A 576,716-nucleotide genomic window follows, 5' to 3' on the forward strand; every position below is an offset into this window, starting at 1 on the left:
CTGTTCTGAGGGTCATCGGAGCTCCCGGGACAGTGCGAAGAGGACAACGGCAAAGGAAAGGAAAAGGACACTTTTTTTTTCCTGACAGGATTTTGCCCCAGGGCAGGAAACTCTAGTACTGCGGGCGGAGGAGGTGGATTTGGGGGAGGCCTAAAAGCCCCTCCCTGCCGCCGCTCCAGAAGGACTTGATCTCACCCCCACGGAGCGGCCTGGAGAGCCCGGCAGAGCGCGGGCAGGCGGGGCGACCCCTCCGTCGAGGACGGGCCGCCCTCGGGCCGCGAGGCCGTCGGAGCCCGTCCTCGCGGCGGGGCTCAGGAGGCCGGGCCGCCTCCGGGAGAACGCGCGGCCCCGCCGGGGCTCCGTGGGCGCTGGGTGTGCTCTGGCCGCGGCCTCCAGCCCCCGCCCCGGCTCCGGACGCTCGCTTCAGGCCCGGCCATCCCTTACCCCACAGCCCAAAGGGAGGTTCTCCTCTGGAACGCAAAGTGGCGCCTCACAGACGGAGTTGACGGGACGTGGTGTTCCGCTCCGCGTCCCCTCCCGTCCCGCTGTCGGAGAGAAAAGTTCCGGCCTGGGAAGGAAGCTCCACGGGCCCGCGCTGCCCCGGGTCTCCGCGTGACTCTTGCTTCCTCCACCCTTTGCATCTCGCAGCCGCGTCCCCTGCCCTCTGCCACCTTCTCCTCAGGAGTCCGGGACATAGGGAGGTGACAGAGCCTGGGGCGCCCCCGATGGCCTCGTGCAGCTCTGCGGGTCGCTGGCCATCCGAGGCCTGGGCCCGGCGCCAGAGGGGTAGTGCCAGTCCCTCGTCAGGGTCACCCTCGGGCCTCGGGAGTAGAGGCAGTGGCTGTGTCCATTCAATCCTGCACCTCGAGGGGCCTTCGCAGGGCAAGTCTTGTCATCGGACCTCCTGTCTCTCTGTGAGTAAAAGGGACGTGTGAGGGCCTGCGATGGGGCTGGGACAGCCATTGTGACTGTGTCTTCGTTTTGGGATAGAAGTTCCAGACCTGAATTAGAAGTACTGTATTTTGTTAAATGGCCTATTTTATTCAGATTTTCATTTATTCTATTCTAACTTATTCAGATTTTATTCCTAATTTCTAGCTAATTCTCCATGAGACACTAAAACCCCTGATAGGCTAAGCTTTGAAATTGACTCCAGGAAATTTCATCCTTTCCTCCCAAACTCAGGCAGAAAGAGCAATCCTAGCCAGAGAATCCAGCGTCTGTGGAGAGCAGGAGTTACTGATTCACCTGGGCCCAGGCTTTGGAAATGCTTGCAGATCTTTGTGTCAAGGCTAGACTATTTGAATGTAACTTTTTTGGTTATATTTGAGTTGCAAACCACATTTGTTTTTGCATAATTATAAAACTAAATTAAAGTTAAAAAATTTTGCCTCTAGATATTGAAAACACAATGTAATGAATGAACCTGTTGTATCCCTGTTGTGGAACAACCATATGGATTAGAACTATTCCTAGAGACTTTAAGACACAATAATTTATTCATATACCAAGGCAGCGACAAATTAAAAAACCATTTTCCTCAATTGGGTTGTTAGTGGTATTGTTGTTATTGTCTTTATTCTTTTGTTTATATAATGTGCGACAGAGTAAATGAGACATTTTGGGATATTCTAATTCTATTACTCCCCCGTCCTCAAAAACAACAGTGCTTGGTATTAGAGAAAGGAGATTCAGATGAAAGATACACATTCAATAAAAACCCTGTAGATCTGAATTTGCATTGGCAGTGTTTATGTATATATGTAATTACGTGAATGCATATGAATATGCATATGCATTTTCTAGTTCTGTCCACAGGAAAGGCCTAGAAATAAGCCAGTTGCAATGAGGACCTCTAGTATACACATTTTGATCTGGGAATACTGTTTCTCACAAAAAGAAATCAGAGATTCTTAGAGAAATGGCTGAGTCCAGGTCAGGGGCAGTAAATATTCAAGATGAGACAGAAACACCTTGTCTTACTGATACCAGAAAAGGTCTCAAATAGTAATCTTAAAAGGAGTAAGGAACAACTTGAAGTCACCATCTTCACTGCTGAAAGAGAGGATAAATTGAAGCATCAGTAATGACCATATTGCAATGGATTGAACTACTTCCATGTGTTTGGATCATTGAGTTCATATTAATATAGGAAAAAAAGAAAAAGAACTAATTGATGACCGCAGAGGATGCTAGGGGACGAGCTCATGTAGCTGCAGTTTTCTTTAGAAACTGTACCACTAAGTAATTAAATAATATTTAGGGGAAGTGTCTCTTTCTATAGGTGTTCCAGATAATAATATGTGATGATGGATCACCATTTTACTCCATATAATCAATCAATGGATCTGGGCCTTGAGCATAAAGGACTGCTCACATCATTAGAAGATACACACAGGACGATGTGCCTCTTGATGGAAAAGCACACACCATTTTTGAGGAAGTCTTGCCAACAAATCAAACATGAGTCAAGTCAGTCTCTACATCTGCCAGGTCCGATACCATAGCTGCTAGACACATGTGGCTGTTGAATATAACTGAATTTCAATTATTTTTAATTTATAACTCATTTAAATGTAACTTAAAAACAGAAGAAATGTAAAATATTTTTCTATTAAACATAACTTTATAACTTTGGTAGAATTATATTTCCCTTAATGTGTAGCATTAAGTAGCAATGTGTAAGATTATTTTTGTATTGTTCTGTACTTATACTTTTTAGTTTTCAATGTGGCTACTGGAAAATTTTAATTATATCTGTGGCTTGCATTTTCTTTGTATTAAGACAGCACTGCTAGATTCTAGCACCCACTGAGAGGAAGTATGGAGGACGGAAGAATGTGTTAAAGTATACCCTGGCATAAAATTCAGAATGTGGGAATGCTGCAGAACAAACAACTTAGTTTCTTCAATAAATGCATGCCAAAAAAGCAGAGAATGAGAGCAAGAGAGAAAAAGAGAGAGAGAGAGAGAAAATAGAGCAAAAACCAGAGAGAGAGAGAGAGAGGAAGGAAGGCGGGAGGGAGGGAAGGAGAGAGAGAGGGAAAGAAGGAAGGGAAGGAAGGAAGCAAGAACCTGAGGAGGAACAAACATATTACAGGACACTTAAAGTGACATCCTACTGATCACAGTTTGTAGATTTTATTTGGATCCTGATTCAAAGAAACCAACTGAAAAACAACAATGGGAAATTTGAACACTGTCTATTTTATGATATTAAGGATTTAAATTAATTTATGAATGATCATAATGTTATGATGATAGTCCTTTCAAAAAGAGTCCTCATTTAGGGAAGCATACTGATATAATTACAGATGAAATAGGATGTCTAGGATTTGCTTTAAATAATATAGGAAAAGGTAAGTAGATAGCACTGTATTAAACAAGTTGAGTGATAAGTTGATAATTGTTGAAGCTGGTCGATGAAGATGGGGATGTTTTGTTACACGGTGCTGTCTACTTTGGTGTACTATTGAAATTCTGCATTTGAAAAAGAATGGTAATGAGTAAAGGCCCACCTAGGATAAGAAGCTGAATCCCTCAACACATATTTCAAAGGGCTAGGGATTCACATAATGTCAAACACGCCACTCATGACCCTGCCCCTAAGTCACCAGGGGCCAGAGACTCTCACTGGTTTGTACTGAGGCAGGTCTGGGAGCCACACAGCAGTAGAGGGATCAGCAAAGACCATGCACAAAGAGGAGAGGACAGCAGGGAGGGCCTGCTTAGCAGGGAACACATGGAAATTCTCCAGAGAGAGTGTGATAAACTCAGAGCAAGCCTGGCTTGCAACCACAGCTCTGGCTACTGGGGAATCGAAATGAAGGGGTTCTACAGTGCAGAAGACCAGAGGTGACATTCTTAGGGAGGCAAAATTGCTTGGGACAGGGTGGGGAGACCAGATGAAGGTAGTGTCTTTGGAGGCTTGTGGTGAAGAAAAGAATGAAGCAACTGGTAGAAGTTAAAGATCCTCCTGGAAGAAAATAGAACATGCAAATTAGAAGACACACCATTCCTATCCCCAAACCTTACAGCTATTAGAGGAATTGCACCAACAAGAGGGATCCAGACTTAAGAAATCGACCAAGCCTATCAAAGCACTCATCCGTTCGTACACAGAATCTTTGTTTCTCGTTCAGGTAAACCTAGGCATGTTAGCATGAAAATCACATAGCAGACGTATTCCAAGGTGAGAGAAGAAAAAAAACAGAAACAAAGTGTCAAACATTTCAGCTCACTAAACGATACCCACCAAATCAATCACAAAACATAGGAAAACTGTAAAATGACATCCCTATCTGAATTAAATGTTCCTAACAAAGCATTTGTGCATATGAAAAAACAGAACTTCACATAAGAAATATGCAACTCAAAAGAGAAGTGGACAAGAAACAGGAAATGAGAAATTAAAATTGGTCAAACTTAGGAAAAAGTTGAAGGAAATGAAAAGTATCTGAAAAAGATGCTAAATGACAAGATTCATAAGGGCAACATATTTGACTAAAAATATAAGGGCCATATAATAAAGATATGAAAGCATCAAACAGAACAGAAATTAATACAAGTGATGAGAAAGGATCAGGGAGAAAAATCATAGATACCTGGGAGAAATCGAACTGGAATTGTCAATTCTAAGACCTTTCTCTTAGCACTAGTAGATTTTAAAGAAAAAGGAAAAAACCCCTCAGAAGCTCTAGACTTCCTCTACCCCATAAAAAGCCAATTCATATATAATGGAGAGAAAATCAATTTACCTTCTACATCTCAACAGAACATATAAAGCAAGACAATATTTTTTCAAAACCCAATGAAAGGGATTGTGGGCAAGTACTTTATATTCAGCCAAGCTGTCCATGTATCAAGGCAGTAGAACAAGAGTATTAAATATACAACACTTGGGGAGTCCTGATTCCATCCTGAGGAATCTTTTAAGTTTGGGCTCCACCAAACAAGAGATGACTGAGGAAATTCTGACTTTTGAACAGCTGGTCATCATTGAGTAGATTTAATTGTAGATCTAAAACAAAAATCTAGGAGTAGACAAGATGGGAAAAACAGTACATAAATGCTATACATTTGTCGATGTTGAAATAATACTATAAGAAGAGGCAGATAAAAATGGAAAAGAACAGAGCCAGCCCTGATGGCCTAGTGGTTAAAGTTCAGCACTCTCTGCTTCGGTGGTCTGGGTTCGGTTTCCGGGCATGGAATCATACCACTTGTCTGTCAGTAGCCATGCTATGGTGGCGGCTCAAAGAAGAACCAGAAGAACTTGCAATTATACACAACTATGTATTGAGGCTTTGGGGGGGGAAACAAGAAAAAAGGAGGAATATTGGCAACAGATGTTAACTTAGGGCAAATCTTCCTGTGCAAACCTCCCAGAAAAACAGAAAAATGTCAAATTTTTGAAGTTGAGAGATTGATTTAAAACTTATAAAGCAAATATTAGAAATTTGACAAGTTAATAAGGGACTAAAAATGTAAAAAAAAAAATTTAGTGCAATGTTTAACACTACCTATACAATCCTTCCTAAATGCTAAACAAAACACAGACATACACACATATACATGCACACACAAAGAAAACAAATAACATGGGGAAAGAAATACAGCAAATAAAATCGACTACATAGGGTAAATAGAGCCTAAAAGATATGGGAACCTTTAGCATATAAATATGAATAGGAGAAACAAAATTATTTATATTAATTTATATCCATACCCACCCAAATCAGTCATAATTATAGTAGATTATAGTATTGAATGTAAAAAATTCAAAAGTCCACAGTGATAGTCAAAACAAAAATTTTAATGATATGGAAGGGGGAGGGAATGTTCTTTTCCACAGCACAAGGCCAGCAAATACATGTATATAGGAATGATAAAATTGGAAGATCTCCAATGTGCAAACACCAATATGACAATCGACACACAGCAGGGATCATGAATGGATGGTAAAAGTTTTAGAAAAAGATCTTTAGAGAAGAGGATATTCACACACTCTCAAAGTACCTTTCCCCAAATTACTGATTATAGAAAGAAAAAAATGTGTCTTTACAATGGACAGATCTCCTAGGCCCCTCCATAACAAAGTGACCAATGTTCTCACAGTAATGGTGGTGGATAAACTGGTCATTCTGGTCTCCGGGTGGGCTGCGCTAGGAAGCACACAGCGTTAACTGTGAAGTGTTCTCGGCAAAAGTGTGAGCCTGAATTTAATCATGAGGAAATGGTCAGACAACTTGAGAATGTAGACCATTGAGCCAGACGACTGACCTGTCCTCTACAAACAAGGCAATGTCACCACCACCGCAGGCAATCACAAAAAGGTGAGGAACGTCTTCGGCTCAAAAGGACTAAAGAAACATAGTAACATAATCTTTTCAGTCCTTTGGATCCCAACATATCTCTTCTCCTTTTTGTCGTCTTACTTGTGGTAACATTGACTGTTTGAAGAAAGACAGGCCAGTTGACTTGTTCAGAGGTCTAAATTCTGCCGTTGTCTGATAATGACCTCACGATTAAATTCAGACTAAACATTCTCAACAAGACCTCTGCACAGTTAATGCTGTCTGCTCCTAGCACAGCCCTGCTGGTGGCAAAGAACGTCCAGTTTCTCATGTTGTCTTTTTCCAGTTGCTCCTGATTTTGGTGATGTACAGTATGGGAATTGAGAAGAGCAAGGGTTAAGATTTTTCAGAACTGCATGTTGATCTAGGCATTGCTCTCTTCGTGATTTATCACAATTGGAGGCTGAAAGGCTGGGATTTCTCCCATTGAATCAGGCTTTTGGAGTAAAAATCATGGAGAGTTGTTTGCGGTTGTGATGTCGATTCTCTGCAAAGGATCCCTTCACAGTTCTAGATTCTTTCATCAAGTGGAAAAGCTACTTTTTAATGAGGCGGTTTCTTTGAAATCAGCAGTATCTTTTCTTACTTCCAGAAGTACTTGGCTTCTGAGAGACAGAAAGAGGAAAAAACAATGTGAGAGTTTGTCAGGTCCTGCTGATAGCTGAGCCAGGAGGGATGGGTACATGGTGACAGAGGCCAGGAGCAAGCTGAGCTCCAATTCAGAGGAGGAGCTTAAGTGGGAGGCTGCAGGCTGGCTGAAGGGGAAAGGGAGATCCACAAATTAGAAGAAAAACCTCCCTAAACTTACATTTAGCCTGTGGTGCAGGATCCAGGGACCCCTGTCCTCGCCCACCAAGAGCCTGGTGACGTCTGAGCTCAAGCTGCTGCAGAGCTTTAGCCAGATCCCCACCACCCTGTCCTCAGCAGCCACTTCACTCTAAATCCGCTTCATCTGGAGCAAAGTGATAGCTTTCTTACATCTGCCAGGGAGGGATGTACTTAGCATCCATTGACACATTCAGAAACAGACTGCGTCCGAAGGAGAGGACCCTTGGCAGAGAAACCACCCTCTTTAACTCTATGTTCCAGTCCTCTGAGGAGGAGTGGCAGGCCATAGGAAGAGTCATAGAATGTGAGAGCCTACAGGGACCTCAGAATATATCCAAATCTAGTTCTACCATTTACAGATGAGGAATTGTGGTGCCAAGGGGCTAAGGACTAACTAAAGCCACGTGACCTGTTATTGACAACCCTGGGGCTAGAACCCAGGCCATTTCCATACATTTAGGGGAAGGAAGAGGAGAGGCTCCAATCTGGAGATGTCAACATTGCAAGTAGAGGCTGTGGGGTCACCTTGGCTGGACAGGAATATTGCTTTAGAGAGAAATCCTGCTCAAAAGGGGCTGAGGAAAGACCCAAAAAGGGAGAAACTCAAAATTGAATTAGCAAAAAGAGAGCAGAGAGTGGAACCATGGCCACACTTATTTTCATTCCATGGACACCGACATTCTCTGAAGGTGATTTCAGGCCAGGATACACCTCAGGGCATTTCCAGGAAGAGTCTCAATAGGTGACCCCAAAACTCTGAAGTGAAAGTGGGAGAGCATTAGTTTTGCTCATACTAGATTCTCATCACTTTTTTCCCAAACTTCCCCCTAAGGAAAGGGTCTCTTCATATTGTACGCTAGGGTAAAGAAGGGCACGAGAAAGGATAAACATAGGAGAAGGAGACCTAAGAATCTCTATTGGGATTTTGCATAAGGACAAAATTTGATAGAAAATAATTTTTTCAATCTGCAGTCTGAACCAATTTGTGAGCTGTGAAATCTGTTTAGTAAATAGTGATCTGCAGGTTTCATTTTAAAGCAGAAAAAGAAAGCCCTCAATTCCATTACTTGTAATAAGAGGAGGTATTATTTTTTGTACACTGGGTTTCTATGTAATATTTATTTCTTACTGTATCTTGTCCTATAAAAATTGTGAGAAACTTTGATCCAAGTAGAGAGAGCATATGTCTAACCCATCAATCTCTCTTTTTTCTTTTCTGTTTTCTCCAGGCTGTACAAAGAGTTTTGTTGAAGGAGGAATGCTAAGTCCATCCATGGCTGATATTCAGCTTTTCTGTGAAGTAAGCACACATGAGACACTTCTATAGGTGACTGATCCTACTAGATCCATGGTCCTTCTAATTTCTAGATGCATCCTGGGGATGCTTTTTAAAAGTACTGATACCCAACCCCACCCCAGAATGTTTAAATCAGAATTTCAAGGTATTGGCCCAAGGCTTCCTGTCAGTTCAAAGCTCACTCAGCGTTTATTTTATGACAGCATAATATTGAACTACTCACTAGACCTCCTCTGTTTCACATCATTCTTTTTTCTTCTCCACGTCTCTTCCGCCATGAGCTTCCTTCCCACTGGCCCTAAAGATTTTGGTCTTCCTGCTGACAACCTCAGATGAATCACAGTCCTTCTCAATTGGACTTGTCTTATATTCTTATGTATCTCCTTGGGTCTTCACAAAGCTGGCCTAAAGTTATTCCACTACAGTGCTCTTCTATATGCTCTGACCTCAGATTCACCTCAGTTCACTTTTCCAGATTCTTCACTGAACATGTAGAAGTGGTAATGGAGTGAACAGGGGAGATGCCTGAATGCCAAAGCAGCTCACACTCTTTACATTTTGGAAACATGGCCTCTGCATCAGTTTCCCTTTAGGGTGCCATCTACTGTCCTCCACCTAAAGCCAGCTCCAGTGAGGCCCTGAGGTGGGGACACTGAGTCCTGGAAGCGCCATGTAGATTAGCAGAGGCCTGCACATCTGGGGCTGAGGAGAAAACTGAGTGCAGACCAGTCCAGGACTCCCACCTGTGACCCAGGTTCTCAGTTTTTGTAATTTGTAATTTTCTCCTGAGTGTTAACACTTCTTATTCACATGGAGAAACAAAGGTTAAGGTTGTCCTAGGTCAGCTTCCCTAAAAGACCCAGGAGGAGGATCCATGTGCAAGTGATTCATTAGGACAATACTCCCGGTAGAAAGAGGCACTGGAGTCGGAGAAGCTGGGAAGGGAAGGCGAAGAAGCCAAGAGAGTGCGTGATTTCAGGCAAAGTGCCGTGTGTTCAGTGGCTAAATGATGCTCTTGTGTTGAGGAGGATCATGGGGCCAGGCTTCCCCATGGCTAAGAGGAAAGTTGAGAGAGAGTATCAGGACAGTAGCAGTGGGAACACAGCAGAGTTCAGAGTGCAAACTGGAGATAGAGATGGAAGGGCCTGGAAGAATTGCAGCCCCCATGGAAAACGGAGGTGAGACCAGGCAGAGGTAGCCTCAGCTGTTAGAATGAACAAACGAAGAAAAGAGTGGGAGACTGATCTATAACCTTAGACAGAGAGCAAGAAGGAATAAGTGCATCTGAGAGCCCCAGATGTGAGTACCTCTGGACCCTAAGCTTGAAGGCCAGGGAATCTGCATGCTAGTCTCCACTTGCTGAGCTGGAATTTTCTTTTGATAATCCTCTGTTTCAGGTCACTTAAGAAATTAATGTGGCCAATGACTTGACATCTATGCTTGCTGGCAGCTGAGCCCTCAAGACAATCACCCTCCAGCTTGGGAGCATTCTTCATTCCAAGGTAAGCATCAAACTCAGCTCTGAAAATAAAACCACAGCCAACAGGATCCACTGTTATTCATGATCTTACTGTGACTTACTTCCTGTTGTCTGTAACATTTTACTGCCCTTCCACTCACCCACACATATATATTCTATTGCCACTTGGGGGTAATAGCAGCTATAAGTAATGTAGTAGAGGTCCAAGTCTATTATTGGAAACTTAGGGGCCAGAAGTGCTGCAGAATCAAACTTTGTGGTTCTTCAGGGAGGTGATACAGTGCACAACCCTTTTATCACACTCCCAGCCGTGAGGTCTGGGCAGCGCTTGCTAATCAAACATGTTTATTACTACTGTGAAATGAAGACATATTCTCAGAAAGTAGGCTAACCAAAGACTTCAAAGAGCCTCATGGCAATCCAGGTTGGGCTCAGGCGGGGTGGGGGCCCACAGGGCCTGCTCCACCCTGTTGTGGACTCTCCCTTCCCCTCCCCTCTACACATCCTCATTCTCACCAAGGTTTGTTTAATTGTTTCTTTCTTTCTTTTTTTTTAAGATTGGCACCTGAGTTAACATCTGTTGCCAATCTTTTTTTTTCCTTCTTCTCCCCAAAGCCCCCCAGTACATAGTTGCATATTCTAGCTATAGGTGCTTCTTGCTCTGCTATGTGGGACACTGCCCCAGCATGGCCTGAGGCGTGGTGCCATGTCGGCGCCCAGGATCCGAACTGCCAAACCACGGCCGCTGAAGCGGAGCATGCAAACTTAACCACTCAGCCACGGGGCCGGCCCCTAATTGTTTCTTAAAAATGTCTTCATGTTTCTGTTACCATTTAGTCTTCCAGATCACATACTATATCTGACTCTTATCATTGATTTACCCAACCCTTCTAAGTGCTTTCTCTGACTCTGTTCTCTCCATACTATCAAATGTCTCACCCATCTTATTACCCCGAAATCCTGTTTGATCAGAGGTCTACTCCTCTGTGAGAACCACCTCTCCCTCTCTGCTTCACATACTCTCCACTCACCTTCCTTTCCTGTCCTTTTCTCCTCTGGCCCCTCTCTTTCTTCTCCAGCATCACTTCCCACGGCACCGTTATACAATCCTCCAGAGTCAGGCTGCCGCTCCCTGATCCCAGCCCTCCACCAGATGCCCTTCTAGCCTCCAGGTCTTTTCCACCAGCTCTTCTCTCGGGCTAGTGTGCCCTCCATATTTCCTTGAGGCACAGTTTATTATTCATTATTCATCATAATTTAGGACATTTAATAAGATATTATAATTCATATTGGGCTAAAGAGTAATCCTCTTAAATTAAAAAATCTGGTTGGTGAAAGAATTGTCAAAACCAGGTATCCCCATTCTCAAATGTTAATTGAATCAAGATCTAAGATTGTTTTTATCACTGCTTAATTTCATCATGTTTTTTTATCCCTCTTTTCCTAACTATTGGTTTTTATTAAAACTATGCTTTGAAAGTTCTTTGCATTTGCAGGAGAAAAGAGAAAACATTTTATCAACATCTGAAGTGTCATCCTATGTTATTAGTCTGGCAGGTGGGGGAAAGCCCTTAATAAAAGATCAAGTTATAATTTAGGTTGTGTTTGCACCGTTTCTACAGGGTTTCTCCTTGTACAGAGAAGACAGGGTGGAGCAGACTGCCTGTGGCCCTGCTGCTGCTGTCACACATTGTCATCTGCAAACCCATGCACAGCATGGTCCATGTATAATTTAGACGTTCCACTCCTTCATCTCAGCCCATTTGTGTGGGGAAATTTGGCCTCTCCTGGCCCATTTTGAATAATGGGTGAGTAAGGCCATGCCATATCACACACATCTCACTTCTGAGACATGTGTCTGAGCACTTCTCATCTCCTCATGGGAACCTAGACCTGGCCATCGGTGTCTCTGAGACACAGCTGGGCAGCTTTACAAGGACAACTCTGAGTGAGGGCAGAAGACCCCTGGCAGCAGGGGATGGTGGGGACACAGACTCCAGCCCCTGACTGATTTCCCACAAAGAGAGAGCCTTAGGAGGTGTGGCTCCTCCTGGAGGAACTGGATGAGCCGAGGTTCTGCTCACACAACGAGACTAGACTAGAGACTAGAGTTGATGGATCTGTGCAAGGGGCCACAGGAGTTCTTTGGACTAGTCTTATTTGTTTAAGTTTAAAATTGTTTCAGTTAATTTGGTACAAAGCAAAGAAGAAAGGGTGAGCACTGCCCCTGCTGAGTCTCTAAGAGTCAGAGTACAGGGAGCAGTGAACAGAACTTGAGCTGGGAGTCAGGCCGATGAGGGGCCCATGTCCCACTGTGCACTGCCCAGGTATCCTGGGCAGGTGAAGTGATGTCGCGGAGCCTCAGCACTCTCGGCTCTGAGAACCGTACCTACTTGAGAGTGTCTTTGTGAGGACTGAAAGGGTTATAGCAACACAGAGCTCACTTGGTACAGGCATGGCAGACAACAGGTGCAAAAGAACTGCGTTTCATTTCTGGTTTGAGGATTGCTGGGATCCTGAGAAAGCCTCTGTTTCTTTGCACCTTAGGGACAAATGGGAAACTGGAAAGAGGATGGTTCCAGCGTGAAAAGGCACTTACTGACCCAAAAAGGTTGAGGGACAAAATTGTTCATGGCCAATTTCACTATAAAATAGTCAGATATACCAAGGAACATCACAGAGTATCTTGATCTTCCTACAAGATGATTTGATGAATAAAGTCTCCTAACATTACAACTGCTTCTCCCAGAAGAGAAGTCCAAAGAATAGCCTCAGTGGAAGAAGCGACAATTGAGTTTTAAACTGCACACCCTATGAAACTGCTGCCCTAATGGGCTCTCACTCATCAGAAATGACTTTTCTGGACATTATGGAGAGGGGAACTGCTGTGCCTTGCTCATAAATTAGGGCAACACCCCCACTAGGTACACAGGTCGTTGATAGTTTGCATGAGATTATACCACTGAGACTAGGTATATGACTGAAACTATAACCCACACATAGAAGAAGTCACTGGTGCTGCACAGAGGATGAAAATCGTGGCCATTTGTGGAGGATGGAAAACCAGAGCCAGAGATTTGGCTTCATTGAAACCATGGGCACAGGCAGGGTTTGGTGTTCATGATGTGGTATCTAAATGCTTCAGAGGGAGGTGGGCACCCAGGGGAAAAAACTTGAGCTTGGGAAGAACATAACAGATGCTGAACATATGGAGCAGACTGTAAACTTGTGAGGAAAACTAGAGAGTCTGCAAGAAACTACTCAAGAAATACAAGTAGCAACACCATTTCATGAGTATGAGAAGTCTTATCTTGAAAAAAAGAGGCCTGTTACACAGGACTGTTCTCCAGGTGAGATAGCAGTGGCCGACATGTTGCCATTATCCCTCCATTTCCCCTCTCTAGCCTGCCTTGATACCAACAGCCTACACTTGTAACAGGGACCAGGTGATAAGAGGGTAGCCTGGGACAAGAAGAAAAGAAAGTTGTCTGACCCACATGATGCCTTTTTAAAATTAAATCCAAGAGCGTAATTCGAACCAAGACAGTCTACAGAGCCTGTTTACATCTTTTAGCCTATACAGGTTGTTGGAGACAAAGAATATAGAGGCCACCAGGGACCCACTAGGAACTTTCTGCCCTTTACAGTAGGAGCACTCACTGTGTATATCCAGAGCTGAGAAGACTTCCTGTTCATCAAATAATAATGAGCCCCTTCTGTACAGCCTACAGTAGGCTGACAGGTCATGGCCAATTGAACGAGTCAAATAACATTCATCCAGTGAGTGCTGTGGGACTTCATTCTTTCTATCGCTGGCAGCTCCCTGCTGAGCCTTGTGGGGTCAGGAGGACTGATGATTAAACAGAAGGGATTAGGAAACACAGAATCCTGGAGCTGGTTTTGATGGGAGGTCTGGTCACAGAAAACAAATGGGAATGCCCATCAAACGAGATAAAACAATCCTCCTTTATCTGGGGCTAGAGTGTGGTTGCAATGGGAAAGGAGAAAGAGGGAGAGAGAGCGAGCAGGAGGTGCTCAGAGCACTGACCAGAAAGTGAGCTCCCGAGGAAGAAGACTGAACTCCCCTAAACAGAACAGTCAGGACACACAGTGCACTCAGAAAACCATAAAGGTGGCTTCAACACTTCTGCATAAATTTTGTGTAAATATACACATATCAGCCAAGTGGACAAAGGCTCTGGCAGCATTGTAGACCTCTAGAAATTCTGTGTTCTTTAAGGCCTGGTTCTTCAAGAACTAAGACATAATAGGAATTTTTATTTCTAGTCACTTTCCTTGCCATGAAATACCTGCCAACATGGTAATGCCAAACTGGCAGAGGCAGATAAGCATCATATGTGGTTGTTATAAAAAGGAGAGAACAGGAGAAAAATCCAGTGAGTAATTAGTTCACCTGCATCACTGACTTCAGTTACTAATTGGAGAGGGATAAATAAAGGGGCCTGTACACGTACCACAGTGAAAACAGACACCATTGTAGAAGGGACACTTCGTGGGTGTCTGAGTCTGCTAAATAGGTCTATTCAGCCCTTTCTGAGTTCCCTAGATCTGAGATCACCAGATGCCACCATTGAATGAAGACCCACGATTCTGCAGAGTTACCTGGAACATATATGCGGACTTGGTCTTCTTCCTCCTCAAGATCAGTATGTTTTTCTACAAATAAATCCAGACAGGGCTGGTCACATTAAGCAGTCCCCTTTGTACATTAATAATCCAGTGTTCAGTACTAGCACAGGGACATAAATATCCTCAGTGGGACAACGGGATGCTCTAAGAGAAATATTCCAGAAACTCTCAGGTTGTGTGTGTGAAACTGCCTTGGTTTGCTTTCCTGAGCCATCGGGCAATATCTCCCTAATCTGGTAGAGCCTTATCACAGTGTTCTCTCCTGAGTCTGTGAAAACAGTTAAACATATCTTTTCCCTACAGATTTTGGGGAACTAGCCTACCTGCATTCTAAATGGATTACTTGAATATTCAGCTTTCTCTCATCAGATCAGCTGGTTGTTGATGGTTTAGCGGAATTTATACGCTGAGACTAGACTGATGTATGGAATCCACTAACCCTCAAATCAAAATGAATCTTAGATGCTACACAGAAACAGTGGCCATTCGTGGGGTGGGGGAAAGCCAGGGTTCAGCCTTGCTTCATGGAAACAGAAAAGCAAGGTAACAGTAGAGGTGTTTATGTCCTGGTACTCAGATGAGTGCTTAGCTGAGATAGCCAATTTAGAGGAGACAGACCCGGGGATGAGAGAAGTGAAATCAGGAAACAACAAATCCAAAGATGTAGATCAGGCTGCCCGTATCTCTGGAAAGGTATAGAAATTCAAGGGATATTTTTCAGGTATGAAAATGAGAGCATTGCAGGTGAGGAGAGACATTTGATGGAAATCAGAACAAAGACAGACACCTTTGTGCTTGTGCTGCAGAGGAGAGTGTGAGTTTGTCACACTTGGCTTGAGTCCAGTGTGCTAACTTGGAGCCAGAAGTAATAGGCATAGCCTGGGATGAGGAAGAGAGGGTGGCTCCCAAACCCATCTGATGTCTGTGCTTAAAACTAAATCCTAGAGCCTGATTCAAACCAATATGTCTATAGGTCTTGCACACAGGGATGGCAAATCTCAGCACAGGCAGGCAGAGGTGAGGGATACAAAAATATGAGGTCTATCTGGTGGCCTAGTTGGAGCTTTATCATATTGACAAGGGTGTACTCACTGGCTACATCCAGAGCAGAACACACTTCCATTTCTTCACATGAGAAGATGGCAGCTCTCCTGTAAAGACACTAGGAGTCAAAGAGTCAGACAGGCCAAGAAGAACTGAAGAAGTCAAACAGCACTCATCCGATCAGTCCCATGGGCCATTATGTTCTACCATCACGAGCAGCTCCCTGCTGAGCCTGGTGTGGTAGCGAGGATTGAAGATTACAGCCAGAAGGATAGACACTGCAGCATCCTAGCTGGTTTTGATAGAAGGCATAGATGTGTAGCCACAGCAAAGGCACAGACCCATTAATGAGAGAAAAACTATCCTCTTTATTTCAGGGGCAGAGTGTGGCTGCCTTGAGGGATGTAGAGAGAGAGAGAAAAGGAGGCAGAAAGAGAGAGAGACAGAGAGAGAGAGAGAGAGAACAGAAGGTGCTCAATGCATTAGGCATATAACTAGCTTATGAGCATAAACTATGGTTGAATAGAATTCATGACTCACAGCACATGTGGAGAATCATAAAAGTGGCTTCAACACTTTTGCACAAATATTGTTGATGCTACATTCACTTACCAAGTAAATACAAGCTTTAAAGCATCATTAACACCTAGAGATCTTGTGTCTTCAAAGCTTCTTTCTCTCAATATTGTGATGTGATGTGAATTTTTTTCCAGTTACTTTTTTGCTAGAGTTTATCAGCAGTGTGGTAACATAAAAGATGCAGAGGCAAATACGCGTCTCTGGTTTTAACAAAAGGAGAGAACAGGGGAATTCAGGGAATCCCTATGATTGATTAATTCACCAAGTTCAACTGATTGCAGATTACTGATATTGAGTGATCAATAAAAGGAACTTCTGCACATGCCACAGTGAGGATAGACAACATTGTTAAAATGGATACATGATGATTGGAGAATGGATGAAATAGGTATATTCAGCACATTCTGTTTTTCCCTTGAAATGCAGTCTCCACATGTCACCATTGAAATTACAGCCTATGAGTCTCCAGAGTTACCTGGGGCATATCGGGTCTTGGTCTTCCACCTCATCGTGATTGATTTGACTTTCTGCAAATAAGTTCAGACAAGGCCAGTCACACTAAGCAGATCCCCCTTCATCTATTAACATCCAGTGTCCGATACTTTCATCCTGGTCATTAGGTCTTTGATTAAAAGGAAGACATTTAACGTTTATTGCATGTCAGATGGTGCTGTGTCATTCCACATAACATTATCTTATTTAATCATCATAATTTCCATGTAAAATACTTTGTATTATCCCAAGTTTATAATTCGTCAAATGCCCAAGGTTTTTTTTTCACTTTCTCAGCTTTTATATATCCCATTCCTTCCATCTGGAATGGTCTTATTCCTCCTCTTTGCCTAATGGATTCCTAATGGAGTCCTTCAGAGCTCGTTTCAGATGTTACTGCTTCAAGGAAGACTTTCTAAACCCCTACGTTTGTTTCCCTGTTACACGTTGTAATCACACACTGTATCTCAATAAGCACAAGAAATTATGTGATTAATCATGTAATATCTGTCATTCACACTGAAGTGTAAGCTCCATGAAGATAAGAACTGTGTCTGTGTCATTTTTGTTGTTTTTCTGTATTATTTGTGGCACCAAGTATAGTTCCTTACACATAAGTACTCAGTAAATAATCAATGTAAGATTATGGCAAATAAATGCCATAATCAGGAGTTGAATGCTCGTCTATTATAATTTCAAAACCTTCCTTCTTTAAATTACACCATACACAAAACCTAACAGGAAGTATTTCTTAAAGAAATTACACAAGAGGCTCTTCCTCAACTCTATTTCAGTTCTAGATTGGCTATCTAACTATAAAAGTTACTCATTAATCTTAGGCACTGGCTAGAGTATAGTTCTGGGATAAGGAACTGAAAATCTTCAAGAAATCTCTCCAGTTTTGTGTGGGTAGGATCTTCAGAGACGTCCTACCTTTTGGAGCAGCTGTTGTTGAAGAAAAGTGGTGAGACAGGCTCTAGGACTACATGTCCCATTAGGAAACTTTACCAGAATTAGACACACCTGCTGGTTTACCAGTTTCTGACTTCCTGCTCAGCTAAAAAGACTTGTTTTGTGAAAAAGCAAAACTCAGCAGCAAACATCTAAAATGAAGAGCCCTCAAACTTTTGAGGAGCAAACGGAATGCATTGTGAATTCTCTACTCGCAGACTTCTTAGGCACCACGTTACAGGTTGCTAACCGGGAGCTACGTGGTGTAGACGTACCAGATTCAGGTAAGGCTCCTGGCCTGAGGTGGTGATTGCAGGCCAATGAAAGAATCTGAGTAAACTTTCTTATTTCCTCTTAAGCTTCAAAAGGCAAACTCTAAGCTTTCACCAATACCTGAAGTCTTCATGGAAGGGAAGGAGATTCTCAGTGAAGGGAGATTTTCTGACTAATGGTGTTGACAGAACATTGAAGATGTTCTTGAGTGAGAATGATGCCAAAATTGCTTAAAGGTCTAGAGAACTTTCTCCAATGCCCCAATTCCTGGGACTTGCCGTCCCTTCAAGCCTTGTGACAAATGTGAATGTGTTCCCTCTGTCTTAGGAGAGGAGTGCTCTTTTGACGTGGCCATCATTGCTGGCCGCCTGCGGATGTTGGGTGATGAGTTCAATGGAGAATTGGAAGCTTCTGCCAAAAATGTCATTGCAGAAACCATTCGGGGACAGGTCAGGTTTTTACTACTTCTTTCTATTGTTTGCTGCTTTTTTCCTACTTCAGGCACGCTTTTCTTACTATTTACAACTGTGACTAGAAATGTTCTGTGAAAGATTGGGGGGCTTACATTCATCCAAGGAGATACAGCAGGAATTCTCCAATTGTCAGTTCTTTAGGAGTTAATAAAAGCTGAAGTGGTATTGAGATGGAAAGCTTTTGGCACAGGCTGATCAACCTTCAGATTTTTTCCATTTGTTTTTCATCAGAGCTGTGCTTAGTGGCATACAGCACATCTATAGCAATTTATCTGTGGAAAAGCACTTTATTCTTTTATGCTCCTGTTTTAATATTTATTTTGCCGGAAATGGGCATCTTTGCCCCCCACTCCCAAGGTCCAGCAATGAAACTATACAAGAAGGATAGGCAGTTGACAAGTCCGATGCAATGAAGGGTAAGTACTTAAAGCAGCCCACTAGGGTTTTCATCAGAATGCTGATTACTGGCAGTAGAACTTCAACTTTGTATTGCATATAAAGACCATAGACAATGTTCTAGATGTTGCTGATTAGTATCAACAATGACAGCTAATATTAACTCATCACTTACCATGTACCAGATAGTATTCTAAGTGATTTACACTTATTATCTCATTGAATCCTTACACCTCCTAATGAAGTATTACAGAAACTATTATCCATAGCACAATCTCTCCTCATCTGCATATAACACTGTGAGAGCAACATCTAACCTCTTTTGTTCGTTGTTATATTCACAAAAGCTAGAATAGTACCTGATATACAATAGGTGCTCAGTAAGTATTTTCTGACTTGATATCCATTTAAGCAGATAAAGAAACTGAGGAATAGGGGAACAGATAATTAGGTTATTCAGAAAGTGCTGAAATTGCGATGTGAACCCAGACTAATTCTAGAACAACACTCTTGACCAGTATGCTTTATTCTTTCTAATGAGTACAGCTTGGGTGGTGTGCCTATTCAGGCAGAGCTAGACTTATTACCCCTAATTGTTTGCACTGAAGATTTCCTAAGTAGCTGATGGCTGAATCTACCTTTTTTTTAATTAAAGCAATTTTTTTGAAACAGCCTGAAACTCATAGAGAAGTTGCATGTATATTATACAAAGAATTTCCCTTTTGAATCATTTAATAGTAAGTAGCCAACATGATGTTCCATCACCCCATAATACTTTTATATTTCCTTTAAAGAAGGACATTCTCTTATATAACTACAATCTTGGGGCTGGCCCAGTGGTATAGTGGTTAAGTTTGCATGCTCCATTTAGGTGGCCTGGGCTTCGCAGGTTTGGATCCTGGGTGTGGACCCAGGACTGCTTGTCAAGCCACGCTGTGGCGGCATCCCACGTAAAATGTAGAAGAAAGCTGGCACAGGTGTTAGCTCAGTGACCGTCTTCTTCAAGCAAAAAGAGGAAGATTGGCAATGGATGTTAGCTCAGGGCCAATCTTCCTCACACACACACACACACACATAAACTACAATCTACCCATCAAAACCAAGAAATTAACACTGATACATTATCATCTCATCCTCAGATCCTATTCAAAAGTTTTTCCAATTGTTTCAGTGATGTCACTTATAGCAAAAAGATCTAGGCCAGAATCAGATATTGCATTTAGTTGTCATGTCACTTTAGTCTCCTTCAATTTGGAATAGTTCCTCAGTCTTTCCTTGATTTTCATGACCTTGACACTTAAAGATTATGAGCCAGTTATTTTGAAGAATGTTCCTTAACTTGGTTTGTTTAATATCTACTCTTGAATAGACTCAGGATATGTACCTTTGGTTGCAATACACAGAAGTGTTGCTGTGTTCTTCTCATTGCATCCTATCAAGGGGCATAGATTTCAATTTGTCCCATTACTGGTGTTAACTTTAATCACTTAAGATGGTATCTGCAAGTCTTCTCCACTGTAAAGTTAATTTTTTCCTTTTTTAATTAAGTGTTTTGTGGGGAGGTACCTTGAAACCATGTAAATATCCCATATCTCATCAAAATTTCAATCTATTCATTTTTTTATATAAACATGGACTCATGAATTCCTACTTTATTCAATGGGTTATAATCCATTACTTTCATTATTTATTTGGGTTCTCAAATTGTCCCAGCTTTGGCCAGTGGGAGTCCTTTCAATCTGGGCTGTGTCTTTTTGGCATATTCCTCTAATTTTCCGAGTACTTCCTCAATTTCTGACAGATTGTCTTGTATTTTCCAAGCACCAGCCTGAAATCACCCATTCTCCAGGAAGCTCTGGTTTCTTTTAATGGAAAACAATATTTGGAAACCAAGATCTAGATACCCTCATGTGGATGCCCTTCTCAGCTTATTTGGGCTGTGACACTCTGCTCTGACCACCATGGACACTCTACACTACGCCTCAGAAGATCTTGCTTGGTCCCACATAATACCTTTGAACCAAATTTTTTCAGGAGGGAAAGAGGAAGAGGAAAAGCTAATCTCTCTTTTTTTTTTTTAAATTTAGAGTTCCCCAGACTTCAGTCATTCAAACAATACCTTCACAACTTGACCAGCTGTACTATCATGTACTTAATATTTTTGTTTCAAATCATTTTGTTTTTCTTCCAATCATTTTGTTCATCCTAAGCAATAATATCTGAAATCATGGATTTGATGGGCTACTTATGTTTCTTTCTAATACCCATTACAATCAAGAACAAAATAATAAAATGAGAGAAGTTTATCCAACTACTCCCTAAGATTACCTCAGAAACAACAAGTGGCACATTTGCCACTCTTTGGGGAACACTTGCTTTATTGGATTCCTGCACCTGCAGCCTCCTGCACTTTTTTAGTGATACTCCACTGATATATCCTGTGTCTCTCCCCAGGCAGGAGCCATACTTCAGGACACAGTAAAATCTCTCAGCCAAACCTGGTGTGCTCAGGATTCTAGTTTAGCTTATGAGAGAGCCTTTCTGGCAGTATCAGTGAAACTTCTGGAATATGTGGCCCACGTGGCCCCTGAAATGGCAAGACAGGTGGCTATCCCCATGACAAATATGATCAATGGGAACAGCGCCGTCCGGGAGTTCATCCAGGGCCAGGGAGGTTGGGTAAGTATGTTGGGGCCCCTGGCTTTACTGGCCATTTGCATTGTTTTTGTACTAACACCTGGGACTTCACTTCATGATTCTTTCTGTAAGTTGGAAACTAAGTAGGAAAACAGGCCTCCCTACTTTGCTGAAAGTGGCAGGATTTTTTTTTTTTTTTGCCATGGAAAAAGGTAGCAGTCAGAAGCTCAGCCTGTGGGTGTTGGACTCCAGAGTCATGCTGCCTAAAATGTTGACTGCTAACTCCGTAAAACTAGTTTCCACTTCCTACACATAATCATTTATAAAGTATATTGGTGATGGAGATCTCATCTCAGCCTGGCTTCACTCTGTTCTCTGGTAAATTTCTGGGTCTTCTTTCCCTAACATCTTTGGTTGTGTTTTGAGGAAATTCAGAATCATCTTACTATTATCTAACAGAAAACAATTAGTGTCATCTGCTGTAGTGATAACTATAGGAGGCATTCTAAGCCCATGTCTTAGTAATCATTAGACCATCTGCTCTTATAGAGCATGCCCCTCCATTTCTAGGATCAGCAGAAGCCTTAGTAAGAGCTGTATTCCTTGGACATATCTGCAGATCGTTCCTCATTTCTTTAGGAAGTTCCTGAAGACCATCGTTTTGACTGTAGGATATTCATTTTCCTTCCTAGGAAAATCTGGAGAGCTGAAGGAGAGGTGGAACTGTTTACCAGCCTGAACACTGCTTCCTCTTTGACTGATCGGGTGATTGATTTCTGGCAGTTAAAACAGACAGAACAACCAAATCAAAAACCACTTTCTTTTGGACAGAACTAAACTTAGCTGAATAATTTATTTTCTACTCATTGTTAAAGTTGGGAGCAGCTCCCAGAGGTCTATTGAGATTTTATACTTTCTGTTTTTATGTGAGTTTTAATGAGGTTCTGTTGAAGCAAAGACGTCCAGACACAAAATAATGACTTGTTAGTAGTGGAATTCCAGGCAACTGGGCAGGCCTTTACTGGAGATATTTTGGAGAAAAGGGAGCATACAGTAAACTATTCCTTCAGATTTAGCCTCGTCCTTTGGTAAAGATCTCGTCTGCTAACTTTGTGGTCTAAAGGATTTCAGGGAGATTTTTGGTTGGAAAATCTTATTTTAAGTTGAGGATTTTCTTTTAAATTCAAAACCTGAATTTCATGTTAATTTCACCTGAGCAGAATTATTTTATGCATTTTCAAGTTGGAAGCAAAAAATAGCAGTTTGTTCATGTGCTCTTCTACCAGAAGGGCCAAAGAAAAATCAAACAGTTACTGCATTTTTACTGCCACAGGATGCAGGAAGTGCTGACCCACATAGACAACAGTAGAGCCCATCCCAGCTTAGATGAAGTGAGCTGCATACCACAGCGTTTTTCAAAGTGTGGTTCGCATACCACTTGTGGACATTATAAATTGCTGATTTCCAGTCTCCATTCCCAGAGATTCTGATTCTGTAGGGGTGACCTGGGGCCCAGGATCAAATCTTTCTAACCAGTTCCACAGGTGATTCTGATGTACGTATACAGAGTTTGAGAACTATCACTTTAGAGCACGGGTTGGAAAATTACAACCCACAGATCAAATCCGGCCTGCTGCTTTTTTGGTGTGATAAAGTTTTATTGGAATGCAGCTACACTTATTTGTTTGCATATTGTCTATGTCTGTTTCAGCACTGCAACAGCAGAGTTGAGTAGTTACAGCAGACACCATACGGCCATAAAGCTGAAGATATTTACTATCTGGACCTTTACAGAAAAAGTTTGCAAACTCTTGCTCTAAAGCTAAATGAACATTTCTCCTTAAATAATTTAAACTCTGTTGCAATCCTGATCATTCCTGCCAAACACAATTGTAGATAGAATAACTGTTTTTTCAGAATTTAGTCTGAGAATGTTAGTTCTTGTATAGTCCACACTTTCTCTAGGACCTTTGGCAAATCAAAGAATGCTGTGACTCCTGAGTGGTCAATAGAAGATATACATTTCCTTGGCCCTACCACAAGTGATTGAAAGTGAAGCATATGGTTCTATAGTCTGCGTATCTCATAATAGTCCTTAGTAATCTCATGCATTAGGAGGCAATCATCAAGTAGAGACTCTTTCATCCATAAGCCCCCAAACCAAACTACTTACCTGATTGTCAAGAAGAAAAGCATTGCTGTATCTATTTTTGAAGAGAGGCATTAGTGGCTTTGGCTAAAGTTTAACAAAGCTAACCACATCCCCTCCCTTCAGCCAGCCAGCCATCTGATTCCCCTAAATGCGTAGAAATAAAGATGTAGTGCTGCAAATGTATTTTGACTTTTTCAAGTTATGCTGTTTCCTCTATTCTTGGATAAATCATAGTAGGTTAATAATACAGAAATGAGATTGCATATTTCTCTTTAGTAGAAATTAGCAAAATTAGCTTTTTTTGCTACAACTTAAGACACTTGATGTATTCCTCTGTGTTTTATGTTACTGTAAACTCAACATACGGTGAGTTTTGTGGTATTTGACCTGTTAGGCAAAATCACTATTTTCACTTTGACTGACATTTATAATGTTCTGTTCATGAAATAAAATTCTTCTGTCTATTCCTTTGAACTAATTCTCATTAAGTGCAATCCAAATTGAATGATATAGAAACAGTGAACAGTGTGGTGGTTGTCAGGGGCAGGGGGTGGGGGTGGGGGAAATAGGTGACTGTGGTCAAAGGGTACAAACTTCCAGTTGTAAGACAAAAAAGTCCTGGGGATGTAATGTATGTTATGGCGACTATAGTTAACAATACTTTATTGTATATTTGAAAGTTGCTACGAGACTAGATTTTTGAGGTTCTCACCATACATACAAAAATTATTTAACTAGTTGTGGTGATAGATATGTTAACTAACCTTATTGTGGTAATCATTTCACAACACATACATGTATCAAATCATTACATTGTACAACTTAAACTTACACAATATTACATATCAATTATATCTCAATAAAGCTGAAAAAATATATCGAATGATAAACGTCAGAGGCGAGCAGCCTCCTCTTTCTCTTTTCTTTTCCCTCTTAGCCATACCAGCTCCCTGTTTCATCCTATATTACCCACAAAACATCAGAATGTGAATCTAGCTCCAAGTATACTGCAGTATCTTGAGACTGAGGATATGATGCCCCTGGAGATTAGACCAAGCACGTGAGTAAAGCAGCTCCTGCCTAGGGTTGTGCTTGTTGCTAGGCCACCCTGTCCTAGGAGAGCTGCAGTGATTGGGCTGCAGGAAGAAGATACTGTAGCTCAGAGATTTGAGCATACATTCAGATTGTCTGATTTTCACAATTTAGTTTCACCATAGACTAATCATGTGACATAGGGTAGGTAATCCAATTCCTTTGTGCCTTAGTTTCTACATCTTAAAATAGAGATAATTTGGTAATTAATTCTCAAGATTGTTATGAGGGATAAATGAAACAATACACCTTGTAAAGGGCTTAGCCCAGTGCCTGCAAATATTTCAAGGACTGCACCATTAACAATTTGGAGCCCCAGTGATTTGGACTTCATGAAGTTCTAGCTTGACATTTTTCTCTCCATTAACTCTGTCTCTCACAAAAGCAAGCCAATCTTATGGCTTTACCTTTCGCCTTGATGTGGGTGATTCCTAAGTCTGACTTATGTCCCTTCTTCCCAAATTCATGTCCACAAACTCTAATCCTTTATTCGTATACATCTTTCTTATCCTCATACTTTCCCAGATTGCCATCCAACTAGCTCAAAATCTCACTCATTTTTCCATTCTCCCTCCCCCCAGTCCTACTCACCTAATTAGTCTTTCTCACTTATTCCTTCCTTTTTGTCCTGATTCTTTCTATGAGAGTTTATTACCATCTGCCTGGACTATTGGTAAAGACTCTCAGTTAGGCTTTCAGTTGATTGTCCTATTCCATGCTTACCCCATTCCAGTCTGTCCTATATACTGCCACCATATTGAACAAAGCTATGGTTTCTTTGCCCATTGTTTTGATAATTTTTAGATATGGTATAATTTATTTTGAAATTTTACATACCACTGAAGGAGATTATGAGACTTTCAAAAAACTTATCAGAAGGGGGCATTTATTATTTTAAAAATCAAGAAAAATTTTCCCAAAGCATTGCTTTGATTGCCATTTCTTAAAATCTTTCAGTAGAACTTTTGAAGGTGACTGGATATGTTCATTATCTTGATTGTGGTGATGGTTGCATAGGTGTACACACATGCCAAAACTTATCAAACAGTACACAGTTTACTGTATGTCAATATTACCTCAATAAAGTTGTTTAAAAAAACCCCCAAAAAACAATAAAAAACCTTCAGCAGTTTTTCATTGCTCATCAAATGAAGTCTGACTTTTCAGCTTGGTGTTCAAATTCCCCCAGGGTCTGGCCCTAACCCTCCTTTCTAGCCTTATCAATCAAGACTCTCCTCTACATAGCCAATGCTCCAGTCAAACTGAGCCACTCACTAAGCTACCTTCCTCCTACTGTTTCCTATGTTTCATATTGCTTTCTCTCATGCTCTATAGACAGCTTCAAAAACCAATTCAAATGGTACTTCCTCCATGAAGGCTATCCAGATAACCCAAATCAAAAGTGATCTCTGCCTTCTCAAAATTTGGTTTGCATCACGTTTATGGTCTTTATCACAAATGGCCTTATAGTTATTCGTGTACTTATCTTTCCTACTAGAATAAAGGATCCTTGTATGAAGACAATTTCTTGTACACTTCTGTAGCACCCCTCTTTCCCATTCTCTTACATGTATATGGACTCATAAATATTCATTAAATGAACGACTCAATACTGAATGAACAGTCAAACAAAAGATGGGACTTCAAGTTTGATTATATTTTGAACAAGATGCCAAGCCTCACAAGGAGTCTTGACTCTCCATTAAAAAAAAAAAGGTAAATTGCATCAACTGAAAATTATCAGCTGAACTTTGCCTCTTGAGGATTGTGTTTCTGAGGCCAAAGGCAGAGTATGATTCTCTGTGTGGTATGTGGAAAGCTGACTATGAAGTTCACAGCAAGTGAACCGAAGAGCTTGAGGAGGTCTCAGAATGCCATAGTGACAAGCAGCAGACTGGAAGAGGGTAGGGGACTTTCCTGCTGTGGATGATGTGAAAACATGAGCAAAGCAAACAAGCTTCACTAGAGGTGTTTCATAAGCCTCTTTTGTGTCCATTTATAAAAGGAGAAACAGGTCTATTCTGGAGATAAAGGAGGTCATTTTTTTCTGGTCACTGCAGCTCTTCGGGCCTGGACTCTGTGCCTCAGTAGCAGCACCATTCCTTTCATAACAATAGCCCTGCTGCTTGGGCAGCAGCATTCAAAGAAGTGCTCTTTGCCAGGTCCCCGAACCTTCCCGTAGGGAAGGCCCATCTGCTCCTGGCATAGGGAAAGTGCCTAGCCAGAGACAAACATAGACTGTGCAGGCAAGAGACCTGGAGTAATTGATGCAGTGAGTACCAAGTCAGAGTGGATCTCTCACCAAAGCCTAACCACATTATAAAGCGTATTTTATCACAGTAGACTTGTTTTACATATGCTCAAGACCATGTTAAGCACTGTGGGTTATACAAATGCATAGAAGACACTATCATCGCCTTTGATAAACTTAAAACTACAGGAGGCATTTTATGTGTTTTCTTTTGAATAAATTCCCACTTTAAATAAATTTATAGGAGACAAGGAACATGTGAAGAAACCAAGAAAACTTCTATAGCTGAATATAAAGATTGATACCGAAAGGATTCAGACTAAGAGAAGGTCATGGTGAGATGGTGTTAGGGGCAGGATTTTTTGAAGAAAAGAGTAACTAGGCTTTATGGCTTTATTTTCATCTTGGTGAAAATTAGGGGGAAAGCTGAGAAAAAACAAGTGGCAATAGAATGAACAAGGTTGTCTATGGGTGATGTGGTTGGATAGGCTGGGTGAGGACACTTGATGGGAAGGGCTTGGTGACAAGCTGAGGAATCTGGACTTGTTCCTGTAGATTATCAGTAAGAACTTTGGTTCCTTAGCATTAAAGAGGAGTTTTAAGAACTTTCATCCAGCCTTGGTTACCAGGAGATTACTAGAATAGAAGATATATAGATAGGAAGATAACTGAGTTTATTGCTGCAGGAATACAGATGTGAAAATGGGAATGGTTAACATGGGAATGGAAAAGACAGGTTGATTCTAAAAGACATTGAGGAAAAAAGACCAATAGGCCTTGGTGGCCAAGTGGATGCCTACAGAGGACTGAGTGTTTCAGAGATAACACATATAGCCCATATCAAATTAATGACCCTGGGATGGAGGGAAAGGTAGGAACAGTGAAACCAAAGCAAAGATTGGTAAGTGGCTTCCTCAGGGTAAAACATGCCTCCTCACAGAGAGAAAAGGGTGTTCTGAGAAACCTGAGGGTCTTTCCTATTGACTAGTTTATCTTGTCCTAATAGTTTCCCCTGACATTCTCTTTGGTTAAAGTTTTTCGTCGTTTAATTCCAGACCTCCATGACACTGATGTTTCCCCTTAAACTGGCACACTCCCCTCTTGTTGGGGCAGGTGACAGTGTGATCGGCTCTCCTCTCTATTATCATTTTCCTTCTGAGCAAAGACCAGAGCCACGTGAGGCAGCAGTAAGATGTTCCTTCCTACTCCTCTTCAGGTGCTTATTCAGTTTTACTTTCCACAAGAACTTACCCTTGATGGTTCTGATAAAGTGTTTATGAGTCTTTTACTGCATGGAATTGTTGTGTTCACTCAGGGTTCATGCCAGACTGGTTTAAATGTTTCATTGTGAATTCTTAAATTCTTAGGTAATGCCAATCTTTGCTGCATGACTTGTTCCCCTCCCCAGCTCTTGATCCTCCCACAAGATACAAATGAGTCAACAGAATCTTCATCAAAAACCATTATGCTTCTATTGCCCTCCACTATCTGTAGAAGGAAGTGCGAAAAATTAAGTAGTAGCTTAGATTTGTTAAAAATAAAACTGAAGCTTCTTGTTTTCTCCTTTAGTTTGTTTTTTGCTTGCTTGAGTGGTCTGCTCAGGAAATGGCCTTTTAGCTAAGTGGGTTTTTGAGGTTTGGTTGTTTCACGATGTTTCTATATCTTTTAGTTTTAGAGTAGAACAGACTCCTAAGAATTGCTGCTTGCTTTTAAAAAAGATCTGCAGTTCTGCTGAGATACTATTTTCAGATCCTCACATTTTGGGTAAATGGACTACGGAGGCATCTAAGCAAGTTTTTCTTTCTTATCTCATGTCTATCTCTATCTTATCCCTCCCTAAGAAGAGAATAAAGTTAGAGACTGTTCTGAAATATGGGCTTGAGAAAAATAGATCTAAATCTTATTTTATTAGGTGTCGTTTTGTGTATTAATTAGTAAAGTTCTAGCTTTGATGGAAGTGAAGACATTCTAAGGGGACAGAGAGATTATGAAATGGTTTCTCTCTTATTTGTCCAAATAGAGAAAATTATTTTTCTTTTAGGGTGATGGATTGCAACTCTGCAAATAAGTAAGTTAGTTTGGAATGTTTTTATTTTTATCAGTAAATATGTCTATATCTTTAGTCCTGAGATGCTTTCTTAACTGGTTAAGGGTGTTTTTCACCGTATTCTGTCTTGTTCACTATTGTTTACCCAGTCCCTAACATAGTGCTTAGCATTTAGTGGGTACTACTAAATTTGTCAAACAAATTAATGGATTTTTGTGTTTTTTTCTAATTTAAAAAATGGTATAATAATTTTAAAAGAAGAACTTTAAAAAGCATCCTTAATCCCAGCATATACACCATCGATTTTTTTTGCATCTTTTAGTCTTCATTTAACTATGTAAATATTTTTACATGGTTTTAGTTATTGAGAACCTGAAATTTTGTGCTTTTAAAAATTTTCCCATATTTTATATGTTTTAAAATAGCCAAATTAAATATTGCATTATTTAAAGCAACAAGAAATTATCCTTTAAAGCCAGATGGGGATAATTTGAGAAATACTATCCTACTCTCAACAAACATTATTGAAGAATTATGGTTCGTTTTAATTTATTATGTGGATTGGGATTGAAATTCTTTATTGGCTTCACATTGCCTATAAGCGAGATACGTTAATGACCTTTCCTTTCCTGTTATAAGGCTCAATAAGGTGGATGCAGCCTAATAGCGTTCAGAATCATGATTTCCTAAAGGGAGTTTGAATAATGTTGCAAAACAGAAAGGATTGCTAATATTTTAAATAGAGGAAGTTCTAACACCACATTTCCCAGCTTTCTTCAGGATATTTCAGACTAATTTTATTAACATATTATTTATTGAACTTCTGTCCTCACACAGAGATGACATGCTGATTTTTGTTTGTTCTCACTCTCAGTGAGACACGTTCGGGGAGTTTGTGCCCACTGAGGAGAGAATTTATGCAAGCTGAGACTTGGGAGCTTTTTCTAGAACAGCCTGCTTGTCAGACAGGGCCAAAATGCCACAGGTACAGCGTGGCTTCCTGAAACAATGGCCTTTTCCAAGGCATTGGTTGCAAAGTAGAAATGTCTCAAGAAATAGTTCTCCAGGATTTCTGCCCTGAAAGTTATACTGTTGCCAGCAAGGTGGTTGATTTTACTCTTTTTCCGTTCCTTCATTTTTTACTAGCATTACATAAGGGGACATTGTGCCAACTTCCTGATCAGGTTCTCCTCACAGGGAGGCCACTGTGCTCCTGGAACCCATATAGACCAATACTCTCAGTCTTTATATCCAGAACCCAACTGAAGCTCAAAAAGTCCTGGAGGGTCGGGGAGGTCCTGAAATTAACAATACTTCCCTTAATGGAGGTCAGCACTTCCTCAGCACTGAGGGAGACAAGGACTGTCAGAAGCAGCTGACATTGTTTCATCCGAAAGAGAGTTTGAGGTCTATGTGGCAAACTTAAAAGTTCTGAATAAAAATGCCTTCTTTGATGAACAGAAGTTTGCCACTGCTCACACTGACAAGAAACTTTTGAGAGAACAGTAGAGGTAGAAGATGTCTTACTCCAAACAGTGTCTGTCTCCCTTTCTGGGGCTAACTGAACTTTGCAGTTTATTTGGGACATGACGAAACAGAAGGTGTCAACGGGGCCTTTGTGCTCACTGGGGAAACGGGGAGAGGCAGCACTCACAAATGAGACCTGTAATTACTTCCTTTTCTCTAGGAAGCAAGAAAAGAGGTGACACTTGACATTGGGAGAGGGGAGCAGTCTCAGAGCTAAGCAGACCACATGTTATGTTCTGGTTAGCCTCTTGTTTGTTAAAAACTTGAATTGTAACCAGGCTCCTTCCTTAAGAAGGAAGGCACTAGGGCCCTGGAGTCAGTTGATGGCTTTGTTGTGTGACCACAGAGGCTGGTTACGTACTAATTTCCTCTAGGGCTTGTGATGAAGTCAGTAAACCACAGCCTTCAACATGCTCTGTTCAGGCGGCAGCAGTTGCTTCTCAGTGGTGTCTCGGCCATGACACACATTTGACATGCCCTCCCTTAACCCACTCATAGACTGTCTCTCTTGCCCTGCAGCATGGACCAAAGAGAAATTCTGCAGAAGTTCCTGGATGAGGCCCAAAACAAGAAAAGTAACAAAGAGGAGTTTGCCAATGAATTTCTGGTGAGTCCTACGTGTAACAATCTCAGGGTAGTTACCTAGACGATTTAACTGACTATGATGGTCCAACGCTCCTAGACCAAATTGCTCTTGGGATAAAGTGAATATTAGACCTTGCAGAAGGAGAAGCGGGGAAGGCAACCTAAAAGTTTGATTTTTCTGAGTGGTTTGTGTGTATCTTAGAAAGTCTCTCCAAAATACTGTTCTCAGTATTTTGTTTGCTGGTTCTTAGAGTTTGACTAGGAATCTTACAGAAGACATATATAATTCCAGGTGTGTAAATACTAGTATTGATTGAACCTTGGGGTTCTCAGGTATTTGAGTTGTGGTTTATGCTTCAAATGACTAATTTTAATTAATATTAAGAGGAAAGAGACTAAGATTAACTTTTCCTAAAACATTATGTTTCTAGCCTCCCCATGGGATTCCATTTGGTGCCAATGGCTCTTGAAAAGCACCAAAACTATCTACCAAATTTCTTTATTTTTTCTTTCCTTTTTTTCCCTATGGAAAAAAACAGAACATGTTTTTACAATATCAGGGTTTTCTTAGCCTTCTTTTGCTTGGAGAGGTAGAAAGGCTAGGATGGGGAGTAGAGACAAGTGAGGGACATGGAGAGAAACCTAAGTATAAGGTAGCCTAGGGTCAACTAGATTTGATTACCCAGAGGAACCCTGAATCTCCTCTGAGGGAACTGTGCTTATTGATGCTTGGCAGCTGGGTAGGCCTCATTCATCCTATAACCTAGCACCTCAGATGACATTGGATATCTGATAGTACCTATTATGTATTTGGGAATACGTTCACCTGGTGTTTCAGAGCTGTAAGAACTTTAAACCTTATCTCCTCATCTATGAAGAGGGAAAAATAAGGGAAGTAAAGTACAAAACCTGAAATTAAATGATGATTCTGTCATCAACCAAATTATCAACTATTTGACATGTTCCTTAATCTCCCCATGTCTGTTTTCTAACTTCTAACATGGGGACAACATTTCACGTCCTGCCTATCCTCGCAGGATTGTTTTGATAATTAAATATCAATATTAATAGTAATTAAATGTGGTCATTCATTCAGTAATATTTATTGAGCACCACTATGTACAAAGTTCAGTTCTAGGCATTGAGGATACAGTGGTGAACAAAACAAAAACCTTTGCCCTCATGGAGCTAACATTCTGGTACCAGATAGTAGATGTGAAAACACTCTATAAAGCCTCAAGTGATTAGATATTATGATTGAGTGATTATATATTATGATAGAAACCCCTATGCCCGCTCATATTGGTTAATATCATGGTGTCATAAAAAATGTGCTCTCATTGCCACTGGCTGGGCAGTCTGAGTCTCTCTGAGTAGAGTTACCATGGAGGGAGGCAAGGGGAATATCCTGGCCTATGTGCCTGTTCAGACATGTGCCTGCCCCTGGAGTACAACTCCTGAGCCAAATTCACCCAACACATGGAGGTAGAAAGTGACCTGAAGGGGTAGGGCCAGCCTCTGTTTTATTTTGGTTCTGTTTTTTAAAATAATGTAGACAACATCTCTAATACTTTACCTTTTATTAGCTCAGTCATTATAATCTCTCACCAAATTATGGCAGCCACATAACCTCCTGTTTCTCTGCCTCTGGCTTTGCCCCACCTTCAATCAATTTTCCGTTCAACACCCAAGTGATCTTTTAATAATACAAATCTGGTCATTTTTTCCCTGCTTAAAAACTTTTTACAGTTTGTATTTTTTTCAGCTGTTCAAAATTGTGAAATATAATACACATTTAGAAAAGTACATAAAATATCGTAAGTATAAAGCAATCACCACCCAGGTCAAGGAATAGAACACTGATGGACCCCAGAAGACCTCTATATATTCCTCCCCTGTAGGTCCCTCAGCCCCATTCCCACCACCCCGCCTCATCACCCGCCCCTCCACCGTCCTACCCTGCCCAAGGAATAATCACTATCCTGACTTTTATATTAATCATTTCCTTACTTTTCTAGCTCCTGATTTTAAGGACCTTGTTTTTGGGTGGTGATTAAGTGGAACCTCACTGTTCACTGACTCATGTCCTCCAGTGGAAAAACAGAGTCTTGCTCTCAGCCCCATCTAAAGGTTCAGCTGAGAAACCAGAGAGAGAGTGGCTTTGGGGGTATTGGGGAGGAGTGAACAGGGCTAGGTTGCTTGCTTGGACAAGGTAAATACTGCCATTAAATTGGAGGGCTTTCCACCTGGTCATGTCCCACATCCCACCTAAGCTTTTTAATATATTCTCCCAGGATTTAATGTTTCTGAGGTTTGAGGACTGATTCTGTGACACTGAGCCACCGCTAGCCTAAATGGGGGTGGCTTTGTGGGAATTACTGAAAGTTGTCTCTACTTCCAGGTAGACACTCTGCACCCTGCCCCCTATCCATGACTTAGATTTCAGTTCCAACTTCCTCCTTGGCCAGGTTTCTTTGTGCAGAGCACACAGCCCTGCTATGACAGCTAAAGCCAATATTGTGCTGCTTAGGTCTTTTCCCTGTGCCAAGACTAAATTCAATAACTTTTCTATAGCTAGAACTGCTGCTACCAACTTCAAAAGGTTTTCATGCATTCATTCAAATATTTATTGCTTAGAATGTGCAAAGTATTGCGCTAGAGGCTGGCAATGCAATGCAATGCTCTATGCTTTGGTGGAGATTATCTTCTAAGACATTAGAGGATGTTTTAGAGAGGCAGACATTAAACAACTAATTACTCTATTAAATGATTATAATCGCAATAGTCTTGGTGGGGTGTCAAGGAAGCATCACATTCATTATCTTATATACTATTCAATTAAAAAAACCCTATGAGGTAGTTATGATCTCTGACTTACAGGTGAGGAAACTGAGGCTCTGAGAGGCAAAGTAGTTGGCCTAAGCTCACCCAACTTTTCAGCCATAGACATGAAATTTAACCCAGATCTGTGCTTTCAGAGCCTGTGAAATTAAGCTTTATGTAATAGTGTCTTGCTATAACACTGAGTCCCTTAAAGGGTCTAGACTGAGGGTAAGTCCCTAGTTAGTATAGTTTCTATATAGCAGAAACAACAGTATGCAACCACACTATTAAAAATTTCTTTTTTAAAAAAAATTTGTTTTAAAGATTGGCACCTGAACTAACAACTGTTGCCACTCTTCCTTTTTTTTTTTCTTATTTTTCTCCCCAAATCCCCCCTGGTACATAGTTGCGTATTTTAGTTGTGGGTCCTTGTAGTTGTGGCATGTGGCATGCTGCCTCAGCATGGTCTGATGGGCCATGTCCTCACCCAGGATCCAAACTGGTGAAACCCTGGGCCGCCGAAGTGGAGCGTGCGAACTTAACCACTCGGCCACGGGGCTGGCCCCAAAAATTTCCTAAAGGTACTTTAAAAAAATACCTGTTGTTACTCTTATAAAACTATATTACTGCAAGTTAAAAGAAAATAAATTCACTATCGTACCAACATCCCAACATATGCAATTTTTTTGGTGTGAAAATTCTACTTTTTGTCCATTTATATAATGCCTTTTATATTATTGTGATTATAGCATAGATAGAATTTTTTATTCTCATGTTTTCACTTAACATTATTTCAAAATTATTTACCATGTTAATTAAAATTTATATTTATGGCTTTTGATGCAGCATGGTATAATGAAAGAATAATCATAATGATAGCTAATACTTCTATACCCCTTATAGAAACTTTTCTAAACACTTTTATATATCAACTTATTTAATCCATTGAGGAAGGTACTTTCCATTTTATAAATGAGGAAATTAAGACACAGAGAGGTTGACTGACTTGCTCAGGTTCACACCGCTAGTAAGTGGTAGAACTGAGTTTTGACTTCAGGTATTCTTGCTTTATCATCTGTACTTGTAACAACTTTGGAGTCATATAAATCTGAGTCTGAATTTAGGTTCTGCCCGTTATTAGCTGTGTGACCTTGAACAAAGTCACTAAAAGGTAGGAACAAATAATATTCACCTTGCAGAACTGCTGTGAAGATAATAGAATAAATATACAAAATACCTGACATATAGTAGGCACCCAAATAATTTAATTATTTCTCTATTTTTGAGCATTTAGGTTATTTCTAATTTTTCATGATTATTGATAACACTGCAATAAGTATATTTGTTCATGAGGTTTCCCCCTTCTTTTGAATTATTTCCTGAGGCTAGATCTCCAAAAGTGTTATTACTAGGTCAAAGAGTATTAGCATCTAATTGGTTAAGTATTGCCAAATGTATTTCCAAAAGAACTTTTCTAATTTGCAATATCTGAATTTATCATCTTTACCACCTTGCTAGTCTTAATAACTATCAATGATAATAATAGATAAATTTTTTTGACTGCTTACCATATGCTAGGCAATCTAAGTGGTTTACTGTATATGATCTTAATCACTACATCAACCCAGAGAAAAAAGTACTATCTTCATTTTACCTATGAAATGGCAAAGCCAAGATTTGAAGCTCTGGTCTGTTCGATTCTAAAACCTCTTAACCTCTGTACCTATACTGCATCATAGTATGTTTTATTTTTTCTAATTTAATCAGTGTGAAATGGTACTTTGCTACATTAATTTTATTTATTTTATTCCTGACTGAAAATTTTCCATGATTATTTTCAGTCTGCATTTTCTCATATAAATTTTCTGTTCATCTGCTTTCGACAACAGCTAACCCATGGAACTGCGTTCTAGACTCTATGCTAAACTGCTTCACAAACAGAACCTCATCTACTTCCCAAAGAACCCTTTACAATGGCTAACAAAGTCCTGCATGGACCAGCCCGCAAGTCTCCTCCAGCTTCTTATAGCTTGTTCAGTTTCTTGCTCTTGTCATGCTTCCTCTGCCACATGGCCTTTCTTTGGATGCATGCCGTTACCTTTACTTGAATATTCCCTCCTATTCCTCCTTACCTAGTTAACACTTCATAATTCTTCAGATCTCAATTTGGTGGTGATTTCCTCAGAAAAACCTCCTTTGACCTCCCTGAATAGATCCAATCTCCTATTATAAGTTCTCATTAGCACTGTCTGTCATTTTTTTTAAGTTTCTTTCCCCCTCGCCAGATTTATTAAGGTGTTCATAGAACTTATGACAGCTCTAACTTTACATTTATTTGTGTGATTATTTGATTAATTTCTGCTTTCTCATTAGATTGAAGCTCCACAGACACAAGGCTTATATTGAGTTCTACTTATCTTGGTATCTTCAGTGACTAGCACAGTGTTTGGCATGTAGCTGACACTGAGGGACAGAGAGGTTAAACAACTTACCTAAGGCCATCCAGTTCATAACTGGTGGAACTTGGATTTGAATAAAGCTATCTAACTTTCGAGACTGTGCTCTTAGTTCTCTCCCACGCTCCCCACTCTGTTGTTTCCTATTTATCCATTCGTCTCAACTTTTTAAACTTAAAAAAAATTGCAGAATATAACACATACACAGAAAAATGCTTTAAACACAAATATATAATTTAACAACTAGTAATAAAGCAGGTACCCATATAAGCACCATTCAGATCAAGAAATAGAACATTGCCCACACTCCAGAAATCGCTTGGGTGTCCTTCCAGATCACAACTACCTCCAACTCCTACCAGACTAGAGGTAAATACTATCCTGAGATTACTTTTTTCTTTGTTTTTCTGCATAGCTTCAAGACCTATGTATATCACTAAACAATTGAGATTAATTTTACCTGTTTTTGAACTCTATGTAAATGAAATCATGTTCTATGTTTGGTTTTTTTAATGTCTTATTTCTTTCACTCTACGTTATGTTTATAAAATCCATCCATTGTGTTGCATGTAGCTGGGTCTTAATTTTTTCTTGTCATTTTTATGAATTCTGTCAAGGTTCAACATATACAATTACTGTTGTGATCACAGAGTGCCTTGAGAAGTCAAGTAGTCTCTTAGGATGGTATTAACTATTTGGATCACAATAGTCCAGTGTCTTGGCCTTAGCTTTGCTAGTCTAAAAATTCAATTTTGTCAGTATGCCCAGAGTTGATTAGGATCAGGCAAACACATAAGAAATTCTCCAGAAACAAACATGCCAATTTATTAATTTTCCAGGAAGAAAAATCACTGTCAAATAGAGTAGAAGTTTGCATTGACTGGCCAGCATATTCCCTAGTTTGGAGAAAAACTTATATGAGAAGCCAACTATAATCCGAAAGTTGCTTGATGAGCATGGTGATTTTAGTGGCTTCAACTGTGATGGTATGAAGTCTCCATCTCCTTGTTTGAACCCTCAGGATGGTCGTCACTATTCTTTTCTGGACAGCACTAGGGACACAGTGACAAGTGCTTGCTGTCTTACTTTTCTTCTTCTAAGCTTAATGAGGACTATCCTCTTCCATTAGTGCATTCTTTATCAGATAGATTAGAATTTACAAAGGAATAGGTATTCACTTTGGCCAATTACTGCAACTGATTGTGGTTTTATGACATGTACATTTCACCCATTGTATTAATACGGGATAAGGCTTGGTTATATATTATATGCTGGTCAATTTGCTGCACGTCTTTATGTTTAAAACTCCTTAGATATACTTTTGCTTTTCTACATTGAAGGCAGTTGAAGTATCTTCATTTAGAAAGCATGTGTAAAATATGAGTTGTGTATGAAAAGTGACAGCTTAGCAAATGTCAAGTATTGTGCTAAATAGGCACGTATGAACTCGTTGGATGTCTATATGTATTTGTATAAAGACTGGATGGGAATACAGAAATACGAACACAGCTTCATGTGACAGGGTAATTTGATTACGGTGTATCTTATTCCTTCTGAAAATGTTTTGGAGTGAAGAAATTGCAAATAGAAGTACAAATAACAAAAATACCCCTAATAACATTTTACCTGTCAAATAGACCTGTACTTAAAACATTGTAATCCTAATATTGGCCAGGTTTCAAAAGTATGCAGTCTCATATCTTCCTGGTACAGTCTCATACGCTGCTGTTATAATCTTTCTAGATGCAAAATTTGTATATTGTTTCTGATATATATTTGGTAAAATGGATCAAAAGCCTTTAAAATGGGCAAATTTTTTGCCCACTCCTAAGATCCATCTGAAGGAAATAATGAAGAATATTTATATAGATTTTGGCTACCTATTGTAATATTGTTTACAATTATTGTTTAGGAAGATTGGAAGCAACTTAAATGCCCAATAATATAAAGGCACAGGTCAAGTAACTTACGTTAAAACCCATACATTGAAATACTCTGCTATCATTAAAAATAATATAGAACACAAACTGATAAATAAAAAGAGCAAGTTAAAAACCTTATATACAATGTGATCACATCTTTATGAACACATATAAAAGACTGGAATGTAATACTACAAAATATTAAGAATGATTAACTCTGGGTAGTGAAATTATAGGAGATTTTTACCTTTTTTTTGTTTCTCTGTATTCTAAAATTTCTCCAATAAATATGCATTACTTTTTTATTTAAAGAATCTATATTTAAAATTTTCCTTTAGTGTTGTTGGATTCCATTTAAATAATAAAAAGCGAAAAAAGTGAATTTTATGTTTCTAGGGGATGAGGTGCTTTTATAGAAAAGGTAAATATTGTATTTATTAAATACAAAGACAGATTTATTAAATATGAAGGATTCAATGGAGCTAGAAAGAAGATACCCAATTCTGAAGGCCAGGTGCTACTGTTGGTTTATAACGCACTAGAAGTCAGACAGGTATTGTAGGAACTTTTGAAGATTTATCATAAAAGACCAGAGAAGACCTGGTTATATTTTACTTCTGGAGAGAAGATCTAGATACATCCTCATTCTATATTTATTTATAGTAACAATACTAACCAAGCAGTCATGAACACAGTACCTCCTGCATAGCAGGTACGCAAACATCTGTTGAATTGAAATGATTCATTTATGTGAATCAGCCTATCACTTGAACATACTCTTGACTTTTGTGCACATTTAGGTGCAGTTGTGTTCTGCTACCACCAGAATAAATACATCAGATCACCCATAAAGCTAATTTCTCCCAACTCCATCTCCAGTCACTCACTGGGAACCCTCCAGTCCCATGTTTTCAGTTATTCACAGGACATTTTTAACACATTTCTTGCCATATCCTCAAATTTTATGTATCTAAAGTTGAACCTCTTGGTTTACTCACCCCAATTTAGCTATTGCTTATCCACCTACTCACTTACCTGACTATTGGACTGCGATCCAATCCCTGTAAGTTTGCCTGTCTAGCTGGAGATGATTGTGGGCACACTCAGGGCCAGTTCAGTCTTGTCCCCCATTCCTACTAGTAGTACTCTTGTTTACTGGATTTAGAGGCTGAAGATTTTAATTCCATTCCTTAGCATTCATGCTTTCTCTATTCTGTTGGAGGCTTAGAATAGATAACGCTGACTTGAAGTTGTAAGGCATTAAGGAACTACCTTGAGAAGCTCTGGAGACAGCCCAACTTTGATTTTCCTCTCCCATCTTGCACAAGAGAGCCAAGTTTGATTTTTTCCCCCATGCCAAAAATGGAACTTACGCTATGTCTTCTACACAATAATGTAGTCCTTCAAGGCAAAGATATGGTGGTCTTGTGCTATCTTTTCTTTTTGTGCTTTCTTTTTTTTTTCTTCTGTTCTCTTTAGGGAGTGACCTTAATTCAGTTACTAGTAATTAATTTACTAGTCAATGAGAAGAACATGCAAAGGACTCAGCTCTAACCTCTAGAGTTTTATGGTTAGGACCTCAGTTCTATTTTCATCTTGAAAGGAAAGGAGTAGTGTAGTCCACAAACCAAAAAGAGTACTATTAGCTTATCCAGCACAGGCAGAATCTGGTTTGTCATATATTCCAACCTAACAGGGCCCAGGAGGGATGCTGGCCCTCTTTTCTTCATTCTTCTTTTTTGAGGAAGATTAGCCCTGAGCTAACATCTGCCGCCAATCCTCCTCTTTTTGCTGAGGAAGACTGGCCCTGAGCTAACATCCATGCCCATCTTCCTCTACTTTATATGTGGGACGCCTGCCACAGCATGGCTTGACAAGTGGTGCATAGGTCTGCACCCGGGATCTGAACCGGCGAACGCCAGGCTGCCGAAGTAGAACATGCAAACTTAACCACTGCACCACCAGGCCAGTCCCATTGGCCGCTTTTTTTAATTCTCTCAGCAACTCTTCCTCTGATTTCTTTTGTGGGTGCCACCTCTGGGGAATTCACATCCCCTACCTTGTGGTTGGCAGAGAAATACCTTCCCCCTTTGACCTATCCTTTCTCCCCAAACTCCAACCCACCCCCATGGCCCTGCTTTCTCTTTTATACCCTTTTGCTTCCTACTCTCAGAGTTTCTCCTTTTTTGGTGAGGTTTATCAGTTCTTTTGTTCTAATTCTGCTGTTTTGTTCTCTGTTGGGGTGTTGGAGCCTGGGAGTCTGGTGGGGAGAGAAGGTGAATTAAAAAAAATTTTTTTTAACATAAAAATTTTAAAAAATTAAGAAAAAATTTAATAAAAGGAGGTCTGACCTCAAGGTAAGACATCTGAAAAAAAAACCTTTCACACTTTCCAAATTAACAATTCTATAGTCATTTCCTATGTGATGCTTTACTAAAGTAGTGTCTCTCTTTGTCATCCAGCCACAAGACTCCAAGAGGAGGAACAGAGTAGGGAAAAAAAAGCCATCCTGTCCCACCGTTGAAGGTGGCAGTCAAAGCAGCTAAACAAGCATAGGTTTACACACACATACAATCTTTATCTGTGTCATTTTACCAAATTAATTGAGGGATATCTTACAAAAAAGTCTTTGCCTATAGCATTCTCTCTGGAAAACATTCCATAAGTAAGCAAAGCAAGACAAATAAAAACAGTACAACAAGGAGTATGCACTAGGCTCGGTTCTGGAGATTTCTAGAAGGAATTGTTCTGGGACTTGACATCTTTTCAGCAGCCCTGGAATCAACGGCAACTTGAAAATGATCATTGTGAAGGTGCATAAGAGCAGAGAGAGCTGAAAAACTGATATAACTTGAGTGGAAATGTTTTATAGTCTCTCATGTGTCGGTGTCATGTCTTTAATTAAATTCCAGAACTAGCCCACTTTCATCTATCTTGGTGTAAATATATGCTATATAGTTATCAGTTCAGCATCTCTCTTCCTTTGGGAATTCTGAAAATCCAAGAATTCAGACCATGGTAAGAAACTAGGGTTTAAGAACTGACAGTATACCTGCTTTTTAATAGATCACCTATGTCTGATCTAATTCTAGAAACAGAAAAAAATGGTCATTAGAAGAATACATGTTGGCATCTGTGGTCTAGAAAGTAAGCAGGCAGTGGCTGTCTGTTTCATTTGTCATCCTTACTTGGAAAAAGCTTATATTCCTATACAGTATGTTGTTATAGTAGTTTAATAATCTACTTATTATTTGGAAGGTAGCAATTTAACTAGATTCTAGATATTTGATAATTCTTTGTTATGAACTTCCAGCTGAAAAACACCTCATGACTCCAACTTTTTTTCCTCTCCTTGCAGACTCAGTTATCAAGTTATCCTAAAATCCAATGATGGATTTGGATGATTTGTTGGAACAAATTTCTATTCTTTACTATCTCTTTTCTCTCTCTGTGTCATACCTTTATTTTTGGCTCTCCTTTCCTCACCCACTTTTTTTTTTAACAACTCAGTTATAAGTGTCCTTAAGTAAATTCCTACAGATAGACGTACATCCTAATCAATCATGTGAAAACACTATATGAAATATAAGTACCTTAGAAACAATAATTAACAATTCCCTTCTTTTTAATTTTTTCTTGTTGCCAATCACTTGAGAAAAGTTCTTTCTCTGTTTCCTTATTTCTCTTTATTAGTGTACCCTGTGGAACAAGATAGACCATAATCATGGCTAAGACATGCAAAAGCAGTACCAGGTATATATTTATGAGAAAGAAAAGGAAAGCCATAGTTTTAAAGAAGTGATGTTACACATAATTGTCAATGACATCAATTTGTACAGTCTTGAAAGACCCTAGAAGTCAATCTTTAGAAACCTCATAATCGTAGGGCAGTGGGCAATATGGGAAAATTAGCTTGGGGTCCAACTGGGGAGAATCTTAAGTACCTGACTAAGAAGTTCGGACTTTTTCCTAGTAGCAAGGGGGATTCACTGAAGTTGTTTTGAGCGTGAGAGATAAGGAAAGCATATTTTAGTAAGATTAATTTGGCATAATTATGCCTAATGGATTTGAATGGGGAAAGACAGAAAAGAGTGAAGGTGAGTTAAGAAGCAACTGTAATAGTTCAAACTTTAAGGGAAAGGGTCTGAATTAAGGTATCTGTAGTGGGCATAGGAAAAAAGGTTGATTCAAGATATTGCATGGGAAGAATCAGTTGAACTTGGTGACTGAATTTGAGGTGGGAAGGCATGAAACCAAAAGTGACTCTCATTTTCTAGAATATGGTTGCTTGGGATAAAGATAGTACCACTGGCATTAATGGTGGGGATGATGATGAATTTAGTTTTAAATGTACTGAGTTTGAGGCTGTAGTAAGATACTCAAGTGGAAACATCTAGGACGTGGTTGGGAATTCAGGACTGGAACTTAGTAATCAAATCTCAATGTAGAAATTTGAGAGTTATCCAATAGGGGTTGGAATTATAATTCACTTTGAGTCAGTTAAGTAAATTTAAAAAAAAAATACTGATATGCCTTCTATAAGAGTATATGATATCCCTAAGCAAATGTATATAGTAAGAGAAGAGCAGAGAGTTGAGGACTTAAATTTGGAACTTTGGATAATTCACAACTAAAAGATAGAAACAAACCGAGAGCCAGTAAGAAAGAATGAGAAATGGGAAAGAGAAGTCAAAGAACGAGGAGAACCAAGATAATGTAGCCTAATAAGGGCCAAGGGAGGAGGAAATTTCAAGAAGGAAGTTAAAGAGAATGAAGACTGAGTAGATGCTGCGGGATCTGACCCAGAGGAAGTAATTAATACTCTTCATGTGACCAATTCACCATTAAATAGTGGGCAAATAATGAAGGTTATTTTTTGTAGTTCAATTCAACAAATATTTATTGGCTATCACAGATGTTTTCCCTTTCACTTTCTTAAATTGAGTAAAGGTTCACAAAGCTCAGATCTGTTAAATGTGGTTTCTTTGAGTGATAAAGGAGTTAAAATTTGGGACAAGGTTGATTCCTAAGAAGGAGCTAAAGAGGAATTATCATTTATCGGTATTTATCATTATATGGTATATATACCGTATCATTTTGGTATATAGTATAATATTGAAAAATGGGAGTAATTTCAAGGAGTTATCACTATCTTGAGGAATCCTGTTCAACCATATTATACTAGCCCATGCCTGGCCCAGATCATATTCTACCAACTGAATATGATACTATTTTTAAGATTATTGTTTGGTTAAGGGGTAGGCTTAAAGTATAGGTCATATTAAAAAAAAATGACTGCTTTTGGAATGGAAATCTTTGAAATTTTGTTAGATATAGAGAGATTTTATTCAGCTTAAGTTCCATTTCTACTTAAAAATAACCCTGTACTAGCTATAAAGAAACTAAACTTTTATAGCTGATCCTCTAGGTGGAGCATATAGTTTGTTATCAGAAGATACTGGTTTTTAAAATATTCACCAGTTTCACCTCTAAGTTTTAATTATTCGTTGCTTAGCAGCACTAAGTGTGATCTTTTCACTTCTCCAAATGTCACTGAACTCTGCTCTCCTTATGCTCTGTGGTTCTGTCCTGAATAGAATCAGCCCGGGAGGGGCTTAAAAGGACTGGAGAGGAACGTTTGGGCAGTGGAGAAGGAAAGCTCTCTAGAGATAGCTTCTTACCTCTTTTCTCTGGGAAGATTTAATTCTTGGAATTTTATTACAGAAGCTGAAAAAACAATCTACCAAGTACAAGGCAGAAAAAACCTATCCCACAACTGTGGCTGAGAGGCCCGAGAATATCAAGAAAAACAGATATAAGGATATCCTGCCCTGTAAGTTTCATTTCTTCCTGTGAACTTATGGCTTCTCCCAAATTCAATCATTCCTATCTCTTTTTACCCATTACTTGCTGTTCCTAATCCTGGAACACGGCTTTGACAAATCAGTTTGTGCTATTTATGATTACAAAAGAACATTCATTCATTCATTCACTCACTCACTCTGATCAAACACTTACGAGTATCCATTATTCACAGTTAGTCCCTCTGACTAAACCCTCTTAATTATACTTCGTCTTTCTTTTGTATTGTAGATGATCACAGCCGAGTAGAGCTGTCCCTGATAACATCTGATGAGGATTCCAGCTACATCAATGCCAACTTCATTAAGGTACACTCCGTATTCCGTATTTCTCTAGGTACCTAAAAAAGGGCGGGGGTAGAATACTAGACAAAAAAGAGGATATTATTTGTAGTCACGCATGTAATTTCTGTTCTCCTTTAGGGAGTTTATGGACCCAAGGCTTATATTGCCACCCAGGGGCCCTTGTCTACAACTGTCCTGGACTTCTGGAGGATGATTTGGGAGTACAGTGTCCTGGTAAGTAGTGCTGTGTTTGTTACTATATTCTCTAGCTTTTAGGGGTGGAGAGGGTAGAGTATCAGGATATGTGACTGAAGTTTCCTATGTATTAAAATCCGTACTTTTTTGGTCAGTCACTAGAATTGCGGGGTTCAGGCACCTTTAGTCAAAATCACAATGTCACTCTTGTTAAAGGAAATGAAAGTTCTCATCTTGACACGCTCACTTGTTAACTTTATTGATTTGAATACAGAAAAGGGAAGTGAGGACAAAAAGAAGGGTAGGAGCAACATTTTATAATTTATGAGGATTTCTTTTTTGGTTAAAAAACAAACAAAATAGGGGCCAGCCCAGTGGCATAGCGGTTAAGTTCGCACACTCTGCTTTGGCGGCTGGGGTTCTCTGGTTGGGATCTCGGGCCTGGACCTGTGCACTACTTATCAAGCCATGCTGTGGCAGGCATCCCACATATAAAGTGGAGGAAGATGGGCATGGATGTTAGCTGAGGGCCAGGCTTCCTCAGCAAAAAGAGGAGAATTGGCAGCAGGTGTTAGCTCAGGGCTAATCTTCCTAAAAAAACAACAAACAAACAAAACCAACCAGAAAAAGAATAATTAAGACTTTCTGACCCTGGGACCCAGGTATTAACTGCTCTTTCTAACTATATTAATGTTTAAGAGTCTATCTATAATTTTGTCCCTCCAGATCATTGTTATGGCATGCATGGAGTTTGAAATGGGGAAGGTGAGTTGCTTTCTAGAACACCTAAAGGTAAAAGAAGGGAGAAAATTGGTAGCAGAACTTTTCTTAAGTGTGCCAAGGTAAAAATTATGCTCAGCCTCCTAGTTTTCAGTTTGAGAATGCCAAATGACTCTCAGGGCTTTTTTACCCTATGAACCCCTTTTGTCCATTTTCCCAGTAGACTCTGTTTTGAAGTAAAAATAAGCTATTCTTTCTAAAGTAACAATTCATTTTCACATTTGTATTAATCAGACATCTTTAACTAGTCAGAGCTTCTAACACTATGCTGTCCAACGAGGCATCGACTAGCCACATGTGACTGTTGAGCACTTGAAATATGACTGGTGTGATCAAGGAACTCAATTGTTTTATTTATTTTATTTTAATGAATTTAAATTTAAAAACTGATACCCAATTCAGTTATTGGAAAACTTTAAGTATGTTTGGAACAACTTGGGTATGTGATTCTTTCAACTATAAATTTTATGAAGTCTAAATGGAATAAAATATTTCCAATGAAAATTTAGCATATTACTTGAGATTAGCTGTAAATATAAAATATATACTGGATTTTGAAGACAGGTTAAAAAAATGTCAAATATCCAGTAACTGTTAATATTGATTACATGAGGTTTTTTAAGTCAGTACTTTTTTGTGTGTGTGTGAGGAAGATTGTCCCTGAGCTAACATCCTTGCCAATCTTCCTCTATTTTGTATGTGGGACACTGCCACAGCGTGGCTTGATGAGCAGTGTGTAGGTCCGTGCTGGGGCTCTGAACCTGTGAAACCTGGGCCACCAAAGTGGAGCACACAAACTTAACCACTATACTACTGGGCCAGCCCACATGTTTTTTGATATGTTAAAATTTCACCTTTTTTCTTATTTTTGAATGTGGCTATTAGAAAACGTAAAATTACATATGTTGCTCACATTATATTTCTATCGAACAGCACTCTTCTAACCTACTGTTGCCATTTTGAGTTGATATAATTCGAGTTAAAACCAAGGGAATTTGATGTTTCAGTTACCTCATGCAGCTTTATTTTAGTGGACATATGATTTTTGTCAATGCTTTTGAAATACTGAAAATGTCAGATCCCTATTTCTACTTATTCAGACTTCTAGGAAGTCTGTAATTTATATATCCTTTAATGTTTGTCTTCCCATCCTTGGAGGTTCCAGACCATGATGTTGGGGTTGAAGCCCACGGGGGTTAGAAGTTCCTAAGGTGAAGGACACAGAGCTGAATTTGCCTCTGAATGAGGGAGGGGTTTTGTTACTCAGAAGAGACTAGAATATACGGAGGGAAATCACTGCATTCTGCTTTTGCAACAGAAAAAGTGTGAGCGCTACTGGGCTGAGCCAGGAGAGATGCAAATCCAACTTGGCCCTTTCTCCATATCCTGTGTAAGTATGATGCCTGTTTCCATTGTGGCTAAGCAAATGCTCCAGGATCTACTTTATAGTGAATAATCTTTGAATATTAGTCTTTGAAATAACTAATATTTGAATTTACTTCTTAGGAAGCTGAAAATAGAAAATCTGATTACCTAATCAGGATTCTAAAAGCCAAGTTCAACAGTGTAAGTATAGAATAGGAACGGTAAACTCAAAAGCCTACAGAGGTCAGACAGGTAGATGTATATGTATGTGACTCAGGCTGGGCATAACACAATGGGGAGTTGTGGGGTCTTTGATGTTCTGGATAAACTTTTATTTTCAAAAGAGACCATTGGTGTAATCTGTACTCCCCAATCTATTTCACGTCATGGCACACCTCTAAAAACTATAATATTCATAGGGTAAATAGAGGCTGTACAGTGACTAAAGGCTGGGAACCAACCTGAGAGGTCATGCTGCCCACTCTTTCTAAGACAAAGGGATTTAATATATCAGCATGCCTGTGACCCATTTGAAGCAGACCAGTTGGGAAGCTCTGGTTTGGACTATCTTCATATATACCTCCTCTTGGGAGTGCGGCAGATAAGGACAGGCCAATAGTAAGTGACTTGAAATCACTTTTAATTGTTCTCAGAAGACACATCATCACCAGTGGTCTAGAGGGAAGAAAGCAGCATAAATTGCAAAAAAAGATATAGCTGCTATTTAGTCAGAGTAATCTTGTAGTAGAATGAGGTGAAGTTCTAACCTTGAACTCTCCTTTCATCCTGGCTATTTTTTATAGGAAACTCGAACTATCTACCAGTTTCATTACAAGAATTGGCCAGACCATGATGTGCCTTCATCTATAGACCCTATTCTTGAGCTCATCTGGGACGTGCGTTTTTACCAAGGGGACAACAGTGTTCCCATATGCATTCACTGCAGGTATGATGCTGTTGTGTGAACCTTCTATGAAGAATAAACCAGTGTCACAGTCTGGCCAAGACTCCTGCTGTAACTGAAAAAAGATTGACTTTGTTGGAATTTAAAGTGGTATGAGCACATAGGATGTAGGCTTCTGAAATGAGAGTGGCTAAAAGAGAAAGGTCAATTACAGATACAAACTATAATAAAATCAACCTGAGCATTAAATTAATATTTTTATGATGTTACTTGTGAACAGTACAGCTCTAGAGACTCTTGCTCTGAGAAGCTCCTTAGGATCTGTCTTGAGGCTCAGTGTGGCATGTGGCAATTGACAAACATGCTCTGGGAAATGGTAGGGTTTAGAAAGTTTCAATGTCTCCAGGTTTCTTCTTCCTCAAATCTGTTGGTGAAAGTTTCCAGGTACTGTCAATGATTCACTCTCTGCAACTATACCTGCTACTGTGATCTTTCATTTCAGTGCCGGTTGTGGAAGGACTGGTGTTATCTGTGCTATTGATTATACATGGATGTTGCTAAAAGATGGGGTGAGTTTCTCTCAGCAGGCACTTCTCATTTTCTTACCCTTCTACTTGTAGACTTAGGAAATGTTTGGTTCTTCAAAACATGTATCTCTATGATTTATCTTTTCTAGAATATTCACTTGTAGCCTCACTTTGTCAGATGATTAAATTAGTTCTTAAGTTGGTGGTTCTCAAAGTGTGGTCCCCAGACAAGCAGCATCAGAATAACCTGAAAAATTGTTAGAGATGCAAATTCTTGCGCCCCACCTCAGACGGACTGAAGCAGAAACTCTGCAGGTGGGGCCCAGCAAGCTCTCTGGGTTGTTCTGATGCAGGCTATAGTTCGAGAGCCACTGTCCTAAATTACATAGTTACCTTCCTTTATCTAAATTGCTTTAGATGGACTTAATTTACCACAATCAAACTTTGCATTCCAATCTATAAATCATTTTTTAAAAGTCTAATAGAAAACTGGAAATTTAAAATATGGACTTTAGCCCTGTCCGCCAACTTCTTTTATTTCATAAAACTCTCATAATTTCTCATCTACTGAGCCTTCTCCCTCATTATATATTTAACTTCAGCCATTTGGTCACCTATGTGAAATCATTCTGAAGAGTTTCTTCAGTCTTTTCTAGGGAAAACACCAGGCTCTAAATCATGATGCAAGTGATGAGAAACCTCATTAGTTTTAGAAATGAATTCTTTTTCTGATATTATTCCACGTTAGGGAGCAGATACCTTGGAATTAACCAGACTATGAGAGCATGGCAATAATTTATAACAAAGATAGGAACAATAGAGTAAAACGTTTTTTCCTTTTATTTGATAGATAATTCCTGAGAACTTCAGTGTTTTTAGTTTGATCCAGGAAATGCGAACACAGAGGACTTCGTTAGTTCAAACTAAGGTATGGACTATGGCAAATGGGTCATAACAGATGTCTCAGTCTTGTTGCATCTCTCTGTTTAATACTAAGACATCCAAAAACAGCTGACTGCTTAGCTATAACACCAATTTGTTATTAAGTGTGTTAGTCCTTTCCCATTTCCTCTAACTCTGAATATCCCAGTATTTTTCATGTATCCCTTGCCTTAGGTCAAATTCCTCTCATTCCTCACATTTTGTTGTCTGTTCAGAAAATATTAAGAAACCAATATAGGGGTCAGCCCCGTGGCTAAGTGGTTAAGTTCATGTGCTCCTCTTCGGCGGCCTGGGGTTCGCCACCTGGGATCCTGGGCGCAGACCTAGCACCGGTCATCAGGAAGTGCTGAGGCGGCATCCCACATAAAGGAACTAGAAGAACCTGCAACTAGGATATACAACTATGTATTGGGAAGCTTTGGGGAGGAAAAAAAAGGAAGATTGGCAACAGATGTTAGCTCAGAGCCAATCTTCCTCACGAAAAAAAAAGGAAACCAATATAGTATTTCTTACAAAGGAATTTGAAAAAAATGTAACAAGCTGTTTGACATATTAGAAAGAAATATCGGGGTCAGGTTAACTTGAAATATTGTAGTAGTAATTAATTTCTGAAACCACAGAAAATCAGAGATTTGTAATTTCTACTTCAGGAGGTGGTAACATAACCTGGAGAATACATTCTCTATGCTCATTTTAGGAAATAATGAAAAAATAAAAATAAAATCAACCTAGAAGTAGCCACTGTTACTATTTTTCTATAGTTTCTCCTGGACCTTATTGTATGCATATTTAAAAAAAACCATAATTACAGTCATACTATATGTATAATCATATATGTATCACAATATTTTAATCCATCCCAAATCGCTCATACTTGTTCACTCCATTAGGAATGCTCTTCCCTATTTTCTCCTCTCCCCTCTAGCTCAAGTTATACTTCTTAGGTGAAACATTCCCAGCCTAATCTCTCACTCTCTACAATATTAATTTCACCCCTATTTCTACACCAACAATTTTACCCACATTTCTAAATGGTCTCCATCCTTAAGATAGAGTTTAGCATTCATCCATTCATTCATTCACCAAAAACTTATTGATATTTAAGAGGTAACAGACATTTTTGTGTAATTTGTTAGAACTACTTTTTACTGCTTAAATAGCAAGACCCTAACGTGCTTAAAGCACTTACAAACAAGCTTGCACATAGGTTTAGAGGTAAAACAATTGACAATGGCAGTTCAGGTATTTTCATCTAGAAGTTGTGACTTGAGAAAAAATGAAGAGCTTTTAAAATACAAACTTTCTACTTAGCCCACACAGGTTTTCCACCAATAGCGCGTGGAAAAAAATAATTTGTTTTTCATGTATTGACTGTAGGTGTTTTCTATATTCAACCTGTGAGGGGGAAAGTTTATGTGAAATCAAAGCACTGGTTGGGTTAGTGCTGTCAGACTTCAAAGGAGGCTGATCCACATAAATGTATAAAGACTCCAGGAAGTATGCAACCTAGTTGTACAATATTAAATTTTAACACTGAATCAATAAATAAAACAATACCCCATTTCAGAAAAAAGTCCATTCAGGCCTGCTTCTAAGAGTTGGAAGACAGCTGAAACAATTTTAAATTAGCCTTCACATTCTGACATTATCAACAACTAGCTGAACAAATATCTTACAAGTTCCAGCTAGTTTTTCTGACACTAACCAGAAAATAGCACCATAACCAGATGACTGCTTCCTGTCTGATTTTTCTCACTTCTTAAAAAAATTAAAGAGTGTATCAATGGCCGTGTTGGGCATTATAGGCTCTGCATTGTTCGCCTGTTAAAATTATCTTTGGAAAAAGTTGTACTTTATTTGTACAAGATTGTGTAAAGTGGCAGGGAAAACCATGAATTGGCCCATACAGATGAAGAGTAGATCCAAAATAAAGTGCTTGAGCAGGTACAGAGGCAAAAACGTAGTAGTGAAAACCCATAAACCTTGTAATTGTAGGGGTCTTATTTCTCTATGGTGAAGTCCTTTCATAACCACAAACTATTCAGCAGTCTACTTTTCTTTGGTATCTTTGTTAGGTCAGGATTTCAGCAGCTTGATCTGAGTGCACTAAACTAAGGGTCAGAAGATTCAGGTGCCAACCCAAGTCCTGGAAATTACTTCTGAATGATCTTGGACAAATTGTAAACAGAGATAATAGCCTAGCTACTGTATACATCAATTGTGAGTCAAGTTAAATAATACATATCGAGGCTATCTGTCTACCCATCAACCACAATCTATCTACCTTTTTCCAGGAAAGATGAAAGTGACTTACAAGAAAATGCATCCAGGATGAAATAAATTTTTTAAAATGTGAATAAGGAAAACAGAGGGATGATAGTGTAGGGAAAGATAAGAAAGAAAGTGGGGTTAGAACACAAAAAAACATGCTGCAAGGTTCTTGTATATTAGCTAGAAGTAGAGCAAATATTTAGTTGTTTCTAGAAGTCTAAAAGTGCTCTGAAATCTGAAATGGGGTACACAAACATAAGGCATTGTAATTAAACTAATGTTGATGGTCTTTTCAGGTCTGCTACTCTAGGATTTGATTGGTGTTCATATTCCTGAAATCTGGTTCTGTAGTTCACCAAGTTTTTTGTTTGTTTTCATTTGTTCTGGTTTGTGATGCTGTTCAGGAACAGTATGAACTGGTCTACAATGCTGTATTAGAACTATTTAAGAGACAGATGGATGTTATCAGAGATAACCACTCTGGAACAGAGGTAAACTTTCAACTTAATATTTTGTCAATTATTTTCATATTTGATTTTGGTCACGGGATCTTAGGTTAGTTGCAGGACTTAACTTATTATTTATCATCACAACTAAAGTGGAGTGTCAGGTGTGCATGGGCCTGCATTGCAAATCTCTGGTGGAGAAGGACAAATTAATTGAAGTACATTAACTTAGAAAATTAACCTCTTGGTTAACCTATTGCATACAATTTTAAACTAAATTTAGAAACAAAAGGAGTGAGCAAAAGGGAAAGTGTATATTCTGCTCCCATGTTTTAGACAGTTGTATGGTGAGTTAGAAGTAAGAGTGACAATTACAAAGAGAAATCATAGTTGAATACTGATGTGATTTTTCAGGTTACTCTAGCCTCAGTTTGATTGCATATGTCTCATCAAATTTTGAGAATAGTTTAGAATATCCAAAAGATTTTTAGTAGAAGTTATTAGGTATAAAACAATTATGATTTGACCAAATTCCAAATAAAAAATATTGAGCTTTCTAGAATATGCTATTTTGATCTCATCACAGAAAAGTGTAAGTCAAATCCTTACTGTGTAATTATAAAGTACTAGGTTCTGAGCAAACCTTAAGAATACAAACTTACTGATTTACCTGCCTTCCACATATTAGTTTAATTTTTAATATCCATTTTGGATTATTAATCTGAAAGTATTCACTGAGGACCTACTGTTTTCACAACATCAGCAATACAAAGTATATAAGACATGACCCTGATCATAACTCCTCTCAGTTGAATGATGAAGCATGGGGACGGAGAGAAAGTCAGAAAAACTGTTGAGGCTAGGGAATGAACTAAGCAATCTTATAGTTGTCTACTCTAAGGAGAAACAATGTGGTAGAAGGACATGGAAACAAAGAGTACAGTTGCCAGAGATTGTTACTTATATCCTATTCATGCCCATTTCATTGGCTAGTACTCCCAGACCATGATTAAATAATAAAAGTGATATGGACAACCTAATTTTAATGGGAAAGATTCTCATGTTTCGTTACTAATTATGATGCTGACTTGATTGGAGATATTTATTTTTTAATTGTTTAAGGAAAGTATTCATTGATTTCTATTTTACTAAGAATTTTTTCCAGAATGTTGAATTCTGTCAATGGCATATTTTTGTATTTATGGAATGATCACATAGATTTTTCTCCTTTGACCTATTAATACAGTCATATCATTGAATTTGTTAATATCAAACTATCCTTGTAGTCTTAGAATAAACCTTTCTTGAACAAAGAATATTCTTTTAATGTGTTGCTGGAGAATGTGGGCTAATACTTTATTCAGGTTCCAGGAAGTGTCAATACTCAAATTTAGCCCAATAGCAGTACCATGGCTCCATATGGTTGGGTTTTTTGGAGTGGGCCCTTAGTCAGTAAATGGGAACATAGGAACATGGTTCAACCTCCCACAGAAGGTAAATGCTAGCCAAGGAGGAATTCTGTTTCTGGGAAGATCTAACAGACATACTTTTCCCTCTACCTCCCACTAAGTGCCAGTAGAAACATTGGATATTATATATAAAACAAATATAAAAAGACTCTGAAAGATGGAGAGAAGACAGACTAGCTAGGGACTTGGGACCTGAGGAAAAACATGATGGTGAGTTCTTTAGGTTTTCTTTTGCCTCATATATCCCAGACTTGAAACTGAAGAAGTCAACAACTTGGAAATGCCAATGGTGCAGACAAAAAAAGCCCAAACAAAAGCCTGCTCTCTCTAGCCAAAGGACCAGGAAAGGGGCAGCCCAGCAAGACAGAAAACTTTTAGATAACAATCACTCTACTTCAGTCAACACCAAAGAAAAAAATGGCCCCTAACCCTACCCATGCCAGCAAAGGCTGAGTGGGGAGCCTAGATTCCCACTCTCACAAGACTGTAATAAAGTGCTGGAGTGGTATCAGAGAAGGTCAAGTAAAGAGCTAGGACTTTCATCTCCACTGGCCTGCAATGAGGTTTCCCTGCAGTGTCAGTGGAGACCCCATGGGGAGCCTGAGCTTCCACCTGGCAGTAACATGGCACCCCAATGCCTCCCCACTGAAGTAGTATCAGAAGAGACCTAGTGGAGAGTCAGGACTTTCACCAGCATCCAGCAGTAATGAGACCATCTCCACCACAGTGTCAGTGGAGACCACATGGGGAGCCTCTCCCATGGTGTATCCCCTTGGGTGTCAGCATAGGCTAAGTGAGGAAACTGGTGGAGGTAGACTCCACCTGGCATTAACAAGGCAATAAAAAGGCAGCACCCCTCCTTTTCTTTCCCCTGTCAGAATGGAGTAAGAAAAAAAAAATACAGCTGAAAGAGAAGGTTTAACTAGGATCCAGAGCCTCGTAACAATACAAAAATGTCTAGGTTTCAACTGGAAATCACTCATCATACCAAGAACCAGGAAGATTTAAAACTGAATGAATAACACAGTCAATAGATGACAACACTGAGGTGACAGAGATGTTAGAATTATCTGACAAAAGTTTTAAAGCAGCCGTGATAAAAATGCTTCAACAAGCAATTATAATCATGCTTAAAACAAATTAAAAAATAGAAGAGACCAGTAAATAAATATAAGGACTCAGCAAAAACCTCAGTAGATATAAAAAGAACCAAATGGAAATTTTAGAACTGAAAAATACAGTAGCTGAGACAAACAGCTCAACAGATGAACTCAACAGCAGAATACAGAGTACAAAGTAAAGAATTAATGAAGTGGAAGACAGAGCAATAGAAGTTGCCCAATCTAAACAACATAAGTAAAATAGACTGAAGAAGAAAACAGAGCCTTAGGGAACTAAAGGACTATAATAATAATTAAAAAAAAAAAACCCCAACATTTGTGTCATTGAAGTCCAAGAAGGAAAGGAGAAAAAAGGTGGGGCTAAAAAAGTACTGAAAGACTCATCATAATTAAACTTCTGAAAACTAAAGACAAAAGTTCTAGGAAGCAGCCAGAGAAAAATGATCTTAACTATAGGGGAAAAACAAGAATGACAGTGGATTTGTGATCATAAACCATGGAGGCCAGAAGGAAGTGGCACAATACTTTTCAAGTGCTGAAAGAAAAGGACTGTCAACCCAGAATTCTACACTCAGTGAAAATATCCTTCAGGAATGAAGGGGGGTAATCAAGACATTCTCAGATGAAGAAAATCTAAGAGAATTTGTTGCCAGTAAACCTACTCTAAAAAAATGGCAAAGGAAGTTTTCTAAACAGAAAGGAAATGATGAAAGAAGGAAGAACATGATAAGCAAAAACATGGGTAAATGTAATAGGTTTTCCTTCTCCTCTTGAGCTTTCTAAATTGTTTGACGATTGAAGTAAAAATTATAATACTGTCTGATGTGGTTCTAAATGTATTAGAGGAAATATTTAAGACAATTATATAATAAACAGGGAAGGGTTAGAGATGTAAAGGGAGGTAAGGTTTCTATACTTGAACTAGTAAAATGATAATACCTATAGACTGCGATAAGTGTGTATATATATATATATATATACACATACATATATGGGGAGAGAGAGAGAGAGAAAGAGAGAGAGAGAATGTAATACATACAGCCACCACTAAAAAAGCTATACAGACATACCTTAAAAAACACTATAGGTAAATCAAAATGAAATTCTAAAAAATTCAGCAAAGACAAGAAGGCAGGAAAAAGAAAAGAGAAATGAGAAACAGAGAGAACAAAGAGAAAACAAAAAACACAGTGGCAGACTTAAGCCCTAACATATCAATAATTACATTAAATGTAAATGGCATAAATACACCAATTAACAGACAGATTGGCAGAGTGAACTGAAAACATGTCCCAACTATATGCCATCCATAAGAAACATACTTCAGGGGCCAGCCTGGTGGCGCAGCAGTTAAGTTGGCCCATTCCGCTTCTCAGTGGTCTGGGGTTCGCCGGTTTGGATCCCAGGTGCAGACATGGCACCACTTGGCAAAAGCCATGTTGTGGCCGGCATCCCACATATAAGGTAGAGGAAGATGGGCATGGGTGTTAGCTCAGGGCCAGTTTTCCTCAGCAAAAAGAGGAGGATTGGCAGTAGTTAGCTCAGGACTAATCTTCCTCAAAAAAAAAAGAAAAAGAAAAAGAAAAAGAAACATACTTCAAATATATAGGTTGATTTAAAGTAAAGGATTGGAAAAAAGATATAACAAGTAAACATGATTAAAAGGAAAATAAGAGTAGCTATATTAATATCAGATAAAGTAGACTTCAGAGCAAAGAAAATTATTGCAGACAGGGAGGGACATCATATAATGATAAAAAGTCAATCCACCAATAAGACATAGCAGTACTAAGTGCATATATGAACCAAAAAGAGCTGCAAAATATGTGAAGCAAAAACTGACAGAACTGAAAAGAGAAATAGACAAATCCACATTTATAGTTGGAGACTTTAATACCCCTCTCTCAACAATTGATAGAAAAACTTGACAGAAAATCAGCAAGAGGATAGGAGAACTCAACAACAACATCAGCCAACAAGATCAAATCAATATTTTAGAACACTCCACCCAACAACACAAGAATACACATTCTTTTCAAGTGCTGATGGAACACATAGCAAGATGGACCATATCCTGGGCCATAAAACAATCTCAAAAATTTAAAAGAATTGGAATAATATAGAATGTATTCTCTGACCACAATGGAATCAAATTAGAAGTCAGTAACAGAATGAAAACAGGAAAAGATCCAAACAATTGGAAACTAAACTACACCCTTCTAAACAATCCACTGAGTCAAAGAGAAAGTTTCAAGGGAAATTAAAAAAAAAAATACTGAAGTGAATAGAAATGAAAATACAACATATCAAAATTTGTGGAACAGAGCTACAGCAGTGCTGAGAGGGAAGTTTATAGCACTCTAAATGCATACACTAGAAAACAGTAAAAGTCTGAAATCAATAATCTAAGCTCCTACTTTAAGAATCTAGAAACAAAAAGAGACCAAGATAAACCCAAAGAAAAAAGAAGGAAGCAAATAATAAAGAGCAGAAATCAATGAAATTGAAAATAGAAAACAATAGAGAAAAAATCAGTGAACTAAAATGCTGGTTCTTTGAAAAGATTAATAAAATTGACAAACCTCTAGGAAGACTGATACAAAACGGGAGAAGATAAAAACTACCAATATCAGGAATGAAAGAAGGGATGCTTCTACAGGTTCTTCAGGTATAAAGAAGGACAATAACGGAATATAGTATGAACTCAACACATACAAACTGGACAACTAAAATGGATTACTCTTTCAAGAAACAAAAACTACCACAGCTCATTAAACATGAAATAGATAATTTGAATAGCTCCATAACAATTAAGGAAACTGAATCTATAACCTAAAAACTCCCAAAAAAGAAATCTCCAGGCCCACACACTTAAGAATTCTACCAAATGTTTAAGGAAGAATTAACACCAATTTTACAGCCTGTAACAGAAAACTGAAGAGGAAGAGACAATTCCCTATTCATATTTTTATATGATTTTACCACAATGAAAAAATTACCATTTAACTATTTTTTTATTAATGTTATGATAGATTACAACCATTTAACTATTTTTAAGTGTACAATACAGTGGCATTACAATGTGTGTGACCAACCCTATTATTTATTTCTAGAAGTTTTTCATCATCTTAAACAGAAACTCTCCATGACCCCTACCCAAATTCCTAGTAACTTCTGTTCTACTTTCTGTCTCTATTAATTTGCCTATTCTATTTATTCTTTTGTATCTGGCTTATTTTGTGTAGTATAATGTTTTCAAGGTTCATCCATTTTGTATCATGTATCAGAATTTCATTCCTTTTTATGACTGTATAATATTCCATTGTGTGTGAATACATTTTACTCATCCATTCATCTGCCAATGGACACAGGTTGTTTCCACCTTTTGGCTATTGTGAATAATGCTGCTATGAAAATTGTTATACAAATATTTGTTCAAGTCCCTATTTTAAATTCTTTTAAGTATATACCCAGAAGTGGAATTGCTGGATCACATGGTTAATTCTGTATTATTATTTTTTTGCTGAGGAAGATTTACGCTGAGCTAACATCTGTTGACAATCTTCCTCTTCTTTTTTCACATGAGCCACCACAAGCATAGCCACTGACAAATGAGTGGTGCAGGTCCGAACCCAGGAACCAGAACCTGGGCTGCTGAAGAAGAATGCGCCAAACTAAACCACTAGGCCACTGGGGTTGGCCCTTCTATATTTAAATTTTAAGGTACTCCCATGCTGTTTTTCACAGTGGCTACAAAATTTTACATCCCCGTTAGCAATGCACAAGGGTTCCAATTTATCCACATCCTTACCAAATTTTTTTTTCTGGTTTTTGGTTTCTGTTTTGTTTTTACATAACAGCCATCCTAAAGGGTGTGAAATGGTAGCTCATGGTTTTGATTTGCATTTCCCTAATAATTAGTGATGTTGAACATCTTTTCATGTGCTTATTAGCCATTTGTATATCTTGTTTGGACAAATGTATATCCAAGTCCTTTGCCCATTTCCCCCCCAATTTTTTATTGTGGTAAAATATATATAAAATTTACCACTTTAACCAATTTTGTGTGTACAATTCAGTGATATTATGTACATTCACATTGTTGTGCAACCATTACCACCCTCCATCTCCAGAACTCTTTTCATCTTGCAAAACTGAAACTCTACACCCATTAAACAATAACTCCCCATTCTTCCCTCCCTGCAACCCTTGGCAACCACCATTCTACTTTCTGTCTCTCTGAATTTGACTACTCTGGGTGCCTCATGTCAGTGGAATCATATGATATTTGACCTTTTGTGTCTTGCTTATTTCACTTAATATAATGTACTCAAGGTTCATCAGTGTTGTAACATGTGTCAGAATATTCTTAAGGCTGAATAATATTCCATTGTCTGTATATGCTACATTTTGTTTATACATTCATCTATCGATGGACACTTGGTTTGCTTACACCTTTTAGCTGCTGTGAATAGTCCTAAGAACCTATGTGTATAAATCTCTCTTCATCTCCCTGCTTTCAATACTTTTGGGTGTATACCCAGAAGTGGAATTGCTAGATCACATGGTAATTTTGTCTTTAATTTTTTGAGGTACTGCCATACTGTTTTTCACAGTGGCTGCACCGTTTTACATCCCCACCAGCAATGCACAAAGTTTCCAGTTTCTCCACATCCTCACCAATGCTTGTTATTTTGTTTTCATTTGTTTGTTCGTTTGTTTTTCTGAGGAAGATTAGCCCTGAGCTAACATCTGCTGCCAATCCTCCTCTTTTGCTGAGGAAGACTGGGCCTGAGCTAACATCTATGCCTATCTTCCTCTACTTTATATGTGGGACGCCTGTCATAGCATGGCTTGCCAAGTGGTGCCATGTCCGTGTCTGCACCCTGGATCTGAACTGGCAAACCCCAGGCCGCTGAAGTAGAACATGCGAACTTAACCGCTGGGCCACTGGGCCAGCCTGTTTGTTTTTATATGGTAGCCATGCTTATGGATACAAAGTGCTATCTCATTGTGGTTCTGGTTTGCATTTTCCTGATTAGTGAGGTTGAGCATCTTTTTATGTGCTCATTGGCCATTTGTATATCATCTTTGGAAAAATGTCTATTTGAGTCCTTTGCCCATTTTTGAATTGGGTTTCTGTGGTGGTTGTTAGGAGTTCTCTCTATATTCTGGATATTAATCCCTATCAGATATGTGACTTGCAAATATTGTCTCCTATTCTGTGGGATGCCTTTTTACTCTGTTGATCATGTACTTTGATGCTCAAGTGTTTTTAATTTTTATAAAGTCCAATTTGCCTATTTTTTCTTTTGTTGCCAGTGTCTTTGCTGTCATACCCAAGAAATCATTGCCAAATCTAGTCATGAAGCTTTTTATGTTTTCTTATGAGTTTTATAGTTTTAGTCTTATGTTTAGGTATTTGATCCATATTGAGTTAATTTTTGTATATGCTATAAAGGTCCAACTTTATTCTTTTGCGTGTGGACGTCCGGGTTTCCCAGCACTATTTGTTGAAAAGAATGTCTTTTCTCTGTTAAATGGTCTTAGCACTCTCATGTAAAATCAACTGCCCACTATGTGTTTATTGTTAGGCTATTTGATTTCTGTAAAATTGGTAGTAGTGTCCCCACTTTAATTTCTGTAATTTAAGATTTTAGTAATTTGAGTCTTCTTTTTCCCTTAGTCACTCTAGTTAAAGGTTTGTCAATTTTGTTGATATTTTCAAAGGATCAACTTTTGGTTTTGTTGATTTTCTCCATTGTTGTCTTAGTCTCTATCTCTGCTCTAATCTTTAATATTTCCTTCCTTCTGCTAACTTTGGGTTTATTTTGCTCTTTTTCTAGTTCCTTAAGGTGCAAAGTTATTGATTTGCTATCTCTCTCCTTTTTTAATGTAGGCAATTACAACTACAAATTTCCCTCTGAGCACTGCTCTCAATATATCCCCTTCATTTTGATATGTTGTGTTTTCATTCATTTCTAAGTATTTCTAATTTCTGTTGTGATTTCCTCTTTGATCCATTGGTTGTTTAATTTACACATATCTGTGAATTTTCAAGTTTTTCTTCTGTTATTGATTTCTAGTTTCAACCCATTATGATTGGAAAAGATACTTTCTATGACTTCAATCTTTTAGAATTCATTAAGACTTGTTTTGTGGCCTAACATATAGTCTATCATGGAGAATGTTCCATATATGTTTGAGAAGAATGTGTATGTTGTTGGGTGAAGTGTTCTATGTGTGTCTGTTAAGTCTAATTGGTTTACAGTGTTGTTCATGTCTGTCCTCTATTTCCTTATTGATCTCCTGTCTGATTGTTCTATCCATTATTGAAAGGGGGCTAGTAAAGTCTCAGTTTACCAGGCCTGCTGTAGCAAGTACCACAAACTGAAGAGGACTTAAAACAACAAATTTATTTTCCCTTAATTCTGGAAGCAGGAAGGCCAAAATCAAGGTGTTTTAGGAGCCATCCCGGTGGCACAGTGGTTAAGTTTGCATGCTCCACTTTGGCAGCCCAGGGTTCACCAGTTTGGAGCCCGGGCATGGACCTACCCATTGCTAATCAAGCCATGCTGTGGCAGGCATCCCACATAGAACATAGAGGAAGATGGGCACAGATGTTAGCTCAGGGCCAAACTTCCTAAGCAAAAAGAGAAGGACTGGTGGTGGATGTTAGCTCAGGGCTCACCTTCCTCAAAAAAAAAAAAAAAAAATCAGGGCCACCGTCTCTCTTATAGCTCTAGGGAAAGACTCTTCCTTGCCTCCTCCTGTTATCTGGTGTTTGTCAGCAATTCTTGGTGTTCATTGGCTTCCAGATACAATACTCCAGTCTCTGCCTCCATCATCACATAACATGTCCCTGTGTGTCTCGGAGTCTCTCTTTTCTTTTCTTATGAGGATACATGTCACCCTAATCCAGTACGACCTAATCTTAATTACATCTGCAAAGACCCTATTTCCAAATAAGATCACATTCACAGTATCAGGGGTTAGATTTCAACATACTTTTTTGAGAGTCACAATTAAAGCCATAACAGGTGGAATCTTGCAACTGCTGATGACTTTTTTAATATTTGAACATCACTGAAATCAGGATATATTTTACAATTTATGATATCTTACATTCCATGAGCCACAGTAACAAATTCCATAATATGATAATTGCTATGAAGAAAATAAAGATTGAGAGTGGCTGGACAAGTGTGTGGAAGTTTGATTTTAGGCTGAGTGTTCAGGGAAGGTTTCCTTATGCAGGGGACATTTAAGTAGAGAATAATTACTTAGATGGAGCCAGCCATGCAAAATTTGGAGCAAGAGTATTTCAATCAGAGGAAATAGTAAGTGTAAAAGTCTTGAATTGGAAATGGGTTTGGTATACTTAAGAACAAGAAAACCAGTATAGCTGGAGCACAGTAAGGAAGGAAAAGGTAGAACAAGTATGAGGACCTGATAAGCACCTATTAACGTCAAGGGTTGAGATGATGAGATTTCTGAAGGTAGAGTGTTCTTGAGAACAAAGTTACCCCCAAGAACATTTTAAAACTTCCACATTTGAAAAGATGATGCAATAAGCAAATCCTTTCTATTTTCTATAACAGCATTAATCTTTTTATTCCGATCCTTTTGATCTTAGTATGTTAACAAGTCCTTGCTGGGTTCAATATTTTAGAAATTCACCTCTTTAATGATTTAAAATCTTTACATTTTCTGAAAAATAACTTCTTAACCTTATGAATGTTGAAATATCTCATTGCCGTTGCTTCATTGAAAAACAATCTCCTACTTATTTCTCTTGAAGATTCAAGCAAAGTATTCACTTCCTGAGCAAAATCCCACTCTAGGAGCAGACTCTTGTTCTCCTAATTTATCAAAAGGGTGAGTACAAATTTTACACATCTAAATGTTGTCTAATTGTGTCTGGGAGGCTCGTGCTTATAATTCATTGTGATACTGAAAGAGAATAAGAGAAGAGGCCTCTTTGTGGTATGGTATCATCATTACTTTCTTTTTGTTTCAGCAGCATAAATGAAGCAAAAATAAAGAATCAACAGAGCAAACAAAGGATAAGGGGGGAAAGTGCAGAAACTTCTTCCTTTGACCTCAGGACTTCTGAAATAAGTGAAAAGGGTGCATTAGTTTTGCATCCTGCTAAACAGTGCAGTTCTTTCGACTTTCTGGAGCTAAACTGTGGTTGTAACAAAAATGCTGACATAACTATGAAATGGGAGACAAAGGCATTTCCAATAGCTGGGGAGCCTCTTCAAAAGCACCAAAGTTTAGACTTGAGCACCATTTTGCTTGGAACATGTCCTAATTCTAAACCAGTAAATGTAGCAGGAAGATATTTTAATTCAAAGAGGCCAATAATGCGGACCAAATCAACTCCCTTTGAATTGATACAACAGAGAGACACCAAAGAGTTGGACATCAAGGGAAGTTTTTCTCATTTGGAATCTCAGCAGCATAATTCTTCTCTTGAGCAGGCTCAAAAAGAGATGCATGTTTCTTCAGCAGAAGTGAATTATTCACTACCATATGACTCTAAGCAGCAAATGCGTAATGCCTCTACCACAAAGCAGCATGACTCTAGTGCTTCTAATGTATATTCTTGCATGTCTTTAGTAGAAGATCCTTATTTTTCATCACTGTCTCCAAGTAGTGCTGGATCTAAGATATCTCTTGATTTACCTAAGAAGCAAGATGGAACTGTTTTACCTTGTTCTTCATTGCCAACATCCTCTACAACCCTCTTTTCTTACCACAATTCACATAATTCTTTAGCTCTGAATCCTCCAACCAATTCCTCCTCCTCACTGAACCAAGACACAGCAGCAGTAGGTAAGCTATTTTTAGAAGTTTGTATGACCTTTTAGATTTCACTTTGCTTCTATAGAAGACTTGGTTTCTTCTCACCCTCCCCCTTGTCATTCTCTGCTTCCTTCTTTTTCTTCCTTCTCCTCCTCAAAGAAATAAATTCCAGGAGTGTTTTTAATGATGTGATAGGTTAAAATAGCAATAACAAACATGTAATATTCTATGAAACAGGGGGCAGTGGAGGCAGTCAGATCTGGTATAGGATCTATGCCAGCAGGAGTGCTTCTGAAGGAGGCAATCCTCATTCCTAGAAATGTATACCAAAGGTCCATAATTTACCCATAACATTCAGAAGCAACTTCCAAAAGAACAGCACAAAAGATTTGATCAACAGCACCACATGGTCACTTAGAACTGATTTCCTCCTGTCTTTTTTTATAACAGTAGATGAGAATATGTATTCAGTATTCTCTGTGAGGTTTTAATCTTATATACCCCTTTACTTTCATACTTTATCTCTTTCATAATTCTGGATTTTTCCATATTAAGCATATTGTTTTGTTTTATTGAGTGGCTTGAAAGTTGAAGTAAATATCCTGTTAGAGATGATTATAATTGTTTGATGTGGGAGAAGATGAAGGAAAGCAAAGAGCAAGTTTAGCTCTCTTAGGTAGATCAACAGACATTTATAAAGAACATTCTACCTGAATAGGAAGTAGAGAAAGCTTTTGTTATATAACATTATTTATTGTGTAGAGCTTCTTAATAGATAGATACGTAGATGCATAGCTTTGTTACAAAAATATTTTAACTGGATCTAGTTCTTTCTTTGATTAGATTATTTTATATACTTTAAAATTTAAAGGAATTTTATTTTTCTAGATACCCATAATACCTTAAACTTCCCACAGCAACCAAAACCAAATCCTTATCTTCAAGAATTGTGGCAACATTGACATTTGTGCCATCTGGTGGCTGTTTCTTATAATAGCATTTGAGGTTTTCTATAAAAAATCCGAATATATCTATAGAAAACCCTGTTATTCCATTGTTTTGTAAAAAGCAAAAACATCAATATTCTTCATTCTTATAAATGAAGAAGAGATACTAAAATCTTTATTTTACCTACTATAACTGAGTCTTCAGCATGTCAAAGTGCTTTATGATGCTTTATTATATATTCTACATTAAAAGAAAGGAGTAATGTAGAAAACAATCCAAAGTTTTCTAAGTTAATATAATGTTTTATATTATATTAACTGATACTCAGCTACTCAATCAAAATACTTCTGGGCTTTTCAAATAAATTTTGAAGCAGTAGCAGCAAATCTTCCTGGGTTTGTAACTTAAGATGAGAGAATTTGTTTTTTTCCTTGAGTGAACAGATATCAGCTTAAATAGTGTAATGATGCTTGGTGGAATTTACAGCAAGATTAGAACATAGAAATTTTCTTTGGATTTTTCTAATTAAAAATTGTGATTATGTTTCTGACATTTTGGATAGCAACTCCTCTAAGGATAGATGATGAAATCCCCCCTCCACTTCCTGAACGGACACCTGAATCTTTTATTGTGGTAGAGGAAGCTGGTGAGTACAGCTCAGTAAGTGTAAAATAAAGTGTGGATTAACTAGATTACTTCTCAGGTCCTTTCAATGTTCTGTGTGCTATGGCTGAGTAACATTTGCTTTCTGAAAGAACTGCAACACTTCTAAGAACTGGACCATATTTACTTTGTTTCAGGAGAATTCCTACCGAGTGTTCCCAAATCCCTATCTCCAACTGTAAAGGTAAAAATTGGAACATCATTAGAATGGAGTGGAACATCTGAATCAAAGAAAGTTGATGACTCTGTGAGACTTAGACCAACCAAGGTCAGTAACTTTTTTTCTGACTCTACTCATTGGATTCAACAGGCTACAGACCTACTCCTTGTATTTTAAACACCTATCACTTAATAAATACTAAGGAGATACTACTTATAAAACAATGTGCTAGAAGATGTGGGGGATAAAATGATGTAAAAGACTACAATTATTGTCCTTAAGAAACTTAAAGTCTAGCAGTGGAGATAGAGGATGTGTACACAAGTTTCTATTTTTGTCTATCCTTATTTATCAAGGCAAATATAATCAGTGCCATATGAAAGATGAGATTTAGAAGTGTGGGAGATCCGTCCAGGTTGGAAGTGATCAAGGAAGACAGTCAAAGAGGAAACATTTGAGCTAATAATTCTTGAAGGATAGTTAAGGCAAAAACAAATGTTTCATAAGTAGGTAGTTTGTTCAGAGTAGTCATTTGGTAGGCTGTATCATGTTAGCTGTGATAACATATTATAGAGAGTAATTTTTTGAATGGCAAATGTCCATCTTATAATATAAGATAAACCTTTTGGAATAATGTTCCCTGCTTCTGGAAGAAAAGTCTACACTCTCAACAATGTCATGCATTTGTATATATTCCATGAACCAACTATCTTAAAATTCCAGAGATCAGAAAATAATTAATTAACCATTTAAAAGTGCTTAACACTTGCAATGCTGGTAGGCAAATATTCCCTACCTTTTTAATTACACTTTTAATTTACTAGTAATTATTATTATTGTTAACAATACACACACATATAATGGTCTTTTATCTTAACAACTCCCAGAGCAAAGAACAAACACTCCTTTTCTGTTGTCGTGAAGTAACTTCAATGTCAACAACTTACCTCCAATTAAATTTCTTCTGAATAGGAAGGAAATAGAAAAAAGGATCAATTTAGGACCACTTGCCATGATATATAAAAATCACTCTAAGAGTTAAGGATGCCTTTTCATAATTCAGCACACAGAAATTAGGAAAAACAGGGTCAACATTTCATAACTATCTCTATAGAGATAAGAAATATAATTTCAAAAATGCCATTTATTGCTTTGAGTTTGTGAATCTGTGTACATATTCCTCTTTCACTTTTCCTTCTTTCTTTTTTTAGAGTGTAAAACTCCGGAGTCCTAAATCAGGTAAATTATTTCTCTTGGCTTCAAGATGACATTTAACCCTAAAAATTTGTACTGTAAGAATGGCTCATTAGGTTTAGAGAAAATAACCTCAGGAGAAGGCATGGTTCCCATAATAGCTTCCACTATTTATTGATTTATTTCTGGTTTTCCCAGGCCAGGAGTTTTGTTTTGTCAAGGGCAAGGTTTTTAGACTTCTGCTCCTTGATATAAAATCCTTTAAAAAGACTATTTCAAGGGGCTGGCCTGGTGGTACAGCCGTTAAGTTTGCACGTTCCACTTCAGCCGCTTGGGGTTCACTGGTTCAGATTCCGGGTGCGGACCTACGCACTGCTTGTCAAGCCATGCTGTGGGAGGCGTCCCACATATAAAGTAGAGGAAGGCGGGCACGGATGTTAGCTCAGGGCCAATCCTCCTCAGCAAAAAGAGGAGGATTGGTGGCAGATGTTAGCTCAGGGCTAACCTTCCTCAAAAAACCCAAAAACCCCCAAAAAACCCCAAACCTATTTCAAGGGCTGGCTCTGTGGCCGAGTGATTTAAGTTCACACACTCCACTTTGGCAGCCTAGGGTTCTGCCAGTTTGGAGCCTGGGCACAGACATGGCACTGCTCATCAGGCCATACTGAGGTGGGGTCCCACATAGCACAACCAGAAGGACCTACAACTAGAACATACAACTATGTACCAGGGGGCTTTAGGGAGAAGAAGAAGAAGAAGGAAAAAAAGAAGATTGGCAACAGATGTTAGCACAGGTGCCAATCTTTAAAAAAACTATTTCAGATAGAATCTCTTAAAATTTTGCAGCATTTCTACTTTATAGGCTTTACCACTGTTAACAGTGGAATTCTGAAAAATTATTTCTGGCCACTTAAAACTTGCTGTTGCTTCTCCTGTACTTTCCTGAGCTTTGCTTGTTTTATACATTGAATAACATCAGCAGCTAACATTTACTAGACATTGATAGGTACTTTAGACACATTAAAACAGAGATGGTAGTTTCCCTTAATTTATTAAGTTTTCTGCTTAATTTATTCATATTAACATATTATTCAAATACATACATAGGTAATATAATATAGAGGTCAAAAAGCATGAGCTTTGGGGTCAGATAGGCTTTAATTCAAATCCCCAGTCTACCAAAAGTTGTCAAAATGCATTACCTTGATTAAATTATACACTTTATTAATTTTTCTCATTATAAAATGAAGATAATAGAACTCCTTTCTTAGAGGATTTTTGTGAGGATTAAGTAAGATAATGCATATAAGGTTTTTATCACAGTGGTTGTCAAATAAGAAGCTTTCATGAAATGTTACCTATTATAATTTTTATTAGATAATTGTTAAACGAGCATTTCCTAAGCAAGTTCTGTGTGCTTTACATAGTGTTAGAATAGGCAGGATATATAGGGAAGGGTACTTCTTAATGCTTATATTCAAATTGGGTAGAAAAAATTAATGGTCACTTGCAACCATTAAGCGATAATCTGTGTGGCACTGATTATAATCACCTGGAGTCTACAAAAAGGGAAAGTATCACTTTACCTCCCCAAAGGCCCCTGGTACACAGTTGTACATTTTTAGTTGTGGGTCCTTCTAGTTGTGGCACGTGGGACGCCACCTCAGCATGGCTTGATGAGCAGTGCCATGTCTGCGCCCAGCATCCGAACCAGTGAAACCCTGGGCCGCTGCAGCAGAGCACTTGAACTTAACCACTCGGCCACAGGGCCAGCCCCAAGTTCTCAGAATATTTCTTGACAGCAAAATGGAAGATGATAGGCTACTTCAGGGTAGTTATCAAATATTTAATAAGTGCCTACCATATGCCAGTTATTGTATTAGGTGCTATAAATAAGTATTATACTTTACTTTGCATATTACTTAGCACAAAAGAAATAAACAAGTGAATTTACTTTATAGACAAATCCTAAGGCCTAAAGAACCCAATGACCAAAGACAGCTGCTCTAGTACTTAACCACATTTTCATTTTCAAAAGACATTAATATAGCATATAATTATACTCAGCACTGTATAATGAGAATATTATACACCATTTGTATCTTTAGGACTTACATCATGGGAAAATAGCTCCAATATTTAAAATTCTTTATTATGGAAATTTTCAAACACATATTTTAAACCTACCTTAATACTTAATAGCATTATCGCACCAATAAAATTAACAATAATTCCTTAATATTGTCTAATATCCAGACTTTGTTCAATTTTCTCAAATTGTCTCAAAAATGTCTTTTTACAGTTGGTTTATTTGAATCCAGATTCAAACAAAACATCCACATTACGTTTGGTTTATATGCTTCTTAAATCTTAAAATCTCTAACAGTTCTCCTTGCTTTTTATATTTTCTCATGCCATTTATTTGTAGAAGAGAATGGGTCATTTGTCCTAAAGACTGTTACTATCCTGAATTTGGCTGTTTGTACCCTCATGGTTTTATTTAACATGTTCCTTTACTCCCAGGATTCTCTGTAAAATGATAATTAGAACTAGAAGCTTAGTTAAATTCAGGTTCAATTTCTTTGGAAGAATACTTTTGTAAGTGACCTGCAAGTTTTTAATTAATCATAGGCTCATTGGCTAAAGAGCTAGGAGAACAAAGTTCTTGAGGATCTAGTCTTTGTTCAGATAATTTTTTATTTGGTTCTTGTAGGTTAATATTGAAAAACTGGAAAAGTTACACCAAACCAAAGGGGTCTTGACTTATGACTTTTAATTGATGGATTTTCTTTTGCTTTGTTATATACTCTTCTTACCACAGATCTGCATCAAGATCGTTCTTCTTCCCCTCCACCTCCACTCCCAGAAAGAACCCCTGAGTCCTTCTTCCTTGCTGATGAAGATTGTAAGTGGCAGTACTTTCCTCCAAAGAAAGTTATAAAAATGAGACTGTTAAAAAGTTAACAATAAAGTAGGACCTAAATGGAGAAGGTACAAAGAATGATTAAATAAGATAAAAATAATACATTAAAAAAAACCCATAATGTATTGTAAAAATAATGCATAAAAAAGCCAAGCTAAGAATTACTGAATATATACCTACATATAACCTGAAGGCTTAAGGAGGTATGCAAAACACACTTTTTTGTTTTAGGTATGCAGGCTCAATCTATAGAGACTTATTCTACTAGCTGTCCTAACACCATGGAAAATTCAGCATCTTCAAAACAGACATTGAAGACTCCTGGAAAAAGTTTCACAAGAAGTAAGGTAAAGAAGATTGGAGTTTTAGGAAACATGGCAGAGGCTGTTCCATTACTGAAGGTGTCTCCTCCACCCCACATCACCAGCATTAAGATAGAAAATTAGATTAAAATTAAATCAGATTATTTGTAAGAAGAGACGATTTAGGAACAATTTAAATGTTAATCATTAGGTGAACTGATTAAATAAATCAGAAATCATAGTGTATGCATACAATGGAATACTATGCAGCTAAAAAAAGAATGAGGACTCTCTCAATATATTTATATATAATTTATTAACTTTTGCTCAAAAGGGAGAAAATACAATCTATATTTGTATTATATATTCACAAATAGCTCTAGAAGGATACATAATGGTCATAATGGTTATCTGTAGGGGAGAGTTAGAAACTGGGTAGACGGTGAAAAGCATGGGAGCATTTTTACTAGAATATTTCGAATTATAAATAATGATCTATTTTTTTAATTTAAATTTTTCATAAAAAAGAATTTATTAGAGGAAGATTGGCACAGATGTCAGCTTAGTGACAAGCTTCCTCAAGCAAAAAGAGGAAGATTGGCAACAGCCATTAGCTCAGGGCCAATCTTTCTCAGCCCCCCCCCCCCAAAAAAATTATTATCAATTATATAAAAGAGCACATTTCTGTTAGGTGTTAGGAAAATAGAAATGTCATAAAGATTATCTACCTGTCCGTGAAAAGAGTATAGTTAATCTATTTGAATCGATTGCCTATACGAGAAACATGAAAATTATCAAGAATAATAAAATACTATGGAACAGATTAAAAACATAAATGCTGAGGAAATGTGAAGAAACAAAAGAAATCTAAGTAGATTCCTTAGAGACAAGTTAGACTCTACTATAAAGGAGGCAGAGGACATGGGTTTGCTGAAAGGAGGGAGAAGGAAGTAGCATGGCTAACAATATAGAGCAGATTTTAGTGAACTGAGTACAGAATATGATTGTCAAAAATTCTTGGCTAGAATGGGAAGGGCTATGTACCACAGCTAATTTCAGAAGCCATTGTGGGTTCTGAAATGTCCTAATAAAGAAGAGAAGTAGGAACTCCACCTTTTCCCCTGATATTGTGATAGCACTATTTCTAAACACATAGTATGATTCTTATGGTGGGAAAAATAGCAAGATAAAATCAAGTGGAGATTTTGCACTGAATTAAAAATGACAAGATTGAAAAAATTTTGTGTATTTTGATGGCTATTTTTCAGGAAATTAATCCTTTTGACTGAACTCTATATTTCTACTTGATTGAAGTATTTTGGATTTGATAAGAAAAAAAACTAACACTTTTCCTTTCTTCATTTTTGTAGAGTTTGAAAATTTTGCGAAACGTGAAAAAGAGTAAGTTTCTTTATACTTATTTTCTAATATATGCTACTTTCACAATTACATAATTTTTCCTTATATAACCACTCTGGAAAAAATTAACCATATTATTCCTAAATAGAACCTAACAAGGGTCCTACGGATCAGAACAATCAACTGCAGGCTTTGTACTGTGTTGGGCTCCACAATGCTAATGTTGGGCAGGGAGTAATGGGAGGGAAAGTTTGTGTTTAACAGACAGGAATAATAGTATGTTTGGCACTTTCTACCCATTCTAACATGCTGTCATACAAGTGTATTTAAAAATTCCCAATAGTCTAACCTCAGACATATTTTCTTGGAAAATAGTCACAGTGAAGCATATTGTGAAACAAATGTGTTGATTTAATGAAATAAGCAAAGTACTGACACATTTCCATTTTCCATTTCCATTTGTATTATTAGCAATAAAAGTCTACTGCTTACTATTTTTGCTATATTTTAATGAAAACAAAGCCCAAAGATTCCTGAAACTGTGGGAAATTATCTAAGAAATCCTTATTTACAACAACAAAGTATATGAAACACAGTGATTAGACTTTTTACAAATTTGATCCATTTGGGTAATCACCAAGGACCAAACAACTACTTGGCATTTAACTGCTGTTATAGGGAGGGATAAAGAACACTGAGAAAACTTGATTTAAGGCATTGTCTAAGTAAGAAGGTTTATAGCTGAATCTTACACTTTTCTCCTGAGTTTTTACTCTATCTCCCTAGAGATGTGCTAGTCTGCTTTCATTGCCATTATACTTAATCTCTGAAGTGAACTGATTTCTCACCTATGATGGCTTAAAGTATGATTGGAAAATATACTCTTTCCTCTAAAATCGGTCAAAAGAGAATTTAAACATTCAAGCGGAAATTATAGTATAAAACAGGGGAAATAAAAAAGAGCCAAAAGCAAAGAAATGAGTGACTTGAATAGCCAACTACAGATTGGTCTGATCAACTTAATTTATGAAACATCCAGTTTTCTTTCTCTAAAAAAAAAATCTTTCTTGGGCCAGCCCTGATGGTCTAGTGGTTAAAGTTTGGTGCTCTCACCACTGTGGTGGCCCGGGTTTGTTTCCCAGTTGTGGAAACACACCAACCCTTGGTCAGTTGCCATACTGTGGTGGTGGCTCACATAAAGAACTAGAAGGACTTATAACTAGGATATACAACCATGTACTGAGAGGCTTTGGGGAGAAGAAAAAAAAAAGAGAGGAATATTGGCAACAGATGTTAGCTCAGAGCAAATTCTTCCATGCAAACAAAACAAAAAAATCTTTCTTTCTCTAACTCTACCCTGTCTTGGGGGTATCAAACAAAGACACAGAAACTTCAGGTAGACTTAGGGTGGCACAGATTGCAGATGTGGTAGAACTCTCAGAGACCCTTAGTCTTATTTCTAAGTAAGACCTCCCAGATCATTCTCTAGGTCTAGGCTAATTTCTGTTTCTCACCTGCCTTCATCGTCTTATCTTTTGTCCTTAAGTGAAGAACAATATCTGGCTCCCAAAACTGATCCTGAAGCTTTAGACTTATCTGCTTGTACTTGCATATGTGTCCTCTTCCCGTTCCAGATGGTTCATGACTCCTGAATTCCATACGTTCTCCCATTAGCCTGGATCTCTTACTGGTCTATAGCTAAAGCTGGTCCTACTTTTAATGAAATTAGGATTCTTCATCTGTTGTTTTAAGCTAGCATCTAAGCCTAGTGTCTTTCATTCACTCATTCATTCACTGAATATTCATTGAGTGCCTACTATGTGCCAGGCATTCTGCAAGGCACTGACTAGGTACATGATGGCAAACAGAACAGATATTTGGCTCTGGCTTTGTGTCATTTATGTATTAAATGACATAATATAGTTCTACTGGAGCTGCCATAGGAAAAAACCAAGACATTTCAGTAATAAGAAAAGCAAATTGCAGGATAATTGGTCCTGTTTATGTAATAACTTAGCAACAAAACTAAGTACTTATATTAGGTTCAACCATACAGCATTGCTATTTTGTAAAAAAACCTATGATAATTTAATAGGCAAAACAGCAGTTCCCTCATATATATATACACACACACATATAAACAGAATCTTTGTCTCCTGTTGTAAAAAACCCAATATTCCCTTTTGGGACAACTGTTTTTTTTCTAAGGGATGTATACAACTCTCAGCTCATATGCAGTATAGAGATGATATCTCCTGAACTTTCTCACCTTCACTAACTTCTTATTTATGTTTCTACCCTCAGTGCCTAGCCCAATGCTTGGCACATAGTTAGGTATTCAATAAATATATATTCTAATTGAATCTGATTAAAATTCGCTATGTACTCTAGTGATTCACCCTCCAAGTACCTCCAAGGAAGGTGTAGGCATTTCTAGAATGCTAGTGTGTACAAACATATACAGCAGTCCCCACATTGCATTCTGAAAATGTTGAAAGTAAAAAATAAAGGGTCAATATTTAATAATTTCTCCCCAATTATATGTTGTTTTTAGAAAGTTTATACAAACCTGAAATTATCTTTTTTGCCTGCTAGACAGTGCACTTGCAAAATGTAGAACACGTTTTCACTGGAGTGTTTTCAAAATTGGGCAGAAACTGATACATGAGTATATTAAGGTGCTAGGAAGAGAAATATATTTTAGCCTACCTATAAGCAGCTAAAACAGCAAAACAAAGCAATATAACAATGCTTTTGGGAGGTTCTGGGCCTAACTAGAATCATCTATAATGGAAAAAAGTAGGCTGAAAATTGAAAAAAAATATTCCAGGAGTAGAGGATGGTGTAAGAAAAATCACAGACTTGCCAAGGAAGAACTAATGTGGAGAACACATGATTTATAAGTGTACTCAGAGTGGTCAGAAGGCAAAGTAAGATGAAGTCGAGTCAAAATGTGAATCCCCAAAAAAGTTGACCTACAGTATAATGGATCTTATTCCTGAATCCTTTGGTGATTCTCTTTTAGTGTTGGGCTTTACCATATAATCTGTTGCAAAGAAAAGAAACCTTTTAAAAAATATGCACACAAAAATGAGATTATAGTGCCAATCCATTTGTAAGCATCCATATTTTGTTACATTTGATAGTGATATGTTTCTGTGGTAGTATTATTTTGGAGGAAATGTTTAATCTCAACAATTATGTGGTCTGATTAACAGTAATCTGAATCTGTCTCCATTCCTTCCATTTTTTCTTTTGATTCTAGGTATCTGTAATTCTTCCCCACCAAACAAGCCTGCAGACTCTGTTCAGTCTAATAACTCCAGGTCCTTTTTGAATCTTGGTATGTGTGTTATTTTCTAGTAGAGTTAAAAAAATTGTCCATCTAAATTATTCACTTACACTATAAGAGATTCAACTTTAAATATAATTTAAAGTTGCATGTATAGGTCTTTGTGTTTACATTCTTTTCCACGCAATTTATCTTTTTATTTTTGACCTCAGCTACCTCTTAACATCTTAGCTAGGACTGAATTGCCTAGCATATGCAGAAAATAAAACTAGGTAACCAAATTATTATGTTGGCATGTAGTAAATGAATGTGACTAGCCAAGTGAAGAAATTGAGATACTATAAGACTCCAGTTTATATCTAAGAAAAATTATAAAGAATACACAAGTGTGATAACAGCAGTTGTTGCTATCTAATCTTGTATAACTCACTCAACAGTAGGAGCTGAAACACAATTTTGACAGTTTAAAAGAATTAATTGCCAATCATTTGCCCCTAAGTATAAGCTGTAAGTTTAAGATGATAATTTTATATTATTTTAAGCATTCCATTCTATATGACATAAATTTGTGATACTGTTCAAGGTAGTATCATGTATACTATAAATTTTTCTAAGAAGTGTAGCAATTAACGTAGGATATTTCTACTAAAAATTATTAACCAAAAAGCAGACCTCCTGGAAGGGCTTTGGGGACTCCCAGGTGTCCCTGGGACCATGCCTTGAGAATTACTGCTCTGCAGTATTGTCCTAATCTGTATGGTCAAAATTGGGTTGCTGCCACGTCCAGATTGTAGGTGGCAAGATGAGAGAAAAAGGTGTGGCCTCCTCTGCTGGTCTTAAGGTACTGGTCCAGAAGTGACAACATCACATTCGTTCACACTCCCTTAAAGAGAACTTAAACATGTGCTATATCTAAATTGCAAGAGACAGTGGGAAATGTAATAATGCCGGGCAGACGGGTGCCCACATGCAATTCTATTCCTGATGAAGAAGGAAAGATTTTGGTGGACACGTAGCAATCTGTGTCACACCTGTGTTATGGACCCTATCTCACCTTGGCAAAATATGTAACTAGAATCTCTGGATATGTTTCTTGGGCAGTAAAATTTTATTTGGATTACATTAACTCTGTTTAAAATGTTCTAATTAGAAAAAAATGTTATTCTTATGAAGTCATTTAGTTAAAATAAATTCATATAGGATATTGTACAACCTATGAAAAAAGCACCACATTTTGCCTGGAACAGAAATGTTCCCTGCTTCCTCAGTCAATGATACCACTTTATTAACTCATGGCTCATCTAACTTTTCAGAGTCTGTGATCTAATATGAAGATAAAATATGAGAGAGCTGCCTCCATGTTGTTTCTTCTCAAATATGCCTAGATTTGAACATTTTACCTACTTAAAAAGCAGCACTTAACTTTTTCATTGGTTCTCTTTTATAAGGGAGTGATGTAAGGATATTTTACTCAAAAAAGTACTTAAATTTGAATGAAAAAATCATGTGGTTTATAAACATTTTTATTTTTCCTGAATTGGCCTACATCCAAAAAAAGGTAGCTCACTACTGTTCCAAACTATTGCAAATTGATCAGTGAAAAAGACGGAATGTAGGTATTCCTCAAATTTCAGACACTTAGTACTTGCATATTATATTCTTACTTTTATTCTCAGTCCACTTGGGTTACAATCAAGCTATCTGGACCCGAGGTATGATTTTATAACTATTGTGTGAAACTATTTAACCTGAAATATTTTTCCTTCTATCTTCATTTTTACTACTAAGAGGAGTAAAATGTACATGAAATAGGCTGTGTGCCCCTCCCCCAATTTTTTAACCACCACCATTAATAAATGTAATTTTAGTATATTTCTTGTTTTTATCTTCTTTTCTTTTCCTCTTTTCTACTCTCCTTTTCTTCCAGTTCTGGCATAGTTTTTTGTGGTTCAGATTTAAGCAACACTGGAGTAGTTATTAGGTGCCAGGAATTGTGCTGGATGATTTAACAAATATCACATCTGATCCTTTCATCAGTTCTGTAAGGTATATAATACCCACAATTTTGTAAGATGATGAAATTAAAGGTTTAGGAATATCTTTGAGTTTTCCATTCTCTGTTCTCCCTTTGTATTTCAAAGCTTTCATTGCTCAAATTGAGCCCCTAAAGTTGTTAAGTGTAAGGGTACCTTGAAAATATACCTTCATCAAAGAAAAGTCATATGTTGCTGCAGTGATAAGAAAGCAATGTTATCATCCTACAAATCTTCTCAAAGTACCCAGAAATAGCCTTTGTTAGTTGTGCAAAATTTCCTCATCTGCCTTCTTTTGTGCAGCAGGGGTGGAGGGGAGTGGGTGGGGGGAGAGAGAAATAAAAATGATTAACTACTTAGTTTTTCAGGATTGTTTATTATTTTATTTTTTCTAAGCTTTTCAAACATAATCTCTTAGTAAATTAAGGGCTTTTTGAGCCAAAGCAGATGTATAACTGGAATTAACACAAAAATTTTGTAAAGCAATAGTTCTTATATTCCTGAAATAGAAATTTCCCAGTTTTGTTTTTTTGACGTGTGGGTGGTGAGTGAAAAGACATAAAGGATATTACTTAAAAAAACAAACAATCTGATTAAAAAATGGGCAAAGGACTTGAATAGACCTTTTTCCAAAAAAGACATATAAACAGTACATGAAAAGATGCTGGACATCAGGGAAATGCAAATCAAAACCACAATGAGATATCACCTCACACCTGTCGTAATAGCCATTATTAAAACGACAACAGACAAGTGTTAGTAAGGCTGTGGAGAAAGGGGAACCCTTGTGCATTGTAGGTGGGAATATAAAATTAGTGTAGCCACTATGGAAAAAAAGTATGGAGATTCCTCAAAAAATTAAAAATAGAACTATCATATGATCCAGCAATCTCACTTCTGGGTATATATGTGAAGGAAATGACATCATTATCTTGGAAGAGATATCTGTACACCATGTTCATTGCAGTATTATTTACAATAGCCAAGACATGGAAACAATTAGGTGTCCATTGACAGATGAATGGATAAAGATAATATCTATATATTTCATATACATATTCATATATATTCGAGTATTATTCAGTCATAAAAAGAAGGCAATCCTGCCTTTTGCGACAACATGGATGGACCTTGACGGTGAGATAAGTCAGAAAGAAACAGACAAATACTGTATGTTCTCACTTAATTTGGGGACTCTAAAGAAGCCAACTCATAGAAATACAGAGTAAAATGGTGGTTGCCAGGGACTTGGCGGTGGGGGAAATGAGATGTTGGTCAAAGGGTACAAACTTCCAGCTATGTTGTTCTGGGGATCTAATGCACAGCAGGGTAGCTCTAACTGCTGTTGTTAGTGCCGTGGAGTTGATTACGACTCCTAGTAACCCTGTGTACAGCAGAGTGGAACCATGCCTGGTCTTTTTGTGCCATCCTCTCTCCTTTCAGCGCTGTATCAGACAACGCGCAGCTGTTATTCACAGGGTTTTCATGGCCAATATTTTTCGGAGGTGGGCAGCCAGATCCTTCTTCCTAGTCTGTGTAGTCTGGAAGCTCCCCTGAAACCTGTCCACCATGGGTGACCCTGCTGGTATTTGAAATACCCATGGCAAAACTTTCAGCAACACAGCAACATGCAGCCTGCACAGTATGACAACTGACAGACAGGTGGGGCAGTTCCCTAACTGGGAAAGGAAGCTGGGAAATGAATCTAGGCCGTGGCAGTGAGAGCAGGGAATCTTAATCACCAGACCACCAGGCCTGGCCATAATTAACAGTACTGTATTATATACCTGAAAGCTGTTAAAGAGTAAATCTTAAATGTAATCACCACAAAAAAAATAGTAATTATGTGAGGGGATGAAGGTGTTAATTAATCTGAACGTGGCAATCATTTCACAATATGTACCTGTATCAAATCATCATGTTGTACACCTGAAACTTACCTATGTTATATGTCAATAATATTCCAATAAAGCTGGGGAAAAAAAAGATATTATATGCTGAATTACCAAAGGTTACTATAACCAGGATTCTTCATCTAATTCTTACCATTATTAAATTTGTAAGTGTTCTACAAATTTAAAATATTATTAGTATTCTATTGTTATCATTTAAGCATTAAGCTAATTACTATGCCTTTACAATCTACTGCTAAATTGATCAAAGATGCTGCCTAACCTTTCAAAAAAATCCATGTACTTGCATATATTACAATACGCTCTAAAATCCAAGTATTAATTTCATTAAAAAACCTTTCTTTTTTCATCCAATTTTATTTTTGTTCCCAGGTTTTGCAAATCGTTTTTCAAAACCCAAAGGACCAAGAAACCCACCACCAACGTGGAATATTTAACACAACTTTGGAATATAGGCTGCAAGTGCATCTGTAAATAAAACTAATAGAATATTGCTAGCTAAAATAAGTACTCTATATTCATAACTTCAACAATGAAGATATGGTAACGAGGTTTTAAAAGAAAAGCAATATACAAATAAGTGTCAGAAGTTTTACATTTTCATTGGGTTGGAAACCCCAAATAAAAGTCTGTCACTTGAGCTTACGTAGGGAATGTTGTATGAGAAACTGTTTTAGGATGGATTTATTTTTCATTTTTGGAAGTTATTTTTCTTCTACTTTTCTACATAAACTTTAAAAGCTTTATAAGAATTGGATCTCAAATGTTTACATTGCCAGAATTTACTATAAAAAGTGTTTTAAAAAAATCTTACCTTGTAGTTGCAGCACAAAATTACTGCTTGTGACAATGACTCTTCGCTGGGAGTTATTTTTGCCTAAATGGAGTATACCTTGCACATCTTCCCAAATGTTGTGGGAAACTAGAGTCGTAAGAAGTTATATTTAAGAAAATAAAATATGCAACCAATGACAATCATTATTTTATTTGGATATACCAAGTAACAAGATGTGCAACTACATTTCTGATTAAGTTTTAACCAAAATCATTCAATTACCAAATCTGGAAGAATAGGCGACAAAATAGCTATCTGGCAGCATTTTCGTCATTTCGAAGGTCATTTATAAAAACGTACAACATATATATTCAATCAATCAGAGGCACTACTAGTTTAAGAAAATTTCTATATGAATATAGATCTGCCTTAAGAAAATCTGATCTTTCAAATCTAATTTTATGTAACAAATAAGTTAGTGGGTAATTATTATTACAAAGGATTCCCTTGAGTTCTCCTAATGATTTAACTTCTTTTTAATTAAAAAAAAAGTTTGTAACTTGTAGAAACATGAAATACTTAAAACAGCATTGTACTTCAATATTTTTCATTAGGCCTGATGACAGCGCAAATTGGGTGAAATATTATTACCTGTTTATTGTAGTACAATGTACACAGCAGGTGCTCAATAAACCTTTCTGTTTTTAAGCTAAGTTTACTGTAGTGTTGATTAAGCTGAATACTTCTCCAAGCACTAGTGGAATCAAACCCCAGTAATTTTACTTGAGTACTTCATTGTAACCAAATTACTTCCAAATATCTTTTTCAAGGACCAAATATGTTAAAAGACTCTTAGGTAAAACCTGAAGTGACGATGAAATTGTAAATGAATTTCAGAGCAGCAACCTTGGTGAACAGGGACGATTTTTGGAGTGTTCTCTGGCAGACACATTTTTCAAATTTACGCAAGCTTATACTTAGGATTTGAAAAAATTTTATTTTAAAACATGGTTTTCCACGTAGAATCTTTTCCCCTAACTGTAGGGACGTATTCAAAGTAAACGACGGACTCTACCTTTGCAGGCGTCAGAGAGGACGCGGCTGGACGGCGAGGGGGCCGGCGCTCACCAGGCTCCCCGGCGGTTGTTGCACCTGCCTCGTTACGCCGGTGCTTGTAACCACAGCAAGGCCCATGAAGCGGATCAAAAAATTTCTGAATTGCAGCCCCATTCGATTTTAAAGCAAAATAACCCTCAGTTTACATATTACTAAATTCCCCTGTCCTCTTCATTTCCTCGCTTGTCCAAGAGTAAAAGGCCGGAGATTCTTTTACCTCACAAAGGTTAGGAGAGGCATATGAAACTTAAAAGTAACTATGGAGACCACCTACTCCGCGTAAAACGACGAAGGGGCAGACGAAGCTGATAATGGGAACGCGCCGACCGACTCCGAAACCCATTAACATTGCTTCGGCCGTTAAGACGGTTGGCGGTAACTCTCCGCCCAGCGGCGGTGGCGTCGCAGCCCGAAGCGTGACTCGGCGCACGCTCTCTTTCCGCTCCTCCACTCACCGAGCGGCGGGGGGCGCCGAGGAACTACGGCTCCCATGAGGCTCTGCGCGGCCCAGTCTGCTCTACCGTAGAGCTCGGTTGGAGAGGCCTGCGGAGAAGCGCTGAGAACTGCCGCTTCCGGCATGTTCAGCTCTGGACGGAGAACGGCCGAGAAGTGGAGGGCGGGGAAGAGACTCCAATGCCCAGCGGGCCGTGCGCGGGCGGCGCTTGCGCGATACGCGGACGGGGGGGCGGTCGGGCCATTTAAATGTGTGTTTGTGGGTGAAATGGCTGCGCAGGTCGGAGCGGTGCGCGTAGTACGGGCGGTGGCGGCGCAGGAGGAGCCGGACAAAGAGGGGAAGGAGAAACCTCACGCTGGGGTCTCGCCTCGGGGAGTGAAGCGGCAGCGCCGAGCGAGCAGCGGGGGGTCTCAGGAGAAGCGGGGGCGGCCGAGCCAGGACCCCCCTCTCGCTCCCCCTCACCGGCGGCGTCGCAGCCGCCAACATCCCGGGCCGCTGCCGCCAACGAATGCAGCCCCAACCGTCTCAGGCCCTGTTGAGCCTCTGCTCCTGCCGCCTCCGCCGCCACCTTCGCTGGCACCCGCCGGGCCCTCTGTCGCTGCCCCGCTCCCGGCCCCAGGCACCTCGGCCCTCTTCACCTTCTCGCCTCTGACGGTGAGCGCGGCCGGGCCCAAGCATAAGGGCCACAAGGAGCGGCACAGGCACCATCACCACCGCAGCTCCGATGGTGACCCCAGCTCCTGCGTTCCGGGCGAGCTCAAGCACAAGGACAAGCAGGAAAACGGCGAGAGGACTGGAGGGGTGCCTGTGATCAAGGCCCCCAAAAGAGGTGAGAGCAGGCGGACTGCCCCGCGCTTGAGCTGGAGGTCTCTCAGTCCCGATATCCCGCCCCTTTAGTACTGAAAGACGCCAACCCCTGCTTACCTCCGGCTGCTCTACTCCCCTAAGCCCACTGGGGTGGACCCTGGATCTCAAACGGTTGACACAGTCTGACCTACTTGAGGCTTCTCGCTTCGAGGCCGAGCTGTCAGTTACTAACTGCTTTACCAGTGCTCCCCCCGCACCGAGCCTTTGCCAACGTTTGTTTTCAAATTCGCCAGGGTTTCCGCGCCGCGCCGTCCTTGGCGTGGGATTAGTAGCTGGGGTATTAAAAAACTGCCTTTTTAAGGTAAAGACTTGTCACCAAAATCCTTTCTTCCTGTTTTCCTTGATGGAAAGCTTTAATATTCACTATCCTCTGCTCCAAAATATTCACGGGTATGGTTTGGGGCTTTGATTTTGAATTCTTAGAGGTTATTTGACTAACTGGTTGCCTTAGCTTCTGCAAGAAAAAATATCAAATGCAGTCTATCTTGGTTTTAAAAATCATTTTTAATTTTCATGTTAAATCTTAATTCCCAGAAAATGGTTGGGGAAGGTTTTCTCTCCCCTTTGATCCTAGGAAACAGGACCAACTGTGGCTCTGAAAGTGAGAAGTGTGTAGTAAGTAGATAGTAGAGGCAGGCATTTCAGTTGCATTTTATTGTTTGGCACAACAAATTGAGAATTTATTTAATTCCAGTAATCCTCGCTAAAGTCCAGAATATTTAACCCAGAAAATGTAGGACTACTTAATTAAGTGTGGGTTCTAGAGAAATTAGATTCGCCAAAATTGGTGTCTTCTCAAGCACATGTAACATTTTTATATTCTCTGTAAAAGAAACGGGAGTATGAATTTTGAATTTGCCGTGTATTTGTACTTTGTATATGATTTAATACAATTTGTTAGTTGTGTCTCCTCAAGAAGGTTTTAAGATGCTTCTATGTTTCTTAGTACTGGGCCAGCTAGGTTGCTACTGTACATGTTAATGAACCAGTCTTTCAGTCTCAAGTTTTGTCAGTCTTGGATTCCTCCCACGTATTTGGTCTTAACTTAGGGTTAATCAGTTTATTTTTGGTGCTACTTCCAAATAGCGTAACTTGTTGCAAATAATTGCTCAATAAATATTTAGTGAATTGAGTTAAATCTTTCTTCCTTTCGTGGTATCTGAATCTTATCCTCAGGATTAGAACGTATGCCAAGCTGATAGGAGAGCCAGTGTCCACCGCCAATATGCAGTGATGTTGCTCTCTTTTATTTTTACGTTTATTTCTCACCCTCTCCTTTTGTTTGTGTTTGTTTTAACCATATAGAGCTAGAGAGAATCTTAGAGATCATCCAATTCAAATTTGTATTGTAGAAGAGAAAACCAGGGGCCAAAGTAGCGAAGAGACTATCTAATCAAGTCACAGTTACTTAGCACAAAGTACAAAAAATTTTTTAAAAACATTTTTTAATGAATCATTGGCATAATAGGGAGTAGAACCCAGATCATCTGAATCCCACTTCAGGCTTCATCCCCCAGCTGCATGATGTTGCTTTCTCTTTTTGCTATTCCTTTTTTCCACTTCTTTGCTCACCCTTTCCCTGTGCCTTGGTGTCAAAATGGCAGTAGCCAGCCCCATCAAGCATTTCTGACCTGACCTCCTTTTATGGGGAGATAGTGGCAATTACAAGTATAATAATTCACAATATGCTTCTCTGAAAATTGCACAGGCCCCGTGTTCTTTAAAAAACAAACAAAAACAAACCTTTAACCCAGCGCTGTCCAACAGAACTTTCTCCACTGATAGAAGGGTTCCATATCTGTGCTGTCCACTACTGTAGCTATTAGTCATATTTGGCCCTCGGAACAAGTCTCGAAACTTGAAATGTGGCTAGTGTGACTGAATTTTTTATTTAATTCTAATTAATTTAGAATTAAATAGTTCCTTTTGGCTAGGGGCTACCACATTGGACAGCGCAGCTGGGAGCATTAGTAGTTTGCCAGTGTGTGAAGAAAAGTGGGTTAAGATCAGGTCATTTAAACATTTTAACTTTTTTTTTAATTGAGATATAATTGACATATTAGTTTCAGGTGTACAACATAATGATTCGATACTTGTATATATTGCAAGATGATCACTACAATAAGTCTAGTTTAAACATTTTAACTTTTGAATGAGAAACTGTTGGGTGATATATTCTGGGAGGAAAGGGCTCCCTGAAACTGTGCTGTAGCCTTCTAGATACATGACACCCACTGACATTTCAAAAGTTCTGAGACCCCTATAGAAAGTAAACTGGGTTAACCTTGTTTAATTCAGGTTTTTGCACACGTTTTGATGGATACCTTTTTTTTCCCCTGAAGTTCTTTATATTCGTTACAGTGGTATGCAAGAGGCATGCCTATGGAGTCAGCCCGAGTTTAAATCATCCTGGCTCTACCACTTACTGTGTGACCATGGGCAAATGACGTTAACCTCCTTCAGCTTCAGTTTTCTTGTCTTTAAAATGGGATTGTGGTATTTCTTTTATGAGATTGTTTTGTAGATTAAGTGGGGCAATACGTGGAAAACACTTAAAACACTGACTGCTACTAGGCACTGTTAAAACTGCCTTTTGTTATTTTATCAAAGTTGGTTCTTGAAACAACTCTAAGATTAATAAGGAAAGTGGCTAGACCCTTTTTATTTACAGAGCTATGTCTTCCCTTCCCTTCTCAGATTTTCAGAAACTATTTTAACTTTTTATTTTTGGATAATTATATATTCACCGGAAATTGCAAAAATAGTGTAGAGAAGTCCTTACCTTTCGCTTGTTTCCCCCAGTGATTACATCTTACATAACTATTGTGTAATATCAACATCAGGAAATTGACATTGATACAATGGTGTGTGTATAGTTTTATGCCATTTTATCACCTGTAGATTAGTTTAACCCCCTCTGCAATCAAGGTACACAACTATTCCATCAGAAAGATCCCTCTTGTGCTATCTCTTTATAGTCTTAGGCGCCTTCTATGTTTCTCCACCTTCCCTAACCCCTAATCTAGCAACCACTAATCTGTTCTCCAACTCTGTAGTTTTGTCATTTGAGAGTGGTATGTAAATAGAATAGTAAGTATGTGTTCTTTTGAGATTTTTTTCATTCAGCCTGATGTCCTTGAAATCCATTCAAGTTGTTGTATGTATCAATAGCTCATTCCTTTTCATTGCTGAGTAGTATTCTATGGTATGGCTATACCACAGTTTAACCATTCACCTATTGGTGGACAGTTTGGTTATTTCCAGTTTGGCTATTATGAATAAAGCTTCTGTGAACATTCATGTTCAGGTTTTTATGTGGATGTAAGTTTTCATTTCTCTGGGAATGTAATTGCTGAGTCATATGGTAAGCATACGTTTAGTTTTTTGCGTTTTAAGATATTGACAAATTGTTTTCTGGACTGTGTATCATTTTACATTTCCACTAGCAGTTTATGTGGGATCCACTTTCTCCACATCGTTGTCAGTATCTGGTATAGTTACTATTTTTGTTCTATCTGTTCAATAGATGTGTAATGATACCTCATCACGGACTTAAGTTGCATTTCCCCAGTAGGCTAGTGGTATTTAACATATTTTCATGTCATCATTTGCTGACCATATATCCTCATCAGTAAAATGTCTCTTTATGTCTTTTGCCCATTTTCTAATTGAATTATTTGGTTTTTTACTGTTGAGTTTTGAGAATTCTTTGTATATTATTGATTCGAGTCCTTTGTCAGATATATGATTTGCAAGTATTTTCTCCCTCCCTGTTGCTGAAGTTTTAAATTTTGTTGAGGTCCAGCTTATTGATTTTTCTTTTTTCTTTTATGGAGCATGCTTTTGGTATCATGTCTAAGGTCCCAAGACCTAGATGTCCAAGATTTTTTCTTATTTTTTTTCCCTAGAAGTTTTATAATTGAACTTTTACATTTGAATTTGTGATCCATTTGAGTTAATTTTGTGTAAGTGTGAGGTTTAGGTTGGGGTTTATTTTTTTTGCCTATGGATATCCACTTGCTCCAGCACCTTTTATTGAAAAGACTATTCTTCCGTTGAATTACTTTTACCTGTGTCGGAAATCAGTTCCATTGCCTAGTTTTGTATGACCTGAGCTGAGAAAGTTTTCTATATTTTAAATGGTTGAACCCATGACACATGAAAATCATGTGAAATTCAAATTCACTGTCCAGAAATAAAGTTTTATTGGAACACTGCTCCACTCATTCAAATGTATTGTCTGTCTGTGGCAGTTTTTGTACTACAACAGCAGACTAGAGTAGTTGAGACAGACCATATGGTCTACAGAGCTTTTTATAGAAAGACTTTGCCGACTCCTGAGATCACTCAGCTAAGAGTCATGTCGCTGCACACCAGCCCAACAGTACTCAATCCAAATTCATGTATAGGTTAATCACAAATTTCAGATTCCTGATGTTTGGAATTGCTCATAAATAGAAACAAAAATTTAATCTGTGAAAGTTAAAGTAAACTTGCCTCATCTGTAAAATGGGAAGTAGAGTGATTTTTGACAAGGCAAAGTGACATGCTTAAAATTTTTTAGTTAGTAAGTGATAGAACTGAATCTAGAACCCAGTTTTTTTGCCTCATGGTCCAGTTGGCTTTTGCTTTTCACTAAGCACATTTGGATTGTTAATAAAGAGATAATTAAAATTTTTTATTTTTGTAAGCAACAGGTTTGAGTCTTAACCTGATAGTTAACGTATGTCTTTTGAAATCTTAATATTTTCTCTTATTACTCATAAAAATCATAGTAATGCTTCTTAATTATTCTTGGTTAGCAAATTTATGATTTTAGTCATATTTTAATATTTTTTTTTAAAAGGAAAGAGGGGCGTTGATCCCCATAGCTATCTTCTCCAATGTCATTAAGTGACAGGATTGCTCTTATGTATTCCCTTGTGAGTCAGCTTTCCTTTCTCATGTTTTTTCATCTTTGACCAGCTGCCCAACTGCTGTCACAGGGAAAGTGTCCCTAAGTCAGACAACTAATTGAAATTTTCTGTAACGTCGAAAGCTATTGGCAGGAATTTTAAATCTGGAAACTATTGATTGTTTTTGGTGATAGGAGTGGGGAATTATTTTGGGATTATACAGAGAACTAAATAAACAATGTCATTTATCAGAGTAACGACTTCAGAGACTGATATTTTTCATTACCCATAGAAAGGCAAAAAAGCTTTTAAGTGTATGAAAAATTTTGCATAACATAAATTATACAATCTTTGTGATCTTGCAGAGTTATGTAGTAGGCACTCTAAAATATTTGTTGAATAAAGTAATGTTCCCTTTGTTGGAGGGTCTTCTAAGCCACCTCAAGTCTATTAGTTGTAACAAGCTAATTTTAGTTATCTAATCTAATGGGAGTGTTGCAAGAGGAGTAGATAGGCAGAAAGGAAGAGAGTGTTGTGTAGTGTGTTGGAAGAATTTGAGTTTTAGAGTCAGGTGAGAGTTTGAATCTTGGTTGTTACCTGCTAGCTTTGTGACCAGTATAAGTAACATATCTTGTTTCAAGCTTTGTTTTCTTTTCCGTAAAAAGGATTTATATATCTACTTCACTGGTTTGTTTGAAGATTAAAATGTGATAACATATATGATCTCTAGCAGACACTTGGTGAATAATAGTTTTCTTCCATCTTTAAGAGATTATTTTCCTTTTTTATGTGAGTCTCTTGTGGGATACTACATGTACTCTAGATTAGTAATTTCTCCCTCTAGTTTTGATATCCTAGAGTTATTGCCAATTATTTCAAGGAATGTATCACATATTATTATTCTGAAAATGATAATAAACATGGTGAGCACTTATTGTGTGTCAAATACTGTGATGAGGACCTTATATTCATTGGCTCATTTAATCCTTACAATAACTCTCTGAGATAGATACTAATATTAATAACATTTTAAGATGAGAAAATTGAAGTTTAAAGAGATTAATGAGTTTGCCCAGAGACTTAGTAAGCAGTAGAGTTGGGATAATAACCTAGGTCTAACTGTAAAGCACATGCTCTTAAGTAGCACACTCTACTGCCTTTACAATTCAACTGGTTTGGGGTAATAATAGTAGTTAACATATGTTGAATATTTGTTACGTTCTAGGACTATTCTAAGGACTTCATATGCTTCGTTTCATTTACTCTGCACACTGATTTTTTGAGGAGGTACTGTTACTTTTCCCCATTTTCCCAATGAGAAACAGGCTACAAAGAAATTAACCTGCAAGGATAATACTGCAGGAAGTGGTAGGACAGGAATTCAAATCCAACCAGCCACTCTTAAAAACACCGCAATGTAGGGGGTGGGGGTAAAGTGAGGCAGTGTTATAAACATACAGTGATTTATTTACTAAAATAATGGCCTTGAAAATGAGCAGTTTTTGTTTTTCTTTTTTAATCAGGTTTTTGTTTGGAACAGAAAGAATTCTTAATAAGACCAAAAAGAATTTATTTTCAGAAAACAACTTCAGCCATTTTTAAATTATTATTAATAAATTATTTTTAAAAATGTAATTGTTTTGCTTTTGCTTATCTGCCATGATTTTTAGGACTTGAGGATATTACATTTTTTTCAGTTCTAAGCTATAATTCAAGTGTAAGAATGATATTATGAATTTAAATTTTTTTGTAATGTGGCAAGCTAATGTTTTATGCATTATTGAAAATTTTCAATAGTGATAAGTATAAATGATGCTATTTGATAGTTGATAATATTGATGATATTAGCACATATGAGGATTTTATTGAAAGTGTCTTGTATTAATCTAGTTATAATGACATTTTCTAAGACAACCATTTGTCTCTCAGATGAATGTTTGTATTTTCCTCTGTAGACTTACATACATCTCTTAATATTTAATTTCAGAGTTTGATATCTGAAAGCTTTCCTTAATCACAGATATAATGTAGCTTGGCTCTTTTTCTGTAAAAGAACTGATATCAGTAAATTTTAGCTTTTGCACTATAGGGAAAAACTCAAATGTTACTTACACATTTTCTGTTGGAAAGCTAAAACGCTCCACAAGAGATGGAAAGACTATGAAGACTTTAGACATTTTTTTTTAATTGAGATATAATTGACATATAACATTGTGTAAGTTTAAAGTGTGCAACATATTGATTTGATACATTTATATAGCAAAGACACTGACTTTAAAATAATGTTTTTTAATTCAAGGCAAGGCAACTTCAGTATCATTCTTATAAAGCAATAATGGCTAACTTACTATAATAACCTTTAACAACTTTGTATGCCATTCTCAATTGGCACCACCACAATAATTCAAAAATAAATTTTGTTTATTCATGGGAATTCATTAGCCACTATGACAAAAGTAGTCTCAAATTTCTCTGTAAACAGAGGTGAGCTTTCTATGTCTCAGCCTTAGATAGCAATCAAAATTTGAATAACAGGATTAGTGAGGAGATAGGTTGAAATTTATTTCGTATTTTAAACTTTTATCATGGTGAAATACGAGATTACAATCAATTTAAGGTCCTTTTCATTTCCTTGTACAGTGGTTTTTTTGAGATTGGCCGTGTTTGACTAATTGAATGGTTTTCATACAAATGAGGGTTGGAATAAAACCCACAGAGACTTGGCCATGTTAGAATTACCATTGGTAAGCTGATAGTAATATAGAAAATGTGTTACAATCAAGGCAGCTCCTTCTTGGTGTTAATTTCAGTGGCAGATCTAGGTCACAATTCATCTTCTGCATACTAAATACCTCCTCTGAAGCTTAAAATAACAGGATCTATTCAGAGACATTTTCTTTTCTTTTTTTCTGTGAAACTGCTAAAACATTTAGCAGAGGGTAATTAGATGACTACTTTAAAATTGGTCTAACCTTTATATTTAATGGCATTAACATTTAGCTGCTTGGGAGAATTGCCTAGATTACTAATTTGATATATGGGAAAAGCATTTAGATTAATTTTATTTGGTAAGAAATATAAATGACTGTTACCAGGTGTTTTAACGAATTCTCAAATGTTTAGTTGTATATCAAATAAAAGATTGACTACTTTTTCTCTTTTGCTGATTTAAACAATCTGATTACATGTATATTTTGGTAATGATCTCAGTTTAATTACAAGTAATGTTTGCAAAAGAATGGTTTTCTTTTTGTTGTTTAAAAGCAAATATTAAACGGAATGAAAGTTATTTAGTATCTGTACACTTTAAAGTCTGTGCCTTGAACTTTTAAATACTTTCTTTAGAATGTTACATAACTGTTGTACTATCTGGTGATGTGGAATAATTTTGTGTAGAGTACTGCAACTATCATATATTTACATATTATCCCAGGTAAATTCTTTACTGTAAAATTTATTGAACTTGTTCTTCCCAGATGTAGTAAGAGGATTAGAGTATCTGTCTTAACACTGAACTGCTTGAATCATGTCAGAAATACTATTCTTGGATGGATAAATTCTGTACAGTAAATACCACACCAAGCTTGAAGGTTGGTCAGGACCACACATGGTATTTAATCCTAAAGATTTCTTGCTAGGTATATTTTCCAACTAGTAAATAAGAGATGCCATTCTATTTTGAGTTTGTCAATCCATGATAATCCTTTAAAAATTAAAAATAAAATTTTAAATTATAAAAGTAATGTGTACTTATTGTAGAAAATTAGAAAATACAGATAAACAAGAAGGAAGAAAGCTAGGTATTTATAATCCTGCCAGCCTAGGCAACCCCCTACCATTAACACCTTGGAATATATTTCTCCAGATATTTTTCTGTGTTGTATGTACAAAATATATATAGATGAGTCAGACTTTTTCCTCTCTTTAGGTCCTTTTCTTCTTCCTGAAATATTTGTCCGTAGAAAACATGCCTGGCTTGTCTTATTATTTAGGACTCAGCCTCAATGTGGCCTCCCAAAGACAGCTTCCCAGCATCTAGAGTAGCCTACTGATACTTTCTTTTTCTTGCCCAGCTAGATTGTAAGGTCCAAGAGAGTAGGGATTGTGTCTGGCTTAGTTAACACCATACCCCTATTCCCAGAAGTGTCCCTGGCAAATAGGTACTTAATAAATGTTTAAATGAATGAATGTTTAATATTATAAAAATGGGATCCGATTATACGTGTGTAAGATGCTCTGGGAAGAAAGGTAAGATATATATTTCTGATGTTAGATTGCTTATAGCCTGTAGGAAAGGTGGAAAATTAAGTATGTAATAACCCAGAATGTGGTAAGTGCTATGATAGGGGAAGTTCAGTGCTAAGGAAGCACATAATAGGAGTAGCTATCCAAATTGGGTGGGGAAGAATTACTAGAGAAGGCTTTCTGGAAGAGTGACAATGTAAGCATTTTGTCACCTTGTAATTTGTCAGTTCTTTTCATCTATAATACAATATGTAGTGGCTGGGTAGTATTTTATCAGTATGTAAGTGTCAGAGTTTAATCAATATCTTCTTATTAGACATTTGGAGGAGTCCCTAAAAAACACTGTCATGGATATCTTTATGCTTCTTCAGTTATTTTCTTAGGTAATTTTTACTTGGGAGTGGACTATCTGAGTCTGAGAATTATTGTTTTCAAGACTTTTGGTACATATCCATTTTGGAGAGTACCATATTGCCCTCTATGAAAGTTGTACCAGTTTGTATTTCCAGCAACAGTATAAGAGAATGCCAAAAAAAAAAATCTTGCCAATTTGGGTGGCAGAATGGTGTCTTACAGCTTAATTTGCCTTTGATTCACCTATATGTGTCACAGTAATTTGTATACTGACAGCAAAATATGATAAGCTTCAATTTAGATTTTACAGTGGTTTCTAAACAGATTTCCATACAGTATGGCATATGTGAAATAAGTGATATTTCCTTTAGTTTTGGTTGCAAGTCATATTAAGTTATATGCTTATCTTTGTTTTATTTACTTTTTAGCATAATCTTCAATCCAGAATATTATTGTATTTTAGGATCTTTGTCTTATTTTATAAATATGTAAGTTGTAATGGCAAATGCAGAGAAACTGAGAATAAGCTATTTAATTTAAGATCAAGTACCTTAAGAAGCTTGTATGTTGACATTAGGTCTAGCAACTAACTTCTTTTTAATTATTGTGGCCAGAAACACCAGATGAAAATGGTAAAACCCAGAGAGCTGATGATTTTGTCTTGAAGAAAATAAAGAAGAAAAAGAAAAAGAAACACCGAGAAGATATGCGAGGAAGACGCCTTAAAATGTACAATAAGGAAGTACAAACCGTCTGTGCTGGCCTGACTCGCATCAGTAAGGAAATTCTCACCCAAGGACAAATAAATAGCACTTCAGGAGTTAATAAGGAGTCCTTCAGGTATCTGAAAGATGAACAGCTGTGCCGATTAAATTTGGGCATGCAAGAATATCGGGTACCCCAGGGAGTACAAACACCTTTTATGACTCACCAGGAACATTCTATTCGTAGAAATTTCTTAAAAACAGGTACTAAATTTAGCAACTTTATTCATGAGGAACACCAGTCCAATGGTGGTGCTCTTGTCCTTCATGCTTACATGGATGAACTCTCATTTTTGTCTCCAATGGAGATGGAGAGATTTTCTGAGGAGTTTCTTGCTTTGACATTCAGTGAAAATGAGAAAAATGCTGCTTACTATGCTTTAGCAATAGTGCATGGAGCAGCTGCTTATCTCCCAGACTTCTTGGACTACTTTGCTTTTAATTTCCCCAACACTCCAGTGAAAATGGAAATTCTGGGCAAGAAAGATATTGAAACAACTACCATTTCAAATTTTCACACTCAGGTAAGGTAAAATCATTGTTAAATTATTTAGTAAATACAGTTACAGTATCTCAACAGTATTAACCTCATTCTGTTGCATAGCACATACCAGCACACTTTTGATAAAAATTCATAATGGTAAAGGTGGTTCAAGTTGTTTATTCCTCTATTTGAAAAATCTTAATTGCTGAAGTTCTTTGGGATTTGGCTTGTTACTTGCTTGATCTGAGAAATGCTTATACATGTTATATATCATTGCAAGTCTTTTTGGAAAACCAGCTTGAAAACTAATCTAGTCTTTCACAACTCAGGTAATGTTAGTATGGAGGATGTGATTTAGATCTGGTAGCCTCAAGGTAGTTGACTTACCTTTTATGTCATAATAAAACACATGAGGGCATTGGCCTGTTCATTTGCCAGGTTTTTGCTGTTTTTGTTTCTCTTCTTTCAGTAACTTGTTGGCAGTCTATCCCAGAAACATACCCCATTTATGTGAGTTGGAAGTGTCACTAGGAAGACCGCCATAGCCTCTGCTCCTTCTGCCTGTGCACTGTTGTAGGGGAAGACATTTTCTGAATCCTTGCTTGGGCAGCTAGGCTTAAGTCAGCAGGGAAACCTCTCCTTCCTAACTAGTGGTTTTTAACTAGATATTTTTTCAGTGAAGTTATTTTAGGGCATAAAAAGAAGTTGATAATGTGTCCTAGTTTTTTTCTTCCTTGCTTTTCTCATAAGGATTATGAATGTGAATGGTCAGCTATAAGTTTATATTAGAGATAGAAATTCTACACAAGTTTAGTGGAGAATATTTCACTTTTTAGAGATTTATGATTATATAACCTGTTTTTTTAATGTTATCTAGTAATTTGCTGCCATTCTTTTCCCTAAGATTTTTTAGGTAAATAGACTGTTGCATAATCAGACTCTCAGCTGCCTGCATTATGGTGGTTTCAAGCCACTTAGATTTATTTGAAACCTCCTCTAACTTGAATCTTTTTAGTGATTCTTACCATCCTTGCCTCCACTGAGGGGAGTATCCAGTTTAGATTTATGAGCTTCAGAATTTCTCTAATTGAAGTTCTCTCTGCAGTAGAGAGAGCAGGAGCAGCCAATCTGGAGAGGTCGCAAGATGGGGCTGCCCAAGATGTTGGAACACGATGTGCAATAAAGGGCTTCGTCTTGGATTTTGGCCTTATTACCACAATCAGGTACCGAAGTGCTGACTTTTGTAGTAGATTTTCTTTTTTCTTTTTTTTTTTTAAAGGAGTTTTGCCCTTTGAAAGTTAAGGAATCCTATTTTTATAAATATTGCAGAAGGAACTGAAAACAGTTCTCCTGATATAGTCCATAATCCCCATAAGTCCCTGTTTAACAAAGAAAGATATTGCTGAGAGAAGAATTAACATGCTCCTCTATCACTTTTTTAGTTTAGAAAAATGCAGCAAATTTTCTCTTCTGATTGATAGACCAGCAAGCGTATCTGAAATAAGCGAGAAACCTGGGGGCAAAAAGTCTTATTTGTGTAATGGTGACTTTTTAACCTTCATGTTAGTCTATAGTAGATCAAACTTATATGTCAATAGACAGCACCTGATCTAAATAGTTAATAAAAGAAGTTATCTCTAAATATTCCCTGCTGATTTTTGTCCTCCAGTTTTTTTAAATGGAGCTGAAATTTAAATGACTGTACCAACAACTTACCTTGATATTTACTTTGAGATTTTATGAAGTAACCACTTTTAAAGAACCTATCAGATTATTATTAAACATCGTTAAACACTTCAATTACATAAGAATATTGAGGACTCGTGAATTTGAGTTGAATAAGTCTCATGCTCTGGTGATCCTGAAACTAAATTACTTATGAATTTTCAGTCATTGGAGACAAATGTGGGGTGGATATGGGACCTTGGAGTAGCCTACGAAACTTTAAATTTGCTCCTGTAAGATCTTTGGTAGATGTTGGGATGGAAGCTAACACAACAGTTCAGAAATATTTAGCACTTCATGCTTTATAGAAATGCTTTCACATTCGTATCTATATATTTGAAACAACCTTTGGGGTATGTAGGCAATTTTATCTGTGTTTTCCATTGAAGAAACTGAGGTTTGGGGATGTTTACTGTTATCCAAGTTTGTGTAGCTAGTAAGTAGAAGTCAGGGCACACACCTAGGCCACCTGAACAATATATGCATCATTTTACTGTACTCCTTCCCTACTTCAGCCATTGGAAAAGAGACTAGTGCTTTTATGTGTCTAATGCTGTAGTCAGTGAAATTAAAATATCTCAGTTTAACACAGTATTCAAAAGACTATTCTAATATTTTTAACAAGTGCCTTTAGGTGGTTGGGAATTAAGTAAAAACCTTATGTACTTTGAACTTGTATGTTTCTTGAAGTTTTATAAAATTCTATCGAGCCTATAAATAAAGTGAAGTAAAATTTTTATTAGAGACACAGTTATTGGAAGTTATTTGTAGTTTAAATATGTAGCTGTAATAATTATTTATGACTATATGTCAAGATAGTTTATTCAGCAAACATTTATTGAGAATCTACTATGTACTGGACATTCTGTTCTTAAAAGGACTAATTGATCAGCTCAATCTAGTGGAGGAGATGAGTAAACCAGCAGTTATAATACAGTTTGATAAACACTAGAACAGAAGTAGGCATATGGAAAACCCTGTAATAGACGGAGCACAGTTTGTGGTGTTACCTAATTCAGGCATGAGGTGATTAGAAAAGGCATTTTATAGCATGTGATGCTTGAGTAGAGTCTTGAAAGAAGATTAGTACTTAGCTTAATGAGGGCGTTTTAAGCAAAGGGAATAATAACCTATGCAAACACATAGGCGTTAGAGGATGTGGCACTTTCAGGGAGCTGCACATAGCTTGTCATGGCAAGAGTATGTGCTGACTGTCAAGGGATGGTGAGAGTTGAGACCAGAGAAAGACAGGATCAAGATGTGAAGAGCTTTATATTATGTGATAAAAAAAAATTAGTACTTTTTCCTAAAGTTAATGGGAATCATTGGTGAATTTTAATAGGGGAGTGCTATCAAGTTATATTTGCAAAGATTACTCAGTAGTGTGGAGGATGGGATTGAGGGACAAAATGAGATTGGAAGTAAGAAGACTGGTTAGGTTACTGTGGTAACCAGATAAGCAGTGATCTGTGTCCAGGCTGATCTTGACACTAGAGAGGAAGGAATAAAATTTGAGAAATAATTAGAAGATAGGATTAATTGCACTAGGTGAGGGAGAAGGATAGAGTCTTAAAATGTGGTGCGGATAAATGGGCCAATGGGTAGTGTTGGTCAAAGTCAATACAGGGTTGAAAAAGCTGGCTTCTAGAGGTAGAAGGTATTGATGAGGAGTTCAGTTTGAGGTATTTTGGGTTGGAGGTACCTGTGAAGACAAACGGTTAAAAATGTCTGTTAGGTAGTTGAATATATGGATCTAAGATTGAGAGAGATGTCCAGGCTGGAGATCCAGAAGTTGGACCGTTAGCATATAGGTGACCCAGGGACAGCATTAGAACGGAAAAGAGACGAAGCTAAGAATGGAATCCTGTGATGCACCCACATGTAAGTATGAGGAACATGGGAAGAGATCAAAAGAAAGAGGTTGAAGGAAGATTAGGATACAAATTTTCTAGGTTTTAAGAATGATGGAGTGTTAAGTATCACATCCATATGAGGGATCAAGTAACAAGTAAGATAAGGATGGGAAAATGTTAGGTTGCTCAGTTAGGAATTTATTGGAAACATTATCAAGACCAGTGCTTTGCAAACCATGGCCATCTGAATATTGTAAGTTATGCTAGTTTTTTGGGAAGCTTGCTACTTGCTCTGTGTATGAATTTGGCATCACCAGGGAGCTTGCTAGACATGCAGACTCTCGGGCCTCTACTCAGATCTTCTGAATCAGAATCTGCATTTTAAGAAGATCTGCAGGTGATTCATATGCTCATTAAGGTTTGAGAAGCACTACTTTAGGATTCATCTGCACTAGCTAGAGGAAGTAAAATATATGTTTGTTTTGTGCAAGAAAAATTATAGCTTCTGTTACTTTTGTATTTTTAAATTATTGTAGTAGCAAAGCCAGGATGCACACATAAGTAGTTTTTTTCTTTTAATATTTTATAAAACTCAAATATTCTAGCACCGAAGAAGGTAAGTTCATGATAAATATCAATTGAAGCACAAAGCTGATCCTCAAATTTGAGTATTTACGGCACTTGATCCAGGGTAACTTTGTAAATTTGAGTTTCTAGCCTAAAGAACTACATATGTATTGACACTGTATGGTATTTTTATAATTCTGTAGGATTATTCAGGTCTAATTAAGTTTTAAATAGTCATTGGCTAAATAACAATTTTGACCAAAAAGTTTAAGTGTTTGTGGAATCTCTTGGTCAGTTAATGGTGAAAAATTAGTGTTTACTTAGAAATGTATTTCTCCCTAAAATATAAAATATATATATATTTTAGGATTAAATATAATTTATGATTTCTTTGCTTAGGTGGTGTATCTTGTAATTATTGGGTACTTGAAAACCTCTTAAATGGTTTTAAACTTTCAAGTGTGATAGTTCTGTAGTAAGTGTGTAATCCTTGTCTTCCCTTCTGATAAAAATCCTATGGCACCTGATAAACTGATTAAAAATTCAAATATTCTTCTAGACATCTTATGGACTAACAGAATTTTAGAGCAAGCAGGGGCCATTTCCAAGCCTTTGTTTTATAGATAAAGGAGGTCACGTTTTGGTTGTGACCTTCCCCAAGGTTAAATAGTGGCAGGTCTTCAAAGAGGAATTGTTTTTTCCTCTGTCTCAGAGTGGTACTAAATCCTATAGGTGAGAGTTTAGCAAATTTTAATGTGCATATAAAATGCACATTTTGATTTTTGTAGGTCTGGGTTGAGGCTTTATAGTCTACATTTCTAACAAGCTCCCAGATGATGCTGATGATGCTGTAGGTCTTAAGTTCTATACGTGAATTGCAAACAAAAGCAACAAAAACCGCTAAAAATATAATGAAGTTAAATGGAGAGTTGTTTTAAATATCACCTTCTGAGACCATTTTCACCTTATAGCAACTCAGTAATTGAAGGGTGTGTATGCAGAAAGGTGTATATATATGTTGGGTAGGGAGGGGATTGATTGAAAAAGTGTATCTACCATAATAGAATTTTGTTCTCTTTTTATCTGGCAAATGTGCATATTTTAAGTTCTACTTTTTTAAAAAAAGTTTCTGTATGCATGCATATTAAAATCTTTTACTGAGGATCATAGTTCTTTAACTTTATTTAGGTGGTGGTTAAAGGTCTTATAAATTTTACTTTTATTACTAAAAAATGGTGTCTGCTGTTGCAGAGAAAATCAACAAATGTTATTTCTTCATTGTGTTGTGGCAAGTCCTAAAAAGGACTGTTAGGTGCTCCTCATCTTTAATTAATATAATCAACATTTTCTAGTGAATTGGTAGTACTAGTTAAGAAAGTAGAACTAGTAGAGTGCTTTGTAGCTTGGTAAATAACTGAGAGTCTTTTAAGGAACTACCCGGCAGTGCATTATATACAAGGAGAAGTATTTTAAGTAAGCTGGTTTATAATATAAAAAAGCATAAAAATGGTAGGTTTGGTTTTTTTCTCTCTCATTCTAGGTACAAGTTATAGTAAACACATTTTGACTCACTACTTTTTCACTATATGCTTTAAAGTAGGAATGCCTTTCTATTCACAGGTCACAAGGTTAGGAAAATTGCTGGCTTTCTTTTTCCTTTCTGTTTTTTAAACAATCGGCTTGAGTAGGCCTCTTCCTGAACATGAGTTCTGTGCAACAGTTACCCCACCTCCACTATCAGGGGCTCCCATATGGTGTACTTCTAGTTTGGTATTCTTCTGAATTTTTTTTCTAAGAATTTATTTTTTTAGACCAGTTTTAGGTTCACAGCTTAATTGAGGAGAAGGTAGAGAGATTTCCCATATACTCCCTGTCCCTACATATGCACAGACTCTTCTATTATCAACATCCCTGACCAGAGTGGTACGTTTATTGCAATTGATGAACCTACATTGACACATCATTATCACTCAAAATCCATAGTTTATGTTACAGTTCTCTCTTGGTGTTGTACATTCTAAGAGTTTGGACTAATGTGTAATTACATGTGTCCGTCATTATGGTAGCATACTACCTTAAAAATCCTGTATGCTCTGCCAGTTTATCCCTTCCCTCCTCCCCCAACCCCTGGCAACCACTGACCTTTTTTACTGTCTCCCTAGTTTTGCCTTTTCCAGAATGTTGTTGGAATCATAAAGTTTGTAGCCTTTTCAGGTTGGCTTTTTCCACTTAGTAATAAACATTTAAGGTTTCTCCATGTCTTTTCATGGCTTGATAGGTCATTTCTTTTTAGCGCTGAATAATATTCCATTTTCTGGATGTAGCACAGTTTATCCATTCTTCTACTGAAGGACATCTTGTTTGCTTCCAGATATTGGCAATTATGAATAAAGCTACTATCTTCTAAGTTTTTAACTGACTTGTGACTGTCTATTAAAAGGTGTATGTATTGGGGGCACAGTTGAGCTTATTTAACTCTCAGCAATTGATACAAGATGACTTTGGTAAGTTGAGTTTCTAATCTAAAGGACCACATAACATATTGACACAGAGCAATGTGTATATTCAAATATAAATGTTTAAGCTTTTATAGCTATTATAAATATATTAAATTTTTGTAATGCACGCAAAGCTAACTACTATTTTTTTATAGGCATTTCCCCCCTTGGTTCCACAATCCTTCCCCCTCCCCACTTCGCCTTCTGATTTTACTTAAGGCTGAGTTTACTGCGTTTGGCATTTTGTCTCCTGTTTCCATGGCAGCCTTACTTTTTTCTGTTATTTGGTCTCTACTATCTCTCCCTCTAATCCTCCTAACACTTGTTTCTTCCTCCACTGTGCCCCCAATACCTACACTTTGGGAGTGGTAGAACTCAGCTTGTTCTTTGCTTTTGAGTGGCATTTGCAGGCCAGAGTTTCTCAGATTTGTCAGATCCTAAGAATAATCCAAAGTTGCTAGTTCCACATACACACTTAGAGTCTCAGGTTCCTCTCCTGGAAATTCTGATTCATTAGGTGTGGAGTGAGGCTGGAGATAAATACCTCAAGTGATTCAATTCCTATGATCAGGCAAATTTAAGAAACACTGTTTTAAACTGTGTACTATCTACCATTACTTTGATTCCCTTCATTTGATCTGTAGATACCATCCTCTTAAGAATTTCATAGAATCATAAGCCAAAGGCTCTTTGAGATAATCTTGTGTAAGCTTGACATAGTGCAAATGTTTTAGAAAATCATTTTTGGATTGATAATTATTCAGGAGCTTGTCTCTTCATAAGGTATCATAAGGCTTCCAGTGGGCCCTCAACAGTGTTTGGGAAGCTTACTTCTTTTCTGTAGTCAACTTGCTTACCTATTTTTCATGATGACTTTTCAAACTTTTTATCTGTTTACATACTTTCTGCATTCCCTCCTGTTAGAATAGTGAAGATATCCCACCTCCTCCTCAAAAGCTAATCTGCCTGTGTTCTGGATTCCATCCCTCACCACAAAATATACATGACGTAACATTTACTATTTTACTAATTTAAGTCTGTAATTCTTTGGCGTTAAGTACTTTCACAGTGTTGTACAACCATCAGCACTCTTTCATATTCTAAACAGAAACCCTGTACCCATTTTTGTCAGCTTTTCTTCCCCTTTTGTGTTTTTTAAGTTGGAGCTTTCCAAGACCTCTCCTCTTTGAGCTCTGTATTTTCTCTAGTTGTCTCTTTTAAGACTAACATTGCAATTACTGCCAATGACTAGGATTAATAGCCTCAGTCCAGACCTCTTCTCATTTCAGACTCAGCTGCCTTCTTGATGTATCTGCTTGGGTGTTTCAAGAGTACTTTGTATTAGGTCCTGTTGCTGCTGTAACAAATTACCATAAATAGAGTGCCTTAAAACAGCATAAATTTAGTCTCTTAAAGTTCTGAAGGCACTGAAGGAGAATCTGGTTTTTGTTTTGTTTTGTTTTTTTGACTTTTTAAGCTTCTAGTGGCCATCTGTATTTCCTGGCTTGTGGCCCCTTCCTCTGTCTTCAAAGTGCTTCACTCCAGTCTTTGCTTCTATCCTCATATTTCCTTCTCTCTGTAGTGGGCGCTCCCTCTGCCTCCTCCTTATAAGGACACCTGTGATTACATTTAGGGCCCACCTGGATAATCTGGGATTATCTCCGGATCTTAAGACCCTTAATTTATTCACAGTTGTGAAGTCCTTTTGCCATATAAGGTAACATTCACCGGTTCCAGGAATTAGGACTTGGGTATTTTTGGGAGCCGTTATTCAGCCTACCACACACTTTAAGCTCATCCTGTCCAAAACTGAAGTTACTACCTCCCCACCCAAAGCTGGTCCTCCTCCAGTAAAAAGAGTGGTTTTTCCATCAGGTTGCAAAGGGCAGACATCCTTGACACTCCCTTTTCTTGTCTATCATGTCCATTCTTTCCCCAAGTCCTGAGAATTTTATCTCATGGATATTTTACAAATCTTTTTTAAAAATCTGTTTAAAATCGGCTCCACTGCTATTAGCTTAGTCTGTCGTTTCTTATTTGGAATACTACAGAAACCTCCTAACTGGTCTCTTCTCTTTAAATGCCTCTCTGAGAAAACAAAACAAACAGATTGAAGCCTCCTTCTTCCTGAAAGAAACAAAGACAAATGTGATAACTTTCCTTTTACTACTTTAGATCCTTTAGTGATTTCTCAGAATCCTTAATGTGGCCTTTAAGGCACTCCATAATCTAGCCACAGCTCATTTCTCCAGACTCATCTTTATTTTTCTCATTTATTTTCTGTGTTTTGCATCATTAGTTTTCTTTTAGATCCTGGAAAGGGTGATACTTAGGAGATTTTGTTTCCTTTAAACTTATTCTACAAGTTTTAGTTCAAGTTACTTTAAGGAACACTTTATCCTCTAGATCAGGATCCCATGTTCTCTTTCATAACGTCTTAAATGTTCCACTCTGAAAACTTGTCACAGTTTATAATTAAATATTTGTTTAGATTAGTATCTGCCTGTAAGTTTCCAGAGGCCAAGAAAGGATTTGATTCGCTATATCTGTGTTTCAGACAGTGCTTGGCATATACTATACAGTAAACTTTTATTGAATGAGTGATACCGGCTTTCCTTTAATTCCTGTTCTTTATTTAAGGTTATATAAGTTTACTCTTCTGTGATAAGCCTCCAAGTATTTGAAGATTGGTGTGTCTCCACTTTAATCTTTTCAAGTTAAATACTTTTACTTTCTTGATTCTACCTCCAATTTGTATGGTTTTCAAGTCACTAATCATCTCAATTGTTCTTTTTTGGGTGTGCTCCAGTTATAGACTTTTTTTAGCCAAGGATAGAAGATAATACTCCAGATGTCTTCTTTGCAATAGAGTATTGCCTCCCTTGGTACAAAATATACAAGATATAGGCTAAACCACCGTAAGATCTTACGTACAGTGGCTAGAACAAAATAAGTTTTTCTCTTGAGTAACAAGCCCAGAGGTAAGCAGCTCTGTTCCGTGATGTCACACAGGATCCTACTTTCCTTCTATCTTTAAGTTTTGCCATTCCCTTTGGTGCTGTCACGTGTATGGTTGAACCTAACCCTTAAAAGAGAGAGAGGGGAAGTGGAGAGCAATCCACTTACTTATAAAGGCATGCTCTGGAAGTTACCTATGTAACTGATGCTTACATCTCATTGGCCAAAACTTAGTCACAAGCCACACTTAGCTGCCAGGGAGCCTAGCTCATTGGCTACATGCCCAGGAAGATTTGTTACTAAAAAGAAAAGTAGAATAGATAGTAGGGGATAGTTAGTAGTTTGCTTGTTTGGCATTAGTGTCACGCAGTTGGTATATGTTGAATTTCTAGTCATAAATGCTGTCCATCTTCTAACTTGTGCTGTTAATTATTTAAATGCATCACAAATGTTAGCATTTATTAAATTTTTTTACACAAGTGATGGATACTGTTAATCAGTTTTACTACTACTACTTTTTTTATGGCCACAGTTTAGTGACAGATTATTTCGTTTCTAGCCCCAGCAAACATAAATTCAACAATTCCTCAACAAATTCCCAGGTTTACTTTATTCCTTTTTCCAAATAGAAAAGGATGCTTTATATTTATTCCTGTCACATATTCATTATCCTAGGTTTTTGCATTTTTAAGTTGTCTTCAAGTTCAGTGCTGTTGAATTTAGTGGTATTTAAATTAGGTAAACAGTACTGTGATATAAAAATATTAATTCGGTTTTACTTTGTGTGCAAAATTTAAAGTAATATGAATTCTTTCAAATTAATAATGCATTAAAAGTTGCATAATCTCGAAGCAATCAGGCCAAGTAAATAGAAAACTGACACATGGCAGTGTGCTTCTTCAGGAGTGGTCTTGGGTTATGTGAGCTTTAAATCGTGATAGGTCTTCAGGACATTTCTCACCTAAAATTCCACTATCCTGTATAGTTTGAAACCTTTCTTGGCAATGGAATTGCTGATAATTGGAAATAGTTGAGGGAGGTGTTGGGGGAGACATATTTCTTATTACCTCTGAAAGCATACGATTCCTAGAGCTGGTACTGAAGCTTAAATCTGTTTAGTTGTTTTAGGGTGCTTGGCGTAGAAAGGCTAGAATAATGCTGGGAAAAGTTCCTTTACTTCCCCTTCCCTATGTCTGTGTCCCATGATCATCGTCTTTCCCAGTCTGCCTCCTCTGGCTTTTTATAGCATGATCATACAAATGAATGGAAGGTAACTCATACAAATAGATGCAAGGTAATCCTGGCCTGGACAGTTGCTGCTTAAAGATCACCTGAGGTGATTGTTGGGGAAAGATTTGTAAGGAATTAAGAAATCTCTGCTGTTTGAGAACAAAATCTAAGACCTTTTTTTCTGTGTATATGTGTACGTGTAGGGGTGATATTAAATTGTCTATGGAAGAAAATAGCGGTTGATTCTGCAAATGCTGCTAAAGAACTAATAGTAAAGAACTGTGTAAGAAATACTAGGTTGTCATTTATGCTTTCTATTGAGGCAACATAGGTGGTATTTAAAAAGTAACAATTGATTCTTAAAAATTTTTTTTGTATGTTTAAGACCCACCTTATAAAAGTATAACTATATGTTAGGCTTTTCAATGTAATCTACATCTTAACTAAGGTAGAAAATGGAGGGTTATTGGTTTGAGTGGAAATCCTGAGTAGAATCCAGTGTTTTCAGTCTACTCATCTGTATGCACAGGATCTGTCTGTACCGTTGAGATACATTCATTCAAATTGAAGGTAGAAGTATAAGAACATCCATTAAACGACTAATGAACATCAGATTATATTAAACAAATTGGTAGATTCCATTTGAATGCTAGGATTCTCTGGGCTACAAATTTGTATAGAATATGTTCTAAATTCACTAGAGAGTTAATAAAATGTCTGTGTGCTTGTAGATAACATTAGACTTCAGAAAAGGGAAAGATCATGAAGGGTGATCAGTAAGCCTTCCAGAAGAGAAGAAGTCTTGAACGGATCTTTGAAAAATAGCTAAGATTTGGGTTGACAGAAAAGAGGACTTTCCAAATAGGGCAGATTCAAGAAAAAAATCATTGCAGTTTGGCATAAGTTGGGTAGAGAAAAAGATAGCCTTCCTAAGGTGGGGGGTCTTACATGGAAGTGATGGGAGATTGTTTGGTAACCGTCAGCCTGGTATCTGGCCTAATGTGGAAGCTTTCAATTTAGGGAGTACAAAATGAATATGGAAGATTGATCTGACCATGGTCTTTTTTTTTCCCCCTGTCCTGGCAATTTCACGGTTAATTTACTTTACTGATTTTTTTTCTAAATAAAGATCACTGTAAAGTGTTTGTTACAAAGTTAAAAAAATCATCATTCTCAGAGAATTTAAGTATGTCTTAAAGTCTTCAATATTTCTTTGAGATGTTGGGACCATGGACTAACTTAACTTGCATCTTGAAATCTCTGTTTGTGGCACATATCAATGTATTTGGCGGTGTGCTAGGGTGCCTTTCTGTAACTATTGACTTCATCCAAGGTACTGACCATTGACTTCTTAGTATATAGAAGAAATAGCAACATTGGAAAAAATACCCTATTCTAATTCCTTAATTATGTTATAGTGTACTTCAGTCCTTTCTTCCCCATCTTTCGTTTTATCTCAGGTCAACAGGACATACTGCTGTGGCACCTACCGGGCAGGTCCTATGCGGCAGATAAGTCTTGTTGGAGCAGTAGATGAAGAAGTTGGTGATTATTTCCCAGAGTTCCTTGATATGTTAGAAGAATCACCATTTCTGAAAGTGAGTGTTAATTCAAATTATTCACATTCTGATCATTAGTTAAGTGGACACTCTCCATTAAGCTAATCTTGTCTATTAAAATTAAATTTTATCCAATATTTTGAGTAGAAATCTTTAGAAAATTATTGGTACAAAATACTTCAATTATTCTTTTTTACATATGAACTACTATCTGATGTAGCATTTATTTCTTCATATACACACACAAAATAAGCTTCCTAGGGCCTTCTTTTGGGTGAGTTGTGGGGGGGTTAACTTGTAAGTAGTCTAAAAAAATTTTTTTTAATGTGACTCATTCATCTGACTTCTAGATGACTTTGCCCTGGGGTACACTTTCCAGCCTCCGACTCCAGTGTAGATCCCAGAGTGATGATGGGCCTATCATGTGGGTAAGGCCAGGAGAACAGATGATCCCTACAGCAGATATGCCAAAGTCACCCTTCAAAAGACGACGGTAAACGTTTATTTTTCTCAAATAAGCAAAAGCAGTTTTTTTTAGTTGATTGCTTATGAAAATGATTGCGACCTGAGCACAGTTTGAAAACCATTTGTCTAGATTATTTGAAGAGCTATTTTAAGTAAATCTTCTAGTGGTCAGTTCCTCAGTCCGGTCCACTCATTACACAGTCATCGGAGTGAGGCATCCTCTTAAAAAACAAATTTAATTTTTACTTCTTTTCTTAAAACCTGGGTCCTAACTGCCTGAAAGATAAAAGTCCAAACTCCTTTGTGTGATCTACAAGGGTCTTCTTCTAGATGTATCTGCTTCTAGTTCACTGCAGCCACACTGAACTCAGTTTCCACACCATGATCTTTCACAGCTCTGTGCTTTTTCACTCTTCTTACTTGGAATGGCATCCCCTTCCCCATTTCCTCTCTACCTGACAAACTTAATAAATTTTCAAAACTTAACTTTGATGTCACTTCCTTTGTGAAGCTTTTCTTTGTTCCCTTGGACAATTAACTGTTCCCTTCTCTCCACTCACACATCATTCTGTTCATTAATGATCTGTTTACCTGTTTGTTTTTTACTAAATTTTGAGCTCTTTGAGGACAGGGACTGTGTTTTATTCCTGTCTGTCTTCATGACACATAGCAGGTGATAAGCGGTTGCTGAATGAAACCGATAATGTATTCTATAGTAATTCATATTGGGCTAACATATTTTGTGTTTCAGGCACTTAAATGAATATTAACTTATTCTAGTATTATGAAAAGTGTCGTTTAATGAGACTGAAAATGATTTATATTTGCTTGGACTTTGGAAATAGAGCTCAAAATAAGTGTCCAGAGTGAGTATTAATGGACTAGTCTCGAATTTACCTTAAAACTCATAGGAGAATGATACTAGAGCTAAGTATGGAATAACCGTAGGTACTTGAGATACTGCATGAAAATACTTTGTAAAAAGTATATGAATGCAAAGTGATGGCATAGTAAAACCTGGCAGTAAATCAAAACTTCTGCACATTGCTAGACCACAGCACTTTTTGTACATTATAATGATGAAACTTGAAATTCTAAATTCTTAAGTACTATATACACTTTTTGCTCTATAATCTTTCCAAAAAGGAAATGACCATTATTTGTTTCCTGATTGTTACTAACTTAAAAAAAATCAGATGATAGAAAAAAGTAAAAGAAGCCAAAAAATATCCATAATCCAACCCATTTAGGCATATTAATCTTTCAAATTTTAGTCCATATATACTCATAAATATTCTGTTTACACAAATGAACTCATTCTTTACGTGATGTTTACTTTAAAACTTGGATTTTCTTTCCCTCGGGTTTGTGTGTTATATTAAGATGCAGCCTTATCATTATTTCTAAATGACTATGTAGTTTTCACTATATAGTTGTATCGAGATTTATTTAACCAGTTCTTTATTAGTGTAATTTTTTTCCAATTTTTCATTATAAGCAGTATTTTGTGTTGGAGCTGGTTTGTACCAGCTTACAGGGCTGTTATTTGCCTCCTAGTTCCACACTGAGCGAGGTCACATTAGTAGCTTCAAATTGGCCATGTTGAGAGTATTTATACCACAGAATTAAGGAAATCAGCCATCTCCCCCCAAATCCAGCTGTTAAACATGTACATGTGACTGACTGTGGCTGGTTGGCTGGCTTGTTGGCTGGCTGAATGATTGGTTGGTTGGTAGGTAGATACATATCTTTGTTTGTATACATGTTTATTTTCTCGGTAGAAATTCCTAAAGGCTCAAAGTATATATACATTTACATTGACTTCCAGAAATGAACCAATTTATACTCCCACCAATAGAGTAAGACAGTACCCTTTTCCTCACACCCTCCACTAACATTCTTTCTTATTTTATTAATCTGACTGGACAAAAATGTCTCATTTTTGTTTGCTTTTCTTTGAGGTGTTTGTATTTCTTTTATGATTCCCTTTTAATTTCCTTTGCCCATATTTGTATTGAAGTGTTTTCCATTTGTAAAAATTCCCTATGTACTATGACTATTAACTTTTTTTCTTATGTTGCAAGTTTTCCTCATTCTTTTCTTTTAGCTTCAGTTTTTTCTTTACTCAGTTTTTTCCTCTTTACTCACAGGAACACTTGTTTATATGTTGTCAGATCTGTCTTTTCCTCTGAAGTTTCTCTCTTAGTGGCAGGCTTATAGAAAGGCCTTCTCTCATTTAGTATTATAAAATAATTCACCTACGTTTTCTCCTAGCATTTCTGTGATTTCAGTGTTGACTTATTTTACCTACCTCTTGTTGATTTCAGTATAGAGGGAGAGATTTAACATTTTTTCCAAGTAGTTAGGCAGCTCAAACGTCATTTACTTAATGGTATATTATTTCTCCACTAATCTGAGGTGCTATCAAATTTTATTTCTGTTGAGATTAAATATTCCTAAGTGAGGCATTCAAAAGCGCTTTGATTTAGAGTGAATAAATTAGAAGTGAAACACTAATGTCATCTTTTTGTGTTAATGAGAATGCCCTATTGCCGAAAATGGTGGAATCAATGTGAGAAGCTGTCTAGTTATCAAGGGCACTGCTAATGAAGATGATCTTTGAATTTATGAACTCTAGAGTTAAAGAAGTACATGCACAGGGTTTTAAAAAATCAAATAGTACAGTAGGGTTTATAATGAAAAACCCTGACCACCTTTCCCTCCAGAGGCAAGCACCTTTTTTCTAGAGGCAAAAAACTATTTCTGTTTTTAATGTCTTTTTTATTTTGTTTTGTTTTAAGGCTTTGATGGGAAATTTGTCAGTTTCTTGTTATGATGGATAGGGATTCCTTCCCTTTACCTGTTCCCTAAATAGTTAGATGACCCCTACTTTACTCTCTTGCTACCCACTTCTACTTTTTGTCAGCTGTTGCTTATACATTATTGAGGTTAATTCATATTCTGCTTTAAAACCATAAATAGGTTTTTATATGCTTTGTCAATAGGTATATTCTAAAATTTGAAAGCCAAAAAATGGCATTTATAATATTATGGTAGATAAGTTTATTGCAGACCCAACTAGTAGGCTAAAAATTCATATTCTAAGGTTCCAGTGTTATCACTCAAAGGAATAATATGCAAAAGGATCTTTCTTTTCTGTGTTTTACCTAGATACTGAAAATTATGCCACGTTTTAGTTTGTTTCATATTTGAATCATGCTGCTGCTTCTTTTAAATTGTTCTGTTTTCCTTGCAGTGTTTGATTGCCCTTTTCTGAGGAGGGACATATACTTTTCTTGACCATATCCCTAATCTTGATACATTATTTTCTTCTAGAACCACACTGACTTTCTCTTCTCTGACTATGACTTTGACCTTTGGCTTTTTTATATAATAAGCCTTTTTTTTGGGGAGAATGTTGGTAGTTACCTTGCATTCTGTGTTCTGTTCATCTCCTCAAGAATCCAGATTTTTAATCATACTACCTGCTCTAACACATCAGTTTTTTACCTGGGAATCTTTTGGTGCTTTGTGTTCTCTTACTTCAATGTGAAAAGCTTATTTCACAGTTGTCAACGTCAACCTAGGACTTCCATTTCACGCTTTTCTGCATTAATCTATGGTTGTCTTCTTTGTAGATTTATTTCCTTCTCTTGCTTGAGCACATTCTCAAGTAATAGTCTTAAGAAAAGAAAGGTATTCTGAGATACTATCTGTCTGAAATTTCTTTTTCTGTAATTAAATATGATTGGTAGTTTAGCTGTAGTCCAGAGGATGTATTTTCCCTTAGAATTTTTAGCATTGCCCTAGTGTCTTCTGGTATCTGATATTGTTGAGGAGAAGTCTTAATGCTGGTGTAATTTTTGTTCTTTTGTAGGTAACCTATTTTCTTTTCCTCTCTGAAAGCTTAATTTCACAATGATATGTCTTTGTTTGGGTCTTTCATTCTTATTCTTATTTTTTAATCCTTTTTTTAATTTGGTAAGTCCCTTCAAGATTCATGTTTCTCTTCATTTCTGGGAATTTTTGTTGCCAAATTGCTTTGGTAATTTCTTCATTTTTCTCTGTTTCTTTCTGAAACTACTGTTGGTTGAATAATAGATCTCCCAGTTTGATGACCCTCATATTTTCTTTTTTATTTTTTTTTAATTTTTTTTAAAGATTGGCACCTGAGCTAACAACTGTTGCCAATCTTTTTTAAAAATTTTTTTAAATTAATTTTTTATTTTTCTGCTTTTTCTCCCCAAATCCCCCCAGTACATAGGTGTGTATTTTAGTTGTGGGTCCTTCTAGTTGTGGCATGTGGGACACCACCTCAGCATGGCTTGATGAGCAGTCCTGTGTCCGCGCCCAGGATCCGAACCAGCAAAACCCTGGGCCACTGAAGCGGAGTACACAAAACTTAACCACTCGGCCACGGGGCCGGCTCCGAGCCTCATATTTTCTGTTACTTAGCTTTTTGCTTTTGATTTTGGGACATTTACTTGATTTTTGTTTTCTAACCTTTCTTTTGAATTCTTACATTTCAGGATTGGTTATTTTGGTGTTTGTCAGGCTGCTACAGGCCATCTTCACATATCTCGTGATTCTGGGTTGACCCATTCATATCTGGGAGTAAAGCTTTTGACCTACTGGTCATTCTGTTAATAGTTCAGTGAGGCTTCTCAGGTTTCCCATTAGAGTTAACAGGCATAGGACTGGACATTAAAGGATGTGTCCAAATGCCAGAGGATTACATTAGTTCTATTCATATGGTAAGTACAATGTTTTTTGTTTATTTGTATTTTGAAGAAGATTAGCCCCGAGCTAACATCTGTGCCAATCTTCCTCTATTTTATATGTGGGAGGCCTGCCACAGCATGGTTTCATAAGCGGTGCGTAGGTCCACAGCTGGGATCTGAACTGGCGAACTCCAGGCACCGAAGCGAAGGGCGCGCACTTAACTGCTGCGCCACCAGGCCGGCCCCAGTACAATGTTTTTAGAGAAGAACATGCAGGGGTTTTTTGGCTGAAAGTTTATCAGGATGCTTTTGGCTACAAACGGCAAAAATCTTGATTCAAACTGGTTCATAAAATAAAATGTTATCCTGTATATCAAGAAGTCCAGAGAGGCTGGCTCTGGGTACCATATGGTCAGTGACTCAGTGCTGTCATCAAGGAACCGGATCTTTTCCTTTTCTCTGTTCTGTCACTCTCTTTGCCTAGGCTTTGTACTCACGAATGGCTTTCTTTATGGATGGCTAAGGAGTTCTAGGCATCAGATCTGGATCTGGTTATGTCTAAGAGAAGAAGAGACTGTCTTTTCTTCTACTTCTTTCTTAGGAGCTAGGAAACTTCCCAGAAGTCTCCTTAGCAGATTTCATCTCTTACTGCTAGCCAGAATCAGTTCATGCCTGTTCCTAAATCAGGAACTGATTGCCTAAAACTGGCAAGGAACATTAACTTAACACAATTTGCCAGGACTCACTTCGGGGCTTGTGAATGAGGTCCCGTATAGGGTAGGAGCAGATAGCTAATGAAAATCAGAGTTCTGTCAGGGAAATAAAGATGAGGGATAGATGCTAGATGGGTCACCCATAGTCTTCTCCATGGGGGTAAATGCCGGAACTGTCCACATTTCTGCCGACAAGGTTGGTAAGTGACTGGTTCATTTGTAGAGTTTCACTTTAATTTCCCCTTTCTCAGCCTTACTTCATTTCTGTCCATTATCATCATTATACCCGGCAAATTTTTTTTGACTTTTAGGCTTCTTCTCTAAGGTCTATTGAGTAGGCCTACTGCCTTTTTAGCTGCCATTCCTTTCTTGTGTATTCTAGGCCTGTGGCTTTCTCTGCTCCGTTTTATCAATCCAAGACACTTTTAATAATTTTCCGTCTTGCAGAAGTTTGTTGATATTGTTCATTTACTAATTCATTTCCTTTGTTGCTTATTCATTTCTTTACTGTCACCTTTAGATTATTATATTTAGAAACTTTTGAGCACATAAAAAAATCAGAAGATAATCTAATAAACTCCCATGTATTCAATATCAACAGTTATCAACTCACAGCCATTTCTCTTTCATCTGTACTCCCATGTATTCCCCCATCTACTCTCCCTCACACCTACCATGTTAGTTTGAAGCCTTTTACTTTCTTTTTAATGTGGAAATAGATAATGTAGATGTTCAATTTGCCATCTTGAATCAAGTCTGGTAGAATGTTTTGAGAGTTAAAAAATGACTCAGGGTAAAGAAACATATAGCCTTGAACTTTGAATTGTATTTTCTGTTGCTTAGATAACTAAATTTTCTGTATTCAAACACTAGATTTGAGCCAAATCAAAGATATAACTTCCCCGTTATCATGACAGACTGAGAGAAGAAGGCAATCACATTAAACATTACAATAGAGTGTGTTAAATGCTAATGACCAAAATCATTGAACCCTTCTCAGCCATCATCTTGTTTAAAATTTGATATTTTAGCAGACTTGCCCTTATTGCTATTAATACTTTTTCCCCCCCTTTACTTCACAACCAAATCAACTCCAGATCAATGAATGAAATTAAAAATCTCCAGTACCTACCTCGGACCAGTGAACCCCGTGAAGTCCTCTTTGAAGATAGGACAAGAGCTCATGCAGATCATGTGGGTCAGGGGTTTGACTGGCAGAGTACGGCTGCTGTTGGGGTTTTGAAAGCTGTACAGTTTGGTGAATGGTAAGTTAATGAACTCAACTGCAAGGTTGGTTAATGTTGTCTAAGAAAATGTGGACTCAATTTAAAATGCTGGAGACCAATTTTTTTAAAATTGTGGTAAAATGCATATAACATACCATTAAAAATTAAAATCATCGTCATTTTTAAGTGTATAGTTCATTAGTGTTGAGTATATTCACATTGTTGTGAAATAGATCTCCAGAACGTTTTCATCTTGCAAAACTGTAACTATACCCCTTAAACAATAACTTCCTTTTCTCCTCTCCCCTCAGCTCCTGGTAACTGTCATTCTACTTCTGTTTCTATGAATTTGACTACTTTAAAACCTCATATGAATGGAATCATACAGTAGTTGTCTTTCTGTGACTGGCTTATTTCAGTTAGCATAATATTCTCAAGGTTCATCCATACCGTGTGTCATAATTTTCTTCGTTTCTAAGGCTCAGTAGAATTCCATTGTGCGTATATGCTACATTTTGTTTATCCATTCTTCCATCAGTGGACACTTGGGTTGCTTCCACTTTTTAGCTGTTAGGAACAAATCTCTCTTCGTGTCCCTGCTTTCAATCTTTTGGGTGTATACCCAGAAGTGGAATTGCTGGATCATATGGTAATTCTATTTTTAATTTTTGGAGGAACTGCAAAACTGTTTTCCATAGTGGCTGCACCCTTTTACATTCAGTTGGGGCCCAGTTTTAACAAAGCTCAGGACATAGAATGTAGCTTATTTAAAAACTGTATTTTACTTTGTTTTTCATATTTATGACTTCAGAGCCTTCAAAATTACTGTAGAGTTTGATCTGACTTATTTTAGAAGTATAGTTCAATCACAGCTTGACAGTAAGTATTTCAAGTTAAAATCATTCAGCGTTTTTTTCCCTTTCTACTTTGAAAGCTGGTAGATGTGATATTTGTGTGGTCAAGATGTGTTCTCTCTGCTTCATTTCAACCTGATGATGACATTACAGGGTGGCATGGAGGTGGTGGGGCATAGTGGTGAGAGGATGCACATGCAACTAGTTTAGAATAAAATTATTTGTTTTTAGTCATTGTTTTAGTTTTGTAACAACTAATCTAATTTTTTTTTAAAAAATCAGCTTTATTGTTTTATTTTTTTGGAGTTGATTAGAGAAGCAAATATATACTTTATCCTTAGGAGTCATGCATCTCTTTCTATGCTAGTAGTAGCATTTCCAGGAACAGGAAAACTGAAATTTGTCATTATTTTCCATTATGAGATGCTTGTTTTAGTCTAAAACTTAGTTTTGTTAATCTTAGGAGTGACCAGCCTCGCATAACCAAAGATGTGATTTGTTTTCATGCTGAGGATTTTACCGATGTTGTGCAGAGACTTCAGTTAGACCTTCATGAACCTCCAGTTTCCCAGGTAATAACTCTTGCTTTTTTTATTACCCTTGGAGTGTGGTATTGGAAGTAAGTATTATTGCAAATTTTATTTTGCATTTTATGTTAAAGTTGGATACATGGGCTAGTGAATTTAATTTTATTACTGTTACAGGCTGTGTCTGGAGAGTGTTGAAAATCATTAAAACAGAGCTTCCCAAGCAGCATGCTTAAGATCCCTTCAGTCTTGGGTATACCAGGTGGGCCTGGGATGGTCAGAGGACCCAGGCTGCTCCGTTCTGGCCATAAGCAGGTTCAGTTGTTAACTCCATTGCACCGGGTGCCCTCACCTGTAAAAAGTTGAAAGACACGAAGAAGCAGATAAATGTTGCCCTCATTTGTGGCAAAGAATATTGGTATTTAGCTGCGTTTTGAAGTACTTATTTGAGTGATTCCCTAGGTCATCTTGATTTAAACTGTACTTTGTTACTAGAGAGGTAGTAAAATAAAAGGAAGAATGTTTCTTGAGCATTACAGGAAATATTAGAAAGTTTTGTATATCATTGAGTATTACTTAGCTTTATTGGCCCAATTTTTTCCTGTGCTAATTATAGTATTTCTTTTCTACTAAATTATTACATATCTTAAAGTCTCATGCAACTTTTTTCCTCTCTCCAGTGTGTACAGTGGGTGGATGAAGCTAAACTAAACCAAATGAGGCGGGAAGGCATTCGTTATGCTAGAATTCAGCTATGCGACAATGATATCTACTTCATCCCTAGAAATGTCATTCATCAGTTCAAAACAGTGTCAGCAGTGTGCAGCTTAGCCTGGCATATAAGGCTTAAACAGTACCACCCTGTTGTGGAAGCCACTCAAAACACAGAAAGCAGTTCTAACATCGACTGTGACTTAACTGGAAAGCGAGAATTAGAAGTTGACTCCCAGTGTGTGAGGATAAAAACTGACTCTGAAGAAACATGCACAGAGATGCAGCTTTTGACAGCTGCTTCATCGTCCTTCCCACCTTCATCAGAACTTAATCTGCAGCAAGATCAGATGACTCAGCCTATTCCAGTTTTAAAGGTGGAAAGTAGACTGGACTCTGACCAGCAACACAATCTACAGGAACATTCAAGCACTCCTGTGTGATATGTACATATTCAAACACATTTTTTAACTTTTTTAACTTTTGATGTGAAGTTATAGTTTTATAACTGGCTTAAGTTAAGTTTTATTGGAGAAATCTTGCCTATAATTCTATAAAGAGAAATGACATTCCACAAATGTCAAGCATATCTTTTTTACACAGATTATGCAAAGTTAAGAGTTGTATCTTATCCCGTTAGTACAGTATGTAATAGTGGGTCTGCTGCTACTTTCTGTTTTAAGGTGTGAGGTAACAATTCAGTCTCTTCTTCAAATTGAAATGAGAATTCTCTGGAATAACAGATTCTTATTTGCTAAATTATTCACTTCCCTTAATTTTATCTTGCCTTGTCTCTTGCCATATTTGCTGTTTTTATGATAGAAGATCAGAGTTTTGGTTTAGGACTTGTGTCTTTATGGCACAGATTCAATTTCTACAGTAAAAATGGCATAGGTTGCAGGAAAGAGTTCTTGCATCTTATACGTGGGCAAGTAAGTTACTTAGTTCCAACCATAAACAGCAGGTAGTTTCTAAGGAAAATTCAGTGGCTCTCTGGTTTCTTAACAAAAGAGAAAGCACAGCACTTTCTGATCCAAACTTTTTTGTATCTGTTATTTAAAGCCCAGTGGATATTTCAATTAAAACTATCTAAAGATGAGTAGTCCTTGGTCATTCATTATCCATGGTTCATTAATCTCTTGTAGAATATGTGGTAACTATGGACGATATTTTGGGTAAAAGAGATAATGTTGACATGATACTCTGTTGATTCTGCTTCCTAGCATCCTCACGTTTTGTGTGGATACTTTTGCTTCCTAAAATGATCACGAGTATCAAACTTAGTGAATGATATCAGTCTTTCTGATGAGGCTGCCGTATGTTGTGCATGAAACTTAGGAAAAACTACTTTTGTCACCTGGCATCAACCTCTTTGTGATAAAGATCTGTTGAGACACATCAGTTCACAGTTTTAACTGGTGAATACCTGGGTTTATTTACTGTTACTCTGTTGCTACTGTCTAATCAAGAATATGGCACTAGACTTCATCCTCGAGTTTCGGGTAGCCTAATGCTTAGTGCCTGAGTATTTAAATTTTTTTTGAAGCAGGCACAGTTCATATAGCTAGTGTAGTCTTAACTTTCTATTATTTTAGAATGTTAATGTGATACACATTTCACTTTCTCTTAGTTAATAATACAGTAGGCCTTTTGTTTATTAAAGGAAGAGTACTCCCCACACCTAAGACCAGATTCTTGTATCTACCTGGTTATAGTGCAATTTGGAGATTTTTTTTCCTGGAGGGTGAGATTTGGAATATTTACGTCAACATAGGCAAAAAGGATGCTGCTTTATTATGTCTGTCACCATGAAAACTTAGCTGCATCTTTTGAAATGTCAAATATGAATTTTCTCTAAAATATTCTGAAATAAGTTAAATCTTATATAAATATTACTTTGTGCAATATTGTTGTGTAGTTAAATGCATATTAGCAAAGTATAGAGGTCACTGTGTAAACCGATAGGAAAGTAACCATCAGCAAATACTGCAGTGATTAGTTAGAATCTGTATTATTCCTTATATATATGTATATGTATGTATTCTCTGTTACAAAGGATGAAGACAAATAGAGAAACATTTCAATGTAAACCATTTATGAATTGGAAGTGATGTTGGTTTTAGTTATCTTTGTAAATAAGGTAATTAGAATGGTATAAAAAGTAATGTGATTATTGCAGGGGTGTTTTAAAATCTTGGGTATAAATTCTAGGGTAAATTCTAGTTTATCAAGGCTAGTTTTTAAGGGACCTGCCTTTGAGGGTGTTTTTTGTTATTGGGGGGGTGGGCTGTTAATCACAAAATATGTGGGTTTGGGTTATTTCTTGTTTTTGTTTTTCTGTCCAGAAGAATTTCATAGAGCTTTACTAGGCTGTGCAAAGTAAAATTCTTCTCAGGCAACATTTGCTTTTTAAAATAATCATGAAGAACAAGGTTGTTAAAGCAGAAACTTTTTTAATTTTTATTTTTCTTGTCTTCCAAAATCCGATTTCCCCATCTCCCACTTGCCATCCAGCAGATGCCATCTGCCATCTAAGCTGGTCATTGCTAATAAACAAGGAGACTGTCTCCTGACAGCCAGCACTGTGTATAATCACTCAGGAACCAGCGGATCTGCAAAGACCTACAATCAACAGCAAATCCCAATTCTCCTTTTATAAAATATTCTACCCTCACCTCCAATATAAACACATTAAGAGAATATAAAAATGTTTAAAATCATGTACTAATAAATTCATTGTATGTTAGAATTGCAATAGAATGGAGAGAGAAACATTTAGCTAGTAATGTATCTGGAAACTCTGAATGTCCTATGTGAGTATTAGATTTTAATAGCATGCTTTAAAGACTGATGAATATAAAAGCTCAAGTTTTGAGTTTCTTACTGCTTTCAAAGCTGTATCCTAGTTTAGTGATACAAATGATTGCAACTTTTCTAAATCATTAAATTATTTGGTTTGGTGGAGTAAGGCATGGAGCAATCTGGCGTCTTCTGATTTGTAAAGTAGTGATGGCAGTGAAGTTGTAACTGAAATTTAAGCTGATCTTCCCTTTTGGTATATTATCTGTTGTGCCAACTCTTTGAGATTACTTGCAGTATGTGGCTATAAGTTTTAGTATTTTGTGGAGCAGAGGGATATTTTTAAAATGTGCTTATGGAAAGGACCCAATAAATGAATATTCCTAACCTAGTAACTAGAATGATTTTATGGTATTAATAAGGATAAAAGTCTTCCCCCTGCCCCAGAAGTCATTCTATAATTACCAAGATATGCTAGGAGTAGTATTATGATTCAAAGAGGTTATCCCAAATTCATAAAGCAATAATAATAAAACCTACGTATTAGTTTCCGAAACCCTTCAAAGTTTTAACTCTTTAAAATGAATTCCTAGGCTTAATTGTACTTTTAATTTGTTTATTCAGTACTTAGAATTTGTTTCACTGGTACTTTATTATTTTTAATTAAAGACTTTTGAAAGGTGCCCTTTCCCCTTAGAGACAGCTGGAATATCAGCTGACTAATATTTCAAGCTCTTGTAGGGGGAAAAAGGAGCTTGTTAAATGAAATTCTTTACTAAATCTTAGGAAAAGATGTCTTCATCATTTTGCATCAGTCTTAATAGGCATAAAGTTCACACTTAAAGACTGGAGAAACTTTTGCTTATTGCCTTTCCATCTATATTGTCTAGAATGAAAGCTAATTTAGGAACAAGACTCCAAAATTCAAGAAAACCATTAGTGAATATATTCTTGATCATTAATATTAGCCCATCATATTTTCCATTAAAAATTTATTTGCATTTATTCCTTTAGGGTAATTGAGTTTGTGTCTTTCTAATAAATCTGTTTTATCATTACTACAGGTTTTAAAAAAAGAACTTTTCACTAGTACATGCCAGAGGTTCATATTTCTGCTAAGTTTTATTTTTTTTAAACAGATTGTAGCTGTATTTATTGGTCATACAGTAAGTAGAGGAAATGTACAAGACAAATGTTTTTCTTTAGCACATAAGAGACCTATCCTCATCCTGAAAGTTTGTTGCTTTAAAAGCAAGTATCTCTCCATAAATATTATGGCCTTCCATTTTCTTCATACGTTTTTTAGGATCCACTTGTGCATGTAGTTGAGACCACTGTCTCTTAATATAGCACTTTTCAATTCTCTCTAAAGAAATACTTATGTACTACTTCTATCACATGTTGTAAATTTTCATGTAATAGTGTTTTCTGTGACTAAATTCCATTTTGATTGGCAGCTAAGACTTTTTTTCCTGTGGCTTTAATTTATCTAAGAGGTCTTTGCATATAGATGAAATGTATAATTTGCCTGGCGGACTATTTGCGTTGTGTGGCCTTAGTTTGTTTATTGACATTAATGAGTGTTTTAAAAAGGTTTTTAATGAATAGTCTTAAATCTAAATTTGTGTGAATAATAACCCTTTTAACACAGTGCTTTTTTGTAGCTGTCTAAGTGTGTTAAATTGTTAAGCTATTTCTTTGTAAAATAGGACAATGGAATGCATAGAGGTTTTTTTTTCCTGTAAAGTATTTTTTTAATAAACAAAGTCTGATTTGTCCTTTACTGATGTTTCATGACAAAATGAATAGCACGTGTGAATTCTAGCTACTTGGAACCTGTTTTTAAAGTATGAATCCCCGCTTCTATATCCCTACTTTCTAATAGAAACTCTTGTGACTTTTCTTTCCTAAAGGAAAGTCATAGATATCTGGGGAAAAATCCATCCATATTGAGATGCAGCTAGTTTTGGGGAAGAAGAAAAACAGTGCTTGGCATTTGTGGCAGTTATGCCTCCTGCTCCTTAGGTTGGTTTAGATCTGCTTATAAGTGGACAATCTTAAATTTTTATTCTGGTGATGTCAGTATTTTTTAAAGTGCATGTACCCAGTGTTAGACTTTTAAGATGTCATTGATGTATTAAGTGACACAACGCAATGAAATTTTTTCCTCATCAGTTTTTATTTGGGTGAACTGCTCTTTGGTTGAGGTGCCTGCCCTAAGCACTGGTAGCCCTTGGTTCTGATTATGAAAAGAAAGGGAAGGGAACTAATGTTTTTTGAGAAAGTGCTGTGGGCCAGGCACTTTATATTAGGGTATCTCATTTAATCCTCACAGCATAGGAAGGTAACAATACAACCTCCCTTAATACAAGTGAGAAAACAGGCTTGTTAGGTTGAATAAATTGCCTAAGATCACATTCTTCATTAGTGGGAGCAAGGATTTGAATGTAGTTCTGTGTCCAAACCCATGCTTTGTTCAGTGGCAACCTTAGAAAGCACTGAAAAGTTTGTAAAGGAGCTCCCGAAAGATGATTTGCTAATTCCTAATGAGACTGACCTGATTCCGTTCTTCCACGAACTCCCCAAAAAGCCTCTTTGTGTGCTAAGCAATGAAGTAAAATATTTTTGCTATTAATGTAATTTAAGTCTTAAGGCAAATATTTAGATATGCAAAAAATATTTTCAATTGTCATTTATCCAGTTTGTTTTTTTTAAATTGGCCATTTGTCTTGAAACCCAACAGAATTGTAATGTTTAGCTCTAAGGAAAGGAAAAGCTGTCAAGCAGCAAAAGCAGAAAGGAAACCACCACCAATGTATGCAATATAAAAATAAATCAAGCCTGGGTGAGATAATTTGAAGTTAGTTCTGTAAGCATTACTTTTTATCTTCTTTCCTCATCGGTAAAATGGGGATAACTTCCACCTTATGCCGATGTAACAGATGATGAGAAATGTCTGTAAAACAAGAACGGCTTTTCTGACAACATTAAGAACTTAGGCTTTCTGAAGTGGTACCTAGTCTAACCACTGTCTGTTTTACAAGCTGAGCAAGCAAGGGCAATGCTTCAAGTGAAGTGGCAATGGCCATTAGGGGTCAGTGTTCCATTAATGGCCAAAAAAAGGTATAGAGGGGATAGCGGCTTAAAACCTTATTAACGTATCCTTAAATATTCATTTTAGGGTGCAACCATTCCTTGCCCCTGACCTCTATCAGTCTGCTTGAATTTTTAACCTAGAAACAGCTTTTCTCGCTGCCATCTTCTCCTACCCTAATTTGGGAGAAGTGCCCTCGAACTGCCCCAAGCTTGGGCCCTCCTCTTTCATACCCTTAATCATCCAGAAAGCTTAAGTCCCAGAGCTGCTGAGGGGCGGGACAGGAATCACTAAGCCGCAGCTTGCCAGGCCCTTCGTCCCAGAGCAGCGTAAGTTCATGAAAATATTTGTTCTTTCAGCAAAGACTGAGAACCTATGTGCCAGGCTCCTGCCAGGCCCCAGTCTTGGACCTCATGGAGCCCACAGCCCAGTGGGGAAGACTGACGATAATGAAGCACAAAGAAATTTATAAAACACAAAGATAAGTGTTACAAAGAAATGAACGGGTAACTGTTAGAATATCAGGACCGACCTCCTTTAGGTCGATGGCTGGGAAAATCGTTTTTGAGAAGGTGACCCGAAGGGTGATCTCGGGGAGCTGCCCTAGGCCTTGATCGCGGAGGCTTGGCGGGAAGGCCCGGCCGGGGGCGGAGCCAGCTTCGAAGCAAAACCCGGAAAGCGGAAGCCTCGGCCTGGCTGCGCTGTGGGCTGCAGAGCGGCTCTCCCAGCGCTGCCGGCTGATTCACGGCCCGGCCCGGCCCGGCACCGCCCAGCCCGGCGAGGACGCGCGCCCGCCGCCGCGAAGCAGCTGCCTCCGCAACTTGGGGCCTTTGCACCTGACCTTTCCAGCCGGGCACAAAGCCTTTTGCCGTTGCCGCAGCGGCTGGCGGCCTCGCGAAGACCCCCATCACTTTTTATACCCCTCCTTTCCCAGTTCATTCTTTTCTTATTTTGGGGTCAGTAGGTGATCCTTTAGGTCGGCCTTGGAGGGCGCCGGGTCTGTGGCGACAGACTGACCTCCTCTGGGCGCTGAGCGGCCGGCCGCCTCCGAGGCTGGGGCGGCCTCCGTGGTCTCCATGGTAACTGCCCCGCCGGCGTCTCCGCCTCGGGGGGAAGATGCGGCCTGCCGCTCCCGCCGCCTGGCCCCCGGGCTCACGGCCGGGCCGGGGCCACTGAGGAGGAAGGTCCCGGCTGCCGGACTGCGGGGCCGCGGGCACCAGGTGAGAGCCGGACTCGGGGGAGCGGAGCGGGGAGTGCAGGTCGACTCGGCGACCTCCCCTTCCCTGCATCCATGAACACACTCGCGCAAAAGACCGCTGCGAGGCTTCTCCGGTCGCCGCTGCGCCAGAGGTGTTTTGGTTTGCTTTTGTTTTTGTTTTTTTCCTGGCAAACAGCCGGAGAAAGAGACAGCAGCTCATGGAGAGGCTGACAGAAGCGGTTTTTCAGTTCTACCCGAACTGGGAGAGTACCTTTCAGCAACTGGATTCACCGACTGGTTTTCCTTCATTTTCAGTGAAATTCCATTTTCTGGCTGGAGACACAGATGGCCTCAAATGAGAGAGATGCTATATCGTGGTACCAAAAGAAGGTAATATCAGTATTTTTTATTTGTAAAGCATACTTCCTGCAGAAAGCTCCCACAAAGAATATCAGATTGATTTTCCCTGAGCTTGGTAGGGCCAGGTCTTCTTACATGATATCTCTCAACAGAAATGGAAACACTGATGTACAAGGTCATTAGATCTTTTACACTCCAGGTCCCCAAATAAGATTTTCTAGTCACCTCCCTTCTCCAGGCTGCATACACAATGCCACAGCAATGCTTTGAAAGCTTGCTTCTGATCAAACTTCTGTTTTTTAGACATGGAACTTTTAACTGCACAGCTCAGACTGGTACTGTCAGCAGTCTTATTGAGCTGTTGGTTACCTTTTATTCCTCTCTGGTTCTCCTACTGATGTTGTCCTTAAGAAGTGGTACTATCTTTTAAGGTAATAATTAATTTGAAATATTTTGGACATTGCTTTTTAACTTGCTTTTAGATCCACCTCCTTTAGAAGTTTGAAGGAAACAGTCCTTGGAAATAATAATTTATTCTAAGGTCTGAGAAACACAAACATTTTCCATATATCATATTGATACTTAATAATTTCATGACTTTTGTGAGACTTGACCTAAATAAAAGAGTTCCTTTGCATCATTTAAATAGCCTGCTCCCTATTGCAGATTGGAGCATATGATCAGCAGATATGGGAAAAGTCAATCGAACAGACTCAGATTAAGGTAAATTGATTTTTTTGATTCTAGCTTTGTTTTACTGCATTAACGTGAAGAGTGGATTGTACTTACTTTTTAAAAAATCTGCACTTATCCACCAACTCTGGCACTCTTTATTCTTTGAAGTTTATAGGGAATGCAGCTGTTCCACCACACGCCCATCTGAGTGAGCAGTGTGGGTTAGGTTGCTGAGAGACCACAGAAAAGACCCGGAGACAGCGAAAGAGACATATGGGTTTATTGGGAGTTACTTACAGGGGAAGGTCCAGTGGCGGCGGGCTGGACAGCAACGTGTACCCGCTACCGGCCCCTGAGAGAAGCTTCCTTAAGTAGGCAGAGGAACAAAGGCTGCATGCTTGCCAAGGGGCTGTCCTTGGTACGACCAGCGTTCCCAGGAATAGTGGCTCACATGGAGGGGCTCTGTGTCCCTGTAACACGCGATGTTCTTTACGTGAGATGAGGGAGGATCCAGGCTGGCCAGGCCCTAGGTTGTTACAAATCCCAGCAGCTGGGTGGCCTGCCCAGAAGGGAGCCAGGACACATGGTAGCAATGGGCCTGGGTGCTGAGCAAGCAAGGCCCAGGTGCTACAGCAACACTGCAAGCAGAATGATAAATGACAATTGACATTTGCCTCAGTATCAGGAAAATAGAAAGGAGTAATTGATCTATGATGAATTAGAAAGCAAATGTCCCATATAAATGGGGCTTCGGCTACTTAACTTGGGCTGGTTTTACTTTGTGGCAATGCAGACCCAGTATTGCTGGAGCTTCAGAATTTTCGAGAGAAGCTGGGAATATGCATTTTTATGTGAAATATACAGATTTTTTCGAGCATTTTACCCCTCCCCCTTCTCCACCTTCCCACCTCCTCCCTCTCTTCCTCTTTCTCTGTGCAAGCCAAATAAAATCCATTTGTGGCCTGAGTTCCAAAGTCAGAGATGTGGGGCCAACATGTATTGGTGGGAGAGGGTGGTGCCAATTAGTCATGGAAAGGTTACTTGGTAGGCAAATGTAACTGAATAGTCTTGAGAGAGGTGGAAAAGCCTAAAGACCATCCATGTCCCTAAAAGAATGTCTCTCTCAACTGACTTTAATACTTAGATATACAGATTCAGCATCTCACTTCCTTGGAAGGTGCTGAATAATGGCTGGCAAATTCTTGTTTTTTGACCTTTCTCTTTTAAAGATTTGCTGCAGTCCCTCTATTAACACTTTAAAAAAAATATGTAATATGGGTGTAATACAACTTAATAGTTGGTTCTGGTTATCTCTAAATTACACTGATTGGGCTGGGATGTTTAAATCACTGGTGAAATATGTTTAACCAGCACTTTTAAGGTGCATTCTTTTTATAGGCCAGTCAACTGGAAAATTGTTTGAACTATGTGGTACTTGGCTAACGTTTCACAATTTTGTGCAGTTCTTGATTTTTATATTAATAGGAGATTGAGTTAGGAGGAATAAATCCACGAATTTTATTTTGTAACTCTCTAAATCCTATCCTATAATTCTTTTGTGAGCTGCTAAAAAGTGATGATAATGAGTATGATATAATGGAAAGAGCACAGAACTGGGAGTAGATCTTCTTTTGTGATCTCTAGACTTGTGATCTTGAACAAGGACTGTAGTTTGTCTGGGTTTTGGTTTCCTTATCCTTAAAAGGATTTTACTTCTGCTGTAGAATTTCCTTAACTACCTCCTTCCCCTACCCAATTTAAAGATTTCCTCAACTCTTATTTCCGTGCCATTATACACATACCTTCCTTTTAGTACACCATATGAAAGTTGCTTGGGCAGGAATTGTGTTTGTATCCCACTCTTAGAACATCTTGATTCATACTAGGAATCTGTGCTGTATTCACTTGAACCCCATCTATTATATGTATTTTTCTTCATTATTCTCTCATAAGGTAATCTACCTAACTCCTTAATGTATACTTTTTAATTTAGCAGCAGTGGAAAGAATAAAATTAAAGACAACTGTAAAAATTTACTGAGCTAATGTACCAACATGTCCTAGGTGCTAAGAACACAGTCAACAAGGTAGACATGGTTCTTGCCTTCATGAATGTCACAGTCTAATGCTGGTGGGAGAGAAGCCAATATATCTTTTAAATATGTTTAAGTCTTAGACAAAAATTGACCAAAGTGTAAGATACAAAGAAATGTTTAATGCAATTTAAAAATAGACTTCACAAATATAAATATTTTTGAAAACAAATGAAAGATAAGAAAAAAGTAAAGAAAAAATTTTAAAAAAGATAAACAATATTAACATCAGATCACAGTATAATTAGAAATTACATAGTAAATATATAACTCAAAATGATAAAAGTTGTAAATTTTAAATCTTCACTTGGATCGTGAAAAGTGGTGTAAACTCTTCCACAAACATTTATTGGGCTCCTATGCTTAAGGCATTTTGCTAGGTGCTGAGCACAAGAGGAAAAGTATTTACAAACAGAAGTATGATACTTAAGGGAAAAGCAAGTACCTGATTGGATTATAAGGTATGCAGATGAGATGATAGGCCATAAGTCAGCTTGGAGCTGACTTGACTAGTTTACTAAGAACTTTAGATGCTGCTCTGCAGAAAATGGAAAAATTTTTATGGTTTTTGAGTAGAGGGGCCTGTCAACTTAAAATAAGAGAGCCAGTTATTTTACCAGCAAAATAAGTTTATTCAGGAAGAGCAAAAGAATTGCAATTTGGGATGTGGAAACTGTGGGGAACCATAGGTAAGTTCAGAGAACAATGGAAGATAGCTGGCTTTTATAGAGAAAAAAGGGGAGTTGGGAGGGGCCATTCTAAATGAAAATTCATTGGAGGAAAGTAAGAGTTCAGGCTGGCAATGGCTCCTCATTGGATGAGCCGAGGCATTTTCCATTGGCTAATAAGCATGTTGCTGGGCAAGAAGGAAATTTTCCTTCCTCCTGCTGCAGTAGTAAGGTAGTAGGCAACTACTTGTTGGAGATGCAAGATATGTCTCTTCCTGTTTGGGGTAATTAACAATGAGTGGTAGGGCGTAAGGGTTCCCTCTATAGGCCTTCCAGACTCTAATTTTAGTTGAGGTTTCCTTTGTTCGTTTTCACAGGCCACATCATATCTGTATTTCTGAAAGATAGAAATAAAAATATAGACAGTATAACAAAATCTGTGGAATGTTTCCAAAGTAATGCTTGATGAAATTATGTTACTCTAAATGTCTGTATTAACAAAAAATATCTAGGTTGACTAGGAAGAAAGTTACAGTGATTCAAGTTAATATATGAAGAATCTAGAGAAAGAAAACAATAAGTTAAAGAAGGGAAAAAATACCAAAAATAAATCTAAAACAGCTATTATGTATTCTTCATATAACAAATATTTGTTGAGCAGCTACCCAACCATGTGTCAGACAGTAACCTAGGCACTGTGTCTACATAATGATGAGCAAAAACACTCAATATTTTTCTTTTCTTGGAGCTTAACGTGGGAGAGAAACAATAATAAAAATAATCCTACTAATAAATAATAATTACTGTGTGGTAAACGCTAAGAAAGAGAGCTGTTGTTTCCGAGCTATTACTTATAGCAAGGGAAGTGGACCAAGTCAAGGAGGTCAGAGTTGCCTTCCCTGAGGAATTGATGCTTCAGATGAGATCTGAAGGATGAGTAGGAGTTAATTAGGTCAAGAACAAATACAGGCATATCTTGCTTTATTGTGCTTTGCAGATAATGCGTTTTTTTAACAAATTGGAGGTTTGTGGCACCCCTGTGTCGAGCAAGTTTATCGGCACCATACTTCTAACACTCTGTGGTATTCACACAGTGGTGAAATTGCCTAGCGACACATTTCCCGGAATATATTCTTGTTGTTAAGTGACATATGACTGTAACCCCTTCAACGTTCCAACAGACTTTTTTTTGTAGAAATTGATAAACTAAGTCTAAAACTGATAAGGACCTAGAATATTCAAAACAAGTTTAAAAAGAAGAACAGAGTTGGAGGACTTAAATTACTGGATCTCAAAATTTACTGTAAAGCTGCAGTAATCCAGATAGTGTAGTAGTGGCATGAGTAATAGATCAATGTAACAGAATAGAAAATCAAGAAGTAAATCCTTACAGTTTTGATAAATTGATTTTTGACAGAGATGCCAAAGCAATTCAAAGAAAAAATGCTAGTCTTATCAATAAATGGTGCTGGAACAATTGAATATCCACATTTATAAAAATGAAGTTTGATTCTTACCTCACACAGTACACAAAAATCACTTAAAATAGACTATAGACTTAAATGTAAGAACTAAAAGTATAGATTTTCTGGAAGAAAACATACATCTTTGTGTCCTTGGGATAGACACAGATTTCTTAGAAACACAGCTATAAAAGCAAAAATTGATAAATTGAGCTTAATCAAAATTTAAAACTTTTCTTCAAAATATCCAATTAAAAAATGAAAAGAAAAGCCACAGACTGGGAGAAAATATTTCCAAATCATATATATAATGGAGTATTGCATCTACAATATATAAAGAACTACTACAACTCAATAAGAAGACAAAAAAGCCAATTTAAAAATGGGCAAAGGACTTCAATAGATATTTCACCAAAGAAGGTAAATGGATGGCTAATGGGCACATGAAAATATGCTCAACATTGTTAGTCATTAGGGAAGTACAAATTAAAACCGCAATGACATACTACTATATACCTATTAGAATGGCTAAAATTCAAAAGACCGACCTTCCAATGTTGACAAGGACATGGGGGAACTAGAATCATCATACACTGCTAGAGGGAATGGAAAGTGGAAAATAGTTTGGCAATTTCTTAAAAAGTCATGTACTTCCCATATGACTCAGCATTTCAACTCCTAGGCATCTACCCAAGAGAAAAAGAAGCATAAGAGCACACACAAATGTTTATAGCAGTACTATTCAAATAGCCAAAAACTGGAAAAAAGTCCAAATGTCTATCAACTGGTGAGTTGATAAGCAAATATGTTATATCCTTACGATGGAACGTCACTCAGCAATAAAACTATTAATACATGCTACAACATGGATAAACCTCAAAAATGTTATGCTAAGTAAAAGGGGCCAGCCACAAAAGACTGTATCTTGTGGGATTCTATTTATATGAAATTTCTAGAAAAGGCAAATCTATAGAAATAGAAGGCCGATCAGTGGTTGCCTCTGGCTGGGGGATAGGAACAGAAATTTACTGCCATTCTTCTTTTTGAGGTGATGGAAACGTTCTAAAATTTGAATGTGATGATGGTTGCACAACTCTATAAATTTACTAGAAATCCACTAAAGTAGTTAATTACTAAAAATATACACCTAAAATGGATGAGTTTTAAAGTATGTAAATTATACTTCAATATAGCTATTTTCTTAAATCATACCAGTAGGAAAAAAAAGGAGAAATCATAATGTAGTACACAGGAAATTCACACATATTCCCAATGAAAATTGTTTTCTAAAATTTCTTAATTGAGAGAATGTATTAAATCTAAGGTCTAACATTATTTTCAGTGATGAAGCTCAATTTAGTCCCCCACCAAAAAGGAAACAATAAGAATAACCTCTTTTACTACTACTTAACATGCTGTTTGAGATATATTTGCTAAGATGAGTAAAACATTCTAATTAATATTATCTTTACTTTAAAACTTTTTTCTTTTGTTTTTCTTTGATATTTTCTAATTAATATTAGAATAACAAAAATAAGCGTTTGAAAATGACATGATTTTATAACTAGAAAATTTAAAAAGGTTAATCATAAGCACAGAGATGACTTCAGCTATATTTATAATGTTTTATTAAGCTGAATGGTGGGTACATGACAGATGAGACTCCTTATTAAAGATGACAGTTTGAATATGTGCATTAATCTCTATCTGATCTCTTTTGAAACTCCTCTAAAATTACAATAAATAAGAAAAAGATGTCAGCCCACAAGGATTAAAAGAGTGGAAGAAAGACTACAGTAAATGAGAGCTGTTAACACAATTTTGAAAGTTGGGTAGTGAGTGGAATGTGAAGAAAGTAAAAATGTAAGTGTCTATAGTAGGGAATGCCGGTAGGAAACAAGTGAACTCCCTGTTTAAAACCCCTGTATTTAACATCTGAAAGACTCAGGAATTAGATGCATCAGGTGTATCAGCAGGTGTGAGGCAGAACTGGAAACAGGATTGTTTGAGCATGTGCATAAGGGGCAGTAGACCCACTCCCAGATCTTCTTCCTTATTCCATATGGCCACACAGTCATCCTTATCTTCCTCTGACAGAAGATGATTGACACTCACCCTCTGGAGAGGCTGAACCAGAGAAGTTCTGGATTCTGGAGGACCAGGCACAAATAAGAGTGGAGTGAAATACAGTACTAATAATGGAAATTAAGTCTGGTGGTCAGGTTTATAATCTCTAAACAGAAGACTGGAATTTCTTTTTGCAGAAACTGACTAAAGAGAAAAGACCTAAGGATACTGGAAGTGAAATGGATGGCTACCCCTCTACAGTGGTAACCACTACTCAATAAACTTCACTCATTGCACACTGAACTTGCATTTAGCATGTTAGTGTCTCTCTCTTAAGTGTAAACAGCTAATTGAAGATCATCAAATATTTGAGACCTAGAGAAAAAAGGAAAGAGAAAAAGAAGTGATACCAGAATCATGAGAACACTTTTTAAAGATATAAAAAGAACTGGATACTAATTTTTTTAAATAGGGCTATAGATGAAAAAGTAAGAGAACCAGAAAATAAAAATAACCGAAATAAATTCGGTAGAAAAGTTAGAAGATAAAGTTGAGGCCATTTCCCAGAAAAATAGTACAAAAGAACAAAGGAAAAATAGAAAAGTGAGTACAGTTCATGCAGGAAGCCTAACATCCAGTAATAGACGTTCCAGAAAAAGGAAATATGTGGAGGGGAAGAAAATTCTCAAATAGATAATACAAAAAATTTTCCCAGAACTGAAATAGACACGTTTCTAGATTGAAAGGATCTTTTGAGTGATCAGCACCTATACTAAAAAACATTATCATAAAATTTCAGAACTAAATTTTAGAGGAACTCAGTTCAGTCTACCATGTGTGTTTCTCCTGTGAGTCTCCTTTATCTACTCACACAAAACACTTCAACTCTGGTTACCAAATGTATGGAGATTTTTTCCCTACACCAAGCAATTCTCTGTGACACCAGCTGGGTATCCTACAATTCAATTCAATTCTGACACTTATTTACCTGGGAGTAGAGTGTCAGATCCCACAGGTTAAAGCCTCAGTCCCACAAGAATGTTCCCACCCCACTTCAGATGCCAATTGCAAGTAATAGGTCCCCAGGTTACTCACAACTTCTGTCCGACTTGGCTACAAATCAGAGGTTCCCACGGCCCCCTCCCCAACTTTGATTAATTTGCTAGAGCAACTCACAGAACTCAGGGAAACACTTATTTTACATTTACTAGTTTATTAAAGGATATGGTAAAGAATACATATGAACAGCCAGATGAAGAGATACATAGGGCGAGGTCTGGGAGGGTCCTGAGTGCAGGAGCTTCTGTCCCCATGGAGTTAAGGTGCAGCACTCTCTAAATGTGGGTGTTTTCGCCAACCTGGAAGCTCTCCAAACCCCATAGTATTGGGATTTTTATGGAGGCTCATCACATAGACATAATTGATCATTACTCCTTTTCAGTTCTTCTCCCTTCTGAAGAGAATGGGGACAGGGCTGAAAATTCCAAGCTTCTAATCATGGCTTATTCTTTTAGTGACCAGCCCTCATCCAGGAGCCCACTCAGAGTCACCTCATTAGAACAAAAAACACTGCTATCACCCAGGAAATTATAAGGGTTTCAGGAGCCCTGTGTCAGGAACCAGGGGCAGAGTCTAATATATATATTTCTTATGATAAATCACAATATCAAAAGAACATTTGGGATTAAAGCTTTAGTTAAGCAGAGAGTAGAGGGAATGATCACAACAGATCATAAAAGAATGGGAGTCAGAATGACATTGTGCCTCAGCAGCAACTTCTAGCTCATCTGGAACCCAGAAGATAATGGAACCTTCAAAGTTGTGAGAGAAAGTCATTTTCAACCGAAAACTTTATGCCTAGCGTAACTATTAACCAAGTGTAAGGGCACTGCATGAAGATATATTCAGACCTTCAAAGTCTCAAAAAAAATGTATCACCCATGTCCCCTCTCTCAGGAAGCATGGGAGGACATGTACTGTATTATGATGAATGAGTAAATCAAAAAAGAGGAATCCGCAGTGTCAGGAGACAGGATAGTCAATACAGAGAGAAGTAAAGGGAATTCTAGGATAATTAAGAGATGTTCCAGGATGACAGTTCGTATCAGGTCTAGAAAACAACTAGACCAGAATGGAGCAGGAAGACAAAAAAACTGGTATAGACATCTTCACGGGTGGGGAAAAAAAGAAACCAGTATTTATTGTGTTTGAGTACATTGGGAGCAGATCTGTAACACTTAGAGGGAGTTTCAAGGTGAGTTAGTAATAGATACAGAGAAAATTAAGTGAATGAAAAAAATGAGGCAATTACAGGTCTAGGACAAAATTTCTAAGAAAGGAGATATAATCATTGTTTACTACTTTACTTAGCTGGGAACAATATTTAAGTAAATGTAACACTCTAAACATCAAACACTGATTTAACTAGAATTATGAAAACATATAGGGGGAAATCTATGGTTTGGGAGACTGTGTGTATGTGTGTTTTGTGGTGTAATAATCATCATCATTAATAGTATGTACTGTGTGTCTTGCATTATTCTAAGGACTACACATGCACACTTAATTGATCCTTATGAGGTAAATGTATTATCATTCCCATTTTACAAGTGAAGGAACTGAGGCACAGAAAGGCTAAATAAGAAAGCTCTCCTAATCTTCAACAGTAAGAAACGAATGGACAGCATCTAAAATTGAAGAAAGCACTCTGCACATCTTATTTAGAAATAACTAGGAAGTAGGAATCAAGGTAAGGAAGGATGAGGCTGTGAAGAGTTGTTTTGTTATTAGCCTTGTAAGTATTACTTTAATAAAGATAAAGATTTAATTTAAAAGTTTCCCCTTCAAAGAAATAAACTATTTTAAATAAAGTTACCTGAGTCATAATATAGATATATATAATCCATATGAAATACATGGACAGATTCATAGATGTAGAGGTATAAGAATATATAGGTATATGGATATCTCAATACCTTTTATTTATACTGGTAGCAAAAACAACCAATCTCATCAACATTTAGCTTTGGAGTCATATAGACTTAAATGTGTATTATATTAATTTCCCTAATTATTCATTCCCCTACCTGTGAGAAGGTTGTTATGGAACCTCCTATTGTTATATGACTTGAAGCGCCTTCCTGTGGGAGGAGAATCCTTTTCCACAGACTTCCCACTTGGTGAGTGGAATGTGAACAGAATGTGGTCTCACCTCCCTTACCCTAGTTCTTTCCCTTCTCTTGCCATTCTTATCCGCCAGTAGTTAGAGTTCTAAGTTGGGGTTTGGAATTCTTGTGCATCTTCATCTTCACACTGATCCCACATTTTCAATTACCAAGACTTCTGGATTCTACCTTCTAGTATTTTTTGGATATGTGTACTTTTCCCAATTCCTGCTTCTAATGACCTGATCTGACCAATTGCACTCATCTGGTCTGTAAACTACTGCCTGCAGGCCAAATCGCTGGAGCACAGCAGGCTCTGTGTTTTGCATATTTATTGTGTACATCTAAGTCAGCTTCAGTGCAACAGCAGCTGAACTGAGTAATTGTCGCAGAGATCAAATAGCCCACAATGCCTAAAATACCATCTGGCCCTGTACAGATAAAATTTGTCTACCCTTGATCTAGATTACTGGAGTAGCTTTTTAAACTTTGTTTTCTTTGCCTCCTGTCTCTGTTCACCACTTATCATCACTGAGGCTGACTTGCTATTTTGTTTCTGTTTTAATACAAGTCTGATTGTTTTTCTCATTTAAAACTGTTCTCTGACTTCCTAGTATCCTTACAATATATTCACACTTCTAGAGTGATTATAATCTTCACAATCTGGTTTTTGCTTACCTCTTCAGTTTCTCTCTCTCATACCTTAACCCCGTTTCACTTCTCTGCTTTAGGCTTTCTTGAACTTTGTTTAGTTTTTGTCATGCTCTCTCTTATTTCTGGGTCTTCCTGTATGCTTTCTTGATTCCTTCTTTTGCTACACCCATGTTCAACATTGCAAATTCTTATACATCCTTCAGGTCTCATGTTAGATATTATTTTCCTTTGGAAATCTTTTTTTGACCTCTTAAATCTGACTTGTACTCTTTACACATGGTCCTATAGTGCTATATAGTAGTGCCCCCTTATCCTGGTGGGATACCTTCTAAGACCCCCCAGTGGATGCCTGAAACCAAGGATAGTACCAAACCCTAAAAATAGTATGTTTTTTCCTATACATACATACTTATGATAAGGTTTAATTTATAAACTAGGCATAGTAAGAGATTAACAACATTAATAATAATAAAACAGAACAATTATAACAATACACTGTAATAAAAGTTACTATAGATCTTAGCAACTTCAGCATATGATTTTTTTTCTTTCTTTATTAAAGTCGAGAACTTTCACATTTTCAATTAAAGAAAGCACTTTATGGCTTCTTTTTGGCATAGTCAAATTGCCAGCATCACTACTCTTGCACTTTGGGGCCATTATTAACTAAAATAAGGATTACTTGAATACAAGCATGCAATACCATGACAGTTGATCTGATAACAGAGAAAGCTACTAAGTGACTAATAGGCAGGTAGCGTACACAGCGTGGATGCATTGGACAAAGTGATGATTCACATCCCAGGCGGAGCAGGACTGTGTGAGATGTCATCACACTACTCAGAACAGTGCCTAATTTAAAACTTATGGATTGTTTATTTCTGGAATTTTCCATTTAATGTTTTCATATTGTGGTTGACCAAGGGTAACTGAAACCTGGGAAAGCAAAACCATGGGTAAGGGGGCACTACTGTACTTGCCTTGTAATTGTTTTGTTCATCATCTGCCCTAAATCATGAGTGACTTCCTTTTTTGCAGACTGTATAGTAGCTTGATTCTTTTAAGGGCAATAAAATGGGAATTTCTGCAAACTGAGAGATGGAGATGTGTAATAGGGTTTCACTTGTCAAGTGGTTCTGAGCTTTGATGGTGTTGCACAAAATAGAGAGGTCTGGGTACAACCTGCTGCTGGGGCTCTGCGGAGAATTTTCAAACCACTACTCTGGTAACTAGTGCAGGGATGTTCTGATTCTCTCCTACAGTCTTTCCCTGGGCTGCTAGGGTAGAGGTTGTGGCCGGTAAGGAAATTCACTCACAGCAACCAGGGTTTAAGTCCATTAAACCTTTCAGAGGCAAGCAATCTTGTTTGATCTCAAACAAACCCTCCCCTACATCGTTTAAAAATGTATTTTTTACTGTATTGTGAGAGGCAGGATGTGCAGTGGTTTGGAGTGAGAATGACTGGATTGGAATCTCTGTGCCTTCGTTTCCACATCTGAAAGTGAGGGTAATAAAGGTATCTATCTCACAGGACAGCTGTGAGGACTAAATGAGTTAAGCAAGTTAATATAAGTGTACATAAAGTGCTTAGAATAGTGCTTGGTGCCTGTTTCCTCTTATCATACATACTACAGAATGTGTAGGCTAAAGCAGAAGGATCCTAAAACAGGGGCTGGCCCTGTGGCCGAGTGGTTAAGTTCGCGCACTCCACTGCAGGTGACCCAGTGTTTCGTTGGTTCGAATCCTGGGTGCGGACATGGCACTGCTCATCAAACCACGCTGAGGCAGTGTCCCACATGGCACAACTAGAAGGACCCACAACGAAGAATATACAACTATGTACTGGGGGGCTTTGGGGAGAAAAAGGAAAAAAATACAATGTTTAAAAAAAAAAAAAAAAGGATCCTAAAACAAAAACACGGCATATGATTTTTATTCTTCCTCAGCAAAAACATATACAAAAGTATACAGTGACTTTCTCGTCTTAAGAATAGCAGTCATAAATTTATTAATGACTTCTGTCCCCTTAGGAGAGTAAAAATGATGAGGGAGGTTCAGTGGGCATTGACCTGAGGAACTCTCATACATTTGGCTTTATTGTCTGTCTTCCTTTCTTTTCTGTATACTCGTTGAAGACGGAGCCGTGTTTTGACTTAATTATCACGGTATTCCTAGCTCAACTAGAGTATCCGGCACATAGAAGACACACATTGAATATTTGTTGACCAAGTGAATGAATAAATGTGTTTCATTTATTGCTAAAGGAGGTTTTTATAGTTTGGTAGTTACCTCTAGTTAATGCTAATTCTAATTCTATAACATTATAGGTGAGAAGTCTAGAAAGTAAAGAAAGTAGAGAAATTGTTTTGGCTCTGAAGTTAAGACACTTTAAGCTGCTGCTGCTGCTTCTTGTTTTTTTAATTTGAGGAAGATGAGCCCTAAGCTAACATTCACTGCCAATTCTCCTGTTTTTGCTGAGGAAGATTGGCCCTGAGCTGCTATCTGTGCCCATCTTCCTCTACTTTATATGTGGGATGCCAGCCACATATAAAGCATGTCACATGTAAGCATGGCTTGATAAGCAGGGTATACATCTGCACCTGGGATCCAAACTGGCAAACCCCAGGCTGCGGAAGTGGAACATGCAAACTTAACTGCTGTGCCACTGGGCCAGCCCCACTTTAAGCTTCTTTAGTTGGAATAGTACTGATGCAAGTGTTCACAAGACCTGTATGTCTGTTAGAATACAATTCAATGATATTTTTACTGTTTAAATTTTAGTTTCTGATTTTGAATATAGCACAAGTTAATTGTTATTCCCATGAATATTATGCATATTTCAAAAATTAGTGTAGATGTTTCTTCAAAGTGTTATTGTTTCCCTGAAATGTCTAATTTTCAAAATTTGATTTCTTTCTAGATTTAATTTTTTTACATCTATGGTTTTAGAATGTTTTTCTGTAAAATTTCCAGGTTGTAGTTGAATTGGATAGGAACATAGGATTCACTTAAGAGGAATTGTTTGGCTGCATGTATTTAGTTAAATAGAGCTACACATCAATACTGGCCCAATGTCTAAAATAGGGAAATAGCAAATTACTGTAACCTTTAATTTTAATATTAATTGTTAAATATCTAATTTTAAAAACTGGATCAGAAATTAGCATGTATAAGTGTTGATTGAGCACGAAATTCAAATTCATCTTTTACAACAGTTTCATTTATTAATAGTAATGGAACAAAACTGTTAGGTAAACCAGGAGTTTGAAACACAAAAGATAATTCAAAAATTTACTTTCAATTCATAATATACAGCAAGGTTACTATGACTTTCAAATCCTGAGTGTTTCCTGTAAAAACATGTTAATAAAATTGAGTAAATGCCACCCCTTTGGAGCAATAATGATTAAGAAGCATTAGAAACTTGGAGATGTAACAAGTACTCTGTAAAAGTCTATACATTTGTCTTTTAAGAGAGATGAATATAGTGACTAATAACATCAAAAATTGAGCTCCTTTAATTTGAAATGGTAGAAGACAGAGGCCCTGAAAAGATTGTTCATCCTCTGAAAAAAAGTTCATGACTAGATTTCTGGTTAAATGCGGCAGATTGGCCACACACATTTGTAATCTCCCTTCTGAGTCACCACTAAAATTACATTAAGGGAATACATAAAGGGAGTGTATAAAATGGATACATTCACAAAGTCAAGAAATAAGATTGAGATCTCAGCAGATGAGAAAGCAACACTTTTGGAAAATGAAAAATGAATGGAGGGATGTTAGGAGAGCAGAGGAGAATGCCACGGAGAAGTAAGCCAGGCCTTCCGGGGTCCCCAGAGAGGCTTAGGACTTGAACATACCAAGTTCTCTGTGAGGCAGAGGTGAGCTGTGGGGCTAAAAATAGGAGATTGAGTGAACTTTGTATACAGAGAGGTTGGACCTCCTGATCCTCTCTTCAACCTCTTAAAGACAGGCAACAATGTCCTTAGGCAGGAGACTGGTATATTTCTTCTGAGAAGATTCACTCAAGAGGGGCTCAGGGGACAGCGAAGGGCAGGCAAGAGTCATGATACTGAAGACAGAATTGTGAGCTCCTTGGCCTAATCTCAAAACTTCCACCACAGAAATCTTCAGCCTCTCTAACTTACAACCAATCAGAATACTGGAGGATTCTTTTGAAGAGCCTTGAATAACCCCAGAAAAAACTTATCTAGATATTGACATTTGGTGATTCTCTCAAGCTTTATGCTTGGTTACCCTACAGTGAAGCCTCAAATCTATAAGCTACACTCACATACACAGAGCTTCCAATAAGTTTTTAAAAATTTTTATTTAAGTAAAACATATTCATTAAATATGAATATACTTATACACACACACACAACCGAATTATTAGTGTACAACATGAGGAATTTTCACAAACTGAACATAACCGTGTAACAAGCACTCAGATCAAGAAATGGAGGTGCAACTGTAAGAGGAGGTGGGGAAGCCCAGCCCAGATGAATGCTTGCAGAGTTGTGGCCCAGCCTGTGGGAGTGCCCACTGTACTGCAGCAGCCCTGCCCATGGGAACACTCCCCACTGAATGATGTGGCTCAGCCCCCACAAAGGAGACCCCACCAAGTGCAGCAACTCATCTGAGCCACCTGTGAGCTCAGAGCCGGCCCACATGGAAAAGAAAGTGCCCCTCCCCTCCCACCTAGTGCACCAGCTTGGTCAGTCCTCTGCCAAGTGCAGTAGTCCTACCAGAACAATCCACCAGTGGAGCACAGATACCCCACCTGTGCATGCATGCATGCATGACCTGCCAAGAGGCTATGGCCAGTGCACAAACATGGAGAAACTCTACCAGCACAACTTCCAGCAGGTGGGATGGGATCAGAAAACGCAGCTCCTGCCCCACCTTGTACCTCCAGTGGGGACAGGTGGAATCTGTGACCTGATACTACCACAAATGTGCTGGAAAAGGATCACTTCATCAAACACCATGAAGAACTACATTAACACTTCAGAGCAGAAGGAAAATGACAAGTCTCCAGAAACGAATCCTGAACTCACAGAAATTTACAGTCTAAATGACAGAGAATTCAAAATAGTTGTCATAAAGAAACTCAACAAGTTACAAGAAAACTCAGTAAGACAGTTCAGTGAGCTCAGGAATAAAATTAATGAGCAGAAGGAATACTTCACCAAAGAGATTGAAGCTCTAAAAAAAAAAAAAGCCAAGCAAAAAGTTTGGATATGAAGAACACAGTTAATGAGATAAAAAATAATCTAGAATCCATGAAAAATAGAGCTGATGTTATGGAGAACAGAATTACTGATTTAGAGGATAAAAATGCTTCAGGTGGAGGAGGAGAGAGAACTAAGATTTTAAAAACATGAAGTAATTCTTTGAGAACTATCCGACTCAATTAGGAAAAGCAACATAAGGATTATAGGTGTTCCAGAGGGAGAAGAGAGGGAGAAAGGAGCAGTGAGCTTGTTCAAAGAAATGATAGCTGAGAACTTCCCAAACTTGGGTAAGAAACTGGACTTACAAGTACATTAAGCCAATAGAACTGCTAATTATATCAATGCAAAAAGACCTTCTCCAAGTCATATAATATTAAAACTGGCAAAAGTGAACAACAATGAAAAAATACTAAGGGCAGCAAGGCAGAAGAAAATAACCTACAAAGGAACCCCTATCAGACTGTCAGCGAATTTCTCAATAGAAACCTTACAGGCTAGGTGAGAATAGAGTGATATATTCAAAATACTGAAAGACAAAAACTTTCAGCCAAGAATACTCTCTCCAGCAAAACTATCCTTCAGATACACTGGAGAAAGATAAGCAAAAGCTGAAGGAGTTCATCACCACTAGGTCTGCCTTACAAGAAACGTTGAAAGGAGCCCTCCCATCTGAAACTAAAAAGCAAAGGTTTACAAAACCTCGAGCAAGGAAATAGACACATAGAATCAGAAAATTACAGCTCTATATCAGAATAGATAAATAAACACTTAACCATAACATAAAAGACAAAGGGAAAGAAAGCATCAAAAATAACTATAAACACTTCAATTTACACACAAACTCACAACACAGAAGAGGACAATTTGTGACAAAAATAACTCAGAAGGAGAAGAGGAAAGGGATGGAACCTTCTTAGGCTAATGAAAATAAGAGGCTATCAGAAAATGGACTATCTCATCTATGATTTTTTTTTTCTTTTGAGGAAGATTAACCCTGAGCTAACATCCACCACCAATCCTCCTCTTTTTGCTGAGAAAGATTTGCCCTGAGCTAACATCCGTGTCCATTTTCCTCCACTTTATATGTGGGAGCCTGCCACAGCATGGCTTGCTAAGTGGTGTGTAGGTCTGCACCCGGGATCTGAACTGGCGAACTCTGGGTCGCTGAAACAGAACATGCAAAGTTAACTGCTGTGCCACTGGGCCAGCACCTATGAGATCTTTTATACAAACCTCATGGTAACCACCAAACAAAAATTCAGACGAGAGCCACAAATCATAAATAAAGAGAAAACTGAGAAAACCACCAAACTGAAATGGCAATCGGAAATACAAGGGGAAAGAAACAAAGGAAATATAGAACAACCAGAAAGCAAGAGATAAAATAGCAGTATTAAGCCTTCATATATCAATAATCACTCTAAATGTAAATAGATTGAATTCTCCACTCAAAAGACACAGAGTGTCTGGATGGATTAAAAAACAAGACCCAGCAATATGTTCCCTCCAAGAAACACATCTCGGTTATAAAGATGAACATAGGCTCAGAGTGAAAGGATGGAAGATGATAAGCAAATGGCAAGCAAAAGAAAACAAGTGTTGCCATACTTATATCAGACAAAGCAGACTTCAAGATAAAAAAGACAATGAGAGACAAAGAAGGGCAGTATGTAACGATGAAAAGGACATTCCACCAAGAAGACATAACATTTATGAATATACATGAGCCTAACACAGGAGCACCAAAGTGTATAAAACAACTATTAACAGACCTAAAGGGAAAAATTGACAGCAACACAATAATAGTAGGGGACCTCAACACCCCACTTGCATCAATGGATAGGTCATCCAGACAGAAAGTTAACAAGGAAACAGTGGCTTTAAATGAAATACTAGACCAGATGGACTTAAGAGATATATATGGAACATTCCATCTAAAAACAGCAGAAAACACATTCTTCTCAAGTCCATATGGAACATTCTCAAAGGTAGACCATATGTTAGGAGACAAGGCAAGCCTCAATAAATTTAAGAAGATTGAAATCATATCAAGCATCTTTTCTGACCACAATGCCATGAAACTGGAAATCAATATCAAGAAAAAGGCTGGGAAAGTCACAGATATGTGGAGACTAAACAACATGCCACTGAACAATCACTGGATTGATGAAGAAATCAAAGGAGAAATAAAAAAATCTGGAGACAATTGAAAATGAAAACCCAACATGCCAACTCATGGGATGCAGCAAAAGCAGTTCTAAGAGCAAAATTTATAGCAACATAGGTCTACCTCAACAAAGAAGAAAAATCTCAAATAGGTAATCTTAAACTGCACCTAACAGAACTAGACAAAGAAGAACAAACAAAGCCCAAAGTCAGCAGAGGAGGGAAATAATCAAAATTAGAGCAGAAATAAATGAAATAGAGACTAAAAAAACAGTAGAAAGGATCAGTGAAACTAAGAGCTGATTCTTTGAGAAGATAAACAAAATTTGCAAGCTCTTCGCCAGACTCACTAAGAAAAAAAGAGAGAAGTCTCAAATAAATAAAATTAGAAATGAAAGAGGAGAAATTACAGTGGATACCACAGACATACAAAGGATTACAAGAGAATACTATGAAAAACTGTATGCCAGCAAATTAGATAAAATCTAGAAGAAATGGATAAATTCTTCAACTCATACAACCTCCTAAGACTGAATCAAGAAGAAATAGAGAATCTGAATAGACCAATCACAAGTAAAGAGATTGAAACAGTAATCAAAAACCTCCCAAAAATAAAACTCCAGGACCAGATGGCTTCTCTGGAGAATACTACCAAACGCTCAAAGAAGATTTAATTCCTAGCCTTCTTGAACTATTTTAAGAAACTGAAGAAATGGAACACTTCCTAACTCATTCTATGAGGCCAAAATCACCCTGATCTCAAGGCCAGATAAGGACAACACAATGAAGGAAAATTACAGGCCAATATTGCTGATGAACATGGATGTAAAAATTCTCAACAAAATATTGGCAAACTGAATACAACAATACACTAAAAGGATCATACACCGTGATCAAGTGGGATTTGTACTAGGGATGCAAGGATGGTTCAACATCTGCAAATCAATCAATGTGGTACACCACATTAACAAAATAGGAATAAAAATCACATGATCAATGATCATCTCAATAGATGCAGAGAAAGCATTTGACAAAACCCAATATCCATTTATGATAAAAACTCTCAATAAAATGAGTATAAAAGTAAAGTACCTCAACATAATAAAGGCCATATGTGACATATCCGCAGCCAACATCATACTTAATGGTGAAAAACTGAAAGCCATCCCTCTGAGAACAGGAACAAGAACTCTCTTGCCTCTCCTTTTCAACATAGTACTGGAGGTTTTGGCCAGAGCAATTAGGAAAGATAAAGAAGTAAAAGGTATCCAAATTGGAAAGGAAGAAGTAAAACTCTCGCTGTTTGCAGATGACATGATTCTATATATAGAAAACTCTAAAGAATCCACCAGAAAGCTATTAGAAATAATAACCAACTACAGCAAGGTTGCAGGGTATAAAATCAACATACAAAAATCAGTGGCATTTCTTTAACTAATAACGAACTAGCAGAAAGAGAACTCAAGAATACAATCCTATTTACAGTTGCAACAGAAGGAATAAAATACCTAGGAATAAACTTAACCAAGGAGGTGAAAGACCTATACAGTGTAAACTATCAGACATTATTGAAAGAAATTGAAGAAAACAAAAAGGGATGGAAAGATGTTCCATGCACATGGATTGGAAGAATTAACATAGTTAAAATGTCCATACTACCTAAAGCAATCTACAGATTCAATGCAATTCCAATCAGAATCCCAATGACATTCTTCACAGAAATAGAACAAAGAATCCTAAAATGTATATGGAACAACAAAAGACCCCAAATAGCCAAAGCAATCCTGAGAAAAAAGAACAAAACTGGAGGCATCACAATCCCTGACTTCAAAATATACTACAAGGCTATACTAATCAAAACAGCATGGTACTGGCACAAAAACAGACACACAAATCAATGGAACAGAATTGAAAGCCCAGAAATAAAACCATACGTCTATGGCCAGTTAATCTTTGACAAAGGAGCCAAAAACATAAAATGGAGAAAGGAAAGTCTCTTCAATAAATGTGTGTGGAAAACTGGGCAGCCACATGTAAAAGAATGAAAGTAGATCATTATCTTATACTGTACACAAAAAATTAACTCAAAATGGATTCAAGACTTGAATGTAAGACCTGAAACCACAAAACTCAAAGAAGAGATATAGGCAGCACACTCTTTGACATTGGTCTTGGCAGCATCTTTTCAAATATCATGTCTACTTGGGCAAGGGAAACAAAAGAAAAAATAAACAAATGGGACTACATCAGACTAAAAAGCTTCTGCAAGGCAAAGGAAACCGTGAACAAAACAAAAAGACAACACACCAACTGGGAGAAGATATTTGCAAATCATAAATCCGACAAGGGGTTAATTTCCAAAATATATAAAGAACTCCTACAGCTCAACCACAAAAAGACAACCTGATCAATAAATGGGCAGAGAGTATGAACAGACATGTTTCCAAAGAAGGTATACAGATGGCCAATAGGCATATGAAAAGATGTTCAATGCCACTAATTATTAGGGAAATGAAAATCAAAACTACAATGAGCTACCACCTTAGGTCCATCAGAATGGCTATAATTAACAAGACAAGAAATGAAAAGTGTGGAGAGGATGTAGAGAAAAGGAAACCCTCATACACTGCCAGTGGGAATGCAAGCTGGTGCCACCACTGTGGAAAACAGTATGGAGATTTCTCAAAAAATTAAAAATAGAAATACAATATGATCCAGCTGTTCCACTACTGGGTATTTGTCCAAAGAACATGAAATCAATGATACAAAGAGATCTATCCACCCCTATGCTCATTGCAGCATTATTAACAGTAGCCAAGATGTGAAAGCAACCCAAGTGCCCACCAACTGATGAATGGATAAAGAAAATGTGGTGTATATATATATATATATACAACAAAATACTACTCAGGCATAAAAAAACACAAAATCATCCCATTTGCAACAACATGGATAGATCTTGAGGGTATTATGTTAAGCAAAATAAGCCAGACAGAGAAAGACAAACACTATATGATTTCACTCATATGTGGAAGATAAACAAACACATGGATAAATAGAACAATTAGTGATTACCAGAGGGGAAGGGGGTGGGGATGGGCAAAAGGGGTAAAGGGGCACATATGTATTGTGACAGATGAAAACTAGTCTGTTGGTGGTGAGCATGATGCAATCTATACAGAAACTGATATATAATAATGTACACCTGAAATCACATGTTATAAACCAATATGACCTCAATAAAATAAAAAAATTTTAAAAGTTTTAAAAATTAAAAAAAAAAAAGAAATGGAACATTAGCAGTACCATAGAAGCTCCTCTCACATGGTCTTCCAGTCACTGCCACCAACAAAGGTAACCAGTATTCTGACTACTAGCATCATAGATTAATTTTGACCTTTTTTGAACTTTATATAAACTAAATTATATGCTTTGAGTCAAATTGCTTTTGTTCAACATTATGTTTGTGAGATTCATTCATGTTGTTACATAATTATAGTTTATTCACTACAATACCACAATTATTTATCCATTCTACTATTGATGAGCAATTTCCACTTGTTGCTGGATAGTTTCCAATTTGGGGCTCTTAAAAATAATACTTCTATGAACATTTTGTGCACCTTATTGGTGAAATATGTATACATTTCTCTTGGGTATATACCTAGAAGTAGACAGCTGGGTGCATCAAGTTTTTAGCTCCTCATCCTAATATATACATGGATAGCCAATGATTACTAGTTAGTTGAATAAATCCTCTAATGTGAAAGAGAGTAGAAAGAAATGAACTGAAAGAATTAGAATGAATAACAGAAGAATTAGAGGAAATTTCTAGAGAGCAGAACAAAAAGATGAAAGAGGTAGAAAATAGAGAAAAGTTAAATGCCTTACAGGGGAAGAAATATAAAAATAAATTATAAAAAAACTTCCCTAATACTGAAAAACAAATTTCCATATAGAAGGGATTCTCAGCACAATAAATGATAAAAGACTTATATCAAGGCAGATCATTATGAAATTTCTGAATACCATGAATAAAGTGAGGATTCAGAGGAAAGAAACAATTCATGTTCAAAGCACCAGGAATAAGAACGGCAATGGAGTTTGCAGCAGCAACACTGGAAGCTAGAAGACAATGGAACAATGTCTTAATTCCTGAGGGAAAATGACTAACTGTTTAGAATTCTACACCTAGTGTGACTTTTAGTCAGATATGAGGGTAGAATGAATTCATTTTCAGACATGCGAGGATTCAAAAAATTATCTTCTGTGACCCCTTTCTCAGAAAGCTACTGAAGGCGGTGCTCTTAAGAAGACATGGGCTATAAGAAATTGGGATTAACCACAGAGAGTTGAAGGGAATTGTCAGGATGATAGTGAAGAGAAGTCCTGGGATTACAGCTGTGCAGCTGGCCCAGAGAGCAAGTCGTGCAAATGAAGCAGGAAGACAGAGGGTTCTGGGGAGGATGTTTCCGGGAATTTTTTTTAGATAAAAAAGACTGATTAATTTTCTGGCATTTGAGTATTTGGAAAATGAAAAATATTTTGACTGATCTCATAGAGTAAATGGAAGAATATAAAATATAGGTTACAGAGAACAATATTTCATAAGTGATCATATTGTAAGTATAGATTATTGATACATCAAAAATTAATATAACTATATTGTAAGGATATATGTTTTTGGGGTGCAAGTTAAGATATGGAGTTTAGTGGTGTAAGAGAAGTAAATTCTCATATACTATATTAGGAGTTAGTAGATGGTTTCTAAGCCAGTCCTGGTGGTCTAGTGGTTAAGATTCGCCATGGCCTGGGTTCCTTTCCTGGTCAGGGAACCACACCATCCATTTGCTGGTTGTCATACTGTGGCGGCTGCAGGTTGCTGTGATGCTAAAAGCCATACCACCGGTATTTCAAATACCAGCAGGGTCACCTATGGTGGACAGGTTTCAGTGGAGCTTCCAGACTAAATAAGACTAGGAAAAAGGATTTGGCCCCCAACTTCTGAAAAAATTGGCCATGAACAAAAACCCTAGAATAGCAGTGGAGGATTGTCTGATACAGCGCCGTAAGGTGAGAGGATGGCTAGAAGACCAGGTCAGGTCTGCTGTACAGAGTCGCTCGGAGTCAGAGTCGACTGACGGCACTAACAACAATGATGATTTCTAAAATTAATAAATTAAAAAACAGCAGTATAAACATTATTTAGAAGTATGGAAGTAAACACCAAGAGAAACAGTTTAAAAAAGATGAAGCTTATTTGTTTTTAATGAATGAAATTAGGAGAAGAGGAGCTGTGGGTCAGGGGACCACTATTTTTCACTTACTGATCTTTTGGTTCTGTTGGATTATTTTTAAAAGTGATAAAAGTGTACACATGCATTACTTAATAAAGCTAAAAACCAAAACTAAATAAATATTAATAAGTTCCTTTAAGGAGCATTAGGATTTAAGTGTCCCCAGTAAAAGGGAGTCAGATATAGAGAAAAAGAAACCTAAGTTTACTTTTTGTATTTAAAAGGACTTTTAAAAAAATAAATTTGTTTATTTATTTTGTTGTTGTTGTTTTATCCCAGGGCTTCAAAAACAAACCAAAAAAGATGGGTCACATAAAGCCAGACTTGATTGATGTTGACTTAATCAGAGGTAAGTTCTAACTTGGTTTATTTGTTATATATATTATTACATCATTTCATAGTGGTACTAAAGATTCTTTTTAGATATCTTCCCTATGTGATGGTATGCTTTAATTTCCAAAAGTAATATTCTTCACTCATCATTCATGCTTTAGCATTTTTTTCCCTTTGCTTTAGTACTATGTGGCAATATAAATTACATGGTTTCCGTAAGAGGAATGAACTTGGAGACTTACTGTTGTCTAATTAAGAACAATATATTGTATCATATTCAAGTAAGCCTGACTTATTTTGAGCTCCTGTCCTAGTGATTGAGGCAAGAAGTTATTATATTTAACGAGCATCTAAGAGGATTCTTTTGAACCGAACAGGTTATGTGCTGATTTTTGCTCTCACCACTTTTAATATAGTATTGCAAGCGGGCATTAGCATAGTGTATATAAATGTTTGATGTTTTATTTTATTGTGTGTTTAAAGGCTCAACATTTGCCAAAGCCAAACCTGAAATTCCGTGGACATCTCTGACTCGGAAGGGGCTTGTTCGAGTTGTATTTTTTCCCTTGTTCAGCAGTTGGTGGATTCAGGTTACCTCCTTAAGAATCTTTGTTTGGCTGCTACTGCTTTACCTCATGCAAGGTAATTGGAGGAATTGGAATGAATTATGCCAGTTTCTTTTTGAAGCTTTTGTTATTAGGTAAGGCAGGCCTTACTGTTCTTACATTTATCTTTTCACCTGATGGTTTAAAGTACAAAGAAATGAAGGGACATATGCCATTTGGAGATCATCTTAAATTTGTTTGCTCAGAGAGAGCAAACACGATTGTATACTCTCCTCTCTTGAATTTCTTTCCACCTGTCTCGCTGGCCAAGCCTTTTCAATCTTTCCTTCTGTCTGACCTTTGAATATTGAATTACGTCAAGGTTGGATCTTGGATTCTCTTCTCTAGGTACTCTTGTCAAGCCCCATTGCTTTAAATATATTGATACACTAGTGATTCTCAGATTTATATGTTCAGAGCAGCTCTCTGCTGAACTTCTGACTTGTAAATCTAACTGCCTGCTTGACATTTCCATATGGAGATTTAATAGGTATCTTGAACTCAATTATGAGTTATCTTAATTATAGGTAATTATAAAGAATTATAGGTATCTTGAACCCAAAATGAGACTCCTGATTTTTTTTTTCCAGACTTTTTTTAGGTACAAACTTAGTCCTCTTTAGGTCTTCCCTCCTTTCATTAAATGAAACCATCAACCACCCAGTTTTCAAGTGAAAAATTGTCTTCCTATTCTACTCTACCATCACCTCTCACATACAGTCTGTCACCAAGTTTGTAAGTTCATCTTTCCAAATATGTCTTGACTCTTTCTTTATCTCAGTCTGTACTGCCACCATCCTAGTCCACAGCACCAGCATCTCTTGGCCTAGACCCCTGAAATCACATCTACTCTGAGCCTTCTTTCTACCGACCATTCTTTTCACAACAATTAGAGAAATCTTTAAAAATGGAAACCATATCATGTCATTTTCCTGCTTAAAACCCTTTAGTGACTTCTCATTACCCTTAGAATAAAAATCCAAACTCCTTACCATGGCCTAAAATGCCCTATCTAATCTGTTCCCTGCTAACCTCTCAGATGTCATGTCTTACCACTCGCCACCTTGCTCACTCTAGGCATAATGGCCTTTTTTCTATTCCTCACACAGAGCTTTTCTTTCTGTTTGAAACAGTCTTAAGACTTTTCACATGGCTGTCTTTTTTCTCATCTTTAAGATCTGAGCTAAGGTGTAACTTTCATAGAGAGGCCGTCCCTATTTTTACTTACCATTCCCCAGTCACTATCACAGGAATTTATTTTAATTTCTGTATTAATCATCACTACCTGATGTTGTTTTTCTCTTCTCACTATGTGTAGAGACCCAGTATATTCTCTTTATCACTATATCTCCATTGCCTACTAGGAATATTTTGTGCAAGTCAGCACTGTATACCACGGTTATACCTGTGCAAAAGGACATGAATTAGAACAAGGAGTAGATGAAGGTTGGGTTAGGGGAAAGGATTTGGGGTGATTTTTGTCTTCTTTTGTCAGTGTCAGTTTTTTTGAGTTGTTTACATTATAGAGTGAAAGATATATGTATGAATTTACAGATCGAAAACTTTAATTTTTTAAGGTTAGGACAGTGCCATCTGATAGAATTTTGTGATGATGCAAATGTTCTATGTCTGCACTGCCCAGTACAGTAACTGTTAGCCACATGTGACTGTTGAGTATTCAGAATGTGATCAGTGTGAATAAGCAACTGAATTTTAACTTTTATTTAATTATAATTGTCTTCATAACTGTTATTTTAAAGGCTGTATAATATTCCATCATATGGACACAACATCATTTAAAACTATCATTTTAATGTCTGTATGAGTCTATGATATGGATTTACCATAAACACCTTTTTATAGCTGCTTAATATTCTGTTATACAAAAGTACCATAATTTACATAACTGTTTCCATATTATGAGCATTTAGGTTGTTTCTGGGTTTTTTTCCTATTAATAATGCCATCATGAACAAAAGTTTTCATATTTTATATTATTTCTTTAAAATTTCTTTTCTTTATTATTTATTTAGACTTTAGAATTATTTTTGCGTGATCAAAACCAAAAAAAAAAAATTTGGAATTTGGGCAAGAATCCTCCCCCCATATGGATATAGATATACATATATTTGAGGGGAATATATTTGGGGAGAAAATTGATATATCTCTCCTTTTAATCAAATCTTCTGTCACATCTCTCAGTAAAGCTTTGTAGAATTTTTTTTCTTACAAGGTCTGCTTAGATCTTGTTAAATTTAAACTCAAATTTGTTTTATTGTGGTAAAATATAAATAGGATAAAATTTATCATCTTAACTATTTTTAAGTTTACGGTTCCGTGGCATTAAGTACATTCACATTGTTATGCAACCGTCACCACTATCCACTTCCAGAACTTTTTTCATCTTTCCAAATTGAAACCTGTACCCATAAAACAATAACTCCCCAGTTCCTCCCACCTCCAGGCTCTGGCAGCCACCATTCTACTTTCTGTCTCTACATTTGACTACTCTAAGTACCTCATATAAGTGGAATCACACAGTACTTATCCTTTTGTGGCTGGCTTATTTCGCTTAGTGTAATGTCTTCAAGGTTCATCCATTTGTAGTATGTGTCAGAATTTCCTTCCTTTTTAAGAGTGAGTAATAACCCGTTGTATGTATATATACCATTTTGTTTATATATTCATCTATCTTTGGACACTTGAGAGCTTCCCAAATATTAAAGTAGAATATTTTATGTTTTTATGTGTGTTGCTGCTGCAGATATGAGGCACTTTTTGTTTTTCTTTTTAATAAGTTTTAACTGGTTATTGCTGTTACATTTGAAAGCTATTAGCTTATATTTAAAATTGTTATAGCCAGCCACTTTATTAAACTCTCTCATTAATTCTAATAGCTTTTCAGTGCTTCTTTCAGATTTTTCTAGTTATACGATCATATTATTGGCAAATAATGAAAATTTGGTCTCCTCTTTTTTCATACATTTCATTAAGTTTTGTTGAAATAGTCAACATTTTGAGAGCAGTGAGTAATAACAGTAAAAGTGGTCTTCTTTGTTTTCCTCCTGATTCAGAATGTTTCCATTAATATGACATGTGTTGGTTTTACTTATATGTTCTTTAGTATGTTAAGGAAACAGTTTATATTCCTAGTACTTTAGAAAAGATTGACATTTAAGATTAATTACAAATCAGGAACAAATGTTGATTTCTGTGGAATGCTTTTTCACTATTGGAGTCGGGCCACACTTCACAGGTTAATGCACAGTGCTTCACAAGACTGCCCTCTCTTCAGACACCAGCCTTACTATGGGAGGTCCCTAGGGCTGCCCTCACTTCTGACCAGCTGGCTACAGTTTTGAGGGCCCCCTACTCATTCTCTCAGGTTTAATAATTCACTAGACTGATTCATAGAACTCAGGAAAGTGCTGTACTTACAATTACAGTTGTATTATAGCCAAAGAATACAAATTAGAAGAAATGCATAAGGCAAAGTCTAGGAGGGTTCTAAACAGGAAGTTTTCATCGTCTTCAGGGATCTGTTACCCTTCCAGCCATGATGCGTAGCAATACCTACAGAGTATTGCCAACCAGGGAAGCTCACCAAAGCTTCCATATCCAGAGTTTTTATTGAGGGCTTATTATGCAGCTGTGATTGATGAAGTGACTGGCCAAGTGGTTGAACTCAATCTTCAGCCCCTTCCCCTCCCCAGAGATCAGGCTGATACAATGTGGCTGAAAGGCCCAACCCTCTAATTACATGGTTGGTCTTTTCCGTGGCTACCCCTACATCCTTAGTCACCTCATGAGGATACACTATCAGATATAGTCCAGGGGGCTCACTATGAATAACAAAGATACTTCCATCATTTGGGAAATTCCAAGGGTGTACAGGTTACCACCCTGGAATAAGGGACAAAGGCCTTTTACACAATTGTCAATTGAAATGATTTATATGTATGTGATCAAAATTGTATCACATTAAATTATTGGATTAAATTAGTTCAGTCAACAAATACTTAAGTGCCTACCATGTCTGTGCCAAGGACTCTTCTAGACTCTGAGACAGATTGCTTACTATCCTTCTAGCATAAACTTTACATGGTCTTGGTGAATTATTCCTTTGTTATATTGTCAAATTTACTTTGATGTGTTTCAGTTATTCATTCAACAAATATTGAGTGCCTCCTATGTGCCAGCTACTGATCTAGGTATAGCAGTGAATGAAACATTTTAGTGGTAAACTTATATGTATACTCACAAGTCAGCAAGCTCTGTAGTTTATTGTTTTGGGCTGTTATTGTTATGTTTGGGTATCAGGGTATTAGGGCATGAAATGAATTTGGTAGCTTTTTTCTCCACACAGGAATAGTTTATATAGCAATAATTATCTTTATGTCAAAGTCTGAAAAAAACTCACCTATAAAATGTATCTGGAAGTTTTTGGAGATAATTTTTTATGTTTTTCTGTTTCTTTCATCATTGGTTTCTTTGGATATTTCACTTACATATACGAAGAGCCAATATAGCATAGTAGTTAAGGCTAATGACTCTGGAGCCTGACTGCCCGTGTTCAAATCCCAGCTTTGCTAATTGCTGCCTGTATAGCCATGGGCCTTGGAGCATGGTGTTCCTCTGAGCAGAACAGAACTTCAAAGTGTCTGTATGATACAGCATCTCATTGCTCTGTGGAGGAAAGCTTTGTGAAATATCTAGATTATCATGCTGCCAGAAAGGGCTTTAGGTTTTCACTCAGCTAATGTGCAGGCAGATTGTATTGCAGGAAGTTAGGTGCCTTTACTTGTGTACTCTTTAAAATGATAGCTTTTCGTAGAAGTAGTTTGTATAGTTACTGCAATTAATTCTAAAGATAAGCCCTATTGTTTTGCATTTTGAAACCTCTTCTTTGTAGTTCTAGCACTCGTGTTATATTTTATGATGCCTATTGTGAATGTGAGTGAAGTCCTTGGACCCTTGTGCCTTATGTTACTCATGGGGACTGTCCACTGTCAAATTGTGTCTACTCAGATAACAAGGCCATCAGGAAACAATGGAAATCGGAGAAGAAGGTGAGATGAGAAACTACACCTGTAGTTGTCTATTTTCTGAGAGAGGCATCATAGAGGTTTACAAAATCTGTAATTAAATTAATGAAAAATCTTCCTCTTGCACATATATGTTTCAGTATTTTTTGGATTAAAAAAATGAATGTTTTACTTTTCACCTTTCTCCCTGATGCTAAGAAACCTTGTCATGAAATTTTAGCCCCAGGTGAGATTTTTGTCTTTCAGTACAGTTGTATAAAAGGGAAATGCCTATTCTATATTATTCTTTATTAAAATTTATCTTAATGATTTTGAAAAAGAGTTCTTTAAAATTAAGTCAATCAAAATTTGGTGAAAATTCACTATAAACAAGGATCTCAGTACATTGCATTAGTGCTGCTAAAAATTTTACCTTTTTTCATAATGTATAATAAGAATGGATTTCTAAGTGTTTTTAACTTTTGGTAAAGATTGATTTGACTTTTCTACACGTTGAATTTATGTCATGTTTTTATTGGTTATGTGCTGCGTGTGAGTTTTGTAACTATTAAAGGTTTCTTACATATATGTGGTATTGTCTTCAAAAAGTTATATATCTTTCCTCAGAATATCTGTAGATCTTTGTTTCCCTAAGCAGTTACTAAATAAGATTTTTTCACTTTGTGCAATGAATTTCAACACATTTATTGTTATTTTTGGATGTTATTTTAAAAACTTTTTTCTTTTCGAAAAAAGAAGATTCCTTAAAAATTCAGTTCAATTGAGTTAATGTTTTCTAAGGAAATCAAATGTTGTGCTGTGTCTCAGTATTTATAGGATATATTTTTTAACTGTATAGAATATCAATAAAAGTGATAGGTTGCTATTATTTTCTGTTCCCCTGATTAAAAGTGACAACTGGGTAGATTTCTGACATCCACATTTAAAGAAATTGTACCTTTTGCCTGTGATGCCTGAAAGACTCTTGGTTATACATATGAAAATTTTCCTTCTACTAGTGGTTTTGAATAGCTGTTCTATTTCTTTAAGGATTGAATGAAATGATAGCATTTATTGACTGGTTTGGAACCTGTTTTTGCCTAAGATAGAAATGTTCTTGCATAATTAATTTATCCTCATTATATGAAGTTCACTATACTTAATTTCAGATAGTAATCTGTTGGTATAATTTCCCATAGGGATATTTGGGCAGTGAGAGAGAATGTGTTGAATAAGCTGAAGTTGTTGAAATATTTTTTTGTAGAAAATTACGAAAAACTGTTAATGGTGATGGGAGCCGAGAAAATGGAAGTAACTCCTCTGATAAAGTCAGAGGAGTAGAAACTTTGGAATCTGCACCCTTTATTGGTGGTTTTTGGGGGACTCTCTTTGGCAACAGGTGGGAAGTCTTACAATGGAATTTTTACTTGATTTTGTATTCTATTTGTGTTTACATAGTATATAATCTGATTAGGTCATAAGAGTATGCAATGTAAGCATGTTATTGTGGTGTGATTTTTAAGGGTTCTAGAAGGATTTCCTTATTCAAAATGTCTCCAAAGTCTGTCAGGTTACCTATAAGTCTGGTAATCTACCATGAAAGTTTCATTCTGTTTGATCCTTAATGATTTTTTAGACCACAAGCTTACAGAAATATAAATACTTGGAAAGGGTAAATATTTTAAACCATATCAGCCAACATCTTGAGCAAAAGAAGGATTTTGAAAAGGTCAGGTATTTTTCAGTGTGAGAGCAGATACCTGTTTAGAAATGGGAGGCAGGGCGGGAGGCTGTTGTTGGTGGGCCCTAGGACCGGAAGGCAAATGGATCCAAGACAAATTCTACCTCCTTCATGATTTTTCAGGTTGTGACAGCACTAGTATGACTCAAAGAAATACTTATTTTGTCATATATTGATGATTGTGACTCAAAATAAAGCTCTTTTACAGTTCCCTTTTTGAAGATGAAGTATGTTCACATATTTTTCTAAAGATATGTTTATACTCTTTAGTTGACGTGCTTTGAGTTCTTCGTGTTGAACATTGTGCCGGTCACTGTGCACCCCTGTTCTCAGTGATTTTACCACCTACTGAGGAAGATAAGAGTTGCGGGTATGATGCAGGCAGAGCAATGTAAGAATATTATAAATGATTACATGCTGACTAAAGCCCACGCAGTTCAGCAGATGGAGTGATTATTCCGGGGTAAAGTCTTCAGCAGGAGTCATGAGGAGCTGAGACTCGCTGGGCTTTGAAGGCCAGGAGAAGGGAAGACATTCTGTGAAGTGACACAAACAGGCGTTGTGAGGTAGGGGTTGGCACTGTGTTTGAGAGGGAAAATGGAGAAGACTGTGAACCTACTTCTTGCAAGACTAAAATGTACGGTCTTCCTCTCAATTAATTAAATGAGTCTTTGGCGACTAGAGAGAGCTATAATCTGTCTTTCTATAGCCTTAGCAAGCTAGAAGCCTGAAAAATATGATTTCTGAATTATCTTGATTTCCAGAATAATATATTTTCTCCTCAGAAGAAAGTGATTTCGTGAAAGATACTACTTTCAGATAACTAGTCAGTAATCTTTCTTTCTTTTTTAAAAAATAGGATTAAAAGAGTAAAATTAATATGTAACAAAGGCACTGAAACTGACAATGACTCAAGTTGTCTGCGTCCTATCATTAAGAAGAGACAGTGTCGACCAGAGATCAGAATGTGGCAAACAAGAGAGAAAGCAAAATTTTCAGATGGAGAAAAGTGCCACAGGGTAAGATTTAGATGTATATAAATATAACAAAATCTTTTCTTTCCTGTGTAAAGCTTTCCTATTCTTAGATTCTTTGAGAGATACAAAATTGATACTAATAAGTTTGTGTACTTTGTCTTAACAAATGAAAGGAAAACAACAGGACCTGGAAAGGAGAATATCACGTAAAGACTGTAGTTTATTCCTCTAATTTCTAGGACTAGAATTTGTAACTGCATCTCCTGCTGATCCAGCCTTAGCAGTGGGCGAGTAGATTTTATAAACAGATTAGTGTAGAGGCTGCTGTGTCGTATTCCAGAGAGGCAGTGATAGTATGGTAAGGTTTGGGAAACTTTTTTCTAGATTTAGGTAGAAATAGTCTGCTCTATGTTTAAAGCTAAGTATACTTCTACTTTATAGTCTTGAAATATTTTCTCATTTGTCAGACTGTGGCATTTAGTAATTACAAAAATAGCTAATTTATTTTTTTAAAGATTGGCATCTGAGCTAACTTCTGTCGTCAATCTTCTTCTTCTTTTTTTTTTCTTTTCTTCTTCTCCCCAAAGCCCTCAGTACATAGTTGTATGTTCTAGTTGTGGGTCCTTCTGGTTGTGCTATGTGGGACGCTGGCTCAGCAAGGCCTGAGGAGCGGTGCCATGTTTGCGCCCAGGATCTGAACCAGCAAAACCCTGGGCTGCCAAAGCGGAGCACGTGAACTTAACCACTCAGGCCCGGGGCCAGCCCCCAAAATAGCTAGTAATTTTGAACCATTACTGCAACCAGGCACTATTCTAAGTGTTTTACATGTAGTAACTCATTTAATTGTTCCAACAACTCTGTGCGATAGGTACTTGTGTTATTATCATTGCCTTTCCAATGAGGAAACTGAGCCCCAGCGAGACTGAGTTACTTGCCTAGGGCACATAGCCAGTAAGTAGAAGAGCTGTGATTCAGACTTGAAGTTTGACTCGAGCCTGTGCTTCTAACCTCTGCAGAATACTCCCTCATCATTTAGGCTCTTTAGTTTCAAGAAAGTTTAATATTTTTCTTTATTGAGACCAGGTGATATATAGGTTTGTTCAGTTTTGGTTTAGTTTGCTTTTACTACTTCTCAGTTTTTACATGCTTTTTTGTTTCTATATATGCAGCTTACTAGAGTATTTTGGGCTGTCACCTGTGAGGAAATTGCTGTTCTCTTTGTAGGAGGATTTTAGGCGTGTGGGTAATGGGATTTCAGATGATCTGTCAAGTGAGGAAGATGGTGAAGCCCGGACACAGATGATGATACTGCGTAGGAGTGTGGAAGGGGCCTCCAGTGACAATGGTTGTGAGGTTAAGAATAGAAAATCAATCCTTTCAAGGCATCTAAGCTCTCAGGTAATTTTTATTTTAGTTTATATAACTATAGGCATTAACTCCTAAATCACTGAATAGTAACAAGGTATTTAACATGTTTTCCTATTGTTTGTTGGCTTAATTTTTGGCAGGTAAAGAAAACCACTACTAAGTGGTGTCATATTGTGCGGGATTCAGATAGTCTGGCTGAATCAGAATTTGAATCAGCAGCCTTCAGTCAGGTAATGTATCCTTTTGAGAGATCACTGTTCAAGGCATATTCTTGAGTGTAATATCTTTATCCATTATTTTTTTATTGGTTGTCCTAAAGTAGTGTTTGTTTGCCTGCCCCTCCCCTGCCTCCGTCTGTCTACCTATCCAGCAGCTTTTATGACTACTCACCCCCAGAAAGAAAATGAACTCTTTTTCACTTTGACTCTAATCTTAAAAGTATCATAGATGATGCTCAGAAAGAGATTCTTCAATTCCCAGATGAGGAAAAGACTACTCAATATTCACTTGGAATATGGAGTTTATTCTTAAGCATCATTCCTATCTAAGTGGGATTGACACTGAGGAGGACAGATTTTTGAGAAAGGACCCCTGAGAGGTGAGAGCAGTAAATCTCATCAGGAAAGCTAATGGGCATATTGTACGTTTGGAATATTATAATTCAGAGGTGAGCAGAGTAGATGGTGGTAGTGTGGGTTTTGTTTTGATTGACAAGGCAGTCAGGGTTGTGGAAAAACTTTCATATTTACATTGGTACTTCAGGAGAGCTGCATTGTCTGTCATTTTCTCTGCCTGATTATCCTTTTCCATGGATAATCTCTGGACGTGACTAGATCTGCAATGAAGCTCACGATATTTAGAGTAGGCAACACTTTGGGTATGTCAAAAGACTCAGCCACACCTACATCCAGGGAATGCCCTCTGGATGTGCTTGCAGGAGTCGCTCCCATCCAGGGCACCTTAGTTGAACAATCCCATGACTTGGCAATAACTTCTTAGAAGGAGTCCTTTTAAAGTCCTGCTTGTTGGAGAGTCATCAAAGTTTAACATTTAAATATAAAATGTATTATTGCTATGTGGAACTTTGTGAACAAATGAATACATGGCGATCAACTTATGAAAGCTTGCCAGCTATCACCATAGATAACTTGTTTTAATTTTATTTCAGGTATAGAATTGTTTTTAAAAATGAATGAAAAAAACATTTTTTGCTTTTTGTTTTCCTTTAAAGGGCTCTAGGTCTGGCATGAGTGGTGGCTCTCGAAGCCTCAACATGTCGAGAAGAGATTCAGAAAGCACCCGCCATGACTCTGAGACCGAGGATATGTTATGGGACGACCTGCTGCATGGCCCAGAGTGCCGGTCGTCTGTCACCAGTGACAGTGAGGGGGCCCATGTGAATACCCTTCACTCAGGGACCAAACGTGACCCCAAAGAGGATGTTTTCCAGCAGGTTTGTAAAGGCGATAATAATAATATCTAATATTTATTGTGTACTTACCATGTGCTAGGTACTGTATTATCTCATTTAAATTTATAGTACTCCTATAAGGTAAATACTATTAATATCCCTAATTGAGAGATGAGGAAATTGAGTGTATTTTGTAAGTGAAGATGTTGGGATTAGAACTCAGGGGGAAGTACTGTAGAGTTGCCCTAACCTAAATTTTTCTTCATGATCCTTTTTCTCATTATTTTCCTTAGAATGATCCTTAATGTTCATTTTTATATGAACAGAGTTATTTGAATGGTACATCAACCTCATATTATATTTTTATAGACATCACAGTATATTATATATGAATTACTAGGAAATGGTGTTGCTTGCTTGTCTAATAATGTATAATGTATAAATAATGTATAATGATGCTTTTAATTTTAGATTTTATATTAATATCATAAAATCAGATAAACCTGGAATTAGAGATTCCTTGGAAGGTATTTCAACCTTCCAACAATGTAAGAATTCATTCTACACTTGTAGAAATTCTTTTACCATCTGTCACGTGGTGATAATAGTTCCTGCTTCTTAGGAATATTGTGATGTATCTAATGAGATCATACACAGTGCTTAGCACAATGCCTGGCAAAGAGTAACCACCCAATAAATGTTAGCAGTGTTATTAACATCCCCATCGGGGGATCAGTCAGCCTCTGCTTAAATACTTCTGGATCTGTAGTGATTATTATTTTATGAGACAGCTTATTCCACTACTGGACAGATTGAATGATTAAGGAATGGTTCTTGCATCAACTTTTCAGATGTTTAATGACAATGATCATGATTCTTCTTAGTTTTTTTGTCCTTTAGGCTAAATATTTCCATAGTGACTTACAAATAGTGGGTGATGGATATTCATTTGTTTAATTATTGCATTTTCTTGATTTCTAAGATATTGATTTAGGTTACACATTTTCATGAAAAAAATCCTGCTTCATTAAATATACAATTTTTTAAAAGTAACCACAAAAAACATAGATTTTCTCATTAAAGTTTTAAGCTTCATTCTCCAATTTGCTATCAAAGTTTGAATCTAAATATTCTTTACACTCAGACTGAAGATCCATCTAAATTACATTAGCCCTCAGTAGTTATGCATAGCATTACGAAGATCTTGACCTCCATTGCACTTTTGGGATTAGAGTATAGTTTTAAGGCATATATAAAAATAACTAGGTAAGATTAAACTCAGTGTCAAACGGAATTCATCATTTCCCAATTCCCCCACCTAACCCACTCTTCTTTTATTCCCCATGTTTCTGAATGCCACCACTAACCACCAAAGGCAGAAACCTTGGAGTCATTCTTGACCCACTCTCTCCACCATGTTTCTAATTGGTCATCACATTCCCTTGATTCTACTGTATAATATTTGCGTTTTTCCATCTGTGTCACCCTGCTTGGTGTGCAGACCATCATCAGCTCTTACCTGGATCATTACAACAGCCTCTCTAGGCTTGCTCGCCTTTGTTTCATTGTCCAAACTGCAGCCAGAATGATGCTTCTAAAATACAAATCTGATGCCATTCCCCTTAAAATCCTTTAATTGCTTTTTTTTCCCCTTCTGGATTGTTTGCTTCTGTTCCTTTATTTGCTCTGATACATTCTCATCTCTGGCCATTCCTTCTCTGCTCCTCACACAGCATACTTTAAATCAACTGAACTTCCAGTTTCTGAAATGTACCATTCCTCATATGCTTCTGGGCCTTTACACAGACTGATTTATTTGCCTGGAACACACTTTTCTCCAATACCCATTCCTTCAGCTCACTCCTTTTTGTTTTTCGGGTCTTGGCTTGAGTGACACTTCTTAGACAGCCTTTCCTATATACTGCTTATGCACCCTTTCCTTCCCTTATCGTGGTGTATGATCAAACTTCTTTATTCTGTCTCCTTCATAAGTCTGTAAGTTCTTTGATGTAAGGGCCACATCTGTGTTGTTCTCCATTGTATCCATAGTGCATGTTACATAGCAGGTTCTTGATAAATATTTTCTTGGCTAAATCAATGAATAAATCAATAAATGCTCATCAGCATTATGCTAAGCATTGTGGTAGAAAGAAAAGAAATACAGCATATGGTCCTTTTTTAGACACTTATATTTTAGTTTGGGGACAAGATAATTATATGGGTAATAAGTAGAGGACACTATAAAAGCATCATTTAATTAGATGCTAATTTGTCTGATGTAGACTATAAAGGTTTTTAATTTCAGAGAAGGGCAAAATGAGTGAGGCTTCTGGTGATTAGAGAGGACCATGTTGGTGAAATGGGACTTGAGTTGGTAGTTAAAGAATAAGATGTGATATGGTCGAGGAAAATAGAGGGCTGTTTTCATTTGACCTTCTTCTCTGGAGCTTTCTAAGTTTTTCTGTGTTCTGATTATACCAGAGAAAGGCTTAAGTCCTCAGTCACTCATGTGATATCTAAGGCCTTTTAGCACCTCTCCTACCTAACTTCCTGCTACCCCTGGTATAGCTGCATTGCTCTAGAAGTACTTTCCTCCTTAACATTTCATGAATATGCCAAGCCTATCCTCGCTTCCATATGTTTAGAGAGCGAAGCAACCTTGGAGATCATGCAATCCTACCTCCCATCATTATGGAAGACATTTAGCCTTTCTCCAGGTAAAAAAAATGGCTAAGTACAGAAAAAAGGACCAGAAATCAACCTCATAGAGGTGGTAATTACAGTGATGAGCTTTGTGAGGGAGAGAATAAAATGATGAGGCTGAAATTGGTGAATGTAGCCTGATAGCTGGACAAAAGGAAAAAAAAAATCTAATGGGGAAAGAAAGAAAGAGTGGCTAGAAATACTTTTATATTTTTCTTCTCAGAACCATTTATTCTGGCTTCAGAACTCAAGTCCTGCCTCTGATCGAGTTAGTGCAATAATCTGGGAAGGGAATGAGTGCAAAAAGATGGATATGTCTGTGTTGGAAATAAGTGGCATCATCATGAGCAGGGTAAGATTTAATAAGTTTTCAGATTTTTTAAAAAAAATCTATTTAGTGATCAGCTATTTTGTAGAATATATTTAGTAATCAAAGCACTGACTCAGCTTTTCAAACACAAACATGTATTTTTAATTTTGTAGTCAGAGTCTTTACTTAGTAGTATATATATATATTTAAGTTTTTATTGAGATTATGAGTTTACAACCCTGTGAAATTTCAGTCATACATTATTGTTTGTCAGTCGTGTTATAGGTGCACCACTTCACCCTTTCTGCTCACCCCCCACCCCTCCTTTCCCCTGGTAACCGCTAATCTGTTCTCTTTGTCTACATGTTTAACTTCCACATATGAGTGGAGTCAGGTAGTATATATATTTTTATATATAAAATATATACATATATTACAAAGGTCTCTATGAGTATGATCAATTGTTCGGGTTCATATAAACCTAATTTTTAATAGGATCTAAAAGTCATAAATCTGTACATCATTTTTATTTGTACTTCTTTTAGATTTAAAAGAGATTTAGTAAATAGTATTTGATAAATACTGCTTCATAACTCCATTTAGCTATGCAATAACGATGGACATTTTAAATTAATTCCCAGGTTAATGCATATCAGCAAGGAGTAGGTTATCAGATGCTGGGAAATGTCGTCACCATCGGATTAGCATTTTTTCCTTTTTTACATCGACTTTTCCGTGAGAAGAGCCTTGACCAGCTAAAGTCCATTTCAGCTGAGGAGATCTTGACTCTCTTTTGTGGGGCACCACCTGTTACACCTATTATTATTTTGTCTATAATTAATTTTTTTGAACGATTGTGTCTTACTTGGATGTTTTTTTTCATGATGTGTGTGGCAGAGAGAACATATAAACAGGTCGGTAGAAAGTTAAGTAAAATTTCTTACCTCTGCTTTTGAATATGATTTTCCATTGAGTTGTTTTTGTTCTCTTGATTTGTTCTCTCTCTAAAAGTTAACGTGGGCAATGAAGAATTGATAAGTGGATTTTGGTATTTGTGGGTTTAACATTTGTGATGTTGGTTATTCACAAGTGACATGTAATCCGAAATTTTGCTGAGCCCATGTGTAGGACTAAGTGGCTTAGCCAGTAAGTGAACCTACCCAACTGCTTAGCACCTGCACCTCAGTGTGCCTTTGCTGTTTTTCAGCCATAGCATATGTAGTCATTCTCACAGTGAAAATGTTTCTGTGAAAAATGGTCAAGTGAGAAATAAATTGATTGAAATTTGATAAGAGTTAGGGACTGAGGGCTTAATATGTTGGTGATATGTGCAAAAACCATGATTTTGAATGGAAATGTAATTTAGGAGTAAACCAGAATTCTGTATAAAGCATTTGAGTTTGTGAAGTTGGTGATTCACAAAGGTCTCCACAGAATATTCCTTGAAAATGCCAAGAGTGTACCATGTTGTGAAGAAGTATATTACTGTGTAATGTGCTTTGGAAGCAATAGGGTAATGAGCTATTAACAGTTTTTTCACTGCCTTCGTGATCACTGATTAGAATTTCATCTTTTTAATATTTTCTATATGCTGGGAATATTGTTTACAATTATATAAATATACACACAGAGAAGCATATGTACATTTCACTTTGTGATTTTTTTTTTAACCTCCTCCAGAGATTTTTATTTGCAAAACTCTTCAGCCATATTACTTCTGCCAGGAAAGCTAGGAAATATGAAATACCTCATTTCAGACTTAAAAAGGTGGAGAACATTAAGATATGGTTATCACTGCGTTCCTTTCTAAAGGTGAGTTTTATTTGACTAATAATAGAATATACACAAGAATATGCAGAAAACATGCTCATTGAAATTTCTGGCAGCAGATACTCAATAGGCAATGTAGTTCTGTGTGCTGGACAGATTATATCAGTGGCTGCCAGACTTTCTGGACACCAAGTGGGAAGTGATCTGTCTGCAAAGCTGGTAGAGATAAGTAAATAAGATCTTAGAAAGGGAAAAGAAAATTTAAATTTTTAGGGCAGAGTGATAAACTGAATACTGTATCTTTTTCTGACTTCTTGGGAAGTATTCCAGCTGAAAATATGTCAGTGAATCAGTCACACCCTTAATTTGGAACAGCATGGATTTCGGTGCTTAATTAAAGTGAAGATGTCCAAAAGATATTAAAATTCTGTGTCAGAATCTTCTTATTAACATTTGTCTTCACATTAATGTATTAAAGTTCGCTTGTCTAAAACATTAACGTCTGTGTCTCACTCCACAGAGACGGGGACCCCAACGTTCCGTTGATGTGGTCGTGTCTTCAGTGTTCTTACTGACACTTTCAATCGCTTTCATCTGTTGTGCCCAGGTAAGAGCTTCACAATGTTTTAATGAAAAATAGAAATTTTCTTATAGGGTACATTTTCTATTAAAATAGTTCAGTGTGTGTGTGTGTGTGTATTTTTTTTTTTTTGATAAAGAACAGAAATTTAATTCTCACAGCTCTGGAGGCTGGGGAGCCCAAGATCAAGTGCCAGCAAGGTTATGTTGAAGTACATATATTTTTAATGTGTCTAAATATCTTTTGCTATTTTGAATACATGTTAATTTTCCTAACTTTTGAAATGAGAATAAAGGTAATTTTGAAGTCTTTTAAGTCACTAAGATCACTCTAATTTGATTTTAGTTGGTAATTTTTGATTGATAATAAAGCTATCATGATGGTTACAAAATAGCGATTTTTCTAACTCCATCATTCCTTCTACATTTATTGGTTGTCACTCTAAGGTAGACTTTTCCTTTCTTTCCAATCATTTATTTATTCATTCATTTATTTATTACACTATGGACTCATGTATTCTTATTTTTATCCAATGGTTTATAATCTATTACTATATTTGTTTTGATGTCTAAATTGTCCCAGATTTGGCCAGTGGGAGACCCTTGAAACTCCTTCCTGTGTCCTTTTGACAGGTCCTTGTATTTTTTTTTTTTTTTTTGGCACTTCTGTGCTTTCTTCATTACAAGAAGTTACAAGCTTATCTCGTACTTTCCCATTTATTGAGTTTTAACTTAATTCTATTGTGGTCAGAGAATATACTCTGAATGTTTTCAGCCCTTTGAAGTATGTAGAGAGGCTTGCTTTATTATCCAGCACATGGTCAGTTTTATGAAATTTTCCATCAGCACTTTGAAAGAATTTGTATTCTGTCGTTTTGGGGAGCAATATTCCATATATGTAAAGTAGTCCAATAGTTGCATTGCTGAAATCTCCTATATCCTTATTCATTTTTTTGGTCTGCCTATTCTGTCAGCCATTGATAGAGGTGGGTTCAAGTCTACTATGATGGTGGATTTATCCTTTCCTCCTTTTATTTCTGTCATTTTTTGCTTCATATATTTTGAAGCTATGTAACTAGATGCATACAGATTTAGAATTGTTATCCACCTTCTTGGTGGATTGACTTTTATGTCCTCTTATTTTTTTCCTCAATCGAGGATCCAATTCTCAATCTAGAATCACATATTGCATTTAGTTTTGATGTCTCTTTAGTGTCCTTTAATCTGGAATAGTATCAGGCTTTCTTTATCTTTCAGGACCTTATGAAATGTCTCCATTTCTAATGTTTCTTAAAGTCTACTACATTTGGTATTAATTTAACTATACCAGCTGTCTTTTGATTGGTTTTTGCATGTTATATCTTTGTCCACTCTCTTTCACTTATTTTCTTTTCATATTTTAGTTGTATCTCTTGTAATCATCATAGTCTTTTTCAATTGCTTGTTTCTTAATTCATCCTTACGGTCTTAGTGTTTTGGAGTACGTAGCCCATTTAAACTTAGTGTAGTTACTATAACTACAAATACTATTTTTTCCTATTTGGTCTACCTGTTAATTTGCCTTTTCTCCTCCTTTTCTTGCCATGTTTTATTAATCAGATATTCTTTAATATCCCATTTAATCCTGTTAACTTGTTATATGTTCTTTTACTACCGCTGACCCCAGAGATTATGACTGACATCCTTAGCTTATTGTAGTATAATTAAATTATTAATTTACCACTTCCTTGATAATGCTAGGACCTTAGAATACTTTATCTCACTTACTCACTTTTTGTGTTATTAGCATTCTTCATTTTAATTTTACATATATTTTAAACCCACAAGGTATAATTATTGTTTTTTGTAGTCAATTATTCATATATATTTACCTACATATTTACCCTTTCCATTGCTTTTCATTAGTTCCTGCATTTCTGTGTTTTTGTCTGGGATTACTTTCCTCCTGCTTAAAGAATCTGCGGATGATGAATTCTCTCTTTTTGTTTGTTTGAAAATGTCTTTTATCAATTTCATGTTTGAAGGGTATTTTCACTGGCTATAGATTTCTAGGTTGCCAGTTACATTCAGCACTTTTAGGATTCTCTTGTCTTCTGATTTCCGTATTTTATCTTGAGAAGTCAGCTGTTAGTCTTATTGCTGCTCCTTTAGAAGTAATGTCCTTTTTCTCTGGCTGGGTTTAAGAGTTTTTCTTTGTGTTTGCTTTTATAGCAGTTTGGCTGTGGTTTGTGCATTAGTTACTTATTGCTGCTGAAGAGGTGAGCCTTGGTTGCTGCTACTTGTTACTTTCCTCCCCTAGTTACTACTAATTGGCAGGGGTGAACACCTGATCCAGACTAAGCTAAATGTATTCTCTCTTTTGGAAATTAGAACTGAGAACCTGAGATATCAGTGGTGGACTTTGGAGAAGAAAGGTCAGTGGGGCCAGTAGGGTGCTATGACAAACCAAAGCTGGAACAAGTCAAAGTTAGGGGGGAGCAGTAAACAAGGGTCTTACGAGGCCATGGAATTAGTAAGAAGAGTGGCAGTGGGAGCCCCTGGCCCAGTGGAAGGGAAATGGAGACGGCACTTGCTCAGTGAATTCCTGTTTTTCAAAAGCTCAGCATTTGGTTTTTGTGAGGGTTTTCTGTATATTTTTTCAATAAATTTCATTTTTACCTTGGGCTTACTTGCGTAAATTTCTTTACTTTTCAGTCAACAAAAACTTTTACCAGAAAACTCGTGACACAGGGTGCATTCTATAGCTGGTAGCTGCTGCTGTTCAGATCCTAAAGTGGAGTCAAGGACTGATCTTCAGCATTTTCTAGTCGTATCAGTGGGATGGGCTGCCTGTTTTAGGGAGCTCTTCTAGTTATAATGCATAGTTAGTACTTTGAAGAAGGGTCACCATATAATTGTGAGTGGGCACACTGGTAGGTAAAGAAGCTGGAAGTGCGTTTGTCTGATTTTACTTATGATGTTTTCCTCCTTTGTTACTTCTAGACCCTTGCTGTCTTTCATACAAAGGAGAAAATCTGGGAAACTGAGAGAAATACATAATGACTAATTAAATAGATAACACTTCGAGTATTAAAACTCTTCTGCTTTGAGTATTAAAATAGTGATATCTTGTAAATGTTTTGAAATTGCTAGAGTAAAGGAGTAATTATAGATTTTAAGACAAATGAAAAGCATAACTTTTTTTGGTTCTTTATATAGGTTCTCCGAGGACATAAAACTTTCCTGAATGATGCTTATAACTGGGAGTTTTTGATCTGGGAAACAGCTTTACTACTTTTCTTACTGCGCCTGGCCTCATTGGGATCTGAAACCAATAAGAAATACAGCAATGTTTCAATATTACTTACTGAACAGGTATTGATTGGTCCCTGTCAGTTTGGTTCAGTGGCATAATAAGATTTGTGCAGAAGATTCAGGGTTGAGTATAGATTCTGTCACCTTCCAGCTATATGACCTTACAAGTCACTTTGCCACTATGTAATGTTTCCTCCTTATAAAATGAGGTTGATATCTTCCCTACCTGCTCCCAGGATTGTAAGAATTCAGATCTAATGGACTGAAGATACTTTATATTTTATAAAGGCATTTTTATTGGTGGTAATGGAGCATGCTTTTAATCTCATATTCTACATCAAGTGTTAGATCTTTAGAGTACTTGTCATTTAAGTATGTTTCATAAGCTTCTTGTATTTCTTCATTTCAGCTGTAGAATCCATTCAGTGTTTGGAAATCCTTGCTCTTTAGTATGTGAATAGATACTAGATTGGGAAATATTTCTTATAGATACAAAATAATAGAAAGTTGTTTTATTTTGTTTTTAATTTCATGTTTATCCATAAGTTTTAAACAAAAACATTTGGTATCATTAGATTTTTTTTTTTTTGCCTTAGAATTTTGATGAAGAATTCTTCCTATAAGGGAAAAAATAAGGCATTAGTAAGTTGAAAGTAGCTATCCTCTTCCATTCCGTAAATGCTTAATGAGGATGTTAGATTATTTGGGGGAGACCAGGATGAATAAGATACAGTTTTTGAATGCAAGGAGTTTACATGTTAATTATTATACTATAATTAATATTAAAATTTTCATTGTTTTGATATTTAAATTGCTTTATCATTATTTGTTTTCTTCAATAGATAGCTTTTCTTTGCCAAATGTGACTGATTAGGGATGGGGGTACGTGACATGTGTGCTCTGTAGAAATAGCTGCTGGAATTTCAAAATTTATTTTACTTGAAAATATAACCCTTGAAATGTGCCAGATTTAATACAGCATACATATCTTTTTCTATGATATTTGCCTTAATCTCTATTCCTTCCCTTAGATTAATTTATATCTTAAGATGGAAAAAAAGCCGAATAAGAAAGAACAGCTTACTCTAGTAAACAACGTATTAAAGCTGTCCACCAAGTTGCTGAAAGTGAGTAATATCCTCTGATACACTTTTACTACCATTTAAATGAAATCGATGCTGTACTTCTTGGAGAAGACCCCAGTAACAGATAGATGCCAGGCTGTGGAGATTCAAAATGCCAACTTGATAGTTTTGGGTTAATGACTGTATAAGAAAAATTTCCCATCTTGTTACCCAGGTTCTGCTGATTGCTGATGTCTGTCACATTTTAAATTACATTTTTTAAAGTCACAAATAACATATTGCTTGAATCCACCTTAAAAATCTTAGCTGGGGGAAAAGTAAGTGAGAGTTGATTACAGGTTTTTTGAAGGTAGCTATTGAATATTAAGGAAAGACGGCCTTAAGCAGTCATCTTCACCCAAGACTTAAAACCAGCCCCAAAATCACTGATACTTATCGAAAAGCCGTGTATTTCCTCTCAGTTCTTTCATGTTTTTGTAGGAGCTGGACACACCATTTAGACTCTATGGACTGACAATGAATCCCTTAATCTACAATATCACGCGAGTAGTTATCCTTTCTGCTGTCTCGGGTGTTATAAGTGATCTTCTAGGATTTAATATAAGAGTAAGTCTGACTACCACCCCATAACATCTGCCTTAGTCTGAAAAATTACCATATATAATAATCTTTGCGCTTCACACTTTGTGTGTGCGCGTGTATGCACATGTGTGTGTGAGACTGGCATGGAAATAACTCTTGTGGTAAAGAAATAGACATTGATTGGTGGTCCACAGGCTTCTCAGCTTAGGTTTTCTCATTTTACACAAGTACCTTCGACTGTGCTCTTCAATGGAACAAAAAATCAAGTTTGAATCTCATGTCAGTTTAATAGCATGTGCTGCGTAAAGGTTGTCCTCTGATCCAGGGAAATGTACAGAGGCAGAATGAATGAAAACCAAAACCCACGAACGGCAGTATGTCATTTTTGATCCTGAAAATTGTTAATGTTTTTTTCTCTATGGTGTTCTGTGGTTGCTATTGCCAGAGTTGATACTTTTTCTTTTTATGTAAAGGGTTCTTGGTTCATAGTCATGTAAGTATACCTATAAACCCCAACCTATTTGTCTTAAGACTAACTTATTTTGGTGATTTTCTTTTCTTAGCTGTGGAAAATTAAGTCATAAGCTGAGTCATGTGCCTGGACTCTCTCCCCTTGCTGACATCAATACTTACCCATTAAGGAAAGCGATGACTGCAGAAACCATGGGATACCACCTTCTTCTTCACACACAGAGGGGACCTCGGCTCCGCCTCATCTAACGAATGTGTTTGTAAAGGAAGAAATCCTTTTCCAACTGAGTGTGCATTCTAAAAACCTGTATTTTCATGGTTTTCAAACAATATAAATAGGAGATAAAGACAGTGTGTTATGGTAACATAAGGTCAACTTTCTAAGTTAGGAAATTTATTCTGGGCATTTCAGTGCTGTGACAGTTCTATTTACTAGAAATAGTTTTTTTGGTGACTATGGTAGATGTCCAAAGCATGAAGCAAATATCCTTTATTGGAAATATGCAAATTCAGTACTTTTCTATTATAGTCTATAGAATTGGAGATTTCATTTCTCTAGCAAAGAGAGATCAAATTTAAACTATTTTAGATTGAACCCAAATAAAAGAACTTTATTGGAGAATTTCAGTTTCTAGGATTTTTTTGTTGTTGAAGGAAAAAAAAAACCTTGTAAACTGTGAGTTTCTGTTAAACTTTGGAGAAATTTTTAATTAGTTTATAATTTTGAAGTTAACTATATAGTTGTTGGTGAAAGAGTTTGCATATAATACGCTACGTAATTCAGCTTGAGATATTTAAGTATATGCAAACTCATCCATGTCCATCATACAACATGGTTTCCGTTTAATCATCTGAGCTATGTTTCCTATCACAGTACTAAGTGAAGCATTAATAGTTTATATGTTGTGCAACTTAATGTATCCAACTCTCAGTACAATTTCAGGTCCTCCATGTCCAGCCAAGCTATGCCTTTGATGATTTGGGTTCTCTTATCAGCATCTCCTATTACATACACATGCAAATATGTATGTCAATATAAACTATAGTAGTCTACATATAATTTTTGCTCATTAAATTACATGCTTTGAAGAATTCCTTGAGGTAAATTGAAAGCCCAAACATTTTATTGATAACATTTTGTGAATTTTTGAATGGAAATCATTTAGAAACTTAATTATTACATGTAAAGTATGTACTCATGCAAAATCAGTGTATCAGTTACACATATCCTAATATGCAGAAAGATGTTTGGGGTTTAAAGATGAATTTCTTAAGAGTCTAGGGATTGAGGTCAGACCCTTCTGTGTTCATATCCTCGGCTCTGCCACTTACTAGCTTCTGTCTAAGGCAAATTACTTAACCTCTTCACATCTCAATTTCCTTACCTGTTAAATGGGGATAATAACTACCTAATAAGGTTGTTAAGGTTAAATGAGATTATCATATAAGGTACTTAGCACAGCATAAAGTACTTAGCACTTAGGAAATCCACAGTAAATATTTGTTGTTACTATTTAAAAGCCTTTAAAAATTTGTCACTGGTAGATTCCTAACTGTGAAGATAGAGACATAGGAAGCAAAGTTGCTGAACTAGAAGTGGATTAACAAAAATTTGCAGCCATTCTAAATGCTGCATAAGTGTTAAAATTTTTTTTAAAGGTAAAACCCCATTATAGTGACTTACCTTTAGAAGGAACTGTTTTGTAAAGGCACTTCAGTCTCAACAGATGGCTCCGAGAAACATGCTTTTACTGTCTCTGTGAGGAATAGCAACTGTCTCAGATCCAAGACTGAGCACAGTGCAGACTTCAGATGAAGAAAGCTGATGCCTTCATCTTTTTTCCTACCAAAAAAAAAGTTTTTATTTGCAGTCTTTACACAGTGAATTCTTTAGTTTAAATGCAGTGTTTAAAATAATTCACTCTTGTGGGTTGTTTCAGTTATCATTTGATGGTGTATAATTGGTTTAAATTATTTTTCAGTAGGTAAAGTTATATGTAAGTATAGTTGCTCATGTCAGAAACTTGGCAATCATTCTTGACTCCTTCCTCTTCCTCATACTTCACATCTAATCACCAGGTCTTTGAATAATTATGTTCTAAATATTTCTCTAATCAGTCCACTCTTCTGCATCCCCACTTCCACCGCCTTGGTCTGTCAACATCCTTTCTTTTTTAAACAAGTTTTTGCATGTTCTTGGCATCCCTCACCCCTAAGCTCAATCTGTTCTTCTCAAAAAGCTAATGTGTCCTTTCTGAAATGCAGGTCTCATCAGTTAGAATCCACTCATGGCTCACTATTACTTTGAAGATAAAAATTCAGAATCTTTTTAGGAAGGTGTACAGACCCACCCTCTTGAGAAAGATTTTTTGAATCCTTACATTTGACAGCTCTTTTTGCTGGGTGTAAAATTCTAGTGTAAGGAGGTTGTTGCTCTCCTGCCTCCTGCACTGCATCTCTCCTGATGCACAGTCTGCTGTCATTCTTATCTTTGTTTCTCTGTATTTTTTTTCTTTTTTAAACTCTGGCTGTTTTTAAGGTTTTTATCTTTATCGTTGAATTTGTGCACTTTAATTATAATGTGCATTGGTGTAATTTTCTTCATGTTTTTTGTGCTTGGGGTTTGTTGCACTTATTTGTTCTGTGGATTTATAGTTTTCATCAAATTTGGAAAAACTTTGGCTATTTCTTAAAATAAGTTATCTATACTCCACTCTCACCTACCTCTTCTAGGACTCCAATTTATTTGTGTTTTAAGGCTACTTGAAGTTGTCCCAACAGCTTACTGATGTTCTGTACATTTTCCCAGTCTTCTTTCTCTGTCTTTAATCTTGGATAGTTTCCATTGCTGTGCCTTCGAGTTCACTGACCTATTCTTCTGCACTAACTTGCTGTTAAACCTACCCAATGTATTTTCATCTATAGAACTTCAATTTTTTTTATATATCTTCCGTATCTCTTCGTAACGTGATATTTCTTTTCTCTACCTCATTTAACATAGTAAATATAATAAATAGAAATAGTAAATAAGGACATTAAAACAGCTATCATCTGTCATTTTGGGTTTTTTTTTATTGACTGACTTTCCCTCCTCATTTTGGGTCATATTTTCCTGCTTCTGTGAATGCCTGGTAGTTTTTTATTGTATGTGAATTTTACATTGTTGGGTTTTGGATTTTTGTGTGTTATGTGTATGTTCTTTTAAATACTCTTGAGCTTTGTTTTGGAATGCAGTTAAGTTAGTTGGAGACAGTTTGATCATTTCAAGGCTTGCTTTTTACCTTTGCTGGGTGGGCTAGAGCAGCCTTTAGTCTGGGGCTGCTTTTCTCCAGTACTGAAGCAATATCCTCCTGAGTACTCTGCCTGATGCCCTGTTCGTTATGAGGTTTTTCCAGGTTGACAGTGGGTACACAGACTATTCCTAACTCGAGAACTTTTCTGCTTGCTTCTTTTTGCTTATTCTTTCCCTGTTGTTGGATGTGTCCTTATGCTGATCAATACTTACCTGAAGACTTGAAAGGAACCCTCTGCGTGTTTTTGGAGCTCTCTCCTTTCTATGTGGCTGTCTTCTCTCTGGTACTCTGCCCTGAAAATTCTAACTGTCCTGGCTCCCCAAATTCTTAACTCTGTCTCCTCAACTCAGCAAGACTGCTTGGTTCGGGTTGGGTTCCCCCCTCCCACACCACAGCCTAGAATCAGTAATCTGGGGCACTCACTGGGCTCACTTCGTTTAATTCCCCTATCCTATACTGCCTATCATCCAATTTCTAAAACCTATTTTTTTCACATATATTTTTCCATTCTTTTCAGTTGTTTGAGGTGGGAGAGTAAATGTTTTTCCCACCTTTGTAAATGAAACAAAGTTTGCCCAACTGCTCAAGCCAAAGGCTTAGGGTTTATTCTTGGTTCTTCTCTTTTCCTCCACATCTAACCCACCACCACGCCGTGTCAGTTCACGATTCCCACAGCTGCCAGGTTAAGCCACCTTCACTTTCACTTTCACCTGGATTACTATGCTGACCCACTGCTCCTTTTCCATTCTTGCCTCCTACAGTTGGTTCTCCACTACATGAATGAACTTAAATATATCAAAGTCTATCATTCACACTTAAACCCTTCCTGGCTTTCCCCGTGGTGGGCTTCAAGCCCCTCCATTATCAGGCCTGCCTCCTTTTCCAACTTCATCTCTTTAATACCATACAACCACACTGGCCTCCCTCTGTTCCTCCATTATACCAAGTTCTTTCTCATACCAGTCTTGTGCCTGGAATGTTTTCTTATGTTCTCCCCTGAATGGCTTCTCAGCTGTCAGTTCCTTAGCAGGGCCTTCTCTGATGACCCTAGTTAAAGTAGTTTCCCCTCTTGTCAGTTAGATGGCCCTGTTCATTTCCTTCATGGCACTTATCACAATCAGATTACCTTTTTTTCCTTCCTGCTGAGCAAGATGTGCCCTGAGCTAACATCTATGCTGGTCTTCCTCTTTTTTGCATGTGGGTTGCCCCCACAGCATGGGCGCTGAGGAGTGGTTTAGGTCTAGGCCACCAAAGTGGAGCCCACCAAACTTAGCCACTAGGCCACAGGGCCAGCCTCATAATCAGATTATCTTGTTTATTTTTTGCCTAGTTGTTTCTGTCCTTCCCCACTAGAATATAAGCCTCTTAAGGCAGGGACTTTTTTGTTCATTCCTAGGTCCCCTGAATGCAGAACAGTACCTAACCCCATAAAAGGTACTTAATATAAATGTGTAGAATGAGTGAAGAAAAGACCTCAAGTAACTTACCAGTCATGCAATTTTTTTTCTATTAGGATGGAAGAGTTGTAACTTTGTGGTTCTCCTACCCTCAGTGCTTCATTTATCCCTGTATGATAATTTCTAGGAACGTGGGCTTTTGTTTTGATCTCCAAAAAGGAGTGAAATATAATATACTTTGGTAATAGTTACCTGTTACAGAAAACTAAGATTTAAAAACAGAACTAGATTAGGCCATTCATACATTTAATTGGAATAGTACTAACCATAGAAGGATAATAAAAAATACCTGTTCACTTAGTTTTATAACTTGTTACGTTGGAAAAAATGATCCCTCCTAAAATTGCTATGGAGGTATAGCCTCAAACTTCTTAAATATGTACATTATAGTTCATGTATAATATAAACTAAACACTTTGAAGGGTTGAATAACCAAATACTTACCTAATTGGAGTATGGTTTTCTTGACTTTCAGAAACATGTAGAAAAATTCTAAATACCAGGATGTCTCACAAAGTATAAGCTTACGGGTCTATGTTTTTATGTTTGGTTCATTGTATTTAGAGGTAAGTGGACCTGTGCATTATAAAAATAACACTCTTTCAAATTAATGAGATTCACTTTTGAAATTTTTTAGATATACACACTCATAATGGGCCAAATGGGTCTCACTCTCAAATTTATCATTTGGGATTATCAAAAAGTAAATTCATCAGTCTCATCTATACATGTATTGACTAGTTTAGTCATTCAAAGTAATCCTTTGCTTCTTACAGTTACTGGTGCCTATCTTGAATAATGAAGTTTGAATTTCACAAATGTGCAATAATTCCATACCTTTCCTGTAGCATGTCCTGAGCCCTAAGCTGCAATAAGGATTACTCAAGGTCAAGGTAACAAATGACTGTTGTTTATGGACAAAATAAGCCTCTTGATTTGTGTATTTGCTAATAGTTCTGCTTGACTTTAATGCACACATTGTCAAAGAGATGAATACCCACCAGATTCTTTGTCAAAACGTAAGTTTAGGCTGAATTAAATCACTTGGCTATGTTTTTGTACTTTAATGTACATGTGAGAAAGATTCAGAGTTCTCTAGCAGATAGAATTCCACTCTTCATAAGCCTTCATACTCCCTTCTTATACTTAAGGCTTTATTTGCATAGCACTATTGAAAACAGATCCAAGTTAGTGGATATCTTAAACTAATTCGGTTAACTAAAGCAGAGTTTATAGATTTCATATAATAGTTATGGTGTGCTTTAAACAAGTCGTATTGCTGATAAACCTTAACAGCATGACCAGTAAAGAGCTGCCTAAATAAATAAATCTCTTATTGTTTAAAAAGCACAGATAGCTCTTAGGCATTGGAGCATGCCATGATGATGTAAAAAGTTACTCCGATGTATTCTTCATACCAGACTGAACATCACGTCTTGTGACTGAAGGCCAAGTTTAAACCAGTGTTCCTTTAGTTCCAGGAGCACACTATGGACTAAGCTGCAGCTTAAACAAACACATCTTCATGGAGGTCATTAGTCAGATTGTCACACAGTTTAACTAATTCGAATACTCCTTGCTTTCTTAAAACCTACTTTTCTTTGAATGTTGGACATACTAAACATGAAATTCTTCATTTGTCCACATGGTTAAAAGCATTTGGCTTTTCATATGTGAGAATATCCTATTAAAAAAGGAAATAACTAAGATATTATCATGTAGAAATAAAAAGCCAAATGCTTTTCTGTGTCTAAGAACTGACTGTTCAAAAGCTACTTGGTCCATAAAATTTAACGTTACTAGGTTAGAAGAAGACAATATTACAAAATCTTAGTCTCTAATCTCTCCAGTGAGACAATGTAGCAGCAGCCCAGAATTTCTTTGCTATTGTGACCAGTAAGAAAATATGACCCTTAAAACAACAAAACTGTTTTGCTGCCACTTTCTGCAGCCTTTGCTGTGACACACGTCTCTACTGCGGGGCTCGGGAACTACGGGCTTGGGTTTTCTTTTGAGCGAGTTCACGCACTGCTAGGTAGGAAATTACTTGCCCCCTCAAGAGTATTAAATTAACCATGTTTGTCTTGAAATAGGTTTTAGGCATTATTAATAACAAGAATTAAATGAAATCAAGTCAAAACAAACACTTCATTCTAAAAGTAAGTATAACCTATAGTAAATAAATGATTTAAAAACAATGTGAAATGCCATAGTCTGATGAAATAAAGTTTTGTGACTTTGTGGTAACTGGACTTCCACTATTATATCTATTAGAAATGTCTAGTAACTGAATTTCTAATAAGACAAGTCCTTTTCTCTCCAACAGTATAAGAAAGGGTTTTTTTGGGTAGCAAATTATTTATGCAAAGCTATTTTCTTTACAATGAAAAGTATAAAATAGGTATAATGATATTTAACTCAAACCAATTCAAACTTTACCTGAATAGCTATGCTTCTGTCTGCATGTAAAGTCATCATTATAAGTCTTCCTAATTGTGGGACTTTGAATGTTTACTACTTGGAGGGACAAACTATGATGGGAATTAGACCATGATGAGAATTAGCTCCACAAACAGAAGGCAACATTAAATAAAGCTGACAGTAAAAGAAATGCAGGCCATAAACTGTTGTTTTTGTTTCGTTTTTTTAATATCTATATAAAAAATAACGAGCGATTTACAGATCTCTTTCTCTAATCAGAACCTCAAGTGTATATATAAAGGTACTGTACAATATATAAACATTTACAACCAGTAAGTACATCCATATTTTGCTTAGCATTCCAAGGCCACATTGCTAAGTCAGTATATAATCAGTACAGTGACAGGTTACTTAGCAAGGAAAGAGCCACATCAGACTGACAACATATGACATCAAAGTTATGTCACAGTTAACAATAAAAATAGGAGTTTTATCACTAATTGTGGACTATAGGGAAAATAAATCATTTCTGTGATACTAAATTCTTAGCATTTATCAAGCCTCCTAATTTTGCTCTATTCAAGTAGTTACAGTAGGTGGGTAAATATAGTTCCGGATGAAAATGGGATTTCAGAAATCTCACTTTGGGAAGCATGTCTTATCTACAGGGGCTGAGTCACTTGTTGTAGTAAAGAGTTTCACAGTCAGACTGAGAGGGAAGGAGTTGGACATAATGTGTTTCACAATAACATGATGAACCCAGGGTGAAGAAGAAGCGTGTTCAAATACTCCATAAAATGGCTTTATTCTGAGAATGTTCCTTTATTTATAGATGCTACTGACTTCTGCTTCAGGGACTGAAAAACCTGGATATATTTTATGGAGTTAAAAAACTCTCCACCTTCTAACAAACATCTTTAATTAGACTTTAAAAAATAACTCTGAAAATTTGTACAAGCTAAGCCGATGTTTAGTCTCCCTTTCTTGTTTTAAAATAAGTTAATGTAACTAGAAATTAAAATTAAATAAGCTCTAGCAAGCACTCTCTACCACCCCGTTTGTCCGTACTCGCTGAGCAGGTCTCACACACGATCCGCTTCTAAACAACCCAACTTGTACAGCTGCTACCAGAGGAGCTGGCACTTGATCTGGCAGTGGGCTGTGAAACTGGGTTTATAATTAAGTCCCTCCCACAATCTGTATGATATTTCGACTCTTCAAATATGTAGTATGTATTAACAACTAATGACTTAGTAGTAGGTACAAGCAAAATATCCAGAAACAGAAATTTGGTAGTTTTTCTTCAAACAGCAATAAGCAGTGTTACCACATGCTTCTTTGTGGTTTCATAATGAAATAACTGAAATAAAAGGGCGATCTGAGACGCTATTACGTCAGGGTTGGTAACAAAGCAGGAGGTGAACTCTTAATTGCTTAAAGTACTTTCTTATTTTGAACATTCAATTGTAAGTAATATCTATAACAGTTACTTAAAATACTTTATCCAGCCAAATTTAAAAAACCATAAGAAAGTGTCAATATTTGACTATATTTTTTCCTTTACAGTAGTGATGTTTTGGAGTTTTATTTTTAAACTGGGACTTCATCAGTAGCCGTTAGAAGAGGCAACTGCCATCTTTAATGATGAGTTAACAATCTCTTCTTCTGCAAAACTAAAATATTTCTCTCTGTAAACATGCAACATGCTATTGAGAATATCAACTTCCAAGCCAAACCTAATTTTTTCATTACTGTGGACATATCTGAGTGAGAAGGATAGAACAGACATGATACAGTAGATAACTTGGCACAAATATAAAGTGAGTTGTGACCACATTGTGAGTATCAACAAATGTCATTTGTTCAGACACTCATGAAGACGAGCTGCGCAGCCTGAGCAGGGCATGTCAGATGAGAGGCTGGGCATGTCAGAAGAGTGCGTGGATGCAGTTCCTTCCTGAGCATAGGGGAAGGCAGCCAGCCGAGGGGACAGGTGGTTCTTAGCAATCCTAAAGGCCCCTCATGCAGCCTCGATAATTTGATGCTCAAGTTAAAATGTACTTTATGTGTGTTTCAGAATTTCTGAAAAAATGACTTAAAAAAAAAATGCTGCTCTTTAGTAAGAAAAGATTACACCTTGGTTTTCTCTCTTTTATACTAAAGGTCACAGCCGTTTCTCGGCCACACCAGTCGTGCCTGTGGCTCTGTGTGCACTCGGCACCTTCCAGGGCCCTGGAGTTATCGGTGTCTTCTTAGCTGGAGAACCGCTTTCAGGTTTGAACCCTCCACTCTCTCTGTTTTTGTCAGCTGCCTCGAGTTCTTTTCCTTTGTGATCTTCTGGTTTGTTTAAGACCATTCTTTCTTCAGGTTCCTGCTTCCGCTTTTCTGATACTTTGACGCTTTCTCCTATTTTATCTTTACTGGAACTTGTTTCTCCTGAGGTTGCTTTCCTTCCTTGGTCATTTTCAGATGCTGCTCTACTAGTAGTGTTATCAGTCTTTTTGGCTAGAAGAGATTTTTCATCCATTCTCTTGCTCTTTTCCTCTGGAGACCTTGTTCTATTTTTTCCAGACTGACTCTGCTTCATATCTTTCCTGAGAACACCGGCTTTTTCTTTCCCGTCCCAGACGCGCTCAGCACGGTCACGAGCACGGCCCCCTCCTCTTCGACTCTCCAGCTCTAGTAATTTGGCTTCCGCACTGGACTGGTCTTTGCTTCCTTCAGTTTTCTGCTGCTTCTTTGGGCTTGAAGACTGTCCTCTGCCTTGCCGGCTGTGTTCCTGTCCAGACCCTGCCCGGGCGCCCGGCTGACCACTGTTCTCCCCTTTCCGAGGGCTGACTGATCTGTCTCGGGGTCTTGTTTTGGGCTCATTTTTTAGAGGACTGGGTATCTTTTCTAAATGTTCCTCTGAGTATCGACTGGCTGACTTTTGGGGACTGGCAGATCTACCTCTTTGTGGAATACCAGTTTCTACTTTTAAGAGATTTCTCTTGTCACTGTGCCCAAGACTGTTGGGTGGGTCCCTTTTATTCACATTTTTCTGGAGAAGAGACTGATGTTTTATATCAGACTGCTTTTCATTTAAAGTGCTTTTCTTTTCATGCACAGTGTCCTTTAATTCTTCTGCCTTTTCACATATCTGAACTCTCATTAAAGATTCTTCAATTACTGGCACATGAGACTCTTCAAACATGGAAGCAGAATGTGGAGATGGGGGAAACGGTGACTGTTCATCATAAATCACACTTGAAGATGAAGGACTATTCATATCCCAATCACCTAAAAAAAGTGATTTCAGTGGAACATTATTAAATTTTAGAATTATAAATAGGAACAGTTAGTTTTGAACTTTGGCAGCCATTCAGATTTTACTGACTGCTTGCTTAAACAGCCTGAGTACGAATATTTTATAAATAAAGTTTATATATGTTTAGATATCTCTCTATAAAGGCAGATGTATACAGACAGCTGCACTTGCACATGAAGGGTAGACAGTTTATATATCCACAAAATGACAGTATTCATTTTTCCAATTACTTATGTATAATTAGTGAGATAATACATGATATGTAAATTCTTTGTAAGTAATAAAGCCCAATAAAAAACTTAGACAAAATAAATAATAAAATTGGACCAAATTACCTGGTCCAAGAAGATTACTAATTTAGCTGTTATCACTGGATATAGCTTACAGATATGCCAAAATCACTAAAAAAGGAGACCAAACTGTGGTAACCAGAATGAGGTTCATGGGCATTTGTAAATAATTTTTCTGCATTAAGCTGTCAAATTTAATGTCAAAAGGAAACTGAAAAGTGCAGATGATAGAAGTAGATGTATTTAATAGCATCATTTTTAATTAAAAAGAAAAAAAAAAAGAAGGAAGTGATTTACAAGACATGCAAATTTACCAAGTCTTTTTAAGGAAAGACCAAGAAAAGCCCTGAAAGCCTTAATGTTGCTCAGGTTTCACGTAGGAGCACAGACCGGAAGGAGCCAAACCTGAAGAAGGAAGAGAAAAAGCCTAGGACTGTGTAAAAAAAATCACAGCGCAGTTAGCAAAGATGTCACCGGGAATGTATGATTTACAAGCAGATGGTGGAAGATAATATAGTCAGAGAATTATAGGCTGGAAGGGGACTGTAGGAAGTCATGTCTACACTTATCCCTCAAAAGCTCTATGGGGAGGAGGGGAGGAAACTAGAAGGGACAAGTACGAAGTGCTGTGCTACTTTATTTCTAGACTACTGCACTCAGTTAAAAATAGTGATTTTCAAATACTACATTTCAAAAACACGATGAAACCAAGGAAGCCTAAGATCATTACAGGAGTACAGACGTGGTCGCATGTCCAATTCCACATCTCTAGATAGGGCTATAGTAACTTATTTTTGACAAGTTCAGGCCAGAAAAGCCTGAAGTTCTTATGATACTCATTAAGAGAGAAACTTATCTTACTATAAGGAAATAAATAACATCTGGAGAGATTTCAAATGTTTTTCATGACATTTAAATCGTTTGCCTGTAATGTCCCTGTTTTTTACAGGTAAATTTCTCTACAAAAGTGACTATATGTTTTCTCTCAAAACTGCTTAATATATGTTCCATTCCAACAAAAGTCCTGCCTGAAGCCACTTATTTTATAATATTATTTATAATAACTGTGCTATATAACTAGCTTTAGATGGTTCTGGTATTTACCTTTGAATTAGCTGGTAAAATATCTATCCCTCCAAATAGATACTCCTTTTCCTTCTGCTGCCCCCTCCCTAACACACTCTTAACCTTTCAGCTCCAGGTGAGCCACCTCACTTACCATGGTCAGGTATCAAGCCAGTGCCTGGCCTCAAAAGAAGAAGAACTTTATTTCCACCGGCCTGGATGAGCTCGATTGCTCGAGTGTGTGTGATGCCCTGTGTAGGTTCCCCATTGATTTCAACAATCTGGTCACCAACCTGGACAGAGAACATTCACAAGAACAACATGAAACCATGCATCCTTCTTCAGTTCTGCTTCTGTCAACTCTAGAGCCACTCAGCCTTGCTGAGTGACTCTCTTTCACTTGTAAAATATTTAACTTGTACACAGTGGTGGTAGCAATAGGAAGAGACAATGTCTAGTTTTATTTACTCTATAAAATCCTACAGGGGAAAGTTTTATATGACTGGTAAGCAGGATCTGGGTATCTCGAAATCACAAATCAGATTCTCAGTTTTCCACCAAAGGCTAAGTGGTGGAAGGGGTGAAGTCTCTATGATCCACATGACACCACAGGGCTGTATCTGAATGATCAGCCCATGAGGGGTACTTTTCAACTTGAGCTGAATCTTGAGTTTATTTCCTAAAACCTGGGCAGGTGGCTCCTTATCTTTGAAGCCTTTCCTGACCTTCAGGGAGAACCGCCCACTCCTTCCTCTGTGTTGCCCATACACCCTGTACACATATGAGCCATCAGATAAGTAAAATATTCATAGATTAAAACTCTGAAAAAATTCAGCTTGGAGAACATATATAATATGAATATTTATTTAAAACCAATAATTGGCTTACACCTCATGATTTTAGTGTGAAATTATTTTCTTATAAAACAAACATAAAACTGGAGATCAGAATAAGATGCCTTTGTACCATTGCTATTTACTAGAAATGCTGTCTATAGTTACATTAAAAGAAAAATGAAAAATATGGATGAGTCAACTATAACTTTTGCAAAGAACCTGCTTAAAGATAACGATGGTAGTGATTGTAAAATATATTCCAGATTTTCAAATGTATTTCAAGGTGACAACCAACTGAAGGGTACTGACTTCAAAAGAAAAAAACTGAACGGTGGAAAACTAATGAAATTCCAAAAAGCAATTCTAATATTTATTTAAAAGCTTACTAAAAGGATCCAGAAACAACACAAGAGAAGAGGACTCTAATTATTGCACAGAGGTTGTGGGACAACTGTCTACAATGCAGCAGAGCACAGGGGCCAGGAAGCGGGCTGTGGAGTTATAATGTGTGTGGCTCACTCCTGGCCCCAGCTCTTCCTAGCAGAGCGGTCTCATTTTCGTCTCTGTTAAACGGGGTTAACACTAGTGCCCGCCTCCTGGGGCACATGGGAGGGTGTGACATACAGCATGACTACACACGAACTTAGTCTTCAAGTTACCTATTTTCTGGTTTTCCCAAAAAAGATTTAAAGTACATCAGTATGAAGAAGATTTAAATGTAGCCTGTACCCCATTCTATACAATACAAAAAAATTCAACTAAACTATGAAATAGAAAATAGACTAAGTGTTTTGTTGCATATTTATAGAAAAAAAAAGATGAGAGTCTCACTCTTGAAGAAATGGAGGATATCACAAACAAGATAGATGGGTTTAACATAAAGTGGAAAGAAAATCTTAAAGAAAACAACCAAAGTGAGACAATAATAAACATGATAGAGAAAAGTAATAAACATAATTAATGTAAAATATTATATCCAGAATATTTAAGTGAAACAAAGTCAATACCCAGATTTCCCTTAATAAGTGACTGAAGAAAAGTCATTTTCATGGGAAAATAACGACAATAAATTAGTACTAGATATAAAATCCTGCTGATAATTAGAGAAATGAAAATTAAAGTAGATAGTATTTGGAGCATGCTTTGGGTATTTCTTGTAAAACATGGTTGAGGTTATAATTAATTTCAATCACGTTCTTTGGCTTAAATTCACTATCCAAACCTGCATATTTCTTATTCTTTTAGTAGTAAACAAATAAATTGCAATAAAACTTGTAATTGAACAGATTTGCCACCAGGTGTCATTTTTGTTTAACTTTAAAACTAAATTGGGGGGAAGGAAAAGAGAGCTGTGACTTTAAGATTTATGGTAGACAGGCCCTCAGAGGGGAGAGAAATTCTATACTGGACTATGGAAGCTAAAGGTTAAAAAAAATGGCACCTTTGAGAGGGAAATGTAAACATTCTTTTAAAATTTTGTTACTTTTAACATTTAAAATGTGATAAGAATAAAATGGGGACTACATCTTTTTTCCTTTTTTGGGGGTGGGGGAGTGATGAAGATTGGCGCTGAGCTAACATCTGTTACCAATCTTTCTCTTTCTGCTTGAGGAAGATGCTCGCTGAGCTAACATCTGTGCCAGTCTTCCTCCATTTTGTATGTGGGATGCTGCCACAGCATGGCTTGATGAGTGTTGTGTAGGTCTGCACCCGGGATCCAACCTGCAAATCCTGGACTGCTCAAGTGGAACACATGAACTTAACTACGCCACTAGGCTGGCCCCGACATCTTTTGATAAATAGAACAGATAAAGATCAAGTTCAGGTTTGTATTACTGAAAAACAAAATTATGGGGGACAGAGGAGAGGAGAGAGAAATGAAAGGGAGAAAAAATGAGAACAGGAAAACCAACAGAAGAAAAGAAGTAGGAAGAAGGGATAGAGAAAAATTATATTCCTTAAAAAGAAATCACTATCATTTAACAACCACCACTAAAAATGTTTTAAAATTACAAACTCTTTCTAACACATTGCTTACATTATCTTACAATCTGTTAAGAACCTATATGCCCCCACAGGAATCAAAGTCAAGTGGACAGGCGCCACAGCTTGACACGGAAAGCGCACTAACCGGGCTTGGACAAAGACCTCAGTCACACCGTGACTGTCACAGGCCGAGTGAACCCAGCAAGTGACTTAGTCTCTCTGAGCCCATTTTAAATCTAGAAGTGGGGATAATGCCACCAACCTCAGAAAGTTTTTGTGAGACTAAAACAGTGAAAACACATGTGGCCTGGAAGATAGCAGACTCTGACTATTTTGTAAATCTGATTCTCTGTTAAACATCTAAGCCTGACACTATTTCCTATTATGAACATTTTCCACTCAGGCGATTTCTCATTCGCTTACCACAGAACACCTCTTTCTTCTCTAAATCTTAACCAGATTTAAGGACCAACTTAAGACACAAAATTTATAGATCCTCTCAATGACTCTCAACACTTTTCCATCTATATTACAAGTAAATATTTTCTTTTTTTACTGGATTACACTATGACACTGTTTGCTAATTTCTTCATATATTGCAAGTCCTGTTTACCCAGTAATAAGTTCTTGGAGCTAATCTTAAATATTAAAAAAATAATAATTCTCTCATTATCTAGAAGTAATATCCATCTGTTCTACTCTTTCAACAAATGGAGCTCTGTGGAGCATCTACTGTGAATAGTCAGGGCACTGTATCAGGTGAAGTTACTGGAATAACAGGTACAGGACTCAAGTACAGATGTCAACCTAACAGAAAGCAAAGGAGAAGAGAGGCAGGAGGGAGGCAGACAGGGATGCTCAGGTGCCTCCATGGGTGAGTGTTAGCTGGAGATAAACTCTCATCACTTGGGCGGCGGCCACCAGAGTAAGTTGTCATTAATAACAAAGCTCCTGTGATTCTTACCAAGTCAAGATTTTGATAGTTTAGTAGCCAGAAAAAGAAATCTCTGAAAAGCTGATTTATTTTCTTAGAGTTTAGAACAAACCTGAGCATAGCAGTAATAGCTTATTTGCTTTTCAAATTCAGTCTCTTTTTGATATTAAAGTTGATTTAATCACGGAATCCTAAAGTTTCTGTTCATAAGACGTTTTAGAATTAGACTTTGTCTACTTTAAGGCCTGTTCACCTTTTATTTGTTTGATGAGATAAGTGTATCTGAAGGTTACATTTGGAACCAACATTTATTTTACAATTATATCCTAGTTTTTTATTTAATTGTATTTTTTGTGACACAATATACAGTGGGAGATTTTAAAAATATCAACAGATTTAAAGTGCCCAAACAGATTAAAAAGAAAAAACAGAGGAAGAAAAAGGACCAAGAAAACCTGGAATAAGTATGCCATCCCATAAACAGTGCCTCAAATTGCTCTTATTAATAAACACACTAAAACATTTACTTGGGCCATGTATTTTATGGATGGATCTGCATTTTGCAGATGAGAAAACTGAGGTTCAAAGAATTTACCCAACTGTACCCAAAGTTCAATCCTTGTCCTGTCTGATTTCCGAACCTATGTTCTTCCCACTCCGTTAACTTGTCTCTACAAGAAAGTGGAACCGGGGCTAGATCCAGCAGCTCCTGAGTAGCTTTAGCTAAACTAAGGCACCAGCCATTGGTCTCTCTCCTTGTCATAACGACTCTCCAGCTCTGGTTCTGCTGTTCCGCGTTCTCGCCCTCCCCATTTTCTCTATCTTCTCTGCTCCACTAATTACAGGTCTTACCCACAGTTCTGCCCTTGGCCCACCACTCTCTCAATCTTTAGTGATCTCATCCACAACAAAGGCTCCTACCATCACCTCTGTGGGTAATTTCAAAATCTGGGACTTTACCACTAGTTTTAATTGCCTGCTAAATATTTAGACCTGCTCAAATTGCTGGACCCTCCACCTCAACAGGACTAAAACTTAGTATACCATCAGTCTTTGCCAAATCCTTTCTCCCCTTGTCCTCCCTAATGTTTCTCCATAGTACAGGCCGGGCAAAGCCTCTAAGCAATCCTTTACTCTTTCTTTTCCTTCATCCCTCACTCATTTAGCAAAAACTTACCAGTCACCTAGATCGCTCCTTTCTTCACTAACTCTTGATCTCATATGCATCTCTTATCTTCCATCCAAAGTGTTATCACTCAAGTTACACTCCCACCACTACCCCTGGATGCCTAAACTATGCCGCCTCTATTCCCTCCATCCCTCCTGCACACCACTAATGGACTGATTTGACCAGTGTATTCCTCTGAGGGGGAACTTTTGCCTCAAAAGCCTTCTGTGGCTTCCCACTGTCTTGGACGTCCATCTTGGCGACCCATCCCACTTTGATATTCTCATTTTCTTCTATTCTCTTTTGTATTTTCTAAATAAACTCTAGGTAAACTTGACCTCTTGCAGTTTCCTATACGTGATGTACACTTCCTCAGTTTTATTCCTTTGCTCATTTTTTTCAGCCTAGAATGTTTTCTTTCCTCAATCTCCGCCTACTGAAATCCTACCCACTTTTTAATGCATCCTGTTCTGTGAAATCTTCTCTATTCATACTCGCCACCTTTGAACTTGTACACAAGTCTGGTCATTTTGAGGAAGGATGGTTTCTTACTTGTTTGGGGTCACCCTTCTCCCAACTCATTCAGCATGAGGTATAAAGCTTTGGGGAAAGCAAACACTCAATATATGTTTATGAAATGAGTAATGGCAGGGGAGCAGTGATGTGGAATCACCCAGAAGCCTTTTCTAATCATTATTAGGATACACCATCGAATAATTTGCCAGGATCATTTGCCTTTCTAGTTTACTTAGTTAAAAGTGAAAAAAAAAAATCTCTGTCCCTGATGCCTACTGGTGGTAGAGGGAGGAACTCTGAAGTTCTCTTGAGTCGTAGCAGAAGGCTGTCTAGAATTTACAAGTTTTAGCATATAACTTAACTGAATACCAGTGAATTAACTATTTTTTAAAGGTTGAGGCCAGCACATGTCTTCTGTATAAAATTGCTCTTTAAGTAACCTTCAGAAGAGGGAAAATATCTTATGCAGACCCATAAACAATCTGGTCTGCAATGCCCTAGACAAAGCCACAGTGCTTCAGAGCTGAGAGCACCTCGATGGAACACTACTGATGGGAATTCTAGTCCTTCAAATAATAAGAATGGTTGGGAGACTCATGCATTTCCGTCTCTGGCTACCTCTAAAGGAAGCTAAAAGGAAAAAATCCTGGGTCTACTGTTTCTTGGAAGAAGTTGAAGATTCTGTTTTATCCTGGCTTTTCCAAGACTTTTCCTAAGATGAAAGTATATTTTATTTACTAATCCAATGACTCTCAAATGTCTCCTATGTAAGTAAAAAATGATTCTTCTAATTGACTAAAGTCAAGACGGCAAAAGTAGCACAACTGCGACATGGCGTGGCGCGCTGGCGAGGAGGGAAGCAGTCATCAGGGCTTCGAAAGTGAAAGGACAGGCATCGCCTTTCATGTTTCGGTGACGGGAAATCTTGCTTAGATTCCAGAGGTTTCTGTATTCCCTTTAATTGACTATTTCAGAAGTTTCCAGTCTGGAGCCAGAACCAGAGGTTGCAGACAGAAGCCAACTCACGTGAATTCTGCCGTCTTTGATGGCAGGGCCCTCCTCAGCAAGACGCAGGATGAAGAGCCCCATGTTGTACTCCTTCCCCCCGCGCAGGCTGAACCCAAAGCCCCGGGGGCCTCGCTCCAGCTCTACTGGGTAACAGCCAAGGCTCTGGAGAAAAAGAAGTGTAAGAAAAACGAGTTTGCATGGACTGGTTTCTTTACAGTTTGAAGAAAGACTACTTTTATAGCTGAGAGAAATTATTTATACTCTCAATATGCATTTCTGTATAAGGAAGGGACATAAGTTTTGGCTGAAGGGCTTCTTAATTCTTATAAATGCAGCTAAATTAATCTGAAGATTAAATGTCTTCTCTACTAGTTGGTCAATGTGCAACAGATCAGAGAACACAATTTTGGAAACTGCTTCCTTTAGGTAGATTTTGACTAATTTTCCTGAAAAAAGAAAAAACCAAAAAAGCCAAACCATACTTTGATTAACTCAAACAGTGCTATTTCTAAGTACTTAACCAAAGATTCAAATTTCTCCAACTATAACGTAAACTCTTCTTTAACTCTTTACATTCTCCCATGGAAGCTAAGAGAACACCAAACACACAGTAGGTCCTCAAGAACTATTAATTTGGAGAACAAATTTATCTGAACTGATTTGCAATAAAAATTCACCAGTGTAGATGATTCAGCAACTGAAAATAACCATCCGCATCTGGGGGATATTTGTTTACCTGGTTGTGCCGACTGCCCACAACTGAAATCATTGCGGTGTCAGGCTGTGCAAGGGGCTTGTGGTCAGACCAGGAATGTCTATAAGAAGTGGAGACGTCTTTTCCAATTTCACCTTCTAGGGCACTTCTACAAGAGAGAAATCAAGTCACTCTCTGAGCTGAGAAAATGAAAAACAGTCTTAAAGTAAAAGCACATTAATTTCTTTTCTTTTGAAAGCTGAACTTTGCCATTCTCCCTCTGAAAAACTGCTATAAAGACACACTGTGTCTAGAACCAGGGAGATGCTAGACAGAAGCCTGGTTGTGAATTCCAGCAGAACTTAAAGTCTGTCAACATCCGCATGTTGTTTTGTTTTGCTTTGGTTTCGGTTTGAAGGGTGTCTCAGTCCAGTTTACATCAAGGAAAACCACACTCAAGTAACCGAACCAGAGGGTACATAAGCTGACCTTGTCACTTACATGACAAGCTGACAAAGTAAAAAATGGTTCTCCTACAGCACCAACACCTGTGCAGATGCATTCTGGAAATCTAGAAATTTATGGCTAACATTTACAACAAAAGAGGAAATATGTACAAATACTACTCTGCTCTACTCAGGTAGTCTGAGAAGACGGCAATCCACGTGGGTCTGGGGCTTCCCTGCCAAACTCATGAGGACCAAGAGGAGCAGAGCCAGATGCTACGGTCACTTCTTTCTAATCCCCACTTGTCAGGCTTGATTGGAGAATTACGCTGTGCCCTGGGAGGGGGCTGGGAAGAGGGATGAAGGTATTGAGAGAGTGGAAGGAATAGGGAAGGTATTCGAGGGTGGAAAATGCAAGAGTTCTCATTTTGACCTCACCAGCTGGCTTCTGCATAACTGTGTGGGGGAAGAGGGTGGGGAGGGTAGGAGATGAAGAGTGGGAAGATGAGGAGAGAAAAAACCCCAAAACTGAGAAGAACAACCCTACCTGTCCCCAGGTATGTGGTTGGCTTGTGACTGTCCCATGGGCCTGTGCTGCAGGGCTGGGCTTTGCCTGGCTGAGTTTGTTCCTGATGGTGGCCCATGATGCTCTGTTCAAATGAGAAAATGATAGAAATATGAATTTGTCCATACAAGTGTGAAGGCCAAGTGGGTCTATGAAGGTGAGATAATAATAATGGTTACTGCTTTACTGACTTTAGTGACTTTAGCATGCACAGCACTGTTGTCCACCGTCTGGAATTGGAAAATTAACATCTTCTTCCCTGTGGCTTTGATTAATGTTTATGTTTGAAGAGAACAGGAATCATATTCTTACTGTACACATTTTCTCTCTTCCACCTTTATTTTGGTCATCCATACAACATAAAATCAGAAATGAACATACTCAATAATTATCATTATCTAGAGGACAGAGCTTCAGGAACTGTCCTGTGGCCTATTCCAGAGCGCACTGCACTCCCCACAGCTGGTAAGCCACACTGGATGACAAAGCTGGGTCTCAGGAACCCGGGACCACAGAGGCCAATGTACAGACGACACACATATCTTCGAACCCGCATCTTTAACACAGGAGCAGCTATTCTGCCTGACACTGAATAGCAAAGACAAACTTGTTACTCTGAGCGTTGACAAATGTTTATAAAGATTTTAACGCTTCTCTTTTCTAAGAGCACAAATACAGGTGAGAAAAGTAACATTTGTTCCTGTTTCACTCCCAACAGCTCCAGATCTGCCGTTGTTCCTTGAAGGCGGATTTCATAACCAAGCACAGTGAGCGCTGCATCCAGAACTGGATGGCAAGTCACAGGAGATGACAGTTAAGAGACTCTTAGGCCGTCAGACTCATTTTTTTAAAGCTGAAACTTTCCATTGTTTCCTCCTATCCAAATATCAGACATAGAAAATATCAGAGAGAGGAGCATAGCTTAGTGATTAAGACCATGAACTCTGGGGCAAGACTGACTGGGTTTAAGTCTGACCCCATCATTTACTAACTGTGTGTTCTTGGGCAAATTACTTAACTTCTCTGTGCTTTTAGTCATCTCACCTATAAAAACGGAATTATAGCAACCCCATGGGGTTACTGTGAGTATGAAATGAGCTTATAAGGTACATGCTTAGAACAATGCCTGGCATATTATACTCACTATATAAATGTTTCTATTATATTATCGTTATTGTCATTATAATCATCAAAATGATAGTTTTATTTGGGGCTATATTTCTCTTAAAGTGTACATTCTGAAATATTTACCTAACTTAGCAAAAATGTCCAATGTAGAGGCCATTTTAGGTTAGAACATGTGGAAACTGATATAAACTGAATCTCAGAATATGTATGTAATTACTTAAGAAAAAGTGTATTACCAGAGGATAAACTCAAAATCCCATAGTTAAAACATAGTGACTAACATTATAATTTGGGAATCATCTTTACCAAGAATAAATAAGAACCTTATGAGAGAACTTTGTAAAACTCTATTAAAGGACATAAAAAAATGATCCAATAATTGGAGAGATATCCCATGCTCTTAGATGGGATGATTTAACATTAAAGGTATAAATTTTCCCAAAGTTAATATATATTCAATATATCCCAATAAAAATTACAGTTGGATTTTTTGGAGGTTAGTAATTTGCTCTAAAATTGTATATGGAAAAGTTTCATGAATATCTAGTCAATTTAAAGTGTGTGTGTAGGGTGCCCTGCCCTGGTAGCCTCGTGGTTAAGACTGGCACACTCCACTTCGGCAGCTCAGGTTCAGTTCCTGGGTGCGGAGCTACACGACTCGTGTGTCAGTGGCCATGCTGTGGCAGCTGCTCACATACAAAAAGAGGGGGATTGGCAAAAGATGTTAGCTCAGGGCAAATCTGCCTCAATAACAACAAAAAAAAGAATTACAAAAAAAAAAGTGGGGGGTGGGGTGGGGAGTTGGAGAATGACTTGCCTTGACAGAGATTAGGATATACCACAGATAAAGGTATATTTCCAAAGTGTGTGTGTGTGTGTATATATATACTTTAAAATATATATTTTTGTGAATATATATACTTAAAATATATATAACATATATATTACTGTGAAAAATATATATAAATTAGCCCAAGAACAGATAAATCAATAGAACAGAATAGAGAGCGTGGAGTTTCATATTTAAAGGGGAAGTTAATATACTGAATAGATGGCTCCACATATATAATTCACAAGGAACCTCTAAATATTAATAAGAAAAAGACAGAAATCTTACAAGAAAAATGAGTAAAGGATATGAAAAGGTACTCCACAAGAAGAAAACAAAAACAAGCATCTGAAGAGATGCTCAAATTTATGGGTAATCAGAGAAAGGAAAATTAAATGGCAATGAGATGACGCTTTCCATACTTTAGCCATTTCAAAAGCTGGATAATGCCAAGTACTGGCAGGTAAAGGTATAGGGGTCTTCAGTGACCTGCTGGTGGGAGTGTAGACGGATCCAGCAATTATGGAGGACAATCTGACAGTACTCAGTCAAATTAAGCACATGTATACATACACTTTGATCAAGCAATTTCACTGTAAGAAATTCTCACACTGTTTTATAAGGTACATATATGAGGGTGTATCAGGATAGTTTGTGATACAGTAGAACTGGAGACAACGTGGCTGTCTATGGGGGAGTGGACAGCTAATATGTAGTAAATACACATTACAGAAAACTCAAGCAGTTAAAAGCAATCGATTATGTTCACCCAGAAACATGGATAAATCTTAAAAGAACCTGACGCTGTGATACCAAAAGCACAAGCAACCAAAGAAAAAACAGATGAACTGGACATCATCAGCATGAAACTATGTGCACCAGAGGCCAGTGTCAAGAAAGTGAAAAGACAACCTGCAGAATTGGAGAAAATACTTGCAAACCATGTATCTGATAAGGATCTTGTATCAGAATATATAAAGAAGTCTTATAATTCAACAATAAAAAAAGACAACCCAATTAAAAGTGAGCAAAGGATTTGAACAGACATTTCTCCAAAGAAGATATACAAATGGCCCACAGCACGTAAAAAGTCACTCAACATCATTAGTCATCAGGGAAATACAAATCAAAACCAAAATGAGATACCACTTCACACTCACTAGAATGGCTAGAATAAAAGACACACACACACTCACTACACACTACACGCACCAGAGAAAATAAATGTTGGAGAAATTGGAAGCCTCATCCATTGCTGGTGGAAATAGAAAATGGTGCAGCTGCTGCAGAAGACAGTCTGACAGTTCCTCAAAACGTTAAGCACAGTTACCAAATGAGCCAACAATTCCACTCTTAGGTACATACTCAAGAAAGTGAAAACATACATCTATAAAAAAATCTGTACACCAATGTTCATAGCAGCATTATTCACAATAGTAAAAAAACCCCAGAACAACCCAAGTGTCTATCAAATGATGAATAGATAAGTAAGATGTATATATACATAAGAGTATTATTCATTAATCATAAAAAGGACATGCTACAACATGGATGAACATTCTGCTAAATGAAAGAAGCCAAACACAAAAGGCCACATACTGTATAATTCCACTTATATGAAATGTCTAGCAAATCCATAGAGACAGACAGTAGATTAGTGGTTTCTTGTGGGGGTGATAAAATGTTTTGGAATTAATGGTGATGGTTGCACAACCTTGTGAATATGCTGAAAACCAGTGAATTGCGCACTTTAAAATAATGAATTTTATAGTATATGAATTATATCTCAATTAAAAAGAAAAAGACATGACAATTAAATGCCACAGAAGGATTAGATTCTGGAACAATAAAGTGACATTAAAAGAAAAAAGCATATGAATTGGGAAAAAATATTTACAAGCCACTTATCCGACAAAGGGTTAATCTCCATAATATACAAAGAACTCACACTGATTAACAACAAAAAAACAAACAACCCGATCAAAAAATGGGCAGAGGACATGAACAGACATTTCTCAAAAGAAGATATGAATATGGTCAATAGACACATGAAAAGATGTTCATCATCGCTAATCATCAGGGAAATGCAAATCAAAACTACACTAAGATATCACCTTACCCCCGTTAGATTGGCAAAAACATCCAAAACCAAGAGCGACAAATGTTGGAGAGGTTGTGGAGAAAAAGGAACCCTCATACACTGTTGGTGGGAATGCAAACTGGTACAGCCACTATGGAAAACAGTATGGAGATTTCTCAAAAAGCTAAAAATAGAAATACCCTATGACCCAGCCATCCCATTACTGGGTATCTATCCTAAGAACCTGAAATCAGAAATCTCAAGAGTCCCTTGCACCCCTATGTTCATTGCAGCATTATTTACAATAGCCAAGACGTGGAACCAACCTACATGCCCAGAAACTGATGATTGGATAAAGAAGATGTGGTATATATACACAATGGAATACTACTCAGCCATAAAAAAGGACAAAATTGGCCCATTCACAGCAACGTGGATGGACCTCGAGGGTATTATGTTAAGCGAAATAAGCCAGTCGGAGAAAGACGAACTCTATATGACTCCACTCATAGGTGGAAGTTAGTATATTGATAAGGAGATCTGATCGGTGGTTACCAGGGAAAAGGGGGGGTGGGGGGAGGGCACAAAGGGGGAAGTGGTGTACCCACAACATGACTAACAAAAATGTACAACTGAAATCTCACAAGGTTGTAATCTATCATAACATTAATAAAAAAAAGAAAGAAAAAAAGAAAAAAAAAGAAAAAAGAAAAAAGCATATGGTTCTGAGAAAAAAATTAAGAAAATCTATAACAATACCATTTATATAACTCAAAAATACATGCCAACACATACAAAAATATGTATTTTAAAAACAAAATGAGGCACATACAACACATTGGAATGGTTGCCAGTAGAAGTAGGGAGAGAAATAAGAGTGGAAAATGGAGACAAATGGCAACAAATGGATAAATAAATGGAACACAAAACAAATAAAAAATTACAGCCACACTACCAGAACCATTCTAACATAGTCCTTGGTAGCCTTTGAAAACTTGTATTCACTCTTAAAAATGAAGTAAACAAGACCTGACACATAATTAGAAATCAACTTTGAAAAATAATACAATTTAAAGACTTGTTTAAGCAAGGACAACCAGGCATCATCAATTTATGTTCTATACTTGAGAAGAAGACGCCACGGTGGTGGGAGAGGCGGTCGTGTAGTGGGGAATGCCATGGGACAGAGATGAATGTTTGCGAGCTTTATACCAGACATGATACTTGGCTTGGGAACTTGGTTAGCCATTTCCTTGGGAAAATAAGCACAAATACTAAATAGTATCTAGCAAAAGGGGAAAAAAAGGATGAAGGGAACATGTTTTTCTTTACCTATTAATAGTGAATGGCTTATGGAGAGTAGGTGAGCAGGATTAGATGGGAAGTAATACAGCTTTGAGGTATTGATCTGAACGTGTGATTTCTGAAAATAGCTCTAGAGAGCTATAAATATTCATTTGACTCTTTAGTGCAATGGATAGATTTTATACTGAATAAAATGAAAAACCTGGAAGACTTACAAACTCCATGAATGGGATTTTTATAGACAGATGAGATGCTATTTTTTCCCCGAGAAAAAGAAGAAATTCTGAATGTTTCCATAGTTTAATAAAACAGAGTACACTAAAACAAGGTGTAATCACTGAAATGTGATTTTACATGTTAAATGTGATTGTATCTTAAGAGGCTGTGCCTACAGATGAAATACACTTTAATGTGTGTATCTGCTACCCTTCCACCTTCTGTTTTTCTTAAACACTGACTGCCATGATATAGGAATGAGTACGTCTGGAAGTATTTGGGCCAGAACATCAAAGTTAACTTTTATTCTAAGAAAAACAACTGAGCAATTTTGGACAACCTCTCAGAGAAAACACCATCAACAATAAAGGGTAATTTTGGGGAAAAAAATTATACTAAGAGAAAGAAGAGGTGTTTCTACTACTGAACTATCTCTAGGCTAATCACATGGTTCTTGGGTCAATCAGCAAGAAGACGCGTACAGATACTGAGTGAGCATTTAGAAAATTTTATAATGATCTGACAATTTTATGTCTTTTTAAAAATTTTTTGTTTAATTTTTGTTGTATTTCACAAAAATGCTAGTTTGCGATGGATTGGAAAAAAGCCACCAGTCCCTTTCTATAGATGGTGTGAGAGACACTGATCCATACTACTGCTAGTTCCACTACTTCTAGCAGCTTCTCTCACTACTGCACACCAAGCATGGCGAGAGAAGTGCACTACATACGTCCTTCTCAGAACAACCCTAAAGTGTTATTTCCTGTGGCACTGAGGCCTGCTTTTGGGGTTCACAGAACAAAGAGAAGGCCAAAAAGCAGGGTATAGAGATCATGGTAAAGAAACCGAGATAAAGAAACCTGGCCAAAATCACATTAAGTAACAATAATGCTTCAAAATTTTTATGGAGCACTTACATGTGCCTACATTGTTTTAGACCCTTGGGATTTAGCACTGAACATGACAAAATCTCTAACTTCATGACTTTACATTCTAGTGGGAGAGATGACAATAGACAAATAAACTAAAGTTCAATGATCTCGGGTAGAGCTAAGAGCACTGAAGAAAAGTAAAGCAGGGTGAGGGACGGAGAACAGGGGCAGGCGGGAGTGTTACTTCAGACACTGTGGTTAGAAGGCATAGCAGGAAAGGGCGCAGATTCTGGAGCCAGACTGCCTGATTCAAACACTGTTTCTGTCACTAGTTTTATGACCATGGGCAAGTTATCTAACTGCTCTGTGACTCAGTTTCCTTCTCTACAGGACAGGAAAATAATAGTGCCTGCTTAGGATTAGCGTGAGTATTAAATGAGTTAACAGACATAAAGTATTTAGGACAACATCTGCCACATAGTAAGTGCTTACTAAATATTATGATCATTTCCTTAGCAGTGACATTTAAGCAGAGACCTGAACGAGGCAGCCAGCCATGCAGGGATGTGGTAGAATAATGATGAGCACCTTAGGGTATTTATGCAAGTTATGTACTTTTTCACCTTTAATTTCCACAATGACCCTGAAATAGATATTATTATTCCCATTCTGTAGATAAAAAACTGAAGGGTAAAATGTTAAGTGGCTTGTTTAAGGTCATACAACTGGCTAACAGGTGTCAGTGATCCCTGTCTGTCAGAAGCTGTACATCTTCTGTTGGGTTCATCCCGCCTCTGCCAGGCATCGGCACAGAACTCAAAGTCTCCTGACTGACTTTGTTTACTCATTCAGTCATTCATCCATTCATCCATTCCTTCATTCAAAAAATATTTACTGAGGACCTGCTAACTATCATAGTCAATTGATGATGTTTTCTTTGTCTTCAAAGAGCAGACCATTGTAACAGGGAGACGGTTATTTAAGAATAGACTCAATGAATCGCAGAGATAAGGAGTGCTGTGGGATTTAGCGGGAGGAAGCCCATGTGCACAGAGGCCAATGACGCCTAGCCCAAGAGAGGGTTTGGAAAGAACATCGGGAGGTAAATTTAAAAGGCAGGCTGGGAGCAAAATCATAAAACACTTTCTGTGCAGAAAGTGGGGGAAAACTGGGGGTTCCACTGAGGAGGATTTTAGAAGGAAGAACCAGCAGAGCCTGGGCAGCGTGTGGGACAGACTAGACAAGGGAAAAGAGCAGAGGCAGGGGCGCCACAGGTCCTAGAACTAGAAAGGGTCTCAGAGAGCAGCCACTGTGAACTCGTGTCCACGTAGAAATAACTCCTATGGGATCTCAGACAGAAAGGACATTTACGTAATACCTTAGAGAAAAATGTGTAAGAAGGGTGCAGTAGGAAGAGAAAAGAAAAGACATATCAAGAATACTGAAAACTGACTAGATTAGAGAATCATGCGGGGAAATGGGACATGAATACACATTATAATACAAGGAATTTTAACATGAAAGACTGACCCTTCATAATTCTGCTGTTTTTGGTTTCTCCTCATTAGTTTTGCAAAATCAGGAAAAATGCGAAGAGCATTATGTAATGGTTACCTTGTAATTCATAAACAAAGAACATGAACTGGTGCTATTCAAAATGATTCCTAATTAGAAATTCTTAATGATCAAAAGGCAGCTTTAAAGCAAGGCAAGACACTAAGTGCGTTTTATGCCCTATTTACTGGCCATTCCTACACATTCTCTTGCCCCCACTTACAAAGCAGCCGCCCAGAACAAAGCCCCGCCCCAGGGACAGGCACACTGTGGCATGAGCCTGACAGGAAAGGCCTGATATCCACAGCGACTTTCTTTGAACTCTTTAGAGCATTTTCTCTCACTCAAGCAGAGACTTAATACATTATTTTAAGAAAATAAGATCTGAAAGGTATTACCAATCTCTTTCACTTCTGGGTGCTTGCTTCTATGGCACATCAATAAACGGCCACCATTCACTAGGTGGATTATTTTTCTTGAGCGACTGACAACTTTATAATAAACTGCCTTTTAAATTCATTAAATGGAAAAGGCAAAAAATGAGGCTCGTGGCTATATAAAGGTTCCATCCCTGCAGGGATGCTGGCAATGCTGGAGGAAGCCACTGCCGCCTGCAGGCTCTGTGCCTCTCTGACCGGCTTGGGGAAGGCAGGTCCACTGTGTCCTTACCTTCGTCAGCAATGACCGTGAGTGTGACCGTGATGCCGGCATCTTTGATCAGCTGAACAATGCTATCGTGGGACAGTTCAATAATGGACTGCCCGTTCACCGCAGAGATATGATCTCCAACTTTCAGTTTTCCACAGCGATCAGCTGGACTTCCTTCTATGACTCGGCCAATTTTATGAGGAATAACTATGGGAAAAAAATCCCCAGGTTTTTCAATTATTTAAGATACCTGTTAGTGTTGGATTTATCATCTTCATCATTATTTTCAAAATTCAACATAATAACATCAAAGAAAATTCTTTAAAAAAAGCAAAAGAAGCACCACATGTGATTGTCCTATCTAAATGTAACTATTTTCATATTTTCTTCCACTTTTTTGCCCATATGCATACTCTTTTATATAGTTGTAAGCATAGCATATAAACTTCTTTGCTGTTTTCCACTTACCATAAACCTTTTTCCAATTTTATAATGTCATCCTAATAATTCTGTTTCAAGGCCACTGACCTCACTGATAATTATGACAATATCTCACTGACCGGATGTTGCTTGTTTGTTGTTGGCCCATTCAGGCTGCATCATGTTTTTGGCTATTTTAGAAACTGCAGAAATGAAGCTATCTTTGGTTCTGTAGAAGGGGCATTTACTCCCACAAGGAACCTTGTAAATAAATGCAGTTCACACTCAAGCTTAGGACTCAGAAGTGACTGGTCAGAAATCCAGGTTCAGTGAAACGACTGACCCTTAAAATGAATCATACTTGGTTCTATAGCAAAATTAATTCCTTTTACTTATGCCTTTTGATCTTTTTAAAATTAGAAAAGCTGAGTGGAATTGGAACATTAAATGTTTAATGTTAAAATTATTTGGTTCATGGATAAAATGCTACCCTGGACGCACAAAGCGGAGTCAAAGCCATTTGCAAAGCCACTCCGCACAGTTCTATTACAACTCTCGCTTGTGATGCTGAAGGCTGTAATAGGCTAACGATTAAGACCCTTCGCTGTTATTAAGGCTTAAAATGAGTTTTCAGGCATTCAGGAAATCTTCTCAAAATATCTTTCACCATTTAATAAGGGGCATTCTATTAAGAAACAAATGTTCCTTCCACGTTTTCTGAGAATTTCCTTACTTAGGTCAGTAAAGTTATCAGGCACTTGGGCTCCTGCTGACTACTGATTGTTATGAATAGGGATAATTAATATTTTAAAGTGGCACTGTGATTATGTTTAATTTCCATTGTCAAATGGGCTCCTTACTAGTATTTCTGAGTCATATCTAGGTGTATGTTAGGGACATTTTAATAAACCTTCATTTGGACTGGAAGTTATTCTTGGCTGTGATTTATGTCCCCACAGACGGTGCCATTCCTTGGCTCTTCTGGGTTTATACAGTGAGAAATTTTATCTTAAAGCAGAGGAAGTCAGTGCTGGAAGCAAGTGCCTTTTAGCTCTGAATTATATCAAGTACTTATTATACCATTTTTCTTACAAACAAAGTGATCAGAAAAGCACCAGAGTAGTGTAGGCTGTGTCCTGTGCCAGGCAGACGGAGCTGATCACTGAGAGACAAGAGGTGGACATCACAAATATAAGGTAAATCACACAGGGGCCCTGTGGCGGCCGTCCAATCACACCCTAGTTCCTCTCCTCTTAGAGAAGATTTACTTGTCTACAGTGTTCACTCTAGCTCCCCTGAGAAGAACATCGTTCCCCTCCCCGCACACTGAAAGGGGTTTGTTCAGACTTGGGAAAGTACCAAACTGAATTAACCTCTGAAGTCTCAGTCGTTCCTTTCTCATCATGTGAACAATGTGGCCAAAAGGAATTGGCAAATCTTGGTACAGAACTTCCCGAAGGGTTAATTATCTGGGTGACGGAAGGCAAAAGCGTCTTGGCATTTATAGTAGTACCACCAAAACAGTTAAAAATGACAAGTAGAGCGGTAGAAAGATACCTTGTGAACATTCTCTGAAGGGACTGGGAAGTTCTCAAGGTAACCCCCTAGAGTGCACACAGCTGAGGAAACGACTGAAGTCCTGCCTTGTTGTTGTTGCATACAAAGTCCATAGGCATTGGCCATAAATTTATCGGTCTGCATTCATCTTTGGCCTAAATCTGTCCCTCAGACTGGCCTGTCCAGCTGCTGAGATCACTTTAGTGCTCTTAAAACATTTCTTTTCAGGAAAAGAAAGAACAGTAACTGGAAATGTCCCCTTCTCAAAGAAATCCTTTGCAACCCAAACTGACAAGTACAAAGAAAGAGAAACACTAAAACGTCTGAAGTACTGGAAAAGCAAAAGCTAGCCAAGTCCTTTTGATCTTAAATAGAAGTCCAAGTATTCCATTCATTTAGCACTTATATACACTGGGTCCAGCACGGTAAGGATGCTGGGCCAGCATCCCTGATCCTGGAAAAAGTCAACAGCAGAGAATCTCAGAATTTCATAACTGGTATTAGAGATGCTACTGGGAACTCTTCTTGTGACAAATGTCACCAGAAAACGCATTTAATCAGAAGGAAAAAGTAATCTATACTGAGCAGAATACCAATCTATATAACAAGACAAGGTCCATAAAGAATGATCGGTTCTCACAAACAGGTTTCCTGCCTTTTCTCTGTTACGCAGTTTGCGGCAATTGCTCAGTCTCTGAGTGAAAGCTCGTCAGCCAAGCTCACCCCACGACCCTTCTTCTATCTCTAGGAGATGAATGGAGTTCCGAGAAGAACGCCTGCAGGGCTCGCCATTTTGTGAGATGATTAACTAGCATTTCAGTGAAATTATCAATTCTGGTTTCACACCATGACTGAAAATCTCAAGTACTTTATATAAAATTCATTGACAACCTAAGCCTAATTTGCCATTCAGGCTGCTAATTAATGAGCTGCAAACACTCATTTCCTGCCAAACATTAGCGGGTGCCTCAATCTTACATTTTAATTGGGCTTTCTTTCCCATCTCATTACTCAAGTATTGATAAACTTTTAAAAGTTTCTTTAAAAAAAAAGATCAAGAGACAGTGACAAACAATTTTATAAATAACAATGATGATAACAGCAGCAGAAGCTACAACAAGCAACAACAACTAACATTTATTGAAGGTCCAGGCTGAGGGCTTCACATGCATTATCTCTAATCCTTAAAACTCATATGAGACAGGAAGTGTTATCATCATCCTCATTTTACAGAGGAAACTGCGGTTCTTGGAGGGTAAGTAATTTGCCCAAGATGAGACAGAGACTAAAAGACATAAGCAGGGCTTGAATCCAGGTTTGTCTGATTACAAAGCCCAACATTTAATGACACTATCTTATACAGAGATCTACCATCTATGGTACACAAAACCATCAAAATAGTAAGAAATAATTTAAATAAATAAGCATAAAAATATTTTAAAATTTAGTGTAAACAAATATGCAAATAAAAAGAATATATTTAATGTATATTAAAATGTAGCGATACAAATTTTAAATATAAACAAATAAATATAAAAATAATGTTAAATGTATTTAAGTAATGCAACTTATTTTACTGAAGTCCTCTATATCACTTATATCACTTAGTTTTATGGTGAACACTAGATTTTCCCCTAATTTGTGTAGTGCTAGAAAAGGAATATCTTCTATATAAAAAGTGGTTAGCATCTATCACACTGAGTAATCATCTTTCACTATTTTTGTTAATCTGAATGCCTAGATTATTATATAGTATTAGAATGAGAATATGATTATCTAAAACAGTTATTTGTTTTTGGAAATAATGATTTCCAATGATACAACATAAAATCCACCTAAAATCTGCTTTCTTTCATTTTTCTGACACAGGCCACATAATCATCCTCACAGCATCAGTGACAGTTCCAGTTCTCAATGTTACCATAGCAACTGCTTTTGGAAAATGGAAACTAGTATCAGTGAGCAGTGACCTGACACTATAGTAATAACTCACCCATGTCAGAGAATCTTCTTCCTTTACACACTTGCATTAATTTTAGAAGGTTTTTGCAAATTGGTTTGGCTCACAACAATTTTCTGAAAGTGTTCTCTCTTTTGACTAAGGTCTTAGTGATGATCTAGTCTAAGAGGATCTCACTACCCATGATATAATCAAATCCACCAGCAAAGGCAAGAGCACACTTTCATGTGGTCAAAGATTTTTATCATTTTGACTTGGGAAAATGAAGTTACCAGACAAGCATGATACATAAAAATCAATTTGCTAGTTCTGATCTTATATTCATTTGGATTTCATAATTATATTTAAAGATGATTATTTCTTAGAAACATCAAGACAAGACAAATATTTAATTTGCTGAATCATAACAGCCCTGAACATACTAGACATAACTCCTCCCTTACGGAGGGAATTAACACATACATTCATCTTTCCGAGATGAGAAAATTCTGTTGACTGGGTGCAGGATATTTAGATTAATTTTTAAAAGTTCTAACAAAATTTTTACCTTTCACTGAAGCATATATGAAAGGTAAGAATGCTTCTTATCATTCAAGGTCACTTGATAGCTGGAATATGGCAATTATCATTAAATAATAGGAAAGGACTATTTAAGACATATTTGGGTCAAGACTTTTCTATTAATCTGTTTTGCTTCTTCTCAACTGCTTCCAGCATTTAATTCATTTCTCCAAATTAAAAGAAAAAAACCTATGCCCCCATATTTTAAAAAATTCAGCATTGTCTTCACTACGTCTATTAGGCCACGTCCCTGATATATTGCCACAATATAATCTTGACACAAACTGAGCTAACTAAGACTGAGATGATAGATAAACCTGAAGCCTGGAAGTTTGGGTTCAGATTACCTAAGTTTGACAATAAAGAAAATCTTCATCATTCTTAAAAAGATAAGTCTTTAAGGCAATTTATACATAATTCCTAAATAGTTTCATAAACCCCAGGGAGAGACTCAGAAAACTGAAATTGCAGGGAGGGACAATGGGATACAGTAGCCCTTACCTCCTGGAGGTGGTTTGCTTTTGGAGGTGAGGATGACAAAGCCAAATCCTTCATTTTCTTTTCGTTGCAAGACAACATCATAGGCCTCCTGGGGAGCAGGCCTGGCGGGGATCTCTGCTCGGTTCAGGCGGGGAGATCCATTCTGTGTTGAAATGAAGGCTTGAGAGCTGTCATCCTCAAGTTGTTTCTCTATAATAAACATCAATTTTGATATTTCTGGAACATCATAATTTTTGATAACTGACATATTTTTGTGCTAAGCCTCTCACCAGAAAATTTAGTTTCTAATAACAAAGAATAGAAAAGCAGCGCCCCCCACACACGCTCCAGACATAATCTGAGTGCAGATAGAGGCAGCATCAGTCTGTCTGACTTCTTAGACACTCTCAAAGTATATAACTGGAAAATACACAATGTTATCTTACTTTAAAGGAAGTTTTTGAAAGCTTCTGTGAAATTTGATAGTAAAAAAATTCTTCTTGAAATCGTTTTAATTCCAGCAAAGTTTTTAACCTTGACTAGTAACTTTAACAAAAGTAGATAATAAGAAATGACACAGTAAACTTCCTTTTAAAATCAACTTTAAATATAATTTAATGCAGTGACTGACATCTGTGACGTCTGGGAGGTCACTGCATCCGGACAGGCTGCTGCCCATTATAGGTTGAGAACAGTTTGCCATCTACACAGGATGTGTCCTATACAATGTGTTTACAACTTCAGTCTCCTGAGTGATGACAGCAGATGAGTTAACCATTAGCCGAAGTCCCCGCCCCAGTATATAACAAGTTGTCCACATGAATAGCAAACTCTCCTAGGCATAGACTGGGTCATATGGCATTCCCAGAAACGGGGCAGTTAACCTACACCTTTTTCTCCTATTCAAGGATAACATTAGAACTTGAGGAAAAATGACACAGTCATAATTGATTTTTTTAAAAAGGCAAATTTTGTGCTATAATTTGATACAAACCATCATTAACAACCACAACATACTGCCATCAAGAAATATGCATATATAAGGTAACTTTATATAAAGTACATATATAAGGCGCAAAATCCATATGATTCTGAGACTATGTTTTAGAATCTCAAAAAGTGCCACCAACATCCAATCACTAATGAAAAATAAAGGATCTCTGTTGGTATCATGCACGGTTAGAATGAAATGGCTAAATGCCTCCAAAATATCAAACTACTAGGAAACTTCTTCATGATCTTTTCCGGGACACAGCCAACCTCTAAGTTGTATAAGATCACATTTTTTACTGTATGTGGTTATGTTCTGACTCCAGCACAACCAAACAGAGGCATTAAAATGGTATGCATCTTTAAATGCCTGCTGTTTACAAAGAGAGGCAGGCTACTTTGGATGCTCCAATCAAAAACTCAGTGCCTCCTTTCAAGAGTAATACAAATATTCCTCAAGTCAACAACATTTACTGATGTCCATGCAGTGCCAGGCAGGCACTCTTCTAAATGCTGGGGATGTAGTGGATAATGAAATGGATAAATACCCCAACTTTCATGAGGCTCAGATTCTTGTGCTATAGGGTTGTTTTTTAAAATTTTAAAGTGGCAATAATTCACTTCTAAAAATTCCTATTTAATATTCCCAAAGCTATGATGAGAAAAATGTAAGAGAGAATCATATCCTAGTGTAATGGTTTAGACCCCGGGCTCTGTAATTAAACTGCCTATTTTAATCCTGGCTCTACTACTTACCAGCAGTGTGTCTCAATCTTTCTGTGAGTAATTGTAAAACTAGGTAATGACAATATTTACATCATGGTTTTGTAAAGATTAAGTAAAAGAATACATATGTCCGGGACATAGTAAGCACTCAATAAACACTAAATCATACTAAAACTTCTCAAGTAGAAACATTCTGTCCTCTTTGAATATTTGGGATTCCATCATGATCCAAAAATCTTTTGAAATTCAGCTAATGGAATATCTTGGTATGACTAAATGTGTATTTGTTTTTAAGAAAATAGATTTAACCTGATACTCCCATCTACAACACCACAGTGGGAAAATGTATCAATATATTAATATAATCTTAATATAGAGGCCCAAAACTTATTTCTCTTTTTTTGATAGTAGTATTATTTCTGGATCCTTTTGACCTTACATGGCCTTCCACACTGAGGCCATGGATCACACCAAATGGGTTATCTCATACACTATTAAACATAATAAACTAACCTGCAAAACCACATAGAAAATGGACTAAGTCTCTTTGTTTCTTCTTTAACTTATCAGAGGAGGAAGAGGTTCACATACCCCCATAGAAGATCCTTCTTCTGACGGTTAATAGCACGTGGCCATTTCGAGCAGCAGTGGTCATCAGGTCTAAGACTTGTTTGTGCGATTTCCCTTTAACAGGAATCCCATCAATGCACATCAGTTCATCAGCAGCCCGGAGCCGACCATCCTTCTCAGCTGCACCCAGAGGAATGATGGCCCCAATATATATCTGACAAGGCAACAAAGTGGAGGCTGGTCTACACAGTCTACTGAGACCTAGGGAGATCCTTAACTACTAAGTTAAGGACTTCCCGACCCAGTACCGTACAAACCAACAGATTTTTGCAGTTTAACCACGAAAACAGTCATATTTTAGAAAGGTGATATCTTAGAAAGTGGCCATTTTCCAAAATGGCACTTCCAGTGACCGCACTATGTAATCCCTTCTAGATTCTCTGGGGCGAGTACAAAGAAGACAGATAACACAAAGTTGTCCAGAAACTTAAAAGTACCAACATCACTTCCATCACTACAGCAAAACAAACACATTAAACTCAGAAGATGCAATTCTGTGGAGTGGCTACTAAAAGTAAAAAAGTCTACTGGATGCCATCAGGAAAGATTCTCTACACATTGTTCACAGCAACTGGGATAATTCTTGTGATACTCCCATCACACACGGCTATCAGTGCAAGCTCAGTAAATACAATAGAGAAACATTTCTTGTTCCTAAATCTCAAAGCAGTAAATATCTTAGGGGAACAGAGTGGCCTGAGCCTCACTTGGATCTATGGGGATCTAGTTCATTCTGCTTGCCAGCAAGGAGAATCCCGTAATGAGGTAATCCTGAATGTTCGGGCTAGTTTCAGAGTTGCTAAAACCTGCCACTAAGGGAAAAGAAAGGTTTCTTCCAAGTTGTTTGAGAAAAAGTCTTAAAATGTCTAAGTGAAACACTATGAGTATCAATAAAACAGGAAGCAGTAAAACAAAACTATATCTACCACCAAGAACAACCAAGCATCTGTTATTTGTCCCATAGAGGGCGACCTGCCTTATGCTTTACTTGTCTCTGATGAGTGTTTTACCTGCGACCAATATGATGAATTAGAACATAGTAATACTATATAAGTCAAGTGTTCTATTCAGAAATAGAAGGAAGCCTGTCACTTTAAAAGATTATTGTTATTCACCTAACTTCCAAACATGATAATAATGTAGTCTTTCTTGATATCATACAAAAAAAATTTAAAAATTCTTTGTCATTCAAACTAAGGGCAAAACTTCAAAATAAAACCCACTACATTTATTCCTTAAACTCACTTTATGTGAGAATTGTGTATAAATAAAATTCTAGATTTTAAATGCTTTCCAAACATAACCCTTATGCTTTCTGGACAGAAATATTAATTATTTTATATTCTTCTAGTTTCACAGGTAACAGATGAAATGGCATGCAAAGTACTGAGCATGAAAACGTCAAACCATTTATAAGATTGGGTGACATAATACACGCAGGCTCATGTCAGAAGATAGAGTGACTGTGGTAAATTGGACTTTGGGTTTCTTAGAGAAGAAAAATGTCTTAAAATCTGTTTAACGAAGGCAAAGGGAAATAAAATTTAAAATAAGCTTTGAGTACACAGAGAAATAAATTAACTAATTACTGTCCAATTTACAGCTGATATATTCAGTTTTTACCTAACAGTTTTAGCCTCAGCTACACCAAGTTAACTGACAGACTATGACACTAAGAAGTTCTTCCTCATTTTAATGAAACTGTTAAAGACAACAAAATCTTAAAAAAATCAAACAAAACAAAAACACCAGATACAACACCAAATCATCCCTTAAAGTTTCAACAGAAGCAGCCAAATTCCAAAGGACTTAGACTCACAGGCTGGTCAGGCCCATCTCCTCCCAGCACTCGGAAGCCAAACCCTGACTCCTGTTTCCGAAGAAAAACATCCAAGTCTTTGGTGTTTGGTGCTAAGGAAAACCAGAAAATATAAAAAATAAAATAAATACTTTCATTTATTCTGAAAACATTAAAGTAAAACAAAGTTCAATATTTAGTAGAATAATGTTATAGAGTTCAATAAACTATAACCTCAGAACTTTTTGATACGTGAAAATTTACACAAGAACATGACACCACACATAAAAAATTCAACCATAAATCTTTGTTTTGAGCTCTAAACAAAACTTTGTATCAAGATATATTAGGACTTCCAGGCACTCAATATTACACTGCCAATAACTCCTAATGCTTTCAAATCAATATTATAATATTAAATTCAGAATTATCCAATTTAAGTTTGATATTTGGTACATACAAATTGTCTAAATTAACACTTGGGCAAATCCTAGGAAAAGGGAGCCCATAAAATAACTTAATTCTACTTCTAAGCTAATACATTTGTCTCAGAAAAACATTACATATGAACTGCTTACTTAGCCTAGTTTTGCAAAAGACAAAAAATAAAAGACAATAAATAAAAGCTAACGCCTACTATTAGCCCCATTTTCTTGGGGAAACTAAATAACTTGCCCAGCGTCACACAGCAAGTAAATGGCCAAGCTGAGATTTAAACCCAGCTTGATTTCCAGGGTCCAGGATCTTAACTCACCCCATCCTGCCCCCAAAGGTCAGGTCACAGTCATCAGAATATAATCAGAAAAATCTACTTCAGGACTAAAATTTTATCTCTGGGAAAATATTAATGTTATTTACAAGTAAGAAGTATTTGCTAGAAAAGGAAAAGGAGAAACATGCCACGGAACGATGAAGTATGTCCTATTAAAATCATAGAGCTACAGAGATAAAAAGACTCATGAGCCCAACTCATTAATGTTTTGGGTGAGGCCCAAAGGGACTGAACCATTTATACCAATACTCAGAATGTACCAGGCTATGAATGGGAAGTCTGAAGAAAGGGATTCTCCACAGTCACTCTAATTTAAATTATTTCTTTGTTGCGTTTACACCTGATTTTCATCTTTCTAAATATGGCCTAGGACTATCAAGCTAAAGACTTGCAATTGGTTAAATAAGTATGAAGGCAATTATATATAATACTTCCACCTGGGCACATCTTTTCCAAGGTCGATTTAGATCTAGTTCCCAAAGACAAATTAAAAAAAATTATTTCTACTTAATCTGCAATTTTACTCTGGAAAAGATGTACCCTCAGTACGAAAATGCATTTCTGCCTTAAGCACTCTCTCATCATCTCTCAGCCGGACTCCTCCAAGGAGTCCACTCTTTGGATTCCTCCTCGATTGCACACCCTTCCTCAGATTGCACACCCCTCTGATTACCATCCTCCATAATCCTGCCAGGAAAATCTTTCTGCAACACAAGTTCAGCAATATCATCGCTACAGTTAAAACCATTCCGTGGCTCTCTTTCTCACATGACCAACTCCAGCGTCCTCAGAATGGCATAAGCCGCCCTCCACTGCCCGCTCCCGCTCGCCCCTCTGGTGTCCCTTGCCAACCACACCCAGCCAAACTGAACTACTTGGAGAACGCAGGTCACGCAAGGTCAACGTGCAAATGTTATTTCTTCTTTCTTTCCTTTTTATCTGTCCCATAAACAGCTCTTTGTCTCTGAAGACTTGGTTAAAGCTTAACTTCCTATATGAAGCAGTATCTGACACTTCCTACTACCCACAGTGGTAAAACTGACCGTTTTCTACTTTGAATCCCAATTCATCCAGTTCATCCTTCTATTACTGCATCTGTTAGGCTTATTTGTACTTATTTGATTACATATTTGTATTTTCCGTTTAGGTTAATCATCTTTTTTTGGGTGCAAGGCCTATGTAACCTATTTATCTCTGTATTCCCATTACCTCCGCTGGGTGGTGTATAGATAGTAGGCACTTAACACCCAGTTTTGAAAAGAATGAATGAATGAATGTTGAATGTAAATGAAGAAGCCCAGAGTCATACTAAAATGGGAATGAAGGAATAACTTTTCCATATGGTTTTGAAAGATGGGAAAGTTTTAAAAATAATTCAAATTTATTTTGTTGCACACTCTCCTGAAATATTCCACAAGTACTTACGTTTATCTTCATACAAAGTCTTAGATTTCAGGTAGACCTCAGAAGGATCCAGTTTCGGGGATCCTGACCTGATAATGCTGGGTGGAAAAGGCATAGGCTGGGGAATGGGCTCATTTATGGCCTCCAAACTTCCTGAATTTTCCTTTTTATCTGTTTTCTGAAATGGAAAAGGGCCTTACTTAGCATTTTAAAAAACCAGATAGTTGATTAGTTCATAAAACTGTTGTCTGAACCAGGTATGTCAACTGATTGCGGTTGTGTAGGTGGCCGCATCAAAGCCACAGCATGTTTGCAGTCTTACAGGACTTCACCTTCACAGCTGTGTGTATTTGGTTAAAACACGTTTAACTTAAATTAGAAAAAGTTTATAATGATGTCAACTGAAGGGCCTTAATTAGTTCTATGTTTAAGCAATCTTGCCCTTTTCTTCACCACCGAGACACAAATTGACTTTAAGAAGAAAATAAATAGGGACAAGACACAATGCAGTACTTCTAAGTAACACCCGAGGAAGATGCTGAGAGAACACCTTCATAACATTCTTGACAAACCCCCTCCCCACTCACTGAATTTAATTTCCAGCAAAGATGCTGGAGGCAATATTCCTTCTAAGAGGATGGAATAGGAAGTGTTAACTCTAATTTAGGTTATAAAGATGACACTGTGAAAACCCTGCACAGCCAATTCAAATATATTAAGGAAAAATGCGCCATGCCAGGCAATCAGATAAGGGAAAAGAGAGAGCAGATTTTCATATTTTTCCCATTCAGACAGAACTTTCCCAAAAAATATCCAAGTAAAATGACTTCTTTAATAAAATTTTTAAAATGAAATGTAATAAATAGCCTAAGAAAATAAATAATTCTGTTTTGAGAACAGCTTGTTATCCTGAATTACTGTATAGAAGAGGGAGATTATTCTGTGATAAAATAATTAATGCTGACTAGAATGCAGGAGCAGCAGCTTGTCGGGGAGTAGGGAGGGGACTGTCACTACATAGTGTTGTACCAGAGGGGACCCTTCACAAACCCAGACCCAGTCAGATGTCAGGAAGACAAGAGCAGCCTCCTTGCCATTTCCCCACATCTCCTAGGATTCTGTCAGGGCAGGGAGAGGTCATTAGTTATAAGGCATTAGGGTCACCAGGCTGCACTGGCATCCATTGTGAAACAGATACAGTAGCCCAGAAGTTAAAAATGATCACTGGAAGAACCAGAAATGTCGAAAAATACAGTGCAATTTTTAACTGAATAGGCAAAAAGAACTTCTGTTTACACTGGACCTAAGTGGGACAGTCTATAAAAGTGTAGAGTGTTTCCTTCCTTTTGATCCATAAGATGGCTAACTTGCAGAAGATCCTCTTGGTGGGCTAGAACAAATGAATCCATCTTATATCTGATGGTCTTTCTTTTAATAACCTATGGTTTATGGTTGGAAGCCCATCTCTGAATTGTGAGATGACAGACCCCAAATCAAGAAACTAGAATTAAATTAGGATTTTATATCCATAGCCACATAATTGTACTATATAACTACTTATATAGTCTAAGTATAGTACTTATATAGTATAGTACTTATATAGCATAGTATAGTATAAGTATAGTACTTATATAGTATACAAGTACTTATATAGTGCAATTATGTACTTATATAGTCCTTAAATAGGCTACTCAATTATTCCAAAAAATGCCAAAGAACACTGTTTCCAGTCTGACAGCCTAACCACTGTGATAGCAAGCAAATTGAGCACAGAAGGCCACAATGACTCTAGAAAGTCCTGTTTGGTCCTAAATGTAAGAAGGTTATCTAAATGTGGGTATTCACAGTCCCGTGAAATTATGTGAAGCTGCCATGTCTTCTCTTTGGGCATCAGGGAGAGGATGTAACAGTTTACCATCTTCCCTTAACTTCAGCTACTTCTTATCTTGCTCCTCTGAAACACGAAGAAAGCAAAAGGACCCCTAAATAGGCACTTCAATGTGCCCACATTTTACTATGTAGAGAACAGCATTATTGGTAGTATGGGCCTCGAGTAATAGAAATACCTAACCAGGAAAGCAGCCTCCTCTCTGGGCGACTCTTTCTAACTCACAGGCTTCCCTAGAGTTTCTGATACGAGCCCAGGGCAGTGCGCCTCCTGCCTTCTCCCAGTCGGCAATCACCACCACAGAGGGCTGCTCTCACAGAGGGCAACACGGCATCACTCTCGCTGTGCTGGGAAGGAGCATTTGAGGACCACTGCATACTCACCATTTTGGCAGTTTTAGTTGGTGAAGGAGGACCTTAAAAAAAATGAGCCAAATTTTAAAAACAGAGGTAGCATTCCCAGATCACAAATATTGCTAACATTTATGATAAAACTAGCTTCAACTTTTAGTAGGCTAGTAAATTCTATATCCAACACCTCCTATGTGCCATGCTTTATACATATGTTATCTCATTTCATTTCTATGACAATCCTAAGGCATAATTGTTACTACTGTTTTATAGATAAGGTAAACTAAGATTCAAATAGATTAACATTACTTCCTTACACCATAGAACCAAAGGGTAGCAAGGCAGGAAACTATCACACCTCTCTGGCACCAAACCCTGGTCTCTTTCTCGTATTTGTCGGAACCCTGGATGATCTCCAGCACTCACAAAGAGATTTCCACCTGACCCGGAGCACATTCTACCACGTCACCCAGAGAAGAAACGAAAACAGTTCAAAGAAATAAGAATAATGAAAAATGCCCCAAGGAAGTTACACTGCTCATTTGCCTCAAAAATGAAAACTAAAAGCCAGAGAGTTAAGTGTGAAGGGCTAAATTTTATTTTTTAAAATACTAGCCACTCACAGGTATAAATTTAAGAAAGCCCATTAAAACACAACTTGGTGATTAGTCCTTGGAACTGGATTTACGTCTGGGAGCCGTTCAAGTCAGCTGATGACCTTGGAAAGTAAAAATTATACTTCTCTCACAAGAGTACTGTGGGGTTTAATTAACATTTATGAACAGATACTAAAGCTTAAGATGAAAGCTTTATGAGCACAAGTTATCAGGATTGCTCTCACAGAACAGATTCACACACCGTCCAACATCATTCTGCTTCTTCACAGAGACGCCAGCTCTTTCAAAGAATCTTTGGTACATTACAGAGGCCCAGAGGAAGTACCACTGGTTGAAAGGGTCAATTTCTATTATTGTCATCAACAGAGAAAATGAAATTAAGAGGATATATTTCATTTGAAGTAGCACAATGCTGTGACTCTCACTAATCATTAAAGCCATAAATCAGATTTTAAAAAGAATATAGAGGGAGAGAAACCCATAACAGACACAAATGAAACCACTAAAAACTGAAAAAACTGCCGCAAAAGATACTGCTTACGGAAGCGGTCAGACAGAACCTTCAGGAAAATGCACACTAACTACTACTTAAGTCTGCTAGGAAAGAGACATTCTGACCTGTAAGGAAGGACAATTAGCTGACAAAAATGCACGAGCAATGCAGATCTTTCCTTGTTGTACTTTTACTTACCTCCTCTTAAGATAAGCAATGGTACATCTGCACCTACTGGAAACTGCTTTAGCACCTCCACCACTTGGAGATGTGTTAAATTCTGCACATTCTGATGGTAAATTTCCTTAATTATATCCCCCTTCTGTAGGCCTTGACACCACTGACTATCCAATATCATTTTCACCTTCTGTCCAGTTGGGCTGTCAGCAATTGCAAACCCAAAGCCTTTAGGGCCCTTAATCAGAGGGATAGTCACTAGTTCAGGCTGGGAGCTGCCTGATGATGCCATGGATGCTCTCTGCTCACTCGGATCTGATAGTCCATTGAGACGATCACCAATCAAGGTGTGTCCTGATTTTCCATTCTGGTCCAGAACCATTGCTCCTGACTTAAAATCCTGAGTATTCATGCAAGTCTCTCCCTTGGTTAATGACTGTCCGTTAATGACAGGAGTAGCAGCAACAATGTCCACAACAGGATCTTCATTGTCATCAGGAAGAGGATAACCACGACACAAAGTGAGGTTTACATACTGATTGACAGGTACCAATTGAAACATCTGGACAACATCTGCATGAGTGTGACCAAGGACACAGTTGCCATTGATGTCTACAATAACATCACCTGGTAAAACAAAACCATATTAAAAATATTAAAAACACCAAATAAGTTAAGTTTTTGTTGGGTGCAGGCAAAAATACCTTAAATTTTGCATCTAAATATGAATTCTGCAAACCTCTTACTGTTCACTAACTGCTGAAAAAATAGATTTCAAACACAGATATGGCATTTTCCCTTTTGAGATTCCTCTCTAAAAAGAATATACAAATACATAAAATCATAATTATGATTGTGGCAGAGAGTTATGACCTCAAGCTCAAGTGAATTATTTAAAAAATAAGTGCAAATTCACATTATCATTGTTAGTATATCCTCTAAGTGGCCTAAGTGGCCATACAAAGCTAGGGACATTGTAGCAGGTATTCAGTAAACAGATGAGGAGCAAATACCTCCACAGGCTACTTGTACAAAAAGGCAATCTTTAAATACCACCTTATTTCTTGATTTTAAGAAGCCATTGATTACAATGTACTTAAAAATTCATTCTAGTTTGAAAAATGTAGGGCTGAAGATAAGAATAATGTCAAGTCATGAGTGTATTTTATTTTAGCATTCTTCTTTTTGTAGAGATTTTCAATTTATTGTAATTCAGATTTCAAAAGGAGAAACAAGCAACAAAAAATTCAACACAGGCTAGGAACATATTATTTAAGACATTGAAAAGTCAGCTAAATTAATCCTTGTAAAAGCTGATTTTACATTATGGCCACTTTGGGTGCAGAATCATTACCACTTGACATTCATCAGTTGTGTATTTTTTTTAATGCGTCTTAACTTTTTAAATCTGTCCTCTGATGTCTCATCCATTTGCTGCTTTTATTTGAATATGATTATTTAAAAGGTTATTGCCAAATAAAGGTGCTTTAATTTGTTCTGATTGCATGTAGGCTGTAAAAAATCAACATGAATGGTATTTAAAAACAAATGTTAGTCTGTAGAAACTTGTTTCATGATCTAAGAAGATACAAAATTAGACTAATTAGAAAGTTTTGACATTTCCTCCCCGGTTAAAGTTCCCAGAATTTTCATGGCAGTATTCTATTGCTATGCAAATTAGACAAGAGTTTTAGACGAATCTGAATCTATATTAGAAATCCTGACAGCATATACAACAGCTACAAAATGTGTTTCATGGACAAAATATTTAAAAAGCCGAAATTGAGAACTTTTGAAAATAAGTTGCTATCTGCCATCAAAAGTACTACGACAGTTGAATCGTCCAAATGAGGGACATATTTACATGGTACGTGAAATAACAGAGGATTAGAAAAGTCTAGCAAACAGTGCAAGAAGCAACCTCAGTGGAATATTAAAATCTTTCTGGAAAAAAGTGCTTAAACCTCCCCCATAATCAATAACGATTCTAGAACATCCTCTAACCCCTACAGCCAGAAACACTGTCAGCCATATAAAAATATCTAACAATTGCCAAGTAAAGACTTTGGGGAAACTATACAAAAGACAAAGTTATACAACACTATAAAAACGGTAATATTCATTTCTATAATTATTAACATAGCAGTTTAATTTTACTAACAACCAGTAAGACTAAAGAAGCAAAAACAAAAAACAACCTCGGGAAAAAGCTGTGAGATATAACAATTTGCTCAGTATCACTATAAACATCACAATGGATCATTTTTCAAAAAAGATTATAGGTAAAAGTTAGTTCCAAAAGTACCCTACATAATCAAAGAAAATCAAACAATCAGATATTTTCTGAGATGGTTAATAAATCTTCAGCTCAGTACAGCCAAAGAGTTATCTCAAAATTATACAAACTATTCAAACAATTCATAATTTTAACATATTTTCTCAAGTTTCCACTTATTTGTAAAAATGGCCTTTCCTCAAAACTAGTATGTATTTAATTTAGAGGATAAACTATGTTAATACAGGAATCTCCCTCTTCAGTCATATAATTTAGTTCTCTCTCTTTAAATATGTAAATTACATATAAAATATAGACATATATAGTTATCACATATGTAAATATATATGTACTATATATAAACTACATATATAATATATAGTTACTATATATGAATATATATTTCTTGTATATGTTAGAGATATATAATATATATACAAAACCTTTTCACTACAATTTTTGTTATAGTATTACTACTCTTCAAGTAATTCTGAAAAGTTTTTTACCTGGTGCAATTTTCCCATCCTGAGCTGCAGGACCATCCTTCAGCACATTTTTCACTTGCAGGAACTCATCAGGCCTGTCTCCACCAATAATGGTAAAACCAAATCCCATTGTGCTTTTTTTCAACGATGCTCGAAGAAGAACACCTTTAAGCTGGGATGGATCTCGAGTAAAGTGTGATTTTTCCACATCTGTGCCAAAATGAGAAATGGGTTTGAGAACAAAAATAATTAAATGAATACAGCCCTCAAAAACTATCTTTTAGATTGTCTGTATAACAAACCATACAAGAAAGAAAATGAGAGAGAATCTAATGTTATGGAACAGTTAAAATTTAAATTCATAAACGAAATCACTGGAAAAAACTTAGCTAATGAATCATTTCTTCTTTACAGGACTCTTCTATATTATGTGAAAGGTAAAATCACCTACTTTATCTCCTCTTCATTGCCTTGTTTGTACTTACTTTTTCTCACTCCAAAGAATCCTTTATATGAAGTCAAAATGATGTATTTGGGTTGTTTCCATTTTTTGGCTATTATGAATAATGTTGCTATGAACATTCACATACAAGGTTTTGTGTGGGCACAAATTTTCACTCCTCTTAGGTATATGCTAAGAGTAGAATTGCAGCAGTGTCATAAACATACACTAGTAACTATGCTTAACATTTTGAAGAAGTGCCAAACTTCTCCAAAGTGGCTGGGCCATTTTACATTTCCACCAGCAATGTATGAGGCTTCCAGTTTCTCCACATCCTTGTCAACACTTGCTATTGTCTGCGTTTTTGGTTATAGCCATTTGAAACTCATTTCTTCTCATGGCTGCCTACCCCTACAACCTCTTCTCTTGTTAGTACCCAACAAATACTCTATGCTCTAGCCATTCCTATCTGCTCTCTGGCCCTTGGACCACCATTTCATGCATCTATGGTTTTATATGTTCTGTTCCTTCTACCTGATATGCCTTCTTCCTCCTCTAAAATTTCTATCTGCCTGATTTAAGTGCCTCCCTGGCACTTTGAGACCCAGTTCAAATGTGTCGTCTTCTGCCTTGAAAGTTTCCCTGCCCCCTCAACTGCCTTCACCAAAGCAGAGTTGAGCTCTCCCTCCTTTATGCCACCTTTGTACCTTGTATATCTCTATTAATAACAATGAAGGCTATCAATTATTGGTCACCATGTGCCAGATACCATTGTAAGCACTTTATATGCATTATTTTGCATACTCAGAATCACCTTAAGAGGTTAAGTACTATTATTATTCCTATGTTATAGATGAGGAAATACAGGCACTAAGATCTTGTTTAGGGAACTCACCCAAGGTTACAAGCTGGGATTCAAACCTGCTCCACCCCTTGTACATTTAACTTCTCTTCTGGGATGGCACCTGTCATCATATACTGTAACAATTAGTTTCCTATACTAGAATGTGAACTCTTGAGGGCAAGACCTGTCTTACTCCTAATCATTTCTGAATATCATGTGCTAATTAGCAAAGTACTTGGCATATAGTAGGTGCTCAAAAGTATTTGTTGGACTATAAATATTTGCTAAATCAAATGTAAAACTTAGGGGAGGGGATTACGTTTTTGAAGAGTAGTTATAAGAAAGAACTGTTTCTCTCAGGGACAAAAGAAGTGGGACATCTACTCGATTACTATGATATGAGCATATAGACCCCCGGTTATTAATGACAGATGGAGAAGGGAGATGAGATGGAAGGAATGAGCAGAATGTAAGAAATTCCTAGGCACTTTTTTCAAAATACACGGAGCTAGGCTCATCAAAACCTCAGGACCTATATATTTTAAAAATGCTCCCCAAATGATCCTGATATTACTAATACCTCACCATCCCAATTGAGAATCACTGATGTAGGCAAATAATATGGTAGATTTATTTAGTATTTGTTCATAACAGTTAATGAAGAATCCTGAATGGTTACTGACATTAGACTAGACAATTAACTTGGGAGAAGCTCATACTGAATTCGAGGTCTAATACTGGCCTGTCCTTAAACATTAGGAAACAATCCAGTCTTCAAATCAAAACCTAAAACCCATAACAAAGCTATTTAATCCCTTCTCCCAACAATTTCATACTTTTATATAAGCAGCATGAGAAAAATATCAGTATTCTCAAAATGTTCAGATATTTTATTAAAATTAATATGTTTACAAAATATGATTTGCAAAAATTAGACATTCTCTGTTGAATTTCAAAGTCCCAATACTAAAAAGTTCAAACATTTTTATTAGTTCAGTACATAAATCTCACAAGTTATTCTTGGAAGGAAAGATTGAAGAAAAACTTCTACCTGGTTTTGATGACCCAGTATCAGCCTGTCCTAACTGCTTTTTCCTTTTGGCTTCATCCACTGGATTTTCAAACTGGGTTTTCTGGTTAAGGTGACTGTAAAATGTAGAAAAATACACATTTCAGGTTAAGATGAAAGAGATTATTTTTAAGTAGACTATTATACCACTCCATCATCATAGTTTAAAGGACAAATATGTATCATTAGGCTATGGAACACAGAAGCTGAAAGATCACAGTGGAAGGGCTTTTTGGCAACTAAAGGCCCATAGAAGTCAAAGCTGCTGAAGCATTCACTATAGCTGCTTCATAAACGTACCCAATATAGCCAATAACAGTTTTCAAAACTGCAGTCGAAGGCCTCCTATCTAATGCAATCACAACTGTTGGTAACTGATAGGCTAATTTTTTTAAAAGACAGTTAATGGTAGGACGGCTTTAATTTAAGTTTCTCTAAAATGAAGCAGCTGTAGAGACACTTTTAAAGAAATCTGAGTACAGAAGTTTTCTAGAAGTTTACTATTACTTTTCCAACTAACTCACCCATATCAATTTAGCAGCAACTAAGAAAGAGATTTGCTCTTATCAAATTGTATCACAGAACAACTCTTCCACATTTAAATTTCCTCATAATTATATAATAATTAAATGAATTCTATAATTACAATATAAGTTTAACCAGTATTTCTGATTTGGGAACATTCACAACGGACTCCTGAAAAGCATACAAGACTGTGGGGGAAAGCAGAAGAGCACAGGGAGACTAAGAGGGTAGGAGATCAGCCAATGGTAGTCAATACACTATGCGTGATGGTATGTTTTACAGAGAGAACACAGCATTGGTTATTCCGGAAAGTCAGTTAAGCGGAAGTTGGTTAAGAATGCAACTATTGTACAAAAGATGTTTAAGACCACAAATAGGTCTAATAGAGAAGCAACAGGAATTATATTCTAGCACTTCCATAGTGCAAATATATTTCAGCCAAATGACATGCATTTTCCAATAGCAACCATTTTAACAAGAAGTGACATTAGTGAATAACAAAAATTAAACATCAAATCATGATAATTTCAGGGGCCAGCCACGTGGCGCAGTGGTTGAGTGTGCATGTTCCACTTTGGCGGCCCATGGTTTGCCAGTTCGGATCCCGGGTGCGGATGTGGCACCGCTTGGCAAGCCATGCTGTGGTAGGCATCCCACATATAAAAAAGTAGAGGGAGATGGGCATGGATGTTAGCTCAGGGCCAGTCTCCCTCAGCAAAAAGAGGAGGATTGGCGGCGGATGTTAGCTCAGGGCTAATCTTCCTCAAAAAAAAAAAAAAAAAAATCAGGAGAATTTCAGATTAAGATTGTCTTTAGATAGACTGAATATTACAAAACCTACATATAAATAGTCATACAACTTGGCTAATTACTTTGCCATTTGTGAACATTAATGGTGGTGATGGAGGAGGGAGCAGCAGGGGCCAAAAAAAAAAGAAACCTTCACAGCAAAGTATGCTAGCTTTCTCTTTGTCCTTCAGGCTTCTAGTGCAGTATTAATCCTGCAACAGATATGGTTATTTAGTTTCAGAGCTCTAAATATGGCAAGTTCTATCTGATACTCTTTGGGTTCTGATTTCACTAAAACTCAAGTTTAAGTATGCTTCTGCTTCTTATGATGGGGGGCACCTCATCAACTGAGTTAACTGCTTAAATCTCTGTGAGAATGAAGATCTTCGCTGTTAAATTAGGTACGTTTACTATTATTATTTACTAGGTACTGACATTTTACAATAAAACAACTAGAAACTGACACTTAGAAAAGAATAAACCTGTTTAGAAAGAACCTTGGCTCACTTTAACGTCATCAGCCAGAATGACCCACTTTGCCACCTAGGCACTAGAACATAAAAAGCAGTAACTTGTATTTATACTCTCTGTAATGTGTGGGAGAAGAGAGTAGAAGTATGCAAATGAGTAATCTTTTTCCTGAAAATTCTCTGAGAAAAGAATGTAAGATTTTAGTAAAGAGAGTAATAACATCTGTCACCTTAAGACTACCTAGATTTAAACGCCACCCAAAAGACAAAACAAAAAAGTAAAGACACTCTCCTTTTTACTTACTTACACCCACAACATTATAAAGATGTAACAACTTTGTTTTCCCTATAACTAGCTATGGGAAGTAAGAGAGGAGAATATTATGGATTATCAGAAAGATTAAACAAGGGTAGCAAACAAGCACAATTAAATATATAATATTTTGATTCTCATCTATATTAAAATTTTTCATATAATATATGGATTTTTAAAATTGATCTCAACAAATCATTATTCTTTCATGAAGAGCTGGAGATATTAAAGCAGACATATATGTTGACTTCGCCACCTAAGTGCGTCAAGACATTTAACGCAATACAATAAGACAAAATTTCTAAATATATAAGCATTCTTATGAAAGGCCTGCCACTACATTTTTGGAACAATTTTATTTTCAGAAATAAATTAATCCATTTCAGAATCTCATCCTCTAAAGTAAGTACCTATAAAGAAACTGCCATTGCAGTTGGTGTTACTACTACAAGGCTCCTGCCAAGAGCAAACACTGTGCCATCTGGTTTGACAAATTAAGAGAGCCAAAGAGTAGCCATTCAAGTAACAGCTTTTTATCTCCATCAGTAAACTCACTGCAGATTACTATGGTCGAGATTCAAAACCTAACTAATCTGGGAATCAAGCCACACTCCACAGCTCAGCTGACTCCATACTATTGTGCATCTTGAGTACAGCCTGCTCTTTCTTAACCTAATAAATTACCCTCCTATAAAATGAGCTCGTTCTGGGAACAATCATACAAAATCATGTCACTGCTGCTGCTGTTGCTTCTAATTCAGGCTATTTCACCCACCTCCATGACAACTGGGAGCAGGTCACTTCAGGATTTGCCCTAAAGTTGCTTCAATATTATATCTTTGCTTAATGGGAACCAGACCATTTAGCCCAAGATTTTACAACAGGCAAATAACTTTCACCTTTTGACCATGTATTCAAATTCACTTGGAATAAACAATGAGAAAATGAGAATCATTATCTCAGAAATATTCAGCAGTGTCAATGGCAAATAATAATAGTCAATTGAAGCCCAATTTAAATAGACTAAACTACAAAGGAAAAAAAAAGTCCCATAAAACCTTTTCAGTTGGCCTTCAAATATTCCTTTGACTTGAAAACTGGTTTCTTCATTTCTTTATTTTAACTAAATAAGCTTTAGAAAAAAATAACAAAAGAGCTGCTGTATACTTTTCACATCACAGTATGATGAAAATATTAAATAACACAATGGAAATAAAATCAGCATAGCCTTTCAATGGAACCAAAATATTGACACTGTGAAGTTATATACCTAAGGGTCAAACTACCTGAGGTGTTTTCTTAGGGTACAGTTAGATTTTTAAGAAATCATTCCAAAAATCTCCCCAACCACAATGACTCAAGTAACAACCTACACATTACAATAAAGACTAGAGTTACAACAGGACTCAGACTTATTTACTTCATGCAAACAAGTGATGAAAAATAAATAAGCAATCACAAAACTAGAAGATTCTCCTGTTTGCTATTTTTCTAGATAATAATACCATTTTTCCTTCACCATCTAGGCAGTAGATTCAGACTCCTAGTTTCCAGGTAAACAGTAACGTTTCTGATGCAATTATTTGCCTAGTACTACATGCCTGAGGTCAAAATTCTATCGATGGCATCCAGAAAGAAAGCAATCCCAATGGTCATAACCATGTAGCAATTAGATAAATGAAGAAAATGGAAAGAAAAATTAGATGTTGACGTTATCCTAATTTCTCTGGCTAACATAGGCAGATGTTTGGTGCTCCACTCCAACATATACGTATGTTTAAATTTAACCATAACAGCTGTGTAAGAAGCAACTTTCACCTTCAAAAAGAATACTAAGTTTTCCTTGATTAAGTCCTCAAGTGAGAGAACACTTTCAATCATATACCTCAAAACTTTGGATCATTCTGGTACACTGCGCTGAAAGTCTCTCACTGCTTTCAGAACCACACAGCTGTAGGCTGGAAGTGACCTTAACAGCTCATCTAGTGCAGTGCCCTCATTTCACACTTTTCTTTCTACTCTGTTTCTCTTCAGAAGCTGGAGTAGTAATGATAACATCTCCAGCTACTAATCACCTGGGCAACTTCTAACTCCATATTTACTTCAAAGCCGACTTCCAGGGAGCCCAGAGCCAGTGAAGTAAATGTTCACTGTCCCTATCTTCTCATTCCCCTAGAGGAGAACCCTGAAAGCTGGACTGCAGAAGCCTTACTGCGCTGTGCAGTATTCCCCGAAGCTGTATAATGAAAGGAAAAGATTTGGGAGAATACTAACTGAGGTAAGAAACTTACTCAACATAGTATGTCCCATACTGAGGATCTTCTATTTTCTCCCAGCCATAAGGAAGTTCTGTAAATAAAAAAAGAAAAAAAGAATTGAGTAAAATGCCAAATGCAAAACCAAAAGAAAAGAATTCACCAACAAGTGAATTTAAGTGTCTTTTATTTCATTATACTAATATCTGGGAGACAAACAGAAAGCTGAGGGCTCACTTTCAAAGAACAAATACAGTTTGCATCTGAGTGGCTTCTTCAACAGCCAGTGAGTGCCTCAGCAAGTAATCAGAAGCCCAGAACAAAAGATGACATTAAACTCAAAAGTGCTTATCTGAATCACAAGCCATAAAAATGCTAATTATCTTAAAAGTCATTTGGTATATTTTTTTCACTTAAAAAGCTGGATAATACTGACATGAGACACTCTTACCCAGTAGTCCAACACAAGCAGCAGCTGCTTGATAAATTTTTCACCATGATACATAAGATTTCTGTTATTTCTCCCATCACATTCTGACCCACTTCTCCCCAAAGGAAAGTCAACCTTGGATTTTGGCCATTTCAAGTGGGTAACCAAGATTTGCTTAAAACTTAAGAAAGTACCTACTTTCCCTGGCATTAACTTGATCTGAGCATCTGAAGGAAAATTTATCTAACTACCACAGTGCCTAGTAGAAAATCTGTATTTGTGTATGGTAACAAAGAAATATCTCATGTAGGATTACTATATATTATTTATTCCAAGTAACTGACAATAAAATATAAACAGAAGAACTGAAGGTAGTTGAATTTCTGATAGTTAAAAAAAAAATTCTGGTCTTTCCAACATAAACTGACACTGTCAAGAAAGAATTCTCTTTTCCCTCTACTCTATTTTCCAAGGTAAGACTCCTGAAGAATCATTTTATTAGTCAGACGCGGATTAAGTTGGCAGGAATGTTCCTAGCAGGTGGTTTGAGTGCTATCAATTATACATAGGAACCCAACAAGAAGGAATTTTTTAAAAACCCACAGTTGTACAGTATGATGACCCACACTTTTACTTTCAATTTCTTTTAGAGTATTTTTCTGCTATGCTGAAACACACAGACATGCACAGACACACACACACACACGACGCATCCTAGACAGTTAAAAGGCTTAGAAGATATCAGAAGGTTTATTAATTTTATACCATTTAGCTGCAATTATGATGTATTGACTTTGTAAGTAAAAATTCCATTATAATGAATCTGATAAGCTATACAAACTACTATGCTCTAAAAAACATTATTATTTCCACATTCAGAATAAAAGGAGAGAATAGAATGACCAGCTTCTTGATGAAAAGCTCTGAATCACCTCCACCTGTTTTCTCCAGAATATTTTTCTTCCTGTGTAAATACATATCGATTGGCGGTTTTGAAGCTTGGTGAACTCACCAAGTACCTGGTTGAAACGTCTGAGGTGGAAGAGATGAGAATAGTTGAAAAGTAACTACTATGTGAAAACAGAACAAAGCAGCTGAGAAGAACTGAGGCATACTTCAGTCCACTCTGCTCCTCCACATCTACAGAGCAGACAATCGTCAATTAACTAGGTACGATATTTTATAACCAAGCAACTATTATATGGATAAGAATATTTGTTGGATTCTATCTGCAAAAAATACTCTATAATAATATTACCAAAGCATTATCATTAACAATCTTCCAAGAAAGAGATTTTTTTCTGTAACAGAAATTTTCTTGAAATAGCATGAGAACTGAATGGTGCTGTGTAAGGATAAATTCTGCAACTGTAACACATGTGGAGTTACGCTTTGTCTTTAAAGAAGCTTGGAGAACTGAAGGAACTATAGAGACAGCTGAAACATTCCCTTTGGTATCTGAAAAATTGACTAAAAAGGATGCATTAATACTTAATAAGGATAAAGGATCAACACAAATATATTTCAGGGTTAATCTGGAAGTTCATTCAGCATTTTAGTTAGCACTTAAAACAATTAGCAACTAACAGATAAAGCAGAGCCTTTTCTTTAGGAGAGTAAACAAATTGGTAATTTATCTTGTGGGTTATTTAGTAATGACTTTAAACCCTCACCAGTAATAGCATTATCCAGTTTTCTGCAGGGCAAATTAATACAAATAAAGAAGTGGTTATTATTTGCCCATTTAAATAAAGGTAATAAAAGCAAGACTAAAATACCTAGCAATTTTATACACTATCCAGTGGGTCAGTTCATTCACTAATTTCCTTCCCTTTTTCTTCCTATATTTCCTTCCTTCCTTCTTCGTTATGCAAAATAACAATTAGAAAAACAACACAGCTCTTGACCTCAAGGAGTTCACAGTCTAAACAGGAAGACAGAAGACACAAATCATATAATGAAGATAAACACAAGCTTTCTTGGGGAGTGCAGAGGAATGACCCCAATTGCCTGGTAAGAGTAGCTATCAGGAAAGCCTTCTAAAAGAGGGTGATGTCTTAAAGGGTGAGTTGGGACTGGGGAGAGGGAGACCATTCCAGACAGACCAAAGAACACTGAGGGTTAAGAATGCCTGGCATTTTCAGTAATTACGAATAATTTGATAGGGCTGGAGTGAAGGTTGTAGGCAAGGTGCTTGTCTTATAAGCACCAAATCACATTCCTGGAGTGCCATGTTAAGGAGTGTAATCTTCATTTTGATGATGATGGAACTGATTAAGCTGGACTCTGACATGATTAAATTTATATTTGAGAAAGATTATGGGCAGCAGTAATACAGCATGTGCAGATAGAGTGGAGTGAGAATAAAGGCAGACAAATAAGAAAATCATTAATAGCCTAGATAAGAAATTATGAAGGCTGGAATTAAGGCAGTGGTAGTGGAAACAGAGAGAAAGAATGCATAAAAGAAACAAGGAAGTCAAAGTAATAGGGCTCAATGACATGAAGATGGAGAGAGGAAAAGAGGGGAGGAGGCCAAGAGGATTCCCAGGTTAATGGCTCTTCTGGCACGAAAATGACACACTATCAGATGTTTATTGAATATTTACTATGAAAATAGCTGTGGGAATAGGAACAAAGTATTAATTTGGATTTAAAGGCATTTTGGTGACAGATAATATGTAAAAAGTGCCTAATGTAGTGCCTAGCACCATCGGACATTCTAGAGATGGTAGGTTTTTAAAGGTCAGAAATAATAGAACTTGGTAGTTAACTGTAATGAAGAGGATAAGGTGAGGAAAAAGTTGAAGATGATAACCAGCTTTTGGCTCAAGGAACTGGAATATGGTGTCATTTGTTGAGGGCAGGAACGGAAGATTTAGCTTAGTTTGGGAGGTCTTACCTTTGAGGGGCCTGTGCAATACCTGGTAGAGATATCTAACAATCTGTTGGAAACATAAACCTAGTCCTGAAAAGAAAAATGTAGGAAGATAAGGATTTGGGAGATATTGTAGTTAGGCTATGGCATTAGGCAAGATTACCTAGATAAATTATGAATAGAAAAGGTAGAGAATAGAACCTCAGTAGCATTAACAATTAAAGGAGCAGATGGAGAAAATAAGAACAGTTAGAGGAAATGGTGTCAAAGAAGACAGAAGAGGAGAACATGGTTAACACTAACAAATGCTTTAGAAAGCTGTCAGGACTAAAGATAGGGGCTGAAAAAGAGTTCACCAAATTTGGCAGTCAGGAGGTTATTGGTAATCTTAAGAAAAGAAGTTTCACTGAGAATGTAGAGGAAAAAATTCAGTGTATTATAGTACCGAAGAGTGAAATAGGAGTGGAGTCCTCAGAAGAGATGGCTCTTTTTGTTTTTTTGAAACTTGGTTGTGAAAAAGGTAGTGTGAGAACCATGGGAAGAAGTAGAGTCAAGAGAAAATATGTTTATTTACTTTTGAGATAAGAAAAGACCTAACCATATGGAAGCTAAAGCATAACCCCCAAAAGTTGATTCAAAAGGTAAAACTATTCCTGGCGTATCAAACAGCTGGTTGGTTCTAAAGCCCATATATTTATCTTTCTTTCTTCCCTCTTCCCAAAATAGGACTTTTCTCACTTAAGTATATGAATTACAATTGTTTTCTTATTATGGAGCTCCAGTCGGTTGATAATTTTCTTTTATCATTCTCTAAGCTCCAAAATGACATCAACATTCAACACATTTTAGTATAAAATACGCTTAATTTAAACTTTCTTTCATCCTAAGAGAAAAGAAGTAAGCTGAGAGTAAAATGGACTCCTGATGTTGTAGTTTTAAAATGACTATTCAACCAAAACACCAATTATTTTATTTGAATGGAAGATAAATATGTACATCAATTAAACCATCAAATACAGTATACAAAGACAGTTGGGTTCTGAATATCAGAAGACTAGAGTGGAAAGGGCAAGTTTTTAGAAATTCTAAGGTTTTCCTAGAAGATCTTAAATATTCAGCACAATGCAAAGAATATCTTCCTACCTATAAAAATTTACATTTAAAATATTACTATTATTATCCCCTTTTGAACATCTACTCTGTGCAAAGCACTGTGGAGAATACCAATATAAGCCAGACACAGTCTAGTATGGAAATAGCCCATTGTAGGGCTATTCTCCCCATTCAGGGAGGAGACATATACACAGCCAAAGTGGTAAAGGTTGGCTGAGCATAAACCAAATAGGCTCAAGGTTCCAAACTGCGGAGTCCCCACAGGTAAGTACAGGCAATGTTAGAAAGGCACACAGTTGTGGGGACGGGTGAATAGCCCTTATATTAAAAGGTTTTGAAGATTCCTAGAATACTGAATGCAATTTTGGTTGCTCTATCTTAAGAAAGATATAATTAAGATGAACATATAATGTATTGTCTACTTTTGAGAGTAAAAGGGAATACTATTAATAATTATGCTAGGACAACAGGAATAAGCTGGATTAGTCCTGGGCTAACCAAGATATATGGTCACCTTAATGTAAAGAGCATAGGGAGACACACTTATCCAATTTTTCAAATTTCCATAGAGGGGAAAGAATGGGAGAAACATTTCCAGTTTTTCTGAGCCCCTTCATTTTCTTCTCCAAAGAAGAAAGAATGTCTTATCTGACTGAGGAGTTTTAGAAAATGAATTCAATATGCTTGGCTCAGGGCCTCTTGGTTTCTCTCCCTATTTTAGATGTCAGCCTGAAGGCAGAGAGGGTACAATCCACTCTGGTCTCCACCATGCCTGCCTTGTAGGAGAAGGCCTGCAGCTGAACAAAGAGGCCAGAGGCTGAATGCTTATGTCTGCCTCCTGTTGGGATAAAATATCAGTAAGCCCACACAGATGCAGAGCTAAAGCCATGTTCACTCATCAGCTGGCATCCTAATCTCATCTCTCTGTTTCCCGTGTCTTATTTCTCTATCAACTGCAAACTAGTGAATGAAGACAGACTTATTACTTATTGCCTCACCCCAGAATTTTAGAGATTAAAAAATATTTTCAAAAAGGATGACCAAAATATCTGGGGGATAGAGTAGCTTCTTTCCTTCCTCTTTCTTTTCCCTCCCTTCCTCCTCCTCTCTTTCCAAACATTTCAGTCTCTACTGAAAGGTGATACAGAGGAATATGACAAAATCATTGCCCTTATAGTTACAATGCAATATAATTAGTGCTACCATAGATATACATCATATGGTACTACTGAGCACAGAGAACACCTAATTCTGACCCTGAAGAGAATGACAGACGAGGCTACAAAGAAATTATACTTTAGATTCGAGCTTAGAAAGATAAGTAGGTATGAGGCAGGTGGACACAAGGAACAAGGCTGGTTCCTGGCAGAAGAAATGGGCATATGGAAAAGACAAAAATGTCATATTTATGACATGAAAAAGAAATATAGAATATGGTTCAATTATAAAACACCTTCGATACTTCACCAAGGAGTCTAGACTTTATTCTGCTGACAGTAGGGAGTCATTACAGGTATCTGAGGAAGGGAGAGGTATGAAGGCAGTTGTATTTCAGAAAGATTAATAGGCAATGTAGCCAAAGTTTTTTAATCATGTAGCCTTACCAGTAAAAAATATGAACATGTACCTACAAGATATATACATTTATTCATAAATATGTATGCTGCTGTTAGTGCCATCAAGTCAACTCTGACTCCTAGTGACCCTGTGTACAGCAGAGTGGAACCCTTCCTGGTCTTTGTGCGCCATCCTCTCACCTTCCAGCGCTATATCAGACAGTGCTCTGCTGCTGTTCACAGGGTTTTCATGGCCAATTTTTTCAGAAGTGGGTGGCCAGGTCCTTCTTCCTAGTCTGACTAGTCTGGAAGCTCCATTGAAACCTGTCCACCATGGGTGACCCTGCTGGTATTTGAAATACTAGTGGCACAGCTTTCAGCATCAGAGCAACATGCAGCTGCCACATATGACAACCGACAGATATGTATGATATATGTGTACTTCTCTACTAATAAGTATGTAATAGAGCATACACAAAATACAAATTTACGAAGGAGATGAAGACTAAACAAATATCACTGTTTCACTTCAATGTGGTTTAAAAAAAGTGAAAACATGACATCTGAAATGTGTCAGCTCTGCCATTTTCTTTCTGTTAGCGTGGGCTTGCTATATACTTATATTACCTTCAATCGGTAGTATCTTTGCAGAAATCTTTTTAAGCCGTATTTCAGCTTTGTGTGGATTAAAAGTATAAAACATAGTCTATAAATCCACTTAACTGGGCACAAGTAAACTGCAAAACGTCCCAGTGGCCTTGACATGAGTAAGGCGCCATGTCCATTCTTCCCTCCAGACACTCTGGGTGGCATATGTGACAATCTGACATATGGAATGAGTAAGATTGTCATTACTAATCTGCATATAAAATAGTACAGAAGCTTAATTTATTTTTTTTCCCAATTGGAACATTGTGAAAAGTAAGTTCTGACATTTTCTTCCGGTACCCAAATAGATCTTTTGAGCACCACCATCTTAGAGATCACTGGCACAAAGCACATAGTTATTAGAGGAGGATCAGTAACTGTAGGAAAAAAGACCAAGAATAGTCCAAGTGTGTGATGATCAGAGGAATGGAGAGGAAGATATAACATAAAGAAAAAGCACGAATAGGCAGAGGATAGATGGTTAGATAGCTGTGTGAAAAAGCAAATATAGCAAAACGATCATTGTAAAATCTTAGCGGTGGGCATATATGTATTCACTGTAAAATTCTTTCAATTTCCTATATGGTGGAAAGTTTTCATAATATATTGGCAAAATATGGAAAAAGAAAGCAACAGGAATTGGAAATTATATAGAGAACATAGCAAGAGGAGAGGAAGAAGTAAATATGACTCAAAGGATTTTGGCCCAGATGATTATGCGGATGGTACCTGTGATGGAAAGAAGGATGGGGTGACTTTAGGAGAAAGATGTTAAATTCAGTTTTAAATATGTTTATTTGAAGTGCTAGCAGGATAACCAAAAAGAAAGTCTCAAATGCAATAGGAAATACAGAAATAGAATTCAGAACAGAGGACAATATTAGAGATTTAGATAAGGGGCCAGCTATAGTAAATTGGTAGTTAAAGCTATGAAAATAAATACAGTCTACAAGGGAAAACAGGAAAAGGTAGAGAATTGAACTGAAACAATTAGTGGTCAGGAAAAGGGATGGAGACTAGCAAAAGAGACATGCCTGAGAAGACTAATAACTGCATTCACAATCTTTAAAAAGTCAACTTCTAGAGCAGTATACGTTCTAGTTTACAGTGGCAGATTTCACCACGAGGAACTCACTGTTGAAAGCCTTACAGACAAGAGAAGTATGTTATAAAAGATTATTCTAAAAATTATTTATTGAAGTATAATTTACACACAATAAAATGCACAGATCTTAAGTGCTTATTCAGGGATTTAAAAATCATAAGTGCTCGTTCAATCATAAAAAAACAAGTTCTGGCAACTGCGTGTGCCTGAGTAACCACTACCCCAAACAAGGTGGAAAAGACATCCATCATTTGAGAGAATTACTTCAATTCACCCCACTTACCTCCTCCCTCCTCGTTTTCTGACCTCTATCAGCATAGATGAGTGTGCCTGTTCTCAGACTTTAAATATTGGATAACTGAGTACCCATTCTTTTGTGTCTGGCTTCTTTTATTCAGCATGTTTTTGAGATTCGTCCATGTCATTGAGTGTTATCAACAGTTTTTTCTTTTTATTGATGGGTAGCATTTCATTGCAAGAATATACTGCAAATTGTTTATCCATTCTCTTGTTGATGGATATCTGGGATATTTCCAGGTTTGAGCTATGATGAATAAAGTTGCCATGATCATTCAGGTAAAAGTCTTTTTAGGAATAAATATTTTCATTTCTCTTGAGAAAACACCTCAAGGGAAACTGCCAAAAGTGCTCCAGAGTGTTCACATAATTTTACACCCCCACCCACAGTGCCAGTCCCAGCTACTCTACAATCTCACCGAACTTTGTTATTGCCAGTGTGTGAACTGTAGCCCTTCCAGGGGCCAGGAACCAGTGCACTGATGACTAACGAGAAGCAACTTTTCATGTTCTTATTGGCTATTCTTTTATCTTCTTTTGTAAAATGTCTGTTCAAGTCCTTAGACCATTTAAAAAGTAACTTTATTAAGGTATAATTTACATATCATAAAAATCACTTGTTTTAAGTATACAATTTCAATGATTTTTAATAATTTCCTGAGCTGTGCAAGCATCACTAAAATCCAGTTTTAGAACATTTCCATCACCCCATAAGATCCCTTGTGCTGTTTACAGTTAATCTCTATTCCCGTCCTCAGTGCCAGGCAACCACTAATCTACTTTGTCTCTATTGATTTGCCTATTCTAGACATTTCACATGAATGGAGTCATAAAATAGCTGGTCTTCTGTGTCTAGTTTCTCTTACTTAGCCTAATGTTTTTGAGGTCTGTTCATTTTGTAGCATGTATAGTGTTTTATTCTTTTCTATTGCTGAATAGTATCCCATTATATGATTACATCATATTTTATTTACCCATACATTGGTTGATGGGCATTTGGGTTGCTTCCACTTTTTAGCTATTATGCATGTTGCTCCTATGAATAATTATACGCAAGTCTTTGTGCAGACTTATGTTTTAATTCCTCTTGGGTAGATATCTAGGAGTGAACTGCTAGGTGATATGGTAAATTTACATTTAAGCTTTTAAGAAACTGCCAAACTGCTTCCCAAAGCAGTTGTACCATTTTACATTCTGCCAAGCAATGTACAAGGGTTACTATTTCTTCCCATCTTTGCTAATTCCAAAGTCATAAAGATACTCTTGTAAATTTTCTTCCAAAGGCTTTTGTGATTAGTTCTTTGATCCACCTGAAATTACTTTTAGTGTCTGGAGTGAGGTGTAGTTGAAGTTCATTTTTCCTTATGGATATCCAGTTGTTCCAGCACCATTTGTTAAAGAGAATTTTCTCTCCTCATTGAATTGACTTGGGCACGCTGGCTGCAAATTAAGCGATCAAATATGTGTGCTTCTATTTCTGGATTCTTTATCCTCACCCATTGATCTATTTATCAATCTTTATGCCAATACTGCACTGTCTTGATTATTGTAGCTTTATAAGTCTTCCAATCTTGTACCCTAAATCCTTTACCTTTGTCCTTTTTTAAGATTGCTTGGCCAACTACAGCCTTTGTATTTCCATATATATTTTAGTCAATTTCTTCAAAACAGTCTTTTAGGACTTTGAATGGGACTGTATTGAATCTAGGTATCAATTTAGGGAGAAGGAACATCATTAACAATATTGTGTCATCCAATCTATGAATACAGTATGTCTCGTCAATTATTTTAGTTCTTCATTAATTTCTTTAGTGATGTTTTGTAGTTTTTAGTGTAAAGGATTTGCACATCTTTCAGTAGACTTGCTCCAAGGTATCTAATTTTTTTTACATCGTTGCAAATAGAATTTAAATAATTCTATTTTCCAATTGTTTGCTCCTAGAAATATTCTTAATACTGTAATCATGTTGAACCAAATATGTGTTAATTCTGTTTGTTTTTTTTATAAATTGGAATTCAATCTATAGGAGGACTGCCTGAACCTCATTCTAAGCCACTCATTTTTTAACCAAGGTAAATAATTTCTGATGAGTGATACAAAATGAATGCAAATTTTATTCATCTGCATCCTACATTCAAGAAGATATAGTAAAGAATTTTGGTTGGGGAAAATTCTATACTTATTTGTAAGACTAGACCATTAAACAGAACCTCTAATATATAAGACAGATAAGTATTATTAGCTAATGATTCTTAGAGGAATAGTTTTTCTGCTAAGCAGTAAAAATTGTGTGTGGGGTGGGGGTGCAGTGGGGGTATGTTAGAGACTTTCACTGAGTTTCTACTGCTGCTCTAAATGGCTACTATAGATACAAATATCTCTATCTTAATGACACTAAATTAAATACATTTTTGAAGGCTCAAGAAGCATGATGAGGCTATCCTGTGGTTGAGAATGTACCTAATTTATAAATATATTTATTTAGAATTTTAAAAGTTTGTCTTTAAAACAAATGTTTAAAAAAGGGCAAATTTACTTTCACTAAGATTTTTTAAAAATAGGATTTAACTGTATAATCCTCAAAAAGAGAGAAAGTCTCTCATAAAATTAGATATAATGACCAGAGTCAGTTGATTATGATATCCACCCACTGCTATGTGCTTATGCACATTATGTTTTATTTAGGGTATTGGAAAACTCACTATGTAAGCAAGAAGAGCAAGCAGGGATTAAGAGAATAAGTATGGTATAAAAGGTTTCTGAATCTCTACCTCCATCTTCACAGTCTTCAGGGGCTTTGGCTTTCTTACAAAGACGAGGATCCAACCAGGTGGTTGTCTTGGTATTGTGGCTGTAGAATAAACATTTCAATTAGAACTAGCACAGTAAAGAGGAAGAAAAGTATTTCAAAAGCAAAGACTTAAAGTGACTATAAGGTATACGATGTTGGAACATTTATCTCCTACAGGCTCCGTTTGTAGACCTCTGATTCAAAATCCTATTGTTCTCCCTCCATTACTTCAAAACTGCCATAAAGGAAAGGTAATGCTTGAGGCATTAATTCGAGAATGAAGACTCTCAGCAAAGGATGAAATGCCAAGTGCAGAATAAAGATACTTATTTAATCAGTCAAAATGTGAGCACATAGCCCCATACTGTGCATTATCTAGCTGAAAAAGCTGCACTGAAAACCTTATTTGCTTGCTGGCTGAATTCTTTCCTTCCTCCCTTCAAAAAACACTCTATTTCTTAAATGCCTGTCATGTGTGGGCACAGTGCTGGGGGCTGGGAATACAGAGATAGAGCCTCTGCTCTCACTGGGGCTCTTTAAAATAAAAGAGTTAAATGAAAGTTTTAAAGTGTCTGTTTTTGCAACACGCAAGTAAAAATGATGGGTATAGTTAAACTCAACTCTACAAAACTAAGTCTTCATTACCATGGACCATATATTTAACAGAAAAAAACCCGACAGAGAACAAAAAATTCCGCCCCCCCCCCCACCCTTTTATATGAAGTAGGCCACAGATGCTTTCAAAGAGCAGTGTCTGTTAAATTTCGCTATAGGTCACAATCAGTTAGCTTCAGACCAGGTCACCATGCAGCAGATCTAATGCTAAAATAAAACTATAACACAGCTAAGTGGACAAACAGCGTTATGGGTTAAGTATCTGAACTATGAGGTTATTAAAGAAAGAAAAAATCACGGAAGAAAATATATAGGAAGGTAACAAAATGTAAATTAAAGTTATTAGCAAAGTAGTGTGAGAGTAACCATGTGAACAAATTATCTTTTCTTGGTGTCTTTAACATGAGATTAACTCACTAATCTCTACGCTGACCACTCAGGAAACGAAGCCAATGGTTTCAGGGAATAGTCGTATCTTCCATACCTTTTCTAATTCCTGACCTATTCACAGAGCTGGCTATGCAGCCCCTTCTTACACACTGCCAGGTATGCTACTAGTTGGTAGACTGTAGTAGGAACACATTTTATATGCTGGATAATGGATAATCTAAGGAGAAATCTGGATCATTTTTAGAAAGTCTGTGTTACTCATTCTGTCAGAGAAAGAATTTCCCCAAACTAAAACCAGTTAAATCAATTTCAGCAAAACGAAAAGGATCAGAACTCCAAAGAGACCTAGGAGTATGCAGATGTTAGGGAAAAAAAGAAATCTTAGCATATCTTGCTAAACAAACTTCAAAATTGCTACATACGAAAATCTTCACTTTGGTTAATGATCTAAAATTTTTACTGCTAAATTAGCAGATGTAGGCAATCTGCTAGGATTTTACCCAATATTTCCCAAGGTAAAGAAATGCCCATAGGAGCTATACCCAAAACATAATAGCTAAAGATTATAGACCTATATTAGTATTCTTTATTTGCAGAAGCATGATTAAACAGCAGCAGTAACTCAGACCAAATACATTAGCTATAGCAAACAGGAGAGCTTTATCTAGCAGCAAATAATATTCAACTATATTCTAGATATTAGTCCCTTATCAGGTATATATGGTTTGCAAATATTTTCTCCTATTCCATAGGTTGCTTTTTCACTCTGTTGATTGTTTCCCTGTGCCGCACAAAAGTTTTTTAAGTTTGATGCAGTCCCATTTGTCTATTTCAGCTTTTGCTGCCTGTGCTTTTGGTGTCACATCCAGGAAATCCTTGCCAAATTCAACGTCGTGAAGCTTTTCCCCTAGGTTTTCCCCTATGTTTTCTTCTAGTTTTATAGTTTCAGATCTTACATTTAGGCCTTTAATCCATTTTAATAATGTTCACCTATAAAGACATTTCTTTTATAAATTCTTCCCCTACCCTTATAATTTACTCTCTTATTCGTATTTGCAGGGTGAAGTACTGTCAGATTCAACGTCTCAAAATCTGCTTCTGAAGATATTAGCCACTTTTAGTGACTCTCCATCTTACTCTTGGGGGTTTACTTCTAAAGTCAGCATGAAAGTCACGTCTAAATCACCCTTGAAAAATCCCTAAAATCGTCCACAGAGAAGAATATACCTGATTTTGTCTGTTTTGTATAATCCTGGTCATTAATGCCTACATAAATGTATAACATAGTTAACAATGTACCATATATGGTAAAAAGAACACCATGCACACAAAATCTATGTCTTTTGAACACTAGAATCCCACTTGTTACAGCAAGATGCTCACTCTAAGGGACGGAGATGGAATTTTGGACCAATTGAGGAAACAGATTCAAGTCTTCTACCCCCTAAATCATTTCTGAGTAGATCTTCTTTGAGTTTAGTGTCCAGCCTTCAATATTTTAATTGTTATTGAATTGCTGTATTCTGTAACTTCACTCCATTCATCTTCTACCTCTAAGCAAATTACTTTAAAGATGAGAATTACAGCTGCATGAGAATATAAAAAATACTTCATAATGAAACTTCTAATAAATTATTTATATGACATATTTGTATATTTGTTCTCAGGTACAAACAATATAAAACATTAGGTTGATTGAATACATGTGATATTCTATATCTCTATAAATATATTTTTATTTATATTAATAGTGCTTTCTCATAAAACAGTTTTATTTTTTGTGAATTTATATTGTATCAATTACTCTGAGGATCAGCGATATTTTCCTCCTACATTATTTAACTATATTGCCTGAATACATCAAATCTAAACTCTAGGACTGAAAATATTTAGCTCAGATAATAAATACACCCCCCACCAAATGATGATAATTCTTGAAATGCTCATTGAATTTGAAAATCTATCCAAAAGTTAAAGAAAAAAAGCAAAACACCCTTTATGCCTACATTTTTCATTATTAGTGATAAATCTGTTTTTAATCCTCCTGTTTTTTTAAAACCATAGGTTTTAAAATACACTATTCCTTTATCCAATAAAATATCATCCAGGGAAATAGTTACACTAAGAATCAACTGTAACTTGTAAAAAAGTATTTTTAAAGAAAGAAAGAAGAAATAAAGTCTGGTGAAATGAGGTTAAAACACTTTGAAGACAAGCCTCACGGTGGCGGCACGTTAGAAAAGACACAGACATTTGCTTACTCGATGAAGTAGACCATCCCTGTGTCAGTGTAGGCCATTTCCCAGTTTTTGGGCAGTGGTTCCAGATTCTCATCTCTCATCATGTAATTTCTAAAGTCCATGGAGCTATTTGTTTGGTTGTAACTTGGGACAGTCTTCATCCAATCAGACGACTCAGAATGCCGCTCTCTGTTTTCCGCTATTCAAAACAGAACAGTGTGAAAAGTAGGTAAAGTTACACTCAAACAGCCCGCTTCGTTTCTAACAAAATGCCAAATATTTAGTGCGAATTTCCCTGTCTATTATGTCCACATTCTGTATAATTTTTGAAAAACAAATAAACATACTGAATTTTTTTCATTTGCTAAGTGACGTTAATCCTGTACAGCACCTCTGATGCTAGTCTGGGAAAGAAGCAAAAAACAACACTAGAATCAATTCAGCATGTACTGAATATATATGAATCAATATATATATATATATATATAAGCCGCCACAGCACTTACACAGTACTTTTATATGCCAGGTTCTATTTTAAGCACTTTACATATATTAACTCATAATCCTCACAGCAACCCTCTGAATATATATTATCACTATTCCCATTTTACAGATGAGAAAACCAAGGCACAGTGAGGTTAAGTTAATTTAGTCAAGGTTACACAGCTAATAAACAACAGAGCCAAGATTTGAATCTAAGTGGTCCATGTTCCTAACTGCTATACCAAGCTGCCTCACAGACATTTAACATAGGCCTTTAAAATAATACTAATTTTGGGGGGCTGGCCCCGTGGCGTAGTTTGCATGTTCCTCTTTGGTGGCCTGGGGTTTGCTGGTTCGGACCTATGCACTGCCTGTCAAGCCATGCTGTGGCAGGTGTCCCACATATGAAGTAGAGGAGGATGGGCATGGATGTTAGCTCAGGGCCAGTCTTCCTCAGCAAAAAGAGGAGGATTGGCAGCAGATGTTAGCTCAGGGGTAATCTTCCTCAAAAAACAAAAAAATAATAATTTTTAAAAACTACACTCAATATACTTCCTGCTTTTAAATATAATTCTCTGTTGGTGATATTAAAATCCTTTTATGGTCCCAAATTCCATAATATAGGTAAGAATACTAAAATTTGGTTACTGTCCAGGGAGTTCACAATTCATGCACTTAAAATCCGTTTCTAGAACTTAAAAGATAATAAAACTGTAACTCCAACCTGCAGGCAGGGCCTCAGAATCAGAGAATCTGACAAGAGGCCTTAGATATCATTACATATCTTTCCTTACAGTACTTCCACTCCAACCATCCTTTATCCAACCAAGTTCTATAATCCATTAATCCTACTACTTACTACCTTCCACTGTTCCTCACCCCCCATCCACCCCATAGTCATGTCCTCATTGCCCTACTGACCCAACTTAAATTCCATGACTAACCACCATAGTCACTCCCGTGTACATACTCTGATTCCTTTGCCCCAACCTTACGTCATCATACTTGCCTGGCTGAGACATAATTCTGCTTTAATTTCACTCTCCACCTACTCTACCTCAGCACACGTGGCTGAACACAGACAATGCTTACTAGTTCACTTTTAATTCACGATCACTAACCTCAAGAGGGCACTTAATGATGTGCGAAAAACCACAGGACATTTCTTTAGTCCACTCACTCTGACACTCTCCTACATAACCTCTTCATACCTTCCTTCTCCTTACATCTTCCAGTACTTCTGTCTTATCCCTAATCTCATTTGATGACCTTGTTTTCTATTTCACTGAGAAAACAGAAGCCAGCAGAAGAGAACTTCTACAAATTCCCCCATCACATCTACACAGCAACTGTGCCCATGTACTCCACCTTCTGCTGCTATGGAGGAACTGTCTGTGCTCCTAGATGAGGTTAACTCTCCAGTTATAAATTCTATCCCATCCACTCTTGCCTAGAGCAGTTCTCTCGCTCGCTCTCTTGCATCACCAATCTTCCCTATCTAGTAGATCACATCCATCTACATAAAAACAAGTTATTTCTTGATTCTTAGAAAGAAAGAAAATAATTCTTTTTCTCCTCTAGCAACCACCCCATTTCTCTTCTCTTTACACCAAACCTCCTTGAAAGAGTTTACACTTACTACCTCCACTTCCACTGTTCCATTTATCTCTGGAACTCACTCCAACAAGGCTTTTGATTTCTCATCAATAAAACGGTTCTTATCAAGGTCACCAGCCATCTCCATATAGCTAAATCCAATGATCAATTCTCAGTGCCCATCTTACCCGAGCTATCAGTAACATCTGACATAGCTGGTCACTCTCTTCCTTGAAACACTCTCTTCCCTGGCTTCCAGGACTCTGCACTCTCCTAGTACTCTTCCTACCTCACTGGCTCTTCTCAGTCTCCCTGACCTCCTATAGCGGAGTGCCATCTCAGGGCTCAGTCCTTGGACTTTTTCTCTTCTCTTTCTAGACGCTCTCTCTTGGTGATCTCATTCAGAGTCATTGCTATACAAGCTATATGCTAATGATGTCCAAATATTTATCTTCAGATAAGAACACAGACTTTTAAGTCCAACTTTAAACATGGTCTTTCCAACTGGATGTCTCATGGACATCTCAAACTTATAATACATAGCTCTGAAATTAGTTCTGCTGTGATTCTGTGGTTTTCTGCTCATGCTCTCAATTAGAAGTGTAAGATCTCGTAAGCAGTCACCACATCATTCAGGGGTACTCGAAAGGAGAAGGGTCCCCACTACTACAGTTCTGTTGGTTTTGCATTCAATGAAAAATATGCGAGTCGCACTCGGACATTTTCTTTGAGAGATTCAGAATTTAAACTCAAGATGTTGCTAACAAATCTTTCAGGTAATTTTTATTAGCATATTTCCAAACCTCTGAACTTTGTTTTGGTTGAAAGCTATATAGTTATATGTCACTTAATGACAGGGATATACTCTGAGAAATGCGTCGTTTTCTGTCATCGTGCGAGTATCATAGAACGTATTTACACAAACCTAGATGGTGTAGCCTACTGTATACACACTGAGGCTACATGGTACTAATCTTATGGAACCACCATTGTATACGTGGTCCACTGTTCACCAAAACATCATTCTGCAGCACATGACTATATCTTAAAACATCAACATTTTGTTCACAGCCTGTAAAGTAAAACTTAGGCCAACAAGATTTCCATATTCCAGCATCAGAAATGAATCCCAAATCTTTTAAGCAGCCGGGTAATGGCATACTATATTACTACTAATGACAACATTATTGATTTATCAAAATTGCCACTTGGGGCAACTCCAATTTACAAGGTGATTGACAGAGATGTTCTTTGTTCCATACAAAACCTTTAAAAAAAATTAGAATTCTTTCACTTGCTTTGCATATGAATATGGAATTATCTTTCACATAATTTTTGTAAAAAATTTTACTACTTCCAATTCAGCATCATGTTAAAGGAAACCTGTAAGATCAGTTAGAAGTAGTTCATCTATTCACAAACCTGCACCTCCACTGCCGTTAACAGCTTCCTTGTCCTCATCTTCTTCCTCTTCAGGAAGAGAACTGTCCATTCTTTCCATCTTGCTGACAGATGTAGTTCGTTTCCTTTGGGATTCTGTGTCAAACTCATTATCAAAAAGGACCTGATCAACTGGATCTGGCTGGAAAGGGCTGGGTTCTGCTGGAGGCTTGGGGGTTCCATAGAAGTTTCCTGAAGTGAACGAAGTAACAGCAGCTGAAACTAATGTTGAATGGACAGTCAGGAGAATATGACCTAGTGTGTGTCTCTGCCCTGTTATCTTATACTCAAGTTTTTGAACACCAAAAGGAGGCCAAAACACTTCTTGGGAGAAGAGGAGGCAGAAAGAGCATAAAGAATTAATTTCTCAAATGCCCTTCACCATGTATTATCTAACATTATCCAACATTTTAATACTGTTTGTACTAAAACTAGGAAGTTGACTTTATGTATGTAGGTTATTTATTCCTACAGGGCTTGCCTTCTATGGGTTCTAAATTAGGTCCTAATTTGTGAATTTAAATGCATCAATGCTCTCATGTAAGACTAATTGGCAAAAAAAAAAAAGTGGGAGTTAAGGAGGAAAAAACTAACTCAAATAATTTTGTTCTGATGTGTAACATAATGAACTATTTTGGTAAAATGAGGAAATATGTGGGCAAAGGATAAAGCTAAGAACTAACCAGTCTGTGCTGAAATGTAGGCTGTTTATATAAAAGTAATTTTTAAAAGTTTTTCTGAGCATTCTAATTATATTATTTTATCTGACAATTTACTGAACAAATAGAGACATTATTAGCATAATTCAATATTGGCTTATTCTCAGGAAAGCAAGAAATACTTTAATATGTTAAGTCTTGAGGATCAGTAAATTTTACAGTAAAAATTAATGTTCCAGAATAGAATGAAAACAATTGAATATATTCTCAATTTGGCATGTAGTTCCCATTAGGCAGCCAAATACAATGGGACAGCACTCAATAGGTCTGGCTACATTGACAGTTTGTGGCTCCTGCTGGTTTTGATCTTATATCAATCACTATACTAATATCATAGAAAGATAAATATGGTTTGGGAATAAAATACTCATGATCTTCTCCTTTTTTTTTTTTTTAATGCTTTTTTGGTGAGGAAGATTGGCTCTGAGCTAACAACTATTGCCAATCTTCCTTTTTTTAATCCCTCCCCAAAGCCCCAGTACACAACTGTATACCCTAGTTGTAAGTCATTCTAGTTCTTCTATGTGGGACGCCACCATAGCATGGCTTGATGAGTGGTATGTAGGTCTGCACCCAGGATCCAAACCAGTGACCCTGGGCTGCTGAAGCGGAGTGCATGAACTTAACCACTTGGCCACAGGGCTGGGCCCCTCTTTTTTTTTAAGTCATATCTTCTAATCAAATTCCTTGGCTCCTAAGGAGGTAATTAGGATATTTATTCACATAAGGTAAATTGATGGGCTGTTTATTGGATTATTTAAGGTAAACACAATTTACTTTAATCCATGCATGCTTTGAGGGGGAAAGTATTAAGATGAATTCTTCAGAAATTTGACTTTGGGCAGTAATTGTCATTTAAGTACTGAACACAAAATAATGAAATCAAACCAAAAACTTTTCAATTGTATTTTGTGTCTCCCCACTCAACTACTTCCTTGCTTCCAAATCTATGTTTGAAATGGAGTCACTCCTGTCAGGCAGATGGATTCTGCAAAAGTTCCTACTAAAAAAGATTAAGAGGATCTCCGCAAACTCTCTTGCCCATAAGTAGAGCAAGGAGTCAGTGAAAAAGCCAGTTCACACTTCTCTGGGGCAGAGGGCACAGGAATGCTCTAAAGAGAGGTTACCTGGGGAGCGGGGTGCTCTCGGATCTCTATTTGTCCTGCATTACGTCCAATAATCACAGCACCAAGGAATTTGGATGCACCCTGACGAAAGTGAAAAGCCCACTTTTTCTAAGGATGGTAGTTTTACTAGAAACACATTTTTCAGTGTATTTTTGGTAATTATTACCCAATTCTAGGAAGTTCAACTTTTTCTTAGGGTGAAAATTAGAAAAATTCAGGATATTATGATTGGTATCCATAACCATTGATAAGATTTTAGGACCTCATAATAAATTCTGGCAGTTTCCTTATTTAAAAAAAAATTATTGGGCTTAGATCAAAAAGAAAACTAGCATTGGCTATAAATAAATTAGATCTATTTGTCTTGAGTTGTTGGTAAATATGAAGAGTTCAGATACAGCAAGATATAAAACTATGAGGGGCTGGCCTGGTGGCACAATGGTTAAGTTTGCACGTTCTGCTTCAGCGGCCCCGGGTTCGCCAGTTCGGATCCCAGGTGCGGACCTACGCACTGCTTGTCAAGCCATGCTGTGGCAGGCATCTCACATATAAAGCAGAGGAGGATGGGCACAGATGTTAGCTCAGGGCCAATCTTCCTCAGCAAAAAGAGGAGGATGGGCAGCAGATGTTAACTCAGGGTTAATCTTCCTCAAAAAAAAAAAAAGAAAGAAAGAAAAAAACTAAAAATAACTAAATAAAACTATGAGATTTATGAACCCTGACTATAGTTATCAACAGGAAAAATTTTTCATCTTTTTGAAGCTGTTTTGGAGCTTTTTGTGTTTCTTTTTTCTTTGCTGAAGGCTTTTTCATTATTATAATAGAATTACCAACTATTAAATATTTTAAACATATATAAAATCACAGACAATAGTAACAGAATAGTGTTAGAAACATCCTTATGTATTTATTTATACATCCTCCAAATATTAACTTTTGCCAGATTCCTTTTAGGTCTCCTTTTTTTCCCTCTTCAAGGACATATATATATGGTCACATACACAGTTAGAGCCTTAACTTCCTAACTTCCTTAACTTTTTCATACAATTATACTTCTAAGACTTATTCCTGTTGATACACTGTAGATTCTAGACCATTTAACTGCTGTATAACAGTCCAGTTTTATGAACAAATTAAAATGTACTTTATTCATTCCTCTACAAAAGAGAGTTGTTTGGATCTCTTACTGCTTTAAATAGGGCTATAACGACTATTCTGGTACATGTCTACATACGCACATAGACAATGGCTTCTCTAGAGTAGGCATATAGAGAGGGAAGTGCTGGGTCAGAGTTCTGTGCATCTTCAAATTTACTAGCTATCGCTAAGAAGTTCTCCAAAGGGACTGTATCATTTTATACTCGTGCCAGCAGTGTATGGAAGTTTCCATTTCCCACAATTATCAGACTTTAAAATTTCTGCAATCTGGTGGGTGTGAAATGGTAGAAGATTGTTATTTCAATTTGCATTTCCTTTGAATTGAGCACACAGTAATTAATAATATGTAATATGCCAGTTTGTCATATACTATGTTCTTATACTTAACAAAACGTAGGAGAATATCTTTGAGATCTAAGGGCAGAGAAGGAATTCTTAAACAAAACTTCAGAAGCACAAATCATAAGAAAAACAATGATAAACCTGACAAACAAAAATTAAGGATTTTTGTTTAATGAAGAAACACAGGACAAAGTTATTAGGTGACATAATGGGAGAAAAAGCTATATCCAATAAGGGATTGGTACTAAATAAATATCTAAATATCTAAGGAATGTCTGCAAGCTGGAATGTGATTGAGAGCCCCATTTAAAAAAATGGACAAAGCAAATGAACAGACAATTTGCAGGAGTCCAAAAAAACTAACAAGCCTATGAAAAGATGCTCAAACTCTCTGACTACCAGAGAAACAAAAATTAAAATGAGATACTACTTCTATAAACCACCAAAATGGCAAAATTATAAAGCTGGATAATGTCAAGCGTTGACGAGGATATGGGGTCATTACTGTAGCCACTACAGAACCAAATCCTCATGCACTGCTGGTGGGAATGTAGACTGCAAGGCTATCCAAAACTACTTCATCAGATTAAGTATACATATACCTTATAACCCAATAATTCTGCTCCTGGGTACACATATTCCACAGACATTCTCATACAGCTCTATGAGAAGACAAGTGTGAGAATGTTTGTTCCAGCTTTGTCTGTGGTGATGGAGAGTTGGAGGCAATCTGGAAGTCCATTACTAGCAGAATGGTTAAGTAAAATGCAGTGGATGCACAACATGGAGTACTATGCAGTGGTTAAAAAGCAATGAATTACGTGCAAATAAAGTATAGCAACATATATGAATCTAAAAAACATAGTAATAAATGAAAACATTTAAAAACCAAAATATATAACACAGTCCAGATGTAAATAATAAATACATGCACACAAGACACAAGACACATTTTACAAACACACATAATAACAAAAACATACATATTAAACATATCAGAATGGTTGCCTATAAAAGAGGGGTGAATGAGAGTAGGCTATTTCCATAAAAATAAAAAATAAGTAGCTGTCATTTCCTCTGAGAAGTCTTCACTGGCCACCTTCCCTAAATAAAACATTCCTATTATTTTCTTTAAATCCCTTGTTTTTGTTTCCTTCATAACATCTCAATTTATAGTTATGTTGTTTGTTTTTTCACTGCCTTCCCCGTTAAGATATGGGATTTATTAAGGCAGTATCAATTCAATATTGTTCATCACAGTATCTCTAGTCTCTCTTATAGTGCTTGGCACATAGCAGGTACTTAACAAAGGGACTGTTGAATGAATAAAGGAGGATGAAATGAATGAATGAATGAATGAGTTATGGGAGCTAAGCCCAGAAAGGCTAGGTGGGTCAAACTCAGCAGGCAAAAGGAAATCACTGAAGATTCTCAGGACTCGGAGAGAGACGTGACCAGAGCTGTACTTGAGGAAGACCAGCATGGCAGCAATGCGCAGAGAGAGCTGGATAGAGCGAAGAAGTTGGAACAAATGAGATTACCTGCAATAGCCCAGACTTCAGCTAGTCCTGTGGGCCTTCAATGAGGTGACAAAAGTGAAAAGAAAGGCACTGTGAAAGCTGCTACAAAGGAAGAAATGACTAGATTTGGTAACAGACTGGATGGGAACTGGGAGAAAAAGAAGGAAGTGATGACTCCACCGTTTTGAACTCATAGTGCAGCCAAAGAGAGAAATTACGAAGAATTACTCTTTTGGATAGAACACAAAAGCACATTTGGATATGCTGAATTCAAGGTTAGGTATTTACTGAACACCACCTCTAGGCACTGAAGATAATATTGAATAAGAAAGACATGATGTCTGCCTTCATAGAGCTTGTGAAAAAGACAATTATAATAGCATGATAAAGCCATGATGGAAAAGTATACGGCACCATGGGAGTGGATAAGCTTGCCAGTGAAGAAGTTAGATAAGGGGAGGAAAAAAAGGATCTAAAATAGAATCATTTAAAAATTGAAATTGATCTTAAATCTGTACTTCCTAGAATCAAATGGGTAGAGGAAAGAGATACGAAAACCAATTATTCAGCTTTTGTTGTTTTTCCCCCTAATCTATATTCTCTCTTTTTCAAGATAGTCAAGGTATAAATAGATTTTGTTAAAGTGTACAGTGTTTGGATTCCCAACCACAAACAAAGCAATAAAAAAATACCTGTTGAGTTCATATGATGAATGTGAATTACTATGAAACATGCAAACTAGTGAGTTTCAATGATTTCACTATATTGTTCACAATCAACTTTATAATATTATGGAATGCTTTTGCTTATTGTTTACTACCATTTTAATTAGTTAGTTACAAATATCCTAAGCAAAAGAAAATTTTCCCAAAGACCAACAGAAAAAACTTAAAAAAAAATGGTATTTTACTGATCAAATTCCCTCTGAAAAAATTCCAGTCATTCAGATAGTCTTCTGGGTTGCTGCTGTTGTCAACATTTGGGGACATACCATCATACGTTCCACTTTCTAATAATGCTCCACTCTCTTCCAGTGCTTTGAACTGTTCAACAGAAATGAAATTATAGTCCACCCCTGGTACTTCCCCATCCCTGGGGGCCCTTGTAGTGCCTAAGGAAAAAAACAAGAAAAAAAAAATAGGTTGTAAAATGTTTTTTCAACTTATAAAATATTGAGAATAACAGAAAATTCAGTCTATAGAGAACATATGGGAGAAACAGACTATTGAACATATTGTACCTTCTGGAATGAGGATCAGAAAATTTCAGACAAGTTAACATTTCTAGGACAACAAATAACGTAGGATGAGGAAATCTACTTTAATAAAATCTACAGATAGCTATAAAATTCAAAACTACGAAAACTAAAACAACTTCAGTTGGTCAAAGGAAGCTTAACCTTCCAAGATACAACAGTTAATTCTTCTAAACCTCAATTATCATTACTTAACATTTGAAGGAGAGACAAATCCACCAATGATAGATGTCATCTTTACGGAGCTATCCTATACATTTTTTTCTTCCACAGCACAAATGTAAACTAATATTCTACTTACTAGAGTCATGAAGGACAATAAAAAGAAACAATTGTTAACAGTTCTTTTAATGAACTATTTTAAAAACTTGGGCAAATATATTATGAAATTATTTTAGACTAATGAATAAAAGGCTTAAGGCTTAAGACAGGTATTCACATAGTGCCTCCTAGCCATTATTCTCTTTAAGTAATTTCAAAAAATTAAGCAGTAAGTAAACTGTTTAATGAAATTCACTACAGTGACAGAGCACTAAATTTCTATCTAGTAAGGAATTCATGCTAAAGTAAAATCTTTCTTTCAGGTCCAAGGTATAAATTCAGGTTATGGCAGCATTGCTAGATGTGAATGAATTTTACTGAACAAGAATCAATACTCTCACAAACTGACATTAGAAATGTCATTGCAAATAGTAGAGAACACAAAAACGAGATCCAGGTATTCAGCCTGGAAATAAAGTTGGGATATTGTAGCAAGTCTGTGCGAGGATGCCTTCCCAAACCTGTTCCTGCTCCTGTGCTCCCTATTCAAAGGGCACTCCAAGCCAGAAACCTGAGAGTCAACCCTCTTGGGTTCCTCCCTCTAGTCCACATCCAGCCACCAAATCTGGTTGATTCCATCTCCTGAATACCTCTAGGATTTACATACTTTTCTTCATTCTCACACTTACCTAATTCATATCATTATCTAAGGCCTGTATTGTTGGTCTCCTAGGGTCAACCCTTCTCCCTGGCGACACCCCTTACCCAAACTGTAGCCAGCGACTTTTCTAAAACAATAATCTAAGAAAAAAAAATCTCTAAACCCATCAATAGTTTCTCACAATTCTCGGCATAAAATCCAGACTCTCCCTCTCCAGCTTCTTTCTTGCCTCACCCCTTTCACATTTTAGGCTTTAACCATAAAAGAGTTTTTCAATTCTTTTAATGTTCCTTGTACTAGCTTATCTCCCAGGCCTTTTGTCTAAGCCATTCCCTTCCCTGGAAGGGTTCCTATTCCCTTTCCCACCCTTACCTCAGTTAACTCCTACCCCTCCTTCAGGTCCTGGCTTACAAAGTTTCATTAGAGATTCTCATCTTTGGTATGGCAATATGTAGAGACCATGTCTACTTATTCAGAGTAACAGCTCCAAGTCTTGGCACAGTGTAAGAATCATAGCAGATAATATAGATAGTTGTTAAACAAATTAAGTGAAATTTTACACAAATGTAATTAGCACAATGCTTGGAAATATACTATTATTATTATAAATTAATTCACGGGAAACTATTAATTGCTCTTACTTTTTAGTTACATTACATTCTATTATATTCTGTAATATGTGAAAAAAATCCACAAAGATGATGATAAAACATTACAGTAAGGATCTCAAAAAATAATGATTGACATTCTAAGCAATAAAAATTGTATTCAATAAATTTCCCCCCTTATTTTTAGCCAAGTTTTTATAAAAACAAGCATTTCTGTATCTGTTTTACATCGCAGAGAATAAAAAATCTGGAAAACCTAACTTCCTTTGTTTTCTTAACACATTTTTTCAATATCAAATTTTGTTTCTCATATTTGACTAAAACTATATCGTTAGATTCCTGAAATCAACAGCTTTTAGCTCCGTATTAAGTAAAAATTAACATTAGAGGGGCTGGCCCAGGGGCGTAGAGGTTAGGTTCAGGCACTCCACTTTGGCAGTGTGGGGTTTGCAGGTTCGGATCCCGGGCATGCACCGCTCATCAGGCCATGCTGTGGCGGCATCCCACATGCAAAAAATAGAGGAAGACTGGTACAGATGTTAGCTCAGGGACAATCTTCCTCAAGCAAAAAGAGGAAGATTGGTAACAGATGCTAGCTCAGGGCTACTCTTCCTCTCTCACACACACACACACAAATTAACATTAGAAAATGAATTCAATGATTAAATTTAAAATTTAGAATTATTTGTGACAGGCGGAAAAACATGGTCACAATATTTTGCATCTCCTCCCATCAAGAGATGGGGCCCGTTGCCTCACCTCTCGAACCTAGACTGGATTTACGACTTGCTTTGAGTAATTTAATGTGGAGAATAGATGGATGTCTAGACTTCCATCTTTGCCTTCTTGGAATGGTCCCAATAGCAATGTTTGGAAGTCCAGGCTAGACTACTGAATGATGAGAGAGACCCAGTCAACAAACAGCACCAAGACCCAAGACATGTGAGTGAGGCTATCTTAGCCCCTCCAACTCCAGTTGAACTGCCGGTGACTGAAGCCACATGAGCGGTCCCAGTTGAGCTCAGCCAACTCATGGAATCATGAGAAATAATACACGATGGTTATTTTAAGCCATTAAGTTCTAGGGTAGTCTGTTATGCAGCAAGGGCTAATTGAAATATTATCCAAAAACTCTACTATAAAATATAATGACTAGATAAAATCTGCTTTAAGAGCAAACCTTATTATAATTAATACTATAAAAAGAGTGCTGACGCAAGGGGCAGGAGCACCACTGTGTTTCAGTCTGGGATTATTATTAATGATACAATTTTAAACAAGCACTTAATCCCTCTGGGCTTCATTCTCTTTCTGCAAAGTGGTGTTGACCAAGATGGTGTTCATGATTCTTTCCATTAATACATAAGAAATGCTACATGTGATTCCAACATACTTTGTAAGTCTTTAGACAAAGCTACTTACAAAGCAGTTTTAATGTTAATTCTCTTTATAAATATAAGTATTATAAGTTTTCACTTCCTCCCCCAAAAAACATGTAATTCCATATATATAAAAACGTTCTTCCCCTTTCCCTACCCTACCCCATTCTGTTCAGCATTCCAGAAAATTTATCTTTATATTCTCTTGATACTCTCTAAACTTAATGTAAAGCTTTCTACATCCCCTCCAATCACCACTATATTTCTTCTTTTTACATAAAAATTTCTCCAACAATTTCTGTTTACTCACAGTCTCCAATTCCTCTCCTCTCCTTCTCTCTTGAGCTCATGCCAGTCAGACCATTGCCTCACCCACTCCATGGACATAATAGCTATTTTCATCCATAGTCTCCATTTTGCTTAACCCAATGGTCAAGTCTCAGTCCTCACATTACCTGCTTATCAATATTTGACATAACTGATCATTCCCCCTTATTATTTTATTCTGAAATATATAGGAAAGTACATAAAACATATATGTAAAGTTTACCAAGTAATAATAAAGCAAACCCATCCAGTGAAGAAACAGAATATTCCCAGGACACCAAAAGCCGCAATCATAAATCTCTCCCTCTTTCCACCCCGAAAGGTAACCACCATTTTGACATCGTCATGATAATTTCTTTTTTAAATGTTTTTACCACCTAAGTAATGCATTTCTAAGCAACACAGCTTAGTTTTGCCTGTTTAGAAACTTCATATGAGTGGAATCAAACCATAGGCATCCTGTGTCCACATCAATACTTGTTATCATGTTTTTAAACTTCTGTCAACATGCTAAGTATGTAAAGGCATCTCACTTTGTATTTAACACGCAACTACCCTATGACATTAAACTCCTTTTCATATATTCACCAGCCAGAGATTTCTTCCTTTGTGAAGTAGCTGTTCCAGTCTTCTGCCACTTCTCTGTTGGGTTGCCTGTCTTTTTAAAACTGATTTGTAGTTCTTACATTCTGGATACTACAGAACTTCATCAAATCTAAGTAATCAACAGCTTATAAAACGCACCATTATTTTATCCCTAAAAAAGAAAAACACCTGGCAATTATAATTGAAAGATTCAATCTATTCTAAGATGCATTCCAATTGTAGAAAGGTTAAAATGTGAAATAATTATGTATTAGTATTGATGAAACACTGCAATCCTTTGTCAGGTATATGTGTTGCAAACAGAGTGTTTCTGCTCAATGAAATATGCTTTCTTAAAACAGTGCTTTCTGCAAAATTATGCATCAAAAATAATAGAGATCTTGGAGAATATAGGGTCAGAGTTCATCTCTCAAAATCTATCATAACTTTGTAACTACAGTGCTGGCAAAATCAGTAACAACTCTAGTTAAAAATATTAATACAATTTAAAAGTGTTAAATTCCTAATAAAAAGTATTAGAGCAAATAAAATACTTTTTAAAAAAAAAAAATTTAAAAAAAGGAATGAAAAGAAAAAGTAGCTTGACAGAAAGAGGTACAAGGAGGGTTGAGTCTACTGAATAATGAAGATAAGGCAAAATATGCAATAAACAATTTTAACACAAAGCACATGGTCAAAATAAGAAAACAGGCCAAATTAAGGTGAATCAGGTACAGTAGATGCAACACCCAGCTATGTTTGTATATTCTATGTTTACTTGCTGCTACTCGATGATACACAACATTAGCTTGCTGGGGAAAAAGGATAAGAACCACTATTACCTCAGCTAAACTGACATCTTTCTCCTACTTACTTATCAATCACATATGAAATTATTTGCATTACAGAAACAATCGTTGTAGCAGAACAGACAGTCTCTTCTCCCACTCTATGATCTTCTTTTCATCTTTTTTTTAATGGTCTTTTGATGACAGAAGTTTTTCATTTTAGTGTAGTCAAATATATCAATCCTTTCCTTTATAGCTAAAACTTTTTGTGCCTAGAAGAAATCCGTCCCAAGGCCATGGAGATATTCTATATTCTTTACATTGTATTATAGCTTTGCCTTTCACACTTAGTACTTTAATTCACTGAAATAGATTTTTTTTCATTGACAGGAGGTAGTAGCTCAATTTCCCCTCTTTCCAAATGGCTACTCGACACCATTTATTGAAAACTCAATTATTTCCCCCTCTGATTAGCCATGGCACTTCTGTCAGACATCTTACATAGAAACGTCTGTATAAAACTGGGTGTCTGCTGCTGGGCTTTCTATTACTTCCATTTATCTACTGACCATTTCTGCCCCATTATCACAGCGTTGTAATTATTATACTTTCATGATAAATCTTGAGATACAGTAGAGCAAGTACGCCTATTTTATTTTTTCTATTCATAGCCTTTCCATATAAATCCTGGAATCAGATAAGCAGGGTAAAAATGCTGGCATTTTTATGGGCTTAGAGTGAATCTACTAATCAATTTGAGGAGAACCGATATCTTCAACATATTGAGTCTTTAATCCATGAACAAGAAAACTCTGTCAATATATTTAGACCTTCTTTAATGTCCCTTAATTTTATCTCATAGAGGTCTTTCCACTTCTTTCGAGATTAATTTCTAGGTATTTCAAAAATTTTTATGCTATTTTAAATGCTATCCTTTTGAAAACTTTCATTTTCTAATTATTGATGATATAAAAGAATACAGTTATGGGAGTTTATTTGGTCACTTTATTTGATATAATTTGCCTACAAGGAACCATCACCCCCAAAAGTTTCCTTGTGCTGCTTTGCAGTCTCCCACCTTGTGGTGGCTGCTGACCTGCTGTCACCATTGTTTTGTCTTTACGAGAATCTCATATAAATGGAATCAGGCATAAATTTGACTCCAGTAGTGGTTTGTGTCTGGCCTCTTTCACTCAGCATGATGCTTTTGAGATTTATTCATGTTGTGGGTCAATATCCTTTTATTGCTGAGTGGTATTCCACTGTACAGATACACCAAAATTTGATTAAGTATTCACCACTGATGGACATTTGGGCTGCTTCTAGTTCTGGATATTATAAATAAAGCTGCTATAAACTTACAAGTCTTTGGGTAGGCATATATTTAAATTTGTGTTGGGTTAATAGCTAGGAGTGGAATTGCTGGTTCATAATGGGAAGTGTATTTTTTTTTTGGTTTTGTTTTAAAGATTTTATTTTTCCTTTTTCTCCCCAAACCCCTCTGGTACATAGTTGTATATTTTTAGTTGTGGGTCCTTTTAGTTGTGGCATGTGGGATGCCACCCCAGCACGGCCTGATGAGCGGTGCCATGTCGATGCCCAGGATCTGAACCGGTGAAACCCTGGGCTGCCCAAGCTGGAGCGTGTGAACTTAACCACTCGGCCACAGGGCCGGCCCCAGGAAATGTATGTTTACCTTTATAAGAAAATGTCCCAAAGTAAATGTACTGCTTCGCATTCTCACCAGCAATACACGAGAGCTGAGCTGATTTACATTAGTGTTTCCATGTAAGAATGCCTTCCGGGAGTTTCTTGGCAAGTTTACTTTTTTCTAAATCCCAAGAAAAATCAATTGATAGGAAAAATGAGAAAAAAAGTGTTATAATTCCCTAGCAAGAATTAAAGTTTAACAATTTGACATAGAGATGTTACCAGTTTGAAGGAATCTAATGATACCAATTTAAAGCAAGAGCAGGAAACACTGAAAAGTAGGATCAAACGATCAAGTTAACATTTCCAGGGACCAGGACATAAGCACGTGGGAGAGCAGCGTCACAATCTACTCAGACAGTCCTAATGCACTGTTTCCACGCTGTATGTGTGCGGTCAAGGCCCTGTCTGCTAACTGTGGGTCTTTCCTGTGAATAAAATATTAATAATATTATATGCATCTATACTTTATATAAATCCTATAAGTAGTATTCCAAAAAAATTACAAGTTGTAGAGGCTAATAAGTCATTAAATTGGCACTTCTGACATGTGGTTCTGTGTAATGATTGTTGGGAGATCTGAATGTTATCTGAATACTATCCAATGATGCTCTCTGGCATTTTCCACTGTTTGAGTATTTGCTACATGGTTCAGAGCTTTGTAAATACTTGAATAGAAGAAATGAGAAGATGTGAATATTGTTGTAGAACACTTCAACCTGAAATCAGAAACTAGTCTAAAATCCAAAGTGAAAGCAATATAGATTTCAGTGGCAAAACCAAAATCAGAGCAAGGAGACAAAATATTTTCATCATTAAAAAAGACAACAAGCTTATATGAGTGACTAATGACTAACGCCCAATTTGAAGATGTTTTTGGACACACACACAACAATTTGATGAATATCAACGCAAACTGAAAAATGTTTTCTATGTCTGGAATATTTGTTACCAAATATCAAGACCATCAGATAATGCAACTGATACTTGTGTGCTTTAAAATTTCATTTTAGTAGTGAAAGATTCAAATACTAAATATGTGTGGTATTATCTTTCATTTTGTAAACGATTTTTATTTGGTATTTATTTTATGTTAATGTCTCCTTCTTTGAAGGTTTTCTATTAACAAATGTCTGTATCAGGTAAAGATTAGTTTAAAGTGTTATCATAATCTTGTTAATAACAGTAACAATAAACTAGTTGACTTTATATTGTCATTTTCTCTCTTTAAGTGCTTGGTGCACTCAGGAGAACCTATCCCACACCACAGTGTCTGTAGCCATCATTACTGCCATAGTGGACAAGTGCAGCAGTCATTTGCATTCCCAAGGTACTTGGTTCAGCTGGCACTTCAGCAAAATCAACCACAGGTTACACTATGACTAAGTTGTGATGCCACTTCTTGTCATAAATTACGAGTATCCTACTTCCCACTGGAAGGAACTTGGCACTGTGCTCAAGCCCAAGAACACAATCAAATCCAGTTCTAAAATTCCTTCTTAGAGGGTCTGTGCCCTGGGACCACTACCAGTACCAATTCTACATAGGCCAAGGTCCAAAGAAGAGAGAGAAACTACATGGTAACTTGAACAAGGACAGCTTAACATAAAGACTTATTAACTATTTACAAGGAATTAACTAAGAGGAAATAAAAGAGAACTCTAAAAAATACCACTCTACAGTTGAGGGAGAACACCCAAGTAAGGAGCAAACTTGGAAGAGAAGGATGCTCCTGAAGTCTGGAATTCAGACTTTGTTGGAAAGAGTGTGAGCCTGGGGACAGAGCTGCTTCACAGTCGGGGGGTCAAGGCTGGCAAGCAGGGAACTGTCTGCTGGAGTACCAATGAAATTCAGAGGCAAGATGCCTGCGGTGGTTGGTTGCAGTGGAGGGTGGGGTTTGGAATTTACTAGAAAACCATCTGGGACACTGGCTGAACTTGCCAGAAACCCACTGGAAAACCGCTTGCAGGGGATGCTGCCTAAACCTGGGGAGCCAGCTGGGGTGCCCATTGAACTCATCAGGAAACTGTGAGGAAGTTAGCCGGTGCACTGGTAGAACTCATGCAGCTACCCATGAAGGTGTTGCTGAATTTGCAGCTGGGAAGCTGACTGCTAAAGCACTGCTGAAACTTACTGAGGGTCTTTTTGCAGGTAGGACAAAAGGAAAAAGACACTGGAACCAGGAAAACAAGTCTCTTCTTTCTCCCGTATCCTTCCTGTACCCTCTACTGACAAAGCTCAACATTGTGCCAGTTGGCAAGGGAGAAATGTTGCAGTATCATAAGCAAGCAAAAGAGTAAATTTGAAGGCAAGAGGCAGTAAGTAGTAACTGGCAGACTAGTTTTCTGAGAGATTCTATCATGATGAGAGTTGAATTTTGTCAAATGTTTTTTCTGCATCTATTGAGAAGATCATATGGTTTTTCTTTCCTAGTCTGTTACTATATTAATTTCCAAATGTTATGCCAACCTTGCATTCCTGGGACAAATCCTACTTGGTTATAATGTGTTATCCTTTCTGTATATTGCTATATATTTATTTGCTAAAATATTTAAAGGATTTTTAAATCTATGTTTATGAAAAATTTTGGTTGAGTATTCTTTTCTGTTAATGTTATTGTCTGGTTTTAAAATGAGGATAATGATCAGATCATAGAAAATGTACTGGGAAATGTTCCCTCCTCCTCCATTTTCTAGAAGAATTTGTGTAGAATTGCTATTATTCTTTAAGTGTTTGGGACAATCCACCAGTACCATCTGGGCCTGAAGTATTCTTTATGGGACAGTTACAAAATACAAACTCAATTTCTTTAATAGACAGAGAGCTGTTCAGTTCCTCTATTTCTTCTTGAGTGACCATCAGTAGTTTTTGTCTTCCAAGGAATTTGTCTACTTCATCTCAATTGTTGGATTTACTGCCTTAAAGTTGTGTATAAAATTCCTTATTATCCACTTAACATCTGTAGGATTTTTAGTGATACCACCTCTCTTATTGCTAATATTGTTAATTAGTGGTTTCTCTCTTTTCTACCAAGTAGTATGGCTAGAATTTTATCAGTTTTATTGATCTGAAAGAAAGAGCTTTGGTTTTCATTGATTTTTCTCTACTGTTTCTCTGTTTTCAAGTTCATTGATTTCTGCTCTTATCCTTATTATTTCCTTCCTTCTACTTAATTTAGGATCACTTTGCTCTTCTTTTTCTAGATTCTTAAGGTAGAAGTTTAGATCATTGATTGAGAAATTTACTATTTTCTAATATAAGCATTTCATATTATAAATTTCCCTCTAAACACTACAGTAGCAACATCCCACAAACTGATGTGTTTGATGTTTTGATATGTTGATTTGTATGATAGTTTGTAATTTTCTTTTGTCTCATTCTTTACCTCAGAGGTTAGTTAGAAGTGTGCTATTTAATTTCCAAATATTTGGAGATTTTCCAGATATCCTTCTGTTAATGATTTCTAATTTAATTTCATTGTGATCAGAAAACATATTTTGTATGATTTAAATCCTCCTAAATTTATTGACTCTTGCTTTATGGTCCAGAATATGATCTATATTTGTAAACGTTCCATGTGCACTAGAAAAGAATGCATATTCTTCTGTTGTTGGATGGCAAAGTCTAATAAATAGTAATTAGGTCAAGTTGATTGAAGTTGTTATTCATGTTACAACCTTATTGACTTGTTGCATACTTTTTCTAAAAGGGACGTTGAAATCTTGAACTATAATTATGAAGTTGTCTATGTTCCTTTCAGTTCTATCACTTTTTTATCATTTCCATTCCACCTGAAAAATTTCCTTTAATATTTCTTATAGCACAAGTCTACTGGTGAAAAATTCCCTCACCTTTTTTTGTCTGAAAAATTCTTTATTTTTAAGGACATTTTTTGTTGTATATAGAAATCCAGGGTTGCATTTTTTCCTGTCAGCATGTTAAAGACGATGTGTAATTGACTTCTGGCTTGTACTGTTTCTGTTGATAAGTCTGTAGTTATTCTTTGTTCTCTTGTATGTAAAGTTTTTTTTTTTTCTCCTGTCTGTCTTTCACATTTTCTCTTTTTCACTGGTTTTCAGCAATTACATTATGACATACCTTGATGGGGCTTTTTTTATGTTTCTTCTGCTTGGAGTTTTTTGAGCTTCTTAGATCTGTAGATTAATAGTTTTTAACAAATTTAGAAAAATTTCAGCCTATTTCTTCCAATATTGTTTCTGCTTCCCCCACTTTGGCTTGATAGTGTGCCATAGATCAATATGAACAGACCACCACAGTCCTGTTCTGTCTATAATCCAATGTCTAAAAACAGTTGTTACATATATCTTGCCTAATTTCCAGTTGTTTATCATAAGAGGGTAAATCCAGTACCACTCAGTTCTTCACGGCAGAAGTAGAAGTCTCTCTCTCTCTCTTTGGTTGTTTAAAAAAAATGTTCACCTTTTGTCTTTTTCCTCTCCATGTTTCAGTTTGATTAGTTTATATTGCTATGTCTTCAAGTTCACTGATCTTTTCTTCTGCAGTTTCCAATCTGCTAAGCCCATCCAGTGATTTTTTTTTGAAGTTCCATTTACTTCTTTTAAAAAACATATTCCATTTTCTCTTCATTCTATTCGTATTGCCCTTTAAACCTTGGGCCTATTTATAATAACTTTAAAATTCTTGGTATGGTTATACCATTATCTGTGTCATTTCTGGGTTTTTTTTTTATCAACTGACTTTTCTTTTGATTATGGGTCACATTTTCTTGCTTTTTTGTATGTCTGGTAATTTTGTATTAGATGCTGGACATTGTGAATGTTATGTTATTCAGCATCTAGATTTTGTTGTTTTCCTTTAAAGAATGTTATTTTTCCCCCTTCCTTCCTCCCTCCCTCTCTTCCTTTCTTCCTTACTGTCTTTTTCCTAACAGTTAAGTTACATAAATATTTCCTTGACCCTTTTGGGGCTTGCTTAATTAAGCTTTGTTAAAGTGGGCCTCAAGTTGCTTAATCTATGGCTGGCCATTTAAGCTCTACTAGTAAGTCATAACCCTTATGCGGTCTCTCCACTCAGGCTGGTTGGAACTCAGATTTCTCCCAGCCCTGTGTAAGTTCTGGGAATTGCTAACCTTCTCCCAGAGAATTCTTTGCCTGGCCATGTGAAGTCTCATCCTGTACATTCTCAGCTTAGTATTCAGCAATAGACTCGAGGAGGCACCTACACAGATTGCTTGAGCTCCTTTTCTTCATAGCTCTCTCTGACACCCTGTCCTGCAAATTCCAGACACTTCAGGTTTCTTGAACTTAGATTCCTATCCCCTCAACTCAGAGTCTTCTGTACTCTGCCTGGGCTCTCCATCCCTGTTCTGTGGTCCAGATAGTGCCTCCAGACAGAAACTTTAGAAAATCATAGGACTCCTTTGTGTGTAGTCTCCTTTCCTCTTCTCTTAGGGATCACAGTCTCGTTCTATCTATAGTGTAATGTCTGACAATGGTAGAAGTCTTTCTCTCTCTCTCTCTTATTAATCTTGTTGCTCAAATTGTCTCAAATTTTGTCACTGGGCACCTCTTCTAGCTGTCGGGTTTTTTTTTTATGTCCTTCTATATGTCCCCATAACTTTTTAAGCATTTATATACTTTCTGGTACAATTAGATGTCCCAATCTCATCTTGTACTTTCCTTGCCCCAGACCTGGAATCAGAATTTTCTCCAAGAAGATCTGGTAACTTTTAGTAAATAATGATAATTAGAGGCCAGATGTGACCATTTGGTGTGCTAACTGCTACTGATATATCATCACATCTATCTTCTTGGAAGGGTTGTAGGCACTTAAATTTGTAAGTTAAAAGCTCCTGTCAGGATCTGAAAAGGCTGCAGCTGTTAAGACCCTATGAATTAAAGTGAAATATCTTGTAGCTCCTTTCTAGGACTACACCTCACAAGGAGGAGAAACTGCAAAACTAGGACAGTAAAGTAAATTTAAAAGAAGGTCCAAGTAAAAGTGGAAGAGGGCAGCAGAAAGTACAAGTACATATTTTTATTAACTTGTTTTAACAAGGAAAGAGGGAGCTCTACAGCTATGAAATTAAAAATGCTGCCCTGAGACACCCCATGCAGGCAAAATACCAAGTTACTTATATAAGAATGAAAATAAGATTGTTTCCAGACTTTTTAAGAGCAACGCTTTATGCCAGAAGACAATTAGATAATTGACTAACATAATTAAGATGGTCAAGAAAAGAAAATATGAACCAAAGAGTTAATATCCATCCAAACAAACTTTAAAGTATAAAGGCCACAGACAAACCACTGTGATGATCCTGTGAACCCTTCCTGGGAAATCTAGTTGAGAACAAGCTTTAGACAACCACAATTATTGAAGAAAAGCAATTAAGGATTGGTAGTTAGATTAAGTATGTATTTACCCACAGAATAAAGAATAAATGATGATTATAAAGGGAAGAGTGCAGTATGTAATGGCTGTTTGTTTTGCCAATATAAATACAGCTCAAGTATCAAAAAACAGCGAGAATAAGGAAAGCATATGCAAAGTAGAATAAGCTCACTGATTACATTTGTTGGGAGTAAAAAGATACTACTTCATGTTAGATGATGGGAGAGAAAAAGGGAAGGGGAAGAAGCGATGACTAGATAATTTTAATATTGCTCATTGTTGGGACAAAAACAAAAAAGGAGAGGAGGAATAAAGAACATTATATAAAGGTATAAAGATAGCCACTAGAATAAAGACACAAACCTTCCCAAAAAGAGAGAGATGAAATAAAATAGACTACATAGTGAAAGGCTTTTTATATAAAAGACTTGTATGTGGGTAAAATAGAAAAACATAAGAAAACCGAGACTAAAGATAGTGATCACATCAATAAATATAAAGAAAGTTTCACATTGGCTACTTTTCATAAAACAAAGAAATTCAGAACAATGAAAGAATAAAAAGATGGACAATGATATCAGGAAAATGCAAAGAAAAGAAGGCAAGAGTGGCAATTCTGAAATCTGGCAAGGTAGGTTTATGGGAGGAAATCATAGATAAGAAGTCAGACTTTAAAACAAAAAACAAAATATTTTATACTGTGTTAAAGAATATAGACTGGGAGTCACTGGGAGTCTTTGAAGGATAAACTATAGACGGACAAGAATCAGACGTGCACTTTAAAGACAGAGTGGACTGAGGTGACATGGGAGGCAGGGGACGCAGTTAGCACGGGGAAGGGAGAAACACTGCTTAAGCATCTACTCCAGGCTACGTGGTTTATATTCATGTTCTCATTTTAACTCTAATAACAACTATATGAGGTGAGTCTTGTTATTAACATTTTATTTATGGATATTCTGGGGCTCAGGAAAATTAAGTGACTTGCCTAACTGAAGCAACTAGTAAGATGCTAGAATCAAGATTGTGAAGTCAGTTTTACCTAACTCTTTGCCACTATATAATGCTATTTGTTGTTAAAAAAAGAAAAAAAGAGTTCAAGCAAGAAAGGGTGAGGGTCTAAGGCAGTGAAAACAGATAAGATATTTAAGAAGCATAATTAGAAAGGCTTGCTGATGGACTGGACACGGTGCAAGAGTAAATAAGAAAAAGAAATCAAGAATTCCAGGGCAATTGTAAAAGCTAGTATCCACAAGGAGTCACAAATATATTGAAAACAAAAACAAATCAGAAGGTCCTTTTATGCTCTTTTACTGTTTACTGCTTTTTATTCTTCCCCAGACTGCATTAACTAAAGCCAAAACTTAAGCAAACATTACTTCTTGTTATGCGTTCAAAAAAAAAAACGAAAACACCATTACAATGACCAGGTCCTATGAAAACTATTAAGTTTGGAATAGCTATACCAACATGTACATAAAAATTCGAAATGGATTACCACAAAGAAGGCATTGCATGCTTCTCTCTTTTTTCCTTTGGGGAAGGAGCAGATTTTAAAATTAATAACATCTTAATAATTAATACAAAAATGTTTGTCCTCAGTGTACAAGGCATTGAGAGCAGAAAGTCTTCATATTGCATAGGCTTTAGAAATCGATTTATAGGAATAAACTCTAGTTTGCAACAGGTACGTATATATTCTTGAATTCTTAAAAGTCTAATGACTTTAAAAAGTCACAATATAGAATCTTTAAAAACAAAACCCTCGCAAGTCCTCTGAAAATTTTTCTCCGTAGTCAATTTTTGTTTCATTCTGGTGCCCCAACTTAGTCTTCACAGTTTCACAGGAGATACTCTATTGAACTGTTTCTAGCGTCTGATTAGTTAAATAGGGATATTTCCGCCTCATTTCTTTTATTCCGTCTCATACTTACATGGAATGGTTCTCAAGTAGAGATTATCTCTGATGACTTGCTGTAGTTTGTGGTCAATTGATCCTTTCTGAAACTGAAGACTCAGGTAATGTCGCAAATCTTTATTAATGACTTTGCCTACAAAAAAACCCAAAACATTTAACTGTTAGATCACCAGTGAAATACAGATGCTAGTGGTTGGATACCCTTAAACCATTTAGCTATAAACAGGAAAAAGAAATCAGAATATTTTACTAAAAACAAGATAACTAATGCCAAACTATTATAGGTACTATAATTAAAATATATACCTGAAATACATAATGTGGGTATAATTTTACACGGTTAGGGAGGGAGAAGGTATAGGTAAGAGAATATGACAAATACCCAAGGTAATTTCATTCAGGCCCATAGCTTTAAATACCATCTATATACCGATAGCTTCCAAATTCCTATCATGTCTCTATCCCTGAGCTCTCTCTACCAAGCTCCAAACTCATCAACTTCATTCATATATATTGCAGATATATTTGGAAGTCAAATAAGGACCTCAGGTTTCAGATAGCCAAAACAGAAGTCTTAATTCCACCCTCCCCCAGTGTTTTCCTCTCCTCTAGTTTTCCCTGTCTTAGAAAATTATAGCACCACCAACCCAGTGGAACAAAACCACAAGCTATAAGTCACCCTGTATGTCTCCTTTTCTCTTCTATCCCCCAGATCCATAGTAACTTTTGTCAGTTCTACCTCCAAAACATACCCCTTACTATCCACTTTTCTCCTTCCCATGGCCACCACCCCAATCTAAGCCACCATCATTTCTCATCTGGAATCTGTAACAGCCTTCTAATGGGTCTTGCATCCATTCTTGCCTCCTTCCCGCTCCCACCATTCACACAGAAACCAGAGTGCGATTTAAAACATAAATCAGATAATCGCTACTCTGTATGGAGCCACCCAATGACTTCTTAGTGCACCTGGAATAAAATACAAACTTCTAAGCATGGCCTAAGGCCCTCCATGTTCTAGCTCTGGCCATCTCTGACCCAAACTCATTCACTCTTCCCCCTCTCAAACTATGCTCCACCCACACTGGCCACCAAAAAAACCAAATGGGCCCTACCTCAGAGCCTTCGGCCTATCACTAGATTCAACAGGCATTTTCTGTCCACTTGCCTGAGTCCCAGATACAATGCGCATAAATAAGAGAGTCAAAAATTTTTTTCCTTATTTTTGAGAGAAATGGGAGATAAATAGAGGAATATTAGACATCTCAGAAATGTTAAGCAGAAAAAAAACGCAACTGCAGGAATCTGAAAGCAGTGAATTTGTAGTAAGAGTTGAACTTCAAATGAAAATCAAAGCAATCCAAACGCTGTTAATTAGACAAGACTTTAGACAATTAGAAAAGAGCAATGCTAAGACAAAACAGATTATCTTATTGGAGAAAAAATGACTAGCTGATTAAAATACACTCTTTGTTTTATTTGGAACAGCGTGATTATGACAAGATTAGATAAGTGAAAAGGTTACTACAGATAAGTTCATTCTTTTAACTACTATTCCATAATGTAACATTTCTAAACTCCCCTCTTGGTCTTTTCTCACATGTATAAATAAACATAACCTATTTGAGAGGGTGTTAATATAAGCAGGAAATCAGAGTGCTTCTAACATTTAGAGATAACATTCAGATCCTAAACTAATAAACATAAATCAAAAAGTCCCTGTTTTGCCTTGCCAAAAATAGATGCTGAGGAAAGGGGGCACCTTTGTGATCAAAGAAGAAAACTCAAAGGATGTTTACAGGGCTAACAAAGAAGAATCCCTAGTCCCAGAAGTTGCTTCTGCCAGGCATTTTAGGGGCCCCACGAACCTAAGTCCAATTTCAATGGAATCATATTATTTTTTATTTATATGACAGTACTTGTTCATTGCTGGGTAGAAGAAAAATCTAATTCACAATCAATACTGTACAAGTTCATTGTTATTAAACAAAAACATAATGGGTTCATTAAGTTTTTTAAAAGTTAGGGAAGAAGTGTTTCAAATGCTTGTAATAAATATTATGCAAAACTTCAGCAGATTGTTATATATAGGTGCTTAAAAGTGTTTTAGTACACCATACACAAAAATTAACTCAAAATGGATTAAAGACTTGAACGTAAGACCTAAAACCATAAGACTACTAGAAGAAAATATAGGCAGTACACTCTTTGAGCTGGCTCTTAGCAGTATCTTTTTGAATACCATGTCTACTCAGGCAAGGGAAATAAAAGAAAAAATAAACAAATGGAACTACATCAGACTAAAAGGCTTCTGCAAGGCAAAAGAAACCATGAATAAAACAAAAATAGAATCCACCAACTGGGAGAAAATATTGCAAATCATAAATCTGACAAATGGTTTATTTCCAAAGTACAAAAAGAACTCCTACAACTCAACAACAAAAAAAAAACAAAAAAACAAACAACCCAATCAAAAAATGGGCAGAGGATATGACCAGACATTTTTCCAAAGAAGATATACAGATGGCCAACAGGCACATGAAAAGATGTTCAACATCACTAAGTATTAGGGAAATGCAAATCAAAACTACAATGAGATACGAGCTTACAACCATCAAAATGGCTATTATTAAAAAGACAAGAAATAACAAGTGTTGGAGATGATGTGGAGAAAAGGGAACCCTTATATGTTGCTGGTGGGGATGCAAACTGGTGCAGCCACTATGGAAAACAGTACGGAGATTTCTCAAAAAATTAAAAATACAACCATATGACCCAAACATCCCACTAATGGGTACTTATCCGAAGAACATGAAATCAACAATTCAAAGAGATTTATGCACTCCAATGTTCACTGCAGCATTATTCACAATAGCCAAGACATGGAAGCCATCCAGTGACCATCTACAGATGAATGTCTAAAGACGTGGTACACACATACACACGCACACACATGCACACAATGGAATACTACTCAGCCATAAAAAATGACAAAATCATGCCATTTGCAACAACATGGATGGACCTTGAACGTATTATGCTAAGTGAAATAAGCCAGAGAAAGACAAACACAATATGAATTCACTCATGTGTGGAATATTAAACACATGGAAAAAGAGAACAGATTAGTGGTTACCAGATGTGAAAGGGGCACATGTGCATGGTGACGGATTAAAAATTAGACTATTAGTGGTGAACATGATGCAGTCTATACAGAAACTGATATGTAATAATGTGCACCTGAAATTTACACAACGTTATAAGCTAAGGTGACCTCAACAAAATAATTTTTTAGAAAGTATTTTAGCGATATTTGTGATAGTTAGGGTTTCTGAATAGACAAAGAATGCATAATTATTTTTCCCACTTAAAATAATAAATATAAGCTCCGATATCTAAAAACCTACCATCCAGCATATTTTCAGGAATAGATTTAATGTAGATAAAAGATAATGCCTATGTAATTAAATAAGACAATCTGAACCAATACTTTTTTTTAACTCAAGATTTTCTTTTTTTGTTTTTTAATTTGAAACTTTACTATAAGGTATGATATAATTCACAGAGGTAACTATAAAATGCTAAAAACCCAGATTAGATTTTAATCTATAAAAATAACTGCCATTAAATTAGATATAATTAAAGACAAAGCCATAATAAAAATCACAGATCTCCAATTACAGCATGAGGGGGTCTCTAAATGGGAAATGAAGTTAAAACAAGTCAATTCCTGTTTCAAGGGACTACAAGATCTTAAGACTGAGAGGCTACTAAAAGCAGAAAGAGCTAGATTTAAAGACTAACACCTAGAATTATCAGGGCTGGAATTGCACTCTCAATTTTCACCCTCAGCTTCTACTGAGATTCTGGATGCAATGCTGAGATGAATATATTGGCTGTAGTAGTTATCATGGACTTCCTCGCCTCAAGAAACCAAAACAACTTTTGCAAGACGACAGAATATTATGGTTCCCTCTTTGATAAAATTCTATGGAACTTGTTTTGGGAAAAAAAAAAGCACAAATATCCTGAATAGGCAGATGACTGTGGAATTACTAGAATGCCAACAGAAACATAACTCACAAAGACAATGCTAAATATATCTACATTATCAAGTTGTGTATGAACTTGCACCTTTTGTTTAGGGAGAGTTTCATAGAAACTTAACATTTCAAGGGTATGGAAAACATTTACTTGGGGTTAATGCAGGTGTTGTTGAACAAATAAGAGAAAAAAATTCTTCATAACTTAGGATTCTTACCCAGGCAGGCTTTGCATTAAGTGTTAAGATTATTCTTTAACCTCTTAAGTGATTTATAAGTCAAGTTGATTTATGAAACTTAAAAATAGATCTATTTATCTCACAAATACAGCTCAGGTGGAGAAAAGTCTATGACTGAAACCTCAATCGTATGAATAAATCCAGGCACTCAAGTTTCATTATACAAATCCTTAGTCAAAAGAACTCATAACTACAAATCCATACTTTCTGAATATACGCAAATTAATATTCACTACCAGTTCTCTTTGAGGAATCAGTGTATAGAGGCACTGGTTATTATTTAGAGAAACACTGCGATATGCTGGCATAGGTGTGGTCATGCAGACAGCTGTAAATCAATCTAACTGCCAACATTTCATTGTCTTTTCCACAGGGATGGTCTAAGAGACTTTGTCAACCACTTGCTAAAGTCAAGATACATGTCTTTACTATTCTCTAATTCAGCAGTAATTATAAAATTTTAAAAAATGAAGTCAGTTTCAGATATATTGTTCTTATAAATTCACACTGAATCATGGTGATCATCTCATTCTTTTCTAGATACTTACAATATTTTATTTTATTTTTTTTACAATCTTTTCAAATTTTGCCACAGTTTAAAGTGAGGGCAGTGGACTTGAGTTTCCACAATCTACTTTATGCCTTTTTGGAAACTGGGACATTTGTCTCTCTTCAGTTTCCTGGTACTTCCCACATTCTCCATGATTTCACAGAGAATATTGACAATAACCCTGAGATCATATCTGAGAGGCCCTTCAACTCCTGGGAGGCAATTCAGTTCAGTCTTGAAAATATAAATTCATTTAAACTAGATGATACTCTTACTATCTTCTCATCTTCTTTAAATGTAATCTCCCCCCTTTCGGGTTGTTTGTTTTACTTTGTACTGTTGGAAAAGTAATTCTGCTGGTTCAAGATAGAGAAGCAAAGTAAGAATGGCATCTGTCTGATTTCTGCCTACAAACAGCTGACGTTGACAACCTCTTCCCACAGCAAGCCTCCCTCTTGCTCCTTGTTGCTCTTGCCCCAACCCCAAACTTAAAAGCTCTCTGCACTCTCTGAAGTATCTTGGCTCCTTTTGAGCTCTGGCCTGTAGAAAAGAAAATTCTTAAATGTTTATTTTTTACAGCCTACTTAACTCTGTATACATGTGATTATGTGCTCCTTCCATCTACCAATTATATACATCTCCAAAACATCTGAGCTGCTCAGAGTATTCTGTTTACCCACAAGAATTTCTTCACCTAACTTTTCTTTTAAAAATCTCTAGTCTTGGAACCACATTTATAGATGCTATAAACTTTTAAAAATCTGTTTTCCTCAAAGGCAAAAGTATGGGCTTAACCACGTCCCAGTTCTCTTCTTTACTATGATGACTATAAGACAGCCTGGTGACTTTCCCCAATAAACTGTTCAATCTAACTAGCTCAACACAACTAATGTTACTAACTAATCCTTTCCCTTTAGACTTAGAGCCAAAACAGCAGTGTATTTCATTGCCCCCTCCACCTCCTGAGCTCCATAGCAGTTAGAGAAAGAGAAAGCTCCATAAAAGTGGTGGGATGATACCCATAATTTGAACTCCAAACTGGCTCCTTGGTTCAAGGCAGGGTGCCCCTAAAACAAAACAAATCAAACTGTAGTCCGCTTGTTTGTGAAACTATAAACGGTATTTGAACAAGACTTTTCTGGATAATCAGTATCTACACATTTCATAGAAAAATATATTCTATGGCACAAAAGTTATTCAAAAATATGTTATACAGTTGTTGAACACAGAAGCTTATCAGCTATCTGAGGGCTAAGGCCACAGTTTGTCTTTACAGATGTAGTCCCAGTATCTAGCACACAGAATGAGTGAATCAGCTTACTTTTGTATTTTTAATTGTTCGTTTGACCCTCTCCATCATGGAATATGTGAAATTTTAGAAGGGAAAACTCACTTAACTGATACAGCACTCTTTAATAGTCTATATGCAACCTTATATTAAACTGTGTTCTGTTTTTTGAGGGGTTTTATTTGGTGAGGAAAACTGGCCCCGAGCTAACATTTGTTGCCAATCTTCCTCTTTCTGCTTGAGGAAGACTGTCCCCGAGCTAACATCTGTGCCAGTCTTCCTCTATTTTATATGTGCGTCACCGCCACAGCATGGCTTGATGAGAGGTGTATATGTCCACGTCAGGGATCCGAACCCATGAGGTACGGGCCACCAAAGTGGAGTGCGTGAACTTAATCACAATGCCACCAGGCTGGCCCCTAAATTGTGTTTCTTAAACAATGAAATCAGTTTTATTTTGACCCCATCAAAATGCTAAAATCAATTCTTCATTGAAGTAGCATGCTCTATACATCTTTAAAAGTAGGTTTTAATTATAGTTTATATGCCAAATCCTTAAATTCTGTTCTTTATGTATTAACATTTTTAAATATATTCACAAAATGGTATCTGGCTATCCTGAAATATAAAATTGGCTAAATTAACCATCCAAATCTATTGTCTTTTAGCACCACTGGGGACAATAAGTCTAGGGCAGGAAAAAAGGCAAAAACTCTTCCGCTTTTCCTAGGAGGAAGATGTAGGAATGAGAAAAGAATGGGAAACAGAAAGAGAACACTGATGACTAGGCCATTATTTTAGATATTAACATACTATACATATTATATTCTATATGTTTTCACTACTCATGAAAACCTTTGAGGTAGGAATTATTATTATTCCCACTTTACAGATAAGGAGCTGAGGTACAGAGAGGTTAAGTAACTTGGCCAAAGTTACATCACTAAAAGTAGCCAACCTGGGATCTGAACCCAGTCAGTCTGCCTCCAGAACCTGCACTGTAAGCACTAAGCTGGAATGCCTCTCCTCTCCCTCCCCTCAAAGCTACCTATCTATCCATCCATCCATCCATCCATCCATCCATCCACCTATATCTTTGGATGAATTTCTTCTCTTGCAAAAGCTTATACGAGTACAGGCCTATAAGAGCTCTTTCATGAGAGCCTATCCTTCCATGAAACAGTCCCATCTATTGTACAAACAAATATTTACTGAGTCCTGCGTATTAGGCACTTGGGGATAAAACAATGAGTGAGAGTGCACCCAAAGGGAGCTTAAAGTCTTGCAAGGAAGATGAACATTGAAAAAGAAATTTCAAACATGAGAGCATTATGAAAGAGAAGTATAGAGCACTGTGGGCATCTACAATCTAGACTGTAATTCTGGGGAGTCTGGGAAGACTTCACTGAGTAAGTTACATTGGAGCTGAAACCTGAAAGATAAATAGGAGGCGGCCAAGCAAAAAAAAAGAGGGTGGGCTGGTGGGCTGAGGGAGTGGGACATGCAAAGGCACTTACTTGAGGTGGGAAAGAACACAATGCTTACAGGAACCAAGACAAATCCAGTATAGCTGGTTCTTAGAAAGTGAGAAAGAGTTTACACAAGCTGAGATAAGAGCTCCAGGGACCAGTAGGTTAAGTAGAACCTTGTAACAATAATCTAAAAGAACATCAACTAACTCAGGTCTGACACCAAGGCCCTTCAAAATTGCTGTAAGCTAACAACTATGGATATATTCTTACTGGCCACCTCTGTATTCCTTATTTGCATTCAAATTCCATCTCATTTTTTCTATTCTTTCTTCTACTTATAAGAGTATACTCGAGGTTATAAACTTGGAAGATTCATATCTGCCTAATTCTTTATGCCACTCTCATTACAGGTAAATAGAAACTTAACAAAATTTTTTTAATTATATAATTAAATTCCTTTTCAGTTTCACATGGGAAAAGCACTAAATACTCTGGAATCTCCTGAGCCATTTCAGTTTTTAAAACTAGTCAGTTTCAGTACCCTTTGAATTACAGTTTGAAGAAACAGAGACTGAAGCAATCAAGCAACGTTGCCATCTTCTGCAGAATACTGCCACCACCTCGCCAGTCAGGAGAAAGTCTCCTGCTAACGGGGGTCACATTCGACTTTTATTTTTCCCCAGCTTTACTGAGATATTATTGACATATAAGGTATCTAAATTTAAGGTATACAAGGCAATGATTTAATACACATATATATTGCAAAATAATTACCACAGGAAGGTTTAGCACCTGCATCCCCTCACATGATTGCCATTTTTTGTGTGCATATGGTGATTAGGTTTTAAGATCTACTCTCTTAACTTTCAAGTATATAATTCAGTATTGTTAGGTATAGTAACCACGCTGTACATTAGAGTCCCAGAACTTATTCATCTTATGGCTGTAAGTTTGTACCCTTTGACAAACATCTCTCCATTTCCCCCACCTCCTAGCCCTGGCAACTACCATTCTACTCTCTACTTCTATGAGTCCAGCTTTTTTAGATTTCACATACAAGTGAGAACATACAGTATTTGTCTTTCTCTGTCGGAGGTCACATTCTTTGTCTATATTACAAACTATGGCAACAGCACATGTTTAAATGGCAGTGTCCATTCTCCACTGATTCCTGGAAGCAGCCATCATAAAGACATCTGTCAGATTTCACCTATCACCCCGGGTTCTATATCACTGGCAGTTTAAGGTCAGGTCTGTTGCTGCACTCCTGGTTCTTGCCCTGCACACTCTAAGAAGGTTTTCTTTTCTCTCTCTTTCTTTCCTTTCTTTCGTCCTCCCCAGCCTCCTTCCCTCCCTTCCTTGTTTATTATTTTTTTTAACACATTTACAATCAGAAGAACTAGGAGCACAACCAAAGAGAGAACACTAATTTAGGTAGCCTATACATCTGAAAAAGCCCTGAACTGTACCAAACTAAATACATCCATTCCTAAAAGCCTAATACTGTTTATTACATGTAGAATTCAATTTTAATGCAGCACTGCAATTGCTTCATTATATTCAAATCACGTGTAAACAAAAATGTAAGGTACACACAAAACAAACTCAGACTTCAAGACTTAACAATACTTAAAATAGTGCTGCAGGGTATAATCATTGAGTGATTTTTTAAAACTTTTCTTTAGAAACTTTTTTCTTCATAGTTTTTGCATTTTCACATTTTCCACAGCGAAAATCTATTACTATAACGAGAATAAACTTTTAAAAACTAGAAACAATATTTTCGAAAACTGAGTCCTTCAAAGGCATTAGCAAAAGAGGAAGCCTTACCTAGTAGACCATCATGACAAAAAACTCGCCAAAGTTCTATGTGAAAGCTGAGACTATTTGTGTAAATTTTCCTTTAATCATTTGTTTTTAGTATTATTTTCACCACACTTAGCTTAAACTACAACAATTTTGCTTATAACTGAAACTCTCAATTGATAAACAAGCTACAGAACTAAAATCTACATTTGAAAAATAAGAAGAAAACCATCATTCTAGAAAAGACACAACAAGTCATCACCCACAATTTTCCCTTAAAAAGTCACATATAAGGAAGACCAAAGTAAGATGAACCTGCCTAACAGAACTGAGTGGAAAAAATAGGGAATAAATCATCAAAAGTGGGTCTTCCTCTTTTCAAAGCTTTTATTTGATGGGATCATGCAGATTTAGTACTTAAAGAAAAACAGTATTTTTAAAGTGCTACCCTGTGGCTATTTACAATTTTTTCTTTGTGACAGTCACATCAGGAATCATTAGCAAACCTGTCATAATGCCAGATAACCAGTGCCTAGTTGGCACACCAATATCTGAATCATAGTATTAATGCTTCATCCTTTTGACAACAGGGTACAAAGCCATCTATTGTGCCCTGCCATTTTCCCTGAAAACAGAGTAACCGGGTTCAGCAGTCTTTACAAATCAAAGTTACATGCTTCAACTGAATGTCCAAGACTTGAGTGGAAGATCTGTTACTGATGTTTCATGACAAAAGCTGAGGAAGAGAGAGGTGAAAGGGAACACAGATGTACTTGATTAGATGGCTGACCAGAAAAAAATGACTAATAGACAATTCAGATTGTATTCTTAAGATGCGCCATTATGTAAACAATCTCAATCTCTGGGTTCAGGCAGTAGGCTGATATAATTAATCACTATTAAAGACCAATTTATTAGTCTCTTTTTCTCTGACAGCCTTTAAAAACAGAAATCTATACTAATCCTTAGAAATTTTCTAAAGCAGATGGCTAAAGGTCCTGCAAACTATATTACACATCAAAAGTGATCTGACTCCAGGGAGAGTCAACATTCATTAAACAAATAATTTAAGTATTCCCCATTTTCATTTCTAACCTCTATGTTTAACCAGTAATATATTTAAAAGGATTTTTAAATTATCCTTGCAAAATATGGTCATGAAAAATGTTGAAATTCCAAAGAAACATTTAGGGGGATAAATGGCCACTTCTATGTATATTCCCCTATTCAGATTCCTCCACTTAAAATCCTTTCCCCTCACTCACCCTAATCAAGGCTGAGTGAATCAGGATCTTCCAGAAAACAAAGGAAGGGAAGAATCTGTACTCCTAAAGTAAATCAATGAGAAGAAATGAATCTATTCCAAAAGACAATGGGAATTTCTATAAATTCCAACATCAATTAGTCAGAACTAAGAAACTGCACTGTAAGAACCACAATCAAGGGTACTAAATGGCTTTATCCAGTTTGATAGTCCTGAACTTAGGTTCAAGAACCAGAAGAGAGTCTTCTGGGCAACATGGCAACATAAGTCACTTTTACAAAAAAAAAAAACACTCTCCCACCAATACAGAACAAAATAAGGAGAAATAAATAAAAATAGAAGGAAAAAAGTTAACTTCTGTCTATTCAAATATGATCTCCAAAGAATACAAAACAATTTGGACCACATTGAGAAAATGCCAGAAACTGACATATAATGCTCAAGCTCATAAGCACAGAACATTCTGCAGACTCTGAGTACAAAATATTTAGAAGGGCCTCACTGACAGCCCCAGCTTACATTGGCTATGGGAGGGCATGACAGGACCCAAGGAAGAACTCATTGGCCAAGCACTGCCATTATTCTTCTGTCCAAGGTTCTTAACTAGGAAGTGTAATGTCACAAGGCAAACCTACTTCAAAGCTGCAGACCAGAGTGACCAGAGTGGAATGATATACATTGATCTATAAAATGAAAGGTGTACGAGCTATTCCTCCCAACTCCCAGAAGCAGGAGACAGAAAAATGCAGAGAGGAACAGTGACAAAACTCCCAAAATGTCGCTGCCCTTGGCTCTAGCTCCCTCTCTACCCTCTACCTCCTCAGACACCTGAATAGTTAGAGGATATACACTTCTACATCAAGCTGAAGAGTTCATGTGCTACAGGTACGAGTCATGTGGTGCCCAGGTAAATAGGAAAGGTAGTCAAGAAATAGCACTGATGGACTTTAAGCAAAAAAGTAACAAGATTAGACTGGAATATTAAAAAGGTAACTTTGTGTGGAGAATACAGAGGGGAGGGGGCCAAGAAGAGCTATGGGGTATGCAGTTAAAAGGAGAGGGCCACTGTCCAGGTGACAGATGATTCAGATCAGCAGTGGTTGTGGAGAGTAGACGGACAAGATTCACTGTGTATACCTATATATATGAAGACTTTTTCAATACCAAATGCTACCTTAGAAGAGGAGGTTGTCTTATATTTGAACCTTACAAAGTGTCAGATTCCAGAATGATCTATAAAGTATTTTATTTTGAAAAAACAAAAAGTACTGTCTAGAGAAGACGTGTTAGCCTAAACCAACAACGTTTCAAGAGATAATCTGACATAACTGCTAAGAGATGGGGGGGGGGGCAAATAAAGTGAGAAGATTTAGTCATCATTCCTTGGGGTATTACTTCACAATTGCATGTGGCAGTTGTCACTGTCAAGCAATCTTTCAAGGATCACTGGAAAAAGGTGATTCAGTCCCTGCTTAGGTTATGAGATCCTGATATATGCCACCAGAAAAAGTGGGGGAAAATATCCTTCCCTTATTGTACTTGTGGCCAGGACAGCATTATATACAGATTTAAAAAATCCAGTATCTCCAACAACTTAATGGAAAGGAGGAGGAGGTGATCTGGAAAACTGTTAGATGACTCATTCAAGTGTTGACAGAATACCGAAGAAGTATGATGAAGAGTTTGCACAAAATTTTTACATGAAATAGTGGAAAAAGCAGCATTTCCAAATTTCATTTTAAATATATATGTGATTAAATTAAATACTAGAAGTAGAAATCTGATTATATTTCTAAAAGTTTAGATTCACACTGCCTAATCAAAGAATTTTTTTAAGTGTCTTTTAAAAAACTGTGAGATAGCTTAACTACAGGGTCTCCTCATATTTGAATATACATGATACTGTGAGTAGAATTTATAAGCCTTGATGATTTATTTGATAGGAAGATTGAGGGAAAAAGAGACAATAAAAAAGATCACTCTACGTTTCTAACTTGAATAACCAGGTGAATTTAAGTTCCATTTAAAGACAATAAACAGAAGGGAAGGAATAGGTTTAGGAATCAAGGCAGGAAATCAGGTTACGGTTCAGGACATGTCTTTTGAGATGCTAGTGAGACAGATGCCATGTGGAAATATCAAGAGATCTCAAGTTAGAGCGGCAACTGGGAGCTGTAATTAGAGCTGTCTTGAGCTCACAGGGAGGAACTGACAAAAATTCGGCCTTGGTAGAGAGGCGGAGCCATAAGCATTTTCACGCACTATTGATGGAGATGTAAGTTGGTACAATCTTTCTCAAAGACATTATGGCAATATCTGTCAACATATATTTGCATGTCTTGTGATAAAAAGAGCTCTACTAAAGTTATAGTCACACACAAACGTAAACACTGTAAAAGATGAGTGTTCATCACAGTATTATTTATAAGGAATTTAAATGCCCAACTACAGGTAACTGGTAAGTAAATTATAAATGATGAAACACATCTTTAATCACTGATGCATAATGGAGTCTAAACATATTGTTGAGCAAAAATGAGGGAGCTGTAGAACAGCAATTAGTACAAAATATTTAAATAGGTATACATTTCTTATGTGTACGCATACAAAAATATATTCTAAAATGTGATTATTTCTGAATGGCAAGATGTTGTAGGATTTTTAACCTCATCTTCGTAATTTTCTATGTTGTTTGAGAGATTTAAAAAAAAGAATAACAGAAGTATACCATTTTTAGGAACCTATAAAGCTTTTTCTTTTTCCTTAAGTGTTTAAGAATTAGAGTACAATATAATCTTGAAGGTAAACAATACAAATAAGAGAAGACAACCACTCTGGCTGAGTACAGCTGGCATTCAAATTTCGGGGCTGGATAACTAGGAACACACTGTCAAAGCTGCAGCACCACCCCAGGCTTGAGACCAAACAGCTCGAGAAGTCAGTCCTGTTTGACCTAAGCCTGTAATTTGATTACTGAAATGAACAGTGACTGAGTGTTTAACAGGTCACTCACAGAACTGGTTCCTGAACCCTGACCTGGGGACTGAGTACCATACTCTGATTTAGGACAAGTTACTGTAAGACCACATCTTAAGAATTAGTGAATTACATACAAGAAAACATAGACTGGAGAAAAACAATTGAATAGCCTGACTACAATAAAAATATTTCCCCTAAACAAAGAAAAAAATAGAAAGACCATATGATAGAGGTCAGCCTCACCCTTAAAGTAAATAAAACCAAAAAGACAGGAGGGTAATAAACAAAACACCAAGCACGTGCTAGTGTTGAGACTATAAAAATCATAATATAGTACCCACCCTGATGTTATAGTGTCATAGATGAGGATAAACAAATAACTATAAAACCCACGTAAGAAGCATGTACAAGGTGACAAGAGTATGTAGCACAGACAAAATAAATAATTGTGTTTGGTGGGGAAAGCTGGGCTAGCAGAACGGATGGGGAGCACGACGGGCATTCTAGGCAGGGGGAGAGCATGCACATGTCATGAGGGCAAAAAGCAGAGTGGCAGCGGATTATGCAACTAGAGAGAGAGACAGAAAGCACACATAACAGAAGGCTTTACTTATGACACTAAAGGGTTAGAACATTACTCTTGAAGAAATCACTAAAAATTTTACCAGAGAATGAGGTAGCCACACTTCTGTTTGAGACGGCTCATTCTGGCAACAATGTGGACCATGAAGTCAAGGAGAACAGTAGGAGGCATTAAGACCAGCACAGACTGAATTTAGCCACAAACAAGTTAATACCGGCAGGAGAAGCAGCAACAGAAAAATCAACACAGCAGAAAACTAGATTGGTGAAAATAGGTAGCAGACTCAAGAAGCATATACTGAACATAAGAAATTAACCAAAACATGAAGCAAATGCTCACAGATTTGCAGAGTGCTGTAATTCAAACTTCAAACATTAGGAGTCTCTGAAGGAGAAAAGAGAATGAACTAAACAATAAACAAGGAGTACAGTTGAAGAAAACTTTGAAAAATGTAAAACAAATGAGATTGGAAATTGAAAGGTTCACCATGACTCAAGAAAAAGGAAAACAACAACAGCATCAAAAAAAAAACATTAAATTCTTTAGGTTTTGTGTTTTGGGGGGGGTTCTCTAAACTTCCCCCTCCAAAAATAGATATTATTTAAAGAGTCAAAATCAAGAAATTAAGATGACAACTCCGTGGTTAAAGACGTGATGTGCTATCTGTACTCCAATTGCATGCCAACAAAAAGCCTGTCAGAGTTGTGGTGGTAGTGGTGGTTCAAAAAAATTTTTCTTTCATCTAACTACCTTTTTTCAGGGAACAATGAAAGGAGTAATCTAGAACTCTATCACTGAAGCAAAAAGAAACCCTCATATTTCAGAACTGCTGTAGGCAAATACTCTATTACATTGTTACTGTGATGAAAAAATAAACAGGCGACACATTTCGAGAAAGAAACAAGAGACAGAGGCAAGGTAACAAGACCAACAGATACAGAAAGCAGGCATAGTCCACAAGCTACCTTATTCTTCATGGTGGAAAGTCAAAAATTACTGCTTTATAGAAAAATATAAATTGATCACAATTAGGGTGGAAAAGTCTGTGGTAAGTTCAAGACTAACATCAATTCTTCTTTGTAGCTGCTCAAAAACATATACCTTCGTATATTATATGATTATATCACCTTGCTACTAACATTATGAGGCACTTTTATAATATATGCAGTTGGAATTAATGTTTCTAAACTCTCCAGGAAATAGCATGATTCCTTTGTGCATAACCTCAGTACACTTCACATACTTTGTTAAATTTTACATCTAAAATGAAAGCCAAGTCCACTTTGGCAGCTCTTCAAGAATACTATCTACCCTATTTAAAAGAGGGACTAGCAGATGACAAAAACCACCACGAAAAAGAAAATGATTCTTAGTTATCAAGGGCTTTCACAAAGAGTCAGATGTGGTTATTTTAGATGAGATCTTAAAAAATAGACAAATTGGCAAAAAATTAAATAGTTACTAATGATAAGATGATGAGTGGCTGTGCCTTGACTTTTTGTCTTAAATGTTGTTACTGCTCTTACAATTAAACATAAAACAAAACTAGAAAAAGCCCAAACACAAACATGTATACTTTGTTATAACTATGAAGACAAAAATATATACATTAATACTGACTGAAACAATTTGCAGACATGAAAATAATGTTCAGTTCTGTTTATGGAAAGCTATGTAACAACAAAAATTTAATGAAAAACTCAGACACAAAAAGATTCATAGTTGACTCTATAAAAATGAAATATTCCATTTTTCATATCAAAGTATGAATAATCTTTAAGCAGTAAGGCTATATTTATGTGGTAATTATTTTAATTAAACTACCTAGTCAATTCAGTGAAGAAACCAATTTAACTGGTTTCATTAAATTAATGATTTGTAATTGTTTTAGTCATAAATATGTACCCGTCATTGAATAATGGTATATTCTAAAATGTGAAATAACAACTCTTACTTTATAGCAGTGGTTTAAAAGAATTTCATAAGAACAGAATGGTATCTTCAAAGAAATTTTATGAGGAATTCCAAAGTACAAAAATAGATAAGACAGCAGAGTCCAATTAGAAAAGCATTGCTTCACCGGTCATGGGTGTAACAGGCTAACACATATGAGCTTGTTTTAGTTCCTCAGTATGGATGCAACATGCATCAGCCACCTTAGAGGGGCTTTCAGTTAATGTCCTGTTACGTATTAAGGCTTCCCATAAGCACAGCTGATTTAGTCAAAGACGGTACCTTGCTTTTTCTTTTTCCAATACAACTTCTGCTTCATATAGAGCTCTTCTTTTATAAACTGAAAATGCGGGGAGGAGACGCCAGTAGGAAAAAAATGGCAAAATAAATGACTAGACAGTTCAAAGAAAAAGAAATGCAATGACCTTTAAATTTATCAAAAGATACTCAACTTTACTCATAATAAGACAAATGCTAATTAAAACAACACTGAGATACTATTTCTCATCCATCAGACTGACAAAACATTAAACACTGTTGGTGAGGTGGTGAAGAAACAGGCATTTTTATAAATAGTTGGCAAGCGAGGGCATACCAAGGGTAGGGTGGTCGAGAGACCAGGCCAGGTGCCACAGTAAGGGGGACTGCATCGTCCACAGAGAATTTTTAAACCAAACAAATGACAAGTTGATCCGATTCTCATCATTACGTGCCAGTAATTTAAAAAAATGTCAGCAGTAAAATGCTCCTGGAAAAGAATTTTTGTTGTTCCAAATTCTAAATAAGTGTTACAGTTGCTGTTGAGTTTTAATTATAAAACTTCCGCATATAAGCTTCAAATTAGACATTTTTACTACTTATTACTTAAACATTGAATTGCTTATGGAAGCTAATCTGGAGAACTCCCAGTTTGGCCTCTGATATACATGGACTCAGTTCCTCACGTTCGTTTCAGAAGTTAAGTTTGCCATGTTTTAAGGTGGTTTAAGCTTGATTTGAGCAGTCTGTCTCTATCCCCTGTGATACACTACATATTCCTGCATTTAAACAATAGATTCCAAATGAACAATACCGCTGGATGCTATTTCTCTTTTCTAGGTTAACTTTTTTTTTATGGTAGGAAGTTTCAGATGAGTTATTCAGACACAAAAATATTTGCAGACAGCCGGAATCAGGCTTGAACAATGAATAGTAAAACACAAAACTTCAGAAACAGTTATTTAAAGAACAGTGCATGGAAACTGTGGTTAAGGTCATTAACTAGACAACAATAAAATGTAAGAAAATAGACATGTACATAGAAAAAAGAATCAAATCTTGAAGAATGCCAGGAGAGACAACAAAAGATGCCACTACTATTTTACTAGAAGAAACCAAAAGAGCAATGTTTATTTCAATGCCTGGTTACAAACTAGTGGATCAAATAGTGTTAATATTTGCTATCATTCAGTCATTTTCCCTGGATTTAGCAGAAGAAGAAAAACTTCAGGGTGGTTTTTAACCAAATATAATAGAAATTTAAGATGAATTTTCTGGTGGAGATACTTTAGTAAACGTTTTCTATAATGTACTATTTATTTTACTTTTTATTTTTACTAGCATGATTATATATTCAAATCTTCAATAAAAGCAAACACATAATGTTTATATTTTGTTTCTATCATTATTATCTTCCATTTTATTTCAATGTTATTACCAAAAATAATTTTATCATATAGAAGAGGGATGTATTAAAAAACTACCTGCTCACAGTCAAATACACTAGGTAGGCCACCACAGAGTGTAAAATGACACAACCAGTGTGGAAGAAAAAAATGGGGACAGTTAGAGTTATAGCTACATAATAACAAACAGAAATACTGTGAGGTTAAACCAGAAATTAAGAAAAATGGTTACCTATAGTGGAGGTGGTGAAAGGATGGAGGGAGGGGGCAGACACAGAAAATAGAAGCAAAATTCTAAGTATACTTTTTAATATAGTTTGACTTCTGAACCATACAAATGCTGTATACATTCAAGAGAATAAAACTAAATAAAAAATCTAAATAAGCAAACCTTAACACTGAAAACAAATGGAAAGAAATGAACTTAATTGCACATCGAGTTGGTAATATAACCACATGAAGACAAAAAAATATTTCAAGTTACTTTGAACACAGTACTCTGGCTTACATGCTTGCTGGGATGCATTCTAAAGACAAAAATTGCAAATAAATCTTAAATTTCTCATAACGGTTGTAGTATCAATATTAGTTTTTGTAATTTGAACCTATTTTATTTGCATTGTAGGATAAAACAAATAAGCAATTATGCAAATGTTATTAGGAACCAAGACGTTCAGTGGAAGACAAAAGACACAATATTAGAATTCTAGTGTTAAATTTGCATAGGTATCAATGTGAAGCCATGACTTAAAAAATACATACGCATAGATAAACATAATTAGAAAAAATATATCTATACACACATCCTAATTATATCCACTAGAGGTAATGACATCGCAGTAGCAACAAACATCTCTAATGCTCAGAACTTGCTTTCTAAATATCCTTCTCATTAAAATGAACCAGGGCTCCTTGGAGAAACGACTGGTTCCAGATCTGGGGCAGGGAAAGTATAAATGAGCCTAGGTCATTACATTTTTCTAGAAAAGTAAGGAAAAAAATAATGAAGGGCTGCCAAAAAAGCACTAAAGCCAGCTTTGAGAGGCTCTTGCCAGCCATTTGAGAGAATCTGAGCATGGAAAAGAGGAACAGTTATAACTGATTATAACAAATTGAATAAATAAAAGTCCATGAGTCCATAATGATACTTGAAAAAGAGATAGAAAAAAAGGAGCTCATCTGGAGCCAGTGGAGGGGACTATAACACCAAAGTTCTTGTTCTCAAAACTTCTCATTAAAAGTAAAGAATTCACATTGACTCTGTCTTCTGGGGAAAGAACAAGTGTTCGTCTCCAGCAGAAGAGGGAAAGTTCTTTACCTAAGGTCAGTTAACAGATGTAAAAGAAATGACAGAATTAGCAACTCCCAATGAAATAACTGATTCAGGCAAGAAACACAAATAGGAGTAAGCCATTTGGTATGAAATTATTACCTCACAGATTACTTGCTAATTTCAAAGGGAAAAACCATAGTATTATACAGAAAAGATAAAACTCAGTATTGCTAATAGCATGACAATGTGATATCCCCCTGATGCAACACAAGATGAGGTATACCATACCACCTATCACATATTCTTGCTAAAAATTATAATCTGAATAGAATCAAGTGTTTAGACTTATGTTCCAGTTTACAGGATTTACAAAGGACAGAGGAACAAGATAAATGATACAATCAGACAAATACAGAATTTAGAATATTCTGGTTTCAGAATATAAAAGAAAATCAATGCTCACCTCCAAAAAACAAAAAAGAAATAAGTGTGAAGATGTTCTAGAACAAAAGACACTAAGGAGATACAACATTCAAAGGCAACATATGAACCTTGACTTGATTTTGTTTAGAAAGGAAAACAAAATCTATAAACATTGAGACAATTGGGAAATCTGAATATGGCCTGAATAATAAGTGATACTAAGAAATTATTGTTAATTTTCTTAGGTGTGATAATGGTATTGCAAGGTATAATAGGAAATACCTGCTAAATATTTAAGAATGAAGAATCATGAAATTTGCAATTTACTTTGAAATGGTTTGGCTAAACACACACACATTCACAAGTGAATACAGAATCTAGGTCATGGTTATATGGGTATTCATTATCCTATTCCTTTCAAGTTTTTTGTAGGTTTGAAAAGTTCATAACAAGAAACTGAAAAAATAAGAGAATTCTTCAGTCAACACAATATTAACTAACCCTAGCAATAGGTACTTCGATAGGACACATAATTCACAAAAAGACGTCAGAACTCATTCTGTGTTCCCTGCCAGTCTGCCAGTTAGGAATCAATCTTAAGTCTTTTACTTCCCTCAGTTAGAAAGAAGCAGAACAGGAGATAGCAATATCTTTCCTACCTTAGCAAACCGATTTCTCTACAGTTCTAGGTTTTCTCAACAGAGGAAGAATTTTCTCTCACCAGACTGACACTTTACCTCAGCTCAAAGTGCGCTGAAGGCCGAGTTAACATAAAGGAAGGTGTACTGAACGCTAAAATCTTTTAAACCCTCCACTTGGCATGCAGTTATATACCTTGGCTTTGACCTAAATAATTCATTCTTAAAGATAACACAGCCTTTGTATCCTTTCCTCCCTATTTAACATGGGGTCTCATCTATTCCCACAACTTCTCTAATTTTCAGCTATACTCTAATAATTCCTAAAATGATATCCCAACTCCTATCTTTCTCCCTACTTCCAAACTCTCCTGCCTACTGAATGTTCTCACTTGGGTTTCCCAAAAGTTCCCCAACATCAGCAAGTCCAAATGTGAATTCATTACCCCGCTTCCCCTACAAAAAACTCTACCATAAGCCAGCTCCGGTGGCCAGTGGTTAAGTTCAGCGCACTCCGCTTCAGCAGCCTGGGGTTCAGTTCCCAGGAGCAGACCTACACCACTCATCTGCCAGTGGCCATGCTATCGCAGCAGCTCACATATGAAAAAAAACGAGGACTACTGGCAACAGATATTAGCTGAGGGCAACTCTTCCTCAGCAAAAAAAAGGAAGATTGGCAATAGATGTTAGCTCAGGGTGAAACCTCCTCAGCAGGAAAAAAAAAAAGTACCGTAATTTCCATAATTTGCCATAATGTACCCAGCACCATTCTAAGCTCCAAATATATATTGATTCATTTCTATGAGATAAGAATTGTGTTTCTCCTCATTTTACAGATGAGGAAATGAGGCACAGAGAGGTTTCGTAATTTGCCAGAGTTCACAAAGTTACTAAGTGGCATACTTAGGATTTAAACCCAAGTGTTTTGGCTCTACAGTGTTTTCTTCAATACGTTGTACCTCCTCCTCAATCTCCAAATACTATTGATTTGGAAGCTGGGTACCTGAGGGTTACTGTAAATATCCAATAAGAACATGATTGCCTTTCAACCTTGTTCCCAACACAGACATAGACAAATCTCATCAATTTGCTTTTCTTGTTTAACTTGAGGGGTGACTCAGAGGTCTCAAGGATTTGTGAGCTTGTTTTGCAGAAGAAAGAGAATGCCTTCGGGGAGGCTGTGATCACCAGATGGCCGGCCCATTGATGCCTACCAGAAGTCAGATTGCCCAGGGGCTTATCAGGAGTGACCCCTTGGTTTCTCGAAGCTCCTCCTGCTAGGCCCCTTAGCTCTATAAAACCTCCTTGCCTTCTGCTCTTGTTAAGGCAGATTTGAGCAAACCCATGCTCCCACCCTCTTGTCTTGGCCAACTCAAATGGGGCCTTTCTCCAACTCCAAGCACTGATGTCTCAGTATTTGGCTTGCTACGCATTAGCACACGAATTTGAGATTAAGAGGTTTGGTGTCAATTTCATCTTCTAACTATTTCTCAAACTCATTCAGTTCTCTCCATTCTAATGACCACCACCCTAAACCAAGTCACCATCATCTTTTGCCCGGTTAAGCCAACAGCTTCCTAACTGAACTCTCTGCCACCAGCTTTGTTCCCCAATATAGCCAGGGTGATTTTCCTCAAGTACAAATCTGATTACATCACATCTCTGGTTGTGTAAAGAACCTTTCAACGGCTTCCAAGTGAAACCAAAAATAGCATTCAAATCCTTTAATATGGTTTATAAGGCCTCCACTTTCCTCTTCAGCCTCATTTCCAGCCTCAACTCCTCTGTAGTTCCCTCCCCATATTCCATACTCACTATAATTCTTACATTCCCCAAATGTTAATTTTTCTCCTAGGGCTTTGTATGTGATGCTCTTTCTCTCTGGAACACTTTTCCTCCAAGCCCTGGTCTGGCCATTTCTTACACACCCTGTACCTCTACATTCATGTCTGTACATGGATGTCATTTCTTTGAAGAAGGCTCCCAATATCTCAATTCTAAATTAGCTGCCTCTCTTATTTGATTCCCTAGGACGCTGTAATCCCCTTATCAGAGATACATATCCACACACCTTATCACACTGTACTATAATTGCCTAATGACTTGTCTGTTTCACTGCTGGATTGTAAGCATTCGGAGAACAGGGACAACAGCAAAAGCCCAATAAATATTGAAGAATTAATAAAATGCAACGCAACTTAAAGGCTTTGTCAAATAAAACAACCTTCTTGGTTTAATCATATTCTTTTTCTTCATAAATCTAATAAATCTTACCTTTTGGAATAGTCTACTCAAAACATTTATTTTATTTTTAATGATCTTCCACATTAGTCAAATTATCTCCATTATTGATTTAACATCTCAAAATTTTGAACTGTAATGTTAAGTGAAGACTATAGAAAGAAAATACAGTCTAACAAAGTCTGCTATCTTTTAATCTCTATAAGCAGTTTTCAAAAGAACATTTCACAAAGCAATTGCCCTAGACTCTTCAAAAGTGTCAATGTCATGAAAAGACAAAAAGAAAAGAAAAAAAGGCAGGAAGACTGGTCTAAATTAACAGACTGAAGAGTCAGGACAACTAAAGCAAACAGGATTCTTGTTTGGATCCTAGATTTTTAAAAAGAGACAGAGAAGGAAAAAAAAAACAACAAAGGAAAAAGCTATAATCGGTATTTTGGGAACAAATGGGGAAATTTGAAAATAGCCCATATATTAAACACTTTTATTGTCTCATTTTTACATTTCTTGAGTGTGAAAATGGTATTGTGGTTATGTAGGAAAATGTCCTTATTCTTAGGAGACACATGCTGAAGTATGAGTATCATGATGTGTGCAACTTACTTTCAAGTAGTTTACTTACACACACGCGCAAAAGAGAGAGAAAGCAAATCTGGCATGGGTTAAAAATTAGTCTAAGCAAATGGTATGTGGATTCTCACTGACTCTTCTTTTCCCATTTTTGTAAGTTTGAACTTAAAAAAAAAATGGCGAAGAAACAGCTAACATGTATTGAGTGATTAATATGGGCTGGACAGCATTCTAACATACCTGTATTACTCACTTAACCTTCACAAGACCCCTGTGAGTCTTACTATAGTAATTAATATTATCTCCATTTTACAGATGAGACGCCTGAGGCATTGAGAAGTTAAGTAATTCACCCAAAGTCACACAACTAGTTGCATCACTGAGATATTTAAAAAACAAAAAACAAACAAACAAAAAAACAGCCTCTAAGAGGACAGAAAGTGAAGATAAGCACACAAGTAACTATAAAGAATGTACAATAAACCAAGAGATCCACATATAGCACTGCAGGAATTTGAAGTGAAGGGGAAGAAGAGCCAGTAACGCCCCAGCTCCAGAGCCCACGCTTCCTGGTTGCCCATCTTACGTTCTTTTGTGGAGCTACAGACATAACAGAAGAATCTGATATCAGGTTAGAAGACAGACTGGAGCAACCACCTTAGAAGAATATAGACTAGAAGACAAATTCCAAGCCTATTATGTTAAGGTAGTCAAATCAAAAAGGGAAATGAAGACATGAAAGAAATCAAAATTGATTAAAAACTTGGTAATTCAGGAGCAGAAGTGGAAGTAAAAAGGCAGACTGAATGGTTGAAAGAGGAGACAATAATTGATTTCTTTTCATATAAAAGTTTTGCATAAAATCAAAATATCATCACTAATGGTACTGGATACTAAGATTAGCACTAAATGTAAAATTTTCTTAAAGCCAGTTACTAAAATGTTTGTGGTGGTTGTAAGCAGGCAGAGTATAAATAGGTTCCAGTACAGTGGTTTATCACAGCCAAGAACTATATAACTAAACACATCCCCTCCTTCTCTAAATCCAGAAATCTGAACAGGACACTAAAGAAATTAAAAAAAATAAAAGCCTTAAGACTACGCAGTAGTGTCCACAGATTATACACAGTAGCCTAAGGAAATGTATTTTAAAACCTCTTATGAAATACAATTTAATAAAGGAAAGCTTCCTATGTTAATTTATAAACATTTACTTGTTTACAGCTCTATCACCTTTGCTAGAATATTGGCTTCTTCAGGGCAGGAACCATTTCTGGTTCATTTCTACATTCCTAGTATCTAAAGCAGAAATAGGTACACAGTAGGCACTTATACATGTTTATGGAACTTACGTATGAAGAATTGAGAAAAATAAAGTCTCAAAGTATTCATTCATATTGTGATCATTTTGTAACATGTAACTTTTTATTTCTATTAAAAAAATAACATCAGGGTCGGATCTGGTGGCATAGCAGTTAAGTTCACGCTCTCCACTTTGGCAGCCCAGTGTTCACCAATTCAGATCCCGGGTACGGTGCTATGCACTGCTTGTCAAGCCATGCTGTGGCAGGCACCCCACATATAAAGTAGAGGAAGATGGGCACAGATGTTAGCTCAGGGCCAGTCTTCCTCAGCAGAAAGAGGAGGACTGGCAGCAGATGTTAGCTCAAGGCTAATCTTCCTCAAAAAGTAAATAAATAAATAACATCAGATCCAAAAGTTAATATGATTGAAGTATCAAAGTCTGAACTGACCACATTCATATTTATTTAAAACCATAGATATTACTGTCATAAAGCAGGCATGAATTTCTCATCTTCCAAAGCTATAATAATTATCACAAACTTTACTCATAATCATTCAAGTTATATTGCATGTGCACAGGAAAGGGTTAACATAGCAGACCTGAGACTGCTATCTCCTTAGAAAGTGCTAATTCCAAGACTGGCCCTTGGCTTGCCTCTGCTAACTTGGATTTCAGGAGGGTTCCCACCATTGCCTGATAAGAATGTCTCACTGGGCCTAAACTGTCTGTGAAAACAATGTGGTTCACGCTGAATATCTCCGTTCCCTCTGGGAGTCTGGAACTCTCGTAGGGGCTAGGCAGAGGATGCCTATGTGATCTGGGCACTGAGTCTCTAATGAGCTTCCCTGGTTACAATGTTTCACATGTGTTGTCATAACTCAGTGCTAGAGGAATTAAGGGCATTCTGTATGACTCCAGCAGGAGCTGGAGCCTGGTTACTTTGTGCCATGTGCCTTCTCCTTTCCCAGTAATAAATCATAGCTATGGGTACGACTATATGCTGAGTCTTGGGAGTCCTCCTAACAAATCACTGAACCTGCAAGTGGTCTTGGAGACCCCTGACACAGGTATGCTCTATGAGATAGTAGTCCCATTATTTTGGGATAATGAACATTATCAAATGTTTAACACATTTCCAAAAAAAGTCATAAGAAAAAAGAAATTTAATAGAAGCCATTAAGATTTTTACTTTGGACTGTGTTTTACAATAATTACTTCTATCCAATGGCTAATATAGGTTTCCCTCATGGGATATGGAAGCAAAAAGATAATTAATTATGAGAAATTCAATCATACTTTAAGCTAGGAACCAGGTCTCAAGCTTCCAAAGTAACAGAGCTGTTCTTAAGAAATCTCATTTCCATCCCATCCCAACCCAACCTCAAAAAGTTCCCATAAATCCCAGTAGACATACCTCTACAACTCGTTTCTGGAGCTCAAAAATTACATTTTAAAAGAAAAATTCCTGAGGCTTTGTTTCTGTTTGAACAGACAGGATTAGAGTGATGTCAAAAGCATCAATGCCTCCATTTCTTCTTCTAAAATTAGGTGTAGCTCACAGTAATGGGGGAAACAAACTGTTATTTATTCTTCCAAAGAAATAATATTTGGAGACAGTATATATTTAAAAATTATTTAGCTGCTTCCTGCATTATATACTTCCATTTATAAATAAGCAGTGACAAGAATTTATAGACATTCATTCTTAGAAAAAGCACATTTTATACAAAATATTAAAAAACATTCTAATATAATTACTTTTTAAATTAAAACGGTTAGATTTAAGATCTCTTTAGAGACAATACACAATACTCATTTTTATCTATTACAGGAAAATGTAACTGACCTAACAAGCTTCATAGCAATTTCACTTTGAAATAATTCTGCTAGTTACAGAAAGATTAGGTGCTTTGTCAAAACTTTAAATCACCGTATGAAGGGAGGCGACTAATAAGTTGGAATGCGGATGTGAAGTGAGAGATTTGCTATTCTGATTATGAGTGAAATTCTTCAATACCTAATCAAACTGCCAAGTTTAAGATATAAATAATTATGCTTTTATTGTACTATATGTAGACATGTAAGAAAAAACACAGCAAAGTTTTCTTTCTGATACAATTTTAACTGCTCTTCTTTTCCCAACCACTAAACTGGAATTAAGGACGAGGCCAATCATAACGTTTAATGGAAAGCCATTGCTTATGTAAATAAAAAATATCTGGTCACTACTACTGAGTTTATAAAGCCATACTCTAAGAAATATTAAAACACAGGAAACCAATCAAGTTGAGACTAAAAACTATCACCATAAATCTAAAACTTCATTTATTTACTTGTTCAGTCAACAAGAATAAACCATCCCCAGAGATAGAAAGATACGGTCTTTGCACTCTAGGAGCAATGTCAGCGGTATGTTATTAGTGCTATTACGGAAGCCAGTAACATAGATTTGGGCACAAAAGAGAAAGTAGTCAATTTTAGAAGTACTGAAGGATATGACAGTAGAGGAAAATCTTCCTTGCAGCAACGAGGAACGGTTAAAGGGTTAAGAGAAAGGGCATTAGAAGGACCAAATTTCTGTTTCAGATCCATCAATGACAGAAGACACACTGAGAGGAATCAGACCAAACCAGATTTTGAGTTCTGCCTCTGTCAACTATTTGCTAGCTGAGTAAGTGGCCTTGAACAATTTAATTATCTCTGGTCCCTCACTTTCCTTACCTGTAAATGAAGATAATACTTATTCTATAGGGTTGTTTTAAGGATTAAATGACATAGTGAGAGAATAATGTAAAAGGTCTGGCACACTGACTGGCACAGAGTATACATTCAAAAAACGTCAGACCACTCTCAGAGGTCATATCGAAATAAAAAACAACTTCAGTTAAGTTGTGAAATTTAACTGCTTTTTTGGGGGGGGCAAGGAAGTTTGCTTTGAGCTAACATCTGTTGCCAATCTTCCTCTCTTTTTGCTTGAGGAAGATCAGCCACGAGCTAACATCTGTACCAGTCTACCTCTATTTTGCATGTGGGTCGCTGCCACAGCATGGCTTGACAAGTGGTGTAGGTCCACACTGAAGATCCAAACCCACGAACCCTGGCTGCCGAAGCAGAGCATGCCAGACTTAACCACTGTGCCACAGGGCCAGCCCCTTGACTGCTTTTTTAAGGTAATGAAGTTCTTGACTAATTTCACACAAACATTTGAGAAGAGACAGTAAAACTTATTCCTACTCATCAGTCTCTCATTTGTTTTAGTCAGCTCTGCATCAAGCCATACTACCACCACTTTATAGGTTAGATTCCATTACAACAAATGTCATGTCACAAAAACTGAACAGTCCCAAACATTACTCCTATCAGTCAAATATCAAAACAAAACTATAAACATCAGCAGCCTTTGGGAGTTTGTTACAATGAGATCACAATTTTTTGGCCATTTTTACTGAAGAAATGGTTTTCTCCTTCCTATACTTTGATCTTGCCACTGTGAAGTTTTACAGAAGAGAAACCCTTATCCAGAGACCAAAATCAACATCTACCTGAAAAGCTCTATTGTATCTACACTAGATTTACTTATAAAGATGCATTATATATGCTTAAAAATATCAGGGAACGGTTGGCGATTAGGGCACTGACCCAAACTACATGTCAGAATTTATTACCATATAAAAATTCCTCTCTTACTTGTTCCTCTAATTTTACAGTTTAGTATTATCCTTTGCTATCTTTCATATCCTGGAGGTAAATTCTATGTTTGGAGTCTGGATCTGTGGTTTGAGGGAGCTACAAGAGGACAGTGCTTTGCATCATCATTAAGCAGATCACTCTGAAGAGGACAGAATGAAAAGAACCGGCTTAAAAATCTTAAACATATTATGCCCCCAAAAGCATGTTTTTATTCCTCTTCCTTACAAATGCAATTTTCTGAGGAGACAGAATAAAAAGAACACAGAGAGCTGTGGATGGCTTTTAGACAGTGGTTCTCTCCCTAATTTTCAAATAGAACACTCAAAAATATTTAGATCAGTAAGTGTTTGTGCAGTAACAGAGTTAATTATGCCCTCTTCAAGGCCTGCAATTTACAATGAAAGTCAAATAAAAGAGACCTTAACATTTCATTTTCAAGTCTTTCAGTTCAGAATGGAAGACTGACGCGCTTCAGCATCTGCAAGCATGACTGATTTAAAACCCAACATGGCACAGAGGAGAATGGTTTTTCTTTATGATGATTCCCTTAGTCCCGCAAATATATACAAATCATTTTTACCCATTCTGTCTTACCCTAAGAAGAATTATTTTATTGAATTTAAATGTGAAATTTTTTTCTTTTGCCATTTGAGTATTTTCAAATTAAAGTTACCGTCTTTTCTCCCTTAAAGTACTAAATGACTTCCAAATTTAAAGAGAAAGCAAGAAGGCTATAAGAGAAACTTTTAATTTTTTAAATTTATCACCCATACACAAAACAAGGCAAGGAAGTATGAGCCAGGAATTTCAGCCTCTCCTACATTATGTGAGGTGTTCAAGCGAGGGTGTGACGGAGACAAACATTTGCAACGACGCTATTATAACTTTAAAAGTCATGCTTTCCCCATCCCCCAACTCTCCCAATACATGTCAAATAATTAAATCTTCTTCCATACTCGTAATTGAATAATTTTAACTAACATGTAAGAAAGTAGCTTATACTTCACTATAATCATGATACTTTCACAGCTCCAATTTGCTGCCCCCTGAGAGCACTGCTCCTGAAAGGTGACTTTTTCCTCAATTAATTCCACTTCCATTGGGCCAAAACCATTTAAGTTTTAGCCTAATATCAACTTCATTAAATATCCTTTCTTATTAATTTTCATAAAATTATTATCAAGCCACTTATAACTACCAAGTAGGAAAACTTTCAGATTTCTCATTCTATCCTTTAATTGTACAAAGAAACTGAGGCACAGAGAAGATGAAGGACCTGCCCAAGGCTGCCTAGGAAGTTAATACATGACTTTCTTACAGAATTATTTTCACTCCACTTCCTTTTACTACCTAAAACAATTATAAATTCAAATGCTGGGTTTTAGAGGCCTAAAAGTAAAAGAAAATATTAAGAGCAAAACAATAACAAAACAAATAAAACTAGCCTAACTTGACTTTAGATAAGAGAACAATCTCAGCAGTTTAGCAAAAACTAGGGAGATGGTAGGGCCACTCTGCTATTAAAATAACCTAAACTCTTAGCCATCCATTCATTTAAACACATATTGAGTACCCCGTCTGTGCCAGGCTCTGCGACAGGTGCTGAAGACAACTACTTCACAAGTCCACAGAGAGGCAAAGCGGTGCCTTGAGCTCTTCAACATACGCCCTTCAGGCTCTATGCTGTGGTGGCGTCCTTTTTTCCTTCAGTACTATTTGTGCAACTGAATTTAACTTGATTTTACTTAAGTAAAGATGTTTTGGTCTTTTTTTGCGGGCGGGGGAGGTAAATATTAGTATAAATATTCACCTGATGAAAGCAATTATTCAATGTAGTGATATGCCAAATTTTTATGCAGTGATTGGCAAATTTTTATGCAGCTAATAGAACATAAAATGTAATCAACCTGTAACTACCTTGTGGAGGCAGAGAAGACATCTGCCATTTCATAAATCAAAATCTTCTAAACTAATCACCTAGAGACATAAAAATGAAAAGCACACACCTATAACATTTGCATAGCAAATACTGAAGTTCAGTCATACTTATGTTTAAATTTGAAACAGATTTGCCGCTGAGTGAAAGAAGGGAAACAACAAACCAGACGATATAAAGCAAAACTGATTTCTTCTCTCTAAGCATGGAACTCAATCCAGCCGCGTCAACTGACAAGCTCCCGAGTCATCAACACTCAGTACTCTCCACTGACCACTATTTTCTATCTAGCAAAATCAAAACACACAAATAACTCAAGACAAGAACAAATTTTGATATAATTTAAGAGTTAGCATGATTAAAAAATGACCATTCCTCCATTCTTTCCCAATTTGTGTTAGTATATGATCACTCTCCTGGAATATTTCTTTAACTCAGTTTTAAGTATTCATTAGCAGGTAAATTTTCACAAGGTTTCATAGATCATACCTTAAGGATACCTCCCCTCACTACAACTAGAATTACCGCAACATCCTGAACAGGTCCTACTTTGGAAGAACGTGATGGAAAGAGGATACTATATTCCCTAGACATTTTTACAGCTAAGATTCTTTGGGGAGGAAAAAGTGTTTAAACCATCTATCTGCACCAAATTCAACATCCAAAGGCACAGAGAACACCTACTACATGTCAGGCACCACGATGGGCACAAGAGGGAGGATTTACAAAAATAATGACCAGTCCACACCTTTATAGAGTCCCTAATCTAGTGGGAAAGACATAAGCAATCATAACATAATGCATTAACGTCATAAGAGAGATCTGGACACATGTGAAAAGGATGCAGAGTCCCAGAGAAATCAAAGGACATTTGAGCAGCAAAATAAGAGAACGCATGCATGTGAAGAGGAATCATGAAGGCCAGTCTGGAAACAGCAAGCAGTTCATTACGGCGTCATGACATGCTGGTTGGGGGAGGTTCCCAGGGCAGATTATGAAACTAGTAAATTAGGCTGAGGCCGGAATGCAGAAGGCTTTTCATCCTAGAGCTTAGAATTTCTCCTCTACATAGTTCAAGATGCTGGAGATATTCAAGCAGGGGGGTGACATAAGCAAGACTGCTTTTAGAAAGATAATCTGGCAACAGTGTGAAAGAAACCAAGTGTGGAGAAACTTGAGGGAGAGACCCCAATTAAAAGTTTACTTTTAGTCTTGGTGAAAGATGAGGCTATTAGCAGAAGACACAGACTCAAAAGTCATATTGAAAAGACCAAATGGATATTTGGTGATTTGAATCATGGCACATTTACACATTTGAAATGTCATGGGGGTAGATAATATTATCCCATACGTAGAAGAAAACAAGTTAGCCAAGGCCTAGGATTAAGTTTATTTTACATCTCTGTTTATCTTAGAAGCTTACTGTTCTTCTGTGTAATGTTTAGAAGCATCTTATCAAATACTTATTAAGTTTCTGCTACCTAAGTAGAAGTTATAATATCAACAATTTGAAGGAGATTACAGTTTACAGATGTTTGGTTAAAAATAATAATAATAATACATTTTTTTAATTTACTGAGAAAAAAGAGGAACCATAACTGGGACAAACAATGATATAGAAAATACTATTCAGGGGATGGCCCTGTGACTGAGTGGTTAAGTTCACTCACTCCACCTTGGCGGCCTGGGGTTCATTGGTTCGGATCCTGGCTGTAGACTTAGCACTGCTCATTAGGCCATGCTGAGGTGGTGTCCCACATAGAAGAACTAGAAGGACCTACAACTAGGATATACAACTATGTACCAGGGAGCTTTGGGAAGGGAAAAAAAAAACAGAGGGAGATTGGCAACAGATGTTGGGTCAGGGCCAATCTTCTTCACCAAAAAAAAAAAAAAAAAAAGGAAGCATATCCCCAAAAAAAGAAAATACCATTCATAGGCAACCTTTAAGAAATATTTTTATGGTAGCATGCTCATTCTCACACCACGGATCTACGGTGTACAAAAATGACATAATTTATATTTCATATAAATACGAAATATATATATTTCAGCTAATTGAATAGTACTCATTAGTGATAAATTGAAACTTTACCCTAATTTCAGCAGACAGAATTCATAATAAGAAGGCAAAAATAATCTTGGATTGCTCTGTTTAGGGTTGAGAATTAGTGGAGTTTTTTTTAATTAATAGGCTTTTTTGTTTGTTTTTCCCTCTGGATATACGGTTTTGTTGTTGTTTGGGGTTGGGAAAAAATTTCTAGATCTCAAAATGATAATTTAAGAACAAATAAAACCTTATATCAAAGAGTTTTGTTAAATATACAAAAATTCGCTTAATGTTAGAGCTGCCTAAGTGAAAATGGAATTGTTTCTAAATAATACCACAATTTACTCATTTTGTGTAATTTCCTCCTACTCATTTTTAGGAGGAAAAAAATCAAAAAAAATATTTTCTCCACATAATTTATGCATAATTTATTTCCTGTTATGAAACAGCAATGGCAAGATCGAACAACAGCTTCTTAAGGCTTTTTTCAAACATCAATCATTTTCACAGTGAGGAGGGGTGACGTAGGCTAAGCACAGATCAATAAAGTTCAGATGTTTCCTCTTGCTCTCACTCCATTCCTCCTTAGGGAATGCTTTATGCACACAGCAAAATGGGACAGGGGTCCACTTAAAGGAACAAGGAGCAGCACTCAGATGTTCCCCAGCGATGACGGGCAGGAGAGTGTATCAGCACTCACCCTGTCCCATCTCCCAACCGGCTCTCTAGCCAATGTTATTTTGTCTTTCTCACACCTCCTCCATCATCATCAGAAACAGCTTGGTTGACTGGTAAGTGTCATAACTGCTCCTAAGCAAGTTCAGTTAAACAAGGTGAGTTGTGACAGCTTCAAAGTGCATTTCTTTACCACTTAAATGGACCTTTGAGTCTGTGAGGAAAACAGTGGAAAAATGGGACAGGCCTGCAAATAAAAGGCCTGGATTCCAGCTCTCTGACCAGAGAGATTAAGACCCCCATGTGGAAACTCAAAAAGAGAGGTGCTCACTCTTAAGATTTCCATCTTCAGTCACTTCGCAGAGTCTATCCCCTTAACAAAATCCTAAGACATACATTTCCCATATTTACTTAACTTTTTTTAAATTTGCACTTTTTCAGAAATTAGCAGGGGTTAAAAGAGAGGAGACTTGTTTAGAAATTTAAATTCTAATTAATCTTTGTGGACAGTGACAGTTACCATTTGGATTTGCTCCAGCTCCCCATACCTTTCCTTCCAGTCCTGGAAATCTGCCTCCACGGCCATTAGAAGGAAAATATGACCTAGGCCTGGTCAGTCATGATATTTCTTCTTTTGGCAATACTGAGTGGTCAAAAGGGCCAGGGTTCTTCTACTGAAGATAGAAGATAGGCTGACAGTAAATACTGGGAAATAGGAGCTCTCTCTTTCCACGGGGGTAGCTAAACTGGGGCAGTCAATAGTCACCTGTCTTTCTTTAGTAGAAAAAATGATACCACATTACAAAGAGAAACTGGTCTCTCCCTGCAGGTCTTCAGCGAGCAGTGACCAAACATGTGCTGTGTACTAAGTGTTGTGCTGGGCACTGAGGATATAAAAACAAAGGAGTACGGTGACTATATTTTGTGAATCAAAAATCAAGACATTATCTGTTGAAAGATTTTTGTGTAATTTCTGGATGTGAAGTGTTATATAAGAGACACTAATTAGATTCCAAAATGTGGTAACTTTGAAGACATTTGGGTAGTTGGGGGAAAAAATTAACAGGATATATAAAAAGGGCAAAGTTGACAGTTGCCATAATTATAAGGCATAACCTTCTATTTATAGTGTTCAACACCACGTAAAATATAAGAATAAAAATGATTAGTGAAATAAGAAAATATAAATGCTATTCCCTCACAAGTAGGGTTGGGAATGCTAGAAAATATAACATGCCGTGACAAGAGGGCTTAGGTGCTGAGTGGATCTGACACCACTTAAAGTCCACTTGCGAGCTGTTTCTTCACATGCAAAACAGGAAAGATAATAGTAGCGACCTCATAGAGTCGTTTGAAAATGAAAGGATTTAATATGTGAAAAGCAGTTAAATTAATATCTTGCACATGGTAAATAATAAATGGGGTTTGTTATCTCAACTCATTACCATTACAACAAAACAACATTGAGAGCCAAACGAGTTCTGAAAGAATATGAAAGGCAAAAAATACTGGAGAGTGGTCTATAACCTTTACCAAAGAAGGACTGTGAAGTTTGGAGGGGACTTGTAATTGCCTGAGATTTACAGGAAAGAAAAGTTTTAATCACTACCCTCCCCTTTTAATTTATCTGCTTTGGTTTTTTTGGTTTGTTTGGTTTTTTTGAGGAAGACTGGCCCTGAGCTAACATCCGTGCCCATGTTCCTCTACTTTGTATGTGGGACCCCTGCCACAGCATGGCTTGATAAGCAGTACGTAGGTCTGTACCCGGGATCCGAACCAGCAAACCCCCGACTACTGAAGCAGAATTGCAAACTTAACCGCTGCACTACTGGGCCTGCCCCTATCTGCTTTGTTTTTTAATACCTAAACTAAAGGATTTTCCTTTATTAAGGCTGAGAGTACTAAAGTATATTCAAACTCTAAAATATTTGTTTTATGTGACTCCAAAGTAGACTCAATTAAAATATCAGGTCTTTCATGATTTTCAAGTTCCATTCCCTCTACCTTCAAAATATATCTGAAATTTGACCCTTCTCACCACCTCCATTACTAACTCACTAATAGACACTATCATCTCTTGCTACACTAGCCCAACAGTCTTCACTGCCTCCCCTCTCAGCCTCTAGACTCAATTTTCCACACAGCTGTCAAAATGAGCTCCCCTAAATCCAAATGAGCACAGCCTCCCCCCACTTCACTTCCCATCACAACCAGATCAAAATCCAATCTCCATACACAACGCATCTACTCACACTCTCCCTCTCACTCTGCGCTTTCAGCACTCTGGTCTTCTGGGTTTTAGAATGCGCCAAGCCAATCCTGACCTCAGGGCCTTCTTACTTCTTCTGTCTGACTGAAGTGCTCTTCTCCCATAAATCCACTTGGCTGGATTCTTCATTTCACTCAGACCTTTTGCCAAATTCACTTCCTTAAAGAAAAACCTTTCCTGACTACCCTATCTAATACAGTCACCTACCTTCCCCTCATCTTCCTGCCCTGTCTCTTTTTATCCCCTTAAAATACTTCATTTTTTTCAGAGTATTTATGTCATCTGACATTATATATGTATTTATTATGTCAGGGATCTTATATGTCTTATTTATCATTGTAGGGCCTAAAACAATGTCTGACACAGAGAGGTGCTCACTAAATAACCGTTGACTAAATAAAAGCGTCTTAGAAGCACTGATTTAATACGTTTTTATATAAGCTGGCTGAAGCAGAAAATATAAAATCTATTGCTGAGTTCTTGCTAAGGTGAGGCAGATACTGATAAAATGCATGGCCAAAAATATAAATAAACGCTAAGAGGTTGGCCATGGTTTTTGTTGGCATCTAATATTACCTCTACAGCGGTCTCTCAAATGTAGATCTTGCATCTTGACTTCCTCCTTGAGCTCCATTCTCACATCTAATTGCCTGAAGTGCCCTCCCTTTCTTCTTCCTACTCCTGCTGCCTTATTATCACTCCACAAAAACACATTAACCCTCCCATATGCATTCTTCTATCTTATTATCTGCTAATATTATCATATAAATATATAAATGTGTAGGTACACAGACTCATACATAAACCCACCACACAGGTTTTTTGGCCATTGTTCTATAAAGAATAGGATATATTAATACATACTTCTGCACATATTTCTTTCTTCATCCAACAATACCTCACAGACAGTCCCTCTAAGTTAGCTCATATAATGTTGTTTTTCATGGCAATATATTATTCTAAGCTGTGATAGACCATAATTTATTTACCCATTCTACTATTAATAGGAATTCTATAGTTTGTAATTTTTGGTGTTATAAACAGTGCTGAAACAAACATCCTTGTACACACCAGTGCTTTTAGTTCCTAGGGATAGATTCCCTGAAGTGGAATTACTAGGGGATAGAATATGTATATTTTCAATTTTAATAGATATTGCCTTCCAAAAAAGGCAATAACAACTTATATTTCCATCAGCAATGTATTCAAACAACTCCCCACATCCCCATCCCAAGTAACAGGTGTTTGTCTTAATTTTTGCCAGTCTTAATGATGTAAAGTGATAGTCTGGTGTTCTTTTAATTTGCATTTTATTGACCACTACTAAGTCTGACCATCTTTGAAAATATTATTGACCATCTGAATTTGCACTTCTAAAATTGCCTATTCGTAGCCTTTGCCCATTTTCCTATTTGACTGTTTGTCTTCTTATCAAATTGTAAGAGCTCTTTACAGATTGCAGATACAAACCCTTTTATCTGACATCTCTATTGCAAATATTTTATTTTCCAAATTTGCTGTGGGCTATTAATTTTGTTTATGTTCTATTTTACCATATAGGTTTTAACTTTTACATAGCCAAAATTCTTTTTTTTTTCTTGTCCAGCTTCTAGATTTCCTGTTTAAGAAGGTTCTCTAGAGGATGATTTCTACTTAAATATCAAACTTCCTTCCTTCCACATAAAATATGAGGAATTCTTTTTAAACTGTACTTTGTTAAGAACCCCTCTCCTTTTTTTTTTTTTTAACATCCAGTTCTTTTGACTCTCTAGTTTACTATACAAAATGTTAACACTCTAATTATTAAAATAAATAGTCTTTTCACAGAAATTTAAAGATAGAAAAGATACTAGATGTCACCTTGAACTTTCTATCCATTGTAGGGACTCTCCTCTTCAACATCACTGTCAAAGAATAATCTAACGTCTGCTTGCTCACTTTCGGTGATGAGGTACTTATTATTTCTCTAGACCTGCCTTACCACTCCACTTGCCAGAAGTTTCTATTCATTTTATTCTGAGTCATCTATATTTTTCCTATTCCTTTTGAGATTAACCAAACCAAGCAAATATATAAGAGAATGGAAATCAGACTCAGTAATTTAACTGTGATGTTCTTAGTACCTGAAAATTATTCATTTCCCCCCCTTCCCTCCAATGAATGTCTACTTCATGCCAAGTATTAGAAATACGAAAGTAAGGAAAACACAACTTCTGACAGCTTCTAAAGTCATGGAAAAGTAGTGTGTGTATAACACATATATGCATATATGTGTATATATAAATATATCGTACACAGAGAGAAAATTACTGTACAGTGAAAATGCTACTCAAGATCTATTTTAAGGAATTCTACTGCATATACTAGGTAATAACTGGGATAATTGCAAATTATAGACGTTAACCAAGCTGAAGATTAAAAAAGACATTTATAATATTGAGAAAATTAAAATTTAGCACTGTTTTCTTGAATCTGGTTCAATCAATTAAGTTGTAATTATATTGTTTTACCTAGATAATACAATATTCAGGTCAAGCAATATAATGCATTTTATAAGAGCTCTAAGAAGCCTCAGGCAATAGATCAGATATCTTGTAGGGTAACCTGGCCTAGATACAAATTAATTTTTAAAAATGTGTGCAGCCTGCAAATTCTCTTGCTCATTAAGGGTCACGTTTTCTTTGATAAACAGTACTATCTCAAAGCTGAACAAAAATCTGGAAAACTATAAACATAAACATTTAAACATTGTGAAAATTGAAACAACGGAAAATTGTTCAATGTGATGAAAAAAAAAGCCAGGGAAAAACATCCCCAATAAAACGTAATCATGATAATACCAATGAATTAAGAGATCAATTAACAGATAAAATAAACAAAATGCCAGCAAAATACACAAGGAACTGATTATCAATGCTTATTCCGCCACAGGAGAGATTTGCTCCTTCCATGAAATTCTGAGACTTTGTAGATCCTTACTTGGGGTTGGAGAGTAATTTGCTTACTGATTTACTCAGTGCTGACAGTCACATTTAACAAACACATGTAGGACTTCCTGGGCAGTGAGCTATCACAAGCATTTATCCAACTATCCTTCAACTGGCACACACAATTCCTAATTCAAACCTCACACTCAAAAACATGCAACTTTTTCTGACACAAAGATGCAGGATAATCTTATTTCTATTGACCAGACACCTTATCCTTGGCAAAGACAAATTTCAGCAAATTTTAAATTCAAGTAGTAATCAATTAAAATATAATATCTACCTGAAAATATGTTTATTGTTCAATATTAAAGTTGAAATATTTGTGGGCCAGCCCGGTGGCACAGCGGTTAAGTTTGTATGTTCCGCTTCTTTGCGGCCCGGGGTTCGCCAGGTGCGGACATGGCACCGCTTGGCACGCCACACTGTGGTAGGCATCGCACGTATAAAGTAGAGGAAGATGGGCATGATGTTAGCTCAGGGCCAGGCTTCCTCAGCAAAAAGAGGAGGACTGGCAGGAGTTGGCTCTGGGCTAATCTTCCTCAAAAAAAAAAAAAGTTGAAATATTTGAAAATCATAAAAAGCATTAACAACAGGCAAAAAAGTAGCAAATTAAGGCACAGGTCATTTATCAGACTATGAGGCTAAAATAAGCATCAGGTAAAGGTAAATAATAAAAAGTTGACAAAGATTTTAACCACCAAAAGCTTCAAAACCATTAGTCAGGTTTTTATCTAGCATATTAAAGAAAACCTAAGAATGTCTTATAGTATAGCACAACTATCTGCCAAAGACAAGAACCTCTATGAACCACAGCAGTTCCACCAATGTCAGCCGTTTTGATTTACGTAGTCATTATACAGCTCTGTTTTAATATGGCAGTTGGCCGGGCTCTCTGTTGTGTTTCTATATTTTCTACGATGCACTATTACAGATACTTTATTATAAGCATTTGTTTATTTCTCTATCTCTTCTGTTAGTCTGTAAACTCCTAGAGATAACAGACTTTACATTCCTAATAACAGACACAAACTTTAGCCCTAAATGATTATTCAGTTTGTTTGTTAAATTAATAATGTTTCATAAACAGGATGATCTTAGGTTTAGTGCCTACTATATACATTTTATCTTCATAGACTTATGAAGTTACGAGTTCAAATATTCATTATAAGCTAGTATCAAAAAAGAAAGGTACAGTGTCTTCAAAAACTAAACACCACATTCTTTGGAAGTCTACAAGCTTAATATCATCTTGAATTCTAAAAAAGCATGTGTAGCTAGCTCTATTAAGTGTTACATTTATATGAGAGCTCAGCAGATAGATTTTTTTAAAAAATTTAGATCCTCCAGGATTTTCTTAGTCCATGTGTTTAGTATTGTTTCCAATCACTCAGCAGTTAGTTGTACTGGCTCCCACTGTTTTGCATCTCTTGAAGTAAATCGAGCATCTGCCTGCAGACAACATCGTCTAAGAGGTACTTTATAAGAATTAATTCCTATGAAAACCTAGAAAAATTAAAAGTACTAACAAAAAACTTTGCAGATTCTTTCTAACACAGATGTCTGTTTTTGTTTTTTGTTTTGGTTTTAACGTGGGGCTTTATTTTGAGGATATATCTAAGCTAGCATAGATCTGGAATCAGTCATTCTTAAAAATAACAAAAACAAGTAAACAAAACACAGCTAGTTTAAACCATTATTAACAAAACCCATTAACTTGTATTAAGTCAGTAAAGTACTCACATCAGCTCTCACTAAAGAGCCTTTGGCTGAGCAATCAAAACTCAAAAGGGAAAGGACCTCTAACTAAAATACAGTTGTTTGTGGACATGTTAATTGAGCTGTCAGTGACTCAGGCATAAAATGTGAACAGTACTTAACAAATCCTTCCCCTTGAAATAGTATAGTACTGGAAAATTGAGTTTCTGCCAAGTTTTATTTTTTAGAGTAAGAGATACTGATACATCATTTCACATGTATGAACTATTACCAATTTAGAGACTGTGATTTTAATAAGCATTTTCACCCTAATCAAATGATCAAACTTAACATCACCAATAATGAGACAAACTGACTTCATGACTTTCTGATGTATTCTTGCCAAAAGTGTTTAATCCAAAACTAATCATGAGGAAATAATTAGATGAATCCAAATTGAGGAACATTCTGCAAAACTGGCCTAGAACCTAAAGATGTCAATACCCAAGAATACTCTCTTCCCCCTCCCCCAAAAAAGGTTGGGAAGCTATTCTAACTTAGAGGACACAAAAGAGACATAACAACTAAATGCCATGTGTGATCCTTGAGCAGGGACAGGTTAGCTATAAAGGATTTTATTGGACCATTTTGGAAAATTTAAATACGGACACTATATTACATAAAGTGTTATATCCATATTAAATTCTCGAGTGTGATAATTATGTTTATGTAGCAGTACTTGTTCTTGGGAAATACATGCTAAAGTATTTAGGGGGAAAAGTCATGAAATATTTAGGAAAGAAGAGTCATGACGTCTGCAATTTATTCTCAAATGCTCAGGGGGAAAAGATTTATATACAGAGATAAGGCAAATGAAGTAAAATGTATTCAACTGGTAAATTTAGACAAAAAGCATATGCGTAGTGGTGGTTCCCTAAAATTGGAAATTTTCAAAGTTTGAAAATTTTTCACAATTAAAAGTTGGAGGGAAAATAAATGAAAATTCTAGAACTGAAAAAGACAATGATTAAAATTAAGAACTTAACGGATTGGGTTCACAAGTAGTTTCGACAGAAGAGGGGAAAAAAATCAGTGAACTGAAAGATAAGTCAGAAAACATTATCCAGACTAAAGCACAGAGAGAAAAAAAGGTTAGAAAGTATGGCAACGAATGTATGAGTATATGAGACATGGTGAAAAGTTCTAATACATGGAACTGTAGCCCCAGGGAAGAGGAGAAAAAGATTGTAGCAGAACAGTATATGAAGATACAACAGCCATGAATTTCCCAAAACTTCCCCCAAAGCCATTAGATTCAAGAAGCAATATAATACCAAGAGTGATAAACAATACAAAGAAAACCACACTTAGGTTCATCATAGTAAAAATTGCTAAAAAGGAGGAGAAACTCTTAAGAACAGCAGAGTATTACCTTCAAAAGAGCAACTGAGCTTCCACTCTTGACAAAGTGGAAGAAGACAATTGAATAAAATCTTTAAAGAGCTGAAAGAAAATAGTGCCTAAATATAATAATGCCTACCCAAATTCTATAACCAGGAAAAATACTCTTCAAAAATGGAGGTGAAATAAAGACATTTCTGAACAATAAAAATCAAGAGAATTTATCATCAGCAGAATTGTACTAAAGTGAATAACAAAAGGAGAAAAAAAAATAATCCCAGAGAGAAGCAAGGAAATACAATAACAATGTAGATAAATGCAAAGGGTGAAAACATGGGTAAACTTCAATGGCTATATAAACAATAAAAATCATGACTTGTAGAGTTCAAAATATACAGAGAATCTAAAATCACTACAAGAACAGCACAAAGACAGAAGGGTAATAAATGGAGTTAAAGTGTTTCAAGGTCTTTACATTGTCCAGGAAGTGATAAAAGCAGTTATTTATATTAGACTTCTATAACTCAAAAATGCATGTTGTAACCTCTAGAAAATCACTAAAAGAATATATAACTAACAACTTAATAGGACAAAATGGAATAATAAAAAGTAATTAATCCTTGGGGCCAGCCCAGTAGTGTAGTGGTGAAGTCCAGCGTGCTCTGCTTCGGCAGCCCAGGTTCACAGGTTCGGATCCTGGGCATGGACCACTCATCAAGCCATGCTGTGGCAGCATCCCACATACAAAGTAGAGGAAGACTGGCACAGATATTAGCTCAGGGATAATGTTCCTCAAGCAAAAAAAAAAAATAAAAAGAGGGAGGCTCACAACAGATGTTAATTCAGAGTGAATCTTCCTCACCAAAAAATATAATACGAGAAAGTGTCATAGACCAGGTGGAACAACTAATAAAAAGATTTAAACTGAAATATGTTATTACACTATATGCAAATGGACTAAATACTCAGTTAAAAGAAAGCTTATCTCACTGTATCAAAACCGAAAGCATATGCCACTTACAAAAGATCATCTTAAATATAAGGATACAGAGAAGCTGAAAATTAAGGATGAAAGACATACCATGGAAACATTAACGGCAACATCAACAAAATGAACTGGATCCTTTGCCTCTGTACAGTCAACCAAATATCTTCTGAGTATCTACTGCAATAATAATAAAACTTATATGTCTCTTATTAAGGTCACCAGACTCCAAGATGGCCCCCATGATAGCCTCCTAGTATCCAACTTATGAAGTGTCTCCCAAACCTATATTAAATAGGGCTGACCTGTGTGGCCATTAGAATATTGTGAAAATGACAGAGTACGATTTCTAAAGAAATCATAACATTGTGGTTTCCACCTTGTTCTTGCAGGCATCACTTGCTCTGGGAAAAGCCAGATGGACACTCAACAGCCCTATGGAAAAGACCACATGGTGAAGAACTGAGGCCTCCTGCCAACATCTGGCATCAATTTGCCAGTGATGAGCATAAGGAGTCATCTTGAATGCAGATGCCCCAGCCCCAACAAAGCCTTCAGATGACTGCAGCCCTGACCAACGTGGTGACTGCAGCCTCATAAGAGACCCAGAGCCAGCAAGCCACTCCTAAACTCCTGCCCCATAGAAACAATGTGAGATAAAAACGCTTATTGTTGTTTTAAGCCGCTGTCTTCTGGGATAATACATTATGCAGCAATAGATAACAAATACATTTACTATGCGACAGGAACTAGCACTTTACTTTGATTAGTTCATTTTATCTGTAACAATCCAAAGAGGGAGATACTGTGTTATTATCATTTTACAGAAGAGAAAGGCAGACAAGAGTTCAGCAACCTGCTCAAGATCACAGGAGTGGAGCCAGCATTTGAACCACAGCAATCTTCCACCAGAATCTGTTTTTTTATCACTATACTATACTACTTTTCACATGCCAGGCATTGCTCCAGCTAGTGAAGAAACAAAGCCTACTTGGGGGAAACAGACTACAAACAAGTAAATTAATGCAAATCATGTCAGGGAGATAAGTGCTATGAATTAAAACAGAGCGGAGGTAAGGGGATAAGCATAATGGGAGGGAATAGGGGTACTAAGTACACAAGGTGGCCAAGTAAGATTACAAGAGACAACATTTGAGTTGATATCTGAACGAAATGAGAGAAGAGTCATATGGACAGTTATGTGGACATCTAGATGGTGTTTCAGGAAGATGGAAAGTAAGAGGAGAAGCCTAAGGCGAGAGTGCTCTTCGTACAGTCAAGGAAATTAAAGGCTGAAACTCAGAAAGCACGAAAAGCTGAGTCAGAGAGGAAGCCAGGCCAGACCACGCAGGGATTTGTACGCCAGGGTAAGAACTGTGTACTGGAGAGTTCTAAGCAGGGAAGTGAGACAACCAACTAATATTTTAAAGAGTTTTCAAGTCTCTGGAGAAGAGAATTTAAAAAGGCAATGGTGGGCACGGGAAATCATCAGGAGGCCATAGCAATGGGCCATCATAAGTCTAATCAAGGAGAAAGGGAAGTTAGCTTTGACTAGGGGGTGTGAGGTGGTGAAAAACTGTCAGACATGAGATATTCTGAAGTTAGCACCCACAGAATTTGCAGAGAAGTTAGATGTGGAATGTGAGGGAAAGCGAGGAGTCAAAGACAACTCCAAGTTTTGGCCTGAATAACTCAGCAAATGGAGCTGCCATTTACAATAGAGGGGAAACACTGGGAAGGAACAGCTTGGGTAGAAAGACGGGAATCAAGAGTGCTGTTTTAGACATGTGATAGGTTAGACGCCTTAATACAACCAGGCAGAGAGGGGAAGCAGGGAGTTTAAGAAGGGCTGAACCTGGAGATATAAATTTGGGAATCACGAAAGGAGTTCCAAGGTATTATGATTTTTTTATATCTTTTTAAAATTGTAGTAAAAAACACATAACATAAAATTTACCATTTTATCCATTTTTTTTTTTAAAGATTTTATTTTTTTCCTTTTTCTCCCCAAAGCCGCCTGGTACATAGTTGTATATTCTTCGTTGTGGGTCCTTACAGTTGTGGCATGTGGGACGCTGCCTCAGCGTGGCTTGATGAGCAGTGCCATGTCCGCGCCCAGGATTCGAACCAACCAAACACTGGGCCGCCTGCAGCGGAGCGCGCGAACCCAACCACTCGGCCACGGGGCCAGGCCCCATTTTATCCATTTTTAAGTGTACACTTCAGTAATGTTAAGTATATTCATACTGTTGTGAAACAGATCTCTAGAACATTTTCATCCCGTAAAAGTAAAACTCTATACCCATTAAACAACAGCTCCCCATTCCCCCCTCCCTCAGTCCCTGCAACCACCACTCTACTTTCTATTTCTATGAATTTGACTACTTTAGACAACTCACGTAAGTGGAATCATAAAGCATTTGTCTTTGTGACTGCCTTATTTCACTTAGCATAAGGTCCTCAAGGGTCATCCATGTTATAGCATGTGTCATAATTTCCTTCCTTTTTAAGGCTGAATAATATTCCATTGTATGTATACACCACACTTTGTTAATCCATTCATCTGCTGATGGACATTTGTGTTGCTTCCATCTCTTGGCTATTGTGAATAGTACTGCTATGAAAATAAGTGTGCAAAATCCCTTTGAGATCTTGCTTACAATTATTTCAGATATATACCCAGAAACGGGATTGTGAGATGATACAGTATGTTTAATTTTTAAAGAAACCACCATAACTGTTTTCCATAGCGGCTGCACCGTTTGACACTCCCACCAACAGTGCACAAGGGTTCCAATTTTCCCACATCCTCCCGAACACACTTATTTTTTTTTTATAGTAGCCATCCTAATAGGTGTGAAGTAGCTACTATATTAATTTTAACAATGTGTTCATATGTGAATGTGTGTGAACATGTGCTTGTATATGCACCAAACATTGTATAAAGAAACACAAGAACCTAGAAACAGTAGTTGCCTACTATAACAGGAACTGGGACAGGATGGGGGTAAAAGACAAACTTTTTTCTGTATCTCCTTCAGCATTTTGGAATTTAGCACCATATGTATGAATTGTCAATTAAATACAAAACAAAACTTTTAATCTTTCCAGATTTTTACTAGTTGCAATAAAATTCTTCTAATTTTCTCAGTGTCCCAACCACTTTTTCTTTCTCATTTGCTTCGTTAGCCTTTCTTCATTTTAATAAGTATTTTATAAAAGTGAAATTATATACAGAACAATCCTTCCCAATAGTCAATGAAGCATTGAATTTTCTAGACTAGCTCTAATGAAAAGCTTAAATTTAATAATGATCAGTTAAAATATTAGCCACAAATTAGCAAGAGAAATAAGTAATAAAACATTTGCTGCGATGAAACATCAGGATCAAAAATAAAGGTAGATCCTCTCAAGGAAAGAAGTTTGTCCTCTCTTTATCCTAACTTTACCATTTCTGCAGTAATCTACTCACAGAAAGAATGAATTCTTTTATTCAACAATAGGGGAATTTTTTAGTAAATCATGCCACAACCACTCAATGCAATATTATGCAGCCTTTAAAAATGTTTACAAAAATGTGCTACTAAAATGAAAAAAAAAATGATTATAATTTGAAACAGAATACAAAAATTTATATTTGGCAAGATCAAATATAAATATACAGACAATACAGAAAAAATAATAGAAAACAGGCTGAAATGTCAATAGGTATTATCTTTAAATAAAGTGTCTATAAAAGATATATTTTTTTAATTCCTACTTTTCTACACTTAAGTTTATTATAATATATTCTTTTCTTTAAAAATTGTAACGTTTATTTTTATCTGCAATAAATCTCATACATGAGTTTACCTTATTTTTGTTCAGTTAATCTAACTGAGTTACACATGCCTTGTGCTTATTAATGCAGTTAATTCCAGTTAAAATTTTTATAGAAACAAGAAAATTACAGTAGAAACCCTGGATTTCTGTTAACACATATTTACAACCCAATGAAGCCTATCTGTTCTCTTACCACTCAGCCCAGTTTCTTCTATTTCTAAATTTTCACTGTATTTTGTTAATATATTATATCTTACTGTTCTGCATATAGTTTACTTTCATTCATTTCTTTGTGGACAACTTCTTACTTCCCTTGAATTCTTAGAGATCAAGGATTATCTTCACATTTCCTAGAGTACCCAGCACAATTTCACATATTTAATAGATAGTTAATATCTGTTAAATTATTGAAAGCCATGGAACTTTAGAGTTAGAAGAAAACTTGACAAGAAACCTTCCCCTAAAACCACATCTCAAGACTTTGGAGACCCCCTGTTCTTATCTTTACAAGAAAGCATGTAAATTATAAGAAAACATCAACAGTACACAGAGTTTACGACTCCACCTCATTTACAGATAGTTTTGATGCCCAAAACTATGTAGAAAATACACAGCTTGTCTGTCTGGCTTAGAACTGCACTCTAGAGCATTCATTTAGAATTTGCTACCGTTTCCATATGATAAATCTTTAACTCTCAAAGTGATTTTCATATTTTCAAAGTAATAAATGGCCCTTCAAAATCATTTACTATTTCAGAATCTGAAAATCGGGGAAATTTGGACAGAAACTATACGATACATAATAGTATTTTATCACTGTTAAACTTGCAGGGTGAGATACATGCTGAAACATCAAGAAGTGAAATGTCTACAACCAACACTCAAATGATTCAAGGAGAAAAAAATCTGTATTGATATAGACACACACACACACACACACACACATATATCCACTTACACTAGAGAAAGAGAGAGCATATGCACAAATGCAGAAAATATTAATTATCAGTGAATATAACTGAAGGGTATACAGGTATTTGTCTTACTATTCTTGCAACTATGTTGAGGTTTGATATTTTTCAAAACAAAAAGCTGGAGAAAAATAAATAAATACATTCAAATCCCACCCCCACAACAACATTCATTTTCATGCTTTTAGATCTTTTGCATATCCTTTGAATAACAGAGCTTTGAGGCACTGTACTTACTTTTATTTAATAATACAATAGAATTTATCTAAACATCCCTAAGAAGAAAGAGTATCAGAACTCAGTTACTAGGGATAGCTCTCATATGTAAATATCAGTACCAGCTTACTTTCATATCAAAATGGCATTCACATGTGTTGAAATATGAGGCACATTTAAATTTTCCAATAATCTTTTAAAAGGTAGGGAAAGTATAAGGAAAGGACCCTAGATATTCTTGTTTCTGATATTGACAAAGCAATTCAGAAAAGGCTTCACATCTATAACTATGCTGTCAACTCACAAATATATTTTCTTTCCCATCTAAATTCTAAGATTCAGTCAGAGAATAAGATCCCCAGTTACTGCTAAAGAATGGGTTTAATAATCTGAACCAAACATGAAACTCTCAAACATCTTAACAATAAAGATAATTTTCAAAAGACAAGAGAGCTTTCATATTATGAAAAGGAAACGGAGACCTCAAAGGTTCAACATCATAATCACCATCACTGTCACCACCAATACTAAAGCCTTTCTCTCCTATCTCCTGAGTATCACAATTAAATAAATAGAAAATTGGAAGATTGTGACTCAGATAAACTTAGTTATATTCAGGTTTAGTCACTGTCACATAGATTAATTTTCTCTCTTGCCAAATTCTAAACTAAATTTCACGGGATTGCAATCATATTAAAACAGATGACAGGAAAAAAAAGAGAAATGAGAAAGAGTTTACCTAAATTATTAGTTATTGCTGAAAGTGAAAGTATGTTTTCTTTTCTATTTAGAAATACAGAAATATTAGAAATGCTGTAATAGGCAGAATAATGCCCCCTCAAAGATGCCCATGCCTTAACCACCTTCCTCCATCAACCTGGGAATATGCTACTTTACATGACAAAAGGGATTTTGAAGATATGATTAAAAGTATAAACCTTGAGATTTTGAGATTATCCTGGATTATCCCAAAAGGCCCAATCCAATCACATGAGTTCATAAAAGCAGGGAACTTTAACTTGCCAGGTCAGAGAGAAATGAAACTGAAGGAGGAGGAGAATTTCGAAGCCTGAACCTACTGTTGCTGGCTTTGAAAATGAAAGAAGAGGGCCACGAGCCAAGGAATGTGGGTGGCCTCTAGAAGCTAGCAACAGCCCTCAGCTGACACCAGCAAGAAAACAGGACCTCAGTCCCACGCCCTCAAGGAACTGAATTCTGCCAACACCTGAATAAGCCAGGAAATGAGTTTTCTCCTAGATTGTCCAGAAAGGAATGCAGCCCAATGACACTTTGATTTTAGTCCAGTGAGATGCACATCGGACTTGTGAACTACAATACTGAAAGATAATCAATTTGTGTTGTTTAAACCACTAAATTTGTGGTAATTTGTTACAGTAGCAACTGAAAACTGGAATACAAAATTAGGTTTATTGTACAGGTGATTAATTGGATTCTATGGAAAACACTGGGTTTAATCTGGAAAAGAATAACAGGAATAAGAGATTTGGGTTTAAATATATTATAAGATTGAGGAATTTGTCAATAACAATAACAAAATGTATGCCACCAGCTTCAGTTACACTAAATTAAAGAATTAAAGATCAAGATAGAAGCTTGCTTGTCTTTTTCAAAAACCTAAACCTAAAATATACAGCCCTCATCAGTTCAAAGCTCTAAGTTTTGAAAATTAATAAAAGGAAACCTCACTAAACGTAGGCAGGAGACCAGAATGGGGAGCTCTCACACAGTACCACTCAATATCAATTACAGAAAGAATTGTCAATTACAGACCCCAACAGAAGAACCGTCAATGGGAAAGAATCATCAATTAGAAGCCCCCGCAGAAAAGATGTACACTGCATCTCCTACAAGAAATCAACTACCCCAGCAACTCAGCCAATGAGAAACCATTACTCTCTCTTTCCACCAGTGGACTTTCGTTCAAAACAACCTCTCCCAACTTCTTCCCTTTAAAATAACGTTCCTCTCCTTTGCTTGATGGACTTGCTTATGGCTATAGCATGCCTGTCCTGAATTGCCTATCTCTGCTATTCCTGAATAAACCCATCTTGATGGTAAAACATCTTGATGGTTGTTTTATTCTCAAGGTCAACAGTTTTATAAAGTGATTTTAATTGCTAACATAATTGAATTTAACTGCTGTGAAGCTCACCCACTTGTTTCTTTCAGTGTGTAGTGTTAATTATTTTAGAATAACACTTCTACCTAAACAATTAAGATATACGGAAATACATTTAGATGATAACTACAAAGGCAGACCTAACCAGGCTTATAAGCTTTTGAAGATAAAATAAGCAGAGATCTTCTAAAAACTATCTATGAATCCTTGTGTATTTTTTGCTGGGAGGCACACTTCTAGAAAAGCAATATGCATTACTAAATAGAAAATTATTGAAGGAAACTAGAAAAATTAAAAACAAGCAAGCAATTAGAAAGAAAACTACCAGAATAGTAAAGAAATAAGATGTGTAGTATTACTTAAGCAATATGGGGTAGTGATAATACCAAACCAGGTATCAGTAGGTTAAGAGCCCACTTTCGAAAGATTCCAATTTTATTAAATAGTAACACACTGAGAATCAAGTCCCTTCTTCCTAGCTTTCTTGGGCCAGGTACTTCTGGCTATACTTCCAACTTCAAAGACAATGGCTAAACATATCCATGATTCTTAGGATGATAAAAGGTTTGCTACTGGTTCAAAAAATAATACCATGCAGTAGGGAGTGCGTCATTCTGCTTCTGTGTGCAAAGGATAGAGACAGAGGAAGTTGATGAGAGGAATAAAAATTCACCTATGAAAGCAATCTTTTCTAAATCCTCTTCATCAGCCCAGATCTTTTAATGATGCAATGCCCCAGGGCACAGTCTTTGAACCTATTCTCTTTATCTACACTCACTCCCTTAATTGTTTTAAACGCCATCTATAAACTGGCAGCTACCAAAATAATGTCTTCAGCCAAACCATTCACCCTGGACTCAAGGCTCACATATACAACTGCCTACTCTACATCTTCACTTGGATATAAACAGGTATCTTTAGATATTTTAAATAACCTAAAGTCCTGATCATCCCACTCAAAATTGTTCAATTTTCTTGTCTTTGTTAATGACAGTATCATCTTTCGAGTTGCTTGGGTTAAAAATCTTGATCTCTTCTTCTAATTAATCTCCTAGGCATGCGTGATGGTAACCACATGATCTTTGGGAGTCTTGACAAACCTTGAGTTCAAATTCCAGCTCTTCTGCGTACCTTCTGAATGACCCCACAGAAGACATTCAACCTCTCTGCATCTCAGTCGTGAGCAGTGAATGAGATAACACAGATAAAGCACCCAGCACAATGTCTAACGTACAGGAGGTGCTGAATAAATGGGAATTATTCATACGGCAGAGACTGATAATCTTCTAATACTCAAATACTCCAATTCTTCTCTTTCTTTTAAAAATATAACACCTACATTTCCTGGCTTCACATGGAGATAAATGTGTCCATACGACTAAGTTCTGGCCAATGGGATTGTGAGCATGAAATGCTGTATGTAACTTCCAGGTCATAGATTTTTTAAAAAGGTGCTTGCCTTCTGCTTCTTTTTTCCCTTGTTGCACAGACTAGAATGTGAACGTGGTGATGGTGATTCAGATGCATCTTTGCAGACAAGAGCAACACCTTAGGGGATGGTGGAACAAGCTAAAAAGATCAAGGTCCCTGGATGGCAATATGGAAAAGAGCTGCCCAACTCTCAGAACTGCCTGCAAGCAAGAGAAATAAACCTATTTTCTGCATGCAAAACGATAAGGCCTACAAGTAAATTCATTTCACTACCAAGAATCTATCTGAATCTTTTGACAGCATATTTTTCAAGCTAAGTTTTCCAGAATACCCTTACAAATGTATGAATTCTCAAAAGGTATGTTACTGCTGAAATGAATCATGTGAACAGAAAAAAAAATAATAAAACCCAGCATATATGGGAATTTGTGGCAGCACATTAAAAATAAAAAGAATGTATCTTTTCCCTTGAAAATTATACCCTGCTGCTTCATGACTATTCATTTGATAAGATTTATTCAGAATAATAGTATACTGAATTTTCAATTAGATATGAAATAAAACTTCCATTGGGAAATGTTAATAGAAAGCTGAGGGGAAATAAACTTATATTCTTGCCTTTTTGCTTTCCCCCAAAAGTAAAGTAATATAAGTCTGTCATCAAGCAGAAATTTCCCCTATTAACACAAGAGGGAAGTTGATACTTGGGACCAGTATATAAGCCACCATTTCGTTTTCTTGTTTTCCCAGAAGCCAAACGACAATTTTCACTTAAACCCCACCAGTGACAATACTTGCTTTATACTTTTCTGTAAGCTGAAAAAAAGTCACTAAAAACATAAATATAAGAGCTCATATTGAATGGACAAAAACAAAGACTTTGATGGCTGAACTTTAATAAATCTTAAAGTGATTAAAAGCAGATCACAAGTCCTAAGTAAATTTTCTTCATTTCAGGAAAGCAAAGGAGTCTGAAGACCAAAAGTCCAATGTTGCCCAGGATTCATTCATAAAAATCCTTTCATACCTTGAGAGAAATTAGATTATCATGGGTGACCACAGTTATCTTACTTTACATATCCTTAGCATATGGTGAAAAGAACAAACTATGAAGCCAGGCTGCCTGAATTCAAGCCATGCATGGGTTCACCAGTTAATATTTTTGTGTGTTAGAGCAAATTACTTAATTTCTCTGCCTCAGTTTCCTGTAAATGGGAATTATTAACAGACTCTGGCTCACAGATGCTGTTACGAAGACTTAATGATTCAATTATAGAAAGTACTCGGAACTAGTGCTACTACCGTTGCCTTCCCAGGTCTCTGAAGTTTTTTCCCTCTATGTGCAGGTGTGTGTGTTTATTTACGTACCAACCATATATCAAAAAAAGACCTGTAAAGTCACTTGCTTTAATTTACTCTAAGGTTTCAATTTTTCAAAAGTCTTGCCGTTACAATTTCTAGAGATTATATTTCATTCATTCAGCAACTGGTTATTAAGCATCTACTATACAGAAAGTGTGGTAATAGTTGTGATAAAAATGAAAATATAAGGTTCTTGCCTACAAAGAGCTCATTGTCAGGGCAGCACTGTCCAACAGAAGTATAATGTGAGCCACAAATGTGACCCAAATGTAGAACTTGAAACTTTCTGGTGGCTACTTTAAAAAAAAGTAAAATGAAACAGGTGTAATTATTTTAAACAACACATTTTATTGAACCCAACACATTTAAAATATATCATTTCAATAGATAATCAATGTTAAAAATCATTAATGGCAAATTTACAGTCTTCTTTTTCTTTTGGTACTAAGTCTTCAAAATTCAGAGTGTATTTTACACTTACAGCGCATCCCAATTCAGATGCTAACCTTTTATTGGAAATCCTGATCTTGACCCATGTCTTCCCTTATTCATCCTATTGGCACACTATAAAAGCTGTGAACTGTGCTGCCCAACAGAGTAGCTACTAGCGACATATGGCTATTTACATTCAATTTATATTAAATGAAATTTAAAATTTAGTTCTTCAGTTGCAGTAGCCACATTTTAAGCATCCAATAGTCACTTGTGGCTAGTAGCTAGTGCATTGGACACTGCAGGTCTAGAGAGAAGACAAATGTGCAGTAACTACATTTCAATCATTTCTATAGTGGAAGTATCTGCAAAGTGCAAAAACATTTAAGAAGTAGTACCGAAGTGTGCCCAAGGGAAACACATTACAGAGGAGTTGAACTGTCAGCAGAAATGTAAAGAATACGTAAGAATTTGCTAGACAGACAAGCTGGGAAACAGTATTATAGGTAAAAGGAACAACACCAGGAGCTTCAGAGGGCTTGTTTATTAGGAAAACAATAAATATCTCAAGATTACTTATGACATGAAACTGGCCAGGTCTTGGGCAGGGACCAAATCCTGAAGGGTTTTACAGCCCATGATATAACATTGCAGGATACTAGAAATTTGCTGGAGGACGCCTTTCTCCCTAAACTTGTGGCAAAATTAAGGGAGAAAGAAGTTAGTGTTGAAATGAGAGGAAGAAGAGGAGAATCAAAGAAGCTACATCTTCAGTCCAAGGGGCTAAATAAATGTTAAATTATAAACTTTATGAGCATAAATATGTAAAATAATAGTTTAGCAAACATTACCTCAAATAAGTTTAAGTGACCATTTTATCATTAACACCAAAGAACTTTTAAATAGCTTTAAGAAATTTTGAGATCTCATTTGGAGAGTTTTAGAAACTAGATTTGGAAATTAGTGTGAAGGGACTTTTGACAATAATGCTAAATAATTTCTGCATCCAACAGTCTCATTTAGTGGAAGCCAACCATGAAAATTTCAAGAGCCAAAAGACGTCTCTATTGTTTAACTGCCATTAAGTTCCCGGAATATCACTTAGAATTGTTCCAGAAAGTCCTATTATCTAAGCAGGCTTACAATATTGGACTATCACATATAACACAAAGGATTAAGATTTTACTATGAAATAAGTAAAATAAAGAATAAAGATGAAAAGTTATAAAGAAGATATTTTGATTCCCCTAAATCATAAAATAATGAAGTTGGCACAACTACATATTCCAAACAATTAAATATTTTTTTAAGTCATGGTCCAAATCTAAAGCAGATAGATAAGAAAACTTCTGAAGTGATCAGAGTCAACTTCACTGGATAAACCCTTACATTCTCTGGAGAAACATTATTTTTTAAGGAAACAGAATAGTATCTAAAATAGTATTTTAAGTACAAGTTCTGACTGCTCCAGACTGGCCCATTCAATAGATATTTAGTAAATCAGTTTCTACAGTAAAGGTTTTCAAGACTTTTCTTCCATTTTAATTATTTATAACTCAAAACATAAAAATATCTTTCAGAACATTTGTTCATAATCCTAAGCAACATTCATATAAGAAAAGGAGAGCTAAACTCAAATTTTAGACCATTCTAAATTAAATGCTATTTATATTATCATTTAGGTAGCAATTATTAGAGTTTATGTGTTTATTATTATTATTGAATTATTATTAAACACATATTACTAAGGGAAGGAAGCCAATCTGAAAAGGCTACATACTGCATGATTCCAACTATATGACATTCTGGAAAAGGTAAAACTATAGAGACAGTAAAAAGATCAATGGTGGCCAGGGCTTATGGGAGAGGGAGGGATGAACAAAGCACGGAGTATTTTTAGGGCAATGAAAATACTCTGTATGATACTATAATGGTAGATACATGTCATTATACATTTGTCCAAACTCACAGAAGGTACACCACCAAGAGTGAATCCTAATGTAAACTATGGCCTTTGGGTGATAATGATGTGTCAGTGTAGGTTCATCAATTGTAACAAACGTACCAATCTGGTGCAGAATGTTGAAGGCGGGGGTTGGGGGGGGGCTATGCACGTGTGGTGGCAGAGGGTACGTGTGTGAGCTCTGTACCTTCTCAATTTTGCTATGAACCTAAAACTACTCTAAAGAAAAAAAAGCATTTTTTAAAAATTGAGTTTGCTATGTTTAAATTCCTATTAAAATTTCTAATAAAGCTTTTTCAATATTCCTATATATTTACTTCTATAAATTCTTTGTAAAAAAACTGGAAAATATAAAAACTGAAAGTAAAAAGGGTGCAATGGATTAAGATGGTAAATTATGATGACTATTTTCCTTGATATACTGAGGGTTAATATGGCCCAAACAGAGAAGCGTTCTCAACTCATACCTCCACACCCAACCTCAAGACTTGCCCAATTCAACAAATAGCATCACTATGCACTTAATTACTGAGACCAAAAAATTAGGGTCATTCTTGACTCTTTTTTTTTCATACCATTCCAATCTATCTGTCAAGTTCTACTAGCTTTACCACCAAAATATACCCTCAATCTCCATGGCCACCACCTTGATCTCAGCCACCACCATCTTTCCCCATGACTACAGCAGCAGTGTCCTACCCAGTCTTCCTGCTTCCATTTTTGCTTTCCTCTTGCCTATCCTCCACACAGATTATAAACTTCTCACTTGGAAAAACCTTCTAAAGGTTTTCCATCACATTTTTAAAAATCTAAACTCTTTCCTGTCGCCTACAAGTCTCTATGTGACCTGGCCCCTGGCAACTTCTCCAACCTTATCTCTTATTACTCTTCCCCCTTGGCTCACTGTCCTTCAGTCACACTGGCCTCCTTTCTGTCCCTCAACATATGGAATTTACTGTCACCTTATAGTTCTTTCCCCTGGGAATGCTCTTAAAGCAGTATCTCTCATGGTTTTCTCCTCTTCTTCCTTCAGGTCTCAATCCAATGTTGCTTTTTCAGTGAAGGATTCTCTGATTCTAGTTAAACAGCTCTTGCCATACTCCATGCCTTCACAATCAACTAATACCTATTTTATCTTCTCCATATTTATCAATATTATCTTACTGATAATTAAACATATCTTATTTATGCACATGTTTATTATCTGTCTACCCACCCTCCTGCAATCTTCTTAAGGGTAGAAACTATCTTCTTCATCACTGCATTCCTACCACCAAGAACAGGGCCTAACACTTAATAGGTACTCAATAAATACTGGTCATTTAATCAACAAAAGAGAATCAATGAAAGTTACCATACACTCCTGGCTGAGGACAAGGTGAGAAGTGTACGGGTCAGCACATGACCCCCACTCCCACATTTACTCCATATTCCTTACTAGTAAGGAATAGAAATGTCTGTATGTCAATTCATTATGGTCATATAGTCTCAGATTCAAATAGACTATCAGTATTAATATGTTTAATCTGTATGAGTCAAATAGGAAACTGCAGATGTGTAAAAAAAAAGGAGAGAGAATGACATCTCTGCCCTCCTCCAAATTCCTTTCCCCTGTTTACAAATATCAAGTAAATGAAAAGCTACCAAATACTGATCTCTCTCAACAATCACGTTGGTTTAGTTCCATTGAAAAGAAGAAATATGGCTCAGAATAATGTAGGGGCTAGGAAGGCTCTTCTCCCTCCCCCAACTCACGACTGCACACTCCCAAGCTGACTTTCAGCAAACACAACCCAATAAGTACAAAAAGGCTTGGGAAGCCTTTGGATAAATCAGCACAAAAGCATCTGCACTACCAGAGAAACCACCTAGAGAATGTGCTTACTGATGGTGAATGATGATATTGCTATTATTATCATTTTAAGTTTCAATACAATAGCTGTGACAAATATCTAGGTATTTTTAACAAAACTATGTTAGTGTACTAAAAATATTCAAGACATCTCTTCTTTTGAACGCTTGATGGAAAAGCAACGTAAAACAATAATCTTGTGAAGCATATTCTTACAAAGTAATGCATTAATCAAAACCCATCAATGACATCAGCATTTTAAGCTTCCCAAAATTAGTGAAACAAGAACTGATATAAGCAGATAGAAACTAGTTACATCCTTAAAAGCAAGCACAGGTTGGGGCTGGCCCTGCGGCTTAGTGGTTAAGTTTGTCACAGTTCACTTTGGCAGCCCAGGTTTAGTTCCCAGATGTGGACCTACTCCACTCATTGGTGGCCATGCTATGGCAGCGACCCACATACAAAATAGAGGAAGACTGGCACAGATTCTCAGGGAGACTCTTCCTCAGCCAAAAAAAAAAAAGCAAGCACAGGTAAAACTTATAACATCTGTAATCCAACTATCAATTCTGCCTTGAAATTTAAAACCATAAAAAGAACTGTATTTTAGATAATGAAAATAATTTACTATCTTTTGTTTTACTTCTCACTTTTCAGTAAAAGTGTACTTTCTTTTAAATACACTTTTCTTTTTAAGACAGGGTCCAAAGGAATAGGAGCTGTGTCCTCTGCATCTTTTTTTCTTTTATGCCTTTAAAAAATTTTAAATCCATCTACACACAGGACAAAGCCATTGCTATCTTTAAAATGTAATATATCAAATTCTACCTCCTCTCCTGACTTACATTCATAATTTGAAATCAATTTCTGGGGCATAACCTCCATTAAATTCCTCAATTAGTGGACAAAAGAAAGATATGTCCAGATTTCCACTCAGACTACATTCTGGCCATTTTTAGTCATTTGAAACTGCTTTTTCCCTCCCAAACTAGCTGCTGGGACAAACTCTGGAACCCTGAATTGCCACCCTTTTCCTAGTATTAACTTCGTCCTTGCCAAACTCTAGATTCTGAGCTATAGGGATTTTTAGAAAGGAGTAAGGATTGAAGGAAATAAAGGCATTAATAATTCTATCTACAGACAGAAACAAAAGGAGAGTTTCTCAGCATCCTGAAACCACAAGGGTCAGGTTAAAAGGGTCACAGACTTTGAAAACAAAAAGGAACTTTAAGGATCACTCAGTTTACCTACCTCCTTTTACAAACAAGAAAACAGGAAGTACTACATATCAAATTAATTCCCTAATTTATCAATTCCTTAAAATTCCATATTTTATTAGATGAAAATATCTACTGGACAATGCAAAGAACAGAATCTTTACAATAACTTGTTTCAGAAGCTTACCCCAGTCTTCATCTATTCAGCAAGCGTTATTTTGAGCTTGATTTACACATAGTACAGGTGAAAGCATCTCATTCATTCCACAAACATACATTGAGCACCTCCTCGTGCACATAGCAGGGGTGGGAGGAGAAACAAAATTCCCTGCCCTCCCTGAGTTTACACACTAGAGAGGGGAAAGAGAGAGACAATAAACCAAAGAAATACACATGAAGTAAAACACTGTGTGAGCAGGTAGTAAGTGCTATGAAGAAAAATACGAAAGGAAAGGGAAATATGGAGTAGGATCGGGGCTGACAGTGACTTAAATACAGTAATCAGGGAACTCCCTGAGAAGGAAATATGTAAGTAAAGATGTGAAGGAGGTAAGGGAATAAGCCATGTAGACATCTGGAGGAAAAATATTACAGGGAAGTCAATAGCAAGGTCAAAGGTCCTGAAGTAGGGTATGCCTGGAATGCTCAAGGAAAGGCAAGAAAGTAATGCAGTTGGAATGCATGAGGCAGGGAGCAGCAGGAGATGACGTCAGAGAGGTATTAGGAAGACAAATCTTCTCAGTTCCTGTAGACCATGGAAGGACTCTGGTAAGATGGACTCACTCTAAGTAAGATTGACATCATGCAAGGTATTGAGCAGGAGGGTCATGTGATCTGACCTACATTCTAACATGATGACTCTAGCTACAGATAAACTGAAGGCAGGTGTAGTATCTCAAGATCAGTTAAAAGTCTAGAACAATTATCCAAACAAAAGATCGTGGTGGATACTTTCTAAAAGTATAGCCAACAGGACATGCTGACAAACTGGATGTAGTAGATAGAGAAACATACAAACACACACATCCATACAATACATTAGAATACACACATGCAATACAAAAATACATACATAATAAACTGCATCCATTTAAAGTGTACAATTCAAAGAGTTTTGACAGATGTATACACCTATGAAACTACTCTCACAAACAAGATACGGATCATTTCCTTCACCCCCCAAAAATTTCCAGCACTTCTTTTCAGTCCCCAGGCAAGCAATAATCTGCTGCTGTCACTATAGATTAATTTAAAAACTGCAAACTAGTTTTATAAATGGAATCCTACAGCATAAAGCAGAGAATCAGAGAATTGATTGATGTGGAAAATCCACATTTGGTGTCAGAAGTGTTGTGAGCAAAAAACAGACCTTAGTAGTAGGGGCTAATGTGGATAAAGCTCATATGAACATTTGTGGGCCAGTCTTGGAGTGAACATATGATTTCATTTTTCTTGGGTAAATACCTAGGAAGGGAATGGCTGGATTGTATTGCTGGGTGTATGTTTAACTTTTTAAAAGAAACTGCTGAACAGTTTTCCAAAGCAGTTGTAACATTTTATACTTCTGCCAGAGTTCATGAAGAGTTCTACATCCTTGTCAACACTTGGTATTGTCAGGTTTTTTAAACTAGCCATTCTAATGGGTGTATGGAGGTAGTACCTCATTGCGGTTTTTATACGCATTTTCCTGATGATAAAACATACAGATCATCATTTCATGTGCTTACTGGTCATTTATATATCTTTTGTTTTTGAAGCTAATGGCCTCATTAAGTTTATTTTTAAAAGCATATATTAATCTCTTAAATACAATGAAATCCTGTTTCTGGGCTTACTCAGATGTGTTTGTCTATTCTTTAGTATTATACTGTTTAAATTACTGTTTTACAAAACATGGTATTTGATAATGCTATTTTTTCCTACTTACCATTCACTGAAAATTTTGTCTTTTGTTTTTATCATTCATTTTATTCTTCCAAATAAACAAATTTTCTGATCAAATTTCAAAGGAAATATTTTGAGATTATGGCAAAGTGAATATTAACCAACTTTGGAAGAACTCACATCTTTATTATGCCATCCCATTCAGAATCATAGTATGACTTTCCATTTAGATTTTCTTTTATATCTTTCCATAGAATTTTATAATTTTCTCCACTTATTTTTTTCATTAAGGTGTTCCTTGTTATAGCAAATGGAGCATTTTTCCACTACATTATCTAATTTATTATGTTATAGAAAAGTTACTAACTTTATCTTTTATCTAACTTCAACTTTCATATTAATTTATACCTATTCTTATTAATTCTAATAGTTTTTCATTTTTCTTTGGTTTCTAGGTATAACCATCCTGACAGCAAACAATGGGAACTGTATCTTATTTCCATAAGTCCTAATTCTAATTTTTTATGCTTTATTGCATTCCCCAGAACTTTGCAAAAAAAAAAAAAAAAAAACAAGAAGAAAAAAGGTTAACTGATGGTGGTATTAGTGAACCTTTGTTTTATTCTATTTTCACAGAAATCTCCAGCATTTCATCATATAGCATGATATTCTTTTTTTTTTTTAACTAAAGTAGTCTTCATGCTATTAAAGGCACTGGAGTTCCAATGGTGTGCAAAACAGCCATTAATCTACCCCCAAAGAGAGTATGGTCTAGTTGAGGGCAAAAAGACACAAACAATCAGAAATCGTTGTTAACAGTGCTAAGTACGAAGAAAAAGTAGAGGGAACTATGAGAACATAGGGCATAGGGACCCAAACCTAGTCTGTGAAGATTAAGGGACAGTTTCCCCACAGACATGAAATTTTGAGTTGAAACCTAAAGACAAATAGAAATCAACTGTTCAAAACAAGGGTAACAGCATTCCAGGCAAAATAAACAGGATGTGCAAAGGCCCTGACATGAAAGAGGACAATGTTTGTTAGATGAATGGAAAGATCGGCATGCCTAGAGTGCAGGAACCAAAGGAATGAGGGCCCAGGGCTGGAGAAGCAGGCAGAGGTCAGGTCACATAGGATTCCAAGGCAAGTTGAATGCTTTTATCTTTGTCTTGAGAATGAGGGGGAGCTATTTAAGGGAATTTCAGAGGAGTGATATAATCATGTTGTTCTTCTTCTCTAGTCGATTTTTATATTTGCTTGGAAATTTTACATTTCATCAAGATTTCCAAATATATTACTACAAAACCCTGCAGAGCAGTTTCTTACAATTTTTAAAATCTCTTCCCAATTTATAATATTTCTTTTAGTTTTTAAAACCATTTCCCTCTTTCTTTTTTTTCTCGATTAGATTTCCTACCAAATCCTGTATTTTATTAAGGTTTTTCAAAAAGTCCATTCTGGCTAAGGGCTGGGGGATGAGGGAAATGCGGGGGATGTTGGTCAAAGGTTACAAAGCTTCAGTTACGAAGGATGAATAAGTTCTGGAGATCTAACATATAGCACTAGTGACTATAGTTAATACTACTAAATTGTATCCTAGAAATTTGCTAAGAGTAAATCTTAAATGTTTTCACCACACACACACACAAAATGATAACCATGTGAGGTGATGGATATGTTAATTAGCTTGATTGTGGTGATCATTTCACAATGTATACATATATCAAAACATCACATTGTATACTATAAGTATATACAATTTTTGCCAATTATGCCTCAATAAAGCTGGGGAAAAAATGTCTAATGTCCATTTTCATATTTACCCTATTATATTTCTATTCTGTAACTTACCAATTTCTGTATCTTTTTTTTTTTTTTGAGGAAGATTAGCCCTGGAGCTAACATGTGCTGCCAATCCTCCTCTTTTTGCTGAGGAAGACTGGCCCTCAGCTAACATCTGTGACCATCGTCTTCTACTTTATATGTGGGATGCCTACCACACCATGGCTTGCCAAGTGGTGCCATGTCCGCACCTGGGATCCAAACCAGCCAACTCTGGGCAGCCAAAGCAGAACATGGGCTCTTAACCGCTGCGCCACCAGGCTGGCCCCCTGTATCATTTTTATTATTTCCTTTTTTCCAGCTTTTTATTTCTGCCTTGACCTAGTGTTTATCTTTTAATGAACAAGACATAGAGCCCAGGAAGAACTATGACAACTATTCTAGATCACACATTAATTCTTCAATTCTCCTACTTCTTGTTTATTTCTGTACGTAACTGCCAATATTGCATATCTCAGGGTCATCTCTCAAGGCACATTTTCAACAACTCATTATTTTTTTTCAGGGATGATAAGGATGATGGGTGGCTATTATTTACTGAACACTTGCTATATACCAGGCACTATTCTAAGAACTTTACATGAATTTATTTATTTAATCCCCTTAGAAATTCTGTGTTGAGACACTAATTCCTATTTTATAATGAGGTAACTGAGACAAGAAAAGTTAGATAACTTGCACATAGTGACACAGCTACTAAGTGAAATAAAAATGTGTGGGTTGGACACATTTGTTAGTCTGACTCCAGAAGCTAAGCTATGTTGCCTCTGGGCCAAAGGTAGTTACCTTTCCTTCTCTTCAGGAACTGAATCAGACTAATGTCTGGGCTGAGCTTCCCCCACAAGGAGACCCTGACACCTAATCTAATACAAGCAAAATACTTCCCCCCAACAATAATTATTAACCAAATGTGGTTTTCTTAAAGTGCTGTTATTAATTCATAATTCTATTTGGATTTTGCATAAATGGTTTGCATAATTTCTGTCCTTACTAATTTACTGACATACTGCTATCCTAACAGAAGATCAATTTTGGTAATTCTTCCAGATACGTAGAAGAAAAGTATACCCTGTTTTATGAGCACATTTGCTATAGAGAATAAGTCAAAATTATTATTTTCCATACATCATTTCTTTCTTATCTGCTTGCTCTATCAGGGACATAGAGCAGTACGCTAATACTTCCCGCAGGAGGAAGCTGCAGAGAGGTTAAGTACACAAGCTTGGAAATCAGACTGTCTGTTGCTCTCCTCTCATACTAACATGTGTATATTTAGCTCCTTAACAACTCACCCCACCAAAGATTACTGTTAAAGCTCTTACAATAAGGGCCTATCATAGCTAAGTGTCCCTAAAGAAGAATACAAGTATCAGCTAAACCAAACACAGAAGAAACTCCCCAAATGGGCTGGTCTCCACTGTACTTATGGGGTAGCTCTGCATTTCCTCTTTAAATCACAAAGTTGCCCAGAGCAAGCTAAACGCTTGAGTCAAACGGTCTATTCCGTTAGCAGTATGCTGTCACCTTGTGTTTTCCCAAGTTAAAATATATGCTTGTGTTCATTCATCCCTTTCATGCCAGACTGTGATTACATAATTTAATATTTATTAGATATTGTGAAATGTGAGTACAAAAAAGTGTGTTTCTATGAAAACTAAGTAAATGTTTTGGGAAAACACTGCAATCTTTCAAAAGGTAAATCTCTAAAAATTAGAAAAGAGAAACTGTTATGAAAATGTAAAAATCAAGTCAGATTCCATAGTCAATTTGCTTTGCAAATGTCTACGTTCTTAAGTTCTACTTTTACGGAAACTGGAATTGGAAACAGTACACAAGCATGATAGGTTATTTATGCAAGAAAGAGGATAGCAGTCTCTAGTCAGGGGGCCCAAACTCAATGAAAAGGGCTGGACTTCACATCAAAAGACTTTAAATTAATGTATAATATATACTTTAAATTAAAAACAAAATGTTTATAGAATGCACATATTAATTTTTGTAATTCTCTACCTTAACTAGTATTTTTGATTAATCAGTCAACTGTTGGCTCCACTCATATCCTACATGTATAGGAGAAGAGCAAGTAATATTCAGGCAAGCCTAGGCTGGTTTGCCTTCCCATAAGAAATCTGTAATTTATACCTGTATTTATGCTTAGGTACTTACAATTTATAACATACAATTGCCTACTTATAAAGCGCCAACCGTGTGTACAAGGTAGAATATATCTGTATCAATTTGCCAACTACCTATCACTTCTACCATCACTTGCTTAATAATGAATAATCAAAGTAAGAATTCCTGCCATATTACTTTCGGAGTACTGAGGAAGAAAACCTCTTCGCGTCCTTGAGTAGAATTTCTTAACTAAACCTTTTCAATCTTGGGTTTTCTTTTGTCCTATTTTCCTTGTTTCTCCCTTATCTTACTAAATTTTGGTCTGTGCCATTTTGCTGAATAGACACATCACCCTAGATGTTGTTTAAGCCTACTCAAATCAACAGAGGAAAAAAAAAACACAACACAACTATTGTGTTTGTGACTCTTCTTTTGTCACTACAAAATATTAAAGCAGCTGCTTCTAAGGGACTGTCCTGAATCCTAAGTCACTGCAAAAGACTTTGGTGTACTCTTAAAGACTAAAGAAAAAAGAAAACACCTTTATTGTCAGTACAACCTCACATTATTGCATTTCCATCATAACTTTCCTTAATAGTATATAAAAAGAGGTCAAATAATTAAAAACAAAATTTTCAGGGAACAATGAGATTTCACTGTGTGTTTATGTGTATGTACAGAAACTAATCCAATAGAATTAACACTTCAGTACTTGGCTAAACCTGACGTCCTAATGGAACAGTTACAGAGAGATCTTTCAGAGATGTCATCAATATTCAGAAGAGATTTCAGATTAAAATTTTGCATTGAGGCAGTCAATTGTCTCAAAACTCCAAAAAATGAATTAATGCCAAATTACTTCACTGCACCTTAATTCCAAATAGAATACTCTATGGCTACATACTTCAACTTCCTAAAAATTACACTAGATCTTTCCAGATCTTTCCAAAAATGTTTCCATGGTAACTGTACTCCATTCACCCTCCTGTCTCTCTCATTCTTTCCCATTCCTGAAAGTGGAAGTTGGGAGAAGTAAACAAGGTCCTCTCTTTGCAGGAAAAAGAGGAATCAACAGTTTATACTTCTGCTCAGCAAAGAAAGACACTATGATCTCTCTCTCCTCTTTGTAAGCAAAGAATATCCCTCCAGAGCAAAAAGTAGTCATTTCACTATGTCTGTAATTGGCTTTTTCTTACAAAATGGAATACTTCAGAATCCTTGTTGACAGCTAAGGAAGTAATCATGAAGAAACATTTATTATCCATCCATCCTCATTTTTGCTTAACCAGTTGGGGGACTGGTGATGGGAGGTGGGTGGGCAAAGGGAAAAAAACTAATCTGTACAGACACACTGCCATCGCAATCTTAAGGTAAGGTTTATTTCTAGCACATGTTTATTTTCTCTGTAGAAAATGTACAAAAACGAAGAAGAAAATACTAGAGAATAAAAACCACCCACAATCCCATCATACAAAGGAAACTATTAATATTTGGGATTATTTTCTCCTGTTCATTCTATAATCCCCAGGGCAATATACCTGCCTGACCGTACTGCTCACCTCCACCTTGAAAAAACTTCCTTAATTGATGTCTTAGGTAATTTCTTTAGGAGGGACAAAATTGTCAAGTATAACATTCCCGCTGCAATTTTCACTATGATACTTTCCAGAACACTTGGTATCAAAAAGTGAGCCTTACAGAGCATCATAAATGAAAGGGTGATATACTTCATATGTGGACATTTTTTAAAATATATAATACTGTGTACAATTTTATTTTAAAGATTTAAAAATCTAGAGAAATTTGACTATTTTCTAGAGAAGTATAAATTACCAAAAATAATTCAAGAAGATGAAGAATATATGAAGAGACTCAAAGCCAGAGATTAGAAAAAATAGGCAACTACCTATATACCCTCAAAGTCATTTAGGACGAGAACATTTTCAGAGGTTAAAGCCTAAAATAACACATAATCCTTATAGGAAGTTTCCCAGCTCATTCTATAGACTGACATAATCCTGATAACAAAACTTAGTGAGAATAGCCTCCCCTAATGCAAACGCTAGACTAATTTCACTTATGCAGATACATTTAATTTCCATTTAAAAAATCAGCAAATTGAATGTACACATTAACTGAATTAATTGACAAAAAATAATAGATTTGCAGATAATTTACCTAGAATTTCCAGGTTATTCTGAATGGATATCCTTTCCAATTTTTTAGAAATTATAACCCAAAAATGTTACAATGATGAAAAAACATAGATCCAGCCCCAAAATCTTCTAGATGTAATTTATCTTGTTTTTTCTTTTTTTTTAAGATTGGCACCTGAGCTAACATCTGTTGCCAATCTTCCTTTCTTCTTCTTCTTCTCCCCAAAGCCCCCCAGTACATAGTTGTATATTCTAGTTGTGGGTCCTCCTGGTTGTGCTATGTGGGACACCCCCTCAGCATGGCCTGATGATCAGTGCCATGTACTGCCCAGGATCTGAATCGGTGAAACCCTGGCCTCTGAAGTGGAGCTCGAGAACTTAACCACTCAGCCATGGGCCAGCCTCTACCTTGTTTTTTCTTAACATTATACAGCTTAAGGATTGAAACCCACACACACACATATACATATACCCCAAATGTAATACAACACTTACAAAGGATTTATTTCCTGCCCCAACATAAGACAGAATGAGAGAATTCACAACTCACACATTATCTGCAGGGTCACTGTGATGGCACTTGCATCACCAATCATGATCAGCCCCTTCCTAATCAGTTTCATTTGGCCAAGGCATCCACGTCAGCACTGATCCTTTACCACCCAGTACGTCACATTATTGCCACCTGAGACCGCAACATCTTCTTTTTCTTTTAAGCAACACGTTAAAAAATGTGTTTGGATCATAATACCATAAACCATTATTTTAAAAGAAATTACGGTTACCTATATGAAGAAACATCTATTATTCTGAGCAAGTATATCACAGCAACAAAAGGGCTATGATAGTAGTTTGCAGAGGAGGAAAGAATACAGATGTACCACCATATACAGATTATTTCTCAACTAAAATAACTTTTCCTATCCATTATATAAAAGACTATCTGACAATTCCGCTCTCACACTCTCGGCAACACTGGTGGTAAGTAACGCTAAATGAGAACAGGCTGAGATCTCCCAGTTATTTCAACTCCTAAACAGTAGCTTGGGTAATGAAAGGGTCTTTACTAGAGTAGTTACCCTACTACTCACAAGGGAAGGCCTACTCTAATATTAAAACCCAATCCTTATTCTTACATACATCCTCAAGAACTATTTGAGAAAATTAGTCAAATCAGTGTATATGCTCACATAAAAAAAAAAAATCAATGAAAACCTCAGGTATGACTTTCAGCATAGAGAACCATTCAAGGAACTTTCTTAGCCTACCCTTGCACTACTGCCTTGAAAGAGGCCTCTTGGCTATAACTAAGCCCAACTGAAGAAAATGATCAAAAGTATTATTTGCTCATTCTTTATAAGTATCTATTTACCTAATATATAGTCAATACTACCAAAACTAGCACAAGAAATGTTCCTATTATAGCTTGTTTTCATTTTTAGTCACTTAAACCTCTACTATCCATTTATGTGATTCTAACAAAATGCAATATTTGAACATTCTTAAAATGCTATTTAAGTTACACTTCTAAACCTACTAGAATTAATATGAATATACTGACTAGAGAATTGTTCTTTCATAACCAACATGAACAATAAAAGAAAAAGCAACATTTTATGAGCATAAGCATTTATGCGTTAAATATATAAAAATAATAGTTCTCAAATTTATTTAGGTGATGGTGTACTGGAAACATTTATATGCGTAATTTTTTAAAAGAACTAAATCTATAATTTTGCATATCTGGAGCTAGTATAAGTAATTAATAGTAAGTTTCAATTATTTAATAACAGTTATAGAAGAAAAATCAAAGTTCAGTTATTTTTCGGCAAACTAGAAAATAATAATTACCTTCATCTAATTTAATATTATGTTACAAGGAAACTCAGTTATCTTAGAGATCATTTCTCATCCACTAGAATGGCTATAATCAAAAAGACAGATAATAACAAACATTGATGAGGATGCACAGAAACTGGACTCCTCATACACTGCCGGTGGGAATGCAAGATGTTACAGCCACTGCGGAAAACAGTCTGGCAGTTTCTCAAATGGTTAAACATAAAGTTACCACATTACCCAGCAATGCTGCTACTAGGTACACACCTAAAAGAACAGAAAACATATATTCACATAAAAACTTGTGTACAAATGTTCACAACAGCATTATTGATAATAGTCAAAAAGCGGAAACAATCCAAATGTCCATCAACTGATGAATGTACGAATACAATGTTACCATACAACAGCCATATAACGGAGTATTATTCTACCAGAAAAAGGAATGAAGAACTGATAGATGCTACAACATGGATGAACCTTGAAAACATGCTAAGTAAAAGAGGCCTAGACACAAAAGGCCACATATTGTATAAAGTCACATGAGATGTCTAGAATAGGAAAATCCACAAGAGACAGAAAATAGTTTAGTGATTGCCAGGGGCTGGACAGAGAGACGAAAGGGAAGTGACTGCTAATGGGCATGGGTTTCTCTTTTAAGTGATAAAAATGTTCTGGAATTACAGATTGGTGGTAGTAGCACAACTTTGTGAATATACTAAAAGCCACTGAATTGCACACTATAAAAGGGTAAATTTTACTGTATGTGATTTATATTTCAATTTAAAAAAAGAATAAATGAATGAACACATAAAAAGTGCAGTTAGTAAAACTTACTGAGATATTAAATTAAGCCTATTTAAAATATTTCACCTATTATGAAATCTTATCCATCTATAGTTCTATTAAGAAACTCGTTTTGGGGCCAGCCTAGTGGCGTAGTGGTTAAGTTCACGTGCTCAGCTTCAGAGGCCCCAGGTTTGCCAGTTCAGATCCTGAGCTCAGACCTACACACTGCTCATCAAGCCATGCTAGGGTGGCATCCCACACAGAGGAACTAGAAGGTCTTAAACTAGGATATACTACTATGTATTACTTGGGCTTTGGGGAGGGAGTAAAAGAAGAAGACTGGCAACAGATGTTAGCTCAGGGCCAATATTCCTCACCAAAAGAAAAAAAAGAAAAAAAGAAAAGAAACTTGTTTTTATGATGTAAACATTTTTATAAAAAATAATGTCAACTGGTAACCAATACCTTTTACCATGTTTCAATGAACTTTAGATTTAAAAATACTTTAAAAAGAAAACTTTAGAAAGAAAAGCTGCAAACTAAAACAAAACCAAGTACAGCATTATACCAGTTACTCACACTATTCCCTTAGGGTGGTTCATGAATCACTGGTACATTTTGAGCATTAGAAATTATCCTGAATACAAACTTACTTACACAAAGTAAAGATTATAAAGTTTTGACTTGAAGTCAAATTTCTAACAAAGAATCAATGACTGCTAATTTTTACTCTGTACCACAAAAAATATCCAAAATCTAGTGTTCACATTCTTGCTATGCCTCAGTTCTACTAATTCCCTTCTGAAAAGAAGATAATTCTAAAGAAACTCAAAACAATTGCATGTAATAGCTTAAAATCTTATTAATTCAAATTAATATTACTGGTGGACTGTAGGAATTATTACATTAAAATAACAATGTGTGAATTACTAATACACTAAAATCATCTTATTATTCCTACTACAGAGTAATTCATTTCAATTCTAGGAAAATATACTGAACTGCCAAGCCAAGAGCCTGCCTAGGTCTACCTCATTTAGTCAGCAACTATTCACTAGGCAGTTATGCCCACAATATTGTGAGGAATACAAAGATATTAGTCCCATACTCAAGGAAGTTACAATATAATACAAGGTAGAAGTGAGCAGGTAATATAAACTGGGAACAGCTTATAAATGTTGAGGATCATACACTTTAATCTACAGGTGATGAGGAAACCATTAAATGATCTGAACCATCTACCGTGTTAGACAAAACTACGCACAGGAAGACCAGTTGGGAGATTAACACAACAATCTAGACAAGGGTGATGAAGAATCGAAATTAAGGTAACGGTAGAGGAAGGATAGATGAGAAAAGACTCTCGAGTCTTATTTGGGAGGCAGAATCAACAGGAATAGGGTGACTGGGTATAGAGGAAGCAATATCAACTAGAGGTTAAGATCTGCATAGGCTTTGAAAACACACTCCTGGGTTAGAGGTTTGGCTCTGACTCACTGCAGCTGTGTATGTTGGACAATGACTTCATCTCCATAGGTTTCCATTTCCTCTGTTAAATGGAGATAATAATAGTGGCAACATATCATTGGGTTGTCATAGGACTAAATTAGAAAAGAATGCATGTAAAGCACTTAGCAGAGTGCCTGTTACACAGCGGGACAAGGTAAACAGTGGTCCAATTGACAATGACAGGAAATACAGGAAGAACTGTAAATGGGGATAAAAGTGGAGCTTAGCTAACTACTTCAGCTTGGGGCCTACACACAGAATTTGTAAATCTAGAGAAGGATGAAAAGTACAACAGGATTTGTGAAAGTAAATTAAATAAAATATAACTCTAAAGGTTTCTAGCTATGAAAGGCCTTGAAAACCATGCTATCAGATTTGGACTGAATAATAAATCTACTCTTTCCTAAATACAGAGTTTAGAGCTCATCTATTCTATCACGCCCTTTACTTTAGACGAGGAAACTAAGACCCACAGAATGAAGAAACATCTCGAAAGTCACACTATCCATTGATATATACATTATTAGCTCATTAAGTTAAATACTATTCATACTCTTCATTTGCCTAACAAGATTCTGAGTCTTTATATAAAACTTCCTTCTACTCCTATCCTTAAGACAAGGGCAAAGTTAAAACTACTGGGATAAAAATTGAAAAGACTTAATATAATCTAGTGGTGCTAGTTATAATAAAGGTTTTCAACAAATATTATTAAAACCCTTCCTTAAAAAATAAACCACCACAGAATTTTATGAAAACTCAAATGCCTTCCATGTGCTAAGGCTGCCTTTTTTACTGATGATATGATAGATTCTATACATGAAAATTTGTCTTTAATGATCATGTTTTTAATCACGTAAATATATTTCCTAAAATACATTGGTACAGAAATTCAATTAACATTTGTTTTCTTCATTTTGAGAAATGAATATAGTTACAGGGACAACAGTAGTTATAAGAAGCTTCCTTTCTATAATCCTCTGTAAGATCCCAGTTCACAAAGATATTGTATGAACTAACAGAGTATCTAGAAGGCCCTGTAGTAAGTCTCTAAATGCTAATAATGATTACTACTTTTCCTCTTACTCTTTCCTTTTTCCTTTTATAATTCACTCCTTTCACTGCATGTAGCCGTATCTCTCTGTCCACTTCCTACCTGAGCTTCATGAGGTACTGCCAGACTGGTGCTTAATCACAACAAAGCTTCTCTCAGTACTCAACAAGGCAGACATTACTACACTCTGGGTGTAAAATATTTTCAACTCCAATCAAAAGCAAAGGTAGATAGGTAAAAATAAGACCAGCCAATGAGCCTAAATTCTTGTAGCTACCATAACCAGAACAATATTATAAATTATGTGGGATGTCAAGGCCCTAAGAATCCTAGGTTTTAGTTTAAAAATAAGTTATACATAAAGAAACCTGAATACTCTAATGGAAGAAGGGCTTTCCTGATCCATAGTATTATAAGAACTTCTACCTTTACTTAGTTCTTAAATCAAAGTAAGTGTTTTCAATTTACTGCAGATTATTAATACAAGAATAATGAATACTAAAGCTTATCAATTTTGTGCAGCTTAATTTAATCACATCCACACATTAACAAATGCTTAATTATACTTTACTTTTTCATTTTTGGACAAATTATATTAGCCTTGATTTCTATAAAGTTTTAAGGTATTTCATTATATCGCTAAGAAAATCCGATGTCATGGTTTGCAACATCTCTAAATACTGAGGAAGAAAACTGTTGAAGCAAAAGAAACTAATTGTAAAGAGCTGATGCAGCACATAGAAACAATTTATGGGTATAAAATTTTCAATTTTTGGTCCTACAAGGGAAAATAGAATGGGAGATTATTTTAAGTACTGAAGAGTAAACTTTAGCCTAAGTAGGCCATCCTAAAGACTTTACCATCTATTTAATCAGAGGGAAGACTTTCAAGACGAGAAAGCCCTGCCCCTTCTTACAGAAGACGACGACAGTAAGGGTCAATAGCACTATACTTTGTAGTTAAATGGTCAGTCACACATCCAAATTGGGCAAAGAAGCATTTCAGTAGAAAACTTAAAAACAATTAATAGATTTGACCTGAAAGAATTCAAAGAAGGATTGAACAAAACAGAGACAAAAAAATCTGTTTCAGGGGCCAGTCCCGTGGCATAGCAGTTAAGTTTGGTACAATCTGCTTCAGCGACCCAGGTTCGTGGGTTTGGGTCCCAGGTATGGACCTATACCACTCATTGGCCATGCTGTGGCAGTGATCCACATACAAAATAGAGGAAGACTGGCACAGATGTTAGCTCAGGGCGAACCTTCCTCAACAACAACAAAAAAATGTGTTTCATAACAAACAAAAGTGCTAATATAAAATTAATACCCTAAGTGCAATTTATTTTACTGAAATAACATTTTTCACTAAATCAAAGTGCCAAGACATGTAATGCTAATATTTGAGAATCAAGATTCTAATGGGTTAAACAATGATTTTTTTTCTGAAAGTGACCTTGGTATGACTTACCCACAACAAAATCAACTTTTCAGTAACACAGATGGCAGACTAGACACTGCCAATGTTTTAAGCTTAGGAAATGCTTTTAATTTTTTTTTATTTCCCCATGCTGTGTTTACTGCTTTACATATGTCTCTGACTGCCAGAAAATTGTGAACTAATCGGCATGAGATTCATTTTGTTAGTACACAGCTGGGTACTTTAGTCATACAACATCTGCTTCTCAACATATCTTCTGCCTTTTCTTCATTTACCTCAAAACAGTTTCTAAAGTTGTCACAGTAAAAGCATATATGCTCCCTCTCAATATTTGGAAGCTGAACTTGATAATCATCGTTATGTTTATTATTACTGTACTAAATTACCAATGGCTTCTGCATCACTAAAAGCCATCCAGTGAATCTAAGTTCTAGAAAATCTGGCATTAACATTGATTTGTAAAACAACATTGTTGAGCCAAAGAATGAAACTAATCAGATATCATTCTTTACAAATAGATCTCTAAGCTCTCTGAGTGAAAACCTAATAGAAAAATAACTGAAGATTCAAAATATGAATATTAAAAAGAAAAAAATGTATGAGTACCCACAGGAAAGAACATAGCTCAGTTTGTAGCCAAGACTCAGATTTTCTGCATCCTTTACTTTGTATATAGAAGGACTAATGACCCAGTCTATGAACCATTATTTTATTTAAAAATCCTCTGAAGTAGGTAATGTTATTCACCTACTTCTATTTTTAAAGAGGGGAAACAGAGATTTATAGAGATTATAAAACTTGCCAACAGTTGGTTGAATGGCAAACTAGAACTCAAACCCAGATCCATCTGACGTCCAAGCCATGTTCTTCCTACTACACTAGACTATCTCCCATGAGGAAGTAGTATCGTAAAATGAAATAACCAGAGACTCTGGAGTCAAACTAGGCCTACGTTCAAATTCTGGTTCCACTACTTAATAACTGTGTATCACTGGGCAAATTAACTTCAGTTTTCTGAACTATAAAATGAAGATAATAACATGTTCTTGCAAAATTATTGTGGCAGTTGAATTCATTCAACTGTGTCTAAAACAACTAAGCACATTCCTTGGCATGTAAGAGACATTAAAACTTTAGTTTCCCCTTTCTACTCTAACAATGGAGTGTTCTGTGCAAAGCATGAAGAGAAAGAGATGAAAGAGTCCATTTGTACTCTCACGGAGCTCAGTCAAGTGAGGAGGCAAACAATACAGTAAATACAACACATATACTAATCTTGGAGGCACACGTAGGACGTTGTGGAAGCACGGAAGAGGAGGAGGCATCATGAAATGACCTCTGAACAGGCTTAAAGGAGCTGGCCAAGTTATAACAAAGGAAGCGGGCAACAGCAGAATCCTCCAAGTAGAAGGAACAGTATGTGCAAAGGCACAGAGGGAAGAGAAAAGATATGTATTGCAAAACTACAAGTAATTCAGTACAGTTTGGGCTAATAATGAGGAGTGACAAGAGAAGGGGCTGGAGAGTTAGACAGGAACAGATTATAAAAGTCCTTATATAAAAAAGGATGATTGCGAGTAGTGGTTAAGGAGGTATACTGGAGAAGGATTGTTGGGGGAAAAAACAGCATACAAATAGAAAAAATACGGAGACAAGCCTCTGAGCTTCTGAACTATTAACTACAGTGCTCCAAATACAAGTAGGAAAAAAGATTAATTCTGTACATTTTGGGACAGAAAGAGTAACTGGATATGTGTAGTTTAATGTATTATTCAATATGTACAAAAGTAGTAGAGAAATATTCCTGCCAGTGGCAAACATAGTTAAATAATAGATAAGTGAATGAAAAATCAAGTAATCCTTATTTAAGTTCTAACTTCTTTCCCTTTCTATTATCTGTGGGGGAAAAAAAAACCCAAAATAATCACAAGACAATGAGATGGACAAGAAAGGGAAAAAAAGGAGGAGAAAAGCAAGGGTCTAGAAAAATCAAGATATTTAATTACTTACAAATGATGGAAGTAGTAATCAATTTAAAAAATAACAGTGCTTGCTCTAATTCCAACCTTACTATTCTTATTAAATATTAATAGATAAGGACAAGCTTCATTCCAAGCCTGTTGTGAGGGAAGGGGGAAAGGAAAAAAACTAAAAAAGGAATATTAAAATTTAAACAATATTACTATTAAACAACAGTTATGTAAAAGTTAGGCTGAGCATGGGAGTGGGGAGGAAAATCAAAGAAATAAGATTTCTAAGATTGTTTCTAAGATTGTTACTTTTAACTACCTCATTTTAAAACAGCCTTAAAATATCTGGTACAGGGCTGGCCCAGTGGCATGGTGGTTAAGTTGGCATGCTCCACTTCGGTGGCCCAGGGTTCGGGGGTTCGGACCCTGGACATGGACCTACACATCACTCATCAAGCCATGTTGTGGCTGTGTTCCACACAAAATAGAGGAAGACTGGCAGGGATGTTAGCTTAGCGACAATCTTCCTCAAGCAAAAAGACGAAGACTGGCAACAGATGTTAGCGCAGAGCCAATCTTCCTCACCCCTCCCCCAAAAAATAATATCTGGTACAATACTGATTTTATTCTTATTTGACACCTTCTCCGTTAATGGTCATGTTCAAATAACTCTACAGATTATGCATCTTCACAAAAGTTGAAAGGAGTTGGGGGGGAAAAGAGAATTTACTCACTTTTCTTTACATATATAATACACACAGACATGCATATATACACATGGCATTTAACTCTGAGAATAGAGACCGAATAAAACATAGTATCTAACTCATCTAGTTAAAGTTAATAAATAGAATAATACATAATTATCACCTTTCCAAGGAATAGTTTTGAGTCTAGGAACTCCTACAATGCAAAATGGAAATGGATATTTAAATGACTTTGTTTAGACTTCTTTTTAAATAAAATTTTCCCAAAAAATCAGAATTTTAAGAATGATTTTGCTTTAATATAACTTGTCCAGCTACAATTCCATCCTCAAAGTGTTTCAACAATACAAAAAATGATGTTTGTTTATTAAAGGAGTACCAAAAGGTGAAAAAGTACCATTTCACATCCCCTCTGAATTAATAACATTACCAGATCAACAGTTAAATAATATCCCTTCCATTTTAAGTAAATGAAAAAATTAACACACACACACACAAACGGCCTAGTTTTCCATTTTTTAATACTTTAAACCTCCTCGTTGACCTATGGGTTAATTTATTAGCACGTTTAAATAAAAGCACGGAATAAAATCATTCAGGCTTGTAAACATGCAAGCTGCTGTGGAGCCTCCTCACTACTCGTACAAACCACTGATTCCATTTTTACCTCCCTGTTTTCATGTCTTAATTTGGTATTCTACACATAATGAAATATAATATAGAAGGCAATTATATGACTTCACTTACATAAAAGTCTATGTCTTACACAACACACCGGAATTGTAAAGAGGTTAACAAGAGGAAAATGATTGTTTCTCAGCCCTTCTCTGATCAAACTATAACTCCTCTAAATTTGCAATCAAAATAATTTATATTATTCTACAAGAATTCTAATAATTATTCATCACTTTGAACTGCTCAGATATTACTCAATAATTCATCTGACTCGGCTTTCCTGAAATGCACATGTTTACATGCATGTTTTGCAACAATCGTTATTTCCAAACATTTAACTCAACCCTCACAAACTCACTGCAACAAATATAAGACACTTAAAGATTCAGAGTAATAACCAGATGCTACTAGCATTTCCAAAAATCTTTCATTTATGAAAGATCTATAGGCTTCATGCTTTCAATCTAAAATATCAGAATATCATTTGCTACATTTTACAGAATAGTCAGGTGGGATGCTAGAAAAGGTTAAAATTCCAGGAAGTTCTTCTTTGCGCTCCCTTTTTCCACCTGATGTTTCTATTCAATCCTTCTGTAATGTTTCAAGTCTTAGAGATTTAAATATAAAGACCTCCCTCTACATGTCAACTACGTTTAATTCCTCCTTGTCACACCAGCATCTTGCACAGTGACTGACATACAGTAAGCGCTCAAAAACTGTTTACTAAATGCATGAATGACTAAACCAAGAATGAAAGAATAAACAAATTATATGACTATCTAAATAACATGTTAAGAAGAATCATACTATTAATTCTTTTAAGGTAATAAATCACTTGTTTAACTTGCTGTTAATTTCATTTCTGCAGGCATCAATTTATAAAATTCATATGCCCATATTCAAAACACTTCAAATAGGTTGGCGATTGCAAAATAAAGATGCTTCCAAATTTGCACATTAATATTTTTTAAGAGCCAAATGGGGTGGGAAGAGAGAAAGCAGGTATCTTTGAGATTAGTAATGGAAAAAGTTATTACAATTATTACACTGAAGGTCAAGAATTATCAGTCAAGAATAATCAGCTTGGGTGAAATTCAATGAAACAGAAAACTAAAGAGGCTATTATATGACAAATGCTTATTAAGTGCTCATCATGTATTTGGCATTACACTAAACACTAAAATCTAATTTTCCTTGAGGAAAAAGAATTTAGAACCTCAAACCTGTATTCTAAACTGTGTAAGACAAACTGTCCTTGGAAAATGAATAACAAGAGTAAAAAAAGTGAAGTACCAAGAAGAGAGCAAACTACTAACTGAATAGAAAGATTTAGTAGATCTTTTTTTCAAAACACACATACTGCATAACAACTAAAGATGTAACAATAAAAATCAAAAATAATGTAGCAAACGCCTTAAAGACAAAATTTCACAAGAATAAAACGTAAAAGAGAAGACTTACGGATAAAAATGGTTTGGGGGGAAATATTTTGCTTGTACTTACGCAGTTCCATGAATGTAAGAACTTTCCTTGTCGGTTTTGTTTACTTCTAGCACTCAGCACAGTGCCTGACATACAGCAGGTATACAATAAATATTTGTTGAATGGAAATGGAAATAGATCAATAAGACACACACCCTTGTCTTCAAACACTTTACTAAGGACATAGGAAATTACTAACCACAATCCAGCATTAACCAGTGCTACAACAGCATATGCTAGAGAACACAGAGAAATAGAGAGTACAGAGCATACTGTCAGGAAACGCCTCCAAGAAGTGAGCTGACTTGAAGGAGTGGAGTTAACCAAGCAAATGAGGGAAGAAAGTCATACTGTTCTCCATAAACATTTACAAAAGCATGACTGAAAATACAGAGAAGTGAGAAATCTGAACAGTATTCAGACACCTGCAACTAGGGCAGTACGGCTAAATTAAAGCGCATATTTTGGAGGAGTAATGAAACATGAGAATTTATTGCTATCAATAGAATGTACACTCCACAATGGCAGGGAGCTTTTTGTTGTTTTTCCACTACTTATAGCAGACTGCAAAAGTGGCCACAGTTTGTCATCTCCTTTTATCCACGCCTCTTGAAATGTGATTTTACAGCTCCTCCCATTAAATAATGGAGCCCTTTATTCCATCTGTTGAATCTCAGCTGGGCTTGTGACTTGCTTTTGCCAAAAGAATATACCAGGAGCAACACTGTGCTAGGTCCAAATGTAAACCTCAAAAGTCTTGTATGCTTCCACTCTCTCTCAGAACATTGTGGCTGCCATGTAAAAGGCCCAGTCTAGCCCATTGGATGATGACAGACACACAGCCCAGTCAGCTCCTACTGCCCTAGACCAGAGATCAGCAAACTTTCTGCAAATGGACAGACAGCAAAAATTTTAGGCTTGGAGGGCCAAATAGATCTCTGTCGCATGCTCTTCTTTTTATTTTACAACTCTTCAAAAATATGAACACCATTCTTAGCTTGGGGACCACACAAAAACAGGGCCACAGATTTCTGACCCCTGACTTAGATGATGGCCAAGAAAACCCCAGAAACAGAACTGTATAGCTGACCGCAGATGTATAACTAAACCCAGCCAAGACCAAAACAACTACACATTGAACCCAGTACAAACTGTCAACCCACTGAACCGTGAGCTAAGTAAATGGTGGTTGTTTTCTGCCACTACATTTTAGAGTGGTGAGTTAATCATTAAAGCTTACAGATATGCTACTCTATCTTCAGTACACAGAACAGTGCCTGTCACTTAGCAGACACTCACTAAATACTTAGTGAATAAAATAATGAATAGGAAGAATTATAGGAGTCAGAACATGACATGTTATGCCAGGCTTTGCAGACTCAAAGGTACACAAGGGCCAGGCAAGTAAATTAACTGAGTGAAGTACTCAGTATAGACAACAGACTCAGAAACAGTGAATGGAAATCCATACCAGGAGGCAAGGATACACCTGGGAGGCCACTGACAATCTAGCAAGGACAAAGGCAGTGGGAGCAAGAACAGAAAACAAGGAACAAAGTCAAAGGTATCTGAGGTACAATCGAAAGATTTTAGGCAGAGATTGTCAGACCAGATAAAAATTCAAGATCTAACTATATGTTATCTGCAAATGACACACTTTAGATTCAAAGAAACATTCTCTTTAATAAATGGTGCTGGGGCAAGTGGACATCCATATGCAAAACGATGCATCTGGATGTCTATCTCACACCGTACACAAAAATTAACTCACACCGTACACAAAAATTAACTCAAAATGAACCACAGACCTAAATGTGTTAGTATAAGAACTAAATTATAAAACTATTAGAAGAAAATATAGGAACAAATCTTTGTGATCTTGAGTTAGGCAATAATTTGTTAAATATGACACCAAAAGCACAAAAGAAAAAATTGAACTTAATCAAAATTAAAAACTTTTACGCTTCAAAAGACAATACTTAAGAAAGTGAGGGCCAGCCCCAGTAGCATAGTGGTTAAGTTCGGCACGCTCTGCTTCAGTGGCCCAGGTTCAAATCCCAGATGCGGACTACACCACTCATGGCCATGCTAGTGCAGCGACCCATACACAAAATAGAGGAAGACTGCCAACAGGTGTTAGCTCGGAACAAATCTTCCTCAGCAAAAGAAAGAAAGAAAGAAAGAAAGTGAAAAGGCAGACTAGGAAAATCCATAGAAAAACAAAGAAGTGGCGGTCAGGGGCTAGAGAGAGTGAGGAACAAGGAGTGACTGTTCATGAATATTGGGTTTCTTTTGGGGGTGATAAAAATATTCTGAAATTACATAGTGGTGATGATTGCACAACCTTAGGAATATACTAAAAACCACAGAACTGTGCACTTTGAATGGGTGAATATTACGGTATGTGAGTTATATCTCAAGTTTTAAAAAAAGAAGAAAGTGAAAAAAACAACCCAAAGACTTGGAGAAAATATTTCCAAATCATTTATCTGAGAAGAGACTTGTATCTAGAATATATAGAGAACTCTTACAGCTCAATAATAAAAAGACAATAATAATTTTAAAATGGGGAAAGGAACACATGCAAATGGCTAATAAGCACATGAAAAGATGCTCAACATCATTAGTTATTAAGGAAATACAAATCAAAACCAAATGAAATACCATTTCTCACCCACAAGAATGGCTACAATCAAAAAGATAATATCAAGTGAGACTCTAGAGAAATTGGAAACTTCATACGTTGCTGTGGGAATACCAAATGGAGCAGCCACTTTGGAAATCAGTTTGGCACTTTCTTTAAAAAGTTAAACAGAGATTTACCATATGACCCAACAATTCTACTCTTAGGTATCAATCCAAGAGAAATGAAAACATACATCCACACAAAGACTCAGATACAAGTGTTCACAACAGTATAACCCATAACAGCCCAAAACAAGAAACATTACCAATGCCCATCAACTGGTGACTGGATTAGAAAAGTCTGACATATCCATACTATGGAACGCTACTCAGCAATAAAAAGGAACCAAGTGCTGATATGAGCTACAACATGAATGAACCTCAAAAACGATATGCTCAGTGAAGGAAGCCAGAGAGAAAAACACACATATTGCATGATTCCATTCATTCGAAATGTTAAAAAAAAAAAGAAAAAAGAAATTAGAGACAAAAAGTAGATTAATGGTTGCCAAGGACTGGAGATGGGAATGGGGAATGACTATAAATGAGTAGGAGATTTCTTTTCAAGGTGATGGAAATGTTATAAAATTAGGTTGTGATGGCTGATGGTTGTACAATTCTATAAATATACTAAAATTTACTGAATTTTACCTTCAAAACAGGTGAATTTTATGGAATGTAAACCATACTTCAATAAAGCCATTTCAAAAAAAAGAATCAGCAAGATTTGGTAACTGATTAGCTGTGGTGAAAAAGCAAGTAGGAGAAATCTGAAAATAAAACCCAGATTTTTTACTTTAACAACTGGTGTGGATGGGAGTTCCCTTTACTGAAAAGACAAGGTGGAAAGGACGGGGAGTAGGTTTATTGGGAAAAAATAATAATTGTAGTTTTGGGGATACCAAATACTATGTATTGATACTAAAGACATCCAGCTGAAAATGTCCAAAAAGCACTATGAAAAACAGATTTAAGGGGCCGGCCCCGCGGCTGAGTTCACGCGCTCTGCTTTGGCAGCCCAGGGTTTCACCAGTTCAGATCCTGGATGCAGACACAGTACCGCTCGTCAAGCCATGCTGAGGTGGCATCCCACGTGCCACAACTGGAAGGACCCACAACTAAAAATATACAACTATATACCAGGGGGCTTTGGGGAGAGGAAGGAAAAATAAAATCTTAAAAAAAAAAAAACAGATTTAAGATTCAGTCTTTCAACAAATGTGTACTGAATGACTGCAATGTACCCAGAACCACATTTAGCCCTGGAAACGCAGTAGTCAACCAGAAAGATCCAGTCCCTGCTTTCATGGAATTCATATTCAGTGGGGATGAAAATTTTAAAGAAAGAGTCATCTCAGATACACTATCATGCAATTCAGAAGAATCAACATAGAAATGCCAGTTTAGCCATTGGTGTGACTAAAATCATCAAGAAAGGACGAAGAGTACAGAAAGAAGAAAGAGGGCCAAAGATTTTAACAGAGATTTATATGACCGTACATAGAGGAAGTGGAGCCACGAAGAAGACAATCAACCAGAGAAATAAGAGGAGATAACTAGAGCTGAAGGAGGAGAGAGTTCAAGAAAGGAGTAATAATCAAAAGTACAGACTATCAGCAAGATGAAGGAGGAGAAAAAAAAGGCATTTGAATGAATCTGATTTAGCATTTCATTCATTCAACACTATTTTTTGAGCACCTACGATGTGCCAGGAACTTCAGCTTTTATTCTGAGTGAAAGGCAAGAGCCACTGTAGAGTTCTGAAGAGAAGAATGACATGATTTGATTAAACATTTTAAAAGGTCACTCAGGGTGCTGTGATGAGAAGATTAAAGACACAAGGGCAGAAGCTGGGAGACAATCTAGGAGGCTCCTGCAGTAAACTGAGCAAGAGATGATGGTGACTGCAAATGGAGACTGCTGGGGAAAGGTAGACATCAGGAGTTCATTTATGGACATTCTAAGTTTGAGATGTCTATTAGAGATCTGAGTGAAGATGTCTAATAACCATTTGGATAGATAAGTGTGGAGTTCAGGAAAGACGTGTAGACACTAAGCCAAGGAGAGAGGAACTAGCAAAGCAGAGTGAAAAGGAGCAATAAGTACAAAGGAAGAAAACCAAAAGAAGACATGTCCCTGAAACCAAGAGAACAAAAACATCTCACGGAAGAAACAGTGTTCTATCATACCTGGGGTTCTCAACCAGGGGTGATTTTATCACCGCGAGGACATTTGGCAATACGTGGAGACATTTTTGATAGTCATGACTGGGGGAAGTAGGGTGTGTGTGCTACCTGCATCTAGAAGGAGAGGCTAGGCATAATGCTAAATATTCCATAGTGCACAGGACAATCCCCGCCCAACCCCCGACCACCCCCCGCTGAAATTCAAACCTCTTTGGAGATGGTGTAGCTTTTGGTCTCTGGACAGCAGAAATGCCACAGCTTTTGACTGGCAAGCAAGAAATCACCTACTAAGGTACCAAAAAAACTCACTAGGAAACTGCCCATGAGGGTACCAGAGGATCTTGCTGCAAGGCCATCTGTGGGGATGATGCTGAAACTCACTAGGAGGTGAGCTTCACTGCCCACCCCCATACACAGGCTGAGTGCCAAAGAGCAAGGAGGAAAGCAGGCCAGAACCAGGAAGAAAAGTCCCTTCCTCCCGCAGTGTTCCCTCCAGCACCCTACACTGAGAAAACCTAACATCACACCAGCTGGCAAAGGAGAAATGTTTCAGGGTACAGCTCCAGGTTACAAATCCGTGCAATGAAGGTGGATTTGGAGTTGATAGGCAATAAATTGATAACTGGCACATGCTCCCAGTTCACTTTTCAAAAGGATTTAAAGTGGTCACAACTTTAAAGAAAGAAAAATCATGCCTGGAAAAACCAAAGACAGAATAGGAAGATATACACTCCCTAAAATTGGACCACAGGGGCCAGCCCAGTGGTGCAGCAGTTAAGTTCGCACGTTCTACTTCTTGGTGGCCCGGGGTTCCCGGGTTTGGATCCCGGGGGTGGACATGGCACCGCTTGGCAAAAAGCCATGCTGTGGTAGGCGTCCCACGTATAAAGTAGAGGAAGATGGGCATGGATGTTAGCTCAGGCCAGTCTTCCTCAGCAAAAAGAGGAGGATTGCCAGCAGTTAGCTCAGGGCTGATCTTCCTCAAAAAAAAAAAGAAAGAAAATTGGACCACAAATTTTGACTCAACTTCTATGTGATTAAAATTATGTAATTGTGACTAATTCTAAGTAATTATGATTTTTTTGCATAATAAGTTCAAGCTCTTCTTTGAAAGTGGGATTTATTCTCGTCTATGTACCTATAGATCTAAAAACAAAAGACCACAAACGAATACACCACAGGTATTAAGTCTCAGTTCTCTATATAGTTTATCATCTAGATGTTTGCATTTTCCAAATTTTTTTACCTCAGTATGTATTACTTTGAAAATTAGGGAAATTTTAAACTTTTTTTGAAAAATAACTGGTCCCTAAAAATCAATGCATGGGATTAAAGCTGCATAGTCTGTTACGTAACAGGATTCTGAATTCCTTTGAAAGAGGATACATTAGAAGAAAATCATTTCTGCAAAGTAAATCCTGAAGTTTTAGGTTATTGCCTAATAGCTGTGGATTTAGAATAAATCAAATGTTAATCCTTTCAAATGTTATGAACCGTACCAGCAATTTCAATGTTACATTAAATGATTTAAGAGTCCTAAATGAAGATAAACAAAAAATATCCTAGACATCAAAAATCAGCCAGAAAAGTAGATCTGATCATAGGTGCTTCTTTGATAAAATTTACAAACCCAGGAGTACCTAGAGGTAGCCGGCATCTCCTGGCCTAAAGCATGGTCAGTTTTTATGAATGTTCAATATATGCTTGGGAGAAAAAAGTATATTTTCCAATTGTTGGGAACAGGATTCTATATACACTCACCAAATCGAATTTGTTAATAATGTTCCATCTTCTATAACTTTACTTATTTTTGTCAGCTGAATCTAAGATAACTGAGAGACATATGTGAAAACTTCCTACTATGATGAAGGATTTATCAAAATTTTCTTATAGTTCAATCAGCTTTTTTCTTTATAGTTTGGAGTTAGGCAATTATTAGGTTCATATGAACTTAGAAATAGCTTCCTAGTAAATCAACATTTTATCACTATATAGTGTCCTTGTCAGATACTAATAATATCTTGCCATGAAAGGTATTTGGTCTAACAATACACAAGAAGTGTTCTGGTTAGTATTTGCCTATTTTTTCCATTGTTTACTTTCAACCTTTATCTGTCCTTGTCTTTTAGGTGTTCTCTTATAAACAGCAGCTAACTAGATTTTGTTTTCCTTTTCAGTTGGACCAGTGTCTTTTAACTTAAGAATACAGTCCATTAATACTTAACTTAATTATTGATATTTGGATTTATTTCTACCATTTCATTTTGTGCCTGCTATTTTTCCCACATTTTCTGTTTCTTTTTTCTCTTTCCTGTCTTTGTTAAATTGACTAGTTTTTTTCCTCATTTCATACTGTTTTTCCTCACTTAGAAGATATCCTGTTTTCACTCTTTTGAATGTTAAGCTTTAATTTTAACTTTCATATTTACAGAAATCCTATTTTTTAGCTTCTTTGCAAATAATACAAGGGCCTTAAGAGGTTTTAAATCTAATTATCTCCTTTCCACTCACATCAAACTGTAGCACAGTATTCTATGACTACTCTGATATTACCGATGTCTTTTAAACTCCACAAATTAGATGATTTTGTTTTACGTCATTAATGTATGTTTAGATTTATCCCCATATCTACCATTTTACTTCATTATGCTCCTTCTTATATCTCAAACCTTCCTTCTAAAAGCAGAAGTAACATTATTCAGTTATTTGGGGGAGAGGGATCTTAGGTAAACTCTTTATTTTTATTTATTGGAAATAGCTGAATTCTTGCTTTCATGTTTGAAAGACTATTTCACTAGAAATACAATCCTAAATTTGCCTTTATTTTCTTTCAGCACCTTGATTATACCTCTGTGTCAGGTTTCTGTTTTAAGATCTCTGTCCTTGTCCTTTCTGTTCTGCATTTCACTACAATGAGTACATGTGCCCAGGTATGAATTTCTTTGTATTTCTTGGGCTTCCAAAATGTGAAGATTATAACTTTTTTACTAGAAAAATTTCAGCCATTAATCACTTCAAATATTGTCTCTTTCTCATTCTCCCTCTATCATCGTCTGAAATGTATTCCCTATATTTCATATCCTTTTTATCACAATATCCCCCCCTCTGCCCCGCACCACCTTCTCTGTACTAGCTCTGGACCTACCTCCTGTTAATTCTTCCCTTTTGCTGCAGCTAATCTCCTATTTAACCTTACCAATGATTTTTTTTAATTTGCTTTTTATTTTGCATTTCTACAATTTCTACTTAGTTATTTTCAAAACTGCCTGTTCAATAGTACTCACTTTCTCCTCACTCATGTTTACAATTTCTTCTTTTATCCCTTTAACAATATGAAAATAGTCCTTTCACAAACTGCATTTATATTCCAATAACTGACATCCATTGGGTCTGGGTCTTTGGTATGCTGTTCCCTCTGACTCTCCCTCATGACGGCTTGTTATGACAGTAGTTTCTGATTGTGTGCTCCTATTTTATAGAACTCTGTGGCAATTCTTTGCAGCTTGGTTGAAGATGTTTACTTCCAAGCAGAATCTGAGTATGGTTCTGCCAAGCACCTGGAGCATTAAAGACTCAGGTCTGTGTTAAATCATAATTCTTGGTTTAGGCGTTTTCAGATCACACCAAAGGTATTAATTTAAACCCCAAATGCACACATGAGAACAAATGAGTGGCCACAAATTCTCAGGGGAGACTTTTTTTGCTTTTAACCTCTATTCTGAGCCAAGGCCAGAGGGAATATTTTCTCTGTCTACTTCTGCTGGGTAAGTACTTTTTTCCCCTTTACAATTGCTTGTTCCTTCCCTAAAGTAGTCTCCAATCTGGCTTCCCAACCTGTGGAAGCCCATCTCTTAGTCCCAGTCTGTCTGTGTTCTAAAGTTACAGGTCACTTAGGTCTTCTATGTCCCCAGGGCACCTAGTGGCTTCAAATCCATCTCACTGCCCTGATGTCCTGCCTGTTCCTATTTGTAAACTCATCAATTTATTTAAAATGACTTTCTGTTGTCATGCCTTTTTTTTCCTTAAATCAAGCATGTTTTATAACTGAAAGATGCAGTCATATTGTCAGAAAAAGAAATCCAATAAACGCTTTCTTGACTGTTCAAGCTGAAACCCAATGAATGTTTTCTTGACTGCTCAACCTAATACTATAGCCATATAGAGTTTTTTTTAACATTTTCTAGCATAAAAAACTGTGTAAAAATTATAGTAGGTTAGTCTATTCCAACACGAAAGTTCCTTTGGAATAAGAATTCAGTAAGTCAGTTCACTGGCATGGTGATGAAATCAGATTTAAATGTGGCAATGTTTGTATTAGAACAATTAACCAGATAACTGGTCTTACGTGAATACAATTCGGAAACTATTTAAGAAACATGAGATGATTTACTTTAATAATGTTTTATTCAAATCAGAGCAATTCAGTTTCTGGTCATACATCATGCATCATGAGTTATACCAAATTATAGAGGACGCTATTGTAATTAGGTCCCCAAACACCTCTTTTCATATTTTAAAAAAAGTCACAAAGCCAAAATGCCATCTATTATTTTGTATAATATTACTCAGCCATTTTAACCAAAAAGTCTCAGTTTATAGCAAAAGAGGGCAAAGCTTTGTGAAGTATAACGGCTCCATATCTGATCAGAGTTCAGATAAGTATATTGTCTCTACCGATTTATTCAAATATCTGAATACCTATTATGTGCCAGGCCCATGCTAAATACTAGAAACAGTATAGAGAAGCATATAATTCCCAAAACCAGCAACTACTCCAACCTCTTCTCTTGTCCTAAGACCTTCTTAGGCTCTTGGATAAAAAAGAGGAAATAAACATATGTATTTATTCTTTTTTTCTTATACTGTATTATATTTTTAGAACCATATCTGATTTGTGGCTTGAATAACTGATATTCACAATGATCCCGTAAAGCCTATGCCACCTCATATTACATTTGCATAATTTTGCAGAGATAATGAATGGCAGGAACAATGAGGCTGATGTTTCAGAACCAGTCGTTTAGCTAGGAAAAGAACCAAGGCAGCTAACGAGTCAATCTCTGTATCTCAATATGGCTTTACTTTTCTTGCTATCATGTATGCAGCTAACATTGAGAACAGTAGTAACTATGAAAAACAAAATGCCAGTAAAAGTTGACAAAATGATTCTAAAATTTATATGCAAATTTAAAGGATTAATAATGGCCAAGAATAAATTTGGAGGACTTACACTATCAGATACCAAGACTTATTATAAAGTTATAGAAATTAAGACAGTATGTTATTGTAGTGAAGACAGACAATAGAACAAGACAACAGAATAGAGGAACACTGTCCAACACAGTAGTCACCAGACACATGACGACTGAGCACCCGAAATGTGGCCAGTGCAATTCAGGAAATGAATTTTAAATTTCTTGTACTTTAATGAATTTAAATTCAAGAACCGATAATTGATTCAATTATTGGAAAACTTAAGTACAGTTTGGACTGACTTAGGTATGTGAATCTACTTTCTCAACTGCAAATTTTATGAACTCTAAATATAGATCAAGTAGTTCTGATGACAATTTTATGTCCGAATCGAGATGTGCTGTAAACGTGAAATATATGAGCAATATCACAGTACACAAAAAATGTGAAATATCCCCATTAGAATGACAGAAATATCTAAAACTAATAGTAACAAATGTTGGAGAGGTTGCAGAGAAAAAGGAACCCTGATACACTGCTGGTGGGAATGCAAACTGGTGCAGCCACTATGGAAAACAGTATGGAGATTCCTCAAAAAATTAAAAATAGAACTACCATACGATCCAGCCATCCCACTACTGGGTATTTATCCAAAGAGCTTGAAGTCAGCAATCCCAAAAGTCCTATGCACCCCAATGTTCACTGCAGCATTATTTACAATAGCCAAGACATGGAAGCAACCTAAGTGCCCATCAACAGACGAATGGATAAAGAAGATGTGGTACATATATACAATGGAATACTACTCAGCTGCAAAACAGAACAAAATCATTCCATTTGCAATAACATGGACGGACCTTAAGGGAATTATGTTAAGTGAAATAAGCCAGCTACAGAAGGATAATCTGTGTATGACTCCACTCATATGAGGAATTTAAAAATGTGGACTAAGAACAGTTTAGTGGATACCAGGGGAAAGGTGGGGTGGCGGGTGGGCACAAAGGGTGAAGTCGCGCACCTACAACACAAATGACAAACATTAATGTACAACTGAAATTTCACAAGATTGTAACCTATCATTAACTCAATAAAAATAAATAAATAAAAATGTGAAATATCTCAATAATTTCATATTGATTGCATATTAAAATAATACTTTTTATATATGGGGTTAAATACAATATATTATTAAAATAAATTTCATCAGTTTCTTTTTACTTTTTTAAATGTGGCTACTGGAAAATTTATAGTTATACATTTGTGACTTGCATTATACTTGTACTGGACAGCCCTGGTATGATGTGTCCAGAAAAAGACTCACTCATAATTATACCAGATTTATAAGAAAAATTGTATTGCAAGTGTGATGGGGAAAGGATGGTCTTTCAATAAATGGAGTTGAGCAAACTGAATATCCATATGAGGGAAAAAAAGGAAGCTTGAGCCCTCACATACCCCACACCACAAATAAAAATCAATTCCAGATGGATCGTATACCTAAATGAGAAAGTCAAAACAACAAAGCAGTTAGAAGAAAACAGAGAGAGTATCATCATTACCTTGGGTTGGGCAAAGATTTCTAAACAGGATGTAAAAAGTATTAATCATTTTTAAAAACTGATAAACTGGACTACACTAAAATAAAGAATTGCTCATCAAAAGAAATGAGCCCTAAGAGAATGAAAAGGCAAGTGAAAGTGGGGAAAAAAGCATTATAGCAGAACCACATGAAAGAGAGGGGCAGTATGAGGGAAACACATACACACAGAGAAAGAACATATCCATCATATATAACTAATACCCCAATATTTGACCATTGTTTTCCTGTTAATATGTTCTACTTAAGCAAAATTTCAAGCAACTTAAGTTTACCCATTCTAGAAACAAAAATTTTATTTAGCCAATTCTGATTCACTTTAGAAATACTTAAATATATTCCTGGTTGGCAAAGTAAAGGTAATGTATAGAAAATCAACCTTTACATGACCACATAAGGTCACCATGGGAGTCAGTATATAAGAAATAAGATATCCTCAAACAAAAGGTATCTTCTGTTGAAGTTACCTTCAAATTAAAATTAATAAATATTTTAAAACATAATTGGGACTTTCAGTCAAGACAAGATGGCTTAGACTGGTTTCTCCCTGTTGCTCCCCTCTAAGTACAACCATAAACCCTAAAAATAATGCAAGAGACAACCAAAGGAGAACTTTGGAAGGCGATAAAAGGACAGCATGCTGGTTTGGAATCCTAAGGCTAGAGGAACAACACAGAGGCAGGGCATCTTATGTGCCCCCTGCCCAACAGAAGAAGGTGACCCAGTCCTGGCATGTCCCAAAGCCCAACGTAGCAGAGAAGGCAGTCCAGGTAGGCTCATTTCTCTCCAGATGGAACACCAGGTAAGCCCACCACCAAAGGCAAGGGGGTATGACTGGGAGTCCTGCCAACAGAAAGCAGACAGGGGAAGCAATCTCCTTCCCCCCGAAATCTGAGACTCCCCTGCCCTACTAAGAGGTAACAGGATGGCCAGACGACACTGGCAAGAAGGATTCCACCACAAGTGAACTGCCTTGGGAGTATCCTTGGCCCCACAGTCCTGAAACTCTCCTCTTCCATACCGAGAAATGAGGGGGCCTAGCCTGGGGAAAGCCCTTCCATCTCCTCTGGCAGCACCAGCAGGGACCAGTGGCGGCACCAGATAAATTAAGCAGAACAAAATAACACCACAAAGGTTTTGAAAATTAAGCTATCATTGGAATCACAGTCCACAAAAGGAGACAGGATGTTGTGCTAAACTTTAATGATGACTACTTGTTAAAATAAAAGATTTAAACAGGACTCAAAGTTTCCAACATAATAGACAAAATTTCCAGAATGCAATCAAAAATCACCTATCACACCAAAAACAAGAACATCAGAAAGTGAATGAGAAAAGTCAACCAAGTGCCATCAACACTAAGGAGAAGCAGATGCTGGAATTATCAAACAGGGATTGTGAAGCAGTGGTCATAAAAGTGTTTCAACAATCAATTTGATATACTCTTCAAACAAATGAAAAAAATAAAAACCTCAATCAAAAAAACAGAGAGGGGTTCTCGTCAAGATGGTGCTGTGAGCAAACGTTGAACTTGCCTCCTCCCACAAACAACCAGGTTACAACAATTTTAGGAAGAATCACCCTGGATTGAAAACTGAAAACTGGATAAAAAGAACCCCCACAACAAGGGACAGTCCTGACGAAGGCAGAAGAGGCAGTAACTGGCCAGAGAGGAAAAAAGCCACCTTTGGGAGGAGCGGAGCTTCTCAGCTGGCCAGGCAGGAGCCAACCTAAGGTACGCAGCCCTCCCTGGAGGAGTGAGGTCCAGAGCGGGGGCAATACTGCTATAACCATCCTTCAGACTCAGCCCAACTGAGAGGGAGGGGTCTTACTGTCTGGCTTTGCTGGCTATTAACTGCAGCGAGGACACCCCAGAAAAGCTATCAGCTGAAAGCCGAAAAGATCCGGGTCTTAAAGGTCTCACGCACAAACTCACTCATTGCAGCAACCTAAAATCACCAGAGAGAAGGCTGACTGTCCTTTGGTGAAACGAGACTCACCTGGTGGGCTCTGGGGGCATCTTGGTGAGAGGAGGATCTTCTCCTGAGACTGAGACATTCGTGGGGGGCCATTGTTCTGAGCTGGTCCAGGCGTGCTGATACGAACACCAGTGGGGGCCTTTGAGGTGCGTCCCTTGGGCTGTTAGCCCAGGGGTCTGCCACACCCACTAGAGCACAGATTTAATCCAGTTCAGCCAGGGCAGGCAACCCGCCCTAGGGACTGGCCCCACCTAACAGCAAGCCCTCAGGCTATTTTTCAGCCTGCATTGACTGAGTGCCTTGATCCTCTACAGGCAGGCAAAGGTGTCTGCCTCTGTGGGGCAGGGCTTGTGTGAGGACCAGGTGAACTGTGGGGGGCATTGGGGCAGAGGTGGGGGCCTCTGCAGTGTGGCGGCGGGGTACACTCCAGGGGGTTGAGAAGTGTGCACGGACCAGGACTGTGCTGACTGTGTATGTGGTCCAGAGGGGGGTGAGGCTTACCAGCAGCAGAAGACTTGTGTTTCACAAATAGCCATAAAAAGGATCAGCCCCACCTTCCAAAGCCTGAAACAACTAAGTGCCTCCATGCCAAGGGCTAGCCCTACTTAGCTGCACTCCTAAGAGAACGGACATCAGCCTTGGTGGCCTCAGGCCTATCACAACTGTATGCCCCTGAGCCTAGCAACCAGCTACACTGGGTACCAACCCAATTAAGAGGACAATTGCAATAAGAGTGTGCTAATAGGCAGGACCAAGATGGCAGAGTGAGTGGTCTTCTTTGTCTCTCCCCCGTCGAATCTACAACTAAGTGGACATTCACCGATTAACAAAGGATATCCAGATAGCATCTCAAGACGCCTAAAAGTCTCCTGCTACTATACATCGGAAGGAGGACAGACATCCCCCCGGGTAGGAGATGGAAATAGCTGAAAACTCTCCAACCCCCAACCCCTGTCCCCCGGACAGCCTAGTTCCTGCAGGAGGCTCTCTTCCAGCGGATTCCCCCATAGCATCGCCACACACCAAGGGCAGGAGTGTGCACTCACCAGTGGAGCGACGGTGGAAACAGGTGACAACAGCCCTACTCAAGCCCCCCACGATTACACCTAAGCACAGGGGGAATCCCCAGGGTCCCGCACCCACCGGCAGGGAAGGCCTCCACTCGCCATTAGCAGGGAGGCTCCACCCAGAATCCGGAACAAAGGGAAGCTCCTGGTGGGTGGATTCCCCAGCACTGCACCAGACCCCAAGCTGCTGCTGGGCCCACGGTCTCCAGCACACAGCTCGGTGCAGGGGGAGCCCAGACTTCCCGTAGACGTGCTGGGGACACAGTTGCAGCTCCAGCGCCCGGCTCTGAGGCTTGGGGGGAGGCTTCAGGGTCCCACACCCCCCAGGCAGGGAAAATCTCTGCTTGCCATTAGCTGGGAGGCCCCACCCAGAATCCAGAACAAAGGGAAGCTCCCAGCAGGCGGATTCCCTGGCACTGCACCAGACCGCCAGCTGCTGCTGGGCCCACGGTCTCTGGCACACGGGTCGGTGCAGGGGGTACCCAGACTTCCCGTGGACGTGCTTGGGGACTGGGTGGAGCTCCAACACCCGGCTCTGTGGCCCGGGGGGATGCTCCAGGGTCCCGCACCCCCCCCAGCAGGGAGGGCCTCTGCTCACCATTGGCAGGGAGGCCCCGCCCAGAATTCAGAACACCAGGAAGCTCCCTAAAGCAGAATTCCCCACAAGGCAGTAGCTTACAAGCCACCGCCAGGCCCACAGACTCTGGCCGTGTCCCAGACAAGGCAAGGGGCTCCCAGAGATGGCGTGAGAGTGGAGTGGGGCAGAGTGGAGCTCCGGTGAAATGGCTACGTAGCCCGGGGGGCACTACAGGTTCCTACAGCAGCCTCAGCGAAAGCCTCTGCACAGCACTACTGGAGAGGTCCCAACTGACAATCGCAAGGCAGGAAGGCCCTGGGGCAAAAGTAGCACAGCTAGGTGAGCTAGCTAGGTGAGCTAACGACAGACTGCAGAAGATACCCATAGCTCTGCTGGGACCTATAGTGGACAAGTGTGATCTTGTAGGCTCTGTTATGGAAAAAGTGGCGATTATAGGTGATCCCGCTCCTGGCTGCTGGGAAAGCCCACAACACCACTGCAGACGACAAGGAGGGAGCGCATCTAAGTGGGCTGCAACAGTAGGCATCAGCAGCCTGAGGCCCCCTTGCGATTGCCCCCACAACCAATGAGGGACCCCACAGGACCACTGTGACTACGAGGAGGGGTCCAGGTCCAGTCAGTAACAGCTGACAGGGTTCCTGGTTGGTGCAGTCTAAACAGCTGCACCCCCCACACCAGTCACAACAAGTGGAAGCAGCAACTAAACTCTATCTGTATGCAGAGGCACAAATCCACGCCATCAAGCAGTATGAAAAAATATATTAAATCTCCAGAACAGAAGGAAAATGATAAGCACCCAAAAACAATCCCAAAGACAATGACATCGATAACCTAAATGACGATGATTTCAAAACAGCCATTATTAAAAAACTCAACGAGTTAAAAGAGAATTCAGATAGACAACTCAATGAGTTCAGGAGCTATGTCACAAAAGAGCTTGACACTATAAAGAAGAACCAATTAGAAATACTGGAGATGAAGAACACAATGGAGGAGATTAAGAAAAATCTGGACTCTCTGAACAGTAGGGTCGATAATATGGAGGACAGAATTAGCAATTTGGAGGAGAGGAATACAGAAATGCTGCAGACAGAGGAGGAGAGAGAACTAAGACTAAAAAGAAATGAAGAAACTCTCCGAGAATTATCCAACTCAATTAGGAGATGCAACATAAGGATTATAGGTATACCAGAGGGAGAAGAGAAGGAGCAGGGGGTAGAAGGCCTATTCAAAGAAATAATAGCTGAGAACTTTCCAAACTTGGGAAGAGAGATGGAACTTCAAGTGACAGAAGCCAACAGATCTCCAAACTTCATTAACACAGGAAGACCAACCCCAAGGCATATAGTAGTGAAACCAGCAAAAGTCAACGACAAAGAGAAAATACTAAGGGCAGCCAGGCAGAAGAAAATAACTTACAAAGGAAACCCCATAAGGCTATCAGCAGATTTCTCAGGAGAGACCTTACAGGCTAGAAGAGATTGGAATGAAATATTCAAAACTCTGAAGGACAAAAACCTGCAGCCAAGAATACTCTACCCAGCTAAACTATCCTTCAAATACGATGGAGAAATAAAAACTTTCCCAGATAAACAAAAGTTAAGGGAGTTCATCGCCACAAAACCTCCTCTTCAAGAAATGCTCAAGAAGAACCTCATTCCTGAAAAATCAAAAAAAGGAAAGGGGTTACAAAATCCAGAACAAAGGAGATAAGCAGAAGGACAATAACACAAAGTAACAGCTCTCCATCAGGACAAAATGCAAAAGAACCAGAAAACGAGTGATAAATGGCAACAGTAGGCCCCCACGTTTCAATAATCAGTCTAAACGTGAATGGATGGAACTCTCCAGTCAAAAGGCATAGGGTGGCAGGATGGATCAAAGAACAAGATCCAACAATACGCTGCCTCCAGGAAACACACCTCAGCCCCAAAGACAAACACAGACTCAAAGTGAAGGGATGGAAGACAATACTCCAAGTTAATAATGAACAAAAGAAAGCAGGTGTGGCCATACTTATATCAGACAAAGTAGACTTCAAAGCAAAACAGATAAAGAAAGACAAAGAGGGGCAGTATATAATGATAAAAGGGACGCTCCACCAAGATGACATAACACTTATAAATATATATGCACCTAACACAGGAGGACCAAAACTCGTAAAGAAACTATTAACAAAACTAAAAGGAGACATCAACAGCAATACAATAATAGTAGGGGACCTCAACACCCCATTAACACCAATGGACAGATCATCCAGACAGAAAATCAACAGGGAAATTATAGAATTAAATGAAAAATTAGATCAGACGGACCTAATAGATATATATAGGACAATTCATCCAAAAACAGCAGGTTACACATTCTTCTCAAGCGCGCATGGAACATTCTCAAGGATAGACCATATCTTGGGAAACAAAGCAATTATCAATAAGTTCAAGAGGGTTGAAATAATATCAAGCATCTTTTCGGATCATAATGCTATGAAACTAGAAATCAACTACAAGAATAAAGCTGGGAAAGGGCCAAAAATGTGGAGACTAAACAACATGCTACTGAACAATGGATTATTGAAGAAATTAGAGAAGAAATCAAACATTATCTGGAGACAAATGAAAATGAAAACACACCGTACCAAATGATTTTGGATGCAGCAAAGGCAGTCCTAAGAGGGAAATTCATTGCAATACAGGCTCACCTCAATAAGCAAGAAAAATGTTACATAAACAACCTCAAACGACACCTAACAGAATTAGAAAAAGAAGAACAAACAAAGCCCAAAGTCAGTAGAAGGAGGGAAATAATAAAAATTAGAGCAGAAATAAATGATATTGAAACAAAAAACAAAGTAGAAAGGATCAATGAAACAAAGAGTTGGTTCTTCAAAAAAATTAACAAAATCGACAAACCCTTAGCCAGACTCACTAAGAAAAAAAGAGAGAACTCTCAAATAAATAAAATTAGAAACGAGAGAGGAGAAATCACAACAGATACCAAAGAAATACAAAGGATCATAAGAGAATACTATGAAGAACTATATGCCAACAAATTGAACAACCTAGAAGAAATGGACAAATTCCTAGACTCATACAACCTACCCAAACTGAAGCAGGAAGAAATAGAGAATCTGAATAGACCAATCACAAGTAAAGAAATAGAAACAGTAATCAAAAACCTCCCCAAAAATAAGAGTCCAGGACCATACGGCTTCTCTTGATAATTCTACCAAACATTCAAAGAAGATTTGATACCTATCCTTCTCAAACTATTCCAGAAAATTGAGGAAGATGGAGCACTCCCTAATACATTCTATGAAGCCAACATCACCCTGATCCCCAAACCTGACAAGGACAACACAAAGAAGGAAAACTACAGGCCAATATCACTGATGAACAAAGATGCAAAAATCCTCAACAAAATTTTCGCAAACTGAATACAGCAATATATCAAAAAGATTATACACCATAATCAAGTGGGATTTATACCAGGGACACAGGGATGGTTCAACATCCGCAAATCAATCAACGTGATTCACTACATTAACAAAATGAGAAAGAACAGCCACACAATCATCTCAATAGATGCAGAGAAAGCATTCGACAAGATCCAGCATCCATTTATGATAAAAACCCTCAATAAAATAGGTATACAAGGAAAGTACCTCAACATAATAAAGGCCATATATGACAAACCCACAGCCAACATCATACTCAACAGACAAAAACTGAAACCCATCCCTCTAAGAACAGGAACAAGACAAGGGTGCCCACTTTCACCACTCCTATTCAACATAGTACTGGAGGTTTTGGCCAGAGCAATTCGGCAGGAAAAAGAAATAAAAGGAATCCAAATAGGCAACGAAGAAGTAAAACTTTCACTGTTTGCAGACGACATGATCTTATACATAGAAAACCCCAAAGAATCCATAGAAAAACTATTAGAAACAATCAACATCTACAGCAAAGTTGCAGGGTATAAAATCAACATACATAAATCAGTAGCATTTCTATATGCTAACAATGAACTAACAGAAAAAGATCTCAAGAACTCAATCCCATTCACGATCGCAACAAAAAGAATAAAACACCTTGGGATAAATTTAACCAAGGAAGTGAAAGATCTATACAACAAAAATACAAGACCTTCTTGAAAGAAATCGACGACGACATAAAGAGATGGAAAGACATTCCATGCACATGGATTGGAAGAATAAACATAGTTAAAATGTCCATACTACCTAAGGCAATCTACAGATTCAACGCCATCCCAATCAGAATTCCAATGTCATTCTTTACAGAAATTGAACAAAGAATCCTAAAATTCATATGGGGCAACAAAAGACCCCGAATTGCTAAAGCAATCCTGAGAAAGAAGAACAAAGCTGGAGGCATCACAATCCCTGACTTCAAAACATACTACAACGCCACAGTAATCAAAACAGCATGGTACGGGTACAAAAACAGATGCACAGATCAATGGAACAGAATTGAAAGCCCAGAAATAAAACCACACATCTATGGACAGCTCATCTTTGACAAAGGAGCTGAGGGCCTACAATGGAGGAGAGAAAGTCTCTTCAACAAATGGTGCTGGGAAAACTGGACAGCCACATGTAAAAGAATGAAAATCAACCATTCTTTTTCACCATTTACTAAAATAAACTCAAAATGGATCAAAGACCTAAAGATTAGGCCTGAAACAATAAGTCTTCTAGAAGAGAATATCGGCAGTACGCTCTTTGACATCAGCTTCAAAAGAATCTTTTCGGACACCATAACCCCTCACATGAGGGAAACAATAGAAAGAATAAACAAATGGGACTTCATCAGACTAAAGAGCTTCTTCAAGGCAAGGGAAAACAGGATTGAAACAAAAAAAACAGCCCACTAATTGGGAAAAAATATTCACAAGTTACTTATCCGACAAAGGGTTAATCTCCATAATATACAAAGAACTCACACAACTCAACAATAACAAATCAAACAACCCAATTACAAAATGGGCAGGGGACATGAATAGACATTTCTCCAAAGAAGATATACGGATGGCCAATAGACACATGAAAAGATGCTCATCATCACTAATCATCAGGGAAATGCAAATCAAAACTACACTAAGATATCACCGTACACCTGTTAGAATGTCAAAAATATCCAAAACCAAGAGTGACAAATGTTGGAGAGGCTGTGGATAAAAGGGAACACTCATACACTGTTGGTGGGAATGCAAACTGGTGCAGCCACTATGGGAAACAGTATGGAGATTCCTCAAAAAGTTAAGAATAGAAATTCCTTATGACCCAGCCATCTCACTACTGGGTATCTATCCTAAGAACCTGAAATCAGCAATTCCAAAAGTTCCATGCACCCCTATGTTCACTGCAGCATTATTCACAGTAGCCAAGTCATGGAACCAACCTAAGTGCCCAGCAACTGATGATTGGATAAAGAAGATGTGGTATATATACACAATGGAATACTACTCAGACATAAAAAAAGACAAAGTCATCCCATTCACAACAACATGGGTAGACCTTGAGGGTATTATGTTGAGTGAAATAAGCCAGACAGAGAAAGACGAACTCTGTATGACTCCACTCATAGGTGGTAGTTAACATATGGACAAAGAGAACTGATCGGTGGTTGCCAGGGGAAAGGGGGGTGGGGGGAGGGCACTAGGGGTGAAGTGGTGTACCTACAACATGACTAATAATGATGTACAACTATAATTTCACAAGGATGTTAACTTTCATAACCTTAATAAAATAATAATAATAATAAAAAAAAAACAGAGAGAGGGGCTGGCCCCGAGGCCAAGTGGTTGAGCTCACGCACTCTGCTGCAGGTGGCCCAGGGTTTCGTCGGTTCGAATCTTGGGCGCAGATGTGGCACTGCTCATCGAGCCACGCTGAGGCAGCATCCCATATGCCACAACTGGAAGGACCCACAACTAAGAATATACAACTATGTACCGGGGGGCTTTGGGGAGAAAAAGGAAAAAATAAAATCTTTAAAAAAAAAAAGAAAAACAGAGAGAGAGAAGTTACAAAAGTGTAACTACCATATGATCCAGCAATTCCACTTCTGGGTATTTATCCAAAGAAAACAAAAACATGAACTTGAAAAGATATATGCATCCCAATGTTCACTGCAGCATTATTTACAGTAGCCAAGATATGGAAACAACCTAAGCGTCAATCAGTGGATGAACAGATAAAGACAATGTGGCATATACATACAATGGAATATTATTCGGCCACAAAAAAGAATGAAATCTTGCCATTTACAACAACATGAGGACCTTGAGGGCATAATGCTAAGTAAAATAAGCAGATAAGAGAAAGACAAATACTGTATGATCTCACTTACATAGGGAATCTAAAAAAAAGACAAAAATGGGGCTGACCTGGTGGCACAGTGGTTGAGTTCACACTTTCCACTTCAGTGACCTGGATCCCAGGTGTGGACCTACACACCTCTCATCAAGCCATGCTGTGGTGGCATCCCACATATAAAATAGAGGAAGACTGGCACATACGTTAGCTCAGGGGCAATCTTCCTCAAGCAAAAAGAGGAAAATTGGCAACAGATGTCAGCTTAGGGCCAATCGTCCTCACCAGGAAAAAAAAAAGACACAAAAACAAAGCTCACAGATACAGAGAAAAGACTGGGGGTTGCTAGAGGTGGTGGGGTACAGGGTGGAAGAAATGGGTGAAGGGGATAAAATGTAAAAACTTTCAGTTATAAAATAAATAAGTCATGAAGACATAATGTACAGCATAGCGACTACAATTAATAATACTGTATTGCTTACTTGAAAATTGCTAAGAGAGTAGATCTTAAAAGCCCTTATCACAAGAAAAAAATTTTGTAACTATGTAAGGTGAAGGATGTTAACTAGACTTATTGGGGTGATCATTTCACAATATATACAAAAGTCAAATCATTATGTTGTACGCTTGAAACTAATATAATGTTACACATCAATAATACCTCAATTTAAAAAAATTATAATGATAAAAAATAGAAGTCATAAAAAAATAACCAAACAAATTACAGAACTGAAAAGTACATTGACAGAAATAAAAAATACTCTCTCGATGGGCTCAATAGTGCAGTGGAGATGAAAGAGGATAGAATTAGTAAACCTGAGAAAAGAATGGTAGAATTTAACCAGTTTGAGAAAACAGACTGAACACAAATGAACAAAGCCTCAGGAACCTGTGGGACTCCACAAAAGAAGCAACATTTGTGTCATCAGAGTCCCAGAAGGAAAGCAAAAAAGAAAGAATAGGATTGAAAGAGTACTCAAAGAAACGATGGCCAAAAACTCCTCCAAAATGGCAAAACACACAAATGTACAGATGCAAGAAGCTGAGCAAACACCAAATAGGATAAACCCAAGGAAATCCATGGGAAAACACATCATAATTAAATTTCAGCAAACTAAAGACAAAGAAAAAATCTGGAAAGCAGCCTGAGAAAAATGATGCATTATCCATAGAGGAACACCAGTTTGAATGACAGTGGATTTCTCATCTAAAACCATGGAAGCCAAAAGTAAGTGACACACCATCATTTTTCAAGCACTGAAAGAAAAGAAGTGTCAACCACAAATTCTATATCTAGAGAAACTATCCTTCAGGAATAAAAGCAAAAAAAGACATTATCAAACAAAGAAGAATTTCTAAAAGAATCTATCACTAGCAGATACAGCCTTAAAGAACGGCTAAAGAAGTTCTCGAAACAGAAAGCAAATGATAAAAAAGAAATAAAGAAATCTTGGAGCATCAAAAAGAAATTAAAAATAACAAGAAGAGCAGAAATATGGGTACAGGGCCAGCCCCATAGCCCAGTAGTTAAGTTTGTGCACTCCACTTCAGCAGTCCAGGGTTTCGCCAGTTCAGATCCCAGGCATGGACATGGCACCACTCATCAAGCCATGCTGAGGCAGTGTCCCACATAGCACAACCAGAAGGACCTACAACTAGAATATACAACTATGTACTGGGGGGCTTTGGGGAAAAGGAAAAAAAAAAGAAAGAAAGAAATATGGGTACATATAATAGACTATCCTTCCCATGAGTTTTATAAATCATATTTAAAGATTGAAACAAAAATTTTAATACCATCTTGTATCTAATATTTAAAAGTGAGGAAGGTAAAGGAACCTAAATGGAAGTGGCAACATATTGTTCACACTTTACCCAAAGTGGTAAAATGCTGATACCAGGATACTGTGAATATATACATGGGTGTGTGGAGAGAGAGAGAGAGAGAGAGAAAGAGAAAGAGACAGAAAGAGCAACCAGTATAAAAACTATACAATACATTCTGTTCAAGTAACCCACATGAAGTCCAGAAGAGAAACAGAGGAATCGGAACCAGAGGAAACAATCAGAATACAAATCATAAAGTGGCAGACTTAAGCTCTAACATATTAATAATTACTACTATGGACTGAGCTGCATCCCCCACCCTCAAGTTCATACAGTGAAGCCCTAACCTCCAGCACAAGTATAATTGGAGATAGGGATTTTAGGAGGTAATTAAAGTTAAATGAGGTCAAAACAGTGGGGCCCTGATCCAATAGGATTGGTGCCCTTAAACGAAGAGACACTAGAGAGTACCAATTCCTCTCTACCCACACACAAAGAAGAGGTCACCTGAGCTCGCAGTGAGACAGTGGCCACCTGCAAGCCAAGAAGCAGCCTCAGAATGAAACCCACCTTGCCAACACCTTGATCTTGGACTTCTCGACTTCCAGAACTGTGAGAAAACAAATGTCTTGTTTAAGTCACTCAGTCTATGGTATTTTGTTATGGTGGTCCAAGCCAACTATGACAATTACCTTAAATGTAAATTATCTAAATACTAATCAAGACACAGACTGACAGCATGCTTTTAAAAAAAAAAAAAGTGATCCAAATACAAGCTGTCTACAAGAAACTCAGTCCAAATCCAACAACAGTAGGCTGACAGCAAAAAGATAGAAAAAGTTATACTATGCAAACATTAATTTTAAAAAAACAGGAGTGACCATATCAATATCTGATAAAGTAGACTTCAGAGCAAAGAAAATCATGAAAGACAAACTATATCAACATCTAATAAAGTAGACTTCTGAGCAAAGAAAACTATGAAAGACAAAAGATGTTACATAACAATAAAAGGATCAATCTACAAGGAAAACAATGATCCTAAATGTGCATGCACCAAAAAACAGAGCCTCAAAATATAGGAAGCAAAACCTGACAGACCTGAAAGGGGAAACAAATCCACAACTATATCTGAATACTTCAATACCCCACCCCCCAGCAACTAACAGAACTACAAGAAAGAAAATCAGTATAGATGCAGAAGATCTGAACAACAAAATTAACAGGATCTAACTGACATAAATAGAAGATCTCACCCAATAACAGTAGAATACATGTTTTTTTCAAGCACCCATGGAAAATTCACAAAGAGATCATATCCTGAGCTATAAAACAAACCTTGACAAACTTTTAAAAATTGACATCATATACAGTGTATGTTCTTTGATCATAATAGAATCAAACTAGAAATCAATGATAGACAACAAGATAATCTCTAAACACATGAAAATTAAGCAACACACTTCTAAATAATCCATAAAGTCTCAAAGCAACTTTTAAAAATATATAAAACTGAATGAAAATGAAAATACAACATACCAAAACATGTGGGACGCAGCTAAAGCAGTACTGATAAGAAAACACGTAGCACTAAATATTTACATTACAAACAAGGAGAGGTCTCAAATCAACAATCAAAGTTATTATTTCAAGAAACTGGGGAAAAAAAGAGAATAAAATAAACCCAAAGCAAGTAGAGGAAGGAAATAAAGATAAAAGCAAAATCAATGACATTGGGAATAGCCAACAGAGAAAATCAATTAAACAAAATGCTGATTTTTTTTAAAAAAAAATCATTAAAATTGATTAACCTCTATCTAAGAAGACTAATAAAAAAAGAGACACAAAGCACCAATATCAGGAATGACATAGGGGATACCACTACAGATCCTACAGCCATCACAAGGATAATAAGGAAATATTAAGAACAACTTACACTCATAAATTCAACAATTTAGAAGAAATGGATAATTCCTCAAAAACCACTCAACTAAGAGGAAACAGATAATCTGAATAGTCAATAAACAGCGAAGAAATTGAATTTGTAATTTAAAACCTGTAAAAAAAGAAATCTACAGGCTTAGGAAATTTCACTGGAGAATTTTATTAAACATTTAAAGAAAAATTAAAACCAATTTTATAGAATCTGTCAATTTCTTCTAGAACATAGAAGAGGAAGGAACATTCTCAACTCATTTTATGAGGCAAATATTACCTTTTCATTTATGTTCACCCTAAAACCTATACATGAATATTCATACCAGCTTTATTCATAACAGCCAAAAACGAGAATCAGTCCAGGTGTCCTTCAAAAGGTGAATGGTTAAACAAACTGTGGTACATAAAAAACATGGAAAGCTACTCAGCAATTAAAAGGAATGAACTACTGATACATGCAAACTTGGATGAATATCCAAGAAATTATGCAGAATGAAAAAAGCCAATCCCAGAAGGTTACATATTGCATGATTGCATTTATATAACATTTCTGAAATGACAAAATTATAGAAGTTGAAAACAGATTAGTGGTTGCTGGGTTTTGAAGAAGGAGGGGCAGGAAGGAGGTGACTGTGGTTATAAAAGGGCAATTGGAGGGAGCCTTGTGATGGAACTGTTCTGTATCTTGCCTATGTTGGTGGATATACAAATGATACAACTGTATGGAACGAAATACATATACACACACAAGTGCAGGTAAAACTGGGGAAATCTGCTAAGATTGATGGATTGTATCAATGTTAATATCCTGATTGTGATACTGTACTATAGTTGTACAAGATGTTACCATTGGGGAAAGTGGTGGAAAAGGAATATAGGATCTCTCTATATTATTTCGTACAGCTACATGTGAATTCACAGTTATCTCAATAAAAATTTCAATTAAACAAAAAACTGTAATTGTTACCTAAGTTCACTTCCCTACAGAGAGTAAAAAGGGTAAAGAGAGAGTTAGGCAAGGCATGTGTTATCTACAGAAATCAGTTCAGACTCAAGAGGGAAACCTCCAAACACTACATGCCTTCTAAGGAAGCACACAGTCCAGCATCCAGGTCACCAAACTCTAAATCAGCCAGCCAGTAAGCGAAGCTAAATCCAAACACTCTAGTAGATTTGAAAAAAAAAAAAAAAAGCCAAGGTAGTTACAGACAACAGAGTATGACAAGAACAAGACAGCAGTGGACCAGAAATACACCACAAAGCAAAGGGCCAGAAGTAATGAGAGCCATAGCCCCTCACACCTGGTTTACTACAGACAGATGCTGTCCACTTCTGAGATGCTTTCTAAAATAATCAGAATATTCAGTGAGAGCTACTTAAACACAACAATTCTTGGCATCCATTATTATAATAGCAATACAGTTCCCTATCTGTTTCAAGGTTGGTTACTTCCTACAGGCTGCAGATAAATCAAAAAGCCAAGTTTGTTAAGAATTATATCTTATATCACCTTACACCCGTTAGAATGACAAAAATATCTAAAACTAATAGCAACAAATGTTGGAGAGGTTGCGGAGAAAAAGGAACCCTCATACACCGCTGGTGGGAATGCAAACTGGTGCAGCCACTATGGAAAACAGTATGGAGATTCCTCAAAAAACTAAAAATAGAACTACCATACGATCCAGCCATCCCACTACTGGGTATTTATCCAAAGAGCCTGAAGTCAGCAATCCCAAAAGTCCTGTGCACCCCAATGTTTATTGCAGCACTGTTTACAATAGCCAAGACGTGGAAGCAACCTAAGTGCCCAGCAACAGACAAATGGATAAAGAAGATGTGGTACATATATAGAATGGAATACTACTCAGCTGCAAAACAGAACAAAATCATTCCATTTGCAGTAACATAGACGGACCTTGAGAGAATTATGTTAAGTGAAATAAGCCAGCAAGAGAAAGATAATCTGTGTATGACTCCACTCATATGAGGAATTTAAAACTATGGAGCAAGAACAGTTTAGTGGATACCAGGGGAAAGGTGGGGTGGGGGGTGGGCACAAAGGGTGAAGTGGTGCACCTACAACATGACTGACAAACATTAATGTACAATTGAAATTTCACAAGATTGTAACCTATCAATAACTCAATAAAAAAAAATCTAAAAAAAAAAAAGAATTATATCTTATATTAAGAGTAAGACCCAAGTGCCTGGTACAAGTTTGACATATAATATTTATTATAGACTAGAAAGGAAGGAGGGAATAATTCATGCATGAATTATAAAAGCCAATGGACCCCTGTCCCATAAAAAGACACATTCACAGAAATTCAGAGGGTTCTTGAAAGCCCCAAAGTCCAGATTTTATGAAACCTAGGTTTAGATTCTGCATGTTGAGGAACCTACCCCAGCAATTTAGGTCATTTGCCTCTTGAAAGCAGTGAGTCAGATAAGACAACTTCTCAAAGCCCTTTCCAACGCCATTACAGAACAATTTACACCCTGGTCCAACCCTCTGATGGGATCACCTCTCTTTCACTGTCAAATGTAATGGCACAGAATTTGTACCTGAACATTTGGTATATCTGACAGGATCCTTACACATATTCACCATCTGGGACAGGTGTGAAATAAAAGGAGGAAGCTAGAGCAACCATGGAAATCTTTTGTGTATCCTTAGTCAAGTCATGAGATCGCTGGTTAGAAACATGAGGTGCAACAGCCTCAGGAAAAGAAAGCAACTGCCATGAACCCACACCACGCAGGACTGGTTAGAACGCAGGCTCAACTTAGCTCAGTTTCAGCAAAAATACTGCTGAAAGCAAATGCAGGAGTCCTCTCGAAAAAGAGTTTTAATCGATAAAACTCATCAAAAATGAATGAAGGAGATGAATTTGGCACATAATACATGATGAATTGTCTAAAAGTACACAAACTTTTTCAGGTCTCCCAATGCAATCTTCACTGACTGCCAGCATAAAAGCCACTCCCCAGTGTACAGCTTTGACTTAGATTTCCTGAGCTGCAGTACAGCTTTTCGGGTACGCATTAAAGTGAACTACTAATAGAAACTACATCTTCCAATCGAAACCATAAAATACTCAACATGGATAAACTGACTCTATCGTACTACATTCCTCACCTAAAGTCTTCACATCAGCCCACTGAGTCCAAAAAATTTACCTCCTACATGGAAAATCGTAGTATTAAACGCTCAAACTCCTTTCCACATAACTTTTTTGGAATACCATCTATTTTGTTTTTTAAAAAAGTCTCATTTTTTTCACCACCTGAATGAAAGAATCAGAGTTATTAGAATAAGTGAAAACACATTTAATTCACAAGAATTTTTACCAAATAGAATTGACTCATTGTCTTAGCAGTGAGTTCCTACATCTGCAGCCCTTGTTTTCAACCTCTTTTAAAGGCCTTACGTTTGCTGCAGTGTTGAAGGGGTGACAGTAAAGCAGTAAAGTAACTAATGGAATCAAAGTTGAATTCCTTAAGGCAGGCGCCATGTTTCACATCTAAATGTTAACAGCACTGGGCTGTGACTAGAGAATCCCTGCATCTCAGGGCTAGCACAGGTCTAAGGCTTGTCTAGATCCAGCCAATGCTTAGATTCCATCTGCAACAATTCCAGGAGGAGGTCTTTCATCCTCTGCTCAACACTGCCAGTGTCTGGGACATGCTGCTGCTTTCTGAGACTGCCCACTCCATCCTCCCAGCTCTGACTGTTGGAAAGTTCTCTTACAGTGGGTACAAATCTGTCTCTCTCTGACTTCCACCCACGAGTTCTAATTCTATCCCTTAGGACCACACAGAAAAAGCCTAATCCTTCTTCCACTTTCTACACGTCAGCCCTTCAAACAGTTGAAGATATTTATCAAGTCTCCTATGATCATTGTGGTAGGCTAAATAATAGTCTCCCCAAAAATGGCTATGTCCTGATCCCTAGAATTTATGAGAATATTATCTTAAATGGCAAATGGGATTTTGCAGATATCATTAAGGATCTCGAGATGGAGAGATGAGCTTGAATTATCTTGGTGAGCCCAATGTAAGCACAAGGGTTCTTATAAGAGGGAAGCAGGCGGGGCAGAGTGAGAGGAGGAGATGTAACAAAGGAAGCAGAGGCTGGAAGCGATGTGTTTGGAATATGGAGGAAGGGCCCATGAGCCAAGGAATGCAGGCAACCTCTAGAAGCTGCAAAAGGCAAGAAAATAGATCCTTCCGAGAGGCTCCAGAAGGAATGCAGTCTTGCACATCCATTTAGACTTTTGACGTCCAGAACCATAAGGTAATAAATCTGTATTCTTTTATGCCACTAGATTTATGGTAATTTGTTACAGTAGCAATAGGAAACTAACACATTCATTCTCTTTCCAAATTAAAAGATTTTTCTCAGCCACTCTTCAAATGATAGTTTCAAGTCTTACCCTTGAGATATTCCCAGTCTTTCTTTTATCTAAAACCCCATATGCTTCCTTCCTCCTATCCCTGTGCTCCTCCTGGCCCAAAACAGTTTTAGACTTCTTCTCCAGCAATGAGCCTAGAGCCCTATCCATTTGGTCCACTTGCCTTTATCAAGCACATGCTCAAACTAACTGCCCAACGAATGCCTTAAGTTGAAATGAAACAACTATTCAGAACTCCCATCAGTTCTGACTTCTACAAGATTAAAAGGCCTTATTCCTCCTCTTCTTTCCTCCCAAACTGAGTAATAATAATTTAACCTTTAGAATCCTCAAGTTCCTCACCATCTCTAGCGATTTAAGAGTGCAGAATGTATATCAGATAGATGACTTCTCAGTTGAGACTCAGTCATATGACTCCTTAATTAATAAAACCACTGTGGAAATTGAAGACAAAATGAAAAGTTCCCTCTTATGTATATGACTAATGTTTCCTAATACCAGTCCCCCTAAACTATACACTTGTTTTTAATTATCACGCAAATTGAAGAATTTATTACAAAAATCAAAAAGAAGTACAGCATTAGTTTAAGCCAAATGTTTTTACAAAATATTTAAATGGTTATATAATAGCTTTATCTGCCAATGTTAATTTCTTCCAGCAAAATAATGATGCAGAAAAAAAAAGGAAAGCGTTTGACAAATGCACTGTAATAAACATTGTGCACATAGTACAATTCACTTCATAGTCTTAAAGGTTCTTCTATCACGCTACTCATGGATGCTGAAGCTTAGTGCACTGATCATTATATTTCAGAATTTTATTAGACATTAAATGATTCACTATAATACTTTCTCATTGAGCTTCTATGTATAAGGGCAAACAGAGCTCTACTTATTCTAATCAAATATATATTTACTGAAGACCACTGAACCCAAGTCCTACATTAAAGGAGAGCAGGAAATTCAAGTGCATATAAGATATGGTCCCCAACTTCAGCTTGCTTTCAATCTTGAACAAGAAGACGGCATACTTATAAATAAAAAGAGGAGTAATACAAGACAATATAACAAATGAGTAGCATAGACAGTTAAGTACCATAAAAGAGTTCAAAAGAGAGAGTGCTCGATGGAATAGAATGGCCAAAGAAGATGAAAGCGGGACTTGACTTGGTTAGGACTCAGAAAGAAATGGAAAATTAGAACATACTAGACTAGTTAAATAGCATAAATAAAGCCAAGAAGGCAAAAGATATGTTCAAAGAATAGTAAGTAAACAAATTAGACATTAGAGAAGTAGAAGAAGATGACAGAAAAAGTGAGTTCAGGACAAATTACAGAGCCTAACAAATCACCCATCACAGAACATTACATGTATCAGGCACTCAAATTTTTAAAACAAATTGTAAATCAAGGTCTTGAATGCTAGACAAAAAAGTTTATATTTTCTCTAGTAAACAACTGTCGAGGTTTCTGGATAATAGAATGACTTACATAAAATAGAATTAACAGTAGTATACAAGAGAAAAGAGAAAAGCAAAAAACCGAAACCAAAACCTCAGATTTGAGGTGGGAAAAGCACAGACAAGAAAGTAGATATGAAAATGAAAGGATGGGAATATAAAAAAAGTATTCCAAAGAAAGAACTGACAAAACTTGGTAATTAGTTTCTCTTCTTCTCATGAGGTAGGTTTAAAGAGTCTAATAGTATTCTAAAGTATTTAAGTTAAGTCTGGGTGACAAGAAAAACTCATTCAGGAATTATTTATTGACTACCTACCACGCCAGTCACTGAGCTAGATGGCAGGGATAAAATAATGACCACGACGATGAACCACCTCAGTGAGGCTTAAAGACTAACAGGGCACAGACAAGCAACCATCAGTTATAACATTGTGACAAACTCTACGGATGAGGGAAGTAAAACACGTAGGAAGAGTACATAGCCCAAAACTGAGAATGGGAGAAGAAACTGACTTTAGGAAGAAAATCAAATGGGGAAAGGGGTGGAACAAGGAGTAAAAAAGTGAAAGTACACATACATACACACATACATTAAGTCTCTTAAATTATGCAGTTAAACATGAGGGATTTAAAGTAAGCTTAGAAATAAATAAATGTAGTTCCCAATTTAAGACCTCTAAAAATTTACCTCTATAATAATTTGATTGGTTGAAACCCAAAATTTTTATTTTCATGAAATACATTACAAGGTGAAACTGCATTCTCAAAAGATCACCAGTCTACAAAGGGACACTAGGGAATTTTATGGGTGATGGGAATATTCTGAATTTTGATTGCGATAGTAATTATATGACTACACACTCATCAAAACCAACAGAAGTGTACACCTAAAAGGGGTGAATTGTACTGTGTGTAAGTTACATCTTAAAGCTGACATTAAAAAAAGATCATCAATGACTTAATTGCTAACTTCAGTGGCAATTATTTAGAGGTGATCAATAGTTACTTAATGTTATATTAGAAACAAAGTATATGCCAATATCACCTTTACTATTTATAGTACTGGATACATATGCTATAAGCACATAAACTTTCTTAATAATTATGTTTTAAATAAGTTTTATTTGAATGGAACTCAATGCATTTCATCCTGAATTCAAGAAACATGTATTAATGCTCAGGCTCAGGATCTAATCCAAGGTCCCAGTTCATTTCCTATCATCATTTTAACAAGTTTAAAATCTAAATCATATTCCTCCTAAATAAGCTCTCCTTCATATTCTCCCTTCTGTGTCTTAAGATTTGTTATCCTTGATACCTGGTATCCCCTCCTTACCCCAGTATCAGGTCTACACATCCTGGGAAATGACTCTTCCTTTAAAGGTTTCCATACTAATCTCTATCCTGTCTAATCTGTCGTAAACACCAGTGCCAGATTAATCATATATTCTTTTATTAATTATATAAACCCCAGCTCAAAAACATTTGGCTATTCTCACTGACTTTAGGATAAAATGCAAACATCTGATCAGCTTTCAAGTCCTCAATAATCTGACTTAACCCTATATATACAACTTTATCTAGACAGTATAAAATGAACTGATTTAAAAATTATGGAAAGGGAAGATACTGGGAAAGAGGGTAAGGAGACAACATACTAAAGGTTTTAAAAGAAGTACAAGGCATATTCTGGAGTAAGGAATAGACAAATTTCATTGGTATAAGAGTGAATAATCGGAGGTGAGGTTGGAAAAGCAGGCTGGGTCCATACTTGTAAGACTTGGGTGCTAAACTGAGGAATTTAGCAGGCAGCAAGAGAAATCATCATAGATTTTTTTGAACAGAGGAATGATGTAACAAAAGTGATGCTCAAGGAAAATTATTCTGGGGCTGGAATACAGGATGGTGGATTGGTGGAGGGGTAAAATAGAAAAGCTAAGATCACAGCTATTGTAAATAGTCTAAGCATAAAGTGAAAAGGATTTAAATAGCTGCAAGAAAGTTAGGAAACAAGGAGAAACGATTCATTCTCAGCTATTGCTGCTACACACTAACCTCCCAAAAACCAATCAGTGTTAGGGGTCCCATCAGGTACCTGTATGGGTGAGTGCATCGAGGTGGTTATAAGATTCATCGACACAGTATTTGAATAATTTCTGTTAACTTTAATCAATCTGTAAAACAATGGCACGGGTGACGCAAAAACATCCAAAATTCCTTTACATTTAAATGAACTTTTGGCAGAAAAAAACATTTGATTTATAATTGCTTACTTCAGTTATTAGTATTACCTGTGTTTCTACAAAGCTAAGCATTTAGATGAAGGCCACCAAAAAATACGATAGGGAAGAGGATTTTGGATGAAAAATTGCTCTAGTTTCTGAAAATGCAAAGATTTGCTTCAGATTTTCATTATTTGGTCTAGTAAGACATTTACACAAATATTGTGAAACTTGTAATAATAATGATGATGTCACCTCATTAAGAAAGTGATATATCAGGGGCTGGCCCCGTGGCCGAGTGGTTAAGTGCGCGCGCTCCGCTGCAGGCGGCCCAGTGTTTCATTGGTTCGAATCCTGGGTGCGGACATGGCGCTGCTCATCAAACCACGCTGGGGCGGTGTCCCACATACCACAACTAGAAGAACCCACAACGAGAAATATACAGCTATGTACTGGGGGGCTTTGGGGAGAAAAAGGAAAAAATAAAATCTTTAAAAAAAAAAAAAAGAAAGTGATATATCAAATTTCATGTAACAAGTGGGATTAGTGAGAGACATATAAAAGAAACTTAATTATAGCATCTAGCAGTGTCTTACACATAAGCCTTGTTTATGCTTTATTTCAATCTGCCTTAGCAATATGTATTAACTTGAATTGAAATAAGTTAATTCACAGAACTGTTTTATTACTATTACCGAATGGTAAATATATCTATTTTAATTCCATATAGACATTAAAAAGAATATAAAATTCAACTTCATTCTTTAAAAATTAATTTCTGTGCAAGATTCAGAGAGGAAACCAAGGAATAAGTCAATTCCCTTCAAAGAACCCAGTTTTGTTTAATTTCCAACAAAATTTATAGCTCATTTAATTCATCAGTTTTTCAGGAATCGTTGTAACTTAAAACATTACTCTCAGATACTTACTTGAGGTTGGAACAGATTATACGGGAAGTAATCTGAGGCAGTAATACACAATGTACCAGGATGCACACAGAAAACAGCCTGTATTTACAAATTGGCCTTCTGACAAAAGATACAATAGAGATGCCTAATTATAATATCAGAAGTACTTACGTAAAACAAGGTTTAAAAACAATAATTTAAAAATAAGGTACTGTGTAAAAACTAAGATGGAGTTTGTATATGTGTCAATTTAAAAGCCTACTGTTTCCCCTAGATTAAGGTCAATGTGTGCAAACAGCTCAGCCTTGATATTGAAACACTGCCACTCAGCAAAGAGGAGATTCAGTTCCTCAGAATAAATTGTATATTAGGGTGCTATATTTGCCACGTTTCTGTTTTTAAGCACTTTGGCCATTTATTGGTAGCTTACCCCAGGTTTGGTTTTTGGTTTTTCATTTACTTACTGACTTGAAATTTAAGGCTGATTCAATTTTTCAAAATGGAAATACCAACAACTCTGCTTGTATAGCCCAGATTGCTTCTGCTTTTACACAAGATCCATCTGGCTATCTAAATGAGGGCAGAAACTGGGAAGCGAGGTGTTAAGTTCCAGAGATCCAAATCAGAGATGTTTACATATAGACTAAAAGGACCATATCTTATATTGATCAAAGCAGTTACCCACAGCAAAATTTCAGGTGTAGAAGACAGTATACAACCAATCGCCAACCAGACACCTCACTACCCAGGCAGAGCTAATGACCTATTATGTCAAGATCATTCAGCAATATGACAGTTACTGCTGTGAGGTGAGGGCTGGAGTTTTCCTGTACAGTTAATAATTTAGCAAAAAATTCAAAATAATGGATGACTTTTGGAACCAAAAGAGGAAAGAAATTCTTTTTGGCTAAAAGATCTTGCATTGTCTAAAAATAATAATAAAATTCCAAAGATACTGAGACAATATGGTATGATGAAAAAGTATTAGCTCCAGAACCAGAAAGATACAATGTAACAGTTAACAAGATTCCCAAAAATGTTCATATTTGTTAATGAGGTAATCCCATGTCTAGGAATGTCAGAGCCAAAATAATTTAAAATAATAAAAGAAAAAGAAAAGTAATTATTACGATCGCTTCTGGGTGGTAAATGATTAGTAGTGATTTTTTGTCCTGATTCTTTATAGTCTACAAAACTTCTGAATAGAGAATTGTGGCAGGGCTGAGATTCAAATTTAGGACTAATAACCAAAATCCAGGCTCCAGACCTTTTTGTAATAGAAGGAGAGTTTTGCCAACACCACAAAAGGCCTGTCACTCAGCAAAGATGAAGCTGACTTACATTTCGGTCCTTACAAAGAATCTCAAACAACAGGGCACTCCCTCAATTTATTTATTTTGAACAACAAAATAGTGTTACAGAAAGCAATCTGGTAAGAAGACAGACTGGAAAGGGTAAGCCTCAGGCCAGAGAAGCGGAACTGCCTGAAGAAATGTGATGACAAGAGGGCACGAAGAACCACAGACACTTCCTGAACTTTTCCAGAGTCAGTCAAATTAGGCAGAATGAAGTTAATGGGGGGATCTGAGGAAAAGTTCTTAGAGCATTGCTTGAAATTCTGTTATCTGCAGTCATATAGGAAGTTAAGAGGAAAATATCACTGAGTAGGTTTAGCAGGGATAATTCCGCACGTCAGTATAGTATAATTTCATACAGTTAATCAGATAACTTTCCTGACATCTACCTATTATATAATGGGAAAATGCCAAGTGGTGGGGAGTGCCAGTAAGGGAGAGGGTGCTGAGACTAGACAGTCAGAAGACAGGGGAAAATAATACCGAGAAGTAAAAATGAGGATGGGATAGGAGGAAAAAAAGGTGGGGCAGAAGCAGAAGGAGTTACCAAATGTTAACTCCACTTGAGAATCTTACCCAAGTCCAGCCCTGAACCCTCTTTCCCTAAAGCCAATGATGCTGTCATTTAAATGTCTTATCCCAGACATGCTACTTCATTCTGACCAAATTAGTAGTGATAATGACCAAACTAGCCAGCATTCCTAGGTTAAGTGTAAAAAATTCAGAAATATTTCATAAGGATAAATCCGAGATGTCAAAGAAAGAATTCATATAATTTTATACTTTATAAAACTATGTACACATTCAGTTTATGGGGAATTATATAAATAATAACGTCATATCTCTCTCCTTTATTGGACTTTGTTTCCAAAGCTTAAGTGTAAAAAAAGGACACATAAGGGGCTGGCGTACTGGGTAAGTTCACATGTTCCACTTCGGCAGCCTGGGGTTTGTGGGTTCATAGCCTGGGCATGGACATATACGCTGCTCATGAAGCCATGCTGTGGGCAGCATCCCATATACAAAATACAGGAAGATTGGCACAGATGTTAGCTCACCAAAAAAAAAAGGACACATAACTTGCTTAATTCAACTGGGTAAGGTCATTTTGTGCTTGTGTTATGTTTTAAAAAGAGAAGGTTTTTGTTGTTGTTGTTTTTAAAAAAACATAGGGGTGCATATGCTACTTTGGATTGTTGATTTCAAATTGTTTGGGTAGATACCCAGTAGTGGGATAGCTGGGTCATATGGTAACTCTATTTTTAGGTTTTTGATAAATCTCCATACTGTTTTCCATAGTAGCTGCACCAGTTTGCATTCCCACCAGCAGTGTATGAGGGTTCTCTTCTCTTCACACCCTCTCCAACATTTTTATTTTTAGTCTTAGTGATTATAGCCATTTTAACAGGCTATAACAGGTGGTATCTTAGTGTAGTTTTGGTTTGCATTTCCCTGATGATTAGTGATGTTGAACATGTTTTCATGTGTTTATTGGCCATCTGTATACCTTCTTTGGAAAAATTTCTGTTCATATCCTCTGCCCATTTTTTGATTGGGCTGTTTGTTTTTTTATTGTTCAGTTGTGTGAGTTCCTTATATATTATGGAGATTAACCCCTTGTCAGATATGTGATTTGCAAATATTTTCTCCCAATTGGTGGGTTGTCTCTTTGTTTTGATTCTAGTTTCTTTTGCCTTGCAGAAGCTCTTTAGTCTGATGAACTCCCACTTGCTTATTTTTTCTTTTGTTTCCCTTGTCTGAGAAGACATGGTATTTGAGAAGATCTTTTTTAGTTCAGTGTCAAAGAGTGTACTACTGATATTATCTTCCAGGAGTTTTATGGTTTCAGGACATATCTTCAAGTCTTTGATCCATTTTGAGTTTATTTTTGTGTATGGCATGAGACAGTGATCTACCTTCATTCTTTTGCATGTGGCTGTCCAGTTTTCCCAACAGCATTTATTGAAGAGACTGTCTTTTCTCCACTGTATGTTCTTGGCACCTTTGTTGAAGATTAGCTGTCCATAGATGTGTGGTTTTATTTCTGGGCTTTCAGTTCTGTTACATTGATCTGTGTGCCTGTTTTTGTACCAGTATCTTGCCATTTTGGTCACTATGGCTTTGTAGTACATTTTGAAGTCAGGGATTATGATGCCTCCAGCTGTGTTCTTTTTTCTCAGGATTGCCTTAGCAATTCAGGGTCTTTGGTTGCCCCATATGAATTTTAGGATTCTTTGCTCTATTTCTGTGAAGAATGTCATTGGGATTCTGATTGGAATTGCATTCAATCTGTAGATTGCTTTGGGTAGTATGGACATTTTAACTATGTTTATTCTCCCAATCCATGAGCATGGAATCTCTTTCCATCTCTTTATGTCATTATCAATTTCTTTCAGTAATGCCTTATAATTTTCATTGTATAAGTCCTTCACCTCCTTGGTTAAATTTATTCCTAGGTATTTTATTCTTTTAGTTGTGATTGCAAATATAATTGTATTCTTGAGTTCTCTTTCTGTAAGTTCATTATTGGAATATAGAAAAGCAACTGATTTTTGTAAAGTTGATTCTGTACCCTGTAACTTTACTGTAGTTGTTAATTATTTCTATTAGTTTTCTGATGAATTTTTTGGGGATTTCTATATATAAGATCATGTTGTCTGCAACAGCGAGAGTTTCACTTCTTCACTCTCTATTTGGATACCTTTTAGTCCTTTCTCTTGCCTAACTGCTCTGGCCAAAACCTCCAGTACTATGTTGAATAAGAGTGGTGATAGTGGGCACCCTTGTCTTGTTCTCAGGGGGATGGCGTTCACTTTTTGCCCATTGAGTATGATGTTGGCTGTGCGTTTGTCATACATGGCCTTTATTATGTTGACGTAATTTTCTTCTATCCCCATTTTGTTAAGAGTTTTTATCATAAATGGCTGTGGGATCTTGTCAAATACTTTCTCTGCATCTACTGAGATGATCATGTGGTTTTTACTCCTCAATTTGTTGATGTGGTATATCATGTTGATTGATTTGCGGATGTTGAACCATCCCTGTGTCCCTGGTATGAATCCCACTTGATCATGATGTATATGATCCTTTTGATGTATTGCTGAATTCAGGTTGCGAAAATCTTGTTGAGGGTTTTTGCATCTATGTTCATCAGCAATATTGGCCTGTAGTTTTCCTTTTATGTGCTGTCCTTGTCAGGCTTTAGTATCAGAGTGATGTTGGCCTCATAGAATGCGTTAGGAAGCGTTCCATCTTCCCTAATTTCTTGGAACAGCTTGAGAAGGATGGGTATTAAATCCTCAAAAAGACGAGGTTTTAAAAAGTCAACTCCTAGTTGAAACATATATCCCAAATAAGTTCAAATGATCATCAATTTTAGCTTCCCCTCCCTCTATACTTTTCTAATTCTCACTGACAAAAAACTAAATTTTACTCATTTCTCTTTTTCCTTGTCAAATCTGGGAAAGAAAACTGTGTGTTCCTCTTGAACCTTTCCACTACGGTGAAACTCTTCTTCAGTCAAAAGACACAGAGTTGTCTTCCAGTCTGGAAAGTGTTTTACTGATTAACGTAAATTTGAACATTTTTCCTCAGCATTGGTAACAGACCAATTCTATCCCCATAGCCGGCTAGGTAGAGTCTAAATTACTGGCCTAAAGAGCTAGAAAATTAATAATGTATAACAGCAAAATACAGAACTATTTAAGTATCCTGGGGTTGCAAAGTACAGAAATAAAAATTGTAATAGATTAATCCTAGAAAAATCTCTGAAGGAGATAAGTTTAGGATTGACTTTTGAAGAAGCATGGCAAATACTCTACTCTGCTATAATGTAGTATGCACATTGGGCACCAATGAGAAATGAGTTTGGAAAGATAAGAGTTGACTGAGCTGTTAGAGGATATTAAATGTCAGAACAGAGAATAACCATAGCAAGGAAAGAACACAATGCTCTATTGAGTTAATTTCCTTAAAATCCAAATGATCACAAGTCAATAAATAGTGAAAATGTTTATTTTACAAGAAAGCATAACAATAAGATCAACATAAGACAATTACTTTGAATTTTAAAGACAAACATGTTTCCTATTTCTATAACAACTTAAATCATTAACTTTCAAGTGTGAAACTGACTTAATAACTAGCTAGTTAATTCCATCAGATAAAAACTAAAATGGCGTATTTTCACTCCTCAGAAAATAAGATGCTCACACAAGGCAAATGAAAAATCTGCAGCCTATGTCCATATGCATTTAATTTTACCACAGAGGCTGAAGTTTTACCTAGATTGAATAAGCTTCTCTACCTTTTTGAACTTCAGCTTTCATTACATTTTTAAACAAACATATAGCAAAAGATGGAGAGAGATTTTAGAAAATTGAAACAAAAGTCAAAGGCTAAATTCCTTGAAAGAAAGGAAATGAATCATTCCCTTTTGTATCTCAGCCTGGCATGGGGCTTAGTACATAGTAGGCATGCAAGGAACATTTGCTAATGAAATGCAAAGGCCTTGCCAACTAGAGGATTAATGCTTGGAAGAATCCCAAGCTAGGTTCCTGGACCAAATATCTGAAAATGTTCTCAATTCTACAACATCATATTGTACTTTCCAACAAGTCCTAAGTGCTAAACCAACTCTGTAATCCAATCAAATGCAACAGTAGTACTATATCCTTTGCATTTTATCTTTGAAATCTGGATCCAAGAGATTTTTAGCACATAAACCAGCTGGCAGCAAAACTTATCCAGTCTCCAAAGTTCCCTTTTATCCCTATTTATAAGTTAAAATATAATCAAATTAGAGTCCTAGACTAATGATAACCTGCATGCTAATCCGAGATCCATCAATAATTAGCTACGTGACCTTGAGCATATCACTTTTCTCCAAGTCTCAGTTTTCTCATCCACAAAATGAGAAAAAAGGGCATTTAAAAGCATTCCTTGGGGAAGTGTATCGATGACTGCAATTTACTTTGAAGTGCATAAAAATTAGGATAGACTGATGGATGGATAGAGGCATGGATTAATATATAATAAAGACAGTAGAGTAAAAAGTTCAAAATAATAATCTAGGTGGTGGATACATCTCCTCCACAGAAAAAACCCTGGTCAAACTCCCAACCTCTCATCTTTCCTATTCCTGAAAATGGTACCACCCCTCATCTAGTAGCTCAAAGCAAAATATCATAAGTTATTCTGAATTCCTCTTCTTCTCTCACCTGCCATCAGTCAGCAAGTACTGTTAGCTCCTCTTCCAAAACATTTCTCAAATCCATCCACTTCATTTCACTGCCACTACTCCTCACTGGTCCAAGCCATCATTATCTTTCACCTGAACTAAATAGTCTCCCTTCTTCCACTCCTGCCCACTTTCCAATGGCACTAAGAATAAATAAAATCCAAGCCCCTCGTGATGGCTTACAGACCCCCACTGGCCCCTGTCTACTTCTGTGATCTCATCCCTATCACTTTCTCCCTCTCATTTCCTAGGTGCCACCCACAGTGGCCTTTCTATTCCTATAACACACCAAGTTCCTACATTAAGGCCTTTGTACTTCACAATTCCCTCTGACTGGGATGTTTTTCCCCAAAATTTTCACTTGGCAGACTCCTTCCTTCTAGTCATTCAATTTGCAGCTTTCACGTGCCCTCCTCAGGGCGGTCCTCCCTAACCACCCAGTCTAAACAGGACACTCTCTCATCACCCTGCTCTATTCTTCCTAGAGCAGCAGAGTGGACCACTTATGAGCACAGACTCTGCGGTCACACTGCCCGGATTCAGCAGCCAGCTCTGTACTTTCCTAACTAGCTTCTCTGTGCCTTGGTTTTCTCATATGTAAAATGGATATAATACTACTTCATAGAGTCACCGTGAGACTAAATAAATATGAAGGAGAACACTTAAAAGCAATGCCTGGCACATAATAAGGGCTGTGGAGTCTTTGCAATCATTATTATGACATTAGTTTATGTCTTCTTGTTTATTATCGATTTCTCAGTTGGAATGTTAACTCCATAAAGAGATCGTTTGCCTCATTTACTGATACATCCCCAATGCCTAGAAAATTGTCAAGCACTTAGCAGATGCTCCATAAATACCTGCTACATGAAAACATTATTATGCGCTGACATTTGATTGTGGTACTATTTCATTTGCCCTCGGTAAACATTTATTTACAAGGTAGTGTTTTTTCTTTGGCTTTTATTTTTGTAAAGATTGGCCCTGAGCTAACATGTGTTGCCAATCCTTTTTTCCTTCTTCTCCTCAAAGCCCCCCCAGTAAACAGTTGTATATTCTAGTTGTAGGTCCTTTTGGTTGTGCTATGTGGGACGCCACCTCAACATGGCTTGATGAGCGGTGCCACGTCTACACCCAGGATCCAAACTGGCAAAACTTCAGAACGACGAAGCAGAGCGCACAAACTTAACCACTTGGCCACAGGGCTGGCCCGTCGTATTTTTTTCTCTTGCTTAAGTTTCAGAAATTATTTGAAAGAAATAAAGCCAGAAAGTAATAAAAACACTGTATCTTGAAGATTCCATTAATTTCTTAATTTGTAATTTAAAAATTCTTCTTTCTCATTTAAAAAAATAATAATAATTTAAAAATAAACATGTTTAAAACAAAACAAGTCAGTCTCCTTTTCCTTCCTACCTTTGCTAAAGCATTAATAGGTTTAGCTCTCACCTGTTCATTTTATACTAATAGTATAATATCTATATCATATATCTTTCTTAGAATATTTAGCAAAATTAAAAGAGATCATTTAAAAACAGCTAGGATTAGAGAATGATAAATCCACTCTCTTTAACGTATCTACCTCTTCTGTCTGAGGAGGGCCACACAGACCCCTGCACTAAAAGGGACACAAGTTAAAGCAAAGTGACGGTGCTTGGGGGGGGGGGGGGGGGGCGTGAGCAGAAACTGTAAACAGACACATCCCCTACTGCGGCGCTGGGGCCTGAGGGAATTATACCTTAAGAAGCTTTGGTTATCTGTCATATTAATTGTTGAAAGAATAAAAAAACGTATTAATCTACAATTTAATACGTTATAAAGATGACCATTTTAATGTACTGAGATGTTTCTTAAATAATAACATGGCTATATTTATCACTATAAAATATATCTCAGTTTCCTAGGGCTGCTATAATACAGTACCACAAACTAGGTGGCTTAAAACCACAGAGTGTACTCTCTCACAGTGCTGGAGGCCAGAGGTCCAAACTCAAGGCATCAGCAGGGCCATGCTCTCTCTGGGACTCTGGGTGGAATCCTTCTTTGCCTCCTCCTAGCTTCTGGGGGTGGCCACCAACCCCTGGCACTCCCTGGCTTGTCGCTGCAGCATTTCAAGCTCTGCCTCTGTAGTCACATGGCATCATGTACCTGGGTCTCTTCTCTTCTTAAGAGCCCACCCTACTCAGGAGCCTTCATCCTAACTAATTCCATCTGCAACGACCCTATTTCGAAACCGCGGTACTAGGGATTAGGACTTCAACATACCTTTTAGGGGCAAACAATTCAATGCAAAACATATACCTAGGTATATATTGCATCATTACCTAAAGTTACAAACTTTCAATTCATCAAGATATTATTTATCTTTAAGGTAGACAGAATACATTTCTGAAGTTTGATAATTAATAAAATGGGCCATACTTATTTCTGGTCCCAGCTCTAGGACTATGTTATTTCTATGGTTGAATTAACAGCTTTATAATTATGAAAAATATAATTAGGTCAGTGATCTAAGAAAGTAAACATTCTTTTTTTTCTCTTGAGGAAAATTAGCCCTGAGCTAATTTCCACTGCCAATCCTCCTCTTTTTTTTTGCTGAGGAAGATTGGCCCTGAGCTAACATCCAAGGCCATCTTCCTCTATTTTATATGTAGGACACCTGCCACAGCATGGCTTGCTAAGTGGTGCATAGGTCCACACCCAGGATCCGAACCAGAGAACCCTGGGCTGCCAAAGTGGAGCACACGAACGTAACCACTATGCCACCAGGCCGGCCCCTAAGAAAGTAAATATTCTAAACCTGTTACAAACAAGTGTCATGAATAAAATAACAATGATGAGGGGGCCATTTTGGTTATAATTTCACCTCTGTCTGTTAACATAATAAAGACAACTAGTCCTAAAATGTGATGTACAAAGTAAAATTACATGTATCGAATCCTGTGTTTCTATTTAGTTACATTATTTTTAAAAACAAATAAACAACAACAACAAGCAGATACACTTTCTCCCCCTAGTGAAGAGATTCTTACAGCAACTGGAAGTAAAAGCTCTAGGCAAGAGAGGGACTTGGCCAACTGTATGTGTGGACCACACTCCAGCACAGCTCGTCTTTTGGAATGATTGTTTCGAGCCGCGAACTTATGACCAGCTCTTTGAGGTTGTACCACTGCTGAAAGAGAGGGGCCTCCAGAGAAGCACAAAGAAGAAACTCTAATCCTATCCCTGAATCTAGTCTGGGCCCAAAAGTTAGAAAATGGCCACAGGAGGGCTGTGAGCTTTTTTTTTTTTGGAGGAAGATCAGCCCTGAGCTAACTGCTGCCAATCCTCCTCTTTTTTCTGAGGAAGGCTGGCCCTGAGCTAACATCCATGCCCATCTTCCTCTACTTTATACATGGGACGCCTACCACAGCACGGCGTGCCAAGCGGTGCCATGTCCACACCCAGGATCCAAACCAGCGAACCCAGGGCCGCGGAAGCGGAACGTGTGCACTTAACCACTGCACCACCGGGCGGGCCCCCAAGGGCTGTGAGCTTCTAATATCGTTTGCATAGATGCTTCTTCAATCACCACCAGTGCTGGTGACGCAGAGAAACAGTATCTTAGGAGGTGACAAGTTTGCAAACTGTAGGTAATAAGACAAATTATACCTACTCCCATTCCGTGTTTTTTTGTAATGACAAAATATCTCTATATTGTTTACTTATAAAAGGTTCCTTAATGCATTAAAAGTGCTGATGAAATTCTCACCTGCATTATATCACTTTAACAGTGGATTAATATGCCACATTTTAACAATTTTTTATTCTTTCATTTAGTAAGAAATTATCCTAAGATACTATCTATCAGCCTTTCAAAGATCCATTCCCAGTTTTTAAAAAAAAATATAATAGAGTTTGTGGGGCCGGCCCCGTGGCCGAGTTCTTAAGTTCGTGTGCTCCACTGAGGCAGCCCAGGGTGTGGCCAGTTCGAATCCTGGGCGCGGACATGGTACCGCTCATCAGGCCATGCTGAGGTGGCATCCCACATTGCCACAATTAGAAGCACCCGCAACTAAGAATATACAACTGTGTACTGGGTGGCTTTGGGCAGAAAAAGGAAAAAAAAATCTTTAAAAAAAATAGAGAGTTTGTTTACTAAATTAGTCCAGTTTGAACCTCTAAAACAATGCTATCAAATAAACAGTAAAATATCATCTATCTTGAGACCAGGCTTCTAGAATATTTCCAAATCCAGAAATAGGAAACAACATATACACACAAGTTCTGGGGGTAAAGAGCAGCTCCTGATTATCTAAGTAAGAACAAATATAACAGAAAATAAAGGAATACCACCCTAGGTCTACACGCGACCCCCTGAAATTAGACAATCCACCAGGGAGAAGTAAAGAAGCACTACAATTGGCTGGCAGGATCTCTGCAAGGTCAGTTTTTTCTCTGGAAAGCAGAGAAGTGTGGGAGAAGCAATCAGAGTAAAGAGAAAACAAAACTGGAGAGATGAGTAGAGAGTGAACAGCTGATCAAAGGCAGCTGAGGAGGGCGAGGCTGTGAGCTATCGACACAGACAGGCCAGATCTATAGTCTGCACCTTAGCAGTTCCTACAGGCGTAGGCAGGAGCTACAGGAGAAAAGAGAAAGATACCACCTATGCCCCAGGATTCTAGCCTTTGATGCTTAGCGCATTTACACAGTAACAAGCCACTCCATGTACAAGCAACTACAATAGTCTGTGCAACGTTTATACATGAAAAATACGACAGAATAAAATGTATACGTTTATAATAGTCATCCCTTAACAAAGAATTCAATCTTATTCTAACGTAAAATGTACTGGGGGGAGGGCTGCGGACCATGAACTACAGCTACAAATGGTCCCCTCAGGAAATCCTCATATATCACAGTTATCCCTCCCTTTTTTACCTTCTTTGCCTCCATCTCTATCCCAGAAAATGTGAACCCAAACTTTTTCATGAGGAAAAGGCACATAAGCATAAATAAAATAAAATTCCAGAGTGTTCTAATAAGGTTGATAACACACAGAAACTTACAATTTCACATAATTCCCAGAAGAGGGAATCAAACAGGGCTGCTGAATCTCTTGGAGACTAGAGCTGTAGGATAATTCCAGAATGATTCTGGACCTTGGGAAGAGGACTTTGTGGCCCCTCCCTCCAGCGCTCTGCTATTAACACTACTCAGCACTACATCATGCATCATTTTTTTCTGCTTACTCATAGTTTCTTCTCCCATAATTTCAGTTTGTACACGGTTTAGCATGGCCTCGCCAACCCTGACTCTCCCTCCCCACCCCCACAATCAGTGGTGCATTTGGTAAATGCTTACAACTCCCACCACAGCCGTGACAACAGTGAAAACAGAGCTCGGATGATAAGTGCAGTAGCAAACCATTTATAGTATTTCCACCAGACAGACAGGAGAGATGTAAAAAACTCAAGAGCATAGATAGTAGTAAAATGTAGTAAAATAATTAGGGAATGATGTGGAATCTAGGGGGGAAAAAAACTCATAGAAACTGAGCAGAATGGTGGTTGCCAGCAGCTGGGAGGTGACAGGAAATGGGGAGAGGCCGGTCAAAGGGCAGGAACTTTCAGTTTTAAGAATAAGGTCTGAAGATCTACTGTATAACATAGTGACTACAGTCGATAATACTATATTGTATAATTGAAATCTGCTAAAAGAGTAGAACTTAAGTGTTCTCACCCCCTTCCCAAAAAGTAAATAAGTGAGGTGATGGATGTGTTAATTAACTCGATTGTGGGAACCCTTTCACAATGTATATATACATCAAATTATACACTTTATATATACACTTCAAATAAATTACAATTTTGACAGTTGTACCTCGATAAAGCTGAAAATAATAAGGAAATGATTAATTTTGAGTATTAAGTACCTTTGTTATTAATATAATTTATTAGAATTTTATGCAGCTTAATTGTTTTAAATGACTGTATTGGACAGCTAACTCGCAAAATTCCTGAAAATTTAACCATCAATCTTGCGAAAGAGTACAGCCAGTTCCAGTGCATCACTGTAAAACCTCTCGGCTGAAGTTCCTACCCCTAATTGGAAATTCTTTTCTTTTGACTTAGTTCAAGTCCCCAGGAAAGATCCTTACTGGCCCCATTCATCTTTTTAAGCCACAGAAATCACAGGCTGCTGACCAGCCTATGAACTGGTTGCTTCAGTTGAGGTGCCCTCCCTGCCCAGGGTACCTGTGGCTCGCAAGAGAGGCTGAGATCAGTGACATAAAACACAGATGTCTCAGCAGCAGAGATGGGCAGGTAGGACAGACACAAGCTAACCTAATACAAAAGGTCACTACAGATGTTAAGTCCGTCGGCCCTATGATCATTTAAACTACAGGCCATGTCAAAAGAGAAGCTCACAGAAATGACAATGAGTTATCAAGAAAGGGTCAAACTGCATTTAAAATACTGTATTTGAAAAGAGTGTGTGGGAGAGATCTCATCAAGACGGCAGCGTAAGCAGACTCTGAAGTCATCTCCTCCAACGAACACAACCAGGTTACAACTATCTTTGGAAAAATTACGCTGGAGAGAAAACTGAAAACTCGACAAAAAGAACCCCCACAACAAGGGACAGTCCTGACTAAGGAGGAAGAGGCAGAAATTCCTGCTGGAGAGGAAAACAAGAGTGTGTGGGAAAGGGTCAGCTGGCACTCAACATCCTTCTTCCTTATAGTATACCTTCCTGAAATGCAGAGGTTGATAAACTAAAACTATATTTTCCAGACTCTTTTAGTATTCGGGATGCAAATGTGACTCCATCATTAAGATGCAGGACACAAGATATGGAAGGAAGAAGTGAAGCTGAGCCCCAACAGTCTATAGCTGTTAGCTGCTTTCAACCACCAAAGAAGATCATGGACATGTTAGTGTCCAGTCTCCAGCTTTGAGGGTGTTGAGGGACAGTGGCAGAAGCAGTAGTGCCAGAGTGAGCATTCCAGCATCTAGTCACTAGTTCACAGGCATCAAGGAGAAGTTGTCACAGCAGTGGCCAGATGCTACATTCCAGATTAAAAGCAGTTATGATGGCAATAGCAGTGACTGTTGTGATCCCCTTGATCACAGCTACAGTGGTATTTTCTTGCCATGGTTTCAGTGGCAACCTCCTGATTGTCACTTTCCTCACTGTGGCAGAGGTGGCAGCTCCTGTGGCGAGTTGCCCCAAGGTGTCCTGGAAGTCAGTCTCAGAAGCCTGGCCTAGAGCCCAGCCCTCCAGCCCTTTCAAAGATTCCCTAAGCAACTAATTCCCTGCACGACATCCCTTTCTGTCTCCTACAGGAAACCCTGCAAAGGAGTAGATGGTAGATGGGTTGTAGAAAGATTTTTTCATATCTACACTCGTGCTGTTCTTTCACAGACATACAAAGGGCGCAAGCAAGACGTCACCATTCTGATTAGTCTTACCTAATAAATACAGAATCTCCCCAGAACTGCTGCCTCAATCCCCTTTCTTCAGTTTTGCCTCAAACAGGCGAGTACTTTCTCCTCTGCTGTGGCCAGCTCTCTGTGGCCTGAGACATCTACTTGTCCTGTACCCAGCAGCACAGTCCCTCCTACCAGTCATGTCACTGACATCAACCATCATTACAGCCAGACAAGTTCAAGGATCCTCAGCCAATAACCGCTCACCCACCACATCCCTGAGCAGTCCCTAGCCCTGAACCTCTTCTTCCCCACTGCATCCCCAAGTCAGTCGGGGAAGAAAAAATAAAAGCATAGCTGGCTCTAATCCAGACTTGTAGCATCACCCCTCCAGAAAGGGGCAAGGACAGCGATAGCAGTCTGCCCTACAGCCCCCATTCAGAAGGATTCTACTGAATGCACTGTGAAGAATCTTTCTGATAAGAAAAATAATTTTTCAAAGCTAAACCAACTAACAAGAACAAACACTTAAGTATTCAGCTGTTACACCAGCTAACAATTTTCTCACTATTTAAATCTTAACCACAAGCTACAGCATTATGGAAGGCTAAAAATGCCCTGAAAACCTGTGGCATGTAATGATTAAAATTCTTTCTTGCGCTCCAACTTCTGGGTTACCACTGCCTCTGACGACACTCATGCGTGCTGATGGCCTGACAAACTGAGTCACCACGTTATACTTAATTCCAAAAGAATGCACATTTCATAAAGAGACAGAGTATCTTTAACAGGTTCATTCTTTTTCACTAATTTCCTACAGAAATTCTTATGCCAAAAACTAAAACAATAAAGGAAGGTGAGTTCTAGTCCCCGCTCTGCCAGCCTCATGCTGACTCCTGAGCAGAGTTACCTGCCATTGTTGAGCCTCAACTTACTTATCTGTAGACTAAAGATATGGGCTGGATTGCTATGGCTTCTTCCAGGTGAGTGACTGACTTTCAGCCCAAAGAGGAAACATAACAGCACAAACACTTGAAGAATTAAGAGGCGCCAATCCTCCATACTTGCTTGAACTGCCCTTTCAAAGGAACCAGCTTACTGTGCAGTACTTGAAGCCTGGAAGAAGAGATCTACTTAAAAACAATGAGTTCTTCTTCTATCTAGCTTGCCTAAATTTTATTTAAGCAACGTATACTCTGAAAAGAGTCTGCAGACTTATGAAAAATTCCTAATTCCAAAATATATTCATTTCTACATTCATCAGAACATTTTCTATGCTACCTGTCTCAAGATAAGTGTGCTACCACCTTCCTGGGGAGTGAATTATAGAGCAAGCGGACAGGAAACACGAGAACAAGATATTATTTCCAATCTCAAGTATACAATTTTCACAAGTATATTTATCCTAAAAATATCTAGGCGTTTACATATAACTGCTGAAAAGATCACCTTACAAAGGTAGCAAGAATTAATGCTAACTTACTGCTTGATTAGTAATTCTTGGGAATAACTACTTTATCATGCAGTTTAGTCGTACAGACTGACCTGCACTGTCACCAACTTTGTTTAGAAACAGAACCAAGCAATGAAGCTTTTCTTTTAAGTACTTGTCCAATGTCTTAGTGCATTTAACACCCACTCAATTCAGAATTATAAGGTTTTTCCTTTTAAAAGGGAAAAAGGAAGTAAGACAGGTTTTTCAGATATAATGAAATAATATTGTATCCGGAAAGTGAAGGAGGCCTCAAAACTGTTTCAGTGCTTAGTCTTCCCTGTGAGTCTGCTGTAACCATCGGCATGTTAATCTTCCCGAACCCCAGTTTTCATGCATAAAAGAGAGACGATAATACCTGACTCACAGAGAATAATGATATACAAATGTCTTTACAGGAGACATGTATGTCAACATACACACCCTTATAAACCAAATGAGATGGGTGTATAATGCCCTGACATATGACTGTTACCCAGTAAATGGCAGCTAGTATTATTGTGACACGTCCCCAAGTCAGAATATTCCCATTAGACTTAGAGCAAGGTTGTCAACTGAGAGTTGCCAGCAAAGACAGGCTGATATGTCACTCAATCACTGTGAGCTAGCTCTAGTTAGCAAATCTAATTCTATTCAAAGGAAATTAAATTTTTCATTAGCATGTGCATTCCAGCTTAAATCAAACACCGAAATTAGTGAATAGTATCCTCAGCTAAAATTAATAATATTTTGACAAAGTATCCTGGCAAAAGCTACAGAGAGGGGTGAAGATATAGTTCTGTGAGCAGCGGTAGGGAGGCTGTGTTATTTTAACAGATTTCATGGCTTAATTAACCAATATATGGAATTAATATTGGGGAACTCTGGTCACAAGAGGCTTCTGCAGTAGAAGCAGTGATTTTCCAAATATGGTCTAAGATATCCCAAGAGGGACATAAACTAATCTAAAACTACAAGGTCCCCACTATGATTCTTACTGACAAATCACACTATTTTTATGTACAATCAGTGTATTTACCAATAACCTACCAACATTTAACACTCACTAAAGGTCCAACTACCAGATAACACTTGGCAGAACTACAAAACTCCTACAGTGCATGTCACACATAAACAGACAGCTGATATCAGAACTATTATTTCTATGCCACCAAAGTTGAAGACACTAATACAGCAATTAGAATATAAAAAGAACGTGAAAAGACATTCAGAGTACCAGCCCCTCTCTTTCACCCCTCCACCTCTACTCTAAGTCCCTCTGTTCCTCCCAACCCCCCGTGGAGGCAGGAAAAAACTTAACAAAGGTGGTCAGGCTTTATCCTATAATGTCTGCCAAATAACTTTTTTTGTGATTAAACAGATACCACATTACACACTGAAGTAGGGTTTCAAAGTTAAGAGTCGGTGAAGTAGTTCCTTTACGTATAACTTCTATGAGATCATGATTAAAAGGTATTATTAGGGAGCCCTTAGAAATAATACTATAACAATGGAATATCAATTTATGTTTTAAAAGACCATTGTTTTAAAAGCAAAACATCTTGGAAAGCAGTTAGTTTAGAATTTCATTTTCAAAATGGTACACCAATATTAAGTTTTTAAAACTGTATTAACTAGATTAATAATCATTTTCTCAATGCCAAAGATGATTAAATGATCCTTTAAAGTATTCCACCTACCTAAGAACAAGCAGCATTGGTTTAGAGAATCTTATTTGATGCAAAAAAAAAAAAATCAAAAAACTACAAGCAGTACTTTTAAATTGTGCACAATAAGGTATCAACATCCAATTTTTTAAAGAAACAGCATTAAGATAAAAGCAGTTTTTAGATAAAAAACATAAAAAAATGATAATATTTGAGTAAAATGTCTGAGTAATATCAGTGCCTCAGTTTTGGTCTATAGCCAATATCTGGTATTTTAAAAATGAAAATTTTATGATAACTGTGTACTGCTGTTGGCTTCCAAGTAGGAGAGATTAAATGTTTTAAAAGAGGCCATTTTCTGCAGTGTTGTCTCCCCAGCCTCCCAACTTTTGAGGAACTACCCGTCCCTTATCTCCTGGGGCTCTGACACAGTTATTAATCACATTGTGCTTTCTCTACTCAGCTGACAGAGGAGACACATCATCCAGACATCACCCATCACAGTACCCCATTGCCCGCTCTCCACAATTGGTCCAAGAGATGGGCACAGGACCAAAGTCCCTGCAGGAGATTTGTTACTGGGTTCTAGAAAAAAGATGAGAAGCTTTAAGGACTCTGTATGACTTGGGGTTCACAGCCATCTTTCCTGATACCCTGACAGCTGAGCTGAGAAAGAAGCCAACTTGGAGGAAAAGAGAGCCAAACAGTCCTGATGACCATGAGCCGAGAACGTGAACTCAGCTGTTACTGTCCTACGCCTGGGTCTGCACGTAGGTAAGCCAATAAATTTCTTCTTAGCCTAAAGAACCTCAGTAGAGTTTCTGTCACTTGCTGTAGAATCCTTACAAATATAGAAAACGACAATGTGAATTACAATTTTTTTCCTTCTTGCTTAGATCTAAGCTACGTATCACAAGGTACCTGTTGCAAACTGGACAACATACCCAGAGGACTCTATCTCCAGAACCACTCCAGCAAAGGAGACGTTTAAAAGTTATTTTATTAGATGAAAAAACAAAGCTAACTTAGCTTAATTCTACTTAAGTTCATAAATAAAGCAATTTATTAATAAACACTTCTTTTCTCTTCCCTTTTGGGGTGTTTCATTTCATAGAACTACTTCTGTTAAATGTCATCATGTATAGTACAATCCCATTTTTCACAGTCACACAAAATTTCTAATCAGAGCGACAATGAGATACAGGGTAGCTTCTCATAAACTTCCCTGCAGCAAGAAAAATAATTATGTGTTTAAAATTCTCGACAAAAAAATAGCAAAGACCCTAAAATGCCAGAAAGTTTTAATTAAGTAGATCAGTTACTCTTCCTACTGCACAACCAAGACCAGAGGGGAAGCCTCTAAATAGATCTTAATTATTAATAAATGTGAAGCAAAATTTCTTTCCATAATATAAAAAATTTTCAAACTCCAAATAAATTACAGCAAAAAAGTTTCATCCTCTATATTTCTTACTGAGTCTCTAAAACACTATCTCTAGTATAAGTGTTAATAAAACAAAGAACTTGACCCTCTATGATCACTGTCTGTCCTTTCTTGGGTATTTAGATATAGCACAAGTCAAATTATGGTCTCAAAATGTAGTCCCTGCTCCCCTGGCCATGCGGGGGTAACTGAAATTGAGAGCAGGGTGGGGGAAGAATGGCTCCTAAGAACCACTGCAAGGCAGAGGCATTGGGATAAACCTGCTGGGGTTGGGGGAAAATGGAGATATAATGGGGCTACTTTTTTCACTGGAAGTCAATCAACAGTGACTATAACAAAAGAGAAGGCAGGATTAAGGTGGAAATAGACTTTCAATTCCCTTTTTACTAGACTAGCAAATTAAATTTCCCATAAAACTCGTAGGCTTCCAAAGCAACCCAAGAAAGCCTATAAGCATAAAGCAGAGTACTAATGGCAATATTTCAGTTACACTGCGGGTTTAATGAAACGCTTATTACATTATGAGTTGAATAAGGCTAAAGGTAGAAATAGCATTAAGCACCTTACCAGCATTATTTCTAGAAGAAAAAATATTTCGAGGTCCAATTGAAGAAAAAACAACTTATAGGAGGCAATTCATAACAGAACTACCTATACATTTAAACAACTAATATGATTTTCCCTCTAGTTTCCAAATATTCTATAATGTGGGTTTTGTGCTTTTATACAAAATAAAGTTTTACACACACACACACACACACACACACACACCCCGCCCTGCTGGGATGGACTTACCTCTAGACCTTCCTGTATTGAACATTCTTGCCCCGTGTTTTTCTTCTTCTCTGCTTCTTTCCCACTACTGAGAAGATCCTAATTCCACTCAACCAAAACCTATCCATCTTTCAAAGCCAGACTAAGTCCAAAATTCTTCACAGTTCCCTCCCCAACCAGCCAAGTGGGAAAATAAGGGCAGGTAGCAAGGATCCTAACAAGACATAAAAAGAATGACACCTTTCTTTCATCTCATCTATACATTTAACTTCTACAAAGCCATTATGCACACTCAGATGAGGACAATTTCTTAGAATTAAAAGATAGGTTTTTCATCTAGTGTTCAACCAAAATACAGCAATGGGTTCCAACATGGGCAGAAAAATGGCGTATAGAACTCATCCTAAAAGTGGTACAATACAAATATAACGTATAAAATACAGCGAAAATAAAATACACGTTGTATTGTAAATAAAACACAAACACAATGTATTTTGAGCAATTTAAATTTAAGGGCTTTTCAAAAGAAAATTTTGTTTATATTTGATTTCTCTCTGTTTGTAGTGACTTGAGAACCCAAATCCTAAGACACAACTCCAGGCCACTTTTTAGAACAGCACACTAGGCAGCCAATTAATTAATCAAACTTCCACCAAAATTCATACTAAAACTTACCTAAAGACTTTTCTGTGCGTACTGGGAGAAAAGGGAAAAAGGTAAAACCTACAGGTGTTCCTTAGCACGGAATCAAGTTCCCACTAAACTGTGAGCTTCTTGAGGACAGACCATTTCTGACGCATTTTTGTATTTTATATTTTTACGTCACCAGTGCTAGCTCACACGGTGGGTACACCACTAAACGTTTGCTCAGAGAATGAATGTGTGCCAGTAATACAACTTTCTATTTTCTATTTATGAAGTAAAATAAGTACTTTTGGGGGGAAAACATTACAAATAATATTTGTTAAAGGAGACAGAGAGCAACAGACTTGCCTCTCTTCCCCCATAAACGAGTCTCTCAGAACACCAGCCTCTGAGCTACTGAAAAACTTACCCTTAGGAATGGTTTTAAATTAAGGGTATTCATTCTTTCAACAAAACATAGGATTACAAGGAAATTATTTCTCAAAATTTTAGAAAAGAGGGGCCAGCCCCATGACCAAAGGGTTAAGTTCATACATTCTACTTCAGCGGCCCCAGGTTCACCAGTTCGGATCCTGGGTGTAGACCTACCTATGCACCACTCATAAAGCCATGTTGTGGCGGCATCCCACATAGAAGAACTAGAATGACCTAAAACTAGGATATCAACTACGTACTGGGGCTTTGTGGAGGAAAAAAAAAAGAGGAAGATTGGTAATAGATGTTAGCTCAGGGCCAATCTTCCTCACCAAAAAAAAAAAGTTTAGAAGGGAAACAAAAATAATTAATTAATTAAAAGAGACACAGTTCTAGTCCTCAATACCAAAACAATTATCTTTTGTCAAATCACAAACAACTAAAAATGGACTTGGAAATTGGCAGAGTTTGAAATCGGTAGGTAATGTTGAAGTGGTTCATAAAAATGAAATTCTCCTACAACATACTCCCAAAACAATAAGTGCCCACAAAATTTACAAAGGACTTAGGGGTTACATACAAAAGACATTATATGAAACATTCACCTGAGCAGATTCCGGACTGACTTCTTAAGTCAGATTCTTAAATGCAAGAGGTTTGTTTTATCATTAATTTACATAAATCAGAGACCAGGCCAAAAAAAAAAATCACTGAAATTTATCTCTGATAATGAGAGGTTTTATAAAGTACATCCCAGGATCACAGAAGAAAAACAATTTCTATTCCCCAGGAACACAGTTATGTTCCATGAAAATCAGTTTTAGCATTAAACTGAATAAAATAAAAATGATCTGAAAGTCGAAAGGGCCAAATGTTAAGTCCTATCACTGTGGGATAAGCCCAGTACTCATATGAATTAAAGGCGTTAATGAATAAAGTCCAGAACCTGAACCTTGAGTCATTAAAACCAACTTCAGACCGAAAAACTTGCTACCAAAATTTGAGAAAGCAGGAAAGTTTCAAGTTTAACGTTTATCAAAATTTGATGCTATTTTCCCTAACAAAGGGGCTGCCTCATCCAATCTCTAGTTTCTATTGTTTAAAAAGGTAAAGAGAAACTTTTTTGTATTGCAAAACTAAGAGGCTAGAAATTAACTCTAATTTCTCTCACTCTTTGCTTCTTCAAATATTACAACTATCTAAACAAAACTCACCGAAAGTCCCAAGTTACCCACTAAACCAAAAAAACTAACAAAAAGATCCAAGAGTTAAGAGAAGAAACGGGTAGAGTTATGCATTACTGACCTAACATAAACATCCTTACTTAAAAGCATCTAGTGATGTTTCTTCACCAACGGGGAATGTATTTCTAGGAATGTGCTCATTTTAACAACATTTCCTCATAAATCAGATGTTTCAAAGAGTCAGTGATGAAGACTTTTACCTCCATTTATGAGCATTAAACAAGATCTGTTTCAAATTAGTTTTTGTTTAAACAAACTGTATCATTGTTCCTCCTGATTTTCACCTCTAGACTTAGAGCAGCTGAATACAATGCGTGCATAATAACATAGTAGACAATGATTTCATGTACTTATTGTGTCAATACTCAGTCTCTGGAATTAAATCCACATAATTTACAACCCCTGAAATATTTGTTTAAGGTAGACAAAGAAGCGAATATTCCATAAAACTCTGCACATTCATGGTTTGGAGAATTTTAGAACAAAATTAACTACTTCAATCATTAATCAGAATAGAAACTTTCAAAATATACTCTGAAGTAAAATCAAAGAAACTAATCCTGGTCACAGGACTACATCATGAAACAATTTCACCAGAGGTCCAAATTCCAACTTCCTTTACTACTGGGAAAGCACAAAGTTCAAATTCAAGTAAACTTTTCTCTGTAGAAAAATAACAGGGCTGTAATTAAGAAAGAGGTGACCAGTTGGGTCAAGCAACAGGTGGAACCAAAGATTCTCCTAGAAGCAGGAAAGTACTGACTGCTAAGTATTACATTAATACTAAATAAGAATAAGAATTCAATAAGAAATTCCCTAATTTTATCAGGAAAAGCCTCAGATTAGAAACCATATTTTAAAAATTACTTTCGAATCTCCATTACAGATTATAACAGAAGAAAGAAAGAAAAAAAGAAAAACCCAAATCAAAGCTAAAGACAGTCACTGGCAGCAAGAACCTTCAGCAAGTCATCTGGGTGATGGTGCTGTCTCTGGCTGGCTCTTCCTAGCATCTACTGGAAGAAAAGGAGAAAGTTAGGCAGAATGAGTGCTCCAGCAGCCGTGTCCTACAGTCCAGCTCTTCCTTCCACCACGGACTTTGTCAGAAGACAGTATGACATCATTCCCTGCTAATGTGACACCTTACAGAAATGGTTAAATTTACTCCTGCTCTGTGCCAGCTTCTAAATGATATGTTATGAATATAGTTTAATAAAGAGTTACTAATCTAGACGAGACAGAGTGCTGAGAGCACTTTACAATGCCCTATTAAATTGAAAAATCCATTTCTCTCACAAAGTCTAGATAAAAGGGGAAAAAACACCAATGTGATGGACAAGTTCCTTTTTAAATTCCCTTAATTCTGTATTTTCAGACTTTTCAAAATTAATCCCAACAGTAAAAAAATCTGTCTCCTCTAGAGATAATATTTATGCTGTTTTTAATCACACCCAAAGTTCTACGAATAACCTCAAGTTCTTAATTCCTAATATTTAAAGTCTTGTGCTTAACCTGCAAAAATCTTGCTATTTCATAAGAAGTGTTTAAGCAAAGCCATTTAAGAAAGCCATTTAATATAATGCCTAACATGAGGCTATTAAGAAACTAAGAATACTATTCTGTTTAAAGAGATTAAAATTTTTAAATTACAACTTGCTTAGAAACAAGAATACTAATCTCAGATGACACATAGTGGTATCTTTTAGAAATTACTGAAGTAGAGTGTATCTTTTAAAAATAGGTGTAGTATTCAGAACTTTTATTATTAATGATTACAAAATGTGCTACACCCAGTAACATAAATTATTCCCTTTATTTTAGCGAGGCATTTAAAATAGGATCTGTGGTATCTGTGGTTGTCAAGAGTGCAAAATTTTATTACTATAAAAAGGTCAACTACACTTTGGGGCATACGATGTTTACTCAACACAACTATTTATATTACTAGATACACACTAAACTTTGAATTATCTTCTTAAACTTGATATAAAGGTGTGAAAACATATAACATGCAGACCAGACTAATATTAAAGATACATTTCCCCAGTCTTCTAAAAGAATGATAAAAATGTGAGAATATACCAACTTCCTCAATCTATCAACTTTTAAACTATGTTTGAAAATACCAATTATACTCTCATATATGCCCCAACTAATCAAAACAAAACACAAAGCAATGATGCAGATATTCTCATTATTCCCTGACTCATGGGATTTCAACTAAATGACAACTAGATCAGTAAGTGCTGTATATTTCATATTCCGCATATTACAGACAATGCCTGACTGGCAAGATACAGCCCAAAAGCCTTTCCTCTACCCTTCACATATGGCTCTAAAAGTTTGAGTTAAGAAAGAATTTTTGAATTCACAATACTACACAGAAAAAGATGTTTTAAGTCTGCTAAAGTTTTTTAGATTAACAACAATACAAAGAAAACCTCACATAAACCCAGAAGATTAAAATGAATGCGATGGAATAGACCACGTGAAGAAAATCTTAATTTAAGATTGCAGGCACATGTGAGTGTGTGTGTGTGTGTGTGTGTGTGTGTGTATACACCCACAATACACACACATGTATACTGCACCACAAACCATCAATTCAGATTAAGCCCAAGGAGTGTTAAAGAGAGATTCCCAAAGTGAGCTGCTGAGAAAGAAAAAAAAAAGGTTAGGGAGCTAACATGTTAAATTTTCTCCAGAATTTTCTAGCATTTTGTGGTAAAGGGATGGAACGATTTCTCTAACCCGTCACAATTAAGCAGCCCATTATATTTTGATGCATTGTATATTCAGTAGAGCACATTCAGCAAATATAGTTTGATTTCTAATAACGCTGTACTCATAATTCTGCCTCCTACAAACATCTCAGAAAACATAACCACGTTCTACCGATGCTGAAACGACCAACACTGTTACCGATATCAAATACGTAAGGACTATTACAATACTATTAGATTTCACTGTACGCAGTCTGATCAATGCTTTGAAACTAGCAAGTATGCCATAAACGTAATATGCTTTGCAGCAGATTTTACTAGCATAAAAGATACCGAGGCAACAGGGGCCCTTTTTATCCACCACTTCAACAAAAGTCTGTAAAAATCAAAGATTTACCAAAGCTTTTCCTCAGCGAGGCACCTAGGTCTTCCTTCGAAAACCAGACTATTCAACAGCTCCCTACCAAGAACACACCACTCTACCACATAGCACATATTGTACACCGTCAGTACCGAGACACTCGAACCACCTGGACTGACAGAGTTAGGTTGTCAGCTCCGAGGCATTGTTAGTGTGCAACAAACACTGAAGCAGCTAAGCCCTCCCAGGTACACTAGGTGGTAACCTTGGCACTAAGTGCCTCGATAGTGCAGACCTCTTTCTCTATTAGAAAATGCGTAAGGCTGTTGCAAGGAAAATGCTACAACCATGAGGATCTATTCACAAAGAAAAGGAGAAAAGGGCTGGTTTTCTCTCTATTCAAAAACTCTGCGGTGGGAGACGGAGGCACAAATCCAAGAAACCCCGCTTCTGGTCGCAATCCTGTGACAGCCCGCACAGCAGCCTGGCCGAGCCAGAACTCAGTTTTCCTATCGGCAAAATGGGAATCACCACCGCCACCCTGGCGCCTCTCCAGGGAGTCCGGCACACCCAAGAGGGCTAAGACTACCCTGGACCATAAGAGGTGGGGAGGGGCCGCTGCTCCCAGACGCCCACCCCGGACCTCCCCCGACCCCCGCCACAGAAAGGCAGGGCCGGCGTACCTGGCTTCACAGTCTTGAGACGGATGGGCTCGCGGAAGTGGCGGATGACAGCCAGTGTGTCCCGGTTGGTGAGCCCGCTGACAGGCGTCCCGTTCACCTCCAGCAGCACATCCCCCGGGCTGGGCGCCTTGCCCGAGACGACGCAGCAGGTGCCCCCGCCGGGCTCGTCGCGGAGCCGCCCCAGGTAGGGGAACTCACCGCGCTCCGCGCCGCCCCGGATCTCGGCGCCCAAGTCGCCCGGGGGCCCGGCCCAGGACACCGCGCACTCCTGCACCTTGCTGAGCCAGTGCTTCTTCTTCTTCAGCGTCTTCGACATCCCGAAGCCCGCTGCACCATGGGGGAGCCCCCGCGCGGGCGGCGGGGGCGCCGCGCCGGGCCCCTCTCAGCCTGGGGCCCCCGGCGGCCCGCGCAGCCCGGCGAGGGGGGCCGCGCCGCTCCGGCACCCCCGCCCCCGACCACAGCCCGCCGGGGGCCGGGCCGCCCCAAGCCCCGAGACGCCCCTCGGACGCCCCTCCCGGCTGCGCTCCCCGGGGCTGCCCGGGCTCGGCGAGGGCCACCCCGGATTAGGCTGAAGAAAGGAGAAGGGAATGGTCCCCAGGCGGCTCCGTAGGGGCTTCGGGCGGGGTCACAGCCGACGGCTGGCCCCCGGGCTTCGCGCCGGAGCGGCGGGAAAGGCTGGAGCGGGGGGGCGGGGAGGTGAGAGGGAAGAGCCGAAACGGGAAAAATCCGCCGGGGGCGCGCCGAAGCGCGCGTAGTCCCGGCGCCGGATCGATCGTGGCCGCTGCGGAGCCGGAGCGCCGAGACCAACGCCTGCCCAGGCTGCCAGGAAACTGCCGCTTTCAAACCCGCCGCAACCTCCTCCTCCTCCCTCTTCCCTTCCCCCCCGCCCTCGCCCATCCCTCACCCAGAGCCCCGCCCCCTTCCGCCGCGCGGCGCCCGGCGCGCTGCCGTCACCGGCCAGGCGCTTGGGAACGAGCCCAGGCCCTGGACTCCCTCGCCGGGGATTGGCCCCCGGCGGGCAGGGGGCGGACCCGCGGCGAGAATGAGAGCCACCGATTGGTTGGTAGGAGTGGAGGAGGCGGGCACTAGGATGACTGAAGTTTAAAGAGGGAGGAAAATAGAAGTTTGAGGAATGAAGGAGGGCGAGGGGAGGGGCAGGGGAGCGAAACCCGCTCCAGGTCGGAGGGCGAGAGAAGCCCTGGGTGCAGCGGCTCGAGCCAGGAGAAAACTTGGACAGCAGGGGCGACAGAACTCCTCGAGGTGGAGGCGTGGCTGGCCAGCCGGGCGGAGTCGGGGGCGGAGCCTCGGGGCCTGGGCGGGGCGCTGAGAGGAGCGGGCGTGCTGTGGAGAGAGGACGTGCTGAGACCGCGGCCAGAGGTGGCGGGACCTCGGGGGTGGCCTGTTGCAGCCGGTCATTTACCCCGAGTCGCTGTTTCCTGTTCATTCATTCAACAAGTGTTACTGAACGCCCACTGAGGCAACCAGACTCCGGGGTCAGGTTGATGGAAGGTAAAATAGAGCCCAGCACATTACTGTGTGACCTCTGGCAAATTAGACAACCTCTCTGAGCCGCAGCATCCTCAGCTGAAAGTGGAGATAATTATACCCCTCCAGGTTGTTGTGAAGATTACATGAGGTAGATATAAAGTATCTGCAGAGTGTCTGGCAGAGGGTGGATGCTTCTTACCATTTCGTAGCTGATCATGATAACAATGACTTGATGTCAGAAATTGTGCTAGGTACTGGGGTTCAAGGAAGAAGAAAACAGAGGCCCTACTCTCAAGGTGGTCACATTCTAGCAGGCGAGACTGACAAGTAAGCAGACTGCCTTAGGTGAGGTAAGGAGTGGAGGTGGAAGGTGGATTAGGAACTAGCCTAGTAGCTAGCTGACCTGGGTTGGAGTCCGGGCATGCTACTTACTTGCTGTTTGATCTTAGCCAAATCTCAGCTTCAAGTTTACTCCTCTGTAAAGGAGGTGGAGGGAGAGCTAACATTGAATAAAGGACATCTTAGGTCCCTTCCAGCACTAATTTTTCAGAAACTCTTCCTGAGTTTTCTCTCCTCCCTGGATTGACTCACACTCTCTCGTCTTTGTCTTTTAAAAATCCTGTCCATCCTCATATCAAATGCCATCTCTTCTGATTTCTTGTCCTTGGGAGAAAGTGATCTGTCTGAGCTGTGCGACTTTGTTCCACTTTTGCAGCATGCCACTTATTTATGTAGTCTCCTTTCCTGGTTGAGGAAAGCCCTTCTTTAAACTATGAATAACTCCACGGAATCTCACCACATTTCAGAGAGCCTGGACCCAGCTTCAACAGCTGCAGTGATCTGTTCACACCATTGTATCAGTCAGGGCCTGGCAGGAAACAAATGGTACTTTGCAAAGATGTGGGCAGGGTGTGGGAAACCACAAGGGAAGTGTGAAAGCCTGGGGCTACAAGCTCTGAGATCTGTAGAAGGCAAGGGAAGGGACAGTTACCAAATCTCAGCAGAGAAAGGGCAGCAGGACCCTCAGTCCAGGGATACAGCCAGCCTGAGTAATCACCCAGGGAAGAAGCTGGGGGATTTCTAGCTCACTCACCTCCCTCCTCCAGTCTCCTGCTGGTGCATCCCCAGGGCCACATTCAACCAGAAGCCAGAGGACCGGATGATGCAGTCCGTATCAGTCAGTCACACAGAGAAGAGGAAGCAGTGCATCTGGAGAAAAAAAGGGAAAATACCCAGCGCAGACGTGCATTGCTCAGATTTACCCAGATCTGAGATAAAGCTGAGTGCTTTTTTTCTGAACTACTACCTACACTAACGGATTCCTGCCTGAAATCTTGATAACCTCCACTTCATCTGTTCTCACAGCAACTCTGGGAAAACATCTTTTCCCTGCCCAGATTGTATCCATTAAGATGGCTTTGGCCACAAGGAACAGAATATCTAAGTAACAGCAGCTTAAAGCATGAGGTCATTCATTGTATCTTTAACATGAAGTTCAGATGTAGGTAGTCTCAATGTTAGTTCAGCAGCACAGTCATGTCATTAAGGACCCAAGCTCTTTTTTATGCTTGCTCTCTACCACCTTCACATGTTGGCTTTTGTTTCCAGGCTTGTCAGCTCTTGATTACAATGTGGTTGCCACAGCTCCAGACTTCACATCCTCAGAGGTCATTGTACAAGCAGGAAGGGAGGGAAAGGCAGTGCAGCTCCCATTTTTATGAAGGAGAAAAATCTTTCCCAGACTGCCCCCCCCCCACAGTGAAATCTCCCTTACTGGCCAAAAAATGGTCACATACCCACTGCAGACCAGTCAGTGACGATAGAAAATGGGATTGCCACAGTTCATTAAGCTGAGCATGAGTCACTCCCAAACGAAATAGGAGTTCTGTTTGAGAGGAAAAAGGGGGCATAGTTGTTAAGTAGGCACCCAACGGTGTCTGCCACATGCCTCAACCAAGAATGTTATTGACTCGTGGGCAGAAAACTGCATGATTAGGAGCTTGAGGTCTGGAGTCAGACTGCAAATCCCCTCTTTTCTACTCATTAGCTCTGATCTTGAATAAACTATTTAACCTCACCTAACCTCAGTTTCCTCGTCCATAAAATGGATATAATAATAGTCCTCACCTGAATGGTTATGAGACCTGAATGGAGCTCTTTGAGTTAAGCAAGCACTTAACATACGATTTGGCATATAAGCAAACACTCACATTATAATTTTAGTTTGTGTTAAATAGTAATATTTGTGACAAGGCTAAAAGCATTGCTAATCACCTTTATAATTCTGTAAGTATTAAATTCATCCATTTTAGTGCTTAGGTTCAGTTTAAAAAATATCCTAGAAATAAACTACCCACTCCAGTGAATTAATTCTGGTAAGATACTATTCGAGAAATTACTACGTAATCAAAGGGGTCACTCTGTAAACTTCTCTGTCTAAAATGGCACCTATCCAGATAATCAGATTGTGTCTGTATTTATCACTGCTCCCAAACCAAACGGTTTGGCTTAATAGTTGTGATTTCTATTGGGAATATTAATAAGCCAAACAATATGGAAGCTGGTTTAACCAAGTTGAATTTGATGCTCTCCAATGTTTCTTTGGGCCCCCTCTATCTAATTATAGAGATAAACGTGGATATGTTTCAAGATGCATACTGCCTGAATTGGGTCCCAAGACAGCTGCAGTGGCTCCATGTAACACAAGTATCACAACAATGTCCAGAGACTCAAAGGAGGGAAGAGGGTGCTTCTTTCCTTGTTTCCTTTTTGTAGATCAAGGAAACCTTTCCCAAAGGCTCCCAAGCAAGACTTCGCCTCCAGCTCATTGACCTGAACAAACCAAAGATGCAAAGGGTAATGAAATACGAGTATCCAGTTCACCATCTGGTGCTTAGAAGGGGATCCACTGTCTTGTAAACTACACGGCTGCTCAATATCTGGATAAAATTTGGGGGGGTCTCTTAGCAAATATGAAGAGGGGAGATTGCCTTTTAGGCAAGCAATCCATAGTTTCTTCCGCAAATACCTTCCATTGATTTCCTTCTAATATTTTTTGGCAAGGTGAGAAGTTTGTTTGATTTTGTAATATTGTGCTGTTTTCCTAATGAGTTAAATAAACCCTTTAAGCAGTAAATTTGCAAGTTTTTTGAATTGACCCACGCTTAGTTACTCCTTTGTACAATCCAAGATGACTCGTACGGTGGTATGGTTTGTGCACTGGACAACTCCAGAGGCATCACTCACATTGGAGGCTATGTAAGTACTACCCCTGGAGTTGTATGTGGCTCTGTGCCAAAGCAGGGCAAGTGTGGGAAGAAATGTTAGATTTCATTTATTTTTATATTCTCACTAGTTTCTTTCATGGAAACCTGAATTTCTAGTAACAATAAATCAAATCGTTATTTAGATGAAGTCATTCTCAAGCATTAAGGTGGAGGAGAGTGGGGGAGACGTAGACACATCAAACAAATATTTGCCTTCTACACAGAATACAAGAACATTCATCTGTTTTTAGTCCCATAAATTATTGTAATAAAATTATCTTGAATTTTGAAAATTCTGATCCACAAAGTCTTTCGCTGGTTTAGAAAATGTTCATGTTTACCTGTATTGTGGAAATGATATATGTAATGTAATCTAACATTAATAGCCTAACCAAATTCACTATTAGTGTTCTATTGTATCTTTACATTTTATTAACATTTTTATTTGCCTAGGCCTATGGGCTAATTTGTATGCTAAATGCTAAAATATGCTCAATTACAAAAGCAATAACATGGAAACTTTTATTTCACTTAAACAACCTAATTTATTGTCTAAAATCTGTGTTACTATGTTTCATGATAAATGTGCATTTTTTGCCCATGGATACACTTACCTGCAAGTGATCAAGTGAATCCAGCCCAAGTTCGCAGAACAATAGAAATATTCAAAACCAAGTGCAATGCCAACATGCTTTGAAAGGGGGCTTAGTGAAGCAGTCAGATGTCAAGTTTGTCTAACTAAGCAGGACAAAGAGAACATTGAATGAACTAGAAAATACCAAAATACCCATCTTTCATCTTTCAGCTTAAATGCAACCTCCTACTCATGGCCAGCCTTGATCTCCTTCAGCTGGGTGTCATCTCTTTCTTTTCCAAAACCAATAGCACGTTGTCCCTATGTGTTTTCTTTTCCAGTAGACCTCAAGATTCTTGAGGGCAGGGTCCCTTTCTGCTTCATTTGTGTATCCCCCACTGGGCTGGGCGCTTTGTCTTCAGTATAGTTAGCATGCATTCGTTCATTCATTCAAACAACAGAGAGAATGCCTGTTATGAGCAGGCATTTTTCAGGTGCTGGTTTACAGCAATAAACAGACTTACAAGGTCCTTCCTTTCATGGGGAAGACAGTATACGAGAAAAGAAAGATTTCCTCGACCCTCTTAGGGTCCCTGGCTAGGTCTGAAAATTAAACTGGCAAAAATAGATTAATAGGAGAAAGCATATAAATTTATTTAACATAAATTTTATGTGACACAAGAGCCTTCATGAGGAAAGGAAGGTCTGAAGAAATGGTTAAACCTAAGTATTTTTATGCTAGGTTTCGTGAAGAGTGGAAAGTCATGGAAAGATAGAATAGGGCAGAAAGTATGAGCTAACTGTAGTAAACTGGGGAAAATTAGCAAGGCTGTTTACATAGATTCTTCTCTCTATCCCTCCATCTTGGAGATAAGGATGCTCCTTTTCTCGGGAATAGGGAGGGCGCCTCTCATGTGAGGGGCTTACAACCTGCTTCAGGGAAGAAGTGCAGGAGGAAAGTCACAGAGACTTTCCTGCCTCTGCCATTTCCTCAGACTCCTTCAGCTTAAAATATTCAATATGCCAAGGTGCCATATATTGGGATAATTTGTCCTGAACTCCATCAACAGTAAACCCGAAACAAGTAAGTAATCAAGATAATTTCAAATGCACGTCCGGATGAATAATAAATACACTTAGTAAATATTTTTAAAAATAATAATTTCCAGTAGTCAAATAGTACTATAACTAACATAGATGATGCAGAATGAAGTGATGGGTGGTTAGGAGAGGACGTGGGCTGTATTAGACAGAGGGCTTAGAGAAGTTCTCACTGAGAAGGTGACGGTTTTGCTGAGACCTGAATGACAAGGAAGAGGGAGCCAAGTGAAGACCTGAGACTCGAGCATTCCAGGCCAACACAAAGACCTTAGGTAGACCTGTGTCTGAATTTGAGGAACAAGAGTGCCAGTGTGGCTGGAGTGTGGTCATGGAGAAGAAAGTGGTAGGAAATGAAGTCAGACAGGTATACTGGAGGCCAGATCACATAGAGACTTTCAGGCCAATGAAAGGAATTTGAATTTTATTCAGAGCACAACAAGAAATTCTAAGGAGAAGAGTGGCAGAATATGATTTATGTTTTAGACTGATGGTTCTGATTGCTATGCAGAGAAGGATGGGGTGACAGTAGAAGCAGGCAAGCCAGATGGAAACCTGGTACAAGGCCAGTGAGAGATGATGCTGGCATGAATCAGGTAGAAACAATGGAGATGAAAATTTGTTGAATGCACTGTGGAAATCAGAAATTATAGCTTTAATTTCCTATACTGATCATAGTTAAAGAAATATGTTACAATTGTATTTAATAAGAAGCTTCGTGGAATGTAATTGCTTTGTTGAAATGTCCCTTCACACTAAGATAAGGAGGAGGTTAGAAAATAAAAGGTGGGGAAAATTCTTAATTAAGTTTAATTTTTTACAAGTTCTTTCTTATGTTTATTGAGAAGAGCATCCAGAGAGATGAAATGTTAATTTCAAGACTTTTGTTTAATCTCTTAGGAAAGTAGCATCTACCCTAGCATACGATGACTTTAAAGTATGTGAAACAGTATATATTGTTCTTTTAATCTACATGTATTGTTATAAGAAGTGGAATTTGTTTCTTGACTTATAAGGGAACTCACAGTCTTGTTTTAAAACAGCTCTATACCATATAAAATCTTTTAGGTTCTTTTGACTATTTAGAAAACTTCAGACCTTTGACACAATTTCTGATTGCCGACTGGAAGCAAATAAACAGTGCCTTTAGCAGATTCCAATACAAGGCACCATGTAAAGCTCCCTTTCTTCAACAAAAGGAAAATTCTCATTTACTTGGCTAAGCTTAGGTGAAGTGCTTCCAAGTGCACACTCCCAAATTTCACAGTAAAAATAATTGGAAACACACCACATGAGCTTAAAATATACACACTCCATTCAAAGACGGAGTCCTGTGGCCTTTCTTATACTTAACAAAAGTATCCAAGTAAAGTCTATATTTTCCTTCATTCACAAATGGAAAGTGACCTTGTTGGATTTGGGATGAGAGAGGGAAGGAGCTGAATTTCAGTCCAGAAGCAGGGAAACATTCTAGATAATACAGGCTCTGAAGAGGTGCTTCTATGCTTAGAAGTTAAAGTTAATCTTGGCACGTTTAAATATATAATAACTGCCTGCTAAGAGAGTAGATCTTAAAACTTCTCATCACAAGAAAAAAAGCATAATTATGTGTAGTGATGGATGTTAACTAGACTTATTGTGATCATTTCACAATATATACATACAGTGAAACATTATGTTGTACACCCGAAACTAATGTCAATTATATCTCAATAAAATAAGTAAATAACTGCCCATGCACAGTTTGATAGCCACAAATAGGACAAAGAGAGCAACTGGTTATGTCAACAGCAAACCTTCAGAACCATTAATACAAAACAACACATGGTTAATTTTCAAGGTTACCTTTTCAGACTTGGTGTGTTTGAGGATGTTAAGAGATTGAAAATTTCAAGTTGCAAGCCTGCTATGAACTGAATTGTGTCCCCCTCAAAATTCATATTTTGAAGCCCTAACCCCCCAGTGTGACTGTATTTGAAGATAGGACCTATAAGGAGGTAATTAAGGTTAAATGCGGGCATAAAGGTAGAGACCTAATTCAATGGGATTGGTGGCCTCTTGAGAAGGCAGATCCTCCCCCTCTGCCAGCAAGAAGGAGGCAGTCTGCGAGCCAGAAAGAGAAAAGAGAGCTCTCACCGGAAACTGACCATGCTGCACCCTCATCGCAGACTTCCAGCCTCTGGAACTGTGAGAAAATTAATTTCTGGGTTTTTTCTTTTAATTTTCTTTTTTTTTTTTTTGAGGAAGATTAGCCCTGAGCTAACTACTGCCAATTCTCCTCTTTTTGCTGAGGAATTGACCCTGAGCTAACATCCATGCCCATCTTCCTCTACTTTGTACGTGGGACGCCTACCACAGCATGGCTTTTGCCAAGCAGTGCCATGTCTGCACCCGGGATCCGAACCAGTGAACCCCGGGCCCCCGAGAAGCAGAACGTGCGAACTTAACTGCTGCGCCACCAGGCTGGCCCCTATTTTCTTTTTTTGTTGTTTATTTATTTATATATTTTTTTATTTTGGTAACGTTGGTTTATAACATTATATAAATTTCAAGTGTCCATCATTATATATTTTAATTTCCGTGTAGATTACATCATATTCACCACCCAAAGATTAGCTACCATTCATCACCACACACGTGTGCCTAATCACCCTTTTTGCCCTCCTCCCTCACCCTTCCCCTCTGGTAACCACCAGTCCAATCTGTTTCTATGTGTTTGTCGTTTTTCTCTTCTACTTATGAGTGAGATCATACTGTATTTGACTTTCTCCCTCTGACTTATTTCACTTAGCATAATACCCTCAAGGTCCATCCATGTTGTCACAAGTCACTGGATTTCATCATTTCTTATGGCTGAGTACTATTCCATTGTGTATATATACCACATCTTCTTTATCCATCTGTCCCTTGATGGGCACCTAGGTTGCTTCCAAGTCTTGGCTATTGTGAATAATGCTGTGATGAACATAGTGTTGCAAGTATCTTTATGCATTCATGTTTTCATGTTCTTTGGAAAAATACCCAGCGGTGGAATAGCTGGATTGTATGGTAGATCTATTCTTAATTTTTTGAGGAATCTCCATGCTGTTTTCCATAGTGGCTGCCCCAGTTTGCACTCCCACTGGCAGTGTATGAAGGTTCCCTTCTCTCCACACCCTCTCCAACACTTATTGTTTCTTGTCTTGCTGTTGCTTAAGCCACCCAGTCTATAGTATTCTGTTATAGCAGCAGAGCTGATTAAGACATATGCAGTCAGAGTGATCCTTTGGAAAAAAATAAGCAAGATCATGTCACTCCTTGCTCAATATGGCATTGTATCCCAATTTCACCCAGGGTAAAAGCCATTGTTCCCACAATTGACCAACAGCCCTGCCATCATCCAGTTACCTCTCAGATCACATTTCTTACTGCCCCCAACTCACCTACTTGACTCCACTCCAACTACACTGGCCTTCTTGCAATTCTTTCAACATGCCAGGCATGCTCCTGCCTCAGCTCTCCCTGTGTCTAGAGTGCTCTTTTTCCAGATATCTGCATGACTCATTCCCTCATCTCCATTGACATTGGCTCAAAAGCCACTTTTTGCTGGGCTCTACTTTACCCTGCATTCTAAAAATGCTAACATCCCCCCAACTCCTAAACCTCTTTACCCTGCTCTATCTTTTCTTTCCTGTGTCTACAGCATTTTTCACTTTCTGATACACTATAGAATTTACTTGCTATGTCTATTATTTTTTGTCTGTCTCTACCCCAGAGTGTAAGATCCAGGAGGGCAGGGAGCTTTGTTTTGTTTGCTGATTTATCCCCAGTGCCTAGAACAGCACCTAGCTCATAGTAGGATCTTAATAAATACCTGTCTGCCCGAGTGCTTTCCCTTCAAAGTTCTTTCAGATATATTAACCATACTAGGTGATTTAATCTTCATAATAATTTTAAAATAATTCGGTCTTTGTGATAGTCCTGTGAGGTAGCTGTCATCATATTGCTATTCACTAGTGGGTCAGAAAGGTTACTACAGTCACCCACAGGTTTCTCAACATTAGGTATGAGTCAAAACATGAACTCAGATATTTTTACTTCACATCTAGCCTCCTTTGCTATGCCACAGTGGTCATTCTAAGGCATTTTCACAGTAGAACAAAATGTCAAAGTACTCAGATTAAGAAATGGTGGTCTCCATTACAGTTGCATCAGAATGGTTAAAATGAAAAAGACCGACCCCATTAAGTGTTAGCAAAAAATGTAGACATGTGAGAACTCTCATACACTGTCAATGAAAATGGAAATTGGTTTAACCACTTTGGTAAACTGGCAGTTTCTACTAAAGTTAGCAAATGTATACCCTACGACCCATCCATTCTACTCCTGGCTGTCTATCCAACAGAAATGAGGACTTACGTCCTCTGAAAGATCTGTACAAGAATTATTTACCCTAGGCCAAAACTGGAAACAACCCAAATGTCCATTAAGATTAGAATGGCTACCTAAATCTTGGTATATTCTTAGAATACTACACAGAAATGTAAGAAAAAACCGATTCTGTACCCAGCAAAATGGATGAATGTCACAGCAATAATTTTAAGCAAAAGAAGCCAGACACAAAAGTATATACTATATGATTCTCTTGATAGGAATTTCAAGAATGGGCAAAACTAATACATGGTGATTGAGTTCAGAATAATGATTACCTTTGAGGGAGTATTTACTGAAAGGGGCACAAAAAACCTTCTAGGGTCTGGGCAATGTTCTATATCTTTTTTTTTTTTTAAGGAAGATTAGCCCTGAGCTAACATCTGCCACCAATCCTCCTCTTTTTGCTGCGGAAGATTGGCCCTGAGCTGACATCCATGCCCATCTTCCTCCAGTTTATATGTGGGACGCCTGCCTCAGCATGGCTTGCCAAGCGGTGCCATGTCCGCACCCGGAATCTGAACCGGTGAACCCCAGGCTGCCGAAGCGGAACGTGCACACTTAACCTCTGAGCCACCGGGCCAGCCCCATGTATATCTTGATCTGAGTAGTGCTTAAAAGAGTATAAACATAGACAGAAATCAATCGAGCTGTACACTTAAGATTATATGCTTTATTATAAGTTATATATCAATAAGTTTTTTAAATGAATAGTTTCTATCAATGAGGAAATGATGAATTATTCAATAAATGGTTGCAGAACAAATGGCTGGCCATCTGAAAAAAATAAACGTTGATCCTTGATCCCTACCATATTCCTTACTTGAAAATAAATTTCAGATGATCAAATATTTCAATATAAAAAAATCCAAAAAGTACTAGAAAAAAGATGGTAAAATTGTTTTCTCATATTGGAGGAAGGAAGGCTTTTCTTATCAAGACACAAAACACAGGATAATCTTAAAGATTATTAAATCTGACTACAAAAAAGATTAAATGTGTGCATGAGAAAACAATTACCATAAACCAAGTTTAAAAATAATGACAGTCTTAGAACAAATATTTACGAAATTTTTTGACAAAGGCAAATTTCCTTCTTATACAACAAGTTCCTATAAATTAGTAAGCAAGCAAAACAAAACAAAATAAGTAGTCCAATGGAGAGATAGGCTAAGTTAGATTATAGAAAAATAATAATAAAACTGACTTTAAACATACAAAAAGGTGTCAACTTAATTTTTAAACAACAATAAAATTCCATTTGTCATCTAACAGATTGACAAGGATCACAAAGTTTGATAATGTGTTGTTGAGATGGGACTATAAATTGGTGTACTTCTTTGGTGGGTAATTTGCCAGCATCAAAATTTTAAAATTTTCAATGCAGTTCTACTACTAGGAATTTTCAAAGACTTATGTGCTAGCAAATGCATTGCAGCATTGCATGTAGTAGAAAATGTCTAGAATAGAGGTTGGTTAAATGAACTGCGATATATGCATTCAATAGAATACTGTGCAGAATGAGGTAGAGCTTCATATGCTGAGGGGGAAAGATCCTTAAGATTGATTTTTTCAAGGTATAGATATGTTTGTTCCTATTTGGATTGAAAATCGGGGGTGGGGGGGGTGGATGTTTGCATCCACATATATATGCCTGTGTCCTCGGGGGGATCTACAAGAAACTAATGGCTGTGATTGTCTTTAGGCAGTATGAATGGGAGGTGAGAAGGAAGAAATGCTTTGCACTGAATACACTTTTGCACTGTGAATTATTATTTTTACCAAGGATACGTATTACTTGAAAAAAAAGAAATAAAAATAAAAACGCTATGTTCAAGGAAGTGGCGTGAAAAGAAGAGAGAGTGAAGGGAGAGGAAGAAGGAGGAGGTAGTTGAGGAGAAAGAAAAATAATCAAGATTTTGCTTCTGCATGCCCCGCATTGCCTAGCCCAGTGTCTTTACACAGAGTAGGCGGAATAAATAAAACTCCCCAGTCCACTCTATCAGTCCTGAATCTCGTCCAAGCATCAGTTCAGTATTTTCAACTCAAATCAACCTTTTAAAACCAGACTACTTGGGGCATGAGGTACTCAGGCCAGGGAATTTTCTGGTTCTTGGAGGTGGTCTATGCTACTAAGAAATTAAACTCCACCTAACACTTACTATCTTTAGAAGAGATGAAGGGTAAATCAACATCATCTCAGCGAAAAAGCACTGTTACATCAAAGCAGCACGTTGCCTATCTGAAGCTAAAGATAGACGTGTTAGAAGCCACTAGGACTCTTCAACAATTCTGTGTATGTGCCAATTTTGTGCTTCTAAGGATTTTAGATAAAAAATGAATAGCTTTGCTTTCTAACTCTATCTTAATTAAAAGCTGAAGTTTTTTAAAAAGTTACTAGGACAAAACCTATTGGCAGAAATTTCATCAGTGTTAGTTTTTGGAGGGATTAGGGTTCAGCTGATTTCTAGATTTGGGGTGGCCTGCAGAGAATGTTCTAGCCCATGTTTATCTTGATCTAGGGGGTTAATCTATACCAAAAGGAAGTTATTTTAAAGTGTAATTAAACAAAGCTTTACAGAATATTAATAAAGCAATAGCCAATGTAAACAGGTAGCAAAATTTGAGAAGTTCTCAGGAATTCAGTTTTGAATGTATTTATGTCAAATTGGCTGACTTTTAATTTGGTACAAATAAACAAGAGGATAATATTCATCTATCATGAGTAAGAATCTTTCCCGTTATGAAAATATCTACACAAAATAATTGACATATAGAATTGTTGACGTTTAGAAACAACAATGAAGTTATACTTTTTTATAACCAAAATTATAACCTTTCATATTTCCAGAAGTAGGGTGCAGCGAATGCAGCATAGTTGAACGAGGGACAAACTTATTCAAGCGACCAAAATTCCTGCTGCTGGAAGAGTGCGATGCCTAGGACCTTTGGGGAATCTCATGCTCTCTGTGCTCAGCTAAACAAAAAGCATGCTATCGCTCCTTCCATCACCACCAGAGCAGAAACAAATATTGCAGGAGCATTGCGACCTGTGGGGGTAGATTCTCCCACCTTTTTTTAGTTTTCAAATTATCCCTTAAGGCTGAAATGCATTCTCTTGATTTCTTTTTATGGATCTTGGCAAAATGCTTATGTAACAGCTTGGCCTTTTCACAAAAATTAGGCTCTGTGCTGGGACAAGTTGCTAGTTGTATCAAGAGTACTAAACCTTAAAATACCAAAATACATTATTTTAAAGGTCTTGAGTGTTCATTCAGATTATAGATTAAGACACTTATACAGAAACCAACCTGGATTGAATGGTAGGATATCCAGTGTGGCTGGAGCATAAGGGTCTATGGAGACGAGGTAGTAAAAAGAATTCTGGAAAGAATGTTGGAAGACCTTGAATGTCAAGGAGCCCAGACTATATTTGGTAAGCATGGAAAGCCCCAGTGAATTAGAAAACAGGGTAATAATATAATCAAATTGGTGCTTTCAGGCCATGGAAGATATGAGAAATTGAAGGAAAAGAAATTAGTTTTTCAAAATTTGCATATACAGTGAAGAATGTCTGGAAAGCATTACAACAAGTTATTAACAATAGTTCAGTAATTATCTCTGAATGATAGAATTATCAGTGCTTTTTATTTTCTTCATCTGTGTTGTCTAATTTTAATGAGAATGTGTATGTGTTGCTTTGCTTAATGCCTAGATTATATAAATGTTAATTTTATAATGAAAAAATTGAAATGAATACTAGGAAGAAGAGTAAAATGAACCCCACACACCCATCACCCAGATTAAACAATTATCAAGATTTTGCCAAATTTACTCCATCTCTCCCTTTTTTCTTTCTTTCCATTCCTTTACCGACATCTTGCCCTTGCTAGCTCCTGTGTCTTTCTGACCTGACCATTTAGTCCTTGATAGCTTCCTTGCTTTCCAGCACAGCAAGATGTTCCAGATTCCTCTTAATTTCCTGCCACAGGCCTGGAATCAGTCAATCTTTCAAAGTGCTCTGTTTTCTCTCAGCAGGCTAAAAATTGTTTTAAGAAATAAAGGTATAAGTTAATAGCCAATTTTGTACGAAGGTGATTCCTGCACAACTGTGGGTATTACCATCCTGAGTTATAGAGAAAATATTAAAAATAACCTTAAATAAATGAGACTATGTAAGCATTCTAAAATGAATCTGCTTTTCAAACAAAACAAATTTGTCAGCGATAAAAACTTGCCCCAGGGCCGGCCTGGTGGCGCAGCGGTTTAAGTGCGCACGTTCTGCTTCTTGGCGGGCTGGAGTTCGCTGGTTCAAATCCCGAGTGCAGACTTGACACCACTTGGCATGCCATGGCGTCCCACATATAAAGTAGAGGAAGATGGGCATGGATGTTCGCTCAGGGCCAGTCTTCCTCAGCAAAAAAGAGGAGGACGGGCAGTAGTTAGCTCAGGGCTAATCTTCCTCAAAACAAACAAACAAACAAACAAAAAACTTGCCCCAGGAGGTAACCTTTGAGTTGCCTTCTTCAATTTTGGAAATACTCAACTTCTTTGTGCTCTTTTTAGTAAAAATTTCAAGCCAGTTCTTACTGAATAAAATTTAGCATCTTTTACACTAGCACCCTCATTTCATATTCATAAATCTTAGCAAAATTCTAAGTAATATCTAACACCTTCTCCTTTCTGCTTTAGGGGAGTTCTCATCCTCTAATCTAGCCTGAACAGGTAAAGGACCATTGCTTCCTTCACGTCATGGGAGCAAAGATTTTTTTAACCTTTAAGGCAGTGGTTCTTAACTTTTTCCTCTCCGTCACGAGTGAGAATACTGAAATGAACACGTGTATGTGTGTGTATGTGACATGTGTATGTGTGCATATGTTTAAATAATAATAGCTAAAGCATAAGGATTGTTTCCCATGTGTGCCACCGCTATTGTCAATCCTTAAATGCATTCACTCCTTTAATCCTGAGACTAACCCTATGAAGTAGGCACTAATTACCTTCATTTTTATAGATAAAGACACTGAGGAATAAAGAGGAGTAAGTAAGGAGCCCACGACCGCTCAGCTATGATGAGATGGAGCCAGAATTTGAATCCAGGCAATCTGGCAACAAACTCACGCAGGGTTTTTTCCCTCCCTAACCAAATAGAAAAATGCCAAATCTCAAAACCACTACTGGAGAGAAATTACTCTGTTTAAAATGAAATACCGGAGTCCTTCACTTTAAAAGCAAGAAAACAAGGTGCCCACTATCATCATCATATTGTTCTGGCTAACCCAATAGTGACATGTTCGGTGACAATTGTATTGTTATTACTCAGCAAAGAACTAAAAAACTGTGTTTATTGAATTTTTACTATCATTAACAGGGCACTTTTCACAGTGTATTATGCAAGCTTCATTTGAGTAGGGACAATATCTTCATTTTTGTATCTCAAACAATCTGTCCTGGCACATAGGAGGTAAATAATATATAAAATAAATAATTTTTGAATGAATTAAAGATGATAAAGAGCTCTAAAGGTTTTTTAGTGAATATTACACCATGATGCCTACGTACAAGTGACCATATTTTGTCTAAATCCGGACACTTTGAAAGTGAAAGAGGATACTAGTTCTAATTACTCCAAGACAACAAAGCCTTCTTATTTGAGCAGTTTTGCTGCATAAAGCAGCACAATTAACCACATTAACTGAGTCCCACGGTAAGGTAATTTATGAATGTGTTAGTGTACCATCTTTTAGAAGAGTAAAGGCTACTTTGTAGTATAACTTTGTCAGACCTATAGATCCTTCCTCTTTACCTGTTTTTGTTTGTTTGTTTGTTTTGAGGAAGATTAGCCCTGAGCTAACATCTGCTGCCAATCCTCCTCTTTTTGCTGAGGAAGACTGGCCCTGACCTAACATCCATGCCCATCTTCCTCTACTTTATATGTGGGATGCCTACCACAGCATTGCTTGCCAAGCGGTGCCATGTCTGCACCCGGGATCTGAACCGGCGAACCCCGGGCCGCCGAAGAGGAATGTGTGCCCTTAACCACTGCGCTACAGGGCTGGTCCCCTCTTTACCTGTTTTTATGACCCATTAGTGAAAAATTTCCTGTCATCTTTTAAGTCCTTTATTTATACTGCTGTTCTTTTCTAAACAACATAAGTATCTGCAGATATCTGCCTATATATTTAGTCTTTGCTCTTAGTTGAAGCTTAAAATAAATTATAAACACTATGCAATATTGTCATAGTCAAACTTTAGGAGCACTGTGATATGCAATTCCAATTTTTAAGGTTAAACTTTGGGATCATCTACATATTTTAGGGGTGGCAAAACTCTATAGGCAATTCAGAGAAATATTTATTCTTTCCAGGAAAAAAAACCAAACGTGCTTAATCTTTCAATCTTTGTCTCTGTGACTAGAAAATCAGTATTTATGATTTCTGTGAACTCTTTTCATATTCTAGCATTTTGGGGATAGTGGTGGTGGTGCAAAACTGTTGTTGACATCATCATAAATGATTTAGCTTTCCTGTTTTGCCAACTCAACCTTTTAAGTCTCCTAGGAGCTAGAGCAAAGATAGAATCTCATTTGCAGTGTTATTTGCAAACATAAAAGGGAATGACTGTGTGTGGCTCATAGACACCACTTACATTCCATTGTAGACAAGGAAGCAGGAAACATAAGCAGAGTAGTTATAGATTTAAATGGTTTGCCTGTTGTTCCATAAAACACTTGTTTCATTTACTCCTCCAAGGCTGTGCAATTCAGCTCAGCTACTGTGAAGCAGAAAATATTATCAATTAGAGCCACAGTATGTTAGTCCTGAATCACAGGGCTTCAGTGCCCTGGGGTGTTATGATACTCGAAGCCATACCCTGCTTCCCGCCCTAGCACACACATCACAGCAGGACTGGATGTCTTCAGAGGCTAGATGTGTACTGAAAATTAATAGAGAGCAAAACCAAAAAGGCAAAGAGTTAAGAAACAAAAGTTTCCTATAAGGCAAAAATCTGGAAAGCCATGACACCAGCAATAAAAGATTGATATATGACCTACAACTCTTGCTCCTTTTAGTACAGGAAGACTAGATTGGCAAATTGGCAAAATTGAGAGTGACTGACAGGTCAATTAGACCCTCACATCAAACTCAACATGTCTAAAATTGAACTTATTTTCTCCTTTCTCTCCCATCCAACTCCGACTTCTTGGGGAATGGCAAGATCACTGGCAAAGACTAGAAACTGAAGTCTGAGCCTCTTTCACCTGCATAGTGATCAGTCAGCAAGTGCTGTGGACGATTTTTGCACTGAAGTATTTCTTATACCAGGCTCGTTCCTCATTTCCATTGCCTCCTCTAGTTCAGGCCTTCACTGATGCATTCATAGACCATTAGAACAGCTTTCTAGCTGGTCCCTCTAGCAGCACAGGACCCTCCACTTCCAATCCATCCTAAACACTGTAAGTGGCCAATTAATCTTCCCCAAACACCATTTTCACTTTCTTCTATAGGGAGGCTCAGCAGCTCCATTGTCGTCAAGGCCCTCCCTTCTCCAATTTAGGTTCCCTCAGTCCTCCTCAATCTTATCCCATTGATTCTAAATATTTATCCTCTGATCTGGTCAAGTTCTTTTCTACACAAGTACACAAACTACATCCCTCCCAGCTGTTCCTGGGCCTCCTTGCCTGGCATGCCCTCCCTTTGCCCTCTGTCCATTAAAACTCAGTGACAAGTTCAAGCCCTAGCTCCGACCCTTGCTCTCTCTGAATTATAGTGTTTGGCCAACATTTGGGTCCTTTTTTCAATAAGTAAAGCACTGTGCTATCATTGTGGGTAGTTCATTCAACCTTGAACAGGGGAGGCAGAGAGTGTCATAGAGCTTGAGGGTGGGCTTCCATGTCAGATGTTCTAAGAATGTGATCTTGAGTTAGTTACTTAGCCTCTCTCAGCCTCAGTTTACTAATCTGTAAAACGGGGATAATAATAGGACCCACCTCATGGAGGTGTTGAGAGATTAAATGAGACAATCCAAATGAAGTCCTCAGTGCTGTGCCTGATATGATGAGCGCCCGATAAATGTTAGCTGTTGTTCATTTCTATACTCCAGTAACGAACCAACAGAAAAAGAACTCAAGAATACAATACCATTCACAATCGCAACAAAAAGAATAAAATACCTTGGGGTAAATTTAACTAAGGAAGTGAAGGACCTATATAATGAAAATTACAAGGCCTTTCTGAGAGAATTGGATGATGACATAAGGAGATGGAAAGACATTCCATGTACATGGATTGGAAGAACAAACATAGTTAAAATGTCTGTTCTACCTAAAGCAATCTACAGATTCAACACCATCCCAATCAGAATCCCAATGACATTCTTTACTGAATTAGAACAAAGAATCCTAAAATTCATATGGGGCAACAAAAGACCCCGAATTTCTAAAGCAATCCTGAGAAAAAAGAACAAAACAGGAGGCATCACAATCCCTGACTTCAAAACATACTACAAAGCTACAGTAATCAAAACAGCATGGTACTGGTACAAAAACAGGTGCACAGATCAATGGAACAGAATTGAAAGCCCAGAAATAAAACCACACATCTATGGACAGCTTACCTTTGACAAAGGAGCTGAGGGCATACAATGGAGAAAAGAAAGTCTTTTCAACAAATGGTGCTGGGAAAACTGGAAAGCCACATGTAAAAGAATGAAAATTGACCATTCTTTTTCACCATTCACCAAAATAAACTCAAAATGGATTAAAGACCTAAAGGTGAGACCCGAAACCATAAGGCTTCTGGAAGAAAACGTAGGCAGTACACTCTTTGACATCAGTATTAAAAGGATCTTTTCGGACACCATGCCTTCTCAGAGAAGGGAAACAATAGAAAGAATAAACAAATGGGACTTCATCAGACTAAAGAGCTTCTTCAAGGCAAATGAAAACAGGATTGAAACAAAAAAAATAACCCACTAACTGGGAAAAAATATTTGCAAGTGATATATCTGACAAAGGCTTAATATCCACAATATATAAAGAACTCTCGCAACTCAACCACAAAACATCAAACAACCCAATCAAAAAATGGGCTGGAGACATGAACAGACATTTCTCCAAAGAAGATATACTGATGGCCAATAGGCACATGAAAAGATGCTCATCATCGCTGATCATCAGGGAAATGCAAATCAAAACTACACTAAGATATCACCTTACACCCGTTAGAATGACAAAAATATCTAAAACTAATAGCAACAAATGTTGGAGAGGTTGCGGAGAAAAAGGAACCCTCATACACTGCTGGTGGGAATGCAAACTGGTGCAGCCACTATGGAAAACAGTATGGAGATTCCTCAAAAAACTAAAAATAGAACTACCATACGATCCAGCCATCCCACTACTGGGTATTTATCCAAAGAGCCTGAAGTCAGCAATCCCAAAAGTCCTGTGCACCCCAATGTTTATTACAGCACTGTTTACAATAGCCAAGACGTGGAAGCAACCTAAGTGCCCATCAACAGACGAATGGATAAAGAAGATGTGGTACATATATACAATGGAATACTACTCAGCTGCAAAACAGAACAAAATCATTCCATTTGCAATAACATGGATGGACCTTGAGGGAATTATGTTAAGTGAAATAAGCCAGCAAGAGAAAGATAATCTGTGTATGACTCCACTCATATGAGGAATTTAAAATTATGGACCAAGAACAGTTTAGTGGAACCAGGGGAAAGGTGGGGTGGCGGGTGGGCACCTACAACATGACTGACAAACATTAATGTACAATTGAAATTTCACAAGATTGTAACCTATCAATAACTCAATAAAAAAAAAATTGAGAGGAAAAAAAAAAAAGAAATGACCATGATAAAAATTAGAATAAATTTTAAACTAAAAGGTAGCTGTGAGCCTAAAACTGCTCTAAAAAGAAAGTGTATTAAATAAAAAGAAAAGAAACATTTAAAAAAACAAATGTTAGCTGTTGTTATTATTCAGGAAACATTTGCTGAGTCCAGGCTCGAAGGCCCTGCCTCCAGCAGTTCACAATCCAGTGGAGAGACAGACCCATGGTGTGTGTGTTCATGTATGCACACGCAGGGCAGGAGAGGTGGAGTCAGGGATAATACCGAAGGATAGAGGCAGCATTAACCAAGGTAACTAAGGAGCCCAGGAGATGGGACCTTGTTGGTTTGGGAAATATTGAGTCTGAGGTGCCAGCAGGATATCGATGGAGGCATGCTTGTCACATATGGAGGCTTACCCCTCCACATCTGCTGTCCATCCTCCCCTGCTCTGCCCTACGCTCCAGGGGTGCTGATCTGAAGGGCTACGTCCCTAGCCTCCCGTGCCCTCCAGTTTCTGATTGAGTTTTGTCAGTAGGGAGCCTAGCACAAAATAGGAAAGAGGGAAGACAGAGAGCCCTGGGTATTTATTTCTCTGATTTCCTTTCTAATGAGGTTATCTCGGGCTGGCCACCTTCCTGTTGTCTGAAGACAGCCTGCTCTCCACAACACTCTCTCCTTCTAGGTTCTGGTAACCTCTCCCTCTCCTCGTCCCTTTGGACTTAGGGCTGGTAAAAAGCCCAGTTTCCATTAGCCCCTTGTGGTTTCCCTATCTCCAAACCTTTGTAAATAGTCTCTTGGTTAAAAAACCCTCCCGAAATTATCTCCATTTGAATGTGCCATCTGTTTCCTGTTGACAGCCTGAGTGATGGACCATGTTGATCTGTCCATTGGGATTTCAGGCTAGAATTTGGAAGAGAGATTAGGGTTGGAGAGAGAGATTATTGAGGTCAATCTAAGCAGGAGGAATAAATGAGATCGCTGACTGAGAGGGAGTAGATGAGGAAAAGAGCATCAAAGCCAGAACCTTGGGTGACCTCCATCTACTTCAGTCAGTGAGAGAAGGAACACACCAGCTTTGAGATTGAAAGTAATAACAACTCTCTTTTCTTATGACCCTGATGCTCTTAACAACATCCTTCCAGGAAAATGTAGAAATGCAATAATCCTATTGACAGGGCAGTCATTTTAAAACATCTAAGGGGCGCCTGACAACTTGGACTTGGTTTGGAAACAGATTCTGAGTTCATTATGCATACCTATTTGTATAGGAATTTCACCTCAAATTTTTTAATTTTATATCTTAATGGGCAATACATTCACATAATTCAAAAATCAAAAAGTAAAAATAAAAAGGTATATGTTGAGAGTCTCTTTCCCATTCACCTTGTTTCTTGTCCCCTGCTTTCTCCAATATAACTTTTTTTCTCCTTTTTCTCCCCCAAACCCCCTCACCCAAGTGGATAGTTATATATTTTAGTTGTGAGTCCTTCTAGTTATGCTCCAATATAATTTTTTTTAGTTGCTTGTATATTCTCCCTATATTTCTTTATGTAAATACAAGTTAATATAACTATATATTCTTATTGTCCCTTTTTCTTACACAAAAGGTATTATACTATGTGTACTATACCTTATATTTTTCACTTAACAGTATATCCTAGAGTTCGGTCCATCTTCCTCTAGGGTGCTTCCTCATGTTTTTCATGACTGCACAGAATTCCACAAGTGGAGTTACCATTGTTTATTTACCCAGATGTAGAGGATCTTTGATGAGTGCTGCCTACAACCATGGTCCCTAACTATAGCTCTCAAACCTCTTCCCCTCCCTGGAAACATCCACTGTCCCATTATCACACTCTCCTCTTCAGGGCTTTGTCTCCCTCTCAGTAGAGAAAATTGAGGGCTTCAGAAGTTGCTTCCTCAGTTTCCTGTTATCAAATATAAAAACCCTCCTACATTTACGCTTATCCTCTTCTTCCCTTGGGCTGCAATACAGGAGACTTCTCACCTCCTGTTTAATGCCAATCTTTTCATCTCTGGTTAGGATCCCATCTCTTTTCAGCTTCTCAGGACCTTACACTGCCATTGACACTCGTTTCTCTCTTGTATATTAAACTTCTCCCTCGCAACTGGATCATATAAAAATACAACCCTCCCTCGACTCTATTCTCTCTCCAGCTACTGCCCTATCCTTTTCTTCTTCAGAGCCAAATTTCTTATGAGAGTTGTCCATAGTCAAAATTTCAAATTTTCCTGCTTGCTACTCACTCCTCAATCCATTTCAGCCCAATTCCACCCCCATCACCCACACAGGCTTTTCACACCAAGCTGCCAATGACGCTCAGATCATTGAACAAATGTAAGTTTCAATCTTAGTTGACTTCTCAGCAACATTTGACACTTTTTATGATTCTCTCCCTTTTGGAAATACTTGCTGTGATGACACTACACTCTCCTGGATTTCCTTTTACATCTCTGGCTACTTCTCCATATGCTGGGAATAATACTTAATCTGTAGTTAGATGTTCAAGCAATAGGGCTGAAAGTAGGGTGAACTGAGTTAGGCATTTGAACTCTCTCACTTAGGTGCAAAATTTAAGGGGGTGCTAAATAGCTTGGTAAACAAGATAAATAATAGTTCAATGCAATATTTAAAAAAATTCTATGCAAAAAATCCACATTGCGGAAGATAAACTAACACATGGACAAAGAGAACAGATTAGTGGTTACCGGGGAAGGGGGATGAGGGGGTGGGCATAAGGGGTCATGGGGTACATTTATGTCATGACTGACAAAGTACAACTGAAATTTCACAATATTATAAACTATTATGACCTCAATAAAACTTTTAAAAATCCACGTTAAACAAAAATATCAAAATTTTAGATGAAGACCAGTGCTATGCTGATTCAGATTGGAGCCTGAGGCAAAAGAAAATATGCATGGCTATATATATGTGTTTTTATGTATTTTGTAATGGTTAGTTTGTTCCCTGAACATTGAAGTAGTTGGAAAAAATATTGAAAAACTGAAAAGTAGATGTATTAGCACATTAAGTTGAAACATATTTCATTTATACCAAAAAGGAATTATGATTTTACCTCAAGTTAAGTGAAAATTATTTAAGATCATCACTTGATCAAGAGAAGTTTTAAAACATGGCAATTCTGTTGTCTTAATTGAAAAGAGGTAATCAAAGAAGTAGATTTAAAAAATATTATTGACCAGTTTGCTTCCATTAAAGCTGGGGGCATATTCTTCCGTTTACCTCAAATTCCAATATAGTGCATCATGGAATTGTCAAGTAATACCACAATTTATTCTACTTTTTTTAACCAAAGTTCAGACGTTTCCCAACTGTCCTAACAGCCTGGTGAGAAATTTAACCTCAGTCGTTTTTGGAGCTTCCCATGATAGAGCTGGGCAAAGATCTGGAAGCCATCATACCCTCAGGCACTGAGGAGAGCCCTCTGCATATTGGCCACTGATTCTTATTACCTCCAGAATATGCTCGCTCATGTCCACCTGGGGCCTTCAGGCCCAGTGGTTCGGCTGCGTCTAAGGTCTCTGAAAGGCCCTGGGAACTTTGCTAAGCTTGCAAGCTTGAGCCATTTGTGGGGCTTTACTATTCAAGACCCCTCAGGCGTTTCTCCCCTTACTTCATAGCTTCCCTTTGTCTTCTGGACATCTACCAAAAACTGCAATAGGCTTTACTTCAGAATTATTTAATTTTAGTTCTTGCCAAGATCCCTGAAGCCAGGAATAATAAAACCAGGCTATTAGCTCAAAATGGGAGGAAAGGGGAAAATACGAGTGAGAGAAAACAAAAATCAATTTTCCTGCAGACTATCCTGCCACATCAGCCTCTTTTGCAGGTTCACCTTCCTCCTCTTAGTCATCTGGTGTAGGTATTCTGCATGGCTGGGCCCAAAGCCTCACTCCATATCCTCTCCCAGAAAATCTCTTTTGCTCCCCTGGCTCTAGTTTCCATCCATAAGCCTGTGACTCCCTGATTTGTTTCTCCAGCTCAGATCTCCACACTGAGCCCCAGAGCAATGTGTCCAACTGCTCAGTACCTCCATGTGGACAGCTCTCAGTGACATCAAACTAAATATGCCCAGTGCCACACTCGCAGTCTTCTCCCTCCAATCCTGTCCTTTCCTGGTGCGGTCAGAATCAGAGTAATCACTCTAGACTCCTCCCACTCCCTTGCCTTCCATCTCTAACTCATCCCGGCATCCCCTCCACTTCCTCTCCTACATAGCTCTCTAATCCTAAATAACTCCATTTCCACTGCCTCCACTCTACTCTTACCTACCATTGTCTCTCTGCTAGAGTATTGTAAAAACCTAATGGGTCTTCCACGCACCCTATCTGGGCCTCCTCCCATCTCACCTCCACACTGCCGCCAGAGTAACCTTTTGAAACACACATCTGGACATGTGACCTTCTGGCTTAAACGCTTCAAAGGTTTTCCTTTGCTCCTGGAAATACACCAAGCTGTATGAAGGCTTTGCTTGATCTGGCCTCCTGCCGCCTCTCCCACCCGGCAGCGGTCCTCGCTCCGTCTTCCTCTCCTTTGCTCCCTGAGCTCCAGCCATACAAGCTGTTCTTTCCTACACACGCATTTCTCATTTTTGTCATTATGTACTCATTTGCATGATTATGTGATTAATGTCTGCCTCTCCCACTAGACTACTTGCTCCATGAGAACAGGGGCTGTGTGTCCCAAAGCCTCACACAGAGCCTGTGACATTATGTACAAATGTTTGTGGAAAAATTAATGAATATATTGCATTATTTCTTTGAGAGTGAAACCCTTCTGAAGTTTAGAAGTATATTTGTGAGGGATTTTTCTTTCAATAATGTTTGAGAATTATAGTGTTCCAGACACTGTTTTTAAGTGCTTTGCTTGTATGAACTCAGTTAATCCTCGCTATAAGCCTAGGAGGTAAATATTATTTTTATCCCCAATTTAAAGATACTGAAGCTGAAGCACAGAGAAGTCAAATAACTCACTCATGGTCTCATAGCTAATAAGCAGTGGAGCTGGGACTCTAACCCAAAAATTTTGCATTGGACCCTGTGTTTATTCAGCAAAAATCACTGAGCAAAGTGCCAGGCACCAGACAGTAATGGGCTAGAAAACATTCAAAAAAGGAAAGTATAGAAAAGAAAGAGATTAATGTCTGTTCAAGTGTAAGAGACACTATGCAGAGTATATACCCCATCTTATTTAATCCTCTCAAAATGGAGTAAGCAAAGTATTATTAAGCCCATTTTGGAGATAAGGAAGCTGAGGCTGAGAAAGTTTGCATAACTTGTTGAAGATCACATAAGCAGTATAAGGCATATCTGGAATTCAAACCCAGGCTAGTCCGACTCTAAGACCAGTGATCTTTCCACCGTGTGAAGTCACCTCCAGAGAAATCTGTTTGAAACTGCTTCCTTTCCATCACCAACTGATTGATTGATTTATCTATGGGTTCGGTGATCTGCAAATGTTAGTGTGCATAAGAATCACCTGGAAAACTTGTTCAAATCATGGATTCCTGGGTTTCACCATTAAAGAATAAGGTGTGGAGTAGGGCCCATTAATCTACAATTTTAAACAAGCACCCCAGGTAATTCTGGTATAGGTGATTCTAGTCTGGTGGTTCCAAAACTTGAGCACCAAACAGAATCATCTGGATGGGTTGATAAAGGACAGATTGTTAGGCTCCACTCCTAGATTTTCTGGTTCAGAGATCTGGGGCAGCCAGAAAAAGTTCCTTGGTGATGCAGGAATCAGCTTTTGAGATCTACTAACAATACTCTGAGAGACACTTCACTATTTAATTTAATTCTCCTTGATTCTACCACTTTTGAAGCAATTTCCAAAATACACATGCCTCTACTCTGCCATCCTTCCATACCCTCCTCTTTAAGAATTGCAGAAAATAGCAGATTCAGGAAACTAGAGAAAACTTATGTTGGCATGAAATCCTTCAGCAGCTTTAGATGCAGAATCTCCTACCTTCAAAATAATATGACCTTTGCACAAAATTCCATAATATTAGATGTCTCTAAGTGCGACTGATCCCAGATAAGAAATAAGCAGAACTTGGAACTTTTTTTTTTTGAGGAAGATTAGCCCTGAGCTAACTGCTGCCAATCCTCCTCTTTTCGCTGAGGAAGACTGGCCCTGAGCTAACATCCATGCCCATCTTCCTCTACTTTATACGTGGGACGCCGACCATAGAGTGACTTTTGCCAAGCGGTGCCATGTCCGTACCTGGGATCCGAACCAGTGAACCCCAGGCCGCTGAAGCAGAACATGTCCACTTAACCGCTGTGCCACCAGGCTGGCCTCCAGAACTTCGAACTTTTTAACCTATCCTGCTTTAAGATTTAAAAGTCGGGGAAATTAGTTTCTGTGCAACTATATGTATGTGTGTGTATGTGAGTGTATTGAATAGAATATAATTTGCATTGAAAGTTATTTAGCTTTTGGGAATCTTGGAGGACAAAGTGTGTGACATATCCAATTTAATATGGGGGAATATTGTAAATTGAAATAAAAAATAGGATTAAAAGTTTTAACCTCATCTTGTCTTAGGTTATCTAATATTGTCCAAGACACAGAAAAATACCGTGTGAGTGTGTGTTTGTATGTGTGTACGTATGTGAGCACACATGCATGCAGCGGCCTTGCTTAGTTTCGTGGTCCAAACTCAGCAAAATGCACAAAGTAAGCAAAAGCATAACGGATGAAGATCCGATGATTCAGGGCCCATTCACTTGATGAATTTTTGAGATGTGTTAGGTAATCTTTTCAGGGCATGTGATCTATGAAGATATTTTCCATAAAGGCATTTGGTGAATGAGTTCTTGACGAAATGTATTTTCAGACTTCCATATCTTCAGAAATAACTCAGTCCTTTCATATTTTTGAATTAAATAAAAGATTTATGTTTCTTACAGGCATCCATGAGGAGAGCTGTCAACATTTCATCTTGAACAACCTCTGCTGAGATCGATGTCTCCACAAAGCCTCCTCTTCTGGCCTCCAGCTCCTCGTTCCAAAGCAGTGGGCTCACAGCGTGTGGAATCCCGTTTGACTGTAGTAATGAACCTCAGACACCTGATTTACCTTCCTGACTCTTGTATATGCTTTACTGACTGAAAATCAACTCAATTGGTTTTCGCTTTCTCTTTTTACTACTTTCAGCTTAAAAACAAAGAACTCTTCTTTCCTGCAGCTATCCACAGGAAATGAACATTTTAAAATTATAAATCAAATGTCTTGGTATGTAGGGACTTATGTTTTTGCAGGATTTTGATGATTAAGACCTCTGAGGATGCCAATGGACATCACAGATTTTTTCTTTTCTTTATTAAAATAGACCCAACTTCAGGAAAATTTGAGATACATGGCAGAGCAAAGTATCCCACTAAGTGTAAGCCTGGACTAACTTGACTCTTACACAGAGGAAGCGGCTGAGGGCAGAGCTGCCAAGCACATGGGATCTGGAACCAGACGCCCTGAGTTCCAATTCTGGTTCCCATGGTTACTTGTCATGTAACCTTGTGGAAGTTACTTTACTTCGCTGTGTGTCGTCTGTAAAATGGGATTCTAATAATACCTATTTCAAAGAATTATTCTTAAGATTATATGTAAAAGACACTTGGAACAGTGCCTTGAAGATGGTTAATACTCCGTAAGTATTAGCGGTGCTTGTATTGTTATAATTATTATTGAAAGGTTCATATAATGTTAACACAGAAATGAGAAGTAATTTGATTCTAAAGGATAAGTCTTAACGATGGTTTGGTTACTGAAAAATGTCATTAATGCCTATTTAAGGAAAAAAAGAATAGTTCTTAGTTTACTTGATTCCAAATTAAATGAAAAAACTGCTTTCTGTAGAAAGTTACTATTTATTGCTAAGAAAGTTAGATGTTACAAAATGTGTAACAAACACCATATAGCTCGAAAATATCTCAAAAAAAAACTTAGATTTTAGCTGTGAACAGAAGCCATTACATTACTACCTTGAGACATTTGCTGAGAGGGAAGCCACAATTATATAATCAAGCATAATGAATGCATATTCATTTATTTATACCGCAACTTATGCCAGAAAGGAGTAGAAGCTGCTATAACGAGGGAATCACAAGGGAAATATAAAGATAAGGAAATCTTCTAATGTACTAGGCTAGCTCTCAGTGCATACAGAATACATTGTGAAAAAATGTTGCAAAGAAATATAAATAAATAAAAAATATAAAATGCTCCTTCTACATTTTTATTGCTGGCACCACATTTCCTTTCTCGAAGAATCAAAATTTTATTTGAATCTTTCCTACCCCTCATTCCCCATATTCAATCAATAACTGTGCCTCAGTTTCCCCTTTGCAGTATTTCTTGGATCCACATCTTTTCCTTCTTTCTACTGCCAATACCTTAGTTCACATTACCTCTTTAATACGAATGGTTTTCTATCCATCTCTTTGTCCCAGTCTCTCCCCTCTCCATCCTCGTTTGCTTCTCTTCTACCATTAAAATTAATCCAGTACAATGCTACTAAAATTTATTTTTCTAAAGTACGTATCTGGTCTTGTTATTTGCCTGCTAAAGAACCTCTGTGACTCCTTATCGCTTTCTATTTTTATTATATTTCATTTGTACCTCTTCCATGTTACTTAATGTTTTCTACCTTATATTATAATAATGTTTGTAAACATTTGAGTTTTTTTACTAGAAAGTAAGCTCCTTGCATTCTTTTCTCCACAGCATCTAGGATATTGTCTTAAGGTATCAATGAATGTTAAAAAAAATAAATAAGTAAATAAAACCTTAGAAGAAAATTTTATCACATTGATATGCATTTCTAACTACTACAACTATATCTTTATGATGACATAATTTGATCAGGATAAAGAGAGACATAAATCACCAAATTAGGAAAACGTAACCAATTCGAGATCTTAATTAGAGATTTGCAAGATGGTCATATAATTCCACTAAATTGAAAAGAACACATTTTCATCTTGTTGCCTGCTATATGAATTGTGTCAACTAAAATATTACTCAAAGGTTAAGGAAAGCCAGTAGAATGAAAAAAACCAAACAAACCATAATTGAAAATAAAAACATTTTTATTTTTATTTTTTAAAGATTGGCACCTGAGCTAACAACTGTGGCCAATCTTTTTTTTTTTTTTTTCCTGCTTTATCTCCCCAAATACCCCCAGGTACATAGTTGTATATCTTAGCTGCAGGTCCTTCTAGTTGTGGCATGTGGGACACCACCTCAACGTGGCCTAATGAGCAGTGCCATGTCCGCGCCCAGGATCCAAACCAGCGAAACCCTGGGCGGCCGCAGTGGAGCGTGCAAACTTAACCACTCAGCCTGGGGGCCGGCCCCTAAAGTACAAACATTTTAAAAGGTAGCACGACACCATTGATTCTAACGAAAATGATGAACTACAATGCCCTTACATGTAAGGTAGCAAGCTATTTACTAAGTTGGACACCTTTGAGAAAATTTATAAACACATGACCATTGAAAGAGAGTAATTCATTTGTGCATTTATGATTCTGCAGACAAATAACATTCTTGGCAATGTGCGTTTAAATGTTGTGTGACCCCAGAGTACAATTATATGAAGATGCATTTTTAGCTTGTGTACAATTTGCATTGTAGGATGTTGAGTCTCAGAAGAAAATTCACCCAGGGATTTCATCAGATGTTAAAAAGAGCTGAGAAAAATAAACAGGCATTTTAATAATGACTCAGGTAAGGTAAAGATAACCATCTCTTAGTATCTATAATCATCACAAGGATTAAAGTTTGTGTCTTTCTGTATGATGCTAATACCCATAGCTACTAAGGATTATGATTGTTGCTGTATAGATCTCCAAAATATTTCTCTTTGTGGTGTTTTAAAAGTTTATTGAATTGAATTTGAATGAAAGACAGGAGCTTCGTTACACATTCAGATTTTTATAAACCACCCCTCTGCTCCCCTTGAGTGTGGGCTCAATTTATTGACTTCCTTCCAAAGAATAGAGTATGGGAAGGGGAAAATATTAACTTTCAGTAGAGAAACTCAGCAAACACTGCCTTAACCAAACGATGAAGGATGACACCACCAGTGATGTTGTGTGGGTGTCATGTTCATCTGATATGTGTGATGTGAAGGCCACTTCACCTCTGTGGGATTCTTTCCGAAATCTCACAACCCCAGTTTAGTCATAAGGAAAACATCAGACAAACCCAAACTGAGGGACACTGTACAAAATACCAGACCAATACTCCGTAAAACTGTCAAGGTCATAAGAAACAAGGAAAGACTGAGAAATTGTCACAACCAGGGGAAACTAAGGAGACACGACAAGTAAGTGCAACTAAATCTGTTGTTCTGCCTCTCACACACAGCAGACACACAGCCACTGCACGCCATTGCTGTCTAATGCTATATATTATCATTCCAGGAGCACTTGGTTAACGATGCTGTTTGGTGAAATGAGCAAGAAAATGTATAAGAGAAAGCAGTTTAAAGACAGGACATAGGGAAGCTTAAGGAAAATCAAAAGCTTTGGAAATAATGTATAACTTAAACATTTTAAAAAGAGTATATCGTACTTTCTACAGCTACCTTGGAAAGAGCCAACATAATAGAAATTCACTTCCACTGTGTTGTGATTCCATTCAAATTCAAGTAATCTATATGTTTATGCTTTTCTCAGGAAAGGCTCTGTCCTGTTATCACAGCACAGAGTTCTAAGCTCCTATTACCCTCTAGGGAGAGCTATGTTTTGTTGGGTCTTGTGTAATGAGGTTACAGCCTATATGTACTCTCTGAGAGAATATCTGAGCATTTCAAGTTCTTTTGTTTTTGTTTTTGTTTTTTGTTTTTTCTTTTGTTTTTTTTTTAAGTAGACTTTGGCTGCTGACTTCTTGTAAATGTGAATAAAGGGAGATGGCTTTTAAAAAACTGATGTAATCCTAAAACTGAAGGCCAGCGCACTAGGTCATAGCGTTCTCCACCTCATCTTCATTTTCTCAGTGGCAGATTGTCCTGCTGAATATTCATGAAGACCATGACTAGCTATTCTTAAATATTTACAAGAATATATTTTTATTACTGCCTTTGGGAGGCTAGTTCATATTCTCATTGTAAAATTTCTTCTTGATTAATCTTAATAATCTTATAAGCAAGTTTTGCTCATTATTACCAGTTTACCTTTTACCACTACTCTTAATAGTTTTTAAACTTTGTTATACATTTGCAAACACTATTATGATTGGTTAACCTATATTTTCCTTCCAAAGGGAAAATTTCAAGAACTACTGCATTTTCTGCATCTGCATCTAGACGAATGCCTTTGTATCCAATCTACTATTGGAAAATTCATTCATGATTGTGCTGGGACGATTACAAATATCTCCGGAAATTTAAAAACTCTGTTCTCACAGAGTTTGCCGTTAAGTAACATATTGTGTATCAAACCTTATTTTCCTGTGGATTCCAGTAACAAATGTTTCATAATTTTCAGTGTGATTTTCAGGCTGAAGGAGCAAAGTCTCTTTGGAACAGCAAGAGCAGTGACAACGAGAAAGAAGTACAGAATGTCAGGATTTGATGGAGCCTGAGTCCCGGTGAGGGGATGGTATGGAAAGACTGGCTGTTCATTTTCCCAAGGCTTTCCTTCTGTCTGATGCCTCCTGAGTCCTCAAGCATTATGGGACTATGGTGGGAGGAAGAGCCCACTTCTGAAGAACAGAATGAAGAGGAAAACTCCCATCATCCTTCCTTCATTGTCTTCCCTCCCTCTCCTGTCAGCTGGACTTCTGGGCAAGGCTGCATCCAAAGATTGACCTCATAGACTTGAACTCATTGGCATTGCTGGCTCTCTTTGGAGACAGGCTTTAGAACACCTGCTGTGCTTACTACAGGGTCAGGCAACATTTACATTGTTACAGCACATCAAGAAAGAACTTTCTAATGTTCATTATTGAAATGCCAAATAGTTGCTGTCTCCAACAAGATGTGCATGGTTTTACTTATGTTAAAATACATTTGTCTGGCTTTAAAAGCGGCTCTCTGAGCCAGCCCTGATGGTCTAGTGGTTCAAGTTCAGTGCTCTCACTGCTTTGGCGACCGAGGTTCATTTCCCAGTGGCAGAACTACACCACCCGTCCGTCAGTTGCCACTCTATGGTGGGGGCTCGCATAGAAGAACTAAAAGAACTAGGACAACTAGAACATACAGCTGTGCACCGGGGCGTTGGGGAGAAAAAAAAAAGCAGCTTTCCATGTAGATAATTTTCCTTATATTAAAAATATTTCTGCTTCTAAGAGAGCAGTTTTGCTTGACTGTGAAGCTGGTCTCCCTTGATCTGTATTTGGTGCAGGGCCTGAATCTTTATGGGTCCCATGTCTTTCAGTAATGTTCTTTCTGATGCTTTTATAAGTAACTTTGCATGTATTTGTGCTGATTTTTTTTTCTGCCTTGTCTATGCATTTCCCAAGGAAGCCTACAGGATTGAAGCTACTAAGAATGGGGACTTCTTACTAATATTTGTGTCTCCGGAGCCTATCTAACACAGTGCTTGACACAAAAATGTTTCATTCCTGTTAAGTAAAATATACAGAGAGTCATTTTCTTATACCTTTCTTCCTTCTGACATGTGCCACTACAGAATTCAGGGTTCACACTTTGGACAGTTCTGTGGTGTCGAGGGTCCTGCATCATTAATAGGTTCTGGGGAGTTGTGAGCAAGCTTACCAAGTTTCTTTCCTCTTGGCTTGACATGGGTTCTCACAAATGACCTGATTCTACAGCAAATATCTATTACCTCTTGGTGTTTGTTATCCACTGACCTATTTTTCTGGGGACCACTTCTTTTCTACCTTCTCATGTTGTTGAGGTATTCTGTTGCCTCTATTTCTGACCTCATTTGCAGAAGTAGAACAACTTAGAAAACCTATAGCAGTTTTTAGAGAGTTGAAAGGAGTAGCCTGGTGGATAAAATAATAAGTCTAGTGAAGGAATTCCACAAAGGTAGGACCAGAACCAGGTGAAATTGTGACTCAACCATCAGATCATGCCTACCATCTGCCTCCCAAGGAATGAATTTTGTAGATACAAATAAGCTAGTTGGAACCTTAAGACAGGTTGGTTACAAATTTTTATGGTCATTAAATTCCACTACGTTAACAGTACCCCTTCCCCAGTTCTAAGATATCCCTTCAATAGTCTTCTCAGCTTTGAACTATATGCTTCACCATCGTGTGGAGCACACCCCTCCCCATTTTTACCTCTTCCTACTAAATCATCCATTTCCAGTTCAGCACTCTCTCTGTCCAGGTTCCCTTCCCTTGCCCCCCCTCCCCCCCACCCCAACACCTTTTACTATTTTTTGCTTTGTTTTGTTTGCAACCAACATTATTTTGTGGGAAAGGCTACTTGATCTTCTATTCCAGGGCCTCCGGCAGTTCTCTCTGACTACCGCTCCTTTTTCTACCAGCCCTTGACTCACTGGAGTGGGAGAAGGAGGTCGGCATTCTCTGCTCCTCATTTCCTTTCCCAGACCATTGTCCCTCCAACTTCCCATGAATGACCCCACTATGCTCAGTATTTCAAAGGCTCAAAAGCAACTCCTTTTCTATGTTAGTCTATGGATTACACCTCTACATCTCATATCCGTTCCCACTGCCACTGCAAACAGTCAGAAACTCTTTTCTCTGCCCAAACTGTTTTTATGGCATTCCAACTAATTACCTTGATGCCAGTCTCTCCTTCTCCCACTTTAAACCCATTGTTTACTCTACATACTGCTTACTTAATCTAAAAAGTCAATTCTGATCTAGTGGAAAAACAAGAGAAATCAAAGCTGTCTTTACTTACTGGAGTAAGCTCAAACTCTTCAGTCTAGCATCCAAGGCTCCCTATAATATGTCCCAACATTTAACTCCAGTTTTATCTTTCCATGTGGTCCCCTTTAACCAGTATAGACTATGTCCTTTTCCTGTCTTGTGCGATTTTCTGCTTTTAACAATGGTATTAATAGCTGCAATTTATAGAGCACTGTGTCCAGGCATTGTATTAAGCACTTTATATTTTGTCAACTCAACAACAGTATAAGGTAGGAATTATTATCCCATTTTAGCAGATGAAAACATTGTTATAGGGAGTTACAGGGATCTCCTAAATCACATAGCTAGAAAGTAGCAGACTCAGATTTGAACCCTGTCCATCTGTCTCCAGGACCCACGCTCTCTCCTCTGTTTGAAATGTACTACTCTTTACTTATAAAAATTTTTCACATCCTCCAAAAACCATCTCAAACGTGTCTTCCTTCATGAAACCATTTTTCATCCCTCTGACCAAATGGGATCACCCCTCTTTTGCACCTCCACAGTACCGGCTGGAACGTTTATTGTGCCACGAAATATTCTGCCTTATAAAGTTCTATAGAAACTTTGCTTAACCTTTCCAAAAGCCAAGTTGACAATAGGATATGGCTGCTGCCCTACTGGAGCTTACACACCTTGTGTTACTTACTGCCTTTTGTATTCCCTTTGAACTTAGCAGGCATTTATTACAAGGTATTACATTGAGTCAATATCTATCTATCTATCTATCTATCTATCTATCTATCTATCATTAATCACTCATCTACACACTGGGCTATTTTGTAGAGGAATCTGACAGAATGCTTTCCTAGACCACCTTTCTCAGAATACTGTGGTCACAATGGCATTATGGAAACTCATTTTTACCATTGTCATTTGTGTAAAAAATTGCATGCTCTATATTCGAGAAATTTTTTGTTCAACGAAAATAATAAACTGTTTATATGTCTCTCTGTGTAGTATAATCAAAGGATCCATGTCATCAGCTGCTTTTTTTACAGTCCCACTTCTTTTAGACCTGATGTGAAGACAGCTTGTTTTTCGCTTAACAGCACTGAGGAAAAACCAGGCATGAGGAAAGAGGCTAAAGTAACAGTTAGTGGCAGAATCGGGGTTTAAATCTACGTGCATTTGATGCAAAATACCACAGTTCATAACCAATATGCTGTGCTACTGCAAAACATTTGCCTAGCCATTATGTTGCCTACGCATATAGTCGTGCTATTTTGACAATACATTCTGGCCTCTAGGATTAGAATTTGTGTTTTCCCAAAAGAATTTAGCTGCCCGTTGGTAATTTAAGATGGAGGTTGTTTGTTCCTTTTCTTGTTTCATTTTTGATATAGAGGAAATGTCCTATTTTTGTCCAAAGGGAATCTCTTTTAATTGCTTTAGACTCTACCCCTGTAAAGGATTAATAGAAACAGTTGATCTTATTGTCATTTTTCCTATTACATTTCAAAAGACAACTTCAAGTTTTGGGGTTACCTTGCTGTCATCACTCTTATCTCTTCTATTCATTTAAATCGAAGTTAAGTGTAACTTTGAGAATGAAGAATATTTAACTGCCTGCGTCTTCTGACTTTAACCAGCATTTTCTGAACCAGAGGCGGATCCAGTTTGCAATCCAGTACAGTGCATATGGGAGGGAAAAGGCAAATTTAATCTGCATGTATAATAAGAAATCTATTAAAATGGACCTTACAGTAGATCTCCACTCCTTTCAGAATAGCATGCAAATTTCTCCAGAAGGTGCATACTGTTCTTCATAAAATGATTCTTTCTTTACCATTCTGGCCTCTTTTCTCAGCATTTTCTCCTCTCACTTCTATTCTCGCCATGCTGAACTTCTTATAGGTCTTCCCAAAAGACATGCGTTTTCTCACCTCTGAAACTCTATACGTGTTGATCTTTGCTCCCTTTACCTTACCTACGCGACCCCTATTGGTCCTTCAGGACTAAACTCAGGCTGCACCTCCTTCTGGGCTCCCTAACTCCCTCAATGTCTTAGTAAGTAGGCCTACCCTGCTTATTTCCCACTGGTAACATGCGTCCTACTGATTTGCAATTGGCTGTTAGCTTTCCTGTTTTGCCAAGCAGCCTGTACACTCCACCAAGGGCAGGAGCTCCACCAAGAGCTCCAGAACCTCAGATGGTGTTTGGAACACAGTAGGTCCTTATTACATTTTTCCTGGATGAATAAATAAATGGATGAAAGAATTCTCTGCTAAGATGAGATAGTCAGCCTTGTATCTTTTAGGTCTAAATATTATTCCCTATGACCTTACTATTCCCTGAAGGACTTGAAAGACTGAATTATAGTAGTTTAGTAGCATCCAAATTATTAAAATGTTTGGGCAACTGCCAGATTTCTTTTTGTCATATGCATACTTTGCATCTGGGTATTTTGTTTGCAAAGGGATAATTCTTCTGGGAAATACTATAGACATTCATAGTGAATACATCATCAAAAAAGATGGATCAGCCTAAACTAATCTGAGAAACTAAATATAACTGAGTGGAAAAGAAATAATGCTTACTGTTATTAAGAGGGAAAGCACACACTGTATTTTTTTTCCGTAATCAATTGCAAATTTACATTTGATAACTCTGGTTGTTGTTTAATCAAAAATGATTATCTTCCTTGATTAGGAGTATTTTTTTAAGGAAAAGGAATTGCTAATTAGTTCGCTATCACTCTGTTGAAGGTGTTTGCAATTAAATTGAGGAGGCAAAGAAAGCTGCAAATGATTCAAATGCTGAAATGTAGTTACCAAATATTGAAGGAGTATTTCTTTTCAAACTATGTGAAGGTTTAAACTTCTCCAAAAATGGCAAACTCTACTACCTGAAAACCCATTCTTACAAAAAAAAAATATCTGCGAACTCTTGGTTGAGCCTAGAGACTGATTATTCAACATTTTTATTATACCTGTACCTAAAAAAGAAAGTAAATTGTCATTTAGATAAACATGTGATATCTGACCATTTTGAAGTTGTTTGTTCTCTTCATTAATATGGCACGGACTATGCATAACAGCTGCTCCTGCGTAGCTGTTACTTCAGACCTGGTACTGAGTTTCCACAAAGCTTGAAGGTTCACACATCATATGACTTTTATTTCTGTTGTTTTCACCTGGAGACAATACCTGCAGACGAATCTGTAACGGTGCGCTGGTTTCTTTGATAACAACATTTGGAGATGTTTGCTCCTTAGAAAGTAGAATTGCCTGAAGCTAATGTTTTCTGTCTTCACCATGTTTAAGCATAAGTTCAGTAGTGTTACCTTCCTAGTATTTGTTTTATTCACACTGCTGTACAATAGAGCTCTAGCACTTTTTCATCTTCCAAAACTGAAACTCTATATCTGTTGAACAACTCCCTGCTTCCACCCTTGCCACCCGCAGCCCTGGCAACCATTCTACTTTCTGGAATTTTTTCCAATTTTTAAAAATTGTGGTTAAAATACATATAAAATTTACCACCTTAACCATTTTCAATTGTACAGTTCAATGCTATTTAAGTACATCCATAATGTTGTGCTACCATTACAACCAACCATCTCCAGCACTCTTCATCTTGTGAAAGTGAAACTCTATCCCCATCGAACAAGAGCTCCCCATTCAGACCTTCCCCAGCCCCCGGAAACCACCATTCTACTTCCCGTCTCTAGGATTTTGACTACTCTAAGTCCCTCATGTAAGTGGAATCATACATTATTTATCTCTTTGTGACTGGCTTATTTCACTGAGTATAATGTCCTCAAAGTTCATCCATGTTGTAGCATAAGTCAGAATTTCCCTCCCTTTTAAGACTGAATAATATTCTATTGTATGCACATACTACATTTTGTTTACCTATTCATATATTGGTGGATACTTGGGTTGCTTCCACCTCTTGGCTATTGTGAATAATGCTGCAATGAGCATGAGTGTACAAATCTCTCTTTGAGATTCTGTTTTCACTTCTTTTGGATATGTACCCAGAAGTAGAATTGCTGGATCATATGACAGTTCTATTTTAATTTTTTGAGGAACTATTTTTCTGCAGCGGCTATACCATTTTCATTCCCACCAACAGTCCACAAGAGTTCAGATTTCTCCATACTCTTGCCAACACTTGTTATTCTGTTGTTTTGATAGTAGCCATACTAATGGGTGTTAGGTGGTATCTCACTGTAGTTTTGATTTGCATTTCCCTAATGATTAGTGATGTTGAGCATCTTTTCTTGTGTTTATTGGCCATTTGTCTATCTTTTTTGGAGAAGTGTCTGTTCAAGTTGTTAGCCCATTTTCAAATTGGGTTGTTTGTTTCCTTGTTGTTGAGTTTTAGGAGTTCTCTATATATTCTGGATATCAATCCCTTATTAGATATATGATTTGCAAATATTTTCTCTCGTTTTGTGGGTTGCTTTCTTATTCTGTTAATAGTATCTTTCGATGCAAACAAAATTTACATTTTTATGAAGTCCAGTTTTTCTATTTTTTCTTTTGTCGCCTGTGCCTTTGGTGTCATATCCAAGAAATCATTGCCAAATCCAATGTTGGAAGCTTTTGTCCTATGTTTTCTTCTAAGAGTTTTATAGTTTTAGGTCTTACATTTAGGTCCTTGATCCATTTTGAGTTGATTTTTCTGTAACAGGGTGTAAGGTAAGGATCCAACTTCATTCTTTTGCATGTGGAAATCCAGTTTTCCCAACACCAGTTGTTGAAGAGCCTATTCTTTTGCCATGTGTAGCCTTGGCAACCTCGTCAAAGATCATCTGACCATAGACGTTAGGGCTTATTTGTAGGCTCTCTGTTTGGTTCCATTGGTCTATATGTCTGTCTTTACACCAGTACCATAGTGTCTTGATTACTGTAGCTTTGTAATATGTTTTGAAATCAGGAAGTATGAGGACTCCAGCTTTGTGTTTCTTTCTCAAGTTTGCTTTGGCTACAGTAGTGCCAAATTTTTTACAATGTACAATGTTAGGTGATATTAAGGAGAATACAGTATTCAAATGTTGGGAAATAAAAGTCTGCTCTCTTTTGCACTCATCAAACCACATATACCACAGCCCACAGTGTGGAATTCTGTCTCCATATTCTATGAGAAACATTGCATCCATGGAGAGTAACCAGAACAAGGAAGGTCTAGAAATTATTTCATATGAAGAACATTTAAAGTTCTTTAAACTAAACTATTGAAATAAACTAAAAAAGAGAAAACTAAAGGAAACCATTACAGCCATCTTTGATTATTAATTCCATCATTTATTTATTCATTCATTCGAAAAATATTCATTGGGGGATGGCCCAGTGGCGTAGTGGTTAAGTTCACATGCTCCGCTTCTGCAGCCTGGGGTTTGCAGGTTTTGTTCCCAGGCATGGACCAAATACCGCTCATCAAGCCATGCTGTGGCAGCGTCCCGTGTGCAAAATAGAGGAAGACGGGCACCAGTGTTAGCTCAGGGCTAATCTTCCTCAGCAAAAAAAAAAAAAAAAAAAAAAAAATCATTGAATTCTTACTATGTACCAGGCATTCTGCCTTCCTGCTCATATCTGGTATTTTTCCTGTCTCCTTCATGTCCACCCTCAAACTAAGTAGACCATCAATCTTCTGGGATAGGACAGGAAACTAACTCATCTTTATCTCCAGACTGAGTGCTTATGAATGAATCTTATTACCCTGCTATAAAAAAATTCCACATTGGTGCTTTTGTCTTGGCTTAAGCCTAAAAAATAAGCAGCGTATTAATCTACAGAGTCAACAAAATCCAGATCAAAATCCCTGCTGGACTTCAAAAGACATCATTAAGACAACGAAAAGTCAAACAATAGACTTAGACAAAATATTTGCAAAACTCATATCTGATAAAGGACTTGTATCCAGGATATACAAAGAACTTTTATAGCTCAGTGAAACGAAGACAAATAACACATCAAAAAACGGCCAAAGAAAACTTGAATAGACATTTTACCAAGAAGATATATAAACAGTTAATAAGCACATGAAAAATGTTCAACATCGTTAGTCATTAGGGAAAAGCAAATTAAAATCACAATGCAATACCACTTCACAAAAACTGGAATGGCTATAACGAAAAAGACTATATAGATAGATATAGATAATATATGTTAATAATATACAAATATCATCTATACATACATACACATAATATAAAGAAGATAATAAATATTGGAAAGCATAGAAAGCTTCATACATGGATGAAGGAATATAAAAATGATACAGTCATTTTGCAAAGTGGTGTAGCAATATCTTACAAGTTAAACATAAATTTACTACATGGCCTAGCAATTTCATTCTTAGGTATCTACCCCAGAGAAATGAAAAAAAATTTCCCCACAAAGGCTGCGTGCAAGTGTTCATAGCAGCATTATTCACAACAGTTGAAAAGTAGAAATAACAGATATGTCCATCAGTGGAGAATTGATTAAAAAATGGAACAATAGAATACCATTCATCGATAAAAAGGAACAGAGTACTGATACATGCTTCTACATGGATGATCCTTACAACATGGATGAATCTCAAAAACATCTTGGTCAGTGAAAGAAGCTAGACACAAAAGAACACATATCGCAGGATTCCTTTTATATGGAATGTCCAAAAAAGCAAATTTATAGAGACAGAAAGTACATTAGTGGTTCCCCAGGATTGGGGATGGGAATGGGAAGCAATTAAATGGGTATGAGATTTCTTTTTGTGGTGATGCAACTATTTTAAATCAGATTGTGGTGATGGTTGCATAACTTTGTAAATATACCAAAATTCACTTGATCATATACTTAAAATGGATGAATTTTATGGTATGTAAAGTATATCTCAATAAAGCTGCTAATAAGGATAATAATTTTAAAAAGCTATATTAGAAATGGAAAGATTACTTAGTCTGACACATTCTTCTTCTTTTTTTTTTTTTTTTTTTTGAGGAACATTAGCCCTGAGCTAACTGCTGCCAATTTTCCTCTTTTTAGCTGAGGAAGCCTGGCCCTGAGCTAACATCTGTGCCCATCTTCCTCTACTTTATACATGTTGTAGTGGTCAGAGTTCTTATTCCCAAGGGATATGATGCTAGGGGAGGATAGGCAAACTGTCGACTGTAGTACCAGGTGACAAGTGCTAAACCCATTCAGGCCCTCAGAGTGCAAGCAACACTGCTAATCTGCTGTCTTAGGCAAAAAAAATTTGTGGAAGGACATGAGGTAGTTCATGAAAACTTCAGGAAAAAATGAAGAAACAGGCCCTCAAAACAACAGAAATGTGAAAAGCTCCAAAGATTCAGAGGACAGGAAAAAAAAAAAAGAGAGCCTCTTCAAGGCTCCACAGTTGGAACAGATCAGCTCCATCATTTCCCAACATTGTGTCAATTACTCTTACTCAATGCAAATTGCAGAAGAGTCTGATTGGTCAAGGTGGATCACATGACCATCCCTTTGCCCGGGAGCGCCAAGCAGCTTCACTAACAATCCTAATAAGACTGCATGTGGCAGGGAAGGACAATTCTCCAGAGGAAAAACGAATTGTTATTTCCAAATAAGGGCAGACACAAGCTATAGACGTCGCCGTGAGAGTGTTAAACAGAGGATCCATCAAGCCAGAGCATTATGAGAGCATAGCCCTAACCAAGTGGTGGAGAGTTTGAGTTGTTTCCAGAGCAAGCAACAGCTAAACAGACAGCTTCTGGGGGTGATTTCTGCAAAATCCTTCCCATCATATCTAGAAACAAGCAAAATTGGACCTAACAGCTTCTCAAAGTTCAACTTTTGTTCTCTTAAACAAATTCTAAATCTTGGGGTCGTCAGAAGGAACAGAAATTCTTAAATAAATCAACATTTGATAATAATAATAACAGCCAGACTACCATCTATGATGTGTTTATCATGTTCCAGACACTGTGATGACCTTATTTCATTTAAACCTGTCGAGAACTGGTGAGGTGCCACTAGATCCCTATAAGGTAGAAACTCTAGTTTCTCTCTTACAAAAGGGAAAGTGTAGGCTTGGAGTGGTCAGGAAACCTGCTCAAAGCGCCCACCATAGGCAGTGCTGTAGGATTCAACTCAGGCTGCTCTGACTCCAAAGGCCGTGTTTGTAACAAATATGCACTAAAAACTCCCAATATCTTTACTATAAAAAAATCAATTATATGTTCTTTTGTTAGTTTTGGCATTGTTCTAAAGTTCAAATTAGTTTGAGTCGGCTTATTTCTATTGGAAAGGTAATATTGTTAAGGCTACAAAAAAAATCTAAAATAGAAAATTTCAAACAAAAATTAATCTTAAGATCCTTACCTTACACCATATGCAAAAATTAACTCAAAATGGATTAAAGTCCTAAATGTAAAAACTAAAACCATAAAACCCCTAGAGGAAAACAGAGGGGAAAAGCTTCGTGATATTGGATTTGGCAATGATTTCTTGGATATGACACCAAAAGTACAGGCAACAAAAGCGAAAACAGACAAGTGGAACCAAATCAAACTGAAAAACTTCTGTGCATCAAAGGAAACGATCAACAGAGTAAAAAGGCAACCTATGGAATGGGAGAAAGTCTTGCAAACCATATATCTGATAATGGATTAATATTCAGAATATACACAACCAGAAGAACCTACAACCAGAATATACAACCATGTATCAGGGTCTTTGGGGAGAAGAAGAAAAGAAAATATTCAGAATATGTAAAGAACTCCTACAACTCAACTACATAAAAAACAAATAACCTGATTAAAACAATGGACAGAGGACTTGAACAGACATTTCTTCAAGGAAGATATACAGAGGGCCAACAAACATATAAAAGATATTCAATATCACTAATCATCAGGGAAATGCAAAGCAAAATCACAATGAGATACCACCTCACATCCATTAAGATGGCCATTATCAAGAAAACAGCAAATAACAAGTGTTGACAAGGATTTGGAGAACTCGGAAGCTTTGTGGACTGTTGGTAGGAATGTAAAATTGTGTAGCAACCATGCAAAACAGTCTGGAGGTTCTTCAAAAAATTAAACCTAGAATTACAATGTGATCCAGCAATTCCGCTTCTGGGTATACATCCAAAAGAATTGAAAACAGAATCTTAAAGAGATATTTGTACACCTGTGTTCATTGCAGGATTATACACAATAGCCAGGAGGTGGAAGCACCCCAAGTGTCCATCAAGGTATGCAAAGATAAACAAAGTGTGGTGTATACTTACAATGGAACATTATGCAGCCTTTAAAAAAGAAGGAGATCCTGTCTCATCCTGCAACATAAATGAACCTTGAGGACATTATGCTAAATGAAATAAGCCAGTCACAAAAAGACAAATACTGTGTGATTCCACTTACGTGAGGAATCTAAAGTAGTTAGACTCTTGGAAACAGAAAGCAGAATGGTGGTTGCCAGGTGCTGGAGGTGGAGGAGGCCGTGGGAGTTATTGTTCAATGGGTATAGAGTTCCAGTTTTGCAAGACGAAAAAGTTCTAGGGATCTCCGGCACAATGTGGTGCATATAGTTAACACTACTGTACTGTAACTTAAAAATGGTAAATTTTATGTTATGTATTTTTTATTACAATTTGAAAAAAAGCACTGTTGGCTTAGATTGAGCTTGTGGTCACATGAATTCCCAAGTTCTTAACACAGAAGTTGCCACCAAGTCCAATCTCTGTCATCCTGTACCTGTGAAATTAATTTCTGTCAAAAAACTTAAATGGAAGGCTTTGCATTTATTGCTTTAAAATTTCATCATACAGGCTTTAACTCATCATTCCAAGTCTAAGATAACTTAGCATCTTGATGCCCTTGGCTAGTCCCACCAACACTCTATAACCTGCAGCACTTATTGAATATGTCTCCTGTATCCCTATCCAAGTCACTGAAAACAGGACTCAGACAAGGTTAAGGTCCACAAATGGCCTCTCTTCAAGCACTTTACCTGCACTTTTGTTTTAATATGCTTGTTCAACCAACCCAGGTGTTTATTCATCAAACTTTTATTGGTTACCTACCATGTGTCAGGCACTGTGCTTGGTGCTGGTGATACAAATATGAACACCACAGACACACACAGAAATTCTACTGTCTCTTCCTTCAAGGAGTCCATATTTCTGTACTTTATTAACAAATATATCATAAAAGACTGTAAAATGCTTCTCTGAAATTCAGAAACATTGATCCTTAATAACAAATGCTTACAACAGCAATTGTATAGCAAAGAAGAAGTCTATCTTTCTCTCAAAACCAGGCTGATCCTCTTTTTTCTATGACTGCTATTACAAGTTCTTATGAATACATTTAATTTCACTTTACGTTTTTATGGCCTGGCTTGCCCTAAACTACTTTTAAAAATTCTAACCAATCGTTAAACAATTTTTATACTGAACTTAAATATTCAGTAAAGAAATAAAGATTCTGTTTGGTGTGAATTTGTGTGGTTCATTAAACCCATGATTTTCGTTACAATAATATTTAGAGGACTAATTATCTCTGAGTAATCACAGAGTATGAAGCAATTTAAATGTCATCCCCAGCACAGGTTAGAAGCAAATTTACTTATTAAATTATGGATGTTTTTCTTTATACTGGCCATTTAATAATTTAAAAATGAACATGGCGCTTCATTTCAAAGACGAAAAAATAGATGCAATGGCAGTAGCTTTGCATCAACTCAGTTGAACTGAGTTTGTTTTCTAAAAAATCAAAAACCTCAGTATATTGGAGTTGCAGTTTCAAATGTGATTTTCAAGTAATTTATTTCATTAAAAATTTTCACAACATTGGACTCCATTTTGAAGCTTAAGGAACATTTTAGAATGGGAATTAGCAACTTTTATTCCAAAAAAGGATTCATTTTGTTAGCTGGACAGTGATTATACAGTGTTAGGTTGACAATATATTGCAGTTTTTGTAAGTCAAAAATGATTGAGGGGCCAGCTCAGTGGCATAGAGTTAAGTTTGCACACTTCACTTTGGTGGCCCAGGGTTCATGGGTTTGGATCTCAGGTGCGGACCTACACACTGCTCATCAAGCCGTGCTGTGGCAGCATCCTGCATACAAAATAGAGGAAGATTGGCCACAGACGTTAGCTCAAAAAAAAACAAAGATTGAAAATTGGCAATTTCATAAAATTTAATCCAATGAATATAACTCAGTATGTAATAGGTCTTTAAAACTAGAAATTAACCTTTTAAAATTATAAATAGAATTTAAAACATTACATGAGATTTGAGTTAAAGAAGAGAAAAATCCATAATGTCACCACACAGATATAAATTCTGTAATCATTTCTGTACTTTCCCTTCCATGATTTTCCCTTGTGCATATTTTTACATGCTTGTAGTCAAAGCATACATCAATGTTGGGATATGCAAAATGTAAAACCTTGCATCATTTATATTTTTAAATTCATGATATAATCTTAATATTTATAATTTTTAATAATTGCATTAGCCACTAATTGGACTATGATTTACTCATTCGCACAGTGTTAAACATTTAGATTGCTTCCAGCTTTTTTTTATTGTGGCCATAATAGTTTATAACATTGTGAAATTTCAGGTGTATATTATTATTTGTCAGACACCATATAAATGTACCCCTTCACCCCTTGTACCCACCTCCCACCCTCTTTCCCTCTGGTAACCACTAAACTATTCTCTTTATCCATAAGTTTGTTTATGTTCCACAAACGAGTGAAATCATTCTCTTTCTCTGTCTGGCTTAGTTCACTCAACATAATACCCTCAAGGTCCATCCATGTGGTTGTGAATGGGACGATTTTGTCTTTTTTTATGGCTGAGTAGTATTCCATTGTATACATACCACATCGTCTTTATCCAATCATCAGTCAGTGGGCACTTGGCATGCTTCCACATCTTGGCTATTGTGAATAATGCCGCAGTGGACATACGGGTGCAAAAGTCTCTCTGCATTGTGGATTTCGAGTTTTTTGGTTAAATACCCACTATTTCATATGGTCATATGGTATTTCTATTTTTAATTTTTTTGAGAAATCTCCGTACTGTCTTCCATAGTGGCTGCACCAGTTTGTATTCCCACTAGCAGTGCATGAGGGTCCCCTTTTCTCCACAACCTCTCCAACACTGTTATGTTTTGTCTTGGTAATTGTAGCCATTCTGACAGGCATAAAGTGATATCTAAGTGTCATTTTGATTTGCATTTCCCTGATGATTAGTGATGTTGAACATCTTTTCATGTGCCTATTGGGCATCTGTATATCTTCTTTGGAAAAATGTTTGTTCATATCCTCTGCCCATTTTTTGATTGGCTTGTTTGTTTTTTGTAGTTCAGTTGTATGAATTCTTTATATATTATGGAGTATGTTGCTTCTAGTTTTTTGATATTACAAATGATGTTATGATGAGCATCTTCTGAATTGCTAAGAAAAAGTTGCCTCATATTTACATAATCCATTAAAAAAATCTATGTCTCTGTATTTTTCCACTGTTCTGATTTTTTTCAATCAAGCAAGTTATGATGAATACTCTTGGTTCATTGAGAAGTAGAAAGCAGTTCCATAAGTTTTTCTCTGTAATTTACCATTACCGCTCAAAACTGATTTCTTTTATAGTCATTAATTCATAATGACAACATAATAATAATATCCAGAGCTCACATTCTACTATCAAACTTTCCACTGAGCTTGTAATTAAAATGTCAGAATTCATTCCTGTCCTTGAAAACAATTTTTTGCTTCTGATGATTGATTCAAACTCTCTCTTATAGCTCTTAATTCTCACATCTACTCCAGCTGCAAAATAAATCCTCAAGGTAAAGAACAAAATAAGAGTTTAGAATTTAAAATCTGTCCTTATCAGACTGACATAGACAACAGGGACAGATGTTGCTTTCTAACTTTTTTTTGGCACACTTAAAAACAAAAATTTGGGGGCCGGCCCGGTGGTGCAGCAGTTAAGTTCGCATGTTCCACTTCGGTTGCCCAGGGTTCACTGGTTCAGATCCCGGATGCGGATCTACACACTGCTTGTCAAGCCGTGCTGTGGCAGATGTCCCACATATAAAGTAGAGGAAGATGGGCACAGATGTTAGCTCAGTGCCAGTCTTGCCCAGCAAAAAAAAAGAGGAGGATTGGCAGCAGATGTTAGTTCAGGGATAATCTTCCTCCAAAAAAAATAAATAAAATGAAAACTTGAATTGTTGTGCAACCAGGAGTTTAAACTCTTCTATTGGACTACTGATAAGTTAGAGTTCTTAAATTTTAAAGAGTATTATTTTTGTGTATTTTAAAGAGATTGTGTTAGGTTCACTCTTAAGTAAGACTCATACAACATCTTGGTCTGGCCCAGATTTCACAGTCTCGTACATGAGTAGAAAAGACTGCTGAAGTACAGTGTAAACTTGAGATATTCACCAGGATAACCTGTTATCCACCTTTGGGTCTTACTTCCTAGCATGTCTGCAGTCAACAAATTACCTGGGGTTCTAGTACTCATGATTCATTTGGAGGACTACTCACCATCATTCCACTTCCAAAGGGCTGTAACAACAAGTGTTAGGAAGTGGGTAAGAGACTGGTCTCCTTGTTTGGATTATTCAATCCACAACTGTGGAAGTGGAAATACACATCATGTCTCATTCATTCTCTTTAATTATTCTTGATGCTAACATGCAGTAGTTGGTAATATCTATGTAGTCAACAAGGAAGTAATATCTAGAATTAGAATGAACCATATTTTCAGGAATGTTTGCAATCTACTTTCTGTCTACCATCAAACATTCAATGAAGAGAGACCATTCAATTTGACAAATATTTGAGTGCTTCTCTATGTAGGTGAAGATGTGTATCAAAGAAAGTTGTGCCCTTGGCTTTTTACATTTTTCCTAGTCTAATGAAGGGCTAAATTCTTCCAAAATACATCCTGTGGCTGAAAATGTTTTTGTTAGCAGTTATGTAACCTTATGAGAAAGCATGGTCTTCTCCAAATTGGATATACTATAAATTGAAGACATTAGTCATAGCTGGTGCTTTTTTCTTCCATTTGAAACACACACACACTTTAATACTTTTTTTCAGGTCAGATTTTAAGTGGTGTACTGAAATATTAGAGAAGAAATACCACATAAAAAAATGGTCGGACAGATAATATTTTAAATGGCAATCTGCATCAGAAGGAGGAGAAATAGCAGTGTCATTTTCTCACATTTCAACCCCCAGGCATACCTGTAAAATTTAGCAAAATGCAACATGATGCAGCACTCATTCATACACTCAGCATGTAATTATTGAGAACTTGTCATGGGCGTCACACTGTAATCATCTCTGTAGAGGATACGAATGAAAAGAAGGGCCCATCCTTGCCCCCAAGTAGCTTACAGCACCTTTGGGGAGATAAGACAAGCATAAAAAGTATAATAACAGTATGGAATACTGACTCTGACACGGACAATAGGCTTCCGGAAAGCGTGGGGCAGCGGTCTGGGGAGGGCTGTCAAGAAGCAGTGAGGCTTGAGCTGGATCTTCAAGGATAAGTAGGGTGTAGCTAGATGAGGAGAGGCAGGGAGGGCGCTCTAGGCTGAGGAGAAGATTTACGAAAAGGCAGGTCTTCGTAACAGTGTCCAGGGGATGGTGAGCAACAGACAGCCTGGCTGAAGCAGAGCGCCATGTGGTAGAAAATTAGGTTGAAACTAGATTTGGGGGTGGGGAGGGACAAGGAAGGCAACTGACTCTTATTGCTACCCACTATATGCCAGGCGCTTTATTTATCTTATTGAATCCTTACAACAACCCTGTTTCTTTCCATCTTTATAGATGAGAAAACTGAGGCAGATTATGTGACTTTTTTCAAGGTCATAAGGCTTTGTTGACATCACCAGGGTTCAAACCCAAGTCTGTCAGCACATCCTTGCTTTTTCGTCTATACTGCTTCCTTTAAATGTCTTGCAGAAGGTCTTGGACTTGGTTCTGCATGAATGTGTGAAGATATGACAAGACATGACCAGACATGGTGACTTGTCCTATAAGTGCCTTAGCCTCTAGTGGCCTGAGATCCTAAACGAAGACAAAATAAGTGCAAAAATGCCCTAACTTCCTTAGCAAACAAAACTCATGAATCCCAAGTTTTATGCCAGGTCGTACATGTTATTTAATTTAACATAACATTTTAGTTTAGTTTTATAAAGTATAGTCCTAGTTAAATCTTGCTCTGAAAAACTTTCAGGACTTTTGTGAAATTATTCACCCTAAACTTTGTGCCAATAAATTTTCCAGAGGAAGATGAATAATGGATTTTTTTGTTTGATAATATTATTTATAGGCATCATCTGGTCCCAGTTGCTGAAGACTGAGATTTTGAAACCATGGGACAACATAGGTTCATTTTCTCTAAGTGAAAAAATAGCTGACTCTTTACAGCAGAAAGAGAACAAGAATCCCCTTTTTGTGCGCTGTGCTTTCCTACCGTTCCTTCTTTGTTGTAGTTACAACAGCTGCAATACACTGTACATAAAAAGGGAACGCGGCAGTTAAATATTCATGGCCACTTGCTATTCAATGTGTTTTTACTATTTTTAGCAAATAACAGACTATCTAATGATTCATTTAACCCAGTTTACAAACTTCTAGTATCTAATTTTTTCTATCACTGACAGATTTCTGCTTTTTCTGAAAAAGAGTGCACTAAAAGCCTTGCCTTCATGGGGCGTTCCAGCCTCCTAGAAAAGCCCATTTGATGGTCTCAGGTGCTTAGGTTTTAGGGTCTCAGGTCTCAGAGTTGGCCAAGTACAGTATATGCAGGCCAGGGAGAGTATGGAGACAGTATCTTTCCTTCCTGGGGATACGGTCCCTCCAAAATATAAACTGGGGTTAACAGTGATAAAAAGATCAGGAAAAAAGTTCTGCTTGTCTTCTTTCTGTTTTATTGTTATGAAAAGGATGTGGTTTTTTTCAGAGATTATCCCCTTAGCAAAACAAAGAGAAAATAAAGCAGAGGAGTGGGGGGAAATGTTTCCTAAGCTGTGTTTACCTTTGGGCGAGCAGGGGTGGCTTCTCCGTGTGGGCACTGTGTGGTCACATAGGGCGCTGCATTCAGAAGGGCATCACACTTGGTTTAATGCTCTGGCCTTACTGTCTGGAAATTCCTAATAATTTTTGAACCAGAAGCCTCGCATTTTCGTTGTGCAGTAGGCCCTGAAAATTATGTAGCTGGTCCCACAGCCTAGTGAAGTATGTGATGAAAAAGATGCTCATTTTGCTCTAAGCAAAAGGCTGGCTCAAGAAAGCAACACAAGGAACCAAAAGAAGTAAAGGAAGGAGAGAACAAAGGAAAGATTTCAATGGTAATGTGACTTTTTGTGACTAAAAATGATGCATATGCAACTTGTTCTCAAGGGAAAAAGAGAAATGTGGTTGGAAAGAGAAATTGTATATTTGATACTTTCTCCCATGTGGTTACTTTTTATCCAAATTCTACATTCCTTGTTTACACCTTCTGCGCACGTGTCCTGCACTGTGCTAACAGTCATTTGAACATAGTCTGTAGGTTTGTATATGTAATTGCTACTGATATCAAAGGTAAAGTATCTTATGTTGATACTATTAAAACCAAGAGTTTTTCCTTGGGGCTGGCCCAGTAGTGTAGCGATTAAGTTCACACATTCCACTCCAGTGGCCTGGTGTTCACTGGTTTGGATCCCGGGTGTCGACATGGCACCGCTTGGCAAACCATGCTGTGGCAGGCGTCCCACATATAAAGCAGAGGAAGATGGGCACGGATGTTAGCTCAGGGCCAGTCTTCCTCAGCAAAAAGAGGAGGATTGGCAGCAGATATTAGCTCAGGGCTAATCTTCCTCAAAAAACAAAAACAAAACCAAGAGTCTTTCCATTATTTTTATGTTCTCAAGTGTGGAAATAAATGAAGACCAACTTAATGAGAAAAGCAAAGGCTCTCTATTTGGAGCTCTCTCTAGCAAGGGAGTCAGCCACTGTCACTCGCATTTTGGTGGATTCGAAGGCAGGCAGAGGACAGGAAAGCTTAATAATGGAAAGAAGGGAAGACTTCATGTGTGCCCTGACTGGGGGCTTTCGGCCTGGGTGGGCTAAGTAGAAGAGGGCATCCTCTGTGATTGGTAGGGGTACATATCTGGCTTTCTCTTATTGGTCCTAAATTGGAAGCAGAGACAAAAATTAGGGAAGCTGGCAGTTATTAATCACGTCCTGGCTGTGTTGGACCCATTGTTACAGAAGTTATTAGTATGTAGTTTCCTGTGTTGTTACTAGAGATAGCAATCCGGCTTCCTGCAAGTCTGACTTTTAGCAGGCTGGCTTCCTGGATAAGAGGTTGGCTTCTGGGCAGGTCGCTGCGCATTGTGGGTCACTTCTATTTTTACATGTGTCTGTTTATATATTCAGTCTCCCACAAGATACTCCTTAATGATAGGACTTTGTTGGTCTGGTTACTACGAATTCCCTATTTCATATGATCCCTGCACAACATGTTTTCTTCTTTCCTAGTCAGGGGAATAACAATCTTTTTTTCATACTAAATATACCAAATAATCTATTACTTGCATAGTCGTACTGAAAAGGCCTTATTAGCTGATTAATTTTGAGAGTTTACATGTTAGGAGAAGAAAACAACTTGATTTGAGCCAAGCCTTTGACAATTCTTTTTTCTGCTTCTGTGTAAACAATATGGACCCCTCAATTTTTCTTCGGCTATCTAAACTGCACTCTGATCTAAACTTCAATTTAAAAATTCCTGACCTTCAAGGAGGAAAGAGGAAGGGACCAGCATATGTTTGGGATATAATGCTTTTAGCCATCAATTGTTAAGAAACAACTGGGCATTATTTTCCCCTGCTTGGACCCTGTAGACTAAGAATATTGTGTCTGACAGAGTTTTTGTTACACCGTGATTCCACTTGACAGACGTGGATTTCCGGTTGATGGTGGTTATAATGGTATTTGACAAGTTTTAAAGCCTTAACTGATTAGTAGAGATCCCCCCTTCTCCAGTCAGGTTAGAAAAATATCCATCATTCATATTAATTTCATCAGTAACATGGATTAAAAGTTCAAGGCCTGGATCATGAAATAAAGTTAGTAAAAATCATTGTCATTACTGGGATTTATGGAATACCACTTAAAAGTACAATGTTAAAATGCTTAGTGAAATACATATTAATCTAAAAACATATATAACTAATATAATAAATGTATAATATGTATAACTCTAAAGCTTCTAGCAACCATGTTCACAATTTCTGCTCATGCTCCTGTGAGCTCACTGTTTTCTTTCTCCCCCTGCACTCCTGCCAAAGCCAGCATCCTTGGCCAAGTTCTCACTCTATTACACCTAGGTTGTTGCAACAGTCCCTTCCCTACCTTTACCCCAGGCCTTCTACACAGCTGCCAAGAAGAGTTTCCGCAAACATCCTTTTCATTACATCTTTCAAGGTCTCCGCAACTCAGTGGTATAATAAACATATTTATCACATATGCTCACTTCCCATGTGCCAGGTATTGTGCTACTTTATGTGCACAAAGGTGCTGGGAGGTATCCATTTGGAGACACAGAAACTATCACTGAGCAGGTTAAGCAACTCACTTAAGATCCCATCACCAGAAAGTGTCGATCAATGACTTTATGACCCCAAAGCCCAATCTCTTCTGTGAACCACTAGGCTCTTCTGCATAGCAGGAAGGGCACAGGCTTCAGCATCAGACAGGCTTGGACTTGAGTTAACTCTGCCGTTTACTAGTTATGTGGTCTTGGGCAACTTAACCTATATGGGTCAGTTTTTTCGTGTGTAAAATGAGAATGTTTTGAGGATCAGATGACGTAGCAGAGCTCTGGGGTCCTGCTCTTAACCCAGGGCAAGGCAATTTGCATTAAGTGTCTAGCACCAAATCTGGAATAGAATGGGTACTCAATAAATGGTGGTTAACTAGCCAAAATAACTCCTTAGACTAGTTCTCAAGATTCTCCCTCAGCTAGATCCTCCTTTTCTCTACCAACTCCTAAGCCTCTCCAGGTTCACCTCTCTAATCTTAGCAGCTCAGGAAGCAAGTTGAAAGAGAAGAGAGCATGCATTAGGGGTCAGAACACCTGGGTACCAGTCTCAGCTCCAGCCTATGAGCCAAGTGACTGTAGCCAAGTATATTATCTTTGAGTCTTGCATTTCTTGTCTATAAAATGGGGATTATGTCTTTCTTGCCTATTTCACAAGGTTATTATGGGGGTTAGATGTGTTACTATATGTGAAAGGCCTTGGAAAGCATAACAAGTGGTATTGATCTGTTTAATTTTGGAAAGCACTTTTGAAATTCTAGTGAAGTGCGTGTACTGGGAGGGGGCCCAAGCAGCCTGGTGGGTCAGAGGAGTCTCCCTGGAGGAGCTGATGTCAGAGCTGAGACTTGAGGAAGGCGGAGAGTTAGCAGGTGAAGAGGGTTCCAGACTGAAGCAATAGTGTGAACAAAGTGGAGGAGGTGTGAAGTGGCAGGGGGCGCTCAGAGAACTGTGAGCACTTCTGTATTCTTGGAGCTGGAAGTGAGATGGGGAGATGAAGACAGGGGTCATGTCAGGAGGACTCGGTAGGCTTGCCATGGAGCCTGAACTCTTATGGCTCTGGAGCCATGAAAGCCGTGGAGGGGTTTAAGCAAACGAATCACGTGGTAGGTCAGTATTGTAAAAAGATTACTTTCATGGCAGAGTAGAGGATGAAATGGAGGGAAAGAAGAATGAAGCTAAAAGTGTGGTCAGGATATAGGCTTTAACCAGGGCCAATAGTCAGGGCAGACGGTGAGGAAAGGAGCGGTGATGTCAATAAATATTTAGAAGATAAAGTTGGCAGCACTTGGTAATAAGTAAATAGTATTTTTGGGTAACAAAAATTGACAAGTTTGATGATTGATTCTTGGCAAATGCTGTAGTCGATTTTTAGAAATGGTAAGTCTTTAATTTAGAAATTAAACTGGTAGATTAATTTAACATCAGAATAGGTTGAGTATGAACAAATCATACCAAATATGCCTCATTTCCTTCTTTATAGAATAGGTTTTTTTTCCCATTATGACATCATAAATGCTTGTTATAGAAAACTTGGAAAATAGAGAAAACTAGGGTAGGAAAAAGTTCTACTGCCCACTAACATTTTGTTATCAGTATTTTTTTCTAGGATTATCTTTTAACATGGTTGTAATTATTCTGTACATTGTATCTAACAGTCTATTTTTTCCCTCAATGTTGTACTTTAAACATGTCTATTTTGTAACAAAATCTTTGTAAATATCACTTTAAATAATTAGGTAAGATTAACTTTCTATGGATGTGCTTTAATTAATATGTTATTGGATGTTTAAGTTATTTCCAGTTTGGAGATGTTTAAAATAATAATTTGATTGATCCTTTATCTATAAAGCATTTTGCACATGTGGTTCAGATTCTCTTAATATTAAGATTCTCTTAATTCCTTTAAGATTTCTAAAAATTTTTACAGTGTTAAAAGGTATGAATATTTGAAGACTTTTGTTACATATTATCAAACTATTTCCAAAAGGATTGTAACAATTTAAACTGCCACTAGTAATGTAGGAGTGTCTATTTCACAACATCTTTTCCTGGATAGAGTATTATCATTAAAAAAGAATAAGCAAAACCAGAAGACTTTCCTAATTTGATTAGTAAAAATTACATCTCATTTAATTTTCTTTGTTTTTAAAAATATGAATAATACATGCATACCAGAAAAAATTAAATAGTTTAAAAAGGCATAAAATAAAAAAGCAAAAATATTCCTCTTTCCACCAACCCCAAACCTCCCCTTTTCCCCAGAACAACCACTAGAAAAACTTTCTTGTGTATACCCTTCTGATTTTTTAAAAAAATTTAAGTCTTTGCAAACTAGTACTAGGTACTATTTATATCAGACTGTTCTGGGACTCAGAAAACTTTCCATGCCAATTCATATAGCTCTACTCCATGAACATATAATAATTTATTTAACCAATCTCCTACTGATTGACAGATTATTTTCAATATTTTGCTATGGCAAATAATGCTGCAGCGAACATCTTTGAATTAAGATCTTTGTGTACTTGTGCAGGATAAATTCCTAGATGTGGAATTATATTAAATTTTAGATTTAAAAGTTGTTTGAGTCAGTTTATGATTTCACCAACAATGTGTAAACCTTTACTTCCCATACTTTCACTGATCAACCTTGAGTTATCAGATTTATTAGTTTTTGTCAATCTGATAGATTAAAAAATGTCATCTCAGGGTGCATTCATTCATAAATACTTATTGAGTTCCTAACATGTGCCAGGTCCTGCTCTAGATGCTTGGGACACACAAGTGAACATAACAAAGCTCCCTGCCCTGTGGAGCTAACATTCTAGTACAGTAAACAATAAACACAGTATAAAAGGAAATTATCCGGTAAGCCAGAAGGTGAGTGCTGGGTGCACTAGAATCTCTGCCTTTGCTGCCTCTGAAACAGGATGTCATGGTTGCCCTTGTCACAGTGTCACCAGAATAGATTTTGGGCAGGTGTTGCTTCTTAGCCTCAATGGCTTCTGCTGCAAAGTTTGGCACCAGAGTGTCTGACTGGCGAAGCCGAGGTCATCTGACTGCACTCTTGCTGCAAGGGTGGCTGGGAAAGCGAGGGTATGGAAACTTCAGATTCTGTGATGAATAGAAGGTTCTGTCTAATAAAGTGGGGGATTCCTCAAATGTAAGAAGGGGTTCAGACGCTGAGCAGCCAAGAGAAATGACAAATGTCCACACCCTGGGTGTTTGATTCCCTTTCACAAGCGCCTGGGCAAACCTCAGGGAAAAAAGTTCCCCCAAATCAAAGTGGACCGGGGAATGTAGGTACCCAGAGGCCAGGGCCAGATTTGTGTAATCTGATGGGCAAGTGCACGTAAACCTAAGGTCAAAAATTAAGGAACATGATCAGCCATTGGACCTAAGAGAATAATGCAAAATGTCACAGATGTGAAAGCCACATACCCTGTGTCATGAGGAGATTTAGGGGGACTGTAGAACTTGCTTTCATGTGTAGAAAGGTTGTCATTTGGCAGAATGAGAATATGTGGGTCATACGTATTTTTGGAAGCTGCAGAGGGCAAAGCTACATTCATCATGCATTCAACAATTACTTAGTGAGCACCTCCTACACCAGTCACTGGTCTAAGCATTGCAGATTTAATAGTGAACCAGACACATAAATTCCTACCAATGTAAAGCTGATGGGTAATGGGGGAAAACGATAAAAGAATTATACACATATACTTATAATGTTAGATAGTGCTAGGTTCTATAAAATAAAATAAAACAGGGTTAAAAAATAAAATAAAGTATGGAGCATGACAGATAAAGCAGTAGGAGAAGGTATCTCTGAGATGGTGACATTTGAGCAGAGACTTCAATGCAGGGAGGGAGCAAGCCCTGCAAACGTCTGGGAGAAGAAGTTCCAGGCAGAAATTAAAACAAGTGCAAAGACCCTGAGATGGGAAGGCACACAGTGTGTTTGAAAAACACCAAGAGGCTCGTGTGGCCAGAGAGCAGTGAGTAGTAGGAAATGAGGTTAGAGACAGTCATGAACCAGCTATTTAGGGCCTTATGGGCCAACGTAATGCATCTTGACCTATTCTAAATGTCATAGGAAACCAAGAGAGGGCCTCGAGCTGGAGAATGACATGATCTGACTTACGTTTTATAAGGATTAAAGTGGCTGCTGGGCAGAGAATAGATTGTAAGAAGGGCAAAGGTAGAACCATGGAGACCAGTCAGGAGGCTACTGCCATGGTCCATGTGGGAGATGGTGGGGGTAACAGTGGGTGGGAGTTTCAGAGAGACACAGCGTAGCTTCATATAAGAAAACCTCCAGGTAATATAGCTGTCCAAAAATAGAATGGTCTGGGTGCTACAAAAGAGGTTTCTGCATTGGGAGAAGTTTGGTCTAGACCGGGGTCAGCAATCTACGCCCACAGGCTAATCTAGCCTGCCACTTGCTTTTATAAATAAAGTTTTATTAGCACATAATCACACACATTATTATCTATGGCTGCTTTTGCACTACAACAGCAGAGTTGAACAGTTGCAACAAAGACCATATGGCCTACAAAATCTAAAATATTTATTGTCTGATCTTGTACAGAAAAAGTTTGCTGATTCCTGGCCTCGAGGTCTTCTCAGGTACTTCGTCCCTTCCAGAGTTTCTATGATTCCGTATGTCATTGTTCACTTGACACTTCTATGTCGTCTTTGTCATTGTGTAAACACTCAGCAGTTTCCTTAAAATATACACTTTTTCGGGAGGTCAGGTACAGAGGCCATCCTCACTTTGTGAAGGAAAAAAAATTTGTTCCAAGGTCCCAAGGGTAATACTACTATTTCCCTGTAGAGAAAAAGTCTGGGTCATTGGCAGTATCCGTGAGGTAGCTCAGCAGTTGCTTAATAAAGTCATCTTGATAATTTTAAGAAACGATATCTGAGATTAGGAACCAAAGGTCTGAAGATGAAGGTCTTGCTCCTGATAATGCACCGAGGCCGAGAGCAATGGAAGCAAGTAGCTCACCAGCCAAGAGAGGCTGATCCAGTGCTCTGATTCTGAAGATGCAGACAGGTCATCATTTGGAGAACTGAAGAAATTCCAGACCTGAACAGTAAATTTCATTTCTTTTAATGAATGAGAAGAATGTTTGTGCAAGATACAAACCAATCTTAATTATCAAAAGAAAAGAAAAAATGCAGCCGGAGCTTCTTCTCTACCACACAAACCCCTGGAATTTGAAATGCAAACAATCCTTATTTTCTCACTTGAGGAACAGGGCATTGGAAGAACAACAGGGCTGAGCAAAAGCAGAAAATCTTCAAAGGAACCCCAAAAAGGGGAGGGTTTCTTTTTCTTTCTTTTCTTTTGACAGATCCTGCCTCAGGTTTATTTGTACAAACAGCGCAGGAGGACACCAGCCAGGGGTCACACCAGTCCTTCCGCCCTCACACTGGCAGACAGAGGTCTCTACTTGGCAGCCTTCATGGGGGCCTGGGCACCTTTGGGAGCAGGAGCCTGAGCCCGAGCCACAGTTGCAGCCGCAGCCTGGGCCTTGGTTTGTGCCTTGGCCTTGGCCATTGGCCGGCAGAGCCTGAGACCCTTGGCAATACGGGCGCGAGCACGTTTCCCGAGCTTGGGGTGAGTAATGTAGGTAAGTGAACTGAGCTTGCGGCTGCCCTCCTTTGGGATTTTGGGCTTGACTTCCTTGGGCTTTACGAGGGCCTTGACAGCCTTGGCACGTGCACTTGGCGTTGTTGGCCTGCATCTTCTTCAGGACTGTCTTGTGCTTCTTGGCAAAGCGCATGTTCCTCAGGAACTTGGGATCCATCCCCTTAAGAGACTCACATCTTTGTGATCGAGGTTTCTTGATGCCCTTTCTGTGCCATTTTCGGGACTGGCTGTGCGTGGTATGGTTCTTGGACTTGGCCATGTCTGCACCAAAGCCCGCGGCTCCGAAGTGCCTGGGACCGGAAGAGAAAGGGGGTGGAGGGTTTCTTACTAAACAATAGGTTCAAGATCCTGTAAAGGATGAAAAAAAACAGGAGGCAAGGAGTGTGAGGTATGTTTCACTGCTACATATTGATGCTTACGGTGAGCCAAAGCCCACACGGCTGGCTTTCCAGAAAGTAGGATTTCCTCTCCCTTTTGCCTCCACTAACAAAAACATCAGATGGACTTCTACTTTGAAGAGTGCTATCATTAGGACCCATTATGAGGAATGGATTTTTCAAATTGAAATTCTTTAAGTCATTTTCAATTCTCCATCTGTCTTATAGACATACAAAAAATTAAATTGGAGATAATTATTCAGACAATTCAAACAAAGAAAATTCCAAAACATGCTTTTTGTGTTCTTTGTATAGACATATTCATGAGTATATGGAAATTCTAAAACAATGTTCATTCTTTGCCTCAGCAGTTACCTGGGCCTTTCATTTGGGTGGTATCAATCACTGCAAAATTATTAGTTTTCTCTGTATTTTTAGTGACATGTTATAGTGACCTAATCATTTTTAAATAGTTTTGTAGAATATTAATAGGACTGTTGCATAAAAGTATTTACTTCCGGAACCCAGTTTTAAAATTCTTCCTAGAGCACATTTCTTCAAACATATCTAGGCTAATAGCTTTTTGGTATGTGACTGTTCATTTGCATATACACTTATGTTTACTCAATGCTTACGTATTGCTCAAGGCACATTGACCTAGCTAACAGTTACAGGTTGCATAGTGAGTGACAATATAAATACCACCTTACACTTGTTTACATAGGACGGGCAGAGCACTGGTGAGGAAGTTGTAAAACTTCCCCAAGCAACCTGGGACAGGCCACTGGACATCTCTGAGCTTCTGTTTTTCCCATCTACAAAATGGAAATAGTAGTATATATATAGATATATTACTAGGACAAATTATTTTAACATCATAATTGTGAATGGACTAATTATGAATGGAGAGCGCAGAGAAGACTATTATCATTATCAACTACCTTGTCTGATATTGGATCCCAGACGTCCTTGGAACAAGTCTTCTGGGGAAGAATGTCGTCATCATCCAGTAATGGTCTCGATAAGAAAATATTAGGAGTCAATAATTATGAATACCAAGATTTCATTACTCATATAGGAGACCCTGCAGCAGGTTATAGCCATTTTCTTAAAGCAGTTTATGTTCTCCAAACTCTTCTAACTACGCCTTAGGGTTCTGGCAGCCACATTCTCTAAACTCAAAACCCGGATGTATAGTTTGACCTGGGATTTTTGTCCTGTAACCAAGGATAAGAGACATTTTGTGAGATACATTGTGGAAACCAAATTACTGGAATTTCTGGGACTTTTTTCTTGGGAAAGAATCTGAATATTTGAAATCTAGAAAGTCCCTGATAATCAAGGATTTAAGGACATGATCCTTATGACAAGCCACAAATGCCCAATTTTGAGAAGTAGAGCTCAAATTTAAATGCAGAGAAATCATCTGTAACTTGGTTAATATCAATTTTAATGAGGCAAATGTGCTTTCTATCTAGTAAATTAAAATGAGAAAAAGCAAGCAGAAAAGCAAATACCTGTTTATCATCAAATAGTTCTCCCAGAATTTCCTTCAAAGTAACTCTTCTGAATCCTGTGACCCAGTGAAGGCATTGCTTCCCCTGATGATTTGTTGTAGTTTAAAAAAAGAGGTCTGGGTTGGGGGTGGGGGCAGGATAGGGCAGGAATTATGAAAAAGGTAAAAAATCCGTACTGCAAACTATACAGATCAAATATCATACAACATTTCACGTGAATAGTTACTGTCATTCTCAGTTTACTTGTTATAAACTTTGCAAATTTTGGTTTCAAATAGCATTTGGGTCCATCAGATTTAGTAGGAGTAAAGGTGGGGAGGGGAAAGAGAAGTGAAAACCATATTTTAGCAAAAACATGGAAGAAGAAAACTACAGTCTTTGCATGTAAAATTTAGCTTCCTGGTAACCAAAGCAAAGAAGAAAGTATGATGAATTATATAACTTCTTCTTTTCTAGTAGAAGGAAACAGGCCAATTATTCAGGAGAGACAAACCTTTTCTGACACTGAGCTTTGAAAATAATTTGTCACAGAGGTTTTTGTATAAAGGACCTTGAACAATTTAATGGATGATATTTTCTAGTTAGAAGATTTTACATATGTATGAGAGCTGAGCTGTTAGAGAAATGTTCTTTCATGCAGGATAGGAAAGACAGAATCTTTCCCTCTCTCGCACATACCCCCATGCAAACATCTACACTCCTGTCCATGCACACATGCCTTCAAAAGGTATGTGGCTCTGATGGGCATGACCACAGAGAAGCCAAAATTATGTCATTACTCATGGCTCCTCAGCGAGGAGATAAGAGGTGTACTCCCTTTGAAGCTGGCATAACCATCCTTCCCATCCTAGCAGCCTACATATTGAAAGTGAGATTTGTAACAGCTGTTTGGTTTTGCTGCCTATTCTGCCATTCTTTCTTCTATCAAGGAGTAAGAAAGGATAAAAGGTAGGAGAGAAAAGTGCTCACATCCTCTCTTCCACCCAGCAAGGTTTGTGGCTAGAATCCTTCTTGGCCTGAAGGAAAGATCTGAATCTCCATGCAGTGACCCTAAGGGAGCAGGACAGTGAACTAAAGATGAGGTATGCTGGCAGATTCACATGAGAACAGTAGGCCCACTGAGCTCTCTGTTATAAAACGTGACACCTTCATAGAGACACAGATTAGAATGACGGCATAGAGGAACGCGTTTCTCAGAAGGCTACCTTCAGCGCTGGACTGCTTATTAAAGACCTATCAAAACAAAGCCCAAACAGGCCACTAAGTGGTGCTTTGGTGGATTAACACTGTGCTGGATCTTACATTCCAAGATTTCAAAGTTCCTTTGAAGTTAGCACATTAGGAAATCACTTTCCAAGTTGCCCCACTGTAAGCTTCAGACGTTTCCCAGGAGCTCTCTGATGGAAGAAGTGTTGACTAATTCTTTAACAAGGGGGAAAAAATTTTTTTCATGACAAACTCAAAAAACTCATAACTAAGGGAAAAAAGAACATGGAAGTCACGTGGCACTTGCCAGAGCTGATCTTTCCTTCTAAAGATTCAATTCTCTTCAGAAGTTCACAACAGTTCTGTTTCCTTAATGTGGCCCTACATCTCTATACGCTTAATATGAGGGTAATTTCTTTAAAATATTAAAATTCAACTTGCCGTTAAGGTAGCCATTATCATCTTTGATTTTGTTAATATTGCTTTAGTGACCTTTCAGTCTGAGGGACACGAAGTCGTCCGTAGGAGGAGTGGATCTTCTTGCTTGCTCTTAGGGTCACTCAGGTTGACTCGAGGATTAGGCTGTGTGAGGCTGGAGGACACAAGATGAGAGGACTGTTCTGTCCTCAAGTCCCTCAGGGATCAGATCCCGACTCCTGACACAAACTGGAAGCTACCGGTTTTCCAGGCGTGAACGCGGAACGTGAACTGCTTTCCCAGAGAAACCTTCAATGCTTCTTAGAAGAGATACAAACAAATCTCGCAAAAATAAATAAATAACAGATCACACTCATTAAAGAGTATGGAATAGAAATGCGCTATTTTAAGGCAGCTGTAGCATTTACATGTGAATCTAATGACTTTCCTGTTATCACATCTGTGGGTATTTATAAACTTAGCACAGAAACATGCGTCACCACTGATCCCTTGAAAGTAGTCGAGGTTATGGTGTGGGGGAAGAACACAAAATTTAACTACAAAATGAAGCTTCTTAAAAGGTCAGTGGAGTGGGGAATAGTAATTATTCCAGCTGAGCAACTCCCCACAATACATTTTTGATGCAATGACTAATTATTGTGATTATTTTCATCAGCAAAGGCTCCTTTAGAGCTAAACATATTCATTTTATCTTTTCATTTTTCTCCCCTAAAAAGTATTTCAAGCCTTGGAGGAATTCCATATGTCTTCTACCTAGACGTAGGGAGTGTGCTCTCGTGTGTTCCCACAAATGGTGAACCGCCTTTCTTCCCACAGCTCTTCTGTCTTTCTCTCTTCTTCGTATCTCCTCCAGAGAGCCAGCCAGCACCTGTGTTGATAATATCCTCGTCTGACTTTTGAGGACCCCTGTGAAATAACTGTGCACACAGCCTGCAGCCATTAAGATATAGTTTAATATAATGAGGTGACACATCATTTCAATAGAAAGAAGTAATCAGTGTAGAAATTGTAGGTTTTTAAAAAGTTCTTTTTAGTCCCCGAAAATGTATTGTCCAGTTTTACAGTTTCATATCAAATGTGGGGCTTTACCGTGCATTTACTCGAAGGCGCTGCATATGGGAGTGGTTTTGGAGCTGATGCACAGTGGTAGCAAGAACAAAAGATTAACAGAATAATTAGGTATAAAATATCATGTATAATGCCATCATCATAATAATTCCTTAAATTCCTATAACCTCTTAGGCTTTCAAAGGGCTTTCACGCACGTTCTCATTTCCTCTTTGTGGACCTGGAGGAGACACACCTACTGAATCTGAAACCAAATGAATGTAGCTGAAAAGCGTGCTGCTCCAGACATGGCCTGCGAGGAACAGTCCAGTTTTCCAAATTGTGAGCCATCTATACTATCACAAAAACAAACACTAAGATCGAGTCTTCAGAGGCAAAATGAAGAAGAGATTTGTGGGGTATTAACTAGATTATCATATTCTGCCTCTTTCTAGCTCTTACCCAAACTTTAATTAAAGAAAAAAAAACTGTCTGGGTCTGTCTGTGTTGTCTGAATTCATATTGCTGGTGAATTCATCTGCGTCGTTGGAATTCATGGTGCCATTGTCAGTTACTTGATTAGGCAACTGTATGATTAATTTGATTTTTCAGGGTTTGAGTAAAATCTTTGGTAGTTTAATATGCCTGATGAGTGAAACATACTGGGACCACCTGTCTTTCATATGAATTATTTCTGAGAATGATCATGCACAGACATCAAACTTTATTTAGGTTTGCTGAAGTTAATTGAAGTAAATCTAAGCACAATGCATTCATTTGGTCAACAATTTTAAAATTCAGGACCCCAGATTTTGTTGTTGTTGTGCAAGATTGGTCCTGAGCTAACATCCATTGCCAATCTTCCTCTTTTTGCGTGAGGAAGATCATCCCTGAGTTAACATCTGTGCCAGTCTTCCTCTGTTTTGTATGTGGGACCCTGTCACAGCATGGCTTAATGAGCGGTGTGTAGGTCTGTGCTCAGGATCCAAACCCACAAACCCTGGGCCACTGAAGTGGAGCATGTGAACTTAACCACTATGCCACTGGAACCCCAGAATTTTATAACATTGGGGTAGGGTGGAAAATCAGTAACAGAGGGATGTTAAGATATCCATCTATTCAATAAAAACACCTGAAACTAGATGGAGAATTTATGAGTATACATTTCAGAAAGTTTGGTTTAAAATGGCACTGGATCATGCTAATATCTCAGAGAAGACTATAAATGTCAGTGTATTTTATACTGTCCTCAGTCATGATGGTTCCCCTCATGCTCAAATTATGGCTATTTATTACTTAACAAGTTGTAGTTTTTGAATGTCTTCAGTCTTATCTAGAGATGTAGCAAGGATCCACCACCGTGAGCTTTTCTTTCAGGCATTTTGGAAACAATCCAAAAATAGACTCTTCGTCTTTGACTACATAGCATGTCTTAATAGGATAGTTATAATGGTAATTATTCATATTTATTGTATTTTCCTTAAAGATGCCTTAAATACATATTTCACATTTCATTACTCTGTCATAATGCAGCATCATAAACTTAAAAATGAAACCACCCCTTGTTACAGCACAAGTACTGAATATCTCCATAAAATGGGAAATCCTCTTTAAATTGCGCCTTTTAAAGAACTATTTTTCTACATCTCTCTAGGTGCCACATTTTATAACTCTATTCTTTTCAATTTTGACAGCAAATGGCTTTTCATAAAATCTCAAAGTTGGAAGGTATATTAGTGAGAACTACATTCAGTTACCAGCAGCAGAAAACTTGACAAACAGCAGCTTAAACAAGTAAGAGCTTTATCGGGCCCTGACAACTTCTGTTCATCCTCTGAGCAAATGGCCTTTGTCTTCATTATCATTACGTGGCTACTGCACTTCAGGCCCCCGTTTGCATCCCAGGAAGAAAGAGAAGGGATGGGTGAAGGGCAACAGGCAGGAGGCCTTACTAGTAGGCCAGCTGTCTGTCTCTTTTTTCTTTTTTAATTGAGATAAAATTCACATGCCAGAAAATTCACCCCTTTAAAGTGTATAATTCAATGGTTTTTAGTATACTTACAAGGTTGTGCAATCATCACCGTCATGTAATTCCAAAACATTTCCATCATTCCAAAGAGACACCGTACCCATGAGCAGCCAGTCCACATTCCCCTCCCTTCCCCTAGCCCCTGGCAACCACTGTCTACTTCATGTCTCTATGGATTTGCCTATTCTGGACATTTCATATAAATGGAACCATACAATACGTGGCCTTTTGTGTCTGACTTCTTTCACTTAGCATAATATTTTCAAGGTTCATTCATTCAATGGAAGTATCAATGCTTCATCCCTTTTTATGACTAAATAATATTCCATTGTATGGTATAACACATTGGTATATGGACATTTGGGTTGTTTCCATTTGGGGGCTTTTATGAATAATGCTACTATGAATATTTTTGTATGAGTTTTTATGTGAACATATGGTAACTCCATGTTTTAACTTTTTGAGGCACTGCCAAACTGTTTTCCATAGTGGCTTCACCGTTTTACGATCTCATCAGCAGTGGAAGAGAGTTTCAGTGAATCTGTATCTTTTAAAACCTTTTCTCAAAAGCCTCCTTCACCGCCTCCCCAGAGACTTCTGCTCACATCTCATTGGCTGAACTGGGTCTCATGGTCACTCCTATCTTCAACTGAGTCTGAGAAAGTGGGCATTCTAGCCTTTATGCCTCTATTGTAGAGAAGGAAAAGGATCTTTGTCTGCTAAAGAAGTGATTCTGATTATCTTTTCTGATAGGAAATCCCCTCTTCAAAACCCCTGACAGAGGGGCCTCCCACCTCTGCATGAACACTGCCAGGGATAAGACCCTTATCTCTTAAGGGAGCCCCACTCCACATTTGAATGGATCTCACTGTTAGTTCTTCCTGTGTACTGAGTAACATATCTGATATTTTCCCTTCAGAAATAATAAAACAAAGAGAATACGGGAATGAAAATGAAATGGAGTCATTAATAATGTAAATGTGATGTTCCAACTATCATTGCCTAGCTCACAGGAGGGTTCAGTAATCGTTTGTCTTTCTCCCTTCCACCCCCCCATCCCACCCTTGTCTTCCCCTTCTTTCTTCTGTAATGGGATGGCAAGGAGGATACATTTTGTTGTTCTGTTAAATTATACATTTCGAGGACATCAGGGATGGTGCTGTCTAATTGACTTTGGTCCACACCTGCTACAACTTCAGCGTATGCGAGCATTAATGATTTTTTTTTTCCTGTAGAAGAGAGAGAAGACAATTGGTAATGGAAGAAACCATTTACAGACCTCACCAATGGATTATAAGCATGCTGGGTGCTTAATGAGTTGCTGAATAATATAACACTTCTTCAGTTCTTTGGCTGCCTCATGATTAAATGCCATAAATATTTATGATTTATTACTGATGCTTTGGATAGGATAGGCTTTGGGAGGCTCATGGATCACAGTAATTCGAAAGGAAAATAAGAAAATAAAACTATATAAAGCTGCTTATTTATAATGCTGCTCAAATGGGTTATGTAATTTTTCAGAAGCTGGTGGAGGTAAAGCTATCCAGCAGCAATACCATTTAAACAGCTTCTTTTATAATTGATAATACAGTTCTCATAAGAATATATTTACAATAAATGGGAGTTAAAGTTATCACTTTCTACTCAGAACACACTCACCTTTGAAGGTTTCAGTTAGGCTGAAAAATCAGAGAGCTCAGCGTTGTTTCCTGCAAGCACTTTCTTGCTGTATGTGCCAAGCAGGAACCAACACATGGGGCCCTTTCCACCAAAGTCTGATTATATGTCTCTGGGAACAAGGCACGAAAGTGTCCTCACCACCAAGCCCAGCTGCATGCAATGACCCACTTGCAAAACTTTCTGCTCCCAGTTTCCTTGGTTCCACTGGCTTGGAGGATTAACACCCAAGAAATGAACACTTGCACGAGGCACATGGCAGTACTGCATGGACAGCTGCAGTGTAGACTCTGAATTCAGATAACTGGCTTTGATTCCTAACTCCATGAAACTGCGTGACCCTTAGCCAATTATTAGCCTCTCTGGGCTTCAGTTTGTTCATGGAGTTACTGCGAAGATTAGACGAGTTAATACACGTGAAGCACTTACCAATAGCAAGTGCTCAATTAAATGTTAGGTATTAATCATCTCCATTAAAAGGAATCATAAGCAAGTCTTTTGACTTACAATATGCCTTAGAACAGAGTAGACATCTCTGAACATTGTGCTAGAAAGCTTATTTCTCAAACGTGAAGAAAGTTTAGCATATACAGCAAAAGAGAAGCATAAAATTTTTTTTTCCTGAAACGGGTTCTGTACCCTACTATATTATGGAGAATAAAACGATTGAGTTTGGCCTTTTCACATATCTTATCTCATTGCATCTTTATATCCATCCTTTGAGGTTGTTGTTATTCTCTTCATTTTACTAGAAATATGAGGAAACCGAGACCTTGAGAATGATTTGAAATGGTTTGCCCAGCAGCACAAAACTGCTCAGCAGCAGAGCCAAGATTTGAACCCAGGTCCTCCAGCCAATCAATATGTACACAAAGTGATGGCAGAAATACGTTGCTGTTTTGTTTTGTTGTTGTAAGAAAGGCAAGTTTGGGGATAGGGGAGAGGAAGGATGGAAGAGAGCATGTCTGTATAATTCTCAGTGAAGGAAAAGGATGGGTTCTTCTCGTGAGGGAGTCAACTCGGCCTGCCTGTCATGCAGATATCCATCACATAATTGCAAAACTCCTTTTTCCTGGGTTTCCAAACTTGACTGCTTTTAAATATAAAGCTCCACTGATTTTGAGTCAGAAAGGTGGGGCACTCAAGCAAAATTATAGTTTCTTTTTAACTGATAGGTATAGCCTGACCAGAGTCTAAGAAACCTTTGCAAGATAGACTGAAATATTTTACGATTGCATTTACTCCCACCATTTAAGTGGAGGATAAAAATTTCGCAATTTCTAATCTGTTAATGCCAATGAAGAAAGCAAAAGGCTGCTGGAAATTTGTGAGTGACAGCTCAGTGCTCTCAGCCAGCTAACGCAGTCTCTCCCGCACACAGAGCTGCCTCTTGTACCAAGACGGAGGTCAGATATCCATGTCACTGAGGGAACATCATCTATTTCCTTATTTGAAAAAGGATTCTTAATACCTCATCACTCCCATATTTCCCTAGTTTTGCTTCAGACAGAAAAGGAATTAGATAATCATGTCACATACCAAGAAGAGAGTATTTATAATACCCACGAGTAAAACTTTTTCAGAACTGAATGGAAGGTCACTCAGTCTCCCTGAAACATAAACTCAAGACTGGAGGGAACAAAAACACTGGCAAAGCCACCCTAGCCAGCTACATCGTGCTAAAAGGCCCCTAGTGAAAGTTGTAACTAGTCTAGTGTGTGAAGTCTACGGCGATGAATAGTAGTTATTAAACATTTCATATCTGCTAGACACGCTACTAAATCCTACATCTGGTTTACTCCTGTAAATAGCACCATGACGTAGAAAATATTATCTCCATCTTAGAGACGTGGAAACTGAGGTTTGGAGAAGATATGGAACCAACCACAGGCCACACAGACACTAAGTGGCGTAGCAGGGACTCATACCCAGGGCACTATGTTATCTCGGCTCACGCTGTTTTTAATTTTCTACAACTTCTTCTTTCTTTGGAATGTGACTCCCCTTTTATCATTGAGGAGTGTAATAGTTATCTATTGCTACATAGCAAATTACCACAAATTTAGTGGCTGAAAACAACACACATTATCTGTGAGTCAGGAATCTGGGCATGACTTAGCTGGACTCTCCACTTCGAAGTCTCTCACAAGATTGCAGTCAGAGTGTCAGCCAGGGTTGGGGTCTCATCTGAGGCTCAGCTGGGGAAGGATCTGCTTCCAAGTTCATATGGTTGTTGGCAGCACTTAGTTCCTTACAGATTGTTGGACAGAAGGCCCCAGCTCCCGAGGCTGCCCTCAGTTCCCTGCTGGATGGGCATCTCCATGTGGCAGCTTACTTGATGGAAGCCATCGAGGGAAAATCAGTAGAGTCTGTTAGCAAGATGGAAATTATAATCTATGTCACATGATCATGACAGTAACATCCCACCACCTTTGCCTTATTCTGTTGCTTAGAATACTCCTGCCTACAGTCAACGGGACAGGATTACACAAGGATGTGGATAACAGGAGGTTTGGGAGGTGCAACCTTGGTTTATCAGCCACAGGGAGTTATGTCAAGTGTTCCATGTTTTCCTTTATATTTCTACCAACTCCAGAAACTTGTCATAAAACTTCTTATCCAGGACCAGAGAAAGCTTTATAATTTTTTAAAAAACATTAAAATCCCAACTGGGATGTTTATCTCACTCATCCCAACTGGGATGTTTATCAGTTTTAAAAAATATTATTATTTATTATTTCTTAAGATTTGGTTTAATTCTTATTAGTTGCATTATCATCTCGTTTCTGGAAATAAGGTTATTCCTTATAGGGCCTCAGGGAAGTGTGCATTTAGTAAGGTTAATAGGGTCATGAAACAAATATATGGCATCAGTTCTAAACCCTGCGTATGAGCTCTAGTGGCCTTCCAGCCCACACCCTCTTAGGTCACGCAGACATTACCTCTGTGGGAAATGCAAAGGGAGAAGTCCTACAAAAACACTCTGGGACAAGGCTTCCAGAGGACTAAAGGTGCAGACGTACAATAAACAGAGAACAGAATACTTACAATGAGAAATCAGTTATAGAGGTTATAATTTTCATTGCTTTTTAGTGTCTCAAACCCCACTGTACCATTGGAACGTAGCCTGCCTGAATTATAGCAGCTTAAAAAAATCTTTTCATCGCTATCACCACATACATATGTCTGTGTGTATATATATGTATGCATGACACCCAAAATTTAGCACTGTGAATTCTCACTGCAAAACTGTGTTCCTTCTCAACCCTCTTGACGTACACTGCATCCAAAAGAGGCATTGGAAGTCTTCCAGAGCCCAGTTCTGCTGGGGGGATGCAAACCCACCCATCTTCCATCTCCCTGTAATTTCTTCAATAACTTCGGCATAGAGTGACATTGGTTTACCAAGGAAAAGCTAACAGATTTTTGTCTATAAATAACTGGTTGGCAGGGCTGTGGTGACAATTTATATAATAGAACTCATGCTTAAATAATAAGGTAACAGCTTTGGACTGTGAATTTTAAAATGTTTTATTGAAATGTAGACTGATTAACAGGCAAGATTCTTTTTCTAATTATTTTAATTATAGGCTCTTAATGACAAGAAGCTGTAGAAATAAAAACACGTTAAAATTCCATTATAATGAAGTGGCACCTGGAAGCCCCAACTTCTCCAAAACAAGTAGGGGTAATCTATTGTTACCTAGAAACAATGGGTATGTACGTAGAAGTTAAGAAGATATTCATGGGGAGAATAGGATTATTTATGACCCAGTTTCTCTGAATGCAAACAGGATAAAGAAGGCATGGAGTGTGGTAAAAAGGACACTGGACTCAGAGTCAAGAGGCTGATTTCTAGTCCTGGCTCTGCTAAACTGCTTAGCTGTGTGTCCATTTCACCTCTCTTGGCCTCAATTTTTCACATGTAAAATGTGGAAGTTGAAGTTAATGAGCTCTAAGCCTTCTTTAAACTTTTATAATTCCATGATTTAATTACTCTATTATAAAGAATTATAAACTTTTAGGGAAAATAGATTGAGCACATCTGTCACTAAATATTAATTTATATGCACCCATAATGATGTCAGCTTTCAGGACATAGACAGGGCTTTGCATGGAATTTATCAAAACTGAATTGGACATTTATCCATGTAGCCAATACTTACTAAGTACTGTGTTCATGGGGATGAGTAAGGAGGCAATAGAGAAAGGATAGTATTCATCCAAACACCTATTTGCTTCTATCAGGGAAGGTCTCAGTAATAAGGTAACATTTGAAGGGAAATTTAAAGAGAAAGAGAACAAGCCATGCAGATTATCTTGGGGAAAAGCATTTCAAACAGAGAAAGAGCAAGTGCAGAGCTGTAAGGTAGGAGTGGGCTTGTTTTGCTCAAGATTAGCAGGGAGGCCAGTATGGCTAAAGCAAAGTGAGCGAGGAAGAGAGCAATAGGAGACGAAGTCATGACGCTAGGATGCAGCTAGGTCATGTAAGGCATTTAAAAAAATTCATCCTATTCAAGCACTGGTGTGTACATTTCTATCTGTCTTCACATCCAGAAAGTGATCAGCCATAGTCTCTGCAAATATGTCTCAATTGCACTCTCTCATTCTCTTTTTCAGGAATTCCTATTACAGCCATGTTGGGGTCACTCCATCTATTTTCTCTGTTTTCTAGCTGACGCTTCATAGTTTTAATCTCTTTGTCATTCTATGCTACATTGTGGGTGAGTTTCTCAATACTATTTTCCAATTCTTTAACTATCTGTTCAAATATGTCCAGTCTAGACTTTATCCTATTTATTCTGATTTCTACTTCAATGATTGCATTTTATTATTCCTGGGATTTCCAGTTACTTATTTTTTTACATTCACCTGTCCTTGTTTCCTCTGATTTTTGGTTTCAGAATTTCTTGTTCATGTTTTTTATGAGTGCTATTCCTTCCTTTATCTCTTTGAGGATCTTAAACATACTTATTTTAAAGACATTTTCATATTAATCTCATTTTCATTTCATCTGGAGTAAATATATCTCCTGGTTATTTATATCTTTTGCCTCAGTTTTCTCCATGTGTTCTGAAATCTTGGTTTGAAGGCTTATCATGGGTGGGAGGTTTTATGTTTTCTCAGGCTCTGACAAATTTGTGGTTGCTTTATCCTGGACCTCCAGGTCCCAGTGTAGATATCAACCTCTTTCTTTGCTTTTACTTTTTCTTTTTTCTTTCTTTTTTTTTTTTTTTTTTTTTCCTTTTTGCAGTTTAGAAGCTCCTGTCCCGTTGAAATAAGAAAAGATTCAGTTACCAACCCAGTGGGCTGCTTGACCCATGTGCTTGCTTTGGGGTGAGATTCATTATTTCCTATCTTTCAAGATACTCAGCTTCATGTACTACACTGCTCCAGACAGGGGTCCATTGCATCCTTTTTTCGTCCTCTTTTTATGGCTGGAAGAGTCTCCAAATATACTGGTTTCACTCAGTGAAACCAGCCCTCTCTCCTGGCTCTCATAGTGTGCCTTAAGTCCCTGTTACCACACCAGATACTGACATTTCACAGCTATGTCCACTTTTACATCTAGCAGCCCATGGCTTCAGCCTTGCTTACGGTATTGTGTTTTTCTTTTGTTTTTGACCCATGAAAAGATTTCCTTTGCTTTTGAGCATGACCATTTGTGTTTAAATTTCCTTTAGAATATTTTTGTCTACCATCGTTATGTGTTTGGAGCCCTGGAACAGGAAGTGGACTTAAAAGTGTTAACTTACATGCCATGTTCATAGAGACCTCTTCAGGAGGAATTTGAGACACAAGATAGGCCTTAAGAATTAATAGGACCTGAGTAGGCTGGGTGATAGTGTAATGCCAGACCTGAAATGAGGGATATGGAGGACACAGGCAGCACAATGGGAGTAAACCAATCTGGCTGGCAAGAACAATGGCAGTTGAGACCTGGGGAATTCCAAAGTCAGCTCTGGATGTCCCTTGCATTTCTATCACTTGCTATACCTCCTCTCTCATCACCCTCTTCCTTCCTTTGTAACGCCTGAAGGCAGAATCACGTAGTATATCTTATTCACCACTGTGTCCTCTCTATCTTGTATCTCTATGAGCCAGGGCCTGGCTCATAGAAAATACTCAACAAATATGTGTGGAATAAATGAATAAATATTGGGAAGACAAATTAGGGTGTGAAAAAAATACACTGATCACAGGTAACTTCACCAAACACTGAGCGTTAGTCTTTTTCTCTTCAGCTGATCAAACCCTGCTCCTACTATCTTCTTACCATCAGTGCCTCATAATCTGTCATCCATTCTCGAAACTACAATAAAAACGCTTCCCTTAAAAGTCTCCAACAGTCTCCCAGACACAAAATAAACTGTCTATTTTCAATTTTTGCCTTGTAATCCTCTCCCTCTCTGCAGTGCACCCTCAACCTTGGCTTTGGTGGCCCCACACTGTCCTGTCCTGGAGGATCTGTGACAGCTGCTAGTTTGGACTGCTGAAGACACAAACACCTGGTTATAAGCAAGCATTTGACCAAGAGCCTGAACAGGGAGTGACCTGATGGAAACTGTGTTTTGGAAAATCAGAGCTGACTGTGAGAGACAGGGCCAACTAGAAAAGGACAAGATTGGAGGTGGGGGAGTCTATGAAACAATTGTACCTGACTTATCCTTACAGGGCTGTCCTGTATCTTTCTTCTCCATCAGGCCCTTCCAGATCTGCAGGTCTCCCTGGTGCTCAATTGTTGGGCCTAGGGTTTTAACTCCTCTTCCAAGGACAAGAACCCCATTGATTGACACTTTGTATAGCTCTTGCCAGACCCATTCTCTGGGACTAGGTCTTGTCTCTGAGACCCCGGTCTGCTGTCTGGGGTACTCGTGCATGTCAGTAAAGAACGGCCACCTCCCTATTTGTCTCCCCTATATGGATCTACACACTGCATTCACTGTGACTTCTGAAGCGAGGCCTAAGACATCGACTGGGCCACCAGCACCCTTCTCCACACTCATCCTTACTTCCTCTGTCCAGCCCCCTTCTCACCTGGAGAGGGAGTGTCTGGCAGCAGTTGCTTGGTTCTGCCTCCCTATTGTTCTGTTCCTTGCTGCTTAGGACCATAAAGCCTTGCTCTGCAAGCCTGTTTGGGGCTGGGGAAGAATGGAGTGAGTGGGGCTTGTTAGATTCCAGTCCTAGAAAATCTGGAGTAGCAGTCAGGTTATCTAAATAAGATCTCAGGCAGAAGGTTCCTGAAGCAGAAACCCATTAGCAATCCTGGGGCACAAGGAGATGATGGGGTATTTTAAATAATACAGAAAACTAGGTATCCAAATAGGGACATGGGGCCAGGGCTGGACTTGTCGTTGGATGACCTGATGGTTTGCTCCATAAGGCCGGGTTGTGGTTCCAGAAATACCTACTGTTTGAGGTCAAGACTGGTCTAAATATTAATGAGCAAGGGCTTAGCTTGTAGGCAGGAATCTAAATGGCTAGCTATCTGGATGGAGACCAGCAGCAAAGTTAGAAACCAGGCACCGCCGGCAGAGTGACTTGTATACACCCATACACGTATAGATACTTAATATAGTAATATAACTCATACATATATAGTAATACAACTCATATATAATTTTATATAGCAAACTGTGTTAAAGGTATAAACATGGTGACTCAGAATCTAAAGATCTGTCTCTCTCTCTCTGTAGGTGCTTTCTTCTTCTAAAATTATTGTCCCGTAGTATTCGTGTTCTTTTTCCAGCTCCCTGAACTACTTGAGAGCTTTCTCCTAAGGGCTGACTGGGGCTGCTAGGACCGCCTTTAACAACAAATGACCCATGTAAGGTAAAGACTTTGCTTTCAGCAGCCCATCTGGTGGAAGCCCCAATTCTCTACACTCAAATTTCTCCTTACTGGTTCCATTCCCTCCGTCCTTTTTCGTCCTAGGTTACCTTGTCTAACCCCTGGTAACCTGAGTGACACCTATCCCTTTCTAGGTTATTTGGCAAGGTGCTACCTCTTTTCTTATTTTGATTAATATACCCATGGGTAGCGGGGTACGTGTCATGGCCTAGGCTACAACCTGCTGGGGGTGCTGCTGGGAGTTGGGGGTGGGTGGGGATAGCCTGTAACCCCCGACACCGTCTAGGAGACTAATATCAGGGGACTCGCTCAACCTGCTCTTCAGAAGACACCTGACAGTGTCTTTTTGCTGTTGCTGTTTCCCAATGCATTTGTGGAGTTTGGGCATTTTATTTCATTGAGGTAATTGATTCATCATCTGGTTCACATCCTCGCATTTCTCGAGTTGATGATACAAGCCATTAAAAAGCAGGAAGCTGGCTCTGCTACAAGAAACTGACAGTGATTTCATGTTCTCTTAGATTTATCTCACTGTGTATTCTGAGTCCAAAATCACTTCCACTCTTCCTGGCTCTGGGTTTCACCTGACTCCTTTATTTTCCTTTGAATCTGATTGAGTGAGCTGGATGTGTTAGACACTCCTATAGAAATTTTTCTCCTTGAAATTGGCTCATGTGGCATGACAAGGAGATGAACTTTTCTCTCCTTCCTCCTTTCCTCTCCCTCCTCACTTGCCACTCCCTGCCCCTCATTGCCAGGTTAGTACAGCCTTCTAAAGACATCCTGGCTATTTCTGGAAGTGCTATTCTTACAAACCAGAATGGTTTGGTTGCTTTAGAAAGGGCAAAAGAGCGATAAAATGATTCATTGACTCTTCTTCAGCTGTTCCCTCCTACGAGTGTGCCAGACACCGGGCTAGGTACTGGAGCTGTTTATAAATGCGCAAGCCTAAATTAATTCCCTTTTTATGACTTGTACAACTTAGGGTGAAATTTTCAAAGCCTCTTGCGCTAACTTTCTCCATTTGGTACTCAGCAACCATTCATTGTAGCTGTAATTAATTAACGAGGGCCACAACAGAACCTTTTATTGGAAACCTGGTATCTGGGACAAGAGGTATGTGGAAAAATCCCACAATGGTACCTGTGTGAAGGCAGCATGGAGCAAAGAATCCATCTGAGCTTTCTACAGTATACTTTTTGAGTAACTAAATTATTCTCCCTAGCTTTTCTGAAGCTCTCTTTACTTCCCTGTTCACTTCTGCTCCTTTATATAATCCGTGAGAAATATTTTTCTTCTGATTTTTCAGGGTTCCTTGCACGCCCATCTTTGTGTCCATCTCAGCTTTGGCTCTTACTATCTGTCTTCCTCTTTGCAGTCTGTAAACGGCCCCATCCTTCCCCAGACCTGAGGTTTTTTGCGCCTTTCCCGGAATTTTTATTACCTCTAATTATTTTGTGTTCCTTTGTTCATCTCCTGGGTTGCAGCACACAAAACCCTCCAGACGAGGCTGTGTAGGGTTTTCCTGCTTCTTCACATGAGTTTGGGCTTTTGGGTTTGACTTTGTTGGTCAGGCGCCCGGGAACATGGCTGGTTGAATTCCTAAGAGGAATCGGTTGCCAGCTCACCCTTTTCCTCTGTGGGGGCTCCAGCCCTGGAGTTTGCCTTCTTTCTCTGTTTCTTGGGCCATCGTTTTCCCACGAGACCTGGTGACCCTGTATCTCATTCCCACAGGTCACTTGTGTGCTCCAAAATACACAAGAGGACAGTTCCAACTTGAGTAGTGCACCAGCTCGTATTGGTGCCAGGCCCTGCTCTAGGTGTTGGTGATAGGAAGATAAACGGGACTCAGGCCTTAACTTCAGGGGGCTCCCAACCTTGTGTGGAAAATATACACACAGATTCAGCAATCATAGTTCAGTGATGGCTAAGGGTTATGACAGTTGCATGCGTGGGGGCGGTGGGAGCACGTAGGAACACAGATGATTCTCCATTGAAAACATGGGAAACAGAAATCAAGTTTTAAAAAGAATACTCTTAAGCTTTGATGTATCATAAACTGGTGTGTAAGCGGGAATGGAATTGGGGGCAGCAGGAGGGGAAGGAGAGGCCTCCCAGAGAATGTGCTATTTGAACACATTGAAGATTAAATAATGTAAGATTAGATAATGAAGATTACAGCACCCCTAACAAATAGGAATTTTCCAGACCAATGAGGAAAGAAAGGTTGCTATTGGTGGAGGAAAAAACAAATTGCAAAGGCACAGCTGGCGCTTCAGGGTGACAGGGAATGTTGGGGCGTGGAGGGTGATGTGGGCGGAGAGGCTGATGAGGTCAGGTGAGAATGGGCAAGTGGAGAGGGAGAGCTGCCTATGAGGGCCCCTCCTGGGGTAGGGTGGGAACACCAGGTGGATTTGGGGCAGTATTTACTCAGCGTAGCCAGAAGAAGATATGTTCTAAAGTGGTGTATCTTCCAACTTTCCTGCTGTGTTTCATAAAACATGTATATAGCGGCCGGCCGGGTGGCACAGTGGTTCAGTGCACACGTTCTGCTTCAGCAGCCCGGGGTTTGCTGGTTTGGATCCTGGCAGTGGACATGGCACCATGCTATGACAGGCATCCCACATATAAAATGGAGGAAGATGGGCACAGATGTTAGCTCAGGGCCAGTCTTCCTCAGCAAAAAGAGGAAGATTGGCAGCAGATGTTAGCTCAGGGCTAATCTTCCTCAAAAAAAAAAAAAAATATATATATATATATTTTACATAGCAGACCAATACATACACATTGAAAATTTACTTATACAGAATACACTCTAACATTTTCTACTTTATCCCATTCTATTTTTTTTTTCCTATTTCACCTCAAAAAATTGCTAGTCAGGACTCTCTAAATTTGTCTCATGACCCAATGGGTCATGACTCAAAGTTTGAAAAACACTGATCTAAAGGGTGAGTGTAAGTTATAGTCAAAGAGGGAAGCCAGGATCAACTCAGTTTGAGGGCCAATCAGAGCAGAGGAAGCCAGGAACTTATTAGAAAAGAGAGCAAGGCACAAACCTCAGGAGAGAGTTGGTGAACCAGACAAGGGTGTCGGGAAGCAGCTTTGACAGTGTTAGTTGCATATCACGGGAGTGGGCTGGTTTGCCTAAACATATGGAGCTCAGGAAGATGATGGAAGAATTTCCATGTTATTAAGGTAAGGACTTTTGGCTTTGTTAGGGAAGCAATTAGAGGTATTGAAGAGATTTGAGTGGGTGTATCAGTTAACTATTGCTGAATAACAAAGCACCCCAAAGCTTAGAGACTTAAAACAACAACTTGGGATAGTTTTTCACAAGTCTACTGGTTGTCTAGGCAGTTCTGCTGCTCTAGTCTGGGCTTGCTCTGCCTTTGTAGGCAGCTGGCAGGTTGGCTGGGGCCTGGCTCATCTAGGATGGCCTGACTGAGACAACATGGCTTTTCTCCACATGCCTCTCCCGTCCCTCAGCAGGCTAGTATAGGCATGTTCTTGTGGCGTTAGCAAGGGTTCAAGAGAGGAGGAAATGTGCAAGTGCTTTTCTAAGTCTCTGCTCGTGTCAAGTTTGTTATTACAACCTGGGCCAAAGGGAGGCACGTGCCAAGAAAGGAAAGGGGATGAAATCTTGCAGTCTTTGATGGATTGGCTCTACCCAATCGAGAGATTCACCTGTCAACCAAGAGTGAGTGAAGGCTGGAGGGAAAGGCTAGGAACAACATTCTGGTGCCAGGGTCACAAATTTTTCTTGTAAAAGGCCAGAGAGTAAATATTTTACATTTTGTAGGACATTTGGTCTCTGCTGTTACTACTCGGTTCTCTCATGGTAGTATGAAAGCAGCCATGGGCAATACATAAACAAATGAATACGGCTGTGTTCCAATAAAACTTCATTTATGGACACTGAAATTTGAATTTTCATGAATCAGAAAATATTCTTCTTTTGATTTATTTTCAACCATTTAAAAAATGTTAAAAACCATTCTTAGCTCATAGACTGTACAAAAATAGGCAGTGGGCTGGATTTGGTTTGTAGACTCCTGCTCCAGTGGAAGTTCGTCCACAAGAAAATACGAAGTCAAGAGAAAGGACTTCCTCCTTATATTAGTCAGGGTCTCTGCAGGTGACATATTCAAATTGTGTACCTGAGGAAAACTTACAAATGGGATTATTGACAAAGGTGTGGGCAGGGTTTAGGGAAACTAACAAGGGACAGAGTAGTACCCTGGGGGTGGCAACATTGGGAACTGCTACCATTTTCCAACCTGAAGCCTGAATTGACAAGGGAGAGAGAAGAGCCATACTGGAGAAGGATGCCTGGCAGAAGCCATGGCCATTTGGTAGTGGGTCACATATAACCTGTGGTGACCTGGCAAGGAGGAATCCCAGGATATAAATATTCTGGCCTCGCACTTCTTCTGCCTTTTGATCCACTTTGGTGCTTCCCATTAGCCAAACACAACTGGAAACCAGAGGGCAAGGGAGCCAACTGGTGTAATCCATACAAGTGAGCCTCCCAGGCCAGGAAAGACAGTGAAGAAGGATGGAAAGTGGATCTGAAGGGGCAATGGAGACCATCCAGTCCATTCCCTGATGGGAACCAGTAGAGGGATGGTAGGCGGTAAGATTCATAGGGCTACTCCTTCCTCTCAGGGGCCTCAGCTCCTCATTTATAAAATGAGAGGGTAAGACTACATGATCTTTAAGAGCCAATTCTAACTTTTTTTGGCAATGCTCTTGACATTCCTCACTGTGCTAAGGAAAGTGGTCTTGAAAAGGTGAGTCTTTCCTCCTTGGTATCTGACCCCAGACCCATAGACCCCATTTCCTTCTAAGGCCGTCACTCCAAGGTTATATTCCAGTGTAACTGTAGCCTACTGAGGGTAATTTCTCAAGCCAGTATTGTTGCTACATCACAAGAAATGACTTCCATCATGGGAAGTTCAAGTCAAGTCAGAGTGGCGAGGTGAGGGGACTGGGACAAGGGACAGGAAAGGCATCTATTAACATTTATTAGTGTCTCCTCTGCGCAAGACACTTTGTGTATGGTGGTCATCTTTTCCAAAATCATGTCAGGTAGTTTTTATGATTCCCAATTTGCTATTGAGGAAACAGAATTTTGGAGAAGTTAATTAACTTGTCCATGGCCACACTGTGAGTAGGGGCAGAGTTGGTTTTTAAATCTAATGCCCTTTTCCCCAGTACACTGGTATTTTTGTCAAATGAGCCTTCTTTGGTCCCCACCTCTCACCAGGTAGGAAAATACCTTTCTAGTGAAACTACTCTTCGCAGGACTTTTGCCCTAATCCAGAATGGCCAGAGAATGGTGGAATATTCAAAATATAAGATGTCCACTAGTAAAACTCACACAGGTACTTCAGGCCCCCAAATTCCCCCTCCTTTCTGAATGTTAGCCTTCTTCTCTTCAGAGATGATGGCAAAGATTCCCAAGGAGACGGGGCTCCTCGTTTCTCCTTCTGGGCCTCTTTACAGCACATTTTAAAAAAAGTGAGGGAAAATTCACATAACATAAAATTAACCATTCTAAAGTATACGAATCAATGGCCTTTAGTATGTTCACAGTGTTGCACAACCACCTCCTATATCAAATTCCAAACTTACAGCACATTTTGTCTCATATGTGGTACATATTTGTCTACCACACTGAACAGTTCATTTCTTGAGGCCAAGGTTTTGGGCTGTCTCATCTACACGTCCTGAGAGTATCTTGTAAAGTATCTGCCCTGCCGTCCTAGTTGAATGGAATTCCGGATCCCTTCTTCCCTGTTTCTTCTTTGGAGCAGCACTTTAAAGGTTGGATTTGGCATCAGAATCTAGGCCTTCCTCCCGCCTTGTACCTTCGTTGTGTCACTGAGTCACAACGGCAAACTTCATGGTGAAACAGATTCTCTGTTCCATCTTCTTTGAAGACATTCTTTTCATTCCTTTTTCATCTGACTGCACGTTGCCCGTGTGGCTATTAATTTGCACCAAGCAGTGGTTAAATTTTAAATGTGCCTCCAAATTTATATTTTGTTTCTAAGTGAACAGCCACAAATTTGACTATTGAAACCATTAAATAATTAATTTTCCTAGGATGTTCTCCACTCTGGAGAACAGCAAATTTTATAAATACATAAATATGAACTAAGACCTTGGAAATTGAGGCAGACGATACGTGTACATCTTCAGTGCATTAGAACTTAGAACTAGAAAAAAATAGCACATTATTTGTTTTAAATCACAATTTATTAGTCAAGAAGTTTACTTAAAAAAAAAGAAGACCCCAACCTATTTTGTGTTTTCTACACATTATCAAATGGAAAGTAAACCTTTCAGTTATTGTTACAGAATGTTTTAGTCCCTAGAAATAGCTATAAATTAGAGCCATTCACCATCGGAAAGCTCTGAGTTTTCTGCATTATAATTTTATACAATTTACATGTTATGCAAATCATGCTGCACTGAATACCATCTAATACATTTATTCTTCTTCAAAATTAGCTAAACACTGCCTTCTCTTCCACTAAATCAATCCTGCACAGGCAGATGTAAGAACACTTGTCTGACACACGCTGTTGCTTCTTCTCTCCTCTTTGCCAAAAAATATATGACTGGACAATGGCAAAAATCTATGTGGCCTCATTTTTAAAAAACCTAATTTAACATCTAGATGATGCTCAAGGTGTGTTGAAGGAAAGATTACAGAGGCCAAGTTCCCTGGAGGTGGAGGTGGGGACTTGGGAACAGAGCATAGAAGCATAGAGACTAAATTTACTTATGTTACTTATGTTATATGTTAAATTTACTTATGTTGTTACTTGTGTGACTTTTTTTGTGTGTTTATGGGGGAAATTGACTTAATTCCAAAATAGCATTTCTTATCCCTCATCACGTTCTAATCATCATGTGTGCTTATTGGTATTACTGGAATAACTCCATTATTAAGATGGGTTGGAGGGCAATCATTCTAAATCTCTGAACTTCGATTATACTGTTTGATGGGAAGGTGCTGGCATAAATAGGGGTTTATTTATACCTTTAAGCCCAGATATACTAGGCTCGGCAGCTACGTGACTGAGAAACATGAGGGTTATTGCCTTAGAGCTGGGTACAATGAGAAGTAGATTTGACTTCCCTCGAGTAATAGTTGCAGCAATCTCAAAGTGCTCTCTGTGGGAGCAATTTAACTGGGAAAGGGTCCCAGAGCTCAATTAGGAAGCACTCAACCCCATCATCAACAACTCCTATGCTGTAATAACGATGGAAGCCATCTCCCTCTCACAGGCCCTTCCAGATTCCTTGTTTACGGCTTTGAAGTCCAGGGGAAAGAAACTGGTCCAAGAAGGAGAGCATGCAACAGGACTTTACGTTAGGATCGCTGGGAGAGGTCATTTAATGGACCCCACCCATTGTCCCCTGTGATGGGATAAGTAGCATGACTTAGCATATAGTAACTGAGGCTCCACACTCGGACAGGGTTCAAGTCCCTTCTCTCTTAGCTGTGTGAGCTTGGGTAAGCTTTCTAAACCTCAGTTTCCTCTTTTGTAAAATGGCGATTAGATTACTACCCACCTCCCACAGTTGTTCAAGGCTTAAAGAAAAGAAATCATGCACAGTGCTGAGAATAAGTGCTCAGGAAATGCTAGTTACTCTAAACTGTCAGAATCACCTTACTCTCTCTCTACTTACTGGGACTGGGATGACCAACCTGATTTTTTTAACTCAATAAATGCCTCACCTTTCCTTATACAAGGAGAAGTCATTCTGAAGAGCCTTAAATGCAGTTGCATATCAAACATCTAGGCAGACCCCAGGTACAGGCCTAGCCTCATTTTTGAAATGCACTTCATTTTACAATTGGGGTAATGCTTCAATGCTCCTCCAGTGCTGATAGATTTATAAGAGGTTTATGTCTGTGCTCTGTATCTATAAATCTCTGACAGATTTTCTTCCTGGTAATGGGTTTGCCCTGATGCCTTCCTAGGAATATCTCATTTTTTCAGTTAAAGAAATGATGTAAATGTTTAACTTATGTGATAGATTTTTATAGTAATGGCCCTTGATGGGTCCCACCACCCTGCACTCAAGCCTTCGGGTGGTGCCCTCCCACATTGACTCTAGGCTTGGTCACATGACTGCTCTGGCCAATATGGAACATTAACAAATTTGACACAAGCAGATGACTGAAGAAGGCTTGCACATCTGGCCTGACCTTCTCTTGCTGGGAACTCTTCTGGCACCATGTGAAGAAAGCCCAGCTAGCCTACCGGAGACAATGAGCTAGCCAACAGCCAGCACCAACCCCCATACATATATGTGAGGCCCTGTTAGACTATCCAGCCCTACCTCAGTTGCCAGAAGACTGCAGCCACATGAATGGCCCCAGGCAAAACAATTCCCAGAGGAAACCAGCAGAGACCAGCTGAGTCCAACCTTAATTGCTGACCTAGAGAATGAACAAATAAAATGGTTGTCTTAAGCTGCTAAGCACTGGGGTGGTTTGTGAAAGCAGGAGATAACTGATATAACTTACCTTCAAATTTATAAGTATAGCGACAGGTATTTTTGTCCTCTTTTCTGTGTTTCTAGCAAAAGCAAGACAGAATAAAGCACTTTACTACTTGATAAAAATTGTGATTTGTTTGTGGCAAATCCAAAAAACCCATTTATTCATTTTAGTTGATTTTGGATAAATAAGAATAAAAGTGGGGTCCATGTAATTGTCACAGAGTGTGGCGACAGAACCTTCACCTGAACAAAGGGAGATTATCTGAATGGCAGGAGAGAGATTCGCTGGCAGCAAGGACGTGTCATGCTCCTGGGAATAATTCCCTGACATCGTACTGTGTGTTGCAGCTCCGATTCTTCCTCCCGACAGTTAACACGCACGATTACACAGGCATTTTCAGCAGTTTTTGAAGAACATAGATTTTCATCTGGCAAATGGATGAGATCAAATGGTCAAGTAAAATCTGCAGGACATGGTTGAGGAATATGGCTGCATAATCTATATTTATGATAAGGAAGTGAACGGGGAATTAATGCTAAAAGAGTCTGAAGGACTCAAAATAATGACGAGAATCAAAAGAAATGGATGTATTCAGAGCAGAGAGATAATACTAAATCCTCTGACTTCCATGTGGTTCTGGCTCGAGATCAGGTCAAAAATAAACAACTGTCGATGCTTGGCAACTTTCCCAAACAAAAAACAATGCGCAAGCAACATCAGAAGGGACTGGTGTTCTTAGGTTGAGGCAACACATCAATCTAAATTGTCAGGATTGTGGGCGGGGGGAAGTGGAGGGTGGGAACGTAAACCAAAATTTTTAGGATTCAGTGAATGGAAGCCAAGACTCCATTAACATCCTCACAGGGATCAGAAAGAAGTATTTGCTACTCTGTTCTGAAGAAGACACTGGGGATCTCAGCTGATGCTGGTGGTGCTGGAGGAGAATGGAAGGGTGGAGGGAGAGACAACTGGGGAAAACACTTCAGCTTCATAGAGCTTTCCTCAACCACAAACCATAATTATTTTCTTTTGGGATTCCTCCTTGAAGTGGGGCAGATTTTACCTAGGGGGATTCGAAAGGTTTTTAAAAATTTTAATCTAAATACTACAAATGGTAATAAAGCCACTTATTGTGTCGCCCCTGCCCCAGGACTCACTCTCCCTTCTTATGGCATTGTACCTCAGTTCTGCATTGAGGCAGCTACCCCTCCTCTCTACACTGTCCCTGTGCTGGGAGTGAAACGCTGGCCCCCACACTGGTTCCCTGGGTTGGATATGTGACCTAGGTTAAGCCACGGGCACATTCTAGCTGCAAGGATGTGCACATGATCCCACTAGAGCCAAGGAAATGCCATCGAACTCCTGGGATTGAGGCATGCACTTCTGCTTTGCCGGAAGCGGAGGGCTACTGCTGCCATTTTCTACCATGTGCATGGTGGCAGACAGCCATATAAGGGGGACCATTCCTTCAGATCTGAATCCAGCCACATCTGAAACTATGCTTACCCCATGGACATTTCATTTATAGAGGCCAATAAATCCCATTTTTGCTTAAGTCAATTTGTATTAGATTTCTGGTCACTTGCAACCAAGAGAGTACTAACTATGCATCCCTCATCAGATTTTCCATCTATAATATGAGGGAATTCTGCTCGAAGATAACATCTATCTGCAGCTTAGGATTCTGATTTTAAGAGAAGAATGGGAGAGGAGAAGCCTTATAATATTCTGAAACAAAACAGGTATTTCCAGATAAACTGCATTCCGTGCTTGTAATCAATTCAATACAATTTATTGAGTGCCCACTGTACTTTGAGTGCGTGTCATTTCTTCCTTTCTGCATCACCATGGAAGGTAAATGTATATAATCACATTGAATGCCAGTTACATCATGGGTCAAAGTGTACCCTTGAGTATGATATTGCTACGATGGTTAGAATCTAGTAGCAGAAAAAGCAATTAAAGACAGAAAAGTACATTATCATCTTTTAAATAGCATTTGTTGGGCCTGTGTGACAGTGGTCTATACCTTTTATAAATACTGCCCAATAATATGTTTTTAACTAGAGTTATGCAGGCATAAAATGTTCTTGTCTTGCAAATTTTCTACTAACTTGAACATACTGGGAATGCTCAGCAGCAATGAACTACTGAGAATGCCAAGGAAATTAATGGCTTGTGCTGTGCTACTGAAACACGTCCACTAATATTTAAAATTCCATGTCCTAGGACATCACTCAGATCTGCCGATTTAAGCTGAAAGGCCTGGATCTGCTCGGTGGATCAGGCCATTTCTCAAGTCTCTCTCTGTTGAGCTTTTGTTTCTCTCTTCTACTTCTTTTCTCCTTCCCTCCGCCCTTTCCCCCTACTTCACCCTCTGTTTCCTGGGATTAATTGGGAATGTTATGCATAAGAGATCAGAAAAGGGTCATACATAAAGAACAGGTTATAATTCGTCAGGATATATTTCATATTTCTTAGGTAAAAAAACCCCCAATGTACTAAATATCCTTGTCTCATTTAAAATATTCACATGAAGTCTACATTTATTGGCCTTGAAATCCATTGTTTTCAGTGTTTTTGGCGGAAGCCTCATAGGCCGTGTGCAACGTTCATGCAGTTGTACATCAATGTCACGTTGAGAACTGCAGTCTGAGGCTCCCTCCTTCACGCTGTCCCTCAGATGACATCTGTCCGAGAAGGCTGAGTGTCGGTGCCAACCAGGCCATGCTCTGACCCACTTGACGACCCTCAGTGTGTCTTTTGTGTACTCTCCTATCACTAGAAGCACCAATACATGTTGTACTCTTTGTCACTGAAAGTAACGGCATGGTCTTACATGGGGACCTTACCTGCTACTCAACCTTTTCTTAACCTCTTCTTATCAATGCCCTACAAGTGCCTTTAACTTAAAACTTCTGCCACTATTTCATTACCTTCTCCACCCAAACAAGAAGAATGAAAACAGCAGCAGCAATAGCCAAAACAACTTACTTTTTCGCCTCCCTCTTCTCTACCTACACTAGTCTCTCAAGGTGGAAACCTCAGTCATCATTCTCAGTTCCTCATTCTCTCGCTCACTCGCCACATCTAATGGTCTACCAAGTCCATTTATTTATTCTCCTTCTTCACATACATCAGATCGATAGACGGCTCTATTGCCATTATCCTGGGCTTTGCTCAGGCCCTCAAACATCTCTCGGCATCTCTCCCTCAGGTGTCTCCAATTGCAATTTATTCATGTACTGCTGCCAGAGTTAATTTTCTAAAATTCAAATCTGATTACGTTACTGAACCAAAGCGGGTTTGCTTCTTGGTGAGTTGAAATCAAAGCCTTCACCAGAAGTAGTTGTCACGCAAAGTACAATTTATTTGCAGCAAATAAGGAAACCATATAGAATTACTTTCAAAGCTGTGGGTTCCTGAGCAAAGGGAAACTAGGTGACTTTTATTTTTGGTAGGGAATGAATATTCAAAAGGGAAGTTTTGTCATCACGTGTAGAGGTCGTTATTCACTCGCACAGGTGCAGTTTGAAAACATGCTTCCACATACATCACATGTTATGGTAGTAAGGCCTAAGCTCCTCCTGGGGTGGAGATCTTAACATTAAAATGAAGCAAAGGTAACTTTCGGACACTTCTCAGCCCATCTGTGCAGGTGTCGCTCTTGTGGTGGTGTTTGGACCAGTTTGGGGTAGTTGGTGATTGCATCTCTTAATATAACTAAAAAACAACTTTGAGAAACAGTTAAGTGCTTTCCAAGCCTCCTTTGAGTTACCCAGGGCAGTTAGTCACTGACAAACATGTCACTTCCTTGCTTATAAACTTCTCATGGCTCCCTACCGACCTTGTGGGATCAACTCCCATCTTCTTTGCACACCAAGGTCGTTCTAATCTGAATGCTGCCCACTCTTCCAGCCTCTCTCCATGCTGTTCTTTCCCACTTGTTTTGCTCTCTCACCTCACCTGTCCTCACAGAGACAGCGCATGCCTCTGGGCCCTTGATTGTGGTATTCTCTGTTCCTCAAAAGCCCTTCTCTACCTTCTCTGCTTAGACAGCTTCTATTTTCTACTCATCCTTCAAGAGTCAGCTCAAAGGTCACTTTGTGAGCCCTTCCCTGATTTCTCCAGGTAATTGTTAGTGCTCTTCTCTGTACTCCCAGAACCCTTGAGACATATCTTTACTCTAGCTTGTTTCATACCCAGTCGTGATGGTTTGTCTACATGTTGATCTATACTGTTAGCCTGTGAGCTCGTTAGTGTATGTTGCTCCTCTCAGCATTCCCAGTACACAGCACAGTGCTTGGCTTACAGGAGGTACTCACTTGGTGCTGTGGGAGGTGGAGAAATATAGAGCATGTTTTCTCTCTTCTTTTCTTTCTCTCCTCCAACCAAAAAGTTGTAATAAGACATACATATTCTTTGTGAAAAATTAACTGCAATGTGTGGTAATAAACAGAGGCTGGTGTGTCTTACTGATCTGGAAGAAGAGAGATATTATTTGGGAATGGGAGGTCAAGGAAGAATTTGGTTTGCATCTTGGAGAGTTGTCATTCAGTAGGTAGAGAGGGGGAAGAGGAAGGACATGAAGGGAAAGAGAAACATCATGAGCCAAAGTGTGGAGGCAAGAAAGCGCAGGGTATGCCCAGGGTTGGAAGGGGACACAGCTGGAAGCGGGGATGGGGGTGGTAGGTGGGACCAGGCTGTGAGGGGCCATTAACCACAGGCTCAAAGGAATGGACTTTCTCCTGTAGGCAACTGAAAGTTTTTGACCAAGGAAGTACCTGTTGACAATGACATTTTAGGATTAATTAGCAGGTAGTGTGCAGTATGGGCTAAAGCTAGAAAAACAAGTTAGGAAGCTATTGCACAATCCAGGTTTGAGGAGGTGAGGCCTCATCCATGGTAGTGACAAAAGGGATTAGAAGGAAAGGGTGGAGAGGATGGAACTGAATGGCCAGGGTGACTCCTCAGCTGGCAAGGAAGAGACGTAGATGACCCAGAGATTCTAAGCCCAAGAGACAAAAATAGTAACTTTGACAAATAGGAAAGTGAGTGGAAAGACTGTAATTTGAGAGGAGATAGTGAATTTTATTTGAGACTGGTTACATTTGAGAGAACTGCAGGATATCTGAAAAGAAATAGCCAGCAGGTAATTGGAGATTAAAGACGATATCATGTGGTGGTCAAGAGCACAGGCCTAGCCAGACAGAGTTTGTATCCTGGTCACACCAGTTATTAGATGCATGATTTTAAGTCTCAGTTTTCTCGTCTGTAAGAGGGATATAATTATAATACTTGTTTCATAGGGTTGTTGGGAAGATAAATGAGATAATTGTACATAAAAGCGCCTCTCACACACAGTGTCTGTCTGGCACATGGTAAGGGGTCAATAAATATTGGCCATTACCATTAATAACTAAAATTGATAAAAACCTTTAGAGTGAAGAAAATATTTTTATTTTGTTTTCCCAATAATTATGTAACATAGGTATCACCATTATTATCCCATTTTAGTGAGGAAACCATAGCTTAGCAAGGTTGATTGATCACATTACTAGTAGGTAGCAGAGGCAAGGCTCAAATCTGGGTTTTCTAGGCCAAATCCTATGCTATTCTGCTGAATGTGCTAACTCTCATTTAGATGGGGGATAGGCGGGTAGGGGGCCAATCATGCAACCTCCAAGCACCACCAAATTTCAGGACTGGATTTTGATGTAAGGTCCTTATTGTCACAGTGAAAATCTTATGTGCACTATACCAAAGCTATCAAGTCCAGGAAAGACTAATACATTCTTAGAAAGGGAGTCCTTAAAGTTATTCAGTCTCTGCCAAGTTCAGCTAAGGTTCTCTAATGCCCACCTCACCTCCAACAACTTTGCAAGGCTCTAGTACATATTTAGAGAGAGGTTTTCTCCTTTAATTTAGAACACAGAATTCTAATAACAGTTTGATACCTGTCAGCAAGAATCTCACCTGGCTGGAACAGCCACCCATAAATCTCACATTTCAAGTGATTCCTCTAACATTAAAACGATTGAGAAATTGTGTTGAAGATGAAATTGACAATGAGTTTCTGCCTGGTAGCTGTGAAAATGGTTATTGCTGACCCCTTTCTGTCTTTGAATTACTGCTTAGCTTTCTGTCTGGACATATGGAAAGAAGAAATCTTTGGGGACTTGCCAGATAAAGCTGGCTTACCTTGGATTCCTGAACGGACAATATGTCTAAGAATAGCCTCCAAGGGGAGATGCAAGAGAGCTGAGTGGAACCATAAGAATTGGGCATTTTGTTCACTTTTTCCAATAACTCCTTTAATTTAATAAGTGAATAAAGTCATGGCATAATGCCATACAGAATGAATTGTAAAAAGCACTGGAGAAATAATAGGCACTTTTGAGAAAGCTCTATTATTAAAAGCATGTAAGGAATGAGATGGCCAAATCATATCCTTCCAGGAAGGCATCAAGGTAGGAGACTAGTCTGTTGGTTTTATGAAAGGTGGAGACAGGAAATTTCAAATTCTAATCCTACCTTGGAATGCTGATTCCGTCACAGCCAAGGGTGTTTTTTATTATTTCCACGCCTCTTTTCCCACATCTATAAAAAGGAGTTAATCAAGGGTGTTGCTGAAATTTAACTTGTTAATACGTCAAGTGCTTTGAAGATGAAAAGAAGATTATAATATCTATAGTTAAGTCCTCTTTTAAGAAATGTAGGTTGAAGTTAAGATTTAACAAATCATATTGTCCCCAAATAGCTTGGGGCAAATGAAGGTGGTTTAGCTTTGATGGGTAACTTTCCCTGACTTTACTCAGACACTGCAGTTGGGTGAAAAAAATTGATGGGCCCCTCTTCTTTGGCTTTTCAGGATTTTGTTGAGAGGAACAGAGAGGAAATAGTTTGTCTCCATCAGGATGAGAAAATCAGGAAATCTAAAGAAAAATAAAAATGGAAACAAGTATTCATGGTGAGTCCTCCACCAACCACGCCCACCCACCCTCGGGATAATCTGGCGGGAACTCAAAGTGAGCCTAGAGAGCGGAGTTGGGCTGGCCAGCCGTGCACGTGTAAAACAGCTCTCCTGGGCTCAGAGTTTTGTGAGTGGTATTGTTAAGCAGATAACGGAGAGGAGGAGACAGAGGCTGTGGGGTTAGCTAGGCCTATTTCCAGGTTTACCTCAACTCTTTCTAGCTGTGTGATGAGCAAGTTACTTTACTTCTTGGAACCTTGGTTTCTTCCTCTGTGAAATGAAGATCACTCCTTCCTCCTAGGATGCTGTGAGGAGAAATTGAAATAATTGGTATGAAGTACTTGGTAAATGACTCCTCTCTGTAATCTGACAGTGATTTTCATCCTATTTCTCTTCTTCCTTCAGTCCAGATTGTCTTTCTCAGAAGCTTCTGAAATACCAAAGTGTTGGATGATCGTTGTCAATTCTGAGCTGTTGGGGTTGTTCTATTTACTTTCCTCGTTTTCAAGGGACAATCGTAAGTGCACATTTCCGCCGTGAAACAGCATTCCAGGCAAGGAGACTCTGTTCAGCCAAGGTCGTTTCAGGGGGAAACCCAAGTGAAAAAAAAGATCCTAGATTATTTTTTAAATCCCAGATCTCAGTGCAGCTGTCTTTCTAGTCCACTGTCTTGCAACTGACATCCTGGTATTAAATTCCTGAGAATGAAAGCTCTCTGAAAACATAACTCGCTACAAAGGCGAAAGGCCTGGGACTGCCAGGTACGTGCTTTTTAGACTGTATCTATTATCAGAATGACCAAGGCCCTCTCGTCTGAAGTGAAGGAGCTCAAGTAGGCATTCCTGCAGGGCTTTTGTGAGGTAGCATTGTGTTCCCAACAAATTCCAACCAAAAGTCCTCACTGAGATTCACAGTTACCTAGAATAGTCAGAGCTGAGGGGAGTTTAGAGATGGTGACGTTGCTCCCATACCCTCTATTTCACTGTTGGGGACACTGAGCTCCAGGTTCCCAAGAGATGTAAGTATAAAATAGGTCAGAATCACTCACCGGGAAGGTAAAGATCACTCAGCCCTACTCATTCATGAGCCAATCTATCAATGTGTGATAACAGCTGTAGGAAAAAGTCACCAGGATTTACAGTTACAGCTACCTGGGTGCCTAAAAAGCATAAAAAGAACACCTTAAAAAATTAAACTTCAAATCAGGAACAATGGATTGGGTGAGTCCTAGGGGTTGTAAAATGATGGATGGGACAAGTGTGTCAGGGACAGATTGTGGACTGTAACACCTGGATTGTTGAGAGTTACTTAAGTGAAATAGCCGGAATGGAGTAGCATGGAATAGCCAGTCTCCCCTCTCCTCTCCTGGCTCTCTTCATTAATATGAATGCTGTCAGCACTGGCATCTTTGAGTGCAGAGGAGAAAGATGAAATGACAAGATAGATACTGTATACATGTTATAATTTGAATATACCCTCAGTGTTTGGCCATACACCAATTTTGCCATTTGTGAACATGCTGTAGCTTGATTTATAAAGGAATTAATTTTAGAGGGAAGAGGGCATGCTGACATCCTTGGTACCAGGCTATCTGTTTGAGTTACATACGGGGTATAAGTGGGAAGGAGAGAACAAGGAAGCAATGAAGGTTATACAATGCCACACACCTCTGATGTTCTACCTGACCCCAGAATGCTTAACCTGGAGTGAGGATTGAGACAGCTCAGCTCCTTAAGTCCTTGGCTGTCACCAGAGAAAGAGCACGCCCGCCATTCATCACATCTATGAATATCGACAAAGTCTTGGGATCTTCAGCCTGAGTTAAATGAGGTGCATGGTCAAGAGCAGAGAAGAAACCCATAGCCAAATTCCATTTCACCTTCCCATGATCCATCTTCCAGTCTGTCCCAAATTCTTAACAATGTAAGAGAAACAGAAGGTCATGCAGCAGAGCCTGTTGCTGTGATTTTAGCATGATCTCTTGGGGGTTCCTCAGCCTTGATCCTCCTTGGCCAAGGTGGGGTGTGAGGGTGAGAGCAAGAGTGAGATTGTTCTCAGTCTCCCTAGTAGTTGTTACACTACACATGAAAAACACAGACTCTGACTATATCCTTAATGTAGAATAAGCTATTATGTTGCCCCAATTTCTTTAGTTTCTGTATTTTCAAAAACACAATGAGCTTTCATCATTTCACTTCCCATCTGTGCTCTAGCAACACTGTCCCAACATGCCATTCTCCAAACACTGTGTACCTTCATGACTGTGCACCTTTATGCACACACTCATTCTGCCTGGGACCCCCTCTCCCACCTCTGCACCCAGCCCGTTCCTCCTCATCCTTTCAGGTCCAACTCAAATATCGTCTCCTCTAAGAAGTGAGAGTTCTATGTATTTTCCTCAACTATATCCTTATCAAATTGGCATAGTACAAATATTTATTTACATCTGTATCTTTCTCACTAAACTCTAAATTCCTTGAGGACATTGAAGCTGATATTCAATTTCTAAAAGAAATTCCATTACTAGCACACTTTTTGGCATATGAAACATATCCCATGAATGTTTACAGAATGAAGAAATGAATTAAAAAATCCCACAGCCAAAAATAAAAGAGGACTGACTTAACAGGGAAAAATATTTTCAACAAATAAAAGAAAAAATTATTACTATCCATAACATACAAAGATATTTTTCAAATTAATAAGAAAAATATAAACATAACATCAGAAAACAGGCAAAAGTAGGGCTGGCCCCATGGCCGAGTAGTTAAGTCCACGCGCGCTGCTGCAGATGGCCCAGTGTTTCATCAGTTCGAATCCTGGGCGTGGACATGGCACTGCTCATCAAACCACACTGACGCAGCATCCCACATGCCACAACTAGAAGGACCCACAACTAAGAATATACAACTATGTACCAGGGGGCTTTGGAAAGAAAAAGGAAAACAATAAAAAAGAAATTTAAAAAAAAAAGAAAAGAAAAACAGGCAAAGGGAAAACATTACAATTAATTATCGAAGCAATACAAATAGAAAATAAAACTTATGAACATATTTCAACTTCGTTACAAATGGATACAAAATCCCTTCATTAGCATCAAAGGGAGGCAAATTTAAACAATGAGATCATTTTTTTCCTCTATCAGCTTGTCAAAGATAAAAACATAACATTCAGTGTTGTTGAGGGTCTGGTGAGAGAGGCAGTCTGGTGGGTATGAAATACAATCTTTCTGGAAAGCATTTTGGATGTGTGTACATAGGTACCAAAAGTCTTAAAAGCGTTTCATATACTTTATCCTCATAATCCCAGTTCTAGGCATCTATTTATTTAAAAAAATTAGATATGTAGTAAAAATCCATGTATAAGAATGACATTCAAAGAAATATCTATAATACCAAAAGTTTGAAAATAACATAAATGTCCAAAAATAAAAGAATTATTTTTAAAAGCTCCATACAATGGAATATCATACAGCCATTACAGACACGTTTTCAAAGAATATTTCACAGCATACATAGGAAAATGTGTCTCATATAACATTACGAAAAAGAGTGAGATGCCAAATTGTACCTGTCATATGTTTCCAGTTTTGTAAAATTTAAATAGCTAGACAGATAGACATGTATGAAAAAAAAACCCAGAAGAATATATACCAATATGTTAACTGCAGTTATATCTGGATGGAGAGATTATGGGTGATTTTTATTTTCCTTTCCATAATGTTATAACTTTCTTGTTTTCTACATTTTTCATTATAAGCTTTTATACTTAGATTAAAAATTTTAAAAGAACAGTGAGCTATCACTACACAATTATCAAAATGACTTAAAAAATAGTGGTAACACCAAATGCTGATGAGGATGCAGAGAAAGCGGATCACTCATACATTACTGGTGGAAATGTAAAATGGTACAGCCATATGGAAAAGCATGTGGTAGTTTCTTACAAAACATGTGCTTATCAAACAACCCAGCAACTGCACTCTTGGGCAATTATCCTAGAGAAATAGTAACTTCACACAAAAACCTATACACAAGTGTTCACAGGAGGTTTCTTTGTAATTGACAAAAACTGGAAACAACCCAGATGTCCTTCAGTGTGTGAACGGTTAAACAAACTGTGGCACATCCATTCCTTGGAATACTGCTCAGCAGTAAAAAGGAATGAACTATGGATATACACACAACAACTTGGATGTATCTCAGGGGAATTATGCTGAGTGGAAAAAAAGCTAATCTCAAAAGTTTACCTACTGTGTGATTCCATTTATATGGCATTCTTGAAATGACAAAATTATAGAGATGGGGAACAGATGAATGGTGCCATGGGTTAGGGAGTGGAGGTGGTTGTGCCTATGAAAGTGTAGCACAAGCAATCTTGGTGATGGAACCGTTCTGTATTCTGACTGTGGTGGTGGTCACACAAATCTACACGTGATAAAAATGCATAGAGCCAAATATATACACACACACACTCAAACACACACAAATGGTGTATATAAAAGTGGTGAAATATGACTAAGTTTGGTAGACGGTATCAACATCAGTTTCCTGGTTGTGATATTGTACCATAGTTGTGCAAGACATCATCACTGAGAGAAACCAAGAGTATAGTGATCTCTCTGCACTACTTTTTACAAGTGCATGTGAATCTACAATTATCTAAAAAAAAAGAGTTAAAAAATAAATCAACCAGAACCTAGAAATTAAATGAGATTTAAGATACATATCAACCAATTGAAATGTGTGCTTCCTATTTGGATCCTGATTAGAACAAAGTATAAAAACATGTGACATTTGTGAGATACCGTAAATGTGAACATGGGCTGGATAGTTGATGCCATTAGGAATTATAGGGTTTTTTAGATACAATGATAGTATTGTGGTTATGTTTTAAAAATAACTCCTTATCTTTTAGAGATTCAAACCGAAATATGTAGAGCTGAAGTTGTATGATGTCTGTATGTGCTTCAAAACAATGTGAGGAGGAAGAGGATGATGTGGCAATTGGTTAGGTTTAGCCATAGGTGGATGTGTAAATTGGTATATGTCATAATTGTCTACCTATTTTTGTGTATTTTCAAAATTCTCCATAATAAAACTTTTTTAATGAGGGAAAAATAAAAAGAAGGCCAAATCTCCATGGAAACCATTCAGAGGTACTTATCTGCTCATCAGTAAAGCATGTGGCTTCTATCTAGGCAGCTTGTGTACCAGGCACTGTGCTAGGCTTTAAAGATATGGCCAGATAGAGGCGGCACCTCCCCAGAGCTCAAAAGTTAGCAGGAGCAGAGAGATTGTAAAAACAAATAAGTACATTTCTAGATGGTGAGTGTTAATAAGAACTGACTGTTCTCTGCACAGTGAAATGGTGTCCGGGCCGAGTCTTCAAGGACACGCTGCACCTGAGTCTGTTACAGCAGGAGGAGAGTTCTTTAAACCTAGACTCAAGTCCCAAATAGGACTTAGCATCACCTGTTTTCACATCAATGCTTTTCATTTTAGATCCCTTTCCAACTGAAATTGTATTCCATTCCTATTATCAATGGACTCTGCTGTCACCTTCAAGGAGCAAGCAAAACAAGACTAACGATGTTTACTGAAGTCGCTCCCTTCTTGTAACAGGCTGATCTGAACTCAGATTCAATCTTTTTCATCACCAACCACCACCTCCAAGGTCCTTGAACCTTTCAGCTGTGGCTCCATTATATGGATATTGAGTCAGAGGAAAAATGTTCAACGAGCCTTTTAGAGGGAAGGACATTTGGTTCTGTGTCAGAAAAAAATTTTAAAAACAGGAGATAATTGCATTTGATGAGGAGAGTGATTCATTTCACCTTGATAAAATGGAAACAAATGAGAATAAGTTGTTTCATTCACACACACACACACACGCACACACACACACTATATATGTATAAACTTGCATCATGGCTGCTGCCTAATCAGTTGTAATAATGTAAAGGACGCCATGCGTTAACAGTATTAAGGCCATAAATTACGTTTCACAGAGTGTGGTTTCTCCACAAAGCCACTTGGCAAGGTGCACTGTGATTAATGTCACCCTAGGGAAGGCACGACAAAGGTAAAGATGAGGAAAGGAGGGGTGGCAGCAAATGAGACACAGAGACAATAGTAACAGCCTCTTCAGCACTTGGCCTGTGAGGCCAGTACCCTCAGACTTCATGACTGCTGGACCACGCATACTCAGCTTATTTTTACAAAGACAAACAAACTACCGAACACTTTAGAAAAGCATTAACCTCTGTCCTGGATATCGTTGTTGACATACATTATTTATCAGTGCCGTGTTCCATTATTGCTAAATAGGAAATCAATAGAGTAAAACATAAAAGACCTGCAGAAATAACACCACCAGATAAAGGTAAATCTTCTACTGGGACTTAGCAGGAGGCCTGGCCACCGGAGCAAAGCACTTTTTTCTGTCTTCGCCATTTGTCACTATTGACTCTGCCTGTGAGAGAGGAAGAGCTCCAATGCCTTGACAAACAATGTTTTATCCTCCCTCACGGTACAATTTGCAACCTTCAGTCTCATTTGAATTCTTACCTCTAGAGTCTTTATTCTGATAGGAGAAACCATAAAAGAATTAGGTTTTTGTCTCTGAAGTCTGCCTATAATTACTTTTAGTATAAAATGGTTCCAAAACCTGGAACATAATGATTTTGAGGGATACACAGCTTGGCGTTAGGTAATAGGTTTGAATACAGTACATAACCAGCTATTTGCCAGGAAGCAGAGAAAGGAGGATCCGTGGCGGCAAGAATAAGAAAATGCCCTCACTTGGGTCAACCCTTGAGCTTTGTATGTTTCAAGGAGTTGCTCATTTACTACCTCCACATGGTTTAATACCCTCGTCTTCCAGTTATGAAAGACTATTCTTTGGGAGATGGCCTGATGATCCAAGCTGTCTTTATTTCGATAATAAGGAATAACAACTCACTCTAGGCAAGTCATAATTGATGAGATAAAAAATGTTTTTCCAGTGTAATTTAACAAACACCTGTAAAGCTTCTTCAAATATCACCACTAGGTATTAGTGGATCCATGTTCGTTCATCAAATATTTACAGAATGCCTGATCTTTGTTAGTCAATAGCCAAGTGCTGGGGACACAGTGATGAGTAAGACAATCCCTTCTATCTTAGTCCATTTGGGCTGCTATAACAAAAATACCATAGACTGGGTGGCTTATAAACAATATAAATTTATTTCTTATAGTTCTGGAGGCTGGAGGTCCAAGATCAAGGCACCAGTAGATTCAGTGCCTGGTGAGAGCCAGCTTCTTGGTTCATAGATGTCGTCTTCTCGTTGTATCCTCACATGGCTGAAGGGAGCTCCCAGAGTCTTTCTATAAGGACACTAATTCCCTTTATGAGGATACCACCTTCATGACCTAATCACTTCCCAAAGGACCCGCCTCCTTCACCATTACATGGGGGGTTAGAATTTCAACAAATGAACTTTGAGGGGACACAAATATTCAATCTATAGCACCTCCCTCATGGATCTTACAGCCTGGGAAGGGAGACAGTCTTACACAAATAATCACACAATTAAGTAGTTCATTGACATTGTGGAATCAATCAATAAATCTCAGGGGTTATAAGAAAGGACGATGAGGGTCTGGTCTGAGCACGTGAGGAAGGCTTCCTTGAGGAAGCGATGTTTAAGTTGAGAATGAAAGGAGTCAGCTAAAGTGAGAAGGGGGGAACACTGGAGGTAGGAAGTAAGTCTTTTTCTCCAAAAGTTCCCAATAGAGCTGGGAGCCAGAAACAGGTAGGAGTAGTTCTGACCACACATAGATTGTTAAGTGTTATATTGGGGATGTAATGTGCTATAGGACCATGGATGGATTCCAGCAGGATGAGCTTTCCTGAGCCTGACCCTGAACCCCTCGCTACAGTGTGGAAGAGAGCAAAAATGAACAAGGCAATGCCATGAAACAGCGTGACCCCATGGGACAAGAACAGGAGAGAGAATTATTTTTCTTGGTTTGTCTGCTGAAGTGCTGTTGATGCTTGATAAAGAGGAAATAATGGGATCATCCTTGTGATTATTTCCTCACTCGGATAAGTACTTCAGCTTTTAATTTCTCTTTTGGAAGATGAAAATAAGGACTTGGGAAAGATGCCACATATTCTAGATCTGAAAAATTAAAAATTCTCCTCCTTTAGCTCAAGTGCAGCAAAATATTCCATGGTAAATATTATTTTTAAAGCACATGATAGCTTTGGGGCCAGCCAGGTGGTGTACTGGTTAAGTCCATGTGCTCCGCTTCAGTGGCCTGGGGTTCACAGATTTGGATCCCAGGTGTGGACCTAGCACCTATTGTCAAGCCATGCTGTGGTGGCAGCCCACATAAAATAGAGGAAGGTTGGCACGGGTGTTAGCTCAGCGACAATCTTTCTAGCAAAAAGAGGAAGATTTGCAACAGATGTTAGCTCAGGGCCAAACTTCCTCGCACACACACACACACACAAAAGCATGATGGTTTTATGAGTTGATACACGTGAGAAACTAGGCCAAGAGTGTGTGAACTGATTCTGTGAACTCTTCATTCATTCACTTGATGGGTATTTAATAAGCATCTACTTCATACCTGGCAGACAAAGTCCTTGTCCTCATGGAGCTTGCATTGTAGTAGGAGAGGTAGATGATGAACAGCAGAGGTAGATGATAACTTGGGGTGGTTATAAGTGCTGTAAGAAAACAAAGTGGACTCAGGTAATGGAGAAAGACAGGGATGAGGACAGACAGAACTTATTAGGATAGAGTGGTCCAGAAAGCCCCTTCTGCAGGGCCAGCTTCATGGGTGTGACCAGTGTAACTGCATAGGCCACCACACTCAGAAGGGAACTCTGTGCTTGGAGCTTAATCCTCTGCAACCATCATCTTAAAATTTTTAATAATGTTATTTCTGAGTTTGTGATTTGCAGGTGAAGTCTGATAGGACAGTGGAGCATGTGCTGGGGGCTGGAGGCCTCAATTCCCATGTGGTCTCACCTCCTGCCACGTCCGTTGGATTCTTGGCTTCCTGCTCCCCCAGGTCCTAGGCAACTACAGCCACCCTCTGCCCCAGTGGGGGCCTGGGCACAGGCACAGCCAGAGTCAGGGTGGGCACAGGGTGGGGAAACCTGTGAAAGTCTGCAGTTAACCCAGAGGTATCCCTGTGCACAAAGGAACATGACATTAAATGGCAAATAAAACATACCATGACAGGTCAAGAAAGACCACAGAAGAGAGGAAAAAGCTTTTCTTCCTGCTTTTGAAACAAGAGGCCCTGCCCTGCATTTTCACGGTGCACTGAGCCCTGCAAATTATGTAGCTGGCCCTGCCTCTCTGAGGAGGGCCATTTGAGCAGAGGCCTGAAAGGAGGGAAGATGTGGGTGTGGGCACAGCAACCAGAGGAAACTTTAAGTGCTAAGGCCCTCAGGCTGAAACAGGCTTGACAGGTTGGAGGAACAGCAGAAAGGCTGGTGTGGCCAGGGCATTGCTAGCAAGTAGGAGGGTGGGGGCATGAGGCTGGAGATGTAGCCAGGGGCCGGAGCGTGTGGGCTTTATAGGTCATGACAGGAGTCTAGCTTCCAGTCTAGATGGAAGCTGTGAGAGTGTTTTAGGCAGGAAAATTATACTGTCTGATTTATATTTTTAAAGGCTGTTTTCTGAAGATGGTGAGATTTATCTTATTTTTAGTTCATTAATCTATTAACTCATTCATATTCCATCTTGTTGTTGAAGGGGTCAGATGGCCTTGAATGACAAGGCATGAATGCCAGTGACATGAAAAGGGCAGTGGCAGGAGTGACTTGAGCCCAGGTGGAAGGGAGAGCCCCTGTCCATTGAGACCGTGGGTGAAGCTGGGAGCGTGTGGAAGCAGGAGGAAGTGGGTGGAGGGGAAGAGTCTAAGGCCTTCCTTTCCTTTGTGAAGTGAGAAGCAAAGTCATGTGCTGAGAGTGAGGGGTAGCTGGGGGATGGGTTCTGAGGACAGAAGAGAAGGTTTGGGACATCTTTTGAGAGGAACAGGAGAGCTGCAGATGTATTCCTTCTTCATTCCTATCGACTCATCCATGTGAGACACAGACTGTGACGTGACTGCAGGGGTCTAGCATCTGCTTCCTCCTATGACTGGAGTCCTTTCTAATCTTCCCGGCCAATATGATTCAATCATTCGTTCATTCAAATATTTATCGAGTACCTATTATGTGTACTGGGAATATAGTCCTGGATAAAGAAGACAAGGTCCCTACTCTCATAAAGTATGTATTATAGTCAGGCAGAGAGACTAAATAAGTGAACATACGAAATTATTTCAGATAGTAATAACTGGTAGAGAGAAAAGAAGACGCATTGTAATGTAGTAGAAAGTGGCGGCAGAAAAGGTAGGATGGAATTCTTCTCTAAGTTGAGTGGTTGGGGAAGTCCTTTCTGAGAAAGTGACATTTCAGTTCCAATGCAGAGGAACAGAGGAGACAATCATTCCAAGCTTCAGGGTACCCAGGCCGGGGATCTGGTGTGAAGGCCCTTGGGAATGAACCTGGCTTGTTTGGGAAAACAGAAAAGGTTGGTATAGCTTGAGTGCAGTGAGCTAAGAGGAGAACCATAGAAGATGAGTTTTGAGAGGCAGCCATGCCAGGGCTTAAAAGCCACGGGGCTTTTAAGGGTAGGCTGAGGAGCTGGAGCTTTATTCTAAGTTCAAGGTGAAGCCATAGGGGGGTTTTAAGCACAGCAGTGATGTGCTTTGCTTTGCTTTTTTATAAGATCACTTTGGCTACTTACTGTATGGAGAATGGATTGTGAGGCTCATGAGAGGGAGAGCAATTAGGAGGCAGTTGCAGGAGTCCAGCTGACAGATGATGGTGGCCTGGACTGGGTGAGGGCAGCGTAGGTGGAAACAAGTGGACAAATATATGTTAAAAATATTTTGGAGGTAGAAATGTTAGGATTTGCAGGAGGATTGGACATGGGGATAAAGGAAAGGGAAGCATCAAGGATGACTCCTAGGTTTGGGCTCAAGCAATGGGTGGACAGCAATGTCGTTTCCTGAGGTGAGGAAGTCTGGCGTGGGATGGTTGGTGGGTGGAGAGAATCAAATGTCTGTTGCACACCCTAATAATGGGACACTCACGGCAGGAATAGGCTATCACGCTGCTGATATTAGAAAACTCTCATATTGGGTCTGAATCTGTTTCCCTGCAAATTTACTCATTCATCCTAATTCTTCTCCTTCAACAAAAGGAATTGGCCTTCGTCTTCCCTACATCGCAGTCCTTTTCTTTACCTGTGTTGAGGAGAATTACTACGCCCTTCTAAGTTTTCTTTTCTCTGAGCTAAAAGTCCCTAATTTACTCAAATATTTTTCTTATTTCTGGATTACTGCAGATTCAAATTACTCTTCCTTCTACCTTATACCAGTCTATCATGAAAACTTCAGCTAGATCCATCTTCCTAATGCACCAGTTATTAATCACCAAGGGCTAGGCACTGTCCTGGGGAAATATAAGTAACAGCTGCTAAAATTAGATTCTTCTATTTCAATTTGCTAAGGCAAGAAGACAACAGGTGCTATATCTTAAAAACATACCATGCAAAAATTCCAAAGTTAGCCGCCAAGAAGATCCTTAAACTCTGCTCATAAGAGTTGAGAATGGAGATTGAGAGATTTATGCAAAGGACAATGTGTGGCTGTGAATCCCCTTCCTCCCAAGGGGAGGGGGAGGGCTGCTTCCCCTTTCACCTCAGGGCAAGAGAAAAGGGCTTCGGGAGGTCATTTGGTGAGCTTGATGTGTGACACCAGAGTTAGGGGGACATGGGAGACTGGTGTCTGACTCCTGTCTGGAAAATCTAAAAGATAAAGATGGGCTGACTAGGGGCCGGCCCAGTGGTGCAGTGAGTAAGTTCACATGTTTTGCTTCAGCGGCCCGGGTTTCGCCGGTTTGGATCCTGGGTGCAGACATGGCACCACTTGGCAAGCCATGCTGTGGTAGGCGTCCCACATATAAAATGGATGAAGATGGGCATGGATGTTAGCTCAGGGCTGGTCTTCTTCAGCAAAAGGAGGAGGATTGGCAGCAGATGTTAGCTCAGGGCCAATCTTCCTCAAAAAAAAAAAAAGGTGGACTGACTAGTTGTTCTGATGGCCAAGGTGGAGAAGCAGAGGCTGCACTGGGGAGCCTGCCCATGCAGAAAGTGTGGGGGCAATGAACATGAGGATATTTCTCTTGGAACTCCTGTGGATCATGTGGGGATGTGGACTGACTTGGAGCCATTTTGAGTTCTGCCCTACGGGGCCACCTAGAGGTCTGTGTAGAGAGGGGTGCTGGGAACCTGGGGCTGAGGAGGGTGTCATCTAGAGGAAATGCATCACCTGTGTCAGAGGAAATGCTGTTGGACCTTCCCAGTGAAGACTCTCAAGAACCCACAAAAAAGCCCAAGAGAGAATCAGCTTTCAAACAGGTCCTCTAACAGTGAAGCCCTGTTAAGAGAGTACCAGTCGAGAAAGAGCGTTCCTGCTTCCTTTAGCTGTGATCCCTGTCCCCTGGCAACCATAGAGGCACCAGAAATCACGCTTAGCTAGGGAGAGGTGAAGCAGTAGGTGAGCAAAGGAGAAACTATGCTCCGCCACTCCTTCCTGCCGAGGGACCCAGGTGGGAAATGGGAGGAGGTTCATCTTTGAAATTTTGATCATGACATGGTCCTGCACACTATTGATTATTGAATTAAAACTGCGATTATGACTTAAAGAGATTCTAAGGATGAGAAAGGAAGACCTTGCCCCATTTTTAAGACGCATTGGAAGTTCAGAATAAAGTTTCAAAATAAAATGTCAAGAGTCCTCCCTAATCAACATTCCGGTTATACACAGAAGAAAGTAGTGTTCACTTTGTCTTCTCTTTCTTTAAGAGTTCCTTTCAATGTCTCTCTCTTGCCTTTTAGATTAAATCCAAACCCCTAAGCATAAGGTTGATGCCCTGTATTACCTGATCTTATGTATATTTTTCAACTAACCCTCCCACAATTCCAAACAGAACATTTGACTTCAGTCAGGTGGTCCTTTGTGCTTTGTAATAAGAGTTAACATTTATTGGACATTTATTGTGCTAAGGATTATATCATTTAATCCTCACGACAACCTTTTGAGGTAGAGATTTTTATTATTACCCCCATTTTACAGAAGGATCTGAAACCACTACTAAATGATGAGGCTCGGATTACAACCCAGACAGTCTGACTCAAGAGCCCACAATCCTGATAGCTAAGCATATTGCTGCCTCTCTCGTGCGTATATTCTTTGCTCTCAACCTACCTTTGGCATGTTCCCCTGCCTTCCTCTCCTCTGCTGATGCCATCCCAGATATCTTTTACATCCTAGCTCAAACTCCTCCTCTGTGAAGACTTCCCTAATTGTTTCAGAGTTACTTCTGTTCTCTGAACTTCCAAAACATTTAATCCATATCAAGGACTTTAAAACTTGAACTTGTGCTGTTTGTTTCTCTATCATCATTTCAAGCATGGCATTGAGTAAGCCCCTCTACGTTCCTTCACAGATAAGGCCTGTCTGTGTTCCATGCTGTTCTTGTATTCACCAGGGCAGCGGCTCTCCAACTTTAGTACAGAAAGATATCAACAGACAGTTCACAGAAGAAGAAATGTAAATGACACTTAAATGGATGAAAAGAAGCTGGACCTCATTATAATAAGAGACATGCAAAGTCTCACTGAGTTGCTCTTTATCACCTGTCAGAGAGACAAAAATCCCAAAGTGTGGCAGTGTACTCTGACGACAAGGCTGTAGAGAAATAGAACCTCTCATACATTGCTGGTGGGAATGCAGACTGATATAACTCTCAGAGAACGGAATTTGGCAGTGTCTAGCAATGTTACGTGTGCATTCCTTTTGACCCAGTAATCCTACTTTTGGGAATCTATCCTAAAGATACACAGGCAAAGTCCGAAATGCTGTATGTTCGAAGCTATTCTTTGCGGTACCGTTTGTAAAAGCAAAAGGCAGGAAAAAACCCCAGTGTCAATCAATAGAGGCCTGGTTGAATAACTACAGTACCGCTGTATAAAAGAGTACTGGGCAGGAATGAGGAAGGATTGCTGCAGGCTGCTCTGGATGATTTCCAGGATCTCTTGTTAAGTGAACAAAGCAAAGTGAAGAAAAATGTGTAGAGTATGCTACCACTTACGTAACAAAGATAGGGATATGACTATTTATATATTTCATTATTTTCTCAATAGGAAACAGTAGAAGAATAAGCTAAAACTAATAAAAATTGTTATCTATGATGGGGAGAAGTCAGTGGGGAGGAAACTGGGATGAAGACAGATCTCCCTGAATGGACCTTGCTTTATAGTTTTGACTTTGGAACCAAATATTTTATATAATTCCAAACCAGAATAGCTGGACATAATGTTCATCCACCTGTGGAATATGCTTGCCAAAAAATAGTCAATCTAATCAACCTTCTAACCATGAGCTTATAGAATATAAGAGACATAGGGGAACACATTAAAAACAGCACCATGAGGATACACTCAGTCAAATCCAGAATGTGGGAAATTCTATAGGACAAATGATACAGTTCCCTCAACATATAAACGGTATTAAAATAATGAAGAAGAGCTGTTATAAATTAAGAGTCACACCAACCAAACACAATGTGTGGATCCTTTTGGATCCTGATTTGAAGAAACCAAATGCAAAAAAACATTTTTGAGACTACTGTGGAAAATTGAACATAGACTGTGGATTTGATAATACTGAGAAATTACAGCTAATGTTGTTGAGTGTGATGACGGCATTGTGGTTATGTTAAAAAAATAAAAAGTCTTTATCTGTTAGAGGAACATACTGAAGAACTGATTGGTGAAAGGATAAGATGTCTGGGACACACTCTAAAAGATTCCAGCCTCACCTCCTCCAAAAGAATGGTACAGGTGGGTGGAGTTGAAACAAGAATAATGGAATGTAGACAGTTACTGAAGCCGAATGATGGATACATGGAGTCCATTATAATATTCTCTCTAATGTTGTATATGTTTAAACATGTTCAAGATAAATGTTAAAAAAATTTTTTTTAATTAAAAGAAAATGATGCAGGTTTTTGGGCACCAAGGAGATTCTGATTCTAGACTGAGGATCTTTTAAACAAGAGCCCAGGTGATTCTGACCCAGATAGCCCAGGACCAGACTGAGAGAATCCACTCTAGTCTAGCGCTGCCCTAGATAGGGAGCTAATCCTCGATAGATATTTATTGATTGAAGATGAAGACTATATTTTGCTTAGGAATTGAAGTTGGACAACTCTTTCCACATGGAAAAAATATAAGAAAGATCAACTGTGATAAGAACTGACAAAGACAAGTATTTCATGGGACAGAGCAGAATGCCCAACTCCTGGGGTTGCATAATATCATCATTTCTGTCAGAGTCAATTTCATAACAGGGCATTCCGGATTCTCCAAACTCATTAACGGAAGGATCAGTTGGATTCCCAAAGACTTCCTAAGTGGATGCCAATTCTGCAATTCTCTTTCCTCTGGCTGTTGGGTTGTGCATGCATATGGTTTCTTTAATCTGGTTTGTTGCAGGGTCCAGCAGTCTCCTCTTCTACCCACATGCCAAGAAAAGCATGTTTTCTGAGGCTTGTGACTCTTCCATCCTCTCAATTTGCTTACATGCATATTTTATCTCAGTTACCGAGAGCAGTAAAGAAGGAAATCATCGGAGCCTGGGCTTCTGTACAGCAGTCCCCTAAGATCGCTAAGAAAGCAGATCTGTTTAGGTAAACCAGAAGTGAGAACCCTCCCGAGGCACCTGAGCTGCTGAGTTTAATTGGGTTGCAGCTGCTTCTCCTCCTCCTGCACTCATTCCTGGTTCAGCCTGCAGACAACAGGGATTCACCAGTTAATTGGCTGTTTCTATGATTGTCATTCACTTAGGCACTCTTCTTTATCCTTTTTACTACAAAATGCTTCTTTTAAAATTGTTTGCTTTCCTACAGATCCTGAAGAAAAATGGGCAACACTAAAATCTTCAGAATTTGTTAAAGAGAGGCAAATCTATCTGGGGAGATGGTGTGTGTTGTGGCATTTGGGATGTTGCTGTGAATAGAGCCTAGAGGAGCTGGGACTGGCGTCCCGGGTTATATATTATATAAAGGAGCTGGACGAGTTTCAAGTCTCAGAACCAGTTGCGCCGGTCGAGGGAGTTTCTTTTTATTTCTCACCACTCAGTTAAACAGGTGAATAGTTTACTTGGAATTGTTGGGAAAGTTTAGCAAGCTGAAGCTTAGGTTTCATGGCTCTACCATCCTTTCAGCTAGGCGCCAGACCCCCCGAACAGATCCAAGGCAACAGAACTGAGCAAGAGGTCTGCTCTCAGTTCAATTTTATACCTGGGCTGCCAATGGTTTTTCAACTTGGCTGGCTTACGACATAAAAAAATAATGGGGAACCACAGCTAAAATCAATGTATCGTGTTTGTGCGTCTGCCTGCCATAGGTTGTGTCATGGTATTGGATTTTGGTGGTCACCTCATTGCTTAGCATCAAACTGCTGTCCAACCTTCTGCCAAACTGACCCAGAGCCTCCCTCCCTTCCCTCTTCAGTAGAAAGTTCTGCTGTAATTCTGAGTGTGCCTCTTCAGAGTGCTTTGTAATATATACATATATATATGTATATTTTATGAGAGTCTGGCCATTCAGAAATCCTAATTGGTTCCTAAGAGATGAGATGATTCCTTTGGCTTCTACAGCCTCTACATTTCTGCAAACCATCCTCCATTTACCAAATGAACACACCAGTCCAGGAGCCAAGTAGAGATCTGTTCCAGGCCCTCTCTACTTAAAGAAGAAAAGATTGCTAGATGTTGTGAATTGAAAAGGAAGTCTGAGGGTTAAATTTCAATAAGAGTCTCTTTTAACTCAGGAATTCATCCCAGTGATAGGCAAGGTCAATGGATTAGAGTAATACCTTGCAAATATGTAGTGTGTGCCCTGTGATTCAGTTGACATTTTCCCTCCCTTTGCTACTCAGAGTAGAGAAAAGGAGCATTTAAAAATCCCAATGACCAGATGGCTCCCCAGATCCATTAAATCTCTATCTTTGGGGAAGCTTCTGCTTTTGTTTTTCACTTCAACTCCCCAGGTGATTCCAATGTGCTACAAGGTCAAGAACCACCACCCTACTGGAAGGACCAATGGGCTGGGAATAAAATGATCAACTTTCCAAATCCTGCTTTTGCCATTGATGAGTTTGTTGGCCTATAAAATTATAGGTGATCCTATTCTAAGATTGAATCCTAAAATTTTATGATTCTCTTTCAACTGGTCTCTCTCCTGGAAACAAAGAGGATATCAGGGCCAGCTGTTTTTCCATAACACCTGGAATGTCTCTAAAGCTGTCTATGGTGTAAAAAGATCTGTCTAATCAGGTCAGCATGTTGGTGAGTCTAGATTGCCTCACCAGGCTTAAGTAAACAAGAAGAGTGGTTTACAAAGGAAAAGAGTGTAGTTTACAAGCTACATGGAGTTTCTGATACTTATGGGCCTACCAACTGGTTTCAAATGAGTAGTGGAATTTTCTTAATGCATATTTAAGTCCTCTAGCCATGCTGGTTTCCAATTCCTCTGATATTCAGTTAATTGGAAATATACACGTCCCAAGAATGCCTTAAAATAAAAATGGATCTGGCTCTTTCCCCCACTGGGGGAAATTTAAATACTTAGGAAGCTAAGGAGGCTTTGTTATCCAAAATATGCATTTTTGCCTGGACTGGACTTTAATTAGATGTTACTGTAGTTGCCTAAATGGATAGAGAGAAGCTTTAACTCTTGAACTAAGGCATAATTAGTTGGGCATAAAAGAACTCTAAAGGGATACTAATTGCCTTTAAAAAGATAAATTGAATAGAACTAGAGAAGCAGAAAATTACCTTTGTTGAGAATCATCTTGGTTGTTTAAGAAAGGGAGGTCTTGTTGAAATTGGAACAACTAAATGAGCATGGCTGAGAGGAGGCCCTTACCCCTTTCTCCGGCAAATATAAATCCCAAAGGCAGAAACTTTAGCTTGAATGCCGCCCAGCTAAGGCAAGGCTGTCTTTCCACACTCTGGTAACCTGCATGCATACCTTAAACTCATGCCAGCAATTGTTTTGACATCTTACAGCAAGGATTCCCAATGTTATTTGTAAATGTTATCTCAAAGGGTGCGTCATGAAACTGTCTCAATAAAGACAATTCAAATGCAGTTTAATTTTTAAAATGAACCTTCGGGGCAGAGGCGAGGCGGTGTTCCTCTCTGTGACCTCCACAGCTCTTTAGGGAGCTTTAGACGTAGGCTGAGTTCAGTGTGTGTAGGAACTGTTGCATTTATTGTTCTATGAGTCAAGCAAAATCAGACTAAATGTGGTGTGTCACAGGTACACAAACACTGGCCTAAAGGTGACTCCAAAGATGGTCTTTCGAGGAGGAGGCATTTAGAAAAATCATCCTTCCTGAGCCCAGAAAATCTTATAGAAGGCAGAGGATTTACTCACCACTACATGCAAATGGTCCTTGGTTTTTCTCTCATATAACTGAGCACACAAAATAGCAAAATTTGGAAATATTTATTTAATAAAATCCACTGGGGGCCACTGGCCACTTGTCTGCCCTCATCTTCCGCAATCTCTCAACAGCATTTGCATAGTTAGACAGTCCTGCCTTGTCATTCTCCTCTCTGGGCTTCTCCTCCTACCTCACAGCTTTCCTTTTTTCCAGTCTCCTTTGCTGGCCCTTGGCTCACTGCCTGAAAAATGCTTGAAAGTCCTGAGCTTGGTCCTGGGCCCACATCTTCTCTCCATCACATCCCCCTTGGCGACAACATCCATGGCCAAGGCTTTAAATACCACCCCTACGCTGAGACTGCCCTCATCAATATCTTCAGCTCAGACTTGCCCCTGAGCTGCACACTTACACATCCAACTGTCTGCCCAATATTTCCACTTGGGTGTCTAACAGGCATCTGAATCCTTGACTCCTGCCCTTCCTATGTTCTCGGTTAAGAAAAGTGAGACCACCTAGTTGCTCACACCGAAACCTAGTAGTCATCCTCAATTCCCTTTCCCTCCTCCCCACATCTAATCCATCAGTGAGTTCCGTTCCTAATATATTCCTAATCCTCCCCCTCATCCCCACGTCCACGTTCACCATCCTTTCCCGCCCGGATGACTGTAACAGCCTCCTGGCTGAGCTCCCTGCTTTTGCTCACGCTCCCCTGCAACGCGTTCTCCACACAGCAGCCAGAGTGAACTTCTCAAAATGTAAATCGCTCATGTTAATCACCTGATTAAAACCCTGCACTGTTATCCCAGGAATGCAAGGCTATCTGGTTCTGTAAAACACCATATTAACAGATTAAAGGAGAAAAACTGCATGATCATCTCAGCTGACGCAGAGAAAGCCTTCAATAAAATTCAATTATTTTCATGACAAAAACTCTTGGCAAATTAGAAATAGAAGAGAACTTCCTTAATCTGATAAAATGTGCATGTATTGAAATACTGAAGCAAACATAATCATATTTAATGGTCAAACTTTAAAACCATTTCCACTGGAGTAAGAAAGAAAAAAGATGTATTGCTTCAAGTAAGCGTTGTCTTGGAGATCCTAGACAAGGTAAAAATTCATTTCAATAAATATTTATCAAGTGCCCATTATGTGCCAGGAGCAGTTCTAGGCTCTTAAGATTCACCAATGAATAAAACAGACAAACACAACTCTGGGCATATACTGTAGAGAAGGAAGGCAGAAAATAAACAATAGATATTGTTACTGGCTGAACTGTGTCCCCCCTCAGATTCACATTTTGAAGCCCTAATCCCCAGTACTTTAGAATGTGACTATATTTAGCAATAAGGTCTTTACAGTGGTGATTATGTTAAAATAAGGGTTACGGTGGGCCCTAGTCCAATCTGACTGGTGTCCTTATCGAAAGAGGAAATTTGGACGCACAAGAGACGCCAGGGATGGATGGCCTAGGGGAAAGCCCATGCGAGGACACAGAGAGAGACACTATTTGCAGGCCAAGGAGAGAGACCTTGGGAGAAATCGAACCTGCCAGCACCTTGATCTTGGACTTCTAACCTCCAGAATGTGAGAAAATAAACTTCTACTGTTTAAGCCACTCAGTCTATGGCACTTTGTTATGGCAGTCCTAGCAAACTGATACAGATATAATCAAATAATTATACAGTATGTTAGAAAGTGACAAAATACTATTTCTTTAAAAAAAGCAGAAGAGGGGCTGGCCCCGTGGCCGAGTGGTTAGGTTCGCGCGCTCCGCTGCAGGCGGCCCAGTGTTTCGTTGGTTCGAATCCTGGGCGCGGACATGGCACTGCTCGTCAAACCACGCTGAGGCAGTGTCCCACATGCCACAACTAGAAGGACCCACAACGAAGAATATACAACTATGTACCGGGGGGCTTTGGGGAGAAAAAGGAAAAAATAAAATAAAAAAAAAAAAAGCAGAAGAGATCAAGGGTACTTGGAAGGAGGGGTTAAATTGGGTGTTCAGAGTAGGCCACACTGAGAAGGAAAGATAAGACGTATGAGAACAGGAAAGGAAGAGGTTGGAGGGTGGGGAGCGAGCTAGACATGGTACATAGAGAGCTTTAATTTTATCAGTAATGGTTTGTTCCTTGTGCTCGGTGGTGGGTTCATTACTTTATTATCTCTACCCTTTGGTTTGCTTGTCCTATTTCATCACAATTATTTAAAAAATATTGGATTCGAGAGGTTACTGGTCGTTGGCTGTTTATTGTGACAGAAGTGCAGTGAGAGAGGGTGAGCTAAGCCAGCAGGGGGCGATGGAGTGGGTATGCAGACACCAGCCATAGGGGCGCAGGGGACTCTCAGGATGTTCTGACTGATTGAGTGTGGGAGGTGAAAAAGGGGAGGGTGTTGCGGATATTGCTGGCCACTGCTCGGGCGGGTGGAGGAAGGTGGTGCCATTACCAGGACACAGGAAAGGAGCAGGTATAGGAGTGAGGGGCTGGCGGTGGCACCCTGAGCTCAGTCTTGGACAAGTTGTTTTTGAAGTGCTGGTTGATGTTCAATGGCAGAAAAAGAGGACGGCGATGAAGACTGTCACATCTATGGTTCTATAATGCTCAGACTCAATTCTTGAGGGTAGCCTGCTTTCTGGTCAGACCCCAAGGGCAGGACCGCCAGATCAGGTTGAAATCACACTTCCCTGTAGCTCCTTGGTGCTCAGGCGCTGCTCACATCCTGGATTCCCTGCTCAGAACCTCTGGAGACCAGCCTCTCCCCCAGGCCCAGCCCAGCCAAATTCACAAACTGTTCAGGGAGTGTTAGTGTTGGGGACCATCCCAGAGATCAGCTAGTCAACAGCATCCTCCTTCTTTTTAATAAATATTTAAATTTTAGAACAGATTTAGATTTATGGAAAAGTTGAAAAGATAGTACAGTTTCCATATCCTCATACCAGCTTCCTCTATTATTATCTTACATTAGTGCCTTTGTCACAATTAATGAACCAATATTGATATGTGATTATTAACTGAAGTCCACACCTTATTCAGATTTCCTTAGTTTTTACCTCCTGTCCTTTTCTTTATTCCAGGATCCTATCCAGGGTATCCCATTGTGTTTAGACATCATGTCTCCTTTGTGTCCCCTTGACTGTGACAGTTTCTCAGACTTTCCCTGTTTTGGATGACCTTGAAGATTTTTAGGAGTGCTGGTCAGGTACTTTGTAGAAGTCCCTCAGTTGGGATTGGTCTAAAGTCCCCCCCACACACATTTTTTAAGTAGCAGAGATTGCCTCCCTTCCCGTCAAACAAAAGGAGGGAACAGCTCTGGTTAAAGCCTGAGGTGATGGAAGTAAGCCTCAGGGCATCTCTGCAGAATTCTGCAGGGCTCTGGGAAACCCATCTAGAACAATCCCTCATTTATGGACCAGGAAGCAGCTCTGCCCAGTCTCCATCCCCTTTTCTGGGCAGGATCTCCCCCGATCACCCACTCACTTCAGTTGTATGCATCCCCTTCCCACATGAACATCCTGTCCCACAGGGATCTACCACCAGACAATCTCTCTTATTGTTCTGACCCTTCCCCCTACACACACTTGAATTTGTCATTGCTGAGCAAATGTATTTACAATCAGATCCTTTAGCTCAGCCACATGGGTCAGTGGGTCAACAACCACTTTAAGAAGTTAGCTAGGACAACACATTTAAAGTCTTGTTCCACCATTTCAAGGGCCTACAAACACTCTGAGAACAAACCATGGGCCCAAGTGAGGAATCCCTGACACAGGGCAACATGTGGAATATATACACTTACTATGGACTGAATGTTTTAGCCCTGCCAAAGTTCATATGTTGAAATCCTAACCTCCCATGTGATGGTATTGGGAGGTAGGGCCTTTGGGAGGTGACTAGGGCGTGAGGGTGGAGCCCTCATGAATGGGATTAGTGCCCTTCTAAAAGAAATCTCAGACAGCTCTCTAGCCCTCTTCCTGCCATGTGAGGATACAGCAAGTTGGCAGTCTGCAACCCAAAAGAGGGTCCAGGGCCCTCACAACCGTTCTGGCATCCTGATCTCAGATTTCCAGCCTCCAGAACTGTGAGAAATAAATTTCTCTTCTCTATAAACCACCCAGTCTATGGTACTTTGTTATAGCCGCCTGAACTGACTAAGACAACACTTTACTACACGAAATGAGAGGTGACAGTTCTCACCAATACCTTTAGATAAGCGGGCACACTCCAAATACGCAGGTTTGTCAACACCTAGGCCCTGGTGGCCAGCAGACCTAATCTAATCCCAGCTTGGCCTCTTACGGTGCTTCCCCTTCGTAGGTCCTCTGAGCTCCCTCTCATACTCTGTAAAATGGACATAATACCTGACTCAGAGGTTGTGGTGAGTATTGAGTGAAACCAAGCCCAGGACAGTCCGTGTCTAGTCAATCTCAATAGATCTTGGTATTACTATTATTACTATTATTATTATTATCATGATTGCTGCTGCTATTGTTGCTGTTCTCAGGCATTAACAGCACAGGCTGCTCCTTTATTCCTGTGCCATTCTCACTCACCAGCAGACCATGGGAGGAACACCACCCAGATCTAACACTTTTCTCAGATCTGTACTATTTGAGGCAATGATCAAAGGGGAGCATTTCCAAGCTGGCTAAAGCCCAGGAAGCAGCTCAAAACTCAAAATAACCCTTTAAGACAAGGGGGCACTTACGGCTTCCTCTGGATCGCCTCGGCCGGAGATGGGTGCTCTCAGGAAAGCTCGCAGCTTGTTCTGCCACTAAGTCATGTTTTTCAAACTTCAGGTTGCAGCCCATTAGTGGATATTGAAATCAATTTAGTGGTCATGACAGGCCAAAAAAGAAAAAGAAAGAATAGACTGGACCAGGATAGAAAACATTAGAGGACCTCATTTGTAGAAAGTGTAATATTTTTTCAGGAAATTAATTTTGTTTGCATGCGTGTGTGCGTGCATGTGTGCCCGTGTGTGTGTCTACTGGGTCTTGCTGTAAAATGTCTTTCTATGGTCAGCAGTCAAAAAATTTGTGAGCCACTACTCTAAGGTGTGTGGGAGAATGAGGTCTGGGGACTGTTTATTAAGCCCACCCCAGGGAACAAAAGAGAAAGGGGAGATTTTATGACCAGGAGAGTCAGGGATAGGGGCAGGGACTGTACCTGGAAGGTGCTGGATCCTTAGTCACTCCACCGCAAGCCCCACCCACAACTCAAGCTATTATATTATCCTTTTCTGGCTCCTTTTAGGGATTAGCAGTTTGAAAAAATAAACACCAATTCTTAAACAGTAGGGCTTGTGTGTTTTTCTGCGGGGGCAGCAAGGAGATGGAGGGGACCGTGTTCTGTAGCTGGTGCTGTGGGGGCCAAACCCAAGGGCTGGAGGGGGAGGTGGCAGCGCTAAGGAGACCAGGACAACTGCAGCAAGAGTGCCTGGGCCTGACAGAGGCCGTCTGATCCAGCCCGCTCCTCCGCTTCAGCGGCTTCTCCTGCCCTCAAGGCAGAGTCAGAACACTGGGCGCCTCACAAGGCCCTTCATCTTCCGGGCCCTCAGTATCCCTCCAGCATTTCTCGTCACTCCGTCCAAGGACTCTGGAGTCCAGACATCCTGAATTATTTGCAGTTCCCAGACTATTATGTGTCCTCTTTCTTCCGGCTTCAAATGTTTTCCTCTTTCCTTGGAACATCCGTGGGGCCTTGTCCTTCAGGCCTCATCTTAGAGGTCACTTTCTCCTGCAAACACCAGGCCCGGTTGTGTCTCTGTGGTGTGGCTCCCAGGGTGTGCATTTCTGTGAGTAGTTGCCTGCCTCCCTCTAAGACTGAGCTCCCAGGGCAGGAGCGGGGTCCTGTTCACAGCTGTGTTCTCACTGTCTGCCACAGCACCGGGGACGCCGAGTGATGCCCAATCCATTTTTATTAAATGAACAGGTAGAGAAGAAAAGGGTGAGCACTGTCCTGAGGCCAAATCCCTGTTTGCTCTGGCAGGAATTTCCAGGAATCTGATCCATGAGGGGGTCGGGGAGTAACAGGAAGGGCAAGTCCAAGGGCAGATGTGAGTCAGAAAAGCTGAGAGACAACATCAAGTCAGAAGCTGGCGCTGCCCAGCCAGGAGGGTGGGGCCAGGAAGGCGCTGCAGAACAGGTTGTGGCCGTTCCTCTGCCTTTTATTGCTCTGGCTGTGCGTGGGCTGTGATGGCCCAGCTCCTGTCCCCTGGGCACCTTAAAGGAACTTCAGGACCTCTGACTCCAGGTTCAAAGGTGGGAAAGTACAAGGTGTGTGTGGGGCGTGGGAAAGAGAGCAGTGACTGGAGAAGTCTCACGGCAGAGACCAGATGGAGAAGGGGCAGAGGGGCAGGTGTCGGGAGCCACCTGGGAGTTGTGGGGCAGGTTTTATCCGAGGTCACAGGAGACCACAGAAGGGGAGGGGCTACAACCACTGCTCCCTATGGTTGTTTGCAAACTTTGGTATGTTTTGCTAAGAAGAAGACTTTCCAGACTCTCACAAATGTTGTGACCACAAACAGTCACAAACAAAGGCTGTGCTGGAAGCTTTGGGCAGGTTTTGGGAAGACTGCTCTGGCGCGGTGTGCCGGGAGAAGAGAGTTTCACTGGTTTCCCTGGTGGAAAACATGTTCCATGGCAAGATCGTGTGTAAATATTTGAGATCTGACATTTGGTTCTTTAATAAGATTGGCTGCCTCTCCACATCCGAGTTAGAATTCTTATTTGCTAATAGAGGTAGCCCCAACATGATTTACATGCCTGTTTCATTCACAGGGACCCAGCTGTCCAGCTGTGTGCTCTCAGCTGTCTCTGGAAGGGATAGTCTTTCCTTTGTTCCTGACCCCACAGCTAACCTTGACCCTGCCTGGGGCTCCCAGCCTTAGGTCCTGCTTCTCATCTCATTCTAGGCTGGTCCAAGGCTGGGTCATTTATTTGTTCATTCAACAGATGTTTTTTTGCGTGCTATGTGCTAAGCATTGTGCCAGGTAGTGAATAAGTCCTGCTCTTGACTTCACGTAAACCACAGTGTGGTGAGAAAGCTGGCTGGGAGGTCAGGTAATTACAGCACGCGATGAAGGGAATGAGTGTGGGGTTCCACTCCAGCACTGCGGAGGGGGACTAGCTGGCCTCGGTCATCTGAGGCAGGACTAACGACAGCAAGGGTGGAGGGAAAACTGCCAAGGTGAAGCCTCATGTTCTTTCTAAAACAAACTAGCCCCATCGGTGAGTATGCAGATGAGTCTCACCTCAGTCCTCTGTATAGTCTAAGACCAATCACTATTGACTTTTGCATTTTTCTCCCCTTTTTCTTATAGGTTCTAGGAGGTAGGGGGAGAAAGAAGCTGGCCTAAGGAGAAACTCAAAATGTGTTATTAACGTAGTCAAGTTCATTGCCTTTGAGAATGAGGCCATTTGCCCTCCTTTATCCCAGGGCTATCCAGCTGGCAGATGCCTCTTCTCCCACACACACCTCTGCTGACGTCTGTGCCTGGATCTCCTGGGCAGAGGTCTTTTGATAAGGCACCCCTCAGGTGCAGGGGCAGTCCTGGGGGTGATGGCAAGGCAGGCTGCCCTTCCCTTTTCTATTCTGTCCCTTGGTTCTCCACCTACCACCGCGACTGCACCAATGGTTTTTGGTGTGTCAGACTTTGTCTGAATGGTTGGGGATAAAGGGCAGGAATTGTGACATCAGAGGGAAAAACTTCAAACTGTTCATTTCATCTGATTCTCCTCCTGACCCAAGAGTAAGGCATCAGAGAAGTTCAACCCTGCATAAGTGTCCACAGGGACACTTGCTCTCCTAGCCTCATTTCCTCCCCCTTCCAGGCCCACAGTACAATTAGCCACCGTCCCTTTTAGGGAGTCCCTTTCCCTACCCACAGAGTGGGTTTCACCCCAGAACGCATCCTTCTCCTCTCTCTAGATGGACATTGTAATTCCTGGTGATATACTTGGTCCCTCTATACTAATACTAGCACAGGGATGGAGGTGCAGCTGCAGGGGATAGGTGGTGGGTATGGACCTTAGCAGACAGCCCCCACTGGGTCTGAGAGCTCCTGTCCAGTGGCTGGTTCAGACAAGGATTCTTCCTGCTCATTCATTGGGTAACCATCTTTCAGATACAAATACATCTCCTAAAGACAAACTTTAATTCTCAGAAATGGTATGGTCTAGATCCACATTAAGGGAGGCAATCATTGCTCTAAGTGCAACATAATCTGCACAGATCCCTACCCACAATGGATACAGCAATTTCGGGTAGAACAGTGTCCTTCCCTGTGCTGCTCCTCTGCCCTCAACCTGGCTTCTAGGCAGTGCCTCTCGGCCTACAGAAATCAAAATACACTTTGCTATATTATATAATAATATTCAACCTGCTGTAGAAGACAAGAAAAACAAATAGGGTGGATGCAACTCATAAGAAGTCTTAAGCAGACATAGAAAGCAAATAGCTTGTGAACTATGAGCAAACTCATGTGTTAAAAACAGATAGTAAATTAGTAATCCGTAAACATGGAATGAAGAAGAGTGTTCTTTATAGAAAGAAAGGGATGGAAAGACCAAGTCATAAGGTACAAAGCATGTCACCTCCAGGTTGATAGCTAAATCATCCCCCAATTGGCCAATTTGAAGACCCCCATATGGTCCCACTTTGGCCTCCTACATGCTCTACCCTAGAAATGCAGATGAAACCCATGGCCGTAGAGCAGGCTGATCAGCTAGAAGCTTCTATTGTCCAAGTGTCCTTTCCTTGTCCCCATGTCTCTGATAGAGTCTGAGTATGTTGGCTCCAGCCTGAGGCCCATGTCCAACCTTGTATTAGTCAGGGTTCTCCAAAGAAACAGAACCAATAGAGTGTGTGTGTGTTTATGTATACACATCTATCTAGATGAATATAATATGCATATATGATATATGTATATATGTATATGTATAAATGATATATGTATCTATATATACATCTATCTATCGAGAGAGAGAGAGATTTACTTTAAAGAACTGGCTTACATGATTATGGAGGCTAGCAAGTCCAAAATCTGCAGGGTAGGCCGGCAGGCTGGAGACCCGGGCAAAAGTTGCAGTTTGAGTCAGAAGGCAGTCTGCTGGCAGCGTTCCCCCTCTCTCAGGGGAGGTCAGTCTTTCTTAAGGCCTTTAACTGATTGGATGAGGTCCATCCACGTTATGGAGTACAATCGGCTTTACTCAGAGTCTACTGATTTAAATGTTAATCCCATCCAAATGAAATACCTTCACGGAAATAGCTGCAATAGTCTTTGACCAAATATCTGGGTACCGTGGCCTAGCTAAGTTGACACATACAATTAACTACCACAAACCTCAACTCTGGTTCTTGTAACCTCCCCATCATCAGGCAAGGCTGATGTAGCTGAGAAAGAGACAGAAGTCACACAACACAGGATCAGATGGTGTGGCCCTTCCACCCAACTTGTACCCTACCCTAAGTGTGTTAACCTGCCTCATTTCTTTCCCCTTGCTTCTTGTAAGTTTTAAATGGATTTAATAAACCATGCTATTGGAGCATCTTAATTTGATCTGTGAGCCTTTCTCTTCCATGAACCCTGGGATAGCTTACCTGGTAGTGGACTTGGAGGGTACCATTGCATAAAGTAATTTCTCACTCTACAATGCCAAAGACCCGGTATCAGCTTTGCAAGGACACTTTTCTGTACCTTAGGCCACATTCATTCTTATTCTCTGTGGGCAGTGGGATGGGAATGGAGGTAATGAGGATAAAAACCCTCCACCCCATCACCAGGTTAATGGGTCTCACTCTTCTACTTACAACTATCCATAAATATTTGACTTTGTTTTTCAGGAACTGGAAGACTAGGGAGAAACTGTGAAATTACCTTCTGTCTTACAGTAGTTGGTTATTAGGAAGGACAGAAACATTTGTCAGAGGCGCTGATGAAAACCAGAAAATACAAGCAGAAGTCCCCAAATCTGTCCTCTCCCCACCTCCTCCTACAGCAGCTCCAACTTCCGGCCATTACGGAGGTCACCTCCAGGCTGGAAAGGGAGTCTCTGCTCTCTCGATGTGTACAGGGTATACACAGGAGCAGGGAGTGGCACGGGCAGGGGCTAAGCTCCTTAAAAGCAGTGACTGGTTTTTCTTTGAATCCCCAGCACCTGCATCCTGCCTGGTACGTTACAGCTGCTCAGGGAAAGACTACTGAATTGAAGAGGAGTTGGAGGGAGAGTCTGCTGACTGGCCTGCGATGAGAGGAGATCTGCTTCTGACATCCCCTGTTGGAAACCGGAATGCAGCTTTCCCTAGAAGCGTGTTACACATGGTGATTCTGTGCTTCAGGACTTGGGGTGTGGCACTGAAGGAGTTAAGTAGGCTTTTGTCAACTGATCTGGGGACATAGCCAGCATATATAACACAATTTTCTTATGGGATATGCATTGTAAGTTTCAACTAATACTTTGAGAATTGACTTACTTATAGATAGAGAACTGCCTGTACATGTCACTCCCATTGCCTGCCAACCCTAAATTCAAACATGTCCGTATACTGGTGAGTGTATGGAGAAGGGTTCAGTTTCACCCACTCTGTGTCTCCCTCCACCCGAGGTGCACACAGCGATTTCACACTGCATCCTGCACCTTGTAGCTTAGATGCCATAACACCCCAGGGCGGAAACTGTTCCTTGTTTTCACACCTTCTTCTCAATGTACACTCTCAGCCCCTAGTCAATTGTGAATGCAAGGAATAGAGTAATCACCACATCCTTGCTTAGGTGGGACTCATTTTCCACTCACACCTTCTCCCTGGAAAGAGGGAGGGAGAGATTGTGAAGGGTGGGTGGTGGGGAAGAGTGTGTACAGCTGTGCTCATGGCCCCCTGACCCCCGGCACACCCACTTGTTCTCAAGCAGAGTGAGCTAGGACATTAATATCCTCTTCCGACCTTTGACTGAAATTATTCTGCCTGACTTAATCCTCCAGTATTAGCGGTAGAAGAGGGGTTTCTGCCTTTCAGACTGAATGTTGTTAACAGGGAAAAGACTCAGTTTACTAGCACCTAAGTGTCTTGAATGGATGGAACATGCCAAATGATGGTGAGCTGCAGCGGTTCTTACAGCATACGCCTGAGCAAGCCTTTGAAGGAGGAGCAGCCTGGGAAACAGACTCTGGAGAAGATTTTTGCAGCTCCACACATTCAGTTACATCAGAGGTTCTCAGCTGGGGATGATTTTGGCCCCTAGAGGACATTTGGCAATGTTTGGAGACATTTTTGGTTTTCACGAACTGGGTGGGGAGGGGTAGAGGCCCGAGATGTTGCTAAACATCCTGCAATGTGCAGAACAGCCCTTCACAATAAAGAATTACCTGGCCCAAAATGTCAATGATGCCAAGATTGAGAAACTCGAAGTTAGATGGATATATCTGGTCTGTCAACATGATGATATTACCTAGAGAAACATCTAGACACTATTAGCAAACGTCATATTTGTAAAATTTAAGCTGTATATAAAGGCAGATGACTTTCTTCTGAGTTTATTTCCTTATCATGGGCTGACTGTTCAGGTTTTTATACCATAATTTAAGAATTTTTGTTTTCCTTAAAGTTTGGTCTCTCACTGTTAACCATTTTTCACAAATAAATCAAGTGTTTATTACTCTGGGCAAGTAATTATTGAGGGAACAGAAGAAACTATAAAGTGCATTGAGATGAAGTGGCTAGCTCATTCATCAATGAAGCGACTGTGGCAGATTGTACTTTATGAAAATGAGTGCATCATGTCTCCCATCCTACATACTTTTTATGACTTTGGCATTCCCCCGTCAGGATGTTCCCTCTAGTTGATTCTGGGAGGGTTTATGACTATGACACAAGTTACACTATGTGACTTTTGAAGCTAGGTGATAAAAAAAAATGCAGCTTTCTCTTGGTTCTCTGCGAAACCAGCTACCATGCTGTGAGGAAGCCCGAGCAGCCACATATGTAAATGTTCTGGCCAACAGCTCCAGTCAAGGAGTTGAGGTCCCAGCAGACAGCCAGCATTAATCATCTGACATGTGAGTGAGCAAGTCTTTCGATGGTTTCTGCCCTCAGCAATTGAATCACACTCAGTCTTTGACTCTTCTTAACTAAGGCCCCAGACTTTGTGGAACACAGACCAGCTGTCCCCATCGTACCATTTCCAAATTCCTGACCCAGAGACTCCAGAAATATAATAAAATTGTTGTTTTAAGCCACAGAGGTTTAGAATAATTGTTTTGTAATATGATATAAGTAGAACAGTAATTCTCCCTCAAATATATAAAATTTATCCTGCAATAAAACTTCCAAATTGCTATAAAATCATAGGCTTTTAGGAAAGGTGACAAGTGGCCAAAATTGCAAATCCTAAATTTTCAATGTCAGAGATCTTCTTCCCAAATGGTAAATAAGTAGCAAACATACTCTCATTCTCCTATCCTGTACCTAAGGCAGACATCACTAATTAATCATAGAACTCTTTCTTGATGAGCAGGGATCCAGCCTTAAAACTCTCCAATGAAGCACTCAGCAAGGCACATCAGCAACCAGGTGACTGGGGCTGGCACCCAATTTGAAACCTCATTGCCATCCCCAACGTGTTTTCTAAGAGTTCAGGCTGGTTTCCACTGGCTTATTCCCAGACACAGGATGTATTTATTATTTAATCAGGTGCACACAAAAGGATGTATGGCTTTGCAGCACCTGTTTTCAAAAATTCTATTTTCTTAGTAGATGAATATGGGGGGAATCTTTTTATCATAATTTTTGAGAATTTGGCCGCAAAATAGCAATAGCAATCTATTGATGCCAGGAGCCACTTTTATTAAAAACAAACAAACTCAAATCCCTAGGACATCAAAAAAATGTTTAACCGCTTAAAAAAACAAACAAACAGTGGAAGAGTCCTTAAAAGAGAAAAAAAAAAAAAGACTAAATATAACAAGATGGACCCATATGTCTGGTCTGTGATTGAAGACTGTCAACTTTATGGGATAGTTGAAAGGTGGAGTCTTTCATTTTAGTTTGAGGAGGCAAGCACATGATGAGGGGGCCACCAGGGCATGTATTCCATGGATGTTTGTTCAATGCACATTATTATACCAGGTCTAGGAAAGAGCTTGAAGTGACTATGCCCTCTCTTTTTCAATTTTCTGTTTGTGAATTTGATGTCTTCACCTTATGACTGACAGCGAAATTTCTCTCTCTCATCTATCAGGGATTCTGGGAAGCCAAAAGTTGTTTATTTTTAAAAGGAATGTAATAACGGTTATTTGAAGAAAATGATTGAGGTGATTGCATTCCTGGGCAGGCAGGCAAACCACATGTCTGAGGTACTTTTTAACCCAAGATTTCACGGATTCTGGAGACATCACACTCCCCTTATTCTTTCAAGCTGGCTTTTTATTTATTTATTTATTTTGAGGAATATTAGCCCTGAGCTAACATCCATGCCCATCTTCCTCTACTTTTTTTTTCCAGGAAGATTAGCCCTGAGCTAACTGCTGCCAATCCTCCTCTTTTTGCTGAGGAAGACTGGCCCTGAGCTAACATCCATGCCCATCTTCCTCTGCTTTATATGTGGAACACCTGCCACAGCATGGCTTGCCAAGCAATGCCATGTCCACACCCGGGATCTGAACCAGCAAACCCCGGGCCACCGAAGCGGAACATGCGCACTTAACTGCTGCACCACCAGCTGGCCCCAATCTTCCTCTACTTTATATGTGGAATGCCTGTCACAGCCTGGCTTGATGAGCGGTGGGTAGGTCCGCACCTGGTATCCAAACTAGTGGACCCCGGGCCATGGAAACAGAGCACTCGAATTTAACTGCTGGGCCACCAGGCCAGCCCCTCATGGTGGCTTTGTGAACTTTGAATCAAGTCACATGTAAAAGAGGTGAGGAGTAGGCCCAGAAGGGAAAAGCCGTATCAACTGAAATTCTCTAATTGTCCTTTTGAGAACATTTTAAAAATCATAATTTAACCAAGGCAATAACACTACAAATATTTTTGAGATAATTAAAAATTGTCTTCTGTACTCTCTACCTGCTTTACTGAGGCCCCTTATGACTTCCAAACACCCCACTCTCCCTCTACTCCTTTTCCAAACAAACAAACCCTGTGTCTTCATGTTTCTACTTGGGTACTGGAGCTGTCCTTTTCCTCCTCGGTCCCTTTTAGGGCTTTTTCTGTCCCACCTCTCTGGAAAAATTATGTGACTCCTTGGCTAATCTGATAAACTGATTCAAGCTGAGGTGTGGCAGTCTTTTTCTATTAAGAGTCTTACCGGAAAAAAAAATAATTGAGAATCATATAAATTAAAAGCAACTGAATTTAGTTGCTTTATTTATTTAGAAGACTACATAAAAATTTAAAATTCCATATAAGGAAAAAATGTCTATGGACATTAATTATTAAATTCCCACAATTCTTTGAAATATATATTGCTGTGTCCATTTTGCTGATGTGGAAATGGAGGCTTAGGCATATCGAAAGATTGCTCAAGGTCCTGGATTCAAATCCAGATTAATTGCAAAGCACACGCTCTTAACTGCCATGCCTCAGTGCCTCCTGTTATAGATCCTGGCTCTGAGAGATTTAATAGAATAATCTTTCCTGGGCAGCTTGAAAGAGCAAGGGCATTTTACCATCCTGGTTCTTGACAGCCAACATTAAAACAGCACATGTTTATGACCGTGGCTGTGCGGGAACAGTTAGCAAATGACTTGCTTTTGATAGCTGGTGGTTTACCCATTTAAGCAATTTTTAAATGTGATGGGAATTTTTTCTTAAGTGTATTATGTAATGTCTTGCCTCTTAAGCTGGATATTCTAACCATAACTTAGCCATTAGCCTTTCCTTATATACTCAAGGTTCACCAATGTGAACATTAGCTACAGTTAACGAGACTATAAGACAGCAATGCCCTCAGGACTGTCGAAGTACATAGGGCTGTTTTTAACCTACATTTTAAGTGATCCCAGACTACTGTGCTATTTGAGTTCTTGTGTCTGCTTTTCATAGATTTTTCTGCCACAATGTCAGCCTCTTGGTTACTGATTCTCGATGCTATTAGTACCTGTCTGTATTAGTTCTTCTTTGCTTCCTTAGATTTGCTATTTATAATCTGTGGTGGATGTGAAACCAAGATATTTAGGCATATTTTGTCTGAAAAAAAGAGTAAATATTCACTGAATGGCCAAGGGGGAAGGTGAATTTTAGTGAATGGTATTTATAACATCTATTTTAACTTGCTGATTTTCTGGATCAATAATTGAGATGGCTAGTTAATCAATGTACTAGTATTACCTGTTGGCACCTGCCTGCCCACAACCCCTTTAAGGGAAATGGTCCACTTACCACAGCCCCTGCTTCTTAGGTGGCCATGCTTTGCCCTATTTATTCATGATCCCCCCTCTACCCCCCATATCACACGCACTGCTTGAGACTGGGTGAGTGGAGCACCTGACCCAAGGGCAACCAGACCACAGACTGGCCAATGATCATGAGACAAGAGCTGAGCTTAGCCCATCCCAACTCTGAGGCATCTGAATTGGGAAACGCATTGAAGCAAGTTGATTAGGGGTGATACTTGAAACAGAAAGTTCATGAGGTAGAGTTGTGTTTCATGGGGCCGTGACATATTGTGAGCCATCTAAAGTGATGAAGCAGCAGAACCTCTAAGAACGCTGATTGGAAGAAGGAGGAGAAGGAAGCAAGTGCCTGGAGAGAGGCAGAGATGCTCTGCAGTCAGAGAGAGAGAGAGAGAGAATGATGAGATTACTCCAAACACCATTTTTCTTGAGGCAATTTGAGTGAGTCTCTGTGTCTTTTACTCAAAAGAAGCTAACTATAAAAATCAATTTCTTGAGAGCTGTTAGTGTAACTTCCTATATTTTCTGGACCTTGTGCAAGCAGAAAAACACAAATAATTTAACTATACAAGAGAAATAACAGACTATGACATGGAGACACTTAAGGTCAGAATTAACATAAAAGACATGGATGGGTGGGGCTGGCCCCGTGGCCGAGTGGTTAAGTTCGCGCGCTCCGCTGCAGGCGGCCCAGTGTTTCGTCGGTTCGAATCCTGGGCGCGGACATGGCACAGCTCGTCAGACCACGCTGAGGCAGCGTCCCACATGCCACAACTAGAGGAACCCACAACGAAGAATACACAACTATGTACTGGGGGGGCTTTGGGGAGAAAAAGGAAAAAATAAAAAAAAATCTTTAAAAAAAAAAAAAAAAAAAAAGACATGGATGGGTGAAGACAAAGATGATAGCTAATAATTATGCCAAAACAGAGGACCAGTATCCTATTATAGATTGAATAGTCAACCTGTTAACACAGAAGCAAAAATGAAATATAAAACAATCAGAAGAAAGCCCTTGAGCCCTGCTAAGTTTCCTTTTTAATTAAGCAATTACAACCTGTATTCAACTCCTGGTTACCTCTGTGTGTGTGTGTGTGTGTGTGTGTGTGTAAGGGGAGCATCATATTGGGGGAGGGGAGGGATGTGACCATTCCCCTGAGGTCCTACAATAGCCTGTGTGAAGAGGCACAGCTGTACAGGAGCTCCCATGGGGGCTCCATGGGGACGAAAGCAGACTAGAGGCAGACAGTTACAGAAATGAGCCAAACAAGAGGCCAAGACTCATCTCTCACCCATTCTTGGTGGCTCTGGAGAATGTGGCTCAACTGATGCTTTGTCACTTCCGCAGAGGTTAGCAAGGCCCACTGGAGGTCCTCTGAACTCTGTTCTTACACCATACGGCAGCCAACGTAAGGTCAGAAAATGGTGGACACACATCTTCCCGTGCATCACACATTACTCAAAACCTCTGGCCTCCTGGGACTTCTCAGCAATTGTCCTGGCCTCATGCACAAGGCTAGGCAGAGGCAGATGGGGCTTCCATTCCATCCAGGTGATGGCCAGTGTCCCAAGAGAGTGTCTTGCTGGAACAGAGAGGCAGAAGTCAGGCTGAAAGGAGGACAGGGTTGTCACAGAGAATGCAGAGAATGGATCAAACCGAAGGGCTGGGAAAGATGATAATCAAAAATGAGAAGCAAGATGGATAGCTAGGAGAGGTGAGAACAGCACACCAAAGTGCTAGGTACCCAGGGCCCAATTATGCAGGTCTGTATCTGGAAAACAGAAAGGCTCTGCTGGGAGGCAGCCACCTAAAGGAGTCAGGGAGGGAGCAGGCTGAAACTCTGTAACTTCCAGACACCAAATTCTCTGCCTACGGTAGGTAGTGAAGAGAGAGGGATAAAAGAGGAAAGAGAAAGAGAAGGGATGTGGGATGGGGAAAACAAGTTGGGCAGAGAGAGGAGGAGAGAAAGAGAGAGAAGGAGACTATTTAAGACAATATAACTAAAGTTGACAAAATGTGGCCCAGGCAATTAATATCTTCCCCAGAAAATTTCCTTCCTTCTGATAACAACACAAAATCACTACAAAAACCTAAAAAGTGCTTGAAACAAACAAGAGGGGTTTATGAGACCATAATTAACAAGTAATCAACCTTTGGTCTAGATTCTGGAAACTAAACTTGCACTGCTGACGGTGGCTTCACTAATTCCCCCTTGAACCCTGTGTCAACAGATCTTTTAAAACTGAACCCTGATACGACATTAACTGGAGAGGGGGGCAGTGTGACTGACATGCCTGCCTCAGGGACTCCGAGAGTCCTCCTTGCAGGAGGATTGCTAAGTGATTGCCGAGTGAGGAGACTAAGGAAAACCGCTCCCCTGGCAAACACCGACATGAGAGAGGACAGAGGTGTGTGGGCTCCTCCCCCAAGACATGTGGTCACAGGGCTCAGCTCCCGGGACCTTTAGAGGCATCTGGCCCACCTGACCACTCCCTCCTTCCTGAAGCATTTCTTTTCTTGGCTCCTAGGATGTTACACTTCCCCTGCTTTTTCTCTTCTTCCTTCAGTCGTAGCGGCTCTTTCTCAGAGTCCTTTTTCTTTTACTTTTATTAGGCAAAATTTCAAACATGTATAAAAGTAGAGAAAATAGCGCAACGAAGTCCCACATGTTCCATCACTGAGCTTTAGCACTGATCAACTCATGGCCTATCTTGTTTGTCCTAGACCCCACCCACTTTCCTGCTCCCATAGGTTATTTTAAATAAATCCCAGTTATCACATTGACTGTTATGTGCATCTCTGAAGACTCGATTTTTAAAATCATAACCACAATTCCATCAATCACACTCCCCCAAATCAACAATAACTCCTTAATAGCATCAAATATCTAGTCAGTGTTCACATTTCCCTAGTTGTCCATTATATAGTCTTTCTCGTGTATTTGTTTGAATGGAGATCCAAATGAGGTTCATACATTGCTATTAATATGTCTCTTAAGTGTCTTTTAATTTATACTCTCTTTTAATTTATACTTTCTTACAATTTTTCTGTTGAAGAAACTAGGTTGTTTATCCTATAGAATTTCCCACAAGCTGGATTTTGATGATTATATCCCACGGTTTCTTTAACATTTAGTCTGTCCCTTTTATTTTCTATAAATTGGTCATTAGACCGAGAGGTTTAGTCACATTCAAGTTGTACTTTTTGGCAACACTTCATAGGTGGCATTCGAAGTATGTAATGTATGGTCGAATCTTTTTACAATGTCAGAAACCATTGGCGGTCATTGCCTAATGATTAATTCCATTAATTCAGTAGCAAGTCGCAAAATGGTGGTATCATTCCTCTCTCATTTACTGGTTTCAGGAAAGGAAACTTCCTTCGTCAGCTATTTGGTGACCCTGAGGTATAGCTCATATGAGAAAGTCAGCCTGCCTGCTTCTCCCCAGCACCACTGCAGCTAGCTGAGTGACCGTGGGTCAGCTCATCTCTGAACTCGTTTTCCCATTTACAAAATGAGAATGATCACATTACCTAACTCAGAGAATCGCTGTAAAGCTTAAAGGAAATAACACTTGTAAAGTTCCTGACACGCAAGCATTTCACAGATACGAACTGCTATCCTTATTTTCATTGTTAGGATGAGGATTTCCTAACCAGCACTCAGAGAACACAGCACAAGGATGCTGAGCTGGTTTGGCTTTTTATCACTTGTTATTACCACAGGCTATTGCAGCCATCAATAGAGTCGTTCCCAAGAAGGAGATCCATGCCTCCACCCAGCGCTTCTTCCTGATGCTCATGACAGTGCTCAAGTCTGCTCTGCAGAGAGGGCCGGCAGGAGACCCCAGGAGTCGGTGATGGAATCAGAGGAAGGCAAGTACCCAGGTCACTGGGGGCCTGGGCAGTCCTGCCTCTCCCAGAGAAGAGCTGTAGAAGGCAGAAAGGGTTAAATGGGGCCGTTTTAGCAAGATCTCTAGTCTAAGATGCCCATTCTTTGGAAACTTCTATTGGGAGTATATTTATTCTTCCTCTGGTTTTGGCAAGTCAGTAAATTAATTTAACCCTGTTGTCAGAACAGTTGGTTGCTCATTTGTAACGACAGGAATTTTATGAGGCTTTGTAAAAACCACTCAGGCATATTTAGGGTCTAAAAGCATTTGTCTCAAAATTGGCTCTGAGTTTGATTTCCGTATTTCCACGCATATTAAATCTTTATATTGCCACTTACATCCTCTTAACGGTCTCCACTTGGTGGAGGATTCTAGAGTCTTTGGTAGAAGTTATCAAAGTAAGAAGATGTTTGTAAGTCAATCTACGTCTGTTGTAAAGGTGAATCTTATTTTAGCGGCTTAACACCAAAAGTTGAGTTTCTGAGTTTTTAGAAAGAGTCTGTACTCTCCAGCCTTTACTTAGAAGAAGACTGAGACAGCTGGCATGGCCTGTAGGGAGACAATATCCACAAAGGGCACGGCCTATGGCTTTTCTCCCATTGAGGACTAGGAATAAAATGATGTTTCCTCAGTATATGCTTGTGTTAAGAGCTTAGATGCTGGGTCAGTCTAAACTTATTAGCTGTTTAGCCTTGAGAAAGCGACTTAACCTTTCTGAGCCTCAGTTTCCCTGTCTGTAAAATAAGATAATAAAAGTTGTTGTTGTTACGAGGATTAAATGAGATAATGCAGGTGAAACACTGAGCACAGTGCCTGGCAAATTTTAAGGACTTGATAATTGTTGGCTATTATCCTTATTTTAATTATTACCAGACTCTGCCTGGCTGGTCAGATATTATATCACAATTTTTGTTTAAAACAATATTTGGTTGGAATATTACTCAACAATATGAAGGAAGAAACTCTTGGTATATAGAACAACTTAGATGGATCTCAAGGGCATTATGCTGAGCAAACAAAGGGCAAATTCAAGGGCCGTATGATTTCATTTATATAACATTCTCAAAATGATAAAATTACGGAGATAGAGAACATATTAGTGGCTATGGGGTAACATTAGGGATGGTGGGAGGGGGGTATGTGACTATAAAGGAGTAGTAAAAAAACCAATATTTAGTGTTTGCATTATTAAGTCTAAATATAGCTCATAGCTGAGCCACGCAGTGTACTATGATTACATTTCCTTTCTTGTGCGATATTTTTCCTCTAGATTTAAAAATTGCCTTATATCTTACTTGTTTTGGTTTGCCATTTACCTAATACTAATTCTTTCCAAACTCTGTCAGAGCTGTGAAATCCCCCTTAATGCTGTTAGATATATTAGGAAACCAATCAGTTCCATTGTTTTTCTTGGAGACATCCCTCTTGAAACCGTCTGCCAGCTCCAAAATGCACTCACTGTGCTCTAGGCTGTTTGCATAGGAAAATATCTGGTAGTCTATATACCAAAGTCTTAAATTGTTGTTTTTACAGGGTGCTGAGATTTCAGAATATGTAAGTTTTTTTCCTCCCCAAAGCCCCAGTACATAGTTGTATACTCTAGTTGTAGGTCCTTCCGGTTCTTCTATGTGAGCCACCACCATCGCATGGCCACCGACAGATGAGTGGTGTGGTTTTGTGCCTGGAAACTGAACCCGGGCCACCAAAGCATAGTGAGCTGAACTTTAACCACTAGGCGATCAGGGCTGGCTCTATGTAATTTTTTTTTCTTATCTGTATTTTAAGATTTTGCTGCAAATAACTTGCATTACTTGTGTTATGACATCATTATATCCCTTATCATGGAAAAAGGGAGGAGGGCATACAGTCCAGAAAAAAAATAAATTTCTAACTTTTAGCTATGTGAGCACACACATGGAATCCTGGGGAATATTCAGTCAGGCCTATATTCCTCTCCCACTGATACGGTCTCTACACAGTGGTAATTGAGGGTCTAATAGTGGCTCATCTGTGTCTTAGTCTTGGCCCTCTCTTTGTGCACGAGGGCAGGGCTCTAGTGCTAGACTCTTGGTGGGTACCACAAGATCACCCATCATTCAATAGCAACCACTCCACCCCCTGACAACAGCCTCTCATTCCCACCCTCTCTCATTTCCCTCCTCCAAATCCTTTAGACATTTTTAGCCCCTTTCTCTCCCACCCCCACCCAGGCTGTACTCCCAGTTGTTGGTCAGTCAGTAAAGTTTAATCCTGCAGCTGGCTGGGGAGGAGAGACGTAAAGGAGCTTCAGATCTCGAAGCTGGGAGAAGGCAGGATAGAGCCTCACAGAGGCCTGGCCTCCGAAGGGAGTGTTTAAAAGATAAGCAGACCTACCCCACTGCTAAGTTTAACCTCATTCTGATTCTCACACCTTCTTAGACCCTAGAGTGTCTTATCTCCTTCCAGGCTTGCATTATTTTTACAAAAGGCGACCTTCTCTTAGGTACCACAAAAAGAGGCAGAGAGGAAAGTCCACCAAACTTAGGTAAAAGGAAGCAAAAAAAAAGTTTGGGGGTGAAAGGGAGGAGGCCTCTCATGTAGGCAGAGGGGCGAGCTCTACAGGGCACCCTTTCTGTCAAAATGGAGCATGACTCTGCGAGCGCTCCCGGGGGACCCACAGGAGGGGCGAGGCACTGCCCCTCCCCCCACATGAGAGGCACCCCCAGCTTCACATTGAAGATGCACTCACTCCTTACAAGCTCATGTGGGTGTGTGTGGAATCAGAAGCATGTGTATGTGCAACAAATTCTAAAGAAAAGAGCTTTAAAATTCAGTGTGTCAGGTGGAATGAAGTCTTGTCGCCTCAGAAATTCTAGGGCAAAACCCACCAAACAAACCATCGAGAACTCTCAGTGATTTCTCTTGTGATTTCTGCAGTCTGCTGCAGATTTGCTGTGTGGATTTGCTGGCTTCCAGTAAAACAAAAATATGTTTAACAGGCCCCCAAATTCCCCTGGCTGGATTTGTTTTACTTTCAGGAGCAAAGTCATTAAATGATATTTCAGGTAAGTCTCACATTTCCTATCTCCTATAATCTCTCAAGGTTCTTGAGTATATTAAAAAACACTTCCCAGGAACATTATAAGAAAAACGATCTAAAGTACAGCTCACCATATAATAGGATTTTTTTTCTATGTCCGTCCCATAGTTCCTTTTAACAAAATATCATTATTCAAGTACAGACGTCCCTGGGAACCCCTTGGCATATGAGAGTGTTTTGAATTTGCTAATTTGATTTAAGAAACAGGTTGGGTAACCTATGTAGAAGACATATCAAACCTTCACTTAATATGTGGTATATTTCCTTAAGTGCGTGAAAGACCTTAGAAGTTCTTAATTTAATCAAGATTATTCACCTTGGCAAGATACGCCTGTACAGAGAGCCAGCAGTGATGAATGAAAGAAGTCTGTGTATTTGCATAAGGCAAGAAGAGCTGAGATTTTACCGTGGAGCCAGAACAAGAGCTGAGGACAGTCCCAAAATCTCGTTATTAGAAGCAGAGACGGAGAGCAAATCTTTTCAGCATAAATTAAAAATTTGGAAAGAGTCTCTGTATTAGGATCATCTCTGTCTCTCTGTCTCTCTCTGCTCTGGCATTTAGCCACTTGCATAGACAAATTGTTAACAACAACAACAACAAAATGGCTCTGCTGAAACATTCAGAGTTTTCATTAAAAATCCCAGTAAATTCGAGCGTTATGGGAAAATATATGAATCACAGGGAAGAGTTGAGCTACTCATTATTTCTTTAGGGGTTTTTTTGTGCCAAAGATGGAACAATGTTGCTAAATAAAGAGACCTTAGGCCCCCCATACCTTGGCGACATCTTTGAAGAGAAGATAAAATTCATTTCCTCTCTCCTTCCCCCCATCCCCCTTCCTCCACGCTCTGGAAACTCTTGGAATCTCTAGGAAAGGCTTAATCTCTATTCTTTTTCTGAATTTTAACAAAACCGAAATCTCCTGGTCTTCACCCTACCTTTTTTTCCTATCTTGCTTTCATGTTAAAACATTCTTTTCTGTGAGGATACAAAAAGCAACGCTAAATTGGGGTTATCTCTGTGGAAGCAGGTGGGGGCAAGACGGGACTTCTACTTTCAACTTTGCTCCCTTTGGCACTATTAAAATTTTGTTTTACTATAAGCATATGCTACTTTTATAATTTTTAAATATTTTTTTTCTGATTACAAGTATGTATGTTTATTGTAGATAATTTGCAAAATAGGGAAAAGCGAAAAGGGAAAACTCAAAGCCATTCCTGCCCTTGGCTGTGCCTGGTAAGCCACGTCTACACTGAGTGGATGCCCCTCAGGATCTCCCAGGAGGGACCCTCCCGGCATCTGTGACGGGGTGGGAAGGAGGAGAAGGATTGGACCCCCGGCTGAGGAAAGGTATCTTTGGGTCTAGATAATTTTTATAATCTCCCAACCAATCCACCTTTTTTCAACTTCCCCCACCCTCGTGCCCACCTTCCTTGAGACTTTCTGGGGTTCTGAGGAATAAACTGGATGCTTCCAGTTCCCCCACAGCACCCTGTCCCCTAGGCACTTACCAGGCATCTTTTTGGTGTGTCAAGTCAGTTAATGCTCATCTGTTTCCTTTTGGGCTTCTAAAATTTGTTGACATCTCTAATGTGCTGTTTCTCCTCTCCTGTTCTTTACCCTCATGGGCTTTGGTCTTTTTGATCCTTTTAACGTAATTCTGTAGGGTTTTCCAAGGGAGCAGAGGTAAACGCACGTGTTCAACTTGCCGTCTTTAACTAGGGGTGCCCATACACTGTTCGAGATCTTTTATGATATTTTGAATGACTGCATAATAACTCTTGCATACAAATATACTATAATTCATTTAACCTTATCTTAAGGTACATTTTTGCCTGCATTATTTATTTCCTTAAGATAAAAAATTAAATGTGGACCTGTTGGATGTGGGAATATGAGCCATTTAAGACTCTTTGCAGGCACTCCCCACGTTGGAAGGCCACCCGTTTTCTATTCCACCAGAGGTTTACGGAAGCGCTCCCTTCTCTGTCCTCTCTAGCCCGCCATCTCCCTTGATGCTCCACTTTCTCTTACATCGCTTCTCCTTGAACAGTGGTCCTCAATTCTGTTTGATTTTACTTCTGTTTGGCTGCTGTTCCCTACACAAAGCTCTTCTGGGCCTCAGGGAACCGGCTTCTTGCTCTGAGCTCACCTAACCAGGATCAGAATGTACTGCGGAAACACTCTGCAGGGCTCCCTTCCAGTAATGTTCTGCATTTTGCATTTAGCCTGAATTTCCATTTTGGCTCTTCTGTATAGGAAGCCTCATCAGGATGCTGGTCCTTTGCTTTTCAGCCCCGTTACCTCTGCAGCTTATGCTGTGGTATTCTCTCTGTTCATCTACTTGGTGGTGGAATGAATATGTGTGCCTTCATCTTATTAGCCTGTATCTCAGAATCTCTTAGGCAGTTGCATGACTAAATCTGCCTATGATTTTGTTGGTCTACTCTCAGTAAAAAGAGCTTGCTTGAAAACTAGACGAGATCTGTGTATAGATACAATCTCCCTTGCCAGAAACTTGCTGAGCAAAATGCTCAAGCTGCTACGTTTTTCACTGCCTATTTGAGGGAGTTCACTGGTTTGAGTGTATTTTGGGGCTGGGTGGTGCACAGTCCATGTTGGGCTCGCCCTCTCCTGGTTCCAGACAGCACATGGAATCCCTGAGGACATTCTAGCACATTCTAAAGCCTGACCGTAAACAACCTGAAAGTCTTCCTCAGGGGTGGAGGCCTGTGTTCCTAGTTCCATTTATTCTTCCAGTAAAGAATGTACCCCCAATACTGCATCCATTAATACCTGTAGTCACAGAAACACAGCACTAATTTCAGTTTTGGGTGATAACATCACAAAAGTCAAAAGATGGGGATTAGACTCCACGAAATTCTCTCTATGCCTTTTTCTTGCTCTTTCTTTTTATAAGTCTTTCTGTCATTTCATATTTTCTTTCCCTGCCTATTTTTGGACACGTGTCAGCTTGGCTATTTCTATTGTTCACGCTAAATACCTATTTCATTCGCCTTTTCATTCTTCTCTCTCATTAGTTTTCTACGCTTCTTTCCCTCTTCTTTAACAGTTATAATATAGAATACTTCTACCATTTACATTTTTGCTCTGTATCTTGAATAGTTGTCCATTTCCAGATCTATATTTTCAATAGTTTTCCATTCTCAATTTTAAAGGAAGATGACTGAAGTCTTTTTATGTCTTTCTCTTTAAAATATAAATGACTTTTGAGTCATTTGGTTTTTGGCTGAATTTTTTTCCCCCTGTGGGTCAGTGTCACCTGGTGGCAAGTTTTCTGGATACAGCAAAGCATTCCTTGACTCATGTTTCCAAGATGCTATGAAGATTCTGCTATTTATCCTAGTCTTTTCTAAATGTCCATATATCCTTCTTGGTCATTTGAAAAGTTGTTGTTTTTTTTTTTTCTGCTTTATCTCCCCAAACCCACCCTGTACACAGTTGTATATCTTAGTTGCATGTCCTTCTAGTTGTGGGATGTGGGACGCCGTCTCAACGTGGCCCGACGAGCAGTGCCATGTCCGCGCCCAGGATCCAAACCCTGGGCCGCCGCAGCAGAGCGAGCGAACTTAACCACTCGGCCACGGAGCCGGCCTCCGAAAAGTTTTATTATTAACATAAAAATAAGACATATTTCAAATATAGATCATAAAAATAACAGCCAACATTTATCGAGCACCAGGTACTCTTCTTGGACTTCTTGTAATCACCAACTTTGAGCTTGACTCAAATGTCCCTTCTCAGTGAGGCCTTCTCTGGCCACCCTATCTAAAATGTCTGCCTCCTTGAACTTCCTATCTCTTTCGCTTTATTGTTTCTTCTCAGTCTTCATTCCTAGTTAACATACGTATGCTTTTCATTATTTAGCTTCTTATTTCTCTCTCGCTGGAACATATGCTTCCTGAGGACATAGGCTTTTGTGTTGCTTCGATCATTGCTATTTATCCAAGCACCTAGAACAGTGCCTGGCACATAGTAGGCCCTCAGTGAATACTTGTTGATTGAATACATGAACTCACTTAATCTTCCCCACAACCCCATAGGTATCTGCAATTATTATCCCCATTTTAAAGATGAGAAAACTGAGTCACAGCACAGATAGGTAACTTGTTAAGGTTACACAACTTGGAAGTGGAAGAGTTGGTACCCTAACCCCAGCAGTCTCATTCCTCAGTCCTTATTCTTAACTAACAGTGCTCAGGTACCCACTATCCACATTTATTATTTTTTTTAAATAATTTAAGGAAAAAAAGCTACAGAAACAGTTGAAGCACCCTCTTTACCCTTCCCAGCACTGATCCCTTCCAGCCTCCTCAGACGTAACCACTGTCCTGACGCTGCTGTGTGTCCTTCCCGCCTTCAGGTGTCCACTTTACTGTTGGAACCATCTTCCCAGTGGCTTCCGAGGCGCTGGAGAGAGCAGTGCGTGGAGGCAGAGAGGATCCACATAACTGAAAACTCCCCAAATCCATCCTCAAGTAAAGGATTGACTGCTTTTGTTCCTTTCACTTGCCTATTATTATTTTTTTCCTTTTGTACTTACAGACACTCATTTTCCTAGCTGAAAATAGAAAACCTTATCAGATTGGAATAACAGTCCTTCTTGCTGTAGTTTTTTTCCCCAAAGACGGGATGAATTTGAGCCTCGTCAGAAAGCCATCTGCTGTGTACGCACAGACCTATTCAGAGCCAGAAAAAGAAAATGAAGGAGGGGGAAAGCCCTGGCTCACTCATTTAAACCCAAGAGCTGTGGCCTTGAACTCTATGCCTTTGACAAAGGCTGACCATGGGGCAGCATGCACTGACGGGGAACACAGGGCGTGAGGAGTGATGCATTGTGCACGGTGATCTTGTAGAACTTTGCTGCCGACAAAGAAAAGACGCTTAATGAACACAGAAGGCTCCAAGCCCGGCCCTCTGAGTCTGTGCCAGTTTTCCGTGGAAAATGGCCATTGGACTTGTGGTCTGCAGCCCATCTCATCGTTGCCATCGCCTCTACTGGTTATATTTAACTCGTTGTTATCCTGTTGGGTCAGACCTCGCCATCTTGGTTCAGGACTGTCGTGGAAAGAGGCTGCAAGGTATTCAGGGGACGCTTCGTTCAATCCGCAGAGCTCCTCTTGCAGCCCTAGGGAACACTCACATTTGCTGTTGCAGATCAGCAGCACTTATGCCAGGGAGTCTGCTGAAATTCTTCATTCTTCGCCCTCCTTGACGCACCACAGCAAAAACTAAATTGCAGTATGAAAGCCCGGGTCCAAAATCAAGTACGTTCATATTCTTGAGAACATTTAAATACTATTTTTTCCAAATCAATTTTTAATATCTTTATTTTTTATAAGTCCAAAAGTAGCATAGGCTGGTTGTAAAACACTTAAATAATATGTCAACATATAACTTAGAAAGTTTAAGACCTCTTGTTGTTTCACCTCGTAGATAATTGTTAACAGCTTGATGTATCTTCTTCCAGATTTTTTCACAACCCGCACACTTTTTGTTTATGTAAAACTCTGTCCTTCCCATCACAGTTACTCTCCGATTTCACCTCTTGTTATGCATTTCACGTCTTTCTCTTCCCTATTGTAATCCCGTGAGCATGAGACCCTGTCTGTCTTATTTAGCTGTTGTACCCGCAGCGTCTACACAGTGCCTGGCACGCTACCGGCGCTCGCTATAAACTTGCTGATGAATGGTTCTCACTCTGGCCTTGAGAAGCAGGCAGGAAGGGTTCTATAACAGCTGTTCTCTGATAAAGAGACCGGCTCAGAAATGATTCATGACTTGTCCACGGTCACAGCTATTAAATAGTGGAGCTGAGTCTCAAACCAAAATCAAGTCGGTTTTGATTCCAAATCAAGAGCTCTTTCCAGCAAAGTACATCTTCCCCTTAATAACTGCCAGGAAATCGTGACCACGTCCCCAACCGGAGGCTTACCTGCGTCCAACCTACTCCAGTGTCCATTTCACATGGAGGAGGGACACGTTCTGTTTAGACATTTTTGAGTTAGAAGTGAATGATTGAAAGAGGGAAGATTACCCTTCATTATTTCAGGAGGTGAAACAGCGCTCAGGGAGCGCCGTGTGAGAGGCTTGCTGAGTAAACTCTTCAAACCCGGAGTTCAGTGCTGTTTGGCCCTGCTGACAGAACTGTGGGCCTCTCTTAACGCTTGGCTCGCTCCCACACCCCCGGGCTCAGGGCTGCATATGATTAGCTTCCAAGAGCATGGGCGAGCGTGGCTCTCCATGGTGGTCACTAGAGGTGAGGGTCCGATGTGCGTCCTGCGGTGCAGAGACTCCATGGGGCCAGTGACTGCAGAATGGCATTTATGGCCAAACGCTCAAGGCTGGCCGAGGAGTCACGGAACTGTGACTGGGCCAGGGTCCCACACGTGTGACTCCTGGGAAGAGACTGACCTCCCAAATGACTCTCTTTGGTGGGGTAATCTTTTTCTCCTTTTTTGGCCGCTCTTATATAGAACTTAGCTCCTTTATTTTCAGAGGGAACAATTTTCTTCAGGGAGGAACTGTGCCAATTCTTCAACATTGCATTGTAACTTAGAGGACCTTTGTCTTTCTTCCTTGTTTTGATTCTTCATTAAGCCAGTTTCAGTTAGTCGTTCTGATGTAGAATAGCTGAAGGCAGTCCTTTCAACACATCCCTTTAATCATGAAAAAAGAAGTCTGTTTTCCCTTTTCCATTTTTTTCCTCTCTCTCTTCTGATCCCTTCCTCTCTTTTTCTTCCCTGCCTTCTTCCCCTCTCCTTGCTCTCTCCTTCTTTCTCTCCCTCACTCCTGCTCCTCTTTTCTTCCTTCTTATATACAGCATTAAAAAAAAATACTGTTTTGTAAAGTGCTTTGCTCATAGAAGACATTGATTCTATGTTTTTTTCCAAAAATAGTATGCAAAACTGATTTAACCAGATACTAAAATGTCTTTATAAGTCCTGGTTATTAAAGCAACGAGATTAGATGACCAGAACATGGAAAACACTATAAAATTTAAATATAGTTCCAAGTATATATGGGAATTAAGTACATTATAAAAGTAACATTTTTCAAATCAATAGAGAAGATGGCCTATTCAATAAGTGGTGGTAAAAAAAACACTGGCTAGCCATTTGTAAAAAGTAGGCCTGGATCTAAATCTCATCTCTTATATCAAAATAAAATCCAGAGATATCATCAAAAGTTCATGTAAAAAATGAAACCATAAAAATAGTAGAAAAATAAGTGAAAATTTTTATCATTTTGTGATGAAGAGACCTTTATAAGTATAACATAAGGAAATTCAGAATAGAAAGTATTGGTAGATTTTGCAATATAAAAATTAAATCTTCTGGGGCCAGCCCCGTGGCTGAGTGGTTGAGTTCACACGCTCTGCTTTGGTGGCCCAGGGTTTCGCTGGTTCAGATCCTGGGCATGGAGAGGGCCACATTGAGGTGGTATCCCACATGCCACAGCTAGAAGGACCCAAAACTAAAATATACAACTATGTACTGGGAGGACTTGGGGAGAAAAAGCAGAAAAAAAAAAAGATTGGCAACAGTTGTTAGCTTGGGTGCCAATCTTCAAGAAAAAAAAAAATTTAAATCTTCTCACAAAAAAAAATGTACACTTGAAAGGTTGAGTGATAGAGGACAAATTATGAAAATATTTATACTTGCATAACATTAATATCCTCCATATACACAAAGCCTTCAGAAATCAATAAAATTTGGTTATCATAGATGTGGGACAATTTTTACATTTTTCTTTACAGTTTTATATACTTTTGATTTTTTTACAGTATTGTTGCTACATTAAATCCATTATCAGTTTAAAAAAACATTTTTTAAAAATGTAAATGGGCATTTTTTTAGCATTTAAATCTAAAGCCCAAAATAATTTTCCCAGAACTGCTGATGGTTCTGCTTTTCAATATTAATCACTACACTTAGCTTTCAATATACTCATGTAGTAAGATAACACCAACTAAAAAAAATAAGATACGTGGGAAAGAGTGGGAAAAAGTCATAAGACAAAAGAATTTTAATATGAAATTTAAACATAGGCAGACCCTACATTGAGACTATTTGTTCTTTCAAAACCTGATTTGAATCTAAATCTTTGGCTTAAAATTTGGCCTTTTTTTTTTAAGGGTAAGAGTCCATTGAACAAAAGCCCTTGCACTCCTCGCATAGTTATTTTTAGTGCTTAGGTCTTTTCTTCCTAATACAGAGTGTTTTTCCCCCTCTCTCCTTTTTCCCCATGACATCTAAGTTATACCATTAAATAAAATGTATGATTTAAATTTCAATTTTCCTGAAGCCACGGAGAGAATTAAAGGGATCATACAGATGAGCGATTTCATTGAATGTCACTTCACATAAATTTACATAAAGCTGCAAAAATTTACACAGCCTGTAAAAATTCTTCTGAAGGAGGGGAAGAAGGGGGAAGATGTATATTTATTGAGCACCTACAGTTTGTCAAGCCCTGGGTTGGACTGCTGCACTTACATCATCTCGTTTAATCCTTAGAGCCAAGAGCTGAGGTCAGCATTCTCACCCTCATTTTATAGATGAGGGAGCAGACTCTGAGAAATGAAATGATTTGCTGGAAATCACACCCACATGATCCAAGCACCCAGGCACCTTTTCCCTGAACCCATGACCTTTCTCCAACGTACGTATGGTCTATTATATGAGAGAACTCATACAGTATAAGTACCAACGTGGTCCTGGAAGTCCTTTGGTGGTGTCTCCAGTGGTCTGCAGACTACAGACACTTCCTCTCGGCTGCTCTGAGGCATCCACGTCCCCTTGCCCTGCTCACGCCCCCGTGAGGAGCATCCAGTTACTGCTGCCCATGCTCGGAGCCCAGCGGGGCATCTTTGACCTCAGCCAAGGCCACGGGAGTCCTGGCTCCCCTCATTCAGAACCCGACCACTAGCAGCTGCTGGCTTCAGTGACACTTGTGTTTTGTGTTGCTTCTTTGTTTTATTTGCCCCTATGCATGTCTGATGCCCGGAGGAAGAGCCTGGCAGAGGGGCCCAGCCCTTGTACAAGTGACATAACCTCTCTAACCTGTTTCCTTACCTGGAAAAGGGAGCTATTACTAGTGCACACCCAACAGCATGGGCCTTTAATGATGCTGAGCACAGGGCCAGGTGCCACCTCAGGGCTTCTGCAATGTGAGTGTGGGTCTCACCCCATCTTTGGGTTGCAGCCCCTCAGCCTAGTCTCTGAGGCCCTCAGACCTCGTGGCAGACCTCAAAATCACCCTTTCCTGCTGGCTAGGCCATTGTGTCTGAACCAAATGTGCTTGACTCCTGCCTTTGGGACATATTTTTCCCCAGGCAGCTCCCCTAAGCCCTGGCAGGCCCGCCCTCTCACCAGACCCCGTGGTCATTCTGGGCTTGCCTGGATTCAAAGAACGCCCCAATTTAGGCACAAACTTAATCTGGGGATGCTCTGGTCTCCTAGAGTAACCAAGGGCTGATATGCTCATGCAACCAATGTTGAATTAATTCCTTCCCTTCCAACAGTTCTGCCAGACACTTGTTCCAACAGAAGCACAGTGGCTCGCTGGTGAATGAGCATCATCCGCAGAGCTGCCGACGGGCGGCTGCTTCTCTCTCTGCACATGGGCGCTCCCCGCACGGCCGTCCTCCCGGGGCTAAACGGAGCTGCTGTGAGGAGCCTTCCTCCCAGGTCGTTCTTGCCTCCCTCATCCCCATCCACTTTTCTGCACTTCCTTAGCGGATTGCTGCGAAGTGACAGATGCCAAGGGCTCCCTTTCCCATTACTAGAGGCCTCACTGAGAGCAGGACGGGTAATTCACTGCAAGCTCCGTGCACATCTAGTACTGGCTAGGACTCTGAGAGCCAGAGAGAAGACCCACTTACAAGCGCTCAGCCTTTCCTGCCAAGCCCCAGCCTCATGGCACTGTTGTTTCCCTCAACACACCTGCATTCTTTTGTTTCCAAGCATTGCTCATGCGGTTCCCTCTGTATGGAATGCCTTTCCCCCATCTCTGTCCTTGGAAGTCCTTAACACCTCCTCCACAAAGCTTCCAGACACCCACCACCAGGATGGTCTGCTCACCCCTCTACGTTAGCAATAATATGCTCCTCCACGTGTGCGTGTGAGACCCATGTGTTTTGATCTAACTGGTTTCCTTTGTTATCTTATGTCATTGTACACATTTGAAAAACATTCCGAGAAGAGTTCCTTGCTTCCTCTGACTTCCAAAGGTGAAAATCCCTGATCTAGAGAGGGTTTCATGATTCTGGAGGATGGAGACCAAGCCCTCCATATTGAACTGCCTAGCACACAGTAGGCTCTCCGTGCCTGTGTGTTGATTTGAACTGAGCCAGTGTCGGTGACAGTCCCCACAACCAGTGGTGGCAGCGAGTCCCCAGGCAGCATGTGCTGCTCTGGAAGGCAGCGCATCTGGTATGAAGGCCCAGGGTCATTCTAATTTTACATGTGCTGCTCGGCTGCTCTGCTGACCAGGCCCCAGACCGGCCTTGGGGCTCCTGCGCTGCTGGCCCAGCTATGACCACATCAGGCTGGGGTCCAGCCACGGTGCCACGGTGTGCACACAGCTCCTCAAGGTCACACAGGAGGCTCCAGCTTGGGGCTCAGGATCTCAAGGACCCCATGCAGTTTCAGCAGAATTTCTTTTTCGTTAATTTTTCTTCTTTAGTATCCAAGGAGGAAAATCAGACTCATTGTTCTGCTCTTAATAAAAATAAAATTCAATCTGGAGAAGCTGCAGAAAGCTGGTAGTGTCTGATCAGCTATGCAAGCCGGCTTCTTACTAAAACTGATCAACAGTTACCCGAGCATCCAACAATGATATAACCTGTATGTCCCTAGAAATTCCTCATTACACATTTCACCCCTCCTTGAGGATTTTAGTGAATGGTTCATAGGCAGGGATGTTCTCGGAAAACCACAGGGATCTGACTAATGAAAAGCAAGAAGACAGAGCCAAGAGGGAAAGGGGAGGGGCCGGGTGTCTTTGAGCATCAACTGCATCCCAGACCCTGTATTAGGCATGTTACAAACCTTTTCTCATTTATTCTCATAGCAACCTGCTGGGTTAAGTATGGTGATCCTCACTTTTCAAGTGGGAAAGCTATGGTTCAGAGAGGGTAATAAACTTGTCCAAGGTCACACAGCTATTGAGGAGCAGGGCCAGGGTTGACTCAGCTTTGTCCCACTACAAAGCCTGTGTACTTCCCAAATCTGTCAGGCAGCCTAGGGCAAGCGCAGCTTCAAGCTTGACCCGGATCTCTGGGGTGACAGATGTTTGGTCCTTTCCTCTGAGTCTGTCTGAGTCTCCATGGCCCCTGGTGCTGCCTGATCTAGCCACAGTCCTTGCCGAATGGGTGAAACGTCTACTACTTTGCTGATAGCAAAGTGAGCAACGGGCAAAGTAACTGCCAAGAAGCTGGAGAGCGGGTGGCAGCACTCAGCCAGCCTCCCCCAGAATCACGAAGGACAGAGCCATGGCTTTTCTTAAACCCCCCAATTCCTGACTGTTTTTGCTCCTTGGTGCTGCTGTCCCTTCCAGCCAGCGCCTTTTTCACTCTCTCCTCTAAACATCCCCACAGTGGCTTCCTGTTCTTTTCTCATGTCAACCTGCCCCAGCAGAGGACTTCAGAGATGAATTCTCCCTGACTCCCATGAGGCCTAGAGCGTACCTCTTCCAGAGCTATTTATAGTTTCCAGGAGCCAAAAAGGCTCACCTGTAAGGAATGAATTTCTAACTGTGAAGTCTTTGGAGGAGCTGGGTTAGGTAATCTGAGAGACAGTACGGGAACAGCAGGAGGGCAGGATGTCTCCCTGGGAAGGCCCTGAAATTACATTCGGCGGACAGTTGCCAACACTCAGTCAGATTAGTTCTTGAAAAGGCAGGATCCAGAAGGGAATGCTGGGCTTGGTTCTGTAACCACCAGACCAGTCTTCCCTGAAACCTTTCCTTAGCCTTTTAAATTCCCGGCAGGGTTTGCGCGGAGCCGTTCTCTCCCCCTCTGTTTCGGATCTTTGCCTCTTTGCAGTGGTGCCTCTTCTTTGGCTGCTGACTTGGCTAAGTTGTCCGCAAATGCATGGTGATACTGGGATAAAGGGGTGTCTGACGAGCTGGTGCAGGCCTGCAACTGTGGTGTCTCCAACAGGATCAGCATCGAGTCAGGCTGGGGCCTCAGGGCAAGACAGAGGCCAACCCTCTGTCCTTCCCCTCAAGGAGGTTCCGGTCTGGTAGGGGCGTGTGTGACTTTAAAACACGTCCACATATTTTTGGTACCCGGAAGTGGAGTGTTGCCATAACGAAAACCTAAAATGTGGAAATGGCTTTGGACCCGGGCCTGTTCAATGAATAAACGGGTGGACGGGTGGATGAAAACAGATAAAAAAGAACATGTTCTGGGAAATGAAATTATTTTGGAACGACTACAGCAGAAGGTCCATTTTGGTGGGATTTAAAATTTTAAATTTAAAAGCTATTGATTGCAGTTTTGTTCCTGACACGATGCTGCTACCTGACACAGCAGTGATGGGCCAGGCGCACGCAGTCCCCGAGGCAGGGAAGGTGAGCTGACTGGAAGTTGGACACGTGAGCTCTCTGTCTTCTTCAGACTCCTCTTTCCCCTTTCCTTCAACCTCGGGGTTTCGCAGGGTCTCCGCCTCAGCTCTTTCTCTCCCTCTACCCCCTCATGCACTCCCACGGCTCCTAAATCTGTACTTCTGGCCCAAACACTGAGCTTCAGCTCTGCTCGTGGTGGGACAACTGACCCCCACAGAGAGAAGGCTTGAAGCCCACTGCTGGGTGAACCACGGGGCTTTTGTTATGCTCACTGGGGTGTGCAGGCTGAGAGCCAAAGATGAACAGCTCAGCTAACGGGAGAGTTTAGAGGTCCCGTGGGGAAAGGGAAAGAGGAGGTTGGAGTGAAGCAATATTTATGTTTCTGCTGTCTGGTGGGTAATGTCATTTTTATACCCTAACTCCCCTTGAAATCTTTGGCACATTATCTGTTAATCTACGTATAATATCTATTTATCATGAATATAATATCTATTATACTAATGAATATATTACTTATAATACATTATATAATATCTATTTATCATTAATAAATATTCACTGAGCACCTCGTATGTGACAGGCATAGTTCACTGACGCACTGTGGAGCTGGCTCTGTTTGGGGGGTGAGGGTGGCAGATCGTGCAATAAAGTACTACTTACAGCATCAGGATGGGGGTGGGGCAACAGTCAAGAATTCCCTGGGGGTGCCCCACGTCCGCGTTACATACCTACTCCACAAATATCTATTGGGCATCTCCTATGTGCTAGGTGCCCTTACAGGTACTGGGGATGCAGAGTTGGACAAAGTAGGCAGAAAGCCCTGTCCCTCTGGAGCTTGCCTTCTGGTGGCGTGTCTATCTACTGGCCACCTCTTAGTGTCCCACCTCAAATGCAACATGTTCAGTGTCGAACTCATATTCTTACACCCAGCAAACTTGCTTCGCTTACATTTTTCATCTCTGTGGCACCTGTGCTCCATGTCTTAGCAAAGAGCACTCTTATGCATGCAGTTCCTAAAACAGAAATATGGTGCCCTCTCTCACTTCTCCTCATTGTTAACTCCTCAGTCCACTCTGTGTTGCTGAAACACCACCTATCAGACAAACAGTACTTGCTGTTTGACATGCGTGTGTTCTCCGTTATGGTCTGTGTATCACAGCACCTGGCACATAGGGGAAGCTCTGTAAGTGTTTACGGAACAGAGGAGGGAAGAAACTGTAATAAAGTCAGCATACATGAAACTGGTTCCCCCAGACCTTGGGAAATATACCATTATTAACCTCCTCCTCCTTCTCCCCTCCTCTCTTCTCCTTCCTGCCTTTCCTAACACACTGGCCTTGGTCAGTTAACGACAGCTTTTGCTGTCTATTTAAGCTGCCATTTTGCAGCATCAAATCACATCACTGCCTCTGCTCCAAAATCATCACATCCAGGCCTCTCAAAATCCATGCTGAATTCCTGCCTAGACCTGGGCTCACCCTCACTCCGGGGGCCTGACCTGCCGTTTCCATTCAGCCCACCCTGCTCAGTGTATCTGCATTTCTCAAGCAGCCTCCTCCATGATTGCTCACCCCTCCCTCCATCAGGTGTATAGGATACCCTCAGACCAGGGCCACCTGCTCCTCTCACCTGAGCAGTAGGGGAACAGCCTACTCAGACATGCTGCATTCATTTATTCACCCATTCATTCATTTTACACCTCGCCTTGCTCTGGAAACAATTTCTGCAGCTTACCAAGATGTAAGAAAATGGCAAGCACTAACAGGGCCACCACATTCAGTTGTGCAGGGTGATCACTGCACAAGAGCACCCACCAAGCGGGAAATTGGGGGCTGAAATCCAGCCCATCATCTGCCCACCAAGTCTTGCAGCCCAGCACAGGTTACACCTGCCCAGAGGGGGCTTCTTCTAGTTTGCACAAAGTCTTGTGCCAGGGTGAGAATGAAAAGCAGAATGAAAGAAGAAAGAGAGAAACAAGACTGAGGACTAAGGGCAGCCAGGTCATTAAGATATAAAAACCACCCAAGGGCAGACATGTGTTCAAATCCTTGCCCAAGTGTGTCCCCCAGAAAAAAGAGAACCATAAGTGACTTCCAAGACACATCCATGGGCTAAAACAAAGAGAAAATGTAGCCATTGTCGCTCTGTAGGGCAAGATAACGAGGATTTTCAAGGGCACATGGCACACCGTTTTGCCCTTGGCTGCCAGTGGTCTCATTTCTAGCCTCACTGTAACTGGAGAGTAAAATCAGGTAAAGTGAATGCTTACGACAGCGACGGCGCCTCTCCCCCACCCACGCTGACAAGTTATCATCACTAGTTCACGTGAACATATTTACGCTAGCAAATGCCTGCGTCAGTGCACCTCCCAGGTAAGCCTGGAACCACGGTGTTTTCTTGGCTATTTCCCTTTGCACATTCCTGTCTCTGACTCTGACATGAATTCTGTGGGTGGAGAGAATGAGAAGTGGTTTCCATAAGGCTACGAGACTCTCAAAGCTGAAAAATAAAGATCAGTGGCAGGCCCTAACTCCCACGCCTGCGCTGTGCTGCCTGGCTCCCGTGTACTTGGCAAAACAATTAAAAAGGGCTTTTGCTTTAGGATCTAAGAGTCAATATTGCAGCATGCATCTCACCCTGGCTGACCGACATTTAATCTACAGGCTGATAACTCAGAGCTATTCAAGAGTTTAGCTCACCAGTGGGACTGGGAAAGGACTGTAACCTCTGGCCCAAGGGGCTCAGATTAAGAATTTTAGCACGTTTGTTTAGTATGTGTAATGCCTGGGAATAACTATTACAATAAACCAAAGGCTAGTTTTACCTCAGGCCCACATCTTGTAAGACCCATGGGCACAAGATTATATTAACAAAAGTGATCAACACAAACTATGCAGTCTAACACTGACTCAGCAGGTGTTTCAGGAAAGTGAGACAGCCCTCACCTGCACCCCACCGGGGAATGTGACTGGCTTTGTGGCTGAGCTGTCTCCCCCAGGGGAGCTGGGCTTAGGGAGGTTCTCAGGCCACCTTCCTAGAGCCTGTCCAGGATCCCTGTCTCATAACTTCTGGGGGTCTGCAGGCCACCCGGCAGCTCCCACCTGTGTGCTGGCCACCTGCAAGCTCTCAAAAGCCCAGGGCCACCTCTGACTTCACAACAGCCTTTTAATTTCTTTCAGGTATTCTCTCAATGTCTCTGAGCCTGTCAATTTATAAAATGAGAATCATACTCCCTACCCCATACAATTCTTTTGAGGTTTTTTTGAGATAACATATGCCAAGAACTCACTTAAAGTACCTGGCACATTAACAGATCCTCAATAAATTATGATCATTAGCACTCTTAGGAGAATGAAGAGGGTAGAATGCAGGGGTACTAGTCCAGGTCCTCCCCTTGGTGTTCCTTCTCTGAGTGAGCTAGAATTCCAGAAGCTAGAGCAGAAAGTGCGGTCCGCCATACACGGCCCTGGGGTTCAGGTCTGTGAGCTGAACACCTGCAATAAAGACGGCTTTGTATTCACATCACTGTGGGGCCAGAGGCTGAAACACGGCCTGGAGAAGGGGCCCAGCTCTTGACCTGGGTGAGCAGGTGAGTCTTCTGGAATAGTATATCCTCATCAATAATAAAAGGCTTTTTATACGGATAGGGCATAAGACACACAGACACTTTTTTTTTATCTGCTTCTAAGAAAGGACAGGAAGCGACCTTTAAGAAGGTACAATTTGACAGAAACACAAACAAAAACATTAAGAAGAGAATAATAGTCGGGCTGCTGTCCAAACTCTCATGCTGTGTCACATAACAGGGAGAGAAACCCAAGCTGTCGGGCTTACGCAGTGTAGAAGAAACAATTCCAGTACCTTGTGCAGAAGGAAACAGGGGATCCTGCAGATTGAATGTTCAGGGGGTGAGTCCGTTTATTACCTCCGAAAATTGAGTTAGAAAAGCTTCATTAAGGCCGTGGAGTCAGAATGGGCTCTCACTCAACAAACCTAAATAAAATTGAATATTGGGAGAGAAGCCATGCCCCTCAGTGCATCTTGAGCCCCTGTCCCAAACCCAACCCAAGTGCAAATGTTACTGTCACTGGTGAGATAATCCCTGAGTGAATTTGGTCCCCATACTCTGCCCACAAGTAGTTTTATAGGAAGCAGGGCTCCAGCTTGGGGGAAACACGGTAGGCTGAGCATGAGAACGGCTGACTGGCTCCCAGGAGGCCTGGTACAAACCCTGCTGCAACTGTCAGGAGTCTTCCCATCGTGAGTGACAGAAACCCCGCTCCCAGGAGGGAAGCACGACGGGAGACGTATTGGCTCCTGTGAAGAGATGGATTTGGGGGCTCAAACACTGTCTTTGAGGTTCACTTTAGCTTTCCACCTCTCGGCTGTTTCTGTTTGCACATCGGCTTCATTTTCTCCAGATGATGAGATTTCCTCTGTGCCTCTGTGCGCTGGAGAAGATGGTGACATGCAGCTCCAAAATTATCCTTCCGGCTTATTATCCAAGAGAAGGGCAGAGCTGCTCTCTCGGGGCTTCCATATCAATCTCTGACGCAGACTCTGAGTGGCTGGGCTCAAGTCATGAGCCCGACTCTGTGCCAGTCACTGTGTCAAGGGTGAGAGCTCCTCTCACTAGCCAGACTGAGGACAGGTGCCCTCGCTGTGTTGGAGGAGGTGAGGTCGGCCCCACCTGAACCACATGGAATGGATTCCCCAAAAGAAAGTGGGGTTTTGTTTCTAGGAGAAGCGAGAGGTAAGCTGGTCAGGCAAAAACACAAAAGTCCTCCACTTCCGGTCAACAGGAGAGCTCCACTTTGGAGGGGGACACAAATTGGCACAACTAGACCCTCTCCCTGCTAGAATAAATTCTAGATATTCAGACGGAGGGTGACTCTATTGGCTTGAATTGGAATCTAGGTTTCCATGAAGAGTGCTGAAACCTCTCCCCACCCCCACCTCCTTGGCAGCATTGGCACCAGAGTGACTGCAACATTGAGAGGATGGGCTTCTGTGCCTCTCAGGGACAGCTCGCAGGTAACCAACCTGGGCACGTCTCCTCCTTACATCCCTAAGGGCCGAAAGAATGCAGCAGACCCAGGCAGCCTGCCTTCATGACAAGGACTCTCCTCCGTTTGCTTGCAGTGCCCACAGAAGTGCATTCCCAGCTCCGGACAGCACTGCAGGCTCACTTTCCTTCTTGTGGGTGAACGTCTGTGTTTACTAAACAGGCCTTACATTCCTTCCACTCCCCAGCACAGCCCCAGGCCCCAAGGAGGTCCTTGATAAATGTTTGAGGCCCTTCCCCAGCAGGGGAAAGTAAATACTTTGGGAAGAATTTGGAGGAAAAGTGGCCTGACCTCCCTGTCGGTAGTTTATCCGTCAGCTGATGAGAGCTCCTTATAGGACCTGGATGGGGTATTTCAGGAGACACTCACACACGTAAACAAACACCCACAACCCATACACACCTGCTTCCCCCTGAGTTAGAAGCTGTTAAGTATTGACAACTCCTTTCCTAAAAACGTGTTCCAAACCCAAAGGGAAGACAGCTTATTTACTTGCTGAACGAGACTGGAGGAAGCGCAGCCTCAGAAGATGCCAGCCCCGCAGCAGCAAGGAATAAGCTCGGAGTTTTGGCAGGTATCTCCTACTGCCTCTTGCCCTGATGTCGTAATGGAAAACGGTCAGCAAGGTTGTTTCCTGCCGCGTTCTAAATGACCATCACTGGTAGTCCTGGGAGGGTCCAGAAAAATATTTATATTGTGCTGTTATGGGCTGAATCCGCCCAAAATTCATATGTTGAAGTCCTAACCCCAGCACCTCAGAATGTGACTGTATTTGAAGACAGGGTCTATAAAGAGGTAATTAAATTCAAATGAAGTCATTAGGGTGGGCCCTACTCCAATAGGACTGGTGTCCCTATAAGAAGAGGAGGAGGGGCCAGCCCCATGGAGTAGTGGTTAAGTTCTCACGCTCCGCTTTGGTGGCCCAGGGTTCCCCTGTTCGGATGCTGGGTGTGGACCTACACACCACTCATCAAGCCAGGCTGTGGCAGCATCCCACATAGAAGAACTAGGAGTATTTACAGCTAGGATATCCAACTATGCGCTGCGGCTGCGGGGAGGAAAAAAAAGAGGAAGATTGGCAACAGACGTTAGCTCAGGGCCAATCTTCCTCATCAAAAAGCATACCTTAAAAAAAAGAAAAGAAAGAAAAGCTACATTGAAGTTAACTGATTTAAAAAAAAAAAAAGAAGAGGAGGAGATTAGGACCAGACAACACAGACAGAGGGAGGAGGATGTGAAGACACAGAGAGAGGCTGACCATCTGTAAACCAAGGAGAGAGGCCCGAGAAGAAATCAGTGCTCAATCCCAGACCTCCATCTTCTAGAATTATGAGGAAATAAATTTCTCTTGTTTAATCCGCCCAGTCTTTGGTATCTTGTTACGGCAGCCCTAGCACACTATTACATATGCTTCACAATTTACAAAGCTTCTTTTCAGATCCGAGCTCATTTAATTTCCACAACAATCTGGTTGAGTCGAGAGTCTTAGCCTCATCTTGTTGATGAGGAAAGTAAGACTAAGAAGCTGTTAGCCTAACATCACACTGCTCCTGAGTGGCAGAGCCCGAGCTCAAATCCAGACCTTCTGACGCAAGATCCCAAGTTCATTCCAATAGACTTGCTTCCTATTTGCAAAGTGCTCAGGGCCATTGTTGTCATTCCTTTTTCTGCCCCTCAGCCATTTAGAGGCAGGTTACAATCATCCCCTTAATCTGGAGAGCGCCTGAGTGATTCGTTCCCGTTTACACAATGCGTTGGTGGCAGGAATGGTATTAAAGTGGCTCCTGAAATTCTGGGTCATTGTTAAGTGATGATTTCTTATTTCTTCTATTCACTCAGCTAAATCCAGAGTCAAGAGCTTTCGAGTGGGTGGCTCTGCTCTGGGTGTGGGACAGTAACCAGGCCCGCCTCTTACCGCCAGCCTCCGGGAGCCTGCGTTAGGCCATCCCGGAAGTCAGATGCTGAGGGCCTGAAGGACCCCACCCTGTCGACAGGCCTCAGTGCAGGGGTGCGATTGATTTGGCCCTTAAGGAGCAGCTTTCATCAGTCACCACCCACTGGGAGGAGAATTGAACAGGGAACCGGGTTCTTCTGGGCTTTGCTTTCTATTTAAAGTAGTGATGTCTTTTCCTGAGAATATTGATTGAAAAGTTGATATCAAAACTAGCAAAGGAGCCAGATTAGCAAATTCCAGCAGGTCGGGTTCTTTTGCCTTTTTGGATGTGGGGTAGAAGTGCAGGATAGGGCGGTGAGCAAGATTTTAAAATGATTTTCTTATTTCGTGCACAAACAGCAGGAGTCGGTGTCAGAATACATAAAAGAAAGGGAAGTTGTGCTCACAACCCTATCAGCCCATTTTTTTTCCTCTTTTGGTCTTTCCTTTCCAATCTTATTCAGATGCACATATAATTTTTACAATTATACTCACGGCAAAGATGAGATTTTATATGTTCATTTATAATCCAAGCATTTTTCCAAGTCACCACATAATCTTCGTGATTATATTTGTTAATGGCTGCATAATATCACTTGAAGTGATGGAACCATCATCTGCACAACCATTCTCTCCTTAGTCATTTAGGTTGTTTCTAATTTTTCGCTTCAAGTGATACATTCCCTTGCAGACTGCAGAAAAGCAGCAGATTCTTGACTTAGCTGGGAGTTTTCTGTATCAAACAGTGGCTCTGTTTACAGGTGGGTACCCAGGAGTTTGGCCCACAGCCGTGGTGACTGATGGAGCAGTCAACGTGGAGGGAGGGCTGAGCGGGGAGGGCATCCTGGGACCCAGCAAGCTGGAGATGGGCCATGATCATGCATTTTCCCACTCAGTCTTTCCTGCCTCCCGAGGACCCCTGGCAGCTACTCAGCTGACACTGAGGTGGGATCACAGAAGGTAAGTGACAAAGGGTCTCAATTCCGCTCCTGCAGGAAGCAGAACCAACAAGGAGCTACTGGGGAGGCTCTGTGCCTTCAACTCTCCCCACTCCTCTGCATTGGCTCTCTTGAGAATAACCCCCCAGGATACTCAGGGGACCTAGCTGCTGACGCCAAGAGCCTGAGCAGAAGAGAAATGGTGTGTTTTGCTCATTTCATCAAGCTGCATTCCGACCTGATCTTGGCATATTTTTGCTCCCCTGCAACTTCTGCCTGAGGGGACAGAAGTCCCAACCCAAACACAGCCTGGGTGCAGCCTCCCAGGTCGTGATGGGGCCAGAAATGTCTTTTGGCTCTTGGGATTCCTCATCCTGGAGGTTCTTGACAGACCCCTTTGGGAAAAGCACACTGTAGATGAGAATTGCTAACAGCTTTGGAAAATGAAAACAAGCAGAAAGGCAGAGGGTGTCCCCCTTGCATTTAAAGTCAGCTTCATTTGGAGACAATTCCAAATGCAAGCGTGCTAACGCAGTCACTGTGGGCCAAGTTAATGTGCCGCCTCCTGCATCGGTCCCGCCCTCTCAGAACAAGTTGGGTTTCAGAGTCTGGTGGCTGGTCAGAATGCTGTGGCATCTTCTCCCTCATCCTCTTCAGGGTCAGTCTCAAGGTCACTCAAGGCTTGCCTTGATTAGTAATAATAGAAGATGACAATACTGACAGACTGTTTACCGCTAGGTACGACGCTAAATGCTTTACATACAGTATCTCAAATAACCCTCACAGCAACCCTCTGAAGAAAGGATTATTTCACCCTCATTCTATAGATGAGAAAACTGAGGCTCAGAAAAGTCAAGTAACTAACCCCAAGTCACAGAGCAGGTAAGTGGTACTAGTTAAAACTCTGATTCAGGCAGGCTGACTTGAGTGCACTCTCAAGCTCCCTGCTAGGGACACCTCCTCCTGCCAGCCTAGCCACACCACAGTAAAAAGAATGATAATTGAACCCTTAGTAAATGCCAAGCACTTTGCTAAGGCATTTGCTTGCATTCCTTTAACTCTTGAGTGAGGAAACTGAGAATCAGAGAGGTTAATTCATTTCTACAAAGTCACACAGTTAGTAACTGAATACGGCAATTTTCCTCTGAAATCCAATCTCTCCTTCTCCTGTGGAATAATAGACTCCCATTATTAGCTGAGCATGTGACCTGCCAGAATTAAGACTACATTCTGCAGACTGTTGAACCTAGGTATGTCCATGTGACCAAACTGTGGGTACTAGGATGTAAGCATGAGTGGCGTGTGCAACTTCCTGGGATCGTCAGCCTTCCCTCCCCTCCTCCTCCCTGCTGGTGGAATGCTGCCTCAAGAGCTGGAGCTGGAGGGGTACCAACACAAGCCGTGACATGACCAAGGCCACCAACAGCAGAGCCACAAGGTAGAAGGATCCCGGGCCCCCGAGGATTCCAAGGAAGTGGATCCACTCAGCACCTTGAGGGGACCACCTCTAGACTTTCACATGAAAGAGAAACAAAAGTCTAACGTGACTAAGCCACTATTGTTTCCGGTTTTCTGTCCTTTACAGCCAGATCTAATCCTAATTAACACAGCGGAGGAGCTGGAATTTAAACTAGTTTGACTCCAGAGGCCACACTTAACCACTCCGACACACTATTTTTACTGTAAAAACTCTGTGCCCACATTGGTTCATCTATTATTACCAACGTCTTCCAATTCCTTCATTTGGAGAGCCATTTAATAAACATTTGTCAAGTGCCAGGCTCCGTGCTGGGGAATAAACCAAGAATATAAATACGAATAAGACTTGGTCAGTGCCCTCGAGGAGCTGGCAGTCCATCTTGGAAGACAGATGGCTGAGCAAACAAAGCACAGCGCCATGAGTCCTGTAATAGAGACATGAGCCACAGGCCGTGGGGGCAGAGACAGCAGCGCGCGCTGCCCGAGGGTGGTGGCGGGGGGGGGGGGTGCTCCAGGAGTGCAGCGGGGCAGCCGAGCATGCTAGTGGCTGCAAATAACTGTGAAGTGCACCTGGTTCTCAGACACCAGCACGCGTAAACCTCTGGCCGTCGACGACCACCTTTTGCTGAAATGCAGGCCACTCTCCTTACCCTGGAATTTTAGACTCTAATTTTTCAGCACTGGAGACTCCTATAGCCCGCCGTGGGAATCCAGACTGTTTCTGCTTGCTGAACCCAAGACCATGAAGAAAACGGTATGTGGGACCCCTCAGGCCAGCCCCACTCACAACAAGGAAGGAAATGGAAGCGGGAACCCGGAGGTCCCCAGCCGCGGCTGGATAAAGAAGGATTCCTCCGCACGGCAGCGAAAGCTAGAGCTAGCGCTGTCCATAATTACTCTGTGCTGGGAAACGGTGGTCCCAACGTGACCTCTCTACGTGCAGTTCTAGCGATGCAGCTGCTGTCACTGTTAATAAAGCCCAGAGGCGGCTTTCCCTGATTGGAGCCAATTAGAATCACCCGGAGAGGGCAGCCGGGGCAGCCTCGTTGCTAATGAGGGCGGCTGACGTGTTGGCGTTGGCTTATCTACCCAGCGACGAGGGGATGGGAAAGCTGGTTCCCTCAAGCAGTGACCCCGCTCCATGGCCTCCAATAACCACTTCACTCTGCCCTGAGCACCAGCTTTAAATCAAGGCAACGAGGTCTACTGAGGAACATGGATATCTGCTGGATAAAGAAGCCAAGCAACACTTCCCCTCACACAGCATCTATTTATTAAGCAACTACTATGTGCCAGGAGTGGTGCCAGGGGCAGCACATAATAAAGAATGAGATACAGACAGAGGCAAATTTACCATGAAGTTAATGAAGCTTAAGCTTTAGGGTCCTTCCATGGGCATGAGTTCTGACAGGGGCCTTAGCAACATGTTCACCCAGACACGTCTTTGTAAACTTTTCAAAAGTAAACTATTTTGGGGCTGGCCCCGTGGCCGAGGGGTTAAGTTCGCGCGCTCCGCTGCAGGCGGCCCAGTGTTTCCTTAGTTCGAATCCTGGGCGCGGACATTGCACTGCTCATCAGACCACGCTGAGGCAGCGTCCCACATGCCACAACTAGAAGAACCCACAACGAAGAATACACAACTATGTACCGGGGGTCTTTGGGGAGAAAAAGGAAAAAATAAAATCTTTAAAAAAAAAAAAAAGTAAACTATTTTGACCATACTTAGTTAAGAATGCTGTCTCTTTCCACTCAGACTCTGTCACACTTCCCCTAGTGTAAGGTGGCACTGAAATGGCCACAGGCATTTATGGGATCTGGCTAAGGGGAAGTTAAGTTGGGGATACAATTTGGTTTGCATTTTGTGGAATATATTTAGGTGGTTTGCAGTCGCTTTTGTGTGTAATGTTTATTTGCTTGTTTGTTTTTGCTGAGGAAGATTCGCCCTGAGCTAACATCTGTGCCAATCTTCCTCTATTTTGTATGTGGGTCACCACCACAGCATGGCCACCAATGTGTGGTGTAGGTCTGCGCCCAGGAAGCAGACCCGGGCCATCAAACTGGAGCCTGCCAAACTTAACCACTAGGCCATGGGGCCAGCCCCTAAAATAAGTTTTTGCAGCCATCTTAGTGTGGAAACGGCTTCCAGGAACCCTCCAGTGTCCATGGTGTCTACTCACCTGGCCTTGTGGCCCTGAGGGGCAGGGCCAAAGATCTTCTCAGATTTGTGGTGTCCTATGGAGCCAGGCACTGGAAGTATGTGGGTAGCGGAGGAGAAACAGATTTGAATCATACAGAACCAAAAGCTAGTCTATGGAAAATTCTTCCAGTCGTCAGATGTGTAAAATTGTAGGATTCAGTTCTCACAGATACCTAGTCACATATACTAGGAATATTCAGTAATATAGTGATACAATTCTATGCTATACTTTTTTTTTCTTTTTTTGATGGGAATTATGCCAAATAGGATTATCAGAATTCTGATGTTTGTAGGGTACAGACTGTAGCAGTCCTACAAACAGCAAGTATGTCTGGTTGTGAGGTCACATGGTTTATGCATCCCAACCATCAATAATAAACACAATTTTTTATTAGGCTGAAGGAAAGACTTAATTCAATTTCCCTTCTCTATATAGAAAATATCACAAAAGTGTTGTTATATGAAGAGGTGATAAAAGACAATTTAGCCAAAAAACGCAGAGGAAGAAAATAGTATAGCATGTGCTAGGCAGTTAATTAATAAAACATTGTATTATTTTTCTGTATCTTGTGATATTTGTGGAATTTTTCAGCTTTAAAAGCTTTACAATTTGTTATCATTTCTCTTCTCAATCTGAATAAAGATTCACTTTCACACCTAATTTTGCTTTTGTAATTTTCTATTTCTCTTCAAGAAGGCTCTTCAGATTGTCTTAGGTTTCAGGTCCCACAAAACGTAGGCTTGGTCTTTTACTCCTTGTCATGGTCTAACGGGAGAACGCTACTGCCTCCCCGCCTCACCGCATCTGTGATCAGTGCCCGCTGCGTGCCAGGCTCTGAGTGAGGAGGGGCACACACAGTTGAATGAAGCGGACCCGGCACCTTCCTGTGTGGAGAGGGGGACACCAAATCTCACAGGATGCTGAGGGAGAGAATAAGAGGAGGGAACTTCCTGTAGGAAAGAACATTTCAGCTGAGACCCAAAGGCTAAGAGTTAGTCAGATGAAGAATAAGAGAAGAATACGCCAAGCAGAAAGAAGAGCAGGAGTGACGGCCACCACCTCAGGGTGGGAAGGGCCTGGTGCATTGCAGATATTCAGTAAACAGCTATTGAATTCATTTAAAAAATAAATATTATGATTTGGGCATGGCCAGGGTGCTAGGGGAGCACATAGGAGAGGCACTGAACCCTTGCCAAGGGCAGCTAGGAATGAAGGAATGAGAAATAAGAAAAAATTAGGTTAGAATTGACTTCCTGACTTGCAGGAAGAGAAACAGCATGTGCAAAGACCCTGGGATCAGAGATCACAGAGCAGTTCTGTATGCTGGATTTGGGGAGGAAGGTCTGGCTGAGGGGAGGTTGAGAGTAGAAGGGGGGAGAATTGGGGTAGAACTGACAAGAAATGAGGCTGGACATGTAAACCAGGGCCAGACCATGAAACGCCTCATAAGCCATGGTGAGATGTTTGGACTTATGTTGGAGGCTATGGTAAGGTGGCTTCAGGGAAGGAAATGCCATGCTCAGATCAGCACGTTGGAAAGATCAGGTTGCAGGGTGGAGAAAGGACTGGATGAGGGGCAAGGCAGGAAGACCAGTCAGGAAGCTGTCAGAGAAATGCAGGCAGGAGACAGTGGTGGCCGAACATTGTGGAACCAGATGCAGTTAGACAGGCAAGGAAAAAGAATCGCATCAGCGCAGGTGCAGGCTGGTCGTAGTTCTCTTCCTTCGTGAAGATAGCCAATCCCACCGGATACTGGGCTCTTTTGGACCATGGAGGGTTTCTTTCCAGCACCAGGATTGCCTGTGTCCTTGGCTACTAGTCAGTCTTTGCTGCACATCTTCGCTTCATCCCTCGATCCTGCCCTCTGTCCTTTCACTTCTCCCTGGCTTTGGCCTCAGAGAACGGTCGGAAGACTGGAGAGCAGGAAAGTAAGGTCATAGCGTTTATTCCCCAAGGCCTCCCTGTGTGTTTATTCCCCAGGCCGGCTGCACCTCTTAGGCTCCCTCAAAACAACCTCCTCATCTCTAACCATCTCTACGACATTCTTCTCCTTCCTGGTTTCTGCATCCACTTCCTCCCCTTCACTTAGGGCCTAGGGTGATCACAGCTCCACTTCCCAGCAATCACCCCAACATCCCTGAGGTTCCCCCACGCCTCACCCACACCTTTGTACGTTCCCCTTCTTGACTTGTTCTCCTGAGCGTGTCATGTGGTTCCTCTTGGGGCCCTGAATGAGTCACATACATACCTTCCTGCCACCAGGCTGTGGTTCATAAAACAATGCCTTGATCCTTTAAGTCAGACCACGCCCCCGCAAGCCCAACAGCCAATAAGGGCAAAACCCTTTCCCTGGTGACCAATCAGGATCTTCCTGCGCCTCTTTGGGGTGAAGTCCCGCTTCTGCTCTTCGGATTTCCCTGGCCTTTGGTCGCCTGGTCCAGCCCTTCCGGTCTTTCCCCCAGCTCTCGTCAGCCCTGGGGGCGCCAGTCATCGAGTGATCAGTGACCAAAATCCCCTCCTGCCTCTCCTGACAGGGCTGGCTAAACCTGTCAAATTGTTCTCAGACTCACCATCCTCTAGGTTCCCTGCTGACCGGTCATCGTCTTGTTTGTGTCAGTCTCGGAACACATATGTGTGTTGATGTCTGTAGTATTTTGCCTCTGTCCCCCTCCCCATCCCGAGGGCAGGGGTATTGCCTTGTTTATGCTGTGTCCCAGTGCCCAACCCAGTGCCTGGGACAGAGCAGTTACTAGATAGCTATTTGTTGCCCAACAGACCTACGACGGGCCTCCCATCATCTGTGTCCAGTCTTCTCCCAGACAAGATAGCGCACCATTGATAAGGCTTCAGGTTTTCTAATTACAATCCTTCCAGTCCTGTCTCCCTGAGACAAGCCTCTTCAGCATCGTGAATATCCCCAGCAACTCCTCGGTCGTACATTTATAGTATTCTTTGGAGGCATTCCCTGGGCCCATTGAATGTCTTTATGGGCTCTAAGTGCTGATAAGCTTGCAAGAACTGACTTCACATGAAATTCAAAATAAGATTTAATTTTTTGATCTAACAATAAACATTAATTTATACTAAAATTTTAAAAAGCAACTTTCTAGATTTTCTGCCCGCAAAATCAGGAATAAGCTCATCGCAGCTAACGTACCCTTCCTTCTGTCCCTCTGTTTGCTGGTGCCCCAGGCACATGTTTAGTCTCCATTGGGCACTAGTTACCATGATACAAGGGTAATTCCATTCACTATGTGTGGATTTTACTACTTCGACTTGGCAAAGTCAAGCCAAGGTGGGAGTGGGGGAAGATAACCCTTTTTTCTTTCCCAGTTTCTTGGGAGGATGGAGGTGGCAAGGGCTATCAATTCCCCACTGCCACAAGTGCTTTTCAACCTTGGTGCTACTGTCAGGACAATTCTTTGCATGACACTAACCCACTCATTGCAAGACATTTATCATTTATGATTTCCAGGCGCTAAATGCTAATAGCACCCCTCAGTCATTGTGACAATTTGAAAAAAAAAAAAGCCTCCAAAATTTCCCAAGGGAGCAGTACTACCTCAGGTTAAGAAGCGTCCTGACCTATGCGGTTGAGTGCAGGTTGAAGGAATGTCCTTCCTTCCCCTGTTCTTTACATCCTTATGTCCTTTCTGTCCCTCCATCCTGAACTTGCCAGCCCACATTCAAGACCATCCCTGGGCAGTCCAGCCCACAGCGCCTCCCCACTCTGAGCAAGAAACGGTATCGGTAGTCCCGTTCATTTAACATTTTGTCATGTGGTGTGACTCTTGTTATATCATCACCTTTAATATTAATTAACTCTCAGGGTTTGTTACAGAACATTTCAAAATCTGCATTTGTGTCTCTGACTAAATTATAAGCTCCCAGAGGGCAGAACCCATGTTTTGTTCCTCTTTCCTTGAGGGAGAAGACAAGGTGGGTTTTAGGTGTAAGGTGACTCAGGAAGAGGCATCTAGCAATCAACTTGGACTGCGGGTCTGAGGGTGAAAGGCGAGGTTAGAGCTGGACACAGATTTGGGATGCAGCTGCCCACAGGGACGCTGACATTGTGGCGAGAGAAGATATGTCATTGGTCCAAAGACAGCACTTTGAGGAATGACAACCTTCAGAATGTGGGAGAAATACAAGCCCAACAAAGGAAAAGGCAGAATGACAGGGTTGTGGGAGGTGATGGGAATTTTGCTGAGTTACACACGTGGATGGGAAGAGGACAGGTCACCAGGACCAGGAGGAAGGCAGGACAGAGGAGAAGCTGCCGCTTGTGTCAGCTGAGAAGTCGATGGTGGCCTTCTTGGCCCTCACAGTGTAGTGGTGATTGTGGACCATTCTGCAAGGGGCTAGGGAATGAGGAAACTGAGGCAGAGAGTGCAGTTTTCCAGAATTTCAGAAGGCAAGGGAAGAGAGGGCAGTCCCATGAAAGGACGGCTTGGCACATGGGAGGCATTGCATAGATAAATCTGTTTATAGAAATGTGTAATCAATACATACATTCATTTTTATAAATACGTCTGAATATGATAGGAGAGGTGGAAACAGTGTTTGTGGGCAGAGGGGGAAGAATCCCCTGCAGTGGAGTTTGCAGATGGAGATGGGCAGGTCTGGGTAGGAAAGCATGGGACCCAGGGGGAAGCCTTCGACTTGGTAAGGAAAGCCACGTTCCTGGGAGACAGGAATGACAGCGTGCGGAGAGGGTCAAAAAAAATAAAAGGATATTTTGAAGTGAAATGATTGTTCCCTGTCAATTTTACCAAAAACATGAAATAACTCTGACCTTTTCTTATTTATGCAGAGGCCTTGAGGGAGGTTCCAGCAGCTCCAGAAACTCTCAGATAATGCAGAATTTCTGTCATTGGGTTTAAAATGCCTCCCTAGGACGTGATAGCTCAAGCCTGGACAGGGCCTTAGAGGGCGGATTCAGAAAAAGGAGGTAACACTCCCAAAGTGTCCAGAAAACCAAAATGCCTCCTTCATTCCAAGCACAGAGGTCAGTAATAAAAAAGCATTTATCACCGATTAATCCACAGCCTGAATGCAAAGCTTAGATAAAAAAAAAAAAATGCAACCCTAAACTAAGCGATGAGCACTCTTCCTTTTTACAACCTGGCAAAAACAAGTGGGAGACAAATCCCATGTACAAGGACAGCAAAAGCTCGGTCTCCTCTCTGACCCCCGTCCTCTCCATGCATCATAAATATTTCCATAGTCATAAATATCACTGATGAGGAAGCAGAAGGCCCTTAATTGGCTCCGACTCATTTCATGGTGGAAGAAGCTGGGAAAAATGCACTGAATAAGAATAAGACAGGGTAAGAGATCTCCCAGGAGGAAATTAAAATCGAATCTTCTATCAAAATGATGCTCTATCTGTGCGCTGACTTAAGCCAGGAAAGAACGAGCTGAAGAACCATTGTGGGGAGCATCTTCTCACACTGGCCCAGGGCCTTTCTTATCTCAGAGGTTCCAATTCCATTCAAGTTGAGTTTTGTGGTGGTTGATGTCTTTGATGATGAGCGACAACAAAGAAAGAAGGGTGTCAACTAGAATTTATTAAAAACTAATTAAAAAACAGTGGTATATTTATATTCATACAATGGAATACTATTTAGCAATAAAAAAGATGGACCACTAGTCACACATTATGGATGAGTTTCAAAAACATATGTGAATGAAAGAATCCTTACATAAAAGAGGACATACTATACGATTCTATTTGTATGATGTTCTGTAATAGGTAATCCAAACCATGGTTGCCTCTCTGGGTAGGGGGAGAGATGAACTGGGAAGGGGTGTGAGGGAACTTTCTGTGGTGATGGAAATGTTCTATATGTCTTGATGGGGGTTTGGATTACACAGGTGTTTGCATTTGTTAAAATTCAGCAAATGTACCCTTAAGATTCGTGCATTTCATTGTATCTAAATTTTATATCAAATGAAAAACTAAACAAATATTAAACTGTAGTTAATGATATGCATGCTGAAGTATTTAGAGGAAAATGTTCTGATGTCTGTAACTTACTTTGACATACATCACTAAAAATAAATTCATGGATGGATAGAGGGATAGAGAGATGGATAGCTATATGAAAAAGCAATTTTTCTAAGATGTTAATGGTAGACTCTAGGTGGTTGAGTAGACAGCTGTTCACTGTAAAATTCGTTCTACTTTACTGTGTGTTTGAAAATTTTCACAATAAAATGGAAGAAATAAGAGGGATGTGATAAAAAAAGCAACCATTTATTGGGTGCCTTGAAGTACCAAGTGCTTTACGTACATTTTCCCGATCCTCATATTATCCTGATTTTACAGATCAGAAGGTTAACATTCAGAGAAACAAAACTTCAGGGTGGAGGCATGCTTCTTTGACTTTCTTTTATGTGCCCCAGAGGCAGGATCTGGCAGGGGCAGGTCCCTGGCGCTTGTATTTTGAGTAAAAGACGCTGTCTTCCACAGCTGCTACCTCTCAGCATGCATTCTCAGTGCTGGCTTCTGATTAACCACAAAGTGAGGGGGAGTCCTTAGTAACTAACCAATCAATGACTCCACAAATATTAACTGGACACCTACTATCTGTAGAGAATTCAAAGAAATACAAAACACAGTCTCTGCCTTCAAGAAGCTCCCAGAGTGTTTAACTCAGCCTGGGGAACTGGACTCTCCATGTGACTTTGGCACTAATTGGCTGTGTGACCTTGAGCAAGTCACTTCAACTCTCAGGCTTTACTCTCTTCATCTATGAAATAAAGGCTTGAACTAGACCATCCCTCAGGTTCCCGGCAGCCTTCATGTTTCTGTGACTTTTGATCCACAGTAATTTTAAGGGTCAGTGTCTGGTCCAGATAGTGTATGCTAATAGAATACCGATGAGGAAAATCCCTCAGGCCGGGGAGAAGTCTCACAGAAAGTGGGATCTGAGCAGTGCCTAATGGGCAGGGGGAGGAGATGGTATTCCAGGTGGAGGAAATGCAAATGTCGGGCCTGGAGAGGGGACACATGGGGACAGTAAGGAGGGAATGTAACTGGGGGGGTGGGGGAGTGTGTCCAGGAGCAGAGACACCCCCGAGAAAACAGTTTTGACTTGAACTTCTGAGAAGTGGGATCTCCCCAGAGGTGTTAAGCACGGGAAGTGTGTGATGAGACGCTATCTAAGGAAGATTATTTATTTGCAGTCATGGAAGAAAACAGCAGCACAAATAGTCACAAATGGAGGATTATTATAAAACTATGTGGCAGACTCTAGAATACCCTCAACCTGTGGTTTTCAAGGTACGATCTTCCGAACATTAGGGTGCCTGGGAAGGGCCTCGGGGACACTAAGGGGGGCGAGGAGAAGCTGAGGAGAGCCGGGGCTCCGCACTCGCTCCCATTCCCCCCTTAACTGCAACAGCTCTGTTTTTATTAGTTTAATACAAGGGACTTCCAGATCAAATTCATTTTGAAATAAGAATTCAACAACCTCAGTTGAACGACATCAGTTAATTAGAGAAATAAGTAGCCAGATAAATGTGTCAGGGGGGAGTTGTTGAGAATAAATAACTTGCTGGGTGTAAGCCTCGCACAGCTAGTTGAGAAGACGCCATGCATTCATCTGTGAGGTACCAGCGCTGACCGAGGGGAGAGTCTCAGGAAGAGACCAGATTTGGAGGACGGCTGTGCCTTTGCCCCAGGAACTTGCTGAAACGGTCTCACTTAGTGCAACGCGCGTGATGGACTTTCGACTGCTAAGCCCCAGGAGCCTGACTCAGGCCAGTGGCCTCCGTCCTGACCGGATTCCCTCAGAGGTCCCAGGGCCCCACCCCTTACCTCCCCTCCTGGTAGCTGCGTCCCTGCAGGAGGGACAGTGTCTCTCCCAGCCCTCTCCACGGCTCGTTGTTATTCATTACCCCAAACAAACAGTTGGAGCTTTTCACTCAGTAAAACTAGACCAGGGTAACAAAAACAACAAACTAGGGGAAGTTACACAGGTTCTAGATTCATGCAGATATATTTTGGTTGAATCCCCTGGCTTTTGTCTCCTTTACAGGATTATGAATTCTGCTCTCCACATTTATTCTTAAATGGTGTCATCAATGGTCTTTTCTTTGAGACCTGACTCTTAGAGGCCCTCAGGGCATAACATCCACCCACCCCTTGTCTCAGGTGTTCCCTGACCCCATGGGCCACATGCAAAGGGCTCCCTTTGAGGACTTCCTCATAGCTGTGTTTCCACCCCCTACTGCATGCATGACCTGGTCATCTAGTACAGCCTAACAAATCACCCAAAACTTAGTGACTTAAAAAAACAGTCGTTTATACTCTCTCACAGTTTCTGTCAGTCAGGAATTTGGGAAGGACTCCGCTGGGCAGTCCTGGCCCAGGATCCCTCATGTGGTTGCAGTCATGTGTCAGCTGGGGCTACAATCATCTGAAGGCTTGGCTGGGGCAGGAGGATCAGCTTCCAAGGTGGCTCACTCACAGGACAGGCACATTGTTGCAGGCCCTTTTTGGGGATTCAGTTCCTCTCCACACGGGCCTCTCCACGTCGCTGCCTGAGTGTCCTCATGGCATGGCAGCTGGCCTCCTGCAGAGCAAGAAATCCAAGAGATGCAGCCAGATGCTGCAATGACTTTACGGCCTATCCTTGAAAGTCATACACTATCCCTTCGACGTTATTTTACTGGGCACACAGGGCCAGCCCTGAATCAGTGTGAAAGAGGACTGCACGAGGAGGTGAGGGTCACTGGAGGTCATCTTGGAGGCTGGCCCACCAAGCTATGGAAGGGTCAGAAGAAGAGGACCAGGCTCGACCTAGCATACAACTTAGGTGGGGGGAGAAATCTTAAACACCTGTAATACTAAGACGATTAATAATAATACTAATAATAATAACAAAGAAAAGGCAGACAGTACACTCCCTGGGAAGCAAACAAGGTATTGAGTGAGCAAGGTAGATACAGGCTCTGCTCCCTTGCAGCTTATAATGTAGTGGGAATGACAGGTTTCATATAAATAATTGCACTTGGAATAAGATCCTATCTCCTTAACCTTGGCCCTGCCTGTTCTTTCCTTCTACTACTCAGCTCCTTCCTCAGTGAGCTTCAGCCACACAGGCCTTTTCTCTGTTCCTTCAACAGACTAAGTTCCTACCTCCCTCTGGGTCTTTGTACTTGCTGTTCACTGGACGGTTCTTCAGTCTTTGCATGGCCAGCTCTTTCTAACCATTCACGTCTCTGCATTTAGTTGCCACCTGATCTTTTCTTGCTTATTTGTCATCTACCTCCCCCAGCTAGAATCTAAGCTGCTCGTAAACAGAGACTGTTAAATCTCCTTCACTGTGTGTCTCCAGACCCCCATAGCACCTATTACATAGGAAGTGATGAATACGTATCATAATGAATGAATGAAGTACTCACTTTCTGACCAGGTTCTAAAATTGTGCAAAATCTTCCTTTTAGAGTATTGTAAACTTTAGGTCCAGTCCTGTTGCTTGGCCGTCTTGCAATCCAAACCAAGGTTGGTGAACTGTGTACTTGTTCTAAGATCTAACCTTGCTGACTCCTTGACTCTGAGCAAAGAGCATACATCTGCCCCCCCTGATTTTCCACCCATTTCTAGATTCAGTTGATCCAGCCCAGGCTGACTATATTTCTTGAATTTTTCCTTGGGGACAGGTCCTCCATTTCTGATTGCTTTTGCTTGGCTCCCTGCACAACTTCCCTCTCTCCTCCAGGGAAGGGTAATCCCAGCTTTGTTTTGCTGCGCTTGTTGTTTCCAGCTTCCCTGGGCTGAAATATTGAAAACTGTTGCTCATTCACATCCCAGTTTTCCTGCTTTTCAGGAGAAATAACATGACAAACCGAGACCCCATGCATATTTATTTTGAAAATATGTTTTTTAATTTGAAAGCCAAAGGACACTGCCGGTCTGCAGGTCATTTCACCTGCTGTGGCCTGTGATTCGCGAGGCCTTTTCTCTCTGGGTGGTGGTGCGAGCTAATGGACTCACGCTCCCTATGTATGTTTATCTTCAGTTAATTAAAATTTTGCCAAGTCTTCCTCGCAGCCCTTGTGGCTTGTGGCACTGATCCGGGCAGGCAGGCTGGGTGGGGGCGGTCATCCTATTAAATATTAATCTAGGAGGGCAATCAGGCCTGTGGGTTTCCACCCCTGAGTTTCTCCTGCTGAGAAGTTGCAATTCAATGCCAGAGCTCAGTGCCTGTGGCAACTCCCCCTGCCAGGCCTGAGTCAGCATCAGATACAATTTTTCAGAGCTATTATTTGATAATAAATCTGGGTAGAATTCTGGGAGATTGCTCCTAAAAACTGGAATGAATTACATGCACATCTACCTTGGAAGGGGACGTTAACCCCCTTGTAAAACTGTATCTCGTAAATGATGAACGGGACAGTTTGCCAGCATCTATTTTGAAGCTGTGTGTCAGCTTAAGGCTAACAAAGTATCCTGGCTTCAGATGTTAGTTCTGAAAGCCTGCCTCCTCCAGGGATGGGGGAGATTAAGGACCGAGCTGGAGCTCAAGGCCTCCCTCGTCCCAGTTTTGGAAATGGGGAAGTGGCTGCACGCGCGTTCACCTTCCCACCACCTCCTCCCTCCAATCTCTCCTCGCTGTGTCCTCGCTATTGAACCATTTCAGTTGGACACCTTTGCTGACAAACTCAGAGAATAGGAAGAGCCCTCTGTTGGGGGTTGAATTGCATCCCCCGAAAAGGGAAGTTGAAGTCCTAACTCCCTGGACAGTGAATGTGACCTCATTTGGAAACAGGGGCTTTGCAGATGTGATTAGTTAAGATGAGGTCCTAATGGATTGGGTGGGCCTGATCCAGTGACTGGTGTCCTTATAGGAAGTGAGGACACAGACACAGAGACACACGGGGAGACCGCCATGTGATGTGGGAGGCAGAGATTGGAGTGATACGTCTACCAGCCAAGAAGTGCCAAGGATTGCTGGCAACACCAGAAGCTGGAAGAGGAAGGAAGGATCCTTCCCTGGGGCCTTCAGAGAGAGGATGGCCCTGCCGACACTTTGATTTTTTACTTCCAGCCTCTAGAACCGAGAGAATGAATTTCTGTCGTTTCCAGACACCGAGCTTCTGGCACTTTGCTACAGCAGCCCTGGGAAACTAGTACACACTCTACTCCTGGCCGTACTGCTGACTCCCTCAGCCGGCTGGCCCCTCTGCCAACCCCGCTGATAGGCTTGGCCACGCTGATTTTCTTCCCTTCCTTTCCCTTCCCTTCCTGGGAGGTCAGACACGATGAAATCCTAACTCACTAGAAGGCTTAGGAAGTGGGAAGTCAGGCTAAGCAGAAAAGCTCATCACATCTCAGGTTCTGCAGATGAATTTTGAAACATCTCAGTCCATGTTCTCGCCTAAGTGGAGGTCCGTGAATATAATAAGAAGGCTCTTTGACACTGGAGGATGTCACTCTGCCTCAGGTGTCATCACTCTAAATTCAGGACTCCCTAGCTGGCTTCACAGATACAGAGAGAATAACAACTTGGCACGAATTTGTACTGACCCGGCACATATTCTGCAAATTGAACTTTTATTTTCAAATTCCTGCCTAATTCTTTGTCTCTTCTAAAAGTTGAATATAACAACAACAAATCAAGGGTTCAAGCTAGGTAAGTTTCTAGTAATCAAGATTCTATAATATTCTGTCGCCTTGAGATGGCTATGGAAAAGGACATTGAACTCGAGGTCAGAAAACTTGGACGTGAACTCCAGCTCTGCTCATCCTCACAACAGCCTTGCACAGTAAGTGTTATTATCCCCCAATCACATGGGGCAGGATGGACTGAGGCTGCCCCCGTCCCACCTCCAAAGAGACACACTCAGGAACCAGAAAGGTGGCTTCGGCTTGGTCTTTGTTTTGCTGAGTGGGGCACAGCGGCTGAGGGTAGAGATGAACCGCTCTGGACGACAGAGGAGTTTTAAGAAGTTGTAGAGGTGAAAGAAGGAGAGAGCGAGAAAATGATTGGCAGGAAAGAGGAATTGGGGAGGGGAGGTGCAGAAGAAAGTTGTCCAATGGAGAATTTGATGTAGTTTCTCTTGTGTGGTGTGTCTTCTGTATCTTCTTCCCTAAATTCCAAAGGAGATTTCTAGTTACCTTGTTAGCAGTTGGATCTGGTTTGGGAGGTGGGCATCTGACAAGGAACAAAGATCGCCCATAAGGATCCAGTCATCCCAGGGCTGCGAGGGAGCTGAAGCTCAGAGAGGTTGAGTGCTTTGCTCAGGGTTACACAGCCTTAGGTTCTGAAATCAGATCTGTCTGACCCCACATCTAAGTTCTTTCCTCTGCCATATGGCTTATTCTCATGGTGGACTTACCAAACTTATTTCAGGCCCAGGAGGTAGTACAGGTTGAAAATTAAAATATTTCAAAAATTATTTATATAAATGCCCTGGAGGACAAGCAATAATGACTTATTAATTGTAGTTTTCATGTGGCTAGAGCTTTGCAGTCTGGAAAAATGGCTTCCGTTTACCCAGCATTTACCAAGTGCCACGCCCTCCCCTGTGCATTATGTGATCTGACCTTCCGAGCAGGCCTGGAGGCAGGCATTTTTATCCCCATTTTACAAATGAAGAAACATTACAGAGTGATGAGCCCAGGTCACTGTTGGGAGGCTGTAGATCGAAGACCTAAACACCGAAAATCATTTAGTTTACTTACTTTTTGAATGGGTAATACACGCACACAGTACAATGTTTCCCAAGGAAAAGGCGAAGTGTGGAAATTCTCTGTCTCTTGCCACCCCACAGCCACCTAGTTCCCTTCCCACCACCCTCAGTCACCCACTAGGACCAGTTCTTGAGTGTCCCTCAAAGATGTCCTTGGTGTTTACACATGTGACCACGGTGCTTTGATACCACAGTCGCCTCCCTCAGAAAAAAAGAATGTTTGAAGCTAACCCGAGGAAGCAATGCTTCCCTCAGCCCTCTCTAAGCTTCGCTTTAAACCTGTGGCGCTCTGAGACCGCATGGAGGATGCTTTTATGCTTTCCTGGAAGCTGGTGAGGTGCACTGAAAAGAGAGCGGGGTCTGCAATCTGAGGGGACGAAGTTCAGGTTCATACGGAGAGCAGGGGACATCACCTCTGAACCATTTCAGCATCTGACAACTGGAGGCAAACATCCTCGCCTCCAAGGGCTGCTGTGAGGGTGACACGGATGATGAGAACAAAGGTAGAACGTCAGGCACGTCTAGCAACCTGCCTCCTTTCCCTGCTCCACCAGAGCCCCCAGTTCCCCAGCGCTTCTTTAAGAACACGGAGGAAAGGGAAAGGAAACGCCCCCCAACTACACGCTATTTAATGATCAGCTTTGACCTAATTCTACTGCAAAGCATTTCCTTCTCTTTCCTACCTCCCACCGCCTCCCACCCAGCTGCCAAGTATAGAGAATACAGAAAAACTTGGGCCAAATGGGAACCTGGAATGTGAAAGCCTTTGAGAAAACAGCTGTTTGTTTGTTCATTCATTACCATGTTTTTGCCCCTGTCTCGTTGATGGCAACAGCCTGTGGGGACAAAGAATCATCCTTTGAGCTTTAGACCAGTCTGTACAGGCTCTCCATCCTTCCTGTCACTCCACAACTCTGCGAAACTGCGAAACTGCCGTTCAGAGAGGAAATGCTCTGGCTCTGAGGCTCATGGCAGAAATGGGGCTAGAACCCAAGTCTCCTCACCGAGTGCCTTGCCTTTCGCTGTCTCTGGCAGTCTTTTATGTGTAATCGCTGCTGTATCAGTTAGGATGCAGGATGCATTTGGCTGCCAGCACAGACAATCCAAGTCATACTGGCTCATGAACTGGAAATCCAGAGGTTGGACGGCTTCAGAATCAGCTGAAGACAGTGGCTCTGCACTCTCTCTGCTCCCTTGCCTTTATCCTCCTCTTTGTATTAGCTTCATTTTCAGGCTGGCTTCCCTCCTGCCAAAATGATTTACTGCGCTCCAAACTCCACATCAACACATCACAATGTCCAGAGGAAAAGAGAGTCTCTTCTTGTGTCCCTCTTGTGAATAAGGACGCTTCTTTATAAGCAGTCCCAAGAAACAACCTCCTTGTGCCACATTTTCTCAAACTGAAACAAATCTTGTGGTAGACATCTGTCATACTTGTGGTCACTCCGGCTCTTTGGAACACTCTTCCTTTGTTAGGACACATTTGAAATTATAAGTTCCACCCCACCAAGGTAAAAGCCCAATTTTGCTCTCCCTTTGTTAGAACAAGTTTGAAATTATAAATCCCACCTCCCAGGGTAGAAGCCAGATTTTGCTCTCCCAACAAAGTCATGGACTTTTACTCCAGAGTTGGTGATGCATGAAGAAAACTACAGAGCATGCTTCTCCTCCTTTCCCTCCTCCCCGTCTCCCTCCCCTCCCCTCCCCCTCATGCACAGTGGAGGCATTCGTGGTTGCAATAAAGTCAAGCTCCTGGCACAGAAGTAGCTGGAGTATGGTCTGTAGCTCCTGCATCCAGAGCTTGGTGGCGGTGGCACAGAAGTAGCTAGAGTATGGTCTGTAGCTCCTGCATCCAGAGCTTGGTGGCAGTGGCAGTTTTCTTGTCACCTCTGATCTATGGAGTGGTTCGGGCCAACTTGGCCTGGAGCCTGGCTCTCCAGCTCTCCCTATGATCTTGTGAGCCACCCATTGTCCTTTTAATAAACCTTTGAAGTGCTGAATCACCCCAGAGTCAGCTTCTGTTATTGCAGCTAAGAACCTGACTGATGCACACGCCCATTCCTGAGCACATGGCCGGGGCTGGACCCGTGCCCTCTGCTGACCGGCCTACACCTGAGTTCCTGAGCCAATAATGATGGCAAGGGAGTTGGGATTGCCCTTAAGCCAAACTTTACGGCAACCGCTACTGCCTCCACTGTGCGTTAGGGGTAGGGGAGAGGAGAGGAGGGAAGGGGAGGGAAAAGGAGGGAGGAGAAGCATACTCTGTAGTTTTCTTCTTGCATCACCAATCAAGACAAGCTCGAAGTTCAGGGTGAGGTGAGCTTTCCAGGAAGCAAAGGGGACATGTGCAAAGCCTAAATAAAATCGTGTTGTTTGAAAAAGGGAGTATGGATGCTTCATGGGCAGCCAACAACATCTACCAAGCCCTGCTGCGTGAGAGACTGCAGCTAAACACGGTCAGCCTCACAACTCCATAAGGTAAGATGTTACCATCCCCTTATGGATGTGGACTCGGACATGGAGACATTAAGTAACAAGATGACAGAGTTAATAAACTGGAATTCAACAAGGTCTACTTGACTCCAAAGTCATTTATACACTTATTTTCTCACTCACAGGTCTTGGGTCAGCTGTGGGCTCTCCTGGGACCCACTGGATTTGGCTGTAGCTGCAGGTTGGGTTTAGGTTGGCTCCATAAACCTCCTCATTTCTTTTGGACCAGTGGCTACTCAGGGCTCCCCAGATTCTCAAGAAGGATGTTCGAGCACATGGGGCCAAGAAAATCACACCAAGCCTTTGCTCACCTTATGTCCACTAACATTCCACTGGCCAAAGCAAATCACGTGGCCATGCCCATCATCACTCGGGCAGGGAAACACACTTCACCCACTCTGGTAAGGGGTAGTGCAAAGTCAAATGGCAAAGGATATGGACGTATAGTACTGTAACAGAGAGAGAGCAAAGAATTGGGAACAATAATCTGATCTCTATATGATGTGGGATTTCTTTTTCTGAACTACCTTTTGGCCAGAATCACTCATGATTTCAACAAGTATTTATTGAGCACTATTGTGTGCCAGGCACTGTTCTAGGCACTGAGGTTGCTGTCAGGAGAACGGCAGATTTGGTTCCTTGTTCTCATGGAGCTTACATCCTAGTGAATTCTTCCAGTGTGGCTATATATCACTTTCAGTGTCTTTAAAATCTTGCCAAAAGAAGCCGAGAGAGAAGAAAGAAAGAACGGAGGGAAGGTAGAGATGGAGAGAAATGGAGAGGCAGAAAACCCTTATCCCCTTCCAGACCAGTCTGGGGCCATCCTACAACGGAGCCTCTGTCACCTGCTCTGCCTACCTTCTCCTATTTCTGCATTTCACCCCACCTGCCCTTCCTGTCCCAGGTTTGCTACGTTCTGCTACTCCCGCAGGCCTGGCCCTTCCTCCTCATAATCTAGCCCTGCTGTAGTAGATGTTTGTCTTTTTTTGGGGGGGGGAGGGTGTCCATTATTCCCTCCAACTTCAACTTTATATTGTTGCCTCAATTTCCCTTTGGGGGAAATTGCCCACTGTATAATGCCTCCCTTATGCCACGGAGGCCAAAGTGATCAGATCACTCCTCTCCTTGGCCCAGAGCTGGTGCAGAGAGGCGGAGTGGGTATATAAGCCTTGACTAATTGGAGCCTCTCTCCTGGACTTTGACTCTTGGGTAAGAGCTAGAAGGATAGGCTGCAATGGTACTCAAACCCAAGCCTTTCCATGAGTGGCCCTGCCTATGGCTCCATGGCCTGGCCACTAACCTACCTGTGGCTCTCATCTCGTTTTCCAGGCCCTGCCCTTCAGCCTCTTCCTTGTGAACCCTGGAAGCCTCCACTATGCTGCTGAGAATCTCTTCTTTGTTCAAGAGGGCCAGGGGCAGTTTCTGTTGTTTGCAGTCAAGAACCCCAATCATACCATATGACCCAGCAATTCTGCTTCTAGGTATATGCCCAAGAGAAAGGGTAACATGTGTCCATACAAAAACTTGTACACCAATGTTCACAGCAGCATTCTTCAAAATAGCCAAAAAGCGGAAACAACCCAAATGTCCATGAACTGATAAACGAGTAAGTCAAATGTGGTCTATCCATACAATGAAATATTATTCAGCCGTAAAAAGGAGTGAAGTACTGATACATGCTACAACATGGATGGAATTTGAAAACATTGTGCTAAGGGAAAGCAGCCAGATACAAAAGACCACACACACTATAATTCCATTTAAATGAAATGTCCAGAATAGGCAAATCCACAGAGACAGAAAGTGGATTAGTTGTTGCCAGGGGCTTGGGATGGGGGAGGGTAATTGACTACTAATGGATACGGGTTTTTTTTTGGAGGGGGTTATGAAAAGTTCTAAAATTGTGCTGTTCATTGCACAACTCTGTAAATATACTAAATCCCACTCAGTTGTACACTTTAAAAGGGTAAATTTTATATGGTATGTGAGTTATAGCTCAATAAAGTTGTTATTTAAAAAGAAAAGAACCCTAATCAAATACCTTCTAGGGGAGGAGCGCAATGGAAGGAGGCGGCCTGGGCCGCTAACACCACCAGCTGGAGCTCCGGAGGATTTAGTTCTAATCCGGGTCTGTTTCTTGCAAACCTTAACTTCACCCTTTTGGACCTCCGTTTCTTCCTCACTAACGTGAAGAGGCTTATTAGATGAATGTTTCCCCAACTCCAGTCATTTGTGAACCGCCTTCATGATTTTTGCTGTATCATTGTGCCAACCAAACAATTATTTACCTATTTCTTTTCATTAATTCACCTTTTTAAAAAAATCTAGCATCATTCTAACCAAAAATATTCATAAAATCGTGGGTTTGCCATGCTGGTTTCCCAAAATGCATAAAATCAGAAAACATAAAATTAGAATTGCTCATCCACTCCCCAGGTCACCAGTCCCATTTCTGCCATTTGGGAGCCCTGGCCTAGGGCTCTCCAAGGCTCATCTACAAACTAGCCCTTCCTGTGGAGGACGAGGCCCTGCCTTTGCTCCTCCCTCAACTAACATGGACTTTTAATCATTGCTTTTGGGACATGGCCTTGACCTGTGGCCTAACCTCGCTGTGGTGGTGGGGATTTCTGGTGTGATAGAAGAGAAGGGCTGTCCCAAGGCTGACTCATTTAGTAACTCAAGGGGCACTTCCTGGGCCCCTGGGGATGCTTATTGTTATTCTAGTTTTACAGAGGGGGAGACTGTCTCAGGAACATTAACTAACATAGCAGAAGAGGAAGGGACAAGATTCAAAACCTGACTCTTCAAAATTCCCTTACTCTTTTAACCATAACATAATAGGCCATGGGACCAGACATTTTAGGGTGGGTGTATCTGCAGTTGCCATCAAATCAGGCCAAACACATAACTGCCACCTTTGCCCTTGGGTAGGATCATCACTGAAGAATGGGACACAGATGTGGCTTCTAAGATGAAAATTTTATCCACTGAATTTCTAGCATGTCTGTATATCAATAACAAGCAGTAACAAACTCCCCTGTAGTTCTTTCATTACCCACATCCCACTTATATTCACTAATTCAAAAATCTCTGTTCCTTACTAGTCAGGGATCATGTCTTTTTTCCTTTTTGGGAAGACCAGCCCTGAGCTAACATCTGCTGCCAACCCTCCTCTATTTGCTGAGGAAGACTGGCCTTGAGCTAACACCTGTGCCCATCTTCCTCTGCTTTATACGTGGAACATCTACCACAGCATGGCTTGACAAGAGGTGCCATGTCCGCACCCGGGATCCGAACCGGCGAACCCCAGGCTGCCGAAGCAGAATGTGGGAACTTAACCGCTGCGCCACTGGCCCGGCCCCATGTCTTTCTTATTCATCACTATGTCTGCAACACTTAACCCAGTATTGAGCACAGAGTAGGCCCCTAATAAGTTTCAGTTTAATTAGCTAACAGCCCCTCACTGCACAAAGCCTCTAGCCCAGGATGTGTGGTTGGGAGGTGGAAGGGGGTAGGCTGAGACAAGCCCGCAGGCAAGGGGCAGGATTCACCACTGTGTCCAGGCGCCTGCACAGCAGGTCAGAAGAGGCTGGTAAGCCCTTCAGCTGTGTACCCTACATGGATCGACGTGTATCCTGCATCTTCTGCCATGGAGCAGGATGCTGTGGCAGCCACCTGGGTTTATCTGTGGAGGTGTTTTCAATCCATCCAGATAGGAGAGCAGAGCAGAGCAGTGATGCATTTAATATCCAACAAATAACCGTGGGCAGCCAGCCCCATGCAAAGCCCGGTGCCAGGCACCTTGGAGGAGACAAATGTAACTCAGGCCGCCACTGAGCCCCATGCAGGGCCCCTGAGTACACAAATCCACCAGCCGAGGCCTGCCAATGCCTTGTGCAGTGTTCTTTCCCCAACAGCACTGCCTTCCAAAAGTGATGCCCCCGCTGCCAAGATTAGGAGCACTCTTCCAGCAGTGTGCTGTAGGAGGCTGCAACTGAGATTGACACATGAGGGGCCTGCAGTGCGCTAGGTGCTAGGGTTCAACGCAAACAGGACTCACCCCACCCCAGGGAGCATCCAGCGGTGGCTGGGTCAGTACCTAAATGAGATGGAGGGAATAAGAGGGAGCTGCTCTCATAGACCTGCACCAGGCAGGATGCGAGGTGAGTGCCTGGGAAGTGGAGAGGGGGAGCCAGGAGCAGAAGGAGGGAGAAGCAGGTGTGCAGGGCGCATGAAGTACTCTGTCTGGGGCTTCAGTAACCTGGGGCTTTCTGGCTGGTTCTTGCCATGGGGCCGGGGCATTCTTCCCTAATGTAACAAGCCCACAAGCTCTGTCTGCAGCCCCTGCCCCTCTTTGGACCTGCAAGAACTATAGACCTGAAGGCTCCCCACTTTTGGCTTCCTGCCTTCAGCAGTCTTTCCCGATGAAGCCTCTGTTCTTCAGACTACCAGAGCGCCAGGGCGTGTCCTCTGGAATGCCTGTGCTCCCTCCTGTGGAGCGTGCACAGTTACCACCGCATTCTGAGGCATGTTCAGCTGTCCAGGCAGGTCAAGGATGGAGAATCAGGCTAAAGACCTTCAGGAAGACTAAGGAGATGATACAATGGTTGGTCTACACAGGGTTTCTCAACCTTGGCACTGTTGCCATTTGGGCCAGATCATTCTTTGTTGTAGGGGGTTGCCCTGTACAATGCAGGATGTCTAGCAGTGTCCCTAGCCTCTACTCGTTGCGTAATAGTGAGCAACTCCACAGTTGTGACAACCAAAAATGTCTTCAGACATTTCCTATGTCCCCTGGGGGTAAACTCATCCATTGTTAAGAACCATTGCTGTACATCTGCTGACTCTGCCATCTGCCAGCTGTGTGAACGCAGCAGGTTATTTAACTAATCTGTGCCTCAGTTTTCTTGCCTGTAAAATGGGGATAAGAATAATACCTACCTTATAAGATGCTATGAAATACGTTAATATGTGTAAAGAACAGCGCCTATCATATAATAAGCACTCAATAAATGCTAGCTACTGTTCTTATCACAGAAACCAAATGCAGATAAAGGGGATGGTTGAAAAGACTGCTTCATAAATATTCATTGTAGTATAGAAACAAGAAATTTATTTGTTCATTTTCTGCCCTGCTTATTTCTGGTAAACTATTTGAGGCAGCTTGAAATAAAAGCACACACATTAATGGCCAATTAAAAAAATTTTTTTATAACACAAGGACAAATAATTTTAATATTTAAAGAACTCATACAGATCAATAAGTAGAGTACTAATGTCACCTAGATTAATGAGGACAGGACACGAGCACAAAAGTTTATAGGAGAAAACAATGTGGAGAAATGCTCAACAAAGACATAAAAAATAATTAAATAGCAACCAAACCTAACTTATTAAAAATGTCAGATTAGCAGATAAGAGGGCAATGAAACTGACACTCTCATATGTTGCAGTTAGAAACATGGCAAATTAAAACTGATTCAGAGATTAACAACCATTAACACTGGAGGAAAAACTAGAGGGGGGAAGTTAATTTTATCAAGAATTCAAAATCAAATGAAATGTTCACTTAAGCAACAAATAGAATCTTGAGCTTCCTAGCAGCCACTGCAAAAATAAAAACACGGCCAAGAGAACTCACTGCCAGGACCTCCAGAAGAGATCACCTTTGTTCACTAAGCCCAAGTCCTAACACAAGGGCCTTGAGTAACAGAAGCAGACAAAGTTGCAACGGCAACTCTGAGGTGATGTAACATGTGCCTCAGCTGCAATAAAAGCTTATTTAAAGCACCACACACGACTCTATACCTCTGCTCTAGCCAAGAATGTGTCTCCCCACCCATCACCAAGAAATGAGTTCCCTGAAAATGCCTGCCCCTCTAGCAGCAAGCTGTGGCTGGCAGAAGCAGCAGCCTCTCTCCCCTGCCTGCATGGCTGACCTGCAGGCCCCTCCAGCTGACTGGCAGGGCTGGTCGCCAGCACACGCTGCCAGCTGCCTAAATGGTCCTGCTGGCTCGGGTCTCTGGCTGCAGCCCCTTAGAAAAGGGAGGCCCACAGCAGAGTTTGGCACAGGCCATGCTGGAGCCAAACTCTGCACTGCTCAGTTCTGAATGGTCCCCTTGGGGGATCAGAGAGGGAAAAGGGCCGGCTCTGAGTGTGTGGAACAAAGGAAGTGGAGGCTCAGAGTGCCCCGGGCACAGGTGAACGATCACCTGAACATGACAGGGTGAAAGCAGCTTCTTGCCCTCTCAACCTCAGTTTCCTCTTCTGTAAAATGGGGATAATAGTAACTTCATAGGGTTATAGTGAAGATTAAAAGAGTTCTACATGTAAAGTGCTCAAAGCAATGCCTGGCACACAGTAAACGTTAGCTGCTATTATTGTTATCATTTTTGCCCTCAGCATTCTTCTGTGGATATCCTAGACTCAAGCATCACATCTCCTGAAGGAGATCGCAGTGTATGTGTGTGCGGGCGTGGTGGGCGGCAGTAATGGAAAAAGGCATCTGAACATTTTAGTCACTGTGTAACCCTCAACCTAGAGCCAAGCAATGGGACCAAGTATCAGTTCATACTTAGGAGGAGCCCTAAGTATGGGATACTAGCCCCAGCCCTGCAACTAACTGGTACGCTTGCCAGTGTGACCTTAGGCAAGCTCTATGCTCCAGTCTAGGCCTCAGCTTACTCACCTATAAAGTGAAGTGATGGGACTAAATCATTCCTAAATGCTCCTATACATCAGAATCACTTCAGGACATCATAAAATGTAGGCTCCCAGGCTCTGCCAATTGAATCCAAGTTTCTGGAAATGGAGACTGAGAATCTGCATTTCAATGAGCTCCTTGGATCATCCTGAAGTTTCGTCAGGTTTGAAAGCCACTGACCAGATGAGCTCTAAGGCCCCCTCTAATATCACATGCTAAGATTAATTACAGACTCATGGAGCAGACGAGGTCTTGGAGTAGCTGTGTGCCTTAGCAGTCTGGGGCAGGTGGCCGCTGCCTGTGAGAGAGCTCCGGAAGAGTAATGCTGGTGCCCTCGGTGCTCTGCCAGGGTTTAATCATCCCAGGAGGAAGGAAGTTATACTTTCCGTCTAATCAAATATTCCATCTCAGCAATCTACCTCCCACTCTGCAGGCTTTGTGCCCATCAGCTCAACCTTCATGAACTTGTAGTGCCTGGTCTCAACAATACTACCAGCGAGATGGCTCTTGACTTCGACTCTTTCTTTCCATTCCCATTGCTACTGCCCTTGTTCAGGCTGTTAACACCTCTTATTTGGACCATGTAACAGCTTCCTAGCTAATCTTCTGCCCTCTAGTCTCTCTTCAATCTTTTCTTCACAGTATCAACATTTATCTTCCTAACCCCAGCATTACATCTCCAGCCCTCAATTCTCCACATCTGCCAATCAAAACCTAACTCCTCAACCTGTCATTCAAGGCCTTTCAGAGCTTGAATCAACCTACATTTTTGCTTTCATAGCTTACTACATTTGTCTTCCATAACCCCCTTTGGCCAAGAGCCACCTTAGGCTATAGTTAACTTTCTTGCATATTTTTGACAAATGATTTCCCAAACTTGAATACCGTGGAAATCTCCCTCACCATCACTGCTTATTTTTCAACACAAAATACCTATAACATCTCATGGATACTCATGGATGCTAAGTGATTCACGGAACTCAGTTTGGGAAACACTATGCTCTTCCATCTGCTTGCCAATGCCTTCACTCTCTATTCTGGGATCTGTCCAGGTCCTGAACTCCAACTCAGAACAACCATCTAACGTTGTCATGCCTACCAGCTCTCCATCTGACTGTTTTTGAATACTGTCAAGGTTCTAGAGAGACACGGAACCAGAACACTATTCTGTCCCCACCCTTATTCCTATTTGCCTTCCTTCCTGGGCTGGTTCTGCATTTTCCCCAAGGTACGTCTTGATTTACTTAAATGAACATAGTTGACCATCTTTGTTCAACCATTCAACCATCTTTGTTTCCAAGCTTCCAAATAAATACCCTCCTCTTCTCATTAGCAACTCAAGCAGGTAAACATCTATGTCTCCTGGGGCTACTTCCCATTCCTGCATCTGTGACATTGTTGGTTGATCACAGCACTTGCTCCTAAACCCCAGATGTGACGATGTAGATTCAGAATCCTTCTTAACACAATTCTCCAGGCAGGTATTATCCATCAGTCAGAGTTGGAATGCCAGTTGAGACAGTCCTACTTACCATCAATGAACTAGCTGATTAAATAGCTAATGTGTTTACTAGGAAAGCTCTGTTGAGTTTTAGTTTCAATTCCCCGATGGAACCTTAAACTAGAGTCATCTCTAGTTACGTTCTATCTATGCCAAGTCTTTCAGGCTGGGGGATCTGGGTTGTGGGTGAGGATCTATGAGAAGTCTAATTTGGCATAAGAATTAGAATAAGACTGCCAAGGTCAGAAAAGCTTCTACTAAGAACTGTCCTGGAGCATTGTCCACCTCCCATCTCTTTCTTCTGCCAAAACCCACAGAAGCGTCTGGTGAGCTGGCTGGTCCCTAGCCATAAGGAAGAGATCTGAGAGGCTACAAAATAAATGACAAACTACCCTTAGAAAGATGTATGTCTGGGGCAGAGAGCAATTGGAGATGCCTTCGATGTCCCCAAGCAGCGGCAAGGTTTTCAACTTGGCCTGAGCCAATGGAACCGTGTGCAATGGAAAGACTGATATTTTTGGTCAGATAACAGGCTGCTCCAGTTTCTTCTCTCTCCTCCTTCCCCTCCTTCTCCTCCAAGCTGATCACATTTCCTTGGTGATTTTCATGCTTAGGCAGTAGGTCTTAGGGGACAAGTGTGAATTCCATAGGGACCTTATCTGTATAAATTACTCTGTGCTAATATTATCCTCTGTACAGTATCTTCCTTCCTACTTTCCTGCCATAAGCATTTATTAAACACCAACTATGTATTATACAGTGAGCACTGTTGTAAAGAAGAAAGCCCTTGAACTCTGACTGGAGCCACCAGGGGAGACTGTATATTAAACAAAAATAATGTCACTGCTCTGATCAGCAGAAAAATGCACTTCAAGTCGTTTCCTCTCTTCTTCAGATCTCAAAAGAGCTGTAACTGAGTGGAAGAAAATTGAGAGCCTGGCAGCTAAAATGCCCGAATTCCACGGAATTCTACAAGATCATGAAGAGCTCCCATAGGAGAACACAAACCAGTTCTCAAATCCAGAATACTATAAAGACAAATCAGTGGAACACTTCCTCGCCTCTACTTATTGCCGGGGATGACTCTGTTTTATATATATTAACTCCCCAAATCCCCACAATAATGCTGTGAGTTAAATATACCATCATCATTCAACAGATGAGGAGTAAAGGCACAAAGAGGTTACATGACACTTGCCCAAGGCCAGCAGCTAGGAAGTGATGGAGCTGGGATGTGAACCTATGCAGTGTCATTGCAGAGTCTAAGTTACTCTGAATGAAATATGTGCATTTAAATGAAACACGTACATTTAAACAACAAAGAAAGTGCTAATTCTTGGATTGGAGTGGGATTGCATGGATAATAACTGGATGGAGCTTTTCACCCCAAGGTATTCTACCAGTTAAAGATAGAAGCGTTTTGATAGTGCCATCCCTCCATACTTTTAAAGAAGGCTTCATAAAGGCCAGCCACTCCCCCAGAACCAGTCACATCTCCTAGTGACCCCCTGACAGACAGCAGACTGGTGCCCCAGTGCCTGACCCAGAGCACAGTTTTCATGTTCTTGAATGCTGGACACGGAGACAGATCTGCATGGGTCCCTTTATGTATGAGCAAGCTGTATTTTTGACTGGAAAACCACATGATGTAATTAGTACCTCCGGCAGCAGTGTCGCTGGTCCTAGAAGCCTGAAGCCCTAACTTCTAGACTGGACTCTACCAGCTACCATCCCTTATTTTCTTCATCTGTAAATATTTATTCAGCAAACAATTTTGAGCACCTCTTTAATGCCAAGCACTGTGTGCTAAGCCCTAAAACCACTAAGATGAATTCAATAGTTGCCCCCGAGGAACTCGCTATTTGCTGGCAGAGACAGACCAGCAATGATTATGATGCACTGTGCCCTCCTAGCGTTCCGGAGAACAAGGGAGGGCCCCAAGGGAGGGCCCCACCCTGTTCCTCCTCCCTGGGAGTTTGCAAGCAGCAGATGAGATCACACAGACGACAGCGCTTTGTAAATAGCAGAAGGTGAGAATGAGGTGCGGAGGTGGCGGGATTGCGGGGTTGGGGAATGGGACACACCTTAAACCCAGGAGCTCTCAGCCATGTCTGGAGACCTCAGGCAGCTGGCCAAGCTAAGTGCTGGGTCTGGGGCTGTGAGCCTGGGCAAGGCCTCCCGGACGTGAGGGGACAAAGCCTGAAGCCCTTGCACTCTTGCAGCAGGCCAAGTCCAAACCTTGCTGCCCTGGCCAGGCTGCTCTGGGCTTGGTCCTGGCAGGAACCTAAACTTGTTACGGTGCTTAGGACTAGGGGCTTTTGCAGCCCTGCGCCACCCACTGACCTCTTCAGGGTCCCAGCTCGAACAGCGACAAAGGCCAGGTCTTCCCACCATTGTGCAGCCTGAGAGGCCCAATTTCCATGAATCCCCTTATATAAATGCTATCCTTGAGAAATGGTGGCCCGAGGCGACGCCAGCCACCGCCATTCTCTGTGCTGAAGCGCCACCTAGAGGCCAGTTGTAGCTCAAACGAATGTGGAGGCAAGTTTCAGAATTTGCCTCGGCGGGGGAAACGAGGAAAAGACATGTTCAAAGTATCAAAAGCAAGAAAATGGCAGAGGACCCTTAAGAGCACTCCGTCAGCCCCTTCCCCAGCCCCCTGTGGTTTGCTGATGAGATATTCAAGGACTGAAATGTCTCAGCTTCTCACTGGAACAGGACTTCCTCCATGGCTACGGACCAGTGTGAGAATGTCACTTTCTCACACAACCTAAAAATCCGGATGTGAAGAGCAAGCATGCCAAGAAAACTCTCCAGTTGGCCCTGCAGCCCAGACGCTGCCCCATCTGCTTCTCTTCCCTACTCCAAAGTTCAGACTCTGGGTGCTTGGGAAAACAGTTTTTCAGTGGATAAGGCCTCCTTTTGAGGAGTTTGCTGATTCTGCTTACACATCTGGAATCAGCCGCCTTACACTG

General features: G+C 38.8%; 5 protein-coding genes, 7 long non-coding RNA genes and 1 pseudogene across 37 annotated transcripts; 8 read left to right on the forward strand and 5 right to left on the reverse strand.

The window, feature by feature from the left end:
- Positions 1-5,794: 5,794 nt before the first annotated feature.
- On the reverse strand, positions 5,795-16,761 carry LOC111773663 (uncharacterized). The gene is made up of 4 exons (XR_002808361.2): positions 15,704-16,761; positions 14,585-14,638; positions 9,789-10,002; positions 5,795-6,961 (listed from the first exon to the last, which is right to left on the reverse strand). It is a non-coding gene; the product is annotated as an uncharacterized lncRNA (long non-coding RNA).
- A 757-nt stretch (positions 16,762-17,518) lies between these two features.
- BCL2L15 (BCL2 like 15) lies at positions 17,519-24,491 on the forward strand. Its single transcript, XM_001499550.5, has 4 exons — positions 17,519-17,961; positions 18,278-18,399; positions 21,274-21,498; positions 22,149-24,491. Exons 1-4 carry the CDS (start codon positions 17,835-17,837, stop codon positions 22,164-22,166), a joined length of 492 nt encoding a protein of 163 aa, XP_001499600.1. The 5' UTR covers positions 17,519-17,834; the 3' UTR covers positions 22,167-24,491.
- On the forward strand, positions 21,361-79,563 carry PTPN22 (protein tyrosine phosphatase non-receptor type 22). Of its 12 annotated transcripts, none has more exons than XM_014740059.3 (22): positions 21,361-21,498; positions 31,045-31,132; positions 44,036-44,144; positions 44,405-44,481; positions 44,596-44,691; positions 45,379-45,417; positions 46,751-46,822; positions 46,939-46,998; positions 47,601-47,743; positions 48,204-48,270; positions 49,079-49,156; positions 51,846-51,932; positions 62,279-62,355; positions 62,498-63,318; positions 64,799-64,882; positions 65,037-65,167; positions 66,271-66,298; positions 69,075-69,158; positions 69,408-69,523; positions 70,849-70,879; positions 74,103-74,180; positions 78,448-79,563. In XM_014740059.3, exons 1-22 carry the CDS (start codon positions 21,452-21,454, stop codon positions 78,510-78,512), a joined length of 2,478 nt encoding a protein of 825 aa, XP_014595545.2. In that variant the 5' UTR covers positions 21,361-21,451; the 3' UTR covers positions 78,513-79,563. The 12 variants fall into 12 exon arrangements, 8 of the variants coding, with proteins under 8 accessions (XP_014595545.2, XP_023497892.1, XP_070124583.1 ...); XM_023642124.2 differs by lacking the exon at positions 21,361-21,498 and adding an exon at positions 24,519-24,668; XM_070268482.1 differs by lacking the exon at positions 21,361-21,498 and adding an exon at positions 24,552-24,668 and having other exon boundaries at positions 62,501-63,318.
- LOC111773662 (uncharacterized) lies at positions 68,933-80,415 on the reverse strand. The gene is made up of 4 exons (XR_002808359.2): positions 79,926-80,415; positions 78,890-78,997; positions 78,103-78,134; positions 68,933-69,176 (listed from the first exon to the last, which is right to left on the reverse strand). It is a non-coding gene; the product is annotated as an uncharacterized lncRNA (long non-coding RNA).
- RSBN1 (round spermatid basic protein 1) lies at positions 79,563-118,218 on the forward strand. 2 transcript variants are annotated; one of them, XM_023642128.2, is made up of 8 exons: positions 79,563-81,249; positions 91,396-91,621; positions 93,135-93,252; positions 104,321-104,458; positions 104,770-104,912; positions 111,416-111,583; positions 112,862-112,970; positions 113,606-118,218. In XM_023642128.2, exons 1-8 carry the CDS (start codon positions 80,544-80,546, stop codon positions 114,077-114,079), a joined length of 2,082 nt encoding a protein of 693 aa, XP_023497896.1. In that variant the 5' UTR covers positions 79,563-80,543; the 3' UTR covers positions 114,080-118,218. The 2 variants fall into 2 exon arrangements, with proteins under 2 accessions (XP_023497896.1, XP_001917877.5); XM_001917842.6 differs by lacking the exon at positions 93,135-93,252 and having other exon boundaries at positions 91,396-92,069.
- Positions 118,219-120,075: 1,857 nt separating this feature from the next.
- Positions 120,076-167,448, forward strand: PHTF1 (putative homeodomain transcription factor 1). Of its 2 annotated transcripts, XM_001499447.7 has the most exons (19): positions 120,076-120,749; positions 121,043-121,117; positions 121,754-121,810; positions 144,853-144,922; positions 145,390-145,548; positions 150,424-150,580; positions 151,800-151,934; positions 153,136-153,295; positions 154,478-154,651; positions 154,762-154,851; positions 155,853-156,074; positions 158,959-159,087; positions 159,687-159,959; positions 160,726-160,857; positions 161,336-161,422; positions 164,593-164,748; positions 165,720-165,815; positions 166,254-166,379; positions 166,919-167,448. In XM_001499447.7, exons 2-19 carry the CDS (start codon positions 121,073-121,075, stop codon positions 166,937-166,939), a joined length of 2,289 nt encoding a protein of 762 aa, XP_001499497.1. In that variant the 5' UTR covers positions 120,076-120,749; positions 121,043-121,072; the 3' UTR covers positions 166,940-167,448. The 2 variants fall into 2 exon arrangements, with proteins under 2 accessions (XP_001499497.1, XP_070124586.1); XM_070268485.1 differs by lacking the exons at positions 120,076-120,749; positions 121,043-121,117; positions 121,754-121,810; ... (2 more) ...; positions 150,424-150,580; positions 151,800-151,934 and adding an exon at positions 152,506-152,842.
- A 4,553-nt stretch (positions 167,449-172,001) lies between these two features.
- LOC138924310 (uncharacterized) lies at positions 172,002-188,440 on the forward strand. Its single transcript, XR_011439280.1, has 5 exons — positions 172,002-172,142; positions 172,353-172,469; positions 173,670-173,735; positions 176,161-176,271; positions 187,531-188,440. It is a non-coding gene; the product is annotated as an uncharacterized lncRNA (long non-coding RNA).
- Positions 174,204-395,195, reverse strand: MAGI3 (membrane associated guanylate kinase, WW and PDZ domain containing 3). Of its 9 annotated transcripts, none has more exons than XM_070268467.1 (22): positions 394,745-395,195; positions 258,067-258,183; positions 243,175-243,294; positions 237,306-237,509; positions 233,820-233,997; positions 230,534-230,613; positions 219,771-219,828; positions 215,365-215,459; positions 213,049-213,237; positions 210,289-210,894; positions 209,014-209,045; positions 206,764-206,920; positions 204,588-204,679; positions 202,730-202,922; positions 200,444-200,632; positions 195,466-195,651; positions 186,795-186,897; positions 185,844-185,970; positions 185,126-185,269; positions 178,814-178,952; positions 177,909-177,999; positions 174,204-177,276 (listed from the first exon to the last, which is right to left on the reverse strand). In XM_070268467.1, the coding sequence occupies exons 1-21, from the start codon at positions 395,058-395,060 to the stop codon at positions 177,950-177,952; spliced, it is 3,375 nt and encodes a 1,124-aa protein (XP_070124568.1). In that variant the 5' UTR covers positions 395,061-395,195; the 3' UTR covers positions 174,204-177,276; positions 177,909-177,949. The 9 variants fall into 9 exon arrangements, with proteins under 9 accessions (XP_070124568.1, XP_070124567.1, XP_023497877.2 ...); XM_070268466.1 differs by having other exon boundaries at positions 237,300-237,509; XM_023642109.2 differs by lacking the exon at positions 177,909-177,999.
- LOC111773664 (uncharacterized) lies at positions 213,340-234,158 on the forward strand. The gene is made up of 5 exons (XR_002808362.2): positions 213,340-213,464; positions 219,656-219,757; positions 221,116-221,334; positions 222,051-222,177; positions 232,618-234,158. It is a non-coding gene; the product is annotated as an uncharacterized lncRNA (long non-coding RNA).
- A 27,789-nt stretch (positions 395,196-422,984) lies between the features above and the next one.
- LOC111773398 (uncharacterized) lies at positions 422,985-427,516 on the forward strand. The gene is made up of 3 exons (XR_002807765.2): positions 422,985-423,132; positions 425,121-425,213; positions 426,753-427,516. It is a non-coding gene; the product is annotated as an uncharacterized lncRNA (long non-coding RNA).
- Positions 427,517-453,340: 25,824 nt separating this feature from the next.
- On the reverse strand, positions 453,341-453,847 carry LOC100064651 (large ribosomal subunit protein eL29 pseudogene; annotated as a pseudogene).
- A 27,654-nt stretch (positions 453,848-481,501) lies between these two features.
- On the reverse strand, positions 481,502-509,874 carry LOC111773549 (uncharacterized). 4 transcript variants are annotated; one of them, XR_011439284.1, is made up of 5 exons: positions 508,932-509,874; positions 508,471-508,555; positions 493,811-493,910; positions 485,396-485,494; positions 481,573-485,151 (listed from the first exon to the last, which is right to left on the reverse strand). It is a non-coding gene; the product is annotated as an uncharacterized lncRNA (long non-coding RNA). The 4 variants fall into 4 exon arrangements; XR_011439286.1 differs by lacking the exon at positions 508,932-509,874 and having other exon boundaries at positions 481,502-485,151; positions 485,396-492,559; positions 508,471-508,921; XR_011439285.1 differs by lacking the exon at positions 508,932-509,874 and having other exon boundaries at positions 481,502-485,151; positions 485,396-492,570; positions 508,471-508,921.
- Positions 509,833-515,418, forward strand: LOC106783226 (uncharacterized). 2 transcript variants are annotated; one of them, XR_011439287.1, is made up of 2 exons: positions 509,833-510,040; positions 513,920-515,418. It is a non-coding gene; the product is annotated as an uncharacterized lncRNA (long non-coding RNA). The 2 variants fall into 2 exon arrangements; XR_001380889.3 differs by having other exon boundaries at positions 509,890-510,025.
- The last annotated feature ends 61,298 nt before the right edge of the window (positions 515,419-576,716 follow it).

Source organism: Equus caballus, chromosome 5 (genome assembly GCF_041296265.1).
Source record: "Equus caballus isolate H_3958 breed thoroughbred chromosome 5, TB-T2T, whole genome shotgun sequence".
NCBI classification, from domain to species: Eukaryota; Metazoa; Chordata; class Mammalia; order Perissodactyla; family Equidae; genus Equus; species Equus caballus.

What these genes read in the sequence shown, in the direction of transcription:
- PTPN22 (XM_014740059.3), top strand. Translation starts at nt 21,452, where the DNA reads ATGGGAACAGCGCCGTCCGGGAGTTCATCCAGGGCCAGGGAGGTTGG. An exon ending in AGTTTGCCAATGAATTTCTG is followed by an intron (nt 31,133 to 44,035) that starts GTGAGTCCTACG and finishes ATTTTATTACAG; the next exon opens with AAGCTGAAAAAACAATCTAC. An exon ending in ATATAAGGATATCCTGCCCT is followed by an intron (nt 44,145 to 44,404) that starts GTAAGTTTCATT and finishes TTTGTATTGTAG; the next exon opens with ATGATCACAGCCGAGTAGAG.
- BCL2L15 (XM_001499550.5), top strand. Translation starts at nt 17,835, where the DNA reads ATGAAGAGCCCTCAAACTTTTGAGGAGCAAACGGAATGCATTGTGAAT. An exon ending in TGTAGACGTACCAGATTCAG is followed by an intron (nt 17,962 to 18,277) that starts GTAAGGCTCCTG and finishes CCTCTGTCTTAG; the next exon opens with GAGAGGAGTGCTCTTTTGAC. An exon ending in CAGAAACCATTCGGGGACAG is followed by an intron (nt 18,400 to 21,273) that starts GTCAGGTTTTTA and finishes GTCTCTCCCCAG; the next exon opens with GCAGGAGCCATACTTCAGGA.
- MAGI3 (XM_014740072.3), bottom strand. Translation starts at nt 395,060, where the DNA reads ATGTCGAAGACGCTGAAGAAGAAGAAGCACTGGCTCAGCAAGGTGCAG. An exon ending in AAGCAAACCACCTCCAGGAG is followed by an intron (nt 195,652 to 200,443) that starts GTAAGGGCTACT and finishes TTTTTCCCATAG; the next exon opens with TTATTCCTCATAAAATTGGC. An exon ending in TGGGCAGTCGGCACAACCAG is followed by an intron (nt 185,270 to 185,843) that starts GTAAACAAATAT and finishes CTTTTTCTCCAG; the next exon opens with AGCCTTGGCTGTTACCCAGT.
- RSBN1 (XM_001917842.6), top strand. Translation starts at nt 80,544, where the DNA reads ATGTTCAGCTCTGGACGGAGAACGGCCGAGAAGTGGAGGGCGGGGAAG. An exon ending in GATCAAGGCCCCCAAAAGAG is followed by an intron (nt 81,250 to 91,395) that starts GTGAGAGCAGGC and finishes TATTGTGGCCAG; the next exon opens with AAACACCAGATGAAAATGGT. An exon ending in AAGAATCACCATTTCTGAAA is followed by an intron (nt 104,459 to 104,769) that starts GTGAGTGTTAAT and finishes TCTGACTTCTAG; the next exon opens with ATGACTTTGCCCTGGGGTAC.
- PHTF1 (XM_001499447.7), top strand. Translation starts at nt 121,073, where the DNA reads ATGGCCTCAAATGAGAGAGATGCTATATCGTGGTACCAAAAGAAG. An exon ending in TCGAACAGACTCAGATTAAG is followed by an intron (nt 121,811 to 144,852) that starts GTAAATTGATTT and finishes GTTTTATCCCAG; the next exon opens with GGCTTCAAAAACAAACCAAA. An exon ending in GGGACTCTCTTTGGCAACAG is followed by an intron (nt 151,935 to 153,135) that starts GTGGGAAGTCTT and finishes TTTAAAAAATAG; the next exon opens with GATTAAAAGAGTAAAATTAA.